The 538,355-nt window shown below is 48.5% G+C and overlaps 11 protein-coding genes, 1 long non-coding RNA gene and 1 pseudogene across 37 annotated transcripts; 5 read left to right on the forward strand and 8 right to left on the reverse strand.

Moving 5' to 3' along the window:
- Positions 1–2,904: 2,904 nt before the first annotated feature.
- Positions 2,905–26,360, reverse strand: STMN4 (stathmin 4). 4 transcript variants are annotated; one of them, XM_059697499.1, is made up of 8 exons: positions 26,166–26,360; positions 9,998–10,078; positions 8,741–8,836; positions 8,001–8,081; positions 7,358–7,566; positions 6,353–6,544; positions 5,623–5,676; positions 2,905–3,476 (listed from the first exon to the last, which is right to left on the reverse strand). In XM_059697499.1, exons 2-7 carry the CDS (start codon positions 10,008–10,010, stop codon positions 5,656–5,658), a joined length of 612 nt encoding a protein of 203 aa, XP_059553482.1. In that variant the 5' UTR covers positions 10,011–10,078; positions 26,166–26,360; the 3' UTR covers positions 2,905–3,476; positions 5,623–5,655. The 4 variants fall into 4 exon arrangements, with proteins under 4 accessions (XP_059553482.1, XP_059553481.1, XP_059553484.1 ...); XM_059697498.1 differs by lacking the exon at positions 5,623–5,676 and having other exon boundaries at positions 26,166–26,351; XM_059697501.1 differs by lacking the exon at positions 8,001–8,081 and having other exon boundaries at positions 26,166–26,328.
- Positions 26,361–48,909: 22,549 nt separating this feature from the next.
- On the reverse strand, positions 48,910–75,936 carry TRIM35 (tripartite motif containing 35). 4 transcript variants are annotated; one of them, XM_059697511.1, is made up of 7 exons: positions 75,386–75,926; positions 64,552–64,647; positions 60,962–61,192; positions 59,101–59,123; positions 58,170–58,288; positions 55,384–56,845; positions 48,910–55,317 (listed from the first exon to the last, which is right to left on the reverse strand). In XM_059697511.1, the coding sequence occupies exons 1-6, from the start codon at positions 75,818–75,820 to the stop codon at positions 56,268–56,270; spliced, it is 1,482 nt and encodes a 493-aa protein (XP_059553494.1). In that variant the 5' UTR covers positions 75,821–75,926; the 3' UTR covers positions 48,910–55,317; positions 55,384–56,267. The 4 variants fall into 4 exon arrangements, with proteins under 4 accessions (XP_059553494.1, XP_059553495.1, XP_059553497.1 ...); XM_059697512.1 differs by lacking the exon at positions 64,552–64,647 and having other exon boundaries at positions 75,386–75,928; XM_059697514.1 differs by lacking the exons at positions 48,910–55,317; positions 55,384–56,845; positions 59,101–59,123 and having other exon boundaries at positions 58,173–58,288; positions 75,386–75,932.
- Positions 75,937–81,282: 5,346 nt separating this feature from the next.
- On the forward strand, positions 81,283–82,503 carry LOC132234225 (cAMP-responsive element modulator-like; annotated as a pseudogene).
- Positions 82,504–96,162: 13,659 nt separating this feature from the next.
- On the forward strand, positions 96,163–217,227 carry PTK2B (protein tyrosine kinase 2 beta). Of its 7 annotated transcripts, none has more exons than XM_059697516.1 (31): positions 96,164–96,422; positions 167,226–167,466; positions 186,229–186,407; positions 186,908–186,995; positions 188,465–188,544; positions 190,969–191,031; positions 191,227–191,281; positions 191,727–191,867; positions 192,197–192,271; positions 192,884–192,985; positions 193,704–193,821; positions 194,416–194,455; positions 194,887–194,933; positions 195,743–195,793; positions 196,258–196,355; positions 197,161–197,245; positions 197,477–197,577; positions 197,854–197,969; positions 199,799–199,899; positions 200,065–200,154; positions 201,028–201,232; positions 204,136–204,244; positions 205,465–205,530; positions 206,636–206,761; positions 210,938–211,084; positions 211,292–211,327; positions 211,915–211,939; positions 213,300–213,346; positions 214,040–214,177; positions 214,439–214,519; positions 216,155–217,227. In XM_059697516.1, exons 2-31 carry the CDS (start codon positions 167,263–167,265, stop codon positions 216,368–216,370), a joined length of 3,030 nt encoding a protein of 1,009 aa, XP_059553499.1. In that variant the 5' UTR covers positions 96,164–96,422; positions 167,226–167,262; the 3' UTR covers positions 216,371–217,227. The 7 variants fall into 7 exon arrangements, with proteins under 7 accessions (XP_059553501.1, XP_059553499.1, XP_059553500.1 ...); XM_059697517.1 differs by having other exon boundaries at positions 96,164–96,364; XM_059697520.1 differs by lacking the exon at positions 96,164–96,422 and adding an exon at positions 168,985–169,238 and having other exon boundaries at positions 167,327–167,466.
- Positions 122,225–146,664, reverse strand: LOC132236094 (large ribosomal subunit protein eL31-like). Its single transcript, XM_059699501.1, has 3 exons — positions 146,561–146,664; positions 122,879–122,898; positions 122,225–122,682 (listed from the first exon to the last, which is right to left on the reverse strand). The coding sequence occupies exons 1-3, from the start codon at positions 146,662–146,664 to the stop codon at positions 122,270–122,272; spliced, it is 537 nt and encodes a 178-aa protein (XP_059555484.1). The 3' UTR covers positions 122,225–122,269.
- A 1,688-nt stretch (positions 217,228–218,915) lies between the features above and the next one.
- LOC132235325 (neuronal acetylcholine receptor subunit alpha-2-like) lies at positions 218,916–228,398 on the reverse strand. Of its 3 annotated transcripts, XM_059697524.1 has the most exons (6): positions 227,286–228,398; positions 226,360–226,511; positions 225,899–225,943; positions 224,632–224,741; positions 220,547–221,585; positions 218,916–219,411 (listed from the first exon to the last, which is right to left on the reverse strand). In XM_059697524.1, exons 1-6 carry the CDS (start codon positions 227,356–227,358, stop codon positions 219,286–219,288), a joined length of 1,545 nt encoding a protein of 514 aa, XP_059553507.1. In that variant the 5' UTR covers positions 227,359–228,398; the 3' UTR covers positions 218,916–219,285. The 3 variants fall into 3 exon arrangements, with proteins under 3 accessions (XP_059553507.1, XP_059553508.1, XP_059553509.1); XM_059697525.1 differs by lacking the exons at positions 225,899–225,943; positions 226,360–226,511; positions 227,286–228,398 and having other exon boundaries at positions 220,547–221,580; positions 224,632–224,744; XM_059697526.1 differs by lacking the exons at positions 225,899–225,943; positions 226,360–226,511; positions 227,286–228,398 and having other exon boundaries at positions 220,547–221,449; positions 224,632–224,738.
- Positions 228,399–228,510: 112 nt separating this feature from the next.
- LOC132235326 (uncharacterized) lies at positions 228,511–235,810 on the reverse strand. The gene is made up of 3 exons (XR_009453002.1): positions 232,552–235,810; positions 231,039–231,106; positions 228,511–229,775 (listed from the first exon to the last, which is right to left on the reverse strand). It is a non-coding gene; the product is annotated as an uncharacterized LOC132235326 (long non-coding RNA).
- Positions 235,811–242,480: 6,670 nt separating this feature from the next.
- On the reverse strand, positions 242,481–308,553 carry LOC132235327 (bifunctional epoxide hydrolase 2-like). 3 transcript variants are annotated; one of them, XM_059697527.1, is made up of 19 exons: positions 308,335–308,553; positions 292,735–292,819; positions 286,446–286,605; positions 285,104–285,294; positions 282,938–283,060; positions 278,950–279,030; positions 276,382–276,477; positions 275,549–275,627; positions 272,839–272,873; positions 271,335–271,361; positions 263,055–263,140; positions 261,394–261,505; positions 254,128–254,199; positions 251,864–251,897; positions 249,916–250,018; positions 247,958–248,027; positions 244,607–244,687; positions 243,052–243,110; positions 242,481–242,910 (listed from the first exon to the last, which is right to left on the reverse strand). In XM_059697527.1, the coding sequence occupies exons 1-19, from the start codon at positions 308,433–308,435 to the stop codon at positions 242,832–242,834; spliced, it is 1,674 nt and encodes a 557-aa protein (XP_059553510.1). In that variant the 5' UTR covers positions 308,436–308,553; the 3' UTR covers positions 242,481–242,831. The 3 variants fall into 3 exon arrangements, with proteins under 3 accessions (XP_059553510.1, XP_059553511.1, XP_059553512.1); XM_059697528.1 differs by lacking the exon at positions 292,735–292,819 and having other exon boundaries at positions 308,335–308,472; XM_059697529.1 differs by lacking the exons at positions 285,104–285,294; positions 286,446–286,605.
- A 16,599-nt stretch (positions 308,554–325,152) lies between these two features.
- On the forward strand, positions 325,153–335,306 carry CHRNA2 (cholinergic receptor nicotinic alpha 2 subunit). Of its 2 annotated transcripts, XM_059697530.1 has the most exons (6): positions 325,153–325,414; positions 326,189–326,340; positions 326,757–326,801; positions 327,961–328,070; positions 331,116–332,154; positions 333,288–335,306. In XM_059697530.1, the coding sequence occupies exons 1-6, from the start codon at positions 325,342–325,344 to the stop codon at positions 333,411–333,413; spliced, it is 1,545 nt and encodes a 514-aa protein (XP_059553513.1). In that variant the 5' UTR covers positions 325,153–325,341; the 3' UTR covers positions 333,414–335,306. The 2 variants fall into 2 exon arrangements, with proteins under 2 accessions (XP_059553513.1, XP_059553514.1); XM_059697531.1 differs by lacking the exons at positions 325,153–325,414; positions 326,189–326,340; positions 326,757–326,801 and having other exon boundaries at positions 327,958–328,070; positions 331,121–332,154.
- A 196-nt stretch (positions 335,307–335,502) lies between these two features.
- Positions 335,503–342,680, reverse strand: LOC132236095 (protein-tyrosine kinase 2-beta-like). The gene is made up of 6 exons (XM_059699503.1): positions 342,672–342,680; positions 339,534–339,771; positions 339,381–339,427; positions 338,550–338,687; positions 338,210–338,290; positions 335,503–336,575 (listed from the first exon to the last, which is right to left on the reverse strand). Exons 1-6 carry the CDS (start codon positions 342,678–342,680, stop codon positions 336,360–336,362), a joined length of 729 nt encoding a protein of 242 aa, XP_059555486.1. The 3' UTR covers positions 335,503–336,359.
- Positions 342,681–343,459: 779 nt separating this feature from the next.
- On the forward strand, positions 343,460–410,352 carry LOC132235331 (bifunctional epoxide hydrolase 2-like). 2 transcript variants are annotated; one of them, XM_059697533.1, is made up of 19 exons: positions 343,460–343,660; positions 364,297–364,381; positions 371,943–372,102; positions 373,311–373,501; positions 375,554–375,676; positions 379,165–379,245; positions 381,942–382,037; positions 382,792–382,870; positions 386,818–386,852; positions 388,332–388,358; positions 389,609–389,694; positions 392,072–392,183; positions 398,054–398,125; positions 400,568–400,601; positions 402,450–402,552; positions 404,207–404,276; positions 407,591–407,671; positions 408,760–408,818; positions 408,960–410,352. In XM_059697533.1, the coding sequence occupies exons 1-19, from the start codon at positions 343,560–343,562 to the stop codon at positions 409,036–409,038; spliced, it is 1,674 nt and encodes a 557-aa protein (XP_059553516.1). In that variant the 5' UTR covers positions 343,460–343,559; the 3' UTR covers positions 409,039–410,352. The 2 variants fall into 2 exon arrangements, with proteins under 2 accessions (XP_059553516.1, XP_059553515.1); XM_059697532.1 differs by lacking the exons at positions 386,818–386,852; positions 388,332–388,358; positions 389,609–389,694; ... (6 more) ...; positions 408,760–408,818; positions 408,960–410,352 and adding an exon at positions 382,995–383,129 and having other exon boundaries at positions 343,463–343,660.
- Positions 410,353–427,800: 17,448 nt separating this feature from the next.
- CLU (clusterin) lies at positions 427,801–456,783 on the reverse strand. Of its 4 annotated transcripts, none has more exons than XM_059697548.1 (9): positions 456,702–456,783; positions 440,579–440,704; positions 438,256–438,404; positions 435,906–436,076; positions 433,601–434,006; positions 432,232–432,336; positions 429,368–429,597; positions 428,254–428,429; positions 427,801–428,024 (listed from the first exon to the last, which is right to left on the reverse strand). In XM_059697548.1, exons 1-9 carry the CDS (start codon positions 456,766–456,768, stop codon positions 428,015–428,017), a joined length of 1,440 nt encoding a protein of 479 aa, XP_059553531.1. In that variant the 5' UTR covers positions 456,769–456,783; the 3' UTR covers positions 427,801–428,014. The 4 variants fall into 4 exon arrangements, with proteins under 4 accessions (XP_059553531.1, XP_059553534.1, XP_059553532.1 ...); XM_059697551.1 differs by lacking the exon at positions 456,702–456,783 and adding an exon at positions 444,648–444,781; XM_059697549.1 differs by lacking the exon at positions 456,702–456,783 and adding an exon at positions 444,383–444,406 and having other exon boundaries at positions 440,579–440,702.
- Positions 456,000–489,718, forward strand: SCARA3 (scavenger receptor class A member 3). Of its 5 annotated transcripts, none has more exons than XM_059697543.1 (6): positions 456,002–456,417; positions 470,367–470,462; positions 471,914–472,033; positions 474,173–474,271; positions 475,540–476,583; positions 487,898–489,263. In XM_059697543.1, exons 1-6 carry the CDS (start codon positions 456,411–456,413, stop codon positions 488,347–488,349), a joined length of 1,818 nt encoding a protein of 605 aa, XP_059553526.1. In that variant the 5' UTR covers positions 456,002–456,410; the 3' UTR covers positions 488,350–489,263. The 5 variants fall into 5 exon arrangements, with proteins under 5 accessions (XP_059553529.1, XP_059553526.1, XP_059553527.1 ...); XM_059697544.1 differs by having other exon boundaries at positions 456,002–456,416; positions 470,408–470,462; XM_059697542.1 differs by lacking the exon at positions 456,002–456,417 and adding an exon at positions 469,384–469,405.
- Positions 489,719–538,355: the final 48,637 nt, after the last annotated feature.

Here is a 538,355-nt window from a genome sequence, read left to right on the forward strand (position 1 = left end):
GGAAAGATGGAGTCTCTGATGGGGTGAATTTGTGGGACTAGACCCTTGAGGGCATCAGTATCTCCTTTTACTCAGAAGCAGACAGTTCTTGTGACATGGCCACAGCTTCTCACTCTCTTAAGCACAGCAGCGTCCTGAAGCCCCCGGGCTGTAGCTCCGGCCTCCAAGTTCATTCTAGGGCACTGACTTTCGAAGGGTTTTGATTGCAACCCCCCAGTAAGAAACACATTTTATGCTGCGACCTAGAACATAAAGACACAAATATAAAATGGAAACATAATTTCCACAAAACTTTCGCTGTTACCTGGAATCACTTTGATGTTTTGTTTTCTACTCTATTCTATTTCTAAAATTGAAGTTGGGTGGCACCCACTAAGTGGATTTCACAATGCAGTGAGTCACAGCTCATAGTTTGAGGAACCTTTTCCTAGGGCTCACATCCTAGTTTGGGAGCGCAAGACCCAGCACAGTGCAGTGACTAAGAACTCACACTCTGGGACACACTGCCAGAATTAAAGTCCTTGTTCTAAGTGTGGCCTTGGGCAAGTTAACTAACTTTTCTATACCTCCGTTTCCTTGTCTTCAAAATGGGAGAATAGCCGAAACCGGTTTGGCTCAGTGGATAGAGCGTCGGCCTGCGGACTGAAAGGTCCCAGGTTCGATTCCGGTCAAGGGCATGTACCTGGGTTGCAGGCACATCCCCAGTAGGAGATGAGCAGGAGGCAGCTGATCGATGTTTCTCTCTCATCGATGTTTCTAACTCTCTATCTCTCTCCCTTCCTCTCTGTAAAAAATCAATAAGAAATATATATATAAAAAAGGGAGAATAACAGAACCTATGTTGTAGGTATGTTATGAAGATTGATACATATACATATGTGTGTGTGTGTGTATACACACACATACACACACACACACACACATATACATATATATACCCACTAGTGGCCTGGTGCATGAAATTTGTGCAGTGGAGGGGGGTTTCCTCAGCCCATCCTGCACCCTCTCCAATAGGGGACCCCTGGAGGATGTCTGACTGCTGGTTTAGGACCTGGATTGGTTCTAAACCGGCAGTCAAACATCCCTCTCACAATCTGGGACTGCTGGCTCCTAACTGCTCACTTGCCTGCCTGCCTGATTGCCCCTAACTGCCTCTGCCTGACTGCCTGATTGCCCCTAATGCCTCTGCCTGCCTGCCTGATCGCCCCTAACCTCTCTGCCTGCCTGCCTGCCTGATCACCCCTAACTGCTTCTGCCTGCCTGCCTGATTGTCCCTAACTGCTCTTCCCTGCCGGCCTAATCTCACCCCCAACTGCCCTCCCCTGGCGGCCTGATCTTGCCCAGTCTCTGCCTCTCTTTGTTTTTCTCAGCAGTCCTCCAGGCCTTCCTGCCTCCCTCTCCCTCTTTCCCGGCTGGGAGGGGGCGGGGCCAGTGGGGCCGCTCCACCCTCTGCCTGCCCTCCCTTCCATCCAGGCCTCTTCAGGCCAAGTCTGTTTCATTTCCTCATTCTGAGAGAGGCTCCGAGAGCGAGCAGGGAGGGAGGGAAAGGAAGGGAGAAAAGGCTGTGAGCTGGTGGGCGCTGTGTGTGTCTGTGCGTGTGTGCAGTTGTGAGTGAGTATGAGTGCCGGCCCCGCCTTCCCCATCCCCGTCTCTGCTGCCACAAGTCCCCACCCACCAGAGCCTGCTGCGCATGCAGCCTGGGCATTAGGTTGAGCCTCCGGTTGTTGTGGATGTGATGGACCCAGGGTTTTTATGTATTAGGATAGCCTATATAATAAAAGGCTAATATGCAAATCAACTGAATGGTAGAACGATGGGTTTCTATGACACGCACTGACCACCAGGGGGCAGACACTTAACGCAGGAGCTGCTCCCTGGTGGTCAGTGTGCTCCCACAGGGGGAGCACCACTCAGCCAGAAGCCAGGCTCACATCTGGCGAGCGCAGTGGCGGTGGCAGAGGCCTCTCCCGCCTCTGCGGCAGCACTAAGGATATCTGACTGCTGGCTTGGGAGTGGGCCTAAGCCATCAGTCGGACATCCCCTGAGGGCTCCTGGACTGCAAGAGGGCGCAGCCTGGACTGAAGGGACCCCCCGCCCCCCGAGTGCATGAATTTCATGCCCTGGGCCTCTAATATATACATATATATATGTAATTTCCAGACAATTGCCAGGCATCTAGTAAGTGCTTCCTAAGTGTCATCTGCCATTATTATTATTACCATCATTATTTTCAAAATCACCTTTGATCTCTCCTGCTAGCCCATCCTATAATGAAGCTAAGTTGTAGTACCACTGGTGGGGGCACAAAAAGTACCAAACAGTTTATTCACAAAGCTGTACAAACTACACAGTGTGTGGGGCACGGAGGAGAGATGCCCTGGGACCCTGTCCACACAGGCTGCACCCCTGGCTCCTTTCAGCAGGAGAGTAGAGGAGGGAACGCCTTTACCCGCCATGGCTGGTGTTCTGACTGCTGGGTCTGCAATGAGTCCCTCTGCTTTTCACTAACAAACATTTTATTTCCTCACTTGCTCTTTGTGATCACCTAGAATCCCACACCCTTCTTACTGTGCATCTTGGGGACCATATTAGAATGTCAGTCCATAGAAAGGAAGATTGGGTTTCTTTTCTCATTAATTCAGTGCACCAAATCCAATAAGGGACCAGCCCACAAAAAGGAGGAGGAGGAGGGAGAGAGGAGAAGGGGGAAGGGAAGCAGCAAACTTTTCAGTTATGCCAAAGGCTGGCATGTTTCAACCCACCTCAGCATCGCAGATGCTCTGATGGTCAAACTGAGGGACCAAAGGGATATCTGTCACGTGGAGGGTGGGAACCAAATCCAAGAACATTCTACCCATCACCCAAAGGACCGATCAGGAAATAAAGAACGGGAGACTGGGAATCAATGTTTCATTGGTCATGATGATCAAAAGATGATGGTTAACACACACACACTCAGACCTCATCCCACCTGTTGCAGGGCTGAAGCAACACCTCCGGAGCCCCCCACCCCTTGCTGGGCACCGTGGCCGCACCCTGCAGCCGCTGCCCCACTCAGGACTCTGCCCTTCCCTCAGACTTCTCTGTTTTCAACTTCTCAACATGGTGCCTGGGCTTGACCTGAGTCTGCGGTGGGCAGGGTTGCAATGTCCATGAATCCGTCTCCATCTCCCTTTCCCACCTCTCTCCTCTCCCCTCTCCCACCCCATCATTGTTCCCCAGAAACAAATAGGATGGCTTCACTGATCAATTCTTTACATGTACAAACACCAAAAGCAGAGGGAACACCCCCGGTCGCCCCCCTCCCCCCAAACCCCAGTGCTGCGAGAGCAGCCAGCGGCGGGCGAGGCTGCCTCGGGAACGCGGAGCTGCTGGAGCTGTCCGGCTGTTCTGGAAACTTCTTTGGCCTCTGGGCTTTACCTGGAGGCCTCTTCCTTCAGCTCCTTGTTTTTCCGCACCTCTTCCGCGTGCTTGTCCTGGGAGGGAGGGAAGGGAAAGGACAGGTTACACCCGAGGGGATAAAGGGAGGGACAAGAGAACCCAAAGGATGGCCACCACCGGAAGTGAAGAGCAGGGTCTCAAGGAGCCTGAGAAGGGACAGAAGGTGGCAGGTGAGACTGGCAGGAGGCCGGTGAGTGAGTCTGCTGGTGTGGCCCCAGGTGGTTCACTGACTGGGGCCAACCTCCCTGGGGGCCCACCTCACAATGACCCGGTGCCCACCAGCCTCGTCCTCCCTCACCTGGCCATCCTGGGGTTTGCACTGAAGATGCTACTTGACTTAATAGAAGCAGCCGCTCCGTGTAGCTGCTAAAGGAACGGGCAGAGCAGAGGGGCCTCGTTGCAGGTGTCCCCTACACGCACCTTGACTGCCACTTTCATTTCTTGTCTGTCTCCTTAGGAGAGTTGTCTGACCCCCTAGGTGGAAGATGAGGGCTCTTCAAGTCTAAATGGACTGAAGAATTCTTGGAAGTGCCGTCCAGCTCCAATAGGCGAGCTTTCTTACAGGTGTATTAAGAGGACCCTCTTTTGTTTCCCAGCATGATGAAGCCACAGACGGGCCCTGACTTCAGAGGCCTGTGAGCTGTGTGGCCGTGACCAGCTCGCGTCACTGATCAGGCCCGAGCTCTCTGGTCTTTTAAGAGAGGGGCACGCATGGGAAGCTCCTTTACCGCTAGAATTCTGCGATTTTAGCGTTTACCTCTAGGGCTTAGCGTTACAACTCATTCATTGTGCACAGATCCGGGTCCTCTACTCAGGGACTTCCTTGTGGGCAGGGAGCATGCCCTGTTCGTTTTTGTATTTTCCAATCCCTCCTGTGGCACCTTGCTCATATAAATATTGTCACTGCCAGACCCTGGCATCCATCCAGATATCATCACACCCAGATATCAAGAAGCAACCTAGAACACGCCCACTAGGATATACCTTAAACTACCAATCTGTCCCTGCAGAGGCCCTAGAATTTTCCATGGTCCTGGGTAAGTATGGGGAGGGGTGCATCTAAGGCTGTGGTTCTCAACCTTGCTATGTTACCAGCATGACCTAAATAGAATGCTGAATTGCAGTCCTCAGGCACCATCCCTAGAGAAACAGCATGAGTAGATCTAAGATATGACCCACGTACCTGTAGTGCTAAACTTGGCACCAGGTGAGTCTGGTGCAGGTGGTCAATGACCTCACACAAATACTGACACAGGCATTGTTGAAAGTGTCCCTGGCCGGAGCCAGGGCAGAAACCACACGCCCACCCCTTTCCTTCATTAGTGGGCAAGGTAGAATAGAGGTCAAGATCCCAGAGAAGTGAGGCCCACTGGAATGTCTGCTCCAACATCTTGCTTCTTTGTGTCTTACCCGACCTCCAAAGCTATTACCCCAGAGTCTGGGTCTTCCTAATCTCTCAAAATCTACCTCCATGTCCAGGTGAGCTCCCTGGGCAGAACCCTAGGTTTCTGGACTCCATTTCCTTGGCCTCCAATGAACCCCTGTCTCTGACAAAAGGTCAGCAGGACAACCGGGTGCTGGTTTCCCTGCAATAAACATTGAAAGAGCCACCTGGATGCATAGCCAAAGAACTGGGTTCCCGTCCAGCTGAGTGGCTGTGTGCCACTGGGCAAGTCACTTGACCTTCTCTGACACGGTTTCCTCTGACACAGGCATTGTTGAAGGCTTTCGTAAAACAAGGATAAGATCTGTCCTGCTTACCTCATGGACTGGTTGTGGAAAGAGGGGTATGATGAAGTAAGAAGTGTCGGGCAGTCTTTCAAATACCATATCATGCTCTAAGCCTCAATCATTTCTTCTCGGTTTGGCCCGAGAGCCATGCCTCATCCTATCCCAGTCCCAGATTTTTTTTTTCTCCTGCAAGAGTTTGCTCCTAGCCATCCTTCAACAACTGGGGAAGTTTGAAATTAGACAAGAGCACTTCCCTCCTATCTGGTACATAATGGAGGCCTTGCTGCCCCAGAAATATAAGAGCAGAGGGGCTGCCACATGCTGGCCCACTGCAGGGCCTATGGGACATACAGATCCCCTGTGCAGAAACTAGATCTTTCTAGTAGCTGTTGTGAGGGAGCTGAGACTCTAGGTGGACAGGCAGGAAGGAGTGGGGACCACGCTGCTCACCATGGGACGAGGCCACCGATCGGGTCCCGGGAGTCACCGCGCAGCAGGCGGCTCCTGGAAATAAAACACAGAGCTGGAGCGCTCCCAGGGGCTGCAGGAGAAACTGGGGCAGCCTTGAGACTCAGGAAACGAGGCCAACGTGTTCTTAGCAGAACGGGCTGTTATTCTGCTGACACGGAGACCAACCTCAGCTTCTCACGTTTCTCATATTTAGGTGACACCATTTGGTTTATTGACAAAAGGCAGCCTATTGGAAAGACTCATGACTCCCTCGGTCCATATCAATAGAGTTGGGAAGAATCATGTTTCCTGCTTAACAGGCAGCTCAGGCCATCGTGCCCCTGGCTGAGAGCCAAGAGCTCCAGTCAGCATCTCTCACTGAGTTGAATTGGTCCATTCAAGGATAAAGCCAGGCGTGTACAGCGGCTTGTTTATTCCTCCTCCCTTGCGTTCTCTAGATGATAAGAGCTCGAATCTCCCTGAGACAACGAGAGGGTTCCACTGTGTGGCTGTGCAGCACGTCCTCCAAGGAATTCCAAAGCTCCACGTATGTTTCTTGCCTATGACTTCCCAAACCATCCCTCGGAACTCGTAAAGGACCCAGCCTAGCGGAATATTCCCATTCCTGCCGGAGGCTGCCTGCTCCCGGAAATGACAAATAGGTCTATAGCACTTGCCATGGACGGAAGACCGTGTCCTAGGAGTCTCCTCTCTGGTCAAGGCCGCTTACCTTCTCTTGCAGCCGTTCCAACATGGCAGCAAGGTGGGCCTCCCGGTTCTCCTTATTGGATTCCATCTTCTGGGCCAGTTTTTCTTTAGCCATCTTGATGAAGTTATTGTTCTCCTCGATGGCTTTTTGGATCACCTCCCGCTCATGTTCCCGTTTCTCGGCGAGGTGCTTCAGGAGCTCAGCTTCCTGGTACTAGGGACGCACAAAGGGAGAGAGAGACTCTTGAAGGTGAGCACGCAGGGGATGTTTTTATCATCTGACTTAAAAGCTCCACACCCAGAACACATGCCTCCCTGAACCTGGTCCCCAGCCTATGTCCTAGATTCTCCACCATACTGTCAGTTCTCTTTTCCTCATGGCCATCATTCATTCATTCGTTTGTTCATCCATCCATTCATTCAGGCATTCACAAATACTAAATGACCATATACTATGTGCCTGGCACTCATCTACCAACTTGGGAAAGAAAAAAAGCCTAGTAGAGAGAACATAGATAAATAACTCAAACCAAACTAGCACGTGACATATGCCCTAAGAGGAATCCAAGGGAGGAGAAGGTTATTTTCTGTTTGAAAAATGAAGAAAAACTTACACAAAAATTGGCATCAGAGGTGGGCCATGAGAATCAATAGGAAACAGCAGACACACCGGGGGGCCTTCTCCCCCTCCCCAGTGAAGGAGCCCCCTTTTTAACTTGTCTAGTCTTTTCCTAAATCCTTATTGTTTGTCCATGTCTTACTCTTGTTGCTGTGCATATCCGGCCACCACTTGGAGGTAGGTAATGCAGTGCCTGAGCCCCCTAACCAAACTGTAAGCTCCTAGAGACCAGGGACGTTTACTTCTCGTTTCTCTCCATGACGCCCCATTCTCTGCCCTGGGGATGGGAAGTGCTGTCGACATATCTGTAGGTCGGTGGTGACCTGACCCCGGCTCAGAGCCACCACTGGTCTTCTCCAGCTCCTTCCCCCTCCTGCTAAGACGGAGGGGAGAAAGGACAGCACTTACCTTCCTTCGCTCTTCAGCTGCTTCTAGTTTCTTCTGTATCTCTTCCAGCGATGGGTCTCTCCGCCTGGGGAGGGAGGCATTGAACTCGGGCACCCCATCAAAGGAGGGCGGCTTCAGGATGACCTCAAAGGACTGGCCGGAGGTGCATTTGTTCAGCTCGATGACTTCCATGTCGGAGATCACACACCAGTTCAGGTCCACCGTGTCAGCTGCAGAGAGAAGAAGAGGGGCTGCTCACCCCCTGAAGACCGCGTGGGCACCCGTAAAGCATACACACATGCACACATCCGTGGGAGACCTGGGTGCCCCAGGCAAACCCATGGCCAACGTTCTGGGTCTGTCCTCAACGGGGCACCTACGTTCCATGGGCTCTGATGGGGCTAAGGAGAGGGTAGCCACGATGAGGGCTCAGGCTCCAAGTTTAAGGTCCCAAGATATGTGATTCCTGACAATGGCTGTAGCAACGGTGTTTGCTTCTGCCACACGGCTCCTCCCATAGTTGAGCTCTTGCTCAGGTTGTCATCGATGGTGGCCAACAGTGTGCACTTACCCACCACCCACCACCCATCCACGTCTTCACTCCTCCTCCCGCTACCAGTCTGATGGCTCAGCCTGTTGACACCTCTCCCCCTCTCCCTCCTACCCTGCTCTCTTCTTTCTCTCCAGTCAGCACTGTCTTTCCGCTGGCTTTGATCTTTTCTCCTACACTGTCTCCCACACCAGCCTAAACAACGGAAAAAAACATTCTCAGGTAACCCAAACACCCCCATCTCTCATTTTCAGACCAAATCCAACCCTTCCTTTAACCCCCAGGAAATTAGGAGGCGACTTGTGCTCTGACCACCCCCAGTCAGGATGTAGCCATTCAGTGCTCCCTGCCAGCACCCAGGGACACCTGTTCAGGGACCCACCAGCTATCACAGAGCCTCCTTGGGCAAAAGTCCTCTTCCCACCTCTGGGCTCTCCCCCAGCATTCCCTACCCTTCCCAGAGGAGGCTCGATAACTATGGAGTCTACGGATGTAAGCCTGTCTTGCCTCCTCTCCCAGGCTCAGTGTTCCCTGAGGGCATCATCTCTGCTTCGCCTCTGCACCCTCCGCAGCATCATTCAAGTGAATGAACAAAAGCTGAGCTCAAGATCATTCTGCACAGGGCCCGTGTCAGACCTTCGCCCGCCGCCTACTCCCAGGCCAGCCCCACGCCTGCCTTCACCTGGTGCTTAGACCCTCGGAGTCAGCTGTGGTGGTTCTATTGGTCCTGGGAAAGCAATGGTGATGGGGGGGGGGGGCAGAGGTTCAGGGAACTGGGGTGGGGGTGCTGTGGTGTGGCTGTGAGCCACAGGAACCCTCCACCCATTACTTTCCTAGCGGGGGCCCTCGCTTACCTTCATAGTTATAGGATGACTTATTCAGGGGGTCGGCCAGGAAACAGGAGCAGAACAGAGACACCAGCGGGAGCTCCTTCATCTTCTCCTTGTAGGCTGTGGGAACACCGCAGGTGAAGACGGCCGCCCTCCCCTAGTCTCCGGGCCAGCATCTGTGGGAGTCTGGGTGCCCCAGGCCCACCCCTTGGCTGGGGACCCAGCCCCCTTTGCCCCAAGCGGCCCTGTGTAGGACTCCTGTGTGTGATTTGGACCCAATTCTGCCCACCTACTAGAACCTGAGCCTTCCAGAGCACGCAGATGACACCATCTTTTCCTTAGTACATCGTCCCCCTTCCTAGTGCCGAATGGAAAATGCTCGCAGGGAAAGATGCCACGCACCAGCCCCACCCAGCCAGGATCCAGGACCACGCTCTCTAGCTCCCCACAGGCACCCAGGATTCTCCATTTCTTATGCTCCAGGCAGTGTTTTCCTGGAAACAGGGGAGGTAAAGAAGTGGGAGAAAAAGCCCACCTTCCCTGACCTTCCCAGTACAGCAGTCACAGCCAGAGGGGCTGATGTCCATGACAGCCCAAGGGGTACCCCTACCACTGTCCAGTCTTTCTGTCTGAGCGGTTTTGAAAACCAGAAGGTCACAGATCATAGCACACTCCACCCCACCCCTGGCATGTGTTCCTGGCATGGACCCACCCCCCACCCCCCACCCCCCACCTTGTTTTAAGCTCAGGTACACTCAGGCTCTCGCAGCTAATGCCCAGCACGATGCCTAGGCACTCTCCTCCTCATTTCCTTTTACAAATTGAAAACATAATTGACTTAAAAATAATACACATGGCCCTAGATGGTTTGGCTCAGTGGATAGAACATCGGCCTGCAGACTGAAGGGTCCCAACATTGATTCCAGTCAAGAGCACATGCCCAGGTTGTGAGCTCAGTCCCCAGAGGGGGGCATGCAGGAGGCAGCCAATCAATGATTCTCTCTCATCATTGATGTTTCTATCTCTCTCTCCCTCTCCCAAATCAATAAAAATATATTTAAAAAATAATACATGTGCATGGCAAATCCTTTTTAAAGCACACACACACAGAAGAGCAAAAGGAAGAAGAACTCAGCTGCGATCCCACCCACCGTCTAGAGATAACCTTTTGCAACCCCGGGTGTAATTCTCTTATCTTCTGTGCATATGTAGGTACATACATGCGTGTACAGAAATAACCTGTGCTGTGGTGCCCCATCACATAAATAAGTTTGTACCTACCAGCGAGGGTCATGTTTTCTGGAAGGTGAGAGCTGAATCCGACTGAGAGCCACAGAGTAGGTCTGTCACCAGCTCAGGACGCTGTTACAACTGGAGAAAAAGAGAGTATTTTACCACTGACAGGTTATTTGCACAAGGAAGCGGGGAGGGAACCCCAGGAGGCACCTCATCTGCTCCCACCTCCAGGCCCTCTCCACACACCAACCTTTCCCATACACCAGCCGCCGCCTCCGCACAACCCAGTCAGGTTCAGTTTCGAGGCACCTGTGATGATTTCGGAATTGGTTTCCCAGTCTCAAGTCCCCTGAGAAGGCAGCATGGGTTTCCCCAAACTGTATGGATCAAAGGTTGTTTGTCTGTCTCCCTGCGCAGCTCTTTGGCTTGGCCCAAAGCAAGGGTTAGGGTGAGAGACAAATCCTAAATCAGAATTACCTTGGAGAGGTTGGCAAAATAACTGTGGTGCTTCCCAATGACCCGTTCTCATATAGGAGAGTGGGAGTTGGACAGAAGATGATAAAAGAGCTCTCCAGGTGCCCTCTCACTCCCTCCCCCCAGGAACCACTGTCCTAAGCACTCCTCAACCCCACTTAACACAACCCCAGACTATGAGAAGGACAAACGTTACTAAGGAATAATGACATCAAAATGTAGTGCAGAGCCCTACAGTTTGGCTCAGTGGTCAGAGCATCAGCCTGTGGACCCAAGGGTGTCGGGTTCGATTCCTGGTCGAGGGCATGTACCTCGGTTGCAGGCTCAATCCTGGGCCCTGCTCAGGGTGTGTGGGAGGCAACCAATTATGTGTCTCTCTCACATTGATGTTTTTCTCACTCCCCTCCTCCCTCCCTTTCTTTATTTTTAAATATTTTTATTATTTTCAGAGAGGAAGGGAGAGGGAGAGAGAGAGAGAAACATCAATGATGAGAGAGAATCACTGATCGGCTGTCCTTGCATGCCCCCCACTGGGGATCGAGCCTGCAACCCGGGCATGTGCCCTGACCAGAAATCGAACTGTGATATCATGGTTTGTAGGTCAACACTCAACTACCGAGCCACGCTGGCCGGGCCTCCCTCCCTTTCACTCTCTCTGAATATCAATGGAAAAAATGTCCTCTGGTGAGGATTAAAAAAAATAAAAGTAGTACAGAGGTGGTAACCGGTGTGTGGGATTACCGTGGGAGCAGAGATGGGACCGTATACTCCGCACCAGGCCTGGAGAGCCAGATAGGGTTCTCTGGTGTTCGCAGCACACAGCAGAGTCTTAAATAATAAGTCAGAATTGGCCAGGAGATGGCAGGGGGCTTTCTGCCAAGGAACAGCACATATAAAGGGCGGAGGTGAGAAAACTTGGTCTCAAGTGACCTCAAGCCGGCTGATGCTGCACCAGAAAGCGTGAAGGAGGAAGAGGTGGAGAAACAGGAGAGGTGGGGAGGGAGCAGACTGGGGAGTGTCTGGGGACAGTCGGGGACAGGGCTCCCCTGAAGGCTACTGTTGGGTGGAGAAATAGCCAACAGTGAGTGGCCATCATGGGGACCACTCGTTCCTTGGCTACCGTGATGGTTAACTTTTGTGTCAACTTGACTGGGCTAACGGATGCCCACAGAGCCGGTAAACATTCTTTCTGGATATGTCTGTGAGGATGTCTCTGAAAGAAATCAGCATTTGAATCAATAGACTGAGTAAAGATCGCTCTCATCGATAAAGCTGGGCCTCACACGACCCATTGACCCATTGAGGGCCGGATAGAACAAAAAGGTGGAGAAAGTGCGAATTTGCTCTCTCTGGGTGAGTTGGGACTTCCATGTTCTCCTGCCCTTGGACTTGGGAGCTCCTGGTTCTCAGGTCTTCTGACTGGCCTGAATCACCCCAGCAGCTTTCCTGGGCCTCCAGCTTGTAGGCGGCTGATCGTGGGCCTTCTTGGCCTCCGTAATTGCATGAGCCAATCCCTCATAATAAATCTCTTTCTATGTATCAATATATACCCTATTGGTTCTGTTTCTCTGGAGAACCCTGACTGATACCGACGCCCTCAGTGCTCACTGTGCCAGCAGAGGGTGGCATGAGCCAACAGCTTCCCTGCCAGCATCCTCACAAGACAAAGGACCCCGAGACTCACTTAGCACCCCGAGACTCACTTAGCACCCCTTTCCTTCCTTAATGAAGTGTTTTCCATCTGGGAGCCAGGTCTGTACTGGCTGGGGATGGGCAGGGAAGCCATGGGAAGCATTAGGCTCAGCTCCAGTTTTAGGGCTCAACCAGCGAGGAGTCAAACACAGACTTCAGCTCTCTTACTACCTGTCACCGGTCACGTCACATGTCTAACTTTGCTTTCCCCATCTTAATGCGTCAGAGTTTTACAAATTAGATGAGAAAAGCGTAAGTACAGCATCCAGCCAAACTGAGGTGCTTCATAAATGTTAGTTTCCGTTCCTTGGACTTTTCCTCAGGGTGGTTACCAGGTGCCACACGCCGGCTTCAGAGTCATGGCCTCTGGTTCCCACCGGCCCTGCAGACACTGTCATCCCCATTTGCAGATGAGGAGATGGAGGCTCAGAGGGTCCATGTGGCTAGAAAGTAAAAGAATGGAGATTTGAAGCCGGGTCAGCTGGCCTTGAAGGGCTCTACTCCTGCAGCGTCTCCTTATGCCCCTCCCAGTGCAGCACAATGGGCCTCTCTCCTCGAGTCAAGCGGATCCTGACAGTACCAGCGAGTCTCTGAACAGGGCGCGGGCCTCCGAGCCTGGGAGCCTGGATGCGACATCCAGAGTCATGAGCCTCCATTCTACACCATCTCTGCTCATGACTCGGGCGGATTGTGAAGGTAGAGTGAGCGAGCCCTGCCAGGAGAGGGAGCGGCCTCCGACTTTACCCTGAGAAAGAAGGAGGCTGAGCTGAGCTTTTTCTCGAGGAGCAGGTGCCTGGAGTCAGGGACCATGCTCCTCAGTGTGAGCGGAGAACGGTAATGAAGACCCCGCATTTATGGAGCACTTTGCAGGTTACAGTTTCTGTCACCCACATCGTCCCAGTTGATCTTTGCATGAGGTTGGGCTCGGCTGACAAGAGAGGCATCATCAACTTCATTTTCAGACGAAGAGTCTGGGGCTCAGAGAAGTTCAGACTTTTGGCGAAGGTCACACAGCCAGTTGGGGGTAGAGATGGTTCTCTGATCCAGGTCGTCTGTTTTGTCCATTCTTCCTCATGGGCAGTGGAAGGACTGGATGTTAACTGCTCATTCTTCCATGGTGCTGAGGACTCGGGAAAAGCCAGTCCGGCCTGAAGATATGATTTAATTAAAATGTGCAATGAGTGCTGCCTCTACTCCGATGGAAGATACTGTGCTCAGAGTTTTAGGACAGGAAGAACCAGGTAGAGAACACAGGTCAGAGGGGCAGAGAAGGAAGGGCAGGGCAGGGAACAGGAATCACCCAAGATACAGATGGGCAGAGGTATGCGTGGCCAAGGGCTTCGGAAGTGAGAGCACTCAGTTTCCCAGGGTTGGAATCTGCCTCCTAAGTTAAAAATATGTATTTATAGAGCATCTACTATGTGACAAATGCTTTCACTTTAATTTTCATAATAACCTTGTGACATAGGAATTGCTGTCCCTGTCTTGTAGACATGGGAATCGAGGCTCAGAGAGGCTGTGACTTCCTAAGATCACTCAGTGTCGTGGGTTGAATGGTGTCCTCCAATGAGGTATATCCAAGTCCTAACCCTGCACGTTATAAATGTGACTTTATTTGGAAAAGGTCTTTACAGTTTAATTAAGTGAAGGATCTCAAGATGAGATCCCTCCAGATTAACTGGGTGGCTCCTAAATCTGCTGGTGTGTCCTTATAAGAGACACACAAAGGAGAGACACGCCGAGAAGAAGAGCATGGAAAGATGGAGGCAGAGGTTGGAGTGATGCCGCCACAAGCCAGGGGATGGCCAAAGCCACAGAAGCCACTGGAATCTTCGGAGGGAGTATGTCCCTGCTGACAACTTGATTGTGGACTTCTGGACACCAGAACTGTGAGAGAATGAATTTCCGTTTTTGAAGCCACTAAGTTTGGGGTCATTTGTCCCAGTTGCCATAGGAAACGAATGCACCCAGTAAGTGACAGAGCCGGGGTTCAAAACCCATCATTCTTTTACCCTATCTCACTACCAGTGTTTTTACACAGTCTGATGTTTTCCTCATGATGATCTGGGTACATGTGCCTGTGGGTACACGGGGCTCTTTTAAATCTTTGTAGCAATAGTTACATCATTTCTTTCTATTGCACTCAAGACCCAAAAGATGTTGCTGCCCATGGAATATTGTTTTTTAAAAAATATGTTTTATTGACTTTTTACAGAGAGGAAGGGAGAGAGATAGAGAGTTAGAAACATCGATGAGAGAGAAACATCGATCAGCTGCCTCCTGCACACCTCCTACTGGGGATGTGCCCGCAACCAAGGTATATGCCCTTGACCGGAATCGAACCTGGGACCCTTGAGTCCGCAGGCCGATGCTCTATCCACTGAGCCAAACCGGTTAGGGTGCCCATGGAATATTCTGAGAAAGGAGATAAGGGGTCAGTGAGGAGGGTATGACTCTTCTGAAGGGCCCAGCAATGCAAAGGGGCCCTAAGCCATTGGCTGGCGGTAGCCACAGCAGGGAGCCTGACTTTACCCCAAATTAACCTGTGGCATCAGTGTTGGGTGGGGCTGGTCATACAGCCTCCCCAGCACTCAGCCCGGCTGTGAGAACTGCAGGTCATCGATGGGTTGGACCCAGAATGAAGGCACACCACTCGGAAGATCTAGTGATGTTAACCCTTGGCCCGAAGGCCCTTAAGAGCAGTTCTTAGGCCTCCCATCTTAGACACCAGGGGCCCAGGCCATTCTTTTGGGCATGTCCAATCAACCCTAAGGCCCACAACCAGCCTTAGTCCTGGAGGCCGGGGCCCTACAAGCTTCTCACGTGCTGTGGGATCTGCTAAGTGGCTTGGTGGTGTGGGTCATGTTGTCATGCCTGCAGCACCAGCAATGGCCTGGGGCCAGCAGGTCTGTCCTGGGACTGTCAGAGAGGGGGTAGTAAGGGTGTTATTGCCCAAGGTCAGAGAGAACAGAATGCCAGGAATTCCAGGAGGCAGGACAGAGATTGAGATCATGGAGGCCAGCGGCAGGCATGAGGCCATGAGGTCAGGCTCATCAGTGGGAGATTCTAGGAGGACATCATGCATCAGAGCATCATAAGGCAAAACCCCAGCTGAGGCAAACCTCTAGCCCTTGCATGTTTTCTGTTAAGGCAGAGGCCAATCCCAGGCCTTGGGCAGCCCTAAGAAAGCCCAGCAAACTGAAGGCATTCAGTGGTAGCAAAGATCAAAGGGACCCCTTTTGATCAAAGATCAAAGGTTGATGTGTCACAAAAACTCAGGTGGTAACTACAGAACCAGAGCTAGAGCTCAGGATGGCGGCTTCCTGACCCTCTCCCAGTGCTCGCTCCCACGCACTTCTGATGGATGCAGACAAGAGGTAGGGCCATCCTGGGCAGCCCAGTCGCTGTGCTGCCAGTGAGGGTCCAGCATTGCAGGTGGTGAGAGTGACTCAAGCTTCAGTTGCTAAAGGTGAGCGTGTGATGGGCTTATTATGCCCTTTAGTTTCTGCAATGCCTCTAATCCTGGAAGGGCTTTGGAACTTGACTGTGTGATGGCTGCGCACCTGAGTTTCTTGGCGGTCAGAGGGGGCCCATTGGGCTGCATGCAGGGCGCACTGGGGCCAATTGCTAGAATAGGAAGGGGACGATCAGAGACCTCCAGACCAGGGAAAGAGTTTGTGCTTCATCTTCAATTTGGTCCGAAGCCACTGACATCTTTTGAATAAGGGAGCGGAAATGGTGATGCTGGTAATAACAGCAATAATAATGGCTACCGTTTCTTGAGCACCTGCTTTGTACGAGGAAAATCACAGGCATTATCTCAGTTTATTCCCTGAGGCTCTTTTATAATGAGGAGATGGCAGCCCAGCAGAGTCAAGTTAATTGCATCATGTCCTACAGGGAGTAAGGGGCAGAGCTGGGATTTTCATTCTGAAGCCTGGCTCTACCTTTAGGTTATACTGCTAGTGCGAAAAGATTCATCTAGCTCTGGCCGGTGTGGCTTAATTGGTTGGGATCATGCACCAAAAGTTTGCTGGTTCGATTCCCAGTCAGGGCACACGCCCAGGTTGAGGACTCACTCTCCTGTAGGGGGAGTATAGGAGGCTGCTGGTCAATGTCTCACTCTTGAATCCCTCTCTCTCCCTCTCTTTCTCTCTCTCTTTCTCTCTGCCCCCCTTCTCCTCTCTCTAAAATAAAAAAGGTTCATCTGGGTCAGCTTTAGCTCAAGCGGTTACTTCGGATTCTGCTTGTTGCAGACACATAAAAAAGGTTCATCTGGCAGCATGATCTTAGGGGAAGATGCAGAGGGGAAGGCTAGAAGTTGAGGACCTGCCTAGAACAAGTTAACCCCTGGACTGTTGGCAACCCACCCAGCACTGTTTTACTGTTTACAAACTGATCCATACCTTTTCCCCAGCTCCAGCCTTTAAGAATCTGTGTATGGAAAAGCAAATCATCACGTATTCTTTTCCTGAAGAGCTAAACCATTCGCATCATTAATTAGTGATAGTCCCGCCAGCAGCGATCCAGGACCATCAGGAGATAAGATGCAATGAGTAAGTTTTCATTTTCTGTCCTCACCTGAGGATATGTTTACTGATTTTGAGAGAGAGAGGAAGGGGGCGTGGCGGGGGGGTGGGAGAGAGAGAGAGAGAGAGAGAGAGAGAGAGAGAGAGAGAGAGAGAGAGAAACATAGATCAGTTGCTCCTGTATGTGCCCTGATGGGGGATTGTGCCTTGACTGAACACACCTAGGTTTCGGGTTTGAGCACAACCTTTTGGTGCATGGGAAGCTCCAACCACCTGAGCCACCCAGCCAGGGTGGAACAGTAAGTTATTTTTTTTAAAAATACTAATAAGTTTTGATTGGGGGTGAGGGCGGCTGAAATTGAAGGTCTAGAATCAGCTGTTGACTGATGAGAGATCTCATGGATCCCCCAGTTTCCCCTAGGGCCGTGGTCGGCAAACTGTGGCTCTTGAGCCACATGCGGCTCTTTGGCCCCTTGAATGTGGCTCTTCCTAAGCCTTAGGAGTACCCTAATTAAGTTAATAACAATGTACCTTCCTATATAGTTTAAGTTTAAAAAATTTGGCTCTCAAAAGAAATTTTGATCGTTGTACTGTTGATATTTGGCTCTGTTGATGAATGAGTTTGCCGACCACTGCCCCAGAACATCCGAATGTCAGAGCTGGAGAGACCCAGCCATTACCAGCCAGTGGTTTTCAACTGGGGGCAGCTTCACTCCCAGGAAATATGTGGGACTTTCTGCTGGTCACTAAACGGGAGCGGGAGTGGGGGGTGGTACTTGGGGACATTTAGTGGGCAGGGGCCAGGTAGGTTAAGTATCCTGCATTGCACACAACAACCAACAATAATCCCTTCCCCCAGGAACCAAAGACCCTGAGATCATACTGAGTTGGCGGCAGAGATAAGATCGGAATCTGAGCCTCTGGATTCCAGTGCCAGTACCCTCCCCCTCACACTGACCCCTTCTCTCTCCCCCAGACCAGGATGCACGTGAACAGCCCACATGGAGGCCACCAGAGCAACAATACCAAGATGGGAATGCAGAAGGGACACCACAGCAGGCGGGCTTATTAAATGACCAGAAACAGTGACCCACACTCCCAGGCTTTCTGTAATGCAGTCAATGACCAGACGCTGACAGAGAAGAGCAACCAATTCTCAGATGCCAGGTGGCCATTGATCGGGTGCCCACCTGACCTCCTCAGGTGCCTCTGACTGCCCACAGGCTGGCGTGAGCAAGCACGCTATTTGTCACGGCAAGAAATGCCTGGAGAGGGCCAGCAGGATGTGTCAATTCCCCCGAGGGCTATTTTTGAGGGATAAGAAGCTCATGCATAGCTAAATGGTTTGAGTAAATTGCTTCCTGGCAGGCGTGTTCAGAGGCTGTACGGGAACTCTGCACAGAGTCAAGGCCTGGAAGCAATGAATTCCGACCCAGGCCCTCTGACCACAAGCAGCACAGGAAGGTGGCTGTTACGACCGAGCCAATTATCAGTCTTTTTAAAGGTCCTGTTGCAGTAACTAGTATATATTTACCTGAAATAAGCTACCCAAATGTCACAGAGTCATAGCATCTCTGTACGGTAACCCTGGTTATTTCATGCTGATCAGAGACTCGGATGGGCAGGCATATTTTATTTCGGTTAAATAATAATAATTTTTTCATGAATGTGTTTTCATTCTTTCCACAATTACTATTGAATATTTAATTCTGTGCCAAGCCCTCAGCTAGGTCCTAAAATAGCCACAGAGTGTGTTTTGTGTATTTGTTTGTTTTTTGATGATAAAAAGTGAAACAGGTCCCCTGGGTGGGAATCTGGAGCCCCCAGAGGTTTCACAGATGCTCTGCGGGCCTCGGGCAGTTCTCCGGCAGTCACACAGAACGCGCTATGAAGGGACAGGAGTAGGTGTCAGCGCACAGGCCGAGGTGGGCTAGTGAGACACACGGAGGGAAACCGGGCAACACAGAATAGCAAGCGACTGGCTGGCTTTGGGGGACTAACCACCCCCCTCCGGGTGGCTTCAAGAGGAAGAGACAGTGGGCGCCGCAGTCAAGATCCACTTCCAGCCAGGAGCTAAGAGACTCAGAAATGCAGCCTCAGTCGTGCTTCTAGGAATCAGGGAGGTGTCACCTGTTGGCAAACACAGAGCTCTGGGGTTTGTGTTTACACTGGGAGGCAAGCCAGAGACGGCAAATGAAGCCTGGATCACCGACAGCCCCAAGTAACCCAAGTGATGGCACTTGCTGGGCGATTTCTATTTCGAGTCAATGTATACAGAAGAACCAGCGTAGCGGAAGCCAAGTTCAGGGGCACAGACCTCCATTCAGTGTCGCTGGACGGAGTGCAAGGCTTTGGAGGAATCAGCATAATCTTACTGTCGTCACTACGTTAGGCATATTCTGTAGTATTTTACAGTTTACTGGGCACTTTCATAGGCATATGTGTGCATATATACATTTTGTAAGTCATGTTTTAATTACAAACATAGTGACATCATATTGCAGAACAGCTATGTGACAGAGAAAGGAAAATCCCTGTCATCTTGCTACTTTTTGCTATTGGCATTTTCTTGTAGTTTTTTTCTTGTGCCTATTTTCTGTAATCTGGGCATGTATATTTTATCATCTCACTCTCCCCAAATCCTATGAAAGAGATACTGCTATACCCACTCTATAGAAAGCCAGTTCAGGTAGGTGACTTGATTTGCCCAGCAGTCATAGGAGTAATAAATACTGAAGATGGGATTTGAACCCAAGCCTTCTCATACCAAAGGCCATGTGGTTTCCAGTAGAGTTCCATGGTACTACCTCAAATCCAAGGCCAAGCATAAATGGAAGCAAGACGGATGATTGCCAGGGCGTGTGGCTGAAGGGTGCACAGAGGCACATTTGCCCCAAGTCTGCCTCTCAACTGTGGGGGACCTAAGTGCTTACACCTCTCACCATTTCGCTCTCCTTCGTCTCAAGCATTGCCTCAGGAAGCCCCTGTTAAAATATGCACACACGACCTACCAAGTGTCATGAATTAAATCACTTTCCTATGAGAAGAGCACAGGCAATAGAACTTGGAAACATTTTCAGAAGTCAAGTTCTCAGTCCTTAGATGGGAGGAGCCATGGAGGTTTCTAGCATTTTCACTCCCCAACCTTTTTCAGATGAGGAGACAGAGGGTCCAAGAGAACCAGTGCCTTCCCCAAGATTAAGTAGCAGTGACAGAGCCTGTGTTCAGGCCTGTAATTAGCTATGCTAAAGGGAGACTCCTATCTTTTGCAGTAATACTCGCGCTTTCTTTGTTCTTTCATTCATCTCCAATGCTTTGTAAGTCTTACATCTTGTGTTCATCTTGTAGTTAATATCATTTATACCTACATTTCACTGCTTTGAGAATAAAACACTACCTAATGATTTTCATGGTGTGAGATGGTTTTGTCAGAGTGGCCTGGATTTTCAGTTATGATTTACCGCGATTGATTTACTTATTGAGAACTGACTATGAGCACTATGTGAGGTACTAGGAAGGAATACAATGATGAATTGAACAGACATATTTCCTAGCCTCAAGATATTTGAAAATTGCATTCAGCTTTATAAACATACGAGAAGCCTGGTGCGTGAATTTGTGCACAGGTGGGGTCCCTTGGCCTGGCCAGAGATCAGGGCAATTGGGGCCATCTCCCCCAGTTCCAATCAGGCTGATGGGGGTGGGCGGCCCGGGAGGGACCGCGGGAGGGCTCTAAGGCATGTCTGGCCTGTATCACCCAGTCCCCATTGGCCGGATCCCAGCAGCAAGCTAACTTATCGGTCAGAGCGTTTACCTCCTGGTGGTCAGTGTGCATCATAGCGACTGGTTGACAGAGCAGTCGACTGATCAGTTGAACACTTAGCATATTAGGCTTTTATACATATAGATGGATTACAATTAGACAATGACTCTAAATTCTAATGTTTTCTTTCTTCATGATCATTATCAATATTCTTTTTGTACTAGAGTTCTGTAATTTGATAAAAAAAAATATTTGCTAAAAAATTAGCAAGACTACTTCAACAGTAATTTTTTTCTAGGAGGGACTCATGGAATACTTGCCGAGTCCTTACATATCTGGTTTGATGGTAGGAGCAGAAGACAGACAGACCTGTCCCAGTATCAATAGTCAAGTTGTGTTTGCATCATCAGCAGACAGAGCCTCTCACCTGTTTCCACATACGCTGGTCCTCCCTTAACCGCCAGGAGAAGCTCCAAGACCCCAGTTAATGCTTGAAACGGCGGATAGCACTAACACTATATACACTATGTGTTTTCCCTATACATGCATACCTTTCACTTGCAGGAAACACCTTATGTCTTCTTTTGACATATATTCACTGACAGCATCACCACCCTTGCACTTTGGGGTCATTACTAAGTAAAATAAAGGTTACTTGAACACAAGCACCAAGATACCATGACAGTCGACCTGATAACTGAGACAGCTACTAAGTGACGAATGGGTGGGAGCAAACACAGCGTGGAAATTCTGGACAAAGGGATGATCCACATCCCAGGCAGGACAGAGCGGGGCAGAGTGAGATTTCATCACGCTACTCAGAATGGCACGCAAGGTAAAACTTATGAATTGCTTATTTCTGGAATTTTCCATTTGATATTTTCAAATGACGGTTGATCAAGTGTAATTAAAACCGTGGAAAGCAAAACAGCAGATAAGGTGGGAGGTGGGGGGGCGGGGCACTACTGTACTCAATTTGAACCTTGCTTCCTACCTGGTCTGGATTTCTGGGCACTGACACCTAAATTACCCACTGGAATTCTGCACTCTGCCCCCGCCCCCTCCCCTACTCCCCCACTGGACCTTTTACTCTAGTGTCTGAGCTCAGATCTTTTTTCTGATTCACATTCTCTGGTTTGTTCTCTGAACTCCCAGGTTGCCTGGGCCCTGTCATATGTTAGGCCAACCAGCCCAGACTCTGCCCCTTCTGATCTGTTCTGTCCTCCTGCTTCCCACCACCCACCTCTGACAGCAGGACCCTGAGGGGGTGGATACATGGCTGTCAGTTTATTTTTATTTTTATTTTTATTGATTTCAGAAAGGAAGGGAGAAGGAGAGAGAGATAGAAACATCAATGATGAGAGAGAATCATTGATTGGCTGCCTCCTGCATGCCCCATGCTGGGAATTGAGCCCACAACCCAGGCATGTGCCCTTGACCAGAATCAAATCTGGTACCCTTCAGTCCGTAGGCCGATGCTCTTTCCACTGAGCCAAATGGGCTAGGGCTGGCTGTCAGTTGGTTTTTAAAAAATATATTTTATTGATTTTTTACAGAGAGGAAGGGAGAGAGATAGAGAGTTAGAAACATCGATGATAGAGAAATATTGATCAGCTGCCTCTTGCACACCCCCTATTGGGGATGTGCCCACAACCGAGGTACATGCCCTTGACCAGAATCAAACCTGGGACCCTTGAGTCCGCAAGCTGATGCTCTACCCACTGAGCCAAACCAGTTAGGGCTGGCTGTCAGTTTTAATTGATGAAAAAGCCAGTGAGCTTTTGTGGGGGAAATGGAGTGGGGTATATGGGGCAGGGTTAATATAACCACATCTGTCTTTCTGTCTTTCTAGTGGGATTAAAAATGCAAATAATAAATAAATAAATAAATAAATAAATAAATAAATAAATAAATAAACAACCCCCAAAATGCTTTTTTAAACAGCAGAAGAAAATTTTTTGGTCTTTATTCCTCCCCAAAGAAAAGTAGAAAAAGTAACCTTTTCCAGACTATCACATCTCTAAATATAGCAAATTCTCACTTTATGAGCACACTGAATTGTACATGATGAATGTTTATTTCCCAAGCTGAGAGAGAGAGAGAAGAAAGTTTGATTCTTATAAAAATTATAAAATAAAAATTACAGGGCATTATGAAAATTACATTTTGTATATTTTATAATTCCCATCCCCCTGCAAAAAAAAAGTCTCATTTCTAACCATCCGTGACTTCAAAATATCTGGGAATCCTATGCCTCCAAACGGGAATCTCCAGGTAAGTTGAAAATAATATAAAATATCCAGGGAGAACATCTTAGGGGTCCAGGAAAAATGTAAACCTTTCTTTGGTTGTGATCTTTATTTTTTTAAAATATCCAATTATTTAAAATCAAGAACATAAAAGATCTGAATTTTACTCTTCTTTCTATATTGTTGGGTTAATGTAGTCTCTCTCTCTCTCTCTCTCTCTCTCTCTCTCTCTCTCTCTCTCTCTCTCCTCCCTCTTCTGGTCCACTGCCTTTCTCTCTGGATCTCAGTTCATCAGGCTTTGTTGCTCTATTTTCAATCTTATCAGTCATCCCATCTCTGTCCCATAGAGAGAACGTGGTTCCAATGGCCTGGTTGAATGAAAGAAGGCAGCCAACCCCACTTGGCTCTTGGATTTCTTTTTTTTTTTAATTTAATATGTTTTTATTGATTTCAGAGAGGAAGGGAGAGGGAGAGAGAGATAGAAACATCAATGATGAGAGGGAATCATTGATTGGCTGCCCCCTGTACACCCTCTATTGGGGATCCAGCCCAAAACCTGGGCATGTGCCCTGACTGGGAATCGAACCGTGACGTCCTGGTTCATAGGTCAACACTCAACCACTGAGTCACACCGGCTGGGCTCTTGGATTTCTTTTATGAAGCCAAATGAAATCTAAATATTAAGCAAAAATGGAAGACACTCCCATTACTCCAAGGCCAATAGTATGTCTCCTCAACAGTTTGCTCAGGCCACAAGATTTCTCTCGCTTTGATGGGTCCTTAGAAAAAAGTATCTCCCTAAAGATGGAGTTTTTTCCAGTTAAAAAATACTTGGATTTAGTTGGACCTTTGGGCCCTTATTTTGTACCTGGGAATAAGGGCACATGAATAAGACAGTTCTCCTTGCAAGAAATTCAGTCTACAACATGCGTGGACCTTGAGGACATTATGCTAAGCAAAATAAGCCAGTCACAAAAAGACAAATATTGTGTGACCCCACTTACATGACAGAATATAGAATGACGGTTGCCATGGGCAGGGGGTGGGGGGCAAAGGGGGGGGGTGAGGAATAGGCAGCTATTGTTTAATGGGGACAAAGTTTTAGTTTGAAAAGATGAAAAAGTTCTGAAGATGATTGGTGATGATGGCTGCACAACAATGTGAATGTACTTAATGCTACTGCACTGAACACTTACAAATGATTAAAATGGTAAATTTCACATTATGTGCATTTTACCATGCTTAAACATTAAAAAAGAAGCTTATGGTCTAGTAAGAGTTATCAATAGGGCTACAATCTTACAGTTAGAAAAAGGAATTAGAAGTCTCTCAGCCCAATGTTTCTCAAACCTTTTTCTTACTGGGATCCATCATAAGGAATTGCATTTATATCATGATCCAGTATGTATATGTCATGCTACTGATATATACATGTGTGTATATATATATATCATACATATATCAGTGCATATATGTATACATGTGTATATATATGTCTGTGCATATATATAGTCACTGATACATACACATATGTATAGACAAACGTATACATAGATGTATACATAACTGACATACAAGCATAAGTATATAATTTATATTTACTTATATTTATAAATATATATATAACTGAAAATATATAACTAGCAAATGGTATAGGAAACATTATTTACTCTACTATATAGAATGTGTTCTGACTTATTTTTACACAATTTTATCCCATTTCATTTTAAAAAAATCAGTTATAATCCACAAATCAATTTCACAATCCACTAATAGGTCTCAATCTACAGTTTGAAAAACATTAACCTAGACCAGTCTCTAACACAACACAGGAATCACTATAGCCACCCTGCTGGGTGGAAATCCAATTCCTGCTTGAGTGCTTTTCGTGTTGGAGAACTCACTCCCTACCATGCTCTATGGTGGGTCCATCTAGCGATGAAAGAGTCTCACCCACTGCAAACCTGTCCCAGAAAGGCTGGGACCCACGGGCAGGTGCGCAGGCGCTGGCCAGGATGAATGGGCTTCCAGGAGAGGGGAAGGGATAGTTCCAGAAAGCAAGGTGAGGGCCTGAGGGCAGCTGAGGAGGGGGGAGTTGGCTGGCCCTAGAGCAGTGGTTCTCAACCTTCTGGCCCTTTAAATACAGTTCCTCATGTTGTCACCCAACCATAAAATTATTTTCGTTGCTACTTCATCACTGTCATGTTGCTACTGTTATGAATCGTCATGTAAATATCTGATATGCAGGATGGTCTTAGGCGACCCCTGTGAACGGGTTGTTCGACCGCCAAAGGGGTCGCGACCCACAGGTTGAGAACCGCTGCCCTAGAGGCTAGAGCGGGCTCTCTGAGAGACTCAGCGGCGCTGATCAGACCTCTCGCCTCTGCCTCCTCGCTGCTCCTCGGCACTGTGATTACTTCCTCATCTGACAGATGATCTCACTCCCCGGCACCCTGACTCCCTGCCTGTGGGAGGGGTTTCCTCCCCCTCGAGGGGCCTCAGCCTCGGGAGACACAGATTCCCCCACCTTCCCTCTCAACCTCCCCCCGCCCTGCAGGACTCCCGCAGCCACCGCTGGCCAGCCCCCTGCTACTCTCTTGGTCTTGAAACACAGGGTATCCCTGCCCCAATGTGCAGACATGCGCGGCCTGAGCCCCCACCAGGGGCTGGGGAGACCTGCCCTTCTTCAGGACAATGGGACTGCTCCACACCGGACGGGGTCTTCCCGGGAGGAATAAAACCAAAACAGCACCACCGCGTGGGGATAGCCGGCCGCTGGACATCCACGCCCGGGGTCCTGCGTGAGAAGAGGGCTGTGCCTCAGCCACAGGCGAGGGGGGTGGGCTGAAGGCGGCGTGGACTGGCTGGGCCACAGGCAGGGACCAGGGCGTGGCAGTTTGCAGCCTCACAGCCAGCCACCCTGCCCAGGTAGGATCAGGTTGACCTCAGCGTGGGGCGGGGCGGGGAAGAGGTGGTGATCTCATTGCATCCTTAGAAGCAAGAGAAAAAAGTAACTTGGTGCCGATAGAGGATAAAGAACGGGTGATACAAAGGGAAAGGGAGAGGAGAAAAGCTGGGGCTGAGAAAAGAAATGTAGAACACAGAGCAGCCTCTAGCCTGAAAGGGTCTGGGTCAGAGCCCGCTCCAGGGAAGCCAGACGCGGAGCAAGACCGTTCTCCCAGCCCCAACACATCTTGATGCAGGAAAAAAACCTCACCGTGGGCATCTGACCCAGGCCGTTCCCGCCCACCCTCTCTCCCCTGAGCTCTGGAAGGGGAGGAACGCCGGCAGCCCACCCTCTCCCCTCTGCGGAGACCATTCTTTCCCCCTCACCCAATCCCCCCCCCCCCCCCCCCCCGGGTTTGACAAAGTTTAATTGATTGCGTGAAACCAAAGGCAACACAATAGGTGCCAGACGCCCTGCTGCTTCTCCTCTTTGAAGCGGCCGGTGTCCTTTTTCTTTTATCTGAAGAGCTTCGCATAATTTGCATTCCATTTCTACTTACCTGCAGTCCGGTTAGAAGCGAGCTGCTCCCTTCCTCACTCCCTCAATTAGTGGTACCCTGGGCTTCTCTCCACATCAGCACCACTGCTCGGCTCTCGCCATGACATCACCTCCGAGCTCTCTGATTGGCCAACAGTGGGTTGCTTGGCAATTGGACAGTTTCCTCGGGCGGCGGAGCAGGGATTGCCTGAGTGAGTAACTCTTAGCAGGCCAGGGAGTGGAAGATGATGTCAGACAAATAGCCTGCTTGCCATGCAGCCTGTAGAGTGGGGGGACCCGCGGGGTGAGGGTGGGGATGAAGAAAGAAAGAGGGAGTGGTACGGGAAGGTGGGGGTGAAGGCACAGCTTGCAGGCTGAGCGGCGGCACCTGGAGAGGGGGGATGATGAATGATTTCCAGAATCGTTAGCTCTTTCAGATCTGGGGGTGGGAGACTATGGAATCTAGAGAAGTCAGAAAGCACAGATGACTCCTAAAAATAGCTTCCTGGAGGGCTTGGTGCCGGGTTTCCATCTTGGTCAGAAGGCCTGGTGGGTTTGCCTAGGGACTCAGAAGGCAAGGAGGGGCTGCAGGTGCCTCAGACCATGGGGGTGGGGAAGGTGCAGTACGGGGGTCCCTGGAGAGCAGGGCTTCCCTCTCCCCACCTCGCTGTGCTGTTGGCCGCTCCTGTGCTGTGGCTATTTGACCAGAGTGGGTGGGTCTGCACCGCCCAGTCAGCCCTCCCGATATTCCCGATTGGGACTGAAGCTGAGGTCATCACTGCCTGGGGGACTCCTAAATGAGGCGGACCCCTGAGGGGAGGCAATGGGTCATCCAGCCGTAGCTTCTTTAGTTCCCTCAGGGAATGGGGACAGGCAGCCCCAGGTGTAACCTCTCAACCTGCTCACCCTGAGCCAGGCAGCTGGAGGTGCAGGGTGAGGAGGCTGAGCGGGAGACAGGCCGTGGGGCAAGCCCCCCCACCCCCTCTCCAGAATGCTCCTCCTTGTCAAAGCTCCCTGGGTGTGCCCTCCATCCCGCACTCCCACGGCAGGCGGGACTGCTCCACCACCCAGCTCTGCCTCACCCCCTTTTGGCTGGGGTGGGGACACATTTCTGTGTGTGTAGTAAAATATATATAACATAAAGTTTATTATTTTAACCATTGTAAGTGTGCGGTTCAGGGGCATTAACTACATTCACACTGCTGTGCTACCATCACCACCATCTATCTTAGAACTTTATCTTTCCAAACGGAAACTCTGTACCCATTAAACAATGGCTCCCCATTTGCCCTTCTCACCCCCACCCCCAACTCTAATCTACCTTTTGTCTCAGTGAGTTTGCCTAGTCTAGCAATTTCATTACCTCATGTATTACCTCATGGAGTGAAATCATACAAGGTTCACCCTTTTGTTTCTGGCTTATCTCATTTAGCATCATGTCCTCAAGGTTCATCCAACACTGAAGCAGTGTCAGAATGTCATGGCCTCGCCCTCTTCAGGGAGGGTCAGTTCAACCACAATCAATTTCACGGACCCCCACGGTCTACCACCACGCCCCTGCTGCCTGAGAATACGCATAATGACAAAAGGTTACCTTGCTTTTAAGTTATGTTTTCAAACTACAAGAGCACCGGTGAGCATCTGCACACTGCAGTCCATGCATGTATGAGGGCAGTGCGGTCACTGCAGGCAGCCGGGGAAGCAGTAGGTTCTCAGGCCCCGGCATGACCCTGGCCTGCACCCCGCAGCTGAGACCCACCGCGTGGCTCATCAGGTGGGGAGAGCACCGGTTAGGCTGCCCCCTCTGACCAACCACGCTCAGGGGTGGCCAGAATAAGCAATGACCCCGACGTCTTGGGAGGCTTCAGAGCTCCCCCGCGCTGGGGCTTTTGTGTCACCCCCATCAGTGCCGGAAGGCCACCAGCAGGAAACCGGTCTTCTGTTTGAACAACACTCTTCTCATGGCGGCCTCATGCCACGAACCAGGGGCCCTGGGGCCCTGGGCTGGCCCATGTCAGAGCGGATCAGGAGTGCCTATGAATAGCAGAGTGGTTTCTCAACATGGAGAGACAACGGAGGCCACACTGGTCACCAGGCTGCAATGGGAATCCAGGCAGATGGGAACCTTGCGGCTGCCCTTGCAGTCAGGGGAGCCTCTCTCCCCTCCCCCGACTCTCTTTCGTCTTCCCTCCCAGCCCTGGAAGTCTGGAATTCCACAAATCTGCAGGCTCTGGAAAGGGAGGGGGTGGGGGAGGAGACAGTGAGTTGCCATGGTGATGGCAGCCAATGAGAGATCCTCCACTACTAGGCGAGGGGAGCACTCTGTCTGCATCCCCCCCCAACTGACTGATAGGAGGGTGTGGCTGGGACAGGGTGGGGGAATGGACAGGAGAGAACGTCATGACCTGAGGGCAGAGACCAAGGTGGGGGGCTAAGGGTAGTGAGGAGGGCTGCCCCATTTCTAGAATTCGCTAGCTACCATCTGAGTGCTAAGCTATGATGGGAGGTGGATATATATCAGTTGCCCCCACAATGTTTTGCTCCCATCACCACTGTTCAGAACTTTTCATCTTCCCAAACTAAAACTCTGTACCCATGAAACAACAGCACCCCTTTCCCTCTTCCCTGGTAATAGATACAGTAATCGGCAAAGCTCACACCAGCCCTGCGAGAAAGGGCTTCCCCTGCCACCCCAGAGCCAGAAAGGAAAGGTAAATTGCAAACAGCCTGGCTGCTGAGTAGTGAGGCTAGATTTGAACTGACGTGGGGGAGGGGAAATAGTAACGGGAAGAGGGCGGAGAGGTAGAGCCACAGCCACTGGACCCTCCTAAACGCAGTGGCGACGCATCAGTCAGAGGGACGTGGGCCTCCAATGCACACACCTGTGACTTCGCTCTGTTAACGCCACCTTTCACGGCGCAGGTTGCACTGTGGCAACGACACTGGGGTGGGGCAGGTGTGGTCATTCCCTGATGCCCGTGTGCTGCCTGGCTGCCCCGCAGGCTCGCCATCATTGACCTCTTCCAAGGGTGAAACATGACCAACGTGTGGGAACGGGGACTCCACAGCCTCTTGTCAGTTTCCAAGTGTGGAAAGCAGCAGCAGCAAACAATCAGTAGATGATTGACTATCCAGAAGGCAGGCATTGACTTGACTCACAATAACTCACATGTACAGCCCCCAGGCCACAGGGGGCAGTGCCCAGCCCCTCAGGGACCTGCCCGTCACAGAGGTAGCTCTGCTGTAGGGCCAACTGCACACTCACCTAGGGAACCCTCAGGAAATACTGTCCTAGCCGCACACAGGCATTCAGAATATATCTGAACACTGCGTGTGTGTCAGCTTCATTCACACTCTTGTGGTTTATAGAAACTACCCAATGTAAATGGGCATTTATTTTCTGCTTTTATTTTAGGAGGAGACAGAAGCTTGGAGGATTTTTTTCCCCCTGTAGAATGTGTTGAACTGAACATTGTCAGGGATTGACTTAAAACAAATAAAAACGTTTGCACTGTGAAATGTTTTTTTAAACTGTGAACGCTGTTTCACTTGAAGAGCAGCTGTTGTGATTCTTGCACTCTTGTGACATTAGTGGCTTAGATATTTTTCAATCAACACAAACTCAGTCAGTTGGAATTTAGGCAATGGATTGCGGGAGCCATTTGTTTATGCTAATTATTTATAAACTGCATTGTAATGGCAGTTAATGATTAGAACAATACCATATGATGTTTATAAAAACAACATATATAAAGTGAGCTAAAACCTGTGAGTCACTTACATGCCTGCTGCAAAGTATGTGCTCAATAAATGTTAGCTATTGTTATGATTGTCACTAAAGACAAAAGCAGAATACCCATGAGTTGCAAGGAATGGAAGCCCATTTCAAACTTGTTAACAAAACAAGATAATTTATATTAAAACTTGACAGTAACCCCCCCCCCCGCCCCCATTAGAAAATGGGCAAAGATATGAAGGGACACATCAATGAGGATATACAGATAACAAATAAACACATGGGGGGGGGAGTTCACTTACTGGCAATTTTAAAAGGCAATTTATAACAATGAGCCATGGTTGGTGTGGCTTACTTGGTTGCAGGTTAGATTCCTGGTCAGGGCACATACCCAGGATTTGGGTTCAATCTCCAGTTTGGTTGCATGTTGTAGGCAACCGATTGATGTTTCTCTCTCACATTGATATTTCTCCCTTGTGCTTTCCCTCTCCCTTCCTCTATCTCTCTAAAATCAATAAAAACATATCCTTGGGTGAGGGTAAAAAGAAAAAGAATATTCTCAAAATGACAAAATTATAGAGATGGAAATAGTTTAGAAGTTGCCACGGATTAGGAGTGGTGAAAGGAGGGGTGAATATATAGGGAAAACAGTAAGAAGATCTTTATGGCATACAGTGTACCAATGTCCATTTCCTGGTTTGATAGTATACTAGTGTTATGGAAGTTCTAACCATGTGAGAAATAGTGCAGGGTACATGGGACCCTTCTGCAACTTACTCTATACCTATAATTATTTCAAAATTAAAGGTATTTCTTTTTTTGGAGCTTGAGGAAGTGTCAGAGATATTTCATGGAATATAAAGCAAAAATGCAACCCTTCCTCCTGAGAAGCAAGAACCAGGAAGGTACTCATGAATCAGCTACCCCACCAAACCCCAGCCTCTCTGCAAAGCTGCTTCCTTTCTGTTTGTAGATAACTTCCCTCTGTAGGCACCATCCCTGCTATAGGCACCATCCCTGCTGTAGGCACCTTCCCTGCTGTAGGCACCATCCCTGCTGTAGGCACCTTCCCTGCTGTAGGCACCATCCCTGCTGTAGGCACCATCCCTGCTATAGGCACCATCCCTGCTGTAGACACCATCCCTGCTGTAGACACCATCCCTGCTGTAGGCACCATCCCTGCTATAGGCACCATCCCTGCTGTAGGCACCATCCCTGCTGTAGGCACCTTCCCTGCTGTAGGCACCATCCCTGCTGTAGGCACCATCCCTGCTATAGGCACCATCCCTGCTGTAGGCACCATCCCTGCTGTAGGCACCATCCCTGCTGTGGGCACCATCCCTGCTGTAGGCACCATCCCTGCTGTGGACACCATCCCTGTTGTAGGCACCATCTCTGGTCCTCCAGGCACATGGCTACTTCACAACCATGAAAAACTCCTTGCTTACCTGGCAGCAGTGCTGAAATTCTTTGTAGTTTAGCCACACAGAGAAATCCATTCGTTCTCTCTTTGATTCAATTCAAAATCCTCAGGAAAATAAAGTCAACCAGCCCTACTCCTCATCCCATGACAGTGGGGTCACACAGCACAGACGTGTCTGCCAACACAAACATCTTCGCCATCCCCCATGGAGGCCCTGACCCCAGGCCATGTCCTTTCCCCTCCAAGTCAGTCTCCAGGTGGTCTAGTCTATGGAGGAGTGATAAACCTGCCACCTGTGTCCCGCCGGACCAAGAACACGAGGAGAGAGAGTGGACAATGAGCTCCCATAAGAACGAAGAGGGAAGGGCCCTGACAAAGCTCGCGGCAGCTCACGGTGACTCCGGCCGGCCTCTGGGGGAGCCCTTGGTTAGCCAGTGCAGCCACTCCAGGATCTGCTCCTGGGGACACGGTCCTTGTGTGGGGTCCTCCTGGGCCACCCCTGGGAGGAGGTTGGAGATGAACTGGCTGTGGAGTTAGCAGCCTCTGAGCTTGGGCCTACGCTCGCCTGAGGGACTGAGAAGCTCCTAATGTGGATCTGTGTCACTTTAAAAACGCTGTTCTCGAGGCTTGAAGTTTTCCTGGCAGCATAAATCCTGTAAAACCTTCATTAGCAGTCCTTCGACTTAATTTAGGGAGATTCGATTTGCTGGAAGCCGTTTCTAGACAGTTCGGAAAGCTGGCCAGCCAGAGGCAGGCTGTGTCTAAGGGACTTCCGTTTCTTAGGACGCCTGCTATATATTTTGCTTAATGGGTTTCACTTTAGGATGTAGAGGCCTCATTAGCCCAGTGGGGCATCCTCAGCCTGGTCCTCAAGGGTGCTGTGCAGGGGAGGCACCGCCACCTCTGTCCAGCAAGAGGACGCAGCAGACGGACTTGGCAAAAGTGTTGAAGGATCAGGGTTCCCCAAAGCCCCTAGTGCAGCGGTTCTCAACCTGTGGGTCGCCACCCCTCTGGGGGTCGAACGACCCTTTCACAGGGGTCGCCTAAGACCATCGGAAAACACATAGGTAATTAAATATTGTTTTTGTGATTAATCACTATGCTTTAATTATGTTCAATTTGTAACAATGAAATTGGGGGTCACCACAACATGAGGAACTGTATTAAAGGGTCACGGCATTAGGAAGGTTGAGAACCACTGCTCTAGTGTGTCTCAACGGACCTGGTTTCAATGGCCAGGGCCTGGCTGCTTCGTTATTGGTGGCCACATTAGTGCTCAGGTGCGGCAGCTCAGGAAGTCCCACGGTGAATTTTGAGAATGAACTCGCAGTGTTCTTAGCTCCTATACTATCAGCATAATGAACGCCAGGGGCAGGGTTGCATAACTGACCTGTTTTCCGTTACCGACTTTAAGTCAGGCAGCGTCGGGCTGCTTCATGTCTCCCGTGCGCCTTACTGAAGTCCCGGGGAGGAGCTGGCACAGCCGGACACCCTCGAGGTGGCCTTTCAAGCCCCCTAAAGCCTCAGATTCAGGACAAAGTTGTCCAAGTTCCCAAAACAACAGACACTAATTTCACCGGTGGCTTCAGTCTGTGTTCCACAAACATTCCTCCCCCTGCGGGAGAGGGGGGATCCTTGTTCCCAAGCCGTGAAATGAGCCAGTTATGTGATTAGGGGCAGCTTCATTTCCTGGTCCCAGGTTGCATCTTATTCAGAGTCTTTTTCCTGTAAACGAACAGGAAACGATTCCAAATTACCTTAAGCAAAACCAAGAAGTTCATTCAAGTTTACAGGGGGATCACATAGAAACCAACACAAAAGGACAGCTGGGTTGAACCTGGAACTGGAAACCAACAGACTCTGGGAACCTCCCCCTCCCCCCGCACCCCCATTCACCCCTCACCCTGCCAGTCTTGCTCTCTTCCTCTCTCCTTCTCCCTGTACGTGGATGTGCCTCCCGCTGCTGACACCATGTGGTCACTCATGTCCACATCTGCATCTGTCCACAAGGCCATATCTGCCCATCTCCCTGACAGAGACTCTACTCTCTGAGCACTGGCCATCCCGCCTTTCTTGGGGGTGAAAAAGAGACAAACCAACCCTCCTTCAATCCCAATTTCAAATGTCCACGCAAGAGAACCCACCTGGCCCAATTTCAGTCAGGCGCGCGTGTCTGATGGCAAGGATTTTGGCAGGGGGGTGGGGGTGGGGGTTGCACAGTGCAAATCCGCATGGAGTAGGGGATACTGTTCTCAGAGTGGGCATTGGGAAGCGCTGAGCAGACATCTCACACCTTACGCCATCAGGGGTAGTGACTAATAATAAAACAGCAACATTGTGCTCCCTGCCTTTGAACAAAAGGCAATTGCCAACAACAGAACAATTGAATCAGGTTAGGAAAAAAGAGAAGAGCTGGGAACAGGAAAAGGATTTGCCTTATGCATATCCTGGCCTCTAGCACTACAGCTGTCCCTTCCCCAGTGCAAAATTCCCAGGGGCTGAAACCCCTAGAAGGGGAACTCACAAAGGATGCTGTAAACACGGGATGTCTGTGGGAAGGGCTGGGTGCTGGGAGATGAGGGGGCCGCCTGCCCCCTCAGCGAAGGTCACGGCTGGCCAGCCACTGACCTGTGTGCTGCGTGCTGCTTTGTGTGTGGACGGTGCTGGAGCCAGGGAGCTGGGATCACCTCTCGGTCATCCTGGTACATTCCCTCCTTGACCCGCTCAGGAGCACAGAGAGAACAGTGGAAAAAGAGCTGATTCGCTCTCACCTGCAGAATTTAGGTTTAAAGGGACAGTAGAGACTGGGAGGACTGTAAAGGTAGCCTTAAAAGAAGGGCAGAATAGGAAGAAACACATACAATCCTGCCACAATGACGAAAGCCACGGTGACTTTCATTCACCACGTAGGTTAGGATCTGCCTCGTTCTGCTCCATGGCTTTGCAACCATTTTAGATCAATGAATGGGCCAAATTCAAGCCAAGGAATCTTGAAGATGAAATTAGCCCGCGAAAAATCAATTTGTATCCCAAGGTTAAAGGAAACTAGAAATACCCATAAGCATAACATCAATAACACTTTCAAATTCTAGCAAAATAAACAAGACATCAGAGGAAAATGGAAACATAAAATGAAGGAGGGGTGAGGAGGGAGGAGGCAGAGATTTTGAACTAATTGAAATATATAGTCAAGAAAATTATTTACAGTATGTTCACTTTCCAGAGAGAATGAATAGTGGTTTGCTTGTTAGAAGGAAACAACTCACACTTTAAATGGATTTTCTTTAAAAAAAATTTTTTAAATTTATTGATGAGAGAGAGAGAGAGAGAGAGAGAGAGAGAGAGAGAGAGAGGTTTGTTGTTCCACTTATTTATGCAGTCACTGGTTGATTTTTGTATGTGCACTGACCAGAGATCTAACCTGAAACCGTAGCATTTCAGAAGGACGCTCTAACCAATGACAGAGTGGCCAAGGTTAAATGGATTTTCTTATTTTCTAGGAAAATAAAAAACTGGTTTCTTCTTATCTAGAGAGATTTTTCCTGAGTAAGCCTGGGTTGTCCTGCATGATTCCATTTATACGAAGCTCTGGAGGAAAGACAGGTCACATCTGCAGTGATGGGAAGCGTGTCAGGGGCTGCCTGGGCTGGGTGTGTGAGGGCCACGGGGACCTCTGGGGTGGCGGAAATGTTCCCTACCTTGGTTGTGGCAGCGGTGGCATGGGCCTGTATATCTGTCAAAACTCATTGAACTTAACATGAGTTTATTGTTGGTAAATTGTATCTCAATAAAGTTAATTAAAAAACAACAACTACTGTGTGGGAATGGCAGAAAAAATTATAAAAGAACAGCATCTTCCCCCCAAGCTGGGGCATTGCCCTCCTGGAATAAAAAAAAAAAAAGCACTTCTCTCTCTGTAAGGAAAGCGGGTAGAGAGAAGTTCAAGAGACTCTGGAAAGGCAAGGCTTAGCTTGATTCAGATAGGGAACAGGGTTTCCCTAGGAGGGCAGGGGTGGGAAGAGCATGTCAGGCCGAGATCAGCTGTGTAAGGCTCTGAGCTTACTGAGTGGCGTATTCAGTGAGCTATATAATAGTAAAATCATCATGAAGTTAAACAAGCAAGACCTGAGAGAGGCAACAAATTGTTCCTGGATGAAAATCCTGGCAAAGCCCATGACTGCCTGCTTACACTCTTAATTCCCAAAGCAGCCTCATCAGGAATTAGTACATCCCATCAACATGTCCAACTTTGTTAGAACGTACCGTTTTCTCCCTGCCTCCCACCAGGGGTGTTTGGGGCCGGGGTCAGCTCCTTCCCCACCCCTCTGCCCTGCGTTCTTCCCCTGCTGCCAGAATGGGGATGAGGGGGTGGGGAGGAGAGTGGGGAAAGTAGGGTCTTCTGAGGCTGCCCTGGTCCGGATGGTGAATTGCTGCCCTCGGGAACTCAGCTGTTCAGGGCTGACTTTGCCTTGCAGCACTTTGGAGGGTTCCTTAGAGAGCCAGGCATGCCCCATTTCTGGCTCCTCTTACTTGCAGCTCCCTTGTAGTGGGTGGGTGTGGGGGGGGTGCCTTCCTAACAGATTGCTCTGGCTCTAGCCGTCTCTGGGCAGGAGTGGAGGGCACATGCCAGCTTATTTTTGTTGGGGCCCGTCTCCCTTCCAGATGGCTCCTTGGGACAGAAGTTGAGACAACTCCAGGCAGGTCATCACAAGGTCATCTGGTCCTCAGAAGATTCACACATCCGCTTTGTTCCAACAAAGTTTGTGGCTCAGGCTGTCCCCGAGGCAGCAGCCTCTCTCTATTCTGTCATCAGAACAGGTAACCCGCCCAGTATGATTCTTCAAGCACTAATCAGATGCCAGCCCACTGTGACCTCCAAGATCCAGAGGTCACGTAGGAGGTATTCCAGGTTGTCCCGGTGAAATTCCTTTCCTTAGTGCTGGGGTAAGTGAAAGACATGCTCTTGATTCCCCTGTGGTCATAGAAGTGCATGTAGGGAGCTGGGGAATTGGGGGGAGAAGGTGGGACCCACAGCACCCTAATAATGCTCCTCAGAGAAATACTCCCATTAATCCCAGCCCTGCTCATGGTGTTCAACTTCTCTTATAGGCTGGGAAAGAGGGAAGTCAGCTTGTAACAGTGGGGGGTTATAACCCACCCAATCATTCATTTGATATTGTTTCTGTAAATGCTGACTCTGGCTAATATGTAGCTTGTAGATAAACAGCAGCCTATATAATAAAAGGCTAATATGCAAATTGTTCCCTCAGGAGTTCAACCAACAATGGGAGTTCCACTGCTCCCTATGACATGTGCTGACCACCAGGGGGTGGTGTGGAAGGAAGGAAGGCCCCAATCGGCCCTGATCACTGGCCAGGCCTAAGGACCCTACCCATGCACAAATTTCATGCACTGGGCCTCTAGTGTTTGTATAAGATTCCTAGGAATTAACTTCAGAAGATGCAGGCTCTGACCTTCAGTCATCACAGTTCCAGGAGATTTGCTGACCTTCAACTGTATAACCAGGAAAACATAAAATGAGATGATAAAAACCAGGATGATGCACAACAGACTATCACTTGACCAGTTTTGAGATCCTTATCAGCATGGACTGTGCTGGTCTGCATGTAGAGAACTTTTCAACCCCTCCCTTGATCTCTCTGCTCTGCTTTCCTTCTCCCTCCTTATAAAATCCTCTGTCTGCTCTGAGATGTTCAGACGGGCTTTGTAACAACAGTCCCCCATCTTCTTAGGTGGCCGACACTTTCACCAATACCTATCACAGGAGTTTGGCTTTTGTGGTGACAGGCAGCTGAACCTTGGATTCAGTTACAAGCTGAGGTTTGCAAAACAGGCTGTCAGTCCCTTTACATACCTGCATTGGGTTCCCCCCTCCCTCACTTTTGGGTGTGGAAATGGTGGGCCCTATTTTCTTGGAGTCACAGCCTGAACCAATACAGTACCAACATGAGCTGTTACATAATGGATTCCTACAAGGACCGGGTACTCTGCTGGGCTCTTGACATAGATGATCTCGTTTAATGTTCACAATAAACCTGTATGTTGGGAATGACTAAAGCCATTTTGCACATGAAGAAACTGAGTCTCAAGGAGGATAACGGACTTGGCCAAGGTCACATTGCTACCTAAGACGAATCCAGCTTTTCTGGTTCTATGCTGAGCTGGACCCAGAACGAAATACTCTATGTTGATATTACGGAAACAAAACTCATGAATTCGGAAGCCTGTGAGGAGTTCACAATCCTGACAGTGCAGGTGTGACCCCACTTGCCTTCCAGCCCCAGCCTTCTCCTGTTCATCCTTCCTTCCTCCTATGGGACACCCCCTGCCTTCCCATCCCACTCCTCCTCTCTGGCCTCAGACAGATTGTTGACACTCAGTGCTCCCAATGTATTTTAATGACCTCTCTCTCCCTTGGACTATGAGTTTCTTGAGAGCAAGGACTTAGCTTGTTATCTTTTGCAAGAATCTTAGCACCAGGCTGAGTTTCAAAAATTGTGGAATTAAGGCAGACATGAAAAAGCCATGCACAAATAAACGACGGGGAATGAATTGCCCTGGCAAATCCCAATCTGCACAAGAATTTGGACATAAAACTTCATGCCGGGTGGTCCTATGTGTTCTCTGGGATGAAGAAAGGAAGTGGGGATGTAGGCTGCCAGCCTGTAAGGTGAGAGTTGAGCTGGGTTATATCTAAGGCCCCTTTCTGGGGCATTGCTGTAACTCTTAAAAGAGTCCAGGGGAAGAAAAGGAAGACAGTGCACTGCCTCTGTCTGTTCCTTTCTTTCCTGGGGCTGGGTGTGCATTTCAAAGGAAATATAGGGTGTCCCAAAATTCACGCAAGATTTGAATTTTGCGTGAGCATTAACAACAAAAAATAAAAGCCTAATTTTACTTGGTTTATTGAATCAGATTCTAATATCTGTTGCCCTTTGATTTCAATCCCTTCAATTTGACAAGCATTACCAAGTACCAATTATGGCCCAGGAGCAGGGACAATGAAGACTGATGAAGACCATGGCTTTGCATATATGCCAGCAAAGCCATGGAGGCCATTTACCTAATGTGCTATTCCATACATAACCCTATACTGTATACTTTATGAATCAATAAAAAATTTACAATTTTAAAAGATATTTTATTGAATTTTTTACAGAGAGGAAGGGAGAGGGATAGAGAGTTAGAAACATCGATGAGAGAGAAACATCGATGCAGCTGCCTCCTGCACACTCCCTACTGGGTATGTGCCCGCAACCAAGGTACATGCCCTTGACCGAAATCGAACCTGGGACCCTTCAGTCCGCAGGCTGACGCTCTATCCACTGAGCCAAACCGGTTAGGGCAAAAAATTTACAATTTTTAATTATAAACCTGTGTGTTCTATCAAAATTACTTCTTGCGTGAATTTTGGAACACCCTATATATGTGCTGGTGTTGGGGATTAGCTCAGCAGACTGTGAGCCCAGAGAACACCAGAAACACCCCAAGGAGAAGGAAACAAAGAAGATAACTTTTGGGGATAGAGGCTAGCAAATGGACGCATTCCAAGGAAATAGAAGCACTGTTATTACTTCATTGGTTGAGTTTCAAGTTTTGAACACCTATCCCCCAGATGAGCTGTTAGAACTCAACCTATTATAATTTAAGGTCTGCCTTCATGGACTCTGAGGAAGGCTATACAGGAATAGAGGGTGCATTCCAATGGGCCAAAAGGAAACAGGACCCATCTCAGAGGTCTGGTGTTGCTTCACCATTTCCCTAACAGAGCTGATCTAGAAACGGAAAAAATGGAAGCCACTGCCAGCCTCATGCTTGAGGTTCAGAAAGCAACACAAGCCATCTCTGGCCTTTATCTCCACCTGCAGCTCAGCTCACCGGCCTTGTGAGAATGACCTCTGCCCGGGGAGAGGCTTACAGGTAACAGGCACAGTGAATACTGTTCCTGGGGGAAGGGGACTCAGATCACATTGAGCATGACATCATCCTGGTCCCTGAGGTTCTGAGGACTCTAATGATGCCTTCAGCTCCCCAGGGACAAGCAGGGACAAGCAGGCCCTGCAAGGACCACAGTGCTGCAGTTCTTTAAGTAATGAGCATCATAGCTGTGAAATTGAGGACAAATATTGGCACCTTTTCCTCATACAAAGAATTGTAGGGAGTGGCTATAGGATCAAGCCTCGGACTGACCTGTGGCAGAGCCACATAGTCCCAGCTTGGAGGGCAGAGCCCTCCTAGCGCAATTAAGCTTGACCTTATAGTCCTCCCTTGTTCCTAGGTAGCTAATGGGCTGTGGGAGGTGCAGCAAGTGCTGCCAAAACAAGGCTTGAGTAACGAAATAGACTTGAAACTCACAAGAACATTGTAAACATCTTGCCCTTGTTTTGCTTCCTGTGCTCTGACTATACAATAAGGCTTTGGCTTACGCAGCGGTTCTCAACCTGTGGGTCCCGACCCCTTTGGTGGTCGAACGACCCTTTCACAGGGGTCACCTAAGACCATTCTGCATATCAGATATTTACATTATGATTCATAACAGTAGCAATATTACAGTTATGAAGTAGCAACGACAATAATTTTATGGTTGGGGGTCACCACAACATGAGGAACTGTATTGAAAGGGCCAGAAGGTTGAGAGCCACTGGCTTATAGGCTGTCACTGTTTCCTCATCCAGGCACAGTGATCTTACCTGGCCCCAGCTGTATTCTCTTGTCTGTCTTCTTTAATCCTTCACTGCCCCTCCTCAGGTTCACCCCTGTAATTATACCTTGATCCTCCTTTAAAACCTTCAATGGCTCCCTAGCACCTACAGGACAATGTCCAAATCTCTCTGTGTGTCCTGGAGGCCTCCACTCCTGTGCCCCACCCCTGCCACACACACACACACACACACACACACACACACACACACACAGACCCACCCCACACACTGAACTCCTTTTTGAACTGCAACAAACTATAGTTGGCTTCTCAAAGAAGTCACACCATTTCCAACCATCCACCTTTGAATACACTGTCCTTCCTCATGGCTGGGCTGACATCTCACCACCTCTGTCTGGCCAGCTCCTACTCATTTTTTAAGTCCCAGCATACATGTCACCTCCTCTGGGGGGCTTTCCCTGACTCAGGAAACAGTTGTTCTTATCCTGTGTTTCCCAAAGCACATGATAAAGATAATGATTAAGAATAGCGTAATAAGAGAGCTGAACATGAATCTAGCATTTTTAAAGGGAACATGGAATTCTTAAATTATAGAAAGGATAGGGTGAAAGTTTAGATGCTGAAGTACAAAGTGGAAAAGATTTTCAACAAGGGAGGGGTGTGCTGTAGTTCTCATTCTACATCATTGCTCAGCCACTCAGTTGTTTTGCAGATTTTTGTTATAAGGCTTAGAGTTTTGTTTTCTAATTTTTAAGGCAATCCATATTCATTGTAGCAAGTTTAAAAAATGTGGATTTACGCCCTCGCTGTTTTGACTCACTGCATAGAGCATCAGCGTGTGGACTGAAGGGTCCCAGGTTCAATTCCGGTCAAGGGTACATGCCTGGGTTTTGAAAGGTTCGGAGTGGGCTGGGGTCGTGCACCTATGACACAAGGCCATAATGTATCAAAAAAGATTTTATTTCGACCACCTAGGTGCAGGTGGGCTGAGACCGAGAAAAGCATCAGCGAAGAGAGCAGGGAGAGAGAGAATTTTACTAATTTTTGCTGGCTGTAAGCTGCGCTGCTGACTTAGCGGTCTGGTCTGTCCTTGGTCCCTCCCATGCCATGTGTCTTCTGGTTATCTGAGCTATGCTGTGCTCAAGGCTGCAAGCTTTCTTCAAGATATCTGCTCAGCACAATAAGTCTTTCTCTGCCCTGTTTTATTCTCTTTAACCCTTTTGGGTTTGGGGCTCGATCCCCAGTGTGGGGCCTGCAGAAGGAAGCTGATCAATGATTCTCTCTCATCATTGGTGTTTCTATCTCTGAAATCAATAAAAATATATTTTAAAAAAGTGGATTTACAAAATTAGAAGATTAAGTTGTTCATAATTCCAGCTTCCAGGTACCTTCATACAAGCAGAGAGCAGTGCACCACGCTGGAGAGAGGTGAGCAGCCACACCAGCCCCAGCTTGTTCCTGAGGACCAGATGACCAGTGCTCGACTGTCCAATCCTCGTGTTCCTGTGCGAATTGGAGACGTTTTATCTTGGTAACTGCAGACAGCAAAGGTGTTCGAACAGGCCTTCGGCTTCCATATCTCATACGCTGCAGTGTCCGGCTAATTTGCCTACAAACGTCAGGTGGTCATACTAATCTGGCCACTCAGTGTATGTGTATATATAGTATATATATACACTATATATGTGTGTGTGTGTGTGTGTGTGTATAGTATATATATATATATATATATATATATATATATATATATATATATAAAATTTCCTCTAACTTTTTTGTACATATCCATTTATCAGATTCAGAAAGTTTTCTTCTATCCTAGCTTTCAAAGAATTTTTTAATGAATGGCTGTTGAATTTGATCAGATGATTATTCTGCATCTACTGAGACAATCTATACTTTCTTCTCTTTTAATGTGATGAAATAGTTGATTGATTTTGAACGTTAAAAGCAAAACCTGAAATATATTCTTGAAATAAAATGATTATATACCATTTTAGAATACTTTAAGATTTGGTTCACTATTTGCTTAGGACTTATTTTTTTCAAGATCTTTGGTTTTGAATAAAATTGGTCTATAGTTATCATTCTTATAATGTTTCTCTCAGGTTTTGATTTGTAATGCTAATTTCATAAAATAGGAAGTGTTAGTTATGTTTTCTCATAAAACTAAAGATAATAACTATTAAAACCACAAATAATGGAAGTACTTACCAAATTTCTAGAGGAAAAAATGTAAGAAAATACACTTTACAGAGCAAAATGTGTGTGTGTGTGGGGGGGGAAGGAATGAAACAAAGAAGTATAAAACAGAGTGACAGCCCAGCTGGTGTGGCTCAGTGGTTGAGCATCGGCCCATGAACCAGGAGGTCAGGGTTTGATTCCCAGTCAGGGCACATGCCCGTGTTGTGGGCTCAATCCCCAGTAGGGGGAGTGCAGGAGGCAGTCATTCAATTATATTTCTCTCTCATCAATGTTTCTATCTCTCTATCCCTCTCCCTTCCTCTCTCTAAATCAATAAAAATATATTGAAAACAGAGTGATAGTAAAAGTAAGTTTTAAACTTTTCTATGAAAAACAATGTCTGAAAAATCTCATCTATTTTACTACAGGGATTTAAAAAATGACACAGAAAGTTAAAATGAAAAGGATGGACCAATATATAGTAGACAAACAGACACAAAAATAATGAGAGTAGCAATATTATGTCAGATAATGAAATTCAAGGGGCAACACAGAGTGTATTTGTCATCTATTGTTGTGAAAACATTACTTCAAAACTTTAAATGGCAAACATTTACCATCTGACAGTTTCTGATGGTCAGTACCCAGCGGTGGCTCTGGGTTTCTCACAGGGCTGTGGTCATCGGAAGGTTTGACTGGGGCTGGAGGATCTGCTTCCAAAAATGTTCTCGAGATACAGCAGTTAGTGACTCAAGAGGGAAAGAGCAGCTGCAATGGAAGCTGCAGTCCCTTTATGTGACTTACGTTAGAAAGTTTCACACCATCACTTCTGCTTCATTCTATTCCTCAGAACTGAGTTACTGAGTCCAATCCACACTTAGGGAGAGAGGAATTAGATCCCTTCCTTCATAGGAGGAGCATCAAAGAATTTGCGAACACATTTTTAAACCACTACATGAAGCACAGGGCAAATTAAAAAATGGTTATATACAAAACCCAAAGGAAGCATCAACAACGCAAACAGCAGACGTTATACAAGCTTCATTCTTTGGCTTCAATAAATAAAAACAGCTGAAAGTTTATGTTATAAGGATAACCAGCAGACCAGAAATAAAAACCTTCCAGATTATCAGAAGCAACACATGCATGCTCACAAACAGATACATAGTAAAGTAGTTAAAATTCAGAAGAAATAAAAACCGAACTCATAAAATTGAAGACATAATTAAGTCTAAGCATATTTGTCATGATAATTACTGCAAGTACACTAAGCTTGCTTAATTAAAAAAAACAGCTCACAGATTTGATAGTTATGTGTAAGGATAGTTATTGCAGCATTATTTATAACGAGAGGCTCAGTGCACAAAATCGTACGTAGATAGGGTCCCTAGGCCTAGCCTGCGATCAGGACCATCTTCTGCCTGCTCGCCAGTCCCCAGTCCCACCCCATCACCACCTCCCAGTTCACAGTGGTTCCCTGATTGCAGCATGGCTCCCGTTCCCCAGAGCCTGTGGGCCAGGGGGAGGGACCAAGAGGTCAGCCATTCCGCCCGCTCACCAGTCCCGCCCAGCTGCCACTCACCTTGGTTCGCCGTGGTTCCCTGTTCACCATGCTGCGATCAGAGCCTGCGGCCGGGGGTGGGTGATGGGGGGAGGGACCAAGAGGTGGTCAATGCACCTCATGGTGACTGGTTGAGCAGTCATTCTGGTCATTACGCTTATGGTCGCTGGCTTTTTATTATATAGGACTAGGGGCCCGGTGCACGAAATTCGTGCACTGGGTGTGTGTGGGGGGGTGTGTCCCTCAGCCCAGCCTGCCCCCTCTCACATACTGGGAGCCCTCAGGCGTTGACCCCCATCACCCTCCAATCGCAGGATCGGCCCCTTGCCCAGGCCTGACGCCTCTGGCTGAGGCGTCCGGCCCGGGCAGTGGGGACCCGCAGCTGCAGCGGCCCCGCGATCGTGGGCTTCGCTTTAGGCCCAGGCAAGGGACCCCTAGCTCCCAGGACTGCCAGCTTCGACCGTGCCCAGCTCCCATCGCTGGCTCCACCCCTACTTCCTGCTATCACTGGCCAGGGTGGAAAAGGTGCCTGATTCTCCTAACATGGCTGGGGGGCAGGGCAAAGGCGGCCCCAGGGCCGCCTTTGCCCTGCCCCCCAGCTCTTAGCTCCCCCCGGGTTTCCGATCACTGTCAGTGGCAGGGGGCTTCTTCCTGCTTTCCCTTTCGCCTCCCTGCATTGTGCCTACATATGCAAATTAACCGCCATCTTATTGGCAGTTAACTGCCAATCTTAGTTGTCAGTTAACTGCCAATCATAGTTGTCAGTTAACTGCCAATCTTAGTTGTCAGTTAACTGCCAATCATAGTTGTCAGTTAACTGCCAATCATAGTTGTCAGTTAACTGCCAATCTTAGTTGGCAGTTAACTGCCAATCTTAGTTGGCAGTTAATTTGCATATAGCCCTGATTAGCCAATGAAAAGGGTAGCTTGTACGCCAATTACCATTTTTCTCTTTTATTAGTGTTGATAGTAAATATTAGAAATAACCTTAATTTTTCTCACAAATGAGGTGGCTAAGTAAATTATAAGTTTCATACAATGGGACAATACACAGCCCTTAAAATGAGTGAGGTAACTGTGTATGTATTAAATAAGACAATCTCCAAAATGTATCATTTTTAAAAAGCAAGATAAAACATTTAAAGTCTGTTATTATGTTGTGGTTTAAAAAAGAGAAAGAATGTGCTTATTTTTAGTATATCTCTGGAAAGATCCATAACAAACCAGTAAGAGTGGTTCTTTATGGAGAGAGAAGGTAGATGATTGGGGCAGAGAGGAGAGAGAAACTAACATTGTACTGTCTTCCTTTTGAACTCTGTATTTGTACCCAAGCGTATATTACTAATTTAAACATTTTAGTAAAAATTTTAAATAAAGTTTTAATTAAAACTTTAATTATTTTAACTAAGAATAATTAAAAATTTAAAATTTAATAAAGAAAAGACTAATTGAATTGACTAGTAATTATTAAAGATATTTTATGTCTTATTTATTTTTTGTTAATCCTCAACCAAGGATATTTTTCCATTAATTTTTCTTTTTAGAGAGAGGGAGGGAGGGAGGGAGGATGAGAGAGAAAGAGAAACATTGATGTGTCTTGGTTGCCTCCCACATGTGCCCTGACCAGGGCTGGGAATGGTACCTGGGTTGCAGGTTCATGCCCTTGACTGGGAATAGAACCTGGGACCCTTGGGTGCACAGGGTGATGCTCTAATCACTGAGCACACAGGCCAGGGCGTATGTAAGATATTTTAAAAGTGGTCAAAAAATTACCTCTAATAATGGTTCTGGCTCCTTAAAGCTCCCAGGAACATACTACATAAACTATTCCACACAGAAAAAGTAGGAAAACTGTCTAGGTGCAGCACAAAAATAATGGAGCAATGAAACAAAAACCCGACAAAACAGTATGATTAAAAAACCCTGTGTATTCACTATGTACCTATGAAAAAAGATTCAGGAAAATACTGTCAGGTTGAAATTAAAGATCTTGCTAATGGATTAGTCAACAATAAACTTCCGGGTGTAAAAATGGGCAGAGAAGACAGATAATTCATAAAGATATATGAGGCACTGCATACATAAAATTGTGGTCAACATCACCAGTAATAAGGAAATGGGGGGAATGATTAATGAGCTATCATCTTGTACTAGATTATCAAAGACATAAAAGATTAAAAACACCCAAGTCTGCTTAGGCTGTGAAGAACTGGACGCACTCATGGACTGTCTACAACGTTTCTGGACAACAATCCGGCAACATGTATTTTAATCTTTGCCACAGGCATTTTGCTCCTAAGAATTTATCCTAAGGAATGAATTGGTCAAGAGTCCTACAATACGATGTATGTTCGATAGCATTCATTGCAGCAGTGACCTGGGCACTTTGAAAATAAATTATAATATATTCATACAATACAATTCCTTATCTAGTAAAAATGAGAGTATAGGTCAGTGAGGGCGAACCTTTTGAGCTCGGCATGTCAGCATTTTGAAAAACCCTAACTTAACTCTGGTACTATGTCACATATAGAAAAATTTTGAGCCGAACCGGTTTGGCTCAGTGGATAGAGCATCGGCCTGCGGACTCAGGGGTCCCAGGTTCAAGTCCAGTCAGGGGCATGTACCTTGGTTGTGTGCACATCCCCACTGGGGGGTGTGCAGGAGGCAGCTGATCGAGCTCTCTCATCAATGTTTCTGGCTCTCTATCCCTCTCCCTTCTTCTCTGTAAAAAATCAATAAAATATATATTAAAAAAAGAAAAATTTTGATATTTGCAACCATAGTAAAACAAAGATTTATATTTTTGATATTTATTTTATATATTTAAATGCCATTTAACAAAGAAAAATCAACCAAAAAAATGAGTTCGCGTGTCACCTCTGACACACATGTCATAGGTTCGCCATCACTGGTATAGGTGTATATCCTGGGAAATGATGCTCTTACGAAGTGGCCATTTAGTTGAAAAGTTTTGCAGTCAAATACTATGCATTTGAAGATTATTTATTTATTTATTTAATTACAAATTCACAGTAAATGAATTTTTTAAAAGGCTGCAAAAATATAATGAGGTAATTTCCGTTAAAATCTCATACTTTTTAGTTTAAAAATATAGAAAGAAACTGCATCGAAAAGCTTAAGAGTATTAAGTTTGGGTGGTGTGATTCTTTTTACAATTTTCTCAATGAACATGCATTACTTTTATACTATAACAATTCTATCTATACCCACTATACAAACCTGGCACTGTTTTCTCTAATTCCGTTTATTTCCATCGCCCCTCCTCACTTCCCTACCCTGGAGAAGAGAGTAAAAAAAGATGAGAGGCACTGTTTTTGCTAGTTCCTAAGGCTCAGGAAGAGTTAACTCCTAATTAACTCCTAATCTGGGAGGAGAAACTGACTTCAGATTGGATGATGGTGACATCATGCCAGTAGCAGGGGCCAATAGTAGCAAACCTGCTCAGGAAGTTTCCTTAAGACCCGGATGCCTTAGCGAGGCCTTTGGACCAGTGAGGCATCTGGACCAGCTCCGTAGACACCTCTACCTGCAGATCTGGACCTCCTCCCGGCTCTCCAGGCAGGCGCCACCCTGGGGGCTTCTCCAAGCGGGTTCTGGCTCCCTCTCCCAGCCCCTCTGTCCCAGAGCTTCACCACTTCCTTTTCGGACTCTCTGCTGCCAGCATCCTGCTGAAAAAAACTCGAGGATTCACAATGAGTCAATGCAAATGTTTCTGTTTGTCCCCATGTCGTCACCCCTCCTCTCTCTGGGGACTCAGCCCAGCGGGGATGCCCTCTCTCCCAGGTCGCTGTTCAGGCTTCCCCCTCCTAACCTCACAGTTCTGAAAACAGAACCCTGCAGCAAGGGCACCAGTAACCGCTTAATAGCCACATTATTAGGTATATGCTTTCTTTCTTTAGAAAACAAAGGAGGAGGAGGAAAAAAACAAAAGTCACAGTGTAACCACCTCATCCAAAGATGGCCATGGTTAACAATGCTGGGTATTTGTTTCTAAAATACAGTAGATTTATAAAATTGGAATTGGTCTGATTGTACTTTGTTTCCTTAATTTGGCTTTGGTCAAATATTTCATGTCTTTAAATATTCTTTATTTATTTAGTGGCTTCATAGTATGACTGCATATGGAATAATTTATTTACTGTTCCCCTTCTCTTATATATTAGATTATTTCCAACTATTCCCTCTTCTAAATAATTCTGTGATGAACATGAATTGTACATAAATTGCCCCATATATCTAAATATTTCCTCAAGTTGCAATCTGAGGGATAAGATCACCCCCCCCCCACACACACACACACAAAGAAATTTTTTGTTTAACCCTCTGTTATCCCAAATGAAATTAAAAATCACTTTGTCTAATTTCAAAACCAAACAGTGAGAAATTTTGATTTATGACTGCTTATTCTAGTCAATTTCTTATATATATATGTATATATATATATATATACGCACACACACATATATATATATTATATCAATTATATATATAATTAATTTCAGAGAGGGAGAGAAAGAATGAGAGAGAAATAGAAACATTACTGATTAGAGAGAATCATTGATTGGCTGCCACTGGGGATCGAGCCTGCAACCCAGGCATGTTCCTGACTGGGAATCGAACCATGACTTCCTGGCTCACAGGTCGACACTCAGCCACTGAGCCACACCAGCTGGGCGCAGATGGCCTTTAAAAGGGATATATGCTCCCACTGCGTCTTCGGATGATTCTTCTCCTTTGTTCTATGGTATTTTGTCATGCCCCATGTTGTTTTTTAAACCAATGGGCTCATCCTCAAAGGAAGTAATACCTAACTAGACACATGGATTCCATCAGCCCCACACAAGATCCAATGAGCTGATGATGTGTACAACTGAGGCCAGCTTCTCTCAGACAAAAAAAAAGAGGCAAAGTCTGGGAGGGTGCTCCCCTGGCTTTATAAGTAGAGGGCATTCCTCCTAATTTCTGCCAACAGGTTGGTCACCCATCACTTTTCATTGATACGAGTTTTCAACTTTTCTTGTCTTCACTGATATTGGGAGAAGCTGTGTCAGGGGTTGCAATTAAATCAGAGCAGGTGAATTATTTTCCACCTTCATTTGACCAGACTTTCTGGGTCTTTTGACAATGATGTTCACTCGCTTCTACCTTCAACATGGTGTTTTGTTTTGTTTTGTTTTCTTTCCCATCACCTTCTCTGCTTCTGCTTCTCTATTCACTTCTTGAGTCTTTAACCCAGAGATCTCGGCCCACCTCTAAATGTATCAATGCTCCCAAGACCTGTCCCGCTCCTTTTACTCTAAACCAGCGGTTGCCAACCAACCGTTCGGACCTCACAGACCACCGGTTGGCGACCGCTGCTCTAGACAACCGCCATGTGAGAGCGCAGACTCCAGTAGCTTCAACAAGACAACCCTGCCAACTCCTCACTCTGCATCTCCCATACAGATGCAGAGCTACAGAGCTGTATCTAACGGTCTTCTCTTCCACCACAATGTTCCCACACAGAACACTAAACCCGCCTGCTTCCTCCAGTCTCTGACACACCACAAAAGCCTCCGTGACGAACACACCACGAAAGCCAGAAACCAGGTCACCATGGCTCTCCTGACTTCCTTCACCTGGTCCATTCTTCACAATCGTCCTGACCGTCTTACCTCCAGTATTTCTAGCTCCCATCTCTTTTTATCCACACTCCCTTTCCCATACAAGCTGAACTGCCACAATCATGTCACATTTATTGCTGTAAAACCTAGATGTTTTGGGATTTGTGGATGTCACTATAGGCCTGGGATTGAGGTCTGGCTCTGCTATCAATCACTCATGTGACCTTGGACTTGTCTTCCAGCCTCTTGAGCCTATCTCACATAGTCATTAGGTGGCAGAGGAGATTAATATGAGAGGGCACATGTGGAATGCTTTGTAAGTAAACAAGGAAATTTCATAGGCTAGTAGAGTTCATCAAGGACCCCTCTAGCCCAGGGCTGACATAAAGGGGGAGGCAAGAGCCTGAGCATTTGTTGAGCCCCAAGTGTGTGCTGTGCCCTGTGGGGGACGCTGTTCATCCACTGCCTCCCTTGATCCTCAGGGCTCCACGTTGCCACCTCTCCAAAGAAAGAGGGTTGGATCCCAGGCTGTCCCTGGAGGAGGGCTGCAATGGAGCCTGACCACCCAACTTGTTTCCATGTGCCGGTATGTTCCTCCTGGGTCCACATTGTTCCCAGATTGTCTGTTCTCCGAAATATATTATGCAAATCCAAGCTATCCCAGTATCCATAGAAACCAAAGCCTCCCATCTTCCCCAGCCTGTTCCCTAGCAAAAGAAACCCACCGAGTGACACCCACCACCAAGGACAAAGAGCATCCAGCGCAGGAGGGCTTCCTTCCGCCTGAAGGCATCGGGCTGTAAGGGTCATTGACTCTGTCTTGCCTGGTCCTCCAATCGTCGCCAGGGGAAGGAATGGGAGGCACAGGTCAGTGTAAGACGCTGCATTTTCTTTCTGAAAGCTTGAAGGGAGATGCTACAACCCCCACCACAAACAGTCATCGTTTGGCCCGATCCAAATAGCTCTGCTGCCGCTGAGATCATATTCATGGTAGATGTGAGTCAGTATCTGACATCCACAGTCTGGCACATACAGGCAAGCACATGAGCCATCACTGGGACATGACAATACAGTTGTATTGTGCACGGCTGGCTACTAATTTAAGGAACGATTTCCCGAGACCTGCTCCTCTCTAGAAGAACCTTTTCTATACGTCAGACGTTAAGACTCCGTAGGCTTCTTTTTCTCTAGACTCAAAACTGGAGGCAAAGCTCCTGGCACCACACCGAGGTTGCTGAATATTGGTCAGCGGCACTCCCTGCTGCATGCAAGAAACTAGGCTTTTGCTAGTGACACAATACACAGGACTTTAGAATTGGAAAAGACCTCGAAAACAATATGCAAGTGGCCTAGTTTCCCTGCTTACCGAAGTTTATCTGAAGTCTCACAGCTCTTTAGTAGCAGGGCCAGGTCACACAATAGGAGACTCACAACTGCCAAGCATGAACCAGACCCTATTCTAAGTGTTTCACACATTTGCCCATTTAATCTCATAACCACCTTAGGAGGTAGGTTGTCTCCATGAATCTTAAGGTATCATATTATCTCCCTCTTTCACGCGAGGAAACTAAGGCACTGAGAGGTTAAGTAACTCTCCCAAGGTCACAGTGGTTGAGTGAGTGAACCCAGCTTGTCCAATCCCATATCCCAACCTCCTAACCACTAGCCTATTTAGGTCACTAGATATTTTTGTGAGGACTGAGCTTTTCTAAATGTAAATTGAGGTCTCAGGTTTGAGGTTTATCTTCTAATGTCAGGGGCAACTAGATTCCACCTAGTTTTTCCCCGTTTTAAAACCCTAGGGTGTGCCCGGTTGGCATGGCTCAGAGGTTGAGCGTCAACCAGCAGGTCACGGTTCGATTCCCAGTCAGGGTACATGCCTGGGTTGCAGGTTTGGTCATCAGGGTGGAACATGCAGGAGGCAGCCAATCAGTGATTCTCTCTCATCATTGATGTTTCTACCTCTCTACATTTCCCTTCTCTCTGAAATCAATAAAAATATATTAAAAAAAAACAACAACCCTCAGGTGAAATAGTTAAAATGAGAACAAAAAGCTCAATCCACCAGTGGAACTTACTACATGAAGATACCCATGATGAAATTATTTTAATATCCCTTATTTTTCTCCTCTTGTTGGGTTGCTTAGAGATACAGATCTAGAATATCTGCTTTTAAATTACAGTGTTTTGGGAGAACCAGATATACTCATAAACCATATTACTGTGCACAGAATCTATCTGGAAGGATTTTTTTAAATGGTAGTATGATTGTCCACAAGGAGGGGAGCTGAGTGGGAAAAAGTGGGAGACTGTTCTAGTACTTTCTGTACTTTTGGAATTTACAGCCACATAAATGAATGCTCTAATCAAATAGTACCCAAAAATTAGAGACAAGATCCCACCTGTCTTTTAAAAAAAATCTTCACCCAAGGATGTGCTTTTATTGCTTTTAGAGAGGAAAGGAAAGGGAGAGAAACAGAAACATTGATGTGAGAGAGAAACATCAATCAGTTGCCTCCTGTACATGCCCAGAACAGGGATCAAACCCACAACCTGGGTATTTCCCTGACTGGGAATCAAACCTGTGACCCTTCGATGCACAGGACGATGCTCCAATCAACTGAGCCACACTGGCCAGGGCCCGCTTGTCTTTTTTGTGTGTGTTGAATGTCTGTAGGCATAACTCTGAATCCTGTTTTTCTTGGTTAGTACAACATAACCATTTCCCATGTTATTGAAATTTTTCAGAAACGTAAGTTTTATGTACACATCCTTGTTAAAAATCTCAAGAAATTGGGGCACTCCTAATACAGATAACTTAGATGTCTCAATTTCCTTTGGGATTCTTTATTAACGTGAAACACAACATCAACATTCAGAACGTCCCACCTTCCGAAGGATTAGCCAACATCTATCATTAAGTCTATACTATTTAAGATAGCACACATGGCATTTGTACCAAAAGAACTGCCTGATTTAATCCTCACAACAGCCTGAGGTGAAATCGTAATCCTCATCTTAGATGGGAGCAGAGGTTCTAAAGGTCCAGGCAGCTCCTGATACAGTTGGTGTCTGGAACCAGGAAACGGAGTTTTAGGCTCTGGGCCATGTTCTCCTTACTGAAGACGCTGCCGGTCCTGTGGAGTTTTCAGGGACAGCCTCCCCAACCTCGGCTATACAACTCAGTACGCATTTGCTACGCCCGGCAGCGTCTCTGGAACTGGCAGGAGATGAAGAGGGCTGCTTCCTGCACCCGTTTCCATGGGGGAGGACAGCAGAAGCAGCTCTGCCACCAAGGAACCTTTCAGCAGAACGGACAACGTGCAGTGGCAGCCCAGGGAGGTCTCAGAAGGCACCACTTCAAGGACAACTGAAGGCATATTTGGGAGGGCACAGGCCCTGCGGGCATAACTACCAAGCAGCTCCCAGGGATGCGCATGTGCCTGGGGCTCTGGGAGGCTGGGCAGTCTGTGCAGAGAATGGTGGCAAAGGTGAGAGGGCTCTGAATGTCACTTTAAGGGTAAACTCCAGGATGGCACAGTCACTCCGTGCTGAAGATCCTGGTACTGCCACTTCACAAACTACGGGGGTCATGAGAGAGTTCCAGTATTCTCATCAACAGATTCTTGAGAGAAATTTCACCCACCACACACAGGAGGAAGCAAGGAAGATGCCCACAGCACACTTAATTCTGACCCAACACATAACTGGTGGCTGATGTGGGCGTGATGGGGAGTTAGGCGGGGGGCCGGGGGGGGGGGGTGGTCAATGAGGGAAAATACATGATCTCCTCTGTCCGCTTCCAGTGGCTGCCACTGTGAAGTGCTCACGTGGGACAGCACCGTGCAGGCAGCTGCACCAGACCTTTACAAGGTGGGGGTGGCCCCCCTTTTACAGACGGGGACATGAACTCAGGAAAGTAAAGCGTGTGCCCAAGGAGACACAGCACGGACGCGGTGGAGCCAATATGAGAACAGACAGAAGAACCGGTGTCAGGACATTCCAACTCAAACCACCAGCTGTATGCAGGAAGCCAGGCGGCTGGGTCTGAAGGGTCAGAAGTCCGGCCGGAAGGGGGAGTGTGTGTGATGGAAGGCCGGGCAGTGTGGGTCCAAAGGCAGAGCTGGGGAAAGATGAGCTCCAAACACTGCCCTGGAGGACTAACTGCACCTGGGCAGGGAGGACTGGGGGTCACTCAGGTGACGGGTGAGGCTGAAGCTAATGTCTGGCAGCAGCACATGGGACGAGCTGAAGTTGGGAGAAGCAGAGGCTGCATCTTCAGTCAGAATGCAGTGATGAGCAGGAGAGTGAACCAGGGACAAGTGAGAGTGGAAGATGAGGATAGGAGAGGGTTCGAGGGAAGATAAATGGATAACTAAAATGTAGTCTATGCATACGACAGAATATTATCCTATATAAGAAAAGGCTAATATGCAAATCGACTGAACGATGGAATGACCGGTCGCTATGACGTGCACTGACCATCAGGGGGCAGACGCTCAACTCAGGAGCTGCTCCCTGGTGGTCAGTGTGCTCCCACAGGGGGAGTGCTGCTCAGAAACCGGGCCCATGGCTGGGGAATGCAGCAGCAGTGGTGGCAGTGCTAAAGATGTCTGACTGCCGGCTTAGGCCCACTCAGGGAGCAAGCCTAAGCCAGCAGTCAGACATCCCCCAAGGGCTCCTGGACTGTGAGAGGGCACAGGCTGGGCTGAGGGACACCCCCCACCCCCAGTGCACAAATTTTGTGCACTGGGCCTCTAGTCCAATAATAAAAAGGAATAAAGTTGAATACATGCTACAACATGGATGAACTTTTGCTTACGAGAACACTAAAAGGAAAATGTCAAAACAAGTGGGTTTTAGCTCAAATATTTTTATTTTCATAAAAGGGACCTAGTCTATCCAAATCAAGCTGTAAAAACACACAACTTTTCCAACATGTAAGATGGAAATAAAAAACATTTTTAAAAGTTTACTATAACTAACAAAACTTCCAGTCAAGATAATTACATGGAAATTATATTAGAAGGGCTTGATAAATACTTTGTTGTAGAGTGCGCACTGGCCTCACGTGTTTAGTATCAAAGTGCTTTGAGCTTTTCCAAGTCTGAGTCCTCTGGAGGGGCCGCTCATGAGTGTGTCAGCATCCCCACTCCCGACCTGCTTGCCTTTACTCAGCGGTATTTCCTACCACATCCTTCCCATGGCCCCCTGCCAAAGTACTCACCACATTTATAACCAATTTATAGTTTTGAGTCATCATGTCTGTATAAAATATCCGTTTCTGTGAACCGGGGGCGCAGGCAGGAGAAAGAATGTCAATCCTCGGTCAGGAACGCACTCCCCCAGAGAGAACATCGCTACTATAAAAAATTATTTTCCTTTTACAATGCTGTCCCCGGGACATGGTGATTTGACCATTAAAATTACCTGTAGGCATGCATGAGGAAAAAAAGATGGAGGTACATAGCTGGCAGGCATGGCAGAGGGAGAAGAAATCGGGATAAAAACACAAAAGGCAGCAGAACAAGAACGAGCATCTCCTTCCCTTCTCACTCCCTGCGCATTGGACTGCACCCTCTTTCCTCCCCTTCTCCTACCTTTGTAACAGCGACGAGGAGTTTCCTCCACAGCAGTTACGGAAGCACGTCATCCTCCAGTCCCGCTGCCTCATTTACGGACGGGGAAACCCAGGACCAGAGAGGGAACGGGCCTAAACCATGGTTCTAAAATTTGTTTTAAGTGCTCTGGAACCCTCTGTTCAGAGGAAATCATCCAAGAAATATAAAGAGTTAAATAAGAGTTGATCGGATGGGCATCCTCGCCTCGGGCCTCGAGGACCCCCAGGGAGGCTCTGTGGCAGTGTTAAAATACTGGTTTAAAGTGACAGGTGAGCCGAGTCCTGGTCCTGCCCCAAAGCCACAGCCATGGTTCTGTATTTATATCTATCTATCTATATCTATCTATATCTATATCTATATAGATATCTATATAGATATAGATAGATATAGATAATTATATATTTCTACATTCTTGATACTCTGAAATCTGGAGCTCACCGACTATGGGAACTGCCCCTCCCAGGGTTAGCTAAACCAACCAATCCTAAACCTGTCCACCCTGTACCTGCCTCATCTGTTCCTTCCTGTGAAAACACTAGTCTCCTGCTTATGCACCCCCGTCACTCCCGCTGCCTCCTAGGGCAGTGGTCGGCAAACGGTGTCTCGCGAGCCACATGCAGCTCTTTGACCGCTTGAGTGTGGCTCTTCCACAAAATACCGACTTTTGCGCACAGGCCACCAAGTTTAAATCACACTGTACATGCGCGCCCGCACGTGGTATTTTGTGGAAGAGCCACACTGAAGGGGCCAAAGAGCCGCATGTGGCTCGTGAGCCGCAGTTTGCCGACCACTGTCCTAGGGGGACTTGGTGCTTCCCTCTGTGTCCCCCACCCCATAGCACGGCCCTTCCTCTTAGGAACAATAAGTAACAAACTCTTCTCAATGGCAGCTGACTCCTGGTCTGTTGGCCTCCTCATACCTGAATAATAAAACCTACATTAAAAACATTTTTAAAACAGGTCTTACTCTAGAGGCAAACTTTGTCTCCAGAAATCCTGGAGTTAGAAGGAAGGAAATTCACATCCCGAAGATGCCAGGACTCTGGGGAGAGCCTGGCCCGTGAGCTATCTCCTGGATGATGTTCAACTGTGGGTACAGAAAAGGCCAAAGATGAAGAGGGGGGCTTGGGGCCTGGAGCCACGGAAAAGGGTTAGACAGTTAGTAGCCAGATCCCGGCAAGAAAGCAGGACGGAGAGGTGTCCAGGTGAGTGTGGGCTTGAGAAAGAGGGACAGAAAGAAAGCAGGACCATGGCAGAACACCCGGGCAGCATCTGGCAGGCTCCCCGCCGGCCTCAGGTATCCAGCTCCTTCTTGACAGTGATGCGCAGGGGACAGATGCGCAGAGGCTCCGGGGGGCCGTTCCCCCGGGTGCCCCCCAGGTAGAAGTAGGGCCGCACCTCCCCAAAGCGGGCATGGAAGGTGTAGAGGTGGCACTGGCGCTCAGCATCGTAGAAGGACAGCTCGCCCTCCTCACATTCCAGCTCCACACGCAGGCGGCGCGGGATGGAGGGGACCAGTGGTGATGTGGCCGGGTCTGAGGTCACGCAGTGGTCGCCCTCCACTCCCTGCGTGCGGCACAGGTACCAGAAACCAGAGCGAGTGTCCTGGTAGCAGCTGTGGGAGTAGCCCTCGGGGCCAGTTTCTAGGCACATGCGCACCACGCCCACCCGCCAGCTGGGCAGCCCCCCCAGGTCCACCTCCCAGGCGTGGGAGCCATGGGAGAAGGAGCGGGAGCCCAGCAGGCAGGGCGCCGAGGAGAAGCGCTCCGGGTTCTCCACCTGCACTCGGTAGCCGTGGTTGGTGACACTGGTGAGGTCCTCGGACACAGCCAGCCAGCCCGCCGCGGTGTTGGGATCAAAGCTGAAGGGCACTGAGAGCAGAGGGAGAGAGTGGGGTAAATCAGCGAACCTCACATCCTGCCCTTCTGCCATGCCAGCTGATGCCCCGGCCCCCCAGACTGACCAAGGGTGTCCCACCTGGCCCAGTGCAGGGAGGGAGCTGCCCTGGGCTGAGGGACAGGGTTATGAGTTGAAACCTGCCCCACTAAGAAAGATATGCGTAAGTCCTAACCCCTAGTACCTCAGAAGGTGACCTTATTTGTTTCAGATGTAATTAGACTGGAATATAGTGGGGCCTTAATACAATGACTGTTGTCCTTACAAAGAGAGAAGCAACACAGTGAGGGGAGAAGGTCATGTGACCACAAAGGTGGAGATAAAAGTGCTGTGGCCCCAACCCCGGATTGCCTGCAAACACCAGGAGTTAAGAAGAGACAAAGACCTTCCCCCACGGGGTTGAGAGGGTGCAGGACCCTGCTGACACCTAGATTTTGGACTCCTTAGCCTCTGGCCATGTGAGAATGAATTTCTGCCATTTTAAGGCATCCAGTTTGCAGTCTGATTATGTCAGCCATCGGGAGCAATACAGGCAGGGATCCTGATGCTCACACAACTCCCATGCCGCCTTAGAAAAGCACGGAACATCCCCCGGGTCACCGACATTTCTCCCTAAAAGAGTCAGTCAGTTTGGGCGGCTGCAACAAAAGCACCGTAGACTGGGTGGCTCAAACAACAGAACTTTATTTCTCATGGTTCTAGAGGCTGGAAGTCCAAGATCAGGGTGCTCCCATGGCCAAGTCATGGTGAGGGCCCTCTTTTTGGTTTACAGATGGTCACTTTCCTGCTGTGTCCTCACAAGATGGAATGAGAGAGAAGTCAGCTCTCTCGTGTCTCTTCTTGTAAGGGCACAGATCCCACCATAGGGCACCACCCTTATGACCTCATCCGATCCTAATCACCTCCCAGAGGCCCTGCTTCCAAACACCATCACATAGAAGGTTAGGGCTTCAACATAAGATCTGGGTGGGGAGGAAGGCATACAAACATTCAGCCACAGCACATGACCTAGTGATCGTGTGGGCTGGAATCACCTTGAAAGAGGCAATTCTGAACTGAGGAAGATTTGTATACACAATCCAGTTCTGAATAGAGGGAAGTCAGTTTCTTTTTCTGAAGAGGTGGCCACATGTCAGGACCCAAAGAGGAAGGCGTCCTGCTAAGAGCAGTGGGGCAAGGAGTGGAGGAGGAGTTGGGGTGCTGGGGCCTTGTCTGAACGAGGCTGGAGTTTAGTGAGCTCTCTGCCTTGCGTGAAGTGCCTCCCATGCCTGTACCACCTGCCCGCGCGTTCCCACTCACCAGTTTCAACAGACATGACCATCTTCTTCCAGACACGGTACTGCAGGGAGTCTAGGTACTTGCAAACGTTGATCAGCATGCCAGGCTGCACAGGCTCTGGCTCCATGGTGCAGAAGAGGCTGGGGAAGGAGAATTGGGTCTGGTGGGCAGGGCCGGGGTCATGCATCTGGGCCTAACTGGGTCAGCTGGATTTAACAAACAATAGGACTTCTTCCCTTATCACAGGCCTAAATTCCCCACCACCTCACCCAGGACAAACCCAAACTGGGCTCTGATGAAGAGGATGAGCCAGGAAGCATCTGGGCAGCTCATACCGCTTCAAGATTCAGTATTAGGGCTCATCCTGCCCCAGCTGAGATAAATATAAATAGGAGGTACTCAGACATGGTTGCCTTCTTTGGGGGCAGAAATTGCACTCATACATCTGCTCAAAGGATGTCTGAGTCAAAAGGGATCATAAAGGCCCTCTAGTTCAACAGTATGAGGTGTCACTGGCCTTTGCTTAACACCTACAGTGACAGGGAACTCACTACTGCCCAAAGCACTCTCTTCCATCTTCGCACAGCTCTGTCTGAGACACAGTTCTTCCTTACTCATCCCTGTGTTCAACCATCAACATCAGCCAGTATATGTCCAGAGGCTCTCGGAGGGAGGGTGCTGACCAAGAAACAAGCTTAAATGTTGGGACGACCTACTGAGAACTACGAGCCACGTGCAGGATGGCCCTCTCTCTCCCTACCCCGTGGATAACAACACTGCACCAGTGGGATGCCTTGAAAGAGGGCTCTGTACACCTGGCCAGTCCCCATCACGCCCTCTGTCTTACACCCAGTTGGCTTTATTACATGCCTGGCCCTGGAGCCACGGGAGTTTGCACCCCAGGTATTTCTGCCTGCTCTTTCCCTCCCCTCCATCAGCCTTGGCAACTTACCGGCGTTTTCGGCTCTTGTGTTTCTGAAAGAGAAAAAATCAGACACAAACATAGACACAGAGAAAACATGTCAGTTTCTGACCTCAAAAGGAGCCATACACCTAATGTTCATGGGTCAGAAGACTTCATAGCATTAAGATGGCCATAATCCCCAAAGTGATCTAAGATTCAATGTAATTTCTATCAAAATTTCAGAAACTGATAAGCTGTTCTAAAATTCATATGAAAATTCAAGGGACTCAAAATAGCTAAAACAATCTTGGAAAAGAACAAAGCTGGTGGCTCACACTTCCCTACTAAAAACTTAATAAAAGCAACAGTAAACAAGTTAGTGTGGTATTAACATAAGGATAGACATATGGGCCAGTGGACATTGAAAGTCTACGAATAAACCGTCACATTTACCGGCAATTGGTTATCTACAGGGTGCCAAGAACATTCAATGGGGAAAGAATGGTCTAACAAATGGTGCTGGGACAACTGGATATCCACATGCAAAAGAATAAAGTTGGATTCCCTTACACCGTTATTAAAAAATTAACTCAAAATGGGTCAAAGACTTAAATGTAGAGATAAAACTAGAAAAATCATGAACTTGGCTTAGGCTATGGCTTCTTAGATATGACACCAACTGCACAAAGCAGCAGCAAAAGAAAACAGTTAAGGAGCACTTCATCAAAATGAAAAGTCTCTGTGCTTCAAAGGATGTCATCAAGAAAGTGAAAAAATAACTCAGAGATTGGAAGAAAATATTTATACATTATATAGCTGATAAAGGTCTAGTAGCCATAATCTACACTAATAAAAGAGAAAAATGGTAATTGGCGTACGACGATACCCTTTTCATTGGCTAATCAGGGCTATATGCAAATTAACTGCCAACTAAGATTGGCAGTTAACTGCCAACAAGATGGCGGTTAATTTGCATATGTAGGCACAATGCAGGGAGGCGAAAGGGAAAGCAGGAAGAAGCCCCCTGCCACTGACAGTGATCGGAAACCCAGGGGGGAGCTAAGAACTGGGGGGCAGGACAAAGGCGGCCCTGGGGCCGCCTTTGCCCTGCCCCCCAGCCATGATCCGAGAATCAGGCGCCTTTTCCACCCTGGCCAGTGATAGCAGGAAGTAGGGGTGGAGCCAGCGATGGGAGCTGGGCACGGTCGAAGCTGGCAGTCCCGGGAGCTAGGGGTCCCTTGCCTGGGCCTAAAGCAGAGCCCACGATCGCGGGATCGCTGCAGCTGTGGGTCCCCGCTGCCCGGGCCGGACGCCTAGGCCAGAGGCGTCAGGCCTGGGCAAGGGGCCGATCCTGCGATTGGAGGGTGATGGGGGTCAACACCTGAGGGCTCCCAGTATGTGAGAGGGGGCAGGTTGGGCTGAGGGACACTCCCCCCCGCCCCACACCCAGTGCACGAATTTCGTGCACCGGGCCCCTAGTATATATATAAAAATTCTTACAATTCAACAACAGAAAGACAAACAGCCCAATTTTTAAAATGGCTAAAGGACTTGAATGTACATTTCTCCAAAGAAGATACACACAAATGGCCAACAACTACATGAAAAGGTGCTCAATGTCACTAGCCATCAGGGAAATGCGAATCAAAATCGTATGGGAGCCCTGGCCGGTGTGGCTCAGTTGGTTGAACATTGTCCCATGCACCCAAAGGTCGCTGGTTTGATTCCCGGTCAGGGCACAGTAGGGGGTATCCAAGAGGCAGCCAATCTCACATGGATGTTTCTCTCTCTCTCTCTCTCTCTCTCTCTCTCCAATAAAAACATATTGGGCTGCCCGGGGCTGCTGGTCTCAGGCTCCCACTGGTTCCTGAACATCTGGTCCCTGTCACTGAGATGATGAGCTCCTCACCATGAGAAAAGAAATATCATCTTCCTTCATCTCCATCTGCAGCCGCTCAATCTCATGGGCTAGAGTCTCTGTGTCTTTCTTGAGCTGCTTCATCTTCTCCTCCACCAAATGCTGCTTCTGCCTCGCCTCCTCGGCCATGACATCCAGGATGGCCTGCTCCTCCCCTCTTAAGAACTCTCGAAGCTTTTCAAACTCCTGCCGGATTCTCCGTTCCAGCCAGGTAGCCTCCACCTGCAGCAGAGAGCGGGAAGGAGGCACAGAGGATCAGACTGTGGAGGGAACCTAAGCTGTCACCTAACCCAGAGACTCAGATTTTTAGCAAAGGAACTCGACTTTCAAAAGAAACCTATGCAGAACCCAAATGGATAAAATATAGATGAAGTTTTCTTATCACAAATTTACAAGTTTAAATTTGAAATAAGTCAAACAGCAAAATGAAGTTGTTTTTGATTAATTTTTTAAAAGCTGAAATTGCTGCTTATATATGACGACTGTGGTCTTGTAACTTCCTCAATCGGTAATATTCTGCATCTTGTTTAAGCTGCACAACAGCAAAAGAAATCCCGAGTCACAGGAAAGAATTGATGCAAACAGCAACTATTTAAAACAATTAACTGCTTTCCAATCTTAGGATTTCAAATTTGTTTGATCAAGAGGCTTATCAAAAGAACAGCAGGAAACATTTATTTAAAAATAGAATCATTGCCCTGGCTGGGGAATTCAGTTGGTTAGAGCATCATCCCGATATGCCAAGGTTGCAGGATCAATCCCCAGTCAGGGCACATACAAGAATCAACCAATGAATACATAAATAAGTGGAACAACAAATCAATGTTTCTCTCTCCCCCTCTCTTAAATCAACAAACAAAAACTGGAATCATTAATAATATGCATACTTAATCATAACCACAAAAAGCTTTAAAAAAGTAATAAAGGTAAATACTAATAAAGGTAAATACTTATTGACTAAAATATACAAATTGTATAGTTCATGATGACTATCGGAAAAACACCTCAAAATGTGTGCTCTAGCAATGGAAGGTTAGTAATCCATATATATATATTTTTAAATATATTTTATTGATTTCTTACAAAGAGGAAGGGAGAGGGATAGAGAGTTAGAAACATCGATGAGAGAGAAACATCGATCAACTGCCTCCTGCACACTCCCTATGGGTATGTGCCTGCAACCAAGGTACATGCCCTTGACCGGAATCGAACCTGGGACCCTTGAGTCCCCAGGCCGACGCTCTATCCATTGAGCCAAACCAGTTAGGGCAGTAATCCATATCTTTGGATTGAAAATTCAATATATGTTTATGGCTCTGACAATCTGATGATAAAATGGTTCACTAAAAAAGTGAAAATGACCAAAAAAAGTGAAAATATTTCATTGAAAAAGAAAAGAGCCGAACCGGTTTGGCTCAGTGGATAGAGCGTCGGCCTGCGGACTCAAGGGTCCCAGGTTCGGTTCCGGTCAGGGGCATGTACCTTGGTTGCGGGCACGTCCCCACTGGGGGGCGTGCAGGAGGCAGCTGATTGATCTCTCTCGTCGATGTTTCTGACTTTCTGTCCCTCTCCCTTCTTCTCTGTAAAAAATCAATAAAATATATTTAAAAAAAGAAAAAAAAAGAAAAGATAAAGTAGGAAAAATATTTTCCCATATATCAACACTAATAAAAGAGAAAAATGGTAATTGGCGTACGAGCTACCCTTTTCATTGGCTAATCAGGGCTATATGCAAATTAACTGCCAACTAAGATTGGCAGTTAACTGCCAACAAGATGGTGGTTAATTTGCATATGTAGGCACAATGCAGGGAGGAGAAAGGGAAAGCAGGAAGAAGCCCCCTGCCACTGACAGTGATTGGAAACCCAGGGGGGAGCTAAGAGCTGGGGGGCAGGGCAAAGGCGGCCCTGGGGCCGCCTTTGCCCTGCCCCCCAGCCATGATCGGAGAATCAGGTGCCTTTGCCGCCCTGGCCAGTGATAGCAGGAAGTAGGGGTGGAGCCAGCGATGGGAGCTGGGCACGGTCGAAGCTGGCAGTCCCAGGAGCTAGGGGTCCCTTGCCTGGGACTAAAGCGAAGCCCACGATCGCGGGGCCGCTGCAGCTGCGGGTCCCCGCTGCCCGGGCCGGACGCCTCAGCCAGAGGCGTCAGGCCTGGGCAAGGGGCCGATCCTGCGATTGGAGGGTGATGGGGGTCAACGCCTGAGGGCTCCCAGTATGTGAGAGGGGGCAGGCTGGGCTGAGGGACACTCCCCCCCCCCCCCACACACCCAGTGCACGAATTTCATGCACCGGGCCCCTAGTAAATATATATAAGAACATATTATTCTTAATATACAAAGTGCTCGTATGCATCCATAAGGAGAAAATATAAATATTCCAAGAAATGCAAATGGCTATTATACTTGTGAAAGGATGTACAAACAGTAAAAATCCAAGAAATGCAAAGGAAGTGAGACAGCGCTATTGAAATATCAAGCTAAAAAGTCTGATAATGTACAATGGAAGAGAGAGTGAAATCTGGGATGATTCTTATCATACAGGAAGATAAAAACAGAGCAGGCAGGAAAAAAACAGCCAGAAGACTTAGCTCATTTAAGGAACAGGAAGAAGGCCAAAGTGCCTGGAACTGAGAGCACAGGCCAGCCTGAGAGGAGATGAAGTTGAGGGGCAGGAAGGTGTTGGATGAGGGCCTTGGAGGCCATGGTGAGGAGTCTGGATTATATTGGGGGTCATGGAAGCCATTGGACAATTATAAAGAGAGGAGTGACACGATCGATGCATTTTCTAAAAGAGCAGGTCCCTCTGCAGGGAGTGGACTGCAGAAGAAGAGTGGAAGGAAGTGCCCTAGCTGGTTTGCTCGGTGGTTAGAACTTTGGCTCACAGACTGAAGGGTCTTGGGTTCAATTCTGGTCAAGGGCACATACCTTAGATGCAGACTCGATCCCTGGCCCCGGGTGGGGCAGGTGCGGGAGGCAACCAATCGATTGATGATTCTCTCTCTCTGTTTCTCCCCCTCTCTTCCACTCTCTCTGAAAATCAATGAAAAAAATATACTCAGGTGAGGATTAACAACAACAACATGAAAGAGTGAAGGAAGCATGGGGCTCAGGTAGGAGGCAAGTGAGAAAAGACAGTGACCTGGACTGGGATGGTGGCAGTGCATTCGGAGTGTAGGATGGATGGGATCGTGATGTATTTTGGAGACAGAGGGGACAGAACTGCTGATGGAGTGGACATAGAGAGTGAGCGGGAAAGAGTGATAACTAATGAGCCCAGGTCATCACTGGCTTGAGTACTCAGGTAGATGGAAAAGTGTGCCACATGCTTAAGTTAGTCTGAAACCATAGTGCAGGTGGCTTTTAAGCCACTCCTGTGGCTACTGGCATGGCATGCACAGGTATTTACAGAGGGCCTGGCAGCACAGCCATAATCAGAATCTGAGAGCATGGGTGTACTAGACCGTCAGGGCTGGGGAAGGCCGACTCTGTGTCAACAGCCATGACCAGGGCCAGCCCCCCTCACCTACCCCCAAGATGGCCTTAGGCGGCCCCACTGGTCCACACAGCCGGAGCACTCACTTACCTGATTGTGCTTGGCAATGGCCTCGTAAGAGCGCCGCATGGCCCAGAAGGCCTTGGCTTTCTCCCGCAGCGAGTGCTCCATGTTCCTGCACTTAGCCTGATGGGAAGAATGAGAGAGAGGCAAGGTTAGGGGTGGAGGCCAGACTGGGAGGACGACACATTTACAACTGGAGTTCCACTTCCACAAGGGTACAGCTCAGCCGTAATTACTGAACCTACTCGGTCCACACACTGTAGGGAACAGCAGGAGGTACGGCCCTGACCTTGAACCATGTTTACAGCATAAAGGGCTCTCAGATATCCTCTAACTTGACCGTTGCTTTATTCCTGCTACAGGTACAGAGATAGGGCTGAGAAAATCAAGGGACCTATTCCCCCTCAAGTTGGTCACAGTACAGCAGAGAGGGGATGCATCCTGCTCAGGCCTAAAGCTGGTCCAGACTCGGCCGTGAATCTGGAGCTGTGTGTTTAACTGTAAAGACAATGTGCCCACAGCCTCCCTTTGTGCCTTTCTAAACTGGACTGGCTTGCAGTCACTAATCAGCAGGTCCAATTACAGGGTTCATCCAGGTATTCCCACGGGTCCTTATCTAAATTGTCTCGCACATCCCAACCTTATCCCAATATTCTAATTATGCTTTGACCATGTCAAATACTTTAATTAGCAGATTCATACACCTTTTTGTTTAATAGTTCTTGTTTTTTAAACTTTAACCACTGCTCTGATCTCCTTGGACTGACTCCTTGAAGCACTGGGACTAGTTTTAGGTTGAATTCTCACCCTTTGTATCCAGAGCCTAGCATCTTCTCTCTATATCTTTTTCTCTCTACATTCTAAGAAAGCTTTTCAAGTTTTTTATTTGTTTTGTTTTGAATCCTCACCTGAGGATACGTTTCCACAGATTTCAGGGGGGGGCGGGGGGAGGGAGAGAAACATCGATGTGAGAAACACCGATCAGTTGCCTCCCATACGCACCCAGACTGGGGATTGAACACGCAACCTTTTGGTGTCTAGGATCACGTTCCAACCAACTGAGCCACCTGGCCAGGGCTCAAGTTTTTTTTCTTTGAAAAAAATAACAAAAAATAACAATTCTAATAACATTAATTATAAATGACTACTATTTATTGAACATTTACTATTTGCCAGGGACTATGCTAATTACCTTACAAATTATGTCACTTAATCATTGTATCCCTATTAGGTAAGTATTATTATTAGCTCCATTTTAAAGATGAAAACATGTGAAGCACAAGAAAGGGGAAGTGATTAGCCCAAGGGTACACAGCTAGTATGTGGCAGAATAAGAATGTGAACCTAGACAGCCCCTAAGGCGGCCCCAGTGATCCCTCACTCCTGTGAGATGTTTGTTGTTTTAAGCTATCAAATCTGGGGATGATACACCACTGTTATACACCAATAGATAATAGAGATTTGTCTTCAAAAGCCTCATCCGCACCTGGACCTGATTTGGATGAGATGATTCTGGATTTTGAGCTGATACTATGATGCGATGAGACGTATGGGGATCTTACGAGGGGGTGAGTGTATTCTGCATGTGGGAGGGATATGAATCAGTGGGGGCCAGAGGACAGAACGAAGGAGGCAGCCTATAAAATGGCTCTAATGATCCCCACCTCCTGGTATTCATGCCCTGGTAAAAACCCCTCCCGTGGACTAGAGCTAGTGATTTGCTTCTAGCCAATCATTATGGCAAAAGTGATGGGATGTCACTTCCGAGATGAGATGACAAAAAGGCTGTGCACACCTTCTCTCCCTCTCTTACTTGATCTGGCCTATGGAGCAGCCCATGGGGCAAGGAACTGAGGTGGTCTCCAAGCAACAGCCCTCGAGGACCTGAACCCGACAGCCCCCCCCCAGCGAGCCTAACCGGGGGTCTTGGCCTACTTGAGCCTTCCGCTGAGACGCGGCCTAGGCAACACCTTGATAGCAGCAGCATGAGACCCTGAGGCAGAGGCACGCAGCTAAGTCATGCTCACATTTCTGACGCACAGAAATCATGAGATAATATATATATATTTTTTGTTTCAAGCGGCTATGCTTTGCAGTAATTTGTTACACAGCAACAGATAACTACTTGCCTATCTGTCCTACTCCACAGCCCATTCTTTTAACTGCTATGCTACAGAAAACAAAACAATGACTGATTTCATTTTCTGCAGGTTTTGTTTTCTTTTCATTCTGGATATTTTTATGTTCTTCTTGGGAATATTTAATAGATTTTTAAAAGTACTGTGTGTTTTTTTTTTAACAGTATATCACCACTTAATGTAATTTGACACACGAAGGTGGCGTGGGTCCTCAATAGCAAAATAACATTAGTATGAGTGTCCCACACAGCCACTGAAATATCATCCTGTTTCATTATATTGTTACAAAATCATGCGATAAAGTTCAAGAGGACAATTCTATGATTGTCCAAATAAGTATGAATGATAGAAGTGAAGCAACTGTCCACACACATTACCTAGTGTTGTGCTGCCCCCAAAAATAGCCCGACCCTCTGGCCTTCAACCTTGACAGTTAGGGAGTTGTAGGACAATGAAGATAGGTAAGAGGGGGTGACAGTCCCTTGTCCTTCCCACACTTTTCAATCACCTGGAGATTTCTGGTTTAATGCAGCTGGTGAGATCAACAAAAAATGTTATTATCATCAGCAAGCAGTTATTATTGAGCCTGTTACATTTCTACAAGGTAGGCCCTGTATTCCTATTATGCAGAGGAGGAAATAAGGCCCAGGGGAGCTAAGCAACTTGTCAAAATTACACAGGCTGTAGCAGAACCAGGAATTGTACTCAGAACTGTCCAATTCTACAGGACACGTTCTTAACCACAACACCACACACCCTATTTCAGTATTGTTTTCCTCTTTTCAAACCTTATAACTTATTTATAATTCCTGATTTACTTTATTAGCTAGGATCTCCATTACAAAATTGAATTGAATTGGTCAAAATGGGCATTCCTGTCTTTTTTAAAAAAAATCTCAATAAGAAAGCTTTCAATGTTTCACCATGAAATACTGTATTTTTTGTTATACACTTTTTGTTAGATATGCTTAATCAAGATTAAGGAACTTCCTTCCATTCCTTGTTCACCAGTTTTTTTTTCCTTTTAATTCCAAAAGGATATTGAATTTTATCAAATACATTTTTAATCAATTGTTATATCATATTTAAGTGGCACAGAATTGGATTTTGGTTCCCTATCTAGTCTAACAACTTTTGTCACTGAACTGGAATATTTAACATAATTACTGATATATCTGCATTTAAACTTACATTCTTGTTCTGTGCTATTTGCCCTGCTTGTTCAATATTTCTTTTTGCCTTTTTGAAAAATTTACTATGCATTTTTATTTCACTTTTTCCCCTTCTCTGCATTTAGTGGTTAACCTAGAAAATACATTAAAAGTATGAATTCAAATGAATCTAAACCATATACTTTTCATGTTTGCTTTTGATATTCTAGTTTTAACATACTTGTATCACAACTGGACCCACCATTCAGGGACCCAATTACCTGCTTGTAGCCCACAACATGCCTGAATGAGCAGAAACTGCAGGGTCACTAATGAGGGCTCTTGTGTGAAGCCCATCTGGACTAATCGTTATCACCGCCCTGGGCGGCTGAGTGGCCCATGACACATCTGGAATGTCACCCAGGCCCCAAACCCCAAAGAACAAATGAGCTCTGATTTGGGCATCAAATTATAACATTCAATATTATTTAGTTATCAATACACAGAAAATATGAAGTTTTTATTTACACTACAGGATTCAGAATGTGATTATATAGCCTATATGTATATTTTAGAAATTACAATTTGATTCCTTATGCAGCAAATTTCAATAGCATACTTAATACATCAAGGATTTTACAAAATGGTTTTACCCAAATATCTGTTAACTCAGGTGCTATAACAGAAAGTGGGAACGGTGAAGGTGCTGGTAAGAGAAAGAATAACTATGATTTCCCAAGATTGTCACAAGACCATTGCAAGTACTTATCAAAGTGCTAGGGCCATGTCTGAAGCTAGGGCTGTCAGGCCCAACCCAAGTTTTCTGTCCTCTGAGGTCCTATATATGCTTCTGACTTATCTCTACCTGTTTCACTCAACTATCACATCGTAGCCTTGAAAACAACTCAGGCCTCTTCATTTCCTCCAGGAAGCCAGCCTGATCTCTAAGGATAGTTCAGATGTATCTCCGTGGGCTCTCACAGCTCCCGGGTACACCTCTATCACCCCACTCACTACTCTGGATAATCACCTCATGCTCTTGGAAAGACTGCAGGCTTCCTGGGGGCAAGTCCTAACACCACGTCCTCTCAACCTACCAGAATGGCGCTCAACACACGTTTGCAGGAGTGAAGGCTTGCTCTGCAGGGGTAGAGACTGTTTTGCCTACTGCATATCCCCAGGTCTTAGCACAAAGTAGAAGCTCAACTAACTACTTGCCTAGTCAATCAGTGCACTGAACACCCATGTTCTCTCTACTATGACACATCACCTCCTGGACTGGAAGCTAGAAAAACTGATTCGCACCCTTGTTTTTGTCACTAATCACGGGTGAGAACTTCTCTCTCTGTGGCTGTTAGGCTCCTCAACTTCAAGACGAAGGCATGCAAGTTTCTATGGTCTCTCAAATTTCCCCATGAAAATGATGAGTGTAGTTTCCTCTGTTTATGTTTACTGGTCCATCACCAGGGTTTCCTACCATCTGCCTCTAGTTCATGTCTTTTTTCCTATCTATTTCAAACATTTGATTTCAGGCAGATTTCTGTAGTAGCTAAGAGCTCTGGCATGGCACCTGGCCACCCAAATTCAAATCCCAGCTCCTCCACTTATTAGTGAGTGATCTTGAGCAAGTTTCTTAACTTCTCTGCGTCTCTGGGGTGAGAATACTATCTAGCTCATAGAATGGCTGTGAAGATCCAACAAGTCAGTCCATGCAAGTGCTTACAAGAGTGCCCCAGGCACGTGTTAGTTCTTACTACTATTAAGTACCACTTATTGCCAGGTACCTTTACCTCTCTTACTGGTTATTTTCCAGGTTTCTTCATTTATTAATTGAGATATAATTCACATATAAAATTATATTAGTTTCAGTTATACAATACAATGACTTGATATCTGAATATATTACAAAATGATCTTCACAATAGTTAACATCCATCACCATAGTTATAAAATTTTCTTGTGATGAAAACTTTTAAGATTTACTCTCTTAGCAACTTCAAATATGCAGTACAGTATTATTAATAATAGTTACCAGGATGTACATTACATTCTATGACTTATGTACATTAAGTCTGTACCTTTGGGCCACCTTCACCCATTTCGCTTACCCCCCTCCAGGCTTCTTATCCTAAATGGGTAACACAAATGCACCTGAGATAACAGATCCCTTTCTTATCCAACTCCAACCTAGTCTCCCCATTCTTCCTCTCCCATGGAGTTCAGCCCTAAGAAGCAGGTGTCTACTAAGCACCTAGTGCTGGGGGCCCTGTACCTCAGGAGCCTTCATGAGCAGTGTTCAGTAAGACCCCATTCTGTCCCCCGGCACATGCCTCGCCAGTAGGAAATGAACATACTGCAGTGCCACTTGGATCTGGTAGGGCCTGGCCCGTGAGGGTTGGAGAGGATGTGGGATGGAGGTGAACAGTTAGGAAACAAGGGGAAAGAACTGTAAGGGTAAGACTTAAGAAGTGCTTGGCCTGGCCGGTGTTGCTCAGTGGTTGAGCGATGACCCATGAACCAAGAGGTCACAGGATTAATTCCCAGTCAGGGCATATACCCAGATTTCAGGCTCAATCCCAGATAGGGGGCATGCAGGAGGCAGCCAATTGATGTTTCTCTCTCATCAATGTTTCTATCTCTCTATCCCCCCTCTTTAAAATCAATAAAAACATATTTTTAAAAAATCTTAAAAAAAAAAAAAAAAAAAAGGAGTGCCTGGAATACTCCCAGGTCAGCGTGATTCTAAGAAGGTAACCTTGGAAGGGAAAGGGGTGGGGGGAGAAAGAGGCTGGAGGGTAGAGGATGGCCATCAGGTCAGTCCATGGGATGGCAACGAAAGGGGTCTTGACAAGGCAGTTCAGAGGCCTGGGACTTGGTGCAGGCTCAGGGCAGGTTTGCTCTGGAGATGCAAACCAGAGTGAAGGCTAGACTGGGGATTCCGGAGCCTGAGTTCTAGTCCTAGGTGTTCTACATTCAATCCCCGTGACTGCATGAGTCACTGTATTTCTCAAGTTTCCGATTTCTCATTAGTCAAATATAATCATCTTCTTACAGCCCTGTGGCTCTGGGTCTAAGTATTTGGGGGATTTGCAAGTTTTCCATGAGTGTTTTAAATTAGTGTTTCACTTAGTGACAACCTAAAAAAAACACACCCTAAGATAAGCCTATTGTGAATCACTTTACAAACTGTGCTGACGCACACTTTAGGTTCCTATTAGCTTCAGTGCCAGTATTTGTATTTTCTTAACAACTTCCTTGACACCAGGCTATACTCTTACAATGTCTTGGCCTAAGAAAAAACAGAAATACACTTTACAAGCGAAGGATATATTAGACCCAAACAAGGCCAGTTATATCCCAGGAAAGTTTCAGTTCAGCAAACAGGGAAGTTTTGGCTGGTGAATCAAGTCATCACTTTGAACAGGGAAAAGGGGCTTTACAGCCACCCAGAAACAGCACTTTAGCTCCAACAAAATAAAGCCCTGTAATTAATATTTTAACTAGGATTGTATTGACTTTAGTTTTATTTGTACTTAATCTGTAAATTTATTTTGGTTTTATTATCTCTATGTGGTATAAGCAAGAGGAATTCACACTAGTTTTGTGCTTGGATGTAAGGAATGATAATTTACGACATACTGTTGGAATATTTGTTCCTTTAAGAAGAACATGTACAGCTCTAGCTGGTTGAGGCAGCCAATCAATGATTCTCATCATTGATGTTTCTATCTCTCTTCTTCTCCCTTCCTCTCTGAGTCAATAAAAAAAAAAATATATATATATATATATATATATATATATATATATATATATATATATATATATAACATATATATAAAGAACGTGTACAAATACTAGAGGATTTTGTAAGGTACTCTAAAGATCCAACACACACTTCAAAGCTCTGGTTTAAACAATGTCACATTCTGAAAGCTCATCAGTCCTTTCCTTCGTACCCCATGGCACGTAGGACAAAATCCCAGCCCTCACATGCCCTCAGTCCTCATCCAGCATGTCCTTGGGCTGCTGCGAAATCATTTCCTCAGAAACATTTCCCCATGCCCATCAGACAAGAGCAGGCCTCCTTGGAACAACGGCCCACACATCCTACTGTCCTGCACAGGAATGTCACAGTCTGATACTATACTTGATCTCAGCCAAATGGCCTAGAAGAAGCGATAGGAATGTCACAGTCTGAAACCATGTAACGGTCATCGTGATTATTCAGTCATGCTTATCAGACTCCAAGGCAGGGGTTAGGACTGCCTGCCCTGTCCTCTAGTGGACACACCGTGCCTGGCACACAGTAGGCACTCAATCAGCCCACTGAGAGTTGTTGTTCTCCCCTCAAGACTCTAAGTTCCCACACACATAGTCAACTGCCTTCACAGCTCCTGGAACAGAGGACCAGAGGGGAAAGTGTTACCCTGAGACCAGAGAAGCTTCTCTGAAAGCCCATGACCAGAGTAAGGGCTGAACAAGGCCCAGGAGAACTCCATAGTATCTGCTCTGTGACTTTGGACAGGCTTCTCAACGTGTCTGAGGCTCAGTGTCCCTGCACCTGTAGCAAGCTGAAGAATGGTTTCCCCAGAGTTGCCAATCCTAATCCCTGAACCTGTGAGTCTGTTTCCTTATATGGCAAAAAGGACCCTGTAGGTGTGATTAAATTACAGATTTTAAGATGGGGTAATTATCCTGGACTGTCTGCGTGGGCCTCATATAATTACAAGGGTCCTTATAAGATGGAGGTAGCAGAGTTAGTTAGAAAGGTAGTGGAACAAGAATCAGGAGTTGGAATGATGTGCTTTAAAGATGGAGGAGGGGCCTCTAAAAGCTGGACAAGGCAGGGCAATAAATCCTCTCCTAGACCCCACAAGGCATGTCGTCCTGCCAACACCTTGACTTCAGCACTTCTGACCTCCAGACTTGTAAGATAATACATCTGCGCTGCGTTAAACACAACGTTTGTGGTAATTCATTACAGCAGCAGCAGGGTATTAATTAATGCACAACCTCACAGGGTTTTTGTGAGGATTAAAATTGTTAACAGGTAAACACTTAAGAGCACCTGGCACATAGTAAATGCTCAAAATGTTGGCTGATATTTTTGCTGAATTCTTCATATGGGTGTCAAAGTGATCTTTCTAAAGCACACGTCATCACAAAATCCCTATGTAAAAGCTTTCAGGTGCCCACAGCACACAATGGAAAGACCCCTCAGTGCCAGACCTCTCCAGCCTTCCCACACTGCTCCCCGACAACCACTACCCACTTCAATCATGCAGAACTACGATTTGTCTGTTTACTGTCTGTCTTCCCCCACTGCAAAGAGACTCCACGGGGCGAGATCTCTGCCTTAGTGAACTCCGCAGCATCAACACCCAGAAGAGGCCCTGGAACACAACAGGCCCTTGATACAGTTGTCTAAGACACGAAGGAGCTCCACCCTGCATTGGGCTGAGCACACGTAGCTTGCACGCTCCTCAGATCTTTCAGGTCTAGGCTCCGGACCCCCTCAGACATTGCCCTGAGTGCCCATGGATCTGACAGCATCGTTCCTCTGCTTAAAGCCCTCAGACTGCTTCCCATAGTCTTTAGGATAAATGCCAAGGCTCGGGGCCTCCTGGTTCTTTTTGTATCTCCATCCTCATTCTAATTACTCTGCAATGCTTCCTGTGCTTGGAAAGGCAGGCCTCCCTGACCTGGACCCTTACACATTGCTGCTGCCCCTCCCTGACCCTCTTCACCTGGCTAACACTTCCTTATTCCTCTGGTCTCTGCTCGAAGCTCCTAGAAGATATAAATTATTTATCTCGTGTCAGTATTGTCCCCAGGGCCCAGCAACACCAGGCATCTGCTGAATAAATAGAAAGTTGTCATTAGATCATATATACTTCCCGGTGTCTGGCTCACTGATCTTGAATCTGGCTTAGTCCAGACCTGGGGGTTTTACCTTGGTACCCTTTGCCTTGACCCCTGACCCTCTTCCTGAGCTGTACCTCTGCCAGCCCCATAGTGATTACTCAGGACTTGATCCTCTACCTTCACCCCAGCCCCCAGACTGCTCAGCACTTACTTTAGCCGCCCCAAATCAGGACCTGGCACCTCTGCCCGTGGAAATGGGAAAAAGCACTGTTGTTAAAACCAATAAGATAGCCCCCAGCCACATCAGTGTTCAATGCATACTGATGACATTCCCCTTCACTTGAACTCTGTCAAAATGTGTACGAAACTTTACATATTTCAATGTTTAATAATCAACTTTTGATATATCTTAAGGAAGTCATTAAAACCAATTAATTAAAACAGTGTCTGTAAACCAGGTAGTAGGGGGTTCTTGCAGCACCTCCGTTTCAATACATTCAGCTTCCTACCACCTAACCGGTGTTCTCGCCAAACTGTGGGTCTAACCAATGTATTATTATAGATGACTAAATAAATTAGTGTTTCGCACCCTGCACAATTTTTAAAATAAAACAATAAACAAAAATACAACATAAAATGCCTGGGTCCAATGATCATTTTCACAGAACTTTTGTTTCAATTGATACATTAGTACATGAGTGTTCTGGGTCATAATGGAGAAACTATTTCTCACTATGGGCTAAGGTAAAAAAAAAATTTGAAAACTCCTGAGTTGGCTTATTTTCTGATCGTTTTCCCTCCCGACACCAAAATATTCCCCGTGTTAGTTTGGCCCTGTAAGTGGCTCCTGTATTTATAGCCCCTGGCACTGTAGGCATTGGGATGCTGATCCAGAATAAGCCAGCTGGCCAGGGCCAGAGGCCTCCCCACAGCTACACAATGGATGGGCCAGCTGGGGAGGCAGGTGACCAACACCGAGGATCTCAAAGCTCCACATCCACCGCCAGGCCGTGGGCCCCTGCACCTCTCACCTGCGGGTGCCCAGCTCCAGGTTCCCTGAGTTTTATCCACACCCGTGCTTCTCGAAGAGGCACGGGCCACACCCCGCTGGCAGAAAGGGTGCATCCATCGCCTAATACGTGGGTGGGGGCTGCCTTGAGAACTTCGTGTCACCCCAGTCCACACACTTCCTGTTTGCCTCTCTTCTCCCATCTCAGGCCCCCTTGGACCGGCTTTGATGAGGACAAAAAGAAAAAAAAAAAAAAAGGAAAAGAAAAAAAAGGCAGCCTCTAGCCCCGCCGGTGTGGCCCAGTGGTTGAGCCCAAACCTAAGGAACCAGGAGGTCAACGTTAGATTCCCCCTCAGGGCACAGGCCCGGGTTGTGGGCTTGATCCCAGTAGGGGGCGTGCAGGAGGCCGCCTAGCCACGATTCTCATCATTGATGTTTTCTGCTCTCCCTCCCCCTTCCTCTCAGAAATCAGTAAAAATATATTTTTTAAAAATGGCGCCTCCATAGGTTCCCGGAGTCATCCAGGAGTGGGTCCAGAGGCGACACCAGCCAGCTGGCTGCAGGGAGAGGGGCGGGCTGGGCACCCTCGGCTCTGGCCGGCGGTGGCGGCGGGAGCAGCGGGTCAGGGGTGCTGGGTCCGAGCCCTGCCTGGGCCGCCTCGGCGAGCTGGGCCGCCTCCCACACCCGGCCGCGCTTACCCGAAAGTCGTGGGCAGTGTCCTTCACCGCCTGCACGCGGTGCCCCAGGTGCCGGGGGTCGGCCTGGCACGAGCAGCACAGCAGCTCCTTGTCCTCAATGCAGAAGAGGCTGAGCTGGCCGCGGTGCGCGCGGCAGAAGCGCGGGGAGCGGTGGCCGGCATAGCGCCCGCCCTCGGTGTCCTCGCGCAGCAGTTTCTCCACCAGGTTGTTGAGGGTGTGGTTGGTGCGCAGGTCGGCGGGCGCCACCCGGTCCTTGCACACTGGGCAGGTGGGCGTCGTCTGCACCTCCCAGCAGCGGGTCACGCACTCGCGGCAGAAGTTGTGGCCGCAGCGCAGCGTCACCGCATCCCGGAAGGGGTCGTAGCAGACGGCGCAGAGCAGCTCCTCCTTGATGGAGCGGGAAAGCGTGGGGGACAGCGAGGGTTCCGACTCCATGGCACCCACTGTCTGCTGGGTGCCCGCAGCTTCCGCTGCCGCTCCTGCTCAGCCCCGCAGCTGCTCCGGGGACTTCTGGTGAGCGCGGCCCAGCCCTTTCCCTCCAAGCGCTGAATGACAGCCGCGCAGGCCAATCCTGCGGGGCATGCTCAGAGGCTCCGCCCCACTTCCGGTCGGGGCGGAAAACCATGGAGGAGCGCGGCGGGGCTGATCTGCTCCGATGACGCTGCCAGTACCCCGTAAGGTACCGGGATTTAGCGAGGAGTAAACTCCCCAGCGGCGCTGTAGGTATTCCGTGTCACTGGAAACCTACTTCCGATTTGAAATGGGAAATGAAGTCTATAAGCCCCTTCCTTAACCAATCCCCGAAGGCCAGTCAGGCCCGTGAGGCCCGTGAGGCCCGTGAGGTAGGAAAAGCCAGAGCTCCCCCTTCCTGGATCCGAGGTAGAGCGCCCCCCCCCACCCCCGCCCCAGTTAATCCTCACACGAGGATATTTTCCCCCATTGATTTAAAAGAATGTTTTTATTGATTTCAGAGAGAGGAAGGGAGGGGGAGAGAGAGATGGAAACATCAATGATGGGAGTCTTTGATCGGCTGCCTCCTGCTCACCCCCTAATGGGGATGAGCCCCAACCTGGGAATCCAGCTGTGATCTCCTGGTTCAGGTTTCCACAATCAGTCACTGAGCCAGGAGGCCAGGCTTTTTTTATTTTTTATTTTTATTTTTTTAGAGAGGGTGGAAAGGAAGGGGCGAGACAAGAGAGAAACATCCATGTGTGTGTGATTGGTTGCTTCCTGCACACACCCCACCAGGGCCTGGGCATTGGGCCTGCAACCCGGGTACATGCCCATGATGGGAATTGAACCCTGCAACCTGCAGGCAGACACTGAGCCAAACCGGCTAGGGGTGAGTCTGGTCTTCACAGCGTGGCTAGTGTTTGCACCATTTAGGATTTATAGATCTGTGCCACTCTTGCATTAGTTGTTTACTTAATATTACCCTCCCCCTGGGTAAAATCTCTCTTCTTTCCTTGAGATGTTAGGATTAAAGTGGAATAAGTATGGAAAATGCTCATGACATCAGGCAGGTGCCGGAAGCCAGTCCACCCTTGCTGCTTGACATAGTCACTTTAGGGAAGAAACATCTGCACAGCTTATGTTTCAAGGGACCTGGCGTATATGGCATAGGTTTGCTCCCCCTCTTAGCGCTATGTGTTTTAAACAGGACCACCTCCCCGAGAAAGGTTGTTTCCCCAGGTGATGGAGTTAGGGAGGGAATACAACCCCTTAACTAAGTGCCAAGCGGGTAATTAATCACTTTAACTACGAACAATCACGCTTTGGCTACATAATCTTAGGATAATCTCCTTCAGTTCTTTCTTGTAGCTTAATAGAACAATAGAGTAGCCTTGGAATGGAGATAAGAAACGCCCTAACCTTTGGAATAGAATTGATAAGGTTAAAATCAACTGGTATAAATACAAATTTAACAAGACAATAAACACAGAACTTGACTGGAGAACCTGGCTATGATGATCACCTTAACACTGCCTCCGTCCACACTTTTGGGAACCCCTGGACCTGCTGGGGTTGGGCCCCAACAAGCAGGGACTTCTGCAAAGTTAGCTCTGGGACCTAGAATCCAGCCTGGTACAGCATGCCTGGATCTTTCCACCTCCAATTCCTGCCTCTGTTGGATCACTTTACAGCCTTCAGACGTATGTGGACGTAAAGGGGCCACATGCTAACCTGACCAACTCAGGGAAGGCCTGCGTGGCAGCCTTGCAAACTCAGACCTAAAGTAACCACAAAGGATGGTCTTGAAATTAGAAAGCAGTTTAGCCCTAACTGGTTCAGTTCAGTGGATACAGCGTCGGCCTGAGGAATGAAGGGTCCCCAGGTTCGATTCCAGTCAAGGGCAAGGGCATGTACCTTGGTTTCAGGCTTGATGCCCAGTAGGGCGTGTGCAGAAGGCAGCTGATCGGTGTTTCTCTGTCATCAATGTTTCTATCTCTCTCCCTTCCTCTCTGTAAAAAAAAAAATTATATATATATATATATATATATATATATATATTAAAGAATCATCCATTTAAAAAATAAAAAATAAATAAAAAGCAGTTTATAGTGGGTAGTCATGTCCTAGGTTGGTATCTTCCCTGACAAAGATCAACTTTGATCTTAACTGAGCCTATTTTTACATCTATGATAACAGACCTTTGGAATGTCAGGGTAACTATAGCTTCCATTTTTCCGGACTCCTCAGGGCACAACCAGTGTGCCAGGGGAGAGACCACAAATTCCCACATTGTTATTGTTTAGGTGTTAATGGTTGACTGTTAACTATCCTGTACCCACCTAAGTGAAAGAAGCACTTTTTATCCAGTTCCAGAGGCTTCCCCACTTTGCTTTCTCCCACCTCCCTAATCTATCACCAGTGGATTTCATGTAAACCCACTAATGTCTTCTCCTTTGATGTTAATTTATAAAACTAGGTGAAAAACCGCCACTCTCTGGAGCATTATCTCAATATGTTGAGGTTCTGCTTCCCAGCAATTGTTGACAGTTTGGCTCAAATAAACTCACAAAAATTCTTTACAGGTTAGAACGTTTCTTGCTTTAACACATAGGATTCCTTTCCCTTGACACACCCATTTCTGGTTTCTGTTGGAAGACAGTTCCTACATATCTTTTTTTATTTTTTTGTTTTTATTGATTTCAGAGAGGAAGGGAGAGGAAGAGAGAAACAATGAGAGAGAATCATTGATCAGCTGTCTCCTGCACGCCCGCCAGTGGGGATTGAGCCCCCAACCCGGGTAAGTTATAGTTCCTGGTTCAAATGCTAACCTTAATGGCAGTCTCCAAAAAGGCTACAAGTTGAGGCTAACAACTCCCTGGAAAAACTTGACTTTTCTTCTCTCTTTCTTTCATTGTGTTCTCTTATCTGTGTGTCCCAGTTGCTCTGTAAATTTGTCTGTTTTGCTATCTGTGTTTCATTCTGTTCTTAAAGGATCTTCCTTGTTTGTCTTGTTGTTTTTCCCCTTTAAACTTTGAGTGGGTAAAGAGTAGAAATTAATTGTATCTTTTTTAAAAAAAATATATTTTATTGATTTTTTACAGAGAGGAAGGGAGAGGAATAGAGAATTAGAAACATAGATCAGCTGCCTCCTGCATACTCCCCACTGGGGATGTGCCTGCAACCAAGGTACATGCCCTTGACCTGAATCGAACCTGGGACCCTTAAGTCTGCAGGCCGACGCTCTATCCACTGAGCCAAACTGGTTAGGGCTGTATCTTTTTTTAAAAAGTAGAATACGAAGGTTGACATTAAACCAGTAAGGTTCTTCAGTCTTTCTGGGAATCTGGAAAGGACTTGGTTCTAGTCCAAGCTCCACCACTAGCTAGGGAAGCGATTTTCAACCTTTTCCATTTCATGGCACACATAAACTAATTACTAAAATTCTGTGGCACCCCGGAAAATATATCATTTTTGCTGATCTGATACGTAAATAGGTATAATTTTGATTTGTTCACACTGAAAAGCAATTGTTGTGTTGGCTGTTAAAAGCTTTTAATTTGATAGTCTAAGGCAGTGGTCAGCAAACTCATTAGTCAACAGAGTCAAATATCAACAGTACAATGATTGAAATTTCTTTTGAGAGCCAAATTTTTTAAACTTAACCCTTTGCGGTCGTATTAAATTTGGACATGGGTGTCGTACTGGTCGGAATTAATTTCCATTGAAAGAGCAGTGATACGCCATAACCGGTTTGGCTCAGTGGATAGAGTGTCGGCCTGCAGACTGAAAGGTCCCAGGTTCGATTCCGGTCAAGGGCATGTACCTGGGTTGCGGGCACTTCCCCAGTAGGGGATGTGCAGGAGGCAGCTGATCGATGTTTCTAACTCTCTATTTCTCTCTCTTCCTCTCTGTAAAAAATCAATAAAATATGTTTTAAAAAATTAAAAAAAAAGAAAGAGCAGTGATACATAACATGCAAGATTATGAAGGATAAACAAGATTTATTAATTCTTTTTTGGAACTACGTCACTACTAGTAGAATCACTACAAATGTTATCACTTTCTACGTCAGAGTCAGTATTCAAGGTGCCAAAATAAAACTCTTCATTGTTACTTTCAGATTCGCAGTACACTTCTTTCGGTAACGTTCTTTTTGCCATTTTGGAGTATTATTTTGAAATATCTTAACAAGCTAGAATGCCTAATTACAGTTAAACGTAATTTGTAAAGCTTTATTTGAAATTCTGCGAAGTATCTCTGAAGCTTGTCGATTTCTTCACTCTCAAAAGGCGACTGACCCGCCACGGTGTTTTGCATGGCGAGTGTGGAACGACCGCGTTTGTTTATATTGAGTTTCGATATCTCCGATTTGTCGGGGCAATGTTTTGGTTCGTGACAAGGTCGCTTAGACACTTAAGAGCTTTCAGAGAAATTATGAACTGATACAGGAATGAATAGAGTTAAGATTCGTATGGTTCCTTGCTGTGGTGGCTGAGAGCAGACTTACGACCGGAACGGTAAAAAAGCTTTGGTGGCTGAGAGTAGACAAACGACCGCAAAGGGTTAAACTATATAGGTAGGTACATTGTTATTAACTCAATTAGGGTACTCCTAAGGCTTAGGAAGATCCACACTCAAGGGGCCAAAGAGTCGCATGTGGCTCGCGAGCCACAGTTTGCCGACCACGGGTCTAAGGGAAAAGAGGTCGGTGTCCTTGACTAAAATAGTCAGGTATTGCGTGTGTTAAAAATTCTTGCAGCATACCAGTGTGCCTCTTGCAGCATACCAATATTGAAAATTGCTGAGCTAGGGGCATGACCTGAGCATAGTATTTCACTTTTCTGACTTCCTTCAACTATAAAAGAAAAGATTGAACTAAATGTTCCCAACTCAGACACTCTGAACTTTTTTTATCCTCTGCATAATTTCAGTAAACAGGGCGACTAAGGCATACTCAGAGCCTGGGAAGGAGAAATCTTGGTGACTGTAACCAATTTGTCACCAACCTCTGTTTCTTCCTTCAGTAGAATGGCTCTTCATCAGAGGACCCCGAAGTTCAGCTAAACTATTGCAAAAGTCTAGTGGCAGTTTTCACTGTCTCTAATTTGTCTCGCATCATACCCCAGGCATCCTTGCTGGGCACTACCACATTTCCAACCTCCCTGTTATCACCATGTAAATTTATTATTAAGGAATGACAACTATTTTTTAAATGTTGTGCCAGAAAAAAAAAAAAGTTCCTAGGTGCAGAAAGAATGCCCCCCACTCCCCCTTAAAGCAGTTGACTGCAAAGTGGCTACTGCAAATAAAAGGCAGAGATTGTTAGATTAGATAAAAGCAAGCCCCAACTATATGCTGCATAAAAGGAACCCACTTTAAATATAAGCACAGAAGTTAAAAATAAAAGAGAGATAAAGACATACCAAGCTAATAGGAGTCAAAGAAAGCTTGGGTGGATGTGTTAATATCAGACAAAGCTAACTTCGTATCAGATAATCTTGTAGAGATAAGGAGGATGGCTGCTGAATGCGACTGTTGCAGAGCTGGCCGTAGCAAGAACCGTTTCTAGAAATAGGCAACCACAGTGCAGTCATAATTGAGTTTGTTTAGTAAAGTGACGGAGGAAATCACTGTAGTCTGATGCTGGATGTGGGACACAGGGATGGCTTGGGCCTTCTCTGAGGCCTAAATGATGGACATAGGAGGCTGGGGGCTCTGAGTTGGTTTGAAAAATGCAGGGAGATCTTCCGTAAGAAATAGTGCTGGCAGTTCCTGCGGCTGCGGCGCTACTTTAGGTGGGTGGGGAGGCCGGGGCTGCCGCATCAGAGCTGATGACAGTGGATGGTGGATGACGTGGGGCCGCCTCTTGCGCCTGCATTTCTGGTTTGTGGTTCCCACCTTGCATGTGTAAGCAGTGACGGGGCCGCTACATAAATCCCTTCGCGGTGGAGAAATGACCATGGGAACAATCGAATCTCAACAGGATGGAAGTGTAACAGATTCTGTGACAGAAAAACTGCAAATAAGCAGGCCCAGACTGGTCAAAATTCAATCCCTAATTTAGCTCAGGTTTCTGTAGCTGGATCAGGCACCGGAAGAGGTTCCCCAGCTATAACTCTAGTACAGTTACCTTCGGGCCAAACTGTACATGTCCAGGGCGTAATTCAGACAACACAGATACAAACTGTTAGGGTAGCAGCAATCACAGAGACAGATGAGTCTACAGAATCAGAAGGTGTAATTGCTTCTCATAAACGCAGAGAAATCCTTTCATGAAGATCCTCTTATCAAAAAAATACTGAATAAACTTTCCTCTGATGTGCCTGGTGTTCCCAAGATTAAAGAAGAAAAATCAGAGGGCGAAGGAACACCACCTAACATTGCTACCATGGCAGTACCAACTAGCATTGATATCAGACTAGCACGGGGCAATACAGTATGTATGCTGCAATTCGATATGATAGTGCTAACTTTTAAGTGTTGTTACATTGAAGCAACTTGGGTTTTGACATTAAACTGTTCCTTTTTAAAAATGCATCATAATACCTAAACTGTATATCAGAATGAAAAGTATATCTTAAAGAAGTGAGAGATTTGTATTGACAACTGTCATATACTTTTGGTAAAATTTTGTTTTTACTGAAAATAAAGAAAATTTTGAGTTTAAAATAAAGGGAGTTTTTTTCTTATTTATATGTTTACTAGAGGCCCAGTGCACAAAAATTTGTGCACTCGGGTGAGGGGTCCCTCAGCCTGGCCTGTGCCCTCTCGCAGTCTGGGACCCCTCAAGGGATGACCACCTGCTGGCTTAGGCCCGCTCCCCCAGGGGAGCTGGCAATCAGACATCCCTCTGGCAGCCCGGCAGCCCTCAGGGGATGTCCACTTGCCAGCGGGGAGCAGACCTAAGCTGCAGTCGGACATCCTTAGCACTGCTGAGGAGGCAGGAGAGGCTCCCACCACCACCGCTGTACTGGCAGCCATCAGCCTGGATTGTGGCTGAGCAGAGCTCCCAATGTGGGAGCGCACTGACCACCAGAGGGCAGCTCCTGCATTGAGCGTCTGCCCCCTGGTGGTCAGTGTGTGTCATAGTGACCAGTCATTTCCAGTCTTTTTGCTGTTAGGGTCAGTTTGCATATTACCCTTTTATTATATAGGATAGAGGCCTGGTGCACAGGTGGGGGCCGGCTGGTTTGCCCTGAAGGGTGTCCTGGATCAGGGTGGGGGTCCCGCTTAGGTGCCTGCCCAGCCTGGGTGAGGGGATGATGGCTGTTTGCAGCTGGTCACACCCCCTTCAGGGTGGAGGTCCCCACTGGGGTGCCTGGCCAGTCTGGGTGAGGGGCTGAGGGCCATTTTCAGGCTGGCCTGTAACGGAAGCTCCCAGCCTCTCCTTTTTCTCTTTTTTTTCATTCTGGGATTTATTTACCTTCTATAATTGAAACTCTTTCCTTCACTGGTGCTGCCAGCTCTGAGGTCGCAGCTGGCTGAAAGCAGGTATCTGGGATTTGTTTGGCTTCTATAATTGAAACTTCGTTGCTTTTGGAGCTGTTTCAGAGCTTAGAGCAGGCCACGGCAGGCAGGGAACCTTGGCTTCCTCCATCACTGGAGCAAGCAAACTTGCTCGCTTCAGCTGCGTGGCTGCTGGCTGCCATCTTTGTTGGCAGTTAATTTGCATATCTCACTGATTAGCCAATGGGAAGCGTAGCAGAGGTACAGTTAATTACCCTTTTTGTCTTTTATTAGGATATTAATGTTTAGTAAAAATTTAAAACTTACTGTTTTTTGTTGCCTTTATGATGCATGCAAACATAATAAGATACAAATGTCTGTATTTCATTCTTGTTAGCTTTTACTATCAACAATTACATTTTCTACTTACTAATTTAAAACAAGGACATATGTGTTCTAAATTATGTTTTTAAATGTAATTCTGTTTTCACTAGTCAACTGTGTTGATTTGTGCTGCAGTTTTTCCCAGATGAGAATGGAAAAATGTTTAATTTTTTAAAACTACAGTAATTAGATCATTTTATTTGGAATTTTAAGCACCAAAAACTCTAAATAAACAGATAAATTCACACACACACACACACACACACACACACACACAGAAATAGTACTAATGCAAGAGACTGGGGAAACACTTGGGTAGTAAATAGCCTGCTGCTGGGTCAGATTTGGCAGCAAACTTATTTGAACCACATACTTACCCCCACTGTGTATCACTTTTGACCTTCTAACCCACAACTTTTTTCTTTTTTTAAATTACACTTTATTTATTTATTTTAAAACTAGAGGCCCGGTGCACGAAATTCATGCACGGGGTGTGTGTGTGTGTGTGTGTGTGGGGGGGGGGGGAGTGTCCCTCAGCCCAGCCTGCCCCCTCTCACATACTGGGAGCCCTCAGGTGTTGACCCCCATCACCCTCCAATCGCAGGATCGGCCCCTTGCCCAGGCCTAACGCCTCTGGCCTAGGCGTCCGGCCCGGGCAGCGGGGACCTGCAGTGGCAGCGGCCCCGCGATCGTGGGCTTCGCTTTAGGCCCAGGCAAGGGACCCCTAGCTCCTGGGACTGCCAGCTTCGACCGTGCCCAGCTCCCATCGCTGGCTCCACTCCTACTTCCTGCTATCACTGGCCAGGGCGGAAAAGGCTCCTGATTCTCCGATCATGGCTGGGGGGCAGCTCTTAGCTCCCCCCTGGGTTTCCGATCACTGTCAGTGGCAGGGGGCTTCTTCCTGCTTTCCCTTTCGCCTCCCTGCATTGTGCCTACATATGCAAATTAACCGCCATCTTGTTGGCAGTTAACTGCCAATCTTAGTTGGCAGTTAATTTGCATATAGCCCTGATTAGCCAATGAAAAGGGTAGCTCATACGCCAATTACCATTTTTCTCTTTTATTAGTGTTGATCCTTACTCGAGGATATTTTTCCATTGATTTTTTAGAGAGAGTGGAAGAGAGAGGGAAAGAGAGAGAAACATTGATGTGAGAGAAACACATCCATTGGTTGCCTCCTGCATGAGCCCTGGACAGGGCCTAGGCTAGGGAGGAGTCTGCAACTGAGGTACGTGCCCTTGACCAGAATTGAACCCGGGACCTTTCAGTCCATAGACTGACGCTCTATCCACTGAGCCAAGCTGGCTAAGGCTCTTTTTTTTTTTTGGTATGGCACAGTATACCACAAATTTAATCATCGAGTGGTGAAAAATGTGCACTAAGGGCTGATGCCTGGAATAGGAGTGCGCTCACAACGTGAGGGCATAAGCACAGGTACCAGGAGATAAATGTCTCTCCTGTGAGTCGGCCTGCCTGGATGATCCTGGGCCTCCTCCGGGAAGTGCATTACCAATACTGATAGCACAAGGCCACAGGACCCTGTGATGGTCGTGATTCAAATAGTGACTTCTTCATCAAGATGATTCAGTCAAGTCTGTGTGGAGGAGGGCACCTGGTGCCACTGGAGGCCTCTACGCTGAAACTTTTAAAATGCAATTAAAAATGATTAACCAATAATGGGATGAATTGTCTCGCATAACAGAAAGTCTGGAGGCAAGAAGGCTATGTCCAATCAATGATGCTGAGACCCCAGATTCTTTCCATCTTTCTGATCTGCCTATGGCTGCCTTTTGGTTAGAAAATTATTGCAGCAGCTCCAGGCATCTTAACCTGACATGAACCAATGTCCAGAAACGGAACAGGGCTATTTCTCCCTAGTGTATCTCATTTCAGAGCCAAGAAACCTTTTTTGAAAACCTCCAGAAGACTTTCCCTCACCTTATTGGTCAGAACTGGGTCACGTGCCCACCTCTAAGTTCATTCCTGGCAAAAGGAGTGAGACCACTATGATTGACTTGAGCCAATTAGGATTTACCCAAGTCACATGGTGGGGAGATGGTACTGAGATACACTTGGGGCTTGGCTATTAGGAAAGGGTTCAGTCCCATTTAGGTAGGCAACTACAGCTTGAGGACAGTTGCTAACATTTGCAAATTGAGAGATTTCACATAAAAAATCTGATTTCCACCTTTGCTTTTTTTTCTTAAAAGTTTTCAATTGTACTAAAATAAATAGATTATAAAATTTACCATTCGGAACATTTTTAAGTGTACAGTTCAGTAGTGTTAACTATATTTCCATTGTTGTGCAACCAATCCTTTGAACTTTTCATCTTGCAAAACTGAAACTCTACCCATTACACAAATCCCTTCTCCCTCCTTCCCCCATCTCCTGGCAACCATCAGTCTATTTTTTATTTCTATGAGTCTGACCACTTTATATACTTCACATAAGTGGAATCTTACAGTATTTGCCTTTTTATGACTGGCTTATTTCACTTAACAGAATGTCTTCAAAGTTTATCCATGTAGTAGCATGTGTTAGAATTTCCTTCCCTCCCCCCCGCCTTTTTAAAATAATCTTTACTCGAGGAGTGAGGACATTTTTTCCCATTGATTTTTAGAGAGAGTGGAAGGGAGTGGGGGAGAGAGAGAAAAACACTGATGTGAGAGAGACACATCCATCGGTTACCTCCTACACTTGCCCAGTCGGGGTGGGGGATTGAACCTGAGACCCTCCCACTGCACAGGCTGACACTCTAACCACTGGGCCATGCTGGCCAGGGCTTTCCTTCCCTTTGTAAAGCTGAATAATAAACATTTGTATGTATAAACCACATTTTTGTTTATCCATTCATCTGTCAATGGGCTGCTCCCACCTCTTGGCTATTGTGAATAATGCTGCTATGAACATGGGTATACTGGTACGACAATCACTTGGAGAGACTGTTTTCAATTCTTTTGCATATATACCCAGAAATGAATTCTTTGGTTCACATGATAATTCTATTTTTACTTTTTTGAGAAACTACCATACTATTTTGCGTAGTAGTTGCACCATTTTACATTCCCACCCGCAATGCACAGGGTTACAGTTTCTTCACACCCTGACCAGCACTTGTTATTTTCTATTTATAGTAGTGAAATCATATGGTACTTGTCTTTCTCAGACTGGCTTATTTCACTTAGCAGAATACTCTCCAGGTCCATCCATGCTGTTGCAAGGGTAAGCTTTCCTTCTTTTTAACAGCTGAGTACTATTCCGTTGTGTAAACGTACCACACCGTTTTTGTCCGCTCTACGGATAGACACTTGAGATGCTGCCAAATCCTGGCTATTGTAAATAACACTACAGTGAACTTGGAGTGCATATATTCTTTCGAATTAGTGTTTCAGGTTTCTTTAGATAAATTCCCAGAAGTGGAATTGCAGGGTCATATGGCATTTGCATTTTTAATTTTTTGAGGTAACTCCATACTGCTTTCCACAGTGGCTGCACCAATTTGCATTCCCACCAACAGTGCATGAGGGCTCCCTTTTCTCCACATCCTTGCCAGCATTTGTTGTTTGTTGGTTTATTGGTGGTAGCTATTCTGTAAGAGGACATCTCACTGTGGCTTTAATTTGCATTTCTCTGATGATTAGTGACGTTGAGCATCTTTTCACGTATCTATTGGCCATCTGTATGTTCTCTTTGGAGAAGTGTTTATTTAGGCCCTTTGCCCATTTTTTTAATTGGATAGGTTTCTAAAATGTTTAAAAAAACTTGAGAGAGAATGAGAGAGAGAGAGAGAGAGAGAGAGAGAGAGAGAGAGAGAGAGAGAGATCTATTTGCTCTTCCACTTATTCCGCTTTCATTGGTTGGTTTCTGGTATGTGCCCTGACTGGGAATCACATCTGCAATCTTGGTGTATTGGGATGAAGCTCTAACCAAGCAAGCTACCCAGGGAGGGCTGTTTTCCATTGTTGCGTTGTGTAAGTTCTTTATAAATTTTGCATATTAACCCCCTATCAGAGATCATTGGCAAATATGTTCTTCCATTCACTGGGTTATCTTTTCATTTGTTGATGTTTCCTTTGCTGTGCAAGAACTTTTTAGTTTGATGTAGTCCCATTTGTTAATATTTTTCTTTTGTTTCCCTTGCCCCAGGAGATATATCAGAAAAAAATATTGCTATGTCATGTTTTTACTGCCTTTGTTTTCTTCTTGGAATTTTATGGTTTTGATAAACATATATAAGACTTTATTCCATTTTGAGTTTATTCTTGTGTATGGTGTAAAAAGCTAGTGTAGTTTCATTTTTTGGCGGGTATCCATCCAATTTTCCCAACACCACTTATTGAATAGACTATCTTTACCTCATTGTATGTTTTTGCCTCCTTGTCAAATATTAATTGACTATAAAGGCATGGGTTGATTTATTGTCTCTCTATTCTGTTCCATTGATCTATGTTTGTTTTTATGCTGGTACCATGCTGTTTTGATTACTATGATATCAGGTAGGGTGATCCCTCCAACTTTGTTGTTCTTTCTCAAAATTACTATGGCGATTTGGGGTCTTTTGTGGTTCCATATACATTTTTGGAATATTTCTTATAGTTCTGTGAAATATGCCACTAGTTTCTTGATAGGAATTGCATCTATAGATTGCTTTGGGTAGTATGGACATTTTAATGATGTTAATTCTTCCTATCACCAAACATGGTGTATGCTTCCACTTATTTGTGTTTTCTTCTTTTTTTAAAATATATTTTTAATGATTTCAGAGAGGAAGGGAGAGGGAGAGAGAGAAACATCAATTGGCTGCCTCCTGCACACCCTACACTGGGGATTGAGCCTGCCACCTGGGTATGTGCCCTGACTGGGAATCGAACCATGACTTCCTGGTTCATAGGTTGACACTCAGCCACTGAGCCACACCAGCTGGATTGTGTCTTCTTAAATTTCTTTCTTCAGTTTCTTATAATTTACTGAGTACAGGTTTTTACATTCTTGGTTGAACTTATTCCTAGGTATTTTATTCTCTTTGAAGCAATTGTAAATGGGATTGTTTTCTTAGTTTTCCTTTCTGATAGTTCATTATCTAATCCAATAAAAGAGAAACATGCAAATTGACTGCACCTCTGCTACGCTCCAAGCCACACCCACCAGCCAATCAGAGCGACTATATGCAAATTAACCCAACCAAGATGGTGGCCGGCAGTCACCGAGCTGGAGCAAGCAGGAGGCTTGGTTGCCCCAGCGGTGGAGGAAGCCAAGCTTCCCGCTTGGCCGGCTGTGCCTCCGCTCAAGGCAACACAGTTTCAATTATAGAAGATAAATAAATCCCAGATATCTGCTTCCAGCCAGCCTCCACGGGGAGCTTGGGTGGCTGGGGGCTGTGGCCAGCCTGCAAACAGCCATCAGCCCCTCACCCAGGATAGCCACACCCTCATGGGTTGAGGGTCCCTGCTGGGGGGCTTGGCTAGCCTGCAAACAGCCATCAGCCCCTCACTCAGACTGGCCAGGCACCCCAGAAGGACCCCCCCCCCTGAAGGGGGTGTGGCCAGCCTGCAAACAGCCATTAGCCCCTCACCCAGGCTGGCCAGGAACCCCATTGGGGACCCCCACCCTGAAGGGGCTGTGGCCAGCCTGCAAACAGCCATCAGCCCCTCACCCAGGCTGGTCAGGCACCCCAGCAGGACCCCCACCCTGATCTGGGACACCCTTCAGGGCAAACCAGCCGGCCCCTACCTGTGCACCAGGCCTCTCTCCTATATAATAAAAGGGTAATATGCAAATTGACCCTAACAGCAGAATGACTGGGAATGACTGGTCACTATGACACACACTGACCACCAGGGGGCAGATGCTCAATGCAGGAGCTGTCCTTGGTGGTCAGTGCACTCCCACATTGGGAGCTCTGCTCAACCACAAGCCAGGCTGATGGCTGCCAGTACAGTGGTGGTGGTGGGAGCCTCTCCCGCCTCCTCAGCAGTGCTAAAGATGTTTGACTGCAGCTTAGGCCTGCTCCCTGCTGGCAAGTGGACATCCCCCAAGGGTCCTGGGCTGCCAGAGGGATGTCTGACTTCCAGCTTAGGCCTGATCTCCTGGGGAGCGGGCCTAAGCAAGCAGGTGGACATCCCCCGAGGGGTACCAGACTGTGAGAGGGCACAGGCCGGGCTGAGGGACCCCCCCGAGTGCACACATTTTTGTGCACCGGGCCTCTAGTTGGTGTATAAAAATGTAACTGATTTCTAGATATCAGTTTTGTATCTACTACGTTAGTGAATTCATTTATCAGTTCTAGTAGTTTTTTGGTGGAATATTTAGGGTTCTCTATATAAAGTATCATTTCATCTGCAAATAATGACAGTTTTACTTCTTCCTTTCCAATTTGGATGACTTTTATTACTTCTTGTTGTCTGATTGCTGTGGCTGGGATTTCCAGTAGTATATTGAGTAAGAGTGGTAAAAGCGGACTTCCCTGTCTTGTTCCAGAACTTAAGGGAAACAATTATAGTTTATGTCCATTGAATATGATATTGGCTCTGGAATTGTCACCTATGCCTTTATTACATTTGAGGTATATCCCCTCTATTCCCACTTTGCTGAGAGTTTTTGGTCTTAAATGGGTGCTGGATTTTATCAAAATGCTTTTTGCATCTATTGATATGATTATGTGGTTTTTTATTTTTATTATTTTATTTTTATTTTTATTTTTTTAAATATTTTATTAGTTTTTTACAGAGAGGAAGGGAGAGAGAGAGAGAGTTAGAAACATCGATGAGAGAGAAACATCAATCAGCTGCTTCCTGCACACCTCCCACTGGGGATGTGCCCGCAACCAAGGTACATGCCCTTGACCGGAATCGAACCTGGGACCTTTTCAGTCTGCAGGCCGACGCTCTATCCACTGAGCCAAACCGGTTTTGGCGATTATGTGGTTTTTTAAAAACCCTCACCTGACCCCTTGTTTGGATGTCCCCAGTGAAGATGACACACTGCTTTGACTCACTGTGAAGGAGTTAGGAGGGTGAAATACTCTGGTACAGACAGGTAACTTAGCAATTCGAAAAAGAGGAAATCTAAGTTGATTTCCCCTGTTCCTGAAATTTATCTATAAGCACCCAATTCTTTATTCCAAACATTTGAATAAATTTTTCTGAAACATAGTGTGTTTTTTTTCTCTAAAATATAAGACGAAGAACATAATTTAAAGTTTTCTTCATGATGTCCAAAATCTATAATAATAAAAGCACAATATGCTAATTAGACCGGATGTCCTTCTGGATGAAGCTGGGGCTGGGAGGGAAGCCCGGGTCCCGGGTGCCAGAGGGAAGCCGGTGCCGGCAGCCAGGGGAAGGAAGGCCTACTCTCGCACGAATTTCATGCATCGGGCCTCTAGTAGACAATAATTACTGTGCTGCTCTGAGTAATACAGGGTTACCTTCAGAAGGTAATGAAGTGTGGAGGGTTGTTTGTCTCCTCTGATTTGAGGGTTCTTGCATTAGCTAGGCATTTTTTGTTTCTTACTTTTTAAGAGGATCTTCTTGCTACTAACAATAAATCTGCCTGTGGCATTCTGCTCTCATTTTCGAGTTGATGCTTCTAGCATAGTGTGATCTGGGAGCAGATTGCCACATTCGTGAGGATTGCAGAGGTCAACAATGGCAAGAAAAAGTCCATACAGTTACTCCATTGCATTAGAGCTTAGCTGTGGGCTGTGGGGAACCTGCTGAGCTCACTCAGAGGTGGGAGTAAGGGATTGAGAAGGCCATAGTCACAAGAGTCATGGAGCTGACTCTGAGTGCCCAGGGCTGCGGAAACTGCCTGGCTTCAGAGGCACTGAGCCTCTGCCTGTTCTTTAATGGAAAAATAAAAACATTCGTCTGCCTTCTCCATCTGCCCTTTCTCGTGAGCACCCAACTTAATTTCTCAAAGGACTTGATACAGTTTTGTTTTTCCCAAGAAAATTCTCTTTGGATTATGTCCAGGAATTATTATTTTTCTCTCTGTGGAAAGATTTTGTTCCTTGTAGCTTTTTTCACTATGAACATTTTCAAGGACAATATGAGAGAGGACAGGATAATGAACCCCCATATACCTATCATTTAGCTTACATTAGTTATCAACTTTGCTATTTTTATTTCAGTTCTCCCCTCCACATGGGTGGGGGTCATGGAGTATTTTTAAAACAATGATTATATTTATTTCAGGGACACATTTTTTTTTTTACAATAAGATTACAACAAGGATATCATACCTTCCATTTATCATCAGCCATGAACCATAGCACTAGCATGGGAATTTATAAGTATCATTTTTAGTCCTCCCAATAACCCTGTAAGGTAAATTATTCCCATTTTATAAATAAAGAAATTGAGGTTCTGCCTTAATTTGTATACAAAAGAAAACAGGCTAAATGGTGGTACTTTAGTTAAAATGCAGTCTAGGCTATGGTAACAGAAAAGCCCAAAATGCAATAACCTGAATAAAGTGGTTTTCTCTCTCATATAAAAGTTCAGCTAGGAGCAGGCTATTTCTAGGACTAGCATGGAAGTTTGATGGCAATAGAAACCCAGCCTTCATCTCTCATGGTGTTCAGCTATTCTTCTCACCACAGCTCAAGAGGGCTGCTCCGGTTTCCATCAGCAGGTAGAATGGAAAAGGGAATAGTGGAGGGCGTGCCCATGCCCCTGAAGGGCCACATCCTGAAGTTGCACAGGTAACTTCTCACCAACCATTGCCCAGAACTTAATCACATGGTTACACCTGTAAGGGACACTAGGAAATGTAGTCTTTATTTTGGGCAGCCCACGACCAACTAAAAATCAGGTATTCTATTATAAGGGGGAAAAAGGGGACAATCAGGAATGCTTTCATGGATGGACGAAAGGGTTCTTTTGGAGTCAAGGGCATGGTTTTGAGTTCTTCAGTTCTTTTGGCTTCAACTGTGTCCATTTAGTAAACCTAGAGGCACCTGATCAAATTACAGATAGATGTTGTTTGGTGACGAAGGACTTCGGTTATTTAGCCCTGTGCCTACGAGGTTGTTTTTTGTTGTTATTGTTGTTTCTTTTTTTTTTTTTTTTTTTTTTGGTTTAGAACACTTATAACCATACTATTCTTTTAAAATGAAATTTTATTTTAATAGTACATTTACATTATGTGATTTAATCCCATTGTCCAGAATGGAAAGGCCCCAATTGTATACCATAACAGCTCTGCCAATGATGGTTTGGGATTCAGCTCTACTCTTTAACACTTGGGTGGCTGTAGACAAATTGCCTTCTTCAAGACTCCTTTTTATTTTCTGCAAAACAGGAAAACTATCAACCTCAGTTGTTATGAAGATTAACTAGATGATGGATGAAAGTTCAAGGTATACAGCGAACACCCGACAAATGGTATCTATGTAACGGATATATGTGTAGTATCTCCACATAGATAATCCTATCCTATTTAATTCCTGTCATTTCTTTCGACCTCCAACCCCCTCCACCCCTCCCATCCCCCCGCCCCTTTCAGCCAAGCTTTTTGAAAGTTACTGGCACACGCTGCCTCCGTGTCTCCACTTCCAATTCACTCATCAGCTCACCCCATTCGACTTTTGCTGCTTCGCTAGATTTGCTTCTGGCGAGAGCCTGACCTTAAGGTCTGTACTCCCTCTTATTTTTAAAATCCTCACCCGAGCACATGATTGATATATATATATATATATATATATATATATATATATATATATCTCAACACTAATAAAAGAGAAAAATGGTAATTGGCGTACGACGATACCCTTTTCATTGGCTAATCGGGGCTATATGCAAATTAACTGCCAACTAAGATTGGCAGTTAACTGCCAACTAAGATTGGCAGTTAACTGCCAACAAGATGGCGGTTAATTTGCATATGTAGGCACAATGCAGGGAGGCGAAAGGGAAAGCAGGAAGAAGCCCCCTGCCACTGACAGTGATCGGAAACCCAGGGGGGAGCTAAGAGCTGGGGGGCAGGGCAAAGGTGGCCCTGGGGCCGCCTTTGCCCTGCCCCCCAGCCATGATCGGAGAATCAGGTGCCTTTTCCGCCCTGGCCAGTGATAGCAGGAAGTAGGGGTGGAGCCAGTGATGGGAGCTGGGCACGGTCGAAGCTGGCAGTCCCAGGAGCTAGGGGCCCCTTGCCTGGGCCTAAAGCGAAGACCACGATCACGGGGCCGCTGCAGCTGTGGGTCCCCGCTGCCCGGGCCGGACGCCTCAGCCAGAGGCATCCTGCAGGGGCAGGGGCAGGGGCGGAGCCCGGGCAATCGCGGCGCCCCCTGCTGCCACTGCAGGTCCCTGCTGCCCGGGCCGGACACCTAGGTCAGAGGCGTCAGGCCTGGGCAAGGGGCCGATCCTGCGATTGGAGGGTGATGGGGGTCAACGCCTGAGGGCTCCCAGTATATGAGAGGGAGCAGGCTGGGCTGAGGGACACTCCCCCCCAACACACATCCAGTGCACGAATTTCGTGCACCGGGCCCCTAGTATATATATATATATATATATATATATATATATATATATATATATATATAGAGAGAGAGAGAGAGAGAGAGAGAGAGAGAGAGAGAGAGAGAGAGAAGAAACATCTATCAATCTGTAACTCAGATATGTGTCCTGACCAGGAATTGAACCGGCAACTTTCAGTGTATAGGATGACACTCAACCGACTGAGCCACTCCAGCCAGGTTCTGACAGGTTGTTCTTAAAGGCAGGTAACAAAACATAAGGAGACCTGAAGGCGGAATTGGCTATTCCCGGGAGTTTCTCAAGGCGACTTTCACAGATAAAACCTGTGATTGTGTGATTCTAGGAGCCAGGGTTTGGAGCTTAAAAGAGGTCGCTGAAGATTTCCACAACCTCTGACAGTTTTGATTACCTGAAAACTTTTCTTTCTAGAATCAGGGCCCAATGAGGTTGTAGTTCATAGATTTGGCCACACGGGGGCATCACACACACACACACACACACACACACACACACACACACACACACCTTTTCTCAAACCTGGCTGGGTTCCTTGTGCATTCAGTTCCCACTGTCACCGCCCTAGCACAGACCCTGAGCAACTCACGCAGGGTCTAACCTTCACACCTCTATACCTTCATCACCTCATTCCACGCACAAGAACACGGAGGGGCACCCATTTTCTGAAGCCATCTGCCAATTTCCTCCCAGGGTGGTCAGTTAGCCACCTGCATCTCCCACACTTTCCCTGCTCACCCCAGTTTACTATCTGACTTGCCTTGTCTCCCCAAACCCTAGCCAAGATCTCCGTGGACACCCACTTGGCTGTATCTGTATTTTATTTTTTATTTATTTTTTGTTTCTGTATTTTAAAAGCTACAGGCATTCCACTGATCATATTTTGAGAAACACTGACTTTCTGGCTTTGTGGGCATGGATGTGTTAACTAAGTCTCCATTTTTGCAGCAAATGGGGAGGATGAAGTAAGTCATGTAAACTGGGAGTTTCTTTAGCACAGTGGTTGGCAACCACACGCTCACAAATGCTGCGTTTCCTGTTGCCCGGGGGTGGCTGCTCCGCTGGGTTTGGGGATGGAGGTCAGGAAGTGTCATGGGGGTGGCTGTGTGTGCTGGGCTGTCACCTGTGCCTGCCATCCTCAGAGCCGACCTGTGAAGAGCATCCTCCAGAAAGTGCGAGATCCCAATCCCTCACAGGACGCAGAATGAACCAGTCTGGGGTGGGGACCCTGGAGAGGGACTTTAAGGAAGTGGAGGGCGCTGGGCACACACCAACTTTTGACCTTATGCTAAGTTCAGTTCACCTCTTTCTACTCACAAGAAAGGCTGGCATCTTTGTAGTGATGGGGGAAGGGTTATGAGTGCCCTGGAGTGACTGCCTTGAATCTCACTGCCCCGATGGCCTGAGTAACGAGTGAGGCACCTCTTTATTTGGGCAGTGAAATGGGACAGCGTGGAGATGGGCGGGCAGGGCGGGACAAGCTGCTTAGCTTCCAGGACTATTCTTGTGCCACCCCTTGGTCCTGCCCTCCCTTTCACAGCACTGGCACCTGCCAAAGCCCCTGGTGATAGTCACCAGACGTCTGGTGCCCTGAAAAGGGGCTGGGCACTTCAGGACGTGGAGGAATGGGGGAAGGACACAGGTACTGAGAGTTTGGGAGGCAGGTACGGTTTCCAGCTTTGGAATATCTCTGGATGGAAACAGCAACTTCTAAATGTGGCCTCCAAAAGTCTGCAGGTGGAGTGGAAGGAGGAGGGGGAGTGGTAGGAACTGGGGGGGGGGGCAATGCTCCCAGCGGGGATCTTACAGCAGAAGACCCCATCTGAGGACCAGGGGTGGCAAACCGTTCTCTCCCCCCCCCCCCCGCCCCGCCCCTGGCAGCACTAGGGGATCGCAGGCGGCATCTACTTCAGAGTTTATGGTAAGAGGCTGGAGCAGGCACACAGCGCCACAGACAACACACCCCACCCTTTAAGGAAGTGGGGAGGAGAGCAGCAGGGGTGTGGTTAACTAGGAGGAGGAGAGGGGAAAACACAAACCTGTCAGCCCTCTTACTCTGCGGAGGCCTCCGGCGTGGCGGCGAGTGCCCCACCTGCCACGGCCCGGACTCACCTGTACCTGCGCAGCCCCCGCCTCACCTGGCCGAGCTGGGAGCCGCGCCGCCACCCGCCACCCGCCACCCGGAATCGGCGCTTCCGTCCGCGTGAGTCCCCTCCCGCGATCCGGGCTGAGCACCAGCCAGAAGTTGGCGGCTGGACGAGGTAGAAGGGATGGAGGGGTTGCTCCGGAGACTGTGGGAACCTGAACGGGACCGCGTTCCTGCTGAAGCAGCCTGGGACCCAGCAGGCGGAGGCGGGGTGCAGTGTCCTCCGGGCTCGCTAGCCTTCCGCCGGGGGGAAGGGAGTCCACGTTTGCAGTTAATCTGAGACTAAAGGGTGTTTCTCCCTGTTTGTCCTCAAACAGGGCAGGCTGGGGGCCATGCCCAGGGGGCACAGAGAGGCCACCTGCCTCTAAAGGTCAGATCAGAGAGCAACAAGCAGGGCTTTTCAGAATCCCATCCCGCCTCTGAGCTGCTCCCTGTGCCCTGCGCTCACCACTCGCCCCATGCCCTGCACACCCCCACCCTGGTCAGGCTCCCAGGCACCCCATTGTGCCTGCATCCACTTCTTGCCCCCTGAGAGACCATCTTCTGAACAAGCCCTGACTGGAAGCCAGCAGGGGTCTGCGTGGGGGGAGAGGCAGAGCTGTGGTGTGTGTGTGTGTGTGTGTGTGTGTGTGTGTGTGTGTGTGTTGGAGACTGAAGTTAACACCAGCCGCCCCATGGGTTCTTTGTGAAACTACCTTCCGAATGCCGCTGAAGGGTTAAATTCTGTGCTGCCTTCCCCTGTCAGGCTGTGCGTGGGCAAAGCCTTGGGTGGGTGAACAGGGACCATATGGGTGATGTTCTGAGCCCACCGAGCCCCACCACCTGCCCTAACCCTCAGCCATCTGACACTGGCGTCTCCCCACACCCCAACCTTGGAGCTCCATCCACTTAGACTTCTTTCAAGGGTCACGGGAGAAGGAGGGCAGGAGTGTGGACACGGAGGGGGCATTCGCAAGAGGGCTGTAATTCAGAGGAGGAAGAGCTTGCCACTGAGCTGCTGCGGGACGGGGTGTGAGCCGACTGGGGTGGTTGGTGTGGCATGATCGGCCGGCTAGGGTCAGGAGGAGGCCTCTCCTTGGCATGGCCGTGGCTACTCTCTCCTCACCTTAGTCCAGGCCAAGAAATTCTGTTGTGGACTTAAGCCCAGCCTTTCACAACTCCTCCAGGGGCAGGGAGAAGAGGAGGCAGAGATGAAAAAGTCAGTCAAAAGGGAAGGGAGGAAGGAAATAGTCAAAATCAAGAGACTCGGCTCCGGCAAGATATTTTGCATTCATTCATTCATTCATTCATTCATTCATTTGATAAGCATTTACTGACTTCCTACCTGAGTCTAGGTTGGGTGTGGGGAGACAAAAGTATGTCTGACCCAGCCCCTGCTCCCCAGAGCAGTGTGGGGAATGGTGGGGGCCTGGATGGGATGGGGCAGGGTGCTAACTAACCCAGTGCTGGAGGGTTAAGGAAGGAGGTGGTAAGGGGTGCACCCCAGGAAGGCTTCCTGGCAGAAATGACACTAAGTGTAGACCTCAAGGATCAATAGGAATGAGCCAGGGAGAGGAAGAGGGGGAAGAACAGGCACAGAGCACAGCAAGTGCTGAGGCCGTAGGCCAGAAGCAGCATGACGCATCCAAGGAAACTGAAAGTAGCTCAGAGTGTTCAGCGTGTGGAGAGTGCAGGGGCGAGGTGAAGCAGGAGAGGTAAGTGGAGACAGCTCCAGAAAGGCTGCTCAGGCTGCCATGGCAACTCCTCGTGTTGGAGCAACACTAGGGACCTGAAGCCAGGCGTGAGACTTCTCAGCATGTCTTCCGGGTGGGGTGGCCAGATTTAGCAAATACCAGTAAAAATACAGGACACTCAGATTTGCATTTCAGATAAGCAACGGATATTATTCAGCTATAAGTCTGTCCCACGAAATATTTGGATGTCCTTATACTTAGAGGTCATTGATTGTTTATCTGAAACTCAAGTTGAACTGGGCGACTGATATTTTACTGGGCAACTCTTCCCTAGGAGAAAGCTGAGGGTGCTACTGTGTTGGGAAGCGAAGGATGAGAATGGCCAGGGGCCAGGGCACAGTCTCAGGACAGACTTACCTTGTAACCAATCCTCCTGGATTCCCGTCTGGGGCTTCTCCACGGACTGACAATGTTATTTCTTAAAAATAAACAAAAAAAATAGTATTAATTCCTTGGTCAGTTTGTTCATCTCCACAGCTGAAGGATGAGGGCACCTCAGAAAGACATTGGGCTTTGGATTGGACCCAGGCTCAAATCCCAGCCTGGCCAACTTGCCTGCTGTGAGGCCTCATAGGACCACTTAGCTTCTCTGAGCCCAGACTCTCTTTTCTGAAATGAGCACAAGAATACCTATCTGTTTGTCCGGGTTGTTGGGAGGCTCCGTCTATAGATTGCCTAGTAAGTGCCCAAGAAGAAGTGGTAGATACTAATTTCTGTAACACCTTCTCACGGTCGCCAAAGGGACATCTTCTAAGTGTGTGGGGCTCATTTATTTCCATTTGTATTTATCGGGCACTCAGAGGTCCCCAGGGGAATACATGGTGGGGGTCCTGATTCTAGTGAGAGAGTGGGTTAGCTCCTGTGCGGACAGGGAGAACCTGAGTCACTTTTTCAGCCCTGCTATTATTCCCTTCCCACAAAGTCGGCTCCATGGGGAAGAGATATCCAGCCCCTCCTGTTGAAGGGCAGTGAGGGGGGGTGGGCGTGAGGAGAGGGAGCAGCTCAAAGTAGAATTAACTGAAGGGAAATGTGAATGAATGAATTGAAAGAGAGAACCAACATAATACACCTAGGACAGTGCCTGACACGGACCAATGAGTCATAAAATTTGGCTGTCATAATTTTCACTTTTATACTGAGTACCTTAGGAAAATAGAGCTCAGGGTTGGATGAAGTAAGAGTCCTTTTGTGAACCACTTTTTGACTTTAATGGGAGCATTTGTAAAAGCAAATTAGGGGCCTCCTAAAAGAGAACCCAGAAGGAGTTAAGAATTCGGTAAGAGCCCTAGCCGGTTTGGCTCAGTGGATAGAGCGTCAGCCTGTGGACTGGAGGGTCCCAGGTTCGATTCCGGTCAGGGACATACGCTCAGGAGGCAGCCAATCAATGATTCTCTCTCATCACTGATGTTTTTCTCTCTCTCTCTCCCTTCCTCTCTGAAATCAATAAAAATATATTTTTTAAAAAAGAATTTTTTAAGAGAAAAAGGAAATGGAAAATGTGTTTCCCTTGTGGGTTAAAAATGGTCCCTCTTTCTAAATCTCTCCACCCTCAGCCCAGTGATGAGTATTTTGTCTTTAGAGCAGCATTTGCCAAACAGTGTTCAGAGAAACTCTATGCCATGGAGATGGTTATAAGTGTTCCATGGGTGAAACATCCCCAGTGAGCCCTCTCGGTGATTTATCATCCTTATTTGCACCATCAAGATTATGGTAAGTCCTGCAGAGAAGATGCCTATATCACTGGGCTTGCTAGCATTCCTTAGATTAGACTTTACAACCCTTGCAGGGCATGGGGGAGGGGACACCGTTAGGGCACGAAGGCCAGTATCATTCCACATCTAGTGACTGATGTGGGTCCAGTTCTGGGACCAAGCGGGCCTTTCAGGGGACATGATTCATCTCCAAACGCTGCCCAGGATGGACCTAGGCTCAGCAGTGTCCAATTTACAGGAGATGCTCAGAGACTGAGCGCTTGAGTGTCTCTGTCCCAGCCTCATACATACTCCACGAACACCAACACCTACCCGTCGGCCTTAATCTTCCTCCTGCAGCTCATGTCCCTTCCCATTGTTCAGAAGACCCCGGGAAAAGCAGGTCTCTTAGCCTGTAGTCCTCCACGGTGATGATAGCAGCTCCATGTGCCCTGAATACTGCTAAACAAGCACAGTTGATGGGGAGGCAGGGAGGAGAAAGGGCATAGCTGGGATGGACCCCAAGTCATCGGTCTCCCAGCTCCTAGTTCCTCCTGCCCAGGAGTTATGGGCTCCAGAAGAATGGAGCTCTGAGGTGGTCACACAGAGAGGGCTGGAGGTATGGTAATGAAGAGAAGCTGTTGGCTTGGTGATCCAGTTTCTCTTAGACTCGGCTTCAGGGCTATAGCAAAGGGGGAGGAGCAAGGAGAGTGGCCACCGTCTCTGGATCAAGCATGGCTGGTGGTCCGGTGGTCCGGTGACCACACTGGGTCAGTCCTCTGGGTTCCAGCTCCAGCTACAGACTCGTTGTGTGACTGAGCCCGTCTTCCTCATCTGTGAGACAGAGATGCTAACAGGGCTCTGCACGAGGATGCAGTGGGATAGTCAAGTTCAAAATGTGAACGGCCACGAAAGCATGGGCAGGGTCTCACAGAACTGTCAGTAGCCACTGTCCTGAGCGGGATCAGCGAAAACCCCTGGGGTAGGGACATCTGGGGGTGGAGGAGCCAGGAAGTCAGAGGCTGGTGTGCCAGACATTGGCCAGCTCCTACAGACGATGTCAGTATTGTAACATCCTAGCTGGCCATATGCCGCAGCTTAAAAATAGCCTTGTCTGTACATAAAATACTCAGTCCTTTAACAGGCAACACACAGTAGGCATTCAATATATATATATATATATATATATATATATATATATATATATATATATAAATATATATTTATATATATATTTTTTAATTTAAAAATATGTATTTTTGTACAGATTTTTAAAATTTATTATTTATTATTATTATTATTTTTTTGAGAGAGAGAGAGAGAGAAAGGAAGGGAGAGGGAAGAGAGACAGAAACATCAATGAGAGAGAAACATCAGTTGGCTGCCCCCTGTGCGCCCCCTACTGGGGATGCAGCCGCAACCTGGGCATGTGCTGTGGTGGGAATTGAACTGGTGACCTCTTGTTCATGGGTTGAGGCTCAATCGCTGAGCCACATCAGCTGGGCTACATTTTTATACTTATGGTCAATCTGAGCTGATGGGAAACACTGTTTTTTTCTTTCCCGAGGAAAAAGGCCATCTTCCGAGGGGCAGGCTTCTCATGAGGGTGTCTCATGGACACGCATTGCATAGACAACAGTATTTGCTTCTTGCCCCCCCCCCGCCCCACCCCCAGCTCCCTGTGTTTGATGAACAGCCAGGCCTAATTAGCTCTTTAACCAGCAAAGAGACTTCTCAGGAGCCCGCATGCTCATTGAAGGTGCTGAGAGAGCTGAGGGGCAGGAGAAAATGCTGACAGGTAGGAGAAGGTGGTGGCTCCACTTTCTGGGGTTCCCAGCAGCCCTCTGAGCTGTGTGAGGGGGTGGCGGCGGGGGAGGGGCAGGCTTTTGAGTCACTGCTGTTTCCCAAGGTATGATTATTACTCACGATGACAGTTTGATTAAGACAGCAGCCTGGAGACTGCATATTCACATGCACTTTTCACCTAGATGCTCGTTGGAGAGAGAGGATTGCAGGAGTTGTCTCCAAGGCCGCCTCAGGCCTGCTGTGGGCTGGCTGCAGGAGCCCATGCTCCCGGTTTTCCCGGTCCCCCCAGCTCTTACTCTCCCCAGCACTCAGGCTCCTGCTGCTCTTATAAGGCAGCCAGTCAGCGTGGTTAGAACTAAGGTCAACAGCCCTAACTGGTTTGCCTCAGTGGATAGAGTGTTGGCCTGCGGACTGAAGGGTCCCAGGTTCGATTCCACCTTCGTTGCGGGCACATCCCAGGTGGGGGTGTTCAGGAGGCAGCTGATTGATTCTCTCTCATCGATGTTTCTAACTCTCTATCCCTCTCCCTTCCTCTCTGTAAAAAATCAATAAACTATTTAAAAAAAAATAAAAAAAGAACTGAGGCCAATGACTGCCAATACCCACGGAAGGGTGAGCCCTCCCCTTTTCCGTCTTGGCTGCAGTTCACTAACATTTTCCTCCTCCCCAGTCCCCTGCTTCCCTTTTATGTTCTGAAATCCACCTACACAGAATCTGACAACTTCACTCACTAGAGAGGGAGACATGGAGGACTGCACCTCGCCCAGTGTTTAGAACTCGGGGCTGGCTTTAACTCTTAATTTTGTTTCATTGCTTAAGGTATTACAAAGCGTATTACATTTGTCTCCTTTTTTTCCCCCCTTGACCTTCCCCCAGCCTCCCCTACCCCCCAGTGTCTTGTGTCCATTGGTTATGCATGCATACAAGTCCTTTGGTTGATCTCTTAAACCCCCTCCACCCCCCACCCCAACCCTCCCCGGCCTTCCCACTATAGTTTGACAGTCTGTTCGATGCTGCTCTGACTCTGTATCTATTTTTGTTCATCAGTTTATAATGGTCTTTATTATCCATAAATAAGATCTCACTCATTTATGGCTTTAACTCTTGTCTCGTGGACTAGCCTCCCTTTCAATCCAGGCAATCCTCCCAATGACTCGGAGGGCACCGGGACCACAGCCCCTCCCCCTGTCTTGTGCCCCTTCTCCCTTGGAGGGTCTCCACCTGTCGCTTAGACTCGGAGACTTAGTTCTAACCAGCTGATTTGATCCCACTGTGCCCCACCCGGGCCCGGAGGCTCCTCAGGGCTGGGAATTCTGCCCTGAGTTTGGGCTTTCCTCTTCTGGGGGGTTCCCTTTCCCAACTGATCCCAGCTGGTCTTTAAATTAGTGTAGTTTGTCCCTCCCTAAGCCCAAGCATGTCTCTTTCTTCCCTAGGAGCATTTGGAGTGAGAGCCTGGCTCCTCTCCCTTCAGCTCAGATTTACTCTCTGCCCGCCCTCAGTTCCTGCTCCAGGCAGGTTACAGGTGATCTGATCCTCACCACCTTTGAAAGCGCTCCTACCAGCATCCAGTTACGTTCCCCACCCCAGCTCAGGGCAGGCAGGGCCCCTCACTCAGCAGTCTGTCATCCTGGGTACGCGGGAGGGCTGTCTGGAGTCAGAAGCCATGGCTCCGGTTCAGATGCTTCACTGGCCGGCTGTGTACCTTCGTGTGAGTCACTTCACTCTTCCAAGCCTCGCTTTTCTCCTTTGAAAATGAAGAAAAGGTACTGCGTCCCTCAAAGGGGCAGTGGAAATATCTGACTTGCGTGAAAATGCCCTGTGAAATAGCTCCAGGCACTCTCTCCGGAAAGAGAGTTTGTGGGCAGAAAAAGGTGGGTTTGAGTCTCGACTCTGTCACTTTATACCTGTGTGACATTGCAAGTCATGTAATCCCTCTGAGCCTTAATTTTCTCATTTGTAACTTGTTCTAGGCATTTGTTTAATATGTCTTCACCTCGTCACCCCTTCTCACCCTCAGGGCATATTTTTATTTCCCTTTGGAAGGACTGTATCTGTCCTCAACAAGTTTACAGTCTGGTAGGGGAGGTACGACATAAAGATAAATAACTCTTCGACAAGACGGGGCCTTATGGTGCCATAGAAGAGGTACGGATAAAGTGCTATGAGGTCAGAAGATGGAGAGAGTACTTCTGTCTGGCGAGTCCAGGAATGCTTCCTGGAGGAAGTGGCATTTGGACAAGCTCTGAAAGGATGGGTAGGGTATGGCTGAAGAAACTTGGGTGGTTGTGATCTAAGAAGAATGTAAATAAAAGCAGGTGAGTGGGAAGGCATGGCTCCTGTGACTCATTTTGGGTGGAGCCAAGTGTATCAAAGGGCAATGAAGATAAGGTGCAAGGGCAGAAAGTAAGATAAAGGTTGGCCATGGCAGCTGAAGAGATTGGACATTGTTCTGAAGGCTGTGGGGGAGCTGCTGGGCTTCACTCTGAAGGCTGGTGAGCTTTGTCTTGGGTGAAGGGTCCATGACCAGATTTGGGCAGCAGCGTGTAAAGTAGATGGGAGAGAAGAGAGCTTGCAGGAGGAGCAGCTAGGAGAGTATTACGAATAGTTTAGGTCTTCGGAGTCTGCATGCGTGGTGTAATTCAGGATGATTTGGGGGTCCTGGAGAGGATCTGCTTGTCACTTGGAGCTTCTACATCCTCTGAGTTGAAATCCGTCATTAGATAAATGTAAAAGGTGTAGGGTTTATGGAAGTATCACACGCTTAGGTTGTATATGTAATTTGTCTTTCTCCTTAATCCTTTCCTTCTTTTGAATCTGTTGTTGTTGTTGTTGTTAATCATCATCCAAGGATATTATTTTCCATTGCTTTTTTAAAGAGTGGGAGAAGGGAGGGAGGGAAGAGGAGAGAGAGAGAGAAACATTTACGAGAGACACATCGATTGGTTGCCTCCCCTGACCAGGGCGAGGATTGAGCCTGCAACCCTTCAGTGTGCAGACCGACGCTTTAACGACTGAGCCACACCAGCCTGGGCTGCTTTTGTGTTCTTGATTAGCAGGTAACTCCTTTCCCAGGGCCTCCTCTTGCACTAAATGTCAGCCTGGCCAGAAGTCTAATAGCAGCACCTGTGTGGCAGCCTCCTCTAGCATCAAAGAGGAGCATGTGTTTAGATCTGCCCTCCCCACCCCCCCATCAGTTCAGAGGACTCCTGGGCTCCACCTCCAGCCTGACCCTCCTCCCTTGCTTCAACCCTCCACTTGCAAGTCTATAAGACATTGGTACTCAAGTTACGCATCTGAAACGCAACATGCTGGAAACTAAACTCATAATTTGCTCACATCAAACCATCTCTTCCTTCTGGCATCCTTCCGTCTGTTCATGCCTTTGCCATTCTCTTAGGTACTCAGGTCAAACACCTTGGAGTTACCTTCCCTTTCTCCTCTACTTTCCTCCACTCGAATCCTTCCTCCTCACTAATGAGTCCTACATTCTTTCTATGTGCCTCTAATTCCTTCTCTGTTCCCTGCCGGCCCTGCTCCAGCCGAGCCTACCACCTACTATCACCCACCATTACAAGAGCCTCTCCCCTACCTACCTCTAGTTTCCACAGGGCCTCTAGGCCAGTGATGGCGAACCTTTTGAGCTCAGCGTGTCAGCATTTTGAAAAACCCTAACTTAACTCTGGTGCCGTGTCACATATAGAAATTTTTTGATATTTGCAACCATAGTAAAACAAAGATGTATATTTTTGATATTTATTTTATATATTTAAATGCCATTTAACAAAGAAAAATCAACCAAAAAAATGAGTTCGCGTGTCACCTCTGACACGCGTGTCATAGGATGGCCATCACTGCTCTAGGCAAATCCAGATCCCTCAGATTCACTACTCAGCGCCCTCCATCATCTGACCTTTGTCTGCCCTGCTCACCCAATTCCCCCATACTTTCCTCATGGGCTCACGGTCCCCATCAAACCTTTGCTCAAGTCCTGCATCCCTCCTGGACCGCCCCCCTCTTCCACCTTCCCTGGGCTGACTCCCTCTGGCTCCATTCCTGCCCTGGGAAACCTGTGCTCTCTCCTGCAGCCGCTGGGATTGGGCTTTGGGATGTGACATTCCTACGGGGCAGGGAGGTGCTTTCCCCTTGGTTTTCCTTCCAAACTCCCTCCAAGAGTAGGAGTTCCATTTCCCTCCTCTGCGGCACTCCTCAAACTCCTGGCTCACCCGCGCCAGCTGTCATCTTCCTGGTTCCCTGTGCCGGGCCACAGAACAGCCAGTTGCAGCAGCACCGGGATCACATTCTCCCTAGCGGTCAGGATGCACTCCTTGCCTCTCCGGCATGTGGAGGTTTTCTAGAGCCCGGAGAGAGGGAGTCAGCGTTTAGAGCTGGAGCTCGGTAATCCCTCTACTGAACTCCTTCTGTGTCTCTCTAATCCATCAGATCCTTGCCTTTCCCTTCCCCTCATCCTCCAGTTTATTGAGCCCGTCTAGGTCAGGCTGAATGGCAGAACAAAGACGAGTAGGAAAACAGGCAGGACGCCTTTGGAGAGGGCGGAGTCGCTTGAGGAATACCAGAGAGAGAGATTGTCAAGACAAAAGTTGGTAGTCTTAGTGACCTGGACCCCCACCTATCTGTGCGCAGGCACAGGGCTGGCCCTGGTAATTGCACTTGGAACTTTCTGGGTCTTGCATCCCCAAGATCTGGAAATACTTAATCCATGACGGCTCCTTTATCCCAGAGGGTAGCCCTCTGTTGCCCGCAGAGTGCCTCTGAGCCTGCTTCCTCTTTGTTTACCTCTGTGTCGAATAATCCTTCCTGCACCTGTGAGCACCGAGCTGCCCACCTGTGCTCACTCCCAGCGTCCTGCACCTGTGAGCACCGAGCTGCCCACCTGTGCTCACTCCCAGCGAGAGGTGTGAAGGACAGAGAGGGCGCTGCCCTGGGACAGGGAGTCCTGGGGGGCCCTGGGTCTGGTCCCGGGCGGCTCTGCCACTGTCCCTCCACATGACCTTGAGTGAGTCACCTGGGTAAGCCTGTTCCAGCCTCAGGGTTTGCATTTGTACATACAGCAAGGGGAATGGGCATGGACTTGTTGACAAGTGGAGGGTTTTTTTCAGAATGGATCTTAGGAGAGAGCCCAGTAAGTAAAGGAGGTTACAGAAGGCCCTTCAGGGTTGGTGTGGGGAGGTCTGCCGGACCCTTGACCCCTTCTGCAGTGGTCCCTGAGCCAGATCATCTTGGATCTTTTCCAGGTCTCCAGGTCTTGAGGTTCTCATTGCTTGTATGTGATAGGGGCTGGGGAATGGGTCCAGATTCAAGTGAGTTCAGCAAAGAATCAATTCAGGGGAAGGAATCCAACCTGGCCCACGGAGGGTGCAGGTGTTGGGGGCGGGGTGTTGTGTACATGCTGGTCCTGGGAGAAGGTGCACTGTCTTCACCTCTGAGCAAATAAAATGCACGTGTCTATGGGAGGAAAGCCCAGAGCTTTCATCTGAGCTCCGAGCCACTTACAGCCTCCCAGATATTAAGAACAGCCCACAAGGTTTTGTAATCACTTTTGCAAATGTTTCATAGTGGTCACCTCAAACTCAAGTCCCATTTTAATTCAGATGAACTGGGCTGCAAGCTCCGTTGAGGTCAGAACCCGCTCTGTACTGAGAGTCAGTGTCATAATCGAGGACACGGTTGGCATTTGATGAATACAATGTGCGCCTGAACATACGTGTGCCTTCCGATAAGCAGGGATGTTAAAAATAATGAATATGTAAATGTTTGAGGGCATATTTAATATATCATCTTGGTGACATGTTTTAAATCACATACTATATAAAATAATACATTAAACGAAAAATATGCGCCCCCAATGCTCCCTGTTTATAAAACACTGAAACACTTCACTTACATCTTTGACATCAGTGTCCTTCTCATCACAGAACCACTCTTCGAATCTACTGTCTGTGTTCTGACCTATATCACTGTCCCTACAGTCGAAGGAGAGTTGGCTATTTCCTATTAGGCCAGAAGTGTTTATTTTTTTATTTAAGTGTAGTTACTATACAATCTTATATCAGTTATGTTAATTTCAGCTGTACATTCGGCATTTTTATATCTTGCAATGTGATCACCCCACTCATTTTATTTTATTAATAACAGTTATTTTGAGATATAACTCACACACCATAGAATTCATCCTTTAAAAATGTAAAAGTTTGGTCTGACCAGCGTGGCTCAGCGGTTGAGCTTCAATCTATGAACCAGGAGGTCATGGTTCAAATCCTAATCATTAATGTTTCTATCCCTCTGTCGTCCTCTCTCTGAAATCAGTGAAAACATTAAAAAATGTGCAGTTTGGTGAATTCACAGAGTTGTGCAACAATCACTGCTGCGTCATTGCAGAACATTTTCCTCACCCCCTAAAGAAGCCTGTACCCTTAGCAGTCACTCCTTATCCTCCCCACCCTCCCCAGTCCCTGGCAATCACTAATCTACTTTAAATAGGATTTGCCTATTCTGGACATTTCATATTAATGGAATTGTGCAACATTGTGACCTTTTATGACTAGCTTTGTTTCCCTTAGCATAATGTTTTCAAGGTTCATTCATGTAGCATGAATCAGTTTTTCATTCCTTTTGGCCAAATAATATTCCATTATATGGATATAGCACGTTTTGTTTATCCACTTATTTGTTGATGAAGATTTGAGTTGTTTCCACTTTTTGATCATTATAAAGTGTTGCTGTGAACAGCTGTGAGCAAGTTTTGGTGTGGACATATGTTTTCATTTCTTTTAGTTATATACCCAGGAGTGGAATTGCTGGACCGTGCGACAACTCTGTGTTTAACATTTTGAGTAATGGCTGAACTGCTTTCTACAGCAGTGGCACCATTTTATATTCCCATTAGCATTGCATGATGGTTCCAATTTCTCCCTATCTTCACCAATACTTTGTTATTGTCTGCAATTTTGATTATGGCTATTCTAGTGGGCTTGGAGTGGTATCTTGTGGTTTTAACTCGCGTTTCCCTTGTGACTAATGATGGAGCATCTTTTCATGTACTCATTGGCCATTTGTATGTCTTTTTTTTGGAGAAATGTCTAATCAAATTGTATAGAAGGTATTTCTTTTAGATATCCACAATGTATCACTTAGTATATTGCTTTTAAAAATGATCTTTTAAATGTCTTCTCACAACAAAATTCAGGGCTTGTATTGTGAAGCTATACCCCCAAGAAAAGTATCTAAATCTACATTATGGTACCATGTTTGGAAAAAAAACCCAATAATTCTATCCAGTGACCTCCATAAGCATCCAAGACTTGCATTGACTGAAGTGGTGTCAGGCTAATATTTTCCACAAACAGTATATTTTTGTTTAAAACAGGGTAATTGAAAAAGAATGGCATAATATGCAAGATTCTGTGAGGGCTAGAATATAAGCTTCCTCTTTTTTGACAGATAATTTGGGGATGGGGAGAGCTTTACTTATACTTAAAGATGTATGATATTTAAAAAAGAGTGGGTGGATGAACAGATAGACAGATGACTTTAGGAATGAACAAATGGACAAAAGAAAGAGTGCAAACTACTAAGCCAGTCAACCAAACAACTACACCAATCTAATTCTCTTTATTCTCTCTGAATTCCTACCCAGAAAACCAGCATTGGTCTATATTTTATACTGTACAGGATCATCTATAAAATTGTTTAAAAAGCAGATTTGCAGTTATATGTTGGAAACAAGACACCATACTTTCTGTTGTCTGGAATATCTTTATCATCTTCCTTTAAAATGGGACAATTTGAGTCTGCTCAGTTTCCTGGAGTTGATTGAGAAACCCAAAGACCAAGCAACATGACTGTAGGATTTGCTTCAGGGTCATGGTTGCTGGAGCAGGACCTTTAGGGGTGTGAGATGATACAGGGTTCTCTTAGGGTTTGCCTTGTTCGGGCCCTGAGTCCACTGCTGCCTATCCACCAGCGTGAGGACAGGGTTGCTGGTGCCTCATGCATGGCCTGGGGCCTGGCGCCTTCCCCTTCTCCCTTCTGCGGTGAGACAGCCACATCCATCTCACAAACAACACTCACTAGTGATTCACCAACAAATTCCACACAGAGACTGCCCCTCCCCGCCTTCCCCTCTGGTCTTCTCTTAAGAAGACACACGTGAACTGGAGAATAGGGTTCTGGATATTGGGGTAGAGCGAGGAAAGAAAAGAGAAAGAATGGCAGGCAGAGGAACAAAAATGGAAGCTGTGGCCAGACACATGAGGTGACAGAGACTTGGTGAAAGTTGTAGAGGTGGCTTTTTTTAAAAAAATATATTTTATTGATTTTTTACAGAGAGGAAGGGAGAGGGATAGAGAGTTAGAAACATCGATGAGAGAGAAACATTGATCAGCTGCCTCCTGCACACCTCCTACTGGGGATGTGCCCGCAACCAAGGTACATGCCCTTGACCGGAATCGAACCTGGGACCTTTCAGTCCGAAGGCCGACGCTCTATCCACTAAGCTGAACCGGTTAGGGCTAGAGGTGGCTTTTAAGGCACAGACCCTGGAGGGGGATTAGTGACAGATGACACCGCTCTTTAGAAAGACCTTCATGGCAGCCATAGGACAGGCTCCTGTGACATTTACTCTGGAATGTGTGTGGCTGGGGTTGAGGTGAGGGAGGAAGCGACAGAGGAAGGACATGTGGACAAGGCCTAACTCCTGTTACCAATGGTGGTCGGTAAAGAAAGTTAGGGCTGCAGGTCTGTGTATATCAGGGTTAGGGTCCCTTCCATAGCATTTTAGTCCATTCCTAGGTGGGATCTCAGCGACTGCTAGTCTTTCCTTCTGTGCCATGGCCGCACTGAGTCTAAACTGTCCCCCAGGTGGGTGTTTCCCTTGGTTTATAACCCTCTGTGAGGAAGGACAGTTGACAGTCTTCCTCCTCGAAGTCCTGTTCCTTATTCTGAGGATATGGGATCAGTGGCTCTGATGTGGTGAACCGGAGGCCAGGCTCTGCATTATGTAGCACCTCCTCCGGGCCAGGCGCTGTGCTAGGCTCTGGGGTACAAATGTGAACAAGAGACCATCCTTGAGGTGACGGAGCAGGGCGAGCAGTCACAATAAAACCAGATGTGTTGCAAGAGGGTGGTCAAATGCCAGAGGCACGAAGGCCAGAGCTACCAACCTTACCAAGGGGCGGCCAAAAAGGCGTCACAAATGAGGTGATTCTGGGAAGGGTTTTGAGGAACGGATAGGAGTGCGCCAGGCCGAGAAAGGGCAGGGAGATGCTCTTCCAGGTGGAGAGCATAGCACATTGAAAGGTAAGAAGGCACCGAAGAGGATAGCCTGTTTGGGAAGCTGTGCACAGCTCAGGACGGCTGAATCCAGCAGGACCAAGGTGTCGCCCTTTGTCCTGGTCTCTTGGCATTGGACGTCATTCTCTAACAGGAAGCTATAGGATACATAGGCTAAGCATACAGATAGGAGATGTTGCTACAGGACTTTCTAAGCAGGGAAGGGAGTCAGATTTTTGTTATGGAAAAGAGGCCTCTGGCCCTGGGTCAGAGCAGCTCTTATGCCAAACACAGAGCAGGCTTTGGATCAGAGACCCCCAGACTTGGGCACAGGCTGCCAGCAGGGCCATGCCTATGGTCTGGGACGTGGGTGTCTCAGCGATCCACACTGCTGGCTGGCAAGAGGGTGGTGGCAAGGGCTGGCCTGGAGGAGGAGCCCACTTCCTGCTGGCAGCCCACTTCCTGCTGTGTGCAGAGGGTAATGGCACAGAGAGAACAGAGGGGACCTGCCTCCAGCGGGGAAACGAGGAGGGTGAGATGGTGCTTCGGGTACTGGAACCAGGAATCCATGAAGAAGACACCCACCTGGAATGCAAGGGGCCAGACGGGCATGGATTTTCGCCCCCACAGCAGGAATAGGGTGTCCCCTGGAGTTACGGAGCGGATAGGGTATTTGGGCCTGGAGGACTCTGGTGGAGGCAAAGGGACGGGACATGGGACGGACAGACGGACGGAAGCTCACATTCCTCCTTCCCGGCCCCCCCCCTCCCAGAGCTCTTGGCTGCCCCAGCCTTTTCTGCCAGGTTCATGTTATCTTGAGATAAAATTATTTTTCACAAGTACGTGCCTTGCTGAACAGGATGGTGGAAGGCGGGGACCTTGTCTTGTGCCCCTTTGCCTCCCAACCATGTTCTCACACAAGTCAGGATGTGAACCTTGCGCTCAGCCAACACTCGTTCAGATCTGAGGTTTTAGGGAAAGGATCTGAGGAAAAAGTACGAATTTAGACATGGTCTCCGACACTTGTGGAAATGAGGTGCATCAGAAGGGTTTACATGGGAACAAGAGACACAACATTTGACCAGCTGCTAAAAGACACCCGTGGGAGGACTCCCTGATCCCAGGGGGGACACACTTTGGAGAACATTCTGAGCAGAAGCAGCCTGGACCCTCCATGTAGCTCCTCGAAGGCCAGGGCCACCAGCACACAGGTTACCGGCTCTGGCTCCAAAGTTCCCTCTAGGGAGCAGCCCGAGAATCTGCATTTCGGACAGTTTTGCAGGTGATGTGAATTGTGCTGGCCCAGGAGCCACACTTTGAGAACCACTGCTGCAGAGCCAGTTCGGTTATTAGGGGTGTGTCTGCAGTCAGACCCAGGCAGCCATGTCGTCCTTTTTTGGTTTTGCTTTGTTTTGTTCCTAACACTCCACACATGGCTTTGATGCCCACCCTGGTTGAAACACCTACCATGTCTCCATGGGCTCTGCCATGAGCCCCACCTGTCATCTGCCCAAGGCCCCCAGAGAGCCTGGTGGACTTTCCCTGCTTCTGGTCTTTGTCCATGGTCTTCCCTCCATCAGGACGGCCTCTCCCAGGCTTCCTACATCCCTACCTCTCAGACCCCTCTAGGCCTGAACCCTAATGGCAACTCCGTCTGCCCTTCCCCCAGCACCCTCAGTCTGCTTTCATCTCCCATCCTGTCTGCTCCTTCAACCCTCTTCCTGACTCTGGCAGGACTTCCCTTCTGTCTAATGTTACTGCTGGTTACGGTGCCCTCTGTCTTAGCACTGCCATCATAACAAAATACCATGGAGCATGCAGAGGAAACAGCAGGCTAATTTTCTCGCAGCTCTGGAGGCTGGAAGTTTGAGAGCAGGGTCAGCACATCAGTTTCTGGTGAGGGCTGTCTGCATGGATTGTGGACCTTGGCCTTGTCGGCATGCCGTGTCCTCTCATGGCCTTTCCTTGGTGCGTGTGCACAAGACGGGGGGGGGGGGGGCATGCTCTTGTCATTCTTCCTTTTCTTTAAATTGATTTTCTTTTAAAATATATTTTATTGATTTTTTACAGAGAGGAAGGGAGAGGGATAGAGAGTTAGAAACATCGATGAGAGAGAAACATTGATCAGCTGCCTCTTGCACAGCCCCTACTAGGGATGTGCCCACAACCAAGGTACATGCCCTTGACTGGAATCAAACCTGGGACCCTTCAGTTCGCAGGCTGATGCTCTATCCACTGAGCCAAACCGGTTAGGGCTCCTTTTCTTATAAGGACACTAAATCTATCAGATCAGGGCCCACCCTGATGACCTCATTTAACCTTAATTGCTTCCATAAAGGCCCCATCTCTAGATATAGTCACAGTGGTTAGCGCTTCAACATTTGGATTTTGGAGGGAAACCAACATTCAGTCCATAACACTGTCTTTTCCAGTTAGACTATCCCTCTTGGAGGTCCCAGTCACGGTGCCTGTGTCTGCCCTCAGTGGCTATTGAGGGAGGTGTTCCATCAGTGTCTACCTAATCACCGTGAAGGTTTGAAAAACAAACCCAAACCAGCCAAGATCTATTTGTTTACTTTGGCCCTTACTGGCCCCTAGTCCTTGAAATGTACCCGCAAAGGCCAAGGAGGTGGAGAAGAGAAGGTGTTGGCTGAACCCCCTCCATGAGATGGCGTGGCTGGGTGCCAGAGTTGTCAATGGGCTCATCAGCCTTGAAAATAATGTGGTTTCTAATCTGTAATCACTCAGGGAACTACCGCCCCCAGAGCCAAATTAAGACTGTTTTCCTCGGGCAAAAAAACCCCTGTGCTGCCTTTGGCATCCGTGTCCGCCTCAGGAATCTCATTACGTGATGGAGCCTTCTCTCTTTTTTTGCTCATTCCCTCACTTCCTCCAGATCTGCATCTTCCGGTTCTCAGATGACAAATAGCCAAGCTCTCGTTCTGCCCTCTTCAACACTTTGAATAACTTCCAAACATGGTTCCTCTCCCCAAGACTTGTCCTTTAGTTCTTGCTGTTTTACCTCATTCCTTTCACGTGAAGCCGCTGGTGTCCCTTGTCCACAGAAGCCTGAGTGACTGATACATTTCTGGGAACTACAGCCCTTTGCTGTCTATTTACAACTGCTTAATGCCAAGGTCACGGGTTGGGGGGTGTGGGGGGTCGGACCCACAGAATGTGCTTATCTTCTCCATCAACCTCTACCTTATTCATGAAACGTGTCCCCCTGACTCAGGGCTTTTTCCTATTTTTTTCTTTTCTTCCCTGTTCCTCTGAGTCTCCTGGTTAAAGGAAGAAAAAAGAGAAACATGCCCTAAGTTTGGAAAAAGGATTCCTAGACTCAGTTCTTGAGCCCATCTTTCACTTTTTAGGAAAATGGCGAGCCTGTAAGCTCATGTCTTTGTGTACCATCGCCCCACTCCGTCCCCTCCCCTCTCAGCACAAGCTTGGGCCTGATATTATTGCTCCTTTAAATATGGAGCAATCCAGTCTCCCAGTGGAGGCAAGGGAACATCCGCCTTCACACCAACAACTCCCTCTCCATCAGCCTGCAGGGCTCATAATGGTTAGGAGCAAGCCCTCAGCCTCAAGGTGTGGCTCCTTATTTCCTGGAGATGTGGCCTCAAGCACATTCTTAACCCCTCCAGTCCTCGGCTTCCCTGCGTGCCTAATGGTGATAACGGAGGCGCTGTCCTTAAAGAGATAGTGCAAAGATTAAAAATTGATAACCTATTTGTGTGTATAAAGCACGTAGCATTGGTGCATTTCACATAAGTACTCAATACATTTAATGATTGTTTTTATCAATGGTGCACACTATCAGAACACAGAAATCTGTGTGTAACTGAAATGCCACCTGGACCCCTGCCCCCTTGTCTATCACACTTGGCAGACACTCCAGCTCCATAGCCTATGGCAACCCAAGGTCCTGCCCCAGGATCTCTGCCCGTTCTAGACACTTCCTTGTGCTTCCGGCCACCTCTATGCTGCCAGATCTTGTTCAGTCTTATCACCCCAGGCCATAGAGCTCAGCCCATTCACCAGTTACCCCAAGAAGCCCAAACACACAGGACGTTTGATTTTGTGGTTTTACTGGAGAATGGGAGGGAGGAGGAAGCGTGTTCTGGAGAGGGTCAGGTCCTGCAGCATTTGCCTCTTTTTCTGCTCTCCTTCTCCTCCTCCTTCCTTTCCTTTTCCAGAGCAAATGACACCAGCCCAGGCTCCCTGAGCCTCATTGAACTGCATTGATTTGGTGGTGAATTACCTTAGTCTGTTTGGGCTGCTATAACAAAATACCGTGGACTGGGTGGCTTATAAACAACATTCCTTTCTCAGTCCTGTAGGCTGGAAGTCCAAGGTCAAGGCCCTGACAGATTCATTGTCTGGTGGGGACCTGCTTCCTTGTTCATAGACAGCTTTTCCCTGTGTCCTCACATGGTGGGAGGGGCCAGGGGTCTCTCTGGGGCCTCTTTTATAAGGACACAAATCCTATCACGAGGGCTCTACCCTCATGACTTAGTCATCTCCCGAAAGCCTCACCTCCTAATACCGCCACTTTGGGGTTGAGGGTGTCCACATGAATTTGGGAGGAATACAACTAATCAATAAATAGCTTGAATATTTCTAAACAAATACGCCTTCTAATATTTCTAAACAAATTCTTCCTGGAGGAATTCTGTTACCCTCTCCTAAGGGAATAGAACCTCATCACCTTTCTTTACTCATGCTCAAACAAAAATGCTCCATCCTCAGGGCAGGACTGCGCAAGGTGACATCCGCGTGAGCCCGAGTGGTGGCGGCATGGTGGAGGCGGGAGCTGCTGCCCTGCCTGAGGGTTTTAGGGGCTTGGAGAAGGGTCTGTGGGAACAGATGCCCATTCCCGAGCAAAGGCAAACTGAGCCAGGGCTGGGTTTCACTGCTTGTGAAGGGAAGCAGTTGCTTTCCCCAGACTGCAGACCTGACTTCCTGGCAATGGGACTTTGTGACCCATCAGAAATTTTGAGAAGTAGACAAATTACACATGGTTGATTCAGGTGTGCAAAATAAACACAACCTGTGACAGGGCTGACACACGGGAAGATGAGTCAGGTAAAAATGCACATACCTCAGCCAGGAAGGAGAATAGGAGCTCATCGCGCCGGAGGTCACCCGCAGGGCTCTGGGCTGTCCTGGGAACTGTGAGAAGCAGGAGAGGCGCAGACCTCTGGCTACAAGGTGACTGGCCCTTTGACACGCAGTCCCAAAGGTGTCCACACTCCTCATTCCCCAAAGTGGTAGTCATGTCTCATACCTTTGCCAGGAGAGCTGTTTCTCCTACCCAAATGCTCCACAATGCCCAATACTTCCTCTTTCTTTCTATTCGCCCTTTGAAATCCTCCCCAGCTTTTGCTGCACCACCTCTGGGGCCTTCCGGATAGCCTCTTGCCTGTGGTCAGAATGGCTGGCCCTGTTCTCACTGCGCTCCCAGCACATGGCCTTGGTGGCAATGGGCACTTCCTCCTTTGGACTCCCAGTGAGTCCTGTAAGACCATCTTGCCTAATTTTTTTTTTGGTCAATCCTCACCACCTGAGGACTTTTTTCCCATTGCTCTTTAGAGAGAGTGGAAGGAAGGAAGTGAGAGAAAGAGAGAGAGAGACAGACAGGCAGAGAGACAGGCAGACAGTGATTGGTTGCCTCTGGCATGCACCTTGAGTAGGGCCGGGGATGAAACCTGCAACTCAGGTACAAACCCTTGACTAAGAATCAAACCCAGGACCCTTTGGTGCACAGGCCGATCTTCTAACAACTGAACAACACCGGCTGGGGCCATCTTACCCATTTTTAAATCCACTCTCAGCCCTATCTGGTGGCTTAGGCAGTGTCTGGCCTACAGTAAATTCTCCACGTATCTTAAAAAAAAAGCCCATTCACTGTGGTTGTGAAGTTATGGAGAACCTCATTCAGCTACCGGTCTGGTCACTCAAGACCATGGTGTTTATTATAGGCATTTTGCCCTCTTGGAGTTTCCATTTATGGACGAGGAAGAAAGAGCTCAAGAAAGGGATTCTGTGAATTCTAATTTTTACTCTGCTCTCATAGAACTACTTGCTTTCTGCTCGCATGTTGCTGTGAGTAATGGGGAAAGTAATGGAGAGTTTTCTTTGATCACAGAAAAGTGGAGAATCATAATGGACCAGAAACACCCCCATTGAACAAGAATTATTTAGGGATAGGAGTGGTAGACTGCAAAGTCATCTAGTCTAATCATCTCTTGGAGAAAGGTCTTTCCCTTGAGCACCTGTGGAGAATGTCTCTCCAGAGAACTCATCCTTGTTGGAAGGTTCTTATTGCTAGAAGGTTCTTACGTTCACAGAACTGAACTCTCTAAGACACACCTGCTGCAGCTGCCCCCAGCAACAGCCCAGAATAATGGCTATTTCTCAATATGACAGCGCTCAAAGATAGGGACCACCTACCCCTATTCTCTGACCCAGACTTAACAGACAGAGTTGCCCCCACCCCTTCCTTGCATGACATGGTTTTCAGATGCCTCCCCTTCTGGCTCTCCAATTCTGTATATATGATTTGGTCACCATCTTAAAATGTCATGGCCAGCAGTACACGTAACTCCACAAGAAACAAGACCTCTTAGCTGATGGTGCCCAGACTTTGTCACTGTGGGCTCCTATCTTTCCCCTCTCCAAATGTGCCTTTTGTTTGGAAATTTTCTGTTAATTAAACTTACAGAGTAAAAGTCCATCTGCAACTCCTTTTATGTTTGAATTCCTCAGCCTGGCTTTCATGGTCCCAGGACTCCTCTGCAGTTCCTGTCTGGTCTGCTCTCCCAGCCTTACTTCTTACTACTAATGGTGCTTGCATTAGCCAGCCCAGGCTGCATGACAAATGCCATCGGCTGGGTGGCTTAAACAAAAGACATCTATTTCCTCACAATTCTGGAGGCTGGAAGGCCAAGATTAAAGTGTCAGCAAAGTTGGTTTCTTCTGAGGCCTCTCTCCTTGGTTTGTAGATGCCTGTCTTCTTCCTGTGCCCTCACAGGGCCTTCCCTCTGTTTATGTCCTTGTTCTAATTGTCTCATCTTATAGGGCCATCAGTCATATTGGATTAGGGCCCACCCTAATGGCCTTATTTTACCTCCATTACCTCACTAACACCCCTATCTCCAAACAGTCACATTCTGTGGTACTGGGGGTCCATACTCCCACACAGGAATTTGGGGAGATACGATTCTGCTCCTAACATTCTACCTTACCTTTGTCCGGTTAAGCTGGTTTTATCTTGTCTTCTTAGAACATATCCTTTATTTTTACTTCGGATGCCTTTGTTCCTCTGCCTCTTGCCCTGCCTCCCCTACTTCTCCTTCCTGGCCAGTCTCCCAAGAAGCTCTCATGCCAACTGGTTGTCCAGTCTGTTTAGACCCACAAAGATGGAGAATTCCCTCCCTCCCGAACCAGCCCATTCTGCTGCTTCCACAGCATCCCACTCCGGGAACCTGGACCTAGAAGGACCTCAAGTTTCACACACCACAGGTGCCTTCTACTCTGAGATACTATTCTTGGGGGGCAGTTTACATAGAATGTGGGCCTCTTTCTATGCCGTGAACACTCAAGCATTTCTTAATTGGTTCCCCACAATTCAGGAGTATTGCCATCCGTGTTCCCTCTGCAAGACGGGGCTCTCCTCAACGTCACCTGCCAAGATCCCTCAGTCAAAGCAACATCAACAGAGCCCACTTTTCTTTCCACTCGGCTCTGCAGTTCCTCCCCAGCATGCACACACTCCAACACACACACACACACACACACCTCCCAGCGCCTCAGCCTTGTAGATCATCTTAATGCCGTTGCTTAGCAACCAGTAAGGGAAGTGTGATAGCACCTCCTAGCACTGTCCCTGGAACACAGCAGACAATACAAACAGTTCCCTGGCTCCTCTCTGCCGCTAGAGGAAGGTAGCTGTCAGAGGTGGCCAGCATTATGCTCCAGAGAGAGTGGCTCATCCCCCACGGGCCCAAATTGGTTGTTGCTTTGCTTTTACTTGGCATTGGGTAATGTCTTTGTGGGGGCGGCTGGGTAGGTGGTTCTTGAAGGGCCGGATCTCTCTGCTTGCACTTGTTCTCAGGATGCCTGTGATGGAAAAGGGCCGCTTGCAGAATCCTCTCTGCTCCCACGCAGCCCTGCCCTGCACCAAGCCAACATCCCCCCAGCCCCACCCACAGCCACCGCGTTTCCTGCAGTCTTTTCCATTTGGAGGTTGTTCCGCAATGATCTGGCACTGCCCTGCCCCACTCCTCCTTACTGCAGCCCTCTGTGCTTCCAGCCCCTGGTTCCTCTGCCTTTCAGATGCTTCTCCATGCTGCTGGGCAGCCACTAGCTGCTCCGATCATCCATGTCTCTCCCCTGTCTCTGTCCCTTACATTCCTGACATCCCAGTCTCAGACCCCTGGGCCGAATGCCACACACATGTGGCATCTGCAGCCCCCCTCCTGTTCTCTGTTGGTGTCCTGATTAGAAACCGGATCGTTGTGACTCGGAATTCCTAGGTGTGTCTAGCATGCAACAGCAGAGAAGGCGAGAGGGTCTGGAGTCTGAAAACATGTATTTCAATTCCAGATCCTCTTTTTCGTTGTCTTGATGATGTGACTAAGGTCAAGTTTCTCTAACTTCTCTAAGTCTTTGTTTTACAAGGGGATTGGACTATTTGCCTCACTAGGCTATTATGACAAATATATAAACTCACAAATAGAAGGGACCCAACAAAATTCACAGCATACAGTTGGAAAACTCCAGTCCCGTCCTCTTCTTCTATCTCTATCTCTATTCTTCCTTTGGCACCTGCTCTTCCTCAAGCAAAATCTAGACTTCTGGTTGGCTTCTCGGAGGCAGTGCATGTCATGACTGGGCAGGGAGGCAGAGGGGGAGCTCGAGGTCCACTACTCAGCACCTCTGACCTTGGGTCCTGCACTTGCCAGCCCCGAGGTGCCTTTTGTGCACCTGTGAAATGAAGCTAAGAACACCTGACTGGTCTAATGCACAGAGTTGCTGTCAAGCTCAAAGGAGATAATAATGTGTGTCAGTATCCCTTACACACATCAAGGTGTTTTACAAATTTAGAGATACAAGTTTTCTTGGACAAACTGGGCCCCATTCCCTCCACCTTGTAAAATGAAGGTATTAGATTCCAGCATGTCTCAAGCCCCCTCAAGTTCTAACATTGTAAGCACACTGCGAGATGACAGTGCCCCCCCCCCCCCCCCCCCCCCCCCCCCCCCCCCCCCCCTCCGAAGGCCTCAATGGACAGAAGGAGGCCTTCTTGACACACGGTGTTTGTCTGCGAGGATAATTTGTATCGGTATTTCCACTCTCTAATCCCTGGGGTCCCCTGACCAAGATGGCTGGTGATCACCTCAACAAAACCTTACCCAGAAATATGTTAGAGGCTTCTTCTAGTTCTGGCTTAGGAATGCATAGAGCTCAGTCCTTTCAATAAGGAAAACAAATGAGTCAGAACATGCCCTCAGGGTGATAGAGGTGCCAGGGAAGCAGTCACTGGTGTTGGTGTGTGAAGTTCATGTCACGAGTACTTCCTTGGTGGTTATGTGTTTAGTAGTGGCCTGAAAAAAGAGCTGAATTTGCAAATGGAGGATACTTGAGACAAGAGATCTCCAAGTATGTGATATCAGTCATTTGCATAAAAGCATGCCCAACAAATAGAATTTGGATGTTATTGAAATCTTGAAGATTGGGAGTCTGGCCAAGGACGAACAAACATTCCGAGACATTTGCATTTTCTTTGGTGAGATTTCCCCCCGGGCAATTATAGCGTCTCTTTTTATAAAGAGGATCCCAACAGGAAAGATGGGTGCTGCCAGCAGCTCTCAAAGCTCTGGCTTGACTTAGAAGGAGGGTGTAACTTCACTCAGGGACTTGATGCCAACTTCCCTCTAATCCCATGGCTTCAGGGGAAAGATGACTAGAGTCTTCTGTTAAAAAGTTGGGAGCTCCTCCTTTATAATAAAGTTGCGAAAGGTCAGGTACAAGTGTCACTGGTTAACCACAGAACCACTAAGAATACAGTTATTTGGCGGCGGGGGGTGGGGGGTAGAGGGTGGGGGAGCAGTGGGAGGCAGATGTATTTACGTTATAACTGGACCCATGGAATAATTACAGAATCAGAGGATGTTAAATGTTGGCAATCACCCAGTACAACCCTTTTACTAACATAAGAAAATAGTCTCCAACATGTTAACAGTGGTCAGTTGGGGATTGTGGAAATGTGGGTGATTGTTAGTTTCTAGGTTGTTTCTTTTATTTTTCAAATACAAACAACAACAACAACAACAACAAAAAACAACATAGGAAAATGACTTGCCTAAGGTCCTGTAGCAACCTGGTTGCAGAACTTGCCTCGCCCCCAAATCTGTCGACTTTCATTCCTCTGCTTGTCTCAAGGGTGTGGGTGGAGGGGTGGAGGGTCCATCTGAGACTAGGACTGGGATTACAATTTCCAGGATAATTTGATAAACCTAGGCTTTATTCCCTCTGAATAAAACATAGGCTTTTTCTATGGGGAAATGTTAAAAATTAAATGTCGGTTGAAAGCAAATCTCTCCACGCACACCTGGTTCCACAGGGTTAAAACCGCCTGCGGAAAGATGATGGGAAAATGGAACCTGTGTTTAGTTTTCTTAACCCACATCCCACGTAGCCCATCACTTTGGGGAAGAGGAACACAGCTAATGGGGCGGGAAGAGCACTGTGCGTGCCATCCCCCGCACAGGCTCCTGTCTACAGCTTTTGTTCCATGGTCTCTTCAGTAAATATGACTCAGTCTGCTGTTCGGGCTCCACTTCCCCTACGCTCTGCTGTGCCCGTCATGCCTGACTCAGGGGGCGCGCTCAGGGGCCTCGCAGGTCCCGCTGCCTCTCATCTCCCCAGCTGACCAAGCTCCCTTCTGCTCGTCTGAGCACCGAGATCCTCCAACCTTCCCAGCTTTCAAAACATCAATTAATACGGATGGTGTCTCCCCACCTCCCCATTAAAAAAAAAAAGCGCTGTACACTTACCTTGACAAACTGCCAAGTGCTTTTTCCACCCACCTACTCATCTATAAAATTTGTAGTCTCCAGCATATGCGTGATACCCAAAAGGCCAAGTAAAGGTCAAAATGTGTTCCTGCGAGCAATGAAAACAAAAGACAGGAAAACCTCCCAATCACCTCTCCTCTGGTAAATGCTTGTTAGAGCAAGAACATTATATTCTTAATGTGCATGGAGGCTGGTCATCGGGGCCAGCCCACACTTGTGAACTTGTTTTGGCTGGAAGAGTCAAGACAGGAGCTTCAGTTTATTTGGAGGCACTTTATTTTGAACTCAAGGCAACAGTAAAATGCCCCAGCACTGTTTTTTTTTTTTTGGCAGTTGTATAACTTTATTCGACCATCAGCATTAGTTCTCGTTCATGTTAACGGTCTGTAGATATTTGAAAGTGGTGACAGGCACATAGGCAACCAATGTATATAGCTCGTTTGGTGAATCTTCATCCTCATTACGTTTTCTGGACAAACATACCCGGATATGATATGGGACATTCCTTATTCTTTTGGCCCAGACAGCTTTGTTGAGCCTGGTGTCAATGCGCACATCTGGAGTTCCCATCTCCTTCATGGCAAATTCCCGGATCTCCTTGAGTGCCCGAGGGGCACGCTTCTTGAAACCCACGCCATGGATGTGCTTGTGGATGTTGATGGTGTACTCCTTGGTCACCACCTCGTTGATGGTGGAGTGGCCCTTCTTCTTCTCTCCACCCTCTTTGCGGGAGCCATCGTGCCCGGCAAGTTGGAAAGCTGTGCCAGCACTTTCTATAAGAAAATAACAAACAGCATTAAATAGGAAGCATTATTATTTAAATAATATTTAAATTATTATTAAATAATTATGCTAAGCCACTGAAGCCACAGTCACCTCAAGGAGATAGAGAGATGAAGACATGGGGCTGCTGATCCAGGCTCAGGAGTAAAGGGGATTTCATGCCAAGACTATTTCTGTAGCACCCACCATGCAGGAGGCTCAGAGATCTACAGCACAAATTTGCCATGAGCTATGCATCAGTGGGGCTGTTGAGTTGGAGGCTGCATCCTGTCAGATGCCGAAGATAAAGGCAGTGGGCCTACCACATCAAGCCAGTGAGTCACCTTTAGTTTGGGGGATGCCATGCCCTGCCTAAGAAGGTAGTGTTGTTTGCCAGGACATTTGGGATGGAGTGCCTGCTGCTTGCCTATCTGCTGTAGGATTTTTCTCCCTCCTTTTCCTTCCTTCTCATGGGCTAGGAAGGGCCCATCTTGGCCTAATTGTACATGTTGACTTCTGAGTATGAGGAAGCAAAGTCCCTAATGCATTTGTTTACATTTGAATTCTCTCTCTCTCTCTCTCTCTCTCTCTCTCTCTCTCTCTCATATACATACACATACACATACACATACACATACACATACACATACACATACACATACACATCCTCATACACATACACATACACATACACATACACATACACACACACTCTCTTTGGTCACCACAATACATCCCCATTCTACCTGTAATGGTAGATCAGATTAAGACCAGTCCTGAAACCAATGAGACACTTTAGTGTTTGGGTTGTTCTAAGGGGATGCTGCGTTCAGGGTGTGATTCCCCACGGTCCAGCTGCTTGAGGAGGAATAGGCTGGGAGTGCCAACCCATTTAGCTCTACCAGTCACTGAACCTGACCAAGGGTAGCTTTGGAAGTCATTTCCCAAGAGCAGGAGAAATGCAGCGCCAGCAGATACAAGCCTCCCATTGAGGATGAAGTGAGAAAAGGAACGTGCCACACACCTGTCAGTGTCCTGGTCAATACTCTTATAGTTGCAGATGACAGGCACCCCAGAAAGGGGATTTGATGGCTACAAACCCAACCTAAGGGAAGATTTGGGAAGCAGCTGACCTCAGGGATGACTGCCTTTAGGACCTCAGACATGACCAGGTGTCTCTGAGTCTACCCCTCTGTCTCTCTCTGCATGTCGGCTTCTTTCAGGACAACTTCTGTAAAAGGCAGGGGGCATAGCTGCTAATGGCATCCAAGGCAAAGCTTCTTTCCCTAAGCTGAAGTTTTTAAAATGCCAAAGAACTCTGATTGGTTTAGCTAAGATCATGTGTCCAGTTCTGGACCAGTCACCCAGCCAGGACAGTGGGAGTCATGTTTGTCTCAGTTTGAGTAATGCATCACCTCCTCTGGTCCAGACCACGACGAGGAGGTAGCAGAGATGGTCTCACAATGGCAGCTTCCACTAGAACTAGCCAGTTTCCATGGGAGGAGGACTACTCAGTAAAGACTGTGAGTGAAATTTCTCTGAAAGGGGAGGAGGTGTTACAAGCACACAAGACAATTGTGGTCCCCTGCAATAAATGTGTAAGCTTTGATCATGTAGCAGTTTGTGATCTGTGGCTAGCAGGTATGTATATCTGTTGAGAGGGCTGTTAAATTTGAGAAATGAAGAGAAATGGTGACATCTAAAGTGCTTGGGAATTGGCAGTGTATAATTATGTTATCGCTAAGAGCTATATAAAACTTTGCAGAAAGAACAGGTAACAAGGTCATGAATCATACATCAATAAATCATTTCTATACTGCTAGGTTGTTTGACAATCTTCCTATCTAATAATAGACAAACATGGTAATTGACCGTACCTTCGCTATGCCTCCCATTGGCTAATCAGTGCAATATGCAAATTAACTGCCAACAAAGATGGCGGCTAATTTGCATACTGCAGGCAGGGTGGGACAGCGCCATCCTGCCTGCCCTGCTGCCATCTGGGCCTGCTATCTGTGATCCTGGGGGTGGGGGGGCTGTGTGTGACCAGACCTGGGGCGGCTGGGCGGGGCAGCAGCGATCCGCCGGCCTACCTGGGCGTCCTGTGTGTGACCTGGGGCAGGGCCCCAACCTCCTGATCGGCCCTGCCCTGTATGCGACCTGGGAAGGTGGGGCAGGCACCTAGGGATCGGTCCTGCTATCTGCCACCCGGGGAGCGGGCCTAAGCCAGCAGGTGGTTATCTCCTGAGGGGTCCCAGACTGTGAGAGGGCATAAGTGGGGCTGAGGGACACCCCCCACCCCCCCACCCTACCCCCGCCAGTGCACAACTTTTTGTGCACCGGGCCTCTAGTATATAATAAAAGGCTAATATGCAAATCAATCGAACAGAGGAATGACCGGTCGCTATGACACGCACTGACCACCAGGGACAGATGCTCAATGCAGGAGCTACCCTGTGGTGGTCAGTGCACACCCATAGGGGGAGAGCAGCTCAGCCAGAAGCCCTGAGCCAGGCTCACTGCTGGCGAGCCCAGTGGCGGTGGCAGGAGCCTCTCCCGCCTCCATGGCAGTGCTAAGCCTTCAGTCAGTCATCGCCCAAGGGCCCCCAGACTATGAAAGAGTGCAGGCCGGGCTGAGGGACCCCCCAACCCTTGAGTGCACGATTTTCATGTACCGGGCCTCTAGTTGTTATTATAGAAAAGAGATAACTGAGCTTGTCTTCCTGGTCGTGTTGACCTGCTTATAAGATTGAAAAGACCAAGCCACATGATTACAGGGTGTTCTATCTTTCCTGAGCTTGAATGCAATGTCAGTATTAGTGACAGTCTTTCCACAGAATTGTCCCTGATTTGTTATTGTACTGCATCTGTCTGAAACTGAAAAACAACCTTGCTCTTCCATCTTGAGTGAATGGTGTGGTTTTGTTTTTGTGTGTGTGTGTGTGTGTGTGTGTGTGTGTGTGTGTGTGTGTATTGTTTTTTTTTTAATCCTTACCCGAGGATATTTTTTCCATTGATTTCTAGAGAGAGTGGTAAGTAGGGAGGAGAGATAGAAGGGAGGGAGGAAGTGGGTAGAGAGAGAGAGAAACATTTATGTGAGAGAGACACATCCATTGGTTGGCTCCCGCATGCACTCCTACTGGGGCTGGGAAACCTGCAACCAAGGCATGTGCCCTTGCCCGGGAATTGAACCCAAGACCCTTCAGTCCCTGGACCTGTGCTCTAATCACTGAGCAAAACAGGCCAGGGTATATTTTTGATTCTGCCTTTTAACTCTTCAGACTATACTTTGCCCTTTTTCAAAGGGAGTCTTAATGTTTTCATCCTAGTGAATACCTAATAATGGCCCTCCGAAGATGTCCACATCCTAACCCAACAACCTGTGAGTATGTTACTTTACGTTGCAGAAGAGACTGCAGGTGCGATTAGATCAAGAATCTTGTGATGGGGAGATTGTTCTGGATTATGGGGGTGGACCTAATTTTTAGCACAGGAGTCCTTGTAAGCGTGAGATAGGAGGGTCAGTGAAGGCGAGGACAGAAGGAAATGTAACAACAGAAGCAGATGTTAGAGAGAGAGTTGAAGATGCTACTCTGGTGTCTTTGAAGATGGAAGAAGGGACCATGAGCCAAGGAGTGCACAGGTTCTAGAAGCTGAAAAAAACAAAGAAAAGGATTCTTCCTCAGAGACTCCAGAGAGAAGATGACCCTGAGGGCACCTTAATTTTGGGACTTCTGACCTCTCAATCAGTAAGACAAGCTTGTGTCATTTTAAGCCATGAAGTTTGTGGTAATTTGGTACAGCAACAGCAGAAAACTAATATAATAACTACTTTTCTGGAAAGCAACTTGGCAACATGTACTAAGAGATACAAGAGTTTATGCTTCTGACTCAGTCATTCTATTTCTAGGGCTTGCCCAATGAAACAATCAGATACACAGAGCTGTACTTATCTATTCAGATGTTCATCACACTATTATCTATAATAGCAAAGCCTTGGAGGCCTCTACTGGTGGTCTCATCTTTACTTCGGACACAATATATTGTTCAAGGAAGAAAACATGGCCTGCTGGAAGATGACCATCTCCCTTTAAGATATTGCCTCTAGAATGTGTTAAATCACAGGTGGAGATCACCTGTGTTAGAAAATGTTGTCAATCTACTGCTTCCACAAAAAATGTTGAGCATGCTGGGACCTGAGCCGAGGATATAGAGACCAAGAACACATGGGTTATGGGAGCTGCAGGAGCCTGGCCAGAGAGATGGTTTTTAACACAAAGCTTCAGAAAAGGTGATGTTCCACTTAAAACTTGAAGGATCATCAGGAATGAGCTGCAACTGAGAAGCCAGCCCATGGAGTGCAATCATTTCCCTGGGCTGTGCATTCACAGTCCTGAAAGTGAAGGTAGAAGCTGGCTGCTCACCAGGAATTCAGAAGGCTCTGCAGCCTGAAGCAGGTCTGGCAGCCCTCTTGTTAAAGAGCTACAGAACAAAAACTGGAAACAACCTAGGTATCCTTCAGTGGGTGACTGGTGTAGCCATGTCATAAAATATTACTCAGCAATAAAAAGGAATGGACTGTTGACACATGCAATAACCTGGATAGATCTCGAGGGCATTATGTACTATGAAAACGAGTCTGTCTCAAAAGGTTTCATACTGGATGATTCCATTCTTAAAGAGACAAAACTATAGAGAACAAAGTAGTATAGTCATGATGGGAATACGTTCCGAGAAATGCGTTGTTAGGTGATTTCGTCATTGTGTAAACACCGTAGAGTGCACTTACCCAAGTATAGTTGGTAAAACCGACTGCACACCCCGGCTGTACGGGATAGCCTATGGCTCCTGGCTACAAGCCTGTGCAGCGTGATACTGTACAAAACATGGAATTAAATCAAGCACAAGAGAAAATGATGCAACCAAGAGACATGGTAAACATGAGACGTTTGAGGCTGCTGCAGGGGATATGCAGCATAGTTTTTATAAGTAGAAAGAGTACATTCTGAAATAATGGAAATAGCATAGTAGACACATAAACCTGTGATATAGGCCTTAATTATCATTATCAAGTATTATGTACTGTACATAATTGCATGTGCTATATTTTAAAAAAAATATATTTTATTGATTTTTACAGAGAGGAAGGGAGAGGGATAGAGTTAGAAACATCAATGAGAGAGAAACATCGATCAGCCGCCTCCTGCACATCTCCTACTGGGGATGTGCCCGCAACCAAGGTACATGCCCTTGACCAGAATCGAACCGGGGACCCTTCAGTCCGCAGGCCGACGCTCTATCCACTGAGCCAAACCTGTTAGGGCACATGTGCTATACTTTTATATGACTGGCAGAGTAGTAGGTTTGTTTGCACCAGTGCCACCACAAACATGAGGAATGCATTGCACTACATGCCATTAAAGCTATGACATCTCTAGGCAATAGAAGTTTTTTTTAGCTCATCGTAATCTTATGGGATCACCGTCATATATGTGGTCTGTCATTGACTAAAATATTGTTATGTGGCGCATGACTATAGTTGCAGAAATGAGGAGGCAGGTATGACTATAAGGAGACAGAACAGCTCTGTATCTTGTCTGTAGAGTACTTACACAATCATATACATGGGACAAGATTGCATAGAACCCCCGCCCCCTCCGCCCCCCACATATCCATAAAAAAATATGCTGAAAATGGAATTAGGTTTCTTGTCTCACCACAGCATTATACCATTGTCAGTTTCCTGGTTTTGCTATTACACTACAAGATGTCACCATTAGGGGAAGATGGGTCAGGGTACACGAGACTCTGTGTGCTATTTTTGCAACTTCCTGTGAGTCTATAATTATTTCAAAATAAAATTAAAAAAAAAATAGCCACAGACTAAAATTCCTCTGCTTGATGACACTTCTGTGCCCAGGAATTTTTCACCACTCTAATAGTTCTAGGTCCATTTCAGTTGGTGTTTAAATACCCCACGGCTCCCCCTTCACTTCTTAGATGTCTGCTCACGGTCACATAGGACAGGGGGGTGATACCAGCAATTGATTTCCTCCTAAATCTCCTGTGCCTGCCCTCTTCCTTAACAACTGTCAGCAGCATTGTTTCCCAACCACCAGCCTGGAAGGAGATTGGCTGTGTTTGTGAGTCACCCTGGACATGCTGTAAGAGCTTGGCTTTCTTCTCTCTCTCCTTCACCAACTCTAGACGAGGAAGTAGAAATGGCCTGTACACAGACAAGAGGGAGGAGAAACCTTTGCTGAAGGGGAGATTTTGGTGAAGTGAAGAGACAGAGAGCTAAGAGTGAGAGCTGTAGCGAGTAGGTGCTCTGGCATAATGGAAAAGGCATCGAGGCACTCTCTGAATTCATTCATTTATTCAAGCAGGTGTCTTTGTTCAGGCTGCTACAGCAGAATCGATACCATAGACTGGGTGTCTTAAACAACAGTTCTGGACCCTGGAAAGTCCAAGATCAAGGCACTGGCAGGTGCGGTGTCTGTTGAGGACTCGCTTTCTGGTTCACGGACAGTTTTTTCGTTTTTGTTTTGGTTTGTTTTCTGTGTCCTCACTTGGTGGTGAAAAGGGCAAGGGTTCTCTCCGAGGCATTAGCCCATTCGTGAGGGCTGCACCCTCCTGACTTAATCACCTGCCAAAGACTTTGCCTCCTAAAGCCATCACCTTTGGGTTAAGACTTCACATGAATTTTGGGGGGTTACACACATTCCGTCTAGAGCAGCAAGCGTTATCGCGTCTGAATTTAAGCTCTCTTGCTCACCAGCCTTGTGACCTCTGAAAAGTCACTTGATATCTTTGAATTTTGGTTTCTTCTCTGTAAATTGGGGTTATTAATCCAACTTTTTGGATTTCTGTGAGGTTGCGTAAGTGTTGAGCACAGTGTCTTAAGCTGCGCAGGTGTTCCGTTTTTCACATTTGTTCTCACTGTTCTCCCTCTCTGCTCACCATCTATGCAGATCGCTTATAAGGGGTGGAATCGGGACACCACTGGGGCAGCCCTGGGCTGTAGACAAAGCTCAGTGTTGTAGGTTCAGGTAAATTAAATGCAGGGGCGTCCGCACAGTTCTGTAGAGCACAGGCCAAATGAAGTTGGGTCAGAACAATTTCTTTTTGTATTTCTGTTCATTTTTCCTTTCTATTTTTAATTCTCTGTGTTTGGTGTGTTTATTATCGTATCTTCTTGGTGAAATTTGCCTTGTTAAAATCTCTGCTCCTCAATCACATTTTAAACTCCTTTTCTGCAAATCTAGCTTGTTTGTTAGTTTATGTATCTATATCAACTGTCTTTCATTTAGTAATTGTCTGGTTTATATTTATGTTTTTACCCCCTATTTTCAACTTTCCTATGTCTTAATGTTTTAGATTTGTTTCTTATAAACTATATGTAGTTGAATTTTTTAAAAAAATTGAATCTAAAGGTCTTTGTCCTTTAACTGGAAATTTAAGCTTTAAACCATTTATTAAGATGTCATAGTTAGCACATTTCTATGATATTATTTTATACTAGAGGCCCAGTGCACAAAAATTTGTGCACTCGGGGTGGGGGGTGTCCCTCAGCCCGGCCTTTGCCCTCTCGCAGTCTGGGACCCCTCAAGGGATGACCACCTGCTGGCTTAGGCCTGCTCCCTGGGGGATTGGGCCTAAGCTGGCAGTCAGACATCCCTCTGGCAGACCAGGAGCCCTAGGGGGATATCCACTTGCCAGCAGGGAGCAGGCCTAAGCTGCAGTTGGACATCCTTAGCGCTGCTGAGGAGGCAGAAGAGGCTCCTACCACCACCGCTGTACTGGCAGCTGTTAGCCTGGCTTGTGGCTGAACAGAACTCCCCCTGTGGGAGCGCACTGACTACCAGGGGGCAGCTCCTGCATTGGGCATCTGCCCCCTGGTGGTCAGTGTGTGTCATAGTGACCAGTCATTCCCAGTCATTCTGCTGTTAGGGTCAATTTGCATATTACCCTTTTATTATATAGCATAGAGGCCTGGTGCACAGGTGGGGGCCGTCTGGTTTCCCTGAAGGGTGTCCCAGATCAGGGTGGGGGTCCTGCTGGGTTGTCTGGCCAGCCTGGGTGAGGGGCTGATGGCTGTTTGCAACTGGTCACACCCCCTTCAGGGTGGGGGTCCTGCTGGGGTGCCTGGCCAGCCTGGGTGAGGGGCTGATGGCTTTGTGCAGGCTGGTCAAGCCCCCCCCCCCCCCCGTGGGGACCCTCACCACATGGAGGTTTGGCCAGCCTGGGTGAGGGGCTGATGGCTGTTTGCAGGCTGGTCAAGCCCCCCCCCCCCCGTGGGGACCCTCACCACATGGAGGTTTGGCCAGCCTGGGTGAGGGGCTGATGGCTGTTTTCAGGCTGGCCACACCCCCTTTAGGGTGGGGGGTTCCCACTGGGGAGCCTGGCCAGTCTGGGTGAAGGGCTGAGGGCCATTTTCAGGCTGATCAAGCCCCCCCGCTATGGAAGCTCCCAGCCTCTCCTTTTTTTTTTTTTTATATCCTGGGATTTATTTACTTTCTATAATTGAGACTTTGTAGCCTTGAGTGGAGCTCAGAGCCGGCCATGGCGGGCGGGAAGCTTGGCTTCCTCCATTGCTAGGGGCAACCCAAGCCTCCTGTTCTCTCCAGCTCTGTGGCCAAAGCCAGCTGAAAGCAGGTATCTGGGGTTTATTTATCTTCTATAATTGAAACTTTGTTGCCATGAGCAGAGGCTACAGCCGGCTCAGAGCAGGCGGGAAGCTTGGCTTCCTCCATCACTGGGGCAACCAAGCCTCCTGCTTGCCCCAGCTCCGTGGCTGAATTTGCATATAGTTGCTCTGATTGGCTGGTGGGCGTGGCTTAAGGCGTAGCAAAGGTATGGTCAATTTGCATGTTTGTCTTTTATTAGTGTAGATTTTTCATGCTTTACCCTCATCTTTCTCCCACCTCATTGCCTTTCATTGGGTTGGTTGTGTTTCTTTTATTTCTTCCTTATTCACCCTCTTGATTTAGAACTTACGTTTTATAATTCTATTATTATTTTAAAAAATGTATTTGTGTTGATTTCAGAGAGAGGGAGATGGGGAGAGAGACAAAAACATCAATGATGAGAGAGAATCATTGCTTGGCTATCTCCTGCACACCCCATGGTGGGGATCAAGCCCTCAACTTGGGCATGTGCCCTGACCGGGAATCCAACCATGACCTCCTGGTTCATAGGTTGATGCTCAACCACTGAGACACATCAGCCAGGCACAGTTCTATTATTTTAATGGTTCTGCTTATTTTTAACACATTGCTTGAAAATCTCAATTTAGTCAATATCCTCCTCCTCCTTCCCAAAGTGGAAGGATTTTATGACACTTTGACTCAAATCTTTCTCCCTCCATCTCCTAAGGGATTGTCCACTTCTGTGTTAGTGTTACCAGCTTTTCAGTACTTCCCTCCCCAGTTTGGCTCTTAGAATTATCTTCGACTTCTCATACCTCTCTCCACCCTAGTTGAAATATATTTATATTTGATTAAATATAATTTGAATTTATTTACATTTGATTAACTAAATGTATCATAAATATTTTTATTTTATTAAACTAAATATACTTCAGATATACATTACATAGCCTCAAATCATTCTATAAACTCCAGTTCTTGATTTTCTAATCTATGAATGGCATCAACATTGGAGCTTTCTCCAATATTGATTGTCTGTGTGGTTTGTAATTTTGAATTATGTGTGTGTATCTGTAAAGGGTGGGGGTTTCCATGGATTTGATTGTGAAAACATCCTCAAGTTTTGCTTTTCCTCTGTTCGAATCACTTGTCACCATTTCTGGATTTGCTTTTATTTAATTACTGGACTAAAATTTCCACTGCACATATGTAGAATGGCCCAGACTTTCTTTTAAATTTACTTTTTTCTTTCTTTCTTCCTTTCTTTCTTCCTTCCTTCCTTCTTTCCTTCCTTCCTTCCTTCCTTCCTTCCTTCCTTCCTTCCTTCCTTCCTTCCTTCCTTCCTTCCTTCCTTCCTCTTTCTTTCTTTCTTTCTTTCTTTCTTTCTTTCTTTCTTTCTTTATTTCTTTCTTTCTTTCTTTCTTAACTGGGCCACAGGCAGAGGTCAAGCTTCCTCACCTCGGTGGCCTGGTGAGCAGTGTGCTATCTATTCTGTGCTCAGCCCCTGACTCACAAGGGTCTGAAGCCGATGACACCATCTGCAAAAATATAACCGGCTCCCACACCTCATAGCTTTGGCTCCACTCACCGATCTGAATGTGAGTCCCCTCTATTTCTGATACCTGAAACATTTTTCTTTTTACTTGTGTGTGGCTGACACTTTTGGGATTCGGTTTATCGGGCATTGCTACGCAGGCGTGGAATGGGCCTGGTCTATGTAAGGCCAATTTCTCACAATGACGGTCACATTCTTACACAGGTGGAAGCTCACTTTCATTCTTTCAGTCAGCAAATGTCCCAGCACTTAACACCCAAGGAGGGAGACAGACTTGAATGAAGGAGTTTAAGGAGTAAATGTGAGTGTTAACTCCGGCAAAGCCAGCTAACGGAAAGCACCCATTCTAGGGCATGAATGCTCTAAGAGGGGCCTGACCTGGCCAGCAGTCAGGAAAGGAGACACCCAGATGTCAAGGAGGCCAGAGGATAGCCTCAGGGGGCTTTAACTGCAAGGGCGGAGCTCTGGCAGGGCCCTCCTTCTTCTCTCCCTCCCCTTCACTGTGAAAGATCTGTCTGACTTGGCTGCTAACTTTCTCCCCAATCAGGTAGCAGGAGCCCTGGGTGATTAAACACAACAGGGGTGGGGGTGGATGGCAGGGGCAGGACTTCCCCTGGCACGATGCCCTAAAATGTTGTGCACTACCCCCAAATAATGCCATTTATGCTGTAAACTAAAAAAAAAAGGGATGTGAAAAACTTGTCTACAAAACATTGCCCTGGTGTATTTTGACTAGCAGGATGGAGAAGAAAAGTCAGAACTGTGTTTCTTTTGCCCTCTGGGCCTAGAGTTGGGGATTTATTCTCCTTCTAGATGACAACCAGGAAAAGGGACCCTCGATTATTCTCTAACTAAAACATTTTGGTCATTCAAATAGCCAATGGGGGGATGAAGGGAAGGGTGGGGAAGAGTCAGTTTCTTAAAGGAAAGAGCCCTGGGCTGGGAGAGCCACGGCCCAGCTCTCCCTCCAGCTTCCTGCTGGGACACGGGTCAGGGGCGCATGGGAGCCAGGACCCTTCTATGTAAAATGTGGAAGTTACGCTAAGGGAGCTGGAGAGACCTTTCTTTTTCTTTTTCTTTTTTTAAAAATATATGTTATTGATTTTTACAGAGAGGAAGGGAGAGGGATAGAGAGTTAGAAACATTGATGAGAGAGAAATATCGATCAGCTGCTTCCTGCACACCCCCTCCTGGGGATGTGCCCGCAACCAAGGTACATGCCCTTGACTGGAATCGAACCTGGGACCTTTCAGTCCGCAGGCCGACGCTCTATCCACTGAGCCAAACCAGTTAGGGCGGGAGGGACCCTTCTATCTCTGGCATCCAACATAGTCTCCAGGGGAGATGCGGTGCTGCTGAGGCCCCAGCTGCCCTGCCTTTCCGGGGTTCCCAATGAGCAACAGTCCCCTGGGCCTGTCGATGCTCCGGGCTTTGGAGCAGCCTCCCTGCCCACCTGTCCGCCCCCACTTCCTGTCACTGATAACCCGGATGATCCAACATGTTCCCTCAGGAATGTTTCTCATCCTCAAATCCATCTGTGCAGTCAGCTCTGCCCAGTTGTGCCAAGAAAATGCGATCTCTGCGTCATGAAGCGAGGAGCTGAGTGTGCGCCCACTGGGTGTTTATTAACCTGCCTGGGTCAGGTGGTGGGAAGGGAAGGCCCTGGCCTCCCTCTGGAATTTCCTTTTATGGACACAGATCCTGACCAGTCTCTGGCAGGCCTGTTCGAAACCAGGTCTGGCCAGAGCCTCCTGTCATTTGCTGACCCAGTTTGTAACCCCAGAGGCAGGGCCCGCAGAGTTGAAAAGTTTGCCCCGGTGGCACTGCCAGCAGGAGCCTGCACTGCCTAGGGCCGGGTTCTTCCCTCGCCCCTTTCCCCACGGTCCTCTGGGACAACCTGTTCTCTTCTCTTCACTTCCTGGGCGTGTCTCACCCAGAGGCTCCCTCTCAGCTTGGCAGGTATGTGTCATTTCCTTCTGCTGGGGAGACCCAGACTCTTAGTGTCCCTGCCCAGGTGTAGGCTGATATAAAGGGATGAAAGGGTTGGCCCTCGAGGCCACGGCATACTAAATCCTGATAAGGGTTTATTGTTTGGGTGAACTGATCACCTGCAGGAGACTTTCTGTGTTTTCACTGAGAGATGTTTGGGAAAAGCAGGGGTCTGGGACAGTCTGTTTCATCTTGTTTTCTGCCACCTGCACCCCTGTCCCCCACCTCACTGCCGTCCACTTTCCCCTCACCTTTCCCCTCCCTACTTCTCTGGGACCCTTTGGCTTTGTGGGAAGCCCCTGGGGAGCATCCTGACCCTCCCTAGGGAGGCTAGCGGGGTGATGCAGAGCCTGTGATTGCGCAGGAGGGACCCAGCCTCACAGGTCCATCTCTGGCAGACCTGGTGAGTGCTTCTCTCTCAGACCAGGAGGAGGGAGTCAGCATGCAGGCACAGAGCCATTCTCCATGTGAAATTTAAAACCACTGCGTGGAAATAAGCTTCCCTGAGTAAGTGTTGGCATGGTCAAACTGCTCTGCCAGCATTGTCTCACTGCTTTGTGTCAAGAGAGACCTACTGAACCCACGTGGCCAGAGTCGGCTGGGAATTCTTGTGACATTGGTTCCTGAGTCAGGTCTTCCAAGGACAGCAGCCACTCCTGCTCCCCTCATGGTATAGAAAATGGGAAAAAGTGCAGCTATGCCACTGGGCCTGGGGAAATCCCCCTGCTGGGGTAGGGACCAGGAGAACGGCCAGCGCCTTCTATCGGCCATGGGACTTGTGCGGCCTGGGACCCAGCGCTGAGGGCCTCGTCTTGCGCTAGTGGGAAGGAGCTTTCTGGGAGTATCTATCTGGGGAGGCGAAGGATCCGAAGATCGCGAGCCTGTTTGAAGGACTTGAAGCAGTGTAGACTGGAGAAGCCTGGAGGAGCAGGTGAGCTGTTTTCTAATACCGAAAGGAGGTTAGGGGAAGTGAAATGAGTTCTGCTCTGTGTATGTCCAGAGGGCAGATCTGGGAGTTTACAGAAAAGTGTAATTGGGTTAAATATAGAAGAAGGCCTTCTTATCATTAGAGGGCTGAGCAACGGAACAGGCTGCTAGAATTTTGGGATAGTGGGTTCCGTATCACTAGAAGAATTCCAGCAGCAGGTAGCCAGGAGGGACCTCCTGCACCAGCCTGAAGTTTGGACTGCATGATCTCTGACAGTTCTTCCCATTATAAGCCTCTGTGCCTCTGATTCAGGTCTAGCCCTGCCCTTTCCTCCAACTCTACAAGGTTCTTGGAACCCATCTCTACCTTTCTCATCACAGGCCTCCTTCCTTGAGCAAGATGGAGATGCTGGTCTGGCCTGTGCCTGAGCCTGGGGTGGGCTGTGTGCCGACTCTTAGCAGAAACCCCAGAAATGTCTGCCACGTGCAGAGCTGGTGCAGTCACTAAGCATTTCTGTTGCCTGTTTCTGTGAATTCTTACTGGTCATCTCACCCACCCCCAGTCCTGTGGGCCAAGATTATTCTGCCTTGTGCTGCCGATGAGGAAGTAAGGAAATACTCGGGCCACTGCAGGGCTAAGATTAGACCTGGACTCTGCCCTCCTGTTCCCGATGCTGTTTGTGGAGTGCCCGTGTGCATGTCCAGGCATCCTGCGTGCAGCCTCGAGTGGAATCCCTGTGGCAGCTCTGAAATAGCTGCATTATTGTCCCATTGCACAGAGGAGGAAACTGAGGCTCAGAATAGTTGGAACTGTGTCTGGGACACAACTAGTAAGGGACAGGGCTATACTGTTAGCTCCTTCACCAGGAGCTGTGAGGGACAACCACGGGTGTGCAAGGAGGGGACCCATGCAGCTGCAGAACATGCACCCCCAGGGGTCTGGCTGGGGCCATTCAATTCCGTACTCTTAGGTGAATGAGGGCCTGCTTCATATATCCCAGTTCTGGTGCTAAATGCAACTGGGGGGAAATGTATAAGCTACTATTCCAGCTTACGAGAATCCTGTGGTCCAAAGCAGTGAGCCTAACATATTTACAATAAGCAAGATGTGCCTGATACAGAGCAAGCGTTCATCTTATTGAAGGATGGGAAGCAAAGCTTTGACAGAGATGAAACTGGACGTGGGCTTTGCAAAAAGTAGCCAGAGATAGGCAGACCTTGGGGTACGGGGGTGGGAGACATTGTGTTCAGTGTCACAGGGACCAAACAGAATTGGGCCCCTGAATTCTTGAGCTATTATTACGAAAGCATGATCGGCCCTCCCATTTTTTCTACCCACCTATGGATGGCTCCAGGCCCAGACAGAACTTTCCAGCCCAACCTTCTCAACCTCTGGCTTGGTGAGTAGCCTGACCGTGGTCCCACGTTCTGTCAAAGGTTGTAGATGACTTGGGCTCCTCCTCCGATTGGCTACCAATTCCTATGGGTTCTAGAAATCTCCCTTTATCCATGCCTTATTGTTGCCCCCCATTCTGGGTGAGACTGTAATTCTTACCTAAATCAAGGCGTCAGCCACCAGATTGCTGCCCCAGGGTTTTCCTTGCACATCTGTCTTACCCGTGGCGCTTTGACTGAATCCTTACCAAGCCTTCACTTTCCTGCTGTCTTGCCCACATTCATTCTAAGTTTTGCTGACAACCTTCCACGCCCACCTCCTTTGTTTACAAACTTACCCATCCATGAAGGCCCAGCTTGGAGGCTGCCCTTCACAGTCAGGTGAAGTTAACCCCTTTCCCTTTGGTTGCCCCCCAGGTATAATTTGATTTGTACCTCTCTGGTAGCACCACACTTAGCCATGGAATTAGTCTGTGGACACGTCTGTCTGCCCAGCTTGGTTATAAGTTACTGCATCACAGTTTGCTTCCTTTGTATTCTCTCTCCCGTCCGCCCACTTGGTGTGGACTCTGCGATGCTGTGGAGTTGATTGTCATCACAGCCTCAGGCTGAGGGAGGGCAGAGGGGGCCCCCCCGGAAAGCGGCCGCACAAGCACAAAACTTAACCTTGGCACAAAGCAGCACGTGCTTTCCATGGGAAAAGAAACGATTTAGCAGGAACAGGGACCTGCCGAAGTCCCGGCTGCTTTCCTCCGCACGGGGACAAAGTCCTGTGTGTGTCCTGGAGACATGGTGCGGTGTCCAGTCAGGAAAGAGAAGACAGATCTGCCATTTCCTAGCTCCATGACCTGGGGAAAGTTACTTTAACTGCCCATTGCCTCCGTTTCCCCTGCTTATCCGAAAGTAGAGCATGCCTATCGAAGCCCTTTGTAAACAGCAATGGTGTAAATGAAGAAGCAATTGCCATTAATTTATAAGAAAAAAGTCTTGAGCATTCCCAGACCCCCCAAAATAACCTACCAATTCATACCAAATAACACATAAAAGGGAAAATAACTCTCACCTATATTACAGGCAGGAATGAGGGGATACATACGCAGCCTGTAGAAAGCTGGGCGGGGTCCCTCTGGATGTTTGGGGTGCCTGCTGCCTCCTTAATGGCTCAAGGCAGAACCAATGCTGAGTGCTGTTTTCACAAAAGTTAACATCCTTTTGGGATTTCTTCCGGTGAGTGAGAGCAGGTACTAATGTAGGTCTTTCGTGAAAGCCAAGTGGCATAACACAGACTTTTGAAAAGTGGGGCATATCTGTATGTCGAACTGGCACATAAAAATACCCAGTAGAACCCTAACCGGTTTGGCTGAGTGGATAGAGCATTGGCCTGCAGACTGAAAGGTCCCAGGTTTGATTCCGGTCAAGGGCATGTATCTTGGTTGCGGGCACATCCCCAGTAGGAGGTGTGCAGGAGGCAGCTGATAGATGTTTCTCTCTCATCGATGTTTCTAACTCTCTATCCCTCTCCCTTCCTCTCTGTAAAAAAATCAACAAAGCCTTGGCTGGTTTGGCTCAGTGGATAGAGCATCAGCCTGCAGACTTAAAGATCCCAGGCTCAATTCCAGTCAAGGGCACATGCCCAGGTTGTGGGCTCCATCCCCAGTATGGGGCATGCAGGAGGCAGCCGATCAATGATTCTCTGTCATCACTGATGTTTCTCTCTCTCTCTCCCTCTCCCTTCCTCTCTGAAATAAAAAAAAAAAAATCAACAAAATATATTTAAAAAATTACCCCGTACATGCTTATTATTCTGAAGTTATTGTTACTCAGAATCTGTGCTCCACCTGGAAGGCAAGAGCACACATCTGAAAACCAGGGAGGCCGAGAGGCCCCTGGTGACGGGACTATGGGCTAGTGGCTGGGCATTTACCTTCCTGTCAAAGTCTGCAGAAGGGGCCCTTGGAGGGTTCAGGTGTGAGCTAAGGCAATGAGGGACCGCAGACTTAGTCCTGAGAAAGGATTTCAAACAATACCAGTGATCCCTTATTGTTTTCTAGAGTTTCCCATGGACACCGCCACAGATATATGAGACCTCTGGCCGTGGTCCCTGACAACACCCCCTCCCCACATCTCTTCTTCACTCTCAGGTTCCAAGGAAGCTTCTCAGCTTCTAGTTCAAACAGGACGATGACCCACCTGGTGTTCCACTTCCTGTGCTTGACAGGAAATGTGAAGCCCAGAGAAGCAGATCCTGGCCAGGACCTTGAGTCTCAGGGTGGCATTCTACCAAATCTCCCATCCTCCATCTCGCCACTGTCTGCTACGGTCTGAATGTGTCTCCCCACAAATGCAAGTTGAAACTGAACCCCCAAGGTGATGGTATTAGGAGGTGGGGCCCTTGGGAGGTGATTAGGTCATGAGGGTGGAGCCCTCATGAGTGGGATCCGTGTCCTTAAGAAAGAGACCCCAGGGAGCTCCCTCTCCCCTTCCACCGTGTGAGGACACCCTGAGGAACTTCTCACCTAGGACGGGGCCCTCCCCTGACCAGGTCGGCGATCTCGGTGATCACCCTGCTCTCTAACTTCCGACTCGAGCTGTGAGAAACGCATTTCTGTTATTTATAAGCCCCTCAGTCTGTGGTATTTCCGTATAGCCGCCCAAACGGACTGAGGCGCCCTTGCAGGTGTTCTGCTGGTGCGGGTCACCTCCCCCAGGGGAGGCTGTCTACTTCTTTCAAGGCTTTGGCCAATTCCCACCTGTCCTCCTTCCCAGCTCCATAGGTTTTATGCTGACCTAGTCGGTTGTATATGTAAGCCTCACAGTCTCTCCAGGCAACATCCAGCTTCTAGATTCGTGCGCCCAGGGTCTTGTGGTGCTAGGCCAGCCTTAGCTTAGTTAAGTAGAGGAAGTCTGTCAGCTGGCCAGGCCAGGGTCCGCCGAAAATCCTGCAGAGTCCATTCGAGGCCAGGATCAGAGCAGGCGTCTGGGCGGGGAGACTTCTAACCTGCATTTCCCCCTCACTATCTAACCTCCCAGTCGGGGAGGAAGTTCCTGAGAGGGTTCCTGTGCAAGGTCCCCTTTGCAATATGCAAATTGCTTGTGACCAAGTCTGTATCCCTGAGGGAGGCACAAGTCCTGTTTGAAACTTCTGAGCACATAGCACAGAGGCTGAGCGAGGATCCTGCCAGGTCAGGGGCTTTGGCTCTGGGGTGTTTGTGTGTGTGGGTCTGTGTGTGCAGAGAGGCGGGGGTGCTGCAGGGTTGCAATAGTCTTGGATAAGGTCTTCCTTGCCCATTTAACTCCATCTCGTGCAATGTTTCTTTGTGCCTGCATGTAGGCTCACAAACTCGTAATACAGCATGCTTAACCCCTCTTGGGTTGTCTCGTTCTCTCTCCTCCATGTAGAAAAGCTTGTGGGGAAGGATATTCAGGTATAGGAAGAAGAAAGACATTTGTCAGGCCTGGCCATGGGATCCCCTGTCAGGGAAGAGCTGACCACTCTCACTACGGCCTGCGAGTGACTGCTTGGGCCATGCTCTGCTCTGTAGATGGTCAGCTCTGGGCCCTGGAGACTCTGGAAAGAAGTACTATTGCCTTGGGCTGGGAGGGAGAAGGGCCAGCAGGGCGGGAGTGGAAAGAGCACCCAGAAGTGGCTCCCTTCCAGGCTCTTCTCTGCTCCTGTCCCTTGAAAAGGGCTGTTCTAACCTTGGTTTCCACAGATTTCTCTGTCATTAGAGGCGTTTCTCAGCATATCTATTTTGGAGCTGCAGCTGGTTGCTTCTCAGAATAAACAGGGCTGTGATATTGGGATAAAAGCAGAAAGGCATAGCATCTCCTCTTAATGCCTTCCCTCTCCCCAATGTTTTCCAATCTCTACTTCCCTCTTCTTAAAGGTCTCTTTGCCCTCAGACCCCTTCCACCTCACTCCCTGCCCTGGAGCTCTCCCCTCTTACAATTACAGGCTTCCCTCCCAGGCTTGTATGGGCCCTGCTCTGGCCAGGCCCTTGCTAGGCATGGGGTCACCAGGGCCTGCAAAGAACTCAATGTCAAGTGACACAGGAGTTCATATATTCACGGCGTAAGGTAAAGAATGTAAGAGCTGGTCCAGCCCTTCATGCTTAGATGAAGCAACTGAGGTCCCCACTGGGGATAGGCGGTGCTCCTGCGGGTTAAGGTGGGAGCTGTGACATCTTGACCATGAAGTTTTCCTCATACCTTTCTATGTCATTATCCAAATGTCCGTGTTGTTCTGAAATCATTGAAATGGGAGCTTGCCCCTGCAGGGACAGGAAGAAAAATCAGACTGTTTAGGACACAGCCGATGTGGGGTACCTGGTGCATTTATGGACTGAAGTGGCATCCATGAGGGATGAAGGCGATCGGGGACACTTTCTGGTTACCTGGAGGTTGGAGGGTCGAGAGAATGAAGAGACTTGTGTATGTGGCCACATTTAAGACCTAGTTACCCATCATCCCTTGTTGTGCCTTCTACCTGAAGCGGGTCTGACCGCGCATCAGTGGTTGTGCAACCTCCTTCTGGTCTGTTGGGACCCCTTCCCTCACTCCTTTGTCCTTTCCCATCTCCTGGCTCTTTCTGGTGCTGGCTGCAGCCTCCTCTTGTGAGCTCTACCTAACACCCGCCACCAGGCCTGCATCTGCAGGCTGCTGTGCGGCTTGACCCACATGGGGTTACAGAGGCAGAGGGAAGGAAATGGTCGTTTCTAGAAATTGTGTGCATTTCCTCAAAACCTTCTTCCTACCCAGGCCCAACATGGTCAGCCTCACCTCAACGGCTCTCTATGGTCGTGTCTCAGCCTGGGCATTGGCCCAGCCAGTCTCCCCCGCTGCCTGAAGCAGCTCTGAGAAAAGGGGACACGCCAAGGCCACTGCCCTGGGTTTCCTTTCTTGCTTTAGTTTTATTTTTAAGGACGAAACTGTGATTAGACTCTGAAATTAGTCTTTAGAAACCTCAGTGGGCCAGCCAGTAGCAGAGCTGTTGCTGTGGGGGATGGGTGGGGGCGGGGCACTGAGCTGTGAAGGACCTACACTCTGAGCACCTGCATGGCTGAGAGTTGAAGGTGTGAATGTCAAGGTAAGGCACTGGAGACAGCCTGGCTCTTCCAGGACCCTGGGAGAGGACAGAGGATCAGGAATGTGACTTCTGAATTCAAGGGCACTTGGGGTTGTGTCTCGGTTCCACCATTTCTTAGCCCTGTGACTGTGGGCAGGTTATTGAAATGTCTCTGAGAGTCAATTTCCTCATTTGTAATATGGGGTTATTAACAGTATCTATTTTGAATTAACAGTATCTATTCCTTAATTCAACATATAATGTATTGAGCATTTCCTCCTAGCCAAGCCCTAGTCCAGGCATGAGCGTACCGTGGTGGGAAGGTCTTACATGGCACCTGTCTTGGTGATACTTGTGTGTTATGATAAAGGAGAGAACCAGAAAAGGTGTTTCTACTCTATAAAATGTTTAGCCTCTTCTTCAGATTTATAGTTCTCCTTTGGTTAAGGAGAGCATATTAAGCAAGGTTTTCTAAAGAAATAGAACCAATAGGATACGTATGCATATGTCACATATCTATGCACATATATCCTAAATATATGATACATATATGTGTGTATATGTATAAGGGAATTTATCATAAGGAGTTGGCTCACAGGTTTATGGAGGCTGACAGTTCCCAAGATCTGCAGTAGGCAAGCTGGAGACCAGAAGAAGCAAAGGCATAGCTCCAGCATGAAGGCTGGCAGGTTTGAGACTTGAGTTTGGGTTTGAAAGGCAGGAAAAAGTCAGTGTCCTACTTCAAAGGCCGTCAGTCAGGAAGGATTCTGCCTTGTTCCAGAGAAGGTCTGCCTTTTTGTTCTATTAGGTCTTCACCTGATGGGATGAGGCCCTTCCACACTGGAAAGGGCAATCTGCTTTACTCAGTCTACTGATTCAGATGTTAAGCTCACCCCAAAACACCCTTACAGAGACACCCAGCATAATCTCTGACCTAATATCTGGGCACCCCTGGCCTAGTCAGGTTGACACAGAAAATTGACTAGCACAGGGTATCATGGTTGGAGGGTGCTGTAGCTGAGAAAGCCCTTGGGGTGACCACCCTGTCCTGATGAGGAGGGTAACCCTGGCTGAGGCCAGGACAGGATGCAAAGTAGTTGTCCTGGGGCTCAGTCCAACCCCAAGATTTGTTTTTGTTAGTTTACACTATGCTTTGTAGGTTTGTGCCAACACTTAAAAATTAAAGCGTTCAGCCCAGCTGGTGTGGCTCAGGGGTTGAGCATCAACCTATGAACCAGGAGGTCCTGGTTCAATTCCCGGTCAGGGCACATGCCTGGGTTGTGGGCTTGATCCCCAGTGTGGGGCAGGCAGGAGGTAGCCGATAGATGATTCTCTCTCATCGTTGATGCCTCTCTCTCTCTCTCTCTCTCTCTCTCTCTCCCCTTCCTCTCTGAAATCATTAAAATTATATTGTTTTAAAAAATTAAAGAGTTCATGTTAAAATCTGAATTGCAGCTTCTCATGAAAAACTAGAAGTGGTCATGTGGAGGATAGATATCTGAGCTGGGGCTTCTCCCCAGCCAGGTACTGCTTCTCCTGTTGGCTTAGCCATCGGCACCCATGCCTGACCCTCTGCACTCATGTGTGTTACCCGCCCCCCTCCTTTATGAGAAAAGACATCCTGACCTGAACATCAGGCCCCTCACCGTCTCTGTGGGGAGCACGTCGACAACATGCTGTGTCATCTCCGTGCGAGAGCAGAGAAAGGGCAGAGAAAGCACACACCTAGGCTCCTGCCCTTCGTACCCTCATAAGCTTCTTTGACAAGTGGCTCCTAAAGTGCCCCCAGGACAGAGACCTTCCAGCGTTCTTTGGGAGGGGCCTTGGGTGGGGGTGTAAAGCTCTGTCCCTTCCAACTAAGGAACAGCCAAGCCATCCAGGGGACATGGTCTTGGGTGAGTGGCTGGGGAAGGACCAGCAGCGTCTCCCTGCTTATCGTTTTCTGTAAGTTTGTGCCAACATTTAAAAATTAGAGATTTCAGCTCTAGCTGGTTTGGCTCAGTGGATAGAGCGTTGGCCTGTGGACTGAAGGGTCCTGGGTTTGATTCTGGTCAAGGGCACATGCCTGGGTTGTGGGGTGGAACCCCAGTAGGGGGCGTGCCGGAGGCAGCCGATCGATGATTCTCTCTCATCATTGATGTTTCAATCTCTCTCCATCCCCCTTCCTCTCTGAAATCAATAAAAATATATTAAAAAATTAGAGATTTCACATTCAAAATCTCATGAAATCCTAGAAGTGATTGCACGGAGACCAGGCATCTTTGCAGGTCAGAGTGTCTTTTCTTCTCCTTTAACTTGACCCTCAGACATGGGTCTTTGGATGAAAACCTCTAGCCACAGACTCATGAAAAACATGACTCTTGACTTATGAGGCACAGTGAAGGAACTGGGGGTGCTTAGACAGGAGAAGAAATGACTCTTAGGGTACCAAGAGCTGCTTTTAAAAAGTGTCCTCCCATATTGAAGTGGGATTGAACCAATTCTGAATGTCCCCAGAGGGCAGGCGTCCAACCAGGGACCAACAGCTGTGAGAAGGCAGGTCTGTGGTGAGCATAATGCAGACTTTCCCAGCAATGACAGTGCCTTAGGAGCAGAGGCCTGGGGCATAAGGCAGTAAGGCCCCACGGCTGAGGAGGCAGCAGGGGCTAGAGCGGGAATTTGATTATTAGACTAAAGGTAGACTGGATCAGGAGTTCCAAACCTGTTACATGTGTGGCTCACAGTGAAAATACAGGTAGAGCGGAGGGGTTGCACACAGGCCCAGCGGTTCGGGCCATGGCAGGTCTGTTCGAGGGAACCTAGAATTTATTTTAAGCAGGCATGGCAAGCCATGCAGACTCAGAGATGGCTGCCATGAAGGAAGTAGGTCCCTAGAAGCAGGAGGCACAGGACACTATGCAGGGCCACATGGGGGAGCACCAGGTAATCAGGAGGCGGAGGGAGGAGTGAGCGAGAAATGTGGGGAAGAGTCTTTAACGTGATTTTCTTGGGAAGGAACAGGTGAGACAGGGTAAACAGGCTTAAGTGAAGATAGGCTAGTTTGGATCATTTCAATGGGGCGGAGGGGGAGGGCAGTACAGAGCCTGTTCCTAGTTGTCTGGTATCTGGTGGCCCTGGGGTGATCAGGGCAGGAGAATGGTGGTCTATGTGAAAGCAGATAAAGGAGGAGACGGTGGGGCAGCTCTGGGTTGGCTGGTGTGCATATGAAAGGCGTCCTCTCGACAACTGGGTGCGAACTGGGAGGAATAGTCCAGAGTCAGCAAGGCCCAGAGGTCAAAGCGGCAAACAGAAACTAGAAAACATGGTTATTACGAGACCTGACCACATACCTGATGGCTTCTCCACATTCGCCAGGGGAGAGCACAGGCCAGGGTGCTCGCTGCTATCTTTCCGGCCCTGAGCTGCTGTGATCAGATGGCGCATTCAAGCCGGAGGTGACCCAGGGTCCAGACTTCCTTCCTCTTTCTACAGAGAGAATGGTGGCACCGACTTGGTCAAAAGCTCAGGGTAAGTTGCAGAGCAGGGCCTGGCACCCGGTGCTCTCTTGGTCATTCATGTAGTTAGAAGGGACTGGAGGTAGAAGGCATGGGGTCTTCATCCATTAGAGTTTATAATAGGATTACACAACCTAGGAGGCCTCGACCTGCAGCCTCCAGGGTTCCCGGGGCAGTAGGTAGGGGGTCAGAAGTGCAGACCCTGCCTGGACATCTCTCCTGACTTTCCCTCCTCTGCCCTGGACACACAAGGAAAACTTAGAACCCAGGTCTTAGAGCGGGATGCAGCCGGGACCGGAAGACCTTACGCAGGTCCCAGCTTCGCCCTGCACCGTGGGTCTGGCTTATTTCCCTCCCTGGGATCAGCCCTGACCCACTGTGATCCAGTCATTCCCAACCTGCTGTGTATCACCTTTCTTGTCAAAATAAAGATTTCTGTCCCCTTTGCCCCACCTGCTCGTTCTGATTGAGAATCTCAGGGTAGGCCACCTGTATTTGTAACAATCTTCCCCTGAAGGGTACTCACCAGACCGAAAACCACCAGACTGTGGGATCCCAGGGACCCACTCCAGCACTACAGCGTACAATGTGCTGGTCATTTGGGCCGGTCCACGTGGGTGATTCATTAGCACGTCACCACAGAAGCAGTGGGGGAGGGACTAGGGAGCCAAAATGAGTTCTTAAGATCACAGCTACTAGGTAGGGAAGGGGTGGAAACCACAGAACCCAGCTCTCCTGCCTGTGACAGTCTGCTCGAGCTACCGAAACAAAATGCCACAGCCCGGGAGCCTCAGACAGCAGACATTTACTCCTCACAGTTCTCGAGGCTGGAAGTCGAAGATCAAGGCGTCAGGAGGGTTGGTTTCTTCTGAGGCCTCTTTTTGCTCACAGATGGCTCCCTTCTTGCTGTGTCCTCGCATGATCTTTTCTCTTCATGCAGCTGGTATCTCTCTCTGTGTCCAAATTTCCTCTTCTTCTAAGGACACCAGCCAGATTGGCTTAGGGTCCACCCGAACGGCCTCATTTTACCTCAGTCACCACTTTAAAGGCCCCATCTCCAAACGCAGTCTCGGGGAAAGGGCCTCAACATAGGAAGCCACTAACCCGACCTCCTGGGCTGTGTTCTTCCCTCTGCTCTGCATGCGTCTCCCATGGTGGCCTCTCTACCCCCCAGTTATGCACTGAGCCCTGCTCCCCGCCGTTGTGAGCCCAGCTGTGTATCTACTAAGTGTACTGTGCCCATCCACGTCTGGTTCAGTATTCTGTTCACATGACCTGTTTGTTCCCAAAAGGGCCGTGGGCCGCAGCAGAAAGCAGGGAAGCCAATGTTCTGGGTTCTTTATTCTGCTCACCTGGCCCACAGCCATGTTCAATCAGGCGCTTGACAAATGATGGCGATGTGATGGCGATGTCGACAGCCCAGAATAGAACCCGAGAGTGGGAGGTTAATCTGCGCAGCCAGTGCTGTGGGGACCAAGGCGGGTGTGGTTGCCACCTCAGCTCAAAGGCTGAGCAGGGACCAGAGTTCGGACTACTGAGCACTGAGCAGGAGCCACAGCTGTGCCTGCAAGGTGGTGGGAGAAGGTCCAGGGGTGTGTGACCTTCGATGCCCACGAAACTCTAAAATCCTACGACCCTAAGTCTAGACCAGTGATGGCGAACCTTTTGAGCTCAGCGTGTCAGCATTTTGAAAAACCCTAACTTAACTCTGGTGCCGTGTCACCTATAGAAATTTTTTGATATTTGCAACCATAGTAAAACAAAGACTTATATTTTTGATATTTATTTTATATATTTAAATGCCATTTAACAAAGAAAAATCAACCAAAAAAATGAGTTCTCGTGTCACCTCTGACATGCGTGTCATAGGTTCGCCATCACTGGTCTAGACCTAGAGAACTGGGAGTTTCAGGGCAGGCTCTGGGCAGGCAAGTCTAGACTGCCCTCCCAGTGCCACTGCTGGGAGGCTGCGTGGCCTCTGGTGTCATCACTGGTGTCAGCATAGCTTGTCTAGAATAATTTCTAGGGGCTTCTTGAAGTTGACATTAAAATGTGTATGAGCGGCTGGTGGTCCTAGTATGGGATGTTCTGTGCCTTTCTGAGCCCGTGTCCTCTCCCTTCTAAAGGGGCCAGCACCACCTCCAGAGAGCAGAGGCAGGAGAAGGGCCAGGAATGGGAAAGTATATCTGCTTTAGAGCGCCATGAACATGTAGACTCTCTCTCAGGGGAAGGCGAGCACACTGGTTCAGGCCGGAAGAAGCCTCTCCCAATAGGCCAGTCCACAGGGGGCAGGGGGCGGGAAAGACCAGGGAGTGTTGGATGCAGGCATGGAAGGTTCTAGAAGACAGAGGCTTCCTCCTCTGTTTGACTCTGTAGCTGGCTGGCATCACAGTTAGTCCATGGACTGCAGCAGGCACCAGGGGATTTACGTTGGGGGAGATGGGCCTCCTGACAGGGACCCAGGTCCTTAGTTCTGTGGTCGGGCTCCATCGCAGGTCCTGCTCAGCTCCCTCAGTGAAGATTTCCACCTTGATGTCTCTGATCTCAGTTTTTTCATCTGTAAAACAAAGGAGGTAAAAACAGATCATTTCTAAGTCCCTTCAGCTCTGGTTCTCATCACCTGTGACTTTCTATCTTAGTAGTTATGTTGTCTCCCTTATTAGTATCCTATATCCTTTTTCTTTCCTTCCTAACTACATCTCCATCTCTCACTTTTCCCCACCTCAGAACCCTAATTTCTCCCTCAAGAACCCAGGGTCTTTCCTAGTGGCTAATGATTTTAGCTCCCAGAATTTTAAATCCAAGAGGGTACTTTGGGGAGAATCTAATCTGGTCCAGTGGCTTTAACCTGAAATTGAGGGCCACTGAAAGGTGTTTTTTTGTTTGTTTGTTTTTAAATTGTGGGGGGGAGTTCTGCAAACCTTGGAAGAATTTTCAGCCAAACACTGAATTAAGCCACCTCAGGATCCAGGCTATCACTTTTAAATTTGAGATATTCATGCCAAAGACTTTGTTAGAAACATGTTCCTCTCACTTGATCCCCTCATGTTTTAGATGAGAAAGCTGAGGTCTGGACAGGTGAGGTGACTTGGCCAAGTTATCTAAGCCTCTTCCTGGCTTTGAAGTTGGATGTGATTCAAAAGAATGTAAATGCTCTGGCTTTTGTTTGCATACATGAGGTAACAAGCACATTCTCGGGCCACAGGAGGAGAGGAGTCATAGCTAGAACTGGTTTCTCTGGTGGCTCTTGAAGACCTGGACATGGACATCCCCCCCACACTGCCTTCTCACCCATTCCTGCTGGGCCCTCCTGGCTCACCCCACTGTGTAGGGAGGGCCCAACGGCACAGGTCCCCTTAGCCTCTCCACTGTCGCCGGGCCCTTTCTGGGCTCTGCTATGCTCTCTCTCCCCCCAGCCTGTCTGCGGTGAAGCTGTGGAGAAGTGGGTTGCTCTTAGTTCTTTTCAGACTTCCTGTGTCTTCAGAAACCTCAATGAAAGAAGAGGTAAAGGAAAAAGGAGCCAAAGACCGTTAGGTTAAACATAGACTTATATCCGACACGGGGGAGCTGGATTCATGATTTTTATAGAACTAAAGCCCAGGACTCTGATTCGCCCCTCCCTTCCCTACTTGGCTGCTGGGGGCTGGAAGTAGGTAGTGGGGTCCTGGCTTCTCAGTCTTGGGTCAAATGTATTTATCGAGGTGGCCAAAGTGACTCTTGAGAAGTATTTATCATGGAAACCAGACCCATCAAAAGGAAAACTTTACCTCTCTACTACAGTTGTCTGAATTTTGTGTCTCTTTTTTTGCATACAACCCAGTTGTAACCATGGGAGCATATTTGTGTAGCAAATATGCATATAATCCTTGGCGTTTTCATAATACTTTAATTGCATGTGCTTAAGTAGTCTCCTGATCAATTACCTTTAAAAAATATTGTTTATTTATTTTTATTGATTTTAGAGAGGAAGGGAGAGGGAGAGATAGAAACATCGATGATGAGAATCATTGATCGGCTGCCTCCTACACGCCCCCTACTGGGGATTGAGCCTGCAACCCAGACATGTGCCCTGATCAGGAATCGAACCGTGACCTCCTGAGCCATGATGGCTGGGCTCAATTACCTTTAGGACAAACAGGAATTAATTTATGATGGAAATTCTGTATCTGGGTGAGAAAGACAGAATTACACATCCTTCCTTCCTTCCTTCCTTCCTTCCTTCCTTCCTTCCTTCCTTCCTTCCTTCCTTCCTTCCTTCCTTCCTTCCTTCCTTCCTTCTCTTTCTTTGCATGACACATTGCTGAGCTATCTGCCCATAAACCCCTATTCTCAGGGCCTCCTACTCAAGTTGTGACTCCCCGGGGACCCTAGAGTTCAGCTCTGCCCTGGCCTCGCCTGGGCGCCTGACTCTGAGTTTGTTTGCCCGACGTTGGGTCCATGAGCTCTTTCTCTTCCAAAGCTCTTTTCAAAGAATAACTAATTTTTCTACCTTTCAGGCTCAGGAAATTTTGGCTTGGGTTTTCCCTTTGTATTTTATTCTGTTTTTCTAACCAGGGAAGAAAAAAAAAATCCTATAGCAGCTCGAGTTATGGTTGGGAAGATTGTGAGAAGAGCGCTGAGCTGGGGAATTCCTTGCCACTGTACTTAGGGTTACTCTACCTTGGAACTACCGTGGCTGGAGCTGTAAACAACCAGAGTTTCCCCCAATTTTCCGATTTGCTGAGCTGTGAGTAACTGAAACCACCTGTTTCTGTTCTTTCTAGTTCCCCATAATGGGCTTGGGTAACAACAAAAAATTAAAACAGAAACCACTACTGTGCTCTGAAATCAGAGCCTCGGAAATACCCAGGAAGGTCCTGCATTTGAAAATGGAAACTCACTGAGAGGGGTCACTACACCCAGTATTTGTGGATCGCCACTGAAGGGGCAGAGGGGAGTGATGGGGGGGGGGAGGAGGGGAGGGGGAAGGGGGTGGAGAGGGGGAAGCCTAGTTGCAGCCGAGGGTCTCTCTGAAACTCAGTGCCCAGTGAGACGAGGGCTGACCCAGCTGTTCTCCCCCCACCCTGGGTGTGTATCAGAAATACCTGGATGATATTTAAAAATCCAGATGGCTGGGCCCCAGCTCCAGAGGTCTGTCTCCCTTCACTAGTGTGGGACTACAGCTTGAGATATGTCCATATGCATATGTAGATATTGTTAAAGAAAATTTACTCAGACCCTTGTTAAAAAGCAGTAAAGCAGACTTCATGCGGGGGACTACAATGGGCTTTGCAGCGCGGGAGAGTTGAAATAAAACAAGGGAAAGTGAGGATACTAGCCCAGGAGCAGGGTGGGGTGAGTGGATGAAGAATTACTAAGACAGTTGGGTAACCTTTTCTAAATTGACCTAACCAGATTCTTGCTGAAGGCAGGCAGCAGTGATCAAATATCCCCCAGGGGCTGCGGCTGGTATGTGTGTGGGTGAGACATTTGATCAGATAGGAGTGTACTTCACTATGGCAAGTGGGGGAATCCTGGCGGAACCCACTGAGCAGGATTCTTACTAAAGGACAGAGACAAGCTGAGGTTTGGGTCTAGTCGAGCAGAGGATTCAGAGAAGTCTGATTGCAGTTTGGTCGAGGAGAGGATCTTTGTCAATATCTATATGGACACATGGCGGCGGCCAGGGTGAAGAGGCCGTGGGACCGAGTGCTGTTTGAGGTGATGCTTCAGGTCCAACAGTCCACGCTTCTCTTCTCTCCATGAGAATCCAGAGCCCAGGGGACATTACCCTGGGGTGTCTATGGGCCAAGGCCCCTTTTCACGGGTAGTCCCGGGCTCTAGATTATAACAGTGTATAGAGGTCAAGACCACACCAGGAGCCCCCTCAGACTTTGCTGGAATCACGGGTCTGCTCTTTACGTGCTGTGTGATCTATGGGAAGTCTCTTTGCTCAGCCTCGGTTGCCTCAGGGTGATAACAGTTCCTACCTGTAGATTTGTTATTGGGATCGAATGGGCTCATTGTGCACGTGAAGGGCTGGCCCAGGGTTGGTCTAGGGAAGTGCTATGTGTTAGCTGCTGTGAGCCCTTTGACAGGCACACAGGAGGGGAGGGAGGCAGGAGGAGGACAGGTGTTCAGAGATGAGGGGAATCAAGTGACAGTGGGGCAAAGCCCCGTTTCTCCCCCCACCAGAGGTGTTGCCAGTCACTCTGTTCTCTTGGAAGATGGCCCAGAGTGGAGGGTAACTTTCTGTAGTTCCAGGGTTCTCTTGGCAGACTTTCAATATCATTCTATCCTATTCACTCTAATCCTGATTTTGGGGAGGATTCAGAAATCTAGATTTTAGGATCATATCTTCTCTCTAGTCTAGCTTTGGGGTAAGAGGACTGGCTAGTGTCTGGGCTACATGGAGAATTCAGAAAGTAAGACTGTGTCTGCGGAAGGGCTAGAGGCAGATGACAGAAAGAGGGCTCACTTCTATCCTTGTGGAAGCACTTATTTTTTTAAAAAATATATATTTAGTCAATAGAACAGTAAAAGAACTTAAGATTTTTAACTGTATGTAATTTTAAATATAGATGTATTTTTATGTATCTGTAGTTATAATCAATATGTTAACTCCCTATCCTGTCATTGAGCAATTTTTATATAAATATTTTTATGTGTTACCACAGCTCATATTGTTATCATAGAGTTTATTATTACTGATACTAGTGGCCCAGTACACAAAATTCGTGCACATTAAAAGGGAATTAATTAGAGGAAATATTTTAATATTGCTATTTTCCCTTTCTTTATAATAGAAGTGTCAGAGATAAAAGAAAATTAGTAAAATGTATATGAAAATCTCCCTCCTGTCAGAATCCCGGGCATGCTGTGGGACCCAGAGTCAAGTCCCCGCCCACCCACGTGTGCCTTGAAATCGCAGGAGACCCAGACCCGGCTGGTCCTACGCCCATTGGGCGAGACCCAGACCTGGCCGGCCCCACCCCTGTCAAGCCCCGCTGGGCAGGGGATGCAGCCTCAGGTCCCCAGTCAGGCCTCCCAGGCAGGGGATGAAGCCTCCTGCTGATCAAGCTTAACGATCATTTGCATATTAGCCTTTTATTATTAAGATTGCGAGAATGGCTCCTGAGCATTTTGTTCTGATTTCACTACCTCACTATTTATCATAAATAGTACAGCTATGCCCTAGCCAGTGTTGCTAAGTGGTTAAAGCGTTGGCCTGGACACTGAAGGGTCTGGGGTTCAATTCTTGGTCAAGGGCACATACCTGGGATACAGGTTCAGTCCTTGGCCCCAGCAGGAGCCTTTCGGGAGGCAACCAATTGACGTGTCTCTCTCACATCGATATTTCTCCCTCTCTCTGTCTCTATCTCCTCCCTTCCCACTCTTCTTTCCACTCTCTCTGAAAAAAAAAAAAAATCAATGGAAAAAATATCCTCAGGTGAGGATGAACAACAATAACAAAAATAGTACAGCTAGGAAATCTCTGTGCAAATGATCCATGCCCACCCCTTTACATACGTGGGGGGCCTTTCCCAAAGTTGGGTGACCAGATCAACATATGTGAGCTGTTATATACTTAACTAGCTTGCTCTTCAGAAAGCCAGTTCTGAGTCCACTGGCCATTGTACCACTTCAAGCCCATAAACATAAGATCTTGTTTTTCTCAGTAACTTGGCTTGTTTCGTAGTCTTGTACTGGTGCCTCAAAGTTGTTTTCCTTAGCATTTTTAACTGCTGAGGAGTTTTTCATCTATTTTTAATTTTTCCAAGTCTTTTCACACACAGGTGGCATCCTGTTTGTTTGATGGGGCATCTAAATTGCTGTTTTATCCAATTCGCATTCAAATGAAAGCTGAGTGCCGCAGTGTACAGATGGGGGACATCGTCGTGTTTAATGGTTTTGATATCTGTTTACACAAAGCAGATTTGTAGTGTTTCCCGGGTTTGCAGAGAGGAGCAGATTGGGGCTTGGCAGGTGGAGAAGCTTGCTCAGAGGACGGTTTAGTTGTTTTCCGAGTGGGAACCGATGAGGGGCCAGCACCTGCACCGTTAGACGTGGGTTTGTACTTTTTGGTTGAAAAAACAAACAAACACACTACTTGCGCGTAATTTTTATTGTCGCTTTTTCTGTTTATTAAATGTATCATAAAATACAACTTAAAAAATTCTATGTCGCCATCATCGTTCTACGCATTACTATTTCAAAAAGCTGGTATTCCTTTTAGTGCTGCAAGGCTAGAAACTGATGCGCTTATGTGTTCGTTTCTGTTTGAGCAGAATTCCTGGGGCCACATCAGGAAAGCAGGGTTCTGAGCCATCCCGTCTGGCACAGGAATAGCCTTGATGTGTGGACAGGAAGCCCAGAGCGGCGGGCTTCCTGATGGGACCTGGGCTGTAGGCTGTCTGTTGGGCTCCGATGGGAAATCTGAGTCCTGGTCCTGCCTCCACCACTTGACCAAGGTGACCCTAGGCAAGCTGCTCAGTCACTTTTCCTCATCCTCCCAATGGCAGTGGCTTCTGCCTTGGAAGACATCAGCAAGATTGCCAGGGGGCCAGCACTCTGGAAAGTGACAGTGTGTGGTCTGCAAGCACAGAGACCCTCTTCCCTCCTATCTGTTGTACTTCCTTTTTTTTTTTTTTTTTTTTTTTTTTTTTAACTTTGACATGGATGAAGAAGTTGGGTCTATCTTTTGCATGGCAGCCCTACCGCTGTTTAAAACCAGCAATCCCGTCATCACTTTAGGATCTGCATCATGTGACAAAGTCTCCAGCCACAGAGGGCTCTGAATATCCTCACCCTAGAACACAGTCTCTCCAACTGCAGTGCTGGTAACCCCAGCACTGCATGGACTTCTTTGGCAGCCACATCACAGTGACTAACCGTGAATTCACAGTTAGCTTCAGCCCCATTTTTAAAATTCACGTCGTTGCTAAACCACATCTTCCTTGTCCCAGACTGGGGAAGATTTTGTTTTTAAATCTACATGAGGAACTTCACATTTATCCCACTTTGCAAATTGCATTTTGTAACACTTGGCCTGTCTTGCCAGCCTGTGTAGATTTAGGGAATTCTTTTTTTTTTTAATCTTTATTGTTCAGATTATTACAGTTGTTCCTCTTTTTTTCCTCCCATAGCTCCTCTCCACCCAGTTCCCACCCCACCCTCTGCCCTTTCCCCCCACCCCCACTGTCCTCATTCATAGGTGTACGATTTTTGTCCAGTCTCTTCCCGCATCTCCCACACCCTTTCCCCCTGAGAATTGTCAGTCCTCTCCCTTTCTATGCCCCTGATTCTATTATATTCACCAGTTTATTCTGTTCATCATATTTTTTATTCACTTGATTTTTAGATTCACTTGTTGATAGATATGTATTTGTTGTTCATAATTTTTATCTTTACCTTTCTCTTCTTCCTCTTCTTAAAGAATACCTTTCAGCATTTCATATAATACTGGTTTGGTGGTGATGAACTCCTTTAGCTTTTTCTTATCTGTGAAGCTCTTTATCTGACCTTCAATTCTGAATGATAGCTTTGCTGGGTAAAGTAATCTTGTTTGTAGGTTCTTGCTATTCATCACTTTGAATATTTCTTGCCACTACCTTCTGGCCTGCATAGTTTCTGTTGAGAAATCAGCTGACAGTCGTATGGGTACTCCCTTGTAGGTAACTGACTTTTTTTTCTTGCTGCTTTTAAGATTCTCTCTTTGTTTTTGTTCTTGGCATTTTAATTATGATGTGTCTTGGTGTGATCCTCTTTGGAATTTTTTGTTTGGGGTTCTCTTTGCTTCCTGGACTTGTAAGTCTATTTCTTTCACCAGGTAGGAGAAGTTTTCTGTCATTATTTCTCCAAATAGGTTTTCAGTATCTTGCTCTCTCCCTTCCTCTGGCACCCCCATAATTCGGATGTTGGTACGCTTGAAGTTGTCCCAGAGGCTCCTTACACTATCTTCATATTTTTGGATTCTTTTTTCTTTTTGCTTTTCTGGTTGGGTGTTTTTTACTTCTTCGTACTTCAAATCTTTGACTTGATTCTTGCGATCCTCTAATCTGCTGTTGGATCTCTGTATAATATTCTTTATTTCAGTCAGTGTATGCTTAATTTCTAGTTGGTCCTTTTTCATATCCTTGAGGGTCTCACTAGACTTATTGAGGGTCTTACTAAATTTATCAGCGGTTTCTAAAAAATTCTTGAAAAACCTTAAAACCGTGGTTTTGAACTCTATATCCAGTAGTTTGCTTTCCTCCATTTCTGTCATTTGTGACCTATTTCTTTGTCTCCGCATTTTGGCTGCTTTCCTGTGTTGATAGAGTGGTTTTCTATGCTAGGTGTCCTATAGGGCCCAGTGGCTCAGCCTCCGCAATGACCTGAGGTGGACACTCTTGGTGCACCCGTTTGTGGGCTGTGTGAACACTCTTGTTGTAGTTAAGCCTTGATTGTAGTTGGTATCACTGGGAGGAATTGACCTCCAGGCCAATTGGCTGTGAGATTCAGCTGTGTCTATGGTGGGAGAACTTCTGTGCTGGAGACACCCTTATGGGGCAAGACTTGCTTCAGTGGAGCTTTGGTGCTCACTGAGTCGGCCCCCTGAGTGTGTCCCTTATGGATCTGAGGAGTTGTAATCTGGATGGTCACACTCTGACCACTGGGTACAGTGGCTCTTGGATTTAAGGAGGTGCTAATTTAGCCTCTTCCTGAGGCTACCTAGCAGGAGCTACGGAGAGATCTGCAGATTCCTCTTCTTTGTTTGGGATTTGGAGGTGCCCAGATGAGGCCCAGCTGTGAAGCAATGCAGTCTGCTGTGGGGCCTTGGGCCTTCTTTTGGAAGTTCTGGGTCTCTCTGACCCAGCTGCAGTTTGTTAGGTAATTTTCAGATTGCAAAGGGCCAGGTCATTCATATGCAAAAGCCTCTGTGCACAGCTTGGGTGGGGCGGGGTCTCAGGGAATCAACAGGGCGTAGCAAACAGCTATGGCTGATCCCCAGCCCTGCCCTAAGAGGTCCTGGGTCTCAGTGGCCCGCGGAATCGCTGCAAGCCCCTCTGAGAGAAAGCCGCCCTTGAGTTCTGCCTGCTGCCAGGCAGTCCAGTTTCTCCCTGTTTGAGTCTGGGTCTCCAGAGACTCACCCGGAACTGGAGTCAGGGCTGTCGGGAGCTTGTTTCTCCCTCCGGATTGAAAAATACAACCACGTCCTCTGTTGCCAGCCCTTTCCGAGCGCCTCCGTACCTCTGCACTTTACTTCTGCACCTCCTCTGAGTCTCAGTGTGCTTTTCTCTTTCCTTCTAGTTGTAGAATTTCCACTCGCCAGTTTTCCTGTGGTTCTGGATGCTGTCCGTTTTGTCTTTTAGTTGTATTTTTGAAGTGGTTGTTCGAGGCAGCAATTTCAGCTATTTACTTATGCCGCCATCTTGGTTTCTCTCCTCTAGGGAATTCTTTGTGGTCTGCCTGAGAGTCACCATCTCTTCTAATCCTGTGCTCAACTTGGTGCTTCAAGTCCTGTAACCACAAACTCCTTAATGCCAAATTGAAAGGTGTGAACAAGGCCAATTAAAACAGCAGTCAGTCCTCAGCTTACTACGGGCACTTGACTAGCAGTGGTGGAGAGGGATCATTTGACCAGTTAAGAATACACCTCTTTGTCATCTGGCCTCCTCATTGACCTCATGGGAAGATGGGGAAGAACTCCGTCAATACCCAACTGAAGTGTTGACTCATCATGATATCAAATTTCCCTGCTCAACAGCCACCACTGGAATGCATGCAGGGAGGGCATGAGATTCACTGGAATTGAAGGCTGGGAGAGAAGGAAACATTTGAGACCATGACTTGAAGTGGAGAGGTTGGAGAAGAATTTAGTTTGGGGTTAAAGATGACAAGGAGTGTGTTTTTAAAAATTACCACTTTTAGGAGATTGGGTAGTAACAGAAGATCCTTGGAGGGAGGAACACAGCTTAAATTTCATGCTTCCGTGCACCTTGTATTATGCTGTTTTGAAGTGTGGGGGTGATGCCACTGCAGGGACCAGGTGACATCAGGGCCAGAGGCAGGCCTGAGACAAGTGATTTGGAAATCTGGCCTCCGAGGTCTCTCACTGTTCAGGCAGTGGTGTGCACAGCTCTCACATACTGTCAGCACCCATTTCTCCCCAAGTCTCTTTCAATGAGTTCAACTTGAAATTAGTGATAATGGAAGCATTCACACCAGAGAAATTGGCAAAAGCTACAACTCAAGTCATAATTCCCCTGGGTTGTCCGTTGTGAAACATACTATGGCCTCACTCAAATTGCTTCTGCTGCCTTCTAGCTCATGCCTGTGCTTTCGCCTATGGCCAGAATTATATATATATATATATATATATATATATATATTTTTTTTTTTTCAGAATTATATTTTTTAAATGAAAATCTGCTTCTCTACAAGGTAAAGTTTAAATTCTTTAGCATGTTGCCATCCTCTCATCTCATTTCCCAACAGCCCCTTATCACCCTCCTGGGCAGTCCTACATCAGGTCATTTAGTTTCCGCACCTTGCTGTGTCAAGATTTCCTGAGTTCCTGGGGCCCCTGCAAGCTCTCTTCTGGCACCAAGCTTAGACCCCTACCAGCCCATATCCCGCTCTGGCTGTTTTATTTTCATCTTTTTCCTCTTCACTGGACTATGAGTCTCTGGTAGACAGGGACCCTCTTCTGTTTATCTTTGTATGTTCAGAGGCTGGCATGCCTTCCCTCTCACCCCCCACTTTGGCCATAGAAGGCAGGGGCAGGGGTGGTATGGAGGAAAGGAGGAAGGTGGAAAGAGGGGAAGGGGAGAAGAAGAAAAGCAAGAACAGAAAGAAGGCAGGAGAGAAGGAGGGAAGGAGGAGGGAGAGAAGAGGAGGGAATGACTGAGGAAGGGAGAAAGAAGAAAGGAGGGAGAAAAACAGGCCAGCCAAAATCACTCATCAAATGGCAAATGAGGAGTAAGGTGAGTGGTTTTTTGAAGGGTTAGAGAAGCAGTGGAGGCCACAGGTCACAAAGGAAGTAAGAAAACTCTACTCAGCAGCAGGGATCACAGTCCTTGAACTAGCGAGGAGAACAGAGGTGCTATTAACAAGGAAAAACAAGTAATGCATCCCGGTATCCCCCCTCCTGACCCCTGAAAGCCAGCCCCAGGTCAGCTGGCCTCCGGGCCGGCAGGTACTGGCAAGAGAATGATCCTGAGTGGGTAATGTGTGCGGAGGTGGCGGGCTGGGAGTGTGCGAGTCTCAATAAATGTTTTTGAATGACATTGAATTATAGCTGACAATAATCACAACCTTTGTGGTTCCTTCCTTTGCAAGGTAATGGGGAGGGATGCTTGGAGAGGAGGAGAAGGGATTAGCCAAATGATGACTTGCACAGCCCTGGAACAGGCAGGATGCTGACCCCTGGGAACTGGGGGCTGAAAGGGCTTGAGCTGGGGAGGGGGGCGCTGCAAGAAGCTAGGCGGGCCCAGCTTGCCCAGCAGCAAGGTCCCTGCCAAGTAGTTAAGTGGCTGCTCTCAGCAGGCCTTTGCAGAGGAAAGGCCTGTATGTGTTCCCCATTTTGTTGATGTGAAAACGGCAAGAGGAAGTGACTCAGAGACGGAGTGGAAATGAAGTGTGTCTTGTGACATTCTGGCTTCTGTGAGCCCAAAGGGCTGGTGTTTTGAAGTTGCTGTGAGGCTTCCTTCTATACTTCTGTGGTGTTCTCGGGACAGATGGTGGCACTGTGTGTGGGCAAAGAGTAGGAGGTAGGGGTGATCTTTTCAGGTGGGCAGGTGGATGGAGGAAGCGGGTGTGGATGGAAAGCAGCCTCAGAGCGCTGGGGACAGAAGGGGCTGCCACAGCCACCTGTCCTGCACTTACCAGGCCAGCTCAATTTTTTTTTTTACAAGTGGGGACTAGTTTGGGTTTTCTGATTATTTTATTTATTTTTATATTTTTGCCAAGTTACAGGCATTTAAAAAATACATGTGCCAGGGAGTTGACATTGGTAATCTCTGATTCTCCAGAAAATTCTGTAGGATGGGTATTAGTAGCCTCATTCCTCAAGAGAAGAAACTGAGGCCTTGCAAGGTGACCTTGTCCAGGTCACATGACTAACTGATAAGTGGGAGAACTTTCAATCCTGGAGATAATACATTTTAGCCTCAAGCTCCCAGTATCTCTTCTCATGTCTGGTTACCCAGAAGGCCAAGCTTCACTGTCAATTTCCAAAGACTATCATCATTTCATAATTGAATGAGCATTGGAAACCCCAAACAAAGTGGAAAGACATCTCTCTATATAAAAGGCTAATATGCAAAGTGTCTCTTTGGGAGTTTGACCAGAGACTGGGGAGTTCAAGGGCTTGCTATGATGTGTGCTGACCACCAGGGGGCAGCACAGGATGAAGGAAGGCCCCGGCCGGCAGCTGGAAGGCCCCAATTGGCCCTGATTGCCAGCCAGGCCTAGGGACCCTACCTGTGCATGAATTTCATGCACTGGGCCTCTAGTACTAGAATAAAAGACTTCTCTTCAAATGAAATACATTGAACTTTATGATGAATTTTCTACGGTGTCCTTATTTTTTCCATTTTTCCATGGACATGGAAAATATCATTAAAGGCAAATATCATCTACCTACTACTGCTGTTCGGGAACTCTGACCCATCAGAACCAATCAGTGGCAGAGCTGGGTACTAACTCCAAAGCATGGTGGCAAGAGAGCCATGACACCAGCCCTCTAGTCTTTGGCAATTGACATTGAAGCTTGGCCTCTTGGGAAACCAGATGTGAGAGCAGATGCTGAGAGTCCGAGGGTAAAATGCATTGTCCATATTTAAGGGGGCATGAAAAGGAGACAGTTAATTAGAAGGTGGCCTGATGTCATGGGTGGCATGATGTCATCTGACTCATTAAACCTGGGTTTAAACCTCGTGTCCTCAGGGCTGCAGCGCCACACCAGTCTGGGACATTACTCATGAAGGACTTCAGAGTTAGGCAACTTAGTGGCCTTAAGTCTCTGCCACTTACTAGTGGTGTGACCTGGACAGTCACCTTGTGAGGCCTCAGTTGTCTCTCCTAAGGTCTGAGGCTAACATTACTAATCCTACAGAACTTTTCTAGAGACTGGAGATGACTTACATACACCCCTGGCACACAGAATGTGTTCAGTAAGGTGTAACATGACCCATCAATGTCTTCAAGTGCAAGGTTGTACTTTTTTGGGATACTGACCCCTGTAACCTTGACATCTTCCCATGCCGGGAACACAGTCCTGGATACAAACCAGAGAGTCTGAAGGGAATTAAATTCTGCTCTAGTCCCCCCTCGCTCAGACAGGTGAATGTCTTGCCATTCAGGAAGAGTGTCATTAATTTTCTTCCTGAGGACTTTAGAGATTTTACAACCTTTCTTAGTACCCTTTGCAGGTTTGGGCCAAGGCGTTCTTATAGCCAATCAAAACTTTTCCTGTTTTAATTTGAGCCCATTTCCTTGTGTTTGTTATTCTTTGACTTTGACTTAGGCAGATCTGGTGGTTGGGAGGCGAGCTGGAGCCCACGATGGCTCAGAGCCAGGGTTTTCTGTCGCTAGTGTGGCGGGACATTCTCTCCCACAGTGCTCACAGGGCCTGGGGCCGGCCAGGATGCAGGGAGCAGGGGTTGCCAGGCTGGGGAGAGGGGCAGGGCTTTTGGGTCACAAGTTGAGAGTCAGAGGATTTTGTGATCACACAACTAAGACCTAACTTGGGATGAGAAGGGGTAATGCTCTCTAAGCCAAGAAGGGATTCATCATGGACTGGGGATATTTAGTGCCAGGATGATCAATTTCTTCTTGCTAAAGTTTGTGCCAGCCTCAGTAGTATCAAGAGATACTACTTTCTTCAAAGACAGATAGGAAAGAGGGGAAACCTTTGAACTTGGATTTTAATCTGCTTTGGGATCCAAGTTTGCTATTCAAGAAGTGTGAATCCTGGGCCAGATGGGTTAAACTTTCTTGAGTATGTTTTTTCATCTGTAAGAGGGCATGATCCTCTCTGTCCATCTCCTAGGATTATTGTGCAAAGCACTGATGTTTCTTTTAAAGTTTTAAAAGTGTAATTCTTTTGGAAATAAATAGGTTACTACTGCACAGGACTAAAGGCAGACTGGAGCCCACATTGGGCCGAAGGTATAGGTAGATCCTGGGTGACTGAAATGACTTGGCTAAAAGATTTAAACTGGAGCCATGTTGACCACTCTGAATGATGGCTCCTGAACCAAGGGTCAGGGGAAACTGATGAGGATGAGAGACCAGTGTCCTGCAGGCATGGTGGCGATGGCCAACACAGCAGGCTGCGCTTGGCCAGATACACAATATGAGCACCCAGCCGGTGTGGCTCAGTTGTTGAGCATCAACCCATGAATGAAGAGGTTATCAGATTGATTCCTGGTCAGGGCATATGCTTGGGTTGCAAGCTTAATCCCCCCCACCCCCACCCCACCCCCATCTCTCAAATAGATAAAACACACATACATATTTTTTAAAAAAGATATACAATATGGGCATTTCTGTTTGGTCAGGGTTGACTCCTGCGTGGGCTAGACATTGCCCAATCAGGCTAGGCAGGGGGTCAACTATCAGGCTATGGTTTCTCAGCTTTAATTTTTTCTTAATAAACTTTTTGAAAGAATAGTTTTAGGGTCACAGCAAAACTGAAAGGAAGGTAGAGAGATTTCCTCCATAGCCCTTGCCCCCATACCCGCACAGCCTCCCCAACTTTCAACGTCCTCCACCAGAGTGATGCATTTGTTACAAAATGAACCTACTTATATTGACACAGCATAGTCAGCCAAAGTCCAGAGTTTACATTAGGATTATACTCTTGATGCATATTCTGAGTTGGGTGAATGTGTAATGACACGTGTCCATCATTCTAGTATCATACAGAGTGTTTTCATTGCCTAGAAAATTCAGTGCTTTCCCTACTCATCCCTCCTTCCCCCAAACCCTGGCAACCACTGATGTTTTTATTGTCTCTGTAGATTTGCCTTTTCCAGAATGTTATATAGTTAGCATCATACAGTATGTCGCCTTTTCAGATTGGCTTCTTTTACTTAGTAATATACATTTACTGTTCTTCATGCCTTTTTTTATGGCTTAATAGAGCATATTTTTAAATACTGAATTATATTCCCTTGTCTGGTTGTACCACAGTTTATTAATCCCTTCACCTGCGGAAGGACATCTTGGTTGCTTCTAAGTTTTGGCAATTACTATGGATAAAGCTGCCATAAACATCCATGTGCAGATTTTGTGTGGACATAAGTTTTCAGCTCCTTTGGGCAAATACCAAGGAGCATGATCGCTGGAGGGAATGGTAAGAGTATACTTACTTTTGTAAGAAACCGCACAATTATCTTCCAGAGTTTGCAGCAGCAATGAATGAGAGTTCCTGTTGCTCCACATCCTTGTTACATGTTTACATCGTCTTGGTTCCTCAAGTTTATAAGGGCCACATTTCATTGTACCGTTGGCTGTAGCTGCACAGGGTTAAAAGCCCTGGGCCGGGCGGGGGAGGGGGTCTCATCCCTGTCTACCCGCTCTCCACCCAAGACTTCGCCCTGGCCTCTGTCCCGGGCCCTGGTTTCTACTCCCCTGCTCTGTCCCTGCTCCTGTGCTCTGCCTCTCAGAGGGCTCATCTCCGTCACTCTTCTCTTCAGAAAACAACGCACATAATGTGTGCAAATGGAGTTTCTTAGATCGCACCAGCCAGATCTCATTAATTTCACTGACGTCTTATTTCCACTCAACTGTTCTTGCTTGTACTCTTCTCCGGTGTTTCAGGGAACCCTGGAGGTTCTCCCATTGGCTCACTGGCACTGGCACCAGTTGGTTGAAAATGCTGCCTGGGCCAGGGGGACGTGTCCTTAAAGGCACTTCCTCCATCCTCTTCATGGCGGATGCCCAGAAACTGCGTGGTATAACCTGCAGGCATGGATACTAATATACTGTTCTCTCCAGCTCCAAGTCCATGTCCCACCAGCCAACGTGACAGCACCAATTATGTCCCTGGTTTCCACGTGACCTTTGGGACACCGGCCCTCTGGCTGCTATGAGTAGGATCTGGGGACAGAGACCATACGCCATTGCATTTTCTTCCTGCCCCAGATACCTGCGTCACAAAACTGCTTCATGAAGCCCCCGCCTGAAAATTAATTTAAACAAACAGAAGCCAGGGGTCTTAGGGCCCCTGGCTCAGTAGACACAGCAGATCCGGAATCTCTGTGGGTTATTTACTTACCTGTGTGTATATTGTGCCTGTTTACCTCTCTGTCTGGAGTGTCTGCTCTTTGGGGGCAACACATTTTTGTCAGTTTCACATCCTCTAGCAGATCTGTCATTATTCCTTCTGATAGCCCCTTGGGCCTTGTCATTGCTGCATTCTCCTGCTTACTTCTCTGCGCCAGTGTCTGCATCTTTGTGCCTGAGGACTTCCTTTGTCTCTGGAGTCCACTGACCTTGTGCAGAACTGGCTGAAATACTGGGAATGATGACTGTAAGGAGTGGTGTGTGCATATTCTTTCAAATGAGTGTTTTCAGTTTCTTTGGATAACTTCCCAGAAGTGGAATCACTGGGTTATAAAGCAGTTCCATTTTTAATTTTTTGAGGTAACTCCATACTGCTTTCCACAGTGGCCGCACCAATTTGCATTCCCACCAGCAGTACATGAGGGTGCCCTTTTCGCCACATCCTCACCAACACTTGTTGTTTGTTGATTTGTTGATGACAGCCATTCTGACACCCCTATGTTCTTTGCAGCATCATTGACAAAAGTCAAGATTTGGAAGTATCCCGAGTGCCCGTCAGTAGATGAGTGGATAAAAAAGCTGTGGTACATTTATACCATGGAATACTACTCGGCCGTAAAAAAGATGGAAATCTTACCTTTTGTGGCAGCATGGATGGGCCTGGAGAGCATGATGCTAAGCCAAATAAGCCAGTCAGAGAAAGACAAATATCATATGATTTCACTCATATGTGGAATCTAATGAACAAAATACACTAACAAACAAAATGGAAACAGACTCATAGACAGAGAATGGATTGACAGCTGTCAGAGGGGAGGGGGGTTGGGAGCTGGGTGAGAAGGGTGAAAGGATTAAGCAAAAACAACAACAAACCCCCCTCCCCAAAACCCCTTACAACTCGTAGACACAGACAACAGCATGGTGATTACAAGAGAGAAAGGAGGTGGGGGGAGGTTGAAGAGGGTATAGGGGGGATTAGTGATGATAGAAGAGGACTTGACTTGGGGTGGTGAACACACAATACAATATACAGGTGATGTATTATAGAATTGCACACCTGAAACCTGTTTCCTCTTATTAACCAATATCACCCCAATAAATAGGAAAAAAAAAAGTGGTGTGTAAATGCCCAGATCCCTCCCTTCCTGGCAGGAGGAGGAGCTAGCTCTGTGGAATTACTCTGCGGTTGCCCAAGTGATGGTAGCTCAATCGATAACCCTCCCTTGGCTGTCTTCCCCTCCCTGTCACACACTCGCCACTCCTAGTGGGTTTCCTCTCCAGGCACTTTCTCTGGTGTCCTTACTGAGGGTCCGGGGAAGCTTAGGCACAAGTCCCTTACCCAGCAGAGTACTGGCTCACAGGGTCTGCTTAGAAGATATTTGTTGAACAATGCACGGATACTCCTAGCATATTCCTATTAGTCTCTAAAATAAAACAGACTGAAGATTCTTTTCTCCATCTGTCTTGTCTCAAATTCTGGTTGCCCTGTGGACTCAGGCTGGCGCTCTGCCCATTGTCTGCCTGCCCCCACGGAAGGGACACACCCTGCTCCTTCCCTCGTCCTCACTGCATCTGCTTCTGTCTCCCAAGGCACAGTGGGTTTTTCAGAAGAATGACTCTCTGAAGCGAATGACCGTGTGTGTGTGTGTGTGTGTGTGTGTGCATCCTCCTTGCTAGTGCCCAGTACAGTATGAATGAATGAACACAGATTTTACTTCCGCTTCCAATATATCTGATTCCGCATTTGTATTTTTTTAAAAATAAGATCATATAGGTTTCAAGTAACATTTTCAAATGTACTCATCTCTTTAAAAAAATGTTTTTAGTGATTTCAGAGAGGAAGGGAGAGGGAGAGAGAGATAGAAACATCAATGATGAGAGAGAATCATTGACCGGCTGCCTCCTGCACACCCTCCACTGGGGACCGAGCCTGCAAACCAGGGCATGTGCCCTGACTGGGAATCGAACCATGACCTCCTGGTTCATAGCGCCACAACCACTGAGCCACACCGGCTGGACACGCATTTGTATTTTAACATGGCCAATTCCCAACTTCTTCTGGTCTAGAATGTCCCCCTAAGTGTCCCTCCCCCCCGCCCCCAGTCTTTCGTTAGGAGGGAGCTATCTCTCTGTAAGTATGGGTTCAGAAAGAGACCAAAGCTTCGTTTAGAACAGTGGTTCCCAACCCAGGCTGGATGTTAGAAAAATCCTTGGAAACTCAAAAATACCAATTCCGGGCCTCCCCACCCACCAGCTCAGTGGCCATCTCTGAGCATAGGGCCTGGCTTTAGGCTTTCTTACAACCTTTGCGGGAGATCCTAAGGCAGAGCTAAGGTTGATACCACCGATCTGCAGCTGGAACGTCATTGTTTCCTTCCGGCACTCCTGCTTCGGACCGTGGGGGCTCAACCCAACAGTGTTGTGTGCTGGCTCCAAAGGACCACTTTTGCCGAGATTCAGGGTGAACTAAAGGTCCCTAGGATTCTTATTGTCTATTTAAGTGTCAACCCCACTGTCATCAGAACTGGGCAGGTCCTCTAAGGGCCCAGCCCAGCTCCCTCCCAGCTGGAGTGCTGTTCCTCTTGAGTTGTCCTGCCTGCAGTGAACAATGTGCTGTGTGTGAGTTCCTGTGGGACTGAAGCCTCCTGCCCAGAAAGTTCGGGCTGGTGGTAGCTTCGGATGGAGGCAGACAAAGCCATCAGCTGACAGCCTGGCCACCCACCTGGGTCCTTTCCTGCCTTCTCCGTTCCAGTGCCCTCCAGGCTACCCATTCTCCAATTCTGTTTCTTCTCATCCCCCCCCCTCCCCCCCCCCCCCCGTGTCCCTGCCTCTCTCCTGCTGTTTTCCACTGTCCTCTTTGCTTTTTCTGCTCAGCTGTGCCTTGGAACCATGCGGTGGCCGCCTCCTCTCACAGCTTCGTTTGCAATGTGTGGGCCCCTTGTCTAGGATCCAGTGTGGGAAGAGAAAAGGAGTGGGGAGAGGGGGCTTCTAGAAGAGAGTGCACACGGCCTGGGAGTTCCAGGTCTGGGTTTTAAATGGTACCCGGATGTTTATGCAAACGGATGCTTTGTGTTTCAGCTTCCCCCAGTGCCTTTAAGGGAGGCTTCTGGGACTGGGAGAAGGTGTTGTTTGCGTGGGTCTCAGCTCCTTGGGTGCTGTCCCTGGGGGGTGAGGCATGTGGACCTACACAACTCGCTTCAGGGCTGTCTCTCTGCTGTCTCCGCAGGATTGAGATGTGCTGGTCCTAGCTGCTGTCTGAGAGGATGTCTGGGGTGTCCCAGCCCTTGAGCCGAGTAAAGGTGGGCACGCTATGTCGGCCGGAAGGCCCCCCAGAGCCCATGGTGGTGATGCCAGTAGATGTGGAAAAGGAAGACGTGAGGATCCTCAAGGTCTGCTTCTATAGCAACAGCTTCAACCCGGGGAAGAACTTCAAACTGGTTAAATGCACTGTGCAGACCGAGATCCGGGTGAGTGTGGCAGGCGGTGCCTGCTCCGTCCGTTTGTCTGTCTCTCCCTGTCCTTCAGAGCAGCTGAGTGGCCCTCCTTCAGCCTAGCAGGCTCCCCGGTAGCCACCCTGCGCTGAGGGCACCAAGGGAGAAGTTCTCAGCCTGCAGAGCCAGGCTCCTCTCCAGGAGCAACCTGCCTCACTAGTAGCCTGGGGAACAGGTTTTATAGCTTTCGTTAGAACCCCAGATCATTTACTTGGTCTTTGATTCAACTCATTAAATATACACCGAGCGGCCAAATTATTATGACCACCCCATCAGTACAAGGAAGTGAATTAGTTATGCAAATAATAATAATAATACCTTGAGAATATTTGCTTAGGAAGTTTTCAATATTCAGTATTTTTGGAAGTGTCAATGAAGTACTGATGGGGTGGTCATAATAATCTGGCCGGTCATAATAATCTGGCCACTCAGTGTATATGATATTTGAGTTTCTGCAAGAGATATAAGAGCCCCCACCCTCCAAAAGTTTACACTCTGATTGAGTTGGAATTAGGGAGATACACAAGTGATGGAATTGAAAATAGAACAAAAATGGTACAAGACATGTGCTGGGTGCTCAGATCAGGAGCTGGTGGGGGCATTTAGAGGATGTTAATGAACTAGAGATGCCCTAAAACAGGGGAATGGTGGCAGACCCTTTCTGAGGCAATACTTCAATTGATTGGCTCATTCTCATCCCGGGCCACGGAATCTGTTTTGCAAGTCCAGGTGCCCACCGTCATGAGGACACCTGGGGACCAGGAAACCAGTTCAGCTCAACCACATGTATAGGAACTTGTCATCAGAAACAGAGTTACAACACAGTGATTGAAATGCCTACATTTATTGGACAATTACCATGTACGGCCTGGATCAATTCCTCTACAAACATTATCTCACTGAATCTTCCCAATGACCTCATGAGGTAGATACAATGAGGACATCCCTTTTTACTGCCCAGAATATTCCTTTCTGATGATGCAAAAGAAAGCTGAATTGGTTCTCAAAAGGTTGTTTCCTTGAACAAGGGAAGTAGGGGACTTTTGGGAAAACTAAACAGGTCTGAGAAAGCTGGATGAATCCTCTCCAATCCTCTCCTTACCAATCCTTCCCCTGTCCTAAAAGTCAGCATCCCCCAAACTCAGTGAGTGTCTCTTTGGATTGGTGCTGTCAGCACAGAACCTCTGCACATCTGTCTGCTTGGCTGCCTTCCATCTATTACAGCACATGCTATGCTTCAACACACCAGAGCGGAATGTAATTGATTAGGTCACTGCCTTGGCCAGTCATCACAATTGATTATGGTTTGGTTACTCCCTCTGTTTCCTGTAACTGATTGGATTAGGGCCTTATTTGCTCATCTCATGGTTCCGGATATGTAGGTACAACTGTGTCCTTCGAGTAAGCCCTGGACACCTTCTTCCAGAAGGGTGTTTTCATACCTCCTTAACTCTCTCCTTCTTGAGCCTTCCTTTGGGTGTGCCGTCTTTACAGATAGCTGATGCCACCCACTGTGGGTTCTGCTGGTGTAATTTCCAGAAGTTAACCTGACCTCCAAATTTGGGGGCACCTTCCTGACTTTCTACTGAAAACCAGAGAGCATCTGGATGGTCCAGACCAGAATGTGTTCTGTGGAGTTAGTGCAAAGGACCGGAAGGATAGGCAGATTGGAAGCCAGCTCCGTGGAGAGCAGAAGGCTTTCCACGAGGCGGGAACAGCAAGAACAAAGGCAGAGAGGCTGCTAAAGAGTGAGTAGTTCTGTTTGGCTGGAGCATGGCTTATATTTAGAAAAGTGTATAAAGTCAGGATCAGAAATGAAATGTTGACGGCAGATAAGAAAGGATGTGGAATATCAGGCTGAGGAACGTGGACTTGTTCAGGCACCAGGAAGAATCACACAGTTTTTAAGCCGGGGAGAGGCTTTCCTGGAGCTGCCTGATGTCTTGCTGGGCAATGAGACCCAAGTTTAAGAAGAATGGCTAGCACCCGAGGCACTATCGAGGGTTATGAGAAAAGAGATGGAAAACTAAGAAAGATGTGGGGCCTTCTAGGAATTTATGTCCAAGCCTTCTTGTTTTTCCTGTTTCTAATCCTGCAGGCAAGATATCACCTATTTATTACAAGTAACCATGGCTTTAAAGCCACCTAGACCTTGAGCCAAATATTGCTTTCTATTTATTGTTTTTATGGCCTTAGACCCAACACCCAACCAATCTGGCTTCAGTTTCCTCATTGGGGATTGTGCTCACAGGTAGCCTTGTTGTAAGGATTAGAGATGATAAGTGAGAAACACCTACATAGAGTAGGAGCTCGATCATTGGAAGCTATTGATTGTGTGGCTATTAGGTCGTTACCCTGCTCAGGAATCTCCAAGAGTTTCTTTTGGTGTTTATCCACTTATCTGTCATATTTTCAAATAGAGAAGTAAGATGATCAGATTTGTGTTTTGAATAGTCCATAGTATCCTGCAAGATATTAGGAAATGTGTCCTGGAAAAGGAGTTTTATAGTCAAAGAAGTTTGAGAGAGGCTTGCTTAAACAATTCTGAACAGATTTCTTTGCAAGAAGACTTATCAGAGCATTAAATATGCTGATATGCAGAGCGGATCACTAAGAAAGGACCACAGAGGGGCTATTTCCTTTAGCCATTTCTTAATGGCCTAAGAACCCCTTCTTTTAAAAGTTGGGCCACTAGTTCTCAGGAAAAATCATTTAGGAAGCTCTTTTCCCTAAACTTTGATAGCAGTACAAAAAAGGCAGGAGAGAGGAAAGGTTGGTGAAAGGCAATTGGGTTAGGAAGCTGTGGCCACAGTGCTGGTGGGAAATGAGGAGGGCTTGAACTAAGGGAGTAGTATTGGGAACACAGACAAGTCAATAAATCTGAGTACATCCAAGGAGGCAGAATCAACAGAATTTGATGATTACCTAGATGTAGGGAAGGAGATAAAGGAAGGAGACTGGATGACTCAAGCTTTTGCTTGGGCAACTGAATGGGTGATGGTACCATTCATTGAGCTAACAGAGAAAGGGTGTTCTGAGATTTCAGCTTTAACATGTGTTGTGTTTATTAAAAACACCCTCATGGAGGAAAGTGGACCTGGAGCTCAGGAGGGAGAAAGGACCTACAGTTGAAGATTCAAGAGTCAGTAAGCAATGGATACCGTGTGAATGGATAGAATCACCCACAGAGAATGAGTAGAGCAAGAGAAAAAGAGTTTCAATGAGGAAACCTTGGGAAATCACTTCTTAGAGGCTGGTAGAGAAGGAAGAACAGGTGAAGGAAAAAGATAAATCATCCAGAGAAAGATAAAAATAAACAAAAGAACAGGCAAGGGAGACAAAAGTAGAAGAAAATTTGAGGAAAGAGTGGTTAATAGTGTCAGACACTCAGAAAGGTCAAATCAGATAAGGCTAAAAATAGGTTTATTCGACTCAGTAACAAGTGCAATAATGACTTTTTGCTAGACATCTTCAGTGGAGAGATGGGGGCAGAAGGCATTGTGCAGTCAGAGAGATAATGAGTCTAAGCAACATTTCAGAGTTTTGCCAGCAGAAGCTCCTGAAGTGGTAAGGCACAGGGCAGGTCTGAGGCTAAAGAATGGCCAAGATTGGCTATTTAAACCACATTCACGATTTTGGATTTTACCCCATCTCTTGTGGGAAGTCACTGATATCCTTTAAGCATATGAATGATGCCAGATTGCATTTTTAAAAGATCACTTGGGTCACATAGTGGCAAACAGATTGGAAGAAGGCAAGAATGGATGTGGGGAGATGTTAGGTGATATTGCAGTAATTCAGATGATGGTATCTTAGATTGGGATGTAGCCATGGTGATGATAATGATGGTGATAATGATGTTTGTGATGGTGTTGTTGGTGATGGCGGTGGTGGTGGTGACAATGATGAGATGATGGTGATGAGGATTGATGATGAGGTGGTGATGATGATGATTGTGATGATGATGGTGGTGATGGTAATGCTGCTCCCAAGGGCAAGGTGATGGTGGTGATGATAGCAGCTAGCACTTTTGAAAGCACAGCTTATGCATTATCCTACTGACGTCTCAAAAAACCCCTATGAAGCACATACTGTTATTATCATCTCCATTTTGTATACAAGGAAATAAGGTCCAGAGGAGTTAAGGAAGTTGCTAGTTAAGTGGTAGGACCTATTTTCAAAGCCAGTCAACCCATCTCCAGAGCTTGCACTCTTAACCACCATGGTGTATGGAGAGAAGTAATTGTAATGCAGCTAATTCAGGAGGTAGAAATGAAAGGTTTTGCTGATGGACAAGAGATACAGGAATGAAGAAGAAGGTGTCAAGACTGGAAGCCCTGGTGCAGGTGGACAGGGCCCCACTTCCTAAAATGAAGAACACTTGAGGAGAAACTAACTGGGGAGTGGGGCGTTCACAAGTTCAGTTTTGGACGTGTCAGAGCAATTGAGATGCTCATTTTCATGTGAAAATGCTGAGTAGACTCTTTGATACATGATTCTTGAGGAAAGAACGGGCTAGAGATAGGCATTTGAGTGTTGTCAGCCTCGGCAGAGTGGTTGAAGCCATGGCTGTGGGTGAGATCATTTATGAAAGAGTCCTGAATAATATCATCATTCATTTCACAAGTATGTGTTGAGTGCCCCATGTACCGGCACCATGCTTGTTATGACATACCCCCAAACACAGATGCACTCCCTGCTTTCATGGAGCGTCCAGGCCAAAGGTGAGCCTGACAGTGACTCACACTGATGAATGAACCTTTACAACAAGTGGAGGCAAGTACTCTGACAGGAAGAAAGAGGTTCTGTGAGAGGAGAGAGTACAGAAGAGCTCTGCCCAAAGTCGAGGAATAGCTTTGCTATTCAAGGGCTAATTGTGGACGCTGTATCCAGGCCTGGAGGTCCATACCCAGCTTCCCTGCCTGAGGCTCTCCTCCTAGAGTGGCCCCTCCCACCCCTGCTTCGCTTCCTGCCCTCTTCTTGCGCTTTCCTTCCCTAGCTGGGCTTTGTTCTTTGACGGAACTTTCTACTTTCAGCTACATATCTTCTTTCACCATCTCCCCATGCTCAAAACGCTGCCAGCCCTTTCAAGCTCGCCAAGCACGGGTCCTTCCATATGAACACTCTTGAAGTTCCGGCACCCCCATCTCGCTGTGTCTGATGAAACAGAAGCAATCAAGAACCACCTTGGCATGGTCCATTGGTAGCACATTGCCAAATCATAGTTACTCCGTGCATACTTGCTGAATTCATGTGTTTCTTTTATTCTCCATTTTTTTCTATGCAAATACAATAGCCTCATGATGCTTTCTCTGTGTTGTTAAAAGCTGGGTGAATAAGTGCTGGCCCTTGTCCTTAGGACAGGTGTTGAAGAGAATTAAGCAACGTGCTAAATCTGTCTCTTCTTGATTTTTCATTTCCCCTTTTGTTTGATATTCATGGGAAATTGTGTTTGTTTGGGAGCTCAGAATCTCTGTAGCAAGTGGAGGCTTCTAGCACTATATATTTCTCTCACATGCTAATTTGCTTGTCTGGGAAAGGGGTTAAGATAACACTTTGTAAACAACCAGCGGAGTGCCACCCAGACATGCCCACACAGGGCATCTCTCTGACTCTTACAGCCTCTCTTTCATACTCTCTCCCCACCTCCCTGCTGTCTACCCACACTCTTCTCCTTTCTCTTTCCTCTTCACTTGCTCTCTTCTAGGGTGTGGCGGATAGGGTGACCATGTGTCCTGGTTTGTCTTGGACAGTCTTAGTTTACACACACTGTCTAGGGATGACTGTTAACAATGCCCCTGCCAATCTCAAGAGCATCATGATTCTGGGGATAAATTATATGGTCACCTACTTCTAAGTGCCGTATTTGCTCCTTTCTCTGCCTCACACTGACTTGCTGGCTCATGGTGTTTTCTCTCTCTGGCTAACCCCAGCTGACCCACTCTCTGCAGGGGCCCATCTCTGTCCATCATCGGATCATCTGTGTCACACAAGGAGGATCTTAAGCAGAAAAGCAGGCACTTGTCTGTGATATGGTGTGGTTCCCAGGGTGCAGGCAGGACCCCCACATCCAAGACTCTGTTCCTCAGCCAGCCTCTTTCATGCTGGAAAGCCACATTCACCCTCATTTTGTCTTGAAGCATCAACCCGCTTAGAATCCATTTACATTCCCGGGAGGGGATGACTGAGACATCCCGTGCCCTTTCCGCCAGGTCCAGTTGTGTCCCCTCCCCTCAGAACAAGGCTCCCAGGCTGCAGGGGTATCTGGTGTGTGTCACTTGCCTGATGTGTAAGGAGGGCAGAGTCCAGTCCCAAATGTAGCCTGTTCTGCACACTTGTACTCACTGCCCTCCCTAGTAAATCCAGGTCACACAACACATTCCAGATCATTCCCAGAGAAGCAGATTTCAGATATTGTGGCCCATTCTGCCCTATACTCATTAGAAAATCATCCCATTTAGTTTATTGTTTAAATCTATCCCTTAACCAGACACGGGGTGTGATGGGCTGGATGTTTGTGTCTCCCACCCCCAATTCCTATGTGGAAGCCCCAGTGTGATGGTATTAGGAGGTGGGGCCTGTGGGAGGTGATTAGGTTTGGATGAGGCCATGAGGGCTCCCATGATGGGATTAGTGTCCTTGAAAGAAGGTGAAGAGACGAGAGCGCTCTCCCCGCCATGTGAGGACACAGCAAGGAGGCTGCCATCTGCAAATGAGAAGAGAGCCCTCACCAAAAACCAAATCTGCCAGCACCTTGGGGTGGGACCTCACAGCCTCTAGATTCAACGATAAGAAATAAATGCTTGTCATTTAGGCCACCCAGTCTCTGGTATTGTGTTATAGCAGCTGGAGCTAAGACACCCAGCCAACCGCTCCTTGTAGTCAGAAGAGCAGCCTCCAGCCCACAGTGCATCCGCTCAGGTTCTGTGTTTCCAGAACCAACCTGCTGCCCTCCTGCAGATGCCACTAGGACTAAGACCACTAGGTTGAGGTGCCAGAGGGGAGGAAGGCATGATTCCCTGTCCTGGGAAGTTACCGTGTCTAAAAGAAAGGTCACCCTAAAGAGAATAAATGAAGCCAGCCCAGGCCAGCCCCCCATATGTGAGAATAGTCTCTGAAAACCTGAGAAGAAAGGGTTCAGCCAAGAAACCACAAACTGATACCACAGAGACACAGAGACACTCGCAGTGATACAAAAAGAGGTGCATTCGCAAGGACCGTCTCCTTGCTGTACCCCCTCCCTGTTTCCTGTGTGTGCTCACAGGCCAGCGCACTTACCCACCGACGTCTGCAGATGGGGACCCAAGGCACACGCAGAGTTCCGGGCCTCTCTTTGTCTGCATGACCGCATTCATTACATCGACAAATTAGCAGTCAGGTGCCCGTGCTTACATTTCTATTTTTAATCTGGCAGTTGCCTTGCTGAATGTCCTGGTTAGATAGAGTCTTTTTATCACATCAACATGAATGCTTTCAGAGTGGGATTAGTGATGCTAACTTTTACTATTTTGTTCATCCATCACTTTTTAAAAAGTTATCCCTTAGGTGTGTTGAGAACCCAGAACTTGTCTAGCTATTGTACTTGGTTCCTAGGGCTGAGGTAACAAATGACCAACAAACGGGTGGCCTAAAACAACAGGAACACATTCTCTCACAGTTCTGGACGCTGGAAGCCCAATCTTGAGAGTCGGCAGGACTGTGCCACCTCCAAGGTTCCATGGGAGGAATCCCCTTTGCCCCCTCCAGCTTCCGGTGGCTCCTGCTTCCTTGGTTTATGGCTGCCTCTGTCTGCACATCCCCTCTCCTCTTCTCTCTGTGTGTCTTTCATAAGGACACGTCATTGGATTTAGGAGCCACCCAGACAGTCCAGAATGATCTCATCTTGAGATCTTTAACTTAATTACATTTGCGAAGACTCTTTTTCCTAATGAGTTCACATCACAGGTTCCATGGGTTAAGGCAGGGGTGGGAACGTCTGGCCCATCGGCCATCTAAGGCCTGAAAAATCATTTGGTCTGGCCCTGTCAAGGTATTAGGGATGCATTAATGAAATGTTTGACTAAATATAGCAGGCTAACTTTTAAGCTCATAATTTTGTACGGCCTTAGCTCCATTTAAATATCCAAATGGCCCTTGGCAGAAACAAGTTCCCTGCCCCTGGGTTGGGGCATGGGCATATCTTTTAGGTTCCACCATTCAGCCCACCTCAGCCATCAGGATCAGTGTGTGTCGCTGGCACCCCCATTCAGCTGTAGACAGACCTGTGTATACAGTATGCAGGTGAACAAGCAATTTGCACACCTCTGTACATGCACACTGAAGCTCAAGACTCTACTGGGAAATGACCACAGAGCACAGGCTGATGAAAGTCGCTTTTCCCCACTGCTGCTCGGGAGTCTCAGTTGCCAGGCCATTCTCACCATCTCTGTTCTCTCAGTGAATTGTGTCTCAGGGTACAGACCTCAGAGTCATTCTTGGATTCTTTTTCTCTCACATTCTGTATTCAATCCATCAGGAAATCCTGTCAACCCTGCCATCAAAACATATCTGGATTCTAACCACTTTCTTCTTACCATCTCCATGGCCTCTACCCTGGTCCAGACCATTAGCATCTCTTACCTATCGCTTCCCAACTGCTTCTCCCCTTATCCCCCTGTGGTTCATTCTATAGGTAGCAGCTATGGTGATTTTCAAAACACAGGTCAGCTAGAGGGATATATTTGAGGTATAGCTTAGATCACATCACTGCTTTACTTTAAATCTCCAATGGTCCCGTCTCACTCAAAATAAAATCCAAAGTCCTTACTTCGGTCTACAACAGAGGTCAACAAGCAATGGCCTGCAGGCCAAATATGGCCCACCACCTGTTGTTGTCAATAAAGTTTTATTGGAACACAGCCATACTCACTTGTTTACATATTGTCTAGGCCTGCTATTGAGCTACATACAACAGCAGAGCTGGGTAGTTGTGACATAAGCCATATGGCCCATAAGGCCTAAAGTATTTCTACCCGGCCCTTTACAGAAAGCAAGCCTGGCCTAGCTTTCTCCCCTCACTTCCCTTCATGCCCTCTCCGCCCCAGCCCCACTGGCCTCTTCACAGCTGCTTAAAAGCACCAAGCACACTGCGGCCTCCCAAATGCCTACCTTGGGGCTTCTATGCTCTCTGATCCCTTTGCCTGGACGACTCTTTCCCTACAAGGTCACTTCTCTTCTCCTTTCTTCCTCTGGGGAATCTATACAAATGCCACCTTCTCAGAGAGGTCTTTGCTGGCCACCTCATGTAAAATAGCAGCCCCTGTCTTTCTGGTGCCTTGACCTTCTTTGTGTGTCTTGTTAGCACTTATCTGAACCTGAGATATTATTATGCTTATTTTTTTTTACTGTTTAACCCACCCCCTGATAGAAAATAAGCACCATAAGAGAAGGACTTTGCCTTTGATTCTCCAATCTGGAATTCATTAATGGGTAATTATTTAATGCTGCATGAATGAATCGATGGATGGATTCTAGTTATAAAGCCAACTGAGGCTGGCTAGAATTCCATATCTCAAGTCCAAATTCCAGTGGAGGAGAAAGAGTTTCTGAATGACCTGGTATGTTCTGGGGGTGGTGGCCTGGGTCTGTGGCAGCAAATGCCCAAGAGATGCTGTGAATAGGGCAGGCAGGTGGGTTTCTGTAACTGCTACATCAGGGTTCCCAGATGAGGCAGATTGTCTGAGTCACGGAAGAGTTTTTAAAATACCAGTTACTTGGCAGTCCCATTCCACATTCACTGAATCAGAATCTCAGGGGTGCTGGGACCCATTGCTGCCCCACCTCTGCCTGCAGGACACCCAACTGGCTCACGCTCTCTGGGAAAGGATTATCAGTAATCCTGGAATGGTGGAGAGCTCCAGAGTATAAGGTCATTGTTTTAGAGTCTGAGAACTCACAAGGTAGTGAGTCTGGAAGGATCTATGAAAGGGTGACAGAAGAGGGCTGGATGGGCCGAAGGGAAGAGAAAGTCTGTAGATGGGCATTGCGTGGTTGGAGGTGGTGCCATAGCATTCCCATGGTCATCAATCTAGCACTTGTCTGTCTCAAAGCAGAAGTGGCCTCCTGTCTTATTCACCACTGTATCCCCAGTGCCTACATAGAGCCTAACCCAGGAGATATGCAGGAGATATTTGTAGAATGAATGAATGAACTGATGCCTAGAGAGTACTCAAATGAGACCAGTAATCTCCTACATCACTTAATGTAAAGACCAAATAGGAAGTTAACCAGAGGGAAGATTAGCAATCATAAGTGATAGATTGGTTGATAGAATTTAATAGAATTTCAGCTGGTTTAAAATAGAATTCCTTGTATGTTCTTGGGTAAGTCACCTGACCTCCTTAGGTCTCCGTTTCTTTGTTTAAAAACAGTCAATTTAAGTGATCTCTAAATTTACTCAAGGCTCTAAAATTCCAGTCTAAGTTTTATGAGCTTAATAAACATTTGAACATTTGAGTATCTATATAGTTGTAGATTTTATTTTTTAATTAATATTATTATTTTTGTTAATCTTCACCAATGGATATTTTTTCCATTGATCTTTAGAGAGAATGGAAGGGAAGAGGGGGGGAGAGAAACATTGATGTGAGAGAGACACATCGATTGGTTGCCTCCCACATGTGCCATGCCCAGGGCTGGGGACTGAACCTGCAACCCACGTTTGTGCTCTTCACCTGAAATTGAACCCAAGACCCTTTGGTGCATGGGCTGACACTCTAACCATTGACCAACACCAGCCAGGGCTAGATTTTATTTTTGGGGCTATGCCAGTAAGGTCTGCTTTTACATCTGATCTTCTAGTCTCTAGAAGGCAAAATATCTGCTCAACTTAGCTTTCATCAAGATCTGGGTGAATTTCGGCTATTCTTTTGCTCTCTGGACCAGTGACATTTACTGTCTAGTCAGCATTTTTATTTTAGAGTAGTATATTTTTCAGGGATTTTATTCACCTCTTAAAAACTGAGCTTATCAGGAGGATGTGAGGTCCCCACTTGCTAGCACATGAGCCAAGCACGTAGGCATACGCTATGGCATTTGTCTTAAGTTGGAAGATGATGTCTGCTCCTATTATTTCACTATGAATTTTTCATGCCTAATCTGTGAAACCAAGCTTATCATAGCTAAACTTAAACATTTATTTTTGAAGAGATTTTTTACAATTATAAAATGAATATATGCACAGTATACTACAGACCAATATTGCTCATGAACATATGTGCAAAAATCCTTAATAAAATATGAGCAAATCAAATCCAACAATATATAAAGTGAATACATGTTCATTCGATAATAATAATAATACATTTTCTTTAGCACTACTCTATGCAGAGCCTTATGCTAAGTTCCTAACTGGTATCATCATCTCATTTAATCATCAAAAGAACCCTATGAAAGAGGAACATTTTTACATTTTACAAATGACCAATCAGAGAAGTTAATTTGCCCAAAGTCACAAAGCACATCAGAGATGAAACAGTTTCGGACTCTGAGGCCATTCTCCTAACTATTACATTATATACAAAAGTTCGAACACAGGAAACCTGGGAGAATAAAAATCTACATGTACATAATTGCACTAACCCAAGACAACACTGTTCACATTTTGATATATTTCATTCTGGAATAGTTTGTTTCTACTTCTATCACTGCCATACTTTGTATACGATTTCCTATCCTATAGATCCCGTTTGTTATAATACAAACAAGACGTCCAAGAGTTGAGTGATGCACGGAAATCGCCTTAGAAGGTGGAGGGGGCCAGTGTCACATGCTTATAATTTAATACCTGCTCTTTTTATTTATACCACATGTTATCTAATCCCACCCATAATCCCATGACTGAAAGGGTGTTTTCCCCATTTTACAGATGGGGAAATGGAGGTCAGGTGCCCAGGTCCTGTAGACTCCGAAGCCTGTGGTGGTGTCAATCACCGTACTCCTGATCTCTTGAACATTTTGGATGGTAGTTCACTATCCTTCAAAACCCCAGTTTGTGATGCAAGGAGCTGGCCACTGTTCATTTCCTCAAATAGTTGAGGGCTTTCCTTGTGCCAGGCCTAGGCTTGGAATTGGGCATGATATCATATGTAAGGCTTGGCTTCTGACCTTGATTTGAAAGGTTAGGAAGACAAATATGGCCAATTGTTTTAGTTCTAATTGGTTAATGTCTATATTAGTTTCTTAGGGCTGCCATAACAAAGTACCACAAATGAGGTGACTCGAAACAACAGAAGTTGGGCTGGGATGCTCTGAAGCTGGAGACTAGAAGTCCAAGATCAGCAAGGCCATGCTCCCTCTGAAACTCTACACTGGTTCTCAACCTTCTGGCCCTTTAAATACAGTTCCTCATGTTGTGACCCAACCATAAAGTTATTTTTGTTGCTACTTCATAACTGTAATGTTGCTACTGTTATGAATCGTAATGTAAATATCTGATATGCAGGATGGTCTTAGGCAACCCCTGTGAAAGGGTCGTTCGACCGCCAAAGGGGTCACGGCCCACAGGTTGAGAACCGCTGCCTTAAGAGAAGGATACTTCCTTACCTCTTACGAGCTGCTGGTGGCTTGCTGGCAATCTTCAGCAGTCCTTGGTTTGTAGACACAGTACTCAAATCCTCCATTTTTCCCTGACATTCTTCTGTGTGCATGTCTCCCTCTATGTTCAATTGTCCCCTTTTTATAAGGACGTCAGTCATATTGGATTGGAACTACCCCAATGACCTCATTGTAATTTGATCAGTCTGTAAAGACCATATTTCTAAATATGGTCACATTGTAAGATCCTGGCTATTAGGACTTCAACATGTCTTTTTTTCTACTAGCCTGGCTGGTGTGGCTCATTGGTTGAGCATCGGCCCAGGAACCAAGCGGTCATGGTTCTATTCCCAGTCAGGGCTCATGCTCGGGTTGCAGGCTCGATCCCGATGTGGGGCGTGAAGAAGGCAGCTGATCAATGCTGTTTCTCTCTCATAGATGGTTCTATCTCTCTATCCCTCTCCCTTTCTCTCTCTCCCTAAAAATCAGTTTAAAAAATGGTATCTTACTAGATGTGTGTGCAAAGGTCTTTGGGTATTCTGAGGAGGAAACAAACCCTTTAAGGTGAGTCAGGAAGGGCTTCCCAGAGGACCTCACGGTGCTGACTGGGTTTTAAAGGATAACTGGAAGCTCACCTGGATGAGAGGACAGGAGGGAGCAGGGAGCCAGGGGTCCTCCAGGCCTGAAGAGCACGCTGTGCTTGGATGAGAAAGAGGAATTCTGGGAGGCTGGAACTTAGAGCACAGCGTGGATGCGAGTGGGAGCTGAGACTGGAAAGAGCACGTGGAGGAAACTTCCAAAGGGCCTTTTATGCCTCATGCTAAAGAGTTTGGATCTTACCCTAGCATGGAGAAAATGAGGAACCAATGAGGATTTTTGACAAAAAGTCACCTGTTCGAAAATGTCCTCAATCTCAACGTGATACCTTTTAAAATAGAATTCAGGCAGGACTTTTTGAAATGAAGGCTTTGATTTATTAAAATTTTAAATTCAATAATTTCTAAGAAGACGAGCATTTTGACTTTATAGAGAAAGAGTAAGGAGTTAAATTAAGCCTGAAAGCAATTTGAAGGCCTGTGCCTCAGATGGGGTCCCAGGAAAGTAAGCCTGTTTGCATGTATGAAGCGTGTTATGAATACTCTGGTGAAACTCACCTGGGGGAGTGAGGGACGCAGGATGGGCAGAGGGAGAAGTTGGGCTGTGATGCTCCGAAGCTGGGATGGCCCAGCAGAGCTGTCCTAAATTGGGATGAACAGACAGGGCCTTTACACCCCTGAAATGGTGACCAGGCACTGGATGCAGGCTGCCCCCAATAAGAGGTGTGACATTAGTAAAGGTGAGGCCAATTCTAATGGAAGGTGGGAGGCAGGGGGTCTCAGTTATGATATTTCTAAAAACTCAGCCATTAACATGAAATATATTTTATAAGCTCAAGAATAAAAAAAATTAGGTATTTTATTTTATTGATTTTTAGAGAGAGAGAGGAAGGTGAAGATAGAGAGATAGAAACATCAATGAGAGAGAAACATCATCGATCAGCTATTCCTGCACACCCTGCACAGGGGATTGAGCTCACAACTCGACCATGTGCCTTGACAGGGAATCGAACCATGACCTCTTGGTTCATGGGTCGACACTCAACCACTGAGCCACATAGCCCGGGTGGTATTTTGTTTAAATAAAAGGGTGGACCTAAGAAAATCATGAGACTATAGCGATTAATAAAGAAGTTATAAAATGTAGCTGAGCTATAAGTATAGACTATTAGGTCAAAGGAACAGAAAAAGAGGTGAGAAACATCCCCACACATATAGTCACCTAATGTTAGACATCTTTGTAAAAACTAATTAATTGTAAGCCATTCCTCATGCTATATACAAAAATTAATTTCTGACGGGGGAAAATGTGGCTAAGTACCAATAAAGGAAGAGAAAGTGGATTGAGTAACTAATTGCTTGGGTGACCTTTTTTGGTGACCTTTTTTTGGGGAGAAATTACCATGGGTATGGGGATAAGCATACAAACCTTCTTTGTTTCTGACCTAAAAGAGGAAATGCCAGAGAAGAGGGAGAGAGGCAAAGGCAGTTTGGGGTCTTCACACTACTTGATAAAGACAATAAATCAATGTTAACCAAGCAGGAAGGAAAGCCATAGAAATCCCACTGTTTGCAATAAAGCACCAGTCGCTGTGAGCCACAGGCAAACTGAGGGCCTGCTTTTCAGTAGCTCTCTTATGAGCAGAAGTAAAGGTTTTCCTGTAGCAAAAAAGAATCCTGGTCTTATCTAAATGGCAACTGATAAAAGTAAGACAGCTTTTTATTTTTCCCTATCATGTTACATATGTCAATTTAGTAAGTAGGTAGACACCTTATACTGTTGTTTTTTAAAGTGATTTATTAATCCTATGTAATAAAAGCATAATATGCAAATTGACTGAATGGCAGAACTACCGGTTGGCCAGGGGCAGGACTGGCAAGCAGGTGGCGCCAGGCCAGCCAAGGCACGTGCCAGTGGGCAGAGGGAGGGGATGGCAACAGGGGCAGTGACAGCAGAGGGCTGCTGGCCGGAGCCAGTGCCATCCCCTGATCAGCCCACCTGGTTGCCTCCCACAGAGGAGGCCGGCAGCAGCGGTGGGTGCGGGGTGAGCGGGCCTAAGCAGTCAGTTGGACATCCCCTGAGGGCTCCCAGACTGCGAGGGGGTGCAGGCCAAGCTGAGGGACACCCCCCCAGTGCACGAATTTTCGTGCACCAGGCCTCTAGTAGAGACAGAAATATTAACTCATTAATGGCAATCTGAGCTGTGGGTAGAGGGCTGATTTGGTGCTCCCACCATTTGCTTGAGGAGCTGTGTGAATATTTGGGAATTGGCAGTAAAGGGTGAGGGAAAAAGGACTGATCCAAAAGCCTCCACAGTGAGATCATGTCAGACCTCAAATTTTTCTTCATTTAAGCTGATTCCCACCCTGGCCAGTGTGGCTCAGTGTGTTGAGCGTTGTCCCATGCACTGAGGGGTTGCTGGTTCCATTCCAGGTCGGACACATGCCTGGGTTGTGGGTTTGATCTTTGGTCAGGGTGCTTAGGGTAGGCAACCAATTTCTGTTTCTCACATCGATGTTTCTCTCTCTCACCCTCTCCCTTCCTCTCTCACTAAAATCAATTAAAATATTTTTTAAAAAACTGATTCCCTACCTCACTCTGGGACGTCCTCAATTTAAGCTACTTTCTCCTGCCTCACTACTAAACAGAAGCTCCTGAGGGGAGGGCTCTGTGTGGGCACTGGGCTCCTAACAATGCTTTGCAGAGTGAGTACGTCGTAGATCGTCGCTGATGGTTTGCATGAAGGAATCATTCTGCAGCGTCACAAGACAAGAGTAGAGACAGCAGGAAGGGGGCTGTGGCTCAGGGAGTTTGTCATCCCGTTAGAAGAAAATGTCAGAACTGGGGTTAGACAGGATTTGTGTGACTCGTAAGTGAGTTCTCTTTCTGTCACCTGTGATGGTTAACCTGGTTGCTGTCCAGGTGCACCTGAAGGATTGGTGCACGTCACAGTGCAATTCTGGAGCTAGCACTGACTTCACAGGCTGAGGGCACAGTCCCCTAGAAGACACCCCTTGTCAGACCCCAGTCTCGGGTCCCAGGGTTCCCAGGCCACCCACACTTCTGACAAATTTGATACAAACTTAAGGGTTCCAGCTAGCTGCTCGGGTCCAAGAATATACAATGCATTTAGTTGTCCAATCTCTTTGGTCTTCTCCAATCTGAAAGAGTTGCCAAGTCTGAAAGAGTACAGGCCTTTTCTTCTATTTATCTCTGAGAAGACCCCCTCACCCTGGGTGTCATGACTAGGCTCAGACATGAACTTTTGGCAGGAATATCTCAGAAATAGTTAAGTGTTCTTGGATCAAGGGGAGAGATGTTCTGTTTACCTGTCTACTTATGATGGTGTTAGCATTGAGGAACTTTTGTGTCAGCCAGGTTTTCCTTGGTATATGATTAGTGTCTGAAGGAAGATATGCTAAGATCATGTTGCTATCCTATTTATCATCAGACCTCAACCCTCCAACTGTATCATCCATTGATGAGTCATGCCCAAACCAACCAACACTATTTATTGCCAAATGGCGATTTTCTATTTCCATCCCTTCTACATTTACTAGTAAGGAAAACATTTCCTTTTCATTTATTTATTTATTTATTTATTTATTTTGTTTGTTTGTTTATTTATTTATTTATCTATCTGTCTGTCTCAGATTCCATTTTATTCAGTGGGGTGTAATCTATTCCTTCCTATCTTGAATATTTTAAAGCTTAGGTTGTCCCAGATTTGGCCAGTGCCAGCCCCTTTAAGCTGATTCTGTTTCCTTGTTATACAGCCCCAACATTCTCCAATCTCTTCCTTTTTTTCCTAGCACAAAAAGATATTCCAGGATCATCGGGTACTTTATTTGCCCTAGCCCTGGAATCAGCCATTTCTTCCAGGAGCCCTGGATCTTTTTAGTGGAGAAGGATATTTGGAAACTAAGACGCAGTGTTTGGTATACAAATGACAATCAGGACATCATTGATCCTAGGTTCTTTCAAAAGTAAAGCACTCATGGTCTCTCTCTCTCTCTCTCTCTCTCTCTCTCTCTCTCTCTCTTTCCCCATGGTTCTTTCTCGCCTTCCCCTCTCCATATTTCAAGTACTTTCTCTAACAGAAAGAAACCCATCTCCCATTATCCTCAATATATTTACTCCTTTGCTCAATCCTCCTGTATGTAACCAATCACCTAACCACTCCATCCATCTCCGCCCAGCCCCACCTCCTCCTTTGCTCTGATTCTGGCTTTGCAACCACTACCAATCCCTCAGCCTCACTGCTTTGACCTGTGGCCATCCCACCACCTCCAAGAGAAGGGGAAAGAAAAAGAGATAAAAAAGGCGAAGGAGAAGAAACCAGAGTTTTCTTTTGTTTTCCCAATCTTTCTTTGTTTTCACAAAAGCATCCGAATCTATAATGGATTGCTATATAGAAATAGTGCTAGCATTTTTCTTAGTATTTACCTCATGTCAGATTCTGTCCTAAGGACTTTTATCTAATTTAATCCTTAAAAAAACATTCAAAAGAGGTGCTATTATTTTCTCTGTGTTATAAATGGCTGTATGTAGGCTTGGTAGCATACACATTGCAAAGATATTCAACAGAGATAAGACATTGCCGGAGAGTTTTAAACGTTGCCTTTGGGGGTCCTCTCTGCTCCACCAGGAGTAGGCTGGGTTCTCCAGTTAGGTATGGAACCACATGAGGAACTTGAGTTAAACTGGAGTCAATGTGATTCAGAGCTAGGCGCGGCCTTGTAGATGGGCTTCCAGGCAGCTGCCTAATTGTCCTCCACTTAGTACAGCTCTGGCTCTAGGCCAGGAAGCTATGGCATCAGGATGTCGGGCAGCCTGACTTCTGGTCAAGAAAGTAGGAATAAGGAGGGTACCTCGTTTCTTATCAACACTCCATTTCCTGTGGCCATGCTTCTTGTGTGGGGACTGTGCCACTTAATCCCTTAATGTGAGTCCTGTCCTTCTCTCTTGTCCAGCCCCACCATCCCACAGAGCAGCTTGGTCTAGTTGAAATCCTCAGAGTCCAGTGGACCAGGGTTAAAAATCCCAGCTTAATTCCATGAGCTGTGTGGCCTCATCAGTTTCCTCATCAGCCACATGGGGGATGTCACACCTACTTTCCTGTATTGTATGGATTTAATGAAGCAATCCATACATAATGAAGCAATGTATGCAAAGTGCCTAGAAGTGCCTACTGCAGACCCCGAGCAATGCTGAGTAAATTGGAAACCACTCAAAGCATGCCTTTTACATGGTGGTTGCTCGGTAATTATTGTTTGGTTGGAATGAAATGCAGAAGCACAGAATTCGTGCTCTTCGCTTCGCTGCATTTTCTCCTTCGCTTCTGCTCTCTCCTCTTAGTTCCTCTGTCTCTGCCTCATTTTGCCAGTTTGTTCATTCATCACCTAGAACTCACTGTGTCCAGGCCTTACACTAAGGGCTAGAGAGTCACAGATGGATAAAACATTAAGCCAGAACCTCACCCTAGAGAATCATACCTCCGGGGCTGCGTGAGGCCTGTGGGAGCCTAGAAGGAGGCACCTCTGAGCCATGCCCCTGTCTTCTCCGCAGGAGGTCATTGCCTCCATCCTGCTGAGCGGGCGGATCGGGCCCAACATCCAGCTGGCTGAGTGCTATGGGCTGAGGCTGAAGCACATGAAGTCAGACGAGATCCACTGGCTGCACCCGCAGATGACAGTGGGTGAGGTGCAGGACAAGTATGAGTATCTACACGTGGAAGCCGAGTGGAGGTAGGAGAGGAGCCCTAGGCTCTCGAATGGGGGGAGATGAGTGTGGGGTGGGGAGGCCCTGGAGGTGCTTCCTTGGAGCATTTCCCTACCCCTGAGAGTCTTCTAGAGCATCTGAGTGACGTTTTAAGCTTGGTCCTCCTCCAGCGTCCAATGCGTGTCCTTGCCAAAGCTTAGCATGGGGTCACAACACATCCTCATTCAAGACAGGTACCTAGAAACATCCCCAGGCAGGATGCTGTTGGTGCTGTGGAGAGGGAGGAAGAGAGTTCTGGGAGAAGGGTGAGCCAGGCCAGTGGCTGGTCCAAGGAAGTTGGTGGCCATAAAGATGAAGTGTGGAGAGTCAGCACCTATTGGCCACCCGTCTGTCCTCTGTGGTCCTCCACCCAACAAAAAGTCCTACATGGGTGGCCAGGAACCACAGGTGGTGGGTGAGGTTGCATCTGCTTTTGCCAGCCCTACTCCTCCTTTACATACAAGGGAGTCTTAATGTCCTGTCCCAGGTATGACCTTCAAATCCGCTACTTGCCAGAGGACTTCATGGAGAGCCTGAAGGAAGACAAGACCACGCTGCTTTATTTTTACCAACAGGTAAAAAATAACTCCTGTGCCCAGGGTCCTATTACACCTTAAATGCCAAGTATTAGCCAGGCTCTCCTAAGGAGATGGGAGGACAAAGCCTTGGAGGCCCCAGTCCAGGAAATTTCTCTTGGGGACATTCCTTGGCCCCTGGTCAGCTGCCTAACTCGGCGTCTCTCACAGCTAATTAAGTGCCAGCTAACCCCACCCCAGACACTCACGGCTCCTCTTGGGCTTTCCTAATGGCTAATTACTGCCCAGGAGACCTGGCTGGTGAAGCAGGCAGAGCAGGTCTGCCATCTGACACACCTGGTTCCTCATCCAGCTCTGCCATTTTCTAAGCTGGTACCCTCTCTCCCCCGCACCCTTTCCCCCCCCCCCCCCCGCCCCGCCCCAGGACTTCACCTTCATAAAGCTGTTTTCTATAAAATGGGGATGATGATGATGATGATAATAATAATAATACCTACTTTATAGGGTTATATTATTGAGGATCAAATGATATTATTAACAATGTGCTGGTAAACCAGCTCTCTGAAGAAAAACAAAACAAAACATAGAACTTGCCAATTTCCATGGTGTAAATAGACCTGTTTCAAGCTACTGATGTGATATCAGCTTGCAAAATTTCAAAACATTTAATAACTGGCTTTCAATAGCTGTTTGGAGCTGCTCCAACACACCAACTATGGCGCATGTAAAGTTCCTAACACAAGACCTAACACAGAGTGAATGCCAAGTAAACGTCAGTTGCCATCGATATATTCTGCCTGATCTTAGCTCCCTCCTATATCTCTCTCCTGGTTTGCTGGAGACCACGCCAGACTTTCCTTGTACAGTGGATGACACCTGTCACTACTTACCAACAAGGCTTTGGAAAAATTACTGACTCCTCCCCCAAATCCCAGTTTTCATATCTCCAAAATGAGGAGTGGGGGGAGGGGAATTGGAACTCCCTGCCTCGCGGAGCCAATGGGAACATGTCTAAATCACTTCAAAAAACCTCGAAGACCTCAGCCTGTGGAGGCTTGGTCAGCACTGCTCAGGCTTCTGGAGGGAGGCAGGGGCAGAGCAGAGGGTGAGCGTCCCCCTTCTGCTCTTAATCTCCAGCTATGCATTTGTGCATGGCGGGCATGTGAGAGAGACGGGCAGAATTGTGCTCAAGGCATCCTGGGGCCTCTGCTTAGGGCAGTGATGGTGAACCTATGACACACGTGTCAGAGGTGACACGCGAACTCATTTTTTTGGTTGATTTTTCTTTGTTAAATGGCATTTAAATATATAAAATAAATATCAAAAATATAAGTCTTTGTTTTACTATGGTTGCAAATATCAAAAAATTTCTATAGGTGACACGGCACCAGAGTTAAGTTAGGGTTTTTCAAAATGCTGACACGTCGAGCTCAAAAGGTTCCCCATCACTGCCTAGGGACACAGGGAATGAGGGTGGGAGTCTCAGCCTCGTCTTTTCTCCCCGTCAGCTCCGGAATGACTACATGCAACGCTACGCCAGCAAGGTCAGCGAGGGCATGGCCCTGCAGCTGGGCTGTCTGGAGCTCAGGTATGTGGCCTCTAGGCCTCTCCATGGAGGGGGCCCATACCTCCCCCCCTGTGCTGGGCTCCTGGCCAGCTGACTGTCCTCCAGGGTGGGAAGTAAGAGTGGATATGTGAGAGCCGGGAGGGGGCAGTGGTGGCCGACAAAGGGTCAGGCCCTGAGGTGCTTGCCTGCCCTGCTTGCCTGCCCACTGGTCCTCTCTGGCTGGAGTCCCCACCTTCCTTTGGCTGCCACTGCCTTTGCCTCCAGGGTGCCTGCTTCTTCCATCTCTCTGTCATCCATGTGACTGTAATGTTTCTTTGAGCCTTAGGTGAGATTCTGGGAAATATTCAAATGTTGGGTTTTCTAATCTGTGTTCACCACTATGTCCCCACCATGTGTAGGTACTAATAAATACGTATGACATTAGTGAATTATCCAAGAGGTCCTCAAATTTACTGTGTTTTGGAGGTGATAGGTGTGTCTACAACTGATCATAATACAAGGCAGGATGAAATATGTGCCAAGCAGATGTGCCTATAGGAGCCACGAATCCTGCCGTAGGGCATCAGGAAGGAGGAGAGAGATTTCCATCAGTAGATAAGGGGGAGTTTTGAGCAGGGGAGTGTGCATTCCGGGCTCAGGGACCAATAGAAGGAAAAGAACAGACTGGAGGATAATGGGAGATGAGTGTGGGAGGTAAGTTGGGGCTGATGGTGGACAACTTTGAATGACAGTCTAAGAAATTGGCCTTACTCTTGGCTGCTCTCATTAGCTGGGTTACAGACCTGTGCCTGGCCATAGGCACTCTGTCCACCTGGTGTGTTAGCCAGTTAAAATGGCAGACCTGGCAGAACCAGCCAGGCACTGGGGGACCCTCCTAGCAGGTGCATCCTCATTCAGTGATGGCAGTTGGGGCAGGTTGGGGATAAGTGGGTGCTCACTGGCAGCAGCTGAGATGGGGTTCAACCCAGAATATTGTGAAACTCAATCTCTGGAAAAAGCAGTACATCTGGTTAGCAGTGGTGACTGGTTCCCCCTGACATCCCAGTGATTTTCAAATGTTAGAGACACACAGAATATGGCACACTTGAGTGATTGGGTTCCTTTGTCAAAAAATGATACAATAACTGATCTTCAGGGCAAGAGAGAAGGGCAATCAATGATATAGGGAGTGAGCTGGATTTTAAGAGATTGGGATGACCTCAGTAAAAACCTGAGTTACCTTTTTCCTAATTAAACATTTTTCCATTTGCCACCTCCTTAATCGTTCTAAAATTGCTATTACTTTCACATGTTTTAATTCCTCAGTGTTCATTTCAAAGTTTGTTTACCCTTGCATTTAGCCAACCCCAACTTTTGTTTTACTAAGACTTATTAAATAATATTCAAGTCCTCAAAACTCTGTTATCCGCTCCCAGTATCAATGCTCATTCATTCATTCATTCATTCAACAATTATTATAAGCCAGGAGTGACATTGAGAGGCCACTGTCTGGGACTTGGAAGCAGCTCTCACCCCCTTAGTGAGTAATACATCCCCTCTGTCTGGCATACTCTCCTCTTGCCTTTGTTCAGCCTGGTAAACTGTTCTTTATTCTGGAAGCTTTAGAAAATGTACCAAACTAGTGTTGCCTGCTTGCCTGCTGCATTCATAGAAAACCTCAGAGCACACCTGTGAAGTGTCGCTAATAAGCAATATGGTGGCCATAGGCTCTTCCTACCAAGCCAGCTCATGTGTTTTAATTGGGGATATCGTCTATGATTTCATGATTTAGAGGTTCTTCCCAATTCCATGATTTGGGAATATTTTCCTAGGTTTTCTTGTAGTTTTAAAACGATTTGATTGTTACATCTATCCCTTTAATCCAACTAGAATAAATGTTTAAATAAAGTGTGAGATGAGGATATAATTACTATTTTCCAATCATAGTGAATTGTCTAAATTCATATCTTTTGAATGTTAAGTTACTTGCCTCTCTCTCTGCTTATAGTATCAGCACAAACTGTTCTCAGATGTGTATTAAGACAGCTGGCTCAAGGAACACTGAGTCACTCTAATGTGGGATTAAAAGTGTGACAATGTCTGCAACAGTGAAAATTACTGGACATGGTGATCCAGGCAAAGAATGAAGGAGACTCAAGTGGGGACATTGGCTATGTGGTCTCTACTTAAACAATTGCTAAACGCAATAATACATTAAAATCTCCATCAAGGCATACACTCAATGGGAAAGAATATATTAAAAAATGAATAAATGTGTTTTCTAGGAATGAGGTTTGTGGGTTTTCTCCTTTCCTTCGTGGTTTTCTAAGTATCAATTTTTTTACTCTCCTAATCTTCTCCCTCCCAGTGGTTTTCACATGTGGCAGGGGAAGGGGACTGGCAACCAGGTTCTGGTGGCTTTGTTCTCCAGCCATCAGCTTCTCCATGACTTCTCTCTTTCTCCAGGCGGTTCTTCAAGGACATGCCACACAATGCACTTGACAAAAAGTCCAACTTCGAGCTCCTGGAGTAAGTCTTGAGACTGGCCCCTGCCTCTCCTCCTTTCTTGCTGCCCTACTTTTCCTACTCACCTCTACTTCACTCACCCCCAGGCCAGAGCCAGGCAGGACCCATCTCCCCAGCCCTCGAGCCCTCTTACCTCTCCTGCCAGAATCCTGGGTTGAAGGAGAGGGGTGTCAAATGATGCTTTTCTTCTTCTTTTAGGAAGGAAGTAGGGCTCGACCTGTTTTTCCCAAAGCAGATGCAGGAGAGTTTAAAGGTAAGTGGGCAAGGAGCCCAGAAGGACCCCTTTTGTGCTGGTCCCCAGGACTAGAGCTAAAGGCATTGGGCTGGGATACTTGGGGATACAGCCAGGGTGTCTGTGCCATTTTGGGCCATTTGGACATAGGACCACAAATGCATCCAGTGGGCTCTTTCCATGGCTGGGGCTCAGGAGTCCTGGCTCTAGTTCCACATCAGAGGCCAGTTAGCTGTGTGGCCTGGTCACTGGGGCACTGCCTCCCCTGCCTCCCCTGCCTCCTCCCAGGGCTATGGTGAGCCTCCCTCGAGACAACAGGCCTGTGCTCTAGGTAAGAGATCGCCACTGCTCTCCTGGCAAAGGCCTGGGGACCATCCTACAGCCGCAGGCAGGCTCTCAGCAGTGAGATCCCTAGGGAAGGAATCAGAGCCTGGAGGAGCCGGCTCACCCCTGCCATCTCCCCCAGCCCAAGCAGTTCCGGAAGATGATCCAGCAGACTTTCCAGCAGTATGCCTCGCTCAGGGAGGAGGAGTGCGTCATGAAGTTCTTCAACACCCTGGCCGGCTTTGCCCACATCGACCAGGAGACCTATCGCTGTGAACTCATTGTAATTCTCTCCTCCACCTGAATTCCAGGCCTCTCGGGAAAGGGAGCCAGGAGGCCATCCAGGGGGGCTGGGAAGGGGCTTTGCTTGCGTGTACTGACCTGCCCTAAAATGCAACTACCGTTAATCGACTTGCACCAGGAAAGGGAAATCTTGGCTCCCTCTCTGGGAGGTGGCAGGGTTTTGGGAGGAGGATAATCTGTATGGCGGGGGTTTGGAGTGGAGGGCCCAGGAGATAGTAGTCTGAGCCCAGTTTAGTGGGCCTTTTCAAATTTCTGAAATAGGAGCAGGGCAGGGCTTGAGCAGCAAGTCCCTCTCTCCTTTTATTCCAGCAAGGATGGAACATCACTGTGGACCTGGTCATCGGCCCTAAAGGCATCCGCCAGATGACAAGTCAAGATGCAAAGGTAGAGCGAGATTGGGGCCACGCCCCACCCAGCCCCAGGCTGTGCTGTCTGCCCTGTCTGCTGCCTCCTACCCTGGCCTGCCCCGTCCATTCTTCCTGCCCCATTGCTGAGAGCAGAGGTCCTTGGTATGAGCAGCTTCAGGGAGAGTGTTTGGCATAACAGCATGGGGCTGCCGGTTCTTTTTCCCCCCTGAGATTGTCTCCTGCATAGAGGATGGCTTAGGGATGCAGAGCAGAGGGAAGGAAACTCTTACTGCTTTTCTGGCTCAGATACAAGCATTGTTCTTTCAATGGAAAGATGGGGCCATCACTCCCTTGAGAGTCAGAAGACCTGGGTCTAGTCCTGGCTCTACCACCAATTTGGCATTTGACCGTGGGCAAGTCCTGGCTCTCTTCAGACCCATGTTCTCGTCTGCAAACCATGGGGCTTAGACTAGATGATCCTTCCAGTCTTAATAGTCTTTGATTCTCTCTTCATCCTCCTGAGATACTCCCAGCTCCCACTTTTCCTTGTGCCCCTTCCCCTCCCCCCACATACTGACCAATTTCCATGGCCTGATCCCAGGAGTGAGATGGTCTGAAGCCCCCCCGCCCCCCCGATCCTTTCCCACAGCCCACCTGCCTAGCTGAGTTCAAGCAGATCAAGTCCATCAGGTGCCTCCTGCTGGAGGAGGGCGAGGCAGTATTGCAGTTGGACATCGAAGGCGCCCCCCAGGTAAGCATCTCTGGGAACCTGGAAGCTCTGAAACAAGGGGTACAACTGCGAGTTGGGTGTTCCTGTGCAGGTGCTCAGAAAGCCGGGGATTCTCTGGCTCCTGAGATCTTGTTAAGAAAACTGCACCTAGTTCTTGGACAAGGTACCGGGATGATGACACTTTGGAAGGAAGATATCTCAAGAAACAAAGCTGTTTAAAAAAGTGTCAAGATAAAGCTGAGTTTATTTTGGGGGGTGAAGGGTGAGGGGTAAAGGTGACCAGAAATCAAGGTACTAATCAGTGGCCTAACTTTGAACAAGTGAACAATGATGCAGAATCAAGACCTCAAGGACCCAGGGTTGTTGTGGGTGGGAGAATCAGAGAGACCTCAGACCGAAAACAGATTTCTATCTCTCCTCTCATTCATCTATCCCCTGCCCCACTCCCCCCTGCTCCCCATTCTGTTTCTGCTCTTGCATATTTTGTACTGACCAGGTACAAGGCGAGACCAAAATAAGGCAGACCTGGAACTTCCTCGAGTTTAAGGCAATCAGTTGGGAGGGATGACAAGAGCGCCCCCTGGTGGCTGTAGGGAATGCAAGCCAGGCCCCAGGAGAGGCATGGATGGGTTCCGGCTGGGGATGGATGGCAGGAGTATGCAGTTTCTTCTCTTTCCCTGTGAGGTAGACTCCAGCCAAGGCTCTGGGGTCTCATGCTTAGCTGCTCTCTTCTCTGCAGTCCTTGTCCATCAAAACCTCCTCTCTGGCAGAAGCCGAGAACATGGCTGACCTCATAGACGGTTACTGCCGGCTGCAGGGGGAGCAGAAAGCCTCTCTCATCATTCATCCCAAGAAAGGTGCGTTTCCACTTAGAGGCAAACTGGCCCCGTGGGCAGATGACCCCACGGCTGAGCCAGGCTGCGTCTCCCCTAACCCCACCCCACTCCCTCCCCGCTTGGGCCCCCAGCAGGGGAAGCATAGCCACTGACCAATATGTGACGGAAGTGGCTTGGATAGTGTGTGGACGTGCTCACCCAGCCCCGCGGGACGTTGCCTGTGTCCCGTTCCGGGTCCCAAGCTTCAGGCCCTGGCCCACTGGACAGTGGCGGCCTGGAGCCCCGTTTCGGGAGGAAGGGCGTTGGTAGCCCCGGGAAGATGGCAGCTGTTGCTAGAGCCTGGCTGGTCCCTCTTGCGTCTCTGCTTTGGAATGGGATCAGGAAGCAGGGTCTGGGCTGGAGCTTGTGGACGGTAGGAGGAGGAAACCCAGTAATTTCAACAAGGAGGATTCTAATTCAGGCCAAAGGCGACCCATCTTCCACTCAGACTTTCAGAGAGCACAGACTGGTGGGGAGGGGTCTCCCTTGTGTGGGCTCACAGGAGCAGTGAGGTCAGCCGACACCCAGGGCCCTGTGTCCCTGACTCCAGCTCCTTTTCTTCCTCCCTCTTCCCAGATGGTGAGAAGCGGACCAGCCTGCCCCAGATCCCCGTGCTGTGAGTACCAGCAGATGGCAGGGAACAGGCGCTGCACTCAGCCTGTCTTCCCAGGAGAAGGCAGAACAGCCCGTGGTGTCTGGGCCCCAGCGGAGAACGCTGGGACCCCAGCATTTCACAGTGGCTTTTTTTCTTTTCTTTTTTTGCCAGTAAATTTCTCCCAGTAAATTCTTGCAGGGATATTTCTGTGTTCTAATGCCACCTGGCATCTAATCCTAGGGGCTATTGCTGCTGCCCCTTCCCTCCTGCCCCCTGGCAGCCTGGGCCAGGCTCCTGGGTTATTGCCATCAGGACAGGCTGGTTCCCCAGGCAGGCAGTGGGCACAGTGCAGCGGGCCCTCCAGGCGGAAGGTGGGAGAGGGTGGGCTGCCCAGGGGACCACTGCCAGGCTCTGAGCTCACTTGGCTCCTGCCCTCTCCTCTCCTCCTACAGAAGCCTGGAGGCGCAGCGGCCCCGCCTCTCCGAAAGCTGCAGCATAGGTAAGCCTGCCTGTGTGCTCATTCCTGCACCCAGAGCCTTTCTTCTGCCTGCTCTTGTGACATTGTCAAGGTTTCCCTCAAACTTACAGAAAAATGAACTTCCCCTATGATGTCTTAAATATCATCAATCACCATAGCTGACATGTTTTGAATAGGTAGTATGTGGCACCATGCCTGTCTGGGTCAGCTCAGTCCAAGGTCACGGTGCCGGCAGGGTCAGGCCCTGTGAGCACTCTCTTCCTGGTTTGCAGACAGCCGCCTTCTCTTTGTGTCCTCACCTGGAGAGCTCTGGTCTCTTCCTCTTCTCAGCAGGGCGCTATTCCCATCATCAGGCTCCACCCTCATGACCTCATTGAAACTGAATCACCCAAAAGCCCCACCTCCAAATACCACCACACTGGGGGTCAGGGCTTCAACATACGAGGTTGGGGGAGCGATGGTCACAAACATTCAATCCATAACAGTGTTAAATACATAGCCGATATTCTTTCATTTGATCTTTAGGACATTCCCCAGAAAGATTCGGTTTACAGAAAAGGAAACTGAGATTAAGGGAGGCTAACCAACTTGTTCTGAATAATGCAACAGGGCAGTAGCAAGCAGGGACTCCAGCGAGGTACCCTGGGCTCGTAGCCACTCTCACCTGCCACCAGCGCCTGGTTCTTGCCTGGCTCCTCCCCTCCCCCTCCCTCTCTCACCGACGTCACCCTTGGTTTCCTGTGGCCTGACGTGGGAGCCACACACCTGGTTCCCGGTGGTGCCCTCAGAGGGCATCTTGCCCATGGGATGTTCTTTTCCTGTCATTGCAGAATCAGACATTTACGCCGAGATTCCTGACGAGACTCTGCGAAGGACAGGAGGTAGGTCCTTGACCCACCACCTTGGCCGCAGCCGGGGCCCTGTGAAGTGACATTGTGGGGACACATGTGATACCATGGGGGGACGTCTTTCTTTCTTTGTCCTCTCCCATGTGTGACTCAGACAGGGACACCCTGAGCGAGGCAGCTTTGATTTTAAAACCAAGATCATTCTTTTATCCCCACACTATTACCCTTCATGTACCTGTGGAGAGCCCAAGAGTGTGGACATGGGACCAGCTTTCAGAGCGGATAGAGTGATGATGGCTCTTCCCCGAGTCTGAATCAATAGAACGTACTAGAGCCCCTTCCCCAGCCCAGCCCAGCCCCTGGTTCTTGGCTGAGGTGTGACCAGGGGTCTGGTTACACTGAGCAGGGCCTGGCATTGCGGCCTGTGGACACTCAGATTCCCGGGTGCCCGTGGTTTCTGAATCCTGGGTCTCTGCTTTCTCCCTCCACATGTGCAGGCTCACAGTATGGCATCGCCCGGGAAGACGTGGTTCTGAACCGTATCCTCGGGGAAGGCTTTTTTGGGGAGGTCTACGAAGGTGCCTACACGAATCACGTGAGTTCCGACTCATCCCTGACACTCCCCTTCCACGTTCGGTAGGAGGAGGAGGAGGGCGAATCGTCCGGGGCTGGAGGTGGCGGTCACGATGTGTGGGTCCTCACGCACTTGGCATTTACAGTATTTATGAAATACCCAGGGAGTGAGGGAAACAAGAGTCATTGCCAAGCAGGAGAGCGATGCCAGGGATCCAATAGAGGCAGCAGCAGGAGCGGGGCCACTGGCTCTGGGTGGGAGAAGACAGACCCCGGAGGCATGACAACACGCAGTTCTCAGAGAAGGAAGGCGGATCTGAGGCAGGAGTTGGTGGGGAGGCCACGGACAGGGCGGGACAAGGAGGGTGGTTGTGTTAGGCCTGGGGAAAAGGCAGAGCTGAAGGCAAGGGGCAGGAAAAATGTGAAAACTAACGATAAAGAGGGAAAGAGACCCGGACGCCGTGTTTGATGATGGCCTTACAGGTGCTCCACAAACGCCTTCCAACCTCAGGCAGATCTCCGCCCCCTTAGCCTCAGTTCCCTCCTCTGCACAGCCAGGGGCTTGAGCTACCTGATCTAGAAAGTCCTTTCCAGTGCCAACACATCCTGGTCAAGAAGAAAGAGAGGGGGGAGGAGAGGACGGGCAGAGAAGAGAGGAGAAGGGGCGAGAAGAGGAAGAAGGGGGGGGGTGTGTGCTATGCAGAGACACAGAGGCCAGACGTCCCCTGCCATCCCTTGGCTGGGAAGACGATGGTGACACCGGGAAGGGACACTTACCTTGGGGCACTAGGCTGGACCAAGGGGCCCTGAGCTCACTCTCTCTGCAGAAAGGGGAGAAAATCAATGTCGCCGTGAAGACCTGCAAGAAAGACTGCACGCAGGACAACAAGGAGAAGTTCATGAGTGAGGCAGGTAGGTGTCCCCGAGGAGGGACACAACCCCCATGGGCTGGAGAAGACCCCCGAGGCGACACAGACCTCCAAGACGAGAGGGGCCTGGAATGCGGGGAGGGGGTGGTGTGAGCAGTGCTGGGGCCCACACGGGGGGAGGGCTGTCCCTCCCGTCTCTCCCAGCTGGGGCAGAAAGCACGGTTCTCACCCCGGACCTCAGATCCCTCCAGCCCGCCTCTCACCCCCATTGCAGTGATCATGAAGAACCTGGACCACCCGCACATTGTGAAGCTGATAGGCATCATCGAAGAGGAGCCCACCTGGATCGTGATGGAATTGTATCCCCACGGGGAGGTGAGCTGGAGGTGGCTGTGGGGGGACCTTGTGATGGCGGCTGGGCCACAGCTGAGCAGGGCGGCATGCGTTTAGGAGGGGACCTTGACTCCCAGTGTCTGCCTTCAGCTGAAACAACCCAGGGACCATTTGTACCATCTGTAGAGGGAATTCCTGGACCCTCTTGCCAGCCCGGGTTCTCCCTCCCCTCCCCCCCGACCCCTGCCTGCAGTGGGGCTCCCTGGCTCATGCTGAGGCCATGCCCAGGTCTTGATGGCACCTTCCTCCTTCCGACAGCTGGGCCACTACCTGGAGCGACACAAGAACTCCCTGAAGGTGCTCACGCTCGTCCTGTACTCGCTGCAGATTTGCAAGGCCATGGCCTACCTGGAGAGCATCAACTGTGTCCACAGGTGCGGCTGGGGGAAGCCGGGCCCCTCGATCCGATCCTGGAGTTTGGGGTAAAGCAGGTCTGGGTGTCACACAGACCAGAGTGGAAGCCCCAGCTCCGGTCCCGCCTAATGGGACAACGTGAGCACCTGCTGTGAACCTGTTTCCTCACCCGAGGAGTGGAAACGGGCACGTGTACCTCACAGGATGTTCTTCCGGGTGAACCCGAAGCCCCAGGTGTCTGACTGTGACTCCGTGCGTTCAGCCTGCTTCCCTGTGGGTTCCGGGAAATCGCTTCCTGCTCGCTCTCCTCCCTCGGGCCCATTCGGTGGCACAGGGCCCTGCCAGGAGGGACTGAGCTAGGGCAGTGCTGGGAAGATCCTGGGGTCTGGGCCCTTCCAGCCAGAGTGGCTGACGCTGCCTGGCACCCCCAGTCTGCCATGTCCACTCCTCTCTCTGTCTGTGAAGCCGGCCCCTTCTCCTCCTGACTCCCTGAAAGGAGGTCCCTACCACCTTTCCTGATCCCCTCGAGGAAACAGAAGGGGTGCTCTCAGAGCACAGGGTATATGAGTGAATTCTTCCATCCAGCACCACCGAGGTCAGCGATGTGGCCTTGGGAGTGATATTAGGCAAAGCAGTGCTGGGGGGTATAAACATTCAGTCATTCATTCACTCATCCAGTCGTTCAGCAAATATTATGGAATTCTCACCCTGTGCTTCCAGGCGCTGTCCTGGACCCTGGGACAAAATCATAATCAAGACAGCCTGGTTGGCGTGGCTCAGTGGTTGAGTGTTGACCTATGAACCAGGAGGTCACGGTTCAATTCCCAGTCAGGACACATGCCTGGTTGCCAGCTCCATCCCCAGTGTGGAGCGTGCAGGAGGCAGCCAATCAATGATTCTCTTTCATCATTGATGTTTCTCTCTCTCCTTCTCCCTTCCTCTCTGAAATCAATAAAAATATATTACAAAAACACACACAAACAAACAGACAAAAATCCCTTTCTTGTGGAGCTTACCTCCCGGCATGAAGGTAAAACGTGGGACAGAAACAGTTGTGGGGGGAAGATGGAGGGAGGCCAGATTTGTTTCCTTTGTGTGACACCTTTTCAGTGGTAAAGGCCGGTGACAGGCAGAGAGCCTGCCCGAGAGAAGCAAGCAGACAGGCCAGTCTGGGGTTCGAAGTGATGCAGGGAGGTGAGAGCCCAGCTGGGGAGAGAGGCTGACTCCCTCCCTACCGGTTACCTGCTGGGCAGTTCCTCCCGCTCTCTGTGCGGAGCCGGGGGCTCTGAGGGTCTCTATACCGGGCTCAGGCTCGGTGAATGCGGCCCTGGGCTGTCCTGGCTCTCCGAGCTCTGAGGAAGTTAGCCACGAGCTGCTGCTGCTCTGAGCCACAGCGAAAGCCCACACAGTCCTGCAGAAGGAGGAGAGCTTAACCGGGACCAGGAAAGTTGTCGGGCTTCCTTCCTGGAGAATCAGCAGGGAGACAGCATCGCTGGCAGAGGGGATAGTAGAGTCACCAGGGCAGGAGAACATAGGGAGCAAGTCCTGGGAACCTGAAACAGGCTTCACGTTGGAGACACGTGAGAAAGCATGATGGGAGTTGAAGCTCAGCGGTGAGATGAAAGGAGGTGGCAGAGGGCCTGGTGTGTGGTGGGGGTTGGAGGGCCACCCCAGCTCCCACCTGGGCTGGGCTCCAACAAGGTGGGTCAGGGAAGGGCTGACGACACAAGCTGACCGACTGTGCTCCCTGGCCAGCACTGTCCTTTGTCTCTCCGTTCATCTGCGTCTGTCTGTCTGTCTGTCTGTCTGGGGCATTCTGAACCACCTTGTCTTCATATCCTTCCTCCAGGGACATCGCCGTCCGGAACATCCTGGTGGCCTCCGCGGAGTGTGTGAAGCTGGGGGACTTCGGCCTGTCGCGGTACATAGAGGAAGAGGACTACTACAAGGGTGAGGGCGGCCGCCCCTGCTTTGCCCCGAGGGGTCTCTGAAGCCCCAGCGGCTATGGTCCAGGGTCTGTAGGTCTTTGGGTCTCCAGAGAATAGGCGATATTTTTGGATAATTCTGGATCTTTCTTCCCTAAATATCTCCTGAAACCTCCACGCCCACCCGCAGCCTCTGTGACTCGTCTACCCATCAAGTGGATGTCGCCCGAGTCCATCAACTTCCGCCGCTTCACCACGGCCAGTGACGTCTGGATGTTTGGTGAGTTGAGTTTCGGGAGGATGTGGAAACGGGTTCCGATTCTCGCCTCTGTGACCAGGCCAAGAGGAGGTGCTGAGAGCAGGGGCTGGGCCCCCACTGCTGGGCTGCAGGGTTCTGTTTGGCTGCGGCCCCTGGGAAGTGTGAGAAGTGAGAGGCCAGTGGTGGGTCGGGGGGATATGGGCGGAGGGCCGGCCGGGGAGCGTTGGCTAATCTCCCTGGAGGAGGTTCCTGACCCGAGCACGTCCTGCACCAACCAGCCCCAGGGACTAGTGTGGGGACACCATGGGGGGATCCTTAAAGGCAAACTCTGAGGTTTGTTCTGAGAAGGAGGTGCAGGGAGAGGCGAGGACAAAGGCCGGTGACGGACAGCCCCCTGCAGAGCACACAGCCTTGTAGGTGACCCCTCTTGGCTCCCCACGATCTCATTACTCTTCCTCCCAGTTTCCGCAGAAGGAAGCTGAGGCTCAGGCAGGTCCGGGCCTTCCCCTCGATCACATAGGCAGCAAGTTTGGGCTTCAACCCCCAGCTTTGTGGTGGAGGGTTCCCTCCTTCCTGAGAGAAGGCACCAGTGGTCCCACAACCTGCCTTGGACTTCCCCACCCTACCCCCAGGACCCCCATAGCTGCATGTGGAGGGGACATAGAGAGGGGGCCTTAGTTCACTTACAGATGCAGGTGGCTGGTCCCTCGGCGACCGCCACGGTGAACAAAACTCCAGGGATGCTCAAGGGGGAGGCAAGGGACACGGGAGCTCCTCCCTGCAGGGACCCGGAGCAGATTCCTCTGGTTGTTCCTGGAGGGGCTGGACTGACCTCTCCAGGGGTGAGGCCCCCACACCCTGCATGGGCCCTGACCCCTGTCCTCCTGCTCACAGCCGTGTGCATGTGGGAGATCCTGAGCTTTGGCAAGCAGCCCTTCTTCTGGCTGGAGAACAAGGATGTCATCGGGGTGCTGGAGAAGGGCGACCGGCTGCCCAAGCCCGACCTCTGCCCACCTGTCCTCTACACCCTTATGACCCGCTGCTGGGACTACGACCCCAGTGAGCGGCCCCGCTTCAACGAGCTGGTGTGCAGCCTCAGGTGAGCAAGGCGCAGGGGTGGGGGCTGTGGGCACGGGGCCCCGAGGGAGCTGGGCTTCCCTGCAGCAGCACTTAGAGGTTTATAACGTACTTCCCTGAACAGGAGGTGTCCTTGTTCCCACCCTGTGCCTGAGAGGATCAGGCTCAGAGCTGGTGACTCTCCCAGGGCAGTGACAGGTGGGGCTGGGACTTGCTCCGGGGCCGCCCCTCTGGCCACACAGAGCCCTGTGTCCAAGTGGAATTAGCTGATCCACCCAGCAGAAGCTCAGAGCCCTTGTTCCTCCCAGATTGCAGGGAAGAGAGTCAGTGTGTGTGTGTGTGTGTGTGTGTGTGTGTGTGTATGTGTGTGTGTTTAAAATATGTTCTTATTGATTTTTTAGAAAGAGAGGAAGGGAGAGGGATAGAGAGATGGAAACATCAATGAGAAACATCCATCAGCTGCCTCCTGCACGCCCCCTACTGGGGATGGAGCCCACAGCCCAGGCATGTGCTCTGACTGGGAATTGAACCAGGGACCTCTTGGTTCATGGGTTGATGCTCAACCACTGAGCCACACTAGCCAGGCAAGAGAGTCAGTTTTGACTGTGAAGACAGTGACCCAGGGGTCACCTCTCCCTTCTGAATGGAACATCAGTGGCCTAAGGGTCTGATCCTTCTCAGATGCCATCTTTCCCTGGTCCTGGGGGGTCCCTGGTGAAGGGTGCTACTGGAGTCCATTTTAGAAGGTCCCCTGTTTCCTTGGTGGCCGGCCTGACAGCCTCCTCCTCGGGCGATCAGACTTTGGCATCTTTCAAGGCAGACTTTTCCTGTAAAGGGGCAGATGAATATTTGGGGCTTTGTAGGGCGTGCAGTCTCTGCTGGGACTGCTCAGCTCTGCCCTTGCAGCTTAAAGCAGCCACGGGCAGTATGTGATGAATGCGTGTAGCTGGGTTTCAATGAGACTTTATGTGTGGACGCTGAAATGTGAGTTTCATATAATTTTCCGGTGACGTGAAATATTTTTTCTTTTTCTTTTTTCAATCATTAAAACACTTATAAACCGTTCTTAGTTTGGGGCCGTACGAAAATAGGTGGTGGCCAGACTGGCTTGCGGGTGGTGTTTGCTGACTCCTGCTTTAGGGAATCTAGTTCTTAGTTGATGTGAATAGTGCAACGTCAGGTCCTGTAGTTAAGATGCTGGCTTATTTTTAGGGCAAGAATAGCCCCTGGAAACTGCCTTTGGGAGGCACCCTGGGTGGGACGCTGGGAAGGCCCAGGCCGGGGCACTGGGAATGACACTTGGTTTGTAGGGGCAGGGGCGGCAACCAATGGCAAGACCTCAGCTCAAAAGGCCGTTCTGACCCTGTCTGTCCCTTTATTGACTCTCCCCATTCATTCTAGACTCATCTCATGTCCCTTATAAGAGATTTGGGAAACCAAAGGATTCTAAGAGAAAAGTATTTGAGAGATGTAACTTGAGAAAGCAGGCGCTCTGGGGTGCTGAGTTGGTGGGGGGCTCTTCATTCATTCTGGGCCTTGCGAACCAGGGGGAGCTGTGATGGGGCGCCTCTTCCTGGGCCCTGAAGCACACCCCTCAGGCACTGGGCCAGCCCCCCATCATGGATGGAGCGAGGAGATGACTTTTCTGGTGTGGTCTGAAGGATACCCAAAGATCCCAGTGACCCCAGGATACCTCCCCAAGCCCCAGCCTGGCAGTCCGCCATTAGAGTTAAGAAAGGATTTAATGAGCGTTTCCCAGTCTTCTGGGGTAAGAAGGACCCTTTTGATATCAAACTTTGAGAATTCCTGCATATAATGTCAGTTACACTTTTAGACTTAAAACAATCTGTTGATTGACAAAATGCAGTGAATTGTATGATTAATGTTTTATGACACACAATGTAACACATATAATCTGAAAACACAAAATCCACTATTGTGTGTTTAAAAAAGACAATTGAGGTGACACAAATTTACAGTTTACTTAATACTCCATGAAGCAGGCAGTCTCCATTCCCAAGGGTCAGAGAATTGTGAAATGGGGCAGAAAACAGGAAGCTTTAACAGGATAAGGAATAAGGAGCGAGGAAGAGAAAAGCAGAAAATGAGTAGGGAACAAGGAAGGAAGTACAGAGCCCAGAGCTGTCTGAGTGTGTGCGGACTGGCTGACTAGCTATGCTGCATTTCTGATCTCGCAGAGCACTTAGAGGGACACAAAAGCGATCTGAGTTGTGGTTTGCTGGTGAGGCACCCCAGAGCGACTCTGTGTTGGGCCTAGACATTTACTTCAATCATCATAATACTCGGTCTGCAGACAATGTGTGTGAGGTACACACATGAGCATGTGGATTCATGGACCCTGCAACTATCCCAGAATCCTCTGGGGTCTGTGATTCCCAGGTTGGAAGCCACTGGATGGGGTGAGGAAGGCAGGAAGCACGCATGTAGCCACGATGGGAGTGACCCGCAGCCCCTTCCCATCAGCACTCACCAGGAATGTGCTGATGGAGCGTTTCATGGAAGAAGGGAGATGTAGAACCAGGCCTTGGTCCTGACACTGGCTGGGACATCAGAAATCTGCCTAGGGGATCCGTGCCCATAGCAGGCACAGGAGGGCAAGAAGCCCGGGGAGGTGGGCCTGAGACACACTTCCACTGTCCCATTGGGCTGGGGCTGTCTCTCCAAGGACTTTTCCCCACCGCGGACCTGTCCCTGCCATCCTCCCAGCCTCAGTGTGGACGCAAGCTCAGGACCCATCTTCCAGCCTGTCTCAGAGGGGCCTTCCCAGCCCACGCTGCAGAGGAGTTGGAAACGGGACCCGGTGTCATCCTCCGGGCCCTCCAGGCTTTGGTGGGGAGCAGACAGGAGCCCCAGGAGCACCTTTGACCTTGTTTCTCTCTCCTATCTGACCTGACCCCTTGGCAGTGACGTTTATCAGATGGAGAAGGACCTTGCGATAGAGCAGGAGAGGAACGCTCGCTACCGACCTCCCAAAATCTTGGAGCCCATAGTCTTCCAGGACCCCCCGCCCAAGGTAAGCCAAGGCCTGGTCTCCTCGGGCCCCTGAATCTCAGCAGGGTTGGGTCCTCATCTGGCCGCTCCTGGCCTGACCATATCACCCCTCTCTCACAGCACAGAGAGGAGGTGCCCCTGCAATTCTCCCAGCCCCTCAACCCAACCGTCCCTCAGCACTGAACTGGGCCCCTGCCCCATCGGTGCCCTGGCAGGTGGGATCTGAGACAGCAAGTTAGCCAAGCCTGCGGGCACCTGGGGCAGGGAGTCACCCTGGAAACACTTCCCTTGAGAGGCTCGAGCACTTTTATTTCTAGCATTTTTTAGGGACAAATTAGATCCCCGTGAGGGCACATGGATGAGGAGTGTCCCTGGGCCCCTTAGGTGCAGCCTTCATGTCCATACCCTCTGTGACATCTGTGGGCGCAGGAGCCAGTGCCCGCCCACACACCAAGGGGTGAAGGACGGTGCCTGTGTTAGGCAGCTCGGGCTGCCGTAACAGAACCCCGTAGGCCAGGTGGCTTAAACAGCAGGCATTTGTGGAGGCTGGGAAGTCCAAGATCCAGGTGCCGGCAGACCCAGTGTCTGTTGAGGAGTCTTCCTGACTTGCAGACAGCCAACTTCTCGCTGTGTCCTCACAGGGCAGACAGAGCGAGAGCGCCGGTGTCTCTTCTTAGTAGTATAAGGACACGAATCCCACCCTAGGGCCCTACCTCATGACCTCATCTAAGCCTTTCTTCCCGAAGGCTCTGTCTTCAAATACTATCACACTGGGGGCGGGAGCGGGGAGGGGGAGGGGAGGGCTGCAACATAGGGATTTGGTGGGGACACCAATGTTCAGTCCATAGCAGAGCCCGTTGCCTGGTGTGCCTTTCCCCTTCCCTGAGTCAGGGCTCAGCTCAGTTTCTAACTCCTCCATGAAGCTGCTGTGAGTGCCTGAGCCCCCGTGGCCTCCTACCTCTGATGTCTGTGGCCTCCACTGCTGTTCGGGGGGTGCTCCCACACCCAGAGAAGCTACACGCACAGAGACCAGTAACCCCTCCAGTTAGCGGTGCCCCCAGGAGGACAGAGAGGCTGGCCTCTCTGTACCCGCCCATCACTCAGCATGCAGTGGGCGCTCCATAAGTGAGAGCGTTGTCATTCCAAACAAGCCCGACCTGTCTCTGACCGACACTCCCCTTAGTGAGCGGTGCTCACCCAGGGAGAGACGGGGACTGACTTCTCTCTGCGTTCTCTCTCCAGCCCAGCCGGCCCAAGTACAGACCCCCTCCACAGACCAACCTGCTGGCACCCAACCTGCAATTCCAGGTAAACATGACCAGCGGCCCGGGAAAGCTCAGGGCCATGTCTGGTCTTGGTCCTTCCTGAAAGTGTTCACGTGCTTTTGAGGAGCAGTAACCAACTGCTCAGGTAATGGAGGAGGCCAGCTTCGGTGCCAGAAAGGAATAGCACCCAGAGATCAAAGGAATCAAAATGCAATTCCACCAGGCTGTCCTCAGCCAAGCCGTGCCTAAGCCCAGGGCACCTGTCCCCAGTGTTTGCTGCTGCTGCGTGTCCTGCCTACAGCTACTCTTCATGCCCGAAGCCTCCCTGCCCTCCTACCCAAGCAGAGCCTTCTGAGAAGGAGTCTCAGGCAGTTGGGGGCCATTGATGTTCCCCTGAAAATAGAGTTGCTCCCTGGGGCTTCCCATAGAGGTCCTGGCCATTGAAGAGAGAGAAGGGTTCCTTCCTGGCTTCCCTCCCACTTCTGTCATGACCAGCCACGGAAGCGTCCCAAGTTGCAGGTCCCCGCCTCAGTGTCTCTGTCCTGTGTGTCTCTCTCGCATCTCGGTCACAGGAGCCCGGGCTCCTCTCTTTTCTTCTCTCACACCCCTCAGCTCAGTCACTGCCTAGTGCCAGAGCAAGCCCCACCGAGAGCCAACATAAACCCTGTTCACATGAAGAAAAATCTCGATGCAAAAGATAGAAGCAATGTCGCTAAAAAGAAAGTTACCTGTAGTGATGTTTAAAGTAGTGATTAAATACACACCCGTGGGCTAATTCTGTGTCAGCGTGTCACGTGACTATGAAATATAGCTCTTCTCTCAAGAGCCCTGAAGGAGGAGACATGTACTCCATCGGTCAGTAGCACGTGCGGGCCCATCGCGCGCAGAGCCTGACGGAGGGCTGTGAGATGAACGGGAGGCCCTGTGCCAGTGCTGACTCCCAGCCTAGAGCTGTGTCTGTCGCTCCGCCGTGTCTTCCAGACGGGGCCGAGGAATCGCCCATGTCACACTTTTTATTAGCTCCCGGAGAGCAGGCCTGCCTCTCCCATGGTGCTCATGCATCGTTTGTTTGTGCTGAGTGTGTAGCCGCTAATCGTCTCCCTCTTGCCTTGTCCTCGTGCCCGTGCTTCTCTGCTTCTCCTGAATAGGTCCCCGAGGGCCTGTGTGCCAGCTCACCTACGCTCACCAGCCCTATGGAGTACCCATCTCCCGTAAACTCGCTGCACACCCCACCTCTCCACCGGCACAATGTCTTCAAGCGCCACAGCATGCGGGTAAGAGGGCTCTGCATGCTGGGTCCCAGCCCGGATGGAGGAGGCTGATGGAGGGGAGGTGCCTGGGACACCGGGAACCCCACAACCTCAGCTCAGGAGGTGCCCTCCCTGCTTCCATGCACCGGTCAGGACACTAAAGGAGGGGCTCGGTGACTCTCTCCATTGCAAACACATCGGAGGCTGGGGCCAGGCCAGGCTCTGCCCCTGAGGACACCAGCTGGACCTGGACCTGCCCCGTCCATACTCTGGGGCTGTGGCAAATGATGCAAAAGTTCCCCCACCTCCTGAGCCCTGGGTGTAGTGAGGAGTCTTGTGGGTAGAGGACACCAAGCCCGTTGGTGCCAAAGGATAAGAGGTCCTGGAGGTTCTGTTCTGCTCGGCCCTTCCTGCCTGGTGGCCTTGGTTGTCAGTCTCTCTTCAGGCAAAGGAAAGGCTTCCTTGTGGCTTCCATTCATGTTGCTTTTGCAAAGTTGCTGGTGTTTGAGAAGGAGCTTGGGGGCTGGTGAGGGGCTAAGATCCCCGCTCCCGTCACCTCTTTGTTGTAACTGCCAACATGAGGCCCTGAGTACCTCATGGTTAGCGCCTGATTGTCAAGGCTTGTCCAAAAATAAATAAATAAAGGCACCTTCGCTTGCCCACTTCTCACTCATCACCACCCATTTCTCCTTCAATACGAATAGCCCCAGTGGTTGCCATACACAGTTAATATATTTTACTAAACTGGGTCCTGCTCTGTGACCAAACAGATCGAAGCCCTTATTATTTTTAGCTCTAACTCTGTTTATATATGCATGACATTTCACGTTCAGTATACGTGACTCTAAATTTTTTTTTAAGAAAAACTACATGATTGTTCCAATCGATTTAGAAAATGTAGGAAAGTACGTATGTCGATATGTTCTGTGCCATTATTTTTTACTTTAGTAAATTTTTTTCATATGAGTAATACAACTTAGAACGCTAGGCATCAAGATCTATTGTGGAATACATTTCCCCATTTATAATTTAAACAATTTGTATCTTAGCACATACTTAACGATAATAAAACTGCATTCTGCGGTGTGCTCTATAATTTAAGCAGTGTTCAGCTCCTCCACCCTCCTGCCCTCGACTCTTTATTCGTAATTAATTGAGTTTTAGTGAGTTCTGCTTTACAATGTGACCTTCTAGAAAGAAGCTGTTCTGCGTGCGTGAGGGGCGGCATTGCCTTTGTCTAACCCCTGCTTCCCCAGGAGGGCTTTGTTCACGTCCATAAAGACAGGCTGTGCAGCAGGAAAAAAAGACCTTTGTGTCAGGGGTTTAGAAGGACTCTCCATAAGGAAAGTCTGCCTAAAAGAACATAATGTACGTCTCTTAAAATAAACCAAAAGAGGCTAAAAATATAAACTCCATTTTATGGGTTACAACGGAAACATGGATAAAACCTCATCCTGGTGGATTGCTGAAAAGGTATAATCGGCTCCCTGCAAAGCATTTGAAAACATTTAACAGAAATCGGAGATGGTTTTCGCATAAAAAACAATTTTTCTACTATTGCCCGACTTATCTGGGAATCTGTGGGATGCCACACCAGAATGGCAGCAATCTCTCGATTGAAGTTTAAAATAATAAAATTCAATAAACCATACCTTGTGCAGGAATGCTTTGCAGGGAGCTGCCTTAGGTGCTGAAGGGAGATCCAGGCGGTTCTGCCTTCAGTGAGCTGACAGTTGGCCTGAAGAAACAGGCCAGGTGCGCACCTGCCTGTACTGCCAGCCAGAGAGCTGTGAGTGGCACAGAGAGACACCGCAAAAGGTGCAGTGAGAGTTCAGAGAGGAGAACTGCTCTGTGAAGCTTCTTTGTGTTGCTGGGTTGGAAGGGTGGGTAAGATTTGGACAGGAAGAAAGTGGGATGAGGGGACATGAGAGAGGCAGAGGGATCAGTAGGAGCCAAGACTGAGAGATGGGAAACCATAGGGGAAGTGCAGGAGCTGTTTGGCGAGACTGGAGGAAGAATACATGTAGGGGTAGAAATAAGGGTGGGGGTGGCCAAATTCTGGAATGTTTACAGCCTGTGGAGACATTTTAAAACACCACAAGGACCTGATTCCTTTTAAGAGTGACCAACAATGTATGTATTTAGTGCCTGAAAAGAATCTCTGAAGTACATTTCAGACAAGTAAGCCCTAAAGAGATTCAATTTTTTAAAAATATCTTATTTTCTCCTTGAATTGGATTATGAAATGGGAAGACATAGGGACAAATCTTGGAATGTGCCTTAAAATGTTTTGTAAGACACCAATCAGGCCTGCGGCATGTGAGACATTAGAGTGGTAGGCACTTTCTTACAGATTACAGGGTGTTTACTTGACTCTGCTAACTCCTCCTACCAGTATTATCTCTAGGGACAAATTCGATCCGCAGTCCTCACATTTTTCTGATACCTGGGGGTTCCTAACTATATCCAAATGTTTGACACTTGTCTCCTTGCTTGTCGCTCTTTGTCAGTAGCCTGGGTAAGTGTACATCGTGTTTGCAAGTGTTAACATTTAACTGGGAATATTTATAACCTTAAAATTCTCTCCTTTGGAGCAGTGTCCTCTGAGAAATAAATCTTATTTATGTTTATTAATTCTATGATTATAAAATGCTCCTGTGTTCTGAAATTTGTTTTCCTAAAGTCTAACCCAGTAGCTCTCAACTGAGGCTGATTTTGCCACATTTGGTGATCCCTGGGGGAGGTGCTCTAGGGCGGAGTGGTGGCCAGGCATCCTGCAACGTACCGGAAGTCCTCCCCTAGTGAAGAACTATCTGGCCCCAATGTCAATAGTGCTGAAGTTGGGAAAAATGGCCTAGCTATTGTTACTTAGCATGACACCATTGCTGCCCTCCCAGCACCCATCCCTATGCCCGCCACATAGAAGTTTCTTGATAAATAGTTGTTGAATAGAAAAATGAACAGAGAATATTTTACCAAGAAATCAAAGTTGTGGGAAGAAATATTGTTAGAAATTGAGAGCAGTAATTGGAGCTGAAGGAGCACTAGGAAAAACGTTCCAATATAACTAACTGTCTTATTATATTCAAGTGTGTTTTAGAGAGTTCAGTGAGGAAAATATTTCTAGAGATTTGGCAGAGATTATGGCTTGCTAAAGTAGATAGAGAACGATTTTTAGCATTTTATGCAAGTGACTTGTATGTAAACTGGACCCTTCAAAGGAAAGGAGCTGAGGGGCCTGCTGGCCTGGATGTCGTAGGGAGGTCCTGCCCCTGGCAAAGCCATCCTGGGCTTGATGCAATAGCACTCAGGAGTCCAGGTGCAAGGCGTGCAGCGGAAAATAAGTAACACCGAAATACTTTGAAGGGACTGGGCAGACAATTATATAAATGAACCCTGTGGAAGACTGAGAGTAAAGCAAGTAAAAAGAAAACAGGCAACACCTTCTTTTTGGGAAAATAGGTAAAACTATGAACAGGTCCAAAGTCTCCCAAATGAGTTAAAACAAGGGTTGGATTAATAGAGCTAGGAGGTATGTATTGCATATCTCGACATTTATGTTTCTTTAAATTTTGTTCTTCACGTTATCTCTTAGCTTATGCATTCCTTTAACCTTTGGTTAAACAACCCAAACTATTATCTTGATAAAAAGTATGTTTTTACAAAAAGACTCCATCAGTGGGTGCCTGGTCAGGAGCCCCTTCCCTCAGCCCCCCTCCCCCCCCCCCCCACGGTGGGGCTAAAGGCAGCCCAGGGCTCCTGGGAGCTTCCAGACCTGCCTCAGGGGTGCGTGGGTGGAGAGAAGTGCCCAGGGCTTTCCAGGGGGCTGGCTTTCACTTCTAAATTTACTAAATGACAGCGACCCTGAAAAATACCAGCTGAGAAGAATAACACGAGGGCAGTAATTCGAAAATAAAATTGCCTTCACAGATCATGTAATCATTTGAATACGATGCATGTTAATGCGTGTTCCGGGTTTGGCGTTCCATTGCAACACAGGCATGTATGTGCCTGGGGCTGACTGTGACCCGATAATAACTGCCTGCCTGTATGGCTGTGAATTTAAAAGCAACCTTACAGCAAGAAGAGCAGTGGTGAGGCCGGGCCTGTGGCTGCACAAGGTTCATCAGAGGACTGTCCCTCCTCTGGGTCTGGGTACTGGGCTCATTGTGTCCTCTCCTCTCCCGCGCTGTCCTCCAGGAGGAGGACTTCATCCGCCCCAGCAGCCGAGAAGAGGCCCAGCAGCTGTGGGAGGCTGAGCGGGCCAAGATGCGGCAGATCCTGGACAAGCAGCAGAAGCAGATGGTGGAAGATTACCAGTGGCTGCGGCGGGAGGAGAAGTCCTTGGTGAGCAGCCGCCGGGCCAGGCCGTGGGGAGGCCGGGGTGTTGAAGACAGCGTGGTAACAGCGCTTGCATGGGAGAGGTGTCCACACCATCATGTCCTTTGGTGCCTCCTCTGCCGCCCCAGCTGACCCGAGTGAGTGCCCCCCTGCACCCCCGGGGTTTCTAGCTCTGGAATTCTAAGTGCTTTGCTTTGGTTTCCTCCTCTGCAGGACCCCATGGTGCACATGAACGACAAGTCCCCATTGGTAAGTCACCGGGAGAGGCCTCTGCTTAGAGTGAAGGCCTGGGAGGTGCTCTTGGCAGCAGGGCCCCAGCTCCAGGCCCGGGGCCCGCTCTTCGCTTCCCTTCTGCCTCTCGCCTTGGGAGCGAGTCTCTTCTCCCTCCTCTGACCTCCACGAGACCCCTTCCTGAACTCTCACTGGATCTACATCCACAGTCCCCCCAGCCTCTTAGGAAGGAGGGACACACCTCCAGGTCACTTTTGGTCAGGAGCTCCCCGGAGCCTGCCCCGCCCATGGCTATGATCTCTAAACCTCGAAATCAGCGGTTCTCAACCTTCCTAACGCCGCGACCCTTTCATACAGTTCCTCATGTTGTGCTGACCCGCAACCATAAAATTATTTTCGTGGCTACTTCATAACTGTAATGTTGCTACTGTTATGATTCGTAATGTAAATATCTGATATGCAGGATGTATTTTCATTGTTCACGACCCACAGGTTGAGAACCGTTGCTCTAAATACAGCGGAGGGGGGGCGGGGAACAGGTCAAGGCGGGAAGTGGGTGGTCCCCAGAGCCATGTGAGTGATGTGTTCGCTCTCCTTCCTTCCAGACCCCAGAGAAGGAGGCCGGCTACAGTGAGTATTGCTGCCCTTCCTCTTGGTGGGAGTTTCCACACAACATCTCGTGTTGAGCCACCGTCCTTGATCGTTGCCCCCGTAGAGAGCAGCGGAGTGTACTTGCAGTTTTAAGAAATGTCTGCCTTGCTTTTACGCAGAGTGTCAGAGAGGTTGGGTCTTAGAGTTGATATCCAACCTCCCATTCCGTCTGTCACCCTTGTCCCCCTGCCCAGGGGGTCTCTCTCTGACCCGGGGTCCTTCGTCCTCTTTCCAGTTCATCTCCTCACAGTTATTTGGAGGAGGTGATGGTTCTCTCTTCCTGCCCCTCAGTCATTCTGTAGGAGGCTCCTCATTAGGAAAATAAGGTAGTTCCACTGGCCTCTCTCCGATGATGCTGTCTTCCCTGGGCCTGCGGGAAGAAAGGGAGGACGAGGGTGGCCGGGCTCTGCTGAAGTGGGGGCGGGGGGAGTAGCCAGCAGCAGGACAGGCTCATCTTCATCATCTTAGACGGGTGGGGCTGATGGTGGTGAGGACGACAGTGACAGTTACGACGATGGCAACAGTCACAGAGAACTACACCATCCAAACACAGACCTGAGTCGCTGACAAATGTCAACTTGTTTCCTCTCACTGCAACGCTGAGAAAAGACAAGTTATTATTACGCCCATTTGTACAAAGGCCACGAAACCAAGGCACAGGCAGGTTAAGGAGCTTACCCAAACTCACACACCTGCTGATTAGCACAGCTCAGATGTGGGTCTGGGCAGGCTGGCTCCAAGAACCCTTCTGAGCAACCCCCTTATTTGACAGATGAAAATTAAGGCCCAGAGAGAGTAAGTGAGCCGCCCCGGGTCACACAGCCAGGTCTCGTGACTTCTGCTCCGCGGCTGGCTCTCCCAGCAGCTCCGCAGGGCTCGGTGTCTCTGCTTCTCATCACGGGGCATGAAGAGTGTGGCTCTTCTGCTGTTTCACTTCCCTGACTCCACAAATGCTCAAAGCGGAGCACCGGGGAATTCGCACACACCTACCCCGTTAGCTGCTGCAGCACCAGGGGGGGACTCCGCAGTCACCTGCTGCCTTCACGGAGCGAAGCTTGGTCCTCGTGATTGTTGAGGCCAGAGGGTGTGCTGTTCTCAGGGCCGCCGCCCAGGCTCGCAGGGACTGGCACACCCTCACAGTCACCCCGTCTCTGCTGCGACCTGGCTTTTCCTCTCTGTAAGTGACAACTGTACGTGTCCCGGACTCCAGGAGGGCCATCCTCTGGAACTAGAGGTTCATTTCTCCAGATCCTCTGGGGTAGAGGAGGGGGAATGGCTTGGCTCTCCGCAGGTACAAAGGGAAGGGCCAGGGTGCTGAGAACTCTCCCTCCTTTTGCAGCGGAGTTCACGGGCCCCCCACAGAAGCCGCCGAGGCTGGGTGCACAGGTATGTGTTGGCTCTGTCACAGCTGGTAATGACTTTGAATCAAGGCTCCCCAAGACCTAAGATGGCAAAGATTTCAGAGGCCCCGGAAACACTCTAGTCCAGTGTCCCCCTGATAGAGCTGAGGCCCAGGGAGGGGAAGCGCCTTGCCTGAGGCCACACAGCCAATCCGTGAAAAAGCAAGGGGAAGGCCCCTCTCCTGTCTCCCGTGTCTCCTCCCCAGCCTGAAGGACAGCTCATGGGTCCTGCCCTGGGAGCAGGAGGTGGGGTCCCCTCCTCCCTGGCCCACGCCCCCTTGGCGTTCAGCACCCGCATTGTTCTGGCAGCAGCCTGGGCTGGGCGCTGCCTTTCCTCACTCGGGAGCAGTGGTTCTCAGCCGTGTCTGTCCATTAGAATCACGGAGGGGCTTTTGAACCCACCTAACACCTCCTCCCCCCTCCCCACACCGGCCTCCATGCCAGGTGATGCTCAGTTGGCCTGGTGTGGAGCTGGCCACCAGGATTCTGTAAGGCTCCTGGCCGAGTCTAATGTGAGAACCACTGCCTGGAAGCAGAAGGGAGGGGTGCACCCCCAGGACAGGGCACTGCTATTTTGGGGAAGAGTCTTCTCAAACTGGGCGGGTGGCTGAGCCGGCACCTCGAGTGCCCGCCCAGGAAAGAACAGTAGCGTCCCCCTGACTTGAGACCCCCCCACCAGTCCATCCAGCCCACAGCCAACCTGGATCGGACTGACGACATGGTGTACGACAATGTCATGGATCTGGTGCAGGCTGTGCTGGACCTCAAGAATAAACTCTGCCAGCTGCCCCCCGAGGCCTACGTGATGGTGGTGAAGGTGAGCGCCAGGGGCAGAACCGGGACCAGGACGGTGGAGGCTGCTCATCCCAGGCCTGGGGGGAGGGGCGAGGGCGGAGCTCCCTGGTCTGCCCGGCAGGTGTCTTTACCCGGGAAGAACCCCATTAGCTCAAGGTGGCCAGAGCCCCCTTAGTCCCAGGAAGCCTGAGAAGGCAGCTGCCGATCAGGAGTGCGCTCCCAAGGGAAGCATGGCCTTCTCAACAAACAGAAGGGGACAGCCGCCCTGCCCTTTCTCCCCCAGAACGTGGGCCTGACCCTGCGGAAGCTGATCGGGAGCGTGGACAGTATCCTGCCTTCCTTGCCGGCGTCGTCACGGACGGAGGTGAGTGTCCTTGTCTCGGACAGTGCCTCCGGCTCCCCTTCGCCTCCCCCTGCCCCAGCTGTGGTTCACACCGGGGGGCGCACAAGGCCACCTGGGCAGCCTCACTTCTGCCTGCCGAGCCTGCAGCCGGGGCCCTGCACAGCGTGTCTGAGCCTGTTCCATGGGGGCGCTGAGTGGGCACCTGGAGCCCTGGCCGGCTTCCTAGGGCCGGTTTCCCAGTTTAGGTCTCAGGTAGCTGCAGTGACATCTTAAAGTGTGAGGACACGAAGGGGGACACACCTTCCCTTTTGCCCCTCCTGCCGTCCTTGATCTAGTCCCCTCCCTACTAGAGTGAGGGTGAGTGTGTTATGGAAATAGCAGTGAAGGGTGCTTTTGTTGGCCATTGAATCTAATTTTCTCTATTTAAGTGAGAAACAATCGCCGAAAACTGACATAGGAGGCTTGGTGCTCTGCATGGAGATGGGGCCTGTGTGGGCAGAATAATGGCTCCTCAAACCGCTCCCTGTCCTAGTCCCCAGAACCCGGGACTCGGTTACCCTCCATGGCAAAGGGGACTTCGCAGATGGGATAAGTTAAGGACCTTGAGGTGGGGAGATTGCACTGATTACAACGTAGTCACAGGGTCCGTTTATGAGGGAGGCGGGCGCAGAGTTCTTGTGAGAGTCAGGGAAGGAGGGGTGACGACAGACGCAGAGGTGGAAGTGATTTCAAATTTGGCTGGAAGGAGGCACAGGCCAAGCGGGACAGGCAGGGGCAGCGTCTCCCCGGAGCCTGCAGGAGCGTGGCCCGCGGCCCGGCCACCTCGGCTTTAGCCCCACAGGACCTGGTCCAGACTCCCGCCCTCCGGAACGGTGGAGGATAGTCTAGCCTGTGTGGCTTTAAGGCACCAGGTGGCGGTACTCCATCACCGCAGCCATAGGAAGCGCAGTCAGTGCTCTGGCATTGTCTGCCTGGAACCCAGATGTAGACCCTGAGGAAGCCCACGCCCCTGCCGGGCTGGGTTTGATGTGGCATCTCCCTGTGGACAGTGACGTGGCACAGGTGACCACCGGAGCACCCAGTCTGTGCTGCTCAAGACAGCACTGTGGGGAGGGGGTTCCCAGCCTCCCTCTGGGTGGCAGCAGCAGCCCACAGAGGAGCAGGCCGGGCTGTGCGGTCTGACAGGAGAGAGCCTTGCCCTGAGCACGATGACCCAGTCACTCATCTCACCTGATAAACACTTGAGTGCTGAGCTTGTGCTCAGAACTGTGCTAAGCACCGGGCACATGTCCGTAAACAAACGCTACAGCTCCATCCACAGGCCCAGGGCTCTGGAATTGATGACAGGCAGCTCACAAATGGATGAAAGCACTTGACCTCAACCATCGGCTCGAACGTTGGGCCAGCACAAGAGGATGCTGTGATAAGAGGAGGGCCTGTGGGGTTGGATCAGACGGGGCTGGCATGGGGTGGGCTGGGGTCTAGGGTGTCTACAATGTCAGTCCTTGGTGACTGGGCTCCGGCCGTACAGGGCCTTGCTCGCCCCGGCCTGGGTGTGACTCGTCCCCCAGAGAACTTCTGACTGCTTCCGCCAACACCCAGGTGCACACGTGCATGGCTTAGGCTCCCAGCCTCTCCTGTGCACCCCTCCCACAGATCGAAGGGACCCAGAAACTGCTCAACAAGGACCTGGCGGAGCTCATCAATAAGATGCGACTGGCCCAGCAAAACGCCGTGACCTCCCTGAGCGAGGAGTGCAAGCGGCAGATGCTCACGGCCTCCCACACCCTGGCCGTGGACGCCAAGAACCTGCTCGATGCCGTGGACCAGGCCAAGATTCTGGCCAACCTGGCTCACCCGCCTGCAGAGTGATGGAGGGTGGGCCATCCGCCTGCGTCTTCGCCTCGCCTGTCGTGTACCTCCCTTGCCCCCAGCCCTGCCCTGCCTTCGGCCACGTGGGTCTTCTCAGGGGGAAGGCCGAGAGGAGTCCTTCCCTTGCCACTTTGCACGACCCCCTCTCCCCACCCGACACCCAGACTGTGCTGCTCAGGCTGCAGCTGGACAGAGGGGACTCAGGGCTGTAGAAGCCAGGGGTGACCACCAGGGCTCAGAGGGAGCACAGCTGCCACTGGCCACTCCCTTCTCCTACCTGCCTGGCCTGCTGGGGGTCCCGCTGATGCCCCTAGTGGCCAGGATGGCTGTATGCATGGACATAGCAGGCCCTGTGGGAACCAAGCTATTCCTTCTTCCTCTTCTGCCCACGGAAGTCCCCGGATGCAGAGGGGCCCCAGAGGGGCTTTCTTTGGCGGAGTGGATGGTCGGTGAGATGAGGGATGGACCTGGCTTTCTTGTACAGTGTATATTGGAATTTATTTAATGTGAGTCTGGTCTGGACGGACAGCCATGCACCCTGGAGGGGGCCTGGGACACAGTCCAGCAACAAGCTAGTGGGAGGCCGGGCACAGGTCGCTGTGTGGCCACACGCCAAGTGTCGAGGAGAAGGGGAGTGGGGGCCAAACAGGACTTGGACCACAATCCACTCTCTGCCTCGCGCCCACTTTTCTCTTTCTTTCCTTATTTTGCCTCCTCCTCCTTCCTTCCTCTTTTCTTATTCCTCCCTCTTTCCTCTTCCTCACCAGCTTCCTCCCTCCTCCTCCCTCGTGTTTGTGCAGAACACCCTTTACGTTCTTTCTATTTGCCTTGTGGATGAATTAAATTGTACTATTTGCTTTGTGGTTTGATTGCTTTGTTGGTTTGACCTGCTCTCAGTGGGGAAACACAGACCTCAACCACAGCCCTCCCTCGAAGACAGGGATTGTGCTCAGCTGGGCAGAGATCAAGGGCTGATGCCTGGGCTCAACCAAGGGGTGCCCGGTGACACCCAGGCAGGGGGGTCAGACATGAGCCCCAGCCCCTGTGCCCCTGCACCTGACCAAAGGGACATTTCCCAGGGGGGACCCAGGGCAGCCCCCACACAGGCACGTGAGGAATGGCACTCTCACAGCGGGCATCCCCACAACCAGGGCTCTGGGGAGGTTCTGGGGGTCCTGGGGATGCTGACACAGGGTCCCACAGCTCGATGAACAGCGCCTTCCATTTTATTTGATCACTTTATTCACATGCAAGATGGATGGGAGACAGACTAACGTATGGGAACATCACGGCACCAGGAGATCCAGGCTGGGAGAGCCAGGAGGGAGGGGAGGTGCATTGAAGCGGGGGTGGGGTCAGAAATCAGAATGGGCCACCGAGTGGGGGTCTTGGGTGAGAACTGAGGGGCAGAGGCTAGGCCTGAGGTGTCTTGGGTTTCCACGTGGTCTGTCAGGGGGAGGCGAAGGGGGACTTTGGAAGGAGAGGACCCCAAAGGCCGAAGGCAGGGGTGGGGGTGGGGCCAGGCAAAGAGGAACAGAACACGTGTGCCCCCCGTGCGCCTCCCCTCTGCCCAATGATGCCTCCTGACACTCAGTTCCTGACACTCGGCCCTCCTGACACTCAGTGTCTGCCCAGCTCTCTGCCTGGGGTCCCCACACCGACCCAAGAACCCAGTGCCCACATCTTTTGGCTGCTGGGGAAGTGGGTCTGGATGGGGCAGGGCTGGGGCCTGACCACCGCAGCCAGGGCCATGGACTGCTGGATTCCAAGTTCAAGAACAGACAGCACAGGGCAGCTCAGAGCCAGTCAGACACGCTGTGGGGCTTTGGGAAGGACGGGGAGGGCATGGTGGGCAGGGAAGGGGTCCTGGTCCTGCGTGTTTGCATTTATACAGCAGTCTCGGGTTCGAAGTAACCCACTCACTCCCCTCAGCCCCTTCTCAGTGCCGACCCAGACCAACCACCGCCTGCCCTGTGGAGGGAGGGAGGGAGCAAGCTGTAGGCTTGATGTGGCTGGAAAGTGGCTCTAGATGGCCTTGTGGTTTGTCCACTCGAGTTGAAAGGCAGACGGTGCCCCTGTAGACAGGGACTCTCAACCTCCTGGGGCAGCTGGTGCTGAGCCAGTTTGGGGGGATGGGGTGGAGGGGAAGGCTAAAGGCCAGGGCATGTCCCAGGGCTCACTGGAGCTGGGTGGGCTGGTCCAGTACCGGCATCCAACCATGCACCCTCCTCCCTCTGCCGAGGGTCGCCCTGCATTTCCACTCCCCTGCCCTGCCTCCCCTCCTCCCCTTCCGGAAAGCCTTCGCCTCTCTGCTGTCAGGTCTGTGGTCTCAGACTCTGAACCCCTTTCTCTAACCGGTTCAGACACCCCAACCCACCTTCCCAACCACCAGCCACTCTCCCCACACTGGAACCAACCCCAGCCCGGCTGCCCCGACACTTCAGGCTCATTCTAGAATCCAAAACGCTGCTCACAGCCCCTGTGGCACTGGTGGCGCCTTCTCCCCTCTCCCCAATGACTGAGGACTGTGTTCTGTTCCTCTTCGCCTGGCCCCACCCCCACCCCTGCCATGGGCTCCCCCTGCTCGGCCCTCTTGACACTCAGTGCCTGTAGCGCTGCTTCAGGGGACTCTCCTGAGCTTCACATGGTCAGCACCTCGGCATCGCCCTCTGCAGAGCAGCTGCCTCCATTCCTGCTCCTCCCATCCCCACAGGGCTCTGGGCCCAGGAGCTTCTCAGCACAGAGTGTGTCTGCCGGGTGAGTGGGGCCAGGAAGTCTTCGATGGCGGGGCCAGCGTCGGGACGCCATGGAGAGGCACCGGCAGTCACGGGGCGTGGACCCCAAAGGCGGACTCTAGAGGCAGCAGCAAACACGGGCAGCGGGGCCACCTTCGGGCGAAAGCCAGGGATGTGCAGTCAGATCATTCCAGCCAGGAGTGGGGGGAGAAAGAGCCCCACGGTCCCCAGGATGCAGACGATGACGAACAGCCAGAGGAAGACCCTGTCAATGACCATGGCCACGTACTTCCAGTCTTCCTTCACCTGCGGGGGGGGGGAGGGGGGGGCGCACTCAGTGACAGGCCCCAGCCTTGGAAAGGGGTGGGTCTCTCTCAGGCCCAGTCCCTGTAAAAACGGCACCTGGGCCAGGGGGCCCTCACTGAGACCTTGAGAAGCTAAAATGGGGGCGAGTGTGGAGTAGGGTTGTCTCAAGACTCAAGCAATATTTCCCTAAGTGATTCCCGCCCTGTCCTGCCCTTGACATAGCCCAGAGCTCTCCCGAGGCTCCCAAGGCCCAGGTGAGAGAGGCTGGAGGGGACAAGCAGGTTCGGGGCCCACCCAGGGGCTGACAGTGGTTTAAACACACCACCTGGTACTTACAAATGGGGAAGACTCGCTGCCCCACTTTGCTCCCGCGGCCCCCACTCACCCACCCACTCCAGGAGGTGGAGAGGGGGAGGGGAGGTGCCGCCCAGGGAAGGTTGGGGGAGTTGGAGGTGAGGGTGGCGGAGTGGGGGGGTTTGTGGAATTTGGGCTCACAGAGCAGGTGAGTGGGTCTGAACTCCTAGCTGCTCCCAGATTAGATCATGATGAATGTTTCTTATCGACTCCACAAGGCCACCCAGTGATAGCCTCCCGGCCTTTCACCCTTCCCTGGGTTAAGAAGAGTTGTGTGATCCTGGGCAGTGGCCGGCTCACCGATAATGACGGACATGGCAGAGGCCCGGGCTGGGGGGCGGGGGGGAGCCCACCTGGTCAACAGTGAAGCTCACAAAATGCCCAGGAGGAGGGAGACATCGGGACAAAGGAGGAAGGCAGCAGCCTGATGTATGGTCTCTCTGGATGGTACTCCCTCTGCCCACCCCCTACCCCCACCCCCACCCCCACGGGGTAATGGTGAGAAATGGCGGAGTGGCGTGAGAAGCTCTGCACCTGCGATCCCTCCCCTCCATCTTGCTGTCTCCCAGTCAGGCTTAGTCTGCCACCTGCCAACTCACGTCTTAAGAGCTGCCAACTAGACATTCTCCATCACTATTTATTTCTACTCCCGAGGCCATGACTGAGGGAGATGGGTCCTCTCATGAAGGAGGCTGGTTTGGCCCACCCAACACCCTGGGGTAAGGTGATGCCCTTCTAGGCTGATAGCACCACCCGGGGGAGGGGCCCAGCCCCAACTCACCGAAGAGTCAGCGTCCTCAGACCGCAGGTGCTCAGCAATATAGTGCACGCCTTCCAGTGCCTTCTGCATGCGAAGTGACAGCAGGAGCCCGCCCTTCTGCAATGGGGCCTTTGCCTCGGGACCGGAGAGCCTTCGGTGCAGACCACCATGGCTGTAGAGGACGCCCGCGGAGGGGGATGGCACCCATCTGTCCTCCTCCTCCTCCTCCTCCTCCTCCTCTTCCTCTTCCTCCTCCTCCTCCTCCTCCTCCCTCTCCTGCGCATCCACATTGGTCTCCAGCCAGTAACAGGGGGGGTCGAGCTTCAGATCTGGGGGACCATGGAGCTCCGAGGGTGGCAGAGGCCGTTTCATCAGCAGCCACCGGGACACACGGCTGAGGAAGGGCCCCCGCACCCAGTGGGGCATATTGTGGGTGCGGGGGGAGCGGTGGTGGACATTGAGGACGAAGACCGTGACGGCGATGGACAGGGTGACGAAGATCATGGTGAAGAGCAGGTACTCGCCGATGAGCGGGATGACCAGGGAGGTGGAGGGGATGATCTCGGTGATGAGCAGGAGGAAGACAGTGAGCGAGAGCAGCACGGAAATGCACAGGGTGATCTTCTCCCCGCAGTCGGAGGGCAGGTAGAAGACCAGCACGGTCAGGAAGGAGATGAGCAGGCAGGGGATGATGAGGTTGACGGTGTAGAAGAGGGGCAGGCGCCGGATGACAAAGCAGTAGGTGACGTCGGGGTAGATCTCGGCGCAGCAGTCGTACTTCTTGGTGTTGTAGGTGCCCGTGGCGTTGACGATGGCCCACTCGCCACTCTCCCAGTAGTCCTTCAGGTCCACCGTCTGCTCCATCGGCTGCAGGTCGATCTTGGCCTTGTCGTACGACCAGGAGCCGAACTTCATCTTGCAGCTCTGCTGGTCGAAGGGGAAGGAGGTGACGTCAATGCTGCAGGAGCTCTTGTAGATGGCGGGGGGCGCCCAGTGCACGGTGCCCGTGGAGAAGAGGTGGGCCTTGGTCATGTGGTTCACCGCGAACTCCCCGTCTGCACTGAGGACAGGAGAGGAGCTGGAGGGCCTGGCACCCCCCACCTGCCCAAACCGGGAGGCAGCCGGGGGACCCCGACCACAACGCCAGACTTGACCAAGCTACTGGGTTTAAGCCAGTGTGTGAGACTCCCCAAGCACACGGCCATTTATAGCTACTGCGGTTGTCTTTTCAAGCACCATTTTTTTTACATTACGAAGCAGAAATATTGAAGACTATAAAATTCCAAGAATGTCAAAAACAGCCACTATTAACATTCTGATGTTATAGCCTATTTAATAAAGAGCTAGTATGCTAATTAGACTGCACAGCAGAATGACTGTCCAGACGAAGCCGGGGCTGTGAGGGGCTGCGAGGGCCTACTCTTGCATGAATTTTGTGCATCGGGCCTCTAATATATATATATTTACTGCCCTATAGATCATATATATATTATGTGTTTATGGGGTAGTGTAGCTTGATTTTTCTGTTTGTATTTATTTACTAGTTTAAAGTGATTATTTATGAGTGCATTTTCTCCCCCCAGCAAATGGTAAGGCCCTCCACTGGGGTCACGTCTTGTCCACCTGGGATCCTTAGTACCTTGCTGAGAAGAGACCCAGCATCTTTGCTAGTAAAGGAAGGAAATGCCTTGATGCTATCCATTTACTGTGCATTTCTGAGCCAGCTTCATCCACTAGGTGACACAGTGTGAGACTCAGCCTGCCCTGAAGGAAGCAGGAGGAAATAGGACACAGCCCCAAACACCCACCACCCAAGGGAGGCAGTCTGGCAGCAGCGCTCTGAGGGCTGTCTGAGCGCTCCTCAAGAACTGTGGGGGGGACTCGCTTCTGGCTGGAGCGAGCACTTCTGGCTGGAGCGAGCAGGCTCCCCATGAAAATTGCCACTGATGATAGGACTTGGTGGGGAGATGAGGTGGAGAAGGTCCCAGCAGAGCATCCTCCAGAACAAGGAACAGGAGGGGAAGCACAAAATTCACGGGGTGTGCCTGGATTAGAGGGGCAGGGCCTGCTGCGTCATGGAGCTAGGCATCTAAGGACACACAGGGGTTCTGGGCACACTGGAATTGGGTGCCTGAACCCCTGATTCCCTCTAGGAGGTGACACAGTGTTCTGCTCCCTAGTCCTCCATAATAAAAGCGTAGTATGCAAATTATTCCCTCCACCAGGAGTTCGACCAGGGAGCAGGTAGAAGGGCGGGAGTGCCCTGCTGGCAGCCAGCAGCCTCTGGGGACCCTACCAATGCATGAATTTTGTGCACTGGGCCTTTAGTCTTTAATAATTCTCAAGGTCAATCCTAAAGGCAGGAGAACCAGAACATGCAGGAAGAGACTTGTTTCCCATGGAATCATTCCAAGCTAGAGATTAGAAAATGGGAACCTTTTAAAGAAAACGCTGGCCCAGCCAGTGGCATGGCTCAGTGGCTGAATGTTGCCTATGAACCAGGAGGTCACAGTTCCATTCCCTGTCAGGGCACATACTGGGGTTGCAGGCTTGAGCCAATAGTGTGGGGCATGCAGGAGACAGCTGATCAATTATTCTCTCTCATCATTGATATTTCTATCTCTCTTTCTCTTCCTGTCTGAAATCAGTAAAAACATATTTTTAAAGAAAACGCTGGAAACTTTGAAAGAGAATCCCAGATTGGGCAAAAGTTAAAAAAAAATTGTTTAAAGGCATTGTGTCATCACACATAACCACCACTAGGTGGCCACATGCGCCCTGCTTTGAGGAAGGAGAGTGCGCTGTCTTTGATCTTCCTTAAACCTGGAACAGGGTGTTTGGGCGGAGGGCACCCTTCTTCAAATATAAGAACTTGGTTTGCGGTTTTGTCCTGTCGTAAGAATTACCTGTTACATTCAAGTAACACTGGCCAAAGCCTGGCTGGCCATCCTACAACTCCAGGGCATCTGGGATGCGAAGGACTTTGCTCTGACTCGTGCCAGAAGCACAAGAAGCTGAAAGTAGGTGGATCTTGGCTTCAGGACACAGAGAAATGGGGTGAGGTGCCCGTGATTCCGGTGGCAGCAGCAGGCCCTGGCACCTGCGGGGTTGACCTCCCAGTAACCCTTGCTGACAGTTTACAGAAATGGCTCCACTGAGAGGGAACCCTTGTGGCTCCCCTCTGACCCAGACCGAGGCACCCAAACTCCAAAAGTCTATCTTTTCCCTTTGTCCTATTGTTTTAAAAAACGGCTTTTCCAAACTTGGGTCAAATGAATCGGGAGATGCTGGGCTGAATTGGCTTCCTGGCTGCACAACTTCTAACACTGAAAGGCTGCTGTGTTTCCCAGAGGACGGGGAGGGTCAATGGTTACGGTGTTATCCAGGATTATTTGACCACAGGGCCATTTTTTCATGTCTACTCATATCCCCAGGATTTCCTTAGAGCCCCACTCTAGACAACATTTCAGATGAACATAATGCCAAATACCTTTTAACTTTAAACGCTAGACTTCTAAATGAAGAACTGCCTGCGACCAAACACCATTTCTCCTTCCCCTCCCCTGTTGCCTGGCTCTCTAGAGCCCATCCTGCCTTTTATTGGCTTCTAGTCATTACGCTCAAAGACTGGTCCTTTTTGGTCTTGAACACAAGGCAACTACATAAGTGATACGATTTTTAAAAATACCCATGCCAAGTGGGCTTGCTGCCTTCCAGGGTGCTGCCCCAGTCGCTGCTTCCCTGCTCTAGCAACACTGCCCTCCTGCAAAATTCCAGCCTTGGGCATTGTTTTCCCAGCCCGCACCAGCCACGCTTTTCAATAATAGTGTTGGGAAACCTGTATCCCACTCGCACAGCACCAAGCACTGATACACAACAGGTGCTCAGTAAATTCGGGTGTGTGGGGAAGAGAACAAAATGAAAGAAAGAAAGGCATCCAGAGAAAAGGTGGGAGTAGGAGGTAGGAATAGCAGAGCAGGACTTCAGAGAAAGACATAGAGGTGAGACACAAGGGGGCGCGCTGCCCAAGTCCAACCCAGAAACTCCTCCCGGGGGGCCTCCCCCGGCCCCCCCCCCCCCCCCCCAAGACCCCGGCGGCGTCCTACTTGTTGTAGAGGACAATGTCCGGGATCCAGATCATCTCCGAAGGGACGCGGAGGGATGTGATGTTGCCGAACTCGGCCGGGTTCCAGCGCAGCTTGTGGTCGCTCCACTCCTGTGCGTGGGGAGGGGAGTCAGGCGCCTGGTGCTGCCGGGGAGGCGGTCTCGGGGCAAACACGGGGCAGCCCGGGGACGCCCCAGCAGCCGGATTCAGGAGCTCTGACCAGAGCTCGTCACCCAGCCCCACGGAGCAGGCAGGGCTCGGGGCTGGGCGTCAGGAGCCTGGTCGGACTTGGCCAATCTCTCGCTTTGCCCCCGCTCTCATGGCCAGAGTCCCTGGCACATAAGGCACCCTAGTCCCGCTTCTGGGCGTCTTCCTTCTGCTAGCCCTAGCGGACCACTTAGCGGAGTGGGCGGGGAGGACCTCACTCATTTGCAGTAACATTTGTTAATGCATCACAACTTACAGTTTTTTGCACCCGGGCAGGGAATGCCAAAAGGTGGGAGTGTTTCTCCATTTCACAGAAAAGGCAACCGAGGAGCAGAGAGGTAAAAGCCTGCCAGAATATACAGCTGAGAAAGGGGAGTTCAAATGTGCGCCAGAGCGCCCCCTAGGAGTCCCAGCAGGGCTTACACCAGCCGGTCCAGGTGATTCTGTTTTCTCCCCCAAACCAGGTGAGTATCATTCACTCTCTGAAGTCTCCTCTATGTCCCTGTCACACATGCCAATGACAGGCGGCTGTGCGTGTTTATTGATGTAATGCCCCTGGACGCTCCAGGAGGCCAAGGACAACACCTGCATTGCTAACACCCGGCCCCTGGTAGATGCTCAAACACGAATATCCCAGCAAGGATAAAACTCCCAAGTGGTAGGGTCCTACTTCCGGGAGGGTTTCCCGTGACCCTTCTGGACCTAAAAGGAACAACCACTCCCAAGAGAGAATGACTGGCATGGACACGCAGGCCTGCCTTCGCCTCACGGGGGCTTAATCATAATTAAAATAATAACCGCTACCACCGAGAAAGGCAGCTTTGCCGGCAGCACCGGGCGTGCACCCTGCCTCCCGGTCCATGGGCCCTTTTGCTTTCGTGCATTCGCACTGAAACAGTGCCGAGTTGAAAAGGGCCCCTGCGTGATGGCGGTTCCCCTCCAGGAACAGTTGTGTAACGTGTACACAAATGCATGACCCTGGGAGGGGCCCGGGAGGAGAGGGAGCTGGCGGCAGAGGGACAGCGTGGCCCCTGCTCCTGCCTCCCCGGAGGGGCCCTCACCTGCTTGAGCCAGACGTTGGTGGTCATCATCTGGTTCTTCTCATCCTGGCTGGGAGGCAGCGGGAGAGAGGGGAAGAGAGTTAGAGCGGCAGAACCAGCCCCAGAGGACAGGGGGGCCTGGGGCGGCTGGCTCCAGCCCCTCCCTCTCCAGAAGGCCGGCTTACATGCCACAGCAAGCCCCGCCCGGCCAACACCCCTCCCGACACTGAGGACCACACAGGCCCCTTGGGTCCTCTGGGCTTGTGTCCAGCGGAATGAGCAGAGCATCTAGAGACCCACTGCGAACTCAGTGTCCTCCCAGGAGGGGCCCCAGGGCTGGGAGGAAGGGGAGCTCTGATGAGGTGGGCTGGGGGTGCAGAGGGACAGGCGCTGGAGCTGAGGAGGGAGGGAGGACCCCAGCAAAGGGGCCTGTGCTCTGGGGGCTGATCCCTAGGGCTCAAAGGGCGGTGGGACAGGCATACCACATCGATGAGCTGGGCTATGGACAGCCCGAAACGCACGATGACCACGTCCGAGGTGTGGGGCACTGGCCGTGCCCAGCGGTTGTAAGCCCTGAAGAGGTGTTTGAAGAGGCGATCCTCGGCTTGGGTGTGGGGGGCTCGCGGCGCCGACACTGTGGGACAGGAAGGAAGAGTGGGGTCTCCAGGAGTCCATGCTGGGGGGTGCCCAACTCCCTCTCCCATCAAATCAGAGCCACTCAGCCTCACTGAGCCTCAGTTTCCTCATCTGTAAAGTGGGGAGGCTCTCCAGAACCTATCTCACAACACTATTGAGGATTAAATAGGGTCATGTGTGTGCCAACTTAACAGCCAGCACATGGTTGGAACTCAAGAAATGTCAGTTGCTCTTTGTTCTCTACGAAGGCATGGAAATGAGTGTTGAGGAGGGGTGTCAAGGCAGAGGAGTGAGGAAGAAGTCAGACCTACAGATGAGATTCAGCCCAGAACTGAGGAGCTGGGGAAAAGTGTCCCAAACTTGTCTGATGGGACTCTCCGTGTCTGTTCTGCAAACAGCTTCACCTCTTAGGGCTCTGCTGCCTGAGCACGTGGAGGCTAAAACCCAGAGAAGTGATCAATAGCAGCAGTCGCCATGCATTGAGCATGACTGTGTTCCAGGTGCTAGTCACAACCTCTCCTTTCACAGGATCCTTACAGTCGACCTGGGAGGCTCACAGCGCGATTGGCACGTACAGATGAGGGACACTGGAGCCGGGGAGGTTCCGGGTGCCGCAGCTGCCAGTGTCTGACCTGTGCGCGCCCTGCCCCTCACTGTGGACCGAGCTACTTGAAGTCCCCTGCAGACTTGCCATGAGCCCACCCAGGAGTTTCCTCCACAGCCTGTGAGCTTGTGGGTGTGACATGATGTCCGAGTGATGACACTTACTCACCCGCTGGGGTCAGAAGGAGCCACCACAGGCCAAGCTTGGCCAGGGGTGGGCGTGCAGGATGGGAGGGGCCCATGGCTTCAGAGGAGAGGTCCGGCTGCCCCTGGGCCTCAGGAGGAGGGCAGGCCAGGGCTTTGCGGTGACTTGAACCTCGAATGCTTCCCCAGCAGGGCTTCAAGTTGCTGACCTGGCGGAGCGCCCGCTGGATTCCACGCAGCTCTCTCTCACCACCAAACCTGAGCAAGCACCAGAGAGGGTCTTAGAGACATGCATCCTCGATACAGATGTGCCTTTGCTCCTCACTCCACACAGATGTGAAAGGTGGGGACCAGGCCTCCCAGGAGGGGAGGGCTCTTGGGCTCTCCTTGGTTTGAGGACCAGCATCTTTCACATTCTCAGGGCCAACCAGCTATTCTGCCCTAAGATAAGCCTGAACTCGCTGGACAGAGGAGGCCACAAGATGACACCCAAGTCCCTCTTTTTCTGGTCCCAGTGTTGCATGTGTAAAGTGAGGATAAACAGCCCAGGCAGTGTACCTCATGGTTGAGTGTCGACCTTGAACCAGGAGTCAAGTTTCCATTCCCAGTCAGAGCACATGCCCAGGGTTGCAGGCTCAATCCCCAATGGGGGCTGTGCAGGAGGCAGCCAATCAATGATTCTCTCTTATCACTGATGTTTCTATCTCTCTCTCCCTCTCCCTTCTTTTCTGAAATCAATAAAAATATATTTAAAAAATAAAATAAAATGAAGATAAACATACTGAAAAGGGAGGCCAAAAGAAGAATTTCGGTGCCATTTATGCTAGCCAAATGGTGGAAGTATCCAAATGCCAATCAGCTGAGGGCTAGATCAACAAAACATGGTACCTCCACCAGATGGAATACTATGCAGTCATAAAAGGATGAGTTGCTGACACATGCTACAGCATGAATGAACCTTGAAAACATTATGCAAAGTGATTGACACCAGACCCCAAAAACTATATATTATATGATACATGTATATAAAATATCCAGAATAATAAATCTATGGGGACAGAAAGCAGATTAGTGATTTCCAGGTTTGGGGGGAAAGGGAGAAAAGAGAGTGATTGCAAATGGTGCAGGTTTTTGGGGGGAGATGAAAATGTTCTGCAATTACATAGAGATGATGATTGCACAACTCTGTGAATATACTAAAATTCACCAAACTGCACATTTTAAACATAAGAATTTTATGGTATGTGAGTTTTATCTCAAAGAAGCTGTTATTTAAAAAATGCTTAAACATCTTCTGGAATGATAAGAAATAGCCAACTCTGTTTGCACTGTGGAGACGATACTATAAACCAGGTTGCAGGCAGCTGGTTCAAAAAGTGCTTCTGGTCATAAGGAGGACACTGACGTCAAAGATGTGAGCGAATGTGGAGAGTTGGGGGAAAGCGGTGTTTTTAAGTGAATGTATTATTTTATATAGCGTGTGAATGGAAACATGTGTCACTGGAAAATATATGAATATTACCCTAAAAAGTTTACATATTCAAGTTGGTGTTTAAAAAAAACAAAACTTTCCTCATTGGGAGACTGGGGTTGTCTTACATTCAGGCATATCTTGTTCGTATCGATGTGTTAGGCTCTGGCCAGGTCCTCAGTATATTATCTGACTCTCAATACAAATAGTAGGCACCAGGGTTTCCTTTTAGGATGATGAGAATGTTCTGGAACTAGATAGGGGTGACAACTTGTACAACATTGTGAATGTACCAAATGTCACTAATGGTAAATTTTATATTATCTATATTTTACTGCAATTTAAAAAGAAAAACAAAAAGGATACGGCTGGAGGTCCTTTAATGGTGTCACCACCGAGTTCAGGTGGCGATCAGAATTATTATTAATGGAGTCATAAAACCCGTTCCATCTGGCTCATCCTCATGCCCCCAGGCCATTCAGTCCCAACTCTTGGAGTAGGGTTCCATCACTGGTGCTTCATTTCTCCTCAACCTGTCACCCCACCCTCCCGTCCTCCCTGCAGGAGAGGAGTTTGTAAGTGTGCCTTTGAGTCTTGGCCCCACCACCTGCTGAGCAGCCTTGTGCAGGGCGTTCGACCCGCTGGCATTTTGTCTTATCTAGAAGAGAAAGATGGCACACTCTCTGCCCTGACCACCTCTCCAGATGGGGCAGCGAGCAGATGGGATCGTGCCCACAAAGCTCCTGGCAGCTGCAGAGGGTTGGGTCAGGGACCCAGTGCTCCATGGTTATCAGGGCACAAAAAACCCCATGGCACCGTCTGTTGACCATGTGTGCCAGCTGGATAAAGACTGAAGAGTCTGAAGGAGACCAAGACTTAGGCCTTAGTTTAGAGAACAAGACCATGGAACACTTGTTCCGATAATCCAATGACTCATTCTTTCATTTAATCATTCATCTTTCCTCTCCTGCAACTGTTATGGGGCCAACAATGTTCCAGGCATTGGGGACAGAGAGCTGAGCGTGGGTGGTCCTGATGAGAACACTGCAGAGAAGAGTAGAAAGAAGGAAAATTCTAGAACCTCATCTGCTCATCCACACCTGCTTTGAGGCATGACTTTGTTCAGTTAGTCCCACTGGTTTCACAGCCATGCTGAGAGGCCCAAGTTCCCGGAGGCCTTCCTTCCTGGCTTTTTACCGCTCTTCCTATTGGGAAGTTCTTCCCTGAGTCTGATTCTGACTCTGTGTAAGCATCTGAGAGATGCTTGAGTTGAGTGAGTTGAGTTGAATTTAAAGATTCTGGTGTCAGCCCAGCCAGCATGGTTCTGTGGTTGAGCATTGACCTATCAACCAGGAGGTCACAGTTCAATTCCCGGTCAGGGCACATGCCCAGGTTGCAGCTCAATCCCCAGTGTGGGGAGTGCAGGAGGCAGCCGATCAATGATTCTCTCTCATCATTGGTGTTTCTATCTCCCTCTCCCTCTCTCTTCTTCTCTGAAATCAATAATAAAATAAAAAGAGATTTAAAAAAGTTTCTGGTGTCGCCACCAAAGACTAAATCTCATCAACACCCAGGGAAAACTTCAGAGCAAGGGGAGTTTTTCCTCTGCTCTCCTCACTCAGTTCGAACCTGACAACCACAGAGCTCCCTTTCCGGTTCCCTTTCTCTCCAGCACCCTCTGCCCCAGAGGCTGTATCCCATCCCCTCCCAACTTACCTGGGGCCATCAGTGACCGCCTGGCCGCCTGACCTCTACTAGCGCCACCATCTAGAAGTTCTGTTTGCTGTTAAAATAAAGAGGAGTTTTAAAATTCAGTCATTCAGCGCCACAGTCACACATGCACAGAGTCCCTGCTTTGTTTTCAGTTAGCTGTAAGAAAACAGGGCTGGGCGAGCACAAGGAGAGAAGACTCTAGGGTCCCCTTGGCTGGCAACTCCTAGAAGACCTTCCTAAGAACTCTGCGTTTGTGCAACTTTAAGGTGTGCCAGGCACTTTCGTGCCCTTTCTTAGGCCTCGCATCACCCCGAGGCGGTCATGGGGAAGATATATTATTATCCCTTTTATATAAATTTTAAAAATACTGATGTTCAGAAGTATTGACTGATTTGCTTCTAAACTATAATGCAGTAAAGCACTACCCAGTGGCACCATCCACGAGGGCAATTTTGTGAGCACCTGGGCCAGTACTTGCACGTTCTCTGCAGTTCTAGCACTAGGACTGTCACTGCTAAGCCACTATCAGAACAGAAGTCTGCAGTAGGCAGGTGGTGAGAAGGGAAAGGTACCCGACTCCAAAGCCAGACTCACCTAAATCCAAGGTTGTAGGAGGTCCTTCTATGTGCAACTTCACTCACTCCTCCTTCCAATCAAATGCACTAAATAAAACAATGCCCCCCCCCATTAGTGAGAGTAGGAAGGAAAAATAGAAATCCAGGCATGCTAAAATTGCATCATATCAAGATCCAAAGAGAGGTACCCAGGACCCTCTGGAAGAATGTGCAAATGAGATTCAATAGACTCTAGAAGACCTATCCCTGCAAGATGCCTCAAATTTGCATCCCTTGTAATTAGCACACTATGATAATTTCATTAATTTGTCACTGGAAACCAAAGGAGAAATTGTTCCAGGCAATTGACTGTAATTAGAGTGACCTTCTACCTCCTATTAGAACGATATTAAAAGAGAAAGAGCCCTAGACCCTTTGATCCTGGAAGTGGTGGGATTGGCAGGCTTATGGGAGAGGTGGCTGTGGGGTGATGTCCCTGTTTGTAAAGTGGGTCTGGGTGAATGGAGTGCACAGAGAAATCAACACAAAAACATTGCATAAAGGGCTCAGGCACTAACATGCCCACTGAGCTGGTATTGCTGCTGATGGATGAGGGTGTCCAGGCCACCCTCACAACCACCCCAACTCAGCCCAGCCTCTCTCTCCCACCCCTTGAATCCTGGACCCACTGAAGTCAAGGTTCCTTGGGCTTACTTCTTTGTCTGTCTTCCTACAGCATCTGGTTTACAACCTCTCACCCACCAGGCCACGTCCCATTCTTTTCACAAGCACCAACTTCCCCAGAAAGCCTGCTCAGAGCCCATCAGCCCCTCCCTGCCATTAGCACCCCACCCACCCCAGCATGGGAGTCTCAATTCCCTGCAACCAGCAATACCCCCCCCCCCAAAGCCCCTTGATTAAAGGAAATGATACTGTTTTTGTTTCCAAATAATTTCAACCAAAGGCTCCTGGGGGTGGGGGTGGGGGTGGGGCATACTGGTAGTTTGTATAACGGCTCTGCTCAAGAACTGAGCAATCGCAGAAGCTTAACATCTCAAGGTTGAGTGAATCTTAGAGGTCATCTGGATCACCACACCAGCTGACCTCGAAATGCTTTCCAAATTCTAGCCTCAGAAAACTCCAGCAATGAAGAACTTGCTACCTTCCAAGGCAGTGAATACCATTGATGTCTGTTACTCATTATGAAAGGACATGGAGTAGTTACTGAATGAATCAATACACAACAAAAGAAGGAATAGGAGTAATAATGACATCGAGGCAGACTGAATGTAGTATATAGTAAAGCTATAACTCCTGAAGCTAGCTCCCCTTCCCAGTGGGAGGGGTTGACTGTCACTACGCTCTGAACAGCCCCGGCGGGGACAACCAGAAGACTACAATTTTCCTAGGAGCAGGTCACTTCCAGCATTCTGACATACCCCCTCCTAAGTACCCAGAAGCTGTCAATCTGGTAATATCCCTTTGCCCTCACCCCCGCAAGGTCCCCACACCCACAGTGTTCCCAACACAAGCCGTGGGGGCACCTTTCTTACCTGTGGCCACAGAAGAAGACCGGCCATTCAAAGAATGCGGAGAACCAGCCTGGCTTGGAGATCCTGGTCAGCTGACAAAAGTCCCCCAAAGCAGAGAGGCAGGTGCAGAGCAGAGCTGGGTGCCTTCATTTCGTGGTCACTCAGAGGCTGACGAGGAAGACCTGACTCTGAGAGTCCGGCTGGCCTCCCGGGGAGGGCCGGACAAGTTCTGCAGACAGGTCGGTCTGCCCGGGGCTCCCAGCCCCAGCAGCCAGGGAAGCCTCAGGCAGGTGCTACTGAGAGGGCGTGGAGAGCTCCACACAAAGGCTTCTGTAGGTAAAAGGCAAACCCGTCCACAGGAGGGACTGCTGGCTTGGCAAGCACACACACTCTCGCTCTCATCCTCTCTCTCTCTCTCTCTCTCTCTCTCTCTCTCTCTCTCTCTCACACACACACACACACACACACACACACACACACACACACACACCCTCTCTGGAGGGGAGGAGGCGGAGCCTGTGACTATTCAGTCTGTGTCCAGTGGGGACAGACAACAGATTTGCTTTCTCTTGTCCAGTTACTAGGATGCTTTGCTCTTTGCTCCGAAGGACCCCGTGTCCCTGGATCCCTGCCTGGGCCCTGACCCACCCTCAGGTGGGGAATCTGCTCAGTCCTGGGTCTGTGGGTCCACAGAGCAGTGTGGTTTTGAGTGAAAAAGGATGGAGTCGCTGGACAGCCAGCCTACAGTTCTCTCCTTGCCCTTCTCCCCTGGAGCCCTGTCTCCCCCAGCCAGCCTCCTGTGGGAACACCAGGTCTCTCCTGCTACCACCCGGTTGGCCTGCCACCTCTCAGCCTCCTGGCGGGTGACCTTGCCTTCCATTTCTCAGAGAAGCAAGGTCATCCTCCTCCCAACCGCCAACAGGCCTCTGGCATCCTTCCTTCTGGCATCAAACCGGGGGTCTGCTCCTCCTCCCCTGCAGGCACAGTTAGCACCTGCGGCCTCGACAGTGCCCCATCTATTAACTGTCCCCAGGTGTCCTCAGGTCTTCCCCTTCTCCTCCCCCTCAGCCCATGAGTAAGTTCATCTTCCATCCTGAAAACACTCTTTGCCTTCTGCCTCTCCCTTAAGCTACTTGCTATTTCATCCCTTATTTTGTGAAAGCAAAGGGCAGCCTCGGACATGACTGCCAGGGATTGGTTTCCGGCTTTGTGATTTGGGGCAGGTCTCTTAAGTTGTCGGTGCCCCATTTCCCTCATATGTAACAGGAGGATGTTTGTTTGAGGAGTCAAGGAGTTAGTATGAATAAAAGGCTTAGAACAGTGGAATAGCACCCTCTCTGCATACATTTACACATGTGCATATTGCTATTATCTTTTGAGAAAATTTAAGTACTTAAAATAAAAAATGATAACAATACCCATATTCCCATTACCCATAATTAGCAAATGTTAGTATTTCACCATATTTACTTTCATCTTGATATATATATCAACATATATATATATCAATATATATACATATATATATATATACATATATATAGTGTGTGTGTGTATATATTTAAAATTATATAAGTATTTAATACATACATTCTCCAGAGAGAAAGACAGGAAGACAGGAGGAAGGAAGGAAGGAAATAAGGAAAAGAGACAGAAATGAGGCAAGAAAGAAAATAATCATAGGATGTATCAATCAGGGTTCCTGATTATAAGCACTAAAAGCCTAGTGATTTACTTGGAAGCAGCAAATGACTTTATCCAAGGATGGTGGGCAGTTCACAGAAACACTTAGAAATCTGGAGAACCTGCGTGGGGCACAGGTGAGAGCAGGGAAGCATCCGCCAGACTGGAGCCAAGATCAGGACCGCCACCTGCCCGGGGGCCCTGCGGCCGCAGACCCGGAGGCACAGCCTGTACTGTGGCTGGTGCTGCTGGTGCTGCTGTGCCTGGGAACCAGCCATTCCTGATGCTGCCGCTACGCTGCTGCCAGGCTAATTCCCCTCCCTCCCTGCTTTCTCGTGTCACTAGCTCCCTATGCAAAGGCCAGGACAGACACATCTGGTTAGTCATGTGCCCATGAGTTAGATGGAAGGAAGGCAGAGGAAGCAGGATCTGGTGTTTTGAGCTTCTATGTCAGTGGTTCTCAGCCTTCCTAATGCCGTGACCCTTTAATACAGTTCCTCATGTTGTGGTGACTCCCAACCATAAAATTATTTTCCTTGCTACTTCATAACTGTAATGTTGCTACTGTTATGAATTGTAATATAAATATCTGATCTGCAGGATGTATTTTCATTGTTACAAATTGAACATAATTAAAGCATAGTGATTAATCACAAAAACAATATGTAATTATATGTGTTTTCCTATGGTCTTAGGCGACCCCTGTGAAAGGGTCGTTCGACCCCCAAAGGGATCGCGACCCACAGGTTGAGAACCGCTGTTCTATGTGGAACCTTCATGGTGGGGACATTCCCAAGATATTTAAAGAATTTAAATGCTGGGAAGCGCCTCCAAACCTAACACTGTGGTTCCTAACATCCAGGCAGACCCAAGTTTTCATCATTACGCTTCGAAAAAAATACTGACACTTTACTGTTCTAAAATCTGTGGCCAGAACTGGTCTAATCAAGTGTGGTGAGACGTGCAGACTGCAGAATGATTGCCATGAAAAAATGATTGTCACCGGTCCCTAGAAGCAGGAGTCACGGTACACTCTCCAGGCTCACATGGGGAAGCCCCAGGCCAGCCAAGGGCAGAAAGGGCAAAGAAGAGAGCAGGGCTCAGAGTGTTTATCAGAGTTTCTGTAGGAGAGACACGGAGAGGGTAAGCCGCTTAGGACTGGATAGTTTGAATAATGTTGGCAAGCTGTGCGCATTAAGATGATCGTTACCTGGTCCTGGGGTGATTTAGTGCAGAGCAAATATTGGTTTGGTGTGTGTGTGTGTATGAGAGAGACAAAGGAGGTGGTTGGGGATGTTGATCAGGATTGGTTGGAGGATTTGTAATGTAATTTTTGTATGCCCATAAAAGCCGCGTCACAGGGGAGACATAAACAACCTTCGCTGTTCGCTTGGCTCTGTGAGTAATGGGTGCCAAACGGGCAAATACGGGATCTAAGAAAACGCAGTTAGAGCTCCAACACAAGGCAACCGGGCCTCACAGAAATAAAGGTCTCATCCTAACCCGTCAGCCTCATCAGTGACTCCGTCCGCTTCGTTCTAGCTTCTCTGGCAATGCCCATTCTTGCTCCACTCCTGGCACATCGTCACCTTGAAAGTGTGTTTCCTATGGAGTAAATTGTGAGGTTTATCAAAAGCACTGCTGCCTATAAGGGCATGGGGAGGGCAGGAAATAACACCAATTAACAAAGTAAAGAAAGAAATAGAGGCAGAAACAGCCCTAATTGTTGTAAAAGATCATTAAGTTAGAGGTAGTCTTTATAGCTTCTCCCTCCATCCATTCTCCAGAAGCAGCACCTATTCTATAAAAGACGAGGTCAGCCCCGGCTGGGTAGCTCAGTGGGTTAGAGCGCCGTCCCCATAAGCCAAGGTTGTGGATTTGATCTCCCAGTCAGGGTCAGGGTATACAAGAAGCAACCAATGAATGCATAACTAAGTAGAACAACAAATCAATGTTCCTCTCTCTAAGATAAAATAAATAAAAGGAAACCTGACATAGGGCATAAAGTTCATTATACATATGACACAAAGTGGGAGGGCACTGTGGGGGTTCAGGATGAGTTACCCCAAGATGTGCCTGAGTGGTGTGTGGATTGTTCTGAGCTCTGTGGGCTCAAAAGAAACTTCTGCCTCTCCCCTCTTACCTACCTAGAAGAACTTGAATTAGGGGCTTTGCCTAGAGTTAGAGATGATCAGAGATAACGTTTTATGACCTATCTGTACGGCAGAGCAAACCTCTAATTAGTGATCATCTGCTCTTCTAATCGTCCTTCAGTGACCTTCCTCCCCTCTGAAGCCCAAGGTCATCGTTAGCTTGGGATGTCTTATACACCCATGTTCCCTTTCTGTCTTGGAACCTCTCCTGCGTGTGGGGTCTCTGTCTCATGTGTGCAGAGTTCCCTTACGTGTGCATATGTTAAACTTGGTTATTTTCTCTTGCTCACCTGCCTCATGTCTATTTGACTATTGGGCCAGCCGAGAGAGCCTAGAGAGCAGAGCAACGTTCCTTCCTCCCCCACAGCTCCGTCTAAGCTCGCCCCTGCCTCACAGCTCTCCACTCTCTCCCTCTGCATCCAGGAGAAGTGACGGAGGCAGTGACCCCATGCCACCCCTTCATCCATTCAAAGGCCAACGAGGAGCACTGTGTTGGGCTCTCTCTGGGATTTTCCTACACTGAGGTGCATAAACCAAGAATTGTTTCTGTCTTCCAAATTGTGACACAAGCCAAATAGTCCCAAGGGCCCCCAATGCGGACACATCCTGCCCTTCCGTCTTGGCACTAACATCATGGAACACAGTGAGGAACCGCATGAAAAGCAGAGGCTCGGTCCTAACCTACAACCCTTTGGATATGGAAGCTAGTTTTTCATTGATCAAAAGTGTGGGAGAAAATATTTGCAAATCATCTATCTTATAAGGGATTAATATCCACAATATATAAAGAAGTCCTACAACTCAACAACCAAAAACCAAACAACCTGATTCAGAAATGGGCAAGGAACTTGAATAAACATTTCCCCAAAGAAGATATACAATGGCCAATACGCACACGAAAAGATGCTCATCGTCACGAAGTATCAGGGAAATGAAAATCAAACCACAGTGAGAGGCCCAGATGCCCATTAGGGTGACTGTTACAAAGCACACACACAAAATCACAAGTGTGGGTGACGATGCCGAGAGATTGAAACCCGCTGTATTGTGGGTGGGGATATAAATTGGTACAGCCACTATGAAAAACAGTATGGTGGTTCCTCAAAAACTTAAAAATGGGATTAGCACATGACCTAGCAATTCCATTTTGGGGCATATCCCCAGAAGAACTAAAAGCAGAGACTCGGCGAGGTATTTGCACCCCACATTCATAGCAGCATTACTCACCACAGCCAAAAGGTGGAAGCAGCCCAAGTGTGGCATCTACACTGAGTGGCCAGATTAGTATGACCACCTGATGTTTGTAGGCACATTAGCCGAACACTGCATCGTATGGGATACGGAAGCCTAAGGCCTGTTCGAACACCTTTGCTGTCTGCAGTTACCAAGATAAAACGTCTCCAATTCGCACAGGAACACAAGGATTGGACAGTCGGGCACTGGAAAAAGGTCATGTGGTCCGGTGAATCATGTTTCCAGTTGCATCATGCAGATGGCAGAGTGAGACTTTGGCAGAAACAGCATGAAAGCATGCACCCCACATGCTTGAATACAACCCTTCAAGCTGGTGGGGGCAGTGTTATGGTTTGGGACATGTTTTCCTGCCATGATTTGGGCCCTTTAATTCATGTGGAACAACGTCTGAATAGCACAACATATCTAAATATCATTGCTGATCAAGTTCATCCTATCATGTTGATGGCGTATCCCAATGGAGATGGCTTCTTCCAACAAGACAATGCGCCATGCCACAGTGCTCGTATTGTGCAGGAGTGGTTTCAAGAACATGAGGGAGACTTTACCTTGCTTAGGTGGCCCCCACAATCACCAGATCTCAATACAATTGAGAATGTGTGGGACGAAGTTAAAAGAGCCATCAGGCAGCTGTTTCCACAACCATCAAATCTCACAGAACTGGACAGTGCTATTCATCAGGCCTGGTGTCAGATTCCTGGCATCACCTTTCAGCATCTCGTGGAGTCAATGCCAAGAAGAATCGCCGCAGTATTGAAGGCAAAAGGTGGCCCAACAAAGTACTGAGGGGTGGTCATAATAATCTGGCCACTCAATATATATGTGTGTGTGTGTGTGTGTGTGTGTGTGTGTGTGTATATATATATATATATATATATATATATATATATATATATAATCTCCATCCCACGCTCAAAGGCTGTTAAATCGCATTGTTTACCCATATCTTCAGAAAAAAATCACTCTGTCGTGGTAAACAACCTGCTTCCCTATTTATAATGATCTGGCCCTGTAGCAACTTCAGCGCGAAATTATAGCTAATTTGCCTACAAACGTCAGGTGGTCATAATAATCTGGCCACTTAGTGTATATCTTCACTCAGTTTTAAAAGGAAATTCCTGACACAGGAGGAGCTTTGAGGATCTTATATTAAGTGAAGTAAACCAGTTACAACAAGACAACTACTGCATGATCCCACTTATAGAAAGGAGCTACAGTAGTCAAATTCAGAGACAGAAGGTAGCACGGGGTTGCCAGGGGCTGGTGGGCGGGGGTGGAGAGTTACTGTTTAATGGGTACAGAGTTGCTGTTTGGGGAGATGAAAAGGTTTTGGGGATGGATAACGCTAGTGGTTACACAGCAATGTGAATATGCTTAATGCCGCCGAGCTGCACACTTAAAAAATAGTTAAAATGAGAAAAATTATGTGTTGAGGGCTGCTAGCAAACACTCGGGCATCTTTAAATGTGTCACTGAAACTCAGAGCGTGGGCAGAGCCACGCCCTGGGGGCGGACCTGGTCAAGAGACTGGGATGCCACTCAGTTTGACTTTGCCGCCCAGTGTTAAGGGGATGGATCTCATGATGTCGCCAGGAACTCAAGGCCCACCCAGATGTGATGTAACTTCCTGTTATTCAAGTATTTATTAAATCTACTGCTGGTGTTGGAGGTCTTTCTGCCCCTCCATTCAGGGGGCAAACGCCACACTCGGCCCAAGCTTTTATTCTATTTTTGTGTCCTGTCTATCTTTATTTCATTATTTAATCCCCAGCGCCTCTACTCAAGAACCGGTTCATGTCTCTCTCTCTCTGTGCTGGACACGGAGAAGGGAGCCCCCTGCTACAATTATGTATATTTTAACACAATTTTAAAAAATGAGCTTACAGGAGAAGAAATACCATTGGTGTTCTTTCAAAAGCAGGTAATAGCATCAAAACCCTTGTGTGGTAAATATGACCTGTATTTATGTAAAGTGACAAAATGATTCCACTCAGACCTTACAAATATGAAAGCTTGAACATCTACAGTGATTGTAAATACTCCAGCTGTGTTGTTAAAGTAACTATTGCATTTGTGTTTCGTGCAGCAGAAACCCACTGATGTACGTTGCAGTTTATCCCGTGAATCCCAGCAAAGATTCATAGATGTGTGGGACCTGTTTACCATCTCTTTCTGAGTGCACATCAGCAGCTACGCCCAAGGTCTTAGTGAGAGACCCACCAAGGCTCGGAACAGTGAAAAAGTCACACAGTTGGCCATCCATCTCCCCCAGCAGGACATCAAAGTCAAGACTAGGAACTAACACATTTTCCCATTCATTCGTTTATGCTTTAATTCCCTCATTTATTCAAATATTTAATGAGCATCTCCAAAATGCCAGGCCGTGCTGGGTTAGGATCAAGGATGAACCACCTCGACAGGTCATCCCTGGTCCCGAGGGCCCTACAGTCCAAAAGGGGAGGCAATGAGCAATCGGGTGCATCAGCCAGCACTGGGAGAAACGCCCACAATCGCTGAGATCAGAAAATATTTGATCCTGTGTGGCAGGAACAGCAAAGTGTTGTATTTCCCAGTCAATTCTTGTTGCAAAAACCTCTGAGCTTCTGACCTACTATTTTGACCACTGTTTGCTTTTCATTTGTGCTCCTGGTATTATTGGTGTGAACAAGGTGAACACTGGCTTGGAGTCACTTCAAGGCCTGAAACCGTGGGTTCGTTACACCCCAAGAGGGACATACATAGCTTCTGGTCCCATCTATTCTAACAGACTCACTTTTAGAAGACATTTCTCCTGGAAACCTTGGGCACTGCTAATTGGCAGCCACTATGTGTGGGGGGACCTGTAAGAGATCTGGGCTCCCTTGGGGAGATCCGTGACCCCACTGGTGTGTGGGTACAAGAGAGAATATGGCTCTGCCATTCCCCTTAGCAGAGGTGAATACATTTGTTATTTATGCCTTTTGTAGTCATGACATAAAAGTAGCACTTTATAACTACGTCAATTGGAACGCCCTCTCAGCAAGCTGTACTTAAAATGGCATCTGAAAATCGTCCCTGTCCCCTTTGCCGCACAATTGCAGCGGTGGCATGTGTCCGGACGCCCCACAGCAGGGGAAACACAACTCCGACATTCCTAGTGTTTTCCTGAATAACCTACAGACTTTCTCCAGTCTGGCAGCCTTTATGGCCTCAATGCTGTATGACTGGTGACGTTTTTGTTGCAGTGCTATGGACTTGACTCACTTGACCCTGACCTGCCCAAAGAGTAGCATTTCTGGGGCATTTTTGATGGTTTATGGGGATTGCTGGGTCGAATATTTGGAACTGAGATAATCGGGGCCAACAAGTTTGCTTATTGGTGCTTCTTGTAATGAAGGATGTTCTGAGATTCCACTCTCCTCTCTTCCAACTGCTCCCTTACAAATAAGTCTGGACACATTATTTTGAATAATGTCAGTAAAATAATGTTACCTGGCTGGTGCAGTCACTCCCCAGGTCACGTATTTGCCTTTTAAATGAGCACTTTCATTCTCCCCTACAAAAGGCACGAGGTGGTGGTGTAGCTGGAAATGCAAAGCCCTCACGGGCCTTGTCCTAACATAAACTAGAGATCTTGGCGCTCATGCTTCCGTAGCACCTCGTCGGGGCCGGCACCATTCCGGGGCCCCGCATAGAGGAACTCATTTAATACTCACAGCCACCTGCGAGCTCGGTGCCGTCAGTGTCCCCTTTCATAGGTGAGGGAATTGAGGTACAGGGAGCCTTTCTCGGGGTCACACAGTGGTAAGAGGCAGACCAGGAGCCCGATCTAGATAATCTGACTCCAGACTTAGAAAGGAGATTTTGTTGTTGTTAATCCTCACCCAAGGCTATTTTTTCCATTGACTTTTTTTTTTTTTTTAGAGAGAGAGAGTGGAAGGGAAGGAGGGAGGGGAAGAGCACGCCATCGATGTGAGAGAGACACATTGATTGGTTGCCTCCTGCACTCGGGGCCAGCGTCAAGCCTGCAACCCAGGTAGGTGCCCTTGAGTGGGTATTGAACCCATGACCCTTCAGTTCATGGGCCCACGCTCTAACCACTGAGGACACCAGCCAGGGCTAGAAAGGAGATTTTTGACAGAAGGCGCTCAGCCTTTGGGACCAGACAGCGTGCGTCTGAATCTAGGCTCTGCCTCTAACTAGCCAAGGGACCCTGGGCAAGTTATTTGAACCCTAATTTCCCGCTCTGTGCGATGGAAGCACAGAGGTGGTGTATGCAAGGTTCCAGGCACACGGTACTTAACGCCAGCTCAGACCACTCCTGACCTTCCCCTTGCTTTCTACACACACGGACACACACACCCTTTTGGCCTGGTTACTTGATACTCATCATGATTCATAATTCAGCTTAGGGAGACCACCATGCCAGCTTTCCCTGCAGGAAGCGCAGCCAGGGCGGTGTGCAGCCCCTGGGAGCACACCAGCCAGGGGCAGGGAGAAAGGGCTCATGGCCCGGCTGGGGCCTGGGCGGGGAGGTGCAGGTGGGAACCCTGCAGGCTGAAGGACCCATTCGCTCAGGCGGAGGTCAAGGAGCGTCAGTGTGGTGTGTGCAGGGACTCAGTTCGGGGGTGCTGGGGGGCCCTTAGGAATAGGGGAGTGATCGGTGGGGCCAGGCAGTGCATGAGCTTTCTGTGGGGAGCAGCGGGGAGGCCCTGCAAAGTTCAGTTCAGATCCTGTATGGAGACCAGTCAGGAGGCTGCCGTGGCAGGACTGGGCGGGAGACGGGGCTTGAGGCAGGGCTGGCGGGCGATGTGGCTTCCAGATGAGGCCAGAGGGACATTCTTAGAGCAACTCCTCCTCCTCCTCCCAACAGCAGCGGAATCACAGATGTTTAGCTTTATTGAGCAAAAGAGTTCCAATCTCTGTGGAAAGGCTTCAGAATTACCTGCTGATTTTGCTGCAAAACTATGGATTAGTCAAAGAGAAATCACCCCCTGGCCACCTCCTTTGTCCCCTCACAGAACATAAATCATCCTTAGAGACCAAGTGATGCGTTTGTGCCCAGAGAATTAATAGCCTTTTCCTGTATCTAAAATTACGTCTAATTTTACTCACTTCCCTTAAAGAAAATCACCCTTCAGAACCAGGCTGCTGGTTCTGAGAGACGCGGGTCAGGCCCATCTTGGTGCCAAGAGCAGCCCAGCAGAGGAGGGGGCTGGCACACGTCACCCCCTAAAGCTTCGAGACCACTGGCGGGTCCCTGGCATCAGTTTCCAGCCACTGCACGAGGATCCGATTCAACTCGGCGGGCCTGGGAAGGGAATGAAAGAGGATTCGTACCCGTCTGGACCCGCCCACCTCACAGGAGGTGAACGGCTAGCCCAGGAAGGCCTTTACTGAAGGCAAACAGGAAGTCCCGATGTCCCCCGCCCTGGGGCCCCCAACTCCTTACTTCTCTATCTGTGTCCAGTGTCCACAATCCTTAATGTGTCCCCTTTTCAGGTGGGGGATCTGGAAGAAAACACCAGCCAGAAAAGTAAATGGCAGAGTGCCCGTGGGCCTGGTTTCAGGTTAGTGCAACGTGTAAGGGGGCCCCTGTGAGGAGGCACCTTCCCCTCTGCTCCCCTTAGGCCAGCCCCCGCCCTGAAAAACTGCGTGTTTAGGGAAGGAATAACCACTTGTTGAGCAGCTACTATGTCCTGGGTGCTCTACATACATTGTCTTATTGAAGCATACCCACAATCCTGTGCGGTAATGGGAAAGCTCAGAGAGGTCAGGGAACCGCCCAAGGCCACACAGCGTGGCTGAGCTGATATTCAAATCCAGGGCTGACTTGTTCTCATCACAACAGTCTCCCTTCAGAACCATTCGTTCTCAGCCCTTTCACTGCCTGCAAGATGCTTGCTTGTTGCTGGCTCTCGCCATGCAGACACGACTGCACCCGCTTCCCGGCTGTCTTGCTGGAGGGTCTGCACGCAGGGCCGTTTGGCTTCCCCTCTGGAACCTGGGCTCCCACAGTGGGTCACTGCAGCCAGCACCCGGACGAAGAGGGGGCAGCACGCAGCAGCTGGGACACAGGTTTCTTCCCGACACCGCCTTGAACCCTGACCGCATGTGGGAAAGGCTGGGGAAAATGCCCTTCTCTCAGAAGCATAATACACCCGAGCGAGGTTAGAGTCCATTACAGGGGGCTGCAAAGGACCAGCTGAAGATCTTGAATTTCTACAGAAACCTTTGAGGGCTAGGACCAGGGAGCAGAGCCCGTGGGCTCACAGCTTTCCGCAGCACCTTGGCCAGACCTATAGCCCACACCGCGGCCGCATTCCACGCGCACCCTCCCCGCTGTGCCTGATGCTGCTGACAAAGCCACAGCAACTGGAGATGGGCCGCTCTCAGCAGCTAGCCAGCCCACGGCCACCCCACTGCAGGCCTCCCCAGTCACTACCAACCTCCACGCTGTTAACAGAGGGAGCTTCCAATCCCATCACTCCCTCCGGTGGCTCTCAGGCCCGTGGCCCACACAGCTCAGCCGGGCCCAGAGGGCTCAGCAAGATCCTCCGGCCTCATGGAGCTCCTGCCGTTCTCCGGGCATGCACGCTCCTCGCCTCAACACCCTGTCTCGCCTGGGTTCTCTCTCTCTGCCTGGGCTGAGTGTGGGATTAACTACAGGACAGTGAGTGCCTATAGGGCAGGGTCCGTATCTTACTCATCTTAACCTTCTCAGCATCTAGCACGGTCCCAACACATTTAAGGGCACAGCACAAGCCCATGAAATGAATAAATGAATGAGTGAGTGAATGAATGAGAGACTGCATCCGTGCAAGGAAAAGGAAGCATCAGGCACGGTTGTTGCTCCCAAGAGGTGACAGTGAGGCTCCTGAGGAAGCCCCCATACAGCAAGTGGTTCAGGAGAATGTCCCCCTCTGCCCTCAGCCGCCTCTTTCCTCGGGGACACCTGCCCGCTCCCTCCCAGGAAGCACTGAGGGCCCAGGCAGCACCGCCCTCACCCAGTCCTCCATATGCTTGGACATCTCAGGAACAAGCACTCGGTCCTTCTCTGCAGTTACCATCAGGGCCGGAATCAGGATCTGGGGAGAGATGACAGGAGGTGGTGACAGCCAGAAAAGGAAAAGATGTCCCCTTCTTGCACCTTCCAGTTTAGGTCTCGCCTCCTCTGGGGCAGGGAAACGTGCTTCGTTTTCATGCTCCGCGGCTTCCCCACTATTAACACCCGCTGAGGGGCCCAGCAGCTGCCGAGGCCCTGGCTCTGTCTGGCGCGCTTGGCCTGAAGGAGGCATCACTCCTACTGGAGATCTACGAGAGGGATGTGAGACGGTAGAAAATATATGTACTGGTCTCTGCCTCCGGGTTCCGGCACAGAGCTCCTGAAACGCCTGGGCTTTTTTTATTATTATTGATTTCAGAGAGGAAGGGAGAGGGAGAGGCAGAAAGAAACATCAATGGTGAGAGAGAATCATGGATCGGCTGCCTCCTGCACACCCCACACTGGGAATTGGGCCCACAACCCGGGCCTGTGCCCTGACCGGGAATCGAACCGTGACCTCCTGGGTCAGAGGTCAATTCTCAACCACGGAGCCACGCTGGCCGGGCTTCTTTGGACATTTCTAAGTGACGGGAGCACTAGGAGCATCTAGTACTTGTCTCTGACCCCGTCCCCGACACGGGCTCCTAAAACCCTTATAAATTCCCACGTGCTCAGACCTCGAGGAGCATCTTTTGTTCTAAAGAGGCAACTCTGGGTGTTTCCTGGATGGGGGCTGGTCAGCAGAAACCCAGCCATGATTAGAAGTTCTGTTTTCAGCCCCCCTTCCTCTCTCTCTCTCTCTCTCTCTCTCTCTCTCTCTCTCTCCCTCCCACCCTCCCTCCTCTAGAGAGGGGAGAGGGACTGGAATGGGGTGAACAATTGATCATGCCCACACGACGAGGCTCCATAAAAATCTCAGTAGCATGGAGTTTGGAGCGTGTCCACACTGGGGAACTCACCCATGTACCTGGGAGGGTGGCACTCGGCTCCCCGGGCACAGAGGCTCCAGCGCTCACACCCTCCCAGACCTCGCCCTCGTATTTCTCCAGGTGGCTGTGCACCTGTGTCCTGTCTCTCCTCCTTTACTAAGCTCATAGGGTAAGTAAGAGGCACCCCGAGTTCTGTGAGCCACTCTAGCGAACAGTGGTCAAACCGAGGAGGGGTGGTGGGAGCCTCAGGTCTATAGCTGGTCAGCAGCACAGGTGACAACTGGACTTACGATGGGTGTCTGAAGTATGTGTGTTGGGGGGGGCAGTCTTGGAGGCCTGAACCCTTAACCAGTGGGATGTGACGCTACCTCAGGTAGGTAGTGCTGGAATTTAGTAGTTAAAGTGTAGGACACCAGCTGATACTGCAGAGAATTGCCTGCTGGGGGACAAACCCTCACACATTTCATGACCAGAAGTGAAATGTTTTGTGTGAATGTAAATGTTCAGGAGAAGACTGAGTTTTCTAATACAGATGAACATAGCAGTGCAGTGACCAACACAGGCTTGTGTGTGTGTGTGTGTGCGTGCATGTGTACGTAAGAATGCATTGGGCTGGCCCACTCTGTGGGATGGGACAAGAAAGGAAGAACTGCGCTTGCATGGAGATGGATATTACTTTTCTTTGAGTTAAATGGATGCTTCAAAAGGGCAGCCAAGACTCTAGAGCAGCGGTTCTCAACCTTCCTAACGCCGCGGCCCTGTAATACAGTTCCTCATGTTGTGGTGACCCCCAATTTCATTGTGACAAACTGAACATAATTAAAGCATAGTGATTAACCACAGAAACAATACGTAATTATATATGTGTTTTCCGACGGTCTTAGGCGACCTCTGTGAAAGGGTCATTCGACCCCCAAAGGGGTCGCGACCCACAGGTTGAGAACCGCTGCTCTGGAGAGTGAACGGGCCAGACACAACTGTTACCAACATGACATTAGAGGCAGCAAAATGACTTCTCTTTTATCCACTGATAAATGGGGCCTGGAGAGGCTATGAAAGCCTCCATTTATCCTCTTTGTTCTCACTCTGCCATAATAATGTTCAAACAGCTCCAGTTTGTCCCTGATTAAGAAATCTGCACTGTTTTTTTTTACCCACATGCAGAACCATGTGCTTCTCACTGCACCCCATCCTCCAAATGAGAACCAGGAGACATGCAAACACGCTTTTGGTGCTGAAAGTCATCCGAGGCCGCGGTGGCTAGGCAAGCTCTAGAATGCTCCAAGTCAAAATGTAAACTGGTGGTGGGGGCACGGAGGAGGCGGGAGAGGAGGGAGATCTGAAAGGTGGCTGCAGAAGAAGGGAATTCCCAACTTAAGCACCATCAGGGTTCGCCTTCCCAGAATCTTTGATATTATGTCCATCCACACTTGGAGAGATTTTGCCCATCAAACTGCGGCTTTGTAATTTCTGTCAATCACAGAGTACAGTGATGATAAGGAGCATTAATTGAACTACTGCTATGCGCTAGGCACTGTTCTAAGCATTTTATGTGCATTAACCCATGTTATCCTTACATGTTAGCACCACTGTTGTCATTCCCAGATTACAGAAGCGGCAACGAAGAACACACTGGTTAAGAGTGCTGACCAAGGCCACACGGGGGTCAGATCCCAGGCCGAATTCTGTCCAGCCCGCTCTTAACCACTGCCTTCTATGCTGTGCTGCCTCTAGACCAACCCGTGTCGTCGAGACCTCGTCTGTTTTGTTCGTTTGGTAAATCCGCGGTCTAGCACAGTGCCTGACACACAGAGGGTGCTCACAGTGAGAGAGTCAACAAGATGACCAGGGCTCCCAAGTGAGCGAGGACCTTGAAAACGCAATCACCCTTAGGTTTTGAATGTTCTGAATGGAAACTGGGGGCCCCATTACTCTCATCGCAGACCCAGAGATTGGAAACCATCTTCTGCTGGACAAACGAGGAAACAGCCACAGACTGAATTGGCCACGTGATAAGGCCGAGGCGAAGCCCCGCCTCTCTGAGAACACCCAGTGCTCCATCAGTGAACCCTTTGGGAGTCACCCTGGACCATCTGCTCCCTGAGCTGGGGCACCACCAGGAGACCTGGGCCTCCCAGACCGAAGCTGCAGTCACCCAGTCAGAGCCCTGCTCTGTCCCTAACACCACCCATTCCAAGAGAAGCATCAGCAGAAGAGGCCCTAAGGGAAACCTGGAGGAGGCACTTCCGAAGCTCAGAGGAAAAGGACAGAAAGGAGGAAGCCAGTAGGTCGGTCTGTGCACCCCCAGCTCTGACCCAGGGCAATGGGAAGCCGGGGTGGGGGTGGGCGCATGGGAGAGGGTGCAACACTAACCCAGCACTCACCTTCCGTCCTGTGCCTTTGCAGCCCCACTTCCAGTTCCTGTCTATGTTTCGATACCAGTTTAGGGGACCCCTGGGGGGCAGATCAGGGAATAAAGAGAGGAAAGCTTTTAGTCCATGACTGTGCTGCAGACCCACCAGGCACCGGTCTCCCAGGGAGAGCCAAGCTTCTGCGGGAAAGAGGACCGAGCCCGGCACAAACAACGGTGCCTAAGTGCCAGGCCTGGGGACACGCGGGGTTCGCGGAGAGGGTCTGTGGAGAGGGCTGTCACACGGAGCCGGCCCCACAGGACTCTCCATGTCATCCCAGGGCTGTCACGTAAGAGGGTGGGAGCTTGTTTAGCGCCATCACCATCCAGAGGCCACTCCCCTGCCCTGGGGAACCCCTGGAGAAGGGACTTCAGGGGGTGGTGCAGAGGTGTCTCCTGGGGGCAGGCAGGGCGGCTCTGGGGCTGGACCTAGAACCCTCTGCCAGTCCTCGGGCCTAGTCGGGGTTGGCGCTCTCGGGTCTCACAGCTCTAGGCCCTGGGAATACCTTGGACACACCACATACCCTTTTGGGACTTTTCATTTTCCCTCCGGAACAAGGAGGGGGTGAGGCCACATTATCTCTATGCTCCCTTCCAGAGCAAAGCTGTCCTCAAATCTGAGACTCTTAAATGGTCTCAGCCTCAAAAGAAGAAGAAGAAAAAAAAAGCTTAGGGAAAAGTTGTAGGTTGTGGTGGTGCCAGAATGCTGGGGGCCACAGGCGTTCCCAGCCAAGGCTACAGGATAGAGGACTTCCGGGCGGGGCTGGCCAAAGCAGTGCCCATGGCTTGGCTCTTTCTGAGCCCTCGGGTTGGAGTAAAGGATGGAAGTGTAGAGAGAGGCACGAGGGAAAGAAGAAAGATGGACATGTGGTGAACTGCAACATCCTTGAAGAAACCAGGAGCTTCAAAGATTTGCAACGTGTAAGTATTCGAAGGGCAATGCAGGAAAGCGGCCGTTGGAGCAATGCCTTGTGGTTCCAGAGCAGAGGCCCAGACCATCAGCGTGAACGCAGGCCTGAGCCAAGGGAATGAGGTTGGACACCTGCTACAACGTGGAGACCCCTGAGAGCACCAGCTGAGCGAGAAGCCAGGCACAGAGGCACACACACTGTACTGCATTTATGTGAAATGCCCGGAGTAGGCAAATCCATGGAGATGGAGGGCAGATAGGGACGGCCTAGGACTAGGGGGTCTAGGCGAAGTGGGGGAGAGCTGACTGCTCAAGGAAATGGCGTTTCTCTTTGGGGCGATGTGGTGATGACCGCACAGCTCCGTGAATGGGCTAAAACCACTGCACTGGACGCTTTCAGAGGGTGAATTCTATATGGTATGTGAGCCAGCGCTCAACAAAACTGTTTAAAAGGAGAGAGAGGTCGCCCTAACCGGTTTCGCTCAGTGGATAGAGCATCGGCCTGAGGACTGAAAGGTCCCAGGTTCGATTCCGGCCAAGGGCATGTACCTTGGTTGCAGGCACATCCCCAGTAGGAGGTGTGCTGGAGGCAGCTGATCTATGTTTCTCTCTCATCGATGTTTCTAACTTTCTATCCCTCTCCCTTCCTCTCTGTAAAAAATCAATAAAATATATTTAAAAAAAAAAAAGGAGAGAGAGGTCTCCAGTCCCCCTAAAAATGTATGCAGTTTTTGAGGGTCCGTGTTTTTCTGAAGAAAGAACTCAGAACTGTCATTTGATTCTCAGGGGGTCGTGACTGAAAAAAGGTTAAAAGCATCTGCTCGGAGGGGCCCAGAAGGTAGAGGGAGGTGAGCCATCCCAAACCAGAGCCGACGGTGAGCCTCCACCACTGCAGGCAGGGAAGCAGGGCAGCCAGGCCTCCACGGGCCGTGGGGGCGGGAACCGGGCCTGTCCTGCACCCTGAGCACAGCAGCCCCCGTGCTGACCAGCCTCTCCTGTGTTCTGGGCACCACGCCGTGTACCTGAAACCGGACTTCCTGAACTGCTGCACGTAGAAGCGGATGTCCTCCTCGGTCACAATCCTGCTGAGGCTGGGGTCTTCCGGGGATTCCACAAAGAGTCCTCCTGCAAAAAGCCACTTGTTCCCGATCCCACGCCCTCGGCCAGGGGTCCCACCGCGAGTGCCGGCCTTCGCAATGGAGGCTGACCTCCTAACTGCCTCCCGCCTCCCTTGGCGCTCCTTCATTCATCCTCTCTTATCCACAGGGAGCCCCTTTGCTCTTCGTCAGAGAAATCTGTGTTGCCTCTGTCATTCTAGAACCCAAGAGTGTCACACCCAGGCCTCCGCTTCTGGGACACACACGAGGACTGACCACCCCCCTCCTGTCCTCCCAAAACGACACCTCCGTCCCAGGATGACACCTGTCTTCGGCCCTGCCAGCCCTCCAGCTCTCCCTCTCCCCTAGACGAAGCCTTTCCTCCCTAGCTTAACGAATCCCATCCCTCTTCAGATATCTCCACGGAGAGTCTTGGAATGTTCACCAGTGCCTGCTCCCATCGTCCTCAGAGCCTGGAAAACCATCAGCCAGGGCGCAGGCGTGCTGTTGCCCTCGGCACACTCACGGGCCCTCCCTCAGTGTCCTCGGTGTGGAATCTCATGTTTTCAGGGGTGTACACTGTGTCCTGGCAGTTCCCCGTCCTGGGGGTGGGGGGCCAACCCTGTGATGCTGATGGACAGCCCAGGGACCACCGCCATTTCACGGGGGACAGCCCCGGGGGGCTCCCCAGGCTCAGCTGGGAGCTTTGGAGGCACAGGAGCTGGGAGATGGATGCAGCCTTCTGTGAGCTCCAGCGCAGGGCTATGTGAGCAGGTGCCTCTGTGATGAAGCACTTGAGCCTCCCTGGAGGCCGGAGCTCCTAGCTCTCTGCTGTCTCGGGGCCGGGTGACAGCCCCTCGTGCCCCCCTCCCTGCGTTCCTGCCATCCGTCCGCCTCCCCTTGGACTCCCCGACTCTGCTGCCTGTGCTACCTCACCAAGTGTGAGCTCAAACCGTCTGCAGAGCGAAGGAATGCAGAGTGACCGAGTGACCGAGAAAGGAATGGAGGGAGGAGGCGAGAGGGAAGGGAGATGTGGTCTTGACCAGTGAGAGGCGTATGGCCTTTAGGGTCAGAGGAGTTTAAGCCCAGCCTGGCCACTTGGACACGTTCCTGAGCTTCATTGTCCTCATGTGTAGAATGCAGATAATAATGGGGTTTTTAAGGGTGTCATGAGGATTATAAATAATGTATCTAAAGAGGGCCAGGCCAGCATTTGCTGCACATAGTAGGTGCACAAACAAGTAGTAGTGTCCTCATCATCAATAAAAATACAAGTGAATAATGGTAAGGCCAGAGTGTTGGGGCAAAGGTAATGTCTGTGGGAACAGTGCTGGATCTCGGAGCCATGGATGAACTCCAATCTGTTCTTCACTCTGACTCCTCACTTGTTTCCAACCCAGGAGGGAGGACAAGGGTGGAAATGTGACGGAACTGGAATGACAGGACTCGGGGCTGGGATGGAGGAGAGGACAGTGGACTATGACAGGGGAGACCTGGCTTGGGGTCTAGCCCAACTCTCCCTCTGCCTGCACCAGGTGACCCTGCAGATGTCAGTTCCTATCTTGGGTCTCAGTCCTTGTCAGTAGAGGCTGGGATTGCCCCAACAAGCTCTAAGAGTCCCCCAAGCTCTTACTGTTTAAGATCTTGAATCCAAAGGTCCCTGAAGGAAAGGAACCTGAGGCCCTGTGGTCAGCCCAGGGCTAAGGGGAGTGTTAGTCACCTGCGGGGAACCCTATGGTAAGCCAGTCATAGTTCAGAGCTGGCAGGTGGCTGTTTCTGCTCATAGAGTCCGATGGAGAAATGCTCATTCAATGCTCAGCTGGCTCCTGCCATGGCCCTCCTGTCTCCCTTCCCTTCTAAGAATACCTCTTACCCTTTTCACAGACGTTGGACGTGTTGAGCTTGGTCTGTAGGAAGAAAAGTTGGAGATTATGTCATGGGAAAGAAAATCTGCTGGAACAGGTCACCTACGAGTGCCATCAGACTAGTACAAACATGCTAAACTCCCAAGAGGTAGGCAAGTCCTCAGGGGTCACAGCAGAAATAGCTAACAATCAAAGCTCTGGGCCTAAGCTGCCCCCACTTGCAGGTCTTGGTGATATGAGAACTTGATTCTATCAACCAATGGGAATAGAGATGAGACCTTAGGTCTATGGCAGATGGGAAGTTAAAAATAAGACCCTCCACAGTAAATCTGTGGTCCCACCCATCATGACAGAGAGATGTCAAAGGAGTTGGTCCATTCAGTTTGGAACTAAGAGGACACCAAAAAATGTTCACCCAGAAATTCATAGCTACAAGCCTGCCTTCACAAGTGCTTGGGTTTGAATTTACACTCTCTCCATGATCTGGAAATACCCAAGATGCAAAGTTAACAGTAACTACAACAAAGGATGTCTGACAGAAGCAGCCAGTGCTAAAACACAAGAGGGCCATTTCCTCAATCCCAGCTGAAGCCAACTGGCACAGATTCAGTGCTGCTTCAAGATGAGCTCACAAACCAAAATTACAAAACTCCCTCTCTTCTCTATCCCACCCCCCTCTTGCAAATCCCATTGCAAAAAACAGTAAACATAGCAAATAGTGAACCTACACGAATAAAATAGAAAGATGCAAATTGACCATCACTTTTCAAAGACCACCAGCCAATCAGGAGTGAGTATGCAAATTAACCCAACAAATTTGCATATGCCGGAGCTGAGCGGCTGGGGGTGGGGTGGCTCCTTGCACAAGTGCCGACACCAAGCAGCTTGAGTCCCGGGGACAGGCGTCCTCGGGACCCAGGCCGCTCTGAGCCTGTAGGCCTGTGCATAGGGCTGGAGCGGCTGGGGTCCTGGAATGCCCCCGGCCACTCCACGCCTATGTGTGCAGTCGCTGAGCGGCTTGGGGCAGGGCGGGAATGTCCCCTGCAGCGAGCAAGCAGACAGCAGGGCCCTGCTTGGCCCTGCGGCAGTGAGCCAGAAGAGCAAGCAAGCCCCCACAGAGAGCAGCAAAGGGCAAGCAGGCCCCCACAGAGAGCAGACACCAGGGCCTGAGGTGGCATCAAGCAGGTGGGTCCTCAGAGAGCAGAGAACCACGGGGAGCAGGCCTAAGCTGTCTGTAGGACATCCCCTGAGAGCTCCCAGATTGGAAAGGGTGCAGGTTGGGCTGAGGGACCCACCCCCCATGCACGAATTTCATGCACCGGGCCCCTAGTATCAACTAATAGAACTTGTGAGAGAGAGGGAGAGAATGAAAATGAGTATGCTTAAAATTATTAAAAACATAAAAGAAACTGAAAAACAAGAACAGAACAATAGATCAGAGTGATTTGAAAAGGAGCCAAATAAAACTTTCATAAATTTCAAAAAATGTTCATTGAAAGAAAAACAAAAAACACACAAAACTTCAAAGATGGGTTAACCTGCAGATTAAACACCACTAAAAAACCAATGATAGGGTAGACCGGAGGCATGTTTCACATAAACAATGATAGGAGCCTCTAAAAGAAAAAAAAAATTGTCAACCTTGAATTCCATATTCAAACTATTCAAGATTGAAAAGCAAAAAAGACGTTTTCTGGCCAAAAACATTATGAGTTTACTATTAACAGACTGGAAAGAACTAACTACAAAAGAAAGTCCTTCAGAAAGAAGCAATTGAACTCAATATAAAAGAGTGAGATGCTAGAAGTGGTCAGCACAGAAAGTGGCAAACATGGGAAAGGCTAAGCAGGCACTGACTATATGAGGGTGGGTGGAGGGTATGGAGATAAACCATTATAAGCAACTGTGGTTGTTCATGAAAAGGGTTGAAACAGCAATTAATTTGGGGCTTTGATAAACAATTATGCATGTTGGTTAAAATGGTATAATTTCTCCACAGTCACTGTTATAATCATTCTTTGATTTTAGTTTCAAAGCTTTACTGGTGTGTGGCAGTGAGGATGTGACCTTCCCCCATCAGTGTGACCGGTAGCGTGGGATCCCACTCACCCTGACTACAGGAATCACAGGGAAGAGGGCCAGCTTGCTCATTCCCAGGCTCCAGTCCCCACCCCATCTTCCCAGGGAGGCCATGCAGAGACCTCTGCACCCCTGCCGCTCCCCCTTCCTGCTACCTATCCCCCTTCTACCCTCCCACCCCCATACCCCTCACCTCATCATGTGCTCTGAAAAAGAGTTTGAAAGTCCGGTACAGGTCCTCTTCCAGTTCAGCCTCAGCCACTCCCTAAAACAAAGTGTAAAGGAAGTCAGCTGTCTCTGAGGCATGAATCCACCAGGGGCAACCGCTCAGAAATAATAGAGCTTCTTCCTCCACACAGTCGCTGGGGGACCAGTGTTATGGGAAGGAACTGAGGCAGAGCATGGCAGTGTGTCTTAGTCCATTCCAGCTGCTATAACAGAACCACAGATTGTGTAGTTTACAAACACAGATACTTATTTAGTCTGGAGGCTGGGACGTCCAAGACCAAGGCCCCAGCAGACTCAGTGTCTGGTGAGAGCCCACTTCCTGGTTCAGAGATGGCATCTTCTCACTGTGTGCTCACGTGGTGGAGGGGGGAGGGGACTATCTGGGCACTAATTCCCTGTATGAGGGCTCTGCCCTCGAGACCCAATCATCTCCCAAAGGTTCCACCTCCTATTAACATCACATAAGGATTGGGATTTCAAGATAGGAATTTGAGGTGGGGTGAGGGTGGGGAGTGGACACAAACATTCAGTCTATAGCAAAGTGCCAATCTATTTTTATCTCCTCCTTCCAAATGCTCACCTAAACACACCCAGGCAACCACTAAACCGGATTGCAGAATGTTTTCTAAACGGTGCCCTGCTTTCCCACCTCCTTGATTTAAAATATTGTAGCCTCCACCAAGAACACCTACCTCCCTCAGTTTGGCCTTCAAGAAGCCTTCAATATCTGCCCCAAACACTGCCTCCTCCATGAAGTCCTGTCTTCCCCCATCACATAAAATAACTCTGCCCTTCTCGGTTCCCACAGAGCCTTTGCTGTGTCTCCTCGGAGCCCCCTGAGCGCAGGGAAGCATCCACTCATCTTCTGCCCGGGACCATCTGTGACTGGTCCTGGGTAAGGCTGACGGTATGTATGTCCCTCTCCTAGGAATGTTCCCAGAGAGGAGGGTCCCATAAGCCAGGCAATAGCCACTGCAGTGGCCAGCACCCTCCGTCCCTGCTCACTGCAAGAGTTCCTTCTCCACTGCATTGTTTGTTCTGCATATTGCAGATCATGAGAGCTCTGGGTCCACGGGACGCCAGCACCGCAGCAAAGGACACATTTGTCATCCGGTGGTGCTGGGTCTGCAGTTTATGATTTTATGAGGAAAGGGATGCTGTCGTGTTAATTACAATCCCCTTACATCTGTAAGATTCAATTATGATGGAGAATCAATCTGCTGTGTGATGAATGCCGAGGCAAGAAACAGCCACGGGAGGAAGCACATTTGAAGTGATCGATGAAAGCCCCGGTCAGCCCTGTCGCCACGAGTCATCACTCTTATTTATTGAGAGCAGCCCCATCCCAGAAACCGCTGCTGTTCAGGAGCCCAGGGGTGTATGTCAGTGTGTGGAGGCATCGTCACAGGCCAGAGGTCTGGGCGGGGCTTTGGCCCTCAAATGGTCCTTCGAGAGCGAACAGATGCCAAGAGGGTCAACAGAAAATCCAGGGAGCTCCCACAAAGCATGAGCGTGGGCAGCCTTTGTGCCTCAGCTGCCAAGATCACAGACTGTCTCCCGGGGGAGATGGGAGCCTCCCTCTAATCAGTGGGCCGGGGCAGCAGCTCTGCTTCATGTTCCGTCTACCTTGATAATAACTGGAATTTCTGTGAAACTCGGGGCCGAGTTCTCTCAAAGCACGCCAGAAAACAGGGCTGGGTGGTTGTCTCTGGGGTTGAGGATGCCAGTGGATAGAGGCACCTGATGCCTGGGCAAGAAGAAAAAACTATTCATTACTCCCTGCAGCCTGGCCAGGCAGATGAGAGAGAGGAGTCAGGACTCAGAGGGGCCCTGGCGCCCTGAGTCACTCTGACGCCACACTCGCTGGTCACTCGGCACTGAGGTGGGAGGGCCATCTCGAGGAGGAAGACCCTCAGGTTGAGGTGTGACCGTGTTCGAAGGCGGATTATAAATGGCCAGGCTGGAAGCGAGAACTCCAGACTCCAAGCCCCTCAGTATTTGGTTCTTTTCACTATAACATCACACCACCCATTGAAGAAAACAAAAATGAAATGCCACGAGTGTCTTCCGTGAATGGCACAAAACAAAACCATGATAAAGACTGTGAGGAGGTAGCTCACGGCTCCTCAGTTGAGGACGGGTGAAATGAATCATGGTCCATCTGAAAAGGAAGGAGGTAAATCTATAGGTACTGATAGGGAAATCTGTCTAAGATCTATTGAATAAAAAAAAGCAGAATGATTCAATTTATACTAAAAATTATGTATACACTCATGTGCACACACACACACACACACTTACTTAAAAATGTATTTTTTAAAATGGGAAACACCAAACCATTCACAGTAGCTAGTTATAGATGAGTGAAGGGGGATTTGATTTTTTATTTTACACAACTCAGTACTTTTTTTTAAGCTCATTTTTTTTTGTCTTTGCTGCCTCCTCGTCCGTCCTCCTTTTCTTACTAATACAAATGCAAAGCCTATTCCCTTCTTTGCCAAGCAAAGAAAAACACACCTTCTAGTATTAGTTTCCACCAGACTTGGCAAATTCTCAGGGCAAGATAGTAAACATGTGGGCTAAGGGTTCAAATAGCTGGGGCTGGGGCTGGATCTAAACCCAGAGTTTGTCTAAGCCACACCCCGCAGTGCTCAGCAAACTGAAGCGAGGGGGTGCGGGGGAGGCGGGGCTGTGTCATATTTAACTTATTGGCCTGGATTCAGCTTACATTTGCAGCTATAACCTGTTTGAAAACCATCCAATGACACCATCCTTTTTCCGATGAGGAAACCGAGGGCCAGAGATAGGAAGGGACTTGATCTATCACTGAGTAGGTAGCAGACATGCAGGCAGAACCAGGTGCATGGTTTCTCCTTAAGACCCCGCTCTGTGCTTACCCTGACCATGCCAGCGGGATTCCTGGGCTCCTGGCTGTGGCCAGGTCACTGATTTGAATATCCACCATTTCCCTGACAAGAGGTTTCGTTCTTAAGAACAAAACCATCCCCACACTCTTCCTGCAGATTTTAAACCCAGCTGCTGTAACAGAACAATAGAGGTACTGATTTTTTTCACAATGACTGTATCAACCTTCGAAACCAAACACTCTCCCGCTAGGACTGCGATGATTTAGTGTCTTCCCCCTGAGGTCACTTTTTCAATGAGGACTTTGAGCTCATCCTGGTTTGCTCCTTCCCTCTCTTCTGGGACACACAGACACACTCAGTCCAAGCTCCCTCCCAGCGTGGCATAAGGGGAGGCACGTGGGCTCTGAAGTCAAGCAAGACCAGGTCAACATCCTGACCCAGTCATGTACTTAGTATCAGCCAGTTAGTAAGCCCGTCAGAGTCTCTGCTTGCTCAGCTGAAAGGCCGGGAGAGATGCCACAGGGTTGCTGTGAACACAACTAACTGCATCCGGCACTCAAAAAAGCTGTAGCTGCAACCCCATTGTCCATGATGGATGAAGAAACAAATGTCACATACAGTAGGCTATCATTGTCTTAAGGAGAAAGGAAATTCTGACTTGTGCTACAGTGTGAATGAACCCTGAGGACATAATGCTAAGTGAAATAAGCCAGACACAAAAGGACAAACATTGTATGAGTCCACTTAGAGGAGTAAAATTCACAGAGGCAGGAAGCAGAATGGGGCTGCCAAGGTCTGGGGGGAAGAGTGAGTGGGGAGTTAATGTTTAACGGGGTCAGAGTTTCAGTTCTGCAAGATGAAGAGAGTTCTGGAAAGGATGGAGGTGATGGTTGCATAACAATGTGAATGCGCTTAATGCCACTGAACTGTATACTTAAAATGGTTAAAATGGTAAATTTGATGTTATGTGTATTTTACAACTTAAAAATAATAAAGATAACTTTAATGAGCTAAATCCCACTGATCAATACTCTAAATGAAGTTTGATCAAAACACAATACACAAAAACAAAACAAAACACACAATACACAGTGAAACTACTACTTCCTGTTTTCTATCTCCTATAATTACACAAATACAGCTTTTTTACCAGTATAAAGCAGTATTTCTCAAAGTGTAGTCAGAAGAAACCTTGGGGAACCCTGAAGCCCTTTGAGGGCACATAGAAGATACATAAATATTCGCTAGATGAAATAATGAATATTAATTCTTCACAAGTAATACCAGTTAAGGCATTTCTGACCTTTGAACATATTTGTAATGCTCAATCCCTCACACACATTACAGGGCACCTTTGTTTCACAGCAGCTAGGAGTCTCCTTACAAATATTCAGTCCAAAGGATGAAAAGAGAGAGAGAAAAAAAGAGGTAGAAGAGAAAAAAGTGGACATGAAACCCCACACCCTCTCCCTCCCTCTGGATTCTCCACATGGGGAACCCCACTGGTGGGGCCAGAGTGTTGAGGGCCTGTTGTAACCTATACACAGGCCCTGGGGCCGGGCTAGGGGAGAAGGTGCAAGGGTGAGAAGTGACAAAGGTGCATGGGGCATTCGAGGCGGTGAAGAGACCTGTGGGGCGGGGTGCTCTGGGAGGGGAGCTCTGGGCACACAGAGGGCAGGGGGAGAGGGTTGGACTCTTGCGGTGGGAGCCAAGCAGAGCCAGAGATTAGAAATGGGTCAAATAAGAGGTGAGAGGGACCCAAACCCAGCTTCCTAATTTAGTGTGGGACTCTGTCCCCTCCTCAATTCCCAGAGGCTAAGGAGCTGCCACTCAAGAACCAAGATCCACCGTTTGCTTCCCTCCCCCTCACCAGATGCTTCCCCGGTGTGAGCTGTACCAGGGGAAGCGAACACCCGGGAAAGGGCGACAAGCAGAACATCACACCTTAGACTGGCCTCCGATTTCTAGTCCAGCTGAAAGGATTTTCACGGGCCACCTGTGATGGGGTGATGAACCTCCACTACCGCTCACATCGACTACAACCTGGGGCCCCTTTCCAGGCTTTGCACAATGTATCTACCTCCTTCCAGTCCCACTCATAGATCACATTCCAAATATGCCTGTTTCTCACAGTCCCCACCCTTCCCCCACACTGTCCCCCTCCTGTTGTTATCCTCCTATTTCTTTCACAAGGGACACTGTCTCTTCTTCCCTTTACCCACCTGTTATGGGCTGAACTGTGTCTTCCCGAAGTTCCTATGAAGTCCTGACCCCTAGTAACTCAGAATGGAATGGTATTGGGAGATGGGGGTCTGAGACAGGTGCCCTTATAAGAAGAGGAAATGTGGACACAGAGACACCCGCACAGAGGATATACCATGTGAGGACACATGGAGAAGGGGGCCATCAACCAAGGAGGGGGCTTCAGAAGAAACCAACCCTGTAGACACCATGATCTTGGACTTCTGGCCTCCAGAACTGAGTGATAATAAATTCTGTTGTCTAAGCCACCCAGTCCACAGTACGTTGCTATGGCAGCCCTAACTGACTAGTATGCCATCTAATCATACCCATCCTTCAAGAGCAAGACGACTTCAAACTAATTAAGGTCATTTTGACTCCATTCAAACGTAAGGAAGCTGGCTCTTCCCACACCCTGGGCTGTGGCTCGGGAGGGCCCTGGCTTCAGTGGAGGATGTGATACTCGAGCGTCTTTTCATGATATTGCTGGATGCATCTGGCATCTTGCTGAATGGGTCGGGTTAGTGCTCGAATAAAAACTTCTTCTTTCGAGGCACCATCTCTTAGAGAAAATTTACTCACTGAATCAAAACTGGGATGGTTATTGCCTGGCCATATGGTTCAGTGGTTGAGCATCAACCTATGAACCAGGAGGTCACAGTTTGATTCTGGATCAGGCCACATGCCCAGGTTGCAGGCTCGATCCCCAGAGTGGGGTGTGCAGGAGGCAGTCAATCAATGATTCGCTCTCATCATTGACATTTCTATCTCGCTATCTCTCCTGTCTTCTCAGAAATATATATATATATATATGCATAAGTGAACATTATGACTGAACGATCCGTTGACTAGTCTCTATGACACGCACTGACCACCATGGGGCAGACGCTCAACGCAGGAGCTGCCCCCTGATGGTCAGTGTGCTCCCACAGCGGGAGCACCACTCAGCCAGAAAGCTGGGCTCAAGGCTGGTGAGAGCAGCAGAGGCGGCGAGAGCCTCTCCTGGCTTGGCAGCAGCGCTACCAAGTGGTGGCACCAGGCACAGTGAGCCTGGATGAGCACAGGACCTGGCCCTGGCTCAGGCTCCTCCTTGGCCACCTGCTGCTTGGCACACTGCTACATCCCCTGAGGGGTTCCAGATTGCGAGAGGGCACAGGCCAGGCTGGGGCCCCCATACCCCCACCCCCAAGCACAAATCCGTGCACTGGGCCCCTAGTATATTATAAAAACACACACAATAAAACTGGGTTGGTTGTGACCTTTGTTATAAATAGTATGACCTTCAAGTATTGGAAGGTCAAGAAATGGGTGAGAGATGTGGGGAAACGCTCTGTGCTCTTGATTAATGAATTTGATCCACTCTTCTCTCTTTACAGTGTTAAAGAAAATTCTTTTATCCTTTCTGGTATTACCTGGATGTAGCTGGACATTGGGGTCCAGAATCCGCAAATGAATGACTAGCAGGTGCCCCCACTGCTGAGGTGAGCTGTGGGGTTAGGGAGGCAGATGATGCTGGCTCACATTGCTGCTCTCAGTGAATCCCCATGAAATGTGGCAGTGACACCCCATCACACATATCACCCAAGCTCCAAGGGGCATCCTGGGTGTTGTGGCACATGGGGTGACACCTAGCAACCCCTCCACATCTCCCAAAGCACACAAAGGGCCAGTGTAGGGCTTTTAGGCTCTGCTGCTCCCTGTGATCACAAACCTTCCTCCTCAAGAAGCCAAGGGCAGGAGCTGTCACCAACATGAGGTGGGTTCTACTCTACCTAGGAACAGCTCCAAACTAGTGCTCAGCTCCCACTCCACAGTTTTGAAGAAGCAGGAGAACCTGGCGTGCTGTCAGCCCCACCACTGTCCCCCTCACCAACCCAAACACACACACACACACACACACACACACACACACACACACACACACACATACGTGCCATCACCTGGAAAGGACCAGCTGAGCTCTGGAGTCAGTTTCATCTGAGCCCATTTGTACAATAATTTCTGAATAAAGCCACAGAAAATTAAAGGGGACAGAGATACATCAAGCCAATGGGGAGGGGAGAGAAAGGGGAAAGAAGAACAATACCTTGCTAGGGTCATTGATCTCAGGGCCCCAAACTTACCGGTTCTTGGAAATAGAGCTGGTAATTAAAAACAGGATTGGCTTTGAGTATCTCCATCAGCGACACATTGGGGTTTGCTGGCATGAAGGGAGTATTCAAACTTGCCACTGCCCTATGGAAAGAAGAGGCACCAAGACTTAGACCCTGTCAGACGATAGTCTATAAGGACCTTGCACATCAAGCCAAAGCTCAAAGTGGGAAAGTGATGTGCACAAGCTCTCACACCGTCAGTGTGTGGGAGAATGGGCTCTGCACTCAGATTTCTTGAATCCCAGCCCAGGGGTTCCCTTCCCCACCCCCCCGCCACCCCACCTCATCCCCGTTAAACTGCAGTATTTCTCACTTGCCTTAGATGAAGACAGACAGAACACACACACAACTACATCTAGTGTATCAACCTTGACCAGAATATGTGAACACTATAATTTCTCCCTAATTTTTAGCATTTTTTTCCTTCTTTCCTTCACTCACTGTGTCTCTCCTGTGTTGAGTGTAATTCCATGCTATATACTAGGGGAGAAAAAAATATAAAATCAGTATTCAAGGAGCTTATTATAACTTAATAAGGAAAACTAGACAAATACACCCATGGCTTTATTATGCAATAGACTGTGAGATAAGCGTGAGAACAGCACAGAATGCCGTGGGTGCTCAGGAGGATAAAACATTTCTGGATCTGGGTGTCATGGAAGACCTGGTGCGAATGTGAACTTGGCATCTAACCCAGTAGGTAGAGAAACTTTTTGGTGAATCCAATTGTTAAGAACTGAGCTCTTATTTTGCCTTTGAATGAGGAAGAGGACAGAGAGAGAAGCTAAAGAGATCAGAAAAGCAAGAGTGTGAACAAATTATAAATATTTTAGAAAATGTTTGCTTTTTCTTAGTCTTTGATCCCACTCTACCATTTGAGCTGGTGTTGAGCTGAACCTAGTTCTCCTGTGTTTCCGTTCTTATAAACTTAGCCAAATAAAAAGGAACTAGATTCGTTAGGGAAACCAGATGGCAGGTAAGGATAATGCTTATTGAACCTGCTAAGATCCCAGACTGAAATGGGAGGTCAGACAAGTTTTCATTTTGGTTGCCAGCTCAAAAGGAGTGTGGCTGCAAAAAACCACCCGCCTCTCTGGGTTGGAAACCCATCTGAAAGCTCCTGCTGCAGCTCTGAAATGCCTTTCTAACCTGACATCTGTGCAGCACGTTGCAGGTTGGGTAGTCAGGTTGCCGCTTTGTGGTCGAGGACACAAGGCCTAACGAAGTGATCTGTCACACAGCCAATTCAGGGCGAAACTGGAAGCCACATTTTCTGACTCCCTGTCCAGGACTGACGTCTCTCCTGATGCCTAATTCTATAAGCCCAACACCCCTGCCGCCTTCCCACTCCCCTCAGGGTCTACCATCCTTCTCCCGCGTGCCCACTGAGTACTGTCCCTGAATTATCTGTCCCACCACCAGCAACTGAGACAGGCCTCACTTTCTAAGACATTAGCTCATTAAGCCCTCCTTGTTAATGTGTCAGTGGGCACGAAGGAGCTAAGGTACTACCTTCCCAGATAACCTATTTGTTTTCCAGACATTTTCTGTGGTTTGAGACTCAAGGAAGGATTCTAATGGGAATTCAGCCCCAGTCTTACCCAAATTCTCATTGCTCATGGCCTAATTACCTTACTCTCTCAGGGTAGAAGAGAGCCATGCTCCACACCACCATGCCACCCCAGTCGTGGCCAATGAACACCGCTTGGAGGATGCCCTAGCAAAGGATAAAGAAGGGAGGTGAATGTGGGCAGGTTTCCGGGGTGAGGTGCTGAGAGCCCAAGGCCTTGTGCTCTCCCCTGAGCCCAACCCTCAAATGCAATTCTTTCATTCACTTTCTAGGGACCCCTCCACTGATCACGCCATGTAAGGTCATTATAGCATCAGGCCTGGGGCGGCCACACTGGGCCGTGTCCACTTAGATGTCCCCAGCGCACTCAGAAGTTCCAGTGCCAATTCCGTAGGACTGAGAATCTGCAGAGGTCAGGGACCATGACATTTTGGCCTCATTTACTACTGCCTGGAACCCTGCCTGGGTGTGGTACTGGAACGCATTAGTCATATCAGATTCTTCCCTTGATTCTCACACCGCTTAACAAGTGATAAATCCCACTGCGTTGAGGCTCTCTTAGCCGCCCCTCCCCTTTCATTTCTCACCATGGCCTAACTGAGGATGGCAGGAGGCTGTCACTGAGTTATTATCTCAGGAATAGTACATGTGCTCTGCAAAAGCATATTCGCAGGTCACCCTTGCTGATTTGTTTTGAGTTTGACATTCCAAATAATGTTAACTGAAGGCATTTGATTTTAGCCATTTCAAAAGAAATGTAAGTTTTAAAAAGTTGTGAAACATTAGCCTATAGCAGTGGTTCTCAACCATCCTAATGCCGCGACCCTTTAATACAGTTCCTCATGTTGTGGTGACCCCAACCATAAAATTATTTTCGTTGCTACTTCATAACTGTAATTTTGCTACTGTTATGAATCGTAATGTAAATATCTGATATGCAGGATGTATGTTCATTGTTACAAATTGAACATAATTAAAGCATAGTGATTAATCCACAAGAACAATATGTAATTATATGTGTGTTTTCCGATGGTCATAGGCAACTCCTGTGAAAGAGTCATTCAACCCCCAAAGGGGTCTCGACCCACAGGTTGAGAACCGCTGCCATATTGAGTCACGGAATCTCTCCAGTCTGCTTTTCCAAAGCTGGAGAAGCCTTATCAACTGATGAACTCAGTATTACACAAAGGTTAAAGTCCCTTAGAGCAACTCCCAAACAATAAGGGATTGAGTCAGTGGATGAATGCCGAATCTTTTCTATTCTCAAGCGCGACAGCTCTGTGGTGCATTCTACATGAATCTTTAGAGAGTTCTTAGCAAAACTAAATCCCGATTGTTCATAGCAGTAATGAGTCCATTAATACCTCTGGATTGTCTTTCTTTCCTAACTTGCCTCACTGTTCCCATCCCCTCACTTTTGTTTTCTGAAATTGTCTCTCAACAAACTAACTGTACTCAAGTCCTTATCTTAGGTCACCTTTGAGAGAAAAACTAAAATATATGATAAAATAAATTTGGAAAATCTTCATTCAACTGTAGTTAAACATGTTTCTTTGTTACAGGAATTTAAGAGTTTTAATAATCTAATGTTGATCATGGCTCTTCAAGAGGGGATAAGAAATTCAGGCTTCCCAAACTTGAACTGTAAACTTTTATCCCAAGGCAACTTACAGAACTAGCACTTCCTGAAACTCATGTTAGGGATGCTCTCATGTTAGAGATACTTGATCTAAAGTTTTTGCAACTTCTCTTATTTAAAAAAAAAAAACCCACGATATTTTATTGATTTTTAGCATGAAAGGGAGAAAGAGAGATAGAGAGAGAGAGAGAAAGAGACATTGATGTGGGAGTGAAACATCAATCAACTGCCTCCTGCACACCCCCAGGGATTGAACCTGCAACAGGGGCATGTGCCCTGACAGGGAATTAAACCATCAACCTTTAGGTGCATGGGATGATTCCCAACCAACTGAGCCACACCAGCCAGGGCCAACTTCTCTTATATTTGAATAAGAAAAATATATATTTAAAATATTAAAAGTGCTTAAGAGTAGATAGGGGAGTGAAAAGCATTTTAAAATGTATCAAAATACAAGTACCTCATTTTGTACCACCATCAAGAAAAAAATGGCTACAGTGCTGGTACTTAACCCCAAGAAGATGTCCAGTGGCAGGTCTGAAGAGGGGAAATTAAATGGCTAGACAGTCCATGGAAAACTTCCTGCAACTTCCATTGGAGGATGGAACAATGTGCTACTTAGTTGAAAAGAGCAAACTCCTCTCACCACACCACCCACCTCTCCCCTCTAATTACTGTGCTGGATGGTGAAATTAAACCCAGCAGGTAGGCAGCTCCTATACAGATTTCTGGAGCTATCTCATGCTCTGGTTAATTGTGTCCGCCTGCAGAGGCTGATTAGCATAATTAATCTTATCTTGTGATTACCCTGAGGAGAAAGTTCTGAATGCCCAGGTGGGATGTGGTGAATGAGTGACTGTGTCTATCTCCAAGTGACAAAGAAGCACAGGATGGAGAAGTTTGAGAACCAGAGCTTGGAACTAGGCTTACTGAGATAGGAGGGAAGAGCAGAGGAGGGGCACTTCGCACAAGTCAAGGCTCATGGGCCAGGACGTGCCCACACATCTGTATACAGCTGTGGAGTTCCCTATCTCCTCTCTTTGCTAGGAGCTCCCTGAGAACCAGGTCTTTGTCTTCTATATTTTCTCATCACTTACATCAGTGAAGGACCTACTGTTAGTTTTGGGCAGAGTAAGATATCTATAATAATAAAAGGGTAATATGCTAATTAGACCAGACAGCTGAACGACCTTCTAGATGCCCTTCCAGATGACCTTCCAGATGAAGCCGGGGCTGCAAGGGCCGAGCCCCTTCCACGAATTTAGTGCATCGAGCCTCTAGTTTAAGATAAGATGGGAAAAGCAAATAGAAGAATAGGATGGAATCAGACGGAGAAATGAAAGTATATTAGAAAAGATGGAGAAAGATAGATGGTTAGGGAGACAGATGGTTAAGTAGATGGAAAGATGAACTGGTGTGTGGCACCAACCATGTGCCAGGCTCTGTGCTATAAAATGGAGCCCAAATGCTTTATATAGAGCATCTTGTTCAATCATCACAACCCACGACACCCATTGGCTCTCAACTTAAAGGTGCATAAGAATCACTAATAATACTTGTTAAAATGAAAATTGCATGTAAAGAGATTTTAGTTTTATAATCTTCTCATAGGAGCTAGGAAGCTACATCATTAATAAGTAGCCAGGTGGTTTCCATGCAGTTGGGCCTAGGACCTCACCTTGAGAAATGCCATTTACTGAATAAGTGAATAAATGGATGGTTGGATGAATAAATAAACATACCCTTTGAGGCAGTTATTCTAGGAATCATTTGGAAAGGTAGAGACCGAGGAGCAGAGCAAGTGAGTACTTGTTCATCTCTCACTGTTAGTAACTGAGGGCATTTGTATCTGCCCTCCCTACTGTAGGATACATTTAGAGAAGGTTATATAAGAGACTGTCCATGCTCTTCAACGCATTTTCTTAGAGTGAAAAAGGGCAGAGGCTCAAGGTGGACGTATCAAATTTGAGGAATTTCTACCCTTATTCATTCAACCAATATTTTAAGCACACACTCCATGCCAGGCATGGAGGTTGTACTAATGAACAAAAATGACAACAAAAGGACAGCCTTTTTGGAGTTTAAAGCCTAGAACACCTCCTCTAACCACCAAGATAGATATTAATAATCTCACAAATACAACCTTATAAAGTGCTCCAAATATTTTTTTATAAATGCCCTGTTTATGGTGTTAACAGAAGCTAAGAGTCAGGGAAGGGTTCTTATTTGCATTGTTGTCTTAAGTATGACTCTGAGTTAACCAAATGAGCAGAGTAGGAAGAAGAATACTCCTGGCAGTGGAAAAGGACAGGCAGAACTCTGGGGGTTGAGGGAGCAAAGGACTTGAGAAACTGAAAGGCTATGGAGCAGGCTGGAGTATCCATAGAGCTGCATTTGGGGGGAACCAGAACATGGACAGGCACATCTTCAGCTAAGAAGGATGGAGCTCCAACCATGGTTTGGAGATGGAGAAAGGAAAAACGATTTGGAGGCCGCGTTATATGCAGGAGAAATGAAATCAGAGGAGACTCTCAGAGGTGAGAAGCTGTCCTGGAACATAAGGAGGCCTAAGGAGGAAGATTTGAAGATTAGCTTGTAAAGGAAGTGAGGGTATTAGAGACCCGCTTTCTTTGATGCCAGCTACAAAATCCAGGAGCTCAATGGGGTCCTGTGGGACCCTGTGGGATTAAACAAGCCTTTTGAAAGGCCCATCACAAAGGAGAGTGGACAAATTCCTGCCAGTCCCATTGTCCTTTATAATGAAAGCACCTGCTTTTTCTAATCCACCCCAGAGCCTGAAGGCCACATTGACTAGTTCGTCAACACATGACTACTTCTATGGCGATGAAGAGAATCACTAGCTCCGTTCCCATTTTCATGAAGTTTATGGAGAAGTGGGAGAGACTCTCAATTAAATAATCACAAAAGTGATCAGTGTGATGAATAAATGGTACAGGTAGCTATATTTCTGATAGTCTGAGAAGTCAGTGGTTGGTGGTGGTTGCCTTGGAGACATTTAAAATAAGACCTAAAGAATGAGAGAGGACTAGGTGGTGAACAGTGGTTGGTAGGGTGGGCTAGGACGATTGAATGTGGGAAATACATAAATGCACAGACCCTGTGATGGGAGGTACTATAAACAGTACAAGGAATGGACAGAGGGTGTGTGCGGCTACAGAAGAGGTCCATTGAGAGAATAAACCAACAGATCACCAAGGTTTGGACTATGTGGGGTTTTCAGCCATGGTCCAGTGAGTCACTCTCTCCCAAAGGAAACAGGTGAATATAGAGAGATTTACACCAGACAATGGCAACAGCTGAACATTTTAATTCTCTAGGGTGCTATATCTCAGAGGAGCATAGGACAGGAATTCTTGTTTCAACCAGAGTCTGGGTCTCACTTCGAGGGAAAGTACCCAATAGCTATGAGAAAAAAGAAAGTACACAGGTGACATACTAACTTAGCTATATGACTCTGAGCAAGTCATGCCCCCTTCTGAATCCCACCTCCTCCTCTAACCACCAAGAATTTTGGCCCAACACTTAGTTAAGAATTTGTTGAATCTTTGGATAAATAGACTCACTTTCCCGCCATGAGCTTTGTCTAGAGTGGAGCTATTATTTTTCCCATTTAAAAGGTCTCTTGAAATACAAGAACATCATTTAAAAGCGAGATCTTGCTGTAGATGGATATGTTCTAGTATTAGATGAGAAGGGGAATAAAACCACATCCATTTAAAATCTGACAGAGGACCAGGGAGAATAAAACCCTCTTGGTTTAATGACAGGACTAAATTGGGTTCTGTTTCAAGTTGCCATTGAGTTTCTGAGTTCTTTAGAAGGAAGATAAAACAATCTCAAAAAGAATGATGTATAAAACGGATTAATTTCCAGAGCATTCACAGATGCCATTGATGTTGCAAGTCTTCCTTCCTGAATTGTTTTCAATTTTCAATTAAGGGGCTATTTTAAAGCAAAGAGATGAACCTGGTGAAAGGGAGAAAGAGAGTGAGGAGGGAGTGTGGGAAAGAGGGGCTTTGTAATGACTTCCATGTGAGGACAGCCTGAAACCCCTTTTCCCAACCTCATCTCCTTCCATCCTTTCTTCCACTTTATGGTTGGAACACATCATAATTCCCCAACTTGTACACTATTTCAAGCCTCTGGGGTCTTACTTGGACTGCTCTGTGTCCAAGTAGAGTTCTTTTTCCCTCCTTTTGGTACTGATTCAAAACCTTCTGTCTTTCTCCTTTCCTTCTTCCAGGGAAAAAGAAGAGAGGAGAAAAGCCCTGATTGGTTTGGCTCCATGGATAGAGCGTTGGCCTGTGGGCTGAAGGATCCCAGGTTCGATTCCAGTCAAGGGGAGCGAGGAGAGAGGGAGGGAGGGAGAGAGAGAGAGAAGAGGATGAGGGGGAGGTAAGAGGTCAACCGAAGGACTTGTATGCATGCATATAAGCATAACCAATGGACACAAGACACTGGGGGGTAGGGGAGGCCGGGGGAATGTCAAGGGGGGAAAAAAAGGAGACACATGTAATACTCTTTGTAATACTTTAAGCAATAAAACAAAATTTAAATTTTTTTTTAAAAAAATCTAGCTTTTTCCAGACCCCACAAAAGCCAATTTACATTTATTTTTATTTTTATTTATGATGTTATCTCAGGCTAGCTCTTCCCCTAACCACAGCAAGCCTCTGACTTGGCTCAGAAGTAGCCACCCCTCTTGGATCCTAAATAGGAAGCAGGAAAAGAAAAACCCTCTTCTGTTTTCATTTTCCTCCTAAATCTACCTAAAAGCTTTCCTCTTTCTGCACTTTACCCCAGAGAGGCTGATACAGATACATGGGTTTTGCCACCTTCGTCACTGAGCTGCTAACTTGTTCTTCCCAGGACCGGCCCTCAGAGACCTCTTCCTCTCTCACAGTGACATTCCCTACTCTGCACCCTTCTCCTTCCCATGGTGGCATCTTTCTTCCCTCATACTCTAGGAATTGAGCAGAGGAATATGATTTTCCACAAAAAGAAGAAAAAATATCTCTAACATTTTCAAAATATTACCCTCATTACATGAGTAAATCAAGATGTAAGTGGTGAGTATCTAATCTAATAATAGACAAACAGGGTAATTGACCGTACCTTCGCTACGCCTCCCATTGACTAATCAACAAGATATGCAAATTAACCACCAACAAAGATGGCGGTTAATTTGCATACGTAGGCACAAAGCAGAGCAGCGAAGGCGCTGAAGGCGGATCCGGCCAGAGCAGCGAAGGCGCTGAAGGCGGCTCTGGCCGGAGCGAAGGCCTGGGTGCCGGGTGCCGGAGGAAAACCGGTGCCGGCAGCCAGGGGAAGGGAAGGCCTATTGCACAAATCTTTTCATGCAACAGGCCTCTATTTAAGAATAGAATAAATGTAGTAGAAGTGGCAGAAAATAATAAAAAGTTTCTTAAAATAGTGAACACATTCAGGGCATAGTGAACCCTCAATTTTTTAAAAAAAGTATTGTAGTTGCAGCATTAATTGTGGCATTGTGATGGGTAATTCCACTGTTAACTGTGGTAATCGACGAGATGTCAGAAGATGGATAAGCCTGTTCACAGCTCAGCTGGTGACGGGGGTATGGTTTGACTGGTGTTGACCTCAAGCAGTATTTCCAAATATGAATGTCATTGCCAAAATTCACAGTCCACCTTCCAAATCTGCACCACGTACCAAGTGTTCACCAATTGTATGTCTGTGGACACAGCTGTCTTTGTTTCTATTAGCTGTAGCACCCACTCATGGCAATGCTGCAGCTTTAAAACCAGCAATATCACATTTATATCAGTCCCTGACATGCCATCACGGTGAGGGAGACCAGAAATGGCAAGGCCACGTGGTGCAGATGAGATGGCCACATAAGCAAGCCCCAGAGGCACCTGGAAACCAGGGTTATGCTGGTGGCAGGCGTCACCACGGGATCAACTTAGACAAATGCCACCCAGGTAACTTGGCAAGGTTAGTATGAGGCATTACCACTTCAAGGGGAATGAAAACTTCTGTCCACTGTCAACCTCAATAAACTATGGACCTTGGTCAGAGAGCAGATACAGGTACATCAGTGGTTCTCAATCTTCCTAATGCCGTGACCCTTTAATACAGTTCCTCATGTTGTGGTGACCCGCAACCATAAAATTATTTTCGTTGCTACTTCATAACTGTAATGTTGCTACTGTTATGAATCGTAATGTAAATATCTGATATGCAGGATGTATTTTCATTGTTACAAATTGTACATGATTAAAGCATAGTGATTAATCACAAACACAATATGTAATTATATGTGTGTTTTCTGATGGTCTTAGGCGACCCCTGTGAAAGGGTCATTTGACCTCCAAAGGGGTCGCGACCCACAGGTTGAGAACCGCTGGCCTATAGGATATTTTCCAAACTTCTTGACTCAAGCAAACAGAGGTATCCTATTCCCTGGTAGATGCTTTTCATGAAACAAACAAACAAAAAAACAGAATAAACTCATCTCTGCCTTGGTAACTTCTTCTGGGCAACCACCCACCTCCCACTGTCCCAAAGTGTGCCTTTCCTAGCCCTGCTACCCTGCTCGAGGGCTCCAAAAGCTAACACCTTGAAAGGCTTACATCTTGTATTAATTGCCCAGACCCAAACAGAATTCTCCAAAGAGATCAGTTCAAAATTATTACTTACCAACTTATCTAGGAAGGTTACCATGTCCTAAGAAAGAAAACACACCAAAAAATCAGAAATTGTATCCACCCACCTCAGCCACTTCCAGATTAGAATTACTGTGTCAGCCTTTGTTTTAGACTGAATTTTATCTCCCTAAAATTCATAGGTTGAAGCCCTAACCCTTGGTACCTCCGAATGCGACTGTATCTGAAGATGCGGTCATTAAAAAAGGTGATGAAAGTTAAAATGAGGTCATTAGGGTGAGCCCTAATCCAATGACTGGTGTCCTTATAAGAAGAGGAGAGTTAGCTCCATCAGTGGGAGGGTCGTCCCATTCACTGAGAGGTCACCAGGTCAATTCCCCATCAGGGCACATGCCTGGGATGCAGGCTCGATCCCCAGTAGTGGGTATGTAGGAGGCAGCCAATAGATGGCTCATTGATGTTTCTCTCTCTCTCCCTCCCTTCCTTTCTCTCAAAAAATCAATTAAAAAACACATTTTAAAAAAAGAAGAGGAGATTTGGACATAGATACACACAGAGGAAAAACCATGTAAAGACACAGAGAGAAGATGGCCATCTTCAAGCCTCATCTAGAAGCCTCAAATAAACCATGCTGACACCTTGATCTCAGACTTCTAGCCTCTGGAATGGCAAGAGAATAAATTGCTGTTGCTTTAGCCACTCAGTCTGCAGTACTTTGTTATGGCAGCCCGAACAAACTAACACACTGTTCAATCATTTCACTGGCTTTTGAGTTATCTCCCTTCCCTTTCCAGCATCCTCTCAGAAGTGGCAGAATGGGGGAGGCAAAGACTTAGAAATTGAGGAAGGAAAAACAACCCTAGCTGGAAATTAAGCTTTTACCCATGCTCCCTTATGAGATGCAAAGGCTGCGTGAGGGGCTGAATGGGGGGAGCTCCACAGGAGTGGTGACTCTGAGATGGTGGCTTTTTATAATTTGAGTGTAATCAGCACTATTGCCAGTTTCCTGTTTCTTCCCCTTGACCCCTCCAGCCTTTGCTTTTGTTCTAAGATGGTCTGCCCCTTTCTCCTCCTGCAAGCTTGGAGGTGAGGGGCCCCCTCCCCCATGGTGCTTCTGGCCACCTTAGAATATGAATGCCATTACAGTCACCAATCCATACAATAATCCTTAGGGCTGGCCACCAATATCTTTTACCAAAATATAGTGATTTTTAAAATTCCCAGGATGGAATGACAATCTGGTGGAGTGGCTAAGAGGAGGGATGGGGGAGCTATTGTATAGGGTTCAAACCTGGCTCTACTGGCTGTTGACCTCAGGAAATGACTTTCCCTCGCTGTGACTCAGTTTCCTCTTCCATACACCAAACATTGGCTATCAGTTTGAAATGTTATCTCAACTTTCAGTAAAAATTTACACCTAAATTCTGTGAAATGATGTTTCCCTAGGATTTAAATGAGTACCCACATTTCTGTCTTATAACAGTAAAAATTCCAGGATGAAAAAGATATTACAGATGTTATCCAAAGACTCTTCTTACCTTGCATAACATTTCCAAGGAATATTCTTCTATTTCTGCAATTAAAAAAAAATAAAAAATATATATGTGTGTGTGTGTATATATATATATATATATATATACACACACACACACACACACACACACATATATATATTTTGCATGATTAAAAATTATCAACAAACTAAAAGGGCCTATTTGCCAAAAATAAATAAGTAAATAAATTAATAAATCTATCTTATTAAATTCTTAGATTGAAGCAGTCTACTTGCTTACTTTTGTTTTTGTTGCCTGTGCTTTTGGTGTCACATCCATGAAATCATTACCGAGAAGCTTTTCCCCTATGTTTTCTGCTAGGAGGTTTAGTTTCAAGTCTTACATTTAAATTTTATTCCATTTTGAGTTGATTTTTTAAAATATATATTTTTATTGATTTCAGAGAGGAAGGGAGAAGGAGAGAGATAGAAATATCAATGATGAGAGAGGATCATTGATCAGCTGCCTCTTATATGCTCCACACTGGGATGTGCCCCGACTGAAATCGAACTGTAACCTCCTGGTTCACAGGTCGATGCTCAACTACTGAGCAACGCTGGCCAGGCGAGTTGATTTTTTTTGTAAGGTAAGGTGTAAGATAAGGGTCCAACTTCATTATTTTACATGTGAATTCCATTTTCCCAACGCTATTTGTTGAGGAGGCTATCCTTTCCCTATTGCATGTTCTTGGCACTCTTGTTGAAGAGCAGTTGACCGTATATGGGTGGCTTTATTTCTGGGCTCTATATTCTGTTCCATTGGTCTGTGAATTTGTCTTTATGCCAGTACCATACTGTTTTGATTACTGTAGATTTAATATATTTTTAACTCAGGATGTGTGAGTCCTCCAGTTTTGTTCTCTCTGATTGATTTGACTATTGGTCTTTTGTGGAGCCACATGAATTACAGAATTGTGTTTTCTTTTTCTGTAAAAAATGCTATTGGGATTGTGATAGAGATTGCATCGAATCTGTAGATTGTTTTGAGTAGTATGAGTATTTTAACAATATTAGCAATACCAGAAAGGAAAAGGAAAAAGGAAGAAATATTACCAAAGAAATGATTCAAAAAAATTTCCAAGAACTGAAAGATAAATGTATCCAGCAAAGTATATAAAAACACACACCTATATCATAGCACAATATCAGACCATTTTAGAATAAACAGATAAAGAAAAGACCCTAAAGTGTCAAGAGTAAGGAAGAAAAAATAAATGGTCACACAGAAAGGCTTATTGGTCAGAATGGCATGGGATTTCTCAGTAGCAACAGGGAAACTAGAAAGTAGTGGGACAAAGGTGTCAAAATTTTAGGGAAAATAATTTGTTACTTAAAACCTATTAACAAATTATATAAAATTTATACACAAAACATTTGAACTGGGTGTGCCTGTATTCCAAATTATTATGCTTGGTTTTAGAATTCATGTTATACAAAATATTCAACAATAGTTAATGTGTAAATCATGGGTTTATTTTTAAAAATGAGTTATAATTCAGGTATGAACATAAGTCCCAGTTTCAGTTTATATGTGTTATTATTAATAGTGTATTTCTTTTACTTTTAATAGTGTTCTAGATTGAATGATAAATTATATTACTAAGTTATGCCTAGGGGATTCAGGGAAGATTGCAGTATAGATGAATAGACATTTTATCCAGGGGAATAATTTAATTTAAATTGGGGGAAGCAGCTCAAAAAAAGGGTTTTAAACAGCTGGGTTGGCTCACCAAGCCAACACTGCTAACAGCATAGCTGATACATGGACCAGGAGTTTTGCTGCAAACCTGGCTGTTTCAGGTTCCTGCCTCCATACCTAGGGTTCTTAAACAGTTTTGGGCTGAAGGCCCCTCTGAAGCTGATCAAAACAATGAAAAATGCTCATAAACCCACATGAGGTCTCAGGGGCTCACAGGCTCCCTGATACCTATCCTTGGATAGACTTCCACTGGGATCCATAAGTGCTGGGTTAAGAATGGGGCCTATTAATTACCTATGACTTAGCAATTTGACTTCTGGATATATAACCCAAAGAATTGACAAAAGGGACTCAAACAGATATTTGCACACCCATGTTCAAAGCAGCATATTCACAATAGTCAAAAGTGGAGGCAACCCAAGTGTCCATTGATGGATGAACAGACAAACAAATGTGGTATATCCATTCAATGGAATATTATTCAGCCTTAAAAAGGAAATTGGAAATTGTGGTGCAACATGAATGAACCTTGAAGACATTATCATAAGTGAAATGAGCGATTCACAAAAGGATAAATACTGTTTGGTCCACTTATATGAGGTCCTTAGTGTAGTCAACTTCATAGAGACAGAAAGCAAAAGAGTCGTTGCAAGGGACTGGGGGAAGGAGGAATGAAGAGTTATTATTTAATGGGTACAGAGTCCCAGTTCTGCAGGATGAAAATGTTCTGGAGCTGGATGGTCCATCGCACACTCTACATCCCCACCAACCAGCAGGAGACACCCTCAGGACACAGGCTGTTGGGCTTCTCATATTCATCCAGAATAGGAGGAGCAGGGACATCTGGGACCCGAACCGCATAGACCAAGGACACTGCAGGAGGGGGAGGCACAAGGTCAGGCACCCTTAAAGGACTTCCTGCTCTGACCTGGGACCAGAGGAAGACAGTGCAGTGGAGAGCTTGAACAGTCAGAAGGCATGACCAACATTTACCCACCAGCAGGAGCAGATGAGTCTCCATAACCTTTCATGTCCAATGCTAGTACCCGGAAACCCGCCTGGACCAGAGCTGGGATCTAGAAAACACAACTCAGGTACATACAGGGTAGTCTTATAGTGTTTGGCTGACACTCCCTCTTTGCTTCCTCTATCCCAGGGGTGGCCAAACTTTTTGACTCGAGGGCCACAATGGGTTCCTAAACTGGACCGGAGGGCCGGAACAAAAGCATGGATGGAGTGTTTGTGTGAACTAATATAAATTCAAAGTAAACATCATTACATAAAAGGGTACGGTCTTTTTCTTTTTTTTTAGTTTTATTCATTTCAAACGGGCCGGATGCGGCCCACGGGCGGTAGTTTGCCCGTGGCTGCTCTATCCCCATGGTCTTGTAAATGGCTCAATCCAAAGTGCCACCTGACATTACCAGGTATTTCATGGAGCTGGAACGAGCCCACCTGGACAGGGCTGCCATGGACCACTGGTGGTAGGGTTTGTGCACTGCATCTAATGCCACATCTAAGGGAGCACCTTTCCTAACAAAGACCTTGTATATTTCTATAATCATTACAAAAATTTCTGGGAGGTGGCATAAAGTGTCTTGAAGAAGTCTGCTTTTTCTTCTTTACTCTGCAAAGGTGGCATATGGACTAACACAGCTCTGAGGTCTGGAGCAATCTCCAGCCCCAACATTTCTGCGGTATCACATCCATACTTTGGCAACAATGCTCCACTGTAAGGTTTCGCTTCTTAATGACATTCGGGCTGGGGCACACCATTAGGCTTTCTCCTGGCCTCGCCTGACTGGGGTACCTTTACCCAGTTTTCCTTACCTGGTACCTCCAAGAGAACCAGCTCTCAGGAAACCCATGGCAGAGGCACACAGCAGGACCAGAGCCCAGCTCCACGAAATGCAGATGCACCCCGGGCTGTGGAAGAGAGAGGTGAACAGGAAGTCACCACACCACCAGGCCAGCCAGAAACAGACCCCTCTTCTGCAGACCATCCAGGCCACTTCAGCATATATCCAGATCTTGTTTGGACAAGATTTCTCAGCCTAAGACCCCAATGCTGAAAGTTGTCTGAAAAGGGACAACTCGCTAAACTGCAATAAAAGCAGGTGGCTTTCACTGTAACTTATATAAGAAGCTTGCAAAGAAGATTATAATGTTGGGGGAGAAAAACCCAAAACCAAAAGAACTTTGCATCTTCCTTAAAAGGCCCTTATACTATTGGAGTTTCTGGTGTGGTTTGCCATGTTTTCAATATTTAAAACTGGGGATCAGTTTTGTGCAGAGTGTAATATTCATGCTAACATGCAGAATACCAGGATTATTTGGTTAAAAGCTGTTTGTATCTTGAATATGAATTTTTTTTTCAACTTTGCTACAAACTTCTAGTCCTTTCTGGGCTACATGGGTGTGGCAGCAGCTGCTAGGGCTCAATATTGGTGTTCTCTTCTCCTGGCACATGGTGGCATTTTCCAGATCTCCCCCCCACTTCTTTGCAGTGGGTATGGCCATGTGACTGAGTTCTGGCCAATGGCATATGAGTGAAAGAAACGTGTGCTACATTCAGGCCCTCCCGTGCTTGGTCCTCCCTCTCTTTTTCTGTCTGAACCTGAATGGATTGGGCCTTGAGGAAGGTGGAACCAGCAGAAGGAAGGGCCTGGGTGCTTGAATGACTGCGTGGAGAGAGCCCACTCCTCACCCACACTGGACTGTGCTGTACAAGAAGCAGACCTGGTATTCAGCCACTGAAAGCTGGGTTGTTTGGGACAGTGCTGGGCCTCCTCTGACTAGTACAGTGGGGTCTAACCAACCAAAGCAATTCAAAATACAGTCAAAATATAGCCTATCTTTCCCAAATGTACATATCTCCAACTTACTACTGGAAATGAATGAGAAAAATAATCTTCACATTATAGAAATTCATTCAGGACAATTCCATTTAGCTGTATCCCAGATTTCTCCAAGCTGGTGTTCCAAACTGGAAGTTTGGGTCATGATTCCCAACAAGCTATTTTGCTCAAGAAAACATTAGGCTGACTTTTCACAAACCCATTCCTGAACTACAATCTTATTAAGAATATGTTCCACTGCCCTAGCCGGGTAGCTCAGTTAGTTAGAGCATTTTCCCAATATACCAAGGTTGTGGGTTGTGGTCAGGGCATGTATAAGAATTAACCAATGAATGCATAAATAAGTGGAACAACAAATCAATGTTTCTCTCTCTCCCTCTCTCAAATCCTATATAATAAAAGGGTAATATGCAAATTGACTGAAACGGAATGAACACCTGCAGCCCCTTGCCCTGGCCAGCCCCGCCCTGGAGTGGGCACCCCCACCCTCATCAGGGGGAGGGCCGGCAGGCAAATCGCCCACAGCCCCTCACCCCAGCTGGCCTACCCTCCGATGGCCTCCATCGGGCTGGGCCTGCTGGACTGACCCCACCAGTGCATGAATTCATGCACCGGGCCTCTAGTCAATAAATAAAAATTAAAAAAAGAATATGTTCCACAGTCTTCCCTTTAGTACTTGGTAAAGGGAGGGAATTTAACTTTAAACTCCATAGTCCTTATATTGAAAAATGTTATAGTGCTGAAGTCCACTCAAATGATCCTCATCAGCCTCTGTTCTAAACGGATCCTAACTAAAGGCCCATTTTGCTGCTTTGTATCTGACTCAGCTGCGTAGCTCAGCAAAAGTGCTTTCCCATCCTTTAAATGACATGTTAACAAAATGGCCTTAAAGCTGGAAAAGGGGAAAGATCTATTACAACCCAGTTTGGGTTGCATTAGCATCCAGGGAGATGCATACAACAGCACCCCCTGCGCCTGGGCTCAGCTGGGGCTCCCCAGAGGTCACTGCTCCAGCTCTTGAGTCTGGGTGGTGGCAGGGGCGGTAAAGCCATTCTGAACACCCTTCTTGAAGGCAAAATGAGGAATCTATCACAAGTGGTGGGAGACGCATCAAGAGGATGACAAGAATAAGCCTGTCCATGGGGTTGAAGCACAAGGTTACAGCCCAGACCCCAGGCCCAGGCAATGAGCCCCTCACTCTTCATCAATATACAGATGAGGTCTGAAGGGGCCTCATAGGAGGGGCTACACTGACTCTGACCCGTAGCTTCCAGTACTACTTTCTTACACTCAACTCCTACTCATCCTGTAATGCCCACTTTACCATGTCGGCTGCAACCCTCTGCCCGCATTTATGGCTGCTGCCTGCATATGGTCTGTGTCTTCTATTGATTTTTGAGAAATTATGCTTGTGGGAGATATGATTTCTCTATAAACAATGGCTATTCAACTACCCTTGATATTGAACAAATGTCTCTGTGAGTCATTTTAGGAGAACCGGTTAGAGTACTCAGCTGATGGAGGGAGAGTGCTCACTTACCTTGATTGGCACATACCCATGGCTCACGTCATTTGGATGGCATGGGATTGGGAGAGGGGCTGGGACTTCTGCTTTGAGAAGCTGAAAGTAGAAGGTACACAGTGAGAGGTACAGTGAGAGAGGCGTCTTCTGCTTCCTTCCATGAGGGCTTCTCAGAGTGAGTTTCCAAAACTCCAGCGAGCTCACCTCCCACAGCCTCCATCAGGGACTGACCAACCCATCCTCCTCTCCTGCGGCACCACCATCTCATTATAAAGCTGTGAACACTGAGATTCAGAGCGATAAGAAATGTACCTAAATTTGCCATCTGAGAAAATGCCAAAGCCAGGATTCACTGCCTCTGTTTGATTAGAGCACAACTGGATGTCATTTCTTCTCCTTCCTTTCAGTTCCGTGGAGGCCCCTGGCTGAGTCCTGACCGATGAAATGCAGACAGAAGAGTATGGCCTGTCGGCCTAGCCCATGAAAATCCCCACCCGATCCTCTACGTCCTCTTTTCCTGATTTCCCAGTTGAGTTTCCGATGTGAACTCGGAAACCACAGGTGGAAGATGGTGGGTCCTCCATCAACCAGATCCTTGAATAGCTGGGCAAAGCCAAGCCTCTGGCTGCCATCAACTGCTTTTACATAAGCAAGAAATAAATACCACTTGGTCTAAAACACTGAGATGTTGGGCGTTAGTATAATTCTTCTCTAGGGCAGTTCCTCAAGGGGTCACCCAGGCTCATGTTGAATACCGCCAGGAACAGAGTTCCCAGAACAGCCAGCCGTACCACCATGGCATGGCTCTATGGCTCTGCTGAAGGGTTTCTCCTCCAACTCAGCCAAAACCAAACTCTCTGTGCCTTCGTTGGTCTGCTAGGGTTGCCATAACAATGGACCATAAACTGAGTGACTGAATCAACAGAAATTTATTTTCTCACTATTTTCAAAGCTAGAAATCCTAAATCAAGGTGTTGGCAGGGTTGGTTCCTCCCGGCCTCTCTCCTTGGCTTGTAGATGGCTACCTGCTTGCTGTGTCCTCATGGCCTTCCCTCTGTGTGTCTGTCCTAATTTCCTCTTCTTATAAGGATAAGAGCCATATTGGATTAGGGTCCACCGAAATGGCCTCATTTCACCTTAATTCGTTCTTTAAAGACCCCATCTATGGCTGGTGTGGCTCCATTGGTGGAGGGTCATCCCATGCACTAAAAAGTCATCGGTTCGATTCCCACACAAGACACATCCCCAGGTTGTGGGCTTGATCCCCAGTGTGGGGCATCCAGGAGGCAGCTGATCGAGATTTCTCTTTCACATTGATGTCTCTCTCTCTCCCCCTCCTTTCCCCTCTCTATAAAATAAAAAACCAATGGAAATAAACATATTTAAAGGCTCCATCTATAAGTACAGTCACATTCTGAGGTCCTGGGGCTTAGGGTTTCAACATATGGATACAATTCAGCGGATAGTCTTCTGCCTGCACGCCGCTTTCTGTCCTCTGGCGTCCTAGGGGTTCCGATAACCCATCTTTTTACAGTATTCAGGTAAATTCCTGAACAAAGTGTCCTTAAGGGGCTTCTATAACTTATTGGTGTCAGTTTCCTGGAGACAGATGACAAAGGACAGGATGAGCACGTGACATGAATGGAGCAGCACGTTAGTGACTTCTGCTGCTCAATTTCTCATCTTTAATCCCAGAGGTGCAACCTGAGGAAGAAGCACTCCACAGCCATGCAGTATTCTCACCTCTAAAATGGGGGAAATAAACTGTGGGATCCACCTCCCTTTTAAACATGGGAGGGTCCGCATAGGTGTCCTCAGCGGGGGACACAGGGTGAGCCCCCCACCTCTAGAGAGGACCTGGGGCATGGCAGTGTGGATGGGGCAGGGGGTGGGCAGTGTGGTGCCCTCTGACGGTAATGAGCCTTGTCTGGCCAGAGGAGCCAAGACATGGACCACTATGGCCAGTGTCCCTTAGGGACCTTCTTTTGATGTGTTCCCAGCTTCCTAGGTCACTCACCAGTGGTGCCCTTCCACGGTGGAAAGGGTGGGGGTTTCCTACTCTAATGGTTCTCCCATGTGTTTGTACAATTTACAAGCCTGTTCATGACTGAGTCCCACAGCCTTCCTGAGAGATAAGAGGCATGTCTCTGTTCAAAAGGGACTCATTTCCATTTTTCCTTGTATCTTCCCCACCCCCCTGAGGAGAAAATGGGTGAGACATGCCTTCCTTTCCCAATTTTACAAAACAGGAATCTGTGGCTCAGATGTGATGAGGGGGCAAACCTCGTAAATGGGACGAACAGGTGGATGCTCCGGTCCCAAGTCTGGGCGCTTTCTGCTCTGCTGGGTGAGGCTTCCAGGCTTGTAGAAGGACTCAATACGCTTGTACCAGATGCTTTAAGGTTATGAAGTCATTAGCTATACATTTTTATTTATTTGTTAAAGACAAAAAGACAATTGTTCTGAGCTAAATTGTGTCTCCTTCTGTTGAAATCCCAACTCTCAGGGCCTCAGAATATGACTGTATTTGGGGGGAAGGTCTTTAAAGAGGTGATTCAGGTTAAATGAGGTCCCTGGGTGGACCCAGGTGAGTAAGAATCCCATTTAACTGGTGTCCTTAAAGGTAGAGGAGATTAGGACACACACAGGGGAAGACCGTGTGAAGACACAGCAAGAGAGCAGCCATCCACAAGCCTAGGAGAGAGGCCTCAGAAGAAACCAACCTGCCAACACCTCAATCTTGGACTTGCAGCCTCCTAGCAAAACTGTTTCAGACCCAGTCTGTGCTACTTTGTGGTAACCCTAGGAAATGACACAATTCCCTTTAAGAAAATGGTTGTGATGCCTTTGAAATCCATTTAGCACAATCAAGTGCATAGGCTCCCTCCTCCCTCCTCTCCTATAACACTGACAACCCTGAGCAAAGAACAGCGTTATGCTAAGGTTTGTGTAACTGTCACTCCTGGACTTGGTGGGATGGGTTGAAGGAAGCCGCCCATTGTCTTCACTATCAGATAAGTGTAAACAAGGATCTTCGAACGCTGGTGAACCTTGAACCCATGGCAAGGGCCAGAGTTATACACCAACTGTCTAGTCCACACAATGGGGGCTCAAGTTATTTCTTGATCAAATAGTCTCAGAGTAAATCCTTCTAATATTTACTGACCTTTAAGACAGTCTGTCTGCTACCACAATTACCTGCCTGACTAAGAGCTAGATGTGTATCCAATATTGAAAAAGGGCTGGCGAGGCCTGGGCACCAGTGGAAGTCCTTCCCCTTGAGTTGGGCTTGCCTGCCTGGCCCCCAATATTTCCAAAATTATCTCTTCTCTCATCTCTTTCATTTGTGTGCGGCCCCTCCTCCAGATCCTGAACCCTGAACCACGCGGGACGTAGGGGAACTTACATAATGGGTGATCTTAGGTAAGCTCAAAAGAGCAAAAGGTTGCTCAGCTTTGGCAGAGGAGGCTAATGGCCAGGCAGCCCCCAGGGGGTGATTAAGGACACCCTGTCCTCACTGTGAGGGACAGATTTTACATAAAAGCCTTCCTTCAGACTGGCATGAGGCATAAACCAGGAGGAACCAAGCAACTACACCCGAGTGCCAGTGGCATGACCTGGCACACAAGGTAAGGGCTGGGTTCCCTACGCCCACTGGGGCAGACCCAGCAGCTAGGTTCTCAATAGTCATTCTGAAGAGTAAAACAGGGTGGCTTTGAAAGCCCCGCTCTTGTCTTGGTTCCCCTGACTCTGACTAGTACAGATTCTTGCTCTCAGAGCATCGTTTCTCTGTCCATTGACTGCAGAGAAAGTAACAAGGTGTTCTTCAAGGACTCCATGGTACTTGCACAATGGGTAATGAACTTCCACCCAGGAGGGCTACCTGGGAACCATGCCTGGAGCAATGAACTGCCTCCACAGTGGTTCTGCTCTGACTTGTTTTGTCTCATGTGACTAAACAGAGACAAGAAACAGGATATCCCACTCAGCACAGACATGCAGTTACCTGCACCCCAGTGACTTTCTCCAGCTCTTGCAGGGCCATGTCACTGTCACGGACGAGGATGGTGACCATTCCTAAATCACGGGCTGGCTTCAGATTGGCCCCGATGTCATCCAAGAAAACAACCTGAATCCAAATACAATGGACACTAGCATCACTTCAAGCAAAGTGAACTTCATGCATGAGAGACAACACCAAAATAAATACATTAATTTGTAAATAGTGACTATCCTGTATAATAAAGAAGCAATATGCAAATTGACCCTCACACCATAACACCGTCACAAGACGGTGGCATGCACAGCAGTGGCAGGGCCGGCAGCTGCTCCACGCGACCCAGAGGCAGGGCATTGGGGCAGCACTCCAGGACTCAGGGCCATCCCACGGTGCACCAGCCACACGGGGTTGGACTCCGGGACTTGGGCAGTCTCATGGTGCAGGGGGAGGGGTCCCGGGTCTCGCGCAATTTCGCGCAACAGGTCACTAGTTTTACAATAATGAGATAAAGAATGATTTTTCTCTCCATGTAACTTTACTCTTAAAATTAAAAACATTTAATTACAGAAGAATCACATAAACACACAGATATATGTGTTCCCACATACACCTACTGATTTCAGCCTGAATTCTGAAGCTGTGAGAAGATTAAGAAAGAATATAAACTATCAAAGTGACATTAAAATTCATCTAGAAAGATCAACACATGTGAATCAACAAAAAAGTATGTCTGCAAAAGAATTGTAATACATGCAGATAAGTAAACAAAGCTATAAAAGGTTAAAAAGTAAAGTTTGGTACTAATAAAGAAATGAACCAAAAAATAATAATCAATGAGATAGAAGAGAGTCTAGGAATAGACCCAAATACAATTACAGTTTAGCTTCTAATAAAAGTGTAATGTCTAATCGATGAAGAAAAAGATTATTTAAAGATTATTTAGCTACTAGAGGCCCGGTGCACAACATTTGTGCACTGGGTGGGGTTGGTCCCTTAGCCCAGCCTGCACCCTCTCATGGTCCGGGACCCCTGGGGTGATGTCCTTAGCGCTGCCGCAGAGGCAGCAGCAAGAGAGGCTCCTGCCACCGCCAATGTGCTCGGCAGCCGTGAGCGCGGCTTCTGGTTGAACGGTGCTCCCCTGTGGGGGAGCTCCTGCATTGAACATCTGCCCTCTGGTGGTCAGTGCATGTCATAACAACTGTTCATTCCTCTGTTTGGTCAATTTGCATATTAGCCTTTTATTATATAGGATTTTACCAGTTTGAGGGGAAAAGTGGATACTCCATATCTTACTTCAAAATAAATTTTGAATGGATTAAAGGTTTAAATTTTAATAAAAATAAAGGAGTAAGAGGTTCTTAGGACAGTAGAAGAAAGCATGGGTGCATTTATTTAAAATCTTGGATTAGAGCAAGCCTGGACTTGTAAGCAGCTCCTTCAACCCCAAAGCCCTAAATGAAAATACATTTACTTATGTGCATACAAAAATTTAGAGCATTGTTATAATGCTTAACCCAGGGACTGAGGAGAGCAGAAGCAAAGTTTTAGAGAAAGACCTTCCTGGTTTCATTGAGCCTGATAAGAATTCCCAATGATGGAGCTCAGGGTTTCATTGGATCAGGTGTGGGTGAGGTGGGGCAAATAAGAAAGAGTCAGAAATGTCAGGGAAAGGAATTTAATCTTGGTCCAATCACCTTTTTGAAAATTAGAGTAGGGGAATACAATGCAAAAAATATTTTAGAATAGGTCAGGATTAAGGGGTGCAGGGGTGCTTGGAAGACTGTTGCAATATTGGAGCCCATTCCTGTTCACCCTTTGGTGGGGTGACCCTGACTAGCCTGTGGCTTTGGGAAAATCTCTCAGGGTTGACCTGTTTTTACAGGTAAACTGAGGCAGCTGGTCTAGAAGTTTTCAATAATACCTATTTTGATCAAGGTCCTATAAAAGCCACAGAGAGGGGTCAGATGCTTATCTTTGGTAGAACTTTCTAGAAAAGATGGGTAAAAAGTCCTTTAGAAGACCTGGCCTGAGAGAAGTGGAACCTGCCACTGGACCTACAACCTTCCTGCCAGGCCCCAGATAACCCAAGCCTGCTCACTCCTCCTCCATTTTTCTTTTTGGCAATATCTCTAGAGCATTCTTTCCCAGTGAAAGGAAGCATCTACTATGTACCTCATTGGGGCTGGCCTTCAAGGTGTCCAACATAAATTTGTAGATCTGAGGATCAGGCTTGGCCATTCCAATCCGACATGACTCTATCAGGAAGTCAAAGTGTGGTCTCAGTTCACACATCAGCTGGGCCAGGCTGCTCCTCTGGGTGCTGTCATCCAGCCAGTTGTTGGTGAGGATGCAGGTTGTAAACCCTGAGCAAGAAGTCACCAGTGAATGGACCAGCTATAGAACTTTGTCCCGAGAAGCTCTGCCTGGAGCCAAGTAGGGTTCTACTCACTTACATCAATCTTCTGACACTGGGAAAGAATCATCTTCCCCCTTAAGCACCTCCTGACATAGGGACACGAGAGTGAACCCACTGTGTATATTAAGGGCTTTCAGAAGCCCAGAGGGAGATGCTGCATCTGCCTCCGGACTGTCCCTCCAGTATACCTTCCAGTCTGTGTTATGTAAAATCTGCTCAACTGCATTTCAAAACACCTGCTTTGGCTTTCAGAGACTGATGCCCATTTCAAAATGCAAACAGAGACAGCAGTGCCCCTGGGCTTTCTCTGCCTAACCAGATGGAGCAAGAACCCCAAGACACTGGAGACGAGACACAGCTGAGTCGATGGTGTGACACTTCCCACATGATATGAGTGAGAAATATGGGGTGGCTTAGCCACAGTGAGGCAAGTCTACTGATAAGTGGGTGGGATGGTTTCAAATATGCTCATGAAGATTTGGGCTCTGACATTTAATAAATCGCCATTGAATGAACATGATCTCATGTCTTAGCCCAGTGGTCGGCAAACTCATTAGTCAACAGAGCCAAATATCAACAGTACAACGATTGAAATTTCTTTTGAGAACCAAATTTTTTAAACTTAAACTATATAGGTAGGTACAATGTTATTAACTTAATTAGGGTACTCCTAAGGCTTAGGAAAAGCCACACTCAAGGGACCAAAGAGCCGCATGTGGCTCGCGAGCTGCAGTTTGCCGACCATGGTCTTAGACCATTTGACACCATCTGAATCCAGATCACCCAACTCATAGCTCATCACTGTGACAAGAGGTTGGGTCATTCAGGTCATTACTAATGTCACCAGAGGGAGAGAATTTTGCTCACAAGGCAGTCTCTGGTAAAAGTCGCTTTATTAAATTCAATTCTTTCATCTTCCCAGCCATTCTGATAGTGCTGCTTTTTGCCATTTGGTATAACTTACTTTGGGACTATGTTTTAAGGACAGTTTTCCATCAAGGCCCAGACGATTTGTGACCTCAAAACACATTTAGATGTACCCTCTACCAAGGGTTCTGGTGTGGTTGGGTCAGAAAACGGCCAGTATTAGATCCTTACCCCTCTTTCTGAGAGCAAGAACCGCCTGAAGCATGCGTTGGTTGATCTTCCTTGCTGAAATGGCCTTGCCAAAGATCTGACTAACAGAGAAATTCTCAGGGAGGCTGATTCCAGAATCTTCGGCGTGTTTCTCATAGTCTTCTTCCAGGAGTGACACCCACTGTAAAAGTAAATTGTCCAGGGACTGTCAGTTGGTACAATCACTTGGAAAAGCTTTTGGCAGCATTTACTAAATCTGAATATGCATTCCTTGTGATTCAGCAACTTCACTCCTGGACACATACATTGCAGGAAATGGAAATGTCTACATGTGTTCACTAAAACATGTACAAAAATGTTCGTGGCAGCATTACTCCTAAGAGCCCCACACTGGAAAATACTCAAATGCCCGTCTATGGGGTGAATTGTGCCCCCTCCCCTTTAAATTCCTGTTGAAGTTGTAATCCCCAGGACCTCAGAATGTGACTGTCCTTAGAAATAGGGTCTTTAAAGAGGTGATTAGGGTAAAATGAGGTCATGGTTTGGCCCTAATCGAATCTGACTGGTGTCCTTATAAAAACAGGAGATTAGAAAACAGACACACACAGAGGACGGGCTGCGAGGACACAGGGCGCAGATGGCCGTCTAATGCCAAGGAGAGAGGCCTCAGAAGAAACGAACCCTGTGGATACCTTGATCTGGGCTACTGGCCTCCAGAGCTATACTATACATAGTCTTCCAACCCTTTCCTCCCATTCTTTCTAGAACATACTCTAATCAAACATTCACCTCCACATTCCAGAAACTTGTCTCATCAAGGTTACCAATGACCTTTTTGTGTTGCTATATCTTATGGAACTCAATGTTAGATATTTTCACTTTACTTGACCTATCAGCTGCATTTGACACAGTTGATAACACTCTTCATTTAAAACTTGATAACCTGCCATGGCTGGGTGGGTCAGTTGGTTAGAGCATCATCCTAATATGCCAAGGTTGTAGGTTCAATTCCTGGTCAGGGCACATACAAGAATCAAGCAATGAATGTATAAATAAGTGGCACAACAAATTGATGTTTCTCTCTCTCCCTCTCTCCCTCCCTTCCTCGCTCTCTGCAAATCAAATAAAAATTTTAAAAAGTAAATAAAACTTGATAACCTCTTGGCTTTTAGGACTCCACACTCTCTTGATTTTCTTCTTTAATGGAGATGCATTATCCATCTCTGATTGCTGGGTCCTTCTCACCAACCTGACCTTTAACATCAGAGTACCCAGGACTCTGGCTCCTTCCATTTATGCTGTCTTTCTCCATGATCATATTAAGTCCAATGGTATGAAAATACCATCTACCTGATGTAAATATATATATACACATTTATTCAACCTGGACCTCTTCCTTGAACTCTGAGTTTGTATATCCAGCTGCCTGTTCCACATCTATTTGGATATCAATGAACATTTAAAATTAAAATATCCCAAATTGAGTACCTGATTTCCCAACCCCCACAGCCATCATCCCTCTTCCATTTAAGAGCAAACCATACTTCCAGTTTGCTTTGGCCAGAAGCCTGAGTCATCCTTAACTTCTCTCTCATGCCTCTCATTCAATCCATCAGGAAAACCTGTTGAATCTACCATCAAAATAGTCCCAGAATTTGACTATTTTTTTTACCACTTCTACCAATACTACCTTAGTTTAAGCCACCGTTATCTTTCTCCTGGATTTTCTAATAGCTTCCATAAGTAGTCTTTGTACAATAATCTTGGCCTTCTTGATCTATTCATATAATAGCCAGAGGAGGTTTTAAAAATATACGTCAGATAACATCACTTTGCTGGTCAAATTCTCCCAATGCCTTTCCATCTCACTCAGGGGAAAAGCAGAAGAAAAAAGAAGCAGAATGGAAAAAGAGATTGAAGTATATTCATACAACAGAATATCATATGGCAAAGAGAATAAAACTATCTACAACTTCATATTTATAATTTTCATTAATATAATGTTGAAGGAAAAGAGCCAGATAAAAAAGAGCATGTCTACATTATTCCATTTACATGAAGTACAAACTAAGCAGAAGTAATCTATAAGGTTAGAGTCAGGATGATAGTCTTAGAGGGCTAGTGTGAAGAAGGGGCTTAAGTGGGGTAATCATGCTGCTGATAATGTTTTATTTATTTATTTTTAATCATTTTTATTGATTCTAGAGAGAGAGGAAGGGAGAGGGAGAGAGAAACATTGGTGAGAGAGAGAGAAACATTGATCGGCTGCCTCTTGCACGCCCCCTACTGGGGATCAAGCCCAAAACCCAGGTATGTGCCCTGACCAGGAATTGAACCATTGACCTCTCATTGCATGGGACAACACTCAACCAACTGAGCCACACCAGCCTGGGGGTAATGTTTTATTTCTTTCCTGGGTGCTGGTGACAAGGGTGTATTTGGTTTGTGAAAACTCATCAAGCCATATACTTTCTGTACTTTTTATTTCTACAATATTATACATAAAAATTAAAAGATGATACATTCCTAAGGTATCTATCCTATCTAATAAAAGAGAAAAATGGTAATTGGCATACAGCGATACCCTTTTCATTGGCTAATCAGGGCTATATGCAAATTAACTGCCAACTAAGATTGGCAGTTAACTGCCAACTAAGATTGGCAGTTAACTGCCAACAAGATGGCGGCTAATTTGCATATGTAGGCACAATGCAGGGAGGCGAAAGGGAAAGCAGGAAGAAGCCCCCTGCCACTGACAGTGATCAGAAATCCAGGGGGGAGCTAAGAGCTGGGGGGCAGGGCAAAGGCCTTTGCCCTGCCCCCCAGCCATGATCGGAGAATCAGGTGCCTTTTCCGCTCTGGCCAGTGATAGCAGGAAGTAGGGGTGGAGCCAGCGATGGGAGCTGGGTATGGTCGAAGCTGGCAGTCCCAAGAGCTAGGGGTCCCTTGCCTGGGCCTAAAGCGAAGCCCACGATCGTGGGGCCGCTGCAGCTGCGGGTCCCCGCTGCCCGAGCCGGACTCCTCAGCCAGAGGCGTTAGGCCTGGGCAGGGGCGGAGCCTGCAACCACAGGGAGCTGGGGGTCCCCTGCCCAGGCCTGACACCTCTGCCAGAGGCCTCAGGCCTGGTCAAGGGGCCGATCCGGTGATTGGTGATTGGAGGGTGATGAGGGTCAACTCCTCTGGCCGAGGCATCAGGCCTGGGTGGGGGGCGGAGCCGGGGATTGGGGGGATATGATGGTCCCCTTTCCCAGGCCTGAAGCCTGGGTCAGAGGCGTCAGGCTTGGGTGGGGGGTGGAGCAAGTGATCAGAGGGAGATGGGGGTCCCCTGCCCAGGCATGATTCCTGGGCCAGAGGCCTCAGGCCTGGGCGGGGGCCAGAGCCAGTGATGGGGGGAGATGGGGGTCTACGCCTCTGACCGAGGCATCAGGCCTGGGCTGGGGGCAGAACCAGTGATGGGGGGAAATGAGGGTTCCCTGCCCAGGCCTGACGCCTCTGTCTGAGGCGTCAGGCCTGGGCAAGGGGCCGATCCTGCGATTGGAGGGTGATGGGGGTCAACGCCTGAGGTTCTCCCAGTATGTGAGAGGGGGCAGACTGGGCTGAGGGACACTGCCCCCCCCCACACACCCAGTGCACGAATTTCGTGCACCGGGCCCCTAGTATATATATAAAAGCCAAAGCAACCTTTACAACTGAATGACCAGAACGACTAGTCGACCAGTCGCTATGAAGCACACTGACCACTGGGGGCAGACGCTCAATGCAGGAGCTGCCTCCTGGTGGTCAGTGTGCTCCCACATGGGGAGCACCACCCAGCCAGAAGCTGGGCTCATGGCTGGCCAGCGTAGCTGCGGCAGTGGGAGCCTCTCCTGACTCTGCGGCAGTGCTACCAAGTGGCAGGTGGCAGGTGCAGGGGGTTGTGATGAGTGTAAGCAGCATAATGATGGCTTGGGCTCCTCCCTGGCCGCCTGCCGCTTGGCGCACTGCTACACCCCTTGGGAGATATCTGACTGCCGTTTAGGCCCAGCCTATGGGGATCCGGCCTAAACTGGCAGTTGGACATCCTCCGAGGGTCCTGGATTGCAAGAGGGCGCAGGCCAGGCTGAGGGCCGCCTCGCCCCCCCCGCCTAGTGCACAAACTTGTGCACTGGGCCCTACAGACTTTTTTAAAGATAAATGGAACCCAAGTAGCCTTTATCTTAGTATAACTGGTTTTTCAGACCTCTTCCTCTAACTTATTCAAGTTTCCTAGAAACTACACACAAGCTAAAAAAGACTAAATGGGTGTATGATTTTCACTGCAATTACTAGAATTCTTTCTATAATTTCTATGTTTGTTGAAAATATATAGTACTTCTTTCTTTCCTTACTTTTCAACAGTATTACTGCAGCTTTTTTTTAATTCAAGCTTAGTAACATTTATTCCCAATAATATCATTCCAGTTTTAATTCACTAGTTGCCACAATCTGTGTGTGTGTGTGTGTGTGTGTGTGTGTGTGTGTGAAAGAGAGAGAGAGAGAGAGAGAGAGAGAGAGAGAGAGAGAGAGAGAGTTTTAAAGTTCAATTCATTATACTCCACACACTAAGACCACATTTGCCTTCACAGAAAAAGTGGGCTCTTGCTTCCTATTACAGTAAGCCCCAAGTTCTCTGACTTATAAGTGGCTGTAAGTCATAAAATTTTTTAAAAATATAGATGGTTTTATCTCTGTATTTATAGAGTAGATTCTCAGTAGCCTTTCTTCTTTGAGGCACTAATAGAGATTCAACTGGTTTTCAATCCTGATTACATTGTTAAAAAATAATTGAGGTTGTAATAACAGTAATAACTATTATTTTCTGAGCACTTACTCTGCACCAGGCACTATGCTAAGCACTTTTCAAGCTTAATAACAACCTGTGAAATTGATAGTATTATCACTCTCATCTTATAGGTGGCAAAACTGAGACTGTGAGAGGTTTAAGCAAGTTGCTGAGGTCACTCAGTCTATAAGGGGGAACTATGGTTCAAATCCTGATCTCTGACCCCACAGTCCACACATAATATAGTTATTAGTTAAGAACCCTCCCCAGTGGCAATATCTGAAAATAGCTACTCCAATGATGACCACTATAAAAAATAAACAGAAAATAATGTGGGTTGGCAAAGACATGAAAAAATTGGAACCTTTGTGCACTTTGGGGGAGAATGTAAAATGGTGTAGCAGCTATAGAAAACAGCATGGTGATTCCTCAAATACTAAAAATGGAACTCTCATATGATCCAGCAGTTTCATTTTTGTATATATACCCAGAAAAAATTGACATCAAGGTCTCAAACAGATATATTAATAATACACCCATGTTTATAGCAGCATTATTCACAATAACACAAAGGTGGAAACAACACAAATGTCCATCAACGGATGAATGAGTAAACTAAATGTGGTATATATATTAAAATACAAATGGGCCGAAACCGGTTTGGCTCAGTGGATAGAGCGTTGGCCTGTGGACTGAAAGGTCCCGGGCTCGATTCCGGTCAAGGGCATGTACCTGGGTTGTGGGCACTTCCCCAGTGGGGGATGTGCAGGAGGCAGCTGATCGATGTTTCTCTCTCATCGATGTTTCTAACTCTCTATCTCTCTCTCTTCCTATCTGTAAAAAATCAATAAAAAATATATAAAAAACACACAAATGGAACCTAATTAGCATTTAGCACATCATGTCCCCTGCTACACCACAGATGAACCTGAAGACATTATGCTAAATGAAATAAACCAGTTACACAAAGACAAATATTGCATGATTCCACAAACATAAGGCACCTGCAGTAGGTAAATACATAAAAAGAGAAAGTTCAATAGCAGTTACAGGGTGAGGAGAGAGAAAAAGAAAGCTATTGTTTAATGGGTATAGAATTTCAATTTTGCAAGATAGAGAGTTCTGGAGATGGATGGTATGCAATATGAATATACTAACACCACTGAACTGTATACTTAAATATAATCAAGTTGGTAGATTTTATGGTATGTACATTTTACCACAATTTCTTTAAAAAGCTACTTTGGCTATTGTAACTCCCTGGCACAGACCTTGAAAAGTTTGGAAATTCCCCAGTCATTGAGGTATGTCTCTCTGCTTGGCCCCAAAAGACAATAACCCAGCCTAAAATGTCCCTTTTGTGTGTCTTTGGGCTTCCAGCCCGTCTTGTGAGTTAAAGGCATAAGGGGTACATGGGTAAAGCAGACACGGCTCTGCCCTCAGAGGGGCATGGTCAGTGCGGGAGATGGGCACGTGGGCACTGAATGCCTTCTCAAGGGTGTCCCTTACCTGGGAAAACGTGATCTCTCCCCTCATGAGACGGAAACTGGAACTATCCGGGTCTCCTTTCTTGAAAACTTCATTGAGAAAACCTCTGAAAGACACATGTCATAAATGTCCAAGGACTTCCTCACAGTGGCAAATGGGGACAGACACTATTTAGATCTGTGGTAGGCAGTTAGACAGACATGAGCAGAGCAAGGATGATGCTGGAGCTGAAATACACCTGATGCCTACATGTATTTACTGAGGGTCAGAACCTCAATGTCCTGGGGGCTTAATGCTTAAGGGCTATTCTCTGGCCCCCCTGTTCATTCCCTCTCTATGTGGGGGCGGGGGTCTAACCCACATGACTAGCAACATGCCAGGGGAGGAAAGGTCAAAGGAGGCTCCGAACACAGGACCAGCAATACGAAAGGTCAGGGGGTCTAAACCTCATGACCAGCCATATGCTAGGGGAGGAAAGGCTACCCTGAGGGCAAAGTCCTGATTTTCCCAGTTTTCCCCATTGCTGGGCACCTGGGGCTTTCCACCCTGGTGACCTGTACATGGTTGTTGTCTTTGCTCTGCTCATGTCTGTCTAACTGCCCACCACAATGTAGATGTAATGAACAGTATGGTTAGGAGTTGCTAAAAGAGACAAACCTTAAAACTCCTCATCAAAAGAAAATAGTTACAAATAAAATACTGATTTTAGTTTTCAATAAAATTGGAAATTTCACAATCATGTTTTGTTGTAGTAAAACATACATGACATAAAACTGACCATTTTAACCACTTTTAAAGATATATATTTTTTTATTGATTTCAGAGAGGAAGAGAAAGGGAAATATCAAGGGAAAAATGAGGAGAGAGAATCATTGATCAGCTGCCTCCTGCAAGACCCCAGTGGGGTCCAGCCCGCAACCCGACCATGTGACGTGACTGGGAATTGAACTTGACATCCTAGTTCATAGGTCGATGCTCAACCACTGAGCCACACTGTCCGGGCACATTTTAACCACTTTTAAGTGTACAGCTCAGTGGCATTAAGTAATACATCTGCATTGTTGTGCAACCATCACCACCATCCATCTCCAGAACTTTTTCATCTTCAAATCTTTGCCAACCTGAAACTCTATACACATTAAACCATAACTCCCCATTCCCCCTCCAGTAATAATTTTAAATCAGATTACATTGCATACATTTCGCAACCTCCTCAGGCTCCCACAAATCATTAACTATGTATGAAATGTAATCTCACACTGTTAACTACAATAATCTGTTAGTGACTTTCACACAACTGAACAACTGAAAGTTATGATTATATCTAAAACTCATTACCTGTCCCCCAAAGGGGTTCTTTACATATTGAATGCATACATTCATAGCTGATAATGTATTGGGCAGAGCAGCTGAAAGCAGCAGATCTGTCCTATGATAAACTGAAGGCAAAGTAATTTACCCTCCTTGGGGAATGTTTTGGTATGAGTGAGTGGGGGAGGCTGGAAGGAAGGAAAGCTAAACAGACCTGGGTGTGGCAGTGTGGGGCAGAAGACGAGTGTTGTTTCCACCCCAACTGGCCAACAGGTGAGTGTGCTGCAACTCAATGCTGCCAAGAGTCAGCACAGACCTGTGGACAAAAAGGGGCCACATACTAAACCTGACAAGCTCAGGGGAGGCGTGGGTGGTGGCCTTACAAACTCAGACACCTAAAATAGCCACATAGGATGGTCTGAAATTGAAAACTTTTTAACCAAAAACAGTGCATGGTCTATATGACAAACCTACAGCCAACATCATACTCAACGGGAGAACACTGAAAGCATTTTCCTTAAGGTCAGAAACAAGACAAGGATGTTAGCTTTCACCACTCTTTCCACTGGAAGTCCTAGCCACAGAGATCAGACATGAAGAAAAAATGAAAGGCATCCAAATTGGAATGGAGGAAGTAAAACTGTAATTATTCACAAATGATATGATATTGTACGTAGAAAACCCTAAAGACTCCAAAAAAAACCCCAAAAACCCAACCCTGCTATATATAATAATTAAATTCACAAAGGAGCAGAATAGAAAATTAACACCTGGAAATCAATGGCATTTTTTTGTTGCTTTTGTAAAATTAAATCTTTATTGTTCAGATTATTAGAGTTGTTCCTCTTCCCCCCACCCCCCATAGCTCTCCTCCACCCAGTTCCCACCCCACCCTTTGTCCTTACCCCGGCAGCTGTCCTCATCCATAGGTGTACGATTTTTGCCCAGTCGCTTCCTGCACCCCCACACCCCTTTTCCCCCAAGAATTGTCAGTCCACTCCCTTTCCATGCCCCTGGTTCTATTATATTCACCAGTTTACTCTGTTCATCAGATTTTTTATTCACTTGAATTTCAGATTCACTTGTTGATAGATATGTATTTGCTGTTCATAATTTTTATCTTTACCTTTTTCTTCTTCCTCTTCTTAAAGAATACCTTTCACCATTTCATATAATGCTGGTTTGGTGGTGATGAACTACTTTAGCTTTTTCTTATCTATGAAGCTCTTTATCTAACCTTCAATTCTGAATGATAGCTTTGCTGGATAAAGTAATCTTGGTTGTAGGTTCTTGCTATTCATCACTTTGAATATTTCTTGCCACTCCCTTCTGGCCTGCATAGTTTCTGTTGAGAAATCAGCTGACAGTCATATGGCTACTCCCTTGTAGGTAACTGACTGTCTTTCTCTTGCTGCTTTTAAGATTCTCTCTTTGTCTTTTGCTCTTGGCATTTTAATTATGATGTGTCTTGGTGTGGTCCTCTTTGGATTCCTTTTGTTTGGGGTTCTCTGCACTTCCTGGACTTGTAAGTCTATTTCTTTCACCAGGTAGGGGAAGTTTTCTGTCATTATTTCTTCAAATAGGTTTTCAATATCTTGCCCTCTCTCTTCTTCTGGCACCCCTATAATTCGGATGTTGGTACGCTTGAAGTTGTCCCAGAGGCTCCTTACACTACCTTCATATTTTTGGAATCTTTTTTCTTTTTGCTTTTCCAGTTGGGTATTTTTTGTCTCTTCGTATTTCAAATCTTTGACTTGATTCTTGGGATCCTCTTGTCTGCTGTTGGATCTCTGTATATTATTCTTTATTTCAGTCAGTGTATGCTTAATTTCTAGTTGGTCTTTTTTCATATCCTCTAGGGTCTCACTAAATTTATCAGCGGTTTCCAGAAAATTCTTGAAAAACCTTATAACCGTGGTTTTGAACTCTATATCCAGTAGTTTGCTTTCCTCCATTTCTGTCGTTTGTGACTTGTTTCTTTGTCTCTGCATTTTTTATGCTTCCCTGTGTTGATAGAGTGGCTTTGTGTGCTAGGTGTCCTATAGGGCCCAGCGGCTCAGCCTCCCCAATTGCCTGAGGTGGACACTCTTAGTGCACCCCCTTGTGGGCTGTGTGCACAGTGTTGTTGTAGTTAAGCCTTGATTGCTGTAGGCATCACTGGGAGGAATTGACCTCCAGGCCAATTGGCTGTGAGAATCAGCTGTGTCTGCAGTGGGAGAACTTCTGTGCTGGAGACACCCTTATGGGGCAAGACTTGCTTCAGTGGGGCTTTGGTGCTCACTGAGTCGGCCCCCTGAGTGTGTCCCTTATGGATCTGAGGAGTTGTAATCTGGATGGTCCCACTCTGACCACTGGGTACACTGGCTCTTGGATTTAAGGAGGTGCTAATTTAGCCTCTTCCTGAGGCTACCCAGCAGGAGCTATGAAGAGATCTGCAGATTCTCCTTCCTTTTTTGGGGTTAGGAGGTGCCCAGATGAGGCCCAGCTGTGAAGCAATGCAAGCTGCTGTGGGGCCTTGGGCCTTCTCTTGGAAGTTCTGGGTCTGTCTGGCCCAGCTGCAGTTTGTTAGGTGATTTTCAAATTGCAAAGGTCCAGGGCATTCATATGCAAAAGCTGTGAAGAAGCTTTTTAGTTTGATGTAGTCCTATTTATTTTCTCCTTTGTTTCCCTTGCCCTCGGAGATGTACTGGTAAACATACTGCTACAAGAGATGTCTGGGATTTGCTGCCTATGGTTTCTTCTAAAATTTTTATGGTTTCAGGACTTACATTAAAGTCTTTTATCCATTTTGAGTTTATTCTTGTGTATGGTGTTTCTTTGTTTTTTTGTTTTTGTTTTTGTTTGCATGCACCTGTCCAATTTTCCTAACACCATTTATTAAAGAGACTGTCTTTACTCTATTGTATGCTCTTGCCTCCTTTGTCAAATATTGAGCATATGGCCATTATACTCGATGGCTTGGGTCAGTTTCTGGGGTCTCTGTTCCATTCCATTGGTCTATATGCCTGTTCTTGTGCCAATACCAGGCTGTTTTGATTACAATGGCTTTGTAGCACAATTTTATATTCCGTATTTTGATCCCTCTTACTTTGTTGTTCTTTCTCAAGATTGTGGTGGCTATTCGGAGTCTTTTTGGTTCCATATAAATTTTTGAAGTATTTGTTGTAGATTTGTGAAATATGCTATTGGTATGTTCATAAGGATTGTGTTGAACCTATAGATTGCTATAGATTTGGGTAGTTTGGACATTTTAATGATGTTAATTGTTCCAACCCATGAACACAGTATATTCTTCCATTTGTATCTTCCTGTATTTATTTTTTCAAGGTCCTGTAGTTTTCCAAATATAGGTCTTTTACCTCCTTGATTAAGTTTATTCCCAGGTATCTTATTAAAATTACTAGTAGCCCATTGGGAGATATAGTGCGAGCGCAGGCTGCCCACCGCTTCCATGGGAGCCGGCGGGAACCGCAGGGCGCTGCCGGGAGCTGTGCTGCTTCCACAGGAGCCGGGAGGGAGCTGCGCTGCTTCCATGGGAGGTGGGCCTGCCGTGTGCTCTCTGGCTGCCGGCCGGCCGGCCCCCTGCCCCTGTTCCTGTCCGCTCCAGGTCCGGGGGTTGGCACACCCCCTGTCTCTGTCTCCATCTCCGCTTCAGGCCTCACCTGAATGTGCAACCTCCTCCTATCTGGTCGTGACCTGTTAGGGCATCTGGGCCTAATTTGCATATATATATATATATATATATATAAATTTTTTTTACAGTGGTAAATAGCATTTTTTTAGCTTCTCTTTCTGAGGGTTAATTATTGGTGTATAAAAATGCCATCAATTTCTGGGTGTTAATTTTGCATGCTGCTACTTTGCAGAATTCATTTATTAAATCTAGTAGTTTTTTTGGTGGAGTCCATAGAGTTTTCTAAAATCCTCGAGATGGAACTAAGGTTAAGGGTTGACAGAACCTAGGCTAATGCCAGACTGGAGGAAGAAATGCGTAGCTGGTTTTTAACTTTGGCTTTTCAATTGGAATTGCTTTCTGAGAGTCTGAAGTGCAGACTCTACAAATCTCAAAACAAAACTGAAATTAACAAGGGAAATTGTGCCTTCAAGGCCAGCAACTCCCTAAAACCAGCCCTCATTAATACTTCTGGAGAGGTAGGAAGCCTTTATTTGCAAGTACTTTACAGAAATGGGGAGATTTAACTAGATATCATATCTACTTAAAAAGGGTAGGGAACCTTTTTTCTGTCAAGGGCCATTTGGATATTTACAACATCATTCACGGGCCATACACAATTATCAACCTAAAAATGAGCTGCTGGCCCTAGCTGGTTTGGCTCAGTGGATAGAGCGTCGACATGTGTACTGTGGGATCCCGGGTTCGATTCTGGTCAGGAGCTCATGCCCGGGTTGCGGGCTCGATCCCCAGTGGGAGGCATGCAGAAGGCAAGCGATCGATCACTCTCTCTCATCATTAATGTTTCTGTCTCTCTCTCCCTCTCCTTTCCTCTCTGAAATCAAAAAATATATATTTTTTTAAAAAATGAGCTGCTATATTTGGTCAAACATTTAATTAACTCACCCCTAATGACTTGGCAGGGCTAGACCAAATGATTTCATGAGCCTTATACAGCCTGTGGGCTAGACATTCCCCACCTTCCGAGTTAAGATGACTGAAATGCAGTTTTCTTTGGACGCCTAAATTAATTTTCTCACATGCAATATTAGAAAAATGCTGGCTCTAAAATTAAACTGAACGGCCCTGGCCAGTTTCTCAGTGGTTAGAGCTTTGGCCCATGGACAAAGGGTCGTGGGTTTGAATCCTGATTAAGGGGCAAATATTTCAGTTGCAAGTTCAATCCCCAGCCCTGGTCTGGCCCATTTGGGAGGTAACCAGTCAATGTGTCTCTCTCACATCGATGTTTCTCTCTCTCTTCCCTCTCCCTCTCTCCTCCTTCCCTTCAGATCTCTCTCTAAAGATCAATGGAAAAAATACCCTCAAGTGAGGACTAAAATAATAATAATAATAATAATAATAATAATAATAATTAAACGGAATGAATGGGAAACATATCTTGATTGGGAAATTAGAAACTTCTAGGAGGAGCATAGATAAATTCTTTTTTTTTTAAAAAAAAAAGGAAGAAAATAAATTAATAAGAAATTTTAGAAACTGTCTCTGAACTAAAAAAGGCTTCTGAAGCCAATACCCCATTCCTCCCCTTCTACAGCTCCTCCACTATACTTGCTCTCTGAGCTCCCTTGTCCTGACTTGCACTCCTTCTCCCTTTTTCCTTCCCCTTCTCTCTATATCTCCTCCACTACCACTCCCTATGGACCTAAGGCAGTGGTTCTCAACCTTCTGGCCCTTTAAATACAGTTCCTCATGTTGTGACCCAACCATAAAATTATTTTCATTGCTACTTCATAACTGTAATGTTGCTACTGTTATGAATCGTAATGTAAATATCTGATATGCAGGATGGTCTTAGGCGACCCCTGTGAAAGGATCGTTCGACTGCCAAAGAGGTCGCGACCCACAAGTTGAGAACCGCTGAGCCCTAAGGGAACAAAAATAGGAATTCAGACAAGGATAGCCCAAGGATCCTAGCAGCTCCCTTTGAAGAATAGCTGGTATCGGGCAGAGAGATACCAGAAATTGTTCCCCTATTTTCTCTGGGATCCTGATGGGTTCGCAAAGAAACCTGATTAAACTGTTAGAACATGTAACCCTGGCCATTCTAACCTATACTAGTTGATACACCTACCGGCTTCTGGGAGCAAAAGCCATAGAATTACTAAGTAAGGTTCACAGGAAAGCTCCTGCAGAGGCCTGTCCACCTTGAAGACCATCGGAAACTGACATGGGATTTAGAAAAACACACAAAAACAGAAGCAATCAGAGGGCTCCTCTGAGGACTATGACCAGGCATTTCCCCTTCTCTTTACTAAGAGTTTAGGAGAAATTAAAATTACTTTTAAAAAGCCCTTGAAATACTGGAGCTACTTTACCTGTTCCTGACCACACCTAACTAAGCCGGAGGAAAGCTTCTGTGCACTTCATAGGGAGATCTAATCATACCAACTGGGAAAATAATGATTTCAAAGCAAACCTCCCTCCACAAGAGGAACTGAGCGTTCATTACAGGATGTTCCAATGCAACGTCAGGCCTTTTCCAATCACCAATATCCTTTATGCACAAACTGGAATTAAGCCCAGTACAGAAGATTACTTTTAAAAAGCGGCTTACAATTCCATGCACAAGCCCCTGTAGTTCTCCTATCCTTCCAGTAAAGAAACCAAATGGGAAAAGGTGGAGATGCGTATGAGCTCTCAGAGCTATAAATAAGATAGTTATTCCCAGATATCCTGTGGTTCCAAATCCACATACCTTATTACCAGCCATTTCTGGAGACTGCCAATATTTTTTAGTAACAGATTTATGTAGTGCCTTTTTCAGTATTCCAGTAGAAAAAGATAGTTAATACCTCTTTGCTTTCACCTGGGAAGACTACAAGTTTACTTGAATAATAATGCCCCAGGGATGTACAAAGAGTGCTACTGCGGACGAAAGGGGCCACCTGCTAACCTGACAAGCTCATGGTAGTCTTGCAAATTCAGAGACCTAAAGTAGCCACAAAGGATGGTCTGAAATTAAACTTTAACTAAAAGAAGTTATGGTGGGAGTTACATCCTAGGCTGGTATCTACACTGACAAGGTCAACCTTTACCTTAACTGAGCCTGTCTTTTTGCACCTATAATAACATTAGAGGCCCGATGCATGAATTTGTGCACGAGGGGGGGGGGGTAGGTCCCTTGGGGTGGCCAGCGGGGATCGGGCCCCTGCTTGTGCCCCCAGTCTTGCATCCCCAGCTAGCACCCCAAGCCTCTCAGCCCCACCTGGTACCCTGCCATGGCCTGGCACTGCCCCCTTACCTGCTCCACCAACCGGCCTGCTGGGCGATCTACAACAACAGCCTTGACCTGGTGCCACCCATTCACCTGCTCCACCATCCCACCGTCATCCCGCACTCGTTGGGTCCCATTGGGGCTGGCAGCTCCTCCACTGCCACCCACTACCAGCACTGTGTAGCTGATGCCCGCCATGTTCCACACCGCCCCTGGTGGTCAGTGCACGTCATAGCGAGCAGTCGAACTCTTGGTCAAATGACAGCCCGAGGGGACAATTTGCATATTAGGCTTTTATAATATAGGACTAGAGGCCCGGTGCACAAAAATTTGTGCACTCGGAGGGAAGGGGGGGGTCCCTCAGCCTGGCCTGTGCCCTCTCGCAGTCTGGGACCCCTCGGGAGATAACGCCCTGCTGGCTTAGGCCTGCTCCCGGGTGGCAGATGGCAGGCCCAATCCCTAGGTGCAGACCCTGGTTGGGCTCAGAGCAGGGCCAATTGGAGAGCTGGGGTGCCACCCCCTGTCATGCACAGAGCAGGGCGGATTGGGAGATTGCGATGCCACCCTCAGTCACGCTCAGGGTACGGCCGATTGGGGAGTTGGGGCACACTCAAGGCAGGGTCGATGGGGAGGTTGTGGCGCCACCCCCTGTCACGCACAGAGCAGGGCCAATCCGGGGGTTGGGCGCTGCCCCCTGTCACGCACAGAGCAGGGCCCATCAGGGGGGTTGGGGCTCCTTACCCTGTCACGCACAGCGCAGGCTCGATCAGGGGGTTGGGGAGCTCCCCCCTGTCACGCACAGAGCAGGGCCCATCAGGGGGTTGGGGAGCTCCCCCCTGTCACGCACAGAGCAGGGCCCATCAGAAGGTTGAGGAGCTCCCCCCTGTCACTCACAGAATAAGGCCGATAGGGGAGTTGGGGCACCGCCCCCTGTCACACACAGAGCAGGGCGGATCATGGGGTTGGGGTGGTGCCCTCTATCACCCACAGAGCAGGTCCGATCAGGGGGTTGGGGCGCCGCCACTCTCACACTCAGGGCAGGGCCGATGGGGAGGTTATGGCTCTACCCTCTCACACACAGAGCAGGGCCGATCAGGGGGTTGGGGCCCCACACCCTGTCACACACAGAGCCGCAGGGCGATCAGGGGGTTGGGGAGCTCCCCCGTATCAGGCAAAGAGCAGGGCTGATCAGGAGGTTGGGGCGCCTTCCCCTGTCACGAACAGAGCAGGGCGGATAGGGAGGTTGTGGCCCCGCCCCCTGTCACACACAGAGCTGCAGGGCGATCAGGGGGTTTGGGCACTGCCCCCTGTCACACTGATCCCGGTGCCGGGAGGCCTCTCAGCTTAGCTGATCCCGGTGCTGGGAGGCCTCGCGGCTCCGCTGATCCCGGTGCTGGGAGGCATATTACCCTTTTACTATATAGGATAGAGGCCTGGTGCATGGGTGGGGCTGGCTGGTTTGCCCTGAAGCGTGTTCTGGTTCAGGGTGGGGGTCCCCACTGGGGTGCCTGGCCAGCCTGGGTGAGGGGATGATGGCTGTTTGCAGCTGGTCACACACCCTTCAGGGTGGGGGTCCCCACTGGGGTGCCTGGCCAGTCTGGGTGAGGGGCTGAGGGCTGTTTTCAGGCTGGGACTGAAGCTCCCAACTGCTCCTTTTTTTCTTTTTCTTTTTTATTCTGGGCCAGCTTTAGCTCTGGCTCCAGCTCTGAGACCTCTGCTGCTGAAAGCTGGTATCTGGTTTGTTTGGGTTCTATAATCGAAACACTGTTTCAACTCCAACTCTGAGATCCTGGCTGGCTGAAAGCAGGTTTCTGGGGTTTTGTTTAGCTTCTATATTTGTTACAATGTTTCAAACTGCAAGCTCAGAGGCTGGCAGGGCAGGCGGGGAACGTTGGAGTCCTCCGTCACTGAAGCAAGCAAGCCCCATGTTAGCTTGAAAATGCCTGGCTTCCGGCAGCCATCTTGGCTGGCAGTTAATTTGCATATCGCCCTGATTAGCCAATGGGAAGGGTAGCAGTCGTACGCTAATTACCATGTTTCTCTTTTATTAGATGGGATACCCTTGAAATGTCTGGGTATCTTGTAATTTCCCTTTTTTGGGTGCCAGGACAGATAACACAAATCATCATGTTAATTGTTCCGGCACCAACCTAAGTTATGTGTCTCTATCATTTTGCTTTTTATCTAATTCCAAGGGTTCCTCCCCACCCCCCACTTTGCTTTCTCCCACCTCTCTAATCTATCACCAGTGGATTTCATGTAACCCGCCTACGTCCCTTCCTTTGATTGCAATATATAAGTATAGATGTAACCTGCCATTCTCTGGAGCAATATCTCAGTTTGTCGAGGTTCTGCTTCCTGGCAATTGTCAACAGATTGGCTCAAATAAACTCACAAAAATTCTTTACAGGTTTGAATGGGTTTTTTTGTGTGTGTTTTTTTACGTTAACACTACCTATTGTCTTAGATACTAAAATCTAATTTAAATGATGTTAAATTTCCTAGAGCATCCACTCTCATCCAATGTGTGGATGATTTAGTTTTATGATCTAGAAAATTACTAGACTCCCCAAAGGACATAATTTACTTATTACAACAGCTAGCTATAAAGGGACATGGCTCTGACTCAGTCTATCTCAGGCAAAATACTTCAGTTATCTAATATCCAAAAATGGGCTGCTAATGAACCTTGAGGAACTGTATCTTGTCCTCTTCTGAAAACAAGAAATAGCTTAGAGGATTCCTGGGTTTGACTAAGTGTTGTCATAATTGGGTCCCAAATTTTTCATGAATGGCCCTGCCTCTGTATATCTTATTAAAATCAAATTGACCTGATCTAATTCAGTGGCACCCAGAAAATAAACAAGCTATATAATCTCTAAAGAATTATCTAAAACTTCCACTCTGGACACCTTAATTATAAACTTCTAACTTTTTATGCGTAGTGATTTCTTTCATTACTACGTATAAAAACTATAGCGATCATAGACCTACAGGCTATAATAGCAACTAGACTCAGTAGCCAAAGGGCTCCCTCCCTGCATGACAGCCATTTATGCTGTAGACATATTATGCAAACAAACAAACGCAAAAGATAGTCATGGGCTCTCCTTTATGTTCCACATTATGTTAAATCTCCACTGAATTCTCATCACATTTTACATTTCTGTTAGCCAACTGGCTCTGCCTTCTGCACCTAATCTCATTTAAGCTTCATGTAACAGTCTTACCCAGCAACTTTGCTACTTTCCTTGCAGGATAAAGACATCCACAATGGCATTTTGCTTACCAACCACCTTCTTATTCCTAGCAATGGTTTATAGGAAACTCCTTAATAATGCTGACTTAATTTGGTTTACAGATGGAAAACATAAGCAGGAATGTTACCAGGCTGGATATGCAATAACTCCTATGGTGGACATCATTAAAGGTTGTTATTTACCTGAATAAAATGTCCAACAAGCCTAATTATTCTAACTCAGGCTTATCCAGCGGCCAAAGATCAAATAGCCAATGTTTACACTGACAGTAGCTATGGAAAACAGGTTGCAAAATTGTTAGAGGCCATACAGAAATTAAAATAGTTGGCAATTATCAAAATTCCAGGACTTCTAAAGCTGCCACCATGAAAGCAAAAGGAAACTATTTAGCTGATGCCGCAGCTAGATCTGTTTTACCATTACAAAGGGAAATGGACGGAGGTTCCACATAACCAAGCTTTTATGGCTCTCAGAGGCAGCCCTAAACTTGTACTGTCTGGAAACTAGAAAAACGTACCCAGATGATGGAAAGAAACATTCCAATAATGGGTGAATGGATTTGCCAACATTTGGGTGGCAGCCTAATTGTTGAGGTAAAAAAACAAACAGAAACAACCTTAGCCATATCTGAGCAAATCCATTTAATTTATTTCAACTATTCCTTCCTAAATTAGTAAGTTTGATAAAAGTTATTGACTATCTAGGTATTTTGAAATAACATGAAAAACTGAGACGCTGACTGTTAGACCAGGCTTAAGTTGGCCTGCTTTGGCTTTGATTGAAGAAAGGCTGTAGAGTGGAATTGGTGCTGTTGATGAATGTCTTGTGCTTTATTGGAGGTGTGTTTCTTGAAAGTGAGTGTAATTGCCAACAGAGGAACCCATTTCTAAAGGTTACGCAATATGTTCATAAAAGTCAATCTAGGAAACACTGACTGCTTACTTTGCGGTTATCATTGGAAACTGAGGTTTCTAATAGTTAAAAACTCAAGTAAGTTGGAAAGAAATTACCGGTATATCCTATATGACAAAAGCCTAATATGCAAATAGTCCCCTTGATCAGGAGTTGGACGGGAGTTCGACTGTTCCCTATGATGTGCGCTGATCACCAGGGGGCGGTGCGGAACATGGCGTGCATCCAGGACACATGCTGCAGCCTCTCGCCAGCTACCTGGGGGTGGGGATGATGGGGATGGAGGTGTGGTAAAAATGCAGAGTGTCCTCCGAGCTCGCTCTCACTCCCTCTGTTACCCTCCCCAGGGACTCGAGGGCTCACACACTGGGGAAGCCCCCCACCCCCAACGCCCCCACGCTCAAGTGCCAGGCGCCCACCAGAAGCCCACCCTGTACCCGCACACGGCCGCTTCTGGGTGAGCCTGGCAGCAGCCGGGAAGAGTATAGGGTCTGATTGGGCTCCCCGTGGGTTTTCACAGGAGCCGGTTTGTGAGGCTGGCTGGCTGGGAGAGAGCGTGCTGCCTGCCCAGCTTCAGTGTGGCACCGCAACTCTGTGTGAGGATTTGGGTGCCGTGACTCAGGTGGCGGGGGGTGTGTGAGGGTCTGGGGGCCCAGGTACTGCCCAGGGCCCAGAGGTCAGCTGGGACCCGCCCTTCCACGCCAGACGCTCACACTTCGATCAAGCCAGGCCTAGGGACCACACCCATGGACGAATTTCCTGCGCTGGGCCTCTAGTAATTTTAATAAAGAAGATATAAAATAAAGAAATGCATTTTTAAGGGAAAAGGAAGAAAGTGAGTTATACTTGGATTACATATATAGGATTTATGTGATATGAGTGGTGCATTTTCTGCTTCCAAATGGCATAACTAGGAGATAATATTTTATTAGCCTAAAAAGATTAAAATGCTTATATAAATTAAGCAGGATTCTGTGGGCTGGACAAAGTACTTAATATTAAAACCAGTTTAAATTTAATGAATGTCTTTTAAAGTTAATACCACAAAACATGTGTTTGTTTTACTCAGGTTTTCAAGAAAGGCTTATGTTATGGTCTTTTGGTGAAGTCTGACAGCCTTTCAAATTTAAATTTTAAGAGCCTTTTTTTTAACCAAGAGATGACTTTGGGGTATTCCAATGGGGCCTGGAATACCTCAAGGATTTATTCTTTCTCCATATAAAAGAAAAGTTTTCAAACTAATTAGGCATACTTAATATGCTTGAAGTTATATGGGAAGTTTTGCCAAATAATAACTATGCTCTATATGTATACATATATTTTTTATTACAACAGATGTTCTGGAAATTTCAGCCTTCCCTAGGGAGGAACTTGCAAAAATTCAGAAGCATATTCAAACAGGGAGCTCTCAGGGGTAGCAAGAGTCAGGCAAGCCAAGAGTAATGGTTCCTTGTGGGGGCATCCCACAGTAGTACTCTGGGTGTTTGGGGTCCACACATTGGGAGTTTATGAATTGCTTCCAATGTTCAAGGCACACTTCTGATAAGCCAGGTATAGCGTTTTTAAAGTCTTGCATATTATTTCTTCTTTACATATTGAAATTGTGTATTGAATCTAAACAATATGGGCTTTATATTGTTCTTTTTGTTTTTTTGTAAATTCTCACCTGAGAATATTTTTCCATTAATTTTTAGAGAGAGTAGAAGGAAGGGGGAGAGACAGAAACAGAGAAACATCCATGTGAGAGAGACACATCAATTGGTTGCCTCCTGCATGTGAGCTTGCAACCAAAGTACATACCCTTGACCAAAATAGAACCCAGGACCCTTCCGTCTGCAGCCAACGGTCTATCCACTGAGCCAAACCAGCGAGGGCTTTCTAATGTTCTTTTATGTCATTTTACAGTGATTATTATTTACCAAGGGATTACTGCCTTGGAATGTTATATCTTACAGAAAAGCAAAGTTGTTTTTTTAATCAACCGTAATATCTAAGCATTGTGTGATCAAGTTCACCCCTTTGGTAAGCCTGTTTCCACATCTGCGAAAGTGAGGGTTGCTCTAGATTTCCCAACATCATTTGGCTTGGTGTGTTTGCAGACACCAGTCTTTTAGAAATCTTTATAAGAATAGCAGGTTAGCCCTACATGGTTTGGCTCAGTGGATAGAGCGTCGGCCTGCAGACTGAAGGGTCCCGGGTTCGATTCCAGTCGGGGGCATGCAGGGGGCAGCCGATCAATGATTCTCTCTCATCATTGATGTTTCTGTCTCTCTCTCCCTCTCCATTCCTCTCTGAAATCAATAAAAATATATATGAAAAAAAAGAATAGCAGGTTAAAAGGCCCTGTTGGTCTTTGGCATCACAAGAATCAAGAATTCCTTAGATGGAGCAGAACTCCCAAAGTTTCTACCCTACTCCTTGTTCTTGCCAGTAGTTTAGAATTTACTCTTCCTTGGGTGTTGCCAAGGTGATCTTTCTTTTTTTACCTTTTAAAAGAAATATGCTTTCCTTTCCTCTGGCTGTAGGAGTAACATATGTTCATAAGTAGGAAAACTGGAAAATACAAAAACATAGGCAAATGAAGGAAATCATTCATAATCCCACCTGGGATTAATAATCCCAGAGATATTTGGGGATATGTCTTCCAGACATTTTTCTACAAGTAGCTTTTTCCCCATTGTTGAGACCACATTGTATAAGTAGTTTGGCATTTTGGTGGGTCTGTTCTTTTCAGTTATTACACCTAACACATATTTTCCAATGTCACTGAAATATTATTCCGAAAGACAGGGTTAATGGTGCTGCGTACTAGTTTGCCATTTCCCGGTGATTGGGTTTTGAAGCTGTTTCTCTAGTTTGCTATTATCAGTAAAACTGCAGGGCACGGAACCTTTTTCTCTTCGAAACCTCAGGGCCGTTTCTAAGATCCACTCCATCGCACAGAATCAGGCGGGCAGCGGGCAGCTCCGCGAGTAATTCCTCTCGCTTCAGGAACAGCTTTCTGCCTACAGCAGGCAATGCTGGAGTCCTGGGAGAGGTTTAATTTCTTAACATTTGGGAAGACACTGTATCTACTTACACGTCCTGGTTTAGAGCCGGGTAATCGTTTTAACCACCTTCCGCGGGGCTCTCAAACGACAGCGCTCTGAACGGAGGGCTGGAGGGCTGGACATCCCGAAAGGCAACCTCTAGGCCGGATTCCCGCCCCCTACGGCGCCGGGTGCCCTTACCTGGGCAATGCCAACTCCTCCTCGGCGCGGCCGAGGCCGCTCGCGACCGATGGCAGCGCCAGGACCCCGTCCAAGTCGAACACGGCCGCATGCAGCGCCATGGCGGCCCGAGCCTCAGCCTCCCCTGGGACACTCGGCGCTGCAGAGAGTGTGGACGCGACTGGGCTGCGGACCGCGGGTTACTCCCAGATCCAGTGCCCCCTGGACCTTTGCCCCAGCCCCGCCCAGCGCCCTCCGCCCGCCCCGCCCCTGCCCTGGGATTGGCCAGGCCCTCTCATCCTTCGCCCCGCCCCCTGCCCCAGCCCCGCCCAGGAGCCCGTCTCCGCCCCACCTCTGCCCTGGGATTGGCCAGGCCCTCTCATCCTGCGCCCCGCCCCTGCCCCAGCCCCGCCCAGGCACCCCTCTCAGCCCTACCTCTGCCCTGGGATTGGTCAGCTCCTAGCCCCGCCGCCCTATGGCTCCGGGCACGCTTCCTGACCAGGTCCCGCAGGGGTCGCATCCCACTGAGGACTCCTTGCAGTACCCGCGCAGTCATGGACTCGGTTTCCACAGCTTCCAGGCACCGGAGCCGGGGCTAGAATTGCACTTCCGGATGAAACACCTGTTGCCTAAAATTAAAGCCCAAATTACCCCCGCGCTCCACAGTAGCTCCTTGAAAAGGGGGACTCAGATTCTGGAACGTGCGGACCGCTTAATGCGAACTTGGCAGAGTTTCACCCATCTGGGCAGCGCTAGAGAGAAGGGAGGCCTGAGGCAGAGCCTGGGCCACGCCCAGACGGTGTGTGTGTGTGTGTGTGTGTGTGTGTGTGTGTGTGCCCTTATAGGCACAGGGACCATCCCTCCTCCCCTGTCATCAGGGGATAATGTCATCATTATCTCTTCTACGGAATGGCATTCCCATACAAACCGTGATGGACTGAATGTGCCCCTCCCCACTCCCCTTTCTATGTTGAAGCCCTAATCCCAGTTGGGCTGATATTTGGAGATGGGCCATTTATTTACTACATTTACTGCATTTATTTCTCACAGTTCTGGAGTCTGGGAAGTCCAAGATCCCGGTGCTGGCCAGAAGGGTTTCGTTCTGAAGCCTCTTCTCTTCGCATGGACCAGGTATGTGGCCACCATTTCACTGTGGGCTCATATGACCTCTTGGTGAACCAACAGGCAAGACAGCAAGTTCTCCGGTGACTCTTCTTGTAAGAACACCAGTTCCCTCAGGAGGGATCTACCCGTAAGCCCTCACTTTACCCTACTTGCAAACACCCTCACCTGGAGGATTTAGCACACACCAGGTAAGCCAACTCCCTTCAATTCCCATCCCAACCACCCTCCGTGCAGGGTCAGGTCCCCACATGCCCAGAAAGCAGGTTCCAGGGACAAACTTGGGAGGAGACACAAACACACCCCAAAGTCCTCATTTATGTCCACGATCTGGTAAACATGCATGGAAATGGATTCTTAAGGTGTAGCCCAAGGGCAGAAAGTTGAAATGAGATCTGGTGACTGATAGGGATGTGCTTTTGAGAGATTTTGGTTTAGTCCACAAGTTTGAACAGCTGGTGGGGGGAAGGTGTATTAGTCAGGCTTCTCCAGGAGATAGATATATATGATGAGGTTTCTTTTAGGAATTGGCTCACATGGCTATAGAGGTTGAGAAGTTCCCTGATCTGCTGTCTGCAAGCTGGGGAGCCAGGAAAGACAGTGGAACCAGGAAAGACTCGCTCAGAGCCAAAGGCCTGAGAATTTGGGGTGGGAGCCAATGCCTTAAGCCTTGGTCTGAGACCAAAAGCCTGGGAAGCAGGAGCACTGGTGTCCAAAGGCAGAGAAAACAGAGGTTTCAGCCCAAGCAGAAGGAGTGAATTCATCCTGCCTGCACCAGTTTGCTTGCTCTATTCAGCCCCCCCACCCCAAATTGGATGGTGCCCACCTCACTGGCAAGGAAGTTCTTCTTTACTCAGTCTACTGATTCAAATGATAACCTCTTCCAGAGATACCCCCACAGACTCACCTAGAAAGAATGTGGTTTTTGTTTTCCCCCAGCTATCTGGGCATCCTTAAGACCAGTCAAGTTGACACGTAAAATGAACCATCACAGGGTGGTACTAACAGTCTGTTCCATTTGTGGTCTGTGCAAAATTGACAATAAGTACAGCAAAATGGAAGACTTGGGGAAGTAAAGGTGTTCTAAATGTATGACCTGCTACTTTCATCCTCATATGAGAGAACTTATGAGATACTCCCTTCTCCACGGCCTTGGAAAATACAACGGTGTGGGAAGACTATCACCTTGATTACGTACGGGGGCGGGGGGCAGGGGGCGTGGTATGGGAAGTGGTTTGGACAGAGATTTGAGTTAAGGTAACTTCTCAGTACACGATACATCTTCACCAGTCTTGGGAGGAAGAGCCAAGTGGGAGCCTCTATGATAAAATAATAAATAAAATCAATACCATGTTTTTGGGGAGTCACAAGGATTAGGAACACCCTCATGCTGGAGGCCAATTCCAGCAGGTCATAAATGCAAGAAGTTCATCAAAAGGTTGGTAGACCTTGAGCCTAGAGCAGCCGTGGGCAAACTATGGCCCGCTGGCCTGATCCGGCCCATTTGAAATGAATAAAACTAAAGAAAAAAAGACCATACCCTTTTATGTAATGATGTTTACTTTGAATTTATATTAGTTCACACAAACACTCCATCCATGCTTTTGTTCCAGCCCTCAGGTCCAGTTTAAGAACCCATTGTGGCCCTTGAGTCAAAAAGTTTGCCCACCCCTGGCCTAGAGTAAGGGCTGAAGATACATATTATTGCCTACTGGAATGGCCAAAAGCAATTCCCCCAAACCTGAATTTACATAAATGATTGCTTGCTGCCAGACAGCTGAGGGCATTTTAATCTACATGTTGTTGCCTCCTGCCATCCAAACAGCTGAATAGCTGAAGGCAGTCCCCACAAACTGACAATGCCTACTGCATACTAAACCTTACCTTTGATATGTATATCTACTTTGCTATAGGGCAAAATGTGAGAATAAAAAGAGCCCTGGGTCCGGAGATAAAGAGAAATTAGCTACTATAGCTAAGCTTCCTCTGGCTCCCCCATGGATTACAAATTTATATTATATTTCTAGTCTATTAATTTACACGTAGCACCTCATCCAGATTCCTGAACCCTTCCAGATGCTGGGAAAGACCCCTGGCATTACTCATAGACCAGAACGATGCAGAGATGGCAATTTTGGTTACCACCACTCTACCTAAGATGGAAGGGTCTTTGTAGAATGTCAGTGGATTGTTGTAAACTGAAGTCAGTGACTCCAGTGACAGATGCTGATCCCAATGTGATCCCTATTGCTGCCACCACCAAATGCCTACCTCCCCAGCAGCAGTGACAAACGCTGAGCTCCAGATAAGGTCCCTGAGGCTCAAATTATTCCTCTGGTGGCAAGCTGATTACATGGAACCCCTTCCATGATAGAGGGGGTAGCAACATGTCTTACCCTAATAATAGACAAACATGCAAATTGACCGTACCTTCGCTATGCCCAAGCCACACCCACCAACCAATCCAGAGATATGCACATTAACCCAACAAAGATGGGAGAGGACAGAGCCGGGATACTTGTGTTGCAGCCACAGCTACCATGCTAGCATCCCGGCTCTGGCCGCTCCAGGCCTATTGGAGATGCAGAAGTCAGGGGAGACAGAGAAGTCCGGCTCTAGCGCCTGAAGCTGGCTGTGGCCTGAGAGATGAAGAAGCCGCCTACCCCATGATCCCAGGCCTCAGCAGGCTGGAGAAGCTGCCTGCCCGTGATCCCAGGCCTTAGCAGGCTGGAGAAGCTGCCTGCCCGTGATCCCAGGCCGCAGCTGGCCGGAGAAGCCGCCTGCCCGTGATCCCAGGCCTCAGCAGGCCAGAGAAGCCGCCTGCCCATGATCCCAGGCCGCAGCTGGCCGGAGAAGCCGCCTGCCCGTGATCCCAGGCCTCAGCAGGCCGGAGAAGCCGCCTGCCCGTGATCCCAGGCCTCAGCAGGCCGGAGAAGCCGCCTGCCCGTGATCTCAGGCCGCAGCTGGCCGGAGAAGCTGCCCACACTGCATCACAGGGGACACGGAGAAGCTGCCCACCTGCGGTCCAGGCGCCAGCGCCTGAGGCTGGCTGCGGCCCAGGAGATGGACAAGCCACCCGCCCCGAGGTCCCAGGCTGCAGCCACCTGGAGAAGCTGCCAGCCCTGTGGTCCAGGGCACCAGCGTCTGTGGCCCGGGAAATAGGTTCCCCCTTCTCCTACTGCAGTCATTACTTCAGTATTCCCTTTCTGAATTTCTCTCCTGTGCCGCAACCCAACTCCACTTTTCATTGGAAGGATACGGAACAGAGCAGTGTCGAAAGCTTACATTTTTAAGCCAGTAAGGTTGGTACTTAAACATATAAATGGAAAACTAGAGTCCTTAAGGTAACAGAGACTACAAAGGGAGGGGGACATGGACAGGGCATGACGTATTATATCCAGCAATCCATATGGGGACTGAAAACTTTGCAGTGATGACAATTAGTGAAGATACGAATCAACTAACATAGTTGACAGGGACAATTCTTCCATCTTTGAAAATATCTACATCAAGTCTGTTTAAATAGATTTTCATCTGCATAATCTAACACATTCTGGCAAGACCACCACCACCAATGTGGTCAGTGTTGTGCTGATAAATGTTTAACAACTGACTCTCAATCAAAGAAAACAAAACTCTGATTTGTACTGTCGGCCAATTTCTGTGGCATAAATTCTCCATCCAAGGCTGATTTCAGCTGCTAATGTGATGCCACTAAGTGCAGAGCTGAGGAGAAACATGCAGTAATACACTATTATATTCTACCAGAAAGACCCAAAAGATATAAATAATGTCAAGAGTCAGAACAGTAAAGTGTAGTAAATAATTGAGGAGTGATGAATTTAGAGTATGTATTTCCTTTGGTTTTAATGTAATTTATTCACTTTTAAGATTACATAATTTAAATTTTAATAATGAACATGTTTAACAACCAGCTTACAAAATTCCTGAAAATTTGTGAGCCAGTAAGAGCAGGCTCTAGCACAATACTGAGTGGAGTGTAATGGTTAAATGCCAAGGCTCATGGATTTGAAATGAGACTCAGCCACTTTTGGGTTTTACTGGTCAAGTTACCTGATCTCTCTATACCTCAGTGTTCTCATCTGTGTCATTATAGTACCTACCGTATAGAGTTGTTGCAAAGAGAAAATGAAATCTGTGTATGACACAACACCGTACCTGAAAAAATAATTCACTCAATTTGTTATAAACTGTTACTGTCTCAAAACGTTGTTGACAAAATTACTCATGCTGAAAGAATGACATTTTATTGATGAGAAAAATGCCTTATTTTGCAATCTACATGGAGACAGTCAATTTTACTTCCTAGGCAGTAGATGGTAATCTACTACTAGAAACAGCAAGGGGAAAAATGACCTCAATCAACATGATTGAGGCAATGTATTATTAGCTGGATCGTAAAGCAGAGAGGTTGCCATACATTCTGGGACACATCTGCAGTAAGAGGCTTCATTTCAGGTATTAATTCTGATCAACTAAGCATCAGACGTAAGATGAATGGTGAGAAGGATTCTGAGGCTGCTTCTAGACTTAGCAGGAATAGAACTTTAATACATAAGCAACAGTTACTATGGCTAATGATGGCAAGAAAAAACACACCATGATCTAATCTAATAAAAGAGAAACATGCAAATCCCCAGGCTGCCAGACGGATGTCTGACTGCCGGGGAGCAGGCCTAAACCAGCAGGTGGTCATCCCCTGAGGGGTCCCAGACTGTGAGAGGGCACAGGCCGGGCTGAGGGACCCTCCTTGAGTGCACAAATTTTTGTGCACCGAGCCTCTAGTATGTGTATGTGTGTATATATATATATATATATATATATATATATATATATATATATATATATACTGAGTAGCCAGATTATTATGACCACCCCATCAGTACTTCATTGGGCACCTTTTGCCTTCAGTACTGCAGTGATTCTTCTTGGCATTGACTCCACGAGATGCTGAAAGGTGATGCCAGGAATCTGACACCAGGCCTGATGAATAGCACTGTCCAGTTCTGTGAGATTTGATGGTTGTGGAACCAGCTACCTGATGGCTCCTTTAACTTCGTCCCACAAATGCTCAATTGGATTGAGATCTGTTGATTGTGATGGGCCACCTAAGCAAGGTAAAGTCTCCCTCATGTTCTTGAAACCACTCCTGCACAATACGAGCACCGTGGCATGGCGCATTGTATTGTTGGAAGAAGCCATCTCCATTGGGATACGCCATCAAATAGGATGAACTTGGTCAGCAACGATATTTAGATATGTTGTGCTATTCAGATGTTGTTCCACATGAACTAAAGGGCCCAAATCATGGCAGGAAAACATGTCCCAAACCATAACACTGCCCCCACCAGCTTGAAGGGTTGTACTCTTGCATGTGGGGTGCACGCTTTCATGCTGTTTCCGCCAAATTCTCACTCTGCCATCTGCATGATGCAACTGGAAACATGATGCATCAGACCACATGCCTTTTTTCCAATGCTCGACTGTCCAATCCTTGTGTTCTTGTGCGAACTGGAGACGTTTTATCTTGGTAACTGCAGACAGCAAAGGTGTTCGAACAGGCCTTTGGCTTCCATATCCCATACGATGCAGTGTCTGGCTAATGTGCCTACAAACGTCAGGTGGTCATACTAATCTGGCCACTCAGTGTAGATGCCACACTTGGGCTGCTTCCACCTTTTGGCTGTGGTGAGTTATGCTGCTATGAATATGGGTGTGCAAATACCTCGCCGAGTCTCTGCTTTTAGTTCTCCTGGGGATATGCCCCAAAATGGAATTGCTAGGTCATGTGCTAATCCCATTTTTAATATTTTGAGGAACCACCATACTGTTTTTCATAGTGGCTGTACCAATTTATATCCCCACCCACAATGCAGCGGGTTTCAGTCTCTCTGCATCGTCACCCACACTTGGGATTTTGTGTGTGTGCTTTGTAACAGTCGCCCTAATGGGCATCTGGGCCTCTCACTGTGGTTTGATTTTCATTTCCCTGATACTTCGTGACGATGAGCATCTTTTCGTGTGCGTATTGGCCATTGTATATCTTCTTTGGGGAAATGTCTATTCAAGTTCCTTGCCCATTTCTGAATCAGGTTGTTTGGTTTTTGGTTGTTGAGTTGTAGGACTTCTTTATATATTGTGGATATTAATCCCTTATAAGATACATGATTTGCAAATATTTTCTCCCACACTTTTAATCAATGAAAAACTAGCTTCCATATTCAAAGGGTCATAGGTTAGGACCGAGCTTCTGCTTTTCATGCGGTTCCTCACTGTGTTCCATGATGTTAGTGCCAAGACGGAAGGGCAGGATGTGTCCGCATTGGGGGCCCTTGGGACTATTTGGCTTGTGTCACAATTTGGAAGACAGAAACAATTCTTGGTTCATGCAACTCAGTGTAGGAAAATCCCAGAGAGAGCCCAACACAGTGCTCCTCGTTGGCCTTTGAATGGATGAAGGGGTGGCATGGGGTCACTGCCTCCGTCACTTCTCCTGGATGCAGAGGGAGAGAGTGGAGAGCTGTGAGGCAGGGGCGAGCTTAGACGGAGCTGTGGGGGAGGAAGGAACGTTGCTCTGCTCTCTAGGCTCTCTCGGCTGGCCCAATAGTCAAATAGACATGAGGCAGGTTAGCAAGAGAAAATAACCAAGTTTAACATATGCACACGTAAGGGAACTCTGCACACATGAGACAGAGACCCCACACGCAGGAGAGGTTCCAAGACAGAAAGGGAACATGGGTGTATAAGACATCCCAAGCTAACGATGACCTTGGGGCTTCAGAGGGGAGGAAGGTCACTGAAGGACGATTAGAAGAGCAGATGATCACTAATTAGAGGTTTGCTCTGCCGTACAGATAGGTCATAAAACGTTATCTCTGATCATCTCTAACTCTAGGCAAAGCCCCTAATTCAAGTTCTTCTAGGTAGGTAAGAGGGGAGAGGCAGAAGTTTCTTTTGAGCCCACAGAGCTCAGAACAATCCACACACCACTCAGGCACATCTTGGGGTGACTCGTCCTGAACCCCCACAGTGCCCTCCCACTTTGTGTCATATGTTCAATGAACTTTATGCCCTATGTCAGGTTTCCTTTTATTTATTTTATCTTAGAGAGAGGAACATTGATTTGTTGTTCTACTTAGTTATGCATTCATTGGTTACTTCTTGTATGTACCCTGACCCTGACTGGGAGATCAAATCCACAACCTTGGCTTATGGGGACGGCGCTCTAACCCACTGAGCTACCCAGCCGGGGCTGGCCTCGTCTTTTTAGAATAGGTGCTGCTTCTGGAGAATGGATGGAGGGAGAAGCTGTAAAGACTACCTCTAACTTAATGATCTTTTACAACAATGAGGGCTGTTTCTGCCTCTATTTCTTTCTTTACTTTGTTAATTGGTGTTATTTCCTGCCCTCCCCATGCCCTTATAGGCAGCAGTGCTTTTGATAAACCTCACAATTTACTCCATAGGAAACACACTTTCAAGGTGACAATGTGCCAGGAGTGGAGCAAGAATGGGCATTGCCCAGAGAAGCTAGAACGAAGCGGACGGAGTCACTGATGAGGCTGACGGGTTAGGATGAGCACTTTTATTTCTGTGAGGCCCGGTTGCCTTGTGTTGGTGTACTAACTGCGTTTTCTTAGATCCCGTATTTGCCTGTTTGGCACCCATTACTCACAGAGCCAAGCGAACAGCGAAGGTTGTTTATGTCTCCCCTGTGACGCGGCTTTTATGGGCATACAAAAATTACATTACAAATCCTCCAACCAATCCTGATCAACATCCCCAACCACCTCCTTTGTCTCTCTCATACACACACACACACCAAACCAATATTTGCTCTGCACTAAATCACCCCAGGACCAGGTAAGGATCATCTTAATGCGCACAGCTTGCCACCATTATTCAAACTATCCATCCTAAGCGGCTTACCCTCTCCGTGTCTCTCCTACAGAAACTCTGATAAACACTCTGGGCCCTGCTCTCTTCTTTGCCCTTTCTGCCCTTGGCTGGCCCGGGGCTTCCCCATGTGAGCCTGGAGAGTGTACCGTGACTCCTGCTTCTAGGGACCGGTGACAACCATTTTTTCATGGCAATCATTCTGCAGTCTGCATGTCCCACCACACTTGATTAAAACAATTCTGGCCACAGATTTTAGAACAGTAAAGTGTCAGTATGTTTTTCGAAGTGTAATGGTGAAAACTTGGGCCTGCCTGGATGTTAGGAACCACAGTGTTAGGTTTGGAGGCGCTTCCCAGCATTGAAATTCTTTAAATATCTTGGGAATGTCCCCACCATGAAGGTTCCCCATAGAACAGCGGTTCTCAACCTGTGGGTCGCGATCCCTTTGGGGGTCGAACGACCCTTTCACAGGGGTCACCTAAGACCACAGGAAAACACATATAATTACATATTGTTTTTGTGATTAATCACTATGCTTTAATTATGTTCCATTTGTAACAATGAAAATACATCCTGCAGATCAGATATTTATATTACAATTCCTAACAGTAGCAAAATTACAGTTATGAAGTAGCAACGAAAATAATTTTATGGTTGGGAGTCACCACAACATGAGGAACTGTATTAAAGGGTCACGGCATTAGGAAGGTTGAGAACCACTGACATAGAAGCTCAAAACACCAGATCCTGCTTCCTCTGCCTTCCTTCCATCTAACTCATGGGCACATGACTAACCAGATGCGTCTGTCCTGGCCTTTGCATAGGGAGCTAGTGACCCGAGAAAGCAGGGAGGGAGGGGAATTAGCCTGGCAGCAGCGTAGCAGCAGCATCAGGAATGGCTGGTTCCCAGGCACAGCAGCGCCAGCAGCACCGGCCACAGTACAGGCTGTGCCTCCGGGTCTGCGGCCGCAGGGCCCCCGGGCAGGTGGTGGTCCTGATCTTGGCTCCAGTCTGGCGGATGCTTCCCTGCTCTCACCTGTGCCCCACGCAGGTTCTCCAGATTTCTAAGTGTTTCTGTGAACTGCCCACCGTCCTTGGATAAAGTCATTTGCTGCTTCCAAGTAAATCACTAGGCTTTTAGTGCTTATAATCAGGAACCCTGATTGATACATCCTATGATTATTTTCTTTCTTGCCTCATTTCTGTCTCTTTTCCTTATTTCCTTCCTTCCTTCCTCCTGTCTTCCTGTCTTTCTCTCTGGAGAATGTATGTATTAAATACTTATATAATTTTAAATATATACACACACACACTATATATATATGTACATATATATTGATATATATATATGTTGATATATATCAAGATGAAAGTAAATATGGTGAAATACTAACATTTGCTAATTATGGGTAATGGGAATATGGGGATTATTATCATTTTTTATTTTAAGTACTTAAATTTTCTCAAAAGATAATATTAGCAATATGCACATGTGTAAATGTATGCAGAGAGGGTGCTATTCCACTGTTCTAAGCCTTTTATTCATACTAACTCCTTGACTCCTCAAACATCCTCCTGTTACATATGAGGGAAATGGGGCACCGACAACTTAAGAGACCTGCCCCAAATCACAGAGCCGGAAACCAATCCCTGGCAGTCATGTCTGAGGCTGCGCTTTGCTTTAACAAAATAAGGGATGAAATAGCAAGTAGCTTAAGGGAGAGGCAGAAGGCATTGAGTGTTTTCAGGATGGAAGATGAACTTACTCATGGGCTGAGGGGGAGGAGAAGGGGAAGACCTGAGGACACCTGGGGACAGTTAATAGATGGGGCACTGTCGAGGCTGCAGGTGCTAACTGTGCCTGCACGGGAGGAGGAGCAGACCCCCGGTTTGATGCCAGAAGGAAGGATGCCAGAGGCCTGTTGGCGGTTGGGAGGAGGATGACCTTGCTTCTCTGAGAAATGGAAGGCAAGGTCACCCGCCAGGGGGCTGAGAGGTGGCAGGCCAACCGGGTGGTAGCAGGAGAGACCTGGTGTTCCCACAGAAGGCTGGCTGGGGGAGACGGGGCTCCGGGGGAGAAGGGCAAGGAGAGAACTGTAGGCTGGCTGTCCAGCGACTCCATCCTTTTTCACTCAAAACCACACTGCTCTGTGGACCCACAGACCCAGGACTCAGCAGATTCCCCACCCGAGGGTGGGTCAGGGCCCAGGCAGGGATCCAGGGACACGGGGTCCTTCGGAGCAAAGAGCAAAGCATCCTAGTAACTGGACAAGAGAAAGCAAATCTGTTGTCTGTCCCCACTGGACACAGACTGAATAGTCACAGGCTCCGCCTCCTCCCCTCCAGAGAGGGTGTGTGTGTGTGTGTGTGTGTGTGTGTGTGTGTGTGAGAGAGAGAGAGAGAGAGAGAGGATGAGAGCGAGAGTGTGTGTGCTTGCCAAGCCAGCAGTCCCTCCTGTGGACGGGTTTGCCTTTTACCTACAGAAGCCTTTGTGTGGAGCTCTCCACGCCCTCTCAGTAGCACCTGCCTGAGGCTTCCCTGGCTGCTGGGGCTGGGAGCCCCGGGCAGACCGACCTGTCTGCAGAACTTGTCCGGCCCTCCCCGGGAGGCCAGCCGGACTCTCAGAGTCAGGTCTTCCTTGTCAGCCTCTGAGTGACCACGAAATGAAGGCACCCAGCTCTGCTCTGCACCTGCCTCTCTGCTTTGGGGGACTTTTGTCAGCTGACCAGGATCTCCAAGCCAGGCCGGTTCTCCGCATTCTTTGAATGGCCGGTCTTCTTCTGTGGCCACAGGTAAGAAAGGTGCCCCCACGGCTTGTGTTGGGAACACTGTGGGTGTGGGGACCTTGTGGGGGTGAGGGCAAAGGGATATTACCAGATTGACAGCTTCTGGGTACTTAGGAGGGGGTACGTCAGAATGCTGGAAGTGACCTGCTCCTAGGAAAATCGTAGTCTTCTGGTTGTCCCCGCTGGGGCTGTTCAGAGCGTAGTGACAGTCAACCCCTCCCACTGGGAAGGGGAGCTAGCTTCAGGAGTTATAGCTTTACTATATACTACATTCAGTCTGCCTCGATGTCATTATTACTCCTATTCCTTCTTTTGTCGTGTATTGAATCATTCAGTAACTACTCCATGTCCTTTCATAATGAGTAACAGACATCAATGGTATTCACTGACTTGGAAGGTAGGAAGTTCTTCATTGCTGGGGTTTTCTGAGGCTAGAATTTGGAGAGCATTTCGAGGTCAGCTGGTGTGGTGATCCAGATGACCTCTAAGATTCACTCAACCTTGAGATGTTAAGCTTCTGCGATTGCTCAGTTTCTTGAGCAGAGCAGTTATACAAACTACCAGTATGCCCCACCCCCACCCCCACCCCCAGGAGCCTTTGGTTGAAATTATTTGGGAAAGAAACCAGTATCATTTCCTTTAATCAAGGGGCTTTTCTGGGGGTATTGCTGGTTGCAGGGAATTGAGACTCCCATGCTGGGGTGGGTGGGGTGCTAATGGCAGGGAGGGGCTGATGGGCTCTGAGCAGGCTTTCTGGGGAAGTTGGTGCTTGTGAAAAGAGTAGAACGTGGCCTGGTGGGTGAGAGGTTGTAAACCAGCTACAGTGGGAAGACAGACAAAGAAGTAAGCCCAAGGAACCTTGACTTCAGTGGGTCCAGGATTCAAGGGGTGGGAGAGAGAGGCTGGGCTGAGTTGGGGTGGTTGTGAGGGTGGCCTGGACACCCTCATCCATCAGCAGCAATACCAGCTCAGTGGGGATGTTAGTGCCTAAGCCCTTTATGCAATGTTTTTGTGTTGATTTCTCTGTGCACTCCATTCACCCAGACCCACTTTACAAACAGGGACATCACCCCACAGCCACCTCTCCCATAAGCCTGCCAATCCCACCACTTCCAGGATCAAAGGGTTTAGGGCTCTTTCTCTTTTAATATCGTTCTAATAGGAGGTAGAAGGTCACTCTAATTACAGTCAATTGCCCGGAACAATTTCTCCTTTGGTTTCCAGTGACAAATTAATGAAATTATCATAGTGTGCTAATTACAAGGGATGCAAATTTGAGGCATCTTGCAGGGATAGGTCTTCTAGAGTCTATTGAATCTCATTTGCACATTCTTCCAGAGGGTCCTGGGTACCTCTCTTTGGATCTTGATATGATGCAATTTTAGCATGCCTGGATTTCTATTTTTCCTTCCTACTCTCACTAATGGGGGGGGGGGGGCATTGTTTTATTTAGTGCATTTGATTGGAAGGAGGAGTGAGTAAAGTTGCACCTAGAAGGACCTCCTACAACCTTGGATTTAGGTGAGTCTGGCTTTGGAGTCGGGTACCTTTCCCTTCTCACCACCTGCCTACTGCAGACTTCTGTTCTGATAGTGGCTTAGCAGTAACAGTCCTAGTGCTAGAACTGCAGAAAACGTGCAAGTACTGGCCCAGGTGCTCACAAAATTGCCCTCCTGGATGGTGCCACTGGGTAGTGCTTTACTGCATTATAGTTTAGAAGCAAATCAGTCAATACTTCTGAACATCAGTATTTTTAAAATTTATATAAAAGGGATAATATATCTTCCCCATGCCCGCCTCGGGGTGATGTGAGGCCTAAGAAAGGGCACGAAAGTGCCTGGCACACCTTAAAGTTGCACAAACGCAGAGTTCTTAGGAAGGTCTTCTAGGAGTTGCCAGCCAAGGGGACCCTAGAGTCTTCTCTCCTTGTGCTCGCCCAGCCCTGTTTTCTTACAGCTAACCGAATACAAAGCAGGGACTCTGTGCATGTGTGACTGTGGCGCTGAATGACTGAATTTTAAAACTCCTCTTTATTTTACCAGCAAACAGAACTTCTAGACGGTGGCGCTAGTAGAGGTCAGGCGGTCAGGCGGTCACTGATGTTCCCAGGTAAGTTCGGAGGGGATGGGATACAGCCTCTGGGGCAGAGGATGGTGGAGAGAAAGGGACCCGGAAAGGGAGCTCTGTGGTTGTCAGGTTCGAACTGAGTGAGGAGAGCAGAGGAAAAAACTCCCCTTGCTCTGAAGTTTTCCCTGGGTGTTGATGAGATTTAGTCTTTGGTGGCGACACCAGAAACTTTTTTAAAATCTCTTTTTATTTTATTATTGATTTCAGAGAAGAAGAGAGAGGGAGAGAGAGATAGAAACATCAATGATGAGAGAGAATCATTGATCGGCTGCCTCCTGCACTCCCCACACTGGGGATTGAGCTGCAACCTGGGCATGTGCCCTGACCAGGAATTGAACTGTGACCTCCTGGTTGATAGGTCGATGCTCAACCACTGAACCATGCTGGCTGGGCTGACACCAGAATCTTTAAATTCAACTCAACTCACTCAACTCAAGCATCTCTCAGATGCTTACACAGAGTCAGAATCAGACTCAGGGAAGAACTTCCCAATAGGAGGAGCGGTAAAAAGCCAGGAAGGAAGGCCTCCGGGAACTTGGGCCTCTCAGCATGGCTTTGAAACCAATGGGACTAACTGAACAAAGTCATGCCTCAAAGCAGGTGTGGATGCGCAGATGAGGTTCTAGAATTTTCCTTCTTTCTACTCTTCTCTGCAGTGTTCTCATCAGGACCACCCACGCTCAGTTCTCTGTCCCCAATGCCTGGAACATTGTTGGCCCCATAACAGTAGCAGGAGTGGAAAGATGAATGATTAAAGAAAAGAATGAGTCATTGGATTATCAGAACAAGTGTTCCACGGTCTTGTTCTCTAAACTAAGCCCTAAGTCTTGGTCTCCTTCAGACTCTTCAGTCTTTATCCAGCTGGCACACATGGTCAACAGACGGTGCCATGGGGTTTTTTGTGCCCTGATAACCATGGAGCACTGGGTCCCTGACCCAACCCTCTGCAGCTGCCAGGAGCTTTGTGGGCACGATCCCATCTGCTCACTGCCCCATCTGGAGAGGTGGTCAGGGCGGAGAGTGTGCCATCTTTCTCTTCTAGATAAGACAAAAATGCCAGCAGGTCGAACACCCTGCACAAGGCTGCTCAGCAGGTGGTAGGGCCAAGACTCAAAGGCACACTTACAAACTCCTCTCCTGCAGGGAGGGCGGGAGGGTGGGGTGACAGGTTGACGAGAAATGAAGCACCAGTGATGGAACCCTACTCCAAGAGTTGGGACTGAATGGCCTGGGGGCATGAGGATGAGCCAGATGGAACGGGTTTTATGACTCCATTAATAATAATTCTGATCCCCACCTGAACTGAGTGGTGACACCATTAAAGGACCTCCAGCCGTATCCTTTTTTTTTTCTTTTTAAATTGCAGTAAAATATAGATAATATAAAATTTACCATTAGTGACATTTGGTACATTTACAATGTTGTACAAGTTGTCACCCCTATCTAGTTCCAGAACATTCTCATCATCCTAAAAGGAAACCCTGGTGCCCACTATTTGTATTGAGAGTCAGATGATATACTGAGGACCTGGCCAGAGCCTATCACATCGATACGAACAAGATATGCCTGAATGTAAGACAACCCCAGTCTCCCAATGAGGAAAGTTTTGTTTTTTTAAAACACTAACTTGAATATGTAAACTTTTTAGGGCAATATTCATATATTTTCCAGTGACACATGTTTTCATTCACACGCTATATAAAATAATACATTCACTTAAAAACACGGCTTTCCCCCAACTCTCCACATTCGCTCACATCTTTGACATCAGTGTCCTCCTTATGACCAGAAGCACTTTTTGAACCAGCGGCCTGCAACCTGGTTTATAGTATCGTCTCCACAGTGCAAACAGAGTTGGCTATTTCTTATCATTCCAGAAGATGTTTAAGCATTTTTTAAATAACAGCTTCTTTGAGATATAACTCACATACCATAAAATTCTTATGTTTAAAATGTACAGTTTGGTGAATTTTAGTATATTCACAGAGTTGTGCAATCATCATCTCTATGTAATTGCAGAACATTTTCATCTCCCCCCAAAAAACCTGCACCATTTGCAATCACTCTCTTTTCTCCCTTTCCCCCCAAACCTCGCAATCACTAATCTGCTTTCTGTCCCCATAGATTTATTATTCTGGATATTTACATACATGTATCATATAATATATAGTTTTTGGGGTCTGGTGTCTTTCACTTTGCATAATGTTTTCAAGGTTCATTCATGCTGTAGCATGTGTCAGCAACTCATCCTTTTATGACTGCATAGTATTCCATCTGGTGGAGGTACCATGTTTTGTTGATCTAGCCCTCAGCTGATTGGCATTTGGATACTTCCACCATTTGGCTAGCATAAATGGCACCGAAATTCTTCTTTTGGCCTCCCTTTTCAGTATGTTTTTCTTCATTTTATTTTATTTTTTAAATATATTTTTATTGATTTCAGAAAAGAAGAGAGAGGGAGAGAGAGATAGAAACATCAGTGATAAGAGAGAATCATTGATTGGCTGCCTCCTGCACAGCTCCCATTGGGGATCGAGCCTGCAACCCTTTGCATGTGCTCTGACTGGAAATAGAAACTTGACCTCTTGGTTCAAGGTCGACACTCAACCATGAGGTACACTGCCTGGGCTGTTTATCCTCACTTTACACATGCAACACTGGGACCAGAAAAAGGGGGACTTTGGTGTCATCTCGTGGCCTCCTCTGTCCAGTGAGTTCAGGCTTATCTTAGGGCAGAATAGCTGGTTGGCCCTGAGAATGTGAAAGATGCTGGTCCTCAAACCAAGGCGAGCCCAAGAGCCCTCCCCTCCTGGGAGGCCTGGTTCCCACCTTTCACATCTGTGTGGAGTGAAGAGCAAAGGCACATCTGTATCGAGGATGCGTGTCTCTAAGACCCTCTCTGGTGCTTGCTCAGGTTTGGTGGTGAGAGAGAGCTGCATGGAATCCAGCGGGCGCTCCGCCAGGTCAGCAACTTGAAGCCCTGCTGGGGAAGCAGTAGAGGTTCAAGTCACCGCAAAGCCCTGGCCTGCCCTCCTCCTGAGGTCCAGGGCAGCCAGACCTCTCCTCTGAAGCCATGGGCCCCTCCCATCCTGCACGCCCACCCCTGGCCAAGCTTGGCCTGTGGTGGCTCCTTCTGACCCCAGCGGGTGAGTAAGTGTCATCACTCGGACATCATGTCACACCCACAAGCTCACAGGCTGTGGAGGAAACTCCTGGGTGGGCTCATGGCAAGTCTGCAGGGGACTTCAAGCTCGGTCCACAGTGAGGGGCAGGGCGCGCATAGGTCAGACACTGGCAGCTGCGGCACCCGGAACCTCCCCGGCTCCAGTGACCCTCATCTGTACGTGCCAATCGCGCTGTGAGCCTCCCAGGTCGACTGTAAGGATCCTGTGAAAGGAGAGGTTGTGACTCGCACCTGGAACACAGTCACGCTCAATGCATGGCGACTGCTGCTATTGATCGCTTCTCTGGGTTTTAGCCTCCACGTGCTCAGGCAGCAGAGCCCTAAGAGGTGAAGCTATTCGCAGAACAGACACGGAGACTCCCATCAGACAAGTTTGGGACACTTTTCCCTAGCTCCTCAGTTCTGGGCTGAATCTCGTCTGTAGGTCTGACTTCTTCCTCACTCCTCTGCCTTGACACCCCTCCTCAACACTCATTTCCATGCCTTCATAGAGAACAGTCAAGAGCAACGGACATTTCTTGAGTTCCAACCATGTGCTGGTTGTTAAGTTGGCACACACATGACCCTATTTAATCCTCAATAGTGTTGTGAGCTAGGTTCTGGAGAGCCTCCCCACTTTACAGATGAGGAAACTGAGGCTCAGTGAGGCTGAGTGGCTCTGATTTGATGGGAGAGGGAGTTGGGCACCCCCCAGCATGGACTCCTGGAGACCCCACTCTTCCTTCCTGTCCCACAGTGTCGGCGCCGCGAGCCCCCCACACCCAAGCCGAGGATCGCCTCTTCAAACACCTCTTCAGGGCTTACAACCGCTGGGCACGGCCAGTGCCCCACACCTCGGACGTGGTCATCGTGCGTTTCGGGCTGTCCATAGCCCAGCTCATCGATGTGGTATGCCTGTCCCACCGCCCTTTGAGCCCTAGGGATCAGCCCCCAGAGCACAGGCCCCTTTGCTGGGGTCCTCCCTCCCTCCTCAGCTCCAGCGCCTGTCCCTCTGCACCCCCAGCCCACCTCATCAGAGCTCCCCTTCCTCCCAGCCCTGGGGCCCCTCCTGGGAGGACACTGAGTTCGCAGTGGGTCTCTAGATGCTCTGCTCATTCCACTGGACACAAGCCCAGAGGACCCAAGGGGCCTGTGTGGTCCTCAGTGTCGGGAGGGGTGTTGGCCGGGCGGGGCTTGCTGTGGCATGTAAGCCGGCCTTCTGGAGAGGGAGGGGCTGGAGCCAGCCGCCCCAGGCCCCCCTGTCTTCTGGGGCTGGTTCTGCCGCTCTAACTCTCTTCTCCTCTCTCCCGCTGCCTCCCGGCCAGGATGAGAAGAACCAGATGATGACCACCAACGTCTGGCTCAAGCAGGTGAGGGCCCCTGCGGGGAGGCAGGAGCAGGGGCCACGCTGTCCCTCTGCCGCCAGCTCCCTCTCCTCCCGGGCCCCTCCCAGGGTCATGCATTTGTGTACACGTTACACAACTGTTCCTGGAGGGGAACCGCCATCACGCAGGGGCCCTTTTCAACTCGGCGCTGTTTCAGTGCGAATGCACGAAAGCAAAAGGGCCCATGGACCGGGAGGCAGGGTGCACGCCCCGGTGCTGCCGGCAAAGTTGCCCTTCTCGGTGGTAGCGGTTATTATTTTAATTATGATTAAGCCCCCGTGAGGCGAAGGGCAGGCCTGCGTGTCCATGCCAGTCATTCTCTCTTGGGAGTGGTTGTTCCTTTTAGGTCCAGAAGGGTCACAGGAAACCCTCCCGGAAGTAGGACCCTACCACTTGGGAGTTTTATCCTTGCTGGGATATTCGTGTTTGAGCATCTACCAGGGGCCGGGTGTTAGCAATGCAGGTGTTGTCCTTGGCCCCCTGGAGCGTCCAGGGGCATTACATCAATAAACACGCACAGCCACCTGTCATTGGCATGTGTGACAGGGACATAGAGGAGACTTCAGAGAGTGAATGATACTCACCTGGTTTGGGGGAGAAAACAGAATCACCTGGACCGGCTGGTGTAAGCCCTGCTGGGACTCCTAGGGGGCGCTCTGGCGCACATTAGAACTCCCCTTTCTCAGCTGTATATTCTGGCAGGCTTTTACCTCTCTGCTCCTCGGTTGCCTTTTCTGTGAAATGGAGAAACACTCCCACCTTTTGGCATTCCCTGCCCGGGTGCAAAAAACTGTAAGTTGTGATGCATTAACAAATGTTACTGCAAATGAGTGAGGTCCTCCCCGCCCACTCCGCTAAGTGGTCCGCTAGGGCTAGCAGAAGGAAGACGCCCAGAAGAGGGACTAGGGTGCCTTATGTGCCCCGGACTCTGGGCATGAGAGCTGGGGCAAAGCGAGAGATTGGCCAAGTCCGACCAGGCTCCTGACGCCCAGCCCCGAGCCCTGCCTGCTCCGTGGGGCTGGGTGACGAGCTCTGGTCAGAGCTCCTGAATCCGGCTGCTGGGGCGTCCCCGGGCTGCCCCGTGTTTGCCCCGAGACCGCCTCCCCGGCCGCACCAGGCGCCTGACTCCCCTCCCCACGCACAGGAGTGGAGCGACCACAAGCTGCGCTGGAACCCGGCCGAGTTCGGCAACATCACATCCCTCCGCGTCCCTTCGGAGATGATCTGGATCCCGGACATTGTCCTCTACAACAAGTAGGACGCCGCCGGGGTCTTGGGGGGGCGGGGCGTAGGGGGAGGCCCCCCGGGAGGAGTTTCTGGGTTGGACTTGGGCAGCGCGCCCCCTTGTGTCTCACCTCTATGTCTTTCTCTGAAGTCCTGCTCTGCTATTCCTACCTCCTACTCCCACCTTTTCTCTGGATGCCTTTCTTTCTTTCATTTTGTTCTCTTCCCCACACACCCGAATTTACTGAGCACCTGTTGTGTATCAGTGCTTGGTGCTGTGCGAGTGGGATACAGGTTTTCCAACACTATTATTGAAAAGCGTGGCTGGTGCGGGCTGGGAAAACAATGCCCACGGCTGGAATTTTGCAGGGGGGCAGTGTTGCTAGAGCAGGGAAGCAGCGGCTGGGGTACCACCCTCGAAGGCAGCAAGCCCACTTGGCATGGGTATTTTTAAAAATCGTATCGCTTATATAGTTGCCTTGTATTCAAGACCAAAAAGGACCAGTCTTTGAGTGTAATGACTAGAAGCCAATAAAAGGCAGGATGGTCTCTAGAGAGCCAGGCAACAGAGGAGGGGAAGGAGAAATGGTGTTTGGTCGCAGGTAGTTCTTCATTTAGAAGTCTAGCGTTTAAAGTTAAAAGGTATTTGGCATTATGTTCATCTGAAATGTTGTCTAGAGTGGGGCTCTAAGGAAATCCTGGGAATATGAGTAGACATGAAAAAATGGCCCTGTGGTCAAATAATCCTGGATAACACCGCAACCATTGACCCTCCCGGTCCTCTGGGAAACACAGCAGCCTTTCAGTGTTAGAAGTTGTGCAGCCAGGAAGCCAATTCAGCCCAGCATCTCCCGATTCATTTGACCCAAATTTGGAAAAGCCGTTTTTTAAAACAATAGGACAAAGGGAAAAGATAGACTTTTGGAGTTTGGGTGCCTCGGTCTGGGTCAGAGGGGGAGCCACAAGGGTTCCCTCTCAGTGGAGCCATTTCTGTAAACTGTCAGCAAGGGTTACTGGGAGGTCAACCCCGCAGGTGCCAGGGCCTGCTGCTGCCACCGGAATCACGGGCACCTCACCTCATTTCTCTGTGTCCTGAAGCCAAGATCCACCTACTTTCAGCTTCTTGTGCTTCTGGCACGCGTCAGAGCAAAGTCCTTCGCATCCCAGATGCCCTGGAGTTGTAGGATGGCCAGCCAGGCTTTGGCCAGTGTTACTTGAATGTAACAGGTAATTCTTACGACAGGACAAAACCGCAAACCAAGTTCTTATATTTGAAGAAGGGTGCCCTCCGCGCAAACACCCTGTTCCAGGTTTAAGGAAGATCAGAGACAGCGCACTCTCCTTCCTCAAAGCAGGGCGCATGTGGCCACCTAGTGGTGGTTATGTGTGATGACACAATGCCTTTAAACACATTTTTTTAACTTTTGCCCAATCTGGGATTCTCTTTCAAAGTTTCCAGCGTTTTCTTTAAAAATATGTCTTTTATTGATTTCAGACAGGAAGGGAAAGAAAGATAGAAATATCAATGATGAGAGAGAATAATTGATCAGCTGTCCTGCACGCCCCACACTATTGGCTCAAGCCTGCAACCCCAGTATGTGCCCTGACAGGGAATGGAACTGTGACCTCCTGGTTCATAGGCAGCATTCAGCCACTGAGCCATGCCACTGGCTGGGCCAGCGTTTTCTTTAAAAGGTTCCCATTTTCTAATCTCTAGCTTGGAATGACTCCATGGGAAACAAGTCTCTTCCTGCATGTTCTGGTTCTCCTGCCTTTAGGATTGACCTTGAGAATTATTAAAGACTAAAGGCCCAGTGCACAAAATTCATGCATTGATAGGGTCCCCAGAGTCTGCTGGCTGCCAGCAGGGCACTCCCGCCCTTCTACCCGCCCCCTGGTCGAACTCCTGGTGGAGGGAATAATTTGCATACTACGCTTTTATTATGGAGGACTAGAGAGCAGAACACTGCATCACCTCCTAGAGGGAATCAGGGGTTCAGGCACCCAATGCCAGTGTGCCCAGAACCCCTGTGGGCCCTTAGATGCCTAGCTCCATGACACAGCAGGCCCTGCCCCTCTAATCCAGGCACACCCCGTGAATTTTGTGCTTCCCCTCCTGTTCCTTGTTCTGGAGGATGCTCTGCTGGCACCTTCTCCACCTCATCTCCCCACCAAGTCCTATCATCAGTGGCAATTTTCATGGGGACCCTGCTCGCTCCAGCCAGAAGTGCTCACTCCAGCCAGAAGCAAGTCCCCCCCACAGTTCTTGAGAAGCGCTCAGACAGCCCTCAGAGCGCTGCTGCCAGACTGCCTCCCTTGGGTGGTGGGTGTTTGGGGCTGTGTCCTATTTCCTCCTGCTTCCTTCAGGGCAGGCTGAGTCTCACACTGTGTCCCCCTAGTGGATGAGGCTGGCTCAGAAATGCACAGTAAATGGATAGCATCAAGGCATTGCCTTCCTTTACTAGCAAAGATGCTGGGTCTCTTCTCAGCAAGGTACTAATGATCCCAGGTGGACAAGACGTGACCCCAGTGGAGGGCCTTACCATTTGCTGGGGGGAGAAAATGCACTCATAAATAATCACTTTAAACTAGTAAATAAATACAAACAGAAAAATCAAGCTACACTACCCCATAAACACATAATATATATATGATCTATAGGGCAGTCAAATATATATATCTTAGAGGCCCGATGCACAAAATTCATGCAAGAGTAGGCCCTCGCAGCCCCTCACAGCCCCGGCTTCGTCTGGACAGTCATTCTGCTGTTCAGTCTAATTAGCATACTAGCTCTTTATTATATAGGATATAACATCAGAATGTTAATAGTGGCTGTTTTTGACATTCTTGGAATTTTATAGTCTTCAATATTTCTGCTTCGTAATGTAAAAAAAAAATGGTGCTTTAAAAGACAACCGCAGTAGCTATAAATGGCCGTGTGCTTGGGGAGTCTCACACACTGGCTTAAACCCAGTAGCTTGGTCAAGTCTGGCGTTGTGGTCGGGGTCCCCCGGCTGCCGCCCGGTTTGGGCAGGTGGGGGGTGCCAGGCCCTCCAGCTCCTCTCCTGTCCTCAGTGCAGACGGGGAGTTCGCGGTGAACCACATGACCAAGGCCCACCTCTTCTCCACGGGCACCGTGCACTGGGCGCCCCCCGCCATCTACAAGAGCTCCTGCAGCATTGACGTCACCTCCTTCCCCTTCGACCAGCAGAGCTGCAAGATGAAGTTTGGCTCCTGGTCGTACGACAAGGCCAAGATCGACCTGCAGCCGATGGAGCAGACGGTGGACCTGAAGGACTACTGGGAGAGTGGCGAGTGGGCCATCGTCAACGCCACGGGCACCTACAACACCAAGAAGTACGACTGCTGCGCCGAGATCTACCCCGACGTCACCTACTGCTTTGTCATCCGGCGCCTGCCCCTCTTCTACACCGTCAACCTCATCATCCCCTGCCTGCTCATCTCCTTCCTGACCGTGCTGGTCTTCTACCTGCCCTCCGACTGCGGGGAGAAGATCACCCTGTGCATTTCCGTGCTGCTCTCGCTCACTGTCTTCCTCCTGCTCATCACCGAGATCATCCCCTCCACCTCCCTGGTCATCCCGCTCATCGGCGAGTACCTGCTCTTCACCATGATCTTCGTCACCCTGTCCATCGCCGTCACGGTCTTCGTCCTCAATGTCCACCACCGCTCCCCCCGCACCCACAATATGCCCCACTGGGTGCGGGGGCCCTTCCTCAGCCGTGTGTCCCGGTGGCTGCTGATGAAACGGCCTCTGCCACCCTCGGAGCTCCATGGTCCCCCAGATCTGAAGCTCGACCCCCCCTGTTACTGGCTGGAGACCAATGTGGATGCGCAGGAGAGGGAGGAGGAGGAGGAGGAGGAGGAAGAGGAAGAGGAGGAGGAGGAGGAGGAGGAGGAGGACAGATGGGTGCCATCCCCCTCCGCGGGCGTCCTCTACAGCCATGGTGGTCTGCACCGAAGGCTCTCCGGTCCCGAGGCAAAGGCCCCATTGCAGAAGGGCGGGCTCCTGCTGTCACTTCGCATGCAGAAGGCACTGGAAGGCGTGCACTATATTGCTGAGCACCTGCGGTCTGAGGACGCTGACTCTTCGGTGAGTTGGGGCTGGGCCCCTCCCCCGGGTGGTGCTATCAGCCTAGAAGGGCATCACCTTACCCCAGGGTGTTGGGTGGGCCAAACCAGCCTCCTTCATGAGAGGACCCATCTCCCTCAGTCATGGCCTCGGGAGTAGAAATAAATAGTGATGGAGAATGTCTAGTTGGCAGCTCTTAAGACGTGAGTTGGCAGGTGGCAGACTAAGCCTGACTGGGAGACAGCAAGATGGAGGGGAGGGATCGCAGGTGCAGAGCTTCTCACGCCACTCCGCCATTTCTCACCATTACCCCGTGGGGGTGGGGGTGGGGGTAGGGGGTGGGCAGAGGGAGTACCATCCAGAGAGACCATACATCAGGCTGCTGCCTTCCTCCTTTGTCCCGATGTCTCCCTCCTCCTGGGCATTTTGTGAGCTTCACTGTTGACCAGGTGGGCTCCCCCCCGCCCCCCAGCCCGGGCCTCTGCCATGTCCGTCATTATCGGTGAGCCGGCCACTGCCCAGGATCACACAACTCTTCTTAACCCAGGGAAGGGTGAAAGGCCGGGAGGCTATCACTGGGTGGCCTTGTGGAGTCGATAAGAAACATTCATCATGATCTAATCTGGGAGCAGCTAGGAGTTCAGACCCACTCACCTGCTCTGTGAGCCCAAATTCCACAAACCCCCCCACTCCGCCACCCTCACCTCCAACTCCCCCAACCTTCCCTGGGCGGCACCTCCCCTCCCCCTCTCCACCTCCTGGAGTGGGTGGGTGAGTGGGGGCCGCGGGAGCAAAGTGGGGCAGCGAGTCTTCCCCATTTGTAAGTACCAGGTGGTGTGTTTAAACCACTGTCAGCCCCTGGGTGGGCCCCGAACCTGCTTGTCCCCTCCAGCCTCTCTCACCTGGGCCTTGGGAGCCTCGGGAGAGCTCTGGGCTATGTCAAGGGCAGGACAGGGCGGGAATCACTTAGGGAAATATTGCTTGAGTCTTGAGACAACCCTACTCCACACTCGCCCCCATTTTAGCTTCTCAAGGTCTCAGTGAGGGCCCCCTGGCCCAGGTGCCGTTTTTACAGGGACTGGGCCTGAGAGAGACCCACCCCTTTCCAAGGCTGGGGCCTGTCACTGAGTGCGCCCCCCCCCCCCCCCCCGCAGGTGAAGGAAGACTGGAAGTACGTGGCCATGGTCATTGACAGGGTCTTCCTCTGGCTGTTCGTCATCGTCTGCATCCTGGGGACCGTGGGGCTCTTTCTCCCCCCACTCCTGGCTGGAATGATCTGACTGCACATCCCTGGCTTTCGCCCGAAGGTGGCCCCGCTGCCCGTGTTTGCTGCTGCCTCTAGAGTCCGCCTTTGGGGTCCACACCCCATGACTGCCGGTGCCTCTCCGTGGCGTCCCGACGCTGGCCCCGCCATCGAAGACTTCCTGGCCCCACTCACCCGGCAGACACACTCTGTGCTGAGAAGCTCCTGGGCCAGAGCCCTGTGGGGATGGGAGGAGCAGGAATGGAGGCAGCTGCTCTGCAGAGGGCGATGCCGAGGTGCTGACCATGTGCAGCTCAGGAGAGTCCCCTGAAGCAGCGCTACAGGCACTGAGTGTCAAGAGGGCCGAGCAGGGGGAGCCCATGGCAGGGGTGGGGGTGGGGCCAGGCGAAGAGGAACAGAACACAGTCCTCAGTCATTGGGGAGAGGGGAGAAGGCGCCACGGGGGGCACAGGGGCTGTGAGCAGCGTTTTGGATTCTGGAAAGAGCCTGAAGTGTCGGGGCAGCCGGGCTCGGGTTGGTTCCAGTGTGGGGAGAGTGGCTGGCGGTTGGGAAGGTGGGTTGGGGTGTCTGAACTGGGTAGAGAAAGGGGTTCAGAGTCTGAGACCGCAGACCTGACAGCAGAGCGGCGAAGGCTTTCCGGAAGGGGAGGAGGGGAGGCAGGGCAGGGGAGTGGAAATGCAGGGCGACCCTCGGCAGAGGGAGGAGGGTGCATGGTTGGATGCCGGTACTGGGCCAGCCCACCCAGCTCCAGTGAGCCCTGAGACATGCCCTCGCCTTTAGCCTTCCCCTCCACCCCATCCCCGAACACTGGCCTGGCACCAGCTGCCCCAGGAGGTTGAGAGTCCCTGTCTACAGGGGCACCGTCTGCCTTTCAACTCGAGTGGACAAACCACAAGGCCATCTCGAGCCACTTTCCAGCCACATCAAGCCTACAGCTTGCTCCCTCCCTCCCTCCCTCCCTCCCTCCACAGGGCAAGTGGTGGTTGGTCGGCACTGAGAAGGGGCTGAGGGGAGTGAGTGGGTTACTTCGAACCCGAGACTGCTGTGTAAATGCAAACACGCAGGACCAGGACCCCTTCCCTGCCCAGCATGCCCTTCCCGTCCTTCCCAAAGCCCCACAGCGTGTCTGACTGGCTCTGAGCTGCCCTGTGCTGTCTGTTCTTGAACTTGGAATCCAGCAGTCCATGGCCCTGGCTGCGGTGGTCAGGCCCCAGCCCTGCCCCATCCAGACCCACTTCCCCAGCAGCCAAAAGATGTGGGCACTGGGTTCTTGGGTCGGTGTGGGGACCCCAGGCAGAGAGCTGGGCAGACACTGAGTGTCAGGAGGGCCGAGTGTCAGGAACTGAGTGTCAGGAGGCATCATTGGGAACAGGGGAGGCACACAGGGGGCACACGTGTTCTGTTCCTCTTTGCCTGGCCCCACCCCCACCCCTGCCTTCAGCCTTTGGGGTCCTCTCCTTCCGAAGTCCCCCTTCGCCTCCCCCTGACAGACCACGTGGAAACCCAAGACACCTCAGGCCCAGCCTCTGCCCCTCAGTTCTCACCCAAGACCCCCACTCAGTGGCCCATTCTGATTTCTGACCTCCCCCCCTCGCCCCCCCTCCCCGCTTCAATGCACACAGCGCCACCTCCCCTCCCTCCTGGCTCGCCCAGCCTGGATCTCCTGGTGACGTGATGTTCCCTTACGTTAGTCTGTCTCCCATCCATCTTGCATGTGAATAAAGCAATCAAATAAAATGGAAGGCGCTGTTCATCGATCTGTGGGACCCCGTGTCAGCATCCCCAGGACCCCCAGAACCTCCCCCAGAGCCCTGGTTGTGGGGATGCCCGCTGAGAGAGTGCCATTCCTCACGTGCCTGTGTGGGGGCTGCCCTGGGTCCCCCCTGGGAAATGTCCCTTTGGTCAGGTGCAGGGGCACAGGGGCTGGGGCTCATGTCTGACCCCCCTGCCTGGGTGTCACCGGGCGCCCATTGGTTGATCCCAGGCATCAGCCCTTGATCTCTGCCCAACTGAGCACAATCCCTGTCTTCGAGGGAGGGCTGTGGTTGAGGTCTGTGTTTCCCCACTGAGAGCAGGTCAAACCAACAAAGCAATCAAACCACAAAGCAAATAGTACAATTTAATTCATCCACAAGGCAAATAGAAAGAACGTAAAGGGTGTTCTGCACAAACACGAGGGAGGAGGAGGAGGAAGCTGGTGAGGAAGGGGAAAGAGGGAGGAATAAGAAAAGAGGAAGGAAGGAGGAGGAGGCAAAATAAGGAAAGAAAGAGAAAAGTGGGCGTGAGGCAGAGAGTGGCTTGTGGTCCAAGTCCTGTTTGGCCCCCACTCCCCTTCTCCTCGACACTTGGCGTGTGGCCACACAGCGTCCTGTGCCCGGCCTCCCACTAGCTTGTTGCTGGACTGTGTCCCAGGCCCCCTCCAGGGTGCATGGCTGTCTGTCCAGACCAGACTCACATTAAATAAATTCCAATACATACTGTACAAGAAAGCCAGGTCCATCCCTCATCTCACCGACCATCCACTCCGCCAAAGAAAGCCCCTCTGGGGCCCCTCTGCATCGGGGGACTTCCGTGGGCAGAAGAGGAAGAAGGAATAGCTTGGTTCCCACAGGGCCTGCTATGTCCATGCATAAAGCCATCCTGGCCACTAGGGGCATCAGCGGGACCCCCAGCAGGCCCAGCAGGTAGGAGAAGGGAGTGGCCAGTGGCAGCTGTGCTCCCTCTGAGCCCTGGTGGTCACCCCCTGGCTTCTACAGCCCTGAGTCCCCTCTGTCCAGCTGCAGCCTGAGCAGCACAGTCTGGGTGTCGGGTGGGGAGAGGGGGTCGTGCAAAGTGGTAAGGGAAGGACTCCTCTCGGCCTTCCCCCTGAGAAGACCCACGTGGCCGAAGGCAGGGCAGGGCCGGGGGCAAGGGAGGTACACGACAGGCGGGGCGAAGACGCAGGCGGATGGCCCACGCTCCGTCACTCTGCAGGCGGGTGAGCCAGGTTGGCCAGAATCTTGGCCTGGTCCACGGCATCGAGCAGGTTCTTTGCGTCCACGGCCAGGGTGTGGGAGGCCGTGAGCATCTGCCGCTTGCACTCCTCGCTCAGGGAGGTCACGGCGTTTTGCTGGGCCAGTCGCATCTTATTGATGAGCTCCGCCAGGTCCTTGTTGAGCAGTTTCTGGGTCCCTTCAATCTGTGGGAGGAGTGTACAGGAGAGGCTGGGAGCCTAAGCCATGCACGTGTGCACCTGGGTGTTGGCGGAAGCAGTCAGAAGTTCTCTGGGGGACGAGTCACACCCAGGCCGGGGCGAGCAAGGCCCTGTACGGCCGGAGCCCAGTCACCAAGGACTGACATTGTAGACACCCTAGACCCCAGCCCACCCCATGCCAGCCCCGTCTGATCCAACCCCACAGGCCCTCCTCTTATCACAGCATCCTCTTGTGCTGGCCCAACGTTCGACCGATGGTTGAGGTCAAGTGCTTTCATCCATTTGTGAGCTGCCTGTCATCAATTCCAGAGCCCTGGGCCTGTGGATGGAGCTGTAGCGTTTGTTTACGGACATGTGCCCGGTGCTTAGCACAGTTCTGAGCACAAGCTCAGCACTCAAGTGTTTATCGGGTGAGATGAGTGACTGGGTCATCGTGCTCAGGGCAAGGCGCTCTCCTGTCAGACCGCACAGCCCGGCCTGCTCCTCTGTGGGCTGCTGCTGCCACCCAGAGGGAGGCTGGGAACCCCCCTCCCCACAGTGCTGTCTTGAGCAGCACAGACTGGGGGCTCCGGTGGTCACCTGTGCCACGTCACTGTCCACAGGGAGATGCCACATCAAACCCAGCCCGGCAGGGGCGTGGGCTTCCTCAGGGTCTACATCTGGGTTCCAGGCAGACAATGCCAGAGCACTGACTGCGCTTCCTATGGCTGCGGTGATGGAGTACCGCCACCTGGTGCCTTAAAGCCACACAGACTAGACCATCCTCCACCGTTCCGGAGGGCGGGAGTCTGGACCAGGTCCTGTGGGGCTGAAGCCGAGGTGGCCGGGCGTGGGCCACGCTCCTGCAGGCTCCGGGGAGACGCTGCCCCTGCCTGTCCCGCTTGGCCTGTGCCTCCTTCCAGCCAAATTTGAAATCACTTCAACCTCTGCTTCTGTCGTCACCCCTCCTTCCCTGACTCTCACAAGAACTCTGCGCCCGCCTCCCTCATAAACGGACCCTGTGACTACGTTGTAATCAGTGCAATCTCCCCACCTCAAGGTCCTTAACTTATCCCATCTGCGAAGTCCCCTTTGCCATGGAGGGTAACCGAGTCCCGGGTTCTGGGGACTAGGACAGGGAGCTATTTGAGGAACCATTATTCTGCCCACACAGGCCCCATCTCCATGCAGAGCACCAAGCCTCCTATGTCAGTTTTCAGCGACTGTTTCTCACTTAAATAGAGAAAATTAGATTCAATGGCCAACAAAAGCACCCTTCACTGCTGTTTCCATAACACACTCACCCTCACTCTAGTAGGGAGGGGACTAGATCAAGGACCACAGGAGGGGCAAAAGGGAAGGTGTGTCCTCCTTCGTGTCCTCACACTTTAAGATGTCACTGCAGCTACCTGAGACCTAAACTGGGAAACCGGCCCTAGGAAGCCGGCCAGGGCTCCAGGTGCCCACTCAGCGCCCCCGTGGAACAGGCTCAGACACGCTGTGCACGGCCCCGGCTGCAGGCTCGGCAGGCAGAAGTGAGGCTGCCCAGGTGGCCTTGTGCGCCCCCCGGTGTGAACCACAGCTGGGGCAGGGGGAGGCGAAGGGGAGCCGGAGGCACTGTCCGAGACAAGGACACTCACCTCCGTCCGTGACGACGCCGGCAAGGAAGGCAGGATACTGTCCACGCTCCCGATCAGCTTCCGCAGGGTCAGGCCCACGTTCTGGGGGAGAAAGGGCAGGGCGGCTGTCCCCTTCTGTTTGTTGAGAAGGCCATGCTTCCCTTGGGAGCGCACTCCTGATCGGCAGCTGCCTTCTCAGGCTTCCTGGGACTATGGGGGCTCTGGCCACCTTGAGCTAATGGGGTTCTTCCCGGTAAAGAAACCTGCCGGGCAGACCAGGGAGCTCCGCCCTCGCCCCTCCCCCCAGGGCTGGGATGAGCAGCCTCCACGTCCTGGTCCCGGTTCTGCCCCTGGCGCTCACCTTCACCACCATCACGTAGGCCTCGGGGGGCAGCTGGCAGAGTTTATTCTTGAGGTCCAGCACAGCCTGCACCAGATCCATGACATTGTCGTACACCATGTCGTCGGTCCGATCCAGGTTGGCTGTGGGCTGGATGGACTGATGGGGGTGTCTCGAGTCAGGGGGACGCTACCGTTCTTTCCTGGGCGGGCACTCGAGGTGCCGGCTCAGCCACCCGCCCAGTTTGAGAAGACTCTTCCCCAAAATAGCAGTGCCCTGTCCTGGGGGTGCACCCCTCCCTTCTGCTTCCAGGCAGTGGTTCTCACATTAGACTCGGCCAGGAGCCTTACAGAATCCTGGTGGCCAGCTCCACACCAGGCCAACTGAGCATCACCTGGCATGGAGGCCGGTGGGGGGAGGGGGGAGGGGGTGTTAGGTGGGATCAAAAGCCCCTCGGTGATTCTAATGGACAGACACGGCTGAGAACCACTGCTCCCGAGTGAGGAAAGGCAGCGCCCAGCCCAGGCTGCTGCCAGAACAATGCGGGTGCTGAACGCCAAGGGGGCGTGGGCCAGGGAGGAGGGGACCCCACCTCCTGCTCCCAGGGCAGGACCCATGAGCTGTCCTTCAGGTTGGGGAGGAGACACGGGAGACAGGAGAGGGGCCTTCCCCTTGCTTTTTCACGGATTGGCTGTGTGGCCTCAGGCAAGGCGCTTCCCCTCCCTGGGCCTCAGCTCTATCAGGGGGACACTGGACTAGAGTGTTTCCGGGGCCTCTGAAATCTTTGCCATCTTAGGTCTTGGGGAGCCTTGATTCAAAGTCATTACCAGCTGTGACAGAGCCAACACATACCTGTGCACCCAGCCTCGGCGGCTTCTGTGGGGGGCCCGTGAACTCGGCTGCAAAAGGAGGGAGAGTTCTCAGCACCCTGGCCCTTCCCTTTGTACCTGCGGAGAGCCAAGCCATTCCCCCTCCTCTACCACCAGAGGATCTGGAGAAATGAACCTCTAGTTCCAGAGGATGGCCCTCCTGGAGTCCGGGACAAGTACAGTTGTCCACTTACAGAGAGGAAAAGCCAGGTCGCAGCAGAGATGGGGTGACTGTGAGGGTGTGCCAGTCCCTGTGAGCCTGGGCGGCGGCCCTGAGAACAGCACACACTCTGGCGTCGACAATCACGAGGAACAAGCTTCGCTCCGTGAAGGCAGCAGGTGGCTGCGGAGTCCCCCCGCTGGTGCCGCAGCAGCTAACGGGGTAGGTGTGTGCGAATTCTCCGGTGCTCCACTTTGAGCATTTGTGGAGTCAGGGAAGTGAAACAGCAGAAGAGCCACACCCTTCAGGCCCCGTGATGAGAAGCAAAGACACACCGAGCCCTTCTCCGTGTCCCCTGTGATGCAGTGTGGGCAGCTTCTCCAGCCAGCTGCGGCCTGGGATCACGGGCAGACAGCTTCTCCGGCCTGCTGAGGCCTGGGATCACGGGGCAGGTGGCTTCTTCATCTCTCAGGCCACAGCCAGCCTCAGGCCCTGGAGCCGGACTTCTCTGTCTCCCCTGACTTCTGCATCTCCAATAGGCCTGGAGCAGCCAGAGCCGGGATGCTTGCATGGTAGCTGTGGCTGCAACACAAGTATCTCAGCTCTGTCCTCTGCCATCTTTGTTGGGTTAATGTGCATATCTCTGGATCGGTTGGTGGGTGTGGCTGGTGGGATGGCTTGGGCATAGGAAAGGTACGGTCAATTTGCATGTTTGTCTATTATTAGGGTAAGACATGTTGCTACCCTCTCTATCATGGAAGGGGTTCCATGTAATCAGCTTGCCACCAGAGGAATAATTTGAGCCTCAGGGACCTTATCTGGAGCTCAGCATTTGTCACTGCTGCTGGGGAGGTGGGCATTTGGTGGTGGCAGCAATAGGGATCACATTGGGATCAGCATCTGTCACTGGAGTCACTGACTTCAGTTTACAACAATCCACTGACATTCTACAAAGACCCTTCCATCTTAGGTAGAGTGGTGGTAACCAAAATTGCCATCTCTGCATCGTTCTGGTCTATGAGTAATGCCAGGGGTCTTTCCCAGCATCTGGAAGGGTTCAGGAATCTGGATGAGGTGCTACGTGTAAATTAATAGACTAGAAATATAATATAAATTTGTAATCCATGGGGGAGCCAGAGGAAGCTTAGCTATAGTAGCTAATTTCTCTTTATCTCCGGACCCAGGGCTCTTTTTATTCTCACATTTTGCCCTATAGCAAAGTAGATATACATATCAAAGGTAAGGTTTAGTATGCAGTAGGCATTGTCAGTTTGTGGGGACTGCCTTCAGCTATTCAGCTGTTTGGATGGCAGGAGGCAACAACATGTAGATTAAAATGCCCTCAGCTGTCTGGCAGCAAGCAATCATTTATGTAAATTCAGGTTTGGGGGAATTGCTTTTGGCCATTCCAGTAGGCAATAATATGTATCTTCAGCCCTTACTCTAGGCCAGGGGTGGGCAAACTTTTTGACTCAAGGGCCACAATGGGTCTTAAACTGGACCTGAGGGCCGGAACAAAAGCATGGATGGAGTGTTTGTGTGAACTAATATAAATTCAAAGTAAACATCATTACATAAAAGGGTACGGTCTTTTTTTCTTTAGTTTTATTCATTTCAAATGGGCCGGATCCGGCCAGCGGGCCATAGTTTGCCCACGGCTGCTCTAGGCTCAAGGTCTACCAACCTTTTGATGAACTTCTTGCATTTATGACCTGCTGGAATTGGCCTCCAGCATGAGGGTGTTCCTAATCCTTGTGACTCCCCAAAAACATGGTATTGATTTTATATATTATTTTATCATAGAGGCTCCCACTTGGCTCTTCCTCCCAAGACTAATGAAGATGTATCGTGTACTGAGAAGTTACCTTAACTCAAATCTCCGTCCAAACCACTTCCCATACCACGCCCACCGCCCCCCGCCCCCGTAAGTAATCAAGATGATAGTCTTCCCACACCGTTGTATTTTCCAAGGCCGTGGAGAAGGGAGTATCTCATAAGTTCTCTCATATGAGGATGAAAGTAGCAGGTCATACATTTAGAACACCTTTACTTCCCCAAGTCTTCCCTTTTGCTGTACTTATTGTCAATTTTGCACAGACCACAAATGGAACAGACTGTTAGTACCACCCTGTGATGGTTCATTTTACGTGTCAACTTGACTGGTCTTAAGGATGCCCAGATAGCTGGAGAAAAAACAAAAACCACATTCTTTCTAGGTGAGTCTGTGGGGGTGACTCTGGAAAAGGTTACCATTTGAATCAGTAGACTGAGTAAAGAAGAACTTCCTTGCCAGTGAGGTGGGCACCATCCAATTTGGGGTGGGGGGGGCTGAATAGAGCAAGCAAAATGGTGCAGGCAGGATGAATTCACTCCTTCTGCTTGGGCTGAAACCTCTGTTTTCTCTGCCTTTGGACACCAGTGCTCCTGCTTCCCAGGCTTTTGGTCTCAGACCAAGGCTTAAGGCATTGGCTCCCACCCCAAATTCTCAGGCCTTTGGCTCTGAGCGAGTCTTTCCTGGTTCCACTGTCTTTCCTGGCTCCCCAGCTTGCAGACAGCAGATCAGGGAACTTCTCAACCTCTATAGCCATGTGAGCCAATTCCTAAAAGAAACCTCATCATATATATCTATCTCCTGGAGAAGCCCGACTAATACACCTTCCCCCCACCAGCTGTTCAAACTTGTGGACTAAACCAAAATCTCTCAAAAGCACATCCCTATCAGTCACCAGATCTCATTTCAACTTTCTGCCCTTGGGCTACACCTTAAGAATCCATTTCCATGCATGTTTACCAGATCGTGGACATAAATGAGGACTTTGGGGTGTGTTTGTGTCTCCTCCCAAGTTTGTCCCTGGAACCTGCTTTCTGGGCATGTGGGGACCTGACCCTGCACGGAGGGTGGTTGGGATGGGAAATGAAGGGAGTTGGCTTACCTGGTGTGTGCTAAATCCTCCAGGCGAGGGTGTTTGCAAGTAGGGTAAAGTGAGGCTTACGGGTAGATCCCTCCTGAGGGAACTGGTGTTCTTACAAGAAGAGTCACCGGAGAACTTGCTGTCTTGCCTGTTGGTTCACCAAGAGGTCCTATGAGCCCACAGTGAAATGGTGGCCACATACCTGGTCCATGCGAAGAGAAGAGACCTCAGAACGAAACCCTTCTGGCCAGCACCGGGATCTTGGACTTCCCAGACTCCAGAACTGTGAGAAATAAATGCAGTAAATGTAGTAAATAAATGGCCTGCCTCCAAATATCAGCCCAACTGGGATTAGGGCTTCAACATAGAAGGGGGGGGGGGGGGCACATTCAGTCCATCACGGTTTGTATGGGAATGCCATTCCGTAGAAGAGATAATGATGACAGGGGAGGAGGGATGGTCCCTGGGCCTATAAGGGCACACACACACACACACACACACACACACACACACACACACCCCGTCTGGGCGTGGCCCAGGCTCTGCCTCAGGCCTCCCTTCTCTCTAGCGCTGCCCAGATGGGTGAAACTCTGCCAAGTTCGCATTAAGCGGTCCGCACGTTCCAGAATCTGAGTCCCCCTTTTCAAGGAGTTACTGTGGGAGCGCGGGGGTATTTTGGGCTTTAATATTAGGCGACAGGTGTTTCATCCGGAAGTGCAATTCTAGCCCCGGCTCCGGTGCCTGGAAGCTGTGGAAACCGAGTCCATGAGGGCGCGGGTACTGCAAGGAGCCCTCAGTGGGACGCGACCCCGGAGCCATCCAGTGGCGAGGCGAGGGGCTGACCAATCCCAGGGCAGAGGTGGGGCGGAGACGGGCTCCTGGGCGGGGCTGGGGCAGGGGGCGGGGCGAGGGATGAGAGGGCCTGGCCAATCCCAGGGCAGGGGCGGGGCGGGCGGAGGGCGCTGGGCGGGGCTGGGGCAGAGGTCCAGGGGGTGACAGGATCTGGGAGTAACCGGCGGTCTGCAGGCGAGTCGCGTCCACACTCTCTGCAGCGCCGAGTGTCCCAGGGGAGGCTGAGGCTCGGGCCGCCATGGCGCTGCATGCGGCCGTGTTCGACTTGGACGGGGTCCTGGCTCTGCCATCTGTCGCGAGCGGCCTCAGCCGCGCCGAGGAGGAGTTGGCATTGCCCAGGTAAGGGCACCCGGCGCCGTAGGGGGCGGGAATCCGGCCTAGAGGTTGCCTTTCGGGATGTCCAGCCCTCCGTTCAGAGCGCTGTCCTTTGAGAGCCCCGCGGAAGGAGGTTAAAACGATTTCCCGGCTCTAAACCAGGACGTGTAAGTAGATACAGTGTCTTCCCAAATGTTAAGAAATTAAACCTCTCCCAGGACTCCAGCATTGCCCGCTGTAGGCAGAAAGATGTTCCTGAAGCGAGAGGAATTACTCGCGGGGCTGCCCGCTGCCCGCCTGATTCTGTGCGATGGAGTGGATCTTAGAAACAGCCCTGAGGTTTCGAAGAGAAAAGCGTTCCGTGCCCTGCAGTTTTACTGATAATAGCAAACTAGAGAAACAGCTTCAAAACCCAATCACTGGGAAATGGCAAACTAGTACGCAGCACCATTAACCCTGTCTTTCGGAATAATATTTCAGTGACATTGGAAAATATGTGTTAGGTGTAATAAGTGAAAAGAACAGACCCACCAAAATGCCAAACTACTTATACAATGTGGTCTCAACTATGGGAAAAAGGCTACTTGTAGAAAAATGTCTGGAAGACATATCCCCAAATATCTCTGGGATTATTAATCCCAGGTGGGATTATGAATGATTTCCTTCATTTGCCTACGTTTTTGTATTTTCCAGTTTTCCTACTTATGAACATATGTTACTCCTACAGCCAGAGGAAAGGAAAGCATATTTATTTTAAAAGGTAAAAAAAGAAAGATCACCTTGGCAACACCCAAGGAAGAGTAAATTCTAAACTACTGGCAAGAACAAGAAGTAGGGTAGAAACTTTGAGAGTTCTGTTCCATCTAAGGAATTCTTGATTCTTGTGATGCCAAAGACCAACAGGGCCTTTTAACCTGCTATTCTTTATATATATATATATATATATATATATATATATATATATATATATATATATATATTTATTGATTTCAGAGAGGAATGGAGAGGGAGAGAGAGACAGAAACATCAATGATGAGAGAGAATCATTGATCGGCTGCCCCCTGCATGCCCCCGACTGGAATCGAACCCGGGACCCTTCAGTCCGCAGGCCGACGCTCTATCCACTGAGCCAAACCATGTAGGGCTAACCTGCTATTCTTATAAAGATTTCTAAAAGACTGGTGTCTGCAAACACACCAAGCCAAATGATGTTGGGAAATCTAGAGCAACCCTCACTTTCGCAGATGTGGAAACAGGCTTACCAAAGGGGTGAACTTGATCACACAATGCTTAGATATTACAGTTGATTAAAAAAACAACTTTGCTTTTCTGTAAGATATAACATTCCAAGGCAGTAATCTCTTGGTAAATAATAATCACTGTAAAATGACATAAAAGAACATTAGAAAGCCCTCGCTGGTTTGGCTCAGTGGATAGACCGTTGGCTGCAGACGGAAGGGTCCTGGGTTCTATTTCGGTCAAGGGTATGTACTTTGGTTGCAAGCTCACATGCAGGAGGCAACCAATTGATGTGTCTCTCTCACATGGATGTTTCTCTGTTTCTGTCTCTCCCCCTTCCTTCTACTCTCTCTAAAAATTAATGGAAAAATATTCTCAGGTGAGAATTAACAAAAAACAAAAAGAACAATATAAAGCCCATATTGTTTAGATTCAATACACAATTTCAATATGTAAAGAAGAAATAATATGCAAGACTTTAAAAACGCTATACCTGGCTTATCAGAAGTGTGCCTTGAACATTGGAAGCAATTCATAAACTCCCAATGTGTGGACCCCAAACACCCAGAGTACTACTGTGGGATGCCCCCACAAGCAACCATTACTGTTGGCTTGCCTGACTCTTGCTACCCCTGAGAGCTCCCTGTTTGAATGTGGTTCTGAATTTTTGCAAGTTCCTCCCTAGGGAAGGCTGAAATTTCTAGAACATCTGTTGTAATAAAAAATATATGTATACATATAGAGCATAGTTATTATTTGGTAAAACTCCCCATGTAACTTCAAGCATATTAAGTATGCCTAATTTGTTTGAAAACTTTTCTTTTATAAGGAGAGAGAGTAAATCCTTGAGGTATTCCAGGCCCCATTGGAATACCCCAAAGTCATCTCTTGGTTAAAAAAAAGTCTCTTAAAATTTAAATTTGAAAGGCTGTCAGACTTCACCAAAAGACCATAACATAAGCCTTTCTTGAAAACCTGAGTAAAACAAACACATGTTTTGTGGTATTAACTTTAAAAGACATTCATTAAATTTGAACTGGTTTTAATATTAAGTTCTTTGTCCAGCCCACAGAATGCTGCTTAATTTATATAAGTATTTTAATCTTTTTAGGCTAATAAAATATTATCTCCTAGTTATGCCATTTGGAAGCAGAAAATGCACCACTCATATCACATAAATCCTATACATGTAATCCAAAGATAACTCACTTTCTTCCTTTTCCCTTAAAAATGCATTTCTTTACTTTATATCTTCTTTATTAAAATTACTAGAGGCCCAGCGCAGGAAATTCGTCCATGGGTGTGGTCCCTAGGCCTGGCTTGATCGAAGTGTGAGCGTCTGGCGTGGAAGGGCGGGTCCCAGCTGACCTCTGGGCCCTGGGCAGTACCTGGGCCCCCAGACCCTCACACACCCCCCGCCACCTGAGTCATGGCACCCGAGTCCCCATGCAGAGTTGCGGTGCCACACTGAAGCTGGGCAGGCAGCACGCTCTCTCCCAGCCAGCCAGCCTCACAAACCGGCTCCTGTGAAAACCCACGGGGAGCCCAATCAGACCCTGTACACTTGGCGGCTGCGGCCAGGCTCACCCAGAATAGGCCGTGTGTGGGTACAGGGTGGGCTTCTGGTGGGCACCTGGCACCTGAGCGTGGGGGCGTTGGGGGTGGGGGGACTTCCCCGGTGTGTGAGCCCTCGAGTCCCAGGGGAGGGTAACAGGGGGAGTGAGAGCGAGCTCAGCGGACACTCTGCATTTTTACCACACCTCCGTCCCCGTCATCCCCACCCCCAGGTAGCTGGCGAGAGGCTGTAGCATGTGTCCTGGATGCACGCCATGTTCCGCACCGCCCCCTGGTGATCAGCGCACATCATAGGGAACAGTGGAACTCCCGTCCAACTCCTGATCAAGGGGACTATTTGCATATTAGGCTTTTGTCATATAGGATATACCGGTAATTTCTTTCCAACTTACTTGAGTTTTTACCTATTAGAAACCTCAGTTTCCAATGATAACCACAAAGTAAGCAGTCAGTGTTTCCTAGATTGACTTTTATGAACATATTGCGTAACCTTTAGAAATGGGTTCCTCTGTTGGCAATTACACTCACTTTCAAGAAACACACCTCCAATAAAGCACAAGACATTCATCAACAGCACCAATTCCACTCTACAGCCTTTCTTCAATCAAAGCCAAAGCAGGCCAACTTAAGCCTGGTCTAACAGTCAGCGTCTCAGTTTTTCATGTTATTTCAAAATACCTAGACAGTCAATAACTTTTATCAAACTTACTAATTTAGGAAGGAATAGTTGAAATAAATTAAATGGATTTGCTCAGATATGGCTAAGGTTGTTTCTGTTTGTTTTTTTACCTCAACAATTAGGCTGCCACCCAAATGTTGGCAAATCCATTCACCCATTATTGGAATGTTTCTTTCCATCATCTGGGTACGTTTTTCTAGTTTCCAGACAGTACAAGCGTAGGGCTGCCTCTGAGAGCCATAAAAGCTTGGTTATGTGGAACCTCCGTGCATTTCCCTTTGTAATGGTAAAACAGATCTAGCTGCGGCATCAGCTAAATAGTTTCCTTTTGCTTTCATGGTGGCAGCTTTAGAAGTCCTGGAATTTTGATAATTGCCAACTATTTTAATTTTTGTATGGCCTCTAACAATTTTGCAACCTGTTTTCCATAGCTACTGTCAGTGTAAATATTGGCTATTTGATCTTTGGCCGCGGGATAAGCCTGAGTTAGAATAATTAGGCTTGTTGGGCATTTTATTCAGGTAAATAACAGCCTTCAATGATGTCCACCATAGGAGTTATTGCATATCCAGCCTGGTAACATTCCTGCTTATCTTTTCCATCTGTAAACCAAATTAAGTCAGCATTATTAAGGAGTTTCCTGTAAACCATTGCTAGGAATAAGAAGGTGGTTGGTAAGCAAAATGCCATTGTGGATGTCTTTATCCTGCATGGAAAGTAGCAAAGTTGCTGGGTTAAGACTATTACATGAAGTTTAAATGAGATTAGGTGCAGAAGGCAGAGCCAGTTGGCTGACAGAAATGTAAAATGTGATGAGAATTCAGTGGAGATTTAACATAATGTGGAACATAAAGGAGAGCCCATGACTATCTTTTGCATTTGTTTGTTTGCATAATATGTCTACAGCATAAATGGCTGTCATGCAGGGAGGGAGCCCTTTGGCTACTGAGTCTAGTTGCTATTATAGCCTGTAGGTCTATGATCGCTATAGTTTTTATACGTAGTAATGAAAGAAATTACTATGTATAAAAAGTTAGAAGTTTATAATTAAGGTGTCCAGAGTGGAAGTTTTAGATAATTCTTTAGAGACTATATAGCTTGTTTATTTTCTGGGTGCCACTGAATTAGATCAGGTCAATTTGATTTTAATAAGATATACAGAGGCAGGGCCATTCATGAAAAATTTGGGACCCAATTATGACAATACTTAGTCAAACCCAGGAATCCTCTAAGCTACTTTCTTGTTTTCAGAAGAGGACAAGTTATAGTTCCTCAGGATTAATTAGCAGACCATTTTTGGATATTAGATAACTGAAGTATTTTGCCTGAGATAGACTGAGTCAGAGCCATGTCCCTTTATAGCTAACTGTTGTAATAAGTAAATTATGTCCTTTGGGGAGTCTAGTAATTTTCTAGAGCATAAAACTAAATCATCCACACATTGGATGAGAATGGATGCTCTAGGAAATTTAACATCATTTAAATTAGATTTTAGTATCTAAGACAATAGGTAGTGTTAACGTAAAAAAACACACACAAAAAACCCATTCAAACCTGTAAAGAATTTTTGTGAGTTTATTTGAGCCAATCTGTTGACAATTGCCAGGAAGCAGAACCTTGACAAACTGAGATATTGCTCCAGAGAATGGCAGGTTACATCTATACTTATATATTGCAATCAAAGGAAGGGACGTAGGTGGGTTACATGAAATCCATTGGTGATAGATTAGAGAGGTGGGAGAAAGCAAAGTGGGGGGTAGGGGGGAACCCTTGGAATTCCATAAAAAGCAAAATGATAGGCACATACTTAGGTTGGTGCAGGAATAATTAACATGATGATTTGTGTTATCTGTCCTGGCACCCAAAAAAGGGAAATTACAAGTTACCCAGACATTTCAAGGGTATCCTATATTATAAAAGCCTAATATGCAAATTGTCCCCTCGGGCTGTCATTTGACCAAGAGTTTGACCGCTGTCATTTGACCGCTCGCTATGACGTGCACTGACCACCAGGGGCGGTGTGGAACATGGCGGGCATCGGCTACACAGCACTGGTAGTGGGTGCCAGTGGAGGAGCTGCCAGCCCCGATGGGACCCAATGAGTGCGGGACGACGGTGGGATGGTGGAGCAGGTGAACGGGTGGCACCAGGTCAAGGCTGTTGTTATAGATCGCCCAGCAGGCGGGTTGGTGGAGCAGGTGAAGGGGCAGTGCCAGGCCATGGCGGGGTACTAGGTGGGGCTGAGAGGCTTGGGGTGCTAGCTGGGGCTGCAAGACTGGGGGCACAAGCTGGGGCCCAATCCCCGCAGGCCACCCCAAGGTACCCCCCCACCTGTGCAGGAATTCATGTGTCAGGCCTCTAATGTTATTATAGGTACAAAAAGACAGATAGGCTCAGTTAAGGTAAAGGTTGACCTTGTCAGTGTAGATACCAGCCTAGGATGTCACTCCCACCATAACTTCTTTTAGTTAAAGTTTAATTTCAGACCATCCTTTGTGGCTACTTTAGGTCTCTGAGTTTGCAAGACTGCCATAAGCTTGTCAGGTTAGCAGGTGGCCCCTTTCGTCCGCAGTAGCACTCTTTGTACATCCCTGGGGCATTACTATTCAAGTAAACTTGTAGTCTTCCCAGGTGAAAGCAAAGAGGTATTAACTATCTTTTTCTACTGGAATACTGAAAAAGGCACTACATAAATCTGTTACTAAAAACTACTGGCAGTCTCCAGAAATGGCGGATAATAAGGTATGTGGATTTGGAACCACAGGATATCTGGGAATAACTATCTTATTTATAGCTCTGAGAGCTCATATGCTTCTCCACCTTTTTCTATTTGGTTTCTTTACTGGAAGGATAGGAGAACTACAGGGGCTTGTGCATGGAATTGTAAGCCGCTTTTTAAAAGTAATCTTCTATACTGGGCTTAATTCCAGTTTGTGCATAAAGGATATTGGTGATTGGAAAAGGCCTGACGTTGCATTGGAACATCCTGTAATGAACGCTCAGTTCCTCTTGTGGAGGGAGGTTTGCTTTGAAATCATTATTTTCCCAGTTGGTATGATTAGATCTCCCTATGAAGTGCACAGAAGCTTTCCTCCGGCTTAGTTAGGTGTGGTCAGGAACAGGTAAAGTAGCTCCAGTATTTCAAGGGCTTTTTAAAAGTAATTTTAATTTCTCCTAAACTCTTAGTAAAGAGAAGGGGAAATGCCTGGTCATAGTCCTCAGAGGAGCCCTCTGATTGCTTCTGTTTTTGTGTGTTTTTCTAAATCCCCTGTCAGTTTCCGATGGTCTTCAAGGTGGACAGGCCTCTGCAGGAGCTTTCCTGTGAACCTTACTTAGTAATTCTATGGCTTTTGCTCCCAGAAGCCGGTAGGTGTATCAACTAGTATAGGTTAGAATGGCCAGGGTTACATGTTCTAACAGTTTAATCAGGTTTCTTTGCGAACCCATCAGGATCCCAGAGAAAATAGGGGAACAATTTCTGGTTTCTCTCTGCCCGATACCAGCTATTCTTCAAAGGGAGCTGCTAGGATCCTTGGGCTATCCTTGTCTGAATTCCTATTTTTGTTCCCTTAGGGCTCAGCGGTTCTCAACTTGTGGGTCGCGACCTCTTTGGCAGTCGAACGACCCTTTCACAGGGGTCGCCTAAGACCATCCTGCATATCAGATATTTACATGACGATTCATAACAGTAGCAACATTACAGTTATGAAGTAGCAACAAAAATAATTTTATGGTTGGGTCACAACATGAGGAACTGTATTTAAAGGGCCAGAAGGTTGAGAACCACTGCCTTAGGTCCATAGGGAGTGGTAGTGGAGGAGATATAGAGAGAAGGGGAAGGAAAAAGGGAGAAGGAGTGCAAGTCAGGACAAGGGAGCTCAGAGAGCAAGTATAGTGGAGGAGCTGTAGAAGGGGAGGAATGGGGTATTGGCTTCAGAAGCCTTTTTTAGTTCAGAGACAGTTTCTAAAATTTCTTATTAATTTATTTTCTTCCTTTTTAAAAAAAAAAAAAGAATTTATCTATGCTCCTCCTAGAAGTTTCTAATTTCCCAATCAAGATATGTTTCCCATTCATTCCATTTAATAATTATTATTATTATTTTAATCCTCACTTGAGGGTATTTTTTCCATTGATCTTTAGAGAGAGATCTGAAGGGAGGGAGGAGATAGTGAGAGGGAAGAGAGAGAGAAACATCGATGTGAGAGAGACACATTGATTGGTTACCTCCCAAATGGGCCCGACCAGGGCTGGGGATTGAACTTGCAACTGAAATATTTGCCCCTTGATCAGGATTCAAACCCACGACCCTTTGTCCACGGGCCAAAGCTCTAACCCCTGAGAAACTGGCCAGGGCCATTCAGTTTAATTTTAGAGCCAGCATTTTTCTAATTTTGCATGTGAGAAAATTAATTTAGGCATCCAAAGAAAACTGCATTTTAGTCATTTTAACTCGGGGGTGGGGAATGTCTAGCCCACAGGCCGTATCAGACCCGTGAAATCATTTGGTCTAGCCCTGCCAAGTCATTAGGGGTGAGTTAATTAAATGTTTGACCAAATATAGCATCTCATTTTTTTAAAAAATATATTTTTTTTTATTTCAGAGAGGAAAGGAGAGAGAGAGAGAGACAGAAACATTAATGATGAGAGAGAGTCATCAATCGGTTGCCTTCTGCACGCCTCCCACTGAGGATTGAGCCCGCAACCCGGGCATGAACTCCTGACCAGAATCGAACCCGGGATCCCACAGTTCACATGCGGACGCTCTATCCACTGAGCCAAACCAGCTAGGGCCAGCAGCTCATTTTTAGGTTGATAATTGTGTATGGCCCGTGAATGATGTTGTAAATATCCAAATGGCCCTTGACAGAAAAAAGGTTCCCTACCCTTTTTAAGTAGATATGATATCTAGTTAAATCTCGCTGTTTCTGTAAAGTACTTGCGAATAAAGGCTTCCTACCTCTCCAGAAGTATTAATGAGGGCTGGTTTTAGGGAGTTGCTGGCCTTGAAGGCACAACTTCCCTTGTTAATTTCAGTTTTGTTTTGAGATTTGTAGTGTCTGCACTTCAGACTCTCAGAAAGCAATTCCAATTGAAAATCCAAAGTTAAAAACCAGCTACACATTTCTTCCTCCAGTCTGGCATTAGCCTAGGTTCTGTCAACCCTTAACCTTAGTTCCATCTCGAGGATTTTTGAAAACTCTATGGACTCCACCAAAAAAACTACTAGATTTAATAAATGAATTCTGCAAAGTAGCAGCATACAAAATTAACACCCAGAAATTGATGGCATTTTTATACACCAATAATTAACCCTCAGAAAGAGAAGCTAAAAAAATAATGCTATTTACCATTGCAAATACATATATATATATATATATATATATATATATATATATATATACACACACACACACACACTAGGGGCCCGGTGCACGAAATTCGTGCACTGGGTGTGTGTGTTGGGGGGAGTGTCCCTCAGCCCAGCCTGCCCCCTCTCACATACTGGGAACCCTCAGGCGTTGACCCCCATCACCCTCCAATCGCAGGATCTGCCCCTTGCCCGGGCCTGACGCCTCTGACAGAGGTGTCAGGCCTGGGCAGGGGACCCTCATTTCCCCCCATCACTGGTTCTGCCCCCAGCCCAGGCCTGATGCCTCTGGCCCAGGCATCAGGCCTGGGCAGGGGACCCCCAGACCCCTCCGATTGCTGGCTCTGCCCCTTGCCCAGGCCTCAGAGGCGTAGACCCCCATCACCCTCCGATCGCCTGATTGGCCCGTTGCCCAGGCCTGACGCCTCTGCCAGAGGTGTCAGGCTTGGACAGGGGACCCCCATCTCCCCCCGATCACTGGCTCTGGCCCCCGCCCAGGCCTGAGGCCTCTGGCCCAGGAATCATGCCTGGGCAGGGGACCCCCATCTCCCTCTGATCGCTTGCTCCACCCCCCACCCAAGCCTGATGCCTCTGACCCAGGCTTCAGGCCTGGGCAAGGGGACCATCATATCCCCCCAATCCCCGGCTCCGCCCCCCACCCAGGCCTGATGCCTTGGCCAGAGGAGTTGACCCTCATCACCCTCCGATCACCAATCACTGGATCGGCCCCTTGACCAGGCCTGAGGCCTCCGGCAGAGGTGTCAGGCCTGGGCAGGGGACCCCCAGCTCCCCGTGGTTGCAGGCTCCGCCCCTGCCCAGGCCTAACGCCTCTGGCTGAGGCGTCCGGCTCGGGCAGCATGGACCCGCAGCTGCAGCAGCCCCGCGATCGTGGGCTCCGCTTTAGGCCCAGGCAAGGGACCCCTAGCTCCTGGGACTGCCAGCTTCGACCGTGCCCAGCTCCCATCGCTGGCTCCATCCCTACTTCCTGCTATCACTGGCCAGGGTGGCAAAGGCGCCTGATTCTCCGATCATGGCTGGGGGGCAGGGCAAAGGCGGCCCCAGGGCCGCCTTTGCCCTGCCCCCCAGCTCTTAGCTCCCCCCTGGGTTTCCGATCACTGTCAGTGGCAGGGGGCTTCTTCCTGCTTTCCCGTTCACCTCCCTGCATTGTGCCTACATATGCAAATTAACCGCCATCTTGTTGGCAGTTAACTGCCAATCTTAGTTGGCAGTTAACTGCCAATCATAGTTGGCAGTTTATTTGCATATAGCCCTGATTAGCCAATGAAAAGGGTATCGTCGTACGCCAATTACCATTTTTCTCTTTTATTAGTGTAGATATATATATATGCAAATTAGGCCCAGATGCCACCGCCTCCGTAAAGGGTCAGTACCAGACAGGAAGAGGTTTCGCGTGCAGGTGAGGCCTGAAGTGGAGATGAGACAGAGACAGGGGGCTGACGAGCCACCAACCACCCGGACCTAGAGCAGACAGGAACAGGGACAGGGGGCCGGCCCACAGCCTCCATGGCTGAGCGCAGGCCCAGAGAGGAGATGGCAGGCCCGCCTCCCATGGAAGCAGCGCAGCTCCCACCTGGCTTCTGTGGAAGCAGCATGGCTCCCGGCAGCGTGCTGCGGTTCCCGCGGGCTCCCATGGAAGCAGCGGCTGCCTATTGCGCTTGTGCGATATTGCGCAATGGGCTACTAGTAATAATAATAAGATACCTGGGAATAAACTTTATCAAGGAGGTAAAAGACCTATACTTGGAAAACTACAGGACCTTGAAAAAATAAATACAGGAAGATACAAACGGAAGAATATACTGTGTTCATGGATTGGAAAAATTAACATCATTAAAATGTCCAAACTACCCAAATCTATAGCAATCTATAGGTTCAACACAATCCTTATTAACATACCAATGGCATATTTCACAGATCTACAACAAATACTTCAAAAATTTATATGGAACCAAAAAGACTTCGAATAGCTGCCATAATCTCGAGAAAGAAGAACAAAGTAAGAGGGATCAAAATACGGAATATAAAATTGTGCTACAAAGCCATTGTAATCAAAACAGCCTGGTATTGGCAAAGAACTGGCATATAGACCAATGGAATGGAACAGAGACCCCAGAAACTGACCCAAGCCATCGAGTATAATGGCCATATGCTCAATATTTGACAAAGGAGGCAAGAGCATACAATAAAGACAGTCTCTTTAATAAATGGTGTTAGGAAAACTGGACAGGTACATGCAAACAAAAACAAAAACAAAAAACAAAGAAACACCATACACAAGAATAAACTCAAAATGGATAAAAGACTTTAATGTAAGTCCTGAAACCATAAAAATTTTAGAAGAAACCATAGGCAGCAAATCCCAGACATCTCTTGTAGCAGTATGTTTACCAGTACATCTCCAAGGGCAAGGGAAACCAAGGAGAAAATAAATAGGACTACATCAAACTAAAAAGCTTCTTCACAGTAAAAGAAACCATCAGCAAAATGAAAAGGGATCCCATTGCATGGGAGAAAATATTTGCCAGTGATACATCTGATAAGAAGTTAATTTCCAAAATATATAAATAACTCATACAACTTAACAAAAGATAAACAATCCAATTAAAAAACGGTCAGAGGACCTATATGGACACTTCTCCAAAGAGGACATACAAATGACCAAGAGACATATGAAAAAATGCTCAAAGTCACTAATCATCAGAGAGAGACAAATTAAAACTGCAGTGAGGTATCACCTCATACCTGCCAGAATGGCTACTATTAAAAAGTCTAAGCGATGGACACAGACAACAGGGGACGATGGTGAGGGTGAGGGCAGGACTGAGGGGATGGAGGGACAATGGAGGGATAGGGACACATTTGTAATACCTTAATTAATAAAGAAAAAAAATAAGTCAAAAAACAAGTACTAACGAGGATGTGGAGAGAAGGGAACCCTCGTACACTGCTGGTGGGAATGCAGACTGGTGCAGCCACTAGAGAAAACAGTATGGCAGTTCCTCAAAAAATTTAAAATGGAACTGCCATTTGACCCAGTGATCCCACTCCTGGGAATATATCCTAAGAAGCTGGAAACACCAATCAGAAAGAATGTATGCACCCCTGTGTTCATAGCAGCATTATTTACAATAGCTAAGATCTGGAAACAGCCCAAGAGCCCATCAGTAGATGAGTGGATAAAAAAGCTGTGGTGTATCCACACAATGGAATACTATGCAGCTGTAAAAAAGAAGGATCTCTTACTCTGAGACAGCATGGATGGACTTCGAGAGTATTATGCTAAGCAAAATAAGCCAGTTAGAGAAAGACAAATATTACATGACCTCACTAATATGTGGAATCTAATGAACAAAATAAACTGACAAACAAAATAGGTCCAGAGACATGGAAGCATGGAACAAACTGAGGAATCTCAGAGGGAAGTTGGGGTGGGGTTGGGGGTGGAGGTGGGGAGTGGGAGTTGGGTGGAAGGGGTGAATGGCGGCGGGGAGGGAGAGGAAGGGACATCTGTAATATTTTCAACAATAAAGGTAAATTTGAAAAATAGTAAAAATGCAGCTGGAATAAAATTAAGTCCTCTTACCTTAAAATAGGGAGGCCTGGAATTCCAAGTGAAACTCACCCAAGACCACTCAATGCAAAACGATGAGCTTGTGGGGGGCACAATAGACCCCTTGCTGGATACTAGCACTGGGTCTGGGTCCACGGGATGGTCCTGGGTGGGCTTCTTTGGAATCCTGCCACACGACGCCAAGTAAATGTCAATGTAAGAAACATTCAAACCTATAAAGAATTTTTTGTGAGTTTTTTTTAGCCAAACTGATAAAAATTGCCAGGAAGCAAAATCTCAATGGATTGGGAAAATACTCCAAAGAATGGCAGTTTTGCACCTTGTTTTATATATTACAACCCAAAGAGGAGGCATAAGTGGGTTACATGAAATCCATTGGTGATAGATTAGGGAGGCGGGAGAAAGCAAAGTGGAGAGGATGGAGGGTGGGGAGGAAGAAAGCAACTTCTGGGATTAGATAAAAAGTAAAATGATAGACACACACTTCTCTTACATAATTCACAATTAACACGAAAACAATAACAATGAGAGGATTTGTGGTTGGGTGGGGTGTGGTCCCGATAAAGGGAAGTTACCCTACATTCCAAAGGTGTGTTATGGTGATGTAAAAAGTCAATAGGCCCAATTAAGGTGAAGATTCTGTCAGGGAAGATTCTAGCTAGGACGACTACCTGCCACGAACTGCTTTTTAAAAAAATTTCTATTGTTGACATTATTACAGATGTCTCCCATTTTCTCCCTTTTTGCCCCCCTCAATTCCCCAGGCCTTCCCCTTGCTATTGTCTGTGTCCATGGGCTATGCTTATATATGCTTATATGATTTTTGGTTAATCTCTTCCTGCCCCCCACACCACATGCGTGCGAGTGTATGTGTGTGTGCATACACACACACACACACACTCACACACACACACACACACACACAGGTCTGTTATTCTGTTCCATGCATCCATACCTCTGGACTTATTTTGTTCATCAGTTTATTTTGTTCTTTAGATTCCATTTATAAATGAGATCATGTGATATTTGTCTTTCTCTAACTGGCTTATTTCACTTAGCATAGTATTCCCCAGGTCCATCCATGTTGTCTCAAAGAGTAAGAAATCCTTTTTTACAGCTTCACAGTATTCCAATGTGTGAATGCGCCACAGCTTTTTAATCCACTCATCTACTGATGGGCACTTGGGCTGCTTTCAAATCTTGGCTATCCTATCTAATATCTAATTATCTAATAATAGACAAAGATTGAAATTAACCATACCTCCGCTACACTTCCCATTGGCTAATCAGCGAGATATGCAAATTAACCGCCAACCAAGATGGCGGCCGGCAGCCACGCAGCTGAAGTGAGCAGGAGGCTTGCTTGCTCCAGTGATGGAGGAAGCCAAGCTTCCTCCCTGCTGTGACCAGGCTCTGAGCTCAACTCTAAGCAACAAAGTTGCAATTATAGAAGCTAAACAAACCCCAGATACCTGCTTTCAGCAGGCCGTGGCCTCAGACTGGAGCAGCAACAAAGTTTCAATTATAGAAGGTAAATAAATCCCAGAATAAAAGAAAAAAGAAAAAAAGGAGAGGCTGGGAGCTTCAGTCGCTGGCGGGCTTGGCCAGCCTGAAAACCCTCAGCCCCTCATCCAGACTGGCCAGGCATCCCAGTGGGGACCCCCACCCTAAAGGGAGTGTGGCCAGCCTGAAAACAGCCATCAGTTCCTCACCCAGGCTGGCCAGGCACCCAAGCGGGACCCCCCACCCTGATCTGGGACACCCTTCAGGGCAAACCAGCTGGCCCCTACCCGTGCACCAGGCCTCTATCCTATAAAGTAGAAGGGTAATATGCAAACTGACCCTAACAGCAGAACAACTGGGAATGACTGGTCACTATGACACACACTGACTACCAGGGGGCAGACGCTCAATGCAGGAGCTGCCCTGTGTGGTCAGTGCGCTCCCACATGGGGGAGCTCTGCTTAGCCACAAGCCAGGCTGATGGCTGCCAGTACAGCAGTGGTGGTGGGAGCCTCTCCTGCCTCCTCAGCAGCGCTAAGGATGTCTGACTGCAGCTTAGGTCTGCTCCCCGCTGAAAAGTGGACATCCCTCAAGGGCTGCCCAGCTGCCAGAGGGATGTCTGATTGCCATCTTAGGCCCAATCCCTTGGGGAGCAGGTCTCAGCCAGCAGGTGGTCATCCCCTGAGGGGTCCCAGACTGCGAGACGGCACAGGCTGGGCTGAGGGACCCCTCCCCCCAGTGCACAAATTTTTGTGCACCAGGCCTCTAGTTATAAATAACACTGCAATGAACATAGGGGTGCATATATTCTTTCTGATTGTTTTTGGGGGTTTCTTAAGATATATTCCCAGAAGTGGGATTGCTGGGTCAAATGGAAGCTCCATTTAAAAATTTTTGAGGAACCTACATCCTTTTTTCTATAGTGGCTATACCAATCTTCATTCCACCAGCAGTGTACTATGATTCCCTTTTCTCCACATCCTTGCCTGCATGGCTGTTTGTTGATTTATTGATGGTAGCCATTCTGGCATCTGTGAAGTGATAACTTGTGGTTTTAATTTGCATCTCTCTGATGATTATTGACTTTGAGCATTTTTTTAATGTGTCTATTGACCATCTGTATGTCCTCTTTGGAGAAATGTCCATTTAGGTCCTTTGCCCATTTTTAAATTGGATTGTTTGTCTTCCTGGTGTTGATGTGTATGAGTTCTTTGTATTGTTTGGAAATTAAACCCTTATCAGATGTATCATTGATGAATATGTTTTCCCATACCATAGGTTTCCTTTTCATTTTGTTAATAGTTTCTTTTGCTGTGCAGAAGCTTTTCTAGTTTGATGTAGTCCCATTTGTTAATTTTTTCACTTGTTTCCCTTGCCTAAGCATTGTGTCTGTGTAAATACTGATACATAAGATGTCTGAGATTTTACTGCTTATGCTTTTCTTTTAGGATTTTTATGGTTTCTCAACTTACATTAAAGTCTTTTATCCATTTTGAGATTATTATTGTGTATGGCTTAAGTTTATGGTCTAGTTCAGTGGTTGGCAAACTGCGGCTCGGCAAACCACGGCTCACGAGCCACATTGCGGCTCTTTGGCCCCTTGAGTGTGGCTCTTCCACAAAATACTGACTTCTGTGCATGGGCCACAAAGTTTCAAAAGCACTGTACGTGCGCGCCTGCATGTGGTATTTTGTGGAAGAGCCACACTCAAGGGGCCAAAGAGCCACATGTGGCTTGCGAGCCGCGGTTTGCCGACCATGGGTCTAGTTTCATTTTTTTGCATGTACCTGTCCAATTTTCCCAACATCATTTATTGAAGAAACTATCTTTACTCCATTGTATGCTCTTGCCTCCTCTGTCAAATGTTAATTGAGCATAATGGCTTGGGTTGATTTCTGGGGTCTCTGTTCTGTTCCATTGACCTATATGCCTGTTCTTGTGCCAATACCAAGCTGTTTTGATTACAATGGCTTTGTAGTATAGTTTGCTATCTGGTATTGTGATCCCTCAATCTTTGTTCTTCTTTCTCAAGATTGCTATTCAGGTTCTTTTTGGCTCCATATAAATTTTTGGAGTATTTGTTGTAGATATGTGAAATATGCCAGTGGTATTTTAATAGGGTTTGTGTTGAATCTGTAGATTGTTCTGGGTAGTTTGGACATTTTAGTTATGTTAATTTTTCTTATCCATGAACATGGTACACTTCCACTTTTTTGTGTCTTCCTCTATTTCCTTTTTCAATGTTCTATAGTTTTCTGAGTACAGGTCTTTTACCTCCTTGGTTAACTTTATTCCTCAATATTTTTTATTGTTGTTGTTGCAATGGTAAATGGAATATTTTTTAGTTTCTCTTTCTGAGGGTTCATTATTGGTGTATAAAAATGCCATTGAGAGAAACCAAGATGGTGGCATAAGTAAACACTGGAAATAGCTGCCTCCCACAACAACTTCAAAAATACAACGAAAAGACAAAACAGACATCATCCAGAACTACAAGAAGGCTGGCTGAGTGGAAATTCTACAGCTTGAAGGAAAGAGAAAAAAGCACACTTCCATGAGACTCAGAGGAGCTGCGGAAGTAAAGTGCAGAGGTACGGAGGCTGGAGCGCGCGCGGAAAGGGGCTGGCAACTGAGGATGTGGCTGTCTTTTTGAATTGGGAGGGAGTCACAAGCTCCCGACTGCTCTGAACTCCAGTTCCGGGAAGTCTCTGGGGACCCAGGACCATTACGGGGAGAAACTGGACTGTCTGGCAGCGGGCAGAACTCGGAACTTGAGGGCGGCTTTCCCTCAGAGGTGCTTGCAGCAATTACCGGGACACTGAGACATGGGGCCTCTTAGGGCAGGGCTGAGGATCAGCCATAGCTGCTTGCTCCGCCCTGTTGATTCCCTGAGACCCCGCCCCACCCAAGCTGCGGCAGAGGCTTTTGCATATGAATGCCATGGCACTTTGCAATCTTAAAATTACCTAACACACTGCAGCTGGGCCAGACAGACCCAGAACTTCCAAGAGAAGGCCCAAGGCCCCACAGCAGCTTGCATTGCTTCACAGCTGGGCCTCATCTGGGCACCTCCAAACCCCAAAAAAGGAAGGGGAATCTGCAGATCTCCTCGTAGCTCCTGCTGGGTAGCCTCAGGCAGAGGCTAAATTAGCACCTCCTTAAATCCAAGAGCCAGTGTACCCAGTGGTCAGAGTGGGACCATCCAGATTACAACTCCTCAGATTCATAAGGGACACACTCAGGGGGCAGACTCAGTGAGCACCAAAGCCTCACTGAAGCAAGTCTTGCCCCAGAAGGGTGTCTTCAGCACAGAAGTTCTCCCACTGTAGACACAGCTGATTCTCACAGCCAATTGGCCTGGAGGTCAATTCCTCCCAGTGATACCTACTACAATCAAGGCTTAACTACAAAAAGACTGTGCACAAAGCCCACAAAGGGGTGCACCAAGAGTGTCCACCTCAGGTAATTGTGGAGGCTGAGCCACTGGGCCCTATAGGACACCTAGCACACAAAGCCACTCTACCAACACAGAGAAGCATAAAAAATGCGGAGACAAAGAAACAAGTCACAAATGACAAAAATGGAGGAAAGCAAATGACTGGATATACAGTTCAAAACCATGGTTATAAGGTTTTTCAAGAATTTTCTGGAAACCGCTGATAAATTTAGTGAGACCCTAGAGGATATGAAAAAAGACCAACTAGAAATTAAGCATACACTGACTGAAATAAAGAATAATATACAGAGATCCAACAGCAGACTAGAGGATCCCAAGAATCAAGTCAAAGATTTGAAATATGAAGAAACAAAAAATACCCAACCGGGAAAGAAAAAAGAAAAAAGATTCCAAAAATATGAAGATAGTGTAAGGAGCCTCTGGGAAAACTTCAAGCGTACCAACATCAGAATTATGGTGGTGCCAGAAGAAGGGAGAGAGCAAGATATTGAAAACCTATTTGGAGAAATAATGACAGAAAACTTCCCCTACCTGGTGAAAGAAATAGACTTACAAGTCCAGGAAGCGCAGAGAACCCCAAACAAAAGGAATCCAAAGAGGACCACACCAAGACACATCATAGTTAAAATGCCAAGAGCAAAAGACAAAGAGAGCATCTTAAAAGCAGCAAGAGAAAGACAGTCAGTTACCTACAAGGAAGTAGCCACATGACTGTCAGCTGATTTCTCAACAGAAACTATGCAGGCCAGAAGGGAGTGGCAAGAAATATTCAAAGTGATGAATGCCAAGAACCTACAACCAAGATTACTTTATCCAGCAAAGCTATCATTCAGAATTGAAGGTCAGAAAAAGAGCTTCACAGATAAGAAAAAGCTAAAGGAGTTCATCACCACCAAACCAGTATTATATGAAATGCTGAAAGGTATTCTTTAAGAAGAGGAAGAAGAAAAAGGTAAAGATAAAAATTATGAACAGCAAATAGATATCTATCAACAAGTGAATCTAAAATTCAAGTGAATAAAAAATCTGATGAACAGAGTAAACTGGTGAATATAATAGAACCAGGGGCATGGAAAGGGATTGGACTGACAATTCTTGGGGGGAAAGTGGTGTGGGGGTGCAGGAAGAGACTGGACAAAAATCGTACACCTATGGATGAGGACAGCGGCAGGGGTAAGGACAAAGGGTGGGGTGGGAACTGGGAGGAGGAGAGCTATGGGGGGAAAAAAGAGGAACAACTGTAATAATCTGAACAATATAGATTTAATTTTTAAAAAAATGCCATTGATTTCCAGGTGTTAATTTTCTATCCTGCTACTTTGTGAATTTATTTATTATATATAGCAGGGTTGTTGTTTTTTTGGAGTCTTTAGGGTTTTCTATGTACAATATCATATCATTTGTGAATAATTACAGTTTTACTTCCTCCATTCCAATTTGGATGCCTTTCATTTTTTCTTCATGTCTGATCTCTGTGGCTAGGACTTCCAGTGGAAAGAGTGGTGAAAGCTAACATCCTTGTCTTGTTTCTGACCTTAAGGAAAATGCTTTCAGTGTTCTCCCACTGAGTATGATGTTGGCTGTAGGTTTGTCATATAGACCATGCACTGTTTTTGGTTAAAAAGTTTTCAATTTCAGACCATCCTATGTGGCTATTTTAGGTGTCTGAGTTTGTAAGGCCACCACCCACACCTCCCCTGAGCTTGTCAGGTTTAGTATGTGGCCCCTTTTTGTCCACAGGTCTGTGCTGACTCTTGGCAGCATTGAGTTGCAGTACACTCACCTGTTGGCCAGTTGGGGTGGCAACAACACTCGTCTTCTGCCCCACACTGCCACACCCAGGTCTGTTTAGCTTTCCTTCCTTCCAGCCTCCCCCACTCACTCATACCAAAACATTCCCCAAGGAGGGTAAATTACTTTGCCTTCAGTTTATCATAGGACAGATCTGCTGCTTTCAGCTGCTCTGCCCAATACATTATTAGCTATGAATGTATGCATTCAATATGTAAAGAATCCCTTTGGGGGACAGGTAATGAGTTTTAGATATAATCGTAAGTTTCAATTGTTCAGTTGTGTGAAAGTCACTAACAGATTATTGTAGTTAACAGTGTGAGATTACATTTCATATATAGTTAATGATTTGTGGGAGCCTGAGGAGGTTGCAAAATATATGCAATGTAATCTGATTTACTGGAGGGGGAATGGGAAGTTATGGTTTAATGTGTATAGAGTTTCAGGTTGGCAAAGATTTGAAGATGAAAAAGTTCTGGAGATGGATGGTGGTGATGGTTGCACAACAATGCAGATGTATTACTTAATGCCACTGAGCTGTACACTTAAAAGTGGTTAAAATGTGCCCGGACAGTGTGGCTCAGTGGTTGAGCATCGACCTATGAACTAGGATGTCAAGTTCAATTCCCAGTCACGTCACATGGCCGGGTTGTGGGCTGGACCCCACTGGGGTCTTGCAGGAGGCAGCTGATCAATGATTCTCTCTCCTCATTGATATTTCCCTTTCTCTTCCTCTCTGAAATCAATAAAAATATATATATCTTTAAAAGTGGTTAAAATGGTCAGTTTTATGTCATGTATGTTTTACTACAACAAAACATGATTGCTAAATTTCCAATTTTATTGAAAACTAAAATCAGTATTTTATTTGTAACTATTTTCTTTTGATGAGGAGTTTTAAGGTTTGTCTCTTTTAGCAACTCCTAACCATACTGTTCATTACATCTACATTGTGGTGGGCAGTTAGGCAGACATGAGCAGAGCAAAGACAACAACCATGTACAGGTCACCAGGGTGGAAAGCCCCAGGTGCCCAGCAATGGGGAAAACTGGGAAAATCAGGACTTTGCCCTCAGGGTAGCCTTTCCTCCCCTAGCATATGGCTGGTCATGAGGTTTAGACCCCCTGACCTCTCGTATTGCTGGTCATGTGTTCGGAACCTCCTTTGACCTTTCCTCCCCTGGCATGTTGCTAGTCATGTGGGTTAGACCCCCCCCCCCCCACCTACAGAGGGAATGAATAGGGGGGCCAGAGAATAGCCCTTAAGCATTAAGCCCCCAGGACATTGAGGTTCTGACCCTCAGTAAATACATGTAGGCATCAGGTGTATTTCAGCTCCAGCATCATCCTTGCTCTGCTCATGTCTGTCTAACTGCCTACCACAGATCTAAATAGTGTCTGTCCCCATTTGCCACTGTGAGGAAGTCCTTGGACATTTATGACATGTGTCTTTCAGAGGCTTTCTCAATGAAGTTTTCAAGAAAGGAGACCCGGATAGTTCCAGTTTCCGTCTCATGAGGGGAGAGATCATGTTTTCCCAGGTAAGGGACACCCTTGAGAAGGCATTCAGTGCCCACGTGCCCATCTCCCGCACTGACCATGCCCCTCTGAGGGCAGAGCCGTGTCTGCTTTACCCATGTACCCCTTATGCCTTTAACTCACAAGACGGGCTGGAAGCCCAAAGACACACAAAAGGGACATTTTAGGCTGGGTTATTGTCTTTTGGGGCCAAGCAGAGAGACATACCTCAATAACTGGGGAATTTCCAAACTTTTCAAGGTCTATGCCAGGGAGTTACAATAACCAAAGTAGCTTTTTTTAAAAAAAAAAAAACTGTGGTAAAATGTACATACCATAAAATCTACCAACTTGATTATATTTAAGTATACAGTTCAGTGGTGTTAATATATTTATATTGCATACCATCCATCTCCAGAACTCTTTATCTTGCAAAATTGAAATTCTATACCCATTAAACAATAGCTTTCTTTTTCTCTCTCCTCACCCTGTAACTGCTATTGAACTTTCTCTTTTTATGTATTTAGCTACTGCAGGTGCCTTATGTTTGTGGAATCATGCAATATTTGTCTTTGTGTAACTGGTTTATTTCATTTAGCATAATGTCTTCAGGGTTCATCTGTGGTGCAGCAGGGGACATGATGTGCTACCTTATAGGAGGGAATTATACTGTGATAAATGCTAATTAGGTTCCATTTGTATTTTAATATATATAACACATTTAGTTTACTCATTCATCCGTTGATGGACACTTGGGTGGTTTCCACCTTTGTGTTATTGTGAATAATGCTGCTATAAACATAGGTGTATTAATATATGTGTTTGAGACCTTGATTTCAGTTTTTTCTGGGTGTATATATATATACAGAAATGAAACTGCTGGATCATATGAGAGTTCCATTTTTAGTATTTGAGGAATCACCATGCTATTTTCCATAGCTACTACACCATTTTACATTCTCCCCCAACAGTATACAGTGGTTCCAATTTTTTCATGTCTTTGCCAACCCACATTACTTTCTGTTTATTTTTTATAGTGGTCATCATAAGAGTAGCTATTTTCAGATATTGCCACTGGGGAGGGTTCTTAACTAATAACTATATTATGTGTGGACTGTGGGGTCAGAGATCAGGATTTGAACCGTAGTTCCCCCTTATAGACTGAGTGACCTCAGCAACTTGCTTAAACCTCTCACAGTCTCAGTTTTGCCACCTATAAGATGAGAGTGATAATACTATCAATTTCACAGGTTGTTATTAAGCTTGAAAAGTGTTTAGCATAGTGCCTGGTGCAGAGTAAGTGCTCAAAAAATAATAGTTATTACTGATATTACAACCTCAATTATTTTTTAACAATGTAATCAGGATTGAAAACCATTTGAATTCTCTATTAGTGCCTCAAAGAAGAAAGGCTATTGAGAATCTACTCTATAAATACACAGATAAAACCATCTATATTTTAAAAAATTCTTATGACTTACAGCCACTTATAGGTCAGCCAGAGAACTTGGGGCTTACTGTAACAGGAAGCAAGAGCCCACTTTTTCTGTGAAGGCAAATGTGATCTTAGTGTGTGGAGTATAATGAATTGCACTTTAAAACTCTCTCTCTCTCTTACACACACAAACACACACACACACACACACACACACACACACACACACACAGATTGTGGCAACTAGTGAATGAAAACTGGAATGATATTGGGAATAAATGTTACTAAGCTTGAATCAATAAAAAAGCTGCAGTTAATACTGTTGGAAAGTAAGGAAAGAAAGAAGTACTATATATTTTCAATAAACATAGAAATTAGAGAGAGTTTCTAGTAATTGTAGTGAAAATCCTACACCCATTTAGTCTTCTTTAGCCTGTGTGTAGTTTCTAGGAAACTTGAATAAGTTAGAGGAAGTGGTCTGAAAAACCAGTTATACTATGATAAAGGCTACTTAGGTTCCATTTGTCTTTTAAAAAGTCACTAGAGGCCCAGTGCACAGATTCGTGTATGGGGGGGGTGGTTCCCTCAGCCTAGCCTTTATCATAGTATAACTGGTTTTTCAGACCACTTCCTCTAACTTATTCAAGTTTCCTAGAAACTACACACAGGCTAAAGAAGACTAAATGGATGTAGGATTTTCACTACAATTACTAGAAACTCTCTCTAATCTAGGATCCTTGGGGATATCCAAGTGCCGGTTTAGGCTCGATCCCCACAGGCCAGGCCTAAACCAGCAGTCAGACATCCCCCAAGGGGTGTAGCAGTGCGCCAAGCGGCAGGCGGCTAGGGAGGAGCCTGAGCCAACACTATGCTGCTTGCGTTCATCCTGACCTGCTGTGCCTGCTACTCTGCTGCGGAGTTGGGAGAGGCCATGGAGTCAGGAGAGGCTCCCACTGCTGCAGCTGTGCTGGCCAGCCATGAGCCTGGCTTCTGGCTGAGCAGCGCTCCCCCTAAGGGAGCACACTGACCACTGGGGGCAGCTCCTGCATTGAGTGTCTGACCCCTGGTGGTCAGTGTGCATCATAGTGACTGGTCAACCTGTCGCTCCAGGCATTCAGTCGTAATGGTCACTTAGGCTTTTATATATATAGACTAGTGGCCTGGTACACGAAATTCGTGCGGGGGGAAGAGAGGTGTCCCTCAGACTGGCCTGTACCCTCTGCAATCTGGGACCCCTTGGGGGATGTCTGACTGCCGGTTTAGGCCTGATCCCTAATCCTGGCTTGATTTCCCCTAACTGCCCCACCACCATGGCTTTGTCTGGAAGGACTCCTGGTCTAATTAGCATATTACCCTTTTATTAGTAGAGACTAGAGGCCCGGTGCACAAAAATTTGTGCACTTGGTGGGGGGGTCCCTCAGCCCACAAGGATCGGGCCTAAACCGGCAGCCGGACATCCCTCTTGCAACCTGGGACCGCTGGCTCCTAACCACTCTGCCTGCCAGCCTGCTTGCCTCCAACTGCCTCCCTGCCGGCCTTCTCATCCCCAACTGCCCCCCCTTGCCGGCCCGATCAACCCCAACTGCCCCCCCTGCTGGCCTGCTCACCCCCAACTGCCCCCCCCCCGCCAGCCTGCTTGCCCTCAATTGCCCCCCCTGCTGGCCTGATTGCTCCCAACTGCCCACCCCCCTGCCGGTCTGCTCGCCCCCAACTGGCCCCCCCTGCCGGCCTGCTCGCCCCCAACTGCCCTCCCCTCCTGGCTTGATTTCCCCTAACTGCCCCACCACCATGGCTTTGTCCGGAAGGACTCCTGGTCTAATTAGCATATTACCCTTTTATTAGTAGAGACTAGAGGCCCGGTGCACAAAAATTTGTGCACTTGGTGGCGGGGTCCCTCAGCCCGGCCTGTGCCCTCTCACAGTCTGGGACCCCTCGGGGAATGACCACCTGCTGGCTTAGGCCCGCTCCCCGGGGGATTGGGCCTAGGCTGGCAATCAGACATCCCTCTGGCAACCCGGGAGCCCTCGGAGGATGTCCACTTGCCAGGGGGGAGCAGGCCTAAGCTGCAGTCTGACATCCTTAGCTCTGCTGAGGAGGCGGGAGAGGCTACCACCACCACTGTACTGGTAGCCGTCAGCCTGGCTTGTGGCTGAGCAGAGCTCCCCCTGTGGGAGTGCACTGACCACCAGTGGGCAGCTCCTGCATTGAGCGTCTGCCCCCTTGTGGACAGTGGGTGTCATAGTGACCAGTTGTTCTGCTGTTAGGGTCAGTTTGCATATTACCCTTTTATTATATAGGATACCTTAGGAATGAATTCATCTTTTAGCTTTTATGTATATTGTACAAATAAAAAGTACAGAAAGTATATGGTTTGATGAGTTTTCATAAAATAAATACACCCTTGTCACCAGCACCCAGGAAAGAAATAAAACATTAGCCCCAGGCTGGTGTGGCTCAGTTGGTTGAGTGTTGTCCCATGCAATGAGAAGTCAGTGGTTCAATTCCTGGTCAGGGCACATGCCTGGGTTTTGAGCTTGATCCCCAGTAGGGGGCATGCAAGAGGCAGCCGATCAATGTTTCTCTCTCTCTCACCAATGTTTCTCTATCCCTCTCCCTTCCTCTCTCTCTAGAATCAATAAAACCTATTAAAAATAAATAAATAAAACATTATCATCACCAGTTACCACACTTAGCCCTCTAAGACTACCATGAGGACTCTAACCTTATAGATTACTTCTGCTTATTTTGTACTTCATGTAAATGGAATCATGTAGGCACACTCTTTTTTATCTGGCTCTTTTCCCTCAACATTATATTAATGAAAATTATAAATATGAAGTTGTAGATAGTTTTATTCTCTTTGCTGTATGATATTCCATCGTATGAATATACTTCAATTTCTTTTTCCATTCTGCTTCCTTTTTCTTCTTCTTCTTTTCCCTTGAGTGAGATGGAAAGGCTTTGGGAGAATTTGACCAGCAAAGTGATGTTATCTGACGTATATTTTTAAAACCTCCTCTGGCTATTACATGAATAGATCAAGAAGGCCAAGATTATTGTACAAAGACTACTTATGGAAGCTATTCGAAAATCCAGGAGAAAGATAATGGTGGCTTAAGCTAAGATAGTATTGGTAGAAGTGGTAAAAAGTAGTCAAATTCTGGGACTATTTTGATGGTAAATTCAACAGATTTTCCTGAATCGGGGCCAATCTGATGGATTGAATGATAGGCATGAGAGAGAAGTTAAGGATGACTCAGGCTTCTGGCCAAAGCAAACTGGAAGTATGGTTTGCTCTTAAATGGAAGAGGGATGATGGCTGTGGGGGTGGGGAAATCAGGTACTCAATTTGGGATATTTTAATTCTAAATGTTCATTGATATCCAAATAGATGTGGAATAGGCAGCTGGATATACAAACTCAGAGTTCAAGGAAGAGGTCCAGGTTGAATATAGATAAACATGCAAATTGGTGTCACACCAATACCCTTCCCATTGGCTAATAAGGGCGATATGCAAATTAACTGCCAGCCAAGATGGCAGCCGGCAGCCAGGCAGCTTGAAGCGAACATGAGGCTTGCTTGCTTCAGTGACGGAGGAAGCTAACGTTCCCCGCCTGCCTTGCCGGCCTCTGAGCTTGCAGTTTGAAACATTGTTACAAATATAGAAGCTAAACAAAACCCCAGAAACCTGCTTTCAGCCAGCCAGGATCTCAGAGCTGGAGTTGAAACAGTGTTTCGATTATAGAACCCAAACAAACCAGATACCTGCTTTCAGCAGCAGAGGCCTCAGAGCTGGAGCCAAGCCTCAGAGCTAAAGCTGGCCCAGAATTAAAAAAAAAAAAAAAAAAAAAAAAAAAAAAGCGGTTGGGAGCTTCAGTCACCCGCCAGCCTGAAAACAGCCCTCAGCCCCTCACCCAGACTGGCCAGGCACCCCAGTGGGGACCCCCACCCTGAAGGGGTGTGACCAGCTGCAAAAAGCCATCATCCCCTCATCCAGGCTGTCCAGGCACCCCAGTGGGGACCCCCACCCTGATCCAGGACACACTTCAGGGCAAACCAACCGGCCCCCACCCATGCACCAGGCCTCTATCCTATATAGTAAAAGGGTAATATGCCTCCCAGCACCAGGATCAGCGGAGCCGAGAGGCCTCCCGGCACCAGGATCAGCATGACAGGGGGCAGCACCCAACCCCCCTGATCGCCCTGTGGCTCTGTGTGTGCCAGGGGGCGGAGCCACAACCTCCCTATCCGCCCTGCTCTGTTCGTGACAGGGGAAGGCGCCCCAACCCCCTGATCACCCTGCGGCTCTGTGTGTGACAGGGTGGGGCGCCTCAACCCCCTGATTGGCCCTGCCCTGTGTGTGACAGGGTGCAGTGCCCCAACACCCCCCCCCCCCCCCGCCACGGGCCCTGCTCTGTGTGTGACGGGGTAGAGCCATAACCTCCCCATCGGCCCTGCCCTGAGTGTGACAGGGTGCGGCGCCCCAACCCCCTGATCCGCCCTGCTCTGTCTGTGACAGGGGGCGGTACCCCAACTCCCCAATCAGCCCTAATCTGTGAGTGACAGGGGGGAGCTCCTCAACCCCCTGATCGGCCCTGCTCTGTGCGTAACAGGGGGGAGCTCCCCAACCCCATGATGGGCCCTGCTCTGTGTGTGAAAGGGGGTGGCGCCGCAACCTCCCCATTGACCCTGCCTTGAGTGTGACACGGGGCGGTGCCCCGACCCCCCAATTGGCCCTGCTCTGAGCCCAACCAGGGGCTGCACCTAGGGATTGGGCCTGCCCTCTGCCACCCGGGAGCAGGCCTAAGCCAGCAGGTCGTTATCTCCTGAGGGGTCCCAGACTGCGAGAGGGCACAGGCTGGGCTAAGGGACCCCCCCCCCCCCGAGTGCACAAATTTTTGTGCACCGGGCTATATATATATATATATATATATATATATATATATATATATACACACATACATACATATTTACATCAGGTAGATGGTATTTTTCATACCATTGGACTTAATATGATCATGGAGAAAGACAGCATAAATGGAAGGAGCCAGAGGTCCTGGGTACTCTGATGTTAAAGGTCAGGTTGGTGAGAAGGACCCAGCAATCAGAGATGGATAATGCATCTAAATTAAAGAAGAAAATCAAGAGAGTGTGGAGTCCTAAAAGCCAAGAGGTTATCAAGTTTTATTTACTTTTTAAAATTTTTATTTGATTTGCAGAGAGCGAGGAAGGGAGGGAGAGAGGGAGAGAGAGAAACATCAATTTGTTGTGCCACTTATTTATACATTCATTGCTTGATTCTTGTATGTGCCCTGACCAGGAATTGAACCTACAACCTTGGCATATTAGGATGATGCTCTAACCAACTGACCCACCCAGCCATGGCAGGTTATCAAGTTTTAAATGAAGAGTGTTATCAACTGTGTCAAATGCAGCTGATAGGTCAAGTAAAATGAAAATATCTAACATTGAGTTCCATTAGATATAGCTACGCAACAAGGTCATTGGTAACCTTGATGAGACAAGTTTCTGGAATGTGGAGGTGAATGTTTGATTAGAGTATGTTCTAGAAAGAATGGGAGGAAAGGGTTGGAAGACTATGTATAGTATAGCTCTGGAGGCCAGTAGCCCAGATCAAGGTATCCACAGGGTTCGTTTCTTCTGAGGCCTCTCTCCTTGGCATTAGATGGCCATCTGCGCCCTGTGTCCTCGCAGCCCGTCCTCTGTGTGTGTCTGTTTTCTAATCTCCTGTTTTTATAAGGACCCAGTCAGATTCGATTAGGGCCAAACCATGACCTCATTTTACCCTAATCACCTCTTTAAAGACCCTATTTCTAAGGACAGTCACATTCTGAGGTCCTGGGGATTACAACTTCAACACGAATTTAAAGGGGAGGGGGCACAATTCACCCCATAGACAGGCATTTGAGTATTTTCCAGTGTGGGGCTCTTAGGAGTAATGCTGCCACGAACATTTTGTACATGTTTCAGTGAACACATGTAGACATTTCCATTTCCTGCAATGTATGTGTCCAGGAGTGAAGTTGCTGAATCACAAGGAATGCATATTTAGATTTAGTAAATGCTGTCAAAAGCTTTTCCAAGTGATTGTACCAACTGTCAGTCCCTGGGCAATTTGCTTTTACAGTGGGTGTCACTCCTGGAAGAAGACTATAAGAAACACGCCGAAGATTCTGGAATCAGCCTCCCTGAGAATTTCTCTGTTAGTCAGATCTTTGGCAAGGCCATTTCAGCAAGGAAGATCAACCAACGCATGCTTCAGGCGGTTCTCGCTCTCAGAAAGAAGGGTAAGGATCTAATACTGGCCGTTTTCTGACCCAACCACACCAGGACCCTTGGTAGAGGGTACATCTAAATGTGTTTTGAGGTCACAAATCGTCTGGGCCTTGATGGAAAACTGTCCTTAAAACATAGTCCCAAAGTAAGTTATACCAAAATGGCAAAAAGCAGCACTATCAGAATGGCTGGGAAGATGAAAGAATTGAATTTAATAAAGTGACTTTTGCCAGAGACTGCCTTGTGAGAAAAATTCTCTCCCTCTGGTGACATTAGTAATGACCGGAATGACCCAACCTCTTGTCACAGTGATGATAGAAAGCCTTTTAAACAACTATGATATTTTTTTCAACCTCTGGTTGTCACAGGATGAGCTATGAGTTGGGTGATCTGGATTCAGATGGTGTCAAATGGTCTAAGACCATGGTCGGCAAACTGCGGCTCGCGAGCCACATGCGGCTCTTTGGCCCCTTGAGTGTGGCTCTTCCTAAGCCTTAGGAGTACCCTAATTAAGTTAATAACAATGTACCTACCTATACAGTTTAAGTTTAAAAAATTTGGTTCTCAAAAGAAATTTCAATCGTTGTACTGTTGATATTTGGCTCTGTTGACTAATGAGTTTGCCGACCACTGGTCTAAGACATGAGATCATGTTCATTCAATGGCGATTTATTTAATGTCAGAGCCCAAATCTTCATGAGCGTATTTGAAATCATTCCACCCACTTATCAGTAGACTTGCCTGACTGGCAAAGCCACCCCATATTTCTCACTCATATCATGTGGGAAGTGTCACACCATCGACTAAGCTGTGTCTCGTCTCCAGTATCTCGGGGTTCTTGCTCCATCTGGTTAGGCAGAGAAAGCCCGGTGGCACTGCTGTCTCTGTTTGCATTTTGAAATGGGCATCAGCCTCTGAAAGCCAAAGCAGGTGTTTTGAAATGCAGTTGAGCAGATTTTGCATAACACAGACTGGAAGGTATACTGGAGGGACAGTCCGGAGGCAGATGCAGCATCTCCCTCTGGGCTTCTGAAAGCCCTTAATATACACAGTGGGTTCACTCTCATGTCCCTGTGTCAGGAGGTGCTTAAGGGGGAAGATGATTCTTTCCCAGTGTCAGGAGATTGATGTAAGTGAGTAGAACCCTACTTGGCTCCAGGCAGAGCTTCTCGGGACAAAGTTCTATAGCTGGTCCATTCACTGGTGACTTCTTGCTCAGGGTTTAAAACCTGCATCCTCACCAACAACTGGCTGGATGACAGCACCCAGAGGAGCAGCCTGGCCCAGCTGATGTATGAACTGAGACCACACTTTGACTTCCTGATAGAGTCATGTCGGATTGGAATGGCCAAGCCTGATCCTCAGATCTACAAATTTATGTTGGACACCTTGAAGGCCAGCCCCAATGAGGTACATAATAGATGCTTCCTTTCACTGGGAAAGAATGTTCTAGCGATATTGCCAAAAAGAAAAATGGAGGAGGAGTGAGCAGGCTTGGGTTATCTGGGGCCTGGCAGGAAGGTTGTAGGTCCAGTGGCAGGTTCGATTTCTCTCAGGCCAGGTCATCTAAAGGACTTTTTACCCATCTTTTCTAGAAAGTTCTACCAAAGATAAGCATCTGACCCCTCTCTGTGGCTTTTATAGGACCTTGATCAAAATAGGTATTATTGAAAACTTCTAGACCAGCTGCCTCAGTTTACCTGTAAAAACAGGTCGACCCTGAGAGATTTTCCCAAAGCCACAGGCTAGTCATGGTCACCCCACCAAAGGGTGAACAGGAATGGGCTCCAATATTGCAACAGTCTTCCAAGCACCCCTGCACCCCTTAATTCTGACCTATTCCAAAATAATTTTTGCATTGTATTCCCCTACTCTAATTTTCAAAAAGGTGATTGGACCAAGATTAAATTCCTTTCCCTGACATTTCTGACTCTTTCTTATTGGCCCCACCTCACCCACACCTGATCCAATGAAACCCTGAGCTCCATCATTGGGAATTCTTATCAGGCTCAATGAAACCAGGAAGGTCTTTCTCTCAAACTTTGCTTCTGCTCTCCTCAGTCCCTGGGTTAAGCATTATAACAATGCTCTAAATTTTTGTATGCACATAAGTAAATGTATTTTCATTTAGGGCTTTGGGGTTGAAGGAGCTGCTTACAAGTCCAGGCTTGCTCTAATCCAAGATTATAAATAAATGCACCCATGCTTTCTTCTACTGTTCTAGGAACCTCTTACTCCTTTATTTTTATTAAAATTTATACCTTTGATTCATTCAAAATTTATTTTGAAGTAAGATATGGAGTATCCACTTTTCCCCTCAAACTGGTAAAATCCTATATAATAAAAGGCTAATATGCAAATTGACCAAACAGAGGAACGAACCGTCATTATGACACGCACTGACCACCAGAGGGCAGATATTCAATGCAGGAGCTCCCCCACAGGGGAGCACCGTCCAACCAGAAGCCAGGCCCATGGCTGGCGAGCACATTGGCAGTGGCAGGAGCCTCTCTTGCTGCTGCCTCCGTGGCAGCACTAAGGACATCCCCTGATGGGTCCCGGACCATGAGAGGGTGCAGGCTTGGCTAAGGGACGCCCACCCCCCCCCCCAGTGCACAAATGTTGTGCACCGGGCCTCTAGTAGCTAAATAATCTTTAAATAATCTTTTTCTTCATTGATTAGACATGACACTTTTATTGGAAGCTAAACTGTAATTTGTATTTGGATCTATTCCTAGACTCTCTTCTATCTCATTGATAATTATTTTTTGGTTCATTCCTTTATTAGTACCAAACTTTACTTTTTAACCTTTTATAGCTTTGTTTTCTTATCTGCATGTATTACAGTTCTTTTCCAGACATACTTTTTTGTCAATTCACATGTGTTGATCTTTCTAGATGAATTTTAAAGTCATTTTGATATAGTTTATATTCTTCCTTAATCTTCTCACAGCTTCAAAATTCAGGCTGAAATCAGTAGGTGTATGTGGGAACACATATATCTGTGTGTTTATGTGATTCTTCTGTAATTAAATGTTTTTAATTTTAAGAGTAAAGTTACATGGAGAGAAAAATCATTCTTTATCTCATTATTGTAAAACTAGTGACCTGTCGCGAGAAATTGCGCGAGACCCGCGACCCCTCCCCCCTGCACCATGGGACTGCCCAAGTCCCGGAGACCCACCCCGCATGGCTGGTGCACCGTGGGATGGCCCTGAGTCCTGGAGTGCTGCCCCAATGCCCTGCCTCTGGGTCACGTGGAGCAGCTGCCGGCCCTGCCACTGCTGTGCATGCCACCATCTTGTGATGGCGTTATGGTGTGAGGGTCAATTTGCATATTACTTCTTTATTATATAGGATAGTCACTATTTACAAACTAATGTATTTATTTCGGTGTTGTCTCTCGTGCATGAAGTTCACTTTGGTTGAAGTGATGCTAGTGTCCATGCTATTTGGATTCAGGTTGTTTTCTTGGATGACATCGGGGCCAATCTGAAGGCAGCCCGTGATTTAGGAATGGTCACCATCCTCGTCCATGACAGTGACATGGCCCTGCAAGAGCTGGAGAAAGTCACTGGGGTGCAGGTAACTGCACATCTGTGCTGAGTGGGATATCCTGTTTCTTGTCTCTGTTTAGGTACATGAGACAAAACAAGTCAGAGCAGAAGTTCTGTGGAGGCAGTTCATTGCTCCAGGCATGGTTCCCAGGTAGCCCTCCTGGGTGGAAGTTCATTACCCATTGTGCAAGTACCATGGAGTCCTTGAAGAACACCTTGTTACTTTCTCTGCAGTCAATGGACAGAGAAACGATGCTCTGAGAGCAAGAATCTGTACTAGTCAGAGTCAGGGGAACCAAGATGAGAGTGGGGCTTTCAAAGCCACCCTGTTTTACTCTTTCGAGTGAATATTGAAAATCTAGCTGCTAGGTCTGCCCCAGTGTGCGTAGGGAACCCAGCCCTTACCTTGTGTGCCAGGTCATGCGGCTGGCACTCGGGTGTAGTTGTTTGGTTCCTGCTGGTTTACGCCCTCATGCCAGTTTGAAGGAAGGCTTTTATGTAAAATCTGTCCCTGACACTGAGGACAGGGTGTCCTTAATCACCCCCTGGGGGCTGCCTGGCCATTAGCCTGTTCTGCCAAAGCTGAGCAACCTTTTGCTCTTTTGACTTTACCTAAGATCACCCATCCCACCAAGTCCAGGAGTGACAGTTATACCAACTTTTAGCATAACTCGGTGCTTCGCCCAGGGTTGTCAGTGTAATGGGAGAGGAGGGAGGCGGGAGCCCATACACTTGATTGTGCTAGATGGATTTCAAAGGCATCACAACCATTTTCTTAAAGGGAATTGTGTCGTTTCCTCGGGCTACCACAAAGCAGCACAGACTGGGTCTGAAACAACAGTCTCACTAGGAGGCTGCAAGTCCAAGATTGAGGTGTTGGCAGGTTGGTTTCTTCTGAGGCCTCTCTCCTGGGCTTGTGGATGGCTGCTCTCTTGCTGTGTCTTCACACGGTCTTCCCCTGTGTGTGTCCTAATCTCCTCTACTTATAAGGACACCAGTTAAATGGGATTCTTACTCCCCTGGGTCCACCCAGGGGCCTCATTTAACCTGAATCACCTCTTTAAAGACCTTCCCCCCAAATACAGTCATATTCTGAGGCCCTGAGAGTTAGGATTTCAACAGGAGACACAATTTAGCTCAGAACAATTGTCTTTTTGTCTTTAACAAATAAATAAAAATGTATAGCTAATGACTTCATAACCTTAAAGCATCTGGTACAAGCGTATTGAGTCCTTCTACAAGCCTGGAAATATCACCCAACAGAGCAGAAAGCGCCCAGACTTGGGACCAGAGCATCCACCTGTTTGTCCCATTTACGAGGTTTGCCCCCTCATCACATCTGAGCCACAGATTCCTGTTTTGTAAAATTGGGAAAGGAAGGCATGTCTCACCCATTTTCTCCTAGGGGGGTGGGGAAGATACAAGGAAAAATGGAAATGAGTCCCTTTTGAACAGAGACATGCTTCTTATCTCTCAGGAAGGCTGTGGGACTCAGTCATGAACAGGCTTGTAAATTGTACAAACACATGGGAAAACCATTAGAGTAGGAAACCCCCACCCTTTCCACCGTGGAAGCAGTGGGGCATCACTGGTGAGTGACCTAGGAAGCTGGGAACACATCAAAAGTAGGTCCCCAAGGGACACTGGCCATAGTGGTCCATGTCTTGGCTCCTCTGGCCAGACAAGGCTCATTGCCATCAGAGGCAACACACTGTCCACCCCCCATCCCCACTGCCATACCCCAGGTCCTCTCTAGACACCACAGAGGTGGGGGGCTCACCCTGTGTCCCCCGCTGAGGACACCTATGCGGACCCTCCCATGTTTAAAAGGGAGGTGGATCCCACAGTTTATTTCCCCCATTTTAGAGGTGAGAATACTGCATGGCTGTGGAGTGCTTCTTCCTCAGGTTGCACCTTTGGGACTAAAGATGAGAAATTGAGCAGCAGAAGTCACTAACATGCTGCTCCATTCATGTCACGTGCTCATCCTGTCCTTTGTCATCTCTGTCCCCAGGAAACTGACACCAATAAGTTATAGAAGCCCCTTAAAGACACTTTGTTCAGGAATTTACCTGAATACTGTAAAAAGATGGGTTCTCGGAACCCCTAGGACGCCAGAGGACAGAAAGCGGCGTGCAGGCAGAAGACTATCCGCTGAATTGTATCCATAGGTTGAAACCCTAAGCCCCAAGACCTCAGAATGTGACTGTACTTGTAGATGGAGCCTTTAAATATGTTTATTTCCATTGGTTTTTTATTTTATAGAGAGAGGAAAGGAGGGGGAGAGAGAGAGACATCAATGTGAAAGAGAAATCTCGATCAGCTGCCTCCTGGATGCCCCACACTGGGGATCAAGCCCACAACCTGGGGATGTGTCTTGTGTGGGAATCGAACCGATGACTTTTTAGTGCATGGGATGACCCTCCACCAATGGAGCCACACCAGACATAGATGGGGTCTTTAAAGAACGAATTAAGGTGAAATGAGGCCATTTCGGTGGACCCTAATCCAATATGGCTCTTATCCTTATAAGAAGAGGAAATTAGGACAGACACACAGAGGGAAGGCCATGAGGACACAGCAAGCAGGTAGCCATCTACAAGCCAAGGAGAGAGGCCGGGAGGAACCAACCCTGCCAACACCTTGATTTAGGATTTCTAGCTTTGAAAATAGTGAGAAAATACATTTCTGTTGATTCAGTCACTCAGTTTATGGTCCATTGTTATGGCAACCCTAGCAGACCAACGAAGGCACAGAGAGTTTGGTTTTGGCTGAGTTGGAGGAGAAACCCTTCAGCAGAGCCATAGAGCCATGCCATGGTGGTACGGCTGGCTGTTCTGGGAACTCTGTATTCCTGGCAGTATTCAACATGAGCCTGGGTGACCCCTTGAAGAACTGCCCTAGAGAAGAATTATACTAACGCCCAACATCTCAGAGTTTTAGAGCAAGTGGTATTTATTTCTTGCTTATGTAAAAGCAGTTGTTGGCAGCCAGGTACTTGGCTTTGCCCAGCTATGCAAGGATCTGGTTGATGGAGGACCCACCATCTTCCATCTGTGGTTTCCGAGTTCACATCGGACACTCAACTGGGAAATCAAGAAAAGAGGACGTAGAGGATCGGGTGGGGATTTTCATGGGCTAGGCCGACAGGCCATACTCTTCTGTCTGCATTTCATCAGTCAGGACTCAGCCAGGGGCCTCCATGGAACTGAAAGGAAGGAGAAGAAATGACGTCCAGTTGTGCTCTAATCAAACAGAGGCAGTGAATCCTGGCTTTGGCATTTTCTCAGATGGCAAATTTAGGTACATTTCTTATCGCTCTGAATCTCAGTGTTCACAGCTTTATAATGAGATGGTGGTGCCGCAGGAGAGGAGGATGGGTTGGTCAGTCCCTGATGGAGGCTGTGGGAGGTGAGCTCGCTGGAGTTTTGGAAACTCACTCTGAGAACCCCCCATGGAAGGAAGCAGAAGACGCCTCTCTCACTGTACCTCTCACTGTGTACCTTCTACTTTCAGCTTCTCAAAACAGAAGTCGCAGCCCCTCTCCCAATCCCATGCCATCCAAATGACGTGAGCCATGGGTATGTGCCAATCAAGGTAAGTGAGCACTCTCCCTCCGTCAGCTGAGTACTCTAACTGGGTCTCCTAAAATGACTCACAGAGACATTTGTTCAATATCAAGGGTAGTGACTAGCCATTGTTTATAGGGAAATCATATCTCCCACAAGCATAATTTCTCAAAAATCAATAGAAGACACGGACCATATGCAGGCAGCAGCCATAAATGCGGGCAGAGGGTTGCAGCCGACATGGTAAAGTGGGCATTACAGGATGAGTAGGAGTTGAGTGTAAGAACGTAGTACTGGAAGCTACGGGTCAGAGTCAGTATAGCCCCTCCTATGAGGCACCTTCAGACCTCATCTCTATATTGATGAAGAGTGAGGGGCTCATTGCTTGGGTCTGGGGTCTGGCTGTAACCTTGTGTCTTCAACCCCATGGACAGGCTTATTCTTGTCATCCTCTTGATGCGTATCCCACCACTTGTGATAGATTCCTCATTTTGCCTTCAAGAAGGGTGTTCAGAACTGCTTCACTGCCCCTGCCACCACCCAGACTCAAGAGCTGGAGCAGTGACCTCTGGGGAGCCCCAGCTGAGCCCAGGCGCAGGGGGTGCTGTTGTATGCATCTCCCTGGATGCCAATGCAACCCAAACTGGGTTGTAATAGATCTTTCCCCTTTTCCAGCTTTAAGGCCATTTTGTTAACATGTCATTTAAAGGATGGGAAAGCACTTTTGCTGAGCTACTCAGCTGAGTCAGATACAAAGCAGCAAAATGGGCCTTTAGTTAGGATCCGTTTAGAACAGAGGCTGATGAGGATCATTTGAGTGGACTTCAGCACTATAACATTTTTCAATATAAGGACTATGGAGTTTAAAGTTAAATTACCTCCCTTTACCAAGTACTAAAGGGAAGACTGTGGAACATATTCTTTTAAAAAGTTTTTTTATTGACCAGAGCAGTGATGGCGAACCTATGACACGCGTGTCAGAGGTGACACGCAAACTCATTTTTTTGGTTGATTTTTCTTTGTAAAATGGCATTTAAATATATAAAATAAATATCAAAAATATAAATCCTTGTTTTACTATGGTTACAAATATCAAAAAATTTCTGTATGTGACACGGCACCAGAGTTAAGTTAGGGTTTTTCAAAATACTGACACGCTGAGCTCAAAAGGTTTGCCATCACTGGACTAGAGGCCCAGTGCACAAATTTGTGCACTGGTGGGGTCCAGCGGCCATCGGGGGCAGGCCAGCTGGGGCAAAGGGCTGTGGGCGGTCTGTCAGCCGGCCCCATCCTTGATTGGGATGGGGGTGCCAGCTCCTGGGCAGGGCCAGCCAGCTGGGGCAAGGGACTACAGGCATACTCGATTGTTCTGCTTCAGTTGATTTGCATATTACCCTTATATTATATAGGATTTGAGAGAGGGAGAGAGAGAAACATTGATTTGTTGTTCCACTTATTTATGCATTCATTGGTTGATTCTTATACATGCCCTGACCACAACCCACAACCTTGGTATATAGGGACAATGCTCTAACTAACTGAGCTACCCGGCTAGGGCAGTGGAACATATTCTTAATAAGATTGTAGTTCAGGAATGGGTTTGTAAAAAGTCAGCCTAATGTTTTCTTGAGCAAAATAGCTTGTTGGGAATCATGACCCAAACTTCCAGTTTGGAACACCAGCTTGGAGAAATCTGGGATGCAGCTGAATGGAATTGTCCTGAGTGAATTTCTATAATGTGAAGATTATTTTCCTCATTCATTTCCATTAATAAGTTGGAGATATGTACATGTGGGAAAAATAGGCTATATTTTGACTATATTTTGAATTGCTTTGGTTGGTTAGACCCCACTGTACTAGTCAGAGGAGGCCTAGCACTGTCCCAAACAACCCAGCTTTCAGTGGCTGAATACCAGGTCTGCTTCTTGTACAGCACAGTCCAGTGTGGGTGAGGAGTGGGCTCTCTCCACGCAGTCATTCAAGCACCCAGGCCCTTCCTTCTGCTGGTTCCACCTTCCTCAAGGCCCAATCCATTCAGGTTCAGACAGAAAAAGAGAGGGAGGACCAAGCACGGGAGGGCCTGGATGTAGCACACGTTTCTTTCGCTCATATGCCATTGGCCAGAACTCAGTCACATGGCCACACTCACTGCAAAGAAGTGGGGGGAGAGCTGGAAAATGCCACCATGTGCCAGGAGAAGAGCACCGATATTGAGCCCTAGCAGCCGCTGCCACACCCGTGTAGTCCAGAAAGGACTAGAAGTTTGTAGCAAACTTGAAAAAAAATTCATATTCAAGATACAAACAGCTTTTAACCAAATAATCCTGGGCAGCTCCTGCATTGAGCGTCTGTGCCCTCTGCACAAAACTGATCCCCAGTTTTAAATATTGAAAACATGACAAACCACACCAGAAACTCCAATAGTATAAGGGCCTTTTAAGGAAGATGCAAAGTTCTTTTGGTTTTGGGTTTTTCTCCCCCAACATTATAATCTTCTTTGCAAGCTTCTTATATAAGTTACAGTGAAAACCACCTGCTTTTATTGCAGTTTGGCGAGTTGTCCCTTTTCAGACAACTTTCAGCATTGGGGTCTTAGGCTGAGAAATCTTGTCCAAACAAGATCTGGATATATGCTGAAGTGGCCTGGATGGTCTGCAGAAGAGGGGTCTGTTTCTGGCTGGCCTGGTGGTGTGGTGACTTCCTGCTCACCTCTCTCTTCCACAGCCCGGGGTGCATCTGCATTTTGTGGAGCTGGGCTCTGGCCCTGCTGTGTGCCTCTGCCATGGGTTTCCTGAGAGCTGGTTCTCTTGGAGGTACCAGGTAAGGAAAACTGGGTAAAGGTACCCCAGTCAGGCAAGGCAAGGAGAAAGCCTAATGGTGTGCCCCAGCCTGAACATCATTAAGAAGCAAAACCTTACAGTGGAGCATTGTTGCCAAAGTATGGCTGTGATACCGCAGAAATGTTGGGGCTGGAGATTGCTCCAGACCTCAGAGCTGTGTTAGTCCATATGCCACCTTTGCAGAGTAAAGAAGAAAAAGCAGACTTCTTCAAGACACTTTATGCCACCTCCCAGAAATTTTTGTAATGATTATAGAAATATACAAGGTCTTTGTTAGGAAAGGTGCTCCCTTAGATGTGGCATTAGATGCAGTGCACAAACCCTACCACCAGTGGTCCATGGCAGCCCTGTCCAGGTGGGCTCGTTCCAGCTCCATGAAATACCTGGTAATGTCAGGTGGCACTTTGGATTGAGCCATTTACAAGACCATGGGGATAGAGCAGCCACGGGCAAACTACCGCCCGTGGGCCGCATCCGGCCCGTTTGAAATGAATAAAACTAAAAAAAAAGAAAAAGACCGTACCCTTTTATGTAATGATGTTTACTTTGAATTTACATTAGTTCACACAAACACTCCATCCATGCTTTTGTTCTGGCCCTCCGGTCCAGTTTAGGAACCCATTGTGGCCCTCGAGTCAAAAAGTTTGGCCACCCCTGGGATAGAGGAAGCAAAGAGGGAGTGTCAGCCAAACACTATAAGACTACCCTGTATGTACCTGAGTTGTGTTTTCTAGATCCCAGCTCTGGTCCAGGCGGGTTTCCGGGTACTAGCATTGGACATGAAAGGTTATGGAGACTCATCTGCTCCTGCTGGTGGGTAAATGTTGGTCATGCCTTCTGACTGTTCAAGCTCTCCACTGCACTGTCTTCCTCTGGTCCCAGGTCAGGGCAGGCAGTCCTTTAAGGGTGCCTGACCTTGTGCCTCCCCCTCCCGCAGTGTCCTCGGTCTATGCGGTTCGGGTCCCAGATGCCCCTGCTCCTCCTACTCTGGATGAATATGAGAAGCCCAATAGCCTGTGTCCTTAGGGTGTCTCCTGCTGGTTGGTGGGGATGTAGAGTGTGTGATGGACCATCCAGCTCCAGAACATTTTCATCCTGCAGAACTGGGACTCTGTACCCATTAAATAATAACTCTTCATTCCTCCCTTGCAATGACTCTTTTGCTTTCTGTCTCTATGAAGTTGACTACACTAGGAGCCTCATATAAGTGGACCAAACAGTATTTATCCTTTTGTGCATCACTCATTTCACTTATGATAATGTCTTCAAGGTTCATTCATGTTGCATCACAATTTCCAATTTCCTTTTTAAGGCTGAATAATATTCCATTGAATGGATATACCACATTTGTTTGTCTGTTCATCCATCAATGGACACTTGGGTTGCCTCCACTTTTGACTATTGTGAATATGCTTCTTTGAACATGGGTGTGCAAATATCTGTTTGAGTCCCTTTTTTCAATTCTTTGGGTTATATATCCAGAAGTCAAATTGCTAAGTCATAGGTAATTAATAGGCCCCATTCTTAACCCAGCACTTAGGGATCCCAGTGGAAGTCTATCCAAGGATAGGTATCAGGGAGCCTGTGAGCCCCTGAGATCACATGTGGGTTTATGAGCATTTTTCATTGTTCTGATCAGCTTCAGAGGGGTCTTCAGCCCAAAACTGTTTAAGAACCCTAGGTATGGAGGCAGGAACCTGAAACAGCCAGGTTTGCAGCAAAACTCCTGGTCCCTGTATCAGCTATGCTGTTAGCAGTGTTGGCTTGGTAAGCCAACCCAGCTGTTTAAAACCCTGTTTTTGAGCTGCTTCCCCCAATTTAAATTAAATTATTCCCCTAGATAAAATGTCTATTCATCTATACTGCAATCTTCCCTGAATCCCCTAGGCATAACTTGGTAATATAATTTATCATTCAATCTAGAACACTATTAAAAGTAAAAGAAATACACTATTAATAATAACACATATAAACTGAAACTGGGACTTATGTTCATACCTGAATTATAACTCATTTTTAAAAATAAACCCATGATTTACACATTAACTATTGTTGAATATTTTGTATAACATGAATTCTCAAGCCAAGCATAATCATTTGGAATACAGACACACTCAGTTCAAATGTTTTGTGTATAAATTTTATATAATTTGTTAGTAGGTTTTAAGTAACAAATTATTTTCCCTAAAATTTTGACACCTTTGTCCCACTACTTTCTAGTTTTCCTGTTGGTACTGAGAAATCCCATGCCATTCTGACCAATAAGCCTTTCTGTGTGACCATTTATTTTTTCTTCCTTACTCTTGACACTTTAGGGTCTTTTCTTTATCTGTTTATTCTAAAATGGTCTGATATTGTGCTATGATATAGGTGTGTTTTTTTTTTTCATATACTTTGCTGGATACATTTATCTTTCAGTTCTTGGAAATTTTTTTGAATCATTTCTTTGGTAATTTTTATTCCTTTTTCTTTTTCCTTTCTGGAATTGCTAATATTGTTAAAATACTCATACTACTCAAAACAATCTACAGATTCAATGCAATCTCTATCACAATCCCAATAGCATTTTTTACAGAAAAAGAAAACACAATTCTGCAATTCATGTGGCTCCACAAAAGACCAATAGTCAAATCAATTAGAGAGAACAAAACTGGAGGACTCACACATCCTGAGTTAAAAATATATTAAATCTACAATAATCAAAACAGTATGGTACTGGCATAAAGACAGATACACAGACCAATGGAACAGAATATTGAGCCCAGAAATAAAGCCACCCATATACGGTCAACTGCTCTTCAACATGAGTGCCAAAAACACGCAATAGGGAAAGGATAGTCTCCTCAACAAATAGTGTTGGGAAAACGAAATATTCACATATAAAATAATGAAGTTGGACCCTTATCTTACACCTTACCTTACAAAAAAAATCAACTCGCCTGGCCAGCATTGCTCAGTAGTTGAGCATTAACCTATGAACCAGAAAGTCACAGTTCGATTTCGGTCAGGGCACATCCCAGTGTGGAGCTTGCAGGAGGCAGCTGATCAATGATTCTCTCTCATCATTGATATTTCTATCTCTCTCCTTCTCCCTTCCTCTCTGAAATCAATAAAAATATATATTTTAAAAATTCAACTCAAAATGGAATAAAATTTAAAAGTAAGACTTGAAACTAAACCTTCTAGCAGAAAACATAGGGGAAAAGCTTCTCGGTAATGATTTCATGGATGTGACACCAAAAGCACAGGCAACAAAAACAAAAGTAAGCAAGTAGACTGCTTCAATCTAAGAATTTAATAAGATAAATTTATTTATTTATTTATTTATTTATTTATGGCAAACAGGCCCTTGTAGTTTGTTGGTAATTTTTAATCATGCAAAATATATATATATATATATATTAGAGGCCTGGTGCACAAAAATTTGTGCACTGGGGGGGAGGGGCATTCCTCAGCCCCGCCTGTGCCCTCTCACAGTCTGTGACCCCTCGGGGGATGTCCACCTGCTGGCTTAGGCCCGCTCCCCGGGGGATTGTGCCTAAACTGGCAGTCAGACATCCCTCTGGCAGCCCGGGAGCGCTCGGGCGGTGTCCACCTACCAGCGGGGAGCAGGCCTAAGCTACAGTTGGACATCCTTAGCTCTGCTGAGGAGGTGGGAGAGGCTCCCACCACCACCGTTGTACTGGCAGCCTTCAGCCTGGCTTGTGGCTGAGCAGAGCTCCCCCTGTGGGAGCACACTGACCACCAGGGGGCAGTTCCTGCATTGAGCATCTGCCCCCTGGTGGTCAGTGTGTGTCATAGTGACCAGTCATTCCCAGTCATTCCGCTGTTAGGGTCAACTTGCATATTACCCTTTTATTATATAGGATAGAGGCCTGGTGCATGGGTGGGGCTGGCTGGTTTTCCCTGAAGGTATCCCAGATCAGGGTGGGGGTCCTGCTGGGGTGCCTGGCCAGCCTGGATGAGGGGCTGATGGCTGTTTGCAGGCTGGCCAAGCCCCCGAGCCGGAACCCTCACCCCATGAGGGTGTGGCCAGCCTGGGTGAGGGGCTGATAGCTGTTTGCAGGCTGGCCACAGCCCCTTCAGGGTGGGGGTCCCCACTGGGTTGCCTGGCCAGCCTGGCTGAGGGGCTGAGGGCCATTTTCAGGTTGGCCATAGCCCCTTCAGGGTGGGGTCCCCCCTGGGGTGCTTGGCCAGCCTGGGTTAGGGTCTGATGGCTGCTTTCAGGCTGGCCACAACCCCTTCAGAGTGGTGGGTCCTGCTGGGGTGCCTGTCCAGTCTGGGTGAGGGGCTGATGGCTGTTTGCAGGCTGACCAAGCCCCCCAGTGGAGACCCTCACCCCATGATGGTGTAGCCAGCCTGGGTGAGTGGCTGATGGCTGTTTGCAGGCTGGCCACGGCCCCCAGCCACACAAGCTCCCAGTGAAGGCTGGCTGGAAGCAGATATCTGGGATTTATTTATCTTCTATAATTGAAACTTTGTTGCCTTGAGTGGAGGCCACAGCCAGCCAGGGCAGGCGGGAAGCTTGGCTTCCTCCATCACCAGGGCAACCAAGCCTCCTGCTTGCTCCAGCTCTGTGGCTGCTGGCTGCCATCTTGGTTGGGTTAATTTGCATATAGTCGTTCTGATTGGCTGGTGGGTGTGGCTAGGGTGTAGCAGAGGTGCGGTCAATTTGCATGTTTCTCTTTTATTAGGATATATATATATATATATATATATATATATATATATATATATATTTTTTTTTTTTTTAATTGCAGAAATAGAAGAATATTCCTTGGAAATAGTATGCAAGGTAAGAAGAGTCTTTGGATAACATCTGTAATATCTTTTTCATCCTGGAATTTTTACTTTTATAAGACAGAAATGTGGGTACTCATTTAAATCCTAGGGAAACATCATTTCACAGAATTTAGGTGTAAATTCTTACTGAAAGTTGAGATAACATTTCAAAATGATAGCCAACGATTGCTGTATGGAAGAGGAAACTGAGTCACAGGGAGGGAAAGTCATTGCCTGAGGTCAACAGCCAGTAGAGCCAGGTTTGAACCCTATACAATAGCTCCCCCATCCCTCCTCTTAGCCACTCCACCAGATTGTCTTTCCATCCTGGGAATTTTAAAAATCACTATATTTTGGTAAAAGATATTGATGGCCAGCCCTAAGGATTATTGTATGGATTGGTGACTGTAATGGCATTCATATTCTAAGGTGGCCAGAAGCACCATGGGGGAGGGGGACCCTCACCTCCAAGCTTGCAGGGGGAGAAAGGGGCAGACCATCTTAGAACAGAAGCAAAGGCTGGAGGGGTCAAGGGGAAGAAACGGAAAACTGGCAATAATGCTGATTACACTCAAATTATAAAAAGCCACCATCTCAGAGTCACCACTCCAGTGGAGCTCCCCCCATTCAGCCCCTCACGCAGCCTTTGCATCTCATAAGGGAGCATGGGTAAAAGCTTAATTTCCAGCTAGGGTTGTTTTTCCTTCCTCAATTTCTAAGTCTTTGCCTCCCCCACTCTGCCACTTCTGAGAGGATGCTGGAAAGGGAAGGGAGATAACTCAAAAGCCAGTGAAATGATTGAACATTGTGTTAGTTTGCTCGGGCTGCCATAACAAAGTACTGCAGACTGAGTGGCTAAAGCAACAGCAATTTATTCTCTTGCCATTCCAGAGGCTAGAAGCCTGAGATCAAGGTGTCGGCATGGTTTATTTGAGGCTTCTAGATGAGGCTTGAAGATGGCCATCTTCTCTCTGTGTCTTTACATGGCTTTTCCTCTGTGTGTATCTATGTCCAAATCTCCTCTTCTTTTTTTAAAATGTGTTTTTTTAATTGATTTTTTTGAGAGAAAGGAAGGGAGGGAGAGAGAGAGAAACATCAATGAGCCATCTATTGGCTGCCTACTACATACCCACTACTGGGGATCGAGCCTGCATCCCAGGGATGTGCCCTGATGGGGAATTGACCTGGTGATGTCTCAGTGAATGGGACGACCCTCCCACTGATGGAGCTAACTCTCCTCTTCTTATAAGGACACCAGTCATTGGATTAGGGCTCACCCTAATGACCTCATTTTAACTTTCATCACCTTTTTTAATGACCCCATCTTCAGATACAGTCGCATTCGGAGGTACCAAGGGTTAGGGCTTCAACCTATGAATTTTAGGGAGATAAAATTCAGTCCAAAACAAAGGCTGACACAGTAATTCTAATCTGGAAGTGGCTGAGGTGGGTGGATACAATTTCTGATTTTTTGGTGTGTTTTCTTTCTTAGGACATGGTAACCTTCCTAGATAAGTTGGTAAGTAATAATTTTGAACTGATCTCTTTGGAGAATTCTGTTTGGGTCTGGGCAATTAATACAAGATGTGAGCCTTTCAAGGTGTTAGCTTTTGGAGCCCTCGAGCAGAGTAGCAGGGCTAGGAAAGGCACACTTTGGGACAGTGGGAGGTGGGTGGTTGCCCAGAAGAAGTTACCAAGGCAGAGATGAGTTTATTCTGTTTTTTTGTTTGTTTGTTTCATGAAAAGCATCTACCAGGGAATAGGATACCTCTGTTTGTTTGAGTCAAGAAGTTTGGAAAATATCCTATTAGCCAATGGTTATCAACCTGTGGGTCGCGACCCCTTTGGGGGTCAAACGACCCTTTCACAGGGGTCGCCTAAGACCATCAAAAAACACATATATAATTACATATTGTTTTTGTGATTAATCACTATGCTTTAATTATGTTCAATTTGTAACAATGAAAATACATCCTGCATATCAGATATTTACATGACGATTCATAACAGTAGTAAAATTACAGTTATGAAGTAGCAACGAAAATAATTTTATGGTTGGGGGTCACCACAACATGAGGAACTGTATTAAAGGGCCGTGGCATTAGGAAGGTTGAGAACCACTGCTATAGGCTAATGTTTCACAACTTTTTAAAATTTACATTTCTTTTGAAATGTCTAAAATCAAATGCCTTCAGTTAACATTATTTGGAATGTCAAACTCAAAACAAATCAACAAGGGTGACCTGCGAATATGCTTTTGCAGAGCACATGTACTATTCCTGAGATAATAACTCAGTGACAGCCTCCTGCCATCCTCAGTTAGGCCATGGTGAGAAATGAAAACGGGAGGGACAGCTAAGAGAGCCTCAACGCAGTGGGATTTATCACTTCTTAATCGGTGTGAGAGTCAAGGGAAGAATCTGATATGACTAATGCGTTCCAGTACCACACCCAGGCAGGGTTCCAGGCACTAGTAAATGAGGCCAAAATGTCATGGTCCCTGACCTCTGCAGATTCTCAGTCCTACGGAATTGGCACTGGAACTTCTGAGTGCGCTGGGGACATCTAAGTGGACACGGTCCAGTGTGGCCGCCCCAGGCCTGATGCTATAATGACCTTACATGGCGTGATCAGTGGAGGGGTCCCTAGGAAGTGAATGAGAGAATTGCATTTGAGGGTTGGGCTCAGGGGAGAGCACAAGGCCTGGGCTCTCAGCACCTCACCCCTGAAACCTGCCCACATTCACCTCCCTTCTTTATCCTTTGCTAGGGCATCCTCCAAGCGGTGTTCATTGGCCACGACTGGGGTGGCATGGTGGTGTGGAGCATGGCTTTCTTCTACCCTGAGAGAGTAAGGTAATTAGGCCATGAGCAATGAGAATTTGGGTAAGACTGGGGCTGAATTCCCATTAGAATCCTTCCTTGAGTCTCAAACCACAGAAAATGTCTGGAAAACAAATAGGTTATCTGGGAAGGTAGCACCTTAGCTCCTTCATGCCCATTGACACATTAACAAGGAGGGCTTAATGAGCTAATGTCTTAGAAAGTGAGGCCTGTCCCAGTTGCTGGTGGTGGGACAGATAATTCAGGGACAGTACTCAGTGGGCACGCGGGAGAAGGATGGTAGACCCTGAGGGGAGTGGGAAGGCGGCAGGGGTGTTGGGCTTATAGAATTAAGCATCAGGAGAGACGTCAGTCCTGGACAGGGAGTCAGAAAATGTGGCTTCCAGTTTCGCCCTGAATTGGCTGTGTGACAAATCACTTTATTAGGCCTTGTGTCCTCGACCACAAAGCGGCAACCTGACTACCCAACTGCTGGGGTCTAGCCCCAGCAGGTCCAGGGGTCCCCAAAGGTGTGGACGGAGTCGGCGAAGAAGGAATGACACGGAGACAGCGTTCTGTTGATCAGCAGCCTAGCCAGGATCTCTAGCCCGGATCTGGTCTGGATCTCCAGAGAGGTTCTGCTTCGGATCTCCAGCGAGGCTCTGCAGCCATGTTCCCTCGCTAGGTTCCCCAGCCAGGCTCTGTCCAGGTTCTCCAGCCAGGTTCTGTAGCCAGGTTCTAGTCAGGCTCTCCTGCCAATCTCCGCAGTCAGGTTCAGTCCAGGATCCCCTGCCATGCTCTCTCGCCAGGCTCCGCCTCCAGGCTCCCAGGCCAGTCCCTCTCCAGGATCCTCCGGCATGCTCTCTCCAGCGAAGTTCTTCTGTCTCTAGAGAACGTTCTGTGTAGGTTCTGTGCCTAGGCTCTGTCTCTCTTGGTCCTGTCTTCCAAGCCCTGTGTTCTGAGTTCTGTGTCTTGCTGTCTAGTTACATCTGTATTTATACCAGTTGATTCAATCCTATCAATCTCTATTCCAAAGGTTAGGGCGTTTCTTATCTCCATTCCAGGGAGTAAAGATTATGTAGCTTAAGCATGATTGTTCGTAGTTAAAGTGATTAATTACCCGCCTGGCACTTAGTTGAGGGGTTTTATTCCCTCCCTAACTTCAGGGGAAAATCCCTACCTGGGGATTCAACCTTTCTCAGAGAGGTGACCTTGGTTAAAACACAGCGCCAAGAAGGTGAGCAAACATATTAAGAACCGTATGCCATATATGCCAGGTCCCTTGAAACAGCAAGGATGGACCGGCTCCCGGCACCCAACCTGCAACGTGCTGCACAGATGTCAGGTTAGAAAGGCATTTCAGAGCTGCAGCAGGAGCTTTCAGATGGTGGGTTTCGAACCCAGAGAGGCGGGTGGTTTTTTGCAGCCACACTCCTTTTGAGCTGGCAGCCAAAATTAAAACTTGTCTGACCTCCCATTTCAGCCTGGGATCTTAGCAGGTTCAATAAGCATTATCCTTACCGGCCATCTGGTTTCCCTAACGAATCTAGTTCCTTTTTATTTGGCTAAGTTTATAAGAACGGAAACACAGGAGAACTAGGTTCAGCTCAACACCAGCTCAAATGGTAGAGTGGGATCAAAGACTAAGAAAAAGCAAACATTTTCTAAAATATTTATAATTTGTTCACACTCTTGCTTTTCTGATCTCTTTAGCTTCTCTCTCTGTCCTCTTCCTCATTCAAAGGCAAAATAAGAGCTCAGTTCTTAACAATTGGATTCACCAAAAAGTTTCTCTACCTACTGGGTTAGATGCCAAGTTCACATTCGCACCAGGTCTTCCATGACACCCAGCTCCAGAAATGTTTTATTCTCCTGAGCACCCACGGCATTCTGTGCTGTTCTCACGCTTATCTCACAGTCTATTGCATAATAAAGCCATGGGTATATTTGTCTAGTTTTCCTTATTAAGTTATAATAAGCTCCTTGAATACTGATTTTATATTTTTTTCTCCCCTAGTATATAGCATGGAATTACACTCAACACAGGAGAGACACAGTGAGTGAAGGAAGGAAGGAAAAAAATGCTAAAAATTAGGGAGAAATTGTAGTGTTCACATATTCTGGTCAAAGTTGATACACTAGATGTAGTTGTGTGTGTGTTCTGTCTGTCTTCATCTAAGGCAAGTGAGAAATACTGCAGTTTAACGGGGATGAGGTGGGGTGGCGGGGGGATGGGAAACCCTGGGCTGGGATTCAAGAAATCTGAGTGTAGATCCCATTCTCCCACACACTGACGGTGTGAGAGCTTGTGCACATCACTTTCCCCGCTTTGAGCTTTGGCTTGATGTGTAAGGTCCATATAGACTATCGTCTGACAGGGTTTAAGTCTTGGTGCCTCTTCTTTCCATAGGGCAGTGGCAAGTTTGAATACTCCCTTCATGCCAGCAAACCGCAATGTGTCCCCGATGGAGATACTCAAAGCCCATCCTATTTTTAATTACCAGCTCTATTTCCAAGAACCGGTAAGTTTGGGGCCCTGAGATCAATGACCCCAGCAAGGTATTGTTCTTCTTTCCCCTTTCTCTCCCCTCCCCATTGGCTTGATGTATCTCTGTCCCCTTTAATTTTCTGTGGCTTTAGTCAGAAATTTTGTACAAATGGGCTCAGGTGAAACTGACTCCAGAGCTCAGCTGGTCCTTTCCAGGTGATGGCGTGTGTGTGTGTGTGTGTGTGTGTGTGTGTGTGTGTGTGTGTGTTTGGGTTGGTGAGGGGGACAGTGGTGGGGCTGACAGCACACCAGGTTCTCCTGCTTCTTCAAAACTATGGAGTGGGAGCTGAGCACTAGTTTGGAGCTGTTCCTTCTTAGTCCTCTGCCTGAGATTAGAGTAGAACCCACCTCATGTTGGTGACAGCTCCTGCCCTTGGCTTCTTGCGGAGGAAGGTTTGTGATCACAGGGAGCCGCAGAGCCTAAAAGCCCTACACTGGCCCTTTGTGTGCTTTGGGAGATGTGGAGGGGTTGCTAGGTGTCACCCCATGTGCCACAACACCCAGGATGCCCCTTGGAGCTTGGGTGATATGTGTGATGGGGTGTCACTGCCACATTTCATGGGGATTCACTGAGAGCAGCAACGTGAGCCAGTCTAAGGTGTGATGTCTGCTTGTCGCCCTTTCCCGGGTGTTCGCTTCCCCTGGTACAGCTCACACTGGGGAAGCATCTGGTGAGGGGGAGGGAAGCAAACGGTGGATCTTGGTTCTTGAGTGGCAGCTCCTTAGCCTCTGGGAATGGAGGAGGGGACAGAGTCCCACACTAAATTAGGAAGCTGGGTTTGGGTCCCTCTCACCTCTTATTTGACCCATTTTTAATCTCTGGCTCTGCTTGGCTCCCACCACAAGAGTCCAACCCAGGGGTGGGCAAACTTTTTGACTCGAGGGCCACAATGGGTTCTTAAACTGGACCGGAGGTCTGGAACAAATCTTGGATGGAGTGTTTGTGTGAACTAATATAAATTCAAAGTAAACATCATTACATAAAAGGGTATGGTCTTTTTTTTTTTTAGTTTTATTCATTTCAAACGGGCCGGATCCAGCCCACGGGCCGTAGTTTGCCCACGGCTGGTCCAACCCCTTCCCCCTGCCCTCTGTGTGCCCAGAGCTCCCCTCCCATAGCACCCCGCCCCACAGGTCTCTTCATCACCTCGAATCCCCCATGCACCTTTGTCACTTCTCACCCTTGCACCTTCTCCCCTAGCCCGGCCCCAGGGCCTGTGTATAGGTTACAACAGGCCCTCAACACTCTGGCCCCACCAGTGGGGTTCCCCATGTGGAGAATCCAGAGGGAGGGAGAGGGTGTGGGGTTTCGTGTCCACTTTTTTCCCTTCGACCTCTTTTTTTTTTTCCTCTCTTTTCATCCTTTGGACCTTATATTTGTAAGGAGACTCCTAGCTGCTGTGAAACAAAGGTGCCCTGTAATGTTTGTGAGGGATTGAGCATTACAAATATGTTCAAAGGTCAGAAATGCCTTAACTGGTATTACTTGTGAAGAATGACTATTCATTATTTCATCTAGCGAATATTTATGCATCTTCTATTATGTGCCCTCAAAGGGCTTCAGGGTTCCCCAAGGTTTTTTCTGACTACACTTTGAGAAATACTGCTTTATACTGGTAAAAAGCTGTATTCGTGTAATTACAGGAGATAGAAAAAAGGAAGTAGTAGTTTCACTGTGTATTGTGTGTTTTGTTTTGTTTTTGTGTATTGTGTTTTGATCAAACTTCATTTAGAGTATTGATCAGTGGGATTTAGCTCATTAAAGTTATCTTTATTATTTTTTAAGTTGTAAAATACACATAACATCAAATTTACCATTTTAACCATTTTAAGTGTACAGTTCAGTGGCATTAAGCGCATTCACATTGTTATGCAACCGTCACCTCCATCCTCTCCAGAACTCTCTTCATCTTGCAGAACTGAAACTCTGTACCCGTTAAACATAAACTCCCCACTCACTCTTCCCCCCAGACCCTGGCAGCCCCCATTCTGCTTCCTGCCTCTGTGAATTTTACTCCTCTAAGTGGACTCATACAATGTTTGTCCTTTTGTATCTGGCTTATTTCACTTAGCATTATGTCCTCAGGGTTCATTCACACTGTAGCACGCGTCAGAATTTCCTTTCTCCTTAAGACAATGATAGCTTACTGCAGTGATGGCGAACCTATGACACGCATGTCAGAGGTGACACGCGAACTCATTTTTTGGTTGATTTTTCTTTGTTAAATGGCATTTAAATATATAAACTAAATATCAAAAATATAAATCTTTGTTTTACTATGGTTACAAATATCAAAAAATTTCTATATGTGACACGGCACCAGAGTTAAGTAGGGTTTTTCAAAATGCTGACACGCCGAGCTCAAAAGGTTCGCCATCACTGGCCTACTGTATGTGACATTTGTTTCTTCATTCATCCATCATGGACAATGGGGTTGCAGCTACAGCTTTTTTGAGTGCTGGATGCAGTTAGTTGTGTTCACAGCAACCCTGTGGCATCTCTCCCGGCCTTTCAGCTGAGCAAGCAGAGACTCTGACGGGCTTACTAACTGGCTGATACTAAGTACATGACTGGGTCAGGATGTTGACCTGGTCTTGCTTGACTTCAGAGCCCACGTGCCTCCCCTTATGCCACGCTGGGAGGGAGCTTGGACTGAGTGTGTCTGTGTGTCCCAGAAGAGAGGGGAGGAGCAAACCAGGATGAGCTCAAAGTCCTCATTGAAAAAGTGACCTCAGGGGGAAGACACTAAATCATTGCAGTCCTAGCGGGAGAGTGTTTGGTTTCCAAGGTTGATACAGTCATTGTGAAAAAAATCAGTACCTCTATTGTTCTGTTACAGCAGCTGGGTTTAAAATCTGCAGGAAGAGTGTGGGGATGGTTTTGTTCTTAAGAACGAAACCTCTTGTCAGGGAAATGGTGGATATTCAAATCAGTGACCTGGCCACTGCCAGGAGCCCAGGAATCCCGCTGGCATGGTCAGGGTAAGCCCCGAGCGGGGTCTTAAGGAGAAACCATGCACCTGGTTCTGCCTGCATGTCTGCTACCTACTCAGTGATGGAGCAAGTCCCTTCCTATCTCTGGCCCTCGGTTTCCTCATCGGAAAAAGGATGGCCTCATTGGATGGTTTTCAAACAGGTTATAGCTGCAAATGTAAGCTGAATCCAGGCCAATAAGTTAAATATGACACAGCCCCGCCTCCCTCCCACCCCCTCGCTTCAGGTTGCTGAGCACTGTGGGGTGTGGCTTAGACAAACTCTGGGTTTAGATCCAGCCCCACCCCCAGCTATTTGAACCCTTAGCCCACATGTTTACCATCTTGCCCTGAGAATTTGCCAAGTCTGGTGGAAACTAATACTAGAAGGTGTGTTTTTCTTTGCTTGGCAAAGAAGGGAATAGGCTTTGCATTTGTATTAGTAAGAAAAGGAGGACGGACGAGGAGGCAGCAAAGACAAAAAATGAGCTTAAAAAAAAAGTACTGAGTTGTGTAAAATAAAAAATCAAATCCCCCTTCACTCATCTAGAACTAGCTACTGTGAATGGTTTGGTGTTTCCCATTTAAAAAAATATGCTTTTAAGTAAGTGTGTGTGTGTGTGTGTGTGTGTGTGTGTGTGTATACATAATTTTTAGTATAAATTGAATCATTCTGCTTTTTTTTATTCAATAGATCTTAGACAGATTTCCCTATCAGTACCTATAGATTTACCTCCTTCCTTTTCAGATGGACCATGATTCATTTCACCCGTCCTCAACTGAGGAGCCGTGAGCTACCTCCTCACAGTCTTTATCATGGTTTTGTTTTGTGCCATTCACAGAAGACACTCGCGGCATTTCATTTTTGTTTTCTTCAATGGGTGGTGTGATGTTATAGTGAAAAGAACCAAATACTGAGGGGCTTGGAGTCTGGAGTTCTCGCTTCCAGCCTGGCCATTTATAATCCGCCTTCGAACACGGTCACACCTCAACCTGAGGGTCTTCCTCCTCGAGATGGCCCTCCCACCTCAGTGCCGAGTGACCAGCGAGTGTGGCGTCAGAGTGACTCAGGGCGCCAGGGCCCCTCTGAGGCCTGACTCCTCTCTCTCATCTGCCTGGCCAGGCTGCAGGGAGTAATGAATAGTTTTTTCTTCTTGCCCAGGCATCAGGTGTCTCTATCCACTGGCATCCTCAACCCCAGAGACAACCACCCAGCCCTGTTTTCTGGCGTGCTTTGAGAGAACTCGGCCCCGAGTTTCACAGAACTTCCAGTTATTATCAAGGTAGACGGAACGTGAAGCAGAGCTGCTGCCCCGGGCCACTGATTAGAGGGAGGCTCCCATCTCCCCCGGGAGACAGTCTGTGATCTTGGCAGCTGAGGCACAAAGGCTGCCCACGCTCATGCTTTGTGGGAGCTCCCTGGATTTTCTGTTGACCCTCTTGGCATCTGTTCGCTCTCGAAGGACCATTTGAGGGCCAAAGCCCCGCCCAGACCTCTGGCCTCTGACGATGCCTCCACACACTGACATACACCCCTGGGCTCCTGAACAGCAGCGGTTTCTGGGATGGGGCTGCTCTCAATAAATAAGAGTGATGACTCGTGGCGACAGGGCTGACCGGGGCTTTCATCAATCACTTCAAATGGACTTCCTCCCGTGGCTGTTTCTTGCCTCGGCATTCATCACACAGCAGATTGATTCTCCATCATAACTGAATCTTACAGATGTAAGGGGATTGTAATTAACACGACAGCATCCCTTTCCTCATAAAATCATAAACTGCAGACCCAGCACCGCCAGATGACAAATGTGTCCTTTGCTGCGGTGCTGGCGTCCCGTGGACCCCGAGCTCTCATGATCTGCAATATGCAGAACAAACAATGCAGTGGAGAAGGAACTCTTGCAGTGAGCAGGGACGGAGGGTGCTGGCCACTGCAGTGGCTATTGCCTGGCTTATGGGACCCTCCTCTCTGGGGACATTCCTAGGAGAGGGACATACATACCGTCAGCCTTACCCAGGACCAGTCACAGATGGTCCCGGGAAGAAGAAGAGCGGATGCTTCCCTGCGCTCAAGGGGCTCCGAGGAGACACAGCAAAGGCTCTGTGGGAACCGAGAAGGGCAGAGTTATTTTATGTGATGGGGGAAGACAGGACTTCATGGAGGAGGCAGTGTTTGGGACAGATATTGAAGGCTTCTTGAAGGCCAAACTGAGGGAGGTAGGTGTTCTTGGTGGAGGCTACAATATTTTAAATCAAGGAGGTGGGAAAGCAGGGCACCGTTTAGAAAACATTCTGCAATCCGGTTTAGTTGTTGCCTGGGTGTGTTTAGGTGAGCATTTGGAAGGAGGAGATAAAAATAGATTGGCACTTTGCTATAGACTGAATGTTTGTGTCCACTCCCCACCCTCACCCCACCCCGAATTCCTATCTTGAAATCCCAGTCCTTATGTGATGTTAATAGGAGGTGGACCCTTTGGGAGATGATTGGGTCTCGAGGGCGGAGCCCTCATACAGGGAATTAGTGCCCAGATAGTCCCCTCCCCCCTCCACCACGTGAGCACACAGTGAGAAGATGCCATCTCTGAACCAGGAAGTGGGCTCTCACCAGACACTGAGTCTGCTGGGGCCTTGGTCTTGGACGTCCCAGCCTCCAGACTAAATAAGTATCTGTGTTTGTAAACTACACAATTTGTGGTTCTGTTATAGCAGCTGGAATGGACTAAGACACACTGCCATGCTCTGCCTCAGTTCCTTCCCATAACAATGATCCCCCAGCGACTGTGTGGAGGAAGGAGCTCTATTATTTCTGAGCGGTTGCCACTGGTGGATTCATGCCTCAGAGACAGCTGACTTCCTTTACACTTTGTTTTAGGGAGTGGCTGAGGCTGAACTGGAAGAGGACCTGTACCGGACTTTCAAACTCTTTTTCAGAGCACATGATGAGGTGAGGGGTACGGGGGTGGGAGGGTAGAAGGCGGATAAGTAGCAGGAAGGGGGAGCTGCAGGGGTGCAGAGGTCTCTGGATGGCCTCCCTGGGAAGAGGGGGTGGGGACTGGAGCCTGGGAATGAGCAAGCTGGCCCTCTTCCCTGTGATTTCTGTAGTCAGGGTGAGTGGATCCCACGCTACCGGTCACACTGATGGGGGAAGGTCACATCCTCACTGCCACACACCAGTAAAGCTTTGAAACTAAAATCAAAGAATGATTATAACAGTGACTGTGGAGAAATTATACCATTTTAACCAACATGCAGAATTGTTTATCAAAGCCCCAAATTAATTGCTGTTTCAACCCTTTTCATGAACAACCACAGTTGCTTATAATGGTTTATCTCCATACCCTCTACCCACCCTCATATAGTCAGTGCCTGCTTAGCCTTTCCCATGTTTGCCACTTTCTGTGCTGACCACTTCTAGCATCTCACTCTTTTATATTGAATTCAATTGCTTCTTTCTGAAGGACTTTCTTTTGTAGTTAGTTCTTTCCAGTCTGTTAGTAGTAAACTCATAATGTTTTTGGCCAGAAAATGTCTTTTTTGCTTTCAATTTTGAAGTATAGTTTGAATATGGAATTCTAGGTTGACAATTTTTTTTTCTTTTAGAGGCTCCTGTCATTGTTTATGCGAAACATGCTTCCGATCTACCCTATTATTGTTTTTTTAGTGGTATTTAATCTGCAGGTTAACCCATCTTTGAAGTTTTGTGTGTTTATTGCTTTTTCTTTCAATGAACATTTTTTGAAATTTATGAAAGTTTTATTTGGCTCCTTTTCAAATCACTCTGATCTATTGTTCTGTTCTTGTTTTTCAGTTTCTTTTATGTTTTTAATAATTTTAAGCATACTCATTTTCATTCTCTCCCTCTCTCTCACAAGTTCTATTAGTTGATACTAGGGGCCCAGTGCATGAAATTTGTGCATGGGGGGTGGGTCCCTCAGCCCGACCTGCACCCTTTCCAATCTGGGAGCCCTCAGGGGATGTCCTACTGATGGCTTAGGCCTGCTCCCCGTGGTTCTCTGCTCTCTGCGGACCCGCCTGCTTGATGCCACCGCAGGCTCTGTTGTCTGCTCTCTGTGGGGGCCTGCTTGCCCTTTGCTGCTCTCGGTGGGAGCTTGCTTGCCTTTCTGGCTCACTGCCACAGGGGCAAGCAGGGCCTTAGTGTCTGCTCTCTGTGAGGGCCCTGCAGGGGACTGCTTGCCCCTCGCTGTCAGGCCAGGTGCAAGCAGGGCCCTCCTGTCTGCTCGCTCGCTGCAGGGGACGTTCCCGCCCTGCCTCTGGCCACTTGCGCGCGTACTGGCTCAAAGCACCTGGGTCCCAGGGATGTTCCTGCCCTGCCCCCAGCCTCTCGGTGCCTGCACGCATGGGCCTGGAGTGGCCAGGGGCATTCCAGGACCCCAGCCACTCCGGCCTTACATACAGGCCTACAGGCTCAGAGCAGCCTGGGTCCCAAGGACGCCCAGCCCCAGGACTCAGGCTGCTTGGCGCCAATGCGCGCACAAGCAGCCACCCCGCCCCTGGCCGCTCGGTGCCTGCGTATGCAGATTAACCTGCCATCTTTGTCGGGTTAATTTGCATACTCACTCCTGATTGGCTGGTGGGCTTTTGCAAAGTGATGGTCAATTTGCATCTTTTTCTTTTATTAGTGTAGATTCACAATTTGCTATGTTTACTGTCTCTTGCAATGGGATTTTCAGGAGGGGGGTGGGATAGAGAAGAGAGGGAGTTTTGTAATTTTGGTTTGTGAGCTCATCTTCAAGCAACACTGAATCTGTGCAGTAGGCTTCAGCTGGGATTGAGGAAATGGCCCTCTTGTGTTTTAGCACTGGCTGCTTCTGTCAGACATCCTGGTGGTATTACTAGCCCAGCCTCACTTTGTTGTGGTTGCTGTTGATTTTGCATCTTGGGGATTTCCAGATCATGGAGAGAGTGTAAATTCAAACCCAAGCACTTGTGAAGGCAGGCTCGTAGCTATAAATTTCTGGGTGAACATTTTTTGGTTTCCTCTTAGTTCTAAACTGAATGGACCAACTCCTTTGACATCTCTCTGTCATGATGGGTGGGACCACAGATTTATTGTGGAGGGTCTTATCTTTAACTTCCCATCTGCCATAGACCTAAGGTCTCATCTCTATTCCCATTGATTGATATAATCAAGTTGTTATAATATCACCAAGACCTGCAAGTGGGGGGGCGGGAGGGGGCGGGCAGGGGGCAGGCAGCCTGGGCCCAGAGCTTTGATTGTTAGCTATTTCTGCTGTGAACCCTGAGGACTTGCCTACCTCTCAGGAGTTTAGCATGTTTGTACTAGTCTGATGACACAGTAAGTGACTGTTCCAACATATTTTCTTTACTTTACCCATGACATAATCTCCAACTTTTCTTCTTACAGGCTCTGATCAACCTGTACGACGTCTGTGAAAAAGGTAAGAAGTATTCTTAGAAGGGAAGGGAATCAGGAGGGCCATGGCAGGAGCCAGCTGAGCATTAAATGAGCATTTCTCCATCGGACTCTATGAGCAGAAACAGCCACCTGCCAGCTCTGAACTATGACTGGCTTACCATAGGGTTCCCCGCAGGTGACTAACACTCCCCTTAGCCCTGGGCTGACCACAGGGCCTCAGGTTCCTTTCCTTCAGGGACCTTTGGATTCAAGATCTTAAACAGTAAGAGCTTGGGGGACTCTTAGAGCTTGTCGGGGCAATCCCAGCCTCTACTGACAAGGACCGAGACCCAAGATAGGAACTGACATCTGCAGGGTCACCTGGTGCAGGCAGAGGGAGAGTCGGGCTAGCCCCCAAGCCAGGTCTCCCCTGTCATAGTCCACTGTCCTCTCCTCCATCCCAGCCCCGAGTCCTGTCATTCCAGTTCTGTCACATTTCCACCCTTGTCCTCCCTCCTGGGTTGGAAACAAGTGAAGAGTCAGAGTGAAGAACAGACTGGAGTTCATCCATGGCTCTGAGATCCAGCACTGTTCCCACAGACCTTACCTTTGCCCCAACACTCTGGCCTTACCATTATTCACTTGTATTTTTATTGATAATGAGGACACTACTACTTGTTTGTGCACCTACTATGTGCAGCAAATGCTGGCCTGGCCCTCTTTAGATACATTATTTATAATCCTCATGACACCCTTAAAAACCCCATTATTATCTGCATTCTACACATGAGGACAATGAAGCTCAGGAAGTTGTCCAAGTGGCCAGGCTGGGCTTAAACTGCTCTGACCCTAAAGGCCATACACCTCTCACTGGTCAAGACCACATCTCCCTTCCCTCTCGCCTCCTCCCTCCATTCCTTTCTCGGTCACTCGGTCACTCTGCATTCCTCCGCTCTGCAGACGGTTTGAGCTCACACTTGGTGAGGTAGCACAGGCAGCAGAGTCAGGGAGTCCAAGGGGAGGCGGACGGATGGCAGGAACGCAGGGAGGGGGACACGAGGGGCTGTCACCCGGCCCCGAGACAGCAGAGAGCTAGGAGCTCCGGCCTCCAGGGAGGCTCAAGTGCTTCATCACAGAGGCACCTGCTCACATAGCCCTGCGATGGAGCTCACAGAAGGCTGCATCCATCTCCCAGCTCCTGTGCCTCCAAAGCTCCCAGCTGAGCCTGGGGAGCCCCCCGGGGCTGTCCCCCGTGAAATGGCGGTGGTCCCTGGGCTGTCCATCAGCATCACAGGGTTGCCCCCCCCCCACCCCCAGGACGGGGAACTGCCAGGACACAGTGTACACTCCTGAAAACATGAGATTCCACACCGAGGACACTGAGGGAGGGCCCGTGAGTGTGCCGAGGGCGACAGCACGCCTGCGCCCTGCCCGATGGTTTTCCAGGCTCTGAGGACGATGGGAGCAGGCACTGGTGAACATTCCAAGACTCTCCGTGGAGATATCTGAAGAGGGATGGGATTCGTTAAGCTAGGGAGGAAAGGCTTCGTCTAGGGGAGAGGGAGAGCTGGAGGGCTGGCAGGGCCGAAGACAGGTGTCATCCTGGGACGGAGGTGTCGTTTTGGGAGGACAGGAGGGGGGCGGTCAGTCCTCGTGTGTGTCCCAGAAGCGGAGGCCTGGGTGTGACACTCTTGGGTTCTAGAATGAAAGAGGCAACAATGACTTCTCTGACGGAGAGGACAGGGTCTCCCTGTGGATAAGAGAGGATGAGTGAAGGAGCGCCAAGGGAGGCGGGAGGCAGTTAGGAGGTCAGCCTCCATTGCGAAGGCCGGCACTCGCGGTGGGACCCCTGGCCGAGGGCGTGGGATCGGGAACAAGTGGCTTTTTGCAGGAGGACTCTTTGTGGAATCCCCGGAAGACCCCAGCCTCAGCAGGATTGTGACCGAGGAGGACATCCGCTTCTACGTGCAGCAGTTCAGGAAGTCCGGTTTCAGGTACACGGCGTGGTGCCCAGAACACAGGAGAGGCTGGTCAGCACGGGGGCTGCTGTGCTCAGGGTGCAGGACAGGCCCGGTTCCCGCCCCCACGGCCCGTGGAGGCCTGGCTGCCCTGCTTCCCTGCCTGCAGTGGTGGAGGCTCACCGTCGGCTCTGGTTTGGGATGGCTCACCTCCCTCTACCTTCTGGGCCCCTCCGAGCAGATGCTTTTAACCTTTTTTCAGTCACGACCCCCTGAGAATCAAATGACAGTTCTGAGTTCTTTCTTCAGAAAAACACGGACCCTCAAAAACTGCATACATTTTTAGGGGGACTGGAGACCTCTCTTTTTAAAGAGCTTTGTTGAGCGCTGGCTCACATACCATATAGAATTCACCCTCTGAAAAGTCCAGTGCAGTGGTTTTAGCCCACTCACGGAGCTGTGCGGTCATCACCACATCGCCCCAAAGAGAAAGGCCATTTCCTTGAGCAGTCAGCTCTCCCCCACTTCCCCTCGACCCCCTAGTCCTAGGCCGTCCCTATCTGCCCTCCGTCTCCATGGATTTGCCTACTCCGGGCATTTCACATAAATGCAGTACAGTGTGTGTGCCTCTGTGCCTGGCTTCTCGCTCAGCTGGTGCTCTCAGGGATCTCCACGTTATAGCAGGTGTCCAACCTCATTCCCTTGGCTCAGGCCTGCGTTCACGCTGATGGTCTGGGCCTCTGCTCTGGAACCACAAGGCCTTGCTCCAACGGCCCCTTTCCTGCATTGCCCTTCGAATACTTACACATTGCAAATCTTTGAAGCTCCTGGTTTCTTCAAGGATGTTGCAGTTCACCACATGTCCATCCTTCTTCTCTCCCTCGTGCCTCTCTCTACACTTCCATCCTTTACTCCAACCCGAGGGCTCAGAAAGAGCCAAGCCATGGGCACTGCCTTGGCCAGCCCCGCCCGGAAGTCCTCTATCCTGTAGCCTTGGCTGGGAACGCCTGTGGCCCCCACCCTTTAGCCCCAGCATTCTGGCACCACCACAACCCACAACTCTTCCCTAAGCTTTTTTTTTCTTCTTCTTTTGAGGCTGAGACCATTTAAGAGTCTCAGATTTGAGGACAGCTTTGCTCTGAAGGGAGCATAGAGATAATGTGGCCTCACCCCCTCCTTGTTCCGGAGGAAAATGAAAAGTCCCAAAAGGGTATGTGGCATGTCCAAGGTATTCCCAGGGCCTAGAGCTGTGAGACCCGAGAGCGCCAACCCCGACTAGGCCCGAGGACTGGCAGAGGGTTCTAGGTCCAGCCCCAGAGCCGCCCTGCCTGTCCCCGAGGAGCCACCTCTGCACCACCCCCTGAAGTCCCTTCTCCAGGGGTTCCCCAGGGCAGGGGAGTGGCCTCTGGATGGTGAGGGCGCTAAACAAGCTCCCACCCTCTTACGTGACAGCCCTGGGATGACATGGAGAGTCCTGTGGGGCCGGCTCCGTGTGACAGCCCTCTCCACGGACCCTCTCCGCGAACCCCGCGTGTCCCCAGGCCTGGCACTTAGGCACCGTTGTTTGTGCCGGCTCGGTCCTCTTTCCCGCAGAAGCTTGGCTCTCCCTGGGAGACCGGTGCCTGGTGGGTCCGCAGCACAGTCATGTACTAAAAGCTTTCCTCTCTTTATTCCCTGATCTGCCCCCCAGGGGTCCCCTAAACTGGTATCGAAACATAGACAGGAACTGGAAGTGGGGCTGCAAAGGCACAGGACGGAAGGTGAGTGCTGGGTTAGTGTTGCGCCCACCCCCACCCCGGCTTCCCATTGCCCTGGGTCAGAGCTGGGGGTGGACAGACCGACCTGCTGGCTTCCGCCTTTCTGTCCTTTTCCTCTGAGCTTTTGGAAGTGCCTCCTCCAGGTTTCCCTTAGGCCTCTTCTGCTGATGCTTCTCTTGGAATGGGTAGTGTTAGGGACAGAGCAGGACTCTGACTGGGTGACTGCAGCTTCAGTCTGGGAGGCCCAGGTCTCCTGGTGGTGCCCCAGCTCAGGGCAGCAGATGGTCCAGGGTGACTCCCAAAGGGTTCACTGATGGAGCACTGGGTGTTCTCAGAGAGGCAGGGCTTCGTCTCGGCCTTATCACGTGACCAAGTCAGTCTGTGGCTCTGTTTCCTCGTTTGTCCAGCAGAAGATGGTTTCCAATCTCTGGGTCTGCGATGGGAGTAATGGGGCCCCCAGTTTCCATTCAGAACATTCAAAACCTAAGGGTGATTGCGTTTTCAAGGTCCTGGCTCACTTGGGAACCCTGGTCGTCTTGTTGGCTCTCTCGACTGTGAACACCCTCTGTGTGTCAGGCACTGTGCTAGACCGCGGATTTACCAAATGGATAAAACAGACGAGGTCTCAACGACACGGGTTGGTCTGGAGGCAGCACAGCATAGAAGGCAGTGGTTAAGAGCGGGCTGGACAGAATTCGGCCTGGGATCTGACCCCCGTGTGGCCTTGGTCAACACTCTTAACCAGTGTGTTCTTTGTTGCCGCTTCTGTAATCTGGGAATGACAACAATGGTGCTAACATGTAAGGATAACATGGGTTAATGCACATAAAATGCTTAGAACAGTGCCCAGCACATAGCAGTAGTTCAATTAATGCTCCTTATCATCACTGTATTCTGTGATTGACAGAAATTACAAAGCCGCAGTTTGATGGGCAAAATCTCTCCAAGTGTGGATGGACATAATGTCAAAGATTCTGGGAAGGCGAACCCTGATGGTGCTTAAGTTGGGAATTCCCTTCTTCTGCAGCCACCTTTCAGATCTCCCTCCCCTCCCGCCTCCTCCGTGCCCCCACCACCAGTTTACATTTTGACTTGGAGCATTCTAGAGCTTGCCCAGCCACCGCGGCCTCGGATGGCTTTCAGCACCAAAAGCGTGTTTGCATGTCTCCTGGTTCTCGTTTGGAGGATGGGGTGCAGTGAGAAGCACATGGTTCTGCATGTGGGTAAAAAAAAACAGTGCAGATTTCTTAATCAGGGACAAACTGGAGCTGTTTGAACATTAGTATGGCAGAGTGAGAACAAAGAGGATAAATGGAGGCTTTCATGGCCTCTCCAGGCCCCGTTTGTCAGTGGATAAAAGAGAAGTCATTTTGCTGCCTCTAATGTCACGTTGGTAACAGTTGTGTCTGGCCCGTTCACTCTCCAGAGCAGCGGTTCTCACCCTGTGGGTCGCGACCCCTTTGGGGGTCGAATGACCCTTTCACAGGGGTCACCTAAGACCATCGGAAAACACATATATAATTACGTATTGTTTTGTGGTTAATCACTATGCTTTAATTACGTTCAGTTTGTCACAATGAAATTGGGGGTCACCACAACATGAGGAACTGTATTAAAGGGCCGCGGCGTTAGGAAGGTTGAGAACCGTTGCTCTAGAGTCTTGGCTGCCCTTTTGAAGCATCCATTTAACTCAAAGAAAAGGAATATCCATCTCCATGCAAGCGCAGTTCTTCCTTTCTTGTCCCATCCCACAGAGTGGTCCAGCCCACGCATTCTACTTACACACACACACACACACACACGCATGCACGCACACACATGCACACACGCGCACAAACACACACACGCACACAAGCCTGTGTTGGTCACTGCACTGCTATGTTCATCTGTATTAGAAAACTCAGTCTTCTCCGGAACCTTTACATTCACACAAAACATTTCACTTCTTGTCATGAAATGTGTGAGGGTTTGTCCCCCAGCAGGCAATTCTCTGCAGTATCAGCTGGTGTCCTACACTTTAACTACTAAATTCCAGCACTACCTACCTGAGGTAGCGTCACATCCCACTGGTTAAGGGTTCAGGCCTCCAAGACTGCCCCCCCCCAACACACATACTTCAGACACCCATCGTAAGTCCAGTTGTCACCTGTGCTGCTGACCAGCTATAGACCTGAGGCTCCCACCACCCCTCCTCGGTTTGACCACTGTTTGCTAGAGTGGCTCACAGAACTCGGGGTGCCTCTTACTTACCCTATGAGCTTAGTAAAGGAGGAGAGACAGGACACAGGTGCACAGCCATCTGGAGAAATACGAGGGCGAGGTCTGGGAGGGTGTGAGCGCTGGAGCCTCTGTGCCCGGGGAGCCGAGTGCCACCCTCCCGGGTACATGGGTGAGTTCCCCAGTGTGGACACGCTCCAAACTCCATGCTACTGAGATTTTTATGGAGCTTCCTCGTGTGGGCATGATCAATTGTTCACCCCATTCCAGTCCCTCTCCCCTCTCTAGAGGAGGGTGGGAGGGAGGGAGAGAGAGAGAGAGAGAGAGAGAGAGAGAGAGAGAGAGAGAGAGACGGGGGAAGAGGGGCTGAAAACAGAACTTCTAATCATGGCTGGGTTTCTGCTGACCAGCCCCCATCCAGGAAACACCCAGAGTTGCCTCTTTAGAACAAAAGATGCTCCTCGAGGTCTGAGCACTTGGGAATTTATAAGGGTTTTAGGAGCCCGTGTCGGGGACGGGGTCAGAGACAAGTACTAGATGCTCCTAGTGCTCCCGTCACTTAGAAATGTCCAGAGAAGCCCGGCCAGCGTGGCTCCGTGGTTGAGAATTGACCTCTGACCCAGGAGGTCACGGTTCGATTCCCGGTCAGGGCACAGGCCCAGGTTGTGGGCCCAGTTCCCAGTGTGGGGTGTGCAGGAGGCAGCCGATCCATGATTCTCTCTCACCATTGATGTTTCTTTCTGCCTCTCCCTCTCCCTTCCTCTCTGAAATCAATAATAATAAAAAAAGCCCAGGCGTTTCAGGAGCTCTGTGCCGGAACCCGGAGGCAGAGAGCAGTATATATATTTTCTACCGTCTCACATCCCTCTCGTAGATCTCCAATAGGAGTGATGCCTCCTTCAGGCCAAGCGCGCCAGTCAGAGCCAGGGCCTCGGCAGCTGCTGGGCCCCTCGGCGGGTGTTAATAGTTGGGAAGCCGTGGAGCATGAAAACGAAGCACGTTTCCCTGCCCCAGAGGAGGCGAGACCTAAACTGGAAGGTGCAAGAAGGGGACATCTTTTCTTTTTCTGGCTGTCACCACCTCCTGTCATGTCTCCCCAGATCCTGATTCCGGCCCTGATGGTAACTGTGGAGAACGACCTAGTGCTTGTTCCTGAGATGTCCAAGCATATGGAGGACTGGGTGAGGGCGGTGCTGCCTGGGCCCTCGGTGCTTCCTGGAGGGAGCGGGGAGGTGTCCCCGAGGAAAGAGGCGGCTGAGGGCAGAGGGGAACATTCTCCTGAACCGCTTGCTGGACGGGGGCTTCCTCAGGAGCCTCACTGTCACCTCTTGGGAGCAACAACCGTGCCTGATGCTTCCTTTTCCTTGCACGGATGCAGTCTCTCATTCATTCACTCACTCATTCATTTATTCATTTCATGGGCTTGTGCTGTGCCCTTAAATGTGTTGGGACCGTGCTAGATGCTGAGAAGGTTAAGATGAGTAAGATACGGACCCTGCCCTATAGGCACTCGCTGTCCTGTAGTTAATCCCGCACTCAGCCCAGGCAGAGAGAGAGAACCCGGGCGAGACAGGGTGTTGAGGCGAGGAGCGTGCATGCCCGGAGAACGGCAGGAGCTCCATGAGGCCGGAGGATCTTGCTGAGCCCTCTGGGCCCGCCTGAGCTGTGTGGGCCACGGGCCTGAGAGCCACCGGAGGGAGTGATGGGATTGGAAGCTCCCTCTGTTAACAGCGTGGAGGTTGGTAGTGACTGGGGAGGCCTGCAGCGGGGTGGCCGTGGGCTGGCTAGCTGCTGAGAGCGGCCCATCTCCAGTTGCTGTGGCTTTGTCAGCAGCATCAGGCATAGTCACGCCTGCATGGCGAGAGCCAGCAACAAGCAAGCATCTTGCAGGCAGTGAAAGGGCTGAGAACGAATGGTTCTGAAGGGAGACAGTTGTGATGAGAACAAGTCAGCCCTGGATTTGAATATCAGCTCAGCCACGCTGTGTGGCCTTGGGCGGTTCCCTGACCTCTCTGAGCTTTCCCATTACCGCACAGGATTGTGGGTATGCTTCAATAAGACAATGTATGTAGAGCACCCAGGACATAGTAGCTGCTCAACAAGTGGTTATTCCTTCCCTAAACACGCAGTTTTTCAGGGCGGGGGCTGGCCTAAGGGGAGCAGAGGGGAAGGTGCCTCCCCACAGGGGCCCCCTTACACGTTGCACTAACCTGAAACCAGGCCCACGGGCACTCTGCCATTTACTTTTCTGGCTGGTGTTTTCTTCCAGATCCCCCACCTGAAAAGGGGACACATTAAGGATTGTGGACACTGGACACAGATAGAGAAGTAAGGAGTTGGGGGCCCCAGGGCGGGGGACATCGGGACTTCCTGTTTGCCTTCAGTAAAGGCCTTCCTGGGCTAGCCGTTCACCTCGTGTGAGGTGGGCGGGTCCAGACGGGTACGAATCCTCTTTCATTCCCTTCCCAGGCCCGCCGAGTTGAATCGGATCCTCGTGCAGTGGCTGGAAACTGATGCCAGGGACCCGCCAGTGGTCTCGAAGCTTTAGGGGGTGACGTGTGCCAGCCCCCTCCTCTGCTGGGCTGCTGCTCTTGGCACCAAGATGGGCCTGACCCGCGTCTCTCAGAACCAGCAGCCTGGTTCTTAAGGGTGATTTTCTTTAAGGGAAGTGAGTAAAATTAGACGTAATTTTAGATATTAATTCTCTGGGCACAAACGCATCACTTGGTCTCTAAGGATGATTTATGTTCTGTGAGGGGACAAAGGAGGTGGCCGGGGGTGATTTCTCTTTGGCTAATCCATAGTTTTGCAGCAAAATCAGCAGGTAATTCTGAAGCCTTTCCACAGAGATTGGAACTCTTTTGCTCAATAAAGCTAAACATCTGTGATTCCGCTGCGGTTGGGAGGAGGAGGAGGAGTTGCTCTAAGAATGTCCCTCTGGCCTCATCTGGAAGCCCCGTCTCCCGCCCACCCTGCCTCAAGCCCCGTCGCCAGCCCAGTCCTGCCACGGCAGCCTCCTGACTGGTCTCCATACAGGATCTGAACTGAACTTTGCAGGGCCTCCCCGCTGCTCCCCACAGAAAGCTCATGCACTGCCTGGCCCCACCGATCACTCCCCTATTCCTAAGGGCCCCCCAGCACCCCCGAACTGAGTCCCTGCACACACCACACTGACGCTCCTCGACCTCCGCCTGAGCGAATGGGTCCTTCAGCCTGCAGGGTTCCCACCTGCACCTCCCCGCCCAGGCCCCAGCCGGGCCATGAGCCCTTTCTCCCTGCCCCCGGCTGGTGTGCTCCCAGGGGCTGCACACCGCCCTGGCTGCGCTTCCTGCAGGGAAAGCTGGGGTGGTGGTCTCCCTAAGCTGAATTATGAATCATGATGAGTATCAAGTAACCAGGCCAAAAGGGTGTGTGTAGAAAGCAAGGGGAAGGTCAGAAGTGGTCTGAGCTGGCGTTAAGTACCATGTGCCTGGAACCTTGCATACACCACCTCTGTGCTTCCATCGCACAGAGCGGGAAATTAGGGTTCAAATAACTTGCCCAGGGTCCCTTGGCTAGTTAGAGGCAGAGCCTAGATTCAGAAGCACGCTGACTGGTTCCAAAGGCTGAGCTCCTTCTGTCAAAAATCTCCTTTCTAGCCCTGGCTGGTGTCCTCAGTGGTTAGAGCGTGGGCCCATGAACTGAAGGGTCATGGGTTCAATTCCCACTCAAGGGCACGTACCTGGGTTGCAGGCTTGACGCCAGCCCCGAGTGCAGGAGGCAACCAATCAATGTGTCTCTCTCACATCGATGGCGTGCTCTTCCCCTCCCTCCTTCCCTTCCACTCTCTCTCAAAAATAAAAAATAAAAAAAAAATTAAAAAGTCAATGGAAAAAATAGCCTTGGGTGAGGATTAACAACAACAAAATCTGCTTTCTAAGTCTGGAGTCAGATTATCTAGATCGGGCTCCTGGTCTGCCTCTTACCACTGTGTGACCCCGAGAAAGGCTCCTGTACCTCAATTCCCTCACCTATGAAAGGGGACACTGACGGCACCGAGCTCGCAGGTGGCTGTGAGTATTAAATGAGTTCCTCTATGCGGGGCCCCGGAATGGTGCCGGCCCCGACGAGGTGCTACGGAAGCATGAGCGCCAAGATCTCTAGTTTATGTTAGGACAAGGCCCGTGAGGGCTTTGCATTTCCAGCTACACCGCCACCTCGTGCCTTTTGTAGGGGAGAATGAAAGTGCTCATTTAAAAGGCAAATACGTGACCTGGGGAGTGACTGCACCAGCCAGGTAACATTATTTTACTGACATTGTTTAAAATAATGTGTCCAGACTTATTTGTAAGGGAGCAGTTGGAAGAGAGGAGAGTGGAATCTCAGAACATCCTTCATTACAAGAAGCACCAATAAGCAAACTTGTTGGCCCCGATTATCTCAGTTCCAAATATTCGACCCAGCAATCCCCATAAACCATCAAAAATGCCCCAGAGATGCTACTCTTTGGGCAGGTCAGGGTCAAGTGAGTCAAGTCCATAGCACTGCAACAAAAACGTCACCAGTCATACAGCATTGAGGCCATAAAGGCTGCCGGACTGGAGAAAGTCTGTAGGTTACTCAGGAAAACACTAGGAATGTCGGAGTTGTGCTTCCCCTGCTGTGGGGCCTCCGGACACATGCCACCGCTGCAATTGTGCGGCAAAGGGGACAGGGACGATTTTCAGATGCCATTTTAAGTACAGCTTGCTGAGAGTGTGTTCCAATTGACGTAGTTATAAAGTGCTACTTTTATGTCATGACTACAAAAGGCATAAATAACAAATGTATTCACCTCTGCTAAGGGGAATGGCAGAGCCATATTCTCTCTTGTACCCACACACCAGTGGGGTCACGGAGCTCCCCACAGGAGCCCAGATCTCTTACAGGTTCCCCCACACATAGTGGCTGCCAATTAGCAGTGCCCAAGGTTTCCAGGAGAAATGGCTTCTAAAAGTGAGTCTGTTAGAATAGATGGGACTGGAAGCTATGTGTGTCCCTCTTGGGGTGTAATGAACCCACAGTTTCAGGCCTTGAAGCGACTCCAAGCCAGTGTTCACCTTGTTCACACCAATAATACCAGGAGCACAAATGAAAAGCAAACAGTGGTCAAAATATGTAGGTCAGAAGCTCAGAGGTTTTTGCAACAAGACTTGGTTGGGAAATACAACACTTTGCTGTTCCTGCCACACAGGATCAAATATTTTCTGATCTCAGCGATTGTGGGCGTTTCTCCCAGTGCTGGCTGCTGCACCCGAGCCTTGGTGGGTCTCTCACTAAGACCTTGGGCGTAGCTGCTGACGTGCACTCAGAAAGAGATGGTAAACAGGTCCCACACATCTATGAATCTTTGCTGGGATTCACAGGATAAACTGCAACGTACATCAGTGGGTTTCTGCTGCATGAAACACAAATGCAATAGTTACTTTAATAACACAGCTGAAGTATTTACAATCGCTATAGATGTTCAAGCTTTCATGTTCATAAGGTCTTAGTGGGATCATTTTGTCAGTTTACATAAATACATGTCATATCTACAAGACAAGGGTTTTGAGGCTATTACCTGTTTTTGAAAGAACACCGATGATGTTTCTTCTCCTGTAAGACATCCCAAGCTAATGATGACCTTGGGGCTTCAGAGGGGAGGAAGGTCACTGAAGGACGATTAGAAGAGCAGATGATCACTAATTAGAGGTTTGCTCTGCCGTACAGGTAGGTCATAAAACGTTATCTCTGATCATCTCTAACTCTAGGCAAAGCCCCGAATTCAAGTTCTTCTAGGTAGGTAAGAGGGGAGGGGCAGAAGTTTCTTTTGAGCCCACAGAGCTCAGAACAATCCACACACCACTCAGGCACATCTTGGGGTAACTCGTCCTGAACCCCCACAGCGCCCTCCCACTTTGTGTCATATGTTGAATGAACTTTATGCCCTACGTCAGATTTCCTTTTATTTATTTTATATTAGAGAGAGGAACATCGATTTGTTGTTCTACTTAGTTATGCATTCATTGGTTGCTTCTTGGATGTGCCCTGACCCTGACTGGGAGATCAAACCCACAACCTTGGCTTATGGGGACGACGCTCTAACCCACTGAGCTACCCGGCTGCCCTCGTCATATTTTACAGAGAATGAGCTGGCTGAGTGGGACAAGGCAGTAAGATCTGCAGGTCAGAAATCATTAAATTCCTCTTGTTTCAAAGATGGGTGGAGTTACCACGGACAAATTGTACTTGGAGTTCATTCTCACTGATTCGCAAGTACGAGCAGGGAAGAGATCAAAACACAAGCTTCAGTGACCATCGAAATAGTAGCATTAATTTCCCTTGTCAACAATGGTGCGAAAAAAAGTTAAGACTCAGCAATTATTGGACAAGCTGAGCCCTTCAGACAAGAAGAAATAAGCAATAAACCATCGCCCTTGACCACGGATGATGGCAACGGAGATTGAATGAACTGATACACATCGCTTTTGCTGATTTGTATATTTCCATGTAATTTTATTTTCTTCAATAAAGGCAATTTATAAAATTGATGTGATTGGCTCGGGGCAGGCGAGGAAGCGTCCCCTCCAAGGGCAAATGTTCAGGGTCAAGAAGGAGAACCTGGTCGGGCTCCAGGCTCTGGGGCTCTCAGCAGAGGAGGGAGGAGGGTCCCTTCCCAGGCCCACCCACGCCATGGCACCGGCTTCTGTGATGCCCCAGGGCAGACTGCATTCAGCAAGAGAAAACTTGGGTCTGACTGTGGTCCAAAGGGGCATTTGTGGATGGGAGCAGGACACACCTTGCCTGGGTGGTAGGGACAGGGCTTGCAGGCGGTGGAAAACAAGTTATTTGGGATGACACTAGGCTGTCCCTCCGGACTCCCTTCCCTTCCTGTCCTGCCCCGTCCCCCACTGCCCCCGGGTTTGATGCTCTCCCACCTCCTGGCCACAGCCCCAGGACCCCCTTCCAGGGCTTCAGGGAAGGGACAGTGGTCAGCCTGACAAGTGGTTTCTCCTCCCTCAGCCCCAAGGCCTCCCCCACCAAGCCCGGCCTTTCACAGGCAGAAAGTCCAGTTCTGGGCTGGCAGCAGGGGGGCAGGGCCGGGGGGGGGGGGGGGTGAGCTCTCTTCCCTCGGGCGGGGATGGAGCGGCTGCACAGGCCCTGCCTCCTGCCTTAGCCCACGGGAAACAGGCCCAGAGGAAGGAGGCCCAGCCCTGCTCTTCTCTCTCCCAAAGGCCCTGGTGGAGACCCCCTCCCCGCAGGGGCTGACAGACATGGTGCATTGTCAGCTGGGGCTGCCACGACAGAGTGCCACAGACCAGGGGCTTCAACAACACAGATCTATTTCTCAGTCTGGAGGCTGGAGGTCCGGCATCAAGTGCTCGCAGGGTCGGCTTCTCCTGAGGCCTCGCCTTGGCGTGCCGGTGGCTGTCTTCCCACTGGGACGCCAGTCATACTGAATCAGGACCCATCCCAACGCCCTCATTTTGACTTATTGCCTCTTTAAAGGCCCTATTGCCAAAGACAGTCGCCTTCTGATGAAATTGGGCCGCACCCAATTCGCCTCATAACGCAACCCTTCCCCAAAGTTGGCTCTGCTCTCTGGCCTGGCGCTCCACAGATCCCTCAGCCGTCTCTGGGACGCCCCTCTCCGGGACTGAGCTGCCTCTGAGCACTGCTGTCCACTAGCTGGGGTGCCCTGTGGGGAGCTCATGGTCACCACCCCATCCCCACCCCGGCTCTCACCTTACCCCCGCTCCCGCCTCACTGCTAGTGCATTTGCGTTGGAGGGTGCATTTCTGTGCTCACGTAAACGCATACGCACTTGGCAGCTCAGTGGAAAGCCTGGTTTGGGGACAGGTGCGACTCTGCCCCCCTTCCCCCCACCCTGTTCCAGGACCTCGCATGTGCATATCCGACCCCAGATCCACGCCTCCAGCCTGGCCTCTCTTCCTCCGAAACCCCGGAGCTGCTGCTCCCGTTCCCACTGGACACCAGGTCTTGGCTTCAGGGTCTGATAAGCTCCGATGCCCAGTGGCTTATTAATTTGTCACACAAACTACATCGGGGCGGGGCTCCGTGCCAGGCACTGAGCTGAGGGATGGCGCTGCAGGCAATGGTGTCCCGCGGCTCCTGCCAGGCGAGCTGGCAGCAGGGCAGATGGAAGAGCCCGCCGCCACTTCAAGCTCTAATTGTGTTCCCGTGAGACTCATGCTTCTTCTCTAACCTTGAGATCAACCCGGAGAATTAGGCAAAAGTACCCTCACCTTACTGAGGAGGAAACTCGGGGTTGTGGACCCAAAAAGGGGGGTCCTATGTGTAGGAAATAGGCCTCCGTGATCGATCTTCAGCATAGTCAACTTTTAACGGAAACGTTACTGAATTTCCCCAGGGCAAACAGCATGCAGGGAGGAGGGGAGAGGGTAAAAGAACAAAGAACTGTGTACATGAGCCAGCATCACGGTGGAAACCCCCAGGTGCCCAGGACAAAACACCTTACACCTGCCTCAACTAGACAGGGGGAGGTGGAGACAACTAGAAAAGGCCTCAGCGCCCTCCCCCACCCCTTTTCTTAAATGGCCCCATAAGAGACAGTTGGGCAATTAAAAAAAAAAAAGACCCAGGTGACATGAGGAAACTATTAACCCCATAGTACTCAGCCAATGAGGAACCGGAGGAAGGACTCTCACTCCCTAGGAATACATAGCCTGTGACCACTGCTCCGTGTGCGCCTGTTCACCCGGACACCCGTTCTTGCAAGAACGTAGTAAAAGTCTCGTTTTTTGCCACACTTCTGTCCCCAAGTCTGTTATTTGAATTCAGACAGGTGAGCATTTCTCACATGTGGAAAGCAACCTCACAGGGTGATGTGATCATAAATTCCCAACGGGGCAGGTCATGGTGGGCAGCTACGCCCCAGGCATGTAGCTTCTTTAGTGAAAGGTTGACCGTTGCCTTAAGCAAGCCCTGCCCACTGCTCCGTGCACCTTTGAAATAACCACCCTCACGAGAGCACAGAATGTTCACTATCCTGTATTCCCCTTCCTACCTTGCTCCCCCCGCCCCCCTGGCAGTCCCTCCCCATTTCAATTGCAGAGAATGAACTGCACAACTGCTACTGGGAGCATTGGAGACCTCGCTCCCTGGGATGTTGTCAGTTTGACTCTAATCAACTCGCAAAAATCCTCTGCAGGTTCGGACGTTTCTTCCGCTGACAGGCTAATCAGCAGAGCATGGATGAGGAGCCCTGGTCCATCTGCCCTGAAGACCGGGGAGGGGAGACCTCAGGTAGAGGACCATCCTGGGCAGAGAGTCCCTTGCCCTTGCCCTTGGCCACCAGCATCCTTTTCTGTCTCCCTAGAGCAGTGGGCAGCTTGGTGTTGTGGGCTGAGGAAAAATAATTATCCTTCTACCTTTCTTTTCTTTTCTTTTTTTGGCCATTATGGCATATGTGCCTTTTATTTTATTTAAATATATTTTTATTGATTTCAGAGAGGAAGGGAGGGGGAGAGAGAGAGAGAAACATCAATGATGAGAGAGAATCATTGATCGCTGCCTCCTGCACTCCCCCTACTGGGGATTGAGCCTGTGCCCTGACCGGGAATCAAACCGTGACCTGCTGGTTCATAGGTTGATGCTCAACCACTGAGCCACTCTGGCCGGACTCCTTCTACCCTTCTAAATTCTTCTTTCTGGACTCAAAATCAAATTGATCTAAGACAGAGTAACAGGAGAAAATGATGTATTTACATACAAATTTACCAAAAAAGAAAAAAAAAAGACTAAAATTTACCAAAAAGGATTTACACATATACATACAGATGAAGATTTATTACATATACATACATCCGTGAAGGAGATCAGAGAGGTGAGTGTCCATCGCAGCCCAGCATGCGATGGCCCGAGTCTCCAGCTCATCCGGGTACTCGAGGCCAGGCCCTGCCCCTGCTTCCCAGGCTAGGACCCCGCCCTCCCATCCCAGCGTTGCCGGCCAGTGAGAGCTGCATGCAGTCAGGGCCTGGAGTGGCCAGCACAGTAGCCTCTAGCCAGGCAGGGGCACCGGAGGCCCCGAGGGTGCATGGCCTGGGTGCCTGCCCCCTGCAGGCCCTGCGTCTTAGAGAAAGGCCTGCGCTGGGGCTGATCAGGCATGGCCTTGGCAGGTGCTGGCCCTGGCCAGGCAGCAGAACAAGAGGCTGAAGGTGGTGGTGGTGGTGGGAGGGTGGGGGGGCACTCGCCCTCGGACGTTGCCTGCCCGGATGGCTTTATGACCCACATGGGCGAGATGAAGCGGGTCCTCCAGGTCCTCTCGGCCCTCTCCTGCCTGCCTCTGCAGCCACCAGCCTCAGCCTCCATCCCAAATCCCAGGAAGAGGTTCCTTAGCCTTTCCTCTCAGGCCAGATTCCTCCTTCCCCCCCAGTTCCAAAATGACACTCCAATTCCTGATCCGCTAGTGATCACCCTCCCCAGAGCCCTTCCTGGGCTTGCTCAGGCCTCTTGTTAGGTCTGTGCGCCCCCTGGTGGCCATGGAGAGGATGTCCACGCCCCTCTCCTGCCGGAGCCTCCTCACTAGTACATGAATGGTAAGTCAGACCCCAAAAGCGGGGCTCACCATGACAAATCCAGAAGGATTGGCACTTAGTTGGTTTTACTTATGGGGAAGCTGAATATCAGAGAGGGCGAGTGACTTGCCTAGGGTCACAGAGCCATCAGCAACAGAGCTGGGCAGAGAGTCAGGAGTCCGACACCAGCCCTGTGCTGGGATCCTGTCCATGCAAGTCATCCAGCCCTCGGTGCCCGCAGGGGCCTGCCAGGCGTCTAGGAGCCTGCCGGGAGTGCCACATGTTCACGCCTTAGCAGGGCTCCTACTGCCACCTGACAGGTCCTGCTCCCCTGGGATAACCCCCTGTCCGCCCAGCAATTTCCTCATTTGCTCAGACTGACAATTTCCACCTCGTAGAAAATGTTCCGGTCATGGGATCAGCCGTGGCAGTAATTAACCCTGATTGCTAATGAGCGAGGACGGGCTCCAGCAATCGATTTCGCCAGCTCTGTACTCAGGTGACTGCGAAGGCTGGCATCCTCCTGGCTGACCTGCACCTGCAGCTGGATAAGCGTGGCCTGGCCTTGTCCCAGTAAGAGCCCCTCCTCCATTCCTGGGTGGGCCAGTGCTCCCAGCACCCCCTGCCCTGGCCTCAGCCAGACACTCAGGATCTGGCCGGTTCAGTGACCTTTACATGGGAATAGAAACAGGCCAGGGACGAGCTAAGCGTTCAAGAACAGCCTTGCACAGGGGTGGGAAACCATGGCTTAAGCTCCCCATGGGTTTCGCCTGCAGGGGCTCATCTGCACCACGGGCCACGTGGCCTGTGGTCACTGGAGTGTCACGGCTGAGCACGGGCGGCCGATGCATCCTGGCTTCACCACTGTTGTCCGTGTGGCCCGGGGCAAGTCTCTCCCCCCCTGGCTACGGCAGTTTGCCCCCCTGGAATATGGGGGTGAGCACGACAACCGTGCACGCGGGGTGCTTAGGAGAGTGTACACAGTGCTCTGTGAGTGTTTGTAATGGGCTTGGGGCGTGAGACAGGCCCTTTGCAGAGCCCTCACCCTGTGCTGTCAGATGTCAGCACTGCCGGGGGTTGGGCGTCACGGGTCAGTGTGTCCTGCCACCCAGGCGTGCAGCTCTCCTCCGAGCACCAGCTCTGAGGAAGAGACACAGAGCAAACGCTGTGGATGGAGCTGGGTCCCCTGTGGTCCAGGCTCAGAGATCAAAACCAAACCGTCCCAAAGCAGTTTCTAAGGGATTCCCTTCGTTTTGTCGAGCACCATGAGAGAATTGCTATCTAGACCTTGAAACCTGGCCTTGTTTCTCATCAGCAGGGAACACGCATGTTGGCTGCTCTTGTCCCCCCTTCCCCTCCCCCTCCCTCTTTCTACCACAAACGTCTCAGAGAATCGCCAGGCAAGACAGGGGCAACCTGAGGGATGGGTGAGCGGGAGGGGAAAGACGGAGCCCTGTGTTCATCAGCCCCGCTCCCGTAGGTAAGAGCTGTTGCAGCCGAAGCATGATCCATTGTATGGGACCTGGTCCCCAGGTGCTCAGAGCCCCCCTCCGCCCCCCCCCCCCCCGCCATGGATGTGTCATTACCCCCCTCAGAGCTGGCTTCACTGCCCAAGAGAGCCCAGTGGGAATTGGGGGTGAAGGACAACACAATGATCCCCACCCCCAAGATCTGGCCACAGTCCTGGTCCACTATCCAGGGCTGATCTCACACGGATTGCCTCGGTTTCTCAAAATGATGAGCAGAGGATGGAAATAACTCCGAGTGGCAGAAATCAAAATGCACGCGGGATTTCCTGGCCCCGTCTCCAGGGAAGCGCAGCCCAGCAGACTGGCCTTTGGGCAGCAGTGGGAGACCCCACTGTGTGTGTGACACATTACGCCCAGGGCAGGGAGCAAGGGTGGGGACCGGCGTCTCTCGTATCCACTGTGCGCCGGGCGCTTAGCTGGGTGCTGCGCACACTCTCTGAGAGAGTCCTCATCCTCACTTCACAGATGAGGAAGCGGAGAGGTTAAAGAACACGCCCCCGGTCACACAGCTAGTGAACCAGTGCCCGGCCTTTGTTCAGTGCCGGGCCCTGCGGACCCTTTTCACTGGCCATCTCCCGCTCACTGCTCTGGATCTTACACAAAATCCCGTTGTTCTCAAAAACCGTTCTGACGCCCTCCCCCCACAGAGGGCCGCCGTGGCCTGTTTCTGCCAGTGTGTCCTCTCTGGTCCCGGTCACGGTGAATCAGGATTAGTTCAGCTTCATCTGTTCCCTCAGCCTGAGCACCCAGCCACCGACGGTACATGTCAAAGGCAATTTCCATCCAATTTAGCAGGTGGCGGGGTGTGGAGAAGGGCTTAAACGGGCCGTGAGACAGGCGTCCTCTGGAAGCGGGGCCAAGGGGCGGGAGACTGGGGCTAAACGTCTGTTCCAGCAGCGTCCTACTCTTCGGAGAAACCCAGAGGTTTCTGGTTGGGGTGGCTAAGGAGGAGAAGCGGGCTCCTGAGGCAGGTGGGTCCCCGACGAGAGGGTGGACTCAGCTTGGCAGACATGGTGCCCAGGAAGAGCAACCGGCAGGGAGAGGCTGCAGGGGACCCTGGTCCCCGGGGCTGCGAGTTGGGACAGCAGAGCCGGTCCTCCCCCAGACGCACACACACTCCCCCTTTGCCTTCCCCGGGCTCCGCCCAGGGCCTCTCGCTCTTGGGAGCCCGGTCTCAGCTTAGACCTGCTCCAGGCCAGGACAGCTTGCTGCATCCTGACAGTGAGGCCCTCAGATGAGCAAGGCAGCCAAGCGGGGGCAAGCCACTGGGTCCCCTGGAGCCTCGCGTGGTGGGCGGTCCCCCTCCCGGCTGAGGGCTGATGCCACTCAGACATAGCCTCCCTGTCCCTACGCCTCCTTTCTCCCTTCCCAAGGCTGAGACTCGCCCCAGGCTGTGACCGTAGACCCAGCTGTGGAAGTCCCGTGGCCAGATGACAGCGACCTTCCGGGAACAGGCGCTACAAGGACACACAGGAAAGTGAGGACTTCCTCCACAGTGGACGGGAAATGCCCACCGGGGTCCTCAAGTGGCTCTTCTCCCACTGCCAGGTGGTGGCGCTCACCCTGCTGTGGCGACGGGACCATCCCGGGATCTCCAAGTCCAGCAATGCAGGGGCGTGCCAGGCCGCGGGGTGCACCTGGGCTGCCCGTCGCCCTCACGTCACCTTGCAGTGTGTGCCCCAGTCCCACTTGCAGGAGGCCTCCTTCCCTCCGCCCTGAGAGAGGTTCTGGGCCTTGCCTGCCACCACTCAGCCCCTGTGAAGTGATCAGGAATGCCCCAGGGAAGGGGGCCACCCCCCCACCCCACCCCCGGGAGGCATGAGAAGCGGCTGCTGAGGGGAAAGCGTTCTCTAAGCCATAGTAACTTTCAAATTCAGAAGGGTCCCCTGCAAGGAAGATCTTACCTGCAGGTCTCCGGTTCCTAAAACGAAGCCAAGGGCAGGCGCTACTCCGAGGATGGAGAGTGTGCGCTGGAGAAACAGCGGCGAGGACCCTGATGCCAAGAGGCCTTGAGGAACCCATGCACGAAAGGGGAAAACTGCAAGCCAGCGTCTGAGCCACGTTCCGTGAAGCACAGAGCCTGGCTGATCGTAGTTTACACTGGCTTTATTCCCACATGGCAGGGCTGCTCCGAGGTCAAGAAAGGCCCAGAAATTTCCAGAAAATTCCAAAACAGGATGATTAAAACTTTGGTTTGTCTTCATTTCTGATACCCACGAAAGAAGGCCCTCTCACGCAGAGTGAGAGGATGCCGTGCTGTGCTCCAGAAAACAGCAGGGTGTCGTTTTACAGACAAATCCCTCCTGCTCTCGGGGCAGGTGAGCAGGCGACGGGACACAGGCTGGCGTTTGGAGCACGAGCACCCTTTGATGAGGTCAGTGCATCTCTGTGACGTCAGACACGTGAACATGGACAGGCTGGGGGCAACCGTGGACCATGAGTGAGCCCTCAGGGGTGGGGGTGGGCAAGAGGAGCCGGGCAAACTGTAGTGTTGCCCACCCCGCACTGAGCAATGCCATAAGCTAGGAGGATTCTGACGGAGGGCCTGAGACTCTCTCAGAGGCAAACGCATTTCATGATTAACCTCATAAATTTGATCCACGTGGTCTGGCATTTACGCTATCAACTTGGCTGATTTGATAACCATCCGTTCTATTAATAAACCCTGCAGAACTAGGCCCTTTTCAAGTTGCTGTGGGATTATTGAATGCTTGCTGGGTTTGCCACGCTGTTCTGCTACAGGTGGAAAATAGCAGGCAAATGCTGGGTCTACATAGGATACTGAGATGGGAGGCTCTGGGCACCTACAGGGTGGCATTGAGAGCCCGTGGAGGGCGGAATCAGACCCGGGTTCAGTCCCAACTGTGCCACTTACGGGCTGCATGCCTAAGTGGTCCCTATTATTTCCTCAACCTCACTCTCACTTCCCTCTCCCTGGTCTAGTTCACGTCTGAACTTTATGCTTCATTGTGAATAAGAGTTCCTGGAATGCGTTCATTACAGAGTTTTAACCCATTTGGTGGCGCACACTTGAAACCATTTTAGTCATTCTGACCACTGTTCCCATCACTGGATAACATCTTGAGCAGATTGTTTTACTCCTGAAAATGTCGCAGTGAATAAACAATCTGCTTACTTTGGACTGCCGATCTCATGTCCAAACAAAGCTCTTCCCTCCCCCATCAGAGGAGGCGGGTGGAGGAGGTGAGTAGCATACACTCCACCCTCACGCCCCCTCCTGTTCTGAGGCCCCCAGAGCAGAGTAGGAAAGGGGCCTGGGCGGACTCTGGACCCCTCCCGGCCTTCTCTCTCTCTCTCTCTCTCTCTCTCTCTCTCTCTCTCTCTCTCTCTCTCTTGCTTTTGTCAAGCTCTTCTAAGGTTATCTGAGGTAGCAGGTGTCTTGCTTGGTCTGGTGACTTAGGTCTCCTCCAGACCGGACGGTGGTTCCTCAGACAGGCCTTGACCTTCACTCGGCACCCTCACAGAGCGGCCCCGTGTCCTCGGACTGCCATCAGTCCGAGCCTCCAGCCCCCCGTGGTGGGACAAAGGTGCTGCCCTATGATGAGCATTTTCTTTTTCTTTTTTGAATTGAGACCATTTTAATTTATTACACTTATAACCACGAATGATAAACTGCACAGCTTCTTAACATTTTACACCGTAACCCTATGCACTGAAACATTTTACCTGACCAGGTAACACACATGTATTCTTTAAACAGAAGTATTGGGGGGGAATGTGTTCACACCTTGGAAATGTCATACGTTTAAAGTCTTGCTTAGAAAGTCCTCTGTTCAAGTGGCGATATGACTGTCTTCTGAAAACTGATGTTTACACCCAAGTGTCTTACAATACATTTGCCCAGATGAGGGCTGCAAGGTAAAAGCCGGTTCTGAGAGGATCCAGATCCCAATTTGACAAATACGACACACCTGCTTGTTTACTTGATTGTTTTGTTCTCGGCAGCCCTCTCCCCTCCTCCCTTTTATTTTTTTAAAATTGTATTTTTCAAGTACAGTTTACAATCAACATTATTCTGTATTAGTTTCAGGCATACAGCGTGATATTTCCAGGACCCACCTGGCACCTAACACCATTATTACAGTATGGTTGACCATATCCCCTACACTGTACTGTGCGTCAGTCCTGGCAGTTTGCATCTGTGATCACCGTCTAACCCCAGTGGGGACGATGTCAAAAGCCTAATCGGAGGCCCTTTGGGCAAGTGAAGTCTGAGCCAAATGGCCCTTCCATCGCCCCCACCCCGCCACTGGGTGGTGAGCTCTGCATACACACACACACACACACACACACACACACACACACACACACGCCTCCGGGCTCCCGCCCTGCCCCCATCCCCTCTGCTTCCCAGGGAAGGCAGGCAGCCAGAGGCCCTTTCTCAGGACCGAGGGCTCGGTGCTTTCCCCTCCAGTCCTTCCTGGGCACAGACACTTTCCTAATGAAGGTCCTTCCAGAAAGCCTTGTAACCTGAGGGATGAACAACGCCCGCGTTGAGGGCAGCTGTGGGGACTTAACGGGATGACAGGAAGCCATTGGCCCAGGAGTTCACTTGGGTTGGCTCACGGCTGCTGGTTACAGTTACGCAAGCTGCACCCTGCACAGCTCCGGGGCCATTTTCACCCTCAGAGATGCATATCTCAATACACCTTCTGGCAGAGCCCAGTCATGTGTCCACATAGGGACTCACCCCAGGGTTGGTGCCACCCTGGCAGATGCCAGGCCCTCTTTTCTAAAATATCAAGGCCTGCTCCCACTTTGCCGTGAGAATCCTAGAAGCCAGCAACCAAGGGCTCATGATGCACAGTCCCCCGCCAGGAGTACCCCAATTTTGTCCCCCTGCTTTCGTGACCTCATGTCCTGCCTCAATCCTTCTACTGCCTCAGGCTGGGACTTCTGTCAGGGCCGGAGGGACATCCAAAGACCCTCAAACCAGGCCCCTGTGCCAAGGGGACAGAGGATGAAGAGGAGGCCCCAGGGATCCTTGGAGTCAGCTTTGGGCTCTGTCTTTTCAGGTGCTAGTCTAAGCAGTTCATAAAAACGAGCAACAGGCGGATATATAATGACTGGCAGAATCTAGCAGCATAACAACGGAAAACAGAAAATAATTTTGGAAACATGATGTATGACAATCTACACTAATAAAAGACAAAGATGCTAATTGACCGTACCTTCGCTATGCCCTAAGCCATGCCCACCAGCCGATCAGAGTGACTATATGAAAATTAACCAAGATGACGGCCGGCAACCATGGAGCTGGAGCAAGCAGGAGGCTTGGTTGCCCGGGTAATGGAGGAAGCCAAGCTTCCCGCCAGCCCTGAGCTGGCTGTGACCTCTGCTAAAGGCAACAACGTTTCAATTATAGAATCTAAACAAATCCCAGATACCTGCTTCCAGCCAGCCTCCACTGGGAGCTTGGGTGGCTGGGGGTTGTGGCCAGCCTGCAAACAGCCATCAGCTCCCTCACCTAGGATGGCCAGGAACCCCAGTGGGGACTCCCACACTGAAGGGGCTGTGGCCAGCCTGCAAACAGCCATTAGCCTCTCACCCAGGCTGTCCAGGCACCCCAGTGGAGATCCCCACCCTGAAGGGGCTGTGGCCAGCCTGCAAACTGCCATCAGCCCCTCACCCAGGATGGCCAGGCACTCCTATATAATGAAAGGGTAATATGCAAATTGACCCTAACAGCAGAACAACTGGGAATGACTGGTCACTATGACACACACTGACCACCAGGGGGCAGATGCTCAATGCAGGAGCTGCCCCCTGGTGGTCAGCGCCCTCCTATAGGGGGAGCTCTGCTCAGCCACAAGCCAGGCTGATGGCTGCCAGTACAGCGGTGGTAGTGGGAGTCTCTCCCGCCTCCTCAGCAGCGCTAAGGATGTCCGACTGCAACTTAGGCCTACTCCCCGCTGGCAAGTGGACATCCCCCGAGGGCTGCCAGGCTGCCAAAGGGATGTCTGACTTCCAGCTTAGGCCCTTTTCCCCAGGGAGTGGGCCTAAGACAGCAGGTGGTCATCCCCCGAAGGGTCCCAGACTGCAAGAGGGCGCAGGTCGGGCTGAGGGACGCCCCTGAGTGCACAAAATTTTGTGCACCAGGCCTCTAGTGTAATATATAATTTATAATTACTGTCATTTTAACAAATGCCTTCTGAACCTATAACCCATATATATATATACAAAATTGTATACACACTTTGAATGATTATAGTTACTGTTTATTAACATCCAGTTCATTTTCAAAATTTAGAAGAACCTATAGAAATAAATAGCTTTTGTGGTCAATGCCTGTTTTCCAACTGATGACTGTTCTGGTCCAGGCTGTGCTGGTATCGCAAAGCAATGGAATCGCAACATCAAGAATCATTTCGTTCGGTATTTGTGTACCTTCAATTCATCAAGTGTTGCTGGTTTTGTACCGTAATCTTTATCTTTTAAGTACACCCATTAAAAAAAAGGTTTAGTGGCACTTTAGAATAAATTTTCTTTGTTCAAAGCTTAGTCTGACTTCACCCATTATTTCTTCACCCATTATTTCAAATCAATTAAACCTGAAAAGGAGTGAAAATCAAGTGTGTTATCACTGTTAAAGCTCTGCTCTAGGCCCTAGAGTCTAAGCTAGGGGGTCTGTGGCTCATCTCAGGGGCAACTGGATTCAGACACCCCCATATTTGGAAAAGCAACCTTCACATTTCATTTCTGCGTGAAAAAAAGTGGAGGGTAAGGGAGGGAAGGTGAGGGTTCCATATTCACCAACACTCAAATTCTTATCAACCAAGAAAGAATATCCTACTTTTTTAGACTTCTTTCTTAAATATATACATTTAAGTAAATCATACTAACTTTGCTCTGTATTTCCTTGATAAGAATACTAAAATACTAGCTTCTTTGGACATAAGCTAAGGTTTAGAGTTTGTTGTTTGTGTGTGACAGAGGTGCTTATAATTTAAAAGAGAGATAAGGGATGGTGACCTAAAATTATTATGGCTATTAATTTACATGTGGCCTTTGCTACAAAACTGAGATGCAGCCAGATTTTTTCCCATTTGAAGTATACATCTGATAAAAAGAATTCTATGCTCAGAGTGCAGCTGACCCTTGAATGATGTGGAGGTTAGGAGCGCCAATCTCCACGAAGTCGAAGATCATGCATCTTACTATTCATGAATGGAAGGCTTGCTGATTTATCTTGAGATAGACTCCATGGTTGATCAGGGCCATCTGCTGGCTGCATAGGGTACTGCAGCTCAGCTGTATTTCAGACTGAGTAGTGAATTCCCCAGGAAAAACCCCAAGAGGAGAAATCCCTGTGGCCGAGTTTGTATGGACGGATGGTGGGCAAACAATGCCTCAGTCAAGGAGGTACCACAGGGGTTCCAAGATCTTAGAACTAATATGAAACTGCCTCAATTTTGTCTTTTAGGGAGCACAGTTTCCATAAGAAAAATATCAGTTATGTGTTAAAATACTAGCTATGTGTTATTATTACCCATTCTTCACACGAATTTTCAATGTATTCCCTCAGGAGATTTCCCTCACCCCAATCAGGATACGTCAACAGTTCTATAATGGGATGGAAAAGGTTCACTTTCAGAAATTTCTCTTCGTTGGCTGTCGGAACACACCCCTCTTCCTAAAAGAAAGCAATCTGCCAGGGTGGTGTGCCTCAACGGTTGGGCATCGACCTATGAGCCAGGAGGTTGCAGTTCCATTCCTAGTCAGGGCACATGCCAAGGCTGCAGGCTCCATCCCCAGTAGGGGGCGTGCAGGAGGCAACCGATCAATGATTCTCTCTCATCACTGATGTTTCTATCTCTCTCTCCCCCTCTCCCTTCCTCTCTGAAATCAATTATACACACACACACACACACACACACACACACTAGAGGCCTGGTGCACAAAAATTTGTGCACTCAGGGGGGGTCCCTCAGCTGGCCTGTGCCCTCTCGCAGTCTGGGACCCCTCAGGGGATGACCACCTGCTGGCTTAGTGCCGCCCCCCGGGGGCTCGGGCCTAAGCTGGCAGTCAGACATCCCTCTGGCAGCTCGGGATGTCCACTTGCCAGCGGGGAGCAGACCTAAGCTGCAGTCGGACATCCTTAGCGCTGCTGAGGAGGCGGGAGAGGCTCCCACCACCACCTCTGTGCTGGCAGCCATCAGCCTGACTGTGGCTGAGCAGAGCTCCCAATGTGGGAGCGCACTGACCACCAGGGGGAAGCTCCTGTATTGAGCATCTGCTCCCTGGTGGTCAGTGTGTGTCATAGTGACCAGTCATTCCTTGTTGTTCTGCTGTCAATTTGCATATTACCCTTTTATTATATAGGATAGAGGCCTGGTACATGGGTAAGGGCTGGCTGGTTTGCCTTGAAGGGTGTCCCGGATCAGGATGGGGGTCCTGCTAGGGTGACTGGCCAGCCTGGGTGAGGGGCTGAGGGCAATTTTCAGGCCAGCTGCACCCCCTTCAGGGTGGGGGTCCCCACTGGGGTACCTGGCCAGCCTGGGTGAGGGGCTGATGGCTGTTTGCAGGATGGTCAGGACCCCCAGTGGGGATCCTCATCCCATGGGGGTGTGACCAACCTGGGTGAGGGGCTGAGGGCCGTTTTCAGGCTGGCCACACCCCCTTCAGGGTGGGGGTCCCTACTGGGGTGCCTGGCCAGCCTGGGTGAGGGGCTGAGGGCCGTTTTCAGGCTGGCCACACCCCCTGGTGACCCAAGCTCCCAGACTTTTCTTTTCTGGGATTTATTTATCTTCTATGATTGAAACTTTGTAGCCTTGAGCGGAGCCCAGTGCTGGCCAGGGCAGGTGGGAAGCTTGGCTTCCTCCATCACCTGGGGCAACCCAAGCCTCCTGCTCGCTCCAGCTCTGTGGCTGCCACCATCTTTGTGACAGAGTGGTGGAGTGATGGCTAATTTGCATATTACTGTTTTATTGGAGAATATATATATATATATATATATATATATATATATATATATATAGAGAGAGAGAGAGAGAGAGAGAGAGAGAGAGAGAGAGAGAGGAACCCTTCCATTGGGTCAACTTCATCATCACACTCCTTTTATTCTCAGCTCTATGATACCTCCATACTATTTTAGCCACTGATTTTTCTTTTCTACTTCTTCCTCTTTTTTATTTTCTATAACAAAATGAAGGTGTGTGGGAGGATAGGAAAAAAAATAAAAACAGCAAAAGAAGAGGACACTCCAGAGCATACAGGCAGCTTTATTGAGTTAGTGGCATGCAGGGAAGTTCCTCCCCATCAGCAGGAGCAGGCATTAGAGTGCGGGGTCAGGAGGGCCCGAGGCTGGGGTCTGGTCACTTGGTGACATGCAGAGTTCTCCTCTGGGGGCCTGGGAGTTCTCTCAGGGGCAACAGGATTCAGACACCCCCATACCTGGAAAAGCAACCTTCACATTTCATTTCTCCCTGAAAAAAAAAAAATGGAGGCGGGGGAGAAAGTGAGGGCTCCGTATTCACCGACACTCAAATTCTTACCAAACAAGAAAGAGCTCCCTCCGGAGGAAAACTACGGGTCTCGATGGTCCTGGCCTCCTGTCGGTACTCTGGCCGTCGTTCCCAGACCGGGTACTCGGCCTTTGGGGCTCCCAGGGACCGGGGGGCCCGGAAGGACCGTGGCTGAGCCCTGCACACTCACCGGGTACTCTGGCGGTATTCCTGCAGCGCTTTCTCAGCCACGGTCTCCATGAACCTAGGACTGTGCATGGAGACTTCTTCCGGGACAGTCACGGTGATGGGGTCAGAATCAAAGAGCGTCAGAATCACCTTCGTGAAACCGGAGGGAACGCTGGAGTCGGAACCGCGGGACGCCACCTGGGCAGAGGGAGGGTGGGAGAAGGGCTGAGACACCGCCAAACTCCACCCGTTTTGCAACAAAAGTCAGGCCTAAATCTGGACCGCTGACGCCCTTGCCTCTGACTAATCGGGACACGCGTACACCTCACTGGAAAGCAATGCCGCTGTTCAGAGGCACTTGGCAGGTGTAAATGGCACCGCAAAGGACCAGCCTGGGGGAGCCCCATGAGTGGAAGATGATTTCCAAGCCACCGTATTTCCTTTGGGCAGCCATTGGCCTGGCTGAGGTAGAAAAGGAATCAGGGAAAGAAACTAGAACCCTGGCTGGTTTGGCTCAGTGGATAGAGCGTTGACCTGCGGACTGAAGGGTCCCGGGTTTGATTCCGGTCAAGGGCACATGCCCGGGTTGTGGGCTCGATCCCCAGTGGGGGGTGTGCAGGAGGGAGCTGATCAATGATTCTCTCTCATCATTTATGTTTCGCTCTCTTGCTCTCCTCCCTTCCTCTCTGAAATCAGTAAAAATATGTATTAAAAAAAAAAAAAGAAAATAGAAAGGTTCCCAGTGCTGGAGGGGAGCTTTTCATCATGGACACAGGAGGCTGCCCCAATTCACGAGCGCCCAGCCTACACACCAGAAGGGGCGGCTTCATGGAAAGAGCACAGGGTCCCAGCCAAGCAGACAGGCTCCGTCACCCAGGCGAGGCACCTGTCAGCCATCTGGCCTTGACCGAGCTCTCGAACCTCTCTCACTCTCCTCATCCATAAAACGGGGTCATGACATTGCACCTCTGGGCGATGAGGCTCCCAGGTGATGATGCACATAAAGGTCATATGTTTCCGGCCGCAGGACAAACACTCAATGGAAAGCTTAAGTCTTCATCCCGTTTCACCCCCAGGGAGGGCCACATCCTCCTCTCCGGGCCGCACCTTGGGGCCCAGCTGTCGGAGAGACTCACCGTGGTGACGTGGAGGGAGTACCGGTCCTCCCTCTGGGTGAGGTTGGCCAGCTGGGACACCCAGTTGAACTGCTCGTTGAGCTGCTTGAGCAGAGCGGAGGTGTTGAGCATCTTCTGCTGGTAGGACCGCAGCAGCTCGTCGTACTGCCTGGCCAACTTCTCCGCCAGCTCCAGGGAGCTGTTCAGCTCCTCACGCAGCAGGTTCTGCGCGGGGTTGCTGCCCGAGCAGTCTGCCCCGAGACCAGACGGAAAACACAACAGGGCCGCCACGTGAAGGGAAAGTCAAACAGGGAAGAAACGGGATGGAAATCAGTTCACGGAGCCAGGACCTAAAGCAGAGCCGGTTGCCGGTCCCCAAACCGTCTGTCATCAGCCCGTGACAACATAAAGAGGTCGCCCCAGAATGTAGCCCAGCAGGTGGCTTCCTTCATGGAGAAAGCCTCGTCCTGGAAAACTGTCGGTTGGACCACACAGCGTGCTTAGTGACATCGCCGGAGGCTGGGGGCGAGCGCAGCTGACCACACTCGGCGAAGCCTGGACCTCAGTGCTCCGGGCGCTCAGATCTAGGGCCACTCTGCTGTCCCCGTCCCCCCATGAGTCAATTCCGGAGATGTGGGGGTGTCATGTGGAGCTACCGTTTGTGTGGCACCCACCACGTACCAGATACCACATAAGTGCTTAGGATGTCCGTTATCTGTAACAATCAGGTGTATTCTAAGAGCCACCAATAATGAATTTTTATTTTTTACCAAAAATGAAATGGAGACCCACACGTGCCTGAAGTTACAGAAGAAACAATCTGGGGGACCAGAATTGAACCCAGGGCTTTTAACTCCTAATCTTAGGCTCCTCCTATTCGGAGTCTGTGGTCTGGAAAATTCTCCAAGCTTGTCTTTTGGCCGTAGCTGCAGAGTTGGAAATTCTGCCCCAAGACTTCATTTAGCAGAAGAGCAGCTGGTGGCTGGGGTCCTGGCTTCCCACCCACCCACGTGGCTGGTCACCAAGTTCACCGGTGGAGCAGGGAAGATAGAGTTCATTCTTTTTGGTGCCTGAGCCAGCGCCCACTGCAGGGTGCCAGATTGATAAGAGTTGGCAACTCCCCGCTATCTCTAAAAACTACTCTTTTTTTCTCTCCTTACATTTTAAAAAAATATTCCAAGGGGAGCACATCAAACCCAAACGAGTCAGGGGAAAGGAGATCTTTTCACACTAAAGAATGGTGATCATTTCTATTAAATGATTATATGTAATCCTTTTCATCAAATGATTGTATTGAATGTAATCATTGGTATTACAATCAAATAAATGTTAGGTGGGGCAAGAAACAGAATTAGGAACAAGAAGCCAGGTTGGAAAAGATAGATAATAAATAACCTTAACTCTTTTACCAGGAAATAATTTAAAGACCAGAAAAGTCATTGAGAACAGCGACTCAGTCTAGAGAGGGTGGGGACTGACAGGAGGGAGGTAGCTACTGGCATCTAGTGGTTAGAGGCCAGGGATGCTGCTAAACCTCCTACAGGGCACAAGACAGCCCCCAACGACAAAGAATGATCTGGACAAAAATGGCAATAGTGAAAAAGTTGAGAAATCCCAGTCTGGGGTTCCTGGGCAATGCCTCCTTAGATATTTGCAAGAACCTTAAATAAGAGGCCATCAGTGTCCCTCAGTGTAGAAAAGACGGTGGCTGTGTAGGTAAGCTGTGATCAGTGACCATGCAGGTCAGTGCCAGGGGTGCCAACCTGAGCCTAGGCAGCTGTGTGTCTTTTCTTCTGGCCTTAACATGACTAACTTTCTGGTGGTGAGGTGCCATGTCATTTATGCTATTCTAACGATGATATTGTGTGGGAACAGGCCAAGAGACGTGGGTATTCATCCATCAGTTTCCTATGACACTTGTATTTATTTTGCAGTGGCTCCTAAAATGACAGGAATGGGGCTAGAATATTTAACCAGACTCTGAAGGGCTGCCCTGGCAAACACACACATATTAAATAAGAGCAAGGCCACCACATTGATCCTTTATTTACAAGGGAAACCATTAACTCTTGCTGAGCACACACTATTGCGGGCCAAAAAGTTTCTAGATGCTTTTAGAGCTGTTATCTCAAAGCAGGAAGAAACTAGCCACTCTCCAGATCTGATAAAGCCGAAGGGGAATGATTTCCTTTGCCTCGGAGATCAACCCACCAGAGGCAATGGGACCACCATCACTGACCCACGGGTGGGTAAGGGACCACTATCATTGACCCAGGGGTGCTGAAGACAGACCCCAAAGTGCTGGTTAAGAGCACATCCAAACACGAAGGTCCCCCGCATGGGATGTCCTGTAATTTTACTTAACTTTTCTTTGACTGAGTTTCTACCTCTGTAAGATAGGGCCATTCATTGTACCCAACTCAGGGTCATTTTGAGGAAATTAGTAACTGTTTGCAAAGTGGTTAGAACAGAACCTGACACATGGTAGGTGTTTGCTAAACCGAAAACATACTATTTAAAATGTCACCATCTGCAGGAAAAAACGAGGATGTCTACTATGCTTGGCCCTTGGGGAAAGAATGATGGGGAAATCAAAGATGATGGCTTTTCCAAAAAGCGTAACAGCCCCTCCCACGACCTCCTGTTGGCCATGTGCTGGATGACTTGGTGGGCACTTTATATAATAGTATGTTATCCAATTCCCGATTTCAGGGGCAACTCTGCCTCCTAACCCTTGTCTACAGATAGGGGCCCAGGCGGAAGAAGGCAAACAGCCTCCCCTGGTGCCACAGCCAGAGAGCAGCAGAGCTGAAACTCGAACTCCCTTCATCTGACCAATAAAGGCAGCCCCGCTGAGGTACCAGGTGCAAGGCTCCCAGACTTACCCACTGACAAGATCTCCTGGCACTTGGCACACTGGTCCTTCATCTTCAGGCACCCCGTAGAGTTGTGACGTATCTCCTTGCATATGGTGCGGTTATCGTTGTTTTCTGGAGACACACAGGGGGAGAGGGAGTCATGCTGAAGAACCATACAGAGCAATACAGTGATGGGCCGCCCCACTGTCCCTGACCCCTTCGACACTACTGCTTGGCCCTTTGAGCTGGTTCTGCAGGCGGAGCAGGTTGGAGTTGGCCTGCAGATACAGGCCTCTGATCAGGGATCCCTGCAGAAGGACAAGGAGGTAGTTCCCAGGGTTTCCCCAGCTAGGTATGCCCCCCCACCCCCGCCACCATCTCCCTCTCTTGCCTCAATACTCCCCTATTTGTACTTCTCTTTGGCATCATAACCCATCTTGCTCTGCGTTTAACTGACTCATTTCTCACCCCCTAGTGAGTCAGCAAGTCCTTTGAAGGCCGGAATGGGATCCTCCTTTCAGACTCCTTATAACACAGAACTCCCCCCATTATGGATACGCAGTAGATGCTGGTTCGATTCAACACCCTCTTCTATTTCCACATCATTTGAAGCCAAACCTGGTGCCAAACTATAGCCTTTAGGAGATGGTGTAGGCCCGTGGTCGGCAAACTGCGGCTCGCGAGCCACATGCGGCTCTTTGGCCCCTTGAGTGTGGCTCTTCCTAAACCTTAGGAGTACCCTAATTAAGTTAATAACAATGTACCTACCTATATAGTTTAAGTTTTTAAAAATCTGGCTCTCAAAAGAAATTTCAATCATTGTACTGTTGATATTTGGCTCTGTTGACTAATGAGTTTGCCGACCATTGGTGTAGGCCAACCAATAGCTATTGGTTCAATGAAGGAAATAATTTCTGAAAGTATTGGCTTTTCATGTCCATATTAGACTTCATTCAAAAAATATTAATTATGTGCCCATTCTCTACCAGACCCTAAGGTTATAGCCATGAACAGCTTTCTTAAGACTAAGTAATTTGTCGCCAATATATACATGGCATCCACAGACAACCACCTGGGTTCCCAAGAGAAAGGGGTCTGGTTCTCTAGAGGCAGGAGTCAATCCGATGCCCAATAGTTGCTGGAAGGGGCATGGTAAACTCCAAGCCCTGCAGAGCTAGATCTGACCAGGTCCTATTTTACCAGCTGCAAAACTTTGGATACAACCCTCCATCTCTCTGTCGCTGTTTTCTCCTCCTTAAATGGGGTTAATATCACCTTTACAGGGGTGCTGGGAGGGAAATCAAGACGACGCATACCAAGTTCTTAGCATCTAATGGGTTTTTCAACAAGTTGTTGTTCCCATCCCTTCTCAGGGGGAAGGAGACATCTTTCTAACCTTCCGGGAATTCCATCATTGGAAACTCGAAGAGAGGTTCCTGGAGTTGGCTATCCATGGTCTGCTGAGCCTGGTGTATCATGTCAAAGAAGGGCCGGAACATGTCCTGGAAGTTTGGGATTCCAAACATGGGGAAAGACATTAAGTTTCGGGCAAAGCGGGTCTTGGGGAAGAGAGGCCTCCATGGGAATGAGCTGAAGGGTGGAAAGTGGTAGGGATCCAGGGGTTCCCGGTTGAAGAAACTGCTTTGGAAAAGTTCATCCATAATACTGGACATCTTTTCGAATCTGTCCTCCATGGTGTCCAGTACGTGGGCCTGCTGCCGGTCATTCTCCAGCAGGGAGTCGATGCGGTCACCGTTCATCCAGAAGTAGAAGGGAGAGCTCTGGTTCAGGAACTCCTCCAACTGCGGCAGGCAGAATGCGGAACAGTAAGGAGAAGCTCACGAGGGTCCCAACCTCCTGCACCTCCCTCTTGTTGAGACGGGCCAGGCCCAGCTCCTCCTCACTGCACTTTGGTCTCCACGGAGTCACACAGCATGTGACTGAAGGCCCCCCTGAGACTGGCTCCCTGGTTTCTGAACTGTCAGGCCAGTGCCCTTCCAGTCTACCCATCCCAACAGAGCAGAGTTAGGAAGACCCATGAGGCTCTAGAGCAGTGGTTCTAATAACATGACCCTTTAATATGCCGGGTACTCATATGTGGGTATATCTGCATGTGGGCGGACCCGCCTGGAGACGGATAGAGGAGTGGTGTCTCGGTTCCTAAGACCATTGAAAATATGTTTTCCGATGGTCTTCGCCAGTGGTCGGCAAACTGCAGCTCGCGAGCCACATGCGGCTCTTTGGCCCCTTGAGTGTGGCTCTTCCACAAAATACCACATGTGGGCATGCACGTACAGTGTGATTGAAACTTCGTGGCCCATGCACAGAAGTCGGTATTTTGTGGAAGAGCCACACTCAAGGGGCCAAAGAGCCACATGTAGCTCACGAGCCGCAGTTTGTCACTGTCTTAGGCGACCCCTGTGAAAGGGTCGTTCGACCCCCATAGGGGTCGCGACCCACAGGTTGAGAACCGCTGCTCCAGAGTCACAAGGCTCATCACTTGAGACTCTCTGTGGTTTTCTTTGGCAGCTAATGATCCCCACCCCTGCTCATCCAAAGACCAACTGGTATGTCTTCAGTGAGTAGCAAAACTTGAGTCCCGATTAACGAGGCTCACAGGGAAGGATGGAATCCACATTAATGTACTAAAAATCCTTAATTCCTTCCATCTAAGTGGACACAGGGCTGTGCCATACCATGACGTGATTTATGTAATCCAGCTAATAACTGCTAGATAAGAGTCTTCTAAGAGGTGGCAAATACCTGGCACAGGTGCTTTTCATGACTGTATTTCTGCACTTATCGCAGACTTTACCAATGGATAATGGCACTCTGGGCGCAAACGCAGCCAGAACTAATCAATTGCATCTGTGAGATGAAGCTGTGGCATTTTAATTATAATAAGAAAAATATTTATTTGGTCTTTGACCCTTTCTAACAAAGAGCTCCTAAAACCCTTTGAATTTCCTATGATGAGAACAATAAAGGTATCTTTTATGATTTTAATGAGGTGACTTTTAGAAAACACTCTTAAGGATGAAGGCTGGGGAAGGGAACCTTGATTAGAAGCTTGAAACTTTCAGTCCCACACTCTGATTTCTGGGGAGGGGAGAGGAGCTGGAGGTTGAATCAATCGCCAATGGCCAATGTTGCTGATGTTAATGAAGCCGCCGGAAAACCCCAAAGGACAAGTTCCCAGAGTGTGTGGGGTTGTTGAACACATAGAGATGTGGAGAGAGTGGTGCACCTGGAGAGAGCGTGGGAGCTACCTGCCCCTTTCCCCTGCCCTATGCATCTCTTCCATTTTGGCTGTTCCTTTTATAATAAACCTGTAATCTAAGAAGTAAAATGTTTCTCTGAGTTCCATGAGCCACTCTAGCAAATCAATTAAGGAGGGGGTTGTTGAAACCTCCAATCTATAGCGCAACAGTCAGAAGCACAGGTGACAACCTGGACATGTGATTAGCACCTGAAGGGGGTGTGGGACAGTCTTCTGGGACTGAGTCCTTAACCTGTGGGATCTGAGGCTATCTCCAGGTAGATAGTGTCAGAATTGAGTTGAATTATAGGACACCCAGCTGGGGTGGGAGAACTCGCACACGTTGGAACTGGGTGTAGAATAACAGAAGCATGTTTCACCAGGTTCTCCCCATTCCCCACTCAGAGCCTAGGCTGCACTCCACAGCGCTTCCCCATTTCACCTGGCGGCCAACCAGCCCTGAGCTGCTCCTGCAGACGCGCGCGTAGAACTTCATGCAGGTCTGCTTCAGGCAGGGCTTACACTCCTCCCAGAGGGACAGCATGGTATCATTGCACACTTCCTGGGACGCCTTCAGCTTCATTTCAGTATCCTTGGTATCAGTTAGGGCATCCTACAGCGGGACACAAAGCCAGGTCAGCCACGCAGAACTCACAGGCTGCACCCTCCCCAGCACGCACGGTGATGCTGGCCCTCCACCCAGGCCGACTTCCCACGTCTGGCCCAGGGTGTGCTCATTTCCACCCCAGCCCTGGCTCCCGTGTTCCCTCTTCCTTGCCCACCTAGCTTTAAAGATCCTTTCATCTTCAAAACCCAACTGTTCCTTAGTCCTCCCGGGCCAGTAGACCCCGTGTGGACATCTCCTTCTCTGACACACACTTAGAGTCTCTACCCCAGGATTTGCCTCTCACTTACACTCCACTTTCTATGCTCAACTTCTGGTGTGTAAAGGTCATCATCCAAAGCTCCTGGAGGCTCCCTGGATCTTAGATTCTGTTGGGACCATGGCCCCTGGCATGCAACCGGAATAGGCCAGCTTTCAAAGTCAAAGTCAGCACGATCCCCCAAACTCTCTAATGTGCCCTGTCATCTGACCCCATAGTTTTATACGAATTTATGCCAAGGAGTTCCTGCAATAAAGGAAAAGTCCTTATGCCTAAAGATCTTTGTTTCTATATGTGTTTATGGCAAAAAACAAATAAACAAAACAACCAACAACCTAGAATTAATTCAGATGTAAAACTAGGGGACAAGTTAAGCGAATTGTGGGACCTACGAAGGGTGGATAAGCACAGCACTCCAAGGGATGTTTATGTTAAGTTTCAGTAGTACAGTAAGCATTTTTCATGTTAAAAATTCCTGATTTGTCAAAAAAGCATAGAGGGAAATAACTAGTAAGAAACAGACCATATGTTAACAGTGAATTGTCCTTAAGTATAAGGATTACAGAAAATCTTTTCCTCCTCTGCTTTCCTATATTAAAATCTTGATGAATGAGCGTGTTACTCTTCAAAGAAGGATGAAGTAGAGCATGGAGGCGCTCTGAAGGTCTGACCAGGAGGCGCTCCCTGCTCTGTGCTGGGGAAAGCCGCCTTCCACTGAGCCCATTCGCAAGTGTCAGCTCTGCTGGTCACCTCCTTTCTTTCCGGTTCACATAGTCTTCAACTAAGAAGTAAATGGAATCCTTTTCCCAAACTTGATGAGCTTTATTATAAAATCTGGATTGTCAAATATCAAACTCCAACATTAACCCAAAGAATTCGAGAAGGAGACTTGCCCGTCCCACATGAGCGGCGTGAGGATTCTCACAGAATGGTGAGAATGAACACGGAGGCCGAGGACGGACACAAAATCTCAGAGAAAGTGAGAGCTGCACCCGGGCCAGCGTTTCCGGAAGTGGCTCCCATGAAACGGTGCTAAAAGCTGTCAAGAAAAATAAAACTGGGCTTCCTGTTCAACTTCATTGGAAAAACACTGGGCTGAATGAAGTTACATAGGTTTTCCTTCTTTTTTTTTAAATTGTTGACACTATCACAGATGTTCCCCACTCTCCTCTTGCCCCCCACCCCGGTTTTTCCTACATAGGATTCTCTACTGCAGAACTTTCCAGAGCCTTTAAAATGCTTTTACTATGCATTATGGATCATGAAGGTGGCAGGTGGCCCGATCTTAGCATCTCCTTCATTAGGGGGTAGGATGGCAATGGGAGTAGGTTTTTAGGACACCCTTAAGAAGACTCTTGATTTTTTAAAATAAATTGTTCATTGAATTATAGTGTTTTGGTTCTGTTGACTCATTAAGCGCAGCCTAGAGCTACTAAGTTCACTATTGGACTTAGCTGTTTCTTTTATGAAGCAGTTCAGAATTCTAGAAAGACATGAGGCAACAGCGTGCCTGCCTTAATCCCAAGGTGTCGCCCCTACTAGATAAGCTTTCTGAAAGTAGGGCGCCTTCCCCCTCCTACCCCATGACAGACCATATCCAAAGCCTACCTCAGAGTGTGCCCATAGTCAGGGTTTGGAAAAATCTATTGAAGTGAATCTGGGTATCAGGCCCTGAGCCAGGCTGGTAACAAAAGCAGATCCAAGATCTCACCCTTTGAGGCTTTCAAAAGCAAATAAACCCTCCCTATTTCTTAACCACGGTCCCAGTGTCAGGTGACACAGCCCTGGAAAGACAGAGGGCCAACGTGGCAACCCAGCAGGACACTCCAGGAGAAGCCAGGACCCCTCCCTGCCCCCTTCCAGCAGGGGGCGTCAAAGCAGGGCCACGGGCGCCGGGCTCTTCCTTACCTCTTTCTTCTTCTTGGCTTCTTCCAAGCTGATGAGCAGGGATTTGCGCTCATCGTTGGTGTGGTCTATTAGAGACTTGATGTGTTTCACCTCCTTGAAGGCATTTTTAATTTCCTTATTAACGTACTTACTCCCCTCGGTGGACATTTCTGCAAGAGAAGGGCGGGGAAGTAGAATGAGGCCAGAGGAAGAGATGGCACTGGGGGATATAAGCCTGGAACCTGCTGGAATGGTCAGAAAGGCAGTGGGTGCAGGGGCTTCCAGGCTGGGAACCTCCTGGCAGGCAGCCTTTGGGCCCCAGCTTTCCCTGACTCAGGTTCCCATCACAGGGCTCACTGTGGACCCAGAGTCCCGGAATCCAGGGCACCAACTGTTCACAAACACAAACCCTCGGGCGCCTGATGTGCCATGCCAGCTCAGCCTGGTTCAGTGACCCTGGGGGGGGCGGGGGGGTTAAAAGGCTTAGAAAAAACAGACAAGAGAATGAAAGCTGGGTCTCGGTGGGACACTGCTTCCCTGATGAGGAGACAGCGCCAGCGCCCACAGCCGTGTCTTTATTTTATAGCAGATGCCACGAGGCAGAGGAGGGGCGCGATCAAGATGTTAACAACATTCTCGTTGGTTTCAACCCTACTCAACTGCACGCACCTGAACTCTATCACACAGGCAGGTGGGGCCACGTGTTCGGACGATAGCAGTGGTTCTCAACCTTCCGGCCCTTTAAATACAGTTCCTCATGTTGTGACCCAACCGTAAAATTATTTCCGTGGCTACTTCATAACTGTAATGTTGCTACTGTTATGAATCGTAATGTAAATATCTGATACGCAGGATGGTCTTAGGCGACCCCTGTGAAAGGGCCGTTCGACCGCCAAAGGGGTCGCGACCCACAGGTTGAGAACCGCTGGACTATAGGTTCAAGCTCACAACTATATAGCTGTTGGCTAATTGTGCTGGGAAGGCTCTGCCCTCCAGCTGGGACTTGCACGTGGCAATGAGAGGACTGTGCCTCTCCTCAGTCCAAGGCTTGAACCTGTCCAAAACACTGGAGCCGCTCCCCATACTTGGGGCAGGCACACCCCAGAGGAGGGACAGGCACGAACTCCCTTCGGGCTGCACGCCGAGCCTGCCCAGCCACAGAAGAAAATTTCCCAGGAAAAAAAGAAATCCTGGAAGAGTAAGCGCTTACACATCAAAATGGGAAATGTTATTCTTTTGGATACAAGTCTTTCTGGAATTCAGTTTCACCAAACATCTGAACTTCTTTTCTCCAATTCATAGTGATGGAGACCCAAGGATGAATTAATAGCACTGTTCCTCGCGGAGACTGTGACCAAGACATAACACCATGTGACAAATGCATGGAGACATGTCACCGAAGCACCAGCCCGGGGCAAGGGCTGAGCCAGACAGCTCATGTGCGTGTCCTTTAACCCCCGGCCCTCTCATCGTCCGCACTGCACAGCGAGGTCACGACACCTGCCCAGGCTGACACAGCAGGGGAGCGGCAGGGCCAGACTCATACCCGGGTCTGATCTCAAGGCTGGGGTTTGTAACTATTACCCAGAGCAGGGGTGGGCAAACTTTTTGACTCGAGGGCCACAATGGGTTCTTAAACTGGACCGGAGGGCCGGAACAAAAGCATGGGTGGAGTGTTTGTGTGAACTAATATAAATTCAAAGTAAACATCATTACATAAAAGGGTGCGGTCTTTTTTTTTTTTTTTAGTTTTATTCATTTCAAACGGGTCGGATTCGGCCCGCGGGCCATAGTTTGCCCACGGCTGACCCAGAGGGCCGCTCGGCTAGAAGGATGAGAGTGGGCTGGAGGGAGGATGGGTTTTAGGAGAAGAGAGGACCACCAGCTGGGCTCTGAAGGATGACAGCTTCCCTTTAAACCATAACTCTCCTTCCCTACGAGCAGAGAATACGGAGCATGGGTTCCTGGGTGGGAAGGTGGAGATACATGTACTAAATGCTATGAAACTCAAAAACGGGAGCTCCCCAACGACTCAAATGGTCCAGGCTTTATGGACCTTCATGGAGGAGGTGTGGGTACCGGGCTGTACAGACTGGAAAGGGAACCGGCGAATGAGACCCAGCAGCCAGAAGAGGCCGGCGATACACCTGAAAATGCCTAGAAGCCAACCTGACCACAAAGAGCCTGGGCTAGGTGGCCGGGGGGGGGGGGGGGGGGGGTGTCAGAGAGGGGCAGGGCCCAGCAAACCTGACTTCATGCACAGGATAAAGTGGCCTTTAACCCTTGGGGCCCTGTTAGGGAAGGAGTGTGCAAGGGGGCGGGGGGAGGCCTCTGGTCTACTCACCCTGGAGCTCTCTCTGTGAGACGGCCGGGGCGCCCAGCACCTGCCCATTCTCCCAGGTCATCAGCAGCCCCACCAAGAGCAGCAGCGTCTTCATCTTGCCTCCGATTCTGGACTCCCAGCACGCCTCTGTTTGTGGAGAACAGGAGACTGTCATGGTAACGGCTAGACAGCCTGCTGGTTTCTGGCCCAGCCTGCCGCCTGCAGCAGCTTCCCAGGAGCCCCGCAGAGGCCTGGCCATTAGCTATCCCCTCTCAACAGGCATTGCTTCATTTCTACCCCCGGGGAAATGAGGAGAAAATATCAGACTTGACAATGGACATTTTCAAAAGAAAGTGGAGGCAGTGGGTACAGGGAGGAACCGCAAGACAGCAGCCCAATACAAAAGCAGCCAGAGTTGTGGAGTCAGCGCCCTGGGCTCCGGTCCAGGCCTTCCTCCCTACCTCCTGCACAGTAGCTAAATATGCCTGAGCAAGACGCACGCACTTTCTGCACCCAGAAAGGGGTCTACCTGAGGGCACCTGCTCATATGAAACAAACCCTGAAAACACCGCTTTTGGATCATCCGCGGGCCCGCTCCTGTCCCTCCATCGAGGGGGGACTGCCTCCCAGAGCCCCACCGCCCCCACGGGCATCACTAATCCTGCCCCAGCAGGCATCACCAACCAATCACAGCACGTCTCCCCACTGCGCCTCAGCACCACCACCTAAAACTGGTTTCAAGTGTCTGAGGCACCGATGGCCAACCCTTTGGGTTGGCGCAGGAGAATAAATCCATTTGCCATCCCCAGTGTGGGTATAAACGAAGAGTGGAGCCAGGAAGGAAAGAAAACTGTCTTCAGGAAATAGATAGGGAAGGGCAACGTCAAAGGCTTAACACTGGGACGCAGGCGTGCTGGGGCCCTGATGCCTCCCCAGGAGCAGTCCCTCTGGGAGGACATGGCCTCCGCTCTGCCAGGCCCTTCCACGTGGCCTCGTCCCTCTAATCCACAGCAGGGTGCCCTGCCAAGGTGTTCCTGCCACCACTCTGGGCCGGCTGCCCTGAGCCTGGAGACAGCCAGTCTTACATAATAGACCCTTTCCCAGAAGCTGAAGGTGTTGCATAAGCAGACACCCCTCCCCCCTGTAACCTACCCCCCACCAGCTGCTTATCTGAACGCACCCATTTCCCACAACAGAATGGGGAGTGGGGTGCCCCCTTCCTGAAGTTGTGCACATCCAAAAGCTGTGCAGGCCCATCTGGGCTGCGTGGCGGGACATTCCTAAGGCAAGCCTCTCCAGGAAAGTAATTAGTAGGGCAGCCGATGGTGGTTCCCCAACCAGCTGCACAAAGTGCATTAGCATCACGGAGGGAAGAGTGGGTCCTCGCCTTTCCCGAAGACAGGTGGGCGGCTGGGCCAGGGCGCGATGTCAGGCCCGCAGGCAGGTCCGGGTCTAACAAGCTCTGCCCTCGCTGCTCACTGAGGCCTGAAACGCCTGAAGCAGGGACAGAGCCTTTGTCACGCCAGAGAGAGAAAGCCAGCAAAATATACCAGGGGAGGTCCCTGGTAGCAATGACTTCCGAGAAGTCCAGAAGACGGGGCCTTGGGCCCTGAAGTGAGGCGAGGGAGGGTGACGAAAGGCAAGAGCACTGGATGAGGAGTCCAGAAGCCCAGCAGCCAGTACAGGGTCTCACAACTGGAGCCTGAGCTTCATGGGGAGCCACTGACGTCAGAGCCAGGAAAAAGATCAGTCTCCTGCTCGATCCCTCTGCTCCAGAGAAAGAATGGGGCTCCCCAAGGCCCCCAGCAAGCTTGTGGCAACCCCAGGATGAGAACCCAGCTCTCCTGAACCCCTAGTCCAGTGTTCTTTCCTTGACGCCAAGTCACTTAAGTCTCTGAGCGTCAGTTTCTTCGTCTGTGAAATGGACCTGATGTAGACCTCAGAGATGTGAATGTGTTCTGTAAACACAAGGTCTTATAGGACCATAGTGAGTTCCGACTACTTCACAATTTGATGTAGGACCAAGTGTGAGCACTGGCAGGGCCCTCAGGGGAGTGGGGGCAGGTGGCCGTTTGGAGAGGCGCAGAGGAACAGAAGTGGACACACAGAGGCCACCTGTGGTCCCTCCCTGACTGTGTGGCTTTGCCTTAGTGAAATGACCTGCTACTTTAGAGCACCTATGAATCACCGGAGAGCAGGGGGCGGGTCTTGTTATAACACTGATTCTGAATCTGCTTTTCTAACAAGCGTACAGGTGATATTGATAATGCTAGTCCCAGGACAGCGCTAGAGCAGTGGTTGCGCGGCTACCGGCCCTCTCTGTCTTTTTTAAAAATTTACTTATTGATTTGAGAGAGAGAAACATCAATTTGTCTCTCCACTTATTTATACATTCATCGGTTGATTCTTGTACGTGCCCTGACCAGGAATCGAACCTGGAACTGTGGTGTATGGGGATAATGCTCTACCAGTGGTCGACAAACTCATTAGTCAACAGAGCCAAACATCAACAGTACAACGAATGAAATTTCTTTTGAGAGCCAAATTTTTTAAACTTAAACTATATAGGTAGGTACATTCTTATTAACTTAATTTGGGTACTCCTAAGGCTTAGGAAGAGCCACACTCAAGGGGCCAAAGAGCCGCATGTGGCTCGCGAGTCGCAGTTTGCTGACCACGGCTCTAACCAACAGAGCTAGCCGGTCAGGGCCGCACCTGCCCTCTTTTTGCACCTCCTCTCTCATCTCCTGGCCCGGGCTCCTGTCTGGCAACTGCTCTGATTAGACAAGTCACCCCAAAGCCCTCTTCTCCCCACCCTTACCTGGCAGCCTTTCCCCCAGGGGGGGCTTACCCACCCAGAGGGCGCCTGGGGAGGGCTTGGGGATCTAAGCAAAGCTTATACACCACAGGGCTTAAAGCTCAAGGCCCAAGCTCCTACTCTACTTCCTCCACGAGGGCAGAAAACTAAACCGAAAGAGAAAAATAAGAAAATAGTTCACCTGTAATTCACACCATCCAGAGGCAAATATTACCTCTGTGGTATCTTTCCTTCTATTTCCTATGCATTTGCATACAATCAGATTCTTTACATCCACTAGATCAACTATTCTTTAAAAGTAGGAATCTGCTTGTGGATGCATAATAATAGAGTCCATTTTCTGATATGCTCTGTGTTGCTATCCCACAAGACTAGACATTTAAATTGTAATTCCCCACTATTATAATGAACACTGTCACGGGCATCCTTTTATTGTAGCTGCACCTTTAAATTCCTAATCTTTCTCTTTTAAAAAAAATATTAATAACAATCAGCTTCTCTTTTTAAAAATTAGGTCCAGAAATTCTGGAAGGTCAAGTGGCTCTGGTTCTAATCTCTATTCTGACACCTCCCTGCTGTTTATCTTTGGAGAAGGCCCTGCGCCTCTCTAGGCCTCACAGTATCAGCTATAAGATGAGCCGGTTGAGTCAGACGTCTGACGTCTGATGGGGGTTGAGTGACTCTCCTCTGCTGTTCCCTGGCGCATTCGGAAGCAGAAAGAGTAGGATTTATGTGGTTGTAACATAGAATTCAATCAAAACCTCATACTTCTAAGCACACTACCCGGAGAACTAGAAAACTCTGAAGCAAACAAGGTGACTCACGCACGCCAGCTGGCAACACCCCGGGAGATGGTACCTTTCCAAGGAAGATGCTGCGGAACGGCCCCAGGTGCAGGCAGGCGCTGCCGCTCATCAGCCTGGGTCTCTGGCAATTAGACGTCGGTTCTCCAAGTCTCGGCTTCCCCAGCTTTGCAAAAAGAGGCTCCTTACACCTGTCCTACTTACCCACACCATTGTGGTTGCAGCTAATGGGCCGGATCCCAGCCGGTGCACCGCCCCCAGCAAGCTGGCCTTCTGCCCGCTGCCTGGTGGCAGGGCTCCGGCTGCCTATCTTCTCAGACTCCCTCCTCTGCAACCACAGATGGGTTCTGACACCCCTAGGACTACTAGCGATCGTCCTCTCTTCGCCTGCCTGCCACCCCGCCCGCCCATCAGTCCTTCTGCCCCGGAGAGGCTCTGCGCAGGGGTAGGGAAGGTGGGGACCTCTCACCGGTCAGTGGTGCCCGTGCGCTCCTCCTGGCGACGCGGCGTGGTAAGCACCGCGCGGCGCCGTATTTATAGGGCTCTGCCTCGTATACACCCCCTTCGGGGCTGGCTGCAAACCTGCGTGACTCACGCCCAAAGAATGCCGGGGAATGCACGGGAGCTTTCTGGAAGCTGGCGCGGAGGGAGGGGGTGCGGGGGTGCACGGGTGCGGGGGTGAGGAGATCCGGTGCAGCACCCGCCTGGGGCGCGGGGAGGCGCAGCGGCGCCGGGAAAGACCGCGCAGTCTCTAGGGGAGACAGGCCCTGGAGTGCACCGGGCTCGGCTCCCCCGGGACTCGGAGCTGGAGGATAGCGCCCCAGGAGGGGCCAGCTCAGCGCCCCTCTCCTCAGGGTTCCTGGTATCCACTGTGCTCCCGGCTGTTCCCGGTCCAAATTAAACACCGCAGTTCTGCAGCCCTATTGAATGTTAATCTTTCCTATTGAACGAACATAGGCCACTCCTCTTGTTTTGTTTAGGTAGAAAAGAAGAAAAATAATGGGGGGGGGGGGGTGGGAGGGGTGTTATGCTAGAGAAGAAAGCATGAAGTACTGACTTCCCGAACCATCCCAGTGCCGGGCTGGCCAAGAGGAGGCAGAAATATGTATAGAAGGATAAACATAACATTTATTTGGGGGAACCGGGCCTTCCTGGCCCCTGGATCGCTGGCCTTTAAGCAAGTATTGTCCCCATCCACTCGGGACCCAGCCGAGCAGGGTCCCTGCAGCCCACACTTGGTTTGGTGCACTATCCCTGCAGCCTTCCAGTTCTTAACAGCCCTTGAACAAGGGCCCCCGCATTGTCATCTTGCACCGAGCCTCGAAAATCACCAGTCCTGTTTCCCAAGGGGCTCACTTGTCTCCCTACGTCCCAAGTTCCTTCTTCCAGGAGGAAGCTTTTATCTGGATTCTCTGTCCAGGGATGTGATGGGGGACAGAGGGACCGGAGCCATCGCGGTACCCCTGACAAAGAGGGGGCCCACCCAGACGCCCCTCACATATGGCTACTTCTTGGGGAAGAAGCAGAGCCACCCCTCCGGACCGCCGGGATGTGTGAGTGCCAGGAGAGAGGTCAAGGGGCTGGAGGTTGGATCTCTCACTCGTGGGGGGAAGATGGGAGGGCTGGGCAGGTGTGGGCAGCCTCGTGTGAGTGGCCAGCTTTGAAAACCATGTGAGATGAAAGGGTTCAGAGGAGAGCTGTATAGTCAGGGGCTGGTTTTCCTGTTTGTAATTCTGGAGGTACAGCTTGAGACCCAGGCCCTGGTTGCCCAAAGTCTAGGGGCCACTAGGACCCCACCCCTCTTCAGGAGGGAACCTGGAGAAAGCTTCTGGCCCTGGGAAGAAGGAAGGAACCTGAACATAGAATCCTGACCATAGTCAGCTCTGCACTGAGGGGCCGGGTGACCTTGGACCAGTCACTTTGCCCTCAGGGGTTCTGTTCCTTCTGGACCAGGGCTGGGTGGTCCTGACTCTGTTTTGTATCATCTCTAAGGTCCTCCCTCCCCCCTCACCTGAGACAATGCCAAGTGTGAGAAGATCATCGGCCCAGAAGAAGAGAAAAATCCAGTGAAAATTTGGAGCAGTATTTCTTCCTGGAGGGTTTATTTTCCTTTAAAAGAAAAAAAAAAAAAGTCTAATGATCAGTAACAGCTACATTTTCTCTGGACTCTGCCTCCTCCTCACTGTGTCAATGCCTGAGGTCAGAAGAATTGTTTCTGAGCCCGCTTCTTGTAACTTTTCTGTTCTCTGCCTCCCCCAGCATCTGGCACAGGAGGCATAACTCTGTGATAATTATATTTTTAAAAGTGGAACTTTGGAGGACAGGCAAGAAGATCTGCCTTAGTCAGCTGAAGGAGGGGAAGGGAGGAGGGGGAGAAGGGACTAGGAGAAAATAACATAATTCACAGCCAACACTGTGGTCCCCTGGGAATGATGACTTGATCACTCCGGCTGCAAGGCAAACAGGGCTCAGAAGATTTAATTTTAAGGGGAAAAGTGTGAATTTTGAAATGCATAAATGCATCCCTGGATTACGACTGTTCTAAGTAAACCACAGAGGTCCACTGGTTCAGCCCTCACACAATTCCTAACCTCCCTGCCCTGTCATTGCTTGCCCTTTGACCTTCTGGACCTTGCCTCTCCTGCAGCCAGGGGCTCAGCCCTAGGCCTGCCCATACCAGAAAGGACTGGCCACAGCCCCAAGCAGGATCACCCGTCCCTCGCCCAAACACTCTAGATTAGCTCTTCGTTAGTTGCTGAGTCACTTGGCTGATTCATTACAATTCATCATCTTTTTGGCAATGCTGCTTTGAAATCATTCTTCTCCCATGTGGACGTAGGCAGTCATGTTTGGGATTTTAGCCTTGATTTCTTTTCTTGGGGAGCCAGCACTGGGAAGGGGGGAGGAGGAAAGTAAAGAGCCTTATGTTTGTCTGTCTCTTTATGCGTGGCCCACCACCTCTCCCCTCCTCTATATCCTTGTTATGTGTCCCCACCCTTGCCCAGCTCAGTGCCACCAGCATGACAATCTAACCGTCCCTGATATAACTGGAACAAGCGGGAAATGGGCAAGAGCGGTACTCGGTGGCCTGTAATTAAGAATCACTCTCTAGGCTTTAATTATTTAATGAGTGCATTCAGTCAATTACAGGTTATGAACAAGGTCATGGATAATAGTCATATAGAGTAACATTAGCCCACAGCTGACGTGGAGGAACCCGAAAGTCCACAAACATTCGCTTCATCAGTTGTGTTGCCCTTATCTTTCCATCTTGGATCTTTTTTGGGGGAAAGAGGTGAGACTGTAAGGAGACAAATATTCCTTAAACCAGTGGTTCTCAACCTTGGCTGCACATTAGAATCACCTGGGCATCTTTTTAAATTCCTGATTTCTGGGCCTCATCCGAGAAGATTCCCAGGTGATTCTAATGTGCAGCCAAGGTTGAGAACCACTGCCTAAAACCATCTTCAAGGTTACTCACGCTCTGGAATGGCTACATGGTCTGTATTTCACTGCAGAGCTGGTCAGCTCTAACCATTTGCTCCAATTCACCGATTAATGGGCATTTTATAAATTGGACCCCAGATCTACCTGTGGTGAAATCTACTTTTCCCACAACCACCTGGGATACAACTAGTAATTCTTTTAGGCCAGTGGTTCTCCATGGAACTATCCAATGGGATGACCCGAGAAGAGTTTAAAAATGACCACTTCCTGAGCGCCACCCCCAGAGGCTGTGATTAGATCAATCGGGGTGCAGCCAGATAGAGCACCCAGAGTTTTTTAACTCTCCACGTACATGTAATGTGCTTTCCAGTTGACACATTGCTGGCTTACAGTTTGCCCATCTGTTCCTCAGAGCATCTCTAGGTCCCTTTTTAAAGTATGTGGTATTCCTCTCACTTTACAGAAGGGAAAATTAGAGGTCAAGGAATCTTAGCAGGTTTTTGCTTACACTGGGCTGAAATCTGCCTCCTCATAACCTCTTCTCTCTATCTTATTTCTAAGGCGCTATATGTTAAAGTCTAAGGCCCCTTTAGCACAGCCCTTCAGACGTCGGAAAACAAATGTTCCATCTCAAGCTAAATGTGTTTCTTTTTACAGGTCCTCTGCCCTCTTCTGATGCAGCGAGGCCCACAGATACCTCGCTCTGTGCGTGCCTGCCCCTAGCGTTTCCATTCTGTCCTGGTCCCCCTTGTGCAGCTTTAGGAGCAAACAGGAAACACCAGCTTGGGCTGGCGGGGTGAGAGGGTGGCCAGGCACTGCCTGTGATTTGGTACGAAGCTTCCCGGGCCCCCAAAGCACCGTCTGCTGAACTGTGCGTTGTTATCACACACTCTGCTTCCCGAACTGTTTCACGCTGACCCTGCGGCAGGCTGTGGTGAGCCAGGAGTACACAGACACGGAAACAACTGGCTGCAGTTTCACTCCAAGATTTAGGGAGAAAAGTTAATATTTAATGAGGAATCAATCTTCTTTCTCTCTTTTTTTCACTCGTTCTTCTTGAAATCCTCTCTAAAATCAGGCTTCCAAGTAATGGGAATACATTATTATTAAGAGTGTGTGTGAATATAACACGTATATGCATAGTATATTACCTATATAACCTATAAGAGATTTTGCCTGTTTCTTTTTTAAAATAACCATGAAATCATATTATACATATTGCTTTGCAGTGTGTTCTTTTCCACTTAAAATATTATGGGCATCCCTTTAAGTCAATACATAGATCTAACCCATACTTTTTGGTATTTTGGTATTTATTCGGCCATTCCTCTATTTCAGCTTTTTCCGCCACTGTAAGCTGGGCCACAGTAAACAGCCCCCTGTATGTATCCTAATATGTTGGTGCCTTTCAAATAAATTGGTATAAAGTAGAGTCTCACATTGAGATTGCTGGAGATTGCTGTCCTTTTGAACTTTTGCCAATCTAATGGGTAAAATAGCATTTTTGCTACCTTCTCCATCTCTTCATCTAATTATTGTTTTCAGCTATTAATTTTTAAATAAAGTTTCCTCTTGTCGTGTATTGACTTGATATGATTTCCAATTCACTTATTTGTGACGTGGGTGAAGTTGTTTCGATCTGTTTGTGACTTAAGTAGTTTACCGAGGAGGCTGTCAGGATATTGTCATGACGAGCGTGGTCATGGATAAGCACTCAGCTGATGACGGCCACTGCTGGGGGCTTTTCGATAAGAACACGTGGCGAAGCAGCTATGGCAAAGGGGCCTTAGCCTTTAAATATCAAGAGTTTGTGAGGCCTCCCCGAGAGCATCCAGTGTGGGCAAGGCTATGCGTTGCTGATCGAAATAGCTCTCCCAAGAGCTTTGGAGCATTAACTGCTGCCTGGATAAGGCGACTTACCAGCCGTGGTGGAAACTCGCAGCGGGCCCAGGGAAGAGACCAGCTTGCCTGTCAGCACTGGAGCCCTCATTCCAGAGCAGGCGCTGTCGCATCAGGGCACTTTTACTTTCGTGCAGGCCGCTGACTGTCAGCTCTCGGCTGACTCAGCCGTCTCTCCCCAGTACCAACTGCACTAAAGGCACACCTCATCTAAATCCAGGTTTATTCCTTCATCTCCCCTTGCCTGGAACAAGAGTGTGATTAACCTACCATTGCTTTGGGATGTGTTATTTCTTCATTTGGCTTATTAAGAGACATTCTCCTGTATGCTTTTGGCTCGTGACGTTATGGTAATTCCCGCAGTGAAGTTGTGTTCAACTATTGGCAACGTCAGTCTCCGTGTCTGAGCATGGTTTTGCTCCCTTCCAAAGCACTTCTTTTGTGATTTGCCTATTCATCTTGTCTTCTTGTTTTCTTGAGTTATTCCTCCTTTTCTATCAATTTGTAGGAGCACTTCAAATGAATAAAGTAACCCTATATGTGCTGCAAATGTTTTTCCCAGGCCAGCATGTGTCTTTTACCTTTTGACCATGGAGGCTTTAAAATGTTTTATGTAGTGAAATTTGCTTAGCTTTTCCTTTATAGTTTCTAGGTCTCCTGTCTTGCTTAAGAATGTCTTCCTCTCACTAAAATATGAACAGTTCTTCTCCTAATTTTCCTCTAGCTTTCTGTGTTTATTTTTATATTTAGATACTTAGTTCAAATGGTGTGAGTGTGTGAGTGTGTGTGTGTGTGTGTGTGTGTGGTGAGTGATGCGGTGTGTGTGTATGCATGTGTTAGTTTGTGAAGGAGGGAAGTGAAGGAAGGATCTAACTTTCATTTCTCCCAGATATATAGCCAATTATGTCAACATGATTTATCAAATAAACTACCCTATTCATGCTGAGCTGAAATGCCAGTTTGTCATCTATGAAGTTTCCCAAATAAACTTGGCTCTGTTTTAGGACTTTCTAGTTCATTCCTCTGATTTATATCCTTATTCATGTGTAACATATTGTTTTCATTACATCACTTTAAAACAATATTTAATTTTGAGAAGGTAGTCACCCTCACTCATCCTTTACAAGTTTTCTTGGCTATTTGTAGACATTAATTTTTCCATATAAAATGTAAATTAATTTTTTCAGTTGAAAAGAAAAGGTATTATAATTATAGTTGCAGTAATTGCACATATAGTTTTGGAAGAACTCACATTTTTGGGTGCTTTCTTCCTATTTAGAAACATGTCTAGAAATAATTTAAACTATTATTTTTATTTCCAAATGAATGTTTCTTTTATTGAAGGTATGAATATAATTTTAAAATATAAAATAGTACTTAATTAAAAACAAAGCATTACAACTTATTAAAAATAAATCAAATAATATTAAAAAGTCCCAACATAGCAGTCTTCCACCCATGACTCACCATTCCTCTACCCTGCCATCTCCTCCATCCCCAATTAAGTAAAACCATTAGTTTTATATTAAAACAAATATCATTTTATTATGATATGGCATGCAACTTTTGTATCATTTTATTAAATAAAAAGAAAATCTTCAGATTTTTGCTACTTCTGTCATTATGGCAGTGGAAAAATTAGAGGAATCCTGACCAAGCATATTATACTGAAAATTTTCACATTATAGTTCAAACATTCCTTCTCTTTCATTCAGCTTTGTGCTCCCATTCTCTAAGGTATGGCCTAATAGGTACTTAATAACTTCTTGTTGTTGTCTGAGTTAATTTTTCAATTAGTGCAATATAGGATCCCATTTATTTCTTTAGTAATCTCACCCTATTTTTTTATTTGTATCAAAACTATGATGTCCATGAGGCTAGGGAACATATCCCCCGTACCAGCACAGCTCCTGGCTATGTATTTGTTTAATAAATGAGTGAAAGCCTTGCATAGCCAATATAAACTAGATCTTTCCTTCTGAATTACTAAGCTTCATCCTGAGACCTGGGACCTCAAACTGCAGCTGGGTCAGAGAGACCCAGAACATCCAAAAGAAGGCCCAAGGCCCCACAGCAGCTTGCATTGCTTCACAGCTGAGCCTCACCTTGGCACATCCAAATCCCAAACAAAGAAGAGGAATCTGCAGAGCTCTCAGTAGCTCCTGCTGGGTAGCCTCAGGCAGAGGCTAAATTAGCACCTCCTTAGAGATCCAATAGCCAGTGTACCCAGTGGTCAGAGTGGGACCATCCAGATTACAACTCCTCAGATCCATAAGGGACACACTCAGGGGGCAGACTCAGTGAGCATCAAAGCCCCACTGAAGCAAGTCTTGCCCCGGAGGGGTATCTCCAGTACAGAAGTTCTCCCACTGCAGACACAGCTGATTCTCACAGCCAATTGGCCTGAAGGTCAATTTCTCCCAGTGATACCAACTACAATCAAGGCTTAACTACAATAAGACTGTGCACACAGCCCACAAAGGGGTGCACCAAGAGTGTCCACCTCAAGTAATTGGGGATGCTGAGCTACTGGGCCCTATAGGACACCTAGCACAGAAAGCCACTCTATCAACACAGGGAAGCAGCCAAAATGTGGAGACAAAGAAACAGGTCACAAATGACAGAAATGGAGGAAAGCAAACTACTGGATATAGAGTTCAAAACCATGGTTATACGGTTTTTTAAGAATTTTCTAGAAACCGCTGATAAATTTAGTGAGACCCTCAATAAATCTAGTGAGACCCTTGAGGTTATGAAAAAGGACCAACTAGAAATTAAGCATACACTGACTGAAATAAAGAATATTATAGAGTTCCAACAACAGATAGAGGATCGCAAGAATCAAGTCAAAGATTTGAAATACGAAGAAGCAAAAAACACCCAACCGGAAAAGCAAAAAGAAAAAAGAATCCAAAAATATGAAGATAGTGTAAGGAGCCTCTGGGACAACTTCAAGCAGACCAACATCTGAATTATAGGGGTGACAGAAGATGAGAGAGAGCAAGATATTGAAAACCTATTTGAAGAAATAATGACAGAAAACTTCCCCTACCTGGTGAAAGAAATAGACTTACAAGTCCAGGAAGCACAGAGAACCCCAAACAAAAGAAATCCAAAGAGGACCACACCAAGACACATCATAATTAAAATGCCAAGAGCAAAAGACAAAGAGAGAATCTTAAAAGCAGCAAGAGAAAAAAAAGTCAGTTACCCACAAGGGAATACCCATAAGATTGTCAGCTGATTTCTCAACAGAAACTATGCAGGCCAGAAGGGAGTGGCAAGAAATGTCCAAAGTGATGAATAGCAAGAACCTACAACCAAGATTACTTTACCCAGCAAAGCTATCATTCAGAATTGAAGGTCAGATAAAGAGCTTCACAGATAAGGAAAAGCTAAAGGAGTTCATCACCACCAAACCAGTCTTATATGAAATGCTGGCCGGGGAGGTTTTAAATTGCACTTCGTTCTGAGTAGCGTAATAAAATCTCACACTGCCCCACTCCATCCCACCTAGGATATGGTCATCCCTTTGTCCAGCATTTCCATGCTGTACGTACAGTACAATAAGGTAATTAAAGAGAGAGTCCACATTCACCATTCATATAACTTTTATTACAGTATATTGTTATAATTGTTCTATTTATTAGTTACTGTTGTTAATCTCTTGCTGTGTCTAATTTATAAATTAAACTTTAACATAGATATGTATGTATAGAAAAAAACATAGTACATTGGGTGACCCAAAAAATGTACACACACACACACTTTAAATAATTATAAAGGCAGTGTTAATTACAATGCATTTCATTTTCAAAATTGAGCTATCAGCTGTTAAAGTGTGTATACTTCTTGAGGGGACACCGTGTATGTAAGGCTCACTACTATCCATGTTTCCAGGCATCCACTTGGGGGTCTTGGAATGTATCCCGCACAGGTAAAAGTGAGCTACTGTATTAAAAAATTCCAATATTTGGTAAATGTAAAATGAGAGGGAAATCTATAGACATAGGAGAAATTTCAGGCGAATTTCTGGGAGGAAGCAATGAAAGATAAGAAACTTAAGAACTGTGAAAATATCACATAGTTCAGAAAATGAGCCCAAAAAGGCCAACTTAACACTTCTCTGGACAAACATCTTCAATTGAGAATGTTGATGGATTCTTTCCCAGGGAATTCTATTGCTTATTTTAAAGGGAAGCCAATGAAAAAATAGGCTAAGGTCCAACTCTGCTCACCCAGAGCCCACCTACAAGCAGACACCAGTATCTTTCGTCTTTGCTGATGCATCTGCATTACCATAGCAACGCCTCAGATCCTGGGAGACTGAGGCTCACGTGACAGACTCAGAATCCAGATTCAGGGCCCTGGAGTACATCGTGACTACCAGGTAGGCAACATCCTCTCTGTCCGCGTAAGAAACGTCCAACCTGTAGAGGATCTTTATGAGTTTATTTGAGCCAAACTGACGATAATTGCGGGGAAGTAAGTTCTGAAATGACAGTTTCCTGTTCCTTTTATACATTTGGAATTAAGTTAGGAAGTAAGGAAGATTACATGAAGATGGGGAAAAGCAAGACAGGGATTGGATGAGAAGACAGTTAACAAGATTATGTGCTCTCTGGAGGGTGCTTACCTTTGGAGGCGTCTGAAAGAAGAGGCATTTCAAAGGTGCGGTAAGCTAGATGCAGAGAAACAATGGGTGGGGCTTGCTCAAGGCAAAGATGTAGCTTTTACTAGGAAAGCTAGAGGTCTCCTCAACGTGGTAGCCTGGCTCCTGGCTCCCTCTCTCAAGGTTGCCTTGAGGTTCTGTTGAGATAATGGAGAGAATGCACTTTGGGAACCGAAACTTGTCCTTGGGAAGTGGGGGAGATTAGAGATAACTGAGCATCCCCCTTTCTTTTTTAAAAAAATATATTTTTAGCCGAAACCGGTTTGGCTCAGTGGATAGAGCGTTGGCCTGTGGACTGAAAGGTCTTGGGTTCGATTCCGGTCAAGGGCATGTACCTGGGTTGCGGGCACATCCCCAGTAGGAGGTGTGCAGGAGGCAGCTAGTCGATGTTTCTCTCTCATTGATGTTTCTAACTCTCTATCTCTCTCCCTTCCTCTCTGTAAAAAATCAATAAAATAAATAAAATATATATATATTTTTATTGATTTCAGAGAGGAAGGGAGAGGGAGAGATGGAAACATCAATGATGAGAGAGAATCATTGATAGGCTGCCTCCTACACGCCCCCTACTGGGGATCGAGCCCACAACCCAGGCATGTGCCCTTGACTGGAATCAAACCTGGGACCCTTCAGTCCGCAGGCTAACGCTCTATCCACTGAGCCAAAACGGCTAGGGCAGCATCCCTGGGTGGGAGAAAGTTTCTCTGCCCTTCGGCTTCACCTACTTTACTCCAAGGGTTAAATGGGGATGGGCATGGAGGTGTAGGGATATGGGGAAAGGGCTGTGATCCCTTCTCTCACTGCACAATCCTGGATCCTGCCCATCCTGCCTTAGCAGCAGTGTTCACACACCTCAGCACCAGTTACTTGTTTAACTGTGGGCTTCCCTCACCAGATGCACCTTCCTGGAGACAGTGCTGGTGTGAAGTGTTCCTCACGCTCATAGAGTTTGGGGCAGAATTTGGCACATGTAGGTGCTCAGCAAACTAAATGTTTGTTTCAACAATGAAAAGTAACATGTGTGAAGATCTCAAAGGAGCGCCTATGACGAGAGTCACAATTTCTTGCTGGAGGTCAGTGTCCCTCAGATGTCACTCTTTACATCAGCGGCGCCTTCACCAACAAAATCACAGAAGTTGGGCCCTGCTGCATGGCTCAGTGGTTGAGCATCGACCTAAGAACCAGGAGGAGACCTAAGAACCAGGAGGATTCGGGTCAGGGCACATGCTCAGGTTGCAGCTGGATCCCCAGTGTGGGGCATGCAGGAGGCAGCTGATCAATGATTCTCTCATCATCATCATCATCATCATCATCATCATCATCATCATCTCTCTCTCTCTCTCTCTCTCTCTCTCTCTCTCTCTCTCTCTCTCTCTGACATCAATAAAAATATTTTTTTAAAATCACAGAATTTGGGAATGCTGGGGGCCCCGTTCTCTCAGGTAGGAAACCAAGGTCTGGAGACGTGAAGTGGCTGCCCAAAGTCACCCCCCTAGGGTGGCAGAGCGAGAATGACCAACCACTCTGGTCTGTTCGGGACTGGGGGGTTTCTGGGGTCGCGGAACTTCCAGGGGACAGTCCCAGGCAAACCAGGGCGGTGAGGGCTGGGGCTGGATCCTAGGGATCCTTTTTGCTTCCAGTCCCTCTACCCCTCAGCGGGGAGAAAAATGTCCAGGGCGAAACTCCAGCCGCCACCACCACCACCGTCCACCCCCACCCCGCGCCACCAGGCGGCCCCCACCGGCCAACGATGTTAGAAGAGCCTTCCCTGCGCGCTCCCCGAGGTGCTGCGCGAGCCGGGGACGCGGGCGCAGGGACCCACGGCGGCACAAAGAGGCCTGGCCGCGGCAGTTTTGAAAATACCAAGGAAGTTGATCTGGGCCAGGGCCCAAGAAGTGACGAAGAGGGAGGGCGCGAGGGAGGGCGCGCGGGGATCGGGCGGCCGCAGAGCTCGCCGGCCTCCAGCGGGGAGCGCGGGCGGCGGGATGGGCGGCGGGCGCGGCGCCCCCGGGCTGCGACCCCGCGCACCCTCCCCCCGGCGCGCCGCCTCCGCGGCCCCGCGCTCCAGCAGGACTCCGACTCCCAGCCGGGCTCCCGCAGGCGGCGCGTAGGGCGCGATCGGTGCCCCTCGAGGAGCCGCCGGCTTCATCCCGGTCACCCCGCAGCTCGAGCCGCCCGCAGCGAGGGCCTCCCGAGGCCCCGGCACCAGGGACCATGAAAGGTAAGCGGTGCGTGCGCCGGAGTTCCCTGGCGAGATCCTGCGGAACCACCCCGCCCAGGCGGGGCTGAGGAGGGAGGACTCCCCAGGGCAGGAGTTCAGGGGACTGCTCCCTGCCTCTCCGACCGACCCTCTTGCGGAAGGCACGGGGAGGACAGCGTGGAGCCCTGTAATCCCGAGGAAGGGGAGAAGAACATGGAGAAAGTTCTAACAGTCCTGTCCCGCTCATGGCTCTAGCCCTTAAAAAAAACGGTTTTAAATTCTAAAGAGGTTCCTGATCTCTTTACCTGGACAGCGCAGAAAGATGTAACCAGTCCAGCCTCTGCAGTGTAAACCCCTCCCCAGGAGAGCCATCTCGGAGGCTCCTGCAGCCCCACTAGCCTCTGTCCTGCCCCAGGCGAAGGGCTCTCCTCCGGGAGTGCCAGCCCCTTCTTCAGAGAGCCCTGCGTGCGTGCGGTGCCTGAGTCCCCTGGGCCCTGCCCTTCCCAACCTCCGATCCCTGGCTGACCTGCCCTGCCCTCTGACCTCCTGGGAGCGAAGCAGCTAGAGAAGAGGAGTGGTCTGGGCCTGAGCTGTCCCCCGGGCAGTGGGTCATCAGATGGTGGCCTTTCCCGCCAGTTTTCGGGATGGAAACAAGAACCGTACTGGGTTCCGGGTGCTCCTACCTGGGCCTGGCTTTCCTGGGACCTGGGAAGGAGTGCGCTTGGTCTTCAGGTTCCTTTTCAGTTGCAGGGAGAGGCTATGGGACAGGGAACCGTCAGCGTTTCTTCGTGCTGTCTCCCGTCTTTTGTCTTTTCTTTTCGTTAATCCTTCCATGCACCCAGGGCAGAAGCCTGTGCTCTGAGCAGTGAGAACTCACTACCTGTTCGGCTCACTTGAAACTATACCCTCAGGTGGTGCTGAAAAAGCGGCTGTTTGTCTCTTTTACGTGTAAAAGTCCGGGGCTTCTCTGATTGAATACAGTCTCCATCGTTGAGGAAACTGAGGCCCCCACAGGTGGGACCAGCGGCACAGCACGGGTACACAACCTGTGCATCCCCACCGGGGCCTGGGCTCGGAAGGCCTCGCCCTGGGTGAATGCTCTGCGGTCACTCTCTTGAAATTCTTAATAATTTCTTTAACAAGGGACCCCCAATACTTTGTTTTTTGCACTGAGCCCTGCAAATGATGTTGCTGGTCCTATGGGCAGGAGTGAGGACTTGCTTAGGATTCACAGCGAGTCAAGGGGAGTAGAGCCGGGGCTGCTGACTTCCAGGCCCGAGCGCTTCCTTCCCTGTGGCCTCTGGTCCCTTTGTCCTTCCCCATGGCCTCACCATCTTGGGCAGTCTGCGACAGGCAAGTTACAATCAACCCCAGGGAGTTCGAGTGGCAGCAAGGAGGAACCTCACCCAGGAGCCATACACTCCTCGGTCAGCCGCTGGGGGCAGGTCATTACCCAGAAGCCTCCGGGAAGGTCTTAGACCACATCTCCCCACAGGCCTGGAGCCCACGCTGCTCTCAGCCTTAATGATGCTGCTGAGATGCTGCACATTCTCAGAGTGGTTTGGCTCCACCGACCACCCAGACAAACCATAGAGAAAATACAGTGCAGGAACGACAGGCAGGGCCGAAACCCTCTTTTTAAAAAAAAAATATATATATATATATACATATATATATTTTATTGATTTTTTACAGAGAGGAAGGGAGAGGGATAGAGAGCTAGAAACATCGATGAGAGAGAAACATCGATCAACTGCCTCCTGCACACTCCCTACTGGGGATGTGCCCACAACCAAGGTACATGCCCTTGACCGGAATCGAACCTGGGACCCTTCAGTCTGCAGGCCGACGGTCTATCCACTGAGCCAAACCGGTCAGGCAGGGCCGAAACCCTCTTAAACGGAGGAGACACCCACTCCCACGGAAGAGGGAGTCAGACACACACGCCCCACCTTTCGGAAACTCAGCAAGGCCATTCTCCTCTGAGCGGAGCAGAAAGGAGCTGGCGTGACAACACTTAGAGGAGCTTCCTGAGGAGACCAGCTGAAACCTGTCGTCATGTTATCAGGCCTCGGGGTCCTGCTGGCCGGGAGGCTGGGAGTCCCAGAAAGAAGCCCAGTGCCTGCCCCTCTCGCCTCCTTTTCCCCGCGCTCAGCCAAGAGCCTCACCACATGGGGCCCGATTGCTGCCCACGGAGGCCTCAGGCAGCTCTCCTGTGTTTTCCCTCCAGTCTCCAGGAAACCTGCCTGTGATCTCCCATAACAGACCGGGGACCGGGCTGCAGAGCTTCGGGGAAGCTGAGGGGTGATGCCCAGCGCACCTCCCTGCAGGGGCTTCCCTCGCCCTCCCCAGGAGCCAGGCATTGCCGCCTCTCTGCCTGAGATGGAAAAGGCAGGGCAGACAGCAAATATTTGGCCTTTGGGATCTGTGGAGTGTGAAAAAGCCGGATTTTTTTCACCCAGATGGAAAAAGTAAAGTGCCCGGCAGAGCAGCCCTTCCCCAGGGCAGTGCTGCCCATGCTTGGCCAGGGCCCCTCCCATCCGAGAACGATATCTGTTGACAAAGATTCACCACCCCCGCTCAGAGCCAAACACAGTGATGTGATGTTTTGGGGGGGGGGAGAGGGGTGTTGGCGGAGACGGTACTTAAACAAGAAAACACGTTCTCTGAGGAGCCCTGCCACCAGTGGCCAGGGGCCAGGCCGCCTCTGCCAGCCAAGCTGTTTCCACCCTGAGGCCCCTCCTGCCCGCCCGCCCGCCCGCCAGGCCTCCCAGGCAGCAGTGTCTTTAGATGCAAGCTGGCCCCTGGCCCCAGGCAGAGCCCCTCTCACACCGGAAGGCCACGCAGCTGCCTCCAGCCCCTTGGTGATGGGCCCACCTTGGAACTTCCCTCTGACTTGTCAGGGCCATGAAGAGCCACCTGTGGGATTGTTTCCACAGCCTGAGGAGAGCGTCCTGTGGTGGGAGCCCTCCCAGCTATAGGAGCCGCACCCCCCACCCCCAGACGCAGCCTGGCTCTGCATTCAAAGCGTTTCTCTCTCTCTGGGTCTGGTCTCCTGGGTGTCCCTGCAGCCATCCTGCTCTGATGCACGTGACTCAGCCCCGGAGCTCTGGGCCTGAGTGCCACTTGGGCAGCAGAAATGACTCGGTAGAGAGCTGGTTGGAAGTGGGCCTGCTGCATGGGCCACTCTTTGCCCCCAGGAGACTTGTCCTCAGCTGCCAGGGACTGGGCAGAGACACGCCCCACTGTTCCCTCAGCGGGGGAGGAATAGCCCTTCCCCACGAATCAGGGAGCAGTACCCACTCCCTGTGGGCAAAGGACAGGCGGGGGAAGAGGGGGCAGTGGAACACAGCAGTGCGATCCCAGGAAAATCCACCTCACAGCTCGGTGAGGGGAGATTTTATCCTCTCATGAATGGGCAGACTGGGTCCCCTTTGGAACCCTGACCTCCATCCCCAGACCCCGGGGCACTAGAAGGAGCCCGAGACTAGAAGAAAAAGGAGCTGATGCGGCAAAAGTGTAAAGACCCACTAAATGGCCCAAATCAGGGGAGGGGGAGGAGCTTAGATGTTGGAGATCAGCTTCAAACTCTCAGACACACACACACATTGGTCACCTTGTCATCCAACTGGGGTCATTTTAATAACTGAAGACTCACATCCCATAGCTAATTTTGGAGAGAGGAAAACGAATTATTTTTCTCAGTAGATGTTGGTGGATAGCTTGGCAGTTTTCATGGACAGGCAGCTGTGCTGGGTGTTAGAACTGGCAAGTACAGTAACATGAGAGACAGTGCCAGTCATATCTACACTGCCATGTGAATTATGCTTAATTTAGCAAGTGTGTGTGTGTGTGTGTGTGTGTGTGTGTGTGTGTGTGTGTGTGTTGAGCACTGCTGAAGCCACGCTTAGGTCTGGCTCTGTCATAGACTCGCTTTATAACTGTGATGAAGTCATTGATACTCCCTGGCCTCCAGTCTCCTCCTCTGCAAGTAGATTGGCTGATCTTCAAGGTTCTTTCTAGCTAACATTCTACTCTATTGTTTTTCCTTCTGTGAGGGTACACACATACACACACACACACACAATTTAGAACTGTAAAGCCCACAGGGTAGTATAAGAATGTGAGTTTTATGAGCATGGGGTCTCGTCTGCCTCTTTCCTGCCTCACTCCTGCACAGTGCCTGGCAGAGAGGAGGTGTCCACCTCATTCATTCAGGGGATACATCTGAGTCTTCCACCGGGTTGGAATCCTTAAAGGCAAGTATCACACCACGGCATCCCCAGACTCTAATATAGATATTCAGTGAAGATTCATGCTTCTATTTAACAAACATTTATTGACCAACTGCTAAATGCCAGGGTTTGTACATTCATGTATTTCTAATGTCCAAGAAAGATTCAAAGAAGAGCTCAGAGATTGCTCTTTCTCTCAAGGAGCTTACCCTTTGCTAGGACACTTCAGATTTGTGCCCAAATCATTAAAAAAAAAAAAGACTAAAAGTGGTAAGTGTCATAAGAGAGGCAGTTTGGGGTGTTATTGGTTCTTCTCCTGTCCCTCCTCCTTTGCTGGATGTGTCTGGTTTCACCTGTGAACTCCTCAGTCCTTACTGGGCAGCCATTCTTTGAACAGTCTTGCCCAGTTTCATAGATTTGCCATGGGAATAGGCTGACGGTACCAGATCTCCCCTCTGAGCTCCAGTCATCTTTCCAACAGTGTCTGAACATCTCCAGATGCACACCTGCAGGCACCTCCTTCAAGGCTCAGATGAGATCCCTTTATGTTCACCTGAATCCAAGCCACAATACTGGTTATTCTGGGATGTTGTCCCACACTTTTCAGTCAACAAACTTGTATTGAGTGCACGCTTTGGGGAAGGAAACATGCAAGTTTAAAGGCAAACCAGGATGGTTCCTACCCTCAAGCAGAGACTAGACCTTCACTCTTAAGAAAATCAGATAATTGCCCAGCTGGTGAGGTTCAGTGGTTGAGCATCAACCTATGAACCAGGAGGTCACAGTTCGATTCCCGGTCAGGGGCGCATGCTTGTGTTTCGGGCTCGATTCCCAGCAGGGGGATGTGCAGGAAGCAGCCCATCAATGATTTCATCATTGATGTTTCTATCTCTCCCTCTCCCTCCTGCTCTGAAATCAATAAAAATATATTTCTTAAAAAAAGAAAATCAGGTAATCACGGGAGATGAGGGAGAAGAACAAATGAGTACTACATAGGGCAGATTCAGTAGGAATCACCTGAGATAAAGAGAGCATTTCAAGTTGGGGCAGTTGAGGAAGACTTTAGGGAGGAGTTGAAGGGTGGGCAAGATTTTGGATTAGGTCAGTGGTCAGAAAACTCATTAGCCAACAGAGCCAAATATCAACAGTACAACGATTGAAATTTCTTTTGAGAGCCAAATTTTTAAAACTTAAACTATATAGGTAGGTACATTGTTATTAACTTAATTAGGGTACTCCTAAGGCTTAGGAAGAGCCACACTCAAGGGGCCAAAGAGCCGCATGTGGCTCGTGAGCCGCAGTTTGCCGACCAGGGGATAGGTCATTCAAGGGACAGTCAGAAGAGGCAGGAGTCAGCGCTGGGGAAAGCTGGGCATTATGTCATTGGATAAATGTGTTTAGGGGTGATGGGTAGAGATTTATCTGAAGTTGAGAACTGGCTGAGAGACACAGGGAGTCACTAGACCAGGGGGCCTTGGGTGCCATTCTAAGGACTCCCAACCATGTGCTGTTGACAGTGGAGAGGATTTGGAAGGGTTTGTCAGGAGAGGGCGTGGTTGCTTCTTCTCCCTGGAGACGTTGGGAAATCTCTCCTTTTAGAGAATGAGGGGAAGAAAATGAGCTCGTGAAGGAGCCAAGAGGAGTGGTCAGGGACTCGTGAAGAGACGTAGGATGGTAAGTCATGGAAACAGAGAGGAGAAAGTTCCAAGAAAGAAGTCAACAATGAGATTGACTGTTAATCAACAGAGCTGGCCCAGGATGATCTGATCTAGAGAAAGACAGGCGACACGCGCTAAGAAGGGCATGGGTAGCTTGGTAAAAACAGTGCAGGGCGGCCTTGGGTCAGAGAAGTTTCAGAAAAAGGGAACTAAGTAATTAAAGTAAGAAGCAGGTTGGCTTGTGGTCAGGGGAAGGTAGAGGGAAAGAGGAGAAGGGAGAATTGGAGCCATGGTGATGAAGACGGCAGGAATGCGTGAGCTTTGCTGTGGAAGGAAGCAAGGCTCTCTTTATGGGGTCCTCAGGGAAGGACATGGACATAGATTTTTTGCATTACTAGTTGCATTTAATCTCCTTATGGCATATACTCATCATGAAAACTTTTGAAAAATACAGAAAAGCAAAAAATAACAGCCCTCACATGAATGCTTAGCCCTGAGAGATAATTGACAAGATTTGGATGAGCTTTCTTCCAGAAATCCTTCTGTGTATATTGGCACAGATTTTTTTTCCACATAGTTAAGATTAAACTATCCATATACGTTTTTAAAATTCAACAATAGCCCAGCCAGTGAGGCTCAGTGGTTGAACATTGACCTATGAACCAGGAGATTCGATTCCTGGTCAGGGCACATGCCCGCGTGGTGGGCTCGATCCCCAGTGTGGGGCGTGCAGGAGGCAGCGATCAATGGTTCTCTCTCATCATGGATGTTTCTATCTCTCCCTCTCCCTTCCTCTCTGAAAAAAGATTTTAAAAAGTTCAGCAATACAACATAGCTGTCTTTCCTGGGCAATAAATATAGGGCTGCTTTATTTTTTCAATGGTTGCATACTATTCTATAGTACAACTTTACAATCATTTATTTAACCAATCCCTTATCGATGGGCTTTTGAGTCATTTACTTTTTTCCTCAGGTGTATGTGGCCTCTAGTGATAATTTTGACACATCCATCTCAGCCTCGTTGAATATGTATTCCCTGATGGGGGAAATCCTTAGAAGGGGGATTGCTGAGTCCAAAAGCATGCTCATTCCAAGTGTGGATGAGTGCCACGCTGGGCTCCACATTACAGGAGGGCCTGTTCCCACACACCTTCGCCTCCGCTGGGTTTGAAGCGAAACAGCTGGAGGGAGTTAGGGGAAGGGGAAGAGTTTAAACCTAAGTTTTGGTCTTTTCAGAAAGGGAGGAGGTGAGCTCATCTTTGGAGAATGGGGTGGGCTGAGAACAGGAGGAATCTCGCGGGAAGATCCAGGTGGCAGCACTTGACTGAGCCCGAACCCACACCACGCTCTGACACGCTTTCACCAGGCTGGGTTTTCCCGGCACAGAGCACACAGGCTGAGGAGAGACAGGCACAAGGGCAGGACAGAAAGCTTAGGGCTCTAGGCAGCTGAAGCTAATCCCGGGGGCGTGGCTGGTAGCCTGGATGAGGTATAGCCTATAAAGGCTTGGTGCAGCCGGGATCAGGAAAAGCAGCGGGAGAGGCGGGAGAAAGGCGCTGAGATGGTGCAGCTTTACGCTCCAGAGGGTGGTCAGGCTGAGCTGCGGCCACTGATCCTACAGACTCCAGGTCATGGGGCCCCGAGGTCCAGAGGACCAGTGGACATTCAACGTAACGTTGCCTCCACTAAAGTTGCTGGTGGGAGACAGGATGAAGACATAATGCAGTCCAGGTGAGGTACTATCCAGAACAGTGTTCCCCGATAGAGGTGCACCTCTGAATACCATTTCCATGGGGTTTCATAGATCACTTCTTTTAAAGAATGGCAGGGAGCTCTATGGTCAAGTAAGTTTGAGAAACATCGAATTAGACAGAGATTGAAATGGGCTTATTTTTTTTTGAAGGACTAAAACAATTTTAGTGTATTGCTATGAGTTTCTGAGATGGTGGAAGAGTATGCAGCATTTTCCAGACGTACTTGATCAAAGAACCCTTTTCACGAAGAGTATCTTGGAACTAGTGTTCTGCAGGACGTGATTTAGAAAATGGATTTGTTCGAGGTTGGAAATGGGTCCTGAACGTGACAGGCATGGGGAAAGGAAGACGAATGACAGCAGCAACTCCTTAGGACGGGATGATCCTGATAAAAATGACTGTTCCTACCATTTCTCAAGTATTTACTATGTGGCAGGTACTTTTCGTGTATCGCCTCGTTGAATTTTCCCACAGCTCTGTAAAGTAGGTGGCATTCTCTGTTTTTGCACGAGAAGCTCGGAGAAGGGAAGGGAAGTCCCCAAATGAAAGATAGCATGGGCCTCAAGTGGTGACCATAGACACCAAGACTCCTCCCGCCCCTCCCATCCCACAGATTACAGGGTTTGGGGGCGGGGGGTGGGAGTTGCTCTCTGCACAGAGATCAGTGTGTATGTGATGGGGAGGGCTGGGGTCTGTTGCATTGAGTGAATAGCCTGGGGTCTCTTCTCAACTAGAGGCCACAGTCCCCCTTGAAGGGGTCCTCAGTCATGGGGTGGCCACTTGGAGTTCTCACAGGGGCCAGGGAATGCCACTGGCAGTGAGGGGGCCGGATGCCAACTGTCTGCGTGGTGTGGGAAAATCCTGTCTCATGAAGACTCGTGCCACCCAAATGTCACGAGTGCTCCAGTTAGAAACACCGAGGGCCGGGGAGGGGAGGAGAGTCCTTTGGGATGGAGGGGGAATTTGCCCACAAGCTCTGCGGTCCAGGAACACAGTGAGTGGAAGGCAGCAGGCAGTGGGAGGCTGTGGGCTGGCTCGGGTTCGGACAGAGGTGGCAGGGGGTGAGGAAATGCCTGTCCCAGGTCATGGGGTGTGGAGTTTAGGGCTGAAGGAGCAGAAAGGAGGCCAATGTTCCGGGGAAGCTGATCCTGACAACTTGTTGAGCAGGAGAATTTGAAAGGGAAGGACCAGACTCATCAGAGCCCAGACGGGCAGACCGATTCCGTCCTAATATAGATGCGCCCACAGAGGAAGCCTCCGGGGAAGGGGGGATAGCAGGAGGGTTCTAATGCAAACAATTTTGCAACCTTAATTACAGCATTCTGCAACCTTGGACTATAGCTATTCTGCAGGTTTAAATATAGCACTGGCTCCTGAGAAGGCTCTCAAGTCTTTATTTTTACTGACCCAATTGGCTGTTTTGAAAACCCGCTCTGTGAACCCTGCAGAAGATAATCATCAAAATATGTTTCTTGAAGTTCCCAAAGAAAAGACCTTTTATTCAGTTCCTCGAATCTCCGCCCCCCCCCCCCCCTTGCCGACTCCGCGGGAAGATGGCAGAAAGGCTGAGGAGTGAATGAAGTCCACATTTTCAGTCAACCAAGAGACAGCTAGAGTCGCCGACCGCAGTTGAGTTAGCAGTTGGTTAACGGGTCCCGGCTCTTTTCCGCCTCCCGAAGGAGAAGTGAACCGAGCTCAACCCCCGCGGAGTCAGCAGTCACGCCGCGCAGTGTGCCAACAACACATGCACCTTCCATCAACCCTTCCACGTGGCGCTGGGAGCAGAGGCCTGAAAAATGAGGAGTTCGTCCCGAGGCTGCCCCGTGTTTGAGTTGGATGTTATGACCTTCGGTAGGAGAGGAACAGAGGCCCTTTCAGATCTCCAGCGGTTGCTGCTGCTTTATGAGTCTGAGCGTGCCACGCTGGCTTCGAAGGCGATTGGATTTTTTTTTTTAAAAGACACTGCCTGTAATTGGGGTAGAGATGGCTAGATGAAGAGAGAGCCTGGCTGTGTCAGGGGTAGGTAATTCGTGGGCCTGGCTTCTTTAGCTCAGGGACCAGGATGCTCCCCGTGACACCTCTTGGGGCCTCTGGAGCAGGGGGGCAGAAGCTGGCCTGTAGAGTCTTAGGTACTTGCTACCCAGAGCAGCAAGCTGTCCCAAGCTTGTCCTCACTTTGTCCCAAGAAAGGGGCTTTCCCCAAGTCCATGCATTACCCTATCTTCTCCGGTGTCCTTTTCCAAGCTCACCCCCTCCTGTCACAAGAGCCTTTATCTGGGATCAGCAAAATGAAAAAAGGAAGAGAGAGAGAGAGAGAGAGAGAGAGAGAGAGAGAGAGAGAGAGAGAGAAGGCAACAGAGGCTATTGGAAACATGGCTTACAATACGGCGACTTCTCCAGACACCTGGCAACCCATAATGTTTGATACTCAGGTGCCCCTCACTGTTCAGCATGTCAGAAGTCTTCGGTTATCCGTGGGTAATTTATGTGTGACACCGGGAAGGACCAGGGCCTTATTTTGGAGGGCCATAAAAACACCAGGGGTATTCTAAGATAATTAACTAGGACACTAATGAACCCCCCCCCCCCCAAAAAAAGAAACACACACACACACATAACAACACAAAAGAGGACTTTTAGTTTTAGGAGAGGAATATTACATCCCTTGTTCTAGTTCTGAGAAAAGGAGGAGAAGCAGATCCTAAATTTTGCTGCACCTCCTCCCCCCGCCCCCTCCCCCATCCATTCCTTTTCAATGCAAACATTAGGCTCCTGGGTGTTAATTTTTTTTTTTAATTTATTTTTTAAATATGTTTTCCTTGATTTTAGAGAGAGAAGAAGGGAGAGAGAGAGAGAGAGAGAGAGAGAGAGAGAGAGAGAGAGAGAGAGACATCTGTTGCCTCCTACACACTGCCTACTAGGGATCAAAACCACAACTTGGGCATGTGCCTTGACCGGGAATCGAACTGTGAATGGGATGACGCTCAACCAACTGAGTCACACTGACCAGGGCTTAATTTTAAATCTCTACTGCTCTAAGCCTTTGCATCTCAATGCATCAGCACACCCCAACACTCCCTAGCCATGGAGAACTCTAAGAATAAGCCATATTTAAAACACATTTTAAATCACTTATGTTTATATTTGAATAAAAATTAGCCCTTAATTGAAACAACAGAAGTTGACAATTAGCTAAGGATGCAGGCCTTCTCAAAGGGCCAGTGAACCCATCTGTTTTGAACACCCACTATGTGGTCAGCCCTGTGCTGAGGGAAGACTTCCTGACCTCAAGGAGATGACGAACTGCTGGGAGGCCAGACATGTAAACAGATGCCAGGCCTGGTTGGAAGGGCTTTGCCCAGCTCTGTGGCCTGTCTGAGCTGGGTATATGCATTCTGCAAGCATTCTGTATGTGTGTGTTTGCATCTTGCTTCAGACATGTACGAACCACTCACTAGCTGGCAGGTCACTGAACCTCTCTGAGCCTTTGTAACATGACAGGTGGGGTCTGTGACTTACAAGTGCCCACGCCCCTTGACATAAGGAAGATCCAAACCTCTAGAGATCTTCAGTTTATTGGAGCCAAACGGATGACAATTGCCGCGAAGCAAAATCTCAACAGATTGAGAAAATGCTCCAGAGAATGTCAGTTTTACAGCTTATCTTATACATCAGAGTCAAAGGAAGAGACATAAGGGAGTTACATGAAATTCACTGGTGGTAGTTTAGGGAGGTGGGAGAAAGCAAAGCGGGGAAATCTCTGAGACTGGGTAAACAGAGGCACCTACTTCTCTTACATTGTGGGTACAGGATAGTTAGCAGTTAACATTACAGCGCATAGAAATGGTATGTGGGGAACAAGATAACAATGAGGGGCCCTGTGGTCTCTGCCCTGGTGCTGGCTGTGTCCTGCAGGGTCCAGAAAAGAAGGGGATCACTTTGACATTCCAAGGGTATGTTATCTTAGATGCAAAAAGACAATAGACAGGCTCACTTAAGGTGAAGACTGACCTTTGTGAAGGAAGCTGCAGACCTAGGATGTGACCACCCGCCACACGCGCTTTTAGTTAGGCGTTTTTATGTTCAGACCATCCTGTGCGATTACTTTTTTTTTTTTTTAATTCCTCACTCGAGGATATTTTTCCATTGATTCTTAGAGAGAGGGAAATATCAATGTGGGAGAAACACACGTTGGTTGCCTCCTGCATATGCCCCAATTCTGTTTCTTTGTTATGGGGTGGGGCCACAACATTAGTAACCAGGAAACAGAATTTCCGGAGGATGAGGCCCAGAAATCAGGATTTTAAAAAGATTCCCAGGTGATTCTAATGTGCAGCCAAGGTTGAGAACCACTGCTGTAAACACTTCAGAAAACGGGTACAACCAACACTGAGTCAGATCACCCCAGAAGGCATGGGAAGGGGCAGGCATGGGAGATGGATAGGGAGAGGAATATTCTTTTCCTGTCTCTGTCAAGCCTGCTCGGCCCAGTGCCAAGGGGGAGAACAGATTCCTGTCTAATCAATCATCTTCTAATCAATTAGAGACTCTGTCCTCAGGGCAAGCTTTTTCTCAGTTCTTTATGTCTGTTTCTCCCTCCCTCTGACCGGAACAATCTGGGGGTAATGTGAATGTAATGAGCCCGTGCTTACAAAGAGCTTGGCTTGTAAAAGCCTCACAATTGCTTTGGATTGTGTTCTCACTAAAGCAAACAAGGCGAAAGTGGAGAGTTGCTATAGCATTCCCAACCCGACATAGGTAAGTTAGGGGTCCCCAAGGCCCCAGGCTCAGCCCTGGTGAACAGGAAGTCCAAAGAATGAGAAAGAGAAGAGAGCTCCTTGGGGATGGGGGTGGGGGTGGTGGTGGGGGGGACTGTGAGTTACGGAGCTGAGACATGAGCAGAGGGAACAGGGCCAAATTCTCGTGAACCCTTCATGTAGAGAGAGCTGAGATCCACCCTGGCAGCTGTCATTTCCCTTCCCATGGGCTGCTCTGCAAAGGACCGGAAGGGGCCCCTCTTTTACTTCCCGCTTGCTAATGATTGCCAATTGGGGGGGGGGGGGGCTCTCGAAGGGACAGCAAAGTTATAACAAAGCTGTGTGCTTTTCAAGGGGGTGTTTGCTGAAGGCTCGGTGTCAGCCTTGCTTGATTTAAGTCTTCCCAGATTCTTGCAAAGGCTATAAACAATGAAGTGATGAAATTAGTCCCAGAGCCAGAACAGGGAGGAGGCCTAGTCACGAGGGAGGGCAGAGGAGCACCATCAAGGGGTGGGGAGGCATGAGAAATGAGGCAGGACGGCCTAGAAGGCAGTTCTGCTCCAAGGAGTGGAAGGAATACCTCCCTGAGGGGGCCGGAGATGGCCGGTAAGTCTGACAGCCGAAGCGTTGTTCTAGCTGAGACCATCAGGGGATGAGAGAGCCTGAGGATCCGGGTCAGAGAGAGCACAGGAAGCACCCAGGATTCCTAGGAGGCCCCACCCGAGACCCCGGTTTATGGGAAAGGCGAGGCAGTCCTGGTACCCTCCCGGGGAGTTATCCTCTGAACTCTTGGCGGATGGATGATGGATAGCAGCCTAAGACACAAAGCAGGGCTGAGCAGGCTGCTTTCAGAATTCATGTACAGGGGTGGGGCAGTTGGACCAAAGACCCCAGCATAAACCCCAACCCTAGAAGGTGCTGCCCCAGGCCCTGTCACCCTGCGACAGCCATTCTGGTTGCTTTTGTTTATTTGTTTGTTTGTTTGTTTGTTTTGGCCCCAGTCTTTTCTGATTGGTCAGTCTTCTACTGACTGCTCAGCACCCATACTTGTGGTGGAAGATTCTGTGTCTCAGTCCAGCTAGTGCTCCTTGAAAAAAGGGGCGTGAGGGCAGGAGGCTGGGGGGTGTGGGGGTGGTGCATGGGGGTGGGGTGGGGGATGCACCTGTTTCAGTCACCATGTGTTCAGGATGAAAGGACGCTGAGCCAGATCAAGCAACTGGCTCTCATTTCTTTTCACTTCACTGAAAGGGGGCTGAGCAAGGTGCATACAGTGTAGGAAGCTGAACTGGCCCATGTGTCCTTTCCACCTTGTGGGAGATCATGGAGTCTTTTTACTTGGATGTGTGGGGACATCCCAGTTTCTCAGCCACTCAGTTCTTACCTTTATCCCTGTTTTCTCTGCCTACCGTCAGGTCACCTGCAGCTCAAGGGGGCCAACTTGGACCCAGGCGTGTGTGTGGGGAGGGTTGGACAGGGGCTGGAGATCGGTAATGAGTGGGGCGTCTGGAAAGGGGTGGGTGTGGCTCAGGGTCCCGCCTGGCATCTGACTGCACTTGGCTCATCACAGTGAGGTCGGCTGGTGGCGACGGAGATGCGTTGTGTGTTTCCGAAGAGGAGCTGGCTGGTGACGAGGACATGCCGTCCTTCCCGTGCACACAGGAGGGTAAGGGCTCTTGGGGGGGGAGGGGGGGCTGCCCTCTGACCTCTTCTCTGTGCTCCTTGCTCCCATCCCCAGGCTGGTCACTCACCTCTCTCCATGTCTCCAAAACCCTGGCTGTCCTTCTCCCCTCTGCTTCCTCGGCGGTAAAAAGGCAGAGTAGCACGGAGTTTGACACAAGTGCCACCTGTCTCCAGGGCCTCCCCCGTGAGACCTGTCGGGGACCTGTGCCATTTCCCCCAGGGCCTGCCTCTCAGCGGGCACAGAACTGTCCCCGTCGTGTCCCCTGCCAGCCACGTAGCCTATCCTCAGGCCCACAGGACCCAGCGTAGCATTTGGCTCGTCTGAGTTGTTACCCGGAGCTCTCCTTGGTGGGTTTCAGTACAGACTGGAGCAGCTCTTCTCAACCTTGGCTGTGTGTCCCTTGTAACCACCCAGGGATGCCTGCGGGTGGCCCTCAGAAACGCGGATGCCTTTTGGTCTGGAGTGTGAACGAGGCATCGGGAATTTTTAAACATTCCTGGTATTTCTAACGTGCAGCCGGAATGGAACGAACCCTAGAGATTTCACAGCTGGAACGTCCCTGCCTTCTCCCTGAGCATTAGCCACCTGCCAGCGTGGCCAGGCATACCTGGTCCTCTCTTTCCTCTGTACTAGGGACCACCTTGTAGACTAGAAGAATTCATTTGGTTTCCATAAGAATTGCTGGTTACTCTTGAAGTTTGGGGACTGGTGATCGACCTTCTGGTTTGCCTGGGACTGAGAGGGTTGCCCAGGGGGTGTGACTTTCAGTCTTGACAAACCATCCCGGTGCACACCCTATCGCGGAGTTCCCGTGACATGAGGCTTTCGGTGCTGAAACCAGGGAAGTCCCAGGCAAACCGGGACGGTTGGTCAGGCAGTGGTGAACCGTGTGCTGGCTGCCGCAGGCTGTGGATGCACAGTAGGGCTAACGTATGGGAAAACGTGTTTGCCCACAGCCAGGCTGCATGATGATGCCGTAGAATCACGGTAGTGCTGGGTGTGCTGTGAAGACCCTGGCTCTGGTCTCTTCGATTCCTGAAAGCTCTGGGGCCTAGAGGGAAGGCGGTGAGATGGTAAAGAATGAGAACCTAGAATAGTGATGGCGAACCTTTTGAGCTCGGCGTGTCAGCATTTTGAAAAACCCTAGCTTAACTCTGATGCCGTGTCACATATAGAAATTTTTTGATCTTTGCAACCATAGTAAAACAAAGATTTATATTTTTGATATTTATCTTATATATTTAAATGCCATTTAACAAAGAAAAATCAACCAAAACAATGAGTTTGCGTGTCACCTCTGACATGCGTGCCATAGGTTCGCCATCACTGATCTAGAACGTGGAATGAAATGCGAGGAGACCGGCCGGGGCAGGGACCCGGAGCTCACCTTTCAGCTGCAGCCTCAGCCACTGGCCTCTTTTGCGCCCCGACAGGCCGGCCGGGACCCCGCTGCAGCCGCTGCCAGAAGCACCTGTCTTTGCACACGTCCGTGCGGATTCTTTACCTCTTCCTGGCTCTGCTCTTGGTGGCCGTGGTCGTGCTGGCCTCTCTGGGTGAGTGCAGACCCCCAGCAGCATCCGGGGAGTCCCGGGCTCCCCCCGCCCCTCCGCCCTCCCAGGCTGCAGGGGATTTCTGATCAGGGCTCCAGCAGCCAAACTCCCCTACACAGACCAGCAGACCCCTGCGGCAGGGCCCAGAGCCAGGGGTCTCCGTGCCTGGTTCAAACGACAAAGACTGGCTCCTGCTTTCTGGTCAGCGATGGGCTGTGTGATCTGGAGCAAGGCCCTTCCCCTCTCGGCACCTCCGTTTTCCGAGAGATAAAATGAGAGGCTAGGACGACATCCGTGATTCCCAGTGTTAGCCCCGTGTGAGATTCGCTGGGAGCTTTAAATAATATATTGATGCCTGGGCCCCACCCCAGTAGTGTAATTAGTTCATGTATTTAGGCTTTCCAGATGAGCCTGCTGAACACCCGTAGTTGAGGTCACTGGATCAGGTGATTTCCAAGCCCCTTCCGTGGTCTTTGTGACCGTTTCTCAAAGTGAGGCTGGGTGCCTTCCCGCCTCGCAGTCACCGCGGTATTTGTGGGAGTGCAGATTCCTGGGTCTCAGCCAGACTTACTCCATCAGAGTCCCGCAGGCGCAGCCCAGGGACCCGGAGGTCGTGGGTTCCTGGCACACTGTGGTTTCTGTGCGTGGTAGCTGCCCCAGGTGAGGCATACAGCTAGACTCAGGTAACTTCCGCCTTCTGGGTGCTACCGGCTTATGGTAAACTGATGGAAACACATGGGATGGCTTCTCACTGCAACTGCATTCGGATTTTAAAAATCCAGACTTCTTTCCTAAGGAAACAGTACGTGTGTTTGCCCTAATGGACTAGACATTAGAGACAAGGCTGGGACTCGGATGAGACCAGCGGGGTGCGGAGGGTGCCTCACGCTAGGTGCTGTGCCCTGCACGCATCCGGCCCTGAACAGGGGGCTGTCTGGTTCCGACCCTGGTTAGAGAGATAGTAAGTCCTCACTCAGTGTCATCAATAGGTTCTTGGAAACCGTGGCTTTAACGAAATGACATATATGGAAACCAGTTTTGCCATAGATAACTGATATAAACAAGAGTTAAGTTCCTACACTATATTTCTGGTCACAAAAGTATCATCAAACTTCTAAATAAAGACCCAAAACACTTCTACTATTAAACATTCAAATAAATGTGAGTGATACATACATTTAAGAAAGATGAATAAGGACAAATAAGATTGTTTTCCAACCCAGTGATTCCCGTCCAGGGCTGTGGGTGGCCAGAGCCTATCCCGGCGGCTCAGGGTGCGCTGAGGGAACCTGCCCTGCACGCCCTTCCATCCCAGGGTGCATCACACACACACACACACAATCAGAGGACCCGGGGCCTCTCACTGTTACCAATTAAATCTCACAGCTCTGACCTACACAGTGTTAATCAAAGCCCATGGCTCCCAAGCATTTGGAATCAGCATTTTATTTTATTTTTTTTAATATATTTTATTGATTTTTTACAGAAAGGAAGGGAGAGAGATAGTTAGAAACATCGATGAGAGAGAAACATCGATCAGCTGCCTCCTGCACATCTCCCACTGGGGATATGCCCACAACCCAGGTACATGCCCTTGACCGGAATCGAACCTGGGACCCTTCAGTCCGCAGGCCGACGCTCTAGCCACTGAGCCAAACCGGTTTTGGCGGAATCAGCATTTTAGAGCTGATAACAACCTTAGAAGTCATTTAACTTCACGTTTTCTTTTTACAGATGATCCAATTGAGCTCTAGAAAGATTAATCAACTTGCCCAAAGTCACCCAACACATTTGAGGCAAATCTGGGACTAGAAGCATATATATATATATATATATTTACACATATGTGTAATTATGTATATTACACATTATAATATGTACATACATTTAAGACATACATATACAGCCAGGTATATGTACACATAAAAATATAAACTTAAAGGAGAGATAAAAACAGATATATGTCTATAGGTAGGAATAGTTACATAGATACGTATTTTTAAGAGATGCATGACAAACGCTGGTCATAGAAAGCATTTTCCCTCACCGCCCCTGGGAAGCCCCATAGAAGAAGGGCTGATAAAAACGTCTTTCTCTGAGGCAACATCCTGCCCCAGTGTCTCACCTGTATTTGCTCTACAGTTTTCAGGAAAGTAGACTCTCTCTCCGAAGACATCTCCCTGGCCCAAGCCACTTATGACAAGAAGCTTGTGTCTATGCAGGAAAATCTTCAGGGCCTTGGTAAGTGTCCAGTGTCCAGATGTGCTGACTATGATAGAAAACGAATGGTAACTGGGGTAGGGTGATGGTCACCCCCCAACCCCCACCATGTGCCTCTATGTTTTGGTGCCTGGAGCAGGGCAGCCTTCACCAACTTAGGCCTAAGGGAGGAGGGAGGACAGCCATGGCTGCCTGCTCCCTGTTCAGCTGGAGAACCACCCATTCAGGAGGGCTGCTCCCCGGGACTGGAGGTTCTGCGTGTGGTAGGGAAGGAAGCGAAAGACAATTCATTTCCCTAATATCCTCATGCAATTCATTTCCCTAATATCCTCATGCATCTGAAGTTATTTTTAAGACCTTCTAAAGCCTTTTAGTAAGTCAGCCCTTTCCTCATCACTACTTTAAAGTGTGCATGATTCAGGATACTCTTTTTTGTTTTGTTTTGTTAATCCTCACTTGAGGATATTTTTTCCCCACTGATTTTTTATGGAGAGTGGAAGAGAGAGGGAAAGACAGAGAGAAACATTGATGTGAGAGAAACACATCGATTGGTTGCCTCCTGCACAAGCCCTGACCAGACTGGGGAGGAGCCTGCAACCAAGGTACATGCCCTTGGCCGGAGTCGAACCTGGGACCCTTTGGTCCGCAGGCTGATACTCTATCCACTGAGCCAAACCAGGTAGGGCTCATGATGCTCTTGATCTCCTGCTTTAACAAGGGACCTTCTCACAATGAGCCAGAAGGAGCCATCATGGAAGGGGTTAGAGGTGGTCTGTGTCATGGAGAGAGAAAGTCCTGCTCTGCCACTGTCTCGATCAGTGAGTGATATTTTGTCAAGCCACTTCTCTGTGCCTCATTTCTCATCAGTTACAGGAGAAAAAATGTTTGCACCGTCTCCTCAAGTTTATTGTGAGAGGAATAAATGAGATAATAGATCTAAAAATATTTGGAGAAATTTTAAAATAAAATGTCAATGGGAGGTTCTTGGTAACCTCAGAAAAGCTAGTAAGATATATTCTCCAGCATTTGGTGGCAAGATGGAGATTTAGATCTAAAGCCTAAGTACCTAAATCCTACATTTAAGGTCATAGGAAAGAGATTTGATACAAATAAGATCTCATAGAGATGGCCAGGCTCTTCCAAAATGTGTTTCAGAGCAGGACCTAGGAAAGGAAGAGGCACCGGACAGCCACTTGCCAATTCATTATGCTCTGCAATGTTTTATTTAAAGAAGTAACCTTTGTCCCATGATCCTTCAGCAACTGAAATGTTCTCTCTTTCTCCTGAAGATCTGAAGGCCCCGAACAACTGCTCTTTCTGCCACGAGGCCGGGCAGCTGGGGCAAGAGATCAGAAAACTGCAGGAGGAGCTGGAGGGAATTCAGAAGATGCTTCTGGCTCAGGAGGTCCAGCTGGACCAGGCCTCTCAGACCCATGAGCTGCTCTCCACCACCAGCAGTCAAATCTCCCAGGAGATGGGCAACTGTTCCTTCTCCATCCACCAGCTCAACCAATCTCTGGGGCTCTTCCTGACTCAGGTGCGAGGCTGGCAGGCCACCACGGCCGGCCTGGACCTCTCTCTGAAGGACCTGGCCCAGGAGTGCTACGACGTCCGGGCTGCCGTGCACCAGATCAACTTCACCGTGGCGCAGACTTCAGAATGGGTCCACGGGATCCGCCGGAAGACGGACGAGGAAACCCTGACCCTCCAGAAGATCGTCACCGACTGGCAGAACTACACCCGGCTCTTCAGCAGCCTGCGCACCACCTCGACCAAGACCGGAGAAGCGGTCAAGAACATCCAGGCTACCCTGGGGGCCTCTTCACAGCGCATCATCCAGAATTCCGAGAGCATGCATGACCTGGTGATGCAGGTCATGGGCTTGCAGCTGCAGCTGGATAACATCTCGTCCTTCCTGGACGACCATGAGGAGAACATGCATGACCTGCAGTACCACACGCGCTATGCTCAGAACCGCACGGTGGAGAGGTTCGAGACGCTGGAAGGACGCATGGCCTCTCACGAGATCGAGATTGGCACCATCTTTACCAACATCAATGCCACCGACAGCCACGTGCACAGCATGCTCAAGTACCTGGACGACGTGCGGCTGTCCTGCACGCTGGGCTTCCACACCCACGCCGAGGAGCTCTACTACCTGAACAAGTCCGTCTCCCTCATGCTGGGCACCACGGACCTGCTCCGGGAGCGCTTCGGCCTGCTCAGCGCCCGCCTGGACTTCAACGTCCGCAACCTGTCCATGATCGTGGAGGAGATGAAGGCCGTGGATACACAGCACGGAGAAATCCTTCGCAACGTCACCATTGTACGAGGTGAGAGTGAGATCTGGGCCGGGCTGCTCCCAGCTCCCAGGGGGCCTTGGTCATCTTGCTAGAACTCAGGAGCACTTGGTTTCAGGCAAAAATCCTAGTGGGCTAATACAATCCTGTAGCAAATGCCTGGGGCAACTGGCAGTTTTAGCGCACTTGCCAACTCTTTTTAAAGGTGTTGTGGCTCCTAACTTTGCCTGTTATACATTTATATGGGTTTGTTTAATTGCACCACAAAGAGAAATAGGCAGACCTCGTCTTTTGGAAACCATCTCCTCTTGTTTTCTGCCTTCCCACCCTCTCATCAGTGCTCTCAACCATCTGCCCTTCAGATGCCCGCCCTTCTGATGCTGTCTTCTCCTATTTCACCCCTGCATTCGTCAGAGTTCTCCAGAGAAACATAATAAATAGGAGGGGGGGGGAGAGAGAGAGAGAGAGAGAGAGAGAGAGAGAGAGAGAGAGAATGAATAAGGAATTGGCTTATATAGTTATGGAGGGTGGTAAGTCCAAAATCTACACAGGTGATGTCCTGATTCATATCCATAGACTGGAAGTTGCTGCAGAACCAGGAAGAGATGATGTGTCAGTTTCAAGACCTTCAGGTCAGGCAGGAGAATTCTCTCACTTGGGGGACGGTCAGCCTTTTGTTCTATTCAGACCTTCAACTGAGTGGATGAGGCCTGCCCACATTGGGGAGGGCAATCTGCGTTACTCAATATAGATTTAAGTGTGTATGTTATCCATAAATACCCCTACAGATACACCCAGAATAGTGTTTGACCAAAAATCTGTCTATCCCATGGCTCAGTCAAATTGACACATAAAATTAACCATCACAAGTCCACCTCTTTCCAACTTAGCACTCATACACATTTCCTTAAATCATACTTAATCCTCAAATGGAGACATAACAAAGTCATCATTTTACCTGACGTACATGATGCTCCTATCCTGTGTACAACCAAAACCTCACTAACCCTTCCCCGGAAGAGGAGACAAAGGCCTTCAGTGATGTTTATTCTTCTCCTTGATATCTCATAATGTAAATACTATGATATAAACTTAACAATATTTAAATACTGTGATATAAAGTCAATAAATTTTGTATCTTATGTTACATGATAAGGGGATAAGAGAGAGAAGAAAGGAAAGATATATATTACATATTTATATACTAGAGGCCCAATGCACAAAATTCGTGCAAGGGTCTTGGCCCTCGCAGCCCCGGCTTCGTCTGGAAGGTCGTCCGGTAGGACATCCGGAAGGTTGTCTGGCTGTCGGGTCTAATTAGCATATTACGCTTTTATTATTATAGATATTAGTAACACAATAAGGGGAAAATACTGTTGACAATTACATTCCTCATTTCTTCACCTGGTCACATAGCTGGTATTTATAACTACCCTTTTCCACTACGAATTTCACATTCCCTTTGCCCTCCAGCAAACAGCTTGGCTGCTTGAGATTCTTTACCTGACGGTGAACAAATCTTCACTCTCAAAGGCCCACTAGTGGTCCTGCCTGGACTGGGTTGTTGTAGTTTTCCATTGACCTTCCTCACAAGCATGGGAATGCTAAGCGGTCTCCTGTATTCCACACATACTCCTCCACTGTGGAGTAGTAGTCCAGTTCCTCCCTGGTAGTCAGGATCAGTCACCCCCGTCAGCACAGTGACTTCTTTACCTGCTCATTCAGAGGCATGAGGTGCCCAGCATGTCTGGGCAGCAGTCTTAACTTCCTGTTCAATGGAATTATGTTGCATCTCCTGACAGAAACATTCTTCCCTTTGCAACTAAGATCTCTGAGCCAGCAGAGCGTAAGGTGGTAGGAGCAAGCAGCAAAAGTTTTGCTAGTGGGTCACTAAGGATAACGGTGAGTGGTGCCACTCCCATGTCCATCCCTGATCCCTGGAGCCGTGACTCCTGGCCGTCAGAGAAGCAGCACCACGTATGGGACACTGACAGAGCGTAGCCCTGAAAGTGTTTGCCCGCTAACTGGCACTGTAACTGAGTCTTCAAAATGCTATTCCATCGCCTGGCCAGAATCGCTCAGTGGTTGAAGGTTGACCTATGAACCAAAAGGTCACAGTTCACTGGTTCAGTGGTTGTGGGCTTGATCCCCAGTGTCAGGCCTGCAGTAGGCAGCTGATCAATGATTCTCTCTCTTCATTAATGTTTTTATTTCTCTCCTCCCTTCCTCTCTGAAATTAATAAAAACATATTTTTTAAAAAACCATTCCATCCATCCAACAAGCCACCTGCTTCAAGATGGTAGGAAACATGCAACACCCATGAGTTCCATGGTCTTGGGCCCAGTGCCATGCTCCAATTGCTGTGAAGTGAGTTTCAAGATCAGAAGCAATGCTGTGCCGATACCGGGGTGGTGGGTAATGCATTCTGTAAGGGGGTGGGTAGCAGTTTTGGCAGAAGCATTGCATGCAGGGAAGGTGTATCCTCATCCAGAGTAAGTGTCTCTTGCAGTAAGAACAGAACATTGCCCCTTGCTTGATGGAAGTGATCCAGTGTAACCAACCTGCCACCAGGTAGCTGGCTGATCTCCTGGGGAAGGTGCCATATCAGGGACTCGCTGTTGGTCTCTTCTGTCGACAAGTTGGGCTCTCAGCTGTGGCTGTAACCAGGTCAGCCTCGGTGACTGGAAATCCATGTTGCTAAAACCATACATAACCTCCAACCCTGTCCCCATGGCCACTTTGTTAATGAGCCCATTGGGTGATGACAGGGGCTGGGGAAAGAGGCTGACTGGAATCCATAGTCAACCCTCTATCCACTTGCTTATTACAACCTCCTGGGCTGAGGTCCCCTCTGCTGAGCATTCACAGAGGACACAAATCTTCACATGTTTTGCCCATTCAGAGAGAACTATTCAAATCCTCTTCCCCAAATTTGATTTCAACCAATTTTCCGATTGTGTTCCTTCCAAGGCCCTGACCATCCAGCCAAATCACTGGCCACAGCCTATGACCTGGTATATAGTTAGTCCTCACTCCCTGTTATTGATAAGTTCTTGGAAACTCTGACTTAAGCAAAACTAATTTTACCCTAGGGTAATTGATACAAGCAAGAGTTAAATTTCCACAGCATATTTCTGATCACAAAAATATTACCAAAACTTCTAAATAAAGACCCAAACACTTCTAATGGTAAACGTTGAAATAAATGTGAGCTATACCTACATTTGAGAAAGATGAATAAAAACAAGTAAGAAAGTGATTTTCCAATCTGCTTATTCTAGTTCAGAATGACAGGTGGCCGGAGCCACTCCCAGAAGGTCAGGGAGCAAGATAGGACCCCACTCGGACGGGACACCCTTCCATAGCAGAGCCACTCAGACTGGGACAGTGTAGAAACGGCTACCACCTACCATCTTTAGGATGTGGGAGGAAACCGGCGTCCCCAGAGAAAATCCATGCAAACTCAGCCAGAATGTGCAAACTCCACCCAGACAGTGGCCCTGGCCTGAATTGACTTTTTTCTTCTCATCAACATGATTACGAAATGACATTGAATGAAATGACGTGATTCGAGGGCCTGTCTGACCATTTCTCCTTCCAAGGAAACAGAGCACGGCCAGAAGTCCTGCCCACTGGGAGGCTTTCCCTTCGCCGTGTCCTTCAGAGCTGTCGCAGAGCAGGGCTGCAGTGCTACGGCGGTGCACTGTGATGCCTGCATATTATGCAGACCTGGCCCTAGGAGTGTTCTTCTCTGCCTGCTGATTGTAGGGAACTCCCCAGGACGCCCCAGAGAGAAGGCAGTGTCACAGGAGTGGGGACCATGGGCATTTGGGCCACTTCTTCATACAACTTCACCTGTATACCTTGTCCATTTGACAAGGTGAAGTGCAGCTCTACATGCCCAACCTCATGGCCTGGTGGGTTAGATAACAACCAGTCCATGATGGCCAGCTCAGATCGTATGGTAACTTGATGGCCCATAGCTAAGCATTCAGTCTCTACTCAGGCCCCATAGCAGGCCAAGAACTATTTCTCAAAAGGAGATCCGTTATCTGTAGGGCTTTGTACCCAAATCCTAAGGACCTGCGCTGCAATTGACTTGTAAGGACCTGCCAGCGACTCCAAAAAGCATCCCTTTCTGCTCCTGCCACTTCAAGCACCATTGGGCCTGCTGGATCCGATGGCCTGAGTGGCGAGCGGCTCGTACGGCAGTCTGGACCTGCTGCAGAGCCTTCTCTTGTTGTGGGTCCCGCTCAAAACCAGCAGCTTCTCGGGCCGCTCACTACACAGGATGGAGCAGCGCAACCAAATGAGGACTCTGTTGCCTCTGAAACCAGTAGGGGTGGCGCCTCCTCTTTGATTGCAGGAGAGCCCAGATGCAACCATGTATCCTTCACCTTTGAGAGATATCGGAACATGCCCCACCCACGAGACCCCTAGAAATTCCAACAGCGTGGAAGGACCTAAAATTGGTCAGCTTTGTTTCCCACCCGCTGACACACAAATGTCTTAGACGCGGAGCTGAAGCAAAGCGTGAGCTCCTATTCACTTGCTCAGTAGGTGCAGTCAGCGTAATGTCATCAGTGCAATGGGCCGGGTGGTATCTTGTGGAAGAGAAAGGAGAACAAGATCCCGTGAAGTGGGCCTAGGACCTCCCCAGGGTGGGTGACTAAGTTATGACATAGGCCGGAGAGCTGACATTCCTCTGAGGTAGTGAAGTGGGGGACAGTGAAGTCGGTGATGCCGGCCTTACCAGCAGAGAGCAAACTGCTTCTGGGCCTATGGACAGGGATGGACCAAGAAAAGCATTTGTTAAATCAGTATTTGCATCCCAGGGGATGTGTTAATTTTCTCAAGCAATGAAACCACGTGTGGAACAGCAGCAGCAATGGGAGTCGCCGCCTGGTTAAGTTTACAAGAATCCTCTGCCTTCTCAGAGACCTAGCACGCTCTGCCCAGGCCAGAGAGGAAGGATGGATGGGGGCGTGGGGGCATCACTACCCCTGCGTCCCGTAGGCCCTGATGGCGGCACTCATCTCTGCAATCCTTCCAGGAGCGTGGTGTTACTTTGGTTCACTATTTTCCAGGTAGGGGCAGTTCTGGTGGCTTCCACTTGGCCTTTCCCACATAATATCCCTCATTCCCGGGCCAGGGACCAGTGTGGGGATGCTGCCAGCTGCTCGGTGCGTCTAGCATAATTACACATCCCAGAACTGGGGAGCAACCACGGGATGGATCTGGGAGTTCCCTGGGCCCATGGTGAGATGGACTTGCTCACCTGACCTCCACAAGCCCCTTCTCTGACTGGTGGGCCACAGGGACCCTGGGTCCCCTGGAATCTGTCAGGTCAGAATCCGTGGGCAGTGGCCCAAAGGCCTGATTATCTCCTTTTCCCCAGTGCAGTTACCCTGGCGAACGGCCGTGGTCCCTTGGGGAATGCTGGGAGAAAGATTAGCATATAAACATTTGGTAGTGCACGGGAGGCCCTCACTGGGGGACCCAGCTTCCCCTTCATTCAAGGGGCGCTGGGCTGTAAACTGGCTCAAGTCTGAGAACTGATTGAGGGGCCATGACTCTCTGTTTTTATGACTCAGATTAGACTTTATTCACTGGACCTAGAACTTTCTGTTATACAGGATTAATAAGGATTTAGTAGGCTTCCTGCCTATCTCACTTCTAGGAACACCATGATCAGCAAGCTAACGCCATGGTTCTGTGCATGTAGGACTATTGTAATTGCTGCTTTGACTCTCTGTCCATTCAGTACCCACACCCACCTTGCTTCTGGTCGTGGATGTCTCCACCAGGCTGCTGCCACCCTGAGATGGGATCCAGCTACCCCCACTACACTTAGATTTCTGAATTCAGTGACTGCAGGTCCCCCTGTGAGGTCTGGCCTACGGAGGAGGGAGATCACAGAGCTCTCCTAGGATGCTGGGCTCCCCTCACAAACTTACCTCTCACAGTTGTAGTGAAAGGCCTGTCTTCTGGACCTGCCCAGGGCGGGTGCCTAGGTCTCAAGTGAGAAACCCACTTCAACATGACAGTCCCCCTAAGTCTTTGAATCCCCTTCCTCTACATTCAACCAAGGCAGGCCCAGCATTTCTAACTCACTCTCTGTGGTCCTTGTTTCATCCAACCAACCACACAGACCATTAGAGCCCTTTCTGACTCCCCAAGATGCAACTTTAGATGCATCTCATCTTCCCTCTCTATGTGTCTGTCAGTGTTCAAATGTTCCCTTTTTATAAAGTTACTAGAGGCCCAGTGCATGGATTCGTGCACTGGTGGGGTCCCTTGGCCTGGCCTGCAGGGATGGGGCCGAAACCAGCCCAGTGCACAGATTTGTCCAGGGCGTGTCCAGCCCGTCTTGCCCAGTCCTGATCAGCCGGACCCCAGCAGCAAGCTAACCTACCGGTCAGAGCATCTGCCCCTGGTGGTCAGCGTGCATCATAGCGACTGGTTGAACAGTCGAACGAATGGTCAGACACCTAGCATATTAGGCTTTTATTATGTAGGATACTTGTTTGGGGCCACCCTAATGACCACATTCAAACATGATTATCTCCAAAGACCCTAGTTCCAAGTAAGGTCATATTCCCAGGTACTGGGGGCTAGTACTTCAGCATATGAATTGTGAGGGGACACAAGTCAACCCTTAACAAATACCATTATTTTTTCATTCTAGTCCTTCGCAGCAATATTGCCGACAATTTTTCCCCCTAGAAAATGGTTCCAAAGACTGCCAATCAGGATTCTTTTGTTGTTGTTGAAGCTAATCTACACCCGAGGATAGTTTTCCCATTGATTTCTAAAGAGAGTGGAAGGGAGAGGGAGAGACATCTTATGTGAGAGAGATACATCGGCTGGTTGCCTCCCTCACCTGCCCCAACCAGGACCGGGGGTTGAGGTACATGCTCTTGACTGGAATCGAACTCAGGACCCTTCAGTCCTCCCGCCGATGCTCTAACCACTGAGCGAGACTGGCTAGGGCATAATCAGGTCTCTTTTTCACAGGAATTTGTATGGCTATAACCAGATTCCCTGGACCCTTCCCCAGGAAGTGTGTGTCTTTGTGGGAAGACTGTTCAACCTAAAAATCTAGCAGCTCTTAGCTCTAGAGAACAGACTATGTAACCAGGGAGATCTGGTAGTCCCAGAACATATAATTGGCAGGTGGGCCAAATATCTGGGCCAATCACCCAGGGAGCCCCAGGAGGAAGGAGGGAGGCCCCCACTATCCCAGACAGCTCTGTTCTCTCCTCAGAGCTCAGACTTAGAACTAACCTCTCTGGTTCTCTGGTTCTCTTTATCTATTTAGTCTCGAACCTGTGTTGCCTTCATTTTGTAGCATTGAGCATTTCTATTGCTACTAGGGATCATTTTCCCTTTAATCTAGATTGGTGGTTTGGGGGCTCCTGGGAGAGTAGGTTTTGCTTGTCTTTGTCATATTTTTGCAACAAAGCCAGTTATTGAATATTTCCTTGGTAACTGAAATCTTCCCACAGTATTCCTCTAACTTATGTGTCCATGTGACCTCTGGATCACAATGTTCCATCGAGGCCTTAGTAGGTAATTCTTTTGGTTCATCTTCTAGTAGCTTGTATCTTTGTTGCATTCAACCTAAGAACACATGAGAGATGAAGCAAGTGTGTGCAAAGCCCATGCACACACTTGGTTGCATTTTAGCCTCACAGCAACTTTGTACAGTGGACAAGGTGTTGGTGTCTTTATTTTACAGAAAGGTGGCCTGAGCCTGGGAAAGGTTAGGGAATGAGCTCCAAAGAGGGGCAGAGCCTTACCCAGCCACCCAGTGTGTTACTACCAGAGCTGGGCCTCGAACACACATCCCCCGAGTTCCAGGTCATTGTGCCCTCCGTGGCACCAGGCCAGTTCCCCAAGAGGCGCCGCTCTGTCTCTCTGTCCTCTACCCTTGTAAGCTTGCTTGTTGCTTTGGCTGAGAGATGAACTTTGGACCCCTCCTGCCCAGGCACCACCCCATCCCCCGGCAGGCAGTGTTGGAGCCCTGAAAGACTAGGTACTTCTGCTCATCCTCCCACCCCTTCCCTGTTCCCAGTGCGGACCACCTACTTTTCCCAGACATGCAGTCAGTTGTGGCTCTGCCCTAATGGGCCAGGATGGCCTAATTACAGCCTCTGGCTTCCTGAGTAATTATGGGCCTCCCTGGGCTCGGAATCTCTGTCCCTGCTCCCAGCTCAGCTGCACAGCCCGGCCGCTGCTGCTTTTCTTGCCTCCTTTGCCTGAAATGCCACTGCTCAGAGCAGCACTCAGTCCGCTATCCTTGGCCCTTTAGCTCTCTGATATCAGGATCTTACTCCCAGCTATGTCAGGGCACCCTGTCCCGGAGAGCGCCTCGGTCAGCCTCCGTCCACATGCCTTCCCCCGTGCTAACCACTAACCTACGGTTGTTGACTTCCTCCCTGGCCAGCCCTGTTCTCTGACCGCATGATTCATGGCTGACCCGGGACCGACAGGCGGAGGCTTGGCTCACCTGAGGAAGACAGTCCTTCTGGTTACTGCACCCCCCTCTGTGGGAGCCCTCCCCCTCTGTGGGAAACCTCCCACTCCTCCGGGCAGCACCCGGCAGGAGGCCTGGCAGTGGGAGGATGGTGGGGTGGGAAGGACGGGTAGGAAAAGGGCCAAGAGCCCCAGCTACCATGTAATGAGGAACACAGGCAGCAGGGTGAGGAGGAAGGCACAGGGGTTTCAGAGCTTCTCAGGCCTGGGTTTGAATCCTGACTCCGCCCCTTACTAGTCAGGGCCAGGGAGGAGAGGATGCCCATCGGAGATGGTGACAAGGGAAAGAATAGGGGAGACGGAGGGGAGAGAGTGCAAGGGCTCCAGCTGGACTCGGGGCCAGGCAGGGCAGGGCGTCCTTGTCGAGGTGCAATTTCTCAGGCTTTTCCTGAGTCGAGGCTAGAGATGGGAACTGTGGATCGTTTACCCAGGGGACAAGAGTGGGAGCCTCAGAAGTGGCTGTAAGAAGAGAGTGAAGCACCAGGGAGCTGGGGGCAAGCCCTGGGAGCCGGTTCCTAGGGCAGCCCGAGCTTGAGCCCAGAGAAGCAGGCAGAGGAGCGGGGATGCTCATGGAGCCACGGGGGCCCTGGGTGAGACTCTCAGTTTTATAGATGAGGACCCGAGCTCGAATGGGCAGGGACTTGCCCAGTGTCCCTCCATGGCCTCTGACTTGTCCACCCGCTTGGCCTCTAGGGCTGCGCCTCCTCGGAATGGCTCTGCATTCCCAGCCTCAGCTGGCCCAGGGGCCAAGAGCAGAGTTGGGGTGAAGACAGAGCGGTGGCTTTGCCAGTTCCCAGCTCGCCCTGCCAGGCTCCGGGAGGCCGTCGGCTGCTCGGGCATCTCCCTGTGCCCGTGTTGTTCTGTGCTGTTCTGGCCACCTTATTGGGTGGGGGTGGGGCTCGCTGTGGACCAGAGGGCACATCCTGCCTGGAGCTGCTCCCAGGCCAGGGCAATGCCACCCCCACCCCCAGCCAGCCCGGTGATGGAGTCCCAGCTTGTGCTTGTGCTGCCGGCAGGCCACGTGAGCGGAGCCCAGGCTGTGTGAGGGAGGTGGCAGGGCAGGCGGGGGCGGGGACCGGCTGGGAGATTTTATTGGCCCTGGGGGGTCTGACTCTGTCTGGGTTCCAGTTTCCAGTTTAGATGGCAATAGAGGACGGAATTCAAGGACACTCTGTCCCACTTAGACACACTCCGGACGGAGACAAGAGGGAACAGCAGGGGTGGAGAGCAAGGGGAGGGAGGGGGGGTGGCAGCAGGTGGCATCCGCCAGCGAAGGAGCCCTGACACACCCTGGACCACAGCCCCTGGGAGGGCCCCCAGCGCCCAGCTTCCAGGGTCCCTTCTCTCTGAGAGGCCACCTGGGCTCCCGTTTCCACTCGGGGACCCCTGGGGATATCACTCACCTCTCTGGGCTTTCGTTGCCTCCTCTGTGAAATGACGGGACTGGGCTGGCTCCTCCCCAGCTCAAAAGCTGCAGGGTTCTCTTTGCCAAGCGGATGATGTCACAGCAGAGTTCGCAGACAGCCGACTGTGGGCACCGGACTTCATCTCCCAGGCCAGCCTGGGTTCTGCTCCCACCACTTCCAGGCCGAGGCGGCTGCAGAAAGCCAGGCCTTCGCTGGGCCCCGGCCCCGGCGGCCTAACGCTGTCCTCCACGACTGCCCGCCGTCCTCAGGAGCCAGGTGGTTCGCCTTCCTCTGTGCTCCCAGCGCTCTGAGTGCCTCGGGCAGAGTGACGGCTACTTGCTGCTTTGTGTCCGCAGGGTCAGCACAGCTCTGGGAGGTGGTGATTTGCAGGTCCTCGCAGCCAGAGGTTGGTCAGGTCGTCTGAGGCCTGGCCTGAGCTCTAGACCGGGCGCTTTGAGGAAGGGGCCATGTCTTCATCTTGGCAGCTCGCCCAGGCCCAAGGCCAGAGCTGGGTGGGAGCAGGTGTCCACAGCCATTTGGTGAATCACCTTCTTCAAGTGTGTTCCGAGCTCTCCCTGCCGTGTGTCAGGCTCTGGGCCCAGGATGGAGGATGTGAGCCATGACCCTCATTATCTTCCGGGGGTTCCACAGCCTAGCAGGGCCCACCGGATCGTCTCCAAGGGCTGCTTTCTCCTTCCACATGCCAAGTAAACGATTCAGAAGGCGGTAGCCCCGAGAGCTCAGAGGAGAGGCTGGTGTGGTCGGGGTATGCTTCCTGGAGGAGTTGCCCTTTTCTGGGCTGTTGCTGTGCCCACTCACACTGGGAGGCATCTGTGTCTCATGCCTCATTGTCTTGGCCTTCTCCTCCATAATGCCTGCCTTCATCCCTGGCCCCAGCTGCCAAACAGGTCATGAGCAAAGCCTGGAGTTGGGACTGGGGAGTGGGCTGTGGCGGGGCTGCGTCTAGCAAACAAAGACCGTGAGGAAGTGTGGAAGGCCAGGCCAGCCGGAGCAGGCCAGACAGTCTTGGACAGACTTGGCCTGTTCCCAGAGCTGTCCAGCTGTCAGTCCCCAACCTGAGTGCACGTGTAGAACTATGGACGAGGCCTGAAGGTAGAACAAGGAGTGGCCACCGTGCACCAGGCCTCATGCTGGACACCGAACACGTGTCCTCTCAGAATCCGTGAGTAATCTCATCCCTGCTTCACAGATGGTAGAGTCAGCTCGGGGAAGTCAAGTCACCGGCCTGAACCCCCAAAGTCCGCAGCTGGCAGACCTGGGCTTTGCATCTGTCGAACCCGTGGGCGTCACAGTGCCCAGTGCCCTGCACCTACTTCATGAGAACGCCTCGAGAGGCCTGCCCCTCACGGACTGACCTCTCCCCTCTTCTCTCCAATCCTAGGTGCCCCCGGCCCTCCAGGACCAAGAGGACTCAAGGGAGATGCGGGTGTGAAAGGGCCCGTTGGTGGCAGAGGACCAAAAGGAGACGCTGGCAGCTTGGGGCCCCCGGGACCCCAGGGCCCTCAGGGGCAGCCCGGGGAAATTGGACCCGTGGGAGAAAGGGGGCCGGTTGGCCTGCGGGGTTTCCCAGGCCTCAAAGGCTCGAAGGGCAGCTTTGGAACCGGGGGCCCAAGAGGACAGCCAGGCCCCAAAGGGGATGTGGGGCCCCCGGGGCCAGAGGGGCCCCCAGGATCTCCAGGGCCCTCAGGGCCTCAGGGAAAACCGGGGATCGCTGGGAAGACAGGCTCACCAGGCCAGCGGGGGCCTGTGGGACCTAAGGGTGAACCAGGGATCCAGGGGCCCCCTGGCCTTCCTGGGCCCCCAGGCCCACCAGGAAGCCAGATTCGCTACTGAGGAGGGGCCGCAGTCCCAGACACTGCCTCACAGAATGCTGGGAAGGGGGCTCAGGGCAGAGTGAGTCCCCAGAAAGCCTCACATGCAGAGAATTGTGCTCCTTTGATCCCGAAGGGGGTTGCCCCCAGGCCGGCCCCAGCACCTTTGGGCTCCCCAGTAGTGACTGTACCCTGGAAAGTAGCCCCTCATACACACACACACATACACACATACACACACACACACATGTACACATGCACACATGGATTTCCCTGCTGGCCAGGGGGGCCAACTGGGACTCCCTGGCTGGACAAGAGGAGCGGGCAGAGACGACCTCCCTCTCCTGTGACTGAGCCAGCCAGGGAGGGGGCTACCTCGGGAGAAAGGTCTTGACTCTGTCTCTGAATCGGTGACCAACTCCAGTCTTCCCAGCACCTTCACACCCATCCCAGCCAGTACTTTCCCAGGGCTCCCAGTGGCTGAAAAGACCCAGGGAAACCCTTACAGGGGATTGTGGTTCAAACTGGAAGGACAGGGTGGGTTTGGCAACTGCAGACCTTCCCCATAACCATGGGAGCAGGCCTGGGACCCGCCTGTCTCGCCCAGGACAGAGGAACCCACCGTGGCTGTCATTCTCCGGCCCTGCGCACGGTGCCCCCAGGAGCTCAGCGATTTCCACATGTCAGAAAACTCCTTGCTTCATCCCGGCCTCCTCCGGTCAGGAGCATTCCAGAAGACCTCTAAACAGCAGCTTCACCCGTGCAGGGACGCCCCGGGCACTGGAGCATTCCGCCAAAGTGGCGCCCGGCACGTGGAAGCTGGAGGAGGGGTGGTGAAGGCCTTGGTCACTGGGCTGCCTAGAGAGCTGGCCCCCTTGCTGTCCATTCCTGGGGTAAGCAGTCTGGTGGGTGGGGGAGGACTGACTCCCCCCCACCCCATAACAGAGCCGCTCTCCCCTCTGCACCCTCCTGCCCACTGACCTCACCCCACCATGACCCAGACTGGCCTCTGTATGAGCAGCACAACTGAACGAGGAGGAACAGGCCCGAACACCCACAAGAGGCTCATTTGGACGTCACCCCTCGCCAACCTCCAACTTCCTGCGCACCCTGGCAGGAAGGCTCTCGGGGAGTTCCCAGCAGGGAGCAGGCCGCCCACAGGCTCCACTCGCTGTGCAGTGGCCCGGCCTGTGTTCCAGCAGAGCCCGAGCATCCAGCCTGACTCAGAAACCAGCCCCTCCCCCTGTCCGTGGCCTTGATGCCACCTCCCTTCTCGGAATAGATGTGCAACTGGTTTGCACTCCTGCCCGTCCCCACTGCCATGTAATTCTCCCGTCTACATATGGTATCCTGCAACTTAGTATTACTGGCTCAGTAAAGAGTGTTTCCAATAGGGAGGTGTCTGCTATCTTTTCTGCCCACCGGGGGCATGATGCCTTCAGGGGCTCCGCCTCACGTGGCCCTTGAAGGGGAACCAGTGGACGAGGGGTCCCCTAGCTGTTCAGCCACACTGTCGAGTCTGGGTCTAACCCCCTGGCCCTCACTCCAGAAACACTGCACTCCACTGGGCGTTCCTGTTGGGACCAGGGACCAGGGTGTCTGAGGGAATTACCCATGAAGAGCGGGGACCTCATGGGAGACAAGGTGAGCTTTATTAATTGGGCAGCAGGGCCCTAGAGTTCTCCCGAGACTGGAAAATAAGACAGGCCTGGACCTCTGAGTGATACCTCCTGCTTTCCTCTTTTGCCTCTAAGACGAGGAGCTAAAACAGAAGGAAGAGGCCAGGCCAGAGCTGCCCCAAAGGGTTTGGCTCTCCAGGGTCCACAGGAAAGAAAGGACAGCTGAGTCCCCTGTGAATCTGTTGGGGCTGCTACAACAGAATACCATAGACTGGGGAGCTTAGAAACAACAAATTTATTTCTCAGTTCTGGATGCAGGGAAGTCCAAGACCAAGACGCCATGACTCAGCGGTGAGAGTCCGCTTCCTGGTTCATAGACAGCCATCTTTTCGCTGTGTCTTCACATAGTGAGAGGGTCGAGGGAGCTCATAAAGACACTAATCCCATTTATAGGTGCTTCACCCCAGTCACACCCCTAAGGCATCACCCCTCACATTGGGGGTTAGGTTTTCAACATGCAAATTCTGGGGGACACAAACATTCAGTCTATGGCAGCACAGTAACTTCCTAACTTCATGGCCTCGTGCAAGCCTTGTGCCCTGGCTTGCTTTTCTGGGGGAGGAGGGGAGGTGGGAAGGGGTGTGCATTAATCAGGGTTCCCCAGAGAAGCAGAACCAATAGGAGATATAGTTATATGGAGAGAAAAGGAGAGAGAAGCTGAGAAGTCCCATGATCTGCCATCTGCAAGCTGTAGACCAAGGAGAGCCAAAGGGGAAGTTCCAGGCCAAGGGCAGGAGACCTGGGTCCCAGCTCCTGCAACAGGTGGAGAGACAGAATTCCTCCCTCCTCCCCTTTTCCTTCTATTCAGTCCCTCAACAATTTCGATGATAACCTCTGCTTTGGTGGGGGATAATTTTTACTCAGTCCACAGTCCACTGGTTCAAATGCTAATTTCTTCCAGGAACACCTCAGACACACCTAGAAATAATGTTTAACCAGATATCTGGGCATCCCATGGCCCAGTCAAGTTGGTCCATAAATTAACCTTCACAGGGTTCTGGTAGAGAAGAGAAGTGGAAGATGGGAACGGGTTAATGGGGCCACTGCACAAGGCTCTCACCACTTCCTCAGCCACCTATGGTAGCATGGGTCCCTCCTTCCAACAAACACCTGAGTGCGTTGGGCACTGAGTTAGGTACAGTGGGTAAAGGAGGCCTTGTCCTGAGGGGGGCTTGCCTCTAGAAGGGGAGAGGATTACATACTAAAAAGATAGGTATTCGCCTAAGCAGTGCATGGGGCAGGCTATGGGCTGGATAGGAAGGGGACCCTCAGGGCAAGTCTGGCAGGTGAGGCTGAGCAAGCAAGGAAGGTGTCAGCCAAGCGGTGGCACTGAGATGATGAGCCACAAAGGAGGCAGCAAGGATGAACCAGTGGCACCATTACACAGTCTGGGTCCCCAAAGAAACCTCCAGGAAACTCTAACCACTCATTGTCCAGGGTGGAGTGGAGGCCATGCCGGGCCGGTGGGTGGTCCAGCAGGAGCTGGGGTCTTGGCGAGCTGGGCCTGGCAAGTAGGAGCAGGAAAAGCCCAAGAAGGCAAGAAACATCCTGGAGACAAAATGAAGAAAAGTTAGACCTTGGATCCATTCAAAGGATGAGTGGAGGCCAAAATGAGACACAGCCACAAGGATCAAAAACAGGCAATTTGAGAACATAAAAGTGAAGACATTAGAAGAACTCATGGGTCCTGGACAATTACCCCAACACCTTGGCCATGTGGTTTGGGGGATTGGCTTGATTCAAAGGCACAGAGTAGGGGCAGCACCTTGAGCCCACCCACGCAGTCACCCTTACCCCAAGGTCCAGGCCTCTGGTGTCCCTGGTCACAGAAGTCCTCTCACACAAGGAAACAGAGGAGGGCACCATGATAGGGATACAGCAGGTGAAGTGAAGGTCCCGGAAACTGAAGTTCAGCTAAGCCTCAGGGTTACCGGACGTGAAAAACTGCCAGTGTCTCAAGCTTCTGTCTTTAATTCAAAGAACTGACCAGTCTCTCATCTCTCTTCGCTCAGTGGCATTGATCTCTCTTCTCTGCTGCTCTTCGTCCCTTTCTCTTGACTAGCTTCTGTTAGGTCACAGGGTGACGGGGCTACTGCACACCACCAAGGACTCGGCCCCACCATTTCTAATTCCCAACCACAGAAGAGCAATCTGATCGCTAACCCTTCGGGTTGGGGGTCTACCCTTGGTCCAGTTGGCTGTGACCACAGAGGCAGAGGAAGAGGAAGAGGAAGAGGGGTCATGTGGTAAATTAGAGGCATGAGAGAGAACATGAACAAAGCTGGACAGGAAATCTGTGATTGGCAATGTAGGAATAGGAGAATAACATCAACAACAATAACAAACACCAAAAAAAAATAAAAATAACAAACACCAATGGACGCGTTACTATGCAACAGAATACCATTCGAAATGCTTTACATACATTAACTCATTTAATCCTCACTACAATTTACAATATAGGTAGTGTACCTATATATCTATATATCCATATCTATCTATCCATCTATCATCTATCTATCTATCTATCTATCTATCTATCTATCATCTCTATATGTACTGTTATTATTCTCACTTTACAAATAGGGAAACTGAGGTTTGGGAAAATTAATTAACTCCCTCTCCCTCCTGAATGACTTGTAGACATATCTCTATTGAAGCTCAGCCTTTTGAGAGTTAACCTCTGTGCGGCTCTGTTCCTCCCCCGTGGAGTGGGAATTATAATTGAACCTCCCCTGTGATGTTGCTGAAGGGGAAGTAAGATGATTCTTTTGTCCAACTGCCCAGTGTATGAGTCAGCTCAGGCTGCCATAACAAAATACCACACACTGGGTGGTTCAAACAACAGAAATTTACTTTCTCTGACTTCTGGAGGCTGGAAGTCCAAGATCAAGGTTCCAGATCTTCCTGGCTTGCAGATGGCTGCCTTCTTGCTCTGTGCTCACATGGTTGAGGGAGAAAGAGTTGTGGGGAAGAGGAGCAGAGAAAGAGAGAGAGAGCTCTCTTCCTCTTTTTATTTATTTTTTAATTATATTTTTATTGATTTCAGAGAGGAAGGGAGAGGGAGATAGAAACATCACTGATGAGAGAGAATCATTATCAACTGCCTCCTGCACGCCTCCCACTAAGGATCTAGCCCGCAATCCAGGCATGTATCCTGACTGGGAATCAAACCATGACCTCCTGGTTTATATAGGTAGATGCTCAACCACTGAGCCACACCAGCGGGCTCTCCTCTCCATATGGATTTTGTCTATAGCACCCGGCAGTGGTTGCCATTCCATAAACATCAGGCATTACCATGATGGGCCTCATTGCCCAGAGCCAGAGTTTCCTGAATTGCAGGGGCGCCAGTTTCCTTTGAGGATGAGTGGCCAGAGCTGGGGGCCCTGCACTCCCCTACTTTCCCTTAATGCTCAGAGCTAGGACTGAGCTGGGGAACCGTGAGGCTCAAATGCTTTACTTTTCAAGTGAGAGACCAAAGGCTGAGGGGTTACTGCCCATCCGGCACAGTTCTTAGGTCTCTGGATTCCTGGTCAATGCAATTTCTCACGTCTCTGGTTTAGGGGCCATTCCAGTTCTCAGGCCACTTTGCTGTTGGGTAGGCCATTGGGCAGCTCCTGCTGGGCACTCCCCAAAATGTACCCCCACCCCGATCCCTCTGTCCCACCTCATCAAACAGCAATGGTACTAATGAGACCCTCCCTGCAGAGTACCAGGGCCGTTATAGGCACTGCTGAAAATCCCAAGAGCTGACCACTGGGCTTGGTGGGGCGGGCAGGCTGACAGACCACAAAGCTTGTAGCAAACACTGTGAGTCAATGTGTTGCTCGGTGCGTAAACTGGGTGAAATGGATCCAACCACATCAGAGTGAGGAGACTTGGGCCGGGGCGGGGGTGGGGGGAGGGGCTCCACCTGGAGTCTCTCTGTGGACATGGAACCGGGGCAGGTCGTGCTTCCTACCAGCCGGGCCCTGCATCCATTGTAGACCATCACTGCCCCGCTCTGACCTTCAGTGTCTTTATCAGCAAACAGAGAGTGGCCCTGTCTTGACTCCTTCTAGGATTCCCATGGAATGTGCTGGATTCCTCTGTTCTGCCGTTCTAACCAAGCACTCTTCCTCCTGCCCAGCCAGGGTCAGAGATAAAGCCTGACCCCAGACCGAGAGGCGATAGCACGCAGGATCGCAGTCACTGGGTTAAAATCATGGCCTTTGCCATTGAGGTGTTTCGGTCCCAACCAGATTTGCAAACCCAGGAAGCAGCTCCTGGGTCTCCTTCTGAGGAGAGCAAGAGGGCTTCCAGGCCTCGGGCACGCTGGTGAGCCCCCACAACACTCCAGCTGGGGTAGGACAGCGGGCTGGGCAGAACCTGCAGGCCTTCCTCCAGCTCCCCTTCCCTGGCAGGGGCTGAGCTGGCAGCTGCTGCGCCAGCCCTGGACACACCTGTCAAAACAGAGCCAGGGGAGGGGAAAGGAAAGAGATGACAAACGGGGTCTGACCACACCGCACTTTCCAGCAGGGTTGGGCTTGGCTGGGCTGACAAGACCTGCCTGGACACATATAAAGGCTGTACACTGAGCAGCCTCTGGGGACCACTTGACCTGCAGAAGCACAGGTCATTTGTCTTGCTGGCCTTCACCTGCCCAGTCCTTTTGTTTGCTTTTCCAGCACTTCAAAGTGCAAGGTTCCGTGTCTGACGGAGCAGGAGACCTGCAGAGCCTGGTGCTGTGCCTCAGTAGGATAACCACCGAGGAGCCCATAGAAATGCAGGCCCCGGACCTCCACCCCTGACCCCCTGCCTCAGTATCACTGAGACGGGGTGAAGTGGGAGGAGTCGGGGGGAGAATGCCACAAGGGATTCAGATTTCCCAGTATAAAATTTGAGGACCACAGGTGTAAGAGATAAAGAAAGGAAAATATTATTTTTTGGATTTATGTATACTATCTCATTTGATCCTCACAAACTAAGTGTATTTTCATTTTATAGGTCAGACAACAAGGCTCAGAAAAGTAAAGAAATTCATTCAAGGCCATGTAAATGTTACGTGGATTTGGACCCAGGATTTATAGAAGCCAGCCACCCTGAGCTGCTTCTTATAGAACGGTGGGACTGGGAATGCCATGGGCCTGTGTTTTGTACATGAGAAAGCCAAGAATCACAGAAATGGACTTGCTCAATGTCCCAGAGTAAGCTAGTGACAAAGGCCCCAAGCCTCAGAGATGCCAGGCTTCCCTTATCCTGGCTGCTTTGTCACAAAACATAACTAGGGATCAGCAAGAGCCGGGCAGGAGTTAGACACAGAAGCACGCTTCCCACTGTGACCTCTGGAGGCTTGGAGAAGGAAGCCAGATGCCAGCCCTCAGCCAGGCTGCTAACCTCCCTATGGCCTGTTCCTTAAACCCAAGGTCTCCAAAATGTGTGCCCAACTAACTCGTCCAGGGTGAGGAACAAATTATTACACATTAAAACATCTTCTTATTGTGTTTCATTCATTTGAGGTCACACTTCGTTTTTAAATAATCAGATCTGACATTGAACCCTTCTAGCCTGCCCCCTTCTCCCGCCCCGGGCCTCCACCACCCTATTGTCTGCGTCCATGGGTTATGCAAATATACATACAAGTTCTTTGGTTGATCTCTTCCTACCCACCCACCCATCCCCACCTTTCCTCTGAGATTCCACAGTCTGTTCCATGCTTCTATGTCTCTGGATCTATTTTGTTCATCAGTTTATCTTAGAACATAAATTATTTTCAAGGGCACATGGAATATTCACCTAAATAGATCATATACTAGACTATAAGTCTCAATAAATTTCAATTATCTGAAATTATACAGATAATATTCACTCTCCACAATGAAATTAAATTAGAAATCGATAACAGAAAGATACATATGAAACCCACACGTTCTTAGACATTTAAAAAGAAACACACCACACTTCTGAATAGCCATTGGTCAAAGAAAAAAATCAAACGGAGACTTAGAAAATATTTTCAGTTGGTATGGTAAACACAGCATGCCAACATTTGTGAGGTGCAGATAGAGCACAGGGCTGAGAAGGAAATTTAGAGCTTTAAGTGACTATATGAGAAAAGAAGAAAGATTTTAAATCATTGATTTATGTTTCTACCTTAACAAGCTAGAAAAAGAAATTTAAACACAAAAATAACTTCAAAGAAGGAAACGGTAAAGATTAAAGCCAAAATCAACAAAACTGGAAACAGGCAAATAAGGAAAATCAACATAGCCAAAGTTCATTCTTCGAAAATACAAATAAAATTGATAAACCCCTTGCTAAATTGATCAGGAAAACAAAGGGAGAAGAAATAAATTAACTATATTAGGAATGAAAGGGGGGACCATACTCTGGAGCCTATAGTGAAGGATAATAAAGGAATATTGTGAACAAGGTTATACCAGCAAATTCAACAAGCTAGATGAAATGGGAAAATTCCTGAAAGACAAAAATTACAGAAACTAATACAAAATAATCTAATTTTTTTTAACATAATACATATTTTAAAAATTAAATTCATAATTTAAAGTTTTTCCCTGAAAAAGATCCAAGCCCGGATGGTTTCATTAGTGATTTATTTCAAACATATAAGGAATAAATGTCAATCTTACACAAATTCTTTCAAAAGAGGAGGAAGGAACCACTAAAGTACAAGAAGATAAAATCATAGATCAATAACCCTCATGAATATAAACGAAAAAATTCTTAACAAATTGAATTAGCAGTATTAGGCAATCAAACCTAGCCATACACAAAGAACATAACCATTATGAATAAATGAGGTTTATCACAGTAAGACTATGTTAGTTTAACATTTTGAAAATCAGCTAATATACTTCATCATATATACAGAAAAGGAGAAAAACCACTTGGTCATCTCAACAGATGCAAAAAAATTGTTAAAATTCCACATTTTATAATTAAAACCCTCAGCAAACTAGAATAAAAGGAACAGTCAAACTTCAATAAAGCTGTCTTCTGAAAATCCTTCAGCTAACGTACTTAAAGGTGAAAGAACAATTGTGTTCCCTCTAAAATCAGAAACAAGGCAAGGGTGTTGCCTCTGCACTTGCTTTCAACATTGTACTGGAGGTCCTAGCCAGTGAAATAAGGCAAGCAAAACAAACATAAAGATTGGAAGAGAAGTAAAAGGGTCTCTATATACAAACAAAACAATTGTATATGTAGAAATTTTTAAAGAATCTACAAAAAAACCTTACTTTAAAAAAAAAACAACACAAAACAAAACACCAAACTTATTAAGGTCATGGATATAAAACCATTAAATAAAAATCAGTCGTATCTTTATATACTAGCAATGAAAAATTGAAAAGAGAAATGTCACTTATAACAGTATCAAAGAACATAAAATACTTGGAAATGACTAACAAAATTTGTGTTAAGTCCCTACATATAAAACACTGCCGAGAGAAAATTTTAAAAACCAGAATAAATGGAGAGATATACATATTCATGGATTTTTAAAAATCATTTTTCCTTTTTCAATTACAGGACATATTCATGGATTGAAAGACTCAAAATATTGTACATTCTCCCCAAATTGATCTATAGACAGTGCAATCCCAAAGTCTCTGCGTTTTTCTTTGTAGAAATTGAGAAGCTAACAAGGCCGAAGTGGGGAGGGGAGAGCGCCCCGAAGTGAGAAGTATGGCTAATCAGATTCTTCTGTCGCAAGAATCTGGCAGTCATTGCTCCCCTCCTGCGCATTGCCGATTTCCCCATGACTGTGGAACCAGCTGTTTTCTTGTGAAACTATGGTTGACTCAGAAACACACCATTTGATATTTGTTTTTCCTCTTTTCTAGCCTTACTTTTCATTTTATTCTTCCTCCCCGCTAATAAATTATACCAAAATGTGAGCAAAACAACAAAAATGGTGCTAGAACAGCTGCATATCCATATGTGGAGGAGTATATCTTGACCCCTACATACTATAAACAAAAATTAATTCAAGATGGGTAAATATAAAAGCTAAAATTATAGAGCTTCTAGACTAAAACACAGGAAAACACCTTCATGATCTTGGTATAGCAAAGATCTTGCAGCTAAAATAAACAAAAAAAGGCACTAACCATAAAAGAAAAAGTTGATAAACTAGACTTCATAAAATTCAAATCTGCACATTAAGACACCTGGTTAAGTAAATAAGGTATGTTACATGATTGGGAGAAAATATTTGACAAATGATTTATAAACAGAATATATAAATCTCTTGCAATTCAGTAATAAGAATATAAAGACCCCACAAAAATGATGAAATAGTTCAATCGACACTTCACAAAAGACATTAGTGCATGAGAAGACGATCAGGGAAATACAAATTAAAGCCACAATGAGATAGCACCACACAACCATTAGAATAGCTAAAACTACAAAGACCAACCATGCCAAGTATTGGTAAGGATGTGAAGTAACTGAAACCCTCATATACTGCTGGAGAACAGTTTGGTAGTTTTTTTTAAAAGTTCAACATATACCTCTCACGGGGTTCAGCCATTCCACTCCTAGATATTTATCCAAGAGAAATAAAAACATATTCCCAAAAATATGTGTGCAAGAATATTCACAGAAGATTTGTTCAGAATAGCCAAAGAGTAAAAACAAACCAAAAGTCCATCATCAGGAGAATAGACAAGCAAGTTTGGTGTCCCCATACAACAGAATGCCACTCAGCAATAAAAAGGGAAGTGTTAAGGCTAGACACAAAAGTACGGTGAATCTTAAAATAATTACGCTGAATAAAAGAAGTCATACCAAATGCACAGTACATAGTATATGATTCCATTTATATGAAATTCTAGAGCAGGAAAAACAAATCAAAAGTGGTGGAAATATGATTAATGGTTACCTGGAGCATCAGTGGGGCGGAAGTGACTGTAAAGGGTCATGAGAATTTCCTGAGGTGATGGAAATGTTTTATACCTTGATTAGAGATGATGGTTTATATAGGCATATACATTTGTCAAAACTCACCAAATTAGCCCAGCCAGTGTGGTTCAGTGGTTGAGCGCCAACCCATGAACCAAGAGGTTTCCAGTCAGGGCACATGCATGAGTTTTGGGCTCGATCCCCAGTAGGGGGTGTGCAGGAGGCAGCTGATCAATGTTGATGTTTCTCTCCCGTTGATGTTTCTTTCTCTCCCTTCCTCTCTCTCTAAAATCAATAAAAATTTATTAAAAATAAAAAACCTCAACAAATTATACATTTTTTAAAAATATATTTTATTGATTTTTTACAGAGAGAAAGGGAGAGAGAGATAGAGAGTTAGAAACATCGATGAGAGAGAAACATGGATCAGCTGCCTCCTCCACACCCCCCACTGGGGATGTGCCTGCAACCAAGGTACATGCCCTTGACCGGAATCGAACCTGGGACCCTTCAGTCCGCAGGCTGACGCTCTGTCCACTGAGCCAAACTGGCTAGGGCAACAAATTATACATTTAAAATGTGTGCATTTTATTGTATGTAAATTATACCTCAATAAAACTGATTATAAAAAACAACTAGGATACCGCATTTTACCCACTAGAATAATTAAAACGAAAAAGACTTAAAATGTTCAGTGTCAGTGAGGATGTTCCTAACGGGAGTGTAAAATGGTAGAACCTCTTTCGAAAACTGTTTGGCAATTTCTTATAAAAGCAAACACGCACCTATCCCATGACTCCAGTACCTCCACTCCTAGGTGTTTACCCAGGAGAAATGAAAACATACTCCACAAAAAGTCTTGTACAAAAACATTCATAACAACTTTCATCATCATAATTGCCCCAAACTGGAAACAATCCAACTATCCATCAACAGAGGAAGGGATACATAAACTGTGGCACTTTCATGCAATGAAATATGAACTCCTTAAAAAGAAGAAGAAAGGGAAAGAGAAAGGGAGAGGGAATGGGAGGATGAAGAAGAAGAGAAAGAGAGAGAACAATCACCAAAAACGACAAGCAACAACAGAGAAAACACTCACAAACACTATATTGAAGAAAAGCTAGATGCAAAAGAGCACATAGCACATATAGTATGATCCTATTTATATCAAAACTAGAGGCCAGGTGCACGAAATTCATGTACAGGGGCATGTCCCTCAGCCCAGCCTGAGCCCTCTCGAAATCCGGGACCCCTCGCTCCTAACCACCGGCCTGCTTGCTCCTAACTGCCTGCCTGCTCACTCCTTACCGCTTGGCTTGCTGCTCCTTAGCACTGCTGTGGAGGCAGGAGAGGCTCCCGCCACCGCTGCTGGTCTTGCCCCTGGTGGTCAGTGTGTGTCATAGCAACCGGTTGTTCCGCCATTCGGTCGATTTGCATATTAGGGTTTTATATAGATAGATTTAGAAGAGGCAAAGCTAGTCTACCATGCTCAAGAACAGAATAGCTGCTGCCCCAGTTTGTGCAGGGAAGAGCAGGGGTAGGTGGAAAGAGAGTAAGACAAGTTTCTGCTGTCATGGAAGTGGTCTATATATTGACAGATGTGTTATTTATACAGATGTATACGTTTGGTAACACTCATCAAGCTATACACATGATCTGTGCACTTTACTAAATGTAGATTAATTATAAAAAATAGAAATTCTCTTCCAAATGCTCATGAGTCAAAAGAGAGACTATAATAAAAATCAGGTTGAAATAGATATAGAAAATACTTTTAAGCTATTTTATAAGGAAAAGGCTAAATCTTAGAAGTGGAGGAATGTAGCCAAGGAAGGCCTTGGAGAGAAAACACTTCTATTAAAAAATGAAATGCTAAAATTAATGAGCTAAGTGCCCAACTTAGAAAGTTTGAAGAAGTGCACCAGAACACACATAAAGAAAGCAGAAAGCCCTGGCTGGTGTGGCTCAGTGGTAGAATGTTGACCTATGAACCAGGAGGTCACAGTTGGACTGCAGGGCACATGCCTGGGTTGCGGGCTCGATCCCCAGTACGGGGCATGCAAGAGACAGCCGATCAATGTTTCTCTCTCATTGATAGTCCTCTCTATCTCCCCCTCTCCTTTTCTCTCACTCTAAAATCAATAAGAACATATTTTTAAAAAGAAAAAAAAATAAAGGCCAGAAATTAATTAAATGGGAAAAAGAGGTTTTGAATAGAGAGGATTAAGAAAGCCAAAAGTTGGTTCTTTTAAAAGACTAATAAAATTGATAAACTCTAGGCACTATTGATCAAGAAAAATGAAAGAAGGCAAAAAAATATATTAGAAATGAAAAAGGTGACCTTAAGAAGAAATGTTATGAACGCTTGATGTCAATAAACTTGTAAACTTAGAACAAATCCATAGGAAAATGTAACTCATCAAAACTGACTCAAGACATAGAAAACAGGAATATTCTGAAACCATTAAAGAAATGGAATCAGTAGTTTAAAATATTCCCACAAAGAAAACACCAGGTCCACACACAAAGACTTACAGGCAAATTCTACCAAAACGTTTAAAAAAAAAAAGACAATTCCATTCTAACACAAATTCGTCCAAAAACCAGAAAAAATAGGGAGTATTTCCCAACTTGTTCTATGAAGGTAGAAACCCTTGTTACCAAAACCAGAAAAGAATACCGGTAAGGAGATGAAAAAAGAAGAAGGAGAAGAGAAGGGGGAGGAGGGGGAGGAGGAGGAGGAGGAGGAGGAGGAGGAGGAGGAGGAGGAGGAGGAGGAGGAAGAGGAGGAGGAGGAGGAGGAGGGGGAGGAGAAGGAAGAGGAGGAGGAGGAGGGGAAGAAGGAGGAGGAGGAGGAGGAGGAAGAGGAGTAGGAGGAGGAGGAGGAGGAGAAGGAGGAGGAGGAGGAGGAGGAGAAAGAAAGCATTTAGTAAATTAAGCATCCATTCATGACTTTAAAAAAAAATCTTATCAAATTAGGAATAAAAGGGAACTTTTAAACATAAAATACAGTATCTACTAAAAAAAGTCCACAGCAAACATCTTTCATAAGGTGAAAACCGAAATCATTCCCTTTAAGAGAACCAGACTTCACATACCTCCTGATATGATTCAATAGAAAGTACGCAGCACCACCTATGCAGACCTGCCAAAGAAAAGAAAGAAAAGAAAATTGACCCTAAGAAATCAAGTTTCTAGATCTGGCTTCCAGTCTACAAACAACAGCTCCAAAGAGAGAAACATGTTGACACCATCTTCATGATCTTGAGATATTAGCCAGTCAAACCAGAATGACTCAGTTTGTTCAACAAGTAAATGCCACAGGAAAAGTAAAACGTAGAGGAAATACTATAGATCAAAAGATACTTACATTCCATTTCTGGGTATTTATCTGAAGAAAACAAAACACTAGCTCAAAAGGAGAGCTACGCCCCAATGTGATTGCTGCATTATTTACCATAGCCAAGATATGGAAATAATCTAAGAGTTCATCAATGGATGAATGGATAGAGGAGACATGAAACATATACACAAAGGAATATTACTCAGCCATAAGACAGAATAAACTCTTTTTAAACATTTTTTTTTATTGATTTCAGAGAGGAAAGTAGAGGGAGAAAGAGATAGAAACATCAATGATGAGAGAGAATCCTTGATCGGCTGCCTCCTGCATGCCCCCTGCTGGGGATCAAGCCTGAAAAACGGGCGTGTGCCCTAAGCAGGAATCAAACCTTGACCTCCTGGTTCATGGGTCAATGCTCAACCACTGAGCCACACTGGCCAGGGAAAGAATAAACTCTTATAATTTTTGACAGCATGGATGGCCCTCGAGGGCATTATAAGTGAAATAATTCAGACAGAAAAAGACATATACTGTACAATGTCACATACATGTGGAACAAAATAGATCCAGAGACAGGGAAGCATGGAACAGACTGACGAATCTCAGCGGGAAGGGGGTGGAGGGGCTGGAAGGGATTAACCAAAGAATTTATATGCATATAAGCCTAACCCATGGACACAGACAATAGTGCGGTGAAGGCCTGTAGTGGGGGTGGGAGCAGGTGGAGGGGGCCAATGGGGGGGGGGAAAGGAGGACATTTGTGATACTTCCAACAATAAACATATATTAAAAAAAGAGAGAGACAAAATATCTTCAAGTAAAAGTTTACTGAGAGAGACTTGAGAGATGTATCAACCAAATGCAATGTGTGGACTTCGTTTGAATTTTAATTCAAACAGACCAAGTTATAAAGACATTTTTTGAGGAAATCATAGAAATCTGAACACAGCTTTGTCATTAAGCTATATCAAGAAATTATTAAGTGTGATAATGTATCTTCCTGATTAAATCCTGCCTATCCTGCAAACCCAGCTCCAATGTTATCTACAGCACAGAGCTGTTGTCAGTCTACCTTTGTATAAAAACCTATCACCACTTCATGTTGTTCAAAGGGGGTTGACTTCACACCCACATCCCCCCCCAGCGGTGGACCAGTGACTCGGGTCTGACCAGGGAGAATGCCATTGCTCTGGCCACACTAATTGTGGGAATGGGCATGTTACCCAGGCGGGACCAATTAGCCAGAGAGTGTCACCTCTAGGCTTTTGCTGGAAATGAGTCAGTTTCTCTTTATGGGGTAAACAAGTCAGGAGACGGAAAGTCTGGAATGTCTGTGGCCATTTGCCTTACAATGAGATAAGATCCTGTCTAAGAAAGAAGGCACAATCAGAAAGCAGGCTCAGAGCCTGATGGCAATGCAGTCCCTGAATATAAATTACCAGTAGCCCCACTTTCTCCCTCCGACCAATCCCCCCGCCTCCATCTTCCAGTACGTTAATTAATAAAATGCTCTTGACAGAGAGGGAGGAAGGGAAAGAAGTAGGAAGAGAGGGAGGGAGGGAGGGAGAGAAAATATGTATTCTTTAAAAAAAACATCTTTTATTTATTTCAGAGAGGAATAGAAGAGAAAGAGAGAGAGAGAGAAACATCAATGATAGAGACTCATTGATTGGCTGCCTCCTGCACACCCCCTACTGGGGTTGAGCCTGTAACCATGGCATGTGCCCTGCCCGAGAATCGAACCGTGACCTCCTGGCTCATAGGTCAAAGCTCAACCACTGAGCCATACTGCCCAGGCAGAATAGGCATTCTCTTTAAGATCCAGAGCAAGGTGTCTGCCTAAAACTAACATATTGTATGTAATTAAAAAAAACTTAAATGCTAGAAAAAGAACAGGGGTGTCTGCTGCTCTCGCCACTTGTATTCAACACTGAACTGGAGGGCCTGTCAATTTCAATAAAGTAAGAAAAAGAAATAAGTTGTAAAAGGCATAGGAGCTGACATAGTGTCTGAGATATTTTTTGCTGCTTATTTTCTTCAATGATGAGCTAATTCAGTCAACATCCTTTATTTTGCCGTTAGCCTTTCACAATGAACTTAACAACCTAGCTCACGTGATTACCTGCCCGCCAGTCAGAGAATTCTTCCCCTCTCCCCACCCCTCCAGTAACTTGGAGGAGATTTTCTTTGGCCCGTTCTCTTCCCTACTGAACAGGAAACAGCAGGGCCGCAGCCTGGCGGGGCATGGGTGCAGCATGTGCCTGGTGTCTACAATTGCATCTCAGCTCCGACCAGCTGTGTGACTGGCTGAGCCTCACTTTCCGTGTCTGTAACGTGAGGATAATAAAAGCTGTCCACAGGGTTGTTGAGATCGAGGTGACCTACTGGGTGTAAGGCCCACAGCACACTTCCCAGCACACTCTGGTCCGCTGCCATTCGTGCTGCTGCTCTCTTGAGAGCAACCAGAGTTTGGGATTTTGTTTCAGTGCAAACCAGACCACACCTATTCTGTGCCTAAAACCCTTCCAGCAGTTTCCCATCACACTTAGAATAAAATCCAAACTCTTTAACAAGGCTCATGAGGCTCGGCCTGCCCTAGGCCCTGCAGATTTCTCTAGCCTGTCCTTCTGTCCCCCAGACACAGTGGCCTTGATCCTCCTCAAACAGGCCAGCGGGTTCCATTCGCAGGGTGTAAACCAAGCATGTCAAACTCAAAGGCTAACACGGGCCAAATAAACAAGGTCTAAGTTTATGTGAGCCGCAAAAAAGCAAAAGCTTCAATTGTCATAGAAACGTAGGCTTATTTCGATAGAGACATGCTGAACACAAAGGGCTGAAATCAATGAGTAATCGTTAACATAAAATAATAGGACACTTAAATAAAAATTAATATTTTTTTCTTCAACATTAACTTACCAGACACGGAATAACTGCGCAAATTAATAAGCGTAAGGCAAATAAACTCATTTTTCTTGTGCTTTGAAAGCGAAATATTTCCTGTTGCGCACACCAAACAAGACAGTACCAGACTAATGACGTGGTAATGCTAAAATAATCGCTGCTAGTGTTAGTGGAGAGAAATGGTGCGCCTGCGGGTAAGGGAAATGAATGCAACACGATTATAGTAATCAGTCATTAGCGAACATTGTAGTTCGTTATTAATAAAATTATGTATAACAGGATATTGTAAAAATTAAGTTACAACATTTTTATTAAAACGTTTCTTACATACCGTTATATTGGCTAGGCCACAAAAATACTCATTGTGGGCCGCATGTGGCCTGTGGGCCACGAGTTTGACATGCTTGGTGTAAACACTTGTGGGTTTTGCTGCCTAGAACTCTCTTCCCCGTGACCTTCATCAGGCTGACTCCTTCTCATCCTTCAGAACTCACTCAAATGTCACTCTTCAGGGGGGCCTTCCCTGATCAACTCTTCAAAAGTAGGGGGATAGAGCATTGGCCTGAGGACTGAAGGGTCCTGGGTTTGATTCTGGTCAAGGGCCCGTACCTCGGTTGCAGGCTCCTCCCGGGCCCAGGCCCTGGCTGAGGTGTGTGCAGGGGGCAACCAATCAATGTGTTTCTCTCACATCGATATTCCTCTCTATCATTCCCTCTCACTTCCACTTTCTATAACAATCAAAAGAAAAATATTCTTGGGTGAAGATTAACAACAACAACACGAAAAGTAGGGGGAGACATTCACAGTGTGGGGAGCTGCAGGCAGGGAGCGTTTCACACGGACTGCTCGCACTGTGATAATCTGTACAAGGATGCACACTCCCACCAGACTGGAAGTCCTTGAGGGCAGGCACTGTGCTTCACACGTTCATCTCTGCTTCTCTGGAATCCAGTGCTCAATCCATGGGAGCTGAAAAGGACCAAATACAGCCCTCAGCCGGCAGTTTCAGCGGAGCCAGTCCTGGGTTACCTGTCTGGCCAACTGGGTCCGTTATTATTAAGCGATTGTCTCTCATCCTCGAACTCCGCACTCCTCCTTCCCTGCGTTATGACGCTGGCCTCAGTTCTCTTACCCACCTGGCTCCCTGTCCTGCTCTGCCCAGAGCGGGCACTAGGTGGAGACTGCAAGACTGAAGGAAGAGAAGGGGCTCACTCCTTCCTGTCTGCTTCCTGGAAACCCTTGGTTCTTGTGAGCATCACCCCAACCTGCCTTCTTTACCAGTAACAGCAACCGGAACCGGTTCTAAGTTTGTCCAACACAGAAACAGCCTATTGCATCCCCTTCTCCTGTTGGAGACGCCAGCACCAGTAGCCTGGCGCCCCTTCTCCCAGGGCTGGCTCCCCTTGTCCGAGCTGAGAGACCTCAGCATCAGCTGAGCCAAACGCCCTCCTCAGACATCTGAGTTTCAGATTCATAGGCCCCTCCTGCAAGTTTCTGAGTTTTAATAATTCAATCTCATCCCTTTGTTCTACCAGCTCTGGAGGTGGCAGCTGCTGCCTGCAGTACTCGCTGCATGAAACCTTAGGGTTCTTGCCTTGCCTTTTCTCTAATGGACAACTTTATACCAGTCAACACTTCGTATTAAATTCTCTCTATTGAATAACTGGTGTGGTTTCTGCCCCTGGGTGGACCCTGAAGACACAGCAAACCAGGCAGTAAAGCGTGAGAAATCAGACCATTGGTCAAGGCCTTTGCCAAGAGAACCGGAGGGTACCCAACTTAGACAACAAAGAGAAGCCAGGAACAGCTAAGGAGGAATGTGGTGGTTTCCCGAGGTTTCAGGTAGGAGAGAACGCTGAGCCTGGGAAAAGGCTGGACAACAGGAACGAGTCCAAGAAAGTTGTATTTGTTCAAAACTATTTATTGAATGCCTCCTGGACTTTAGGTCTCCTCACTAAAAATCATGGGCAGAAATGGATTCTGTGCCCAGTCATTGTACATGTGTATAGTCTGTACTCACCTACAGGAAGGAATGTTTCATTGTACTCATGGCTGATGGCCAGGCATGACTTATGATTGCGAAGAAAGGAAGACGGGATTTAAAAGGCCCCGAGATAAAGGGGGAGAACTGCCAAAGTCCTTGATAGTGACCCCAAACCCCCAAAATGCTTCTTTGGAAAAAAAGAAAAGGTGCCCTGGCCGGGGGGGCTCAGGTGGTTGGAGCATTGTGCCATACACCAACAGGTGGCAGGTTTGAACCCCAGCCAGGGCACATACTTGGGTTTCAGATTTTATTCCTGGTCAGGGTGTGTACGGGAGGCCATTGATCAATGTTTTTCTCTCACAAAGATGTCTCTGTCTTTCTCTCCTTTCCTCTAAAAATCAATAAAACATCCTCGGTGAGGATTCATTAAAAATAGAAAAGGCAAAGGAAAGATTTACCATAGCCAACCACTCCTCTCTCACCTGTGCATTTTATTTGTTAAGTATTTTTACCTACTAATAACTTCTTCCCTACCTGGTTGGGTGGTGGGGTGGAAGGCAGGGGCTGGGAGAGAGCAAAGGTTCAGAGCTTCATAGACCTACAGAGAAGGCAGCCGTGAACATGTATGATTAGGTGCTGTGACTAGAACTAGAGGCCATTCAGGAAGGACATCAACTCAGAGCTCTTCAGACCTGCTTCAGAGGAGAAATCTCTCCTGAATTTCAATTATTAAATAGATTAGGGAGAACCACAGAAAAGGGGGCTTCTAGGATACTGGCCATATTCTATTTCTTGACCTGGTGAAGGTCACATGGGTATTGGCTTTATAATAATGTCTAATCTATACATACACGTTTTTGTGCTTTTCCGAATGTAGGATATATAGTTCACCATTTTTGGAACTCTGTGGTTGAAGGGCTCCCCTTAGCAATCCAAGGCACCTTCTTAGAACCTGTTATTCCAGGGGAAATACTCTGAAAACACTAGTGAGCAATCCAGTCTACCAGAAAAGCCTGGAAATCAGAAGAAGCCCCTAAAAGAAGTGTGTCCACACCGCTCAGAAGGGGTCCCTAGAGAAGAATTTGATAAGCCAGTTCCAGAAGCATCCAGGGGAGACACTCCCTGGGTGCAGGGTCTACAGGACCCCTCCCCTGCCCCCCTTCTCGGTTCCAACCAAAGGACTGACTTGGGGGGTGAGTGGGAACCGCTTTGGTTTCCTCGGAATCTGGAAAGCTGAGCGGGAAAGGGCTGTGGCCAGGCTGGGGTGGGAGCACCTGAGGAACGAGGAAATGAAACAGGAGCTGCTGATCCAAAGCGTGATTACTTTGTGGCGGTTCCAAGACAAACCAAGTGACCCGGCGGGATGTTAATAACGCATTGAGCCGTGCCTCATTTATATCTGCCTCAGGATCTTCCCACACCACAGAGGAGGGGCCCAGGTGGGTAGAGCAGGCTTCCCAAGGCCCTGTCTTTGGAAACAAAAGTCCTCTTGTGCTTAGCTGTGGGCGTGTGGGCTCTGAGAAGACACCTAATTGCTCTAGAATCTTGGGAACCCTGTGCTTGGGGTGGCTCGGCCGGGGCATCTCAGGGCCCCAGGGCAATGCAGAAGCGGTGGGAGGGGAGCAGGTGTGCTCTCTCAGCTCTGCTCAGGCTGAGCCAGGCTCAGCAGAGGATCCCAGGCCCACCCCAATGACCAACTTGGAAAGCTGCTTTAGGTTATTTATCATGAAGGATACATACTTCTAGAGATCAAATATCTCCATCCTTTACCCAGAGAGATGCACCCTTTCCCTGTATTAGGGTATGTGACAGACGGATCAGAGGTTGCTCAGTTAGCCCTAGCTGGGTAGCTTACGCGGTTAGAGCATCGTCCCGATACGCCAAGGTTACAGGTTTGATCCCCCATCAGGGCATATATAAGAATCAACCAATTAATGCACTAGTGTTCCAAATAAGTGGAACAACAAATGGATGTTTCTCTCTTTCAAATCAATCAATTAAATAAATAAATAGGTAACTAATTAACTAACTAACTAAACATATAAAAGAACCTTGCTGTGCTTGACTTTCTTGGACAAAACATAGGATTTACTTAACTCTGTACCTCACAGCATTGTTGGCAGAGCTGAGACAAACAGCATCTGTAATGTTATCTCAGCTGTTTCCTCCTATCAGTCAAATAGTTTACAGGTCAGTCCACCTGCTCAAAATGAGCAGCCAGCATGCATCTCAAGAAGGGAGGCAGGCTCCATATTTAAACACACATATCCTTTGACTCTGCAGATCCACTCCTGTGCTCGCTCTTTTTCTTTCTCTCTCTCATACACACACAAAATGACATATGTTCAAGGGTGTAACAGCGAAAAGACTGGAAATTAACCTGAATTCCCATTGATAGGAGACTAGTTGCCGGGAGCCGGTCCATCCTTGCTGTTTCAAGGGACCTGGCATATATAGCATACGGTTCTTAATATGTTTGCTCACCTCCTTGGCGCTGTGTTTTAACCAAGGTCACCTCTCCGAGAAAGGTTGTTTCCCCAGGTAGGGATTTTCCCCTGAAGTTAGGGAGGGAATAAAACCCCTCAACTAAGTGCCAGGCGAGTAATTAATCACTTTAACTACAAACAATCATGCTTAAGCTACATAATCTTTACTCCCTGGAATGGAGAGAAGAAACGCCCTAACCTTTGGAATAGAGATTGATAGGATTGGAATCAACTGGTATAAATACAGATGCAACAAGACAACAACAGACAGAAGTCAGAACACAGAACCTACACAGAACGTTCTCTAGAGACAGAAGAACTTCGCTGGAGAGAACATGGCAAAAGATCCTGGACTGAACCTGACTACAGAAATTGGCAAGAGAACCTGACTAGAACCTGGTGACTGAACCTGGCTGGAGAACCTGGACAGAACCTGGCTGGAGAACCTAGCGAGGGAACATGGCCACAGAACCTGGCTGGAGATCCGAAGCAGAACCTCTCTGGAGATCCAGACCAGAACTTGGCTGGAGATCCTGGCTGGAGATCCTGGCTAGGCTGCTGATCAACTGAACACTGTCTCCGTGTCATTCCTTCTTCGCCGACTCCGTCTACACCTTTGGGGACCCCTGGACCCGCTGGGGCTGGACCCCAGCAACTAGTTACATTCTGATGCATCTATAAGCTGGAAAATGATGTGGCTGTTAAAAATAAGGCAGTTCTCTATGTATTGATAAGGAATAGTTTCCAAAGTATGCTGTAAAAATCAAAATCTGTAAAAAGCCAGGTGCAAAAGGGGGTGTACAGTGTGATCTCACCTATGTGAAAACCATAAATAAATACTTAGCTGTTCTTAAATGCTGACACTATCTTTGGGAGGCTCCGTAAAATCTTGATAACAGAAGTTGCCTCTGGAAAAGGAAACTGAGAAACTGGACCTAATTTTTCCTGTATATTCTTTTGCCCCTTTTGGATTTTGTGAATGTTTTAAGCAATTATTTTAAAATTTAAAAAAGTAAAGAAGTCAGGCTGCCTTTCCAAAGCACGGAGTACTTAATCCAGACTGAGGAGAGGATAGCAAATCATTCTATTCATCCGAGACTACAGCTTTCTAGGGAGAAAAATTTTAGAGAGAGTGGAAGAGAGAGGGAGAGGTAGATAGAGGGAAACATTGCTTTGAAATAGACACATCAATTGGTTGCCTCCCACATGGGCCAGGGATCGAGTCTACTATAACCCAGGACTTTCGGTCCGTAGGCCAACAATACTCTATCCACTGAGCCAAACCAGCTAGGAGCATGTTTCTTGTTTTGGTTTGGCTTGGTTTGGTTTTAATTTTTATTTTTTAAAATATATTTTTACTGATTTCAGAGAGGAATGGAGAGTAGGAGCGCGTTTTTCAATCCCCTAGCTCAGTCTCTCTCCCTTGGCCAGAGTGGCAGAATCTCTGAGATTCTTTCTTCCCTTCACTTTTTTTCCTCTTTTTCAAACTCTGACAGCTTCCCTCTTCTTGCACTTGTCATGACATCATGCTTCATGTTAACATACCTTCATAATATGCTAACATTTTCAACTAGACCAGTCGTTTCATCCTGATTGTAAGTGATGTTGGCACCCCCCTGGCTGACTGCACTCACCCAGTTCCTGTTTCTCCACAGAGAGTGACTTCTGGGAAGGCTTTCGATCAGCTTCATTAATCCTGCCCACTGTGGATTCCTGTAAATTTCAATGCCAATGACCCTCTTATCTATCACCTGAGGGTTCTATTCCTCCTCCTGGATCTTGGGCCCGTCTTCTTGGGAGTCCTATGATTCCCTTCCCACAATTTTCAATTACTGAAACCTCTGATCTCCCCGGCTACGTTCTCCCACGCTTTTCATTCTCCTGTGCCTGATCACAAACCCTCCCGAGCCAGCCAGGTTCCAGATGGGAGATTATAATACAGGACCCCCATGATCTGACAGTTTCCATCAAAGCAATGCTGGACCGTGGTTCTACTGCCCGTGTATCTTCTTCCCTTTACTCCAAACTCCTGAGTCTGGGAACTACGTGCCCTTTGATTACATTTCTTAACAGACATCTTTCTGGGGAGAAAGTGTTGTATAATAAAAAGAGTCCACATTTGCCCTGGCCGGTTTGGCTCAGTGGATAGAGCATTGGCTTGCGGACTGAAGGGTCCCGGGTTTGATTCCAGTCAAGGGCACATGCCCAGGTTGCAGGCTTGATCCCCAGTAGGGGGCATGCAGGAGGCAGCCAATCAATGATTCTCTCTCATCATTGATGTTTCTATCTCTCCCTCTCCCTTCCTCTCTGAAATCAATAAAAATATATTCTTAAAAGAGTCCACATTTGAACCATGTGATATTATCTTACACTATACACAAAAATTAGAAATTCAATCTCTGCCCTGGCCAGTATGGCTGAAAGGTGGTGGGTTTGATTCCCAGTTGGGACATATACTCAAGGCAGACGATCAATGTTTCTCTCTCACATCAATATCTCTCTCCCTCTCCCCACTCTCTCCCTTCCTCTCTTTAAAAAAAAAAAATCAATAAAAAAAGTGGAGAATCTTTCTTAAAAAATTCCATTTATTTAAGAGCTATGTTTTTAAGGAAAGTAGTGTTATTCATAGTATGATACTTAATTTATAAGTATTTGGGGGATTTTCTAAGTATTTTATTTTTATCAATTTCTAATTTATTTTCATTGTAATCAGAAAACATATTATGTAAGTTTCCAATCTATTAAAATTTATAATTTATGACCCAAGATATATTCTATTTCAATGGCCTATATTTCCTTAAAAGGAATGTTTATTATGCTGTTATTTGGTGTAGTGTTCTATAATTATCAGTTAGTTCAAGTTGTTCAAGATCTTCTATTTACTTATAGATTTGTTTTTGGTCTATTTATTCTGTCAATTACTGAAAGAGGGGTGTTAAAATACCTATTTATGACTGTGAGTTTTCTATTTCTTTCATTGATTCTATTATTTTTGCTTCATAATTTTGAACCTCTGTTACTAAGTTTATACAAATGTAATATTGTTAATGTTTTTCTGGTAAATTATCTCTTTTATTCTGAAACATCCCTTGTTATCTCTTTTTTTTCTCCTTTTTATCTCTTATAATGTCTTGAATTCTGCTTTATCTGTTATTAATATAGCCATGCTAGCTTTCTTATGCTTGCTGTTGCCATACTACATTTTTGCCATCCTATTACTTTTAACCTATCTTTATATTTAAAGTACATCTTATACACACAGTACCTGGTTGGCTTTTTTAAAAATCTAATCTGACAATCTCTGAATTTTAATTAGAATGTTTAGTCCTGCAACATTTAATGTAACAATTTTTATGTTAGGGTGTAAGTCTACTATCTTGTATTTGTTTTCCATTTGTTCCTTCTGTTTTCTATTATTCTGTTGTTCCTTTCCTGTTTTTTCATGGTTAGTTAAAAAATATTAATATTTCACTTTATATTTTTCTAATGGCTTCTTAGCTATACATATTAAATTTTAGTGCTTGCTCTAGGGCAGGGGTAGGCAACCTTTTTGTGAGCGCGTGCCAAAACCAGCAAAATCTCTGACTCAAAATTCTTCTGCGTGCCAACCCTAATTTCTTGAGAACATGTTATGCCTACTTGATATCTCTTAAGTGTACATATGTTAAGAACCTTGAAGAAATAATAAAATTCATTTGAGCGACAAAAACACAGTATATGATGATGAAAAATACATTTATTTTTTAATGTGTACATGTACACTGATAGTCCGACAGAAAACTTTATGACTCCGTTTGATATTATCAGTGGGATTTTTGCTGCTGCATCACTGATGATAGAGATTTTACATCGGGTTTATATTTCGTGACCTTCAGAGATATGCACGAGCTACTACTTTCATCCGTCGGGCTACTCCTATTATGAGACTTAACAAAATTCATCACTGAAAACAAAGATTCACAAGCGTATGTGGATGGAACCAAAACACTGGTCGGATCTAGGAAGGCAGGGAGAGTTAAGGCAGAGGCATAGAAATTGCTCTTCCCCTCTCTCGTCAATCCATGTCTATGGTCTTTAAGATAACTTGTTATGTAAAATTATTTCTTTATCTAAGATGCACCTACACTGAATTTATCTGAAAAATAAAAAAGTCGATATTAAGAAAAAAAATTGGCTCTGTGTGAGTCCGATGTGCTGGGACTCGTTTGAGAAGCACACATTTGAGAGGCCCTCATTCTGTGCAGTGGGCTCTCCACGTTCTTCATCGAGCACTCCTTAGAAGGAAAATTATTTTTAGGCGGAATAACCACTATTTGTATATGTGTTTATCCACAAATAATATACAGGTACTATTTTGCCTACATAGTATATATGTAAAAATAAAAGTCAAGAAGAGCTGGGGTGAGACATGTGAAGAGAACCAAGATGGCGGCATAGGTTAATGCCGGAGTTTGCTGCTTTGAACAACTACTTCAAAAGTGAAACCAAAAAACGGAAGGGACATCACCCAGAACCACAGGAACGCTGGCTGAGTGGAAGTCCTACAACTAGGAGGAAAGAGAAACGCATACGGACACTCAGAGGAGGCGCAGTGCTGAAGTCAAATTCTGAGGTGCGGAGTGCGCGGAGCTGGCTGGCGGCGGAGGGCGCGGTTGTTGTTTTCAATCGGGAGGGAGTCGCAGACTCTGAGCACCAGATCCGGGCGAGTCTTTAGGGACCCAGACTCAAACGGGAGAAGCGGGACTGTCTGGCTTCGGTCAGAGCGAGTGCAGCTTTCTCTCCCAGCTTTGCAGCGGGTGCTGGGACTCAGAGAGGCAGAGCTCCTTGGGACAGGACTGAGAGCCGCCATAACTGCTCTCTCCCGCCCACCCTGTTAATCCTGTGCGACCCGCCCCGCCCAAGCCCTGCACAGAGCCATTTGCCGGATAGCCTCAGGCAAAGGCTAGATTAGCACCTCCCTAGAGGACAGAAGTTCTTTCACTGCTGACACAGCTGATTCTCATAGCCACTTGGCCTGGAGGTCAAACCCTCCCTGGAATTAGCTACAACAATCAAGATTTATCTATAAGACTGCGAACAAAGACCACTAGGGGGTGCACCAAGGAAGCATAACAAAATGCGGAGACAAAGAAACAGGACAAAATTGTCAATGGAAGATATAGAGTTCAGAACCACACTTTTAAGGTCTCTCAAGAACTGTTTAGAAGCTGCCGATAAACTTAATGAGCTCTACACGAAAACTAATAAGACCCTCGATCTTATATTGGGGAACCAACTAGAAATTAAGCACACACGGACTGAAATAACGAATATTATACAGACGCCCGACAGCAGACCAGAGGAGCGCAAGAATCAAGTCAATGATTTGAAATGCGAGGAAGCAAAAAACATCCAACCGGAAAAGCAAAATGAAAAAAGAATCCAAAAATGCGAGGATAGTGTAAGGAGCCTCTGGGACAGCTTCAAGCGTACCAACATCAGAATTATAGGGGTGCCAGAAGATGAGAGAGACCAAGATATTGAAAACCTATTTGAAGAAATAATGACAGAAAAATTCCCCCACCTGGTGAAAGAACTGGACTTACAGGTCCAAGAAGCGCGGAGAACCCCAAACAAAAGGAATCCAAAGAGGACCACACCAAGACACATCATAATTAAAATGCCAAGAGCAAAAGATAAAGAGAGAATCTTAAAAACAGCAAGAGAAAGAAACTCAGTTACCTACAAGGGAATACCCATACGACTGTCAGCTGATTTCTCAACAGAAACTTTGCAGGCCAGAAGGGAGTGGCAAGAAATATTCAAAGTGATGAATACCAAGAACCTACAACCAAGATTACTTTATCCAGCAAAGCTATCATTCAGAATTGAAGGTCAGATAAAGAGCTTCACAGATAAGGAAAAGCTAAAGGAGTTCATCACCACCAAACCAGGATTATATGAAATGCTGAAAGGTATCCTTTAAGAAGAGGAAGAGGAAGAAAAAGGTAAAGATACAAATTATGAACAACAAATATGCATCTATCAACAAGTGAATCTAAGAATCAAGTGAATAAATAATCTGATGAACAGAATGAACTGGTGATTATAATAGAATCAGGGACATAGAAAGGGAATGGACTGACTATTCTTGGGGGGGAAAGGGGTGTGGGAGATGTGGGAAGAGACTGGACAAAAATCGTGCACCTATGGATGAGGACAGTGGGTGGGGAGTGAGGGCGGAGGGTGGGCCGGGAACTGGGAGGAGGGGAGTTATGGGGGGAAAAAAAAAATTGTAAATGGAAGATTATAAGAGAGGGTTTTGCGTGCCAGCAAAAGTTACTGGCGTGCCATGTTTGGCACGTGTGCCAGGGGTTGCCCACCCATGATCTAGGGTTAATAATATGCACTTTAACTTATTAAAGTTAGCTTAGCATCAATATTGTACCCTTTCACACTTTATAACAATTTCCACTTCACATTTCCTATTTCTCATTTCACACCTGACATTCTCATTTCACACATCCCACTTCACTAATGTAATAACCTTACAACAGCAGGTGTGTTGCACTTATAACAACCTAACAATTTCACTTACACCTTGTCAAACACACTATTGTTATAATATCTTCCTAATACTTTATAAGTACTTACATTATAAATGCCCTATGACTTTATTATTATTCTTAAACAGTCAGGTGTTTCTTAAGAAAATTCAGAGAAGATAAAAATGCCATAAAATTTTACTACTTATCCTCCCATTTACCATTGCTGCTGTTCTTCATTCCTTCCCATAAATCCACATTTCTGATATTTCCTGTTAGCATGAAAAATAACCTTTAGCAATTCTTATAATGCAGATATTCTGGCTCTGAATTCTATGAGCTTTCATGTTTCTGAAATATCTTTGCTTTCCCCCCTCATTTTTGAAGGATATTTTTACTGGATATACTAGTAAAATTCTGTTGACAAATTTCATTCCACTGTCTTGTCTCTATTGATAAGTAGTCAGTGATATTTCATATCATTGTTCCTCTGTATGTAATGTGTCTTTTATTCTCTGGGTGTTTTCAAAATTTTCTCTTTATCTTTAGTTTTGAGCAGTTTGACTAGTAAGGGCATGGGTGTGGTTTCCTTTGTATTTATCCTCAGTTTTTCTTCTTGCTCTCCAATTTCATCAAGGTTGTTGGACTACTTGATATTTTCCCATATATCCCTGAGGGTCTGTTCACTTTTCTTCTGTATTTTTCTCTTTATTCTTCAGGTTGGGTAATTTCTATTAATTTGTCTTCAAGTTTATTGACTTTTTCTTTTTCCATTGCCAATGTGCTGTTAATTCCATCCAGTGAATACTTTATTTCAGTTTATTATCATTTTCAGTTTTGAAATTTCCATTTCTTCTTTTTTTAAATATTTTATTGATTTTTTTTACAGAGAGGAAGGGAGAGGGATAGAGAGTTAGAAACATCGATGAGAGAGCAACATCGATCAGCTGCCTCCTGCACACCCCCTATTGGTGACTGGAATCGAACCTGGGACCTTTCAGTCCACAGGCCGACGCTCTATCCACTGAGCCAAACTGGTTAGGGCCATTTCTTCTTTTTTATAGCTTCCTCTTCTCTTTTGAGATTCCCTATTTTGTTATTCATATGAGCATATTTTCCTTTAGTTATCAGAACATATTTATCTGGTATGGACCACAGACCTAAATGTAAGCAGTCAATCTATAAAACTTCTAGAAGGAAACATAAGAGATCATTTTCATGATCTTATGAAAGGCAAAATTTCTTAGCATACAAAAGTCAAAAGCCATAAAAGAAAAATCTTGATAATTTGGACTTTATCAAAATTAAAACTCTCAGTTCTTCAAAATATACCTTAAAGCAAATAAAAAGGCAAACCAAAGACTGTGAGAAAAGATTCGCAATACATATATCAGACAAAGCATGTACACTAAGGACATCTAAAGAACTCCTAAAAATCAATCTTGACAAGGACATGCAGCCCAATTTTAAAATGGGGAAGGACTTGAACATTTTTCAAAAGGAGACATATGAGTGACATGTAAATAAATGAAAGTGTTCAACTTCATTAATCATTAGGCATATGCAAATTAAACTATGAGAGATCATGAGAATGGCTAAGACGGTAAAAACTGACAATACTAAATGTTGGTGAGCATGGAGAGCAACCGGAACTCTCATGCACTGATGGTATAGTTGTAAAATGGAACAACCACTTTGGAAAAGTTAGGCAATTTCCTATCAACGTGAACATATACTTAACCTCTGACCCAGCATTTCCACTTCTAGCTATTTACCCAAGAGATATGAAAACATAAATCCAAAGACTTGTATGTAATATTCATAACAGCATTTTCATAACAGCAAAAAACCCAAACTGGAAATAACTTAAACTTTCATTAACAGGTGAATGGATAAACAAATTACGCTTATAGCCATACTCTAACATAAAAAAGAAACAAACTACTGATAGGCACGGTATCTTTGGTGAATCTCAGAAACATACTGAGCAAAGGAAGTCAGACTGTTAAAGAGCACAGATTGTACGAGTCTACGTATATGACATCTAGAACAGGTAAAACTAATCTATAGTCACGGAAACAAGTGGTTACCTTGAATGGAATAGTTAGGATGAGACTGACTGCAAAGGAGCCTTAGGGAAGTTTGGGGCGGGGGGGTGACATAAATATTCTGATAGGTGTCACAGTACATGGACATCTGCATCCATTAAAATTCATTGAACCGTACATTGAAGTATGTACACCGTATTGTGTATAATTTATACCTCAATACAGTTGGGTGTTTTTTTTTTTAAAAAAATCGACCCATAGTTCCCCATTGCTCACAAGTGGCAGCATGGTGAAATTTCCCAGCTCCCCTGCCAAGAGCTAGTCTCGGCCTCCACCGAGTTCCATGCCTTTGTATACCCTCTATTCGACCACTCATCACTCGCTATTTATTGTAGAGCCTGTCACTGTTCCCAGGTCATGAGCTGCGTGAGGTCTAGGGCTGGTGTGACCAACCAACCGTCCAGGTTTTCAGTACTAACAGTGGGAGAGTCCCAGGCAAACGGGGGCTATCGGTCCCCTTATCCGGCACCTTGGGTTCAGTATCGGATCAGGTGCAGGATGCATGCTAAGGAAATGTCTGCTGAAAGCCTACGGTGCGTGGGTTAGAGGGGACCGCCAGGCTGTGCTACTTTGGCGCCTTCGTGCACACCGAGGCCCAGAGAGGTGGAGCCAGAGGCAGTGGCAGATCCAGGCCCAGCTGGCAACCTGCTGTGTCCTGCCCGTGGCTCAGGGCTCCGGCCTCTCAACCATGCTCTTGGGTGTTCTGAAGGCAGAGAAACAAGCCCTAGTTAAGTTTTATGTAGCAGCCAGCGCCTTCCAGAGCCTCATCTACAGGAAGCTCCCCTCCCTGCCGCCCGGCCTGCCATTTCCCCCGGCTCCGGTGAAGTCATCTGACCCAAAGTGGCCCACAGTTTCCTTTCTCCCCCACCTCCCAAACCCGGTCCGGGTCCCAGGCTGCCTGGGGTGAGCGCTGACCTTTCAGGGAGCAGTTTGCTGGGAAAGTGCCTTTATGTAAACAAAAACAGCCTCCGGGCTTCCAGGGGCTGCTTGTTTTCCCTCTCAGGGCCCTGGTAGAAAAATAACCGGGGGGGGGGGGGGGGGGGGGGGCGAGAGGGACCGAGGGAGTGACCAGACCTTGGGCCTCTGTCCTCTCAGGCCCGTCCCTCAGGGCCTCCTTTGTCAGAACTCCCTGGGAGGGGAGAGGGAGTGGGGGAGGCCCGGGTATTAAAACAATGCCACTGTGTCTGGCAGCCGGAGCTCGATGCTCGACCTGATTAGGCTCCGTGAGCCGGGGGAGGGCCAGGGAGCAAAGGCGGGCGGAGAAACTGTTTTCCATCCCCACCCAGTGGACTTGCTTCCCTGTGTGTCCGCCAAGGCCTCCCCAGGGGTGCAAAAGGCCGTATCGTCTGTCTTACTGCCACAGGGTCACGGTGGTCTCTCTCTTCTCAGCCCGGACCAACACTTTGACCTGCTGGCCCCCATCCTCTTGTCTTTCCTTCCCACCAACCAGCTCCCAAACAGAGAGTGTTTATCACACCCCCGGCTCTCCCTCCTCAGGCCCTGCCAGGGCCCGAAGCTGGACCCGGGAGTCCAGCTGGCACCCACATGAAAGCCCTTCCTGCTGAGAACCCACATGGAACCGAAAGCCCACACCGCAGCCCTGGCCCAGGGTCCCTGCACACGGGGCCACGGAAACTTGGCCGAGATCCTCCGGAGAAAAAAACAGCCTGGAGCCACACGGGAGAGGAGCCTCCCAGCGCACCGCTAGGCCGCTGGGCCGCTAGGTCAATGGAGAAGAGCCCTGCCCAGGAGACTCAGGGCCCCATTGCCGCACCTGCGCCTGGCACCGGCCTCTCAGAACGTGGGAAAGGTGCTTGGGGCAGCACTTTGTGTTTGTGGGTACAGTGGAGGGAAAACAGGACCCATTTCCAGCGTGTTGGCAGAAAAGTGGAAGCTGAGACGTCAGGGGTGAGGCGGGAGGGGATGTGAGGGGTGCATGGCTGGGCCGAGCATCCAGGTCTGACTCTGAAAATGGTGGCAAGGGGCTGGGGCTTCCTTGAGAGGAAAATCTGGTCTCTCAACCTGGGTGTGGCTGCCCAGACACAGCCAGGCCTGTTCCTGCAATGGGGGTGCAGCCTGGGGAGCTGGGATTCCGGCTGCGGGGTGGGGAGTACGGGGCGGGGAGGGGGGGCGGGAGGGAGCAGAGGTTGTGATTGGCTCAGGGTGGAGCTTCAGCTACAAAGCGAGGACTTCTGACTTCGAGAGAATTTCCTAGTAGCTTTGGAAGCGGTTATTCTCACAGAGAAACCTGGAAGGACAGACACTGAAATGTCAACAATGTGATTAGGGGCAAGTTTAATTATTTTGTTTGTTGGTTGCTTGGTTTGTTTTGTTCACCTGAACATTCTTATTTTATTTTATTTTTTTACAACGAACAAGAATTACTTGTGTAAAACATTTGAGGGGGAACATTTTTATTAAATGACACTACACATAAGGTGTTTAGCAAAATGAGGGGTTGGCATATAATAATAAGTAAGCGTTAGTTACTATTAGCTTAAGGTGAGACGATGAGAAGAGGACGCAGGAGGAAAGAAAAGAGGAGAGAAAGAACATCTGAAATGAGGAAAGAATCCAAACAAAAGAGGAGTGAAAGAGGACAGGGAGAAAGAGGAGTATGGACGTGAAGAGTTAATACTCTCTTCCCGGGTTCCTGGGCTCCCACCTGGGTCACTCAAAGAGTTAGGTCTGCCCTGGATGGGTGGCTCAGTGGTTGGAGTGTTGTCCTGCCGGGAGCCGGTCCAACCCCAGCACTGTCCCATACACCAAAGGGCTACATGCTCAATTCCCTGTCAGGGCACATACCTGGGATGCAGATTGGATTCCTGGTTATCAGGGTGCAGCCAATTGATGTTTCTCTCTCTCCCCCTTCCCTTCTTTCTAAAAATCAATAAAAACATATCCTCGGGTAAGGATTAAAAAAAATAGTAAGGCCTTAGGGACAGCAAAAGAAATATTAGTCAGTGCCCCCTCACTTTACTTAGGGTCAATATTACAGACCCAGGCGGCTGGGCTGGACTAGAGGGGAGCTTCCTGAACCAGCTGTGGTCCCAGCTGTGAGGACAGGTAAGAGCATTTACAGAATCCCTGCATGGGTTTGTTTCACATCCCCTCATCTCCAGTCTGGGTCTCTCTCTCTCTCTCTCTCTCTCTCTCTCTCTCTCTCTCTCTCTCTCTCTCAGACTCACTCACACACACACTCACACACACACTCACACACACACACACTCACACTCACACATGCTCACACATTCACACACACGCTCACATACACACACTCTCACACTCACGCATACACACACACTCACATACTCACACTCAGCACACACTCACACACACTCATACACACACATGCACACACACACTCACTCACACACACACTCACACACACTCATACTCACACACACACTCACACATGCTCACACATTCACACACACTCACACTCACATACACACACTCTCACACTCACGCATACACACACACTCACATACACTCAGCACACACTCACACACTCACTCATACACACACATGCACACACTCACACTCACACACACTCTCACACACACAGCCAGAAGACACTGGGCCAGCCCCTTCAGAAGCATCGCTCTGGCTCTGAAGAGCGCTATGCTGTCTCCTTCCAGAGGAGGATGAGCTGGAGATGCGAGAGAGGTGTTTGTTGCCAGCGCCCCACAGAGTAATCAAACCATCCTCGGTGACATCATATTTTCTGAGTGGATGTTTGCTTCAAAAGTTGCAAAATAATCTGAACTTTCAGCCCTGACTTCTCCCCGGAGGGGAGATTTGACCAAAACGGAACTCACACCTCAGCTCATTAGGGAGCCATTAGTGAGGGCACTGACCAACTGCCTCCCACTCACCTCCCAGCACAAAAGTCCTCAGTCTGAGTTTCTCTCGGTGCAGGGGCTACGAGAATGAGTGCTGAGGGGAGCTGAGGGAAGGAGGGAGAGGGCTCAGGAACCTGGTCCAGGGCTGACCCTCACCTGCCTCCCTCCGGGGGCCACTGCATTACATTAGGGCACTTGCCTGGCAGCTGCCCACGGCAGGCCTCGCAGACCCAGGCGGGAGCAGCTGGAGACCATAAAGCCACCCAGAAGGCCCTGGGAACATCATCCCCCAGGGGACCAAGTCAGCATCTCTGAGCCAGAGGCCAGGGGCGTCGGAAAGCCAGTGCAGCTCGAGAGACGAGGCACCCATCACCCAACGGGCCTCCCAGGCTCTGGAGCCGCACGGACGTCAGTGCAGATCCCAGCTGTGGGACCCTGAATAACTTGCTTGGCCTCTCCACACTTCACTTTCTGCATCTCAACACGGGAATCCAATCGTTTATTCACACATTCATTTGTTCAACACACATTTATGGAGGGCCTACTGTGTGCCTACTGTGTGCCTCCCGTGTCACTGGGGATGCACTAGTCATCCCATTATCGTGCCTGCTCTGGAAGAGCTTGTAGCTCAGTGAAGACAAATGGTGCTATCACAGAGGCGTGCATAGGAGCATCTTTCCTGAGGAAATGACACCTAGGCCGAGCCTGGCGGGATAGGTAGGGTCTTGAAAAGAAAAAGGAAAGCAAAACACAACATGTGCACAGGCTTGGCGGGAGGAGAGAGCGCGGCTGCACGGAGGAACAGAGGTATTTCGCTCCAGCTGGAGACGGGCGTGTGCCGTGGGCAGGAGATCAGGAAGGGAGAGGACGCATGGGCAGTGGAGGCCTGACCGTCCACGCTTGAGCTGAGCCTTTGCCCTAAGTCTAGACTTTAATGGAGGCTTTCAGCAGGAGAACAAGATGACCAGATCTGTGTGGCTACAGGGTGTAGATGGACTGAGCAAGAGAAACACAAGAGGGTGAAGAGACTGTCAGAGGGGGCTGTTGGAGTGAACCAGGCAGGAGGTAACAGGGGTCTCTGACTGTGGAGGTGAAGCGAAGGCAGAGAAGGGGGAAGCGGGTAAATACGGGAGCTGATTGAGAGGAAGAATCAATGGAACTTGGAAATGGAGTGGACGTAGCGGGGAAAGAGGCTGCTCTGTTGGTGGGAGGAGTAGTAACTCTGTTAGCACCAGGAGGAGAAATGGGCTCGTTGAGAATGGAATCTATGAGAAAAGAGCCAAGCCATGCCCTAGGCCCCTGGAGAGGCTCAGAAGGGAAGGCACCAGGTAGGGAGGAGGGCAGGGGGAGGTGTGGGAGGAAGATGAGGGCATAGATTAGAAACCTGCCTACCTTCAGAATGCTAGCAGCCAGATACTTAGTCCTTACCCTTTGGATTTATTCTTAGGAGAACAGAAGAGGTGATGGGCTTGGGGGCTCCAGGCACCAACAGGGAGGGTGAGTTCAGGGCTGAAAAGCAGCTATCAATTGGAAGTCTGACTATGGAGCAGGCAGGCCTCTAGCCCCTCCCTCTTCCTCCCTGCCTGCTATGGGCATCCTTCCCCCAGACGGGCAAATAGGCTGCTTTAGAGAACATGAAAAGTCCCCAAGGAAAGATCTTCCAGGTAGTAATATTTAGGAGGCGGGGCTTCTTCAAAAGAAATGGCAAAATCTCCTCTCAGTCACCCTGAAGCCATAAGCAACACAGAGCTTCCAACCAACGTTTGCACTTTCTCATTCTTCAATAGGAAGAGACAACATATCTCATATGCTCCCAGAAAGATGAAAGGCCGTACAATAAGAACAGGGTGCTATGAAAAAGGAACACTCATTTAACAGGAAAAAAAATTCTTGGAAATTAATAGGTGAAATAAAACATTCACTGGAAGGGTTAGACGATTGTGGACATTTCCCAGACAGTAGAACATAGGAATAAGAAACAAGAGAGAAAAGGGGGGAAAAGAAATGATCAAATAAATAGTATAAGAAATGTTCCCAGGCCTAAAGAGTACATGTCACTGGATTAAAAGAATCTGCCCAGGCTAGAACAAACAATTTTCAAAGACCTGAACCTGGGAGCTCGGTCCTAGAATTTCAGGGCAGCAAGCAGAAAGCAAAAAAATGTAAAAGCTCCCAGAGGTGCAATAAAGAAAAAAATTACACACAAGGGAATAAGCATGGCAGTCGACTTCTCCAGAGCAAATGTCTCTTCAATTATGACAAAATTATTTTCAGCCTACATTTCTGTACTGAGTTAATCTATCAGCCATGTGTGAGAACAGAAAAGAAATGTTTTCCAAGCATACAAAGATTCAGAAAATTTCATTCCCATCCGCACTCTCTTAGGAAACTATGGGAACATAGATGCCAGCAAAACAAAAAAGTAAACCCAGACAGAAAAAGACACAGATTCCAGGAAATGGGTTTGCAACTCAGAGGAGTAGTAAAGGAGTCTCAGAGGGCATTCTAGAGCAGACCAGGGAGCGGCCGCTCCCGCCTGGAGGAGAATGGAGGGTCCCGAAAAGGAGCTCTCTAGAAAAAACAGACTTGATCACGTAAATGATGAGGTAGAGCAGAGCTTCTGGAAAGAAGTATGGGAAATTATGCAATTACAAAAGGCAATTAATAACTCCAGGAAAAACAAAAAGCTATGCCGGAAACAGAATGCAATCGTAATGTGCTACTTGACTCTGCCACAAACAATATTTATAAAGTCTTAATGATGTAAACCCTGATTACTGACATAATATAAAAAATGGTGCTTCAACTAGAGTATTTTTAAATCATGGGGAGACAAGAGGTGGGGGAGGTAGTAAGTGAGCGAATATCTCATATACTATCATAACAAATATCAAGATATATTATGTCACCTCAAAAAGAAGCAGTATATGCATATTATGCATATTATTTTTATACTATAAGGATAACTAGAAAAAGAAATGGGTGAAGTCCTAGCCGGTTTGGCTCAGTGGATAGAGTGTCAGCCTGTGGACTGAAGGGTCCCGGGTTCAATTCCAGTCAAGGGCACATAACCAGGTTGTAGGCTCAATCCCCAGTAAGAGGGTGTGCAGAAGGCAGCTGATCAATGGTTCTCTCTCATCATTGATGTTTCTATCTCCCTCTCCCTCTCCCTTCTTCTCTGAAATCAATTTTAAAAACAAGAAAGAAAGAAATGGGTGAAAGTGGTTGTCTGAGTGATGGGTGAGGGGACAGTTTTGGAATTTGGAAAGAAAACAGACAGTGACTATTTTTCATCACAGACTTTTAAAACCACACATGAATGTTTCTTAATACAATTTTTTAATTAAAGTAAATGTAACCAAAATACCCCCCTCCCCATTTTCACCCCTTAGCGTGTGGGGAGATTCCCAGCAGAGTAGTAGCCCTTGCATTTCAGAGTCACGAAAAGAGAGAAAGTCAAGTTGCTGAAAGTACATCTATAGTCTATGACTATCACTTCCCAGTCTGTTGGCGAAGATCAGGTGTACAGCCTGTGACTGTCTTCTGAGCAGGGGGCTCTAAGATGAAGTTGGTCAAGTACCCAACACAGAATAAATCCTTAAGAATGTCAACTTTGCCTCCCTTCCCTTTTGAATGAGAACTTCCCATATATTTGTTTACTTAGTTAAGTGAACACAGTTCAGAGAAAAGCAAAGGATCAGTCAGGATCAGATTCCAAAAACCAAAGTCAGAAGGATATGGAGTGCATGGTTTTCATCTGTGTGATCATCAGAATCCCCTGAAGAGATTGTATAAGAAAAGGTGTCTGGGCCCTCCTCAAGACCTGGGATGACTCAGACCCAGGGAGGAGGGGTGAGTGACCAGGCCAGAAAAAGGCAGAACTGGAAGGAGGCCCCGGCATCCTGCCCACAATGCTGTGGCCTCTGCACACCCACCCAGGCTTCCACGCCATCCTGGTTTTCTCATTAATGCCCCCAGTTGGGTCCAAGAAACTTCAGCCATGGGTCTCTTTGGATAGAGTTGTTGGGATTTGGTGCCGGGGAAGGGAGAGGTTGAGGGGATGCTTCCAGTCTCCTGGAAACCAGCTCAGACTCACCTGCCCAACCTCAGATACCCCCAGACCAGTGGGGCCCCTTTGCTAAGCGGGCAGCTGCTTGGCTTCCCCAAATGCCCCCGGTGCCCAGAGGCATGGGATGCTGGCCCAGGGCTGGAGCCAGCAAATCCAGCTGTGGCGTTTGCATGGCCAACCTAGTGCTGATGCCTGGTTCCAGCCAACTCTGATTCACGCACTTCATCGCTTGGCCAGCATCCCACCCACTGCCCTCCTCCCTTCCCTCCCCGCAGATCTCCCTCCCTGCTGGCCCAGGCAGCTCTTGCCCAAGGATGCAGATGTCAGGATCCCAGGGTCAGCAAATTCAGTGGTATGTGGTTGCAGAAAATCAAAGAGAGACTTCTCTTAGGCTTGCATAATTCCCCCATACTCTTTTTTCCTATATTCTTATAGCTTGGGGCCAAGAAAAATCCTCTTCAGGAGAAGGAATTGAAAATAAAAACTATCTAGGCTTACATTTGCAAATCATTTTCTACATCCAAGCTTTCGTATATATTATCTCAGCTATTTGAGCCTCACAAGCACTCTTTAGAGTTGTTATTGGAGGCTTGACATCCAAGGACTTACACTGCCTGCGGCCTGGCAACCTCTTCTCTTGTTGATGCTTCCTTACCTTTGGGTGGAGGGAGAAGGAAGGCTGTTTGTCAAAGGGGATGCTATTAACACTTCAGAGGACCTCCTGCTCCCCTGGAAGAGTTGGGAGGCAGGCTGAGGCCCCAGAGCAGGGACAACCTAGGCAGAAAGCAGTAGGCACAACGGGTTTCATGACATTTGGAAGTATTATGGATGATTTAAAGCATAACAAAAGTAGACAGCAATGGACTACGATGTATTGATCCCCCAGATGTTTTTTTTTAAAGATTAACTTGCCCTAACTGGTTTGGCTCAGCGGATGGAGCATCGGCCTGTGGACTCAAGGGTCCCAGGTTCGATTCTAGTCAAGGGCATGTAGCTTGGTTGCGGGCATATACCCAGTAGAAGGTGTGCAGGAGGCAGCTGATCGATGTTTCTCTTTCATCGATGTTTCTAACTCTCTATCCCTCTCCCTTCCTCTCTGTAAAAAAAAAAATCAATAAAATATATGTTTTAAAAAAATAAAAAAATAAAGATGAACTCACCTGGCCGGTGTGGCTTAGTGGTTGAGCTTAGACCTATGAGCCAGGAGGTCACGGTTCAATTCCTGGTCAGGGCACTTGCCAGGGTTGCAAGCTCGGTCCCCAGTGGTGGGTGTGTGCAGGAGGCAGCCGATAAAAAGATCAACTCATGGTCACACTTTCTTCAACTCTACCATTACCCACTCCACTGCCCATCTCCACAAACGGATTGTCCATTGCTGTCTACTTTTGTTATGCTTTAAATCATCCATAATACTTTTGAAGCAAATCCATACCATCATCAAATAGTCAGCGCTGAAATTCACCCTAAAAGTCCATATAGCATTTGGCTGCTATATCTCTTAAGTCTCTTTGAATCTATAGGTTCCTGCTCCTCTTTTTCCTTTTTTTCTGGTAAACTTCATTTGTTAGGGAACCCAGGTCATTTTTCCGAGAGTATCCCATATTCTGAATTATGCTGGTCACATTTTAAAAACATGTTCTTATGACAGGTATTTCCTATAAACTCAGTGGTTCTCAACCTCCTGGCCCTTTAATACAGTTCCTCATGTTGTGGTGACCCCCAACCATAAAATTATTGTCGTTGCTACTTCATAACTGTAATGTTGCTACTGTTATGAATCATAATGTAAATATCTGATATGCAGGATGGTCTTAGGCGACCCCTGTGAAAGGGTCGTTTGACCTCCAAAGGGGTCGCGACCCACAGGTTGAGAACCGCTGTGTAAACTGGTAGTTAGATGTATAGATGTGAGGTGTGATTTTGAGCAACAATGCTTCATGGTCACGTGATGTTGTACTATTAGTAGGTATATAATGTCTACTGGTCTCTATTTTTGTGATGTTAGTGGATATGGATGATCATTATCTAGGTCCATTAGCTCATAGGGGCTTAAAAAAAAAATGGTGATTCTAACATTGCATATTCACTTACCAGTTAGAATTCTTTCAAAGAGAAACTTTTTCTCCTCAAATAACAATTACAGTTCCTATATGAAATGCAGAGTGCATTCTTGATTTCCTTCCTTGTTTTCCAGTTTTCAGGATGAGTGGGTTCCCACACGATATCATCCCAAGATGACCTATGAATTATTATTTTTATTATTATTTTGAACTCATGGATTTTAACAATTTTTTTGTTTTGTTAATCCTCATCAGAGGATATTTCCTCCATTGATTTTTAGAGAGAGTGGAAAGGAGGGAGGGGGAGAGAGAGAGAGAAATATTGCTGTGAGAGAGACACATTGATTGGTTGCCTCCCACACACGCCCCTGCTGGGGTCAGGGATCGAACCTGAAACCCAGGTACACACCCTTGACCAGGAATCAAACCCGAGATCCTTTGGTCCATGGGTCAATGCTCTAACCACTAAGGCTAGAGTGGCCAGGGCATGCTTTAGTAATTCTGCTGTGTTTCCATCTGTTGCACTTATTATTTTTATTTGTGCTCTAATTGTCTCATCTTTGACCTCCTTGCATTATTCCCCAAATTCTTCTGACCAAGCTCAGTAGTCTTTGGTAGTTTCCTTGCTTTCAGGAATGGCAAAATGTTCTTGGCTTGTCTTGTATATTCCCTGCCTTGGACCTCTAATCTGGCATTCTTTAAGGAACTCTGACTCCTTTTGGTGGAAAATGGTACTTAGAATTGATCATCTGGGCACAGGAGACACTGGTTAATCACTGCTTCTGAGTCACTTTAGCAGACACACCTAGCAAATACACATTTTTTAATGCTATCGTTTTATAGTTTTGAAAAAAAGAAATCAAATTTATGAAAAAGTTGCAAGGAAAGTACAAAGAACTTTCCCCCAAACTATTTGAGAGTAAACTGTTGGCATGAATGTTGCACAGACTCACTTTAGTTGTATTGCCAACAAACAAAAACATTTTCCTCCGTAAGTGCAGCACAACTACCAAAACCAGGACATGTGCACTGATACTCCCCACCACACTGAAGCTGTTTTGCCGTGGTCTCAATAAGGCCCCTGATGCCAAAAACCCAGTTCATAATCACGCGTTGCATTTGGCTGTCGTGTTTCTTTAGACTCCTTCGATCCAAAACAGTTCCCCGTCTTTCCATGAAGTCCATGCCTCCTATGAGCCAGGCACCCCTAGGTATTGGGGGTACAGAGTTAACAAAAATCCCTGCCCATATGGAGCCTGTGTGGGGTCAAGCTCAACAAACAGACACAAAAAATATGCAGTGTGGCAGATGGTGAGACATGCTATCGAGAAAAATAAAGAAGAAAAAAAATGTTTAAACCAAAAAAATTTTTTTAAAAATAAAGCAAGAATGAGAGCAGGGTTGGCTTACTGCCCACAAAGGCTGTGGGGTTTCCGTGTTCTGGCCCTTGGCAATGATTGATAAAAGAACAATGAGATCAGCCCCGGTGCCCTTTCGTGAGATAAAGTTGGTGAGACTGGGGGCTGTGCCAGGAACACTCGGGACTGGAGCTCAACCTTAATTCAGGGATGATTCAGATGTGGTTTGGCTTTGATGAACTCAGTTCACAGATGATTAAGATTTCTCAGTAATCAATGTGCACTGCTAACTTACCAGTGTAAAATGGAATGCAACGTTTATGAATGCTAAATCTAAACATAAGGATGGCGTACCAGTAATGCATTTGTAGACATGAGCCAAGTATATATTAGGTTGTGCTGGTTTCTATTTGATTTGGGAAGCCAATGCGTGTTTTTAAATGCCCTGGAAAAGGTCCCAGGCATTGTGCTGAGAGGATAAACCGTTTTGTTATGGATTCCCCCGTGGGGACAGGTACTCCTGTGGGCGTGAAGAGGAAGACCCAGCAGACCCTGCTTGCAGAGCACTCATTGTTTATGTCCTTATCTAGTCTGGGCTTCTGCACCTACAAAAAGTAGAACATCTCCCCATCGGGTGGTTTGAGGCCTCAACAAGATCGATCGCTCCTGGCCCTCATGCAGACTTGCCAGCTCTTTTACCCACAGCTCTCTCCTTGAAAATCCATTCACTAGCTCCCCTACTACGTCCTGCCAACTCTCCAGTCAACCTCCGCCCTGTGCCTATAACTCCCAGAGATGCTGTCACAAAGCCCTGAACCCCGACGTTCCAGTTTTATCATTGTGAGCTTCTACTTACTACCAGCCCTTTTTCCTCTTCACCCATCTCCTTGGCCAAAGACGTACCATGGGGATGTCTCACTGCATCATGTTCTAGGATCAGATAGGAAACTTGGCTGGGTTCCCTGCTGCAGCCTCAACCTTCCTAACGCTGCAACCCTTTAATACAGTTCCTCATGTTGTGGTGACCCCAACCATAAAATTATTTTCGTTGCTACTTCATAACTGTAATTTTGCTATTGTTATGAATCGTCATGTAAATGCCTGATATGCAGGATGTATTTTCATTGCTCGCGACCCACAGGTTGAGAACCGCTGCTCTAGACCATGAACCTGTCGCTGTCTCCCTGCTCCTCTTTGGAAGCTCACATCTGGTTCTGGTTCTTTCCCCTGGCACCTTAGTGGCTCTGGCACCTAATGTGTGGGCTTGGTGCCCTGACGGCAGTGGTGCCCGTGGGCATGGAGACACCTCCATCCTCTGACTTCACTCTGCTGTCCTCAGCAGCAGGCACCACCACTTCCTCAGGCCACACTGGCACCCTGTGCGTGTGTCCATTCACCCAGGGTCACCCTCTGTGCCTCCCCTTTCCTACCAGAACCAGAACCCGCTACCTCTCATCAGGTCACCCGTCCCATAAACAGTCCTATTTCCCCAGTCTACACCTCCTTTTGTTCCATCCGATTTCCTTCCCGAGACCCGGAGCTCCTCAGGCCCTTCGATGCTGCCCTCACCAATGACCTAAGCTCAACTAAATGTACACCCTGGGCCCTAGGATAGTCTTTCTACTTCCTCCTCTCCTGTTTCTTGGCTGGTAGGGAAAGTTATCATTCCACGCTAAATGGACCGAAGACACACTCACTCTAACTCTACCACTGCCTTTTGGCAATCTGCTTCATTTCTCATAACTACACATTTTTCATTACTCCAGTGACTATCTCAACCTTGCCCCTTCACCCTCGATTGCTTAAACCCACTCCTCGGGCCAATTTCTTAAAAGCACTTTAACTATGACTTTCCAGAAGCCAGTCATTAAGAGCTTTGTCCTGTTCCCTTCTCTGCACGAAAAATGCCTTCCTTGTCTCAGTGGATTAGTTGCCTCTTGTTTTCTCCGAGTCATAATTTCCTGGCCCCGAAAAAAGGACACTCCAGGTATTGAAAACTTGTGAAGGGAAACCACTCGAGTACTATTTGTGAACTTGGAGAAATCATGGCAAGCAATAGATCAGAAAACATAGTTCTGCTTTTCCAAAGGCCAATTCCCCACAACTATAGGCTTGGTGAGCTTGCCATCAATCTCAGGCAAAATTATAGAAACCAACTGGCTTCTTGCTTATTTAGAAAATGGTTTAGCAATTATTAGGAGCCATCCTGAGTTCTCTGAGCCTCATTTTAACAAGGTTGCTGGATGGGTAGATCCGGAAAAGCCATACAAATGTTTTAATCTGGATTTCAAGCAAGATGATAAGCATCCGAGCAAGTAGGAAACTATCATCTGGACTAAAGTAAAATTTGGAGGATTAGGTACCAGGTAAGTGTGCCCAAAGAGTGTTGATAACTGATGCGTCTGAGTCAGAAAGCATGTTTCTAGAAGTGTGCTGAAAGTTCCATCCTGAGACCTATCCCATTCAACATTTTTCCAAATTTCTTGGATGACAATAGAGAAAGAATGTTTATAATATGTGGATAATATTGGTAAAGGGGATTATGTTAGAGGAAATAATTAAAGCCAGAATTAACTCAATAGACTCTAACAGCATATCATTAGTAGGGGAAATTCATTAAATACTGAGTGAAAGAAACAAGTAATAGAAAAAAATTACAATAAGATTCCATTTATATGAAGTTCAAAACAGGCAGAACCAGAGTATTGTTTTTGAAAAATGTATGTAGGGGATAAAAGCCAGAAGAAAAGAGAGGAAGTGAATATCACAAAAGTCAGGAGAGTTGCAGGGAGGAAAGGGATGTGATTAGGAATGGGCACAAAGGGGGGGGGAGGGACGACTGTTCTATTTCCTAGCGTGGGCAAAAGAACACAGGTATTTATATTACTATCCTTGAAAGTGAATATATATTTCCATGTACTCTTGTGGGTGTTTGTTACATGTTACAGTAAAAAAATATTTCTAAAGGAATAAATCTGAAGTTCTCTGGTCCAACCACCCGCCCCCCACAAAGTCCCAACAGTCTAATCAGCATGAGGGGTGAAAGACACTTGGGGATTTAGTTGACAAAGTCAGTCAAAGAGCCAGGTGATCCAGGCTACTGTGGAGAAGAATGGTCTCTAACCTGCCCCATGCGAGCCACTGGGCTCCTGGTGGGACTGTGCACAGGTGGGAACTACGCTTTCCTTGGGACTTAGGCAAGCAAGCAGGAGAGTTGGGGGACTTGACCCATGGGATGTGAGAAGCCATCTTCTGTCCTCAGATGCCTGCTCCTCCTGCCAATGGGTGTTTAGAAGCAGTCATGAGTGGCAAGTGCTATCTTCAAACCTTTCAAGGCTGTTAGATAGAAGAATTCAATGTGCCCCATGTGACTCCAGAAGACAAAATAATGGGCAGAAGTCACTGCAGGGCTGATACCAGCTCAGTAAAGTAACTTTCTCGTGGCTGAATGGCTTCATAAAGTAATGAGCTTCCCATCTTTAGAGGCATTCACGCTGCGACTGGAGGAATTCTGCTCCAGGGTGTTGTAAAGGGAACAGAAGTGTATGCTTGGCTTAGACCACCTCTCCGGTCCCTTCCAACCTCCACAGGCTATGATTCTATGAAATTTGACATTTCTACAAAACCTGTGCCTTATGCCTGCGAAGGAAAGCTAGAATCTGATACAAAAGAGATTTGATTTTAGATACAAGCGTTATATTTTGACAGCCATTTTCTTTTACAATTACATGGCATTGGTCAAGAGGGTTCAGGCATTGTCTACCTCAGATTTCTGTGGCAAAGAGCTTTGAAGCCCACCTCCCACCCCAGAAGTGGAGCTTCTCTAGATGAGCTTTAAGATTCTTGGTACCAGAGGGGGGACCAGGTCCTGGGTTCAACCTCCCGTCCAACTGCAAGAACACAGCACAGACTCACCAGAACATGGAAGCTGAGACCCGTGCTACTCTCTCCTGCCACCTGCTGGCCCTTCCCTTCATCTCTGGTTGCTCCAGGACACTGGTGGTGGGCGCTCAGGACAATACATTTCCAGGAGGCTGTTGCCACCCAGAATCCCCTGGGGTGTGTGCAGGGGAGCTGCCTAAAAGGGTAAAGATGGATGACTTCCAGTGGATCTTGCTAAATCTAGGAAAATCATAAATTCACAGACAATGAGGGCTGCAAGAAACCGTGGTACTGGTTCTAACCCAAAGCCCTCAAACTGATAGCTCATGGGCAATGGACAGCCCACAGGCAGACCTGGTTTGGTCCAGCAATGTTAAATTATTTTGACCTAACATACACATTGGGAAATTTGACTTAAAAATCAGGTTTCTAATGTAATTTGCTACTGGATATCAGAAGTCTCAAAGCTGAGAGTGGTAAGTAGTTAGTTGAGTACATCCATGTTCTAGTTGCAAGACACACCAATAACCAGATTACGATGGTGCCTGTCACAAAAGACCCTACCCTTGGCCCATGTGGAGGATTAAGCGGTGACTTTCCTTAAATCTACCTTTCTAGCCTCTGCCCACTTTGGGAGAAGCCAGCTGCCGGGGAAGGGGGTGGGGAGTGGGAATGGAGGCTGTGTTGAAGAGGCAGAGTGAAGAATCAGACCTGAGACAGAAGGTGGGTTGATGTGTTGAATTATATTTGTGATTTCAAGTGTGATTTAAATTAGACTGGGACTTTTTAAAAAAATATACAGATATATCGTTTTATTGATTTCAGAGAGGAAGGGAGAGGCAGAGAGAGATAGAAACGTCAATGATGAGAGAGAATAACTGACCAGCTGCCTCCTGCACGCCCCACTCTGGGGATCCAGCCCACAACCCAGGTATGTGACCAGACCTGGAATGTGACCTTCTGATTCGTAGGTTGACGCAGGCCAGGCTGAGACTAGAACTTTTAATATGTACAAGGAAGTTATCATTTTAAAATGGAACTGTTCCTGTATTGAGAAGTGATCTGAAAGTCACAGAATCTGGCCTATTCATCCAAGATGCCATTAAAGGGTTGGGAAGGGAAAGTGACTGGGGAAAAAGCCATCTTTTTTCCTTGCCCTATCAAGTTCAGCCCGTCAATGAATTGGTTACTCATTGGTTTCCCTTTACACTGTATTTCCCCATGGCAATCCTTAGCCAGAGCAGAGGAGCAGCTGTCCTCCTTAGCAGAGGTAGGAGTTGATGCAGGGTGGATGCGCACACTTGCTCACCTCGCCTCACCAGCCCTCATGTCCCTAACCTGCCTGATCCTACAGCACTGGGATTTATAATCCTTGATCGAGTCCTATTCTACATTTTCCAGTGGGCACAAGGAAGATGGAGGGGACCAGTGACTTGTCTAAGTCAGACAAAAAGCAGCTGAGTTGTACTCTAAAATCCACGCTCCCGAAGGTAAAATCCAGGGGTGGAAAGGTATATGGCTACCTTTGCTTCCTTCTACTGTGTGCAGCCTCACCCACACTAGATCTTTCCTCCCATCCTTCTGACCCGGTAAGAAGATGTACCAGGACACTGGGTAGCTAAGGGAGCAGGCTGGGGGTGGGAGAGAGAATCAAAGGGAAGTTGGGGCGGTGACATCTTCAGTTGCCCGAGGCCAGTCCTGTTCCCACCACCTCCAGCCCACCCTGAAGCACAAACATGAAAGCAAGTGGCGTTCTTCCTGTCCCTGGATCATTCTCCACTGAAGCCAGCTTTTAACTGGGACACAGGAGCTTACTCAGAGACAACCTGTCCTGCGACTTGGTGCACAGGCAGAGGTTGTGTAGGGTGGGGACACCACGGCACTCCTAACGCTCTTGTTCCTCTCCATTTCTGAACTCATCACCTTTCCCTACGCCCCAGCAGCCAGGTATGATGTCTGGGAAGTGGCTGGGCATTTTCTCTTGGGTTAAATGCCCAGGATGCAAAGGCAGAGAGAAGCCCCTCCCCTCTCATTCCTTAGCTGAGTCACTGGTACATCCAGGCAAGAATCCCCAGGCTCACTGAGTCCAGATCTAGAACTGCTGTCTTTAATCAAACAACCAACCAGTAATAGTGGTCGCCTCCAAGAAGGGAAGCTATAAACACTCATCACCCTTTTCTTCTTTGAAGTAGGCTTTATTTATTAAATATATTTTTATTGACCCCAGAGGGGAAGGGAGAGGAATAGAGAGATAGAAACATCAATGATGAGAATCATTGATCGGCTGCCTCCTGCACACCCCACTGGGGATTGAGACTGTAACCTGGGCATGTGCCCTGACCGGAAATCCTACCGTGACCTCCTGGTTCATAAGTCAATGATCAACCACTGAGCCATGGCGGCTGGGCTCCATAGCTGGTTTTAAATGTGGCAGCATACTGCTTTCCACCAGCAGAAGAGGGACCAAGTGGGAGGGGCTTCCCTTTGGGCGTGCGGGGCAGGAACATGGACCACCTTCTCCCTTCTTGTTGAAAAGGGGAATGTCTTCTAACCATTGGCACCAGAGTAAAGCTTTTTCTGTAACCAAATTTAAACTCTATTTCAGACCTTCCACCTCTTTCTAAAGACACTTAAAGCAATTCTAATTTTGAAAAAAGTTATGTAAGCCTCACTGATGCTGAGTACATTAACCATAAAATAAAAATTTCAGGCCCGGCTGGGGTGGCTCAGTGGTTGAGCATCCATTCATGAAACAGGAGGTCATGGTTCGATTCCTGGTCAGGGCACATGCCTGGGTTGCTGGCTTGATCCCAGTTGGGGACGTGCAGGGGCAGTCATCAATGACTGTGATAATTGATGTTTCTCTCTCTCCCTCTCGCTCACTTCCTCTCTGAAATAAAAAAAATATATTTTTAAAAAAATTTCAGTTTTGGAGGAATGTGTTATAATGAAGTTAAGGGCTTCACAGCTGAAGAGAATTCTGGCAAGGCTGAGCTAGGTAAAAGGGCACTGCCTCTAATATTTTTCTTTACCTTTTTCAGTCCATAATTATGACCTGTTGACCCTGAATTTGACCAGAATGAAAATGGTTCAAGATCAACAGAACAGCCTGTAGCACCTGAAAGATCCTTCTCTCAAAAGCATATCCCAGAGACGATAAGCAAATGTTAGTCTTCTCTATGCAAGGCAAACTGCTGAGGCAGAAACCAGAACACCAGCCAGAGCGCAGCAGCTAAGGCCTCATCTGGGCAGGATGTGAAACGTCAGGCCATTCGTCTTATATTTTTACTGCGTGGCTACAGGATGGGGTTGATGTGGGAATGAAAAACAATACTGACTCGGGAGAATTCCTTCTTTTTTTCAGCCCTAAATATTGACACCCACTCACCAGGTTTGGAAACTAGCAAAAGCTACAGACTTCTAGGGCGAGCATTCATTTCCCTTGGCCTCCATTCCCTGGCTGTCCACAAAGGCAGAAAATGCCAAGTCAGCGCCAATCAGTGCATGCCAACAGCAGAGGGCACAGACCTGTTTCTTTTCTTTTTCTGTCAGTCCTCACCCGACCGAGGATATTTTTTTCCATTGATTTTTTTCCCCAGAGAGACTTGTTTCTTATTTCATTTGGCTACAGTGCCAAACTATAGACACAACCACGACGGTAAAAAGCTCAGAGTTCCTCCAATAACTGTTACAACCATGAAATCAGAAAGACAAATGAAGCAAACAAATGAGACAAAAAAAGAGGTGCACACATTCTAACGATAAACCATAGTTAGTTAATACATGGCATTTGCTAGGCATTTGTATTTTCAGTATACTCCTGAGTCCAGTAAGTATACTTATGCATCTCTACATTTTTCCATATGCAAAGTCTGGTTTCAACCTATATTCCCCATGTAGAATAATTTACTCAAAACCTTAAATCCCAGAATTCTAGTAGCTAAGGCCATTAGAACCAAAAGGATGCAGGTATTGACTGCCCTGATTAGTGAGAAATATAATCCAAATGCCGACTAATAAATATTTAAGAATTCAAATATGCCTCTACAGCTGGGAGAATGTTTCTGTGGCTCTCTCTACCCCAATACCTCTCTGAGTGACGTTAGAGTACGCGCTACCACAGAAGGGGTGAATGTATTAACAGAACACACGTCTGGAGCCACTACCTTCACCAATGGCACCATTCCAACAAGTCTTCATGTTGGCAGCCTCACCCTGGTGAAGACCTCAGGTAGAACCTGGGGCGGGGTTAAATCGTAAACTTCAAATCCTGACCCTTGCGCTCCAGGTTCGATGGTTCTCTTCCTGGAATCCCTGGGCAATCTTCGCTTTACTAATTGCATCTTCTCCTTCAAAGAAGCAAAGCTCAGTTTGAAGGTATCATGTCAGGCAGCCAAAAACCTCCTTCTCCCTACTTGCACATCCCTGAGACTGAGTCTTGGAGGAGAAAGGTGAAAACCCACACACATACACACACACTTGGTTCTACTCAAACTATAAGCTTTATTGCATTTTACATATCACTCATCCAGGACATGGCAAATAGGCAGATGGCACCATCTCACTTGTGAAATGACACAATGCACATCAAGTCTCTTGCTCCCGGTGAGGCCCACGTGTGTCCAGCAGAGAAGGGCTCCCACTTCGCGACGCTGGAATGTGAGCCTGTCGGGCGCCAGCAGTGCTGTCCTCCTTTCGGGGCCGTCACATACATTTAGCTTGGACTTTAAGTTTTTAATTTTTCTCTTACAGTTTGATTGTTTCACAATCTACTTTAAAATCAAAAGGTCAAGCGCTCATTCTTCTAAGACCATTCTGAGTATGGGATTGTCACACACAGTGCACACGCGCTTCCAACCAAACAGAAAGAGAAGGC

This window comes from Myotis daubentonii, chromosome 5 (assembly GCF_963259705.1).
Source record: "Myotis daubentonii chromosome 5, mMyoDau2.1, whole genome shotgun sequence".
NCBI classification, from domain to species: domain Eukaryota; kingdom Metazoa; phylum Chordata; class Mammalia; order Chiroptera; family Vespertilionidae; genus Myotis; species Myotis daubentonii.

What these genes read in the sequence shown, in the direction of transcription:
- CLU (XM_059697547.1), bottom strand. Translation starts at nt 444,290, where the DNA reads ATGAGCGGCAGCGCCTGCCTGCACCTGGGGCCGTTCCGCAGCATCTTC. An exon ending in CTCACAGAGAGAGCTCCAGG is followed by an intron (nt 438,405 to 440,578) that starts GTGAGTAGACCA and finishes CTTCTCTTGCAG; the next exon opens with AAATGTCCACCGAGGGGAGT. An exon ending in AATGATGGAATTCCCGGAAG is followed by an intron (nt 432,337 to 433,600) that starts GTTAGAAAGATG and finishes GTGTGTCTCCAG; the next exon opens with AAAACAACGATAACCGCACC.
- TRIM35 (XM_059697511.1), bottom strand. Translation starts at nt 75,820, where the DNA reads ATGGAGTCGGAACCCTCGCTGTCCCCCACGCTTTCCCGCTCCATCAAG. An exon ending in CACAAGAGCCGAAAACGCCG is followed by an intron (nt 58,289 to 59,100) that starts GTAAGTTGCCAA and finishes CTCCTTCCCCAG; the next exon opens with CCTCTTCTGCACCATGGAGC. An exon ending in GGTCATGTCTGTTGAAACTG is followed by an intron (nt 56,846 to 58,169) that starts GTGAGTGGGAAC and finishes CTCTGCTCTCAG; the next exon opens with TGCCCTTCAGCTTTGATCCC.
- LOC132236094 (XM_059699501.1), bottom strand. Translation starts at nt 146,664, where the DNA reads ATGCGAGGACACAGCAAGAAGGGAGCCATCTGTGAGCAAAAAGAGGCC. An exon ending in GACTTCCAGCCTCGAGAACT is followed by an intron (nt 122,899 to 146,560) that starts GTGAGGAGTAAA and finishes TTTGTGCTGTAG; the next exon opens with ATCTCTGAGCCTCCTGCATG. An exon ending in ATCTCTGAGCCTCCTGCATG is followed by an intron (nt 122,683 to 122,878) that starts GTGGGTGCTACA and finishes ATTTTCTTATAG; the next exon opens with AAAGTGCTGGCACAGCTTTC.
- LOC132235325 (XM_059697524.1), bottom strand. Translation starts at nt 227,358, where the DNA reads ATGGGCCCCTCCCATCCTGCACGCCCACCCCTGGCCAAGCTTGGCCTG. An exon ending in GACATTGTCCTCTACAACAA is followed by an intron (nt 221,586 to 224,631) that starts GTAGGACGCCGC and finishes TCCTGTCCTCAG; the next exon opens with TGCAGACGGGGAGTTCGCGG. An exon ending in CTGAGGACGCTGACTCTTCG is followed by an intron (nt 219,412 to 220,546) that starts GTGAGTTGGGGC and finishes CCCCCCCCGCAG; the next exon opens with GTGAAGGAAGACTGGAAGTA.
- STMN4 (XM_059697498.1), bottom strand. An exon ending in GTCATCCTATAACTATGAAG is followed by an intron (nt 8,082 to 8,740) that starts GTAAGCGAGGGC and finishes TCCGTTGTTTAG; the next exon opens with GCTGGTGTGGGAGACAGTGT. An exon ending in CAGCTGAAGAGCGAAGGAAG is followed by an intron (nt 6,545 to 7,357) that starts GTAAGTGCTGTC and finishes GTGCGTCCCTAG; the next exon opens with TACCAGGAAGCTGAGCTCCT.
- LOC132235327 (XM_059697527.1), bottom strand. Translation starts at nt 308,435, where the DNA reads ATGGCGCTGCATGCGGCCGTGTTCGACTTGGACGGGGTCCTGGCGCTG. An exon ending in GAGAGATCACGTTTTCCCAG is followed by an intron (nt 286,606 to 292,734) that starts GTAAGGGACACC and finishes TTACTTTTACAG; the next exon opens with TGGGTGTCACTCCTGGAAGA. An exon ending in TTCAGGAAGTCCGGTTTCAG is followed by an intron (nt 248,028 to 249,915) that starts GTACACGGCGTG and finishes TCTGCCCCCCAG; the next exon opens with GGGTCCCCTAAACTGGTATC.
- CHRNA2 (XM_059697530.1), top strand. Translation starts at nt 325,342, where the DNA reads ATGGGCCCCTCCCATCCTGCACGCCCACCCCTGGCCAAGCTTGGCCTG. An exon ending in GCTCCTTCTGACCCCAGCGG is followed by an intron (nt 325,415 to 326,188) that starts GTGAGTAAGTGT and finishes CCTGTCCCACAG; the next exon opens with TGTCGGCGCCGCGAGCCCCC. An exon ending in CTGAGGACGCTGACTCTTCG is followed by an intron (nt 332,155 to 333,287) that starts GTGAGTTGGGGC and finishes CCCCCCCCGCAG; the next exon opens with GTGAAGGAAGACTGGAAGTA.
- LOC132235331 (XM_059697533.1), top strand. Translation starts at nt 343,560, where the DNA reads ATGGCGCTGCATGCGGCCGTGTTCGACTTGGACGGGGTCCTGGCTCTG. An exon ending in TGAAGGCCAGCCCCAATGAG is followed by an intron (nt 373,502 to 375,553) that starts GTACATAATAGA and finishes ATTTGGATTCAG; the next exon opens with GTTGTTTTCTTGGATGACAT. An exon ending in TTCTACCCTGAGAGAGTAAG is followed by an intron (nt 389,695 to 392,071) that starts GTAATTAGGCCA and finishes TTCTTTCCATAG; the next exon opens with GGCAGTGGCAAGTTTGAATA.
- PTK2B (XM_059697516.1), top strand. Translation starts at nt 167,263, where the DNA reads ATGTCTGGGGTGTCCCAGCCCTTGAGCCGAGTAAAGGTGGGCACGCTA. An exon ending in GGAAGAGGACTACTACAAGG is followed by an intron (nt 199,900 to 200,064) that starts GTGAGGGCGGCC and finishes GCCCACCCGCAG; the next exon opens with CCTCTGTGACTCGTCTACCC. An exon ending in CAGTGACGTCTGGATGTTTG is followed by an intron (nt 200,155 to 201,027) that starts GTGAGTTGAGTT and finishes TCCTGCTCACAG; the next exon opens with CCGTGTGCATGTGGGAGATC.
- SCARA3 (XM_059697543.1), top strand. An exon ending in CTTCCCGTGCACACAGGAGG is followed by an intron (nt 470,463 to 471,913) that starts GTAAGGGCTCTT and finishes GCGCCCCGACAG; the next exon opens with GCCGGCCGGGACCCCGCTGC. An exon ending in CAACGTCACCATTGTACGAG is followed by an intron (nt 476,584 to 487,897) that starts GTGAGAGTGAGA and finishes CTCCAATCCTAG; the next exon opens with GTGCCCCCGGCCCTCCAGGA.
- LOC132236095 (XM_059699503.1), bottom strand. An exon ending in CGCCGAGGCTGGGTGCACAG is followed by an intron (nt 338,688 to 339,380) that starts GTATGTGTTGGC and finishes CACCCCCATCAG; the next exon opens with TCCATCCAGCCCACAGCCAA. An exon ending in CGGCGTCGTCACGGACGGAG is followed by an intron (nt 336,576 to 338,209) that starts GTGAGTGTCCTT and finishes CTCCTCCCACAG; the next exon opens with ATTGAAGGGACCCAGAAACT.